General features: G+C 44.7%; 5 protein-coding genes, 6 long non-coding RNA genes and 2 other non-coding genes across 38 annotated transcripts; 8 read left to right on the top strand and 5 right to left on the bottom strand.

Annotated features, from left to right (window-relative positions):
* Positions 1 to 6,999: 6,999 nt before the first annotated feature.
* LOC107181079 lies at positions 7,000 to 10,303 on the bottom strand. The gene is made up of 3 exons (XR_001511870.2): positions 10,254 to 10,303; positions 9,964 to 10,125; positions 7,000 to 7,149 (listed from the first exon to the last, which is right to left on the bottom strand). It is a non-coding gene; the product is annotated as an uncharacterized LOC107181079 (long non-coding RNA).
* A 22,500-nt stretch (positions 10,304 to 32,803) lies between these two features.
* On the top strand, positions 32,804 to 47,492 carry LOC122238454. The gene is made up of 3 exons (XR_006217382.1): positions 32,804 to 32,862; positions 37,158 to 37,340; positions 47,368 to 47,492. It is a non-coding gene; the product is annotated as an uncharacterized LOC122238454 (long non-coding RNA).
* A 2,762-nt stretch (positions 47,493 to 50,254) lies between these two features.
* LOC102959840 lies at positions 50,255 to 58,746 on the top strand. Of its 6 annotated transcripts, none has more exons than XR_006217381.1 (4): positions 50,255 to 50,421; positions 55,551 to 55,872; positions 57,585 to 57,659; positions 57,863 to 58,746. It is a non-coding gene; the product is annotated as an uncharacterized LOC102959840 (long non-coding RNA). The 6 variants fall into 6 exon arrangements; XR_006217379.1 differs by having other exon boundaries at positions 50,256 to 50,421; positions 57,866 to 58,746; XR_006217378.1 differs by lacking the exon at positions 57,585 to 57,659 and having other exon boundaries at positions 50,272 to 50,421.
* Positions 58,747 to 73,688: 14,942 nt separating this feature from the next.
* EZR (ezrin) lies at positions 73,689 to 124,669 on the top strand. 2 transcript variants are annotated; one of them, XM_042987445.1, is made up of 14 exons: positions 73,689 to 73,835; positions 74,709 to 74,796; positions 99,365 to 99,448; positions 104,146 to 104,241; positions 105,168 to 105,442; positions 106,034 to 106,117; positions 107,098 to 107,244; positions 114,547 to 114,643; positions 119,540 to 119,703; positions 119,994 to 120,124; positions 120,776 to 120,936; positions 121,270 to 121,362; positions 122,957 to 123,208; positions 123,336 to 124,669. In XM_042987445.1, exons 2-14 carry the CDS (start codon positions 74,785 to 74,787, stop codon positions 123,498 to 123,500), a joined length of 1,761 nt encoding a protein of 586 aa, XP_042843379.1. In that variant the 5' UTR covers positions 73,689 to 73,835; positions 74,709 to 74,784; the 3' UTR covers positions 123,501 to 124,669. The 2 variants fall into 2 exon arrangements, with proteins under 2 accessions (XP_042843379.1, XP_042843380.1); XM_042987446.1 differs by lacking the exons at positions 73,689 to 73,835; positions 74,709 to 74,796; positions 104,146 to 104,241; positions 105,168 to 105,442 and having other exon boundaries at positions 99,390 to 99,448.
* A 276-nt stretch (positions 124,670 to 124,945) lies between these two features.
* On the bottom strand, positions 124,946 to 221,687 carry SYTL3 (synaptotagmin like 3). 6 transcript variants are annotated; one of them, XM_042987442.1, is made up of 17 exons: positions 221,378 to 221,687; positions 208,357 to 208,635; positions 205,964 to 206,614; positions 202,995 to 203,213; positions 184,943 to 185,007; positions 166,404 to 166,455; positions 165,272 to 165,341; positions 163,037 to 163,115; positions 158,699 to 158,823; positions 151,393 to 151,524; positions 139,799 to 139,977; positions 134,442 to 134,544; positions 130,741 to 130,911; positions 128,847 to 128,952; positions 127,734 to 127,839; positions 126,623 to 126,843; positions 124,946 to 125,275 (listed from the first exon to the last, which is right to left on the bottom strand). In XM_042987442.1, the coding sequence occupies exons 3-17, from the start codon at positions 206,071 to 206,073 to the stop codon at positions 125,166 to 125,168; spliced, it is 1,848 nt and encodes a 615-aa protein (XP_042843376.1). In that variant the 5' UTR covers positions 206,074 to 206,614; positions 208,357 to 208,635; positions 221,378 to 221,687; the 3' UTR covers positions 124,946 to 125,165. The 6 variants fall into 6 exon arrangements, with proteins under 6 accessions (XP_042843376.1, XP_042843372.1, XP_042843373.1 ...); XM_042987438.1 differs by having other exon boundaries at positions 151,393 to 151,527; positions 221,378 to 221,682; XM_042987439.1 differs by having other exon boundaries at positions 151,393 to 151,527; positions 221,407 to 221,682.
* LOC122238800 lies at positions 215,067 to 217,811 on the top strand. The gene is made up of 2 exons (XR_006217982.1): positions 215,067 to 215,414; positions 217,022 to 217,811. It is a non-coding gene; the product is annotated as an uncharacterized LOC122238800 (long non-coding RNA).
* A 2,810-nt stretch (positions 221,688 to 224,497) lies between the features above and the next one.
* On the top strand, positions 224,498 to 232,450 carry DYNLT1 (dynein light chain Tctex-type 1). The gene is made up of 5 exons (XM_042987437.1): positions 224,498 to 224,603; positions 227,488 to 227,529; positions 230,961 to 231,084; positions 231,462 to 231,539; positions 232,049 to 232,450. Exons 1-5 carry the CDS (start codon positions 224,577 to 224,579, stop codon positions 232,117 to 232,119), a joined length of 342 nt encoding a protein of 113 aa, XP_042843371.1. The 5' UTR covers positions 224,498 to 224,576; the 3' UTR covers positions 232,120 to 232,450.
* Positions 226,590 to 285,622, bottom strand: TMEM181 (transmembrane protein 181). 5 transcript variants are annotated; one of them, XM_042987432.1, is made up of 17 exons: positions 275,004 to 275,150; positions 273,191 to 273,294; positions 266,595 to 266,650; positions 264,717 to 264,807; positions 262,922 to 263,043; positions 259,608 to 259,718; positions 248,820 to 248,900; positions 246,971 to 247,070; positions 246,263 to 246,393; positions 245,965 to 246,056; positions 244,708 to 244,765; positions 242,315 to 242,417; positions 241,659 to 241,710; positions 239,409 to 239,491; positions 238,224 to 238,313; positions 236,782 to 236,848; positions 226,590 to 226,647 (listed from the first exon to the last, which is right to left on the bottom strand). In XM_042987432.1, the coding sequence occupies exons 1-17, from the start codon at positions 275,072 to 275,074 to the stop codon at positions 226,623 to 226,625; spliced, it is 1,437 nt and encodes a 478-aa protein (XP_042843366.1). In that variant the 5' UTR covers positions 275,075 to 275,150; the 3' UTR covers positions 226,590 to 226,622. The 5 variants fall into 5 exon arrangements, with proteins under 5 accessions (XP_042843366.1, XP_042843367.1, XP_042843368.1 ...); XM_042987433.1 differs by lacking the exons at positions 226,590 to 226,647; positions 275,004 to 275,150 and adding exons at positions 233,046 to 236,358; positions 285,480 to 285,622; XM_042987434.1 differs by lacking the exons at positions 226,590 to 226,647; positions 275,004 to 275,150 and adding exons at positions 233,046 to 236,358; positions 284,573 to 285,044.
* LOC122238799 lies at positions 239,599 to 241,662 on the top strand. Its single transcript, XR_006217981.1, has 4 exons — positions 239,599 to 239,885; positions 240,331 to 240,605; positions 240,854 to 241,224; positions 241,460 to 241,662. It is a non-coding gene; the product is annotated as an uncharacterized LOC122238799 (long non-coding RNA).
* Positions 285,623 to 330,681: 45,059 nt separating the features above from the next.
* On the bottom strand, positions 330,682 to 573,058 carry TULP4 (TUB like protein 4). Of its 11 annotated transcripts, none has more exons than XR_006217979.1 (19): positions 572,989 to 573,042; positions 562,485 to 562,641; positions 553,535 to 553,691; positions 506,124 to 506,674; positions 504,436 to 506,013; positions 413,184 to 413,312; positions 398,966 to 399,127; positions 372,983 to 373,163; positions 370,196 to 370,330; positions 363,340 to 363,506; positions 355,626 to 355,850; positions 354,405 to 354,639; positions 349,766 to 349,910; positions 346,988 to 347,132; positions 345,620 to 345,713; positions 342,314 to 342,457; positions 337,226 to 339,744; positions 334,424 to 335,492; positions 330,682 to 333,719 (listed from the first exon to the last, which is right to left on the bottom strand). XR_006217979.1 is itself a non-coding variant. In XM_042987428.1 (19 exons), exons 6-19 carry the CDS (start codon positions 504,685 to 504,687, stop codon positions 335,376 to 335,378), a joined length of 4,650 nt encoding a protein of 1,549 aa, XP_042843362.1. In that variant the 5' UTR covers positions 504,688 to 506,013; positions 506,124 to 506,211; positions 506,294 to 506,674; positions 553,535 to 553,691; positions 562,485 to 562,641; positions 572,989 to 573,042; the 3' UTR covers positions 330,682 to 335,375. The 11 variants fall into 11 exon arrangements, 10 of the variants coding, with proteins under 10 accessions (XP_042843362.1, XP_042843357.1, XP_042843355.1 ...); XM_042987428.1 differs by having other exon boundaries at positions 330,682 to 335,492; positions 506,124 to 506,211; positions 506,294 to 506,674; XM_042987423.1 differs by lacking the exon at positions 572,989 to 573,042 and adding exons at positions 570,607 to 570,788; positions 572,072 to 572,138 and having other exon boundaries at positions 330,682 to 335,492.
* LOC122238798 lies at positions 364,185 to 367,473 on the top strand. Its single transcript, XR_006217980.1, has 2 exons — positions 364,185 to 365,612; positions 366,638 to 367,473. It is a non-coding gene; the product is annotated as an uncharacterized LOC122238798 (long non-coding RNA).
* LOC122238929 lies at positions 391,744 to 391,850 on the bottom strand. The gene has a single exon (XR_006218072.1). It is a non-coding gene; the product is annotated as a U6 spliceosomal RNA (small nuclear RNA).
* LOC122238936 lies at positions 544,079 to 544,182 on the top strand. Its single transcript, XR_006218075.1, has one exon. It is a non-coding gene; the product is annotated as a U6 spliceosomal RNA (small nuclear RNA).
* Positions 573,059 to 576,716: the final 3,658 nt, after the last annotated feature.

Genomic DNA, 576,716 nt, shown 5'->3' with positions numbered 1-576,716 from the left:
TTTGCAACAGTTGAGTGACGTGTTCTACAAGTACCCAATCAAGCTGGCTGATAGTGTTGGTCAAATCTTCAGTAACATACTGATTATCTACCTGTTCTGTCAATTACGGAGAGGGGCTCTTAGAAATCTCCAATTATACCTGCAGATTTTTCTATTTCTCTCTCTTGTCATTTTTTGCTTCATGCATTTTGAAACCTTTTCATCAGGCATATGCACATACAAGATTTTTAGGTCCCTTTTGCAACTGATCCTTCATAATTATAAAATTTCCAACTTTTTCTTTGGTAAGACTCATCTTGAAGTCTTCTTTGTATGATACTAATATAATCACATCAGTTTTCTTACACTTACCGATTACATGGTACAGCTTTTCCATCCTTTGACTTTCGACCTGCCTCTTTGTATTTAAAGTATGTCTCTTACAGCATAGAGTTGAGTCTTCCTTTTTTCCAATCTGACAATCTGTAGATTTTAATAGAAGTTTTTACCCACTTATATTTAATGTAATTATTGTGCAATTGGGTATGTGTATGTAATTGTTGCTATAATTGGATTTAATTCTGCCATCTTCCCATTTGTTCTCTAGTTGTGCCATCTGCTTTTCTTTGGTTGGTTTGGTTGGTTTGTATTGCTTTGTTTGGGTCCTCCTCTCAAGCCTTCTTCTGGGCTAAACAAATCTTTTTTGGTATTCCTTTTTAATTCCTATCTTGCCTCTTTAGCTATACCTCTTTATTTATTTAGTCATTATTCTGAGGTTACAATATACATACTATACTTACCACAGTCAACTTAGAGTTAATATTGCCACTTTACCTAAAATCTAAGATCCTAAAAGTAAAATTCCATTTCCTTCCTCATTTTTAGTGCTATTATTGTCATATATATTTTACATCTACGTGTGTATACCCCATAATACAATGTTATAATTTTTTCTTTAACCATCAGCACTCATTTCTGTAAACAAAGTTTGTGTATTGTCTCTGGCTGCTTTCTTGCTACAACGCAGAGCAGAGTAGTTGTGTCAGGGACTATTGGCCTGCAAAACTCAATTACTTACTATCTGTAAATGACACTGCTGAACACAGCTTTACATAGTCCGTTGCTTTTCAATGATTAAGGGAAGAAAACAACGTGGTTTATATTGACCTATATATTTGTCATTTCCAGAACTTTTCCTCCTTCCTGTAGATTGGAGTTTCCATCTGATGTCTTTCCCTTCAGCCCAAAGGACATCCTTTAGCATCTCTCACAGTATAGGGCGGCAGGGCTGCTGGTGACCTCTTTCATCCTTCATCCATCTGAAAATGACTTTTTCTTTCCCACTTGGATTTTTTTTTTGTTTACTTATTGATTTTTTTAGAGAGAGAGAGAGAGCAGGACGAGGGACAGAGAGAGAGAGGAAAGAGAGAATCCCAAGCAGGCTCCTCACTGTCAGCACAGAGCCCAACGTGGGGCTTGATCCCATGAACCGTGAGGTCATGACCTGAGCCAAAATCAAGAGTTGGACACTTGACTGAGTCCTCCAGGCACAGCCCCCCTCACTTTCATTTCTGAAGAATGTTTTTGCTGGATATGGAATTCTGGGATAACAGGTTTTTTTCCTTCATATCAGTCCATTATTTTTTACCTCTGTTGTTTCGCAGGAGAAGTCCAACATCATCTACATTGTCATTTCCCTATATGCTGTACATCTTTTTTCTGTGGATCTTTTTAAAGTTTTCTCTTAAAAAAATAAATAAAGTTTTTTCTCTATATCTCTGACTTCCAACAGTTTGACTATGATAGCCTTAAGTGTGGTTCTCTATTCAAATCCTCTTTAGGGTTCCCTGAGCTACCTGGATCTATATATGGATGTTGATCATCAAATTTAGACGATTGAGTCTATTGTATCTTTGTATGGTTTTTCTGCCATTTTCTCTTTCCTCTTGCACTGGCATTCTGATTACTTGCATTTTAGACTGTTTGAAATTGCCCTCATGTCACTAAGGCTCTGCTTATTTTTCTTAAATCTTTTTTTCTATTTATTCTTTAGATTTGATCATTTCTATTGATCTATTTTCAGATTCACTAACTCTTCTGCAGTCTTCTGTTAAGTAGTGAAATTTTCATTTTATGTATTGTATCTTTTTGTTTCAAGATCTCCATTTGGTTCTTTAGTATAGTCCCATTTTTCTGAGTTTCTATTTCTGTTCTCTCATGATCATCTCTTCCTTTAAGTCTGGGTAATTTTATAGAAGTTGCTCAAAGTACACGTCTGCAGCATCTGACATCAACATCCAGTGTCAACATCTACATCAATTTGGAGTCTATTTTTATTGACTGTTTTTTTTTCTCAATCATGGGTCACATTTTTATGCTTCTTTGTAGGTCTACTAATTTTTTATTGCGTGATAGACATTGTAAATGATATAGGGAGTTTGAATTATGTCACCGTCTTTTATAAGATGTTTGAGTTTTATTCTGGCAGGAATGTAAATTGCTACTGTATCTTTTTTATCAGGATAGGCTAGTATTATTGTTTGTTACAGAGGAATCTAATTTGGATTTGAATTTAGTCCTGAAGTATTGCTCTTACTCTATGACATAGTTCTTACTTCCTAGGCATAGACTTTCTAGGTCTCACTTGAATGGCCAAGGGGTTCAGTGAGGTCCCTCTATTCAGGCCAGGCCAGGATTCCAACATCTCCCCTAATGTACAGCTCCAAGTATTACCATTCTGCTCTCAGCTCCACAATAGGCAATCTCTCTTAACACTTGTGGAGTCTTGCCTTGGTCAGGCATAGCCGAATTCTTGGTTAGGATTCACACAACAAATCCCTACACAAACGTCTGTCCCCAGTATCTTACATAGCTCCCTCTTCTCTAGTATCCCGCTCTGTAAACTTTAGCTGCTTCAGCAGCCCAGAACCCCAATCTCTGCCTCCTCACCTCAGTAAGGTCGCCACTCAGCTTGGGTTCCACCTCCCTGTATACCTACAGGCAGAATAGCAGGGTCACTGTGAAATTCATGCTCTGTGTTTCCCTTACCTCAAGATTGCAGTCCTGCACAGTCTGTTATTCAACATCTCAAAACAGTTGACTCATATATTCTGTTCATTAAGAAACAGGACTATTGTGAGTTTCTCTATAATGGCCAGAAGTAGAAGCTCAGCAGATACGACTGTGGTTCTGAAACAGCGATGTTCAACCGTGACAACACGCTGGAATACCCTAATGGTTTTCTTTCCTTTTTAAAATTAAAAAAATAATAACAATAACCTAACCTCTATGCCCAAAATGTGGAGTTCAAACTCACAACCCCAAGATTAAGAGTTGCGTGCTCTACTGACTGGGCCAACCAGATGCCCCTTACTTTTCTTTTGTAATCCTAGTGCCCAATACTCTGGTTTCTCTTCAGATCGTATAAATCTTTCACCTTTTAATCCTAGTGCCCAGAGGACTTTTTATAAGCTCTCCAGATGACCTGAAGATGCAGCCCAGTTTGAGAAGCAGTCCAAAGAGCATCAAGTGTTTCTACTCTGGCTTCTCACTTTCATAAATTGTAGGCTTCTTGTTCTTACTTAATGCAAAGTAATCCCTGAAACACTCTGGCTTCCTTGAATAAGCCCATGAAGAGAGTTTGACAGCTTACTTTATGGCACAAGGACAGCTAGGGGCGGTCCTTTATAATGACCTGCTGGGTCAGCTGCTCCTGGGAACTCCCAGTCCATGTTGACTTGATTAATAATTTACAGTCATCATGACTGTTACTCTGTTTTGGAAGCTCATTTATTTAAACTATACCATGGCTCACAGGTTTTAACACGACATCAGCATAGGATTACTGACTGCTGTGGAGATTCTTTAAGACCCAAGACTGTTCCAGTAAAACCAAGACAGCGCATTGAATTTGTATATTAGGAAGCCGATAACTATCTATAGAAAAAAACTGGTTTGAGCAGTACACCAGGCCAAGTCCCATGAATCCTAGTCACTAGTTGTGGGAGGAGGGTAGCAGCCATGGGGTGGGGGGAAGTATCTGCAGAATGAGAGCAGCTGCAGCAACATCCTTAGAGGAGAAGTCACCACAGTTTTCATCTCATATCTCTATCAGTAGGTTTTCCTAAGTAATGTTTTCCCTTATTTGTAAATGGTACCAAAAGATGGTTTATCCTCATTGAGAATATTAATAGTATATGTAATATAATAGTAATAGTATATATAATACTAATAATATTATAGAGGCAGCAATGTGATTTAAAATGTTTCATAATTTTCTTTTTTTTAAGTTTATTTATTCATTTTGAGAGAGAGAGAGAGAGAGAGAGAGAGAGAACCAGTGGGGGAAGGGCAGAGAGAGAAGGGGACAGAAGATCCGAAGTGGGGTCTGTGCTCACAGCAGAGAGCGCCATATAGGGGTCAAACTCACGAACTGCGAGATCATGACCTGAGCCAAAGTCGGACATTTAATGGACTGAGCCATCCAGGTGCCCCTGAAATGTTTTATAATTTTAAAAAATATCCATTTAATACTTTAATTCAAAAGTCTGGTTTGAAGTTCATTTTATTTCATTACTTTCATTTATTTCATTAAGATGGGTGCCTATAGCTCAAAAGATGAATAGAACCAAATGGCAGATATCATTAACTATGTTTGATTTACCATACTCATGTATCAGTCCCATTCACCAATTACACAAAGGTTTTTTTGTTGAAATTCTGCTACTAAATGTGAATCCTCTCTGGTACCCATCAGTTATTCTTGCAAACCAATCAGAGGGCGTTCCACTTTTATAATTTTAGCAAATAGTTTGAAAGCCTGAAGTTTTCATTTGGGACATTTTAAGCAGGTTAGAAATTTCTGTCTCCAACTTCTGAAATGGGAAAATATGAAAATTTTAAAAAGTGCCACACATCATTTTCAATAACAAAATCACATACTGTAAGGGTAGGGCTAACCTGTAGCCTTAAGAGATAACATCTTTGTTTTAACATTATAGGTTAAGAGACAACAGCCTTATCCTATCGATCAAGGGATGGATTAGCGCTTGATTGGATTGGGGCAAGGGCCTGCTTGAACTGTTTCCACCTGGGAACTATTCCTTTGTTCTGTTCCCAAGTGATAATAAGACGATGTGGTCGGCTATAAAAACTCTGTACCCTGGCTGTTCAAGACCTCACTCTGGTCAAGAGTGTCGGTCCGATCAATCGGTTTGCCTTGCCTCTCATTGCAATAAACTTTGTTGTGACTGTCACTGGTGCCCGTAGCATTCTGTTTCAGGAGTCGTGTGGATGCAACAATATGACAGAAATAGTTCCAAACATATTTTGAAAATGTTCTCTAGGGGCGCCTGGGTGGTTCAGTCGGTTGAGCATCTGACTTCAGCTCAGGTCATGATCTCACAGTCCGTGAGTTCGAGCCCCGCGTCAGGCTCTGCACTGACAGCTCAGAGCCTGGAGCCTGCTTCAGATTCTATGTCTCCCCCTCTCTCTGCCCCTCCCTTGCTCATGCTCTGTCTCTGTCTCAAAAAAAATAAATGAAAACATTTTGAAAAACCATTTAAAAAAAAAGAAAATGTTCTCTAAACTTTTACTTATTTTTTTTAATGTTTATTTATTTTGAAGAGAGAGAAAGAGAGAGACAGAGGGTGAGTGGGGGGTGGTGGGCAGAGAGAGAGGGAGACACAGAATCCGAAGCAGGCTCCAGGCTGGGAGCTATCAGCACAGAGCCTGACACAGGGCTCGAACTCACAAACCATGAGATCATGACCTGAGCCGAAGTCAGAGCCTCAACCGACTGAGTCACCAGGCACCCAACTTTCTTTTACTTATTTTTGTTAACGTTTATTTATTTTTGAGAGAGAGAGAGAGGGAGAGCACAAGCAGGGTAGGGGCACAGAGACAGGGAGACAGAGGATCTAAAACAGGCTCCACACTGTCAGCACAGAGCCCGACATGGGCTTTGAACTCACAAACCGTGAAATGAAATCAAAACCGTGAGCTGAAATCAAGTCAGAGGCTTAAATGACTAAGCCACCCAAGTGCCCCTAAACTTTCTTTTAGAAAGCAATTACTGACATACTCAATGTTAAAATATCTCCTTTAATTATAAAGGATCAGATCAAGCATTTTTTTTTCTCTTGGTTTTCAAAAATAGCCTCCAGGAATTGTATCTTTGAGAACAATTTGTCGTGTCAGTAAACATTAGCAAATATCGAATACTGCCTCTTACCGAAGAAATTTGTGTAACTCATCTGCAATTTCCATAACTCTTTTATGAGAGCTAGTGTGCATCCATCCACAGGGTACAACAGATTTTCATAGTCATTTCCTGGGTCATCAAAAACCTCTGCAGATAACCCCAGTTTAGAGGGGGTTTTTTTTTTGCTTATACATCTTTATGGAGGCATAACTGACATACAATAAATAGCACATAATTAAGAGAGACAATTTGATGAGTTTGGACATATGTATATGCCCACGGAATCATCACCTGAATTAAGATAATGAACACATCTATCACCCTCAAAAGGTTTCTCCCGCCCCTTTGTCATCCATACACATAGCTCATCCTCAGGCAACCACCGATCTGCTTTCTGACTCGGCAGATGTGTCTGCATCGTCTAAAATTTTATACAAATTGAGCCACACAGTATACACTTGTTTTGTTTGGCCTCTTTCACTCAGCCTACTTATGTCGGGGCTCATCCATATTGTATGTGCAAGAGTTGACTCTCCTATCGGCAACACCGGTGCATTGCAGTAATGGCCACCTCTCAATTCGTTTCTGTGTTCGCCAGCTGAAGGGCCATAACCTCGTGGTCCAACCCCTACTTGGGATGTGAGCTTCTGATTCCTGTTACATGAGTGAGTCAAGATGGGAAAGATAACTTATCTCCTCCAAGGGGCTGGGGGAATGCTCACATCCAGGAAGTGGGGTGGGAGACATGCCAATATGTAGGCCTGATGTCAAGCGTGGCATAATATTTCTACAGACTCCCCACTTCAGCAGAAGGGGAACAAGCAGCCTGGACGTTCCCACATGAAGGAGAGCGTTCTCTGGGAAGTGATGAGTCATCTTTGTATCTGTGACCGATCCAAGCTCAGGTGTGAATTTCTGTGGTCCTCTGTGAAGTCGAGCTATTATGTCTTCTAAAACATCTTTATACCCTGAAGGGGGGAAAAAAGTGTGTGTGTGTGACAAAAATGCGAGGTCTTTGCTTCATGAGATTCTTATCAAGAAATGGCTGGCTGGCAAAGTTCACGTGAACATGCCCATACTTGATTTCGCATGGCCTGTCATGGAATAACCTCTGGGCCCCACGGAACGGACCTAGGATTGGTTCATAATTCAAATGGGTAATTCGATGAAGATGTTTAATGGTCTACCACAATAAAAGAATAATCCTAACAGCTCCAAGCTATTTCTAGCACTGATCCTTACCCTAGAGGACTCGACCAACTACATCTACGTGTTTCCTGAGGAAAGAGCACAATTGGAAGAGGGCAGTCTCTCCATTCGTTTTTACCTCTCTGACCTAAGACGAATCTCCTCGTCAGAAGTCTGGTGGGTAAGCCACAGAAGCTTCTCCTTTCCCCGGGCAGGGAATGACACAGCGGCTGAGTAGCCTGCACTCTCACTACCCAGACCTTCTGGCCAGGCTCCGTACCGGGGGAGGGGGAATGAAGAGAAGTGGGGGCAGGGGGGAAGAGAGGGAGAAAGGCTTCAAATGACTTTTTCAAAAATATTTTTTAATGTTTATTTCTGACAGAGAGCAAGAACATGAATGGGGGAGGGGCAGGGAGAGGGAGACACAGAGAGAATCCAAATCAGGCTCCACATTGTCATCGCAGAGCCTGATGTGGGGCTCGAACCCACGAACCACGAGATCATGACCTGAGCCTCAGTCAGACGCTCAACCGAGTCACCCAGAAGCCCCTTCCAATAACTTTAAATGCAAACCTGGTCATCATCTGGCCCAGTTTCTTTCTTTGGACCAAGAACTTATTGCAAAAGAATTCTAAGGCTAACTGAGTATATATTCTAGAGTTCCTACCACTGTGCCCTCATCAAAGTGACTGGAGTGGGGATGACTGGTCAGAGATGAAGGCACAGCCCACTTGTTTGTCTGTCTGTTTGTTTTTAAGTAGGCTTCGTGCCCGGCTAAGAGCCCAACCTGGGGCCCAAACTCACAGCCCTGAGATCAAGACCTGAGCTGAGATCAAGAGTCAGACGCTTAACTGACTGGGCCACCCAGGCGCCCCTGCACACTCACTTTAAACACCCATTTGAACCACAACAGCCTTCTCCCTGTGTGTGCAGGTTGTGTGTCGGAAACATCTAAGGAGAGGTGCTCAGCCTGAGGCCACCTTCAAGTCTCTATTAAACAACAACCCCCAGGGTGGGCTGCGGGACCAAATCCCTTTCCTGTGCTAACGTTCTGCCAGGTGCTAGGAAGAGACTTGGAGAAACCGGAAACAATTCTGCAAAGGCAATCTTTTTAAAGATGTTTCTCAACATTTGTTCCATTTCTACCTTGAAATCCACACCCAGATCGTGTCATCACGCTTTCTTCCCTCTTCACACATGCACGGTGTGGCCATTTGAACGTCCTGCTGCTGCTCAACTGAGGGCCACGGGCCGTCTCGTTCGCCCGAGTGTCCCTGGGGCCCACTGCAGCACCCGCAGCCAGGAGGAACACGAGAAGAAGTTATAAATGAGTGACTGAAGAAATTCACTGGATAGAGGTGCCTAACTGGCTCAGTCAGAAGAGCGGGAGACTCTTGATCTCATGGTCATGAGTTCCAGCCCCAAGTTGGGTGTAGAGATTAGAAAATAAATAAAACTTAAAAAAGGAAAAGAAACTTGATGGATGGGTGGATGGATGAGTGGATGGGAGGATGGACAGTGTCTGATCAGGAGGGGCTGTGACTTAGGAAGATAGCATGGCCCTTTGGGAGGCAGGATAGGAAAACTACTAGAATCCAAAGAAAAATCAAGAAGACTCTGGCAGAGGGACTGAAGTGTAAGTTCCCCACTGCAATCACTCAGGGGTCTGCCCTGGGTAAGGTGCCTTTAAAGCTAGTAATTATTAATTTTTTATTTTATTATTTTTGAGAGAGAGAGTGTCGCTCCAAGCTGTCAGCATAGAACCTGCCGGGGGAGGGAGGGGGGTTGTGCAGATTGCCAAACCCAGCAATGGGGAGATCATGACCTGAACCGAAGTCGGACACTTAACCACCTGAGCCACCCAGGTGCCCCTAAAGCTCATGCTTTTTAACAACAAGACCTGTTATCTGCTAGTCTGAGGCATCTACCGTGTCTCCGACTTCCAGCGCTCAGCTGAGTTACCCTCTAGGACCACCGGGCTCCATGTGGGCAGGAATCTCTGTTTTGAGTAGCTTCTATATTTTGCCCACATATTTATTATGAATACAACATATTTCGAGCGTCTAGCACAGTGCCCAGCACATAACACATCCCCATTGTATGTTTTTTGAATAAATGAATGCAGTCAGAATGAGGAAGTCACCACGGCTGTGGTGAGAGCCCTTATTCTCTGAGCAACCTGATATTTTTTGTGGTGGAAAGTAGATGCAGATTTTGAAAACACAAGGCTTTCCTGTGACTTAGGTGAACGAATGACTGCAAACGGGGTCTACAAAGGAAAGCAGTAGAGTGGTTGGACCCGCTGCCTGGGCACCAGGCCCAGCTTTGCCCCTCAGGAGCCTGAGGGGCCTGTGTCCCCGACCGCCATGTGGGCCTAATGGCAGCACCTTCCTCTCAGCGTTTTTATGCGGATGAAGGAAGTCAGCTGGTTACAAGCACTTAGAAAAGGGCCCGGTGCATCCCACTAAATACTATGTGCCGTGTTTATGAGTGTTTTTCGGGATCCCATGAATTTGCAGAAATCGTATGCAATTATTACATGAAAGAAGAATGCTGGATTCTGTCACCTCACAACTCCCTCCGCTTGTACTCACAAGGTCAGAGTCCCAGGTGGCATCTTGGTGAGAGTGACTGCCTTGTCCCAGCCCGCAGTCCTCGGGGTCACCTGCGTGGTCCACGTGAGGCAGTTGGGACATTAGTCCATCACCTCTGTACTTAAAGCCAGCCCGACGTTTGGACTGTTAAGAGGTAACACCCTATAAAAAATAACACAAAGGCAAAAGGGGTGATTCACCTGGATGACAATATAGACGTTGAGCAAGGGGCCAGGTTGTTCCCAAGTGGCAAGTGAAAATGCCGGAAAGGCAGCCTGCGTGGAGCTTACCATGTTAACCTTGATCTGTTTTAGGCATTATCGAAGAAAGGAGCTCTGAGGGCACATGGCAGCTTTAATCAATAGCTCGCTGTTCCATATTAGAGATGTTTTTTCCTTCTTTAGTGGAATTTTCCATTAGACTCACTGACAATGTTTCATGTCAAATAAGTAATGAATTGAGCTGAACAGTCAAGGCTGCGATGGGGCGATCCAGTAAGAAAGGCCACAAGCAAGTGCCAAAGGCACAGGTCAACACGCTATTACATCCCTGGCATATTCAGTTCCTAAAATGCAGTCACAAACATAAGGACTCAAATGAAGGTAAACTCTGAAACTCACAATTCAAGAAAAGTCGGACATTCCTGGCCCTTATTTAATTGCTACATCTCAGGAGAACAACCCCAGCCACTAAGAGGCAACGCCCTTGAATTGCCTTCGGAGGAACCTTTCCAGGGCCCTAAATTCAAACAGCTGGAATCACCATTCCAGAACCATCCGCTCAGGCTTTGAAAATGAGAGATGTGCCTCCTCCTAGGAAATGTACATTTTGTTTCACGGATGGGACACAGTGTTCTGGACCTCGTTTATTCTCCATATAAACAGGATTTTTTGAGAATCACATGTTAGCCTTCACCGCGGACACAAGTTACTGCAAATTCATTCCCATCGCAAAAGGTTCTGAGTGTGCAGAGGAAGTTAAGAATAAAAGCCTTATAACCAAACAACCTCTGCTCCCAAAGTTCCCAAAATTCCAAATAAAGAAGATTTTGGTGTGAAAACATCACTAAATTCCATTTTAAACATCCGAAATTCTTAAGAAGAGACTCAGCTGGGGGAGATGAAGTATTATAAGATAAATGACAGAGCAATGAAAACTTGGTGGCTCAGGTAGCAGAGGGCAGGTAAGTCAGCAGTGTGTTTGCACAGGACGAGGAGGCACCTGCCCGGTTTCCTAAGTTCTGCTCACATGCAGAAAGTGATACGGACGTCCCTAGCATTTCTAACAACTACAGGTAGATTTTTTAATTTATTAATGTTTATTTATTTTTGAGAGAGAGAGAGAGCATGAACAGGGGAGGGGCAGAGAGAGAGGGAGAGAGAAAGAATCCCAAGCAGGCTCCAAGCTGTCAGCACAGAGCCTGACAAGGGGCTCGAACCCATGACCATGAGATCATGACCCGAGCTGAAATCGAGTCAGACACTTAACCCACGGAGCCACCCAGGTGCCCCTACAGGTAGTTTTAAAGGAGGAGGAAATCTTTGCAGAGTGAAGCCTTGACTCTCAGGCAGCCACATCTTCAAAACTCTCGGGGTTCCAAGCTGGGCCCCAAACAAGAGATATTATGCACACACATACTGGCATACAAAGATACCTGGCATATATTTGCATCTCTATTTTCTAAACCAATTAAATATGTCTTGGCCTTGAACCACCAACCTGGCAGAAAATCCTGCCTGAGCTGTGCTTTGGGGATTCCCCTCTCTCTGAGCCTTTAGGCTCGTGCAGGAACCCCTGGGCCCCAGCAGTCCAGAGAACTGGAAAAAAGGCCACGTGGATGTCATGAAGGCCGGTTGCACATGCTCCTTTCTGACTGAGGATCAGCATGAAGATCTAAGCCAAGGCTTGCAGGTCAGGCTGGCTACTCTCCAAGGGCACGTGACTCAGGGGACCCATCCAACACCCTGTGGATATGCAGGGCATAGTTTTGGAAACTCCTATGGGCCTAAACTCAAGCCATCCCCCGCTGCCCACCCCTCCTCTTCCTGTCCAAGAAGCAGCCTTCTTCCTCTGTACTCGTGGTGGAGGAGGTGTGGGAGCAATTTCAGCCTCCTAACTGCCTTCCCTCAACTAGAGGGGTAACAAGATATTACAAACCACATGCCTGAAAGCAAAATTTTGGGGTGTTTTGTCCCTACTGTGTTTGTTTGCTTTTGTTGCTTGCCAACACTTAAAAAAACCTAGAATTTTCACGTAGATATCCAGCTTCCTATTTTCTATTTAAAAATCAGGTGCTCTGGTAATAGTGGGGTGCCTGGGTAGCTGAGTCGGTTGAGCATCCAACTCTTGATTTCAGCTCAGGTCATGATCCCAGGGTCATGGGCTAGAGTCCTGTGGGATTCTCTCTCTCTCTCTCTCTCTCTCTCTCTCTCTCTGCCCTTTTCCCCTGCTCGCACACTCTCTATCTCTAAAATTAAAAAAAAAACTTAATGTTTATTTATTTTTGAGAGAGAGAGACAGACAGACAGACAGAATGTGCATGGGGGAGGGGCAGAGATCGAGGGACACACAGAATCTGAAGCAGGCTCCAGGCTCGGAGCTGTCAGCACAGAGCCCGACGCGGGGCTTGAACTCACAAACCATGAGATCGTGACCTGAGCTGAAGTCAGACGCTTAACCGACTGAGCCACCCAGGAGCCCCAAATAAAAAAAAATTTTTAAACAAAAAGGTAAAAATAAAAGTCGGGTGCTCTGGAAATAGCAGGTGCACATTCGCACATGCCATGGCTGGTGGGAGCTTTGCTTTGGGACAAGAGTTCCCTGCTTGCCACAATCTCCACCACTCTCTATTGCCGCACTGGGGCTACGTCACAAACTTACATTACCTACTTGTGAGAATTGAATTTTACAATTCTTGATCCAGGCCTTAGGACATAAACGCTTGGCTGCCTTTCTGAGAACAGGAAAAGGAACAATTACATATTCCTATCTGGGAATCAGAAAAGGAACTCTCAGATTTCCCAAAAGACAAGACAAAACATAATGTCTCAATAGCTTATCCTGTCATTTACACACAAATATGACTCCTCTGATGGCAAAGCACAGGAAGGCCTAAGCGCCAGCAACCACGAACTTGCCCATTGCACATGGCACGCAGCAACTGATTCGTCCAACCGTTAAGAAAAAAAAAATCATTCTGATACTTAAAGTGATAAGATGGACTTTGTTAGGGACCATCTCAATATGTGTGGGGATCGCTGCAATGGGCTTTTGCAGTAATACAACAAGAAAAGTGGGGATTTATAGCCAAGGGCCAGTGGGGGTCCGTGGATGGAAAGCTGACCAGGTGGAAACATCAGAAGTGAGGAAGATTTGGTTAAAAGGAGCCAACCGGATCCTTGCTGAAGGCAGGCTAGGTGAGCAGGCATCCATTGCCTGGGGGCTGGGGGGTGAGGAATCTGGTCACACAGGACTCCACACATCACTGCAGGGGAGGGGGTTGCTGGCTAAGCTAACCTAGGCTGGCAGGCCCAAGGGCCAGGCCTACTTGAAAAAGAGAAGAGCCAGATGCGTACCCCCTTATAGATAGTCCTCTCCCCGGAAGACCAGAAGGGTCATCACCAGCCGGCAATGTCTATAAAATGGCAGCCTTTTTCTGCCCCAACTCAAGGAGCCACAACTGAAGAAAAGACGGGAGAATGTGAAGAGCAGGACAAATTCCCAAAACAGCAGGGTGGGGTTTGTGAAAGGCGGCACTGGAAGTGACCAATATCCAAGCAACCTGGCTGGCTCCCGCAGGAGAGCATGTGACTCTTGATCTTGGAGTCATGAGTTTGAGCCCCACCTTGGAGGTAGAGTTGACTTAAAAAATAATAAATAATTTTTTTAAAAATGACCAACATTAACAGTGTAACCCACAGTAGAAAGAGAAGAGCTAGCCTAGAAGTGACAGGGGACATGGGCTCGCACTGCCACTGTCCACCGAGGGAGGCTATGCAGCCCATACAAGTGTGATATCACAACACAACAGTTGAAGTCAGGAGATTGCGTCGCACATTACAGGAAAATATTAGAATGCAGAAAGTTAAAAGGTTGTTGGGTAACCTCCCAATATCCATCTCATCCCCTTAACCAGAGTGACAAAGTCCCAGAAGTTCTTGGGAGTGAGTTTTCCAATGTACCTGAATCTCGAGGAAGACTTGAAAGAGGAAGAGGCCCCCTTCCCTGGGCACCCAGGCCACCGGATATAACCCAGCGTGGAGCTCACCCTGGTGCCCCAATACAGTGAACCATAACCAGCGTTGTTTGTCCCTTTTATTGGACAGGCTGGCAGAGATGTGCCACTGAGGGCAGGAACCAGGGGTCTGCCTCGCCTGGAGGACTTCCATCTGTCCAAGGAAGACATTCTCTGTAGACACACTGCATGAGCAATGCACTTTGGCCTTTGAAACATCTTTCAGATTTACAAATCTCATCCTCCAGACCCTTGAGCTGCAGTGTTAGTCTTTAGAATGCAGCTACTCTTGACAAAAGGCACACCCAAAAATGAATAGCTACCTACCTTCTAGAACCCCACCCCACCCCACCCGACCCCCCAGCCTAGCCTGGCTCCTCTCCACCTCCTTCACTTTCTAAGCTGCAGGTTTTGGCAGGACTGTTACGGAGACCACGATCCATCACAAAGTCAGGGAAAAGAGAAATGTGATTTATTCTCTCCACCCACCCCCCTCATCAGGGTTACCTGAATTTCTACAGGTAGACGTAGAGGGGCCAAATATGCAAGAAAACTCAGTCATCAGAAGTCCTGTTAGTAATAAATGACTAAAGAAGAGCTTTCCTTTCTTCAATCCTCAGAGCCCTCTTCCCCTCAGAGAAGTCCACAGAACTGGAAAGATACAGGAGACAAAAGAGGTAAAGAAAAATCTAGGGCAAAAAAACAAAGAAGTGGAAAATGGCAGGACAATGTTCTTGAATGCTAAACCAAGCCCCGATTAATCAAACGCTTTGAATGTGAATCCCCAAGTCAATCTTTTCTTTTTCATTAAAAAGAAAATGTCTACAGTCTAACAGTTTAGAGAACAGGTCTAAAATAGAATTGAAAATGTAAATTCAAAAATTTGTTACACCTAACTGAAGCAATAAAAAAAAAAAAAAATTGCGGGGAAGTGAAAGTAACTAAAATTGGCTTCCCTCCTGCTTTGTTTAAACATTTGTTGATGTCTGCTTAGAACCGAGCCAGAGAAAGGATGAACAGGGAGGGGGGCGGGGTGCCCGCTAATCAACTGTGCACTGGAACAGAGAGGGGGCAGGGGGAGGGCCGGGAGGGTTGGGGCTCTGGCCTAGGGTACTACTGCTCCCTCCCCCCACCGCCTCCCGGGCCTGGGCACCTCCACCTCTGAGCAGCCGCCTTCTTTCCACCTGCAAAGCTGCCTCCCGAGCCAAACTGCCCTTAGGAAGGTCTGTTACCGCGCGGCCTATCAAGCCCACAGCCTTCCGGGTTCAGTGGCTGCTAAGTCTTTTTAGATGTTAATTTTATGATTCGCTCAAAGGCTTTCCAGAGAAAGAGGCTTTTTAAGTAACGAAAGAATCCAGTGGGTTTTAAAGCCTTGGCAAGCTGATTCAGATCGGTCTCTGGAAAGGTACAAAAGCATGCTGCAGAACTGGTCTGGCTTGGAACTGAAACCTCACTTAGGAGAAAAAGCGTCCCACACGGGGAGGCGCCGCTTCCAGGAGGGAACTTAGCAAGGGGCCCGTTTCCCAGCGTGGCTTTTTTATCTCAGGAGATTTCCTCCCTGTCCTGAGACACTGGGAAGAATCACCAAATGAAAACTCCTAGATCTCAATACGTAAGATGCGTCTCAACGCAGTACAAGTGCCTATGGCTGGATTGAATTCGATGAAAAACCATTTTTCACCAGTCTTGTCCAAGACTCAAACCTGGGATGACTTTTAACTTGCCGTGGAATTTTCTTTCCATTTGCAAGACTTAAGTGTGCAGCAAGTATGTGCTGGTGAAGGGGCTAACACAGCCCTGAAAAGCCACACGAGACCGCCGGCACCGGGAGCTGCAGGGATGGGGGGAAGTGCAGAGGGGCGCATGCTCTCCCCCTGCCCCCTCCCACCGCAGTCACCACGGAAGCCCAGCTGACCCATCCCCCACACAGGCAGCGAGGGGCTTAAGTGGCTTCTTTTCTTTCTTCCCCCTTTTTTTAAATTTTATGAAATATTTCAAACATACACAAAGGCATAAAAAAGTAATGCAATCAGTGCCTTTTATCCTCCACCACACAGCTCAAGGAATAAAACATTTCAAGACGAGTTCCCAACGTAATTCTAACCCTAACCTAATTCTCTCCCTTCAAGAAGCAACTCCCACCTTGAACTGAATTCTGCAGGGGCCCTGTCTACATAAATAATTTGAGTTGCCCATATTCGTGTGTCAGCACCACGCTGGCAGCCCCGTCTTGCTCTGCGCCGCGAAAGAGAAAGGGCAGCAGCCAGCTGGAACGGTCTGCTGACAGCCCTTGCTGGAACCTAGCTTGGCACAGAAAGGCACAGTCTAGAGCTCCTCTGACATCTGAGCAACAACGTGTGCCGTGCAGGGGGGTGTGAAGACGGAGGTCCACGCAGGTCTCTGTCCAAGCGCTGACCTCCCTGCCCACAGGGCAGGCAGCCCCAGTCCCAGGCACTGGTGGGGGAGGTAAACCATGCCAAGGAAGGTGATCGAAAGTACAGGGACTCCTAGACAGGGGGACCCAGGACGGGGGTCCCATATTCCCCAGTCGAAGACTGGGACTGGTATATATGTCTGGGACAGTATGTATTCTTCTGCAGTTTACATTTCCACGCACTATTGTGAGATTTATCCATTCAGTATTCCACGATCTATCCATTCTCCAGATGATGGTAATTTCATGTTTGCAATTTTCCACTGTAAAAGAGTGATATTTTAGATAGTCCTGTACATGTCTCCTTGTCATGTGTAAGGGCTTGTCTAGGGTATGTACCCAAGCGAAGAATTACTGGGATCTCGTCATCTCTGTATTTTTTCAATTGGTTACATATTTAAATATTACTCTACCAAGTGGTCAGCAGATTACATTCTGGACGGTTTGCGTCTCATCCACGCCAGTAGTTGATCCCATCCCATCGAGAGTTGGAATTTGCATCGATCTGAAGGGTATAAAAGATTTCATTGTGGTTTTAATGTTCTTTTGCCTGATTACCAGGAACTTTCTCTATTAGTTTTCCATTTTGTTTTTGTCTTGAGCGAATTGCCTGTCTTTTTCCACTGGGTTGTTCATCTTCCTGATTAACAGTTCTGCATGTATCCTGTCTATTAACCTTTTGCTGCTGGTACTTGTAGATAAAATACGTTGCACGTAACTTCTCAGAGTCGATGACTTATCTTTTTATTCCTGAATTTTGTCATGGGATGAAGTTTTGAAATTTAATACCAGGAAGTTCTCAATCTTGTTATTTATGCTTTTTTTTTTGTGATTTGTAAGAAGTCTTACCATTTTTTCTTAAAGGTGGAAATTTTTGTCTTTCCTATTAGGATCTTTAATCTACCCTGGGACTGATTTTTATTTATAATGTGAAGATGTGAAGATTCAATCTTTTTTTTTTTAATATGTGTAAAACTTACACTTTTTTTAAAGATTTTATTTTTAAGTAACTTCTACACCTAACATGGGGCTCAAACTCACAATCCTGAGATCAAGAGTCGCATGCTCTTCTGACTGAGCCAGCCAGGCGCCTCTGAAGATTCAATCTTATTTTTTCCCATCTGATTAACCAATTGTCTGCACACCATTCTTTCCCCACTGATCTTCCATGCCTTTGGAGGTTTATCAAATTTCCATGTACACATGGGTATTTTTCTGTGCTTTCCACTCTACACCATTCATCTACTTGTCTGTGTCTTCACCAATGCCACTCTGGACCACTTATCCTAGTAAACAATGCTAAACCTGTGTTTCTTCTAATCTAGTTATCCTGGCACTTTGTTTTTCTACAAAATTGTAAAATCAGCTTGTCAAGATCCCAGAAACCCCTGGTTTAGAATTTTTTTTAATGTTATTTATTTTTGAGAGAGAGAGAGAGAGAGAGAGACAGAGCGCAAGTGGGGGAGGGGCAGAGAGAGGCACAGAATCTGAAGCAAGCTCCAGGCTCTGAGCTGTCAGCACAGAGCCCGACGTGGGGCTAGAACCGTGAGATCATGACCTGAGCCAAAGTTGGATGCCCAACAAACTGAGCCACCCAGGCGCCCCTGGTTTAGAATTTTATTAGGATTCAATTAGAATTGAATTTAGATAGATTTAGAATGGACAACTTTGTGAAATCATGTTTTCCTATTTTCCTTACATATATTTTTTCATTTTTTTACTTTCAATTTTTTCATGTCTCTTATAAACAGCATATAGATTTGTCAAAAATCAATCTAAAATTCTGTCTTAAGAGGCAAATTTGGTCTATCAATATTTTTTATTAGTAGTACTAGTATTAGTATTGATATACTTGGGATTGTTTCTATTTTGCCCTTTCCCCTGCTCATTTTATGCTACCATTTTTTTTTTCTCCTTCTCTACCTTATTTTGGATTAAGAAGTTTGACTTAGGGGGTGTCTGGGTGGCTCAGTCAGTTAAGTGTCCATTTTGGTTCAGGTCAGGTCATGATCTCACAGTTCGTGGGCTCGAGCCCAGCATGGACCTCTCTGCTGTCAGAACAGAGCCAGCTTCAGATCCTCTGTCCCGTTCTCTCTCTGCCCCTCCCCTCTCATGCTCTCAAAAATAAATAAGCATTAAAAAAAAAAAAAAAAAGAAGTTTGACTTAGTTGTTTTCCCTCCACTGGGTTCAAACGTATATAGTTAATTCCATGGTTCTCAAATGTTAGTGGCATCAGAACCACCTGAGGACCTTGTTGAAACACAGATTGCTGGTCTCCAAACGAGCACTTCTGATTTAGATTTCTGGGACAGAACCCGATAATTTTCATTTCTAAAAAATGTTTCTCTGTGCTGCTGATAATACTGGCCCAGGGAGCACACTTTGAGGAACACTGCTCAAATTCTATTCTTTTAGTGCTCAGCCTTTGATTTCTAACATTCATAATTAACAAAGCATAGAACTAATAAGTATCTAGGCTATTCTTCCCAAAAATATGAGGACTTTAAAATATTTGAAGTCTAATTTTCCTCTCCCATCACACATGTTTTTGTGATCCAGGATTTTAATCTGACCTTGTCTTTTAACTCCCAAATCAGATCTTATTGTAGGCTGAGGTTACAAAGACCTTCACATATGCTTACCAGTTTTGTTCACTCAGTTTTGCTTCTTGCATTTAAGAACTTCCTTCTGGAATTATTTTCCTTCTTGTGGATCACATGCTTTAGAAGTTCTCTCAGTGAAGCTGTGCAGGCAGTAAATGCTCAATAGTTTTTGCTGCCTTTGTTTGTTGTTTTTGTATTTGTCTGTTTTGTTTGTGGGGGTGTTGGGGGGGAGGTCTGAAAACATCTTCTTTGCACCCACATTCTTGAAGGATAAATTAGCCAAACGTATAATTCTATTTACCAGCTACTACTGTGTCTCTGCATTTGGAAGGCACCGCCCCTCTCCTGCCTCCACTTCCACTGTCACCTTTGAGGAATCTGGTGTTGAACTCACTGCTCTGCCTTCATAAGGCACCTGTCTTTTCCGTGGCTGCATGTGGTTCTGGTTTTCTTCAGTGATCTCTGTACCATGGTGCTGAGTCAAGGTGTTCGTTTTATTTATTCTGCTTGGGACTCGCTATTATTCACGAATCTAAAGACTCATAGCTTTTAGCAATTATGAAAAATTGCCAGAAATTCTCTTGTTGAAAAAAAAAACACCTTTTACCTGTTCTCTCCACTGTTCTTCTGGAAGTTTTATTGGAAACATATCTGGTAACTCCTGCCTTTTCTCCATTATTTCGTTTCTCTGTGCTGTGTTCTGGAAAATTCTTCAGCTCTAATTTGATTAATTCCCTAAATCTTTCTTTAGATATATCAAAACTATTTAATGCATTTGGTGATTTGTTTTTTGAATTTCATTGACTATACTTTCAAGCTCTTATTTTATTTGGTGCTTTTTCAAATCAGCCTAAAACTAATCTGTGCTATTAGAAGTCAGGATAGTAGTTATCCTTAGGAGAGGTATGGGTAATGACTACAGGAAATATGGGAGATGTTCAGATTGTGAAATTTCACCAAGCTATACACTTACAATTTGTGTACTTTTTGGCATGCATATTATACTATTATATAGTATCTCTTGTTCCTTTCTTGTGTATAGTTCACTTTATTTTTATTTTATATTTTTAAATTTTTTAAAATGCCTTTTTATTTTGAGAGAGAGAGACCGCAAGCAGAAGAGGGGCAGAGAGAAAAGGAGAGAGAGCATCTCAAGCAGGCTCTGCGCTGGTAGCTATCAGTGCAGAGCCTGATGCAGGGCTCAAACTCAGCAACAGAGAGATCATGACCTGAGCAGAAATCAAGAATTGGTCACTTAACCGACTGAGCCACTCAGGCACTCCTCTTGTGTGTATTTTAAATTTAATGAAACATTTTAGACATTCTTGTCTTATAGTCTGGATTTGATAAATCCAGAATCATAAGTTTTTAGGAGTTTCTGTTAATTTTAATTTATGGCAGGTTGTTTCTTCATCTTTTTAATTTTGGAGCGAGACAGTATATTCAGCTGGAGTTTTCCTATAAGGCCTAGATTGAGGCTGTGTCTCCCCAGAAAGATCTGCACAGCCTCTGTGACATATCCTAAATTGTTACCAACTCAGTGTAGATTCAAACCTCAAGCCCAAAACCCATACAAGTGGCAATGTATGGTTATGAATTCTCAGAAGCTCCTTCCCCGCCCCAGGACACCCCGCCTCCGCACCCCCCCACCCCGCCCGGCCCAGCATGGGCAAAGACAAATTTCGTTATTTCTCTTTGCTAAAAGTCAGATTTTTTTTTTTTTTATTCAGTCCATTCTTTCCCAGGGACATAGCCCTTGGGGCGGGGGGGGGGGGGTCTTCAAACCCTCAGTTTCATCCCCCTAACGAGGCATAGGCTCTCAAACCCACGCACCATCCAAGCACCTAGGTTACCAGACTAAGCACCCGCGCAAGGCCTTAGCGTTTGATTTCAAACCCCCGTTTCCTGCTCTCTTTCCATTTGTGGCCCCAGGGAGTCTCCACGACCTCCTCCTGACCTCATATATACTTGATAGGATGTTTGTTGCATTAACTTAGCATTTCTAGGTATTTTGTGACTTGGGTTGTTTTCACTCTGTTGCTGTTGTCTGTTCCGATGGCAGAATTAGCAGCGGTCCCGGCCTACTTCACAGCGCGGTGTGTGTTGGGAACAGGACCCAAGGCTTCATTCTCAGAGTTGTTTCTGGAAGCCTAGCGCAGGATTCCTGCTCCTCCAGCCCTTCCAGGGATTCTGTAAGAAGCTAATTCCCTTTGTCTAGCTCTTCCTCCTTAACCTAGAAGGAGTGCTGGGGCACCTGGGTGGCTCAGTGGGATAAGTGTGTGACTTCAACTCAGGTCATGATCTCACAGTTTGTGGGTTTGAGCCCGCGTGGGGCTCTGTGCTGACAACACGCAGCCTGCTGAGGATTCTCTCTCTCCTCTCTCTTTGCCCCTCCCCCTGCTCATGCTCTCTCTCCCTTCTCTCAGAAATAAACATTAAGAAAAAAAGAAAGGAAAACAATAGAAAGAGTGGTTTCTGTTATCTACAGCTGAGCCCTGCCTGACAGACATCAAGAGTCTCAAGACAGAAGAGGAGGTTAATAAATACACAAGGGTTTGACCACATTTGTAATTGAAGAAACGCAAATTAAAATGAGATACTTTAAATTTTTTAAATTACTTTTCAAAAAGGTCCATTTCACCTATATATTGGCAACTATTCAAAACAAAATGCCCGGGATGGTAAAGATTTGAGGAGACAGAGGCCCTCTCATTCACTGCTGCTGCTAATGGAAAATTAGTACAACCTTTCTGGATAACAGAGCTTTAAAAATGTATACAACCTTTGACAGAGTGATTCTACTTCTGAGTTGATCCTCGAGGAATAATTAAGTAGGTGCACAAAGACTTAATTGCAAGAGTGTCCAATGAATTATTGTCTGTAATTTTTTAAAAAGGACATGATCTCCTGTGGAACAATGGAGGGCCGGCCAAATAAATTACGGCACATACATCATACAGAACATCATCCGGACTTTGAAAAGTCTGCAGCACAAGAATGCTAAAGACCAGGGAAACTGTTGCCAATATGCTAAATGGGGAGACCGGTGACAAACAATATGCACAAGATGATTCCTTTTTGGCAAAATAAGAAGCTGATAAGATTTTCAACATATCTGCAAACAATATGCATCTCAGGCATTATTTTGAACAAAAGGAGTCAGATATGAAAACTTCATCTTAAAAGAAGCCCAAATCATGTTTGCCTTTTTGTGTCTGGGGAGGAGAGGAGTCAGGGAAAAATGGATATTGACTGGAAACGAACATAGAGACATTTCTGTGCTGGAAATGTTTCGTACCTTGAGCTCAAATGTAGTCATACAGGTACCCACAAATGTAAAACTGTATTGAGCTATGCGCTTAAGACAAGTGTGTTTCGTGCACCTTACTGTGTGTGTGTTAAAACATGAAGTAAATCTTTCTGCCAGTGCATCCCTGCCCCCAAACACCACTACCGCACGCTGGAGCCTATGGTCAGTCACGTGTTAACTGTATGGAGAGAGGTGTGACAAAGAGATAGTCTGTGTGGCGGTGGCTTCTGTCAGGCCACATTCCTCCCCGAGCTGCCCCTAGAGCTATACCAGCTGCCGTGCCTGTAGAGTCCAGTTAGAACCTTCCTTAGCCATTGGATATGCCCATCTTCATGCTGAGGTTTGCCCTGGTCTCTGCCCCTACCCATGCGGATGACCCCAGCTGAAATCCTCTGAGGGCAAGAAAAAGGCAGAGAGAAGGAGGATGTGCCCCAGGAGAGGAGGGGGTTGAGGGTGAGAGGTGGGGAGCACAGACACTGAAAGGGGTCTAATTCTAGGAATTACCAAGCAGGCACGGTGGTTAAACACCTCCCATTGCAAAGGAAGGAAGGAAGGAAGGAAGGAAGGAAGGAAGGAAGGAAGGAAGGAAGGAAGGAAGGAAGGGTAAAGGAAGGAGAGAAGGAGAGAGGGAGAGAGGGAGGGAGGCAAGGAGCATAAAAGATTTCGGTGATGTGCACTAAAATAGAGTTATGGATGATTTTAATTTTTTGCTTGTCTGTATTATCTAATTTTTTTCAGCAAATGTATGTTATTTTTGCAATAAAAAGAAGAGGGTGTTTTGTTTGTGCTTTCCAGTACTTAAACAATATGCCACAGTAGGAAGTGGATAATATGTATCAGTTCCCAAAAGGTCCTGTTCAATTTTGATCAAACGTCAATGTGCCCTGATCTCGATCTCAGGTCAACCCACTCTGGTGTCTGATCATCCTGGGCAATTTATCACCTTTAGGATTGTGCAAGAAACATGATTTTGCTGGGAGTCTTTTTCTCGATAACAAATTACTAAAGATAGAGCCAAGAAAAAATGTTGTCTGGCACACAAATGATCAGACTGTGCATTACTCCAGCACTACACACAGCGTGGATCCTGGCACAGAGCTGTGAAGCCAGCTTTCCTGGCTTTCCATGCTTTCTCCCTTTCAACACTTGCTCCCAGGAAAGGCTCTACAGACTCTTTAAAAGCACTTGGAGACCGCTCAGGATGCTCAGAATCTAAGGAGACATTCTCTGGAGATTTCTGCAAAATAAGTCAACTGCTGCACAGGTGTCTTAAGGATGGCACAGGAAGTCTCTGTGATGCCTTTAAGGTCAGCCCATACAAGCTCCGCCCACTCTGCCACTCAAAGACCCTGATCCAACTCCATTCCCCACTTATTGTTCTTACTTCTCTGTTCCTGACCCGGATAGCCTGGTTGTTGTAGGGGGTTGTTGCCACAATTTAAAATCACGTAGATGTTAGGGTGCTTGGGGGGCTCAGTCGCTTCCCGCTCAGGTCATGATCTCATGGGTTTGCGAATTTGTGCCCCACATCAGGCTTGCTGTTGTCAGCAGAGCCAGGATCCTCTGACCCCCCTCTCTCTCTGCCCCTCCCCCACTCACACACACACTCTCTCTCCCTCTCTCTCTCTCTCTCAAAAAATAAATTAAAAAAACATAAAATCATGTCAATGTTGACATAACCCCATTCTACACTCTGTTTGGTGATTATGTGCTTCTGAAAAGCAAGTCTGAGGTGACCTGGGATGCCCAAGGGGCGTATTTGCAGGAGGTGGGCTTACCAAGTCCTAGAAAGGTGCACGTAGTTGGAACAGGCCAGGAGATAGTTTGCAAGGGCTTGGAGGCAGGACTATGATGAAACCCCATCTAGCTGGAGCAGAGAATTTAGGTGGAGCTCCTCCCCAGAGGCCAGATAGAAGCTCAAGCCACATTTAATGATAGGACGGAAGGGAGGGTAGGATCTAGGAGAGCAGCTGATTAATTTGGATTTTACTCTGAGCAGCCCAGTGATAAGCTGGAAATGTACTTTAGGCAGATAGATATGTGTGGGACAGATAAGGAAGGGAGAAGTGGCAAGGAAGAAGCTGGGCTGGAGGCTAACCTCCCAGAAAAGGGAGAACTTGGGGAAGCAGTCATAAAAACAGACATTGCAAAATAAGAATCATTGGATTTTAGTGCCTAACTGGATGTGAAGGGTCCCAAGCAGGAAAGAATCAGTCAGTGCTGACATATAAACCTAGGGAAATTTGATTCACTCTCTTGCCTCCTTCCCATTCATTCATTCACTGCTCATCAATTGAGCATTTACTATGTAGCAGGCCCCGTGCAAAAGACGGAAAGGAAAAAGATGGATAAGAGAGATAGCGTCTGCTCCAGAAGTTTATAGCCTAGTGCAGGAAAAGATAGAACATAGTTATAAAAATGATGGGCAGGGCCACATGCCCAGGGTATTGCAGAGCATGGAGAAGGGTCTTTAACCCCTTATGACAGGTTGCCATCCGCGTCAACACTTCTCCCCACACTGGCTCACTACCAGGACTTTAGATGAAGGCAAAAGATGCAAATTCCGAAAGGGCTAAGGGTGGAGTCTCTCAGACCTCTGGGAAGGAGGAGTAAACGGGAAGGAACTCCAGAGAACTCCAGAAGCGTGGCTTCCTTTTCTGAGCACCCGGTGTGGTGGGTGGATCCCAACCGTACCAGGTAACCACGTATTTGGTTAGATCCCTGCTTAGCTTTTCATCTACCTTCCTCCCACTATTCTGAAGATAATGCTGAGAATACTGGATATTGGAGTTGGAAAAGAACATCTGATATACACAACCTTATTTTGTAGATGAAGAAACTCCCCTGGCAATTTCAACCATAGCCAATTTCAAACCCCATGGCCAATTTCATATGGCTTTTTACACCTCTCCACTTGCTCTCACCAACAAAACTTAACTATATTGATTGGGTCATTAGAAAGCTAGGTGATGAATACACAATACTGTATTAATGAATCACAGAATGGTATTAAGACCTATAATGACTTTTTCCTTCTAGGTTCATTTATATTTTGTAACAGAAAGTTCTTAAATGCCCTTAACAAAAGACAGGTAAAGAAATGCATGCCCCCAGGTAAATACAATCAGGTAGGAGCAGAAGAGGTAAATAGGCTATCAGCAGAAGGGAGTGAGAGCTTCTCTGATTTCACCCTCCACACCCAAGTCACTGCCTCCTTGGATTTCTATGAATGCAGCTAATCCTATACATTCAAATTCTCACATGGACCAAGCTGATGGTGGTATGATCTAATCAGGAGAAAGGGCAGGCGGAAGATAACAGTCGGGAAGGCAAGAGGACACTGAAGAAACAAGACAGGAGTGATGCTACATCCCTAAATTGGGATTTGAAACTATTTCACAAAGTAAGGTATGTAATGTCAGTTGCATATGAGAGATTTAGATCAATGATTTGGGGTCAGAACCCCTTGGAAGCATCAAAAGATGGGCCCTCTCCTCCTAGTGCTGACAATGATGAGCTGGGACCCACCTCCCCAGGGCAGGTTGACTCTGTTCTCCAGTCCTCTGGCCTATCTTCCTCTCCAAACAGTGCACAATGTTTGTGCTGCACCAAGGCCCAGCCAAAGGGACAGAAAGGCTGAAATCCAGCTCAGGCTCAGCTCACCAATCCCTATGTCATGGCCAGGTCTTTATCAGTCCAGAGAAAAGAGTAACTTTTCTTTTAGTGATCTAACCAAAGAAGTGTCTGTTTCTAATTTGAACGAAGGTATATACAGATCAGGGGCATCTATCGATCTCTTGCCTCACTGGAGCCTACAAAAGACTAAACTGATGTCTTTGGAAATAAGTAAGGTAACCTCAGTCACTCCCAGGACCCATGACAGACCATGCCAAACAAAAAACAGTTCTGAATTAAACAGAACACACTGGAGAGTAATCTCCTTCATCACTCCAAGTCTCTTGGAAGGTGTCCACTATCACCACCGCCATTCAACATTGTACTGAAGGTCTCAAATAATGCAATAAGGCAAGAAAAAGAAATAAAAGGCATAAATATTGGACAGGGAGAAGTAAAACTATATGTATTTGTAGAGGACATGATTATAAACATAGAAAAACTAAAATAAAATGATAATTAATAAATTCATCAAAGTCACTGTCTATAAGGTTAATACACAAAAATCAACCATATTTCTGTATATCTACAACCAAAAATTTGGAAATAAAAAAATTGAATACCATTTACAAGAGTATCAAAACTATAAATACCTAGGATTAAATCTAACAACAACAAAAATTGCCAGATCTCTATACTGAGAACTGCAACACATTTCTGAGAGAGATTAAAGAAAACCCGAATAAATAGATATTCCAACATGAAGGAAGAAGGGATCTATACAGTAGATAGATGTATCTTTGACTTGAAGTGATATTAGTTCTAATTAGGCTGTGAAATGTTAAGACTGTGAAATGTACATTACAATTCCTAAAGCCACCACTAAAAACATATACAAAGACATATAATGAAAAATTCAACAGAAAATTAATATGGAATATTAGAAATTATTCCAATAATCCAAAATAAGGCAGGAGAGAGGAAATAAAGATTGAAAAACAGGGAAAAAACAAAAAAATAAAATTAAAAAAAAAATAATCTAAATCCAGACATGTCATGTCAATAACTACATTAAACACAAATAATCTAGAGGAGCCTGGGTGGTTCACTCAGTTGAGTGTCCAACTCTGGATTTTGGCTTGGGTCATGATCCCAGGTTCATGGGATTGAGCCCCGCTTTGGCCCCTGCACTAAGCACAGAACCTGCTTGGGATTCATTCTCTCTCTCTCTCTCTTTCTGCCCCTCTCCCCTGCTCCTGCTCTTTCTCTCGAAAAAAAATTTTTTTAGTTAAAAAAAAGAAGAAACCATAAGTAATCTAAACCAGGGTCTGCAAATTTTTTCCAGAGAGTGCCAAAGAGTAAATATTTGGGGATTTCTGAGTCATATGGTCTCTGTTGCAACTACTCAATTCTGCTTTTGTAAAGGAAAAGCAGCCAAAGAAAAGCTATAAATGAATGAGCACAGCGATGTTTCAATAAAACTTTAGTTACAAAAACAGGCAGCTAACCAGATCTGACTCACAGGCATAATTTGCCAGCTCCTGATCTAAATATGCAAATTAGGAAATAAGAGATTTTCAGGGCAGTAAAAAAACAAGACCAAACAATACGCTGTCTACAAAACAAAACACACACACACACACACACACACACACACACACACACACACAACACCTCATCTTAAATATAATGATAGAGGTAGGTTAAAAATGAAAAGATGGAGGGGCACCTAGGTGGCTCAGCTGGTTGAGCATCCGACTTCGACTCAGGTCATGATCTCTGGTTTGTGGGTTCAAGCCCCATGTTGGGCTCTGTACTGACAGCTCAGAGCCTGGAGCCTGCTTAGGATTCTGTGTCTCCCTCTCCCTGCCCCTCCCCCATTTGTGTTCTGTCTCTCTCTCTCTCTCTCAAAAATAAATAAACATTAAAAAATCTTTTTAATGAAAAGATGGAAACCAATGTGCCATGCAAACACTAACCAATAGAAAGTTGGAGTGGCTAGGCTAATATCAGACAAAGTAGACTTCAGAGCAAGAAAAATTACCGGGGATAAGAGGGACATTATTGCTGAAAGACAATTCTCTAAAGACTCTCTGAACACCTTGTGAGCAGATCTGACCCAGAGGCAACGACTGTCTTGGATCTAGATTATCTTTTCAAGGATGTTTGTATACAGTCAACAGCACTGGGAACAGAAACAGTGCTTCCCTCTCAAGTAAGACAGCGGCTAGTTTGCTTCCAGTCCGGGATAATAGCGATAAGTATCTCCCTTTGGTGCAAAGGTCAGGAAAATTGCAAAGATTTGGGTTCCCTAATCACAGGGATCTTCTGCTGTGATTCAAGGAACAGCCTGTGCGGGTGCCATCTGGACGATGGCTGCTTCATCCCCTGAGAAATGGGGCTTAAGGAAGCAGCACAAATGCTGAGTGTGGCTACTGCTCGTGGCTAATAGCATAATGTGTCTTCTGCCAGCATCCATGAAACTGTGGCAGGCTAACGCAGTAGCTTGCAAGTGGGGTAAAACCTCGTAGCCTTCACTGTCCTTGCAAATGATAAAAGGGTCACCAAGATAGCACAGCCATTCTAATATATGCACCTGACAACAGAGCTTCAAAGTACCTGCAGCAAAAATCGATAAAATGAAGGAGAAATGGACAAATCCAGAATTATAGGTGAAAAGTCCAACACTCCTCTCAATAATCAACCAAACAAGTAGACAGAAAATCCGGAAGGATACAGAACTGAAAAACACCATCAACCAACTAATGTAATTGATACTTGAAGAACAGTTTGTTTAATATGTTCTTCCTGAGGAACACTGACCAAAAGAGAGATATCCAGGGTTATAAGACAAGACCTGACACAGTTAAAAGAACTGAAATAATATAAAATACGTTTTATGCCCACCATGGAAATCAGATATCAGTAAGAGAAAGATAACTGGAAAATCTTTGTACTTAAAATTAATCAACAGAACTTCTGGTTTCAGGTCTCCTGGAGGTCCAGTCTTAAAGGGTCCTCACATTTTCCTGGACTTTATCTCCAGAAGCCCCACTATGCTTTTAGGCAGGAAAATTAACCATTTTGAAAAACACCCAAAGATGTCTCCAAGTAACAAAGGCCTGCCCTCTTAGGGAAACTACCAGAGTCTTATCTGATTTGAAGGAATGGCAATTGTCCAATTCTAGGCCCCTCAAGCCTTCATGTCTCAGGTAAGGAGAGAGGAAAAAAAAAAGGTTAAGAACTGCTTCTAAAGGTCACAACCCAAGGACTCAGGCCCACTAAAAACAGATTTGATTATATGATTACAGAACACCTCCCTCCCCTCACATCTTACCACCATATCCACAGGGCTCCGGATACATTCAGGGATTACAATGGACAGAGCTAGCTGCAAAACAGTGTCTATTCAAGGAGTTCTTAGGGAAACCCAAAGACAACAAGGAAGCACAGAAAAATAAGGAAACTAGAGGAAGCGTCTCGTACCAACAACTATAGCAAACTAAACGTAGGCAACTCCTGGCCAGATTAACATAAAACTTTACTCTAAAAGCCTGATCACCCCAGTTCCTCTTACCTAATACATTATGTCTAGCATTCAGCAAAAAATTACCAGGCATGTTAAAAGGTAAGAAAAAATATAGTTTGAAAAGACAAAGGGAGCATCAGAACCTGACTTAGAGATGACACAGAGTTTGGAGTTGTCAGATAGAGAATTTTTAATAATTATGATGAGTAAATTGAGGACAACAAGGAAAAAGTAAACATGTAAGAACGATGGTAATAAGCACACAATATGGCCAATGATTGTTCACACAGATGCAAAGTCAATTCAGTAGAAGAAAGTCTTTGAAAGGACCTGTATCCAGAATACATAAATAATTCTCAAAATTCAATAGTAAAAAAATAACCTGTTTTTCTTTTAATGGGAAAAAGGCTTGAATAGACCTTTCACCAATGAGAATAAATGCATCTCAAACAAGCCCATAAAATAATGCTCGACATTATTAGCCTTTATAAAATGGCACATTAAAACCACAATGATATACCACCATCTCCTGTTAGAATCACTAAAATAAAACGTGACAATAACAAGTGCTGATGAGGATGCAGAGCAACTGGAACTCTGACATTGCTGATGGGAACACAAAATGGTTCTCTCTGGGAAACAGTTTGGCAGATTTGTATAAAGTTAAATATATATTTCCCAAGTCACCCAGTAATGCTCTCCTGGGTATTTAAACGTAAAGAAGCCAGACTCAAAAGGCTATTCACTGTATCATTCCATTCATATGCTATTTTGGAAAAGGCAAAACTATAACAAAGAACAGATTCATGATTCCCAGAGATAACAGGTGACAGTAGGATATGACTACAAAGGGAGTTTTCTGGGTGATGGAACAGTCTGGATCCCGATTATGGTGGTGGTTACACTATTTACACATGTGTCAAACCTCACAGAAGTGTCAATTTTTAAAAATTCAATGTTATTGTACGTTCATTTAAAAAAAGTAAAATAAAGATACCATAAAAAACTAAATAGCAGGCACCTGGGTAGCTCAGCAGTTAGGCATCCAAATTCGGCTCAAGTCATGATCTCACGGTTTGTGAGCCCATGTGGGGTTCTGTGCTGACAGCTCAGAGCCTGGAGCTTGCTTCAGATTCTGTGTCTCCCTCTCTCTCTGCCCCTTCCCTGCTCGTGCTCTGTCTCTCTCTCCCTTAAAAATAAATAAACATTAAAAAATATTAAAAGAAAAAAAACTAAATAGATAAGGCAGACTAGGAGAATATATTCATGATACACAATGCTTAACAAAAGACTCATATTCAGAAAATACAAAGCATTCCTAGGAATCCTAGGGAAAAGACAGACAAGTCTATTTTTCATGAAAAAATGTTACCCAAATGGCTAATAAGTTATAAAAGGGGCTCGACATCATCATTCATTTGGAAATACAAATGAAAACCACAAGAAAATACTGCTACATACTCAGGAAGGATTTAGAAGACTGTTAATGCCAACTGTTGGCAAGGATATTAAGTAACTAACTTTCAAAAACTGATTCAACCTTTTGGGGAAACTGCTAGGCAGTGTCTATTAAAACTAAACACACACCTATCCTATGACAGAAATTACATACCTGCTGCTACATACCCAATAAAATCGAGTGCATTTATTCACCAAAAGACTGTAAGAATGTTCACAGCAGCTTCTTCATAATAGCCCAAAACTGAAAACAACCAAATTAACCATCAATGATAGAATTGGATAAATTAATTGAAGTGTATTCATACAAAAGAACACTGTCCAACAATAAACAAACTATTGATATATGCAATACCATGCATCAATCTTACAGACATTATGTTGGGTGAAATAAACCAGACAGGAAAAAAAAGCACACTTCTTGATTGCCAATTATATAAAATTTAAGAACAGGCAAATTAATATATATTAATAGATTGCAAATAGTGATTACCTCTGGGGTGATAAGCATTGGCTGGGAAGGAGCAGGTGGAAACCTGGGGTGACTGAAACGTCCTACAACTTGATCTGGGAGTTGATTTCTTGTGTATACATACATAAAAGTTCACCTACGTGTCCTCTTAAGTTCTGTGCAGGTTATTATGTGTAGGTTATACCTCAATTAGAAAAAAGAAAAATGAGGGATGAAGGAGAAAAGAAAGAAAATGGAAAGAATGAAAGGAAGAGACTGAGGAAAGAAGAGAGGGAGTAAAATTGAGGGAGAAATTAACATGATCACCCGGGCGGGCTGGGGAGGGAGGGGCTCCTGAAAAATGTTACTGGGCATCTACTGCTATCTGCATCTTAAAGATGGAAACGCTCTGAGCTTTGCTGATGTGTTCAGGGTTCACAGAGCGGATGTGTGACCCGTGCAGAGGCTGGAACCCTGATGTGTACGACGTCAAAGCCTTTTTGTTTCCACTTAATAGCTCAAAAGTCACCTCCTCCTAGAAAGGTGACCTGGAGAAATGCCTTCCACCCTGCACTGACCTCTTCCTCCAGGGAAGGACGTCTATCTTACTACCATAGGCCTCGGCTGGGCGTGGACCCTCTATCTCCCACCCACAATTGTGAGCCTGCTCCCAGAGGGTAGAGCCGCGCCCCTTCATCTAAGACTTCTTGCAGGGCTCAGCGCCGGCTAAATTAACGTGTTCTCGGGTGGGCCCAGGAGTCGCCCCTGGAAACTCGGTTGCGGTCTGCTCTTTAAACATGCCCTTTGATTACGCAAGCCGCAGGTTGCGGTCGGCGCTTCTTTCCGACTTGGAACCCAGTCAGGAGAGCAGCCACGACTGGTATTGAACGAGAGCCCAGAGTCGGGGTTACACAGACCGCAGGTTCCGCGACCTCCGGAGAAGCGGCCGACTGCCTTTCCGGCACACGTCCTGCGGAAGCAGGTGCGCGCCGGCCCCGCCCCGCTCACCTGCGCGCGCAACCCCGCCCCAGCGCGCGGCTCGGAGACTCCGGCTCCGGCACGCACGCCTTTATATGGAGCTATTTTTGTCACGCGCCCCGATTGGCCGGTTGCGAGTGACGACACGCTCGCGCGCCGCGGGGCGGAGCCGAGATCCAGGGGAGGGGCGCTTCCGGCGGGACCGGCGCCCCCTGAGGGTGTGTGTTCCCGTCCCAGGCTTCGGCAGTCTGTAGGGGTACTCCGTGCCCACTCCGCAATCTGTCGGGTGCGTTATGTTTTAGTGAAAAAGGCTGTGTGGCCTAAAGGGCTACTGAGAACCGCACTAACTCATGCTTCTGGGAGGGAGTTGCCAGATGGCATTATACTTCTTACAAACCACATGGTAGAAACAGCACGAACCTTACCAGATGCCAGCCCGACGCTGCTCCCGTGTCATTTCCTGTCTAGAATCGCTTGTCAGCCCCATCTGCAGACCTGTCTTTGCCATCCTTACCTCTCCCTTTGCTGAAACAGCCCTCTGAGGCCTCTGTGCTTCCTCTGACAGTCGCTAGGCCTCACGTCTTCTCTTTCCTCGGCGCTGTCATCTGTCATCTGTCTGTCTCTGAAGCCAGAGGAACAAAACACTTCTTAGAAGTCTCAGAAGGCTCTCATTTCCACCGTATTCACGTCCCATATCGTGATCAGAGCCACGTCTGGCCTTTCCTGCTTTTCTGGCTGTCCATCGATCAGGCCGCATTACTTAGTTCTGAGTCTCCAGGTTTTTCTGTTTATTTTTGGTGACTGGTTTTGAGCTTCTTTGGTAAAAGTTACTGAATAAATGCCAACTGTGGTTCACCGAAAATCCTTTTAATACTACATAAGCAGAAAGGACCATTCGAAGCCACTACTCCCTGTTGGATGATAACTAAGCTTGAAAGAGTTTCTGTTGATGAGTCCTGATCCTCCTTAGAATCACCTACCCTCACCTCTGGGTATAAAGCCCATGAAGGCTCTGTGATTTCCTTAGCTTACAGCCTTGATTGTCATTTGCAGTTGGGTGTAGAAAGAACATAACTTAGTGACAATTGAACATGAACAACATCACTAAAAATTGTCATTCATTAATTTCAATGTGCCAGGCATTGCCAGTGCTTCAGAGGTGTTTCCTTTAATCCTAACAAAATCGCCACCCATGGCTTAGATACCATTATTATTATACCCATTTTACAGAAAAGGAAACAAAGGCCCAGAGAAGGTAGAATAATTTGATCGAAGTCACATGTTAGTATAAAGGCAGTGCCAGGATTCTTACCCAAGTTTGTCTGACTCCAGTGTTTGTGCCCTGAATTACTAAATTCTGTGGTTCTTTTATCCTTGTCATATCTAATTAGAAATCCAGTCTTAGGCTGGCACAGAACTGAATTGAGATCAGTTCGTAAGTGTTATAAATCCTTATTAAGATGTGCGTACTGCTGCTGGCTTCAGAAAAGAATTACTACTGAGGGAAAATAATGGTGCCAGGGGTCTTAAAAATCTCCGCTTCCCTGGAAAACAGATCATATGAAACCCGCAGCACAAAGTTTTTTAAAAAGATTCTGGATCCTGCTGTGCTCATTAATACGGAGACCGGACTGTTTACAAAGTGGTTCACTTAGATCCACTTCGCTGGTTAGGAACCAAGAAGCAAACTGGTTAGAAGAATGACCTTCAGGTCGTCTGGGTTGCTCCATTGATTGAGTTTCTGACTCTTGATTTCGGCTCAGGTCATGATCTCAGGGTCATGGGATTGAGCCCCATGCTTAAGATTGTCTGTCTCTTTCCCTCTGCCTCTCTCCCCAACTTATGCTCTCTCTTTTTCTCTCTAAAACAACAGAAGAAGGAGAAGAAAAATGCTGTTCAAACATTTTTCTACACTTTACCCTATACAACTACCAGAACTACCTAATGGAAGTTCCAAATACAGCAGACACTCAGTGGGGACTCCCCCCAGGACTGGAGATGATCCCCAGACTATCACTCACCCTCTCTGGTTAATGCTGTGTGAATTTCCCAGTTTCTCTGAAACTCATTTTCCTTATCTGTTACCTATTTTGCTGAAAGGATGAAGTGAAATATATGAAGTTCCTGGATTCTTTTGTGGTGTATATAGATATTCAAAAATATTAGTCCTCTTTCTTGCTCCTTCCCCTGAGTGTTTAAGAAGGAAAGCACAAAACTGTGATGATTATGCCTTTATTGTTTCTTCTAGAGAGCTACATTTACCGTACTGAATGTTACAGTCAGGTGGTAATTTACATTAAGACCAGTTTTACCATCCATAAGTTTATTTTTTTTAATGTTTATTTTTATTTTTGAGAGAGAGACAGAACATGAGCGGGGAAGGGGCAGAGAGAGAGGGAGACAGAATTTGAGGCAGGCTCCAGGCTCTGAGCTAACAGCACAGAGCCCAACGCAGGGCTTGAACTCACGAAACATGAGATCATGACCTGAGCCACCCAGGCGCCCCAACCATCCATAACTTTAAATGTCCTTATTGAAACTTCAGTAACATCATTTTCAAATATCAGCTTCAGCTTTAATTGTGTCTGCCATTCATTTAACAGTTACTGAAAATCTATTAAGTAGAAAACATCAGTTTCTTTAGTAGAGCTTTCTGAAATATTTCAGCAGAATAGCCTGTTTCACAAATAGGCATTAGGCATACTTTTACGGTAATAATGACCTGGTCTTTCTAACTGGTCCCAAGCTCCAACTCTGACTATAATTCTTAATGAAAATGATTTGGTCTGGTAAGACCAAAAAGAAAACAAACACAAAGAACTAAAAACAGCACGAGGCATTAAGAAAAATTAAAGGTTTTCTAAAATATGTATATAATTTAGAGGATGTTGTTCTCTTTGAAAGTCATTCATTTTGTTAATTGATCTTGCATAATCATTGTTTTCATCACTGCCAGTCAAAGGGAGACTTTTACAGCCTCTTCTCAAGTTTAAAGCTATAAAATGTACTGCGCGTGTGTACATGTGTGTGTTGCACAGTGAGGTAGCAGTGAATATAACTTCAAAACTGAAAACTGCAAAGCGTTACACATCCAAATATGTTTTAAGTGAACTGAGTTTCCAGAAACTCACAAAGCATTAAGTTTAACTAAAGGATTTAAGGGTGAGCGGAGCTATTTTTTCCTAACTCAAAAATGTGTGACTTAGGCAGCATGTTCTTGACATCGAATATCTTTTTGGATTATTTGATTCAGTCAGATGAGCAGCCAATTCAATAGAAAAGAAATTAGACGAACCCGCTTTGTTAGACTACATTAACCCATACTTTTAGATGTAGCAGTCTTGGGGCACGTGGGTGGCTCAGTCAGTTGAGCAACCAACTTTGGCCCAGGTCATGATCTCACAGTTTGTGAGTTCAAGCCCACGTCGTGCTCTTTGTTGACAGCTCAGACCCTGGAGCCTCTTTGGATTCTGTGTCTCCCTCTCATTCTGCCCCTCCCTGACTTGTGCTCTGTCTGTCTCTCTCTCAAAAACAAATAAACATAAAAAAAAAAAAAATTTTTTTAGATGTAGCAGTCTTCAATAGAACTTGTACTTTAAGTATGAGAAATTAACATACAATTATATGTAATATGATATGAGAAATTAATATATAACATGTAATATACAAGATCAGTTATGGCAAAAAAACCCTGATGTTATTAGCTACAAAAATAGTAATATGAACTGAGCGTGTAATGTAATAGATGCTGGCTGCCAATGTGCTTTAATATAATGGTTTTGATTCATTTTTTTTTTAATGTTTATTTTTGAGAAAGAGAGACAGAGGGCGAGTGGGGGACGGGCAGAGAGAGAGGGAGACAGAATCCGAAGCAGATTTTCAAACTCATGAACCCAGAGATCATGACCTGAGCCAAAGTGGGATACTTAACCAACTGAGCCACCTAGGAGCCCCTGATTCATTCTTTTAACTCCTTTCATTGCCAGCAAGAGTGATTGATTTAAGGTGTGATTCACTCAGATTATTGTTTGCTCCAGTAAAGGACTGCTTTTGAAAACCTGTCTATGCCCTAACGCTTTACTGTTGCCCCAATACAACATCCTCTGTTGACAAAACCAAGGAACCAAGCAGTAGCAGGTAATGGAAGTGTTTCCTACTATTGCTAAGCAAGTGAACACAACCCCCACACTGGAACCTGAGCCCATGAGAATCTACATTTTCAATGACACCTTTGAAGCATGCAAGCATTCATTCATTCCCTATTTTATTCATTCAACAAATAAGTCTCGATCTCTGTATATATCGCAAGCACACAAATAAATCTGAGTAGGTCATGGTACCTGTTACTACTGGCTTGCAGTCTAGAGGGGATAAGAGATGAATAAGCAAATAATACAGCTGAGAACTAATTGGTACAATGGAGGAATGTGAGTATGTGTGCAAGGGCATAGAAATGGAGATCATAGGCGCAAGGGCTCCGGATGCGGGGGGGGGGGGGGGGGGGGGGGGGTTGAGAAATGAAGGTGGCCAGAACGCAGCAGCCTGACAGCCACACAAAAGCATCTGCCCACCATTTTGCAGGTAGTGTGGAGCCTAAGGAAGTGAAGAAGATATCAGGAAAGCAGCTCCCCGGGGTCTGCAGACTGGCTTTCCATGCTGGAGTACAGACGGGAAGAAAAGTGGAGGACTCAGATCCGGAATACAGTTCTTTTGCCATGGCAAGGTGTTTCACTGTTTCTGCCTTACCCAAGGTGACAACTTCAGGTGAACTTTTGGGGGTATTTTTAGGGAAATTATTTTGCCAGACATCAATCATTGTTCTCCAATAGTAAAAAAAAAAAAAAAAAAAAAAAAAAAAAAAAGAGCTCCAGTAGCCTGGGGGTAATTACCAGTTTTATTATTTTATTTTATTTTATTTTATTTTATTTTATTTTATTTATTTTAAAGGAGACAGAAGTTTATTGAATACACCACAAGAGAGCAGCAGGCAAGACAGCACAGGAGAAGCTGTCTACCTACTTACCACATTTAATACATACTGTATTATAATATATTTAGGGGCGCCTGGATGGCCCAGTCTGCTCAGAATCTGGAGCCTGCTTTGGATTCTGCTTCTCCCTCTTCTCTCTGCCCCTCCCTTGCTCACGCTCTTTCTCTCTCTCTCTCAAAAATAAATAAACATTTAAAAAAAATTTTTAATAATATATTTAGACGTGGCCTTTTGTTTAAAAACTACAAGTTTGAGGCTTACTGACATTGCTCACTTTACTGTGAAATACGCGATGATGCTTTCTGCTGGCACACACTTGGGAGTCTATAATGGCTTGTTCAAGGCCTTAGCCAGCAAGGCTACATTACGGAATGCCACGGTCGTTAAAGGGACACATTCTTTTTTTTTCTTATTGAATGTTTACTCATTTTTGAGAGACAGAGAGAGACAGAGCCCAAGTGGAGGAGGGGCAGAGAGAAAGGGAGACACAGAACCCGAAGCAGGCTCCAGGCTCTGAGCTGTCGCACAGAGCCCGACGCAGGGCTCCAACTCACAAAGAGAGTTCGTGACTGTGAGATCACGACCTGAGCTGAAGTCAGACGCTTAACGGACTGAACCACCCAGGCGCCCCTTAAGGGACACATTCTAACATAAAAACAGTTGCCATTGGTAAGATTAAGGCTGAGTATTCCTGCCAAAAGAATCGGTAGAACACAAGAAATGCATGCCATGGAATGAACACCTGAGACCAGTTTAGAGGTACATGTGAGCTGGGAAAGATGCTGGTTACTGATTCTACAAGAATGGCTGTGTCCAAAAACTATGTAACTCAAAATCCAATAGGATGAAATATAGAAATGTTCCCAGCCATTTGCTGTGCCTGACACTGGGGAATCTTAATTATTCTCTTGATGCCAAAACTAAAGAATTATATCACATTGGATGGATCCGGGCAGAATGGTTCATGACAATAGCAGTTTATACCAGGAATCTTAAAAATGCCTGGAATGCAAGATAAACCCTTCCCTGGTTAAAGTCAGCAATCATTAGGTATATTCACACAGTCCTTAGCCACCAAGCCCTTTTCCAAAGTTCACTTCAGATGACAGAGATCAATGTCTGAAACATTGTGGTGATTGCCATGGGACTCTTGGCTAGTGGGATGGATGGATAGATAGGTAGATAGATAGATAGGCAACAGACAAGTAGGGCAGCTTCACCAAGTAAATGAAAGGCCTTTTAAGAAGGAGCTGGTTCACACCACTAGAAATAGGTTGTTAAAAAAAAAAAAAAAGAGGGGCGCCTGGGTGGCTCAGTCGGTTAAGCGTCCAACTTCAGCTCAGGTCATGATCTCGCAGTCCGTGAGTTCGAGCCCTACGTCAGGCTCTGTGCTGACAGCTCAGAGTCTGGAGCCTGTTTCGGATTCTGTGTCTCCCTCTCTCTCTGACCCTCCCCCATCCATGCTGTGTCTCTCTCTGTCTCAAAAATAAATAAACGCTTAAAAAAAAAAAAAGAAAAAAAAAAAGAGTCAAGATAGGCAGACTTTGAAAAAGCCTGATGTCCGGCTGCTGTCTAGAGTCTTCCTAAGCATACTCCAAGAATTGGAAGTTTCCAAGGGGGAGCCAGTGACATTCATTCTAGACCTGGCCACATGACAATTCACTTGCCAGTAGAAGGGTACTTTTCTGAGTAATTACTCAATTAAAATAATTTCAAGCTAGGTGTTCAGGACTGAAGTTTCTGGTAGCAAGTTGGACAGTCGAATTTGAAAACATTTTCACCACAAAACACTTATAAATTCTAGTTAAAATAAAGCAAACTTCTCTTTAAATGCATATCTAAACTAGCAAGACATGATTATCTCAGGGCTTGGGGATATTAGGATGTCCTATTTTATCCCTATAGATAAAGTTTGTCACAGAGTTTGTGAAAAATGAAAGACACAAAATCAAAATTTCTGAAGTCACCTTCTTCTTTTTTTAAAATATTTTATTTTTAGCTAATCTCTACACCCACCCTGGGGCTTGAGGTCAGGGCTTGAACCTGAGATCAAGAGTCACACGTTCCACTGACTAAGCCAACCAAGTGTCCCTGAAGTCACCTTCTTAACCTGTTCCCTGTTGTTGATGTTGCTTATCGTCAAATATAAAGTATATACAATCCATAATATTCTCATTCTAAAAATAAAGCAAAGCTCTTCCTTCCTTAAAAATTCAGTTGCAAAGTCCTTGGGATCAGTGGCCCATACAAAGGTGTGTTGTGCAGGGCAGTGGCCTGGCAGAGTCAGGAGATTGGCTTCATACAAAGAGATTGAGCAAATAAGCAAATATATAGAGGATAATGGGGGTGAAGTTTCTCACTGTTGAAAAGAGGAGTTACAAATGTGGAAAGGGGAGAAGCTAGAATGAACCATGTGGTATTGCACTGGAATTGGAAGTATTAATAGGTACTGGTAGTTATGTGTGTGTGTGTGTGCGTGTGTGTGTGTGAGAGAGAGAGAGAGAGAGAAGGAGATTATACAGATATTTTCTACTTCTGACTATGGAGAAAGCCTAAAGCAGTAAGACCCCAATAGAAATGAACATCCCTAGCACCAAAATCTTGGTTTCTAAAGCCCATTCGCCACTAAAAGCAACCAGGGTTCCCTGATTCCAGGGCTGAGTCAGGGAAAGTATAAGATGAACCTTTTGTTGGAACATTTTGTTGGTCTAGAAAGTAAAGCACTCAAAGTAGGATGAAGGTAAGTAAAAAAGACACGGAGGCTAATTTGAATAGAGCCCCACTAGCCGAATCTGGGACAATTCAGGCATCAAAACATATAATGGTAATAAGAGAATTATAATTGATTAAAATAAGAAATCCATTGAATAAAATAGGAAACCATGATTCTATACTGAGATAGATAGATGATAGATAGAGAAGAGACAACTTAAAATTATTGTAGCATGCCAACACATAAATGTAGATGGCATGATACAATTCTGGTAGAATTTTGGTAACCATTATCATAATAATTTAAGCAACAAACTTCGATGGATGTTAAGCCAAGTGAATGAAAGTTTGAGAAGGAATGAGATATTTGCATAGTCTCAAATAAGTTCTTATTAGAAACAAGGAGCAAATACATAAGTTAATGGTGGAAAAACCCAACAGATACCACCTGAATCAAGTCATCAAAGTTAACCTCATTTGGTGGCTATAGAGCAGACATGCCAAGTCTAAGAACCACACTGCACACAGTCAGTCCCAAGAATGGTGCAAGAAACTATAAAGATAATGAATCTGTTAGTGGGATAGACCCCAAATTCTTTGCCAAGAAGCACAAGAAGAGCTTCAGGAAAATGCAGGCCAACAATGTCAAGGCCATGAGTGTGCATGGTCCGAGCCTGTCAAGGTCCTTGTAAAGCCCAAGGAGGTCAAGTCCAAGATCCCAAAAGGCATCAGCCCCAAGTTCAGCTAATTTACCTACACTGGCCATGTCATGCTCAGGAAGCATGCTGATGCCCACAGCACCAAGGGTCTCAGACTCTGCTGGACAGAGGCCAAGGCCAAGGCTCAAACCAAGCTCCCAGTTCTAGCTCTGGCTCTAGCTCAGGCCCCCTAAAGGTGCCTACACCCCACAAAGGCCCTGCAGTAGAGGCTTCCATGTGTCAGCATGAGGAAAGAAGGACTGGTGTCTTCGTAGGCTGCAGTCCTCCTGTGCCATTTGTACAAATAACCAGAGGCGGGAGCTGTCAAGAAATAATTAATATCATTGATAATGGGGCAAATAAAATCATGTGCCACCTGACAGGATGCAGTGTGGACACGAATCGCTTTTTTGAAATTCCTATCAAAAACGCCTAACTTGAATCTGATTATGAGAAAACATTAGACATACCCAAATTAAGGAACATTCTACAAATTTAATTGGCCTGTAATTTTCAAAATGTCAGTGTTTTGAGAGAAGAGGAAAGACAGAGCAACCATTCCAGATTGAAAGAGATTAAAGACCCCTGACGGCTGAACGTACCACCTACTCCTGGCTTGGACCGTTTGACTATAAAGAACAGTATTCAGTTGGTGAAGCCTCAATGACATTGATCGTAGTTGTAATGTTCCAGTGCTGATCTCCTCATCTTGATGGGTCGGTTGCGGTTACACCGAACACTGTCTTTGTAGGCAACGTACGCTAATGTTTTTAGGAGTAGGGGGAAATCCAGCCTGCCACTTACTCTGAAACTGTTCAAGAGCTAAAAAGTTCTCGGAGTTATTCCCGCGACACTTTTGTATTTTTGAAAGTATTTAAAAAACACAAAAACCCAAGGACTTCAAACATGTAATAAGTTTTTACTGCAATGGCTCCCATTCGTTCATTAAAGCTGTAGTAGGCACCCCCTAGGCGCTAGCTACATACAGTGCGTATGGTCACCCTTACTTATCTGGTCTCTGCCCCCCTGAAGAAAAGGATTCTGAAAAGTTGGGCCTGGCAGCAAAAATTTACTTTTGAGATCAAGTGTCTAAGTCAGAATCTGCAGCACACTGAACGCAAACCATTCATTCTCTCCATTGAAGCATTTCTCTCGAGATAAATCCAAGGCTTTATTTGGGCTATCCCTTTAGGTACCCTTTTGGTATCGACTGCACCCACTTTTGAAGGAGAACATACTCTGTAGAGCGCTAGAGTTCCAAAGGGTGTATGCACCAGGCAAACACATTTGTTTAGAGCCATGCTTCACATGCAGAGATCTTATAATAAGGTCCCAGAGAACAACTGTGGGCTTTACAATGCACTCTGGAAAATGGTACAAGGTTGTTTTCTTGGTTTGTAAAAAAAGTTTATTTATTTATTTTGAGAGAGACAAAGATAGCTCGAGTGGGGTGGGGCAGAGGGAGAGGGAGACAGAGAATCCCAAGTAGGCTCTCCATTGTCATTGTGGAGCCCTATGTGAGGCTTGAACGCAGGAAACCATGAGATCCTGACCTGAGCCCAAAGCAAGAGTCTGACACCTAGCCAACTCAGCCACCCAGGCACCCCCAAAATGGTACCAGCTTGTTAAGCCTAGTAACGACTTACTGCAATATTTCCCTCACCTATCTATGCCTTGTAGGGAACATCCCCTGTATAAAATCTACTAAGTGGGCACATGTAGGTACTTCTCCAGATAATGCTGACGTTCCCGACAGGGACCCCCTAAGTCTCCTCTTCACTCCATCCTCCACAGCACCACCCACCTCCTGTCAATCTCGAGGTCTCATCGGTGGAAACACCACAGTCCTCAAAAGGTCACTCTTCTATTTAGGTCCTCCCTGGCCTTCCCTCCCCTCAGGCTTGTTCCATCCCCACTCCAGTCAAAGTGGACTGCTGTCCCTGAAGAGGGCACACGCTTTCATGGCCACCTTTTTCCTCCACATCCTTCTTTCACAGCCTGGCGTGTCTTCTCCCCTCTTCTCCCTGTGGCAAACTTCTCCTCTGCCCTCAAAAAACAGCCTGACTTCGTCCATTTGGGCTGCTGTAACAAAACACCACAGACTGGGTGGCTTACAAACAACAGAATTGTATTTCTCAGAGTTCTGGAGGCTGGAGGTCCAAGGTCAGGGCACCGGCGTGGTCATGTTCTGATGAGAGCCCACTTCTGGCACGTTCCTGCTGTGTCCTCACGTGATAGAAGGGGTGACGGAGCTCCCTGGGGCCTCTTTTATAAGGGCACCAGTCCCCTTCATCAGGCTCTACCCTCACAACCCAATGATTGCTCACATGTTCCACTTCTAGTACCGTTATCTTTGGGGTTTGAGAGTTTAGCATAGTGAACTGAGGGAGGCCCGTTTAGATCATAGCCCCGCCCAAATGTCACCTCCTCAGACCATAGTACAGCCCAAATGTCACCTCCTCTGTGAGGTTTTCTCACCTCTCAGAGGTAGACTCACCCACTTCCTCACATGCATCTGGGGCACTGAGCACTCTGTTCTCACTTCTACCCTCATGGCCTTCAGTGTGTCCATCATCCCCAGTGGCTTGGAAACAGCCAGAGGCAGGGGACACATTCTGCTCATCTCTGTAGAGCCAACATCCTTACAACCGTGCCTGGTGTATGGTTGGCACTCAATTATTTCAATAAGCCTTAACTATTAATAACAATAAAAATATCAACAAGTATCTATTTACTAGATCCTCTGCCAGGTGATTTCCTAAATAAACCAATAAAGGCAGTGGCTAAAATGCATATAGGACCCAGGGAAGGGTAGGGGGGCTTCCGGGAGACTTCCTCCCTGAAGTAAATGTGAGTGACATAACTGAATTGTCGCCTTGGACTGAGACCTGGCAAGAGGAAGTCCATGGGTGGGAGGGGCTCCCAGCTGGTAAACTTTGGTCAGCCAGAGGCCACTGTGGGAGCCTCCTGGGGTGGGGGTGGGGGTGGGGGTGAGGGTGGGGGTGGGCGTGGGCGTGGGGCCCCTCAGGAGGATGGGGCAAGGAGACCCAGCCTTGGTGCTAGGCAGGAGAGGGGACACACAGCTTAGTGAGGATGGGTTGCCTTGTGTCTCTTTACCTCTAACACTGGGAAACCTCTTTGCATGTGGGCTCAGTCCTGGAAAGAGCAGATAAAGAGCTGAAGTAGCCAGAGGCCCCGATGGCCAGGTAAAAACTTCACGGGTTCACATGCAAATCCATCTGAGGAAAACACAGAGCATGGCCATTTGGCCTTCAGATGGTTTGCCCTGCCCTGTTAAAGAGAAGAGGAGGAGAAGAAAATTGAGGATGAAAAACTGCCAGAGACTTTGGAAAATAAATCATTGCTGTTTAGACTCTGCCTATTTTCATCAACATTCGCAGTTGCTCTCCAGAGGTCTGGCCTAACTGGGGCAAGCATTGCCTGATACCTACCATTTATCTCTTGCTTTAACTCTCAAAGGGAAATATTTGGAAAAGGTGAGGCTTTCTGCCCAAAGAGCCTTAGTGGCTGCCTCCAGCCCTTGGCTTGGAGCAGAGGGTCAGGGCATGGGGTACAGGGGGCCCTGGAGATACCTGGCATCAGGAAACCTGGGACTAGTGAATCCCCATCCTGAATCTGGGGCACCTGGGGTTAGAACATGTCCTGCTATCCTGTGGCTGAAACAGAATCTGCCATTTGGTGACATTTCAATGACATAACAGGCTTTTGAATAACTTTTTTCCACTAATAAATTAGTCTTGAGAACCCTGAATCATTTCCCCTGTTTATGCCCAGGGTCAGGGACAGTCTTGGTCCTTCCTAGACCCTGGGCGTGAGGCTTTCTGCCTCCTGTTAAGCGGTCCACTTCTCCAGTCCATTCCAGCATCACTGGCCAACCTGCACCTGGGGACACGAATGGGGAGAAGGGAGTGCCTGCCTCAACCAGGAGCAATCCGTTTGGGATATGTTGGCCCAAGGCTCAGAGGTAAATAGGAAGTCACTTTCACTGTTAATAATAATAATAATAGTAATAATATCGGGGCACCTGGGTGGCTTAGTCAGTTCAGTGTCTGACTTCGGCTCAGGTCATGATCTCATGGTTAGTGAATTCCAGTTCATCGGGTTGTCCGCTGTGAGCACAGAGCCCGCTTCAGATCCTCTGTCCCCTTGTGTCTCTGCCTCTCTCAAAAATAAATAAAACATTAAAAAAATTAATAATAAGGGGCACCCGGGTGGCTCGGTCAGTTAAGCGTCCGACTTCGGCTCAGGTCATGATCTCGTGTTTCATGGGTTCGAGCCCTGTGTCTGGCTCTGTGCTGACAGCTCAGAGCCTGGAGCCTGCTTCAGATTCTGCGTCTCCCTCTCTGACTGCCCCTCGCCCATTCACACTCTGTCTCTCTCAAAAAATAAATAAATGTTAAAAAATGTTTAATTTTAAAATAATAATGATATCAACAAGTGTTCTATTTGCTGACTGCTTATGCTGTGCCAGGCCCTGAACTAAGCCTCTTATATACCATCTCATCTAATTACTATCCCCATCTTTCAGACCTGCCTAGTCTCCCGGCTACTGAATGGCAGAGTCCGGTTTCCAAGCTCCTAACTGCCCGAACCCTTCAACTTCCCCAAGAGCACCTGGCCAGCTAATCCTGGTCCTTACACAAGGGGCCATTGCCATTCTCCCTGGAGTTCATCGGGTCACCCACCGCCTTACCAGGGAGATCTGGGGTATCTTTCCTCTCCATCCAATCTCACCACCAAGACCCGTCTCAAACCTCATGCCCCAGGTCCCCCCGACTCTCCCAGGGTTGATCTCCACCGAACACCCCTCTCGCATGTTGTCTGGCATCCCAGTGCTTGAAGTGTGGTCCACAGGCAGGCAGCCTGCGTTCTGACAAACACAAATGCAGAGTCTCAGACCCTACCCTAAATCCACATTTTAACGAGGCCCCGGGTGACGGCATGCACCCAGGCTCTCTGTAGTTTAGGTCTTCCTCATTTATCAGTGGTTTTGTATGGTCCCAGAGCTGTTTGTTGGGTGGCATCTTTGTCATTTTGGAGAAATGACAAGTGGAATGTTGGTTTGACCCAATCACTGACGACTACCCAGATTGCATACTGGGAATAGAACTGGTGACCTGGGGTTCTTGCTCCCAGAGTGATCACGTCGTAAGCCCCTTGAATGGCAGCCTAACCGTCAGTATTATCCCAAGGCCTCCAGTCGTCTCTCAGACACTACCTCCCCCTGACCTTTGTTTGGGTCCCGGAGGTGCCGAAACAAGCACTTGTTTATGGAGGGGCTTATAGGGGCCTGCCAGAAGGTTCATGAAAGAATTGACACTTTGATTTTTTTAATGCTAAAAGAGCATTCTCTCCTAGGGCTCTGACCCCACATCTCAGGTGTCCCAATTGCCCCAATCCTGGGTACATTCTTGGTGGCATAGCAGCGCTGAGTCACAGAAGGAGCCACCTCCTGCGGGCTCTGGAATTTCAGAGCCCTGTTTATAAAAGAGTTTATAGGAATCCTGTGGTCTCCGCCCAGCTACTGCCACAGTCCCCTGACTCATTGTTCTTCTCCAGAGCTGTCACTGCCTCTTAAATAGCTCTCGATTTTTAAAATCACCTATTTAACAGTGTGCCAGCCCTTAGAGAACAACTATATATTTACTCTTTCTCGCTTCCTGTGGGAAGGGTGGGGCCCACCGCTGACTGCTCTTCAGCAGTTGCTATGATTCATCCTGGGAGTGAGTGCCTTGCAGCGGGGCGGGAAGTGATTTGTGTGGTCTTTGGAATGCAGGTAGGGCCTTACCTTCTGAAGTGTTTGCTGATAAAGGAGAGATGTGGGAAGGCAAACCTGTTATATAAGAGCACTTGAGTGTTTGTGTGTAGCTGCCCCCCAGCCCCCACCCCACTGGAGGAGAGGGCAGTCTTTTCTGACAGCCTTTGGCAGGGTCAGAGCACCAGAATGTTCTCTCTGTCATGAGAGTCAATGCCTCTCCTTGGGTGCAGCCCCAGGCCTGCCCTTGTGGGAAATGCATCTCCTCCAGGCACATGTGTTTGGAGTCAGAGGGCCTTGCCTGGCTCCCCACGAAGGGCTTTCAGGGAGCAGGTCTGGAGGGTTAAGCCTCAAGGCAAGCCCCGGGGGAGGCTGGGCTCAGGTGCAGCACAGGCCTAGGCCTAGTGCAAGGACCGGGAGCTCTGGGGCTGAGCCACGCTTGCACTCACTCACATTTGCAAGACCCTTAGGCCTTGGTGTGAGCGAGCCCCCGACCAGCCCGGAACAAGGCCAAGGAGAGTGTACTGTGAGAGGCAGCAGGTGGGTGGAGAGTCCACACCCGGCATGGTGACAATCCGAGTGTCAGGACTTGCTTTTCCCTTCTCTGTTTCACAGGTGGCTCAGAGCAGGGTCGAGAGAGTGAAGTCTGGGATTAGCCTGTCGGTTCCAAACTCAGTTCTGCCACATGCTGGATGCAGAGTCCTAAGGCAAGTGACTTAACCTCTCTGTGCCTCAGTTCCTTCCTCTATAAAAAGGACAATAATAGGGGTGCCCGGGTGGCTCTGTCGGTTGACTGGCCGACTTTGGCTCGGGTCATTATCTCACGGTTCGTGAGTTCAAGCCCTGCATCAGGCTCTGTGCTGACAGCTCAGAGCCTGGAGCCTGCTTCGGATTCTGTGTCTCCCTCTCTCTCTGCCCCTCCCCCACTGGTGCTCTGTCTCTCAAAAATAAATAAAAACATTCAAAAAACTTTTTTTTTTTTTTTTTTAAAAAAAGGACAATAATAGCACCCACCTCACAGGATTGTTGTGAGGATTAAGGGATTAATCCATGTAAAGAGCTTAGAAGAGTGGTTAGCACATAGCAAGCACTTGATGAAATTAACCATTATTCTTTGGGAACAAAAATCAGTGTTCCAGAGTGTGGCAGGGATGGGGTAGGGGAAATATTTTAATCTTCTCAACCCAGGAGACAAAGTTCATCCAAAGATTTTTCTTTTTTAAGTGTATTTATTTATTATTTTATTTTTGAAAGAGAGAGAGAGAGAGACAGAGACAGAGCACAAGTGGGGGAGGGTCAGAGAGAGAGAGGGAGAACACAGAATCCAAAGAATCCAAAGCAGGCTCCAAGCTCTGAGCTGTCAGCACAGAGCCTGACATGGGGCTCAAACCCACAGACCATGAGATCATTACCTGAGCCAAAGTCAGACATCCAACTGACTGAGCCATCCAGGTGCCCCAGTTTATTTATTTATTTTGAGAGAGAGAGAGCACGTATGTGAGGATGGCAGAGAGAGAGAGAGACAGAGAGAGAGAGAGAGAGAGACAGAGAGAATCCCAAGCAGGCTCCACACTGTCAGCACAGAGCCCAGTGCGAGGCTTAATCTCATGAACCAGGAGATCACGATCTGAGCTGAAACCAAAAGTCTGACACTTAACCCACTGAGCTACCCAGGTGCCCCTCATCCACGATCAAAAAGAAAAGAATGCCTGGGACACGTCACTTCCTATTAGTGGGGAAACATTTTCAGAGTACGTTGTAGTGTGGTAGCAAAGGCCTAACTTTGCTCTAGGAGAATACAATATCTTGGGAAAAGATATTGAACCTGTGAGCTGGTTCTCAAGTCTATGTACTTTCCATTTTTCAAAGTATCTCGATGGTCTCCTAAGATTAAAAGAGTATCAGCATTCTAGCATTCTGAATCTATACCCAAGCGTGTCTGGTTGCTATTTCTATATTAAACACATGACTTGTACATTCGGAGGAAGGACACGTCTCTAAATTAAGGGCATCTAAATTTTTGTCTCTTTTTGTAATACCTATAAGGCCAATCACCACTTCATTTGCAGAACCTGCCTTGAATCTATTTGAAATCCATATATTAGGAAAATGCAACACTATATTAATCTTTGTGCTTCCATCCATTCTTCCATTCAATGAGCATTTATTAAGCATCTACTACATGCCAAGTTCTATGTCAGATGCTTTAAGGCTGTAAGGATGCAAGAGATCTAGGGCCCTATCTTGGGAAGACTGTAACCAGTACACAACCTACACGTGCTATATTCAGAATCAATAAAAGAAGAAGAAATAGAGAAGATACCGTAACATGTTCGCATCAGGATTAGCTAACTAGTTTGAAATTATAACATCAAATCCAATAACATTTCCAAATGTGAAGATGTTCTCTCGATTGAGAAGCTCAGAGGCCCATTCACTATTCACCTGGGGGAGTTTAGAGGCTTGGAGAGAATGGCAATCACACAAACCACATCCAGACAAACCGGACAAGGGTCCTCAGCTGAGAAAAGGAAAGACTTGTGTCTCCCTGAAGCAAGTGATTTCTCAGGTGGCAATGGGAAGCAAATCAAAGAATTCAAAAGTAGATTTGCATTCCCTTTCGTAAACACTATCATGACAAATTAGTGTAAACTCCACATGTACTTCTTTTTTTTTAATGTTTATTTGTGTTTGAGAGAGAGAGAGACAGAGACAGAGTGTGAGCGGGGGAGGGCCAGAGAGAGAGAGACACACACAGAATCCGAAGCAGGCTCTGGGCTCTGAGCTATCAGCACAGAGCCTGACGTGGGGCTCGAACCCACAAGATGTGAGATCATGACCAGAGCCGAAGTTGGAGGCTTAACCAACTGAGCCACCCAGGCACCGCCATGTGTACTTCTTGTACCAAGAAAATGCACGGCTTTCATGAAACCAAAAAGAGCACCCCGGTTGTTCAGAGAAAAGGAATTGTTGTCACATAAAGCCTATTGCCTAGCAACAAAACAGCACACCTTTCTTCCAGCCATGGACACACACAGCCTCGCCCTCTTGCCTGCTCATTCCTCCTGACTGACAAATACAGGGCTCTTTTGATAGGATCTGGGGTTGGGAGAACTGAGTTTTAAGGTTCTGGCTTAAAAACACCAATCAGTATGAAGTTTTGAAAATAGCTAAGAATTTAATCATGCAGTCAGAGCCTCTGAAAAAGCCACAATACAATAAAACAAGAGGACCATTGGGCTGAGTTCCTTTTCTGTTTTGTTTTGTTTTGTTTTGTTTTCCATACTGACAGTTTCCCAGGAGAGTCACTCTTCTCCCCGTAGCCACAGGCACCAAAGTCCTTCTCTGACTTTCATGCTTAGAGTGAAAATGGAGGCTTGCAACCCAGCACTTCTCTTCAGACCTTAAATCCATTGGTGAAAACCCATGCCCATCAATGCCAGCTTTATTTCATTGCCAAATGCTAAGTCACAATGAGCAACTTACCTCCTTTCATACGTAGTGTATAACAGAACCATTGGACAGAATGTTTGGAAGCAAGTTGTTAACCAACATTCTATAGAACAGAGTGTATTCAGTGATGACTCACAGATAAATTACTTCACCCTCACGGACCTCAAACTGGGTGTGCCATTTGCTGTAGATTGACTCAACGCTTAACCCTTCCAGGTATGGAGAAATCCCACTTGCCTTCTTTCCCCCACGATACCTCAAGTGCCTCTGAGTGGTGGCAGACACTGCTGGGTAGGAACAATAGCTGTTCACAAGGGCTATCTCATCACAGAGCACGATTACTTGTTTCTCAATACATGTTTCAGCTATCAGTGGGGCATTGATTGTGGGAAAATGCAAATTCCAGCAGTTCAGCAATTAGATGCAAAAAACAGGAGTAAAGCATCTCTAGCAATGTAAGCGGTTTTACATTCAAGAAAAGCTCAATATTCTCCAACATGTTACCCCATCCCACTTGTTATCTGTTCTGAAAGACATTTAACATGTCTTTTTCCCATCAGCATCCAAGGTCTTCAAGGTCTTCAACTTTTTTTTTTAAGTTTATCTATTTGTTTGAGAGAGACCGACATGGTGTGAGTGGGGGATGGGCAGAGAGCGAGAGGGAGCAAGAGAGAGAATCCCATGTAGGCTCCTTGCTGTCAGCACAGCACCTGATGCGGGGCTCGAACCCACAAACCATGAGATCATGGACCGTGAGATCATGACCTGAGCCAAAACCAAGAGTCTGACACTCAGACCACTGAACCATCCAGGCACCCCAACAGACATTTATTAAATGAGCCACCCAGGCACCCCAGGTCTTCAACATCTGATGCCAACTGATGACCTGAGTAGGAGGGAGAGGTCTGTATATCTCACTCAGGTTATGCTCCTTCTTTTTGTAAATGTTCTCTTGTGTAAAAAAAAAACCAAGGACACCACTGTGGCATTAATACGAATACATGCAGCTTTAGTCATGAAAGACATACTCCCCCAATTTCTTTGTGATTTTATGACTTGTCATTTTCTTCCAATCTTCTTTCCTCTGCTTAAGATCAGTAATAATAGGAGTCTAATGACTTGTGATAATAGCAAAGGCAAAATATTTAATCCCAGCCCTGAAATGTTGGTATAGTCTTAAGACTGTTCATGGAGGGCTGATGATTTCTGCAAGAACTAAGAATGATCTAGAGTCACAAGCTGACCCAAAAGGCTAGGGGAGTACTTTTTTCTCTTTTTTTAAGATGTTAGTTTTTAGAGCAGTTTTAGGCTCACAGAAAAATTGAGGTGAATGCACAGAGAATTCCTATATACCCTTTGCCCACACATACACACAGCCTCCCCCGTTGTCAGCAACCCCCACCAGAATGGGACATTTGTTGCAGCGGATGAACCTACATGGGCACACTGTCATCATCCAAAGTCCATAGTTTACATCAGGGTTCACTCTTGGTGTTGTACATTTTATGGGTTCGGATAAATGTATAATGACATGTATCCACCATTATAGTAGCATACAGAGCAGTCTCGCTGCTCTAAAAGTCCTCTGTGCTCTACTTATTCATCCCTCCCTCCCTCCAACCCCGGGCAACCACTAATCCTTTTACTGCCTCTATAGTTTTGCCTTTTCCAAAATGTCATATAGTTGGAATCATATAGTATGTAGCCTTTTCAGATTATCTTATTTCACTTAGTAATGTGCTTTAACATTTTCTCTACATCCTTTCATGGTTTGATGGCTGATTTATTTTTAGTGCTGTATAATATTCTATTGCCTCGTTGTACTAACCTTTATTCACCTACTGAAGGACATCTCGGTTGCTTCCACATTGTGCCAATTTTGAATAAACCTGCTATAAATGTTCATGTAATGGGCTTTGTGTAGACACGAGTTTACAGCTCATTGGGGTAAATATCAAGGAATATGATTGCTGAACCATATGGTAAAAGTATGTTTAGTTTTCTAAGAAACTGCCTAGCTGTCTTCCAAAGTAGTTGTACCATTTTGCGTACCCACCAGCAATGACTGAGAGTTCCTGTCGCTCCATAGCCTCACCAGCATTTGGTGTTGTCAATGTTTTGGATTTTGGCCATTCTAACAGGAGTGTAGTGGTCCTCATTTTTATTTTAATCTGCTGCGTTTTCCTGATGACAGAGGATGTGCAGTATCTTTTCACATGCTTATATCTTCTTTGTGAGATGTCTGTGAAGGTTTTGGCCGATGTTTCAGTCAGGTTGTTTATTTTCTTATTAATGAGGGAAAGTAGTTGTAAGGGGTAATTCACTCTCTTCATCAGCTAAACACCCAGATGTCTCAGCTGTGCCTGTAAACTCTATGGTGCAGTGAAGCTCTACCTCCTTCCAGAATGGTCCTCAGGTTGGCACAAAGTGCTCAGAGGCTAAGGGCACAGTCTTGGAGACCCCAGACTCTGTACCCTTCCTACTGGATAACCTCAGGCAAGTTACTTGATCTCTTTTATGCTCAGGTTTCTTCTGCATACAAATTAAGATCATAATAGTCCTCATGTCTAGGGGTTTGTACAGATTAAATAAGATAACATTGACAGCACTCCAGCATAGTGCCTGACACACCAGGTAAGCACTCAGGAAACACTACTTGTTATTAATAAGAAGTGAATCATGGGAAGGAGTTATCAAGTGAAACTGGGTCTTGAGAATCCCCGTTGGCCGGTTTGGTTTGTGTGTCGGTTGCTAGAAACACCATAACAAAATCCACAGATGAGGTGGCTTCCATAACAGAAATTTATTTTCTCACCATCCTGGAGGATAGAAGCCCCAAATCAAAGTGTCAACAGTGCTGGCTTCTCCTGAGGCCTCTCTCGTCGGCTTGCAGATGGCCTCCTTCTCCCCATGTCTTCCTTGGTCTTCCTTCCGTGCGTGTCTGTGTCCAAATTTCCTCTTCTTGTAAGGACACCAGTCATGCTGGATTAGGTCCACACTAATGACTTCATTTTAACTTATTTACCTCTTTAAAGACCCTATCTCCAAATACAATCACATTCAGATGTCCTGAGGGTTAGGACTTTAGTATACGAATTTGAGGTGGAGGGGCACAATTCAACAGATAACGGTTTGGAAAATCTATCTGCTTTGGTCGGGCTTTTTCAAGAAAATGGCATAAGCTTTGAAGGGACCAGGAAAAGGCAATCTCCCTGCTCTGCTCTACCGAGTCTGAAGTCTGCTTTCTGGAGCCTGGCACACGAAGGAGTCAGCACTATTAAATGGAACAAGCAAAAGGTGCCTTGATAAATGGAGTCCTCTAGAACACAGGCCAGCTACCAAATCCCACAGCCCCATGTGTTATCAGTTGAGTTGCATTACCCCAAATGTGACCTTATTTGGAGGTAGGGTCCTTATAAAGGTAACCAAGTTTAAAATGAGGTGTTTAGGGTGGTCTCTAATCCAATATAACTGTGTTGTAAAAGGGGGCAATTTGGACCCAGAGACACACGCAAAGGAAGATGGTGTAAAGACACATTTACAAGCCATGAGGGAGGCCTAGAACAGGTCCTTCCTTCAGCCCTCAGAAGGAACCAATTCCACTGACACCTTAAGCTAAGACTTCTAGCCTCCAGAATTGTGGGAAAATAAATGTCCGTTGGGGCGCCTGGGTGGTTCCGTGGTTGAGTGTCGGACTCTTGATTTCAGTTCGGGTCAAGCCCCCAGGGTCGTGGGATCAAGCCCCACATCAGGCTCTGTGCTGAGCGTGGAGCCTGCTTAAGATTCTCTCTCTCCCTTTCTCTCTCCCCTCCCCGCCCCCTGCCCTCCTCCACTCCCGCTCTCTCTCAAAACAAATAACATTAAAAAATAAATAAATAAATAAATAAATGTCTGTCACTTAAGCAGGTAGTTTGTCACAGTAGCCCTAGCAAGCTATCGTGCCATGCTTCCTTTCTGTACCTGACAGCTATATGTTGATGGTATTTAGGCCTTAAGATACAATGATGAATAATTTACATTTCCTGTCCTTAAGAAGCTCAAAGGCTTTGGAGGGGTAACAATTACATTAAAAAATCATTTGGGTTGGGGTGCCTGGCTGGCTCAGTCCATAGAGCACGTGACTCTTGATCACAGGGTCATGAGTTCAAGCTCCACACTGGGTGTGGAGCCTACTTTAAAAATCAGACAATCAGGGGTACTTGACTGGCTCAGTTGGTAGAGCCTGTGACTGACTCTTGATCTCAGCATTGTGAGGGATTATGAGTATGAGCCCCATGTTGGGGGTAGAGTTTACTTTAAAAAAAAAAAAACTTAAAAACACCATCTAGGTTCAGTGTGGCTGGTGTTCCATTTCCTTGTTGGTCAGGAAATAGGTTTTCAGGTTTATTTTAATTTGGTGTCAGAACCCTGACTCTGGCTAAGGAGGAGTCGTTCTCTGTGGGGTGAGGGGCAACATTAGACCTCCTTTAGCATCCTGCCAACTGCCCTCCTCACCTAACTCCCCATCCAGTCTAGCCACCCTCCAATCCTTCCGGCACACAGGATCAGAGTCTTTGGGAAGACAAATCAGGTCTTACCACAGCTCGAACCATCTCACTCCTCTCTGGCTTAAAGCATTTCAGTGATTTCCCGTTTTCCAAACATGAGCATACCCCCCTAAAATGGCGTATACGCTGGCATGGCCTCCTAGGTCAGCTATGCTGACCTTACTCCCCCACAAGAACCTGGGTTTGCTGCTCCTTCTGCCTGAACCCCCCTTCCCTCCTCTCTTGACCTGGTCAATCTACCTCCCTCCAGATCTTGTTCATTCATCCATCATCGCTCCTAGAGAACTTTCCTTGAATACCCAACTTAGGGCAAATCTCACATGGTCCTCTCCAGCACCGGGTACATCTACCTCCTTATCATAGTTGAGATCTTTTAATTTATTGGTGCAGTTTTAAGCGCTATGAAAGCATGTCTATATCCATTCACTATAATATCTTCGGCGCTTGGGTACATGATTGGGGCTCAATAAATATTGTCTGAATGAATCAATGAATAAGTGAGTGAGTGGGTCAGTACTGACCCCTAGAATTTCCAATTTGGGAAGCAAGCTATCGTATTTGAAAAATAGTAAAGTATTAGTGAATATGAACACAGTACAGATTTGAGCATCATTGTAGAAACACACTTTTTGCAAAGTTGGTTAGTATTAAAAAGCTCCTTATCTCTGGAAATCAGCTTCCTCCTATGGCTTTGAGTACATTTTCTGAATATTTACTTAATTGTCTATTCGCTAAAAAAATCTCTCACACATGTTTAGAGAGATTTTAAGTAATTCTAATCCCCTCATTTTTAAACAGTCAGACACCAGGCACCAAGTTAATCGATTTCATTGCCAGACTGAGAATTCTCCAAGCCTTCTGAATTTAATTTAAACTGATTGCATACTGAATGAGTTTGAAGGACTGTAAAGCAAAAGTGCATCTGCTCCAGAACTGATCTACCAAATGTTCATTGGGTTGTGCTGGTGCGAAGAGCATTCTGCGTCTGGCGGCCCAGCCCCGGAGGACGTGGTGATCTACTGTGCGCACACGGGTATGAACGAGAGTCACCGTGCAGCAACGTAAGTGCTACCCAAGGAGGGTTCAAGATGCTATCAACCTCTCACAGCAAATGGAAAATGTAAGACTTAACACAATCACCCCAACCCTCTACATTTTAATGAGAATCACGATTGGAGAAGGAAACACCCTGAAAAAAACCAAGATTGAATTACAGTTTACCTAACAGCAGAACAAATAGTTGGGCATTCGTCTTTCCTCACCTTTAGAAAACGTGAGCTAACTGCTTCCTTTGTCAGCTTGCCTGAGAATGCCCCTTCCACTCTTGTCATTTCTTTGTATTTCCCTCCCTTCCTCCCTTGGCCAGGGCCTTTCTCCCGGGATGTAATTATGTTTTTACTTTGTAGTTGGTCTTTGGCCACTGAGTTCCCTCAGGAGAGGAACTCATATTCCCTAAATCACCTGACTTTTCAGTATATCCTCCTTGATTCCTGGCTTTCTTAAAAATACAAATAAACCAATTCCCTATTAAAATACTTAAGAACTTGGAGTGGACAGGGAATTCAGAATCCTAAAATACAGGTTCAACCTTTCAGCTATTTTGGAGTATTTATAATGCAGCTCTCTAAACAACATGGAAATTGGGATGGAAATCAAAACTGTTAGCCCATTCAAGGCAGACTTTCTAACTGTGAGATCATGACCTGAGCCGAAGTCAGACACTTAACCGGCTGAGCCACCCAGGCGCCCCTATAAGCATAATTTATTACTACCTACTTCTCTTCTGACCCCATTGGACAAAATGGCTCAGGTTAGTCAAAATGTTTTCCTCTGATATATTTTTAAACTGTCAGGTCCAATTAAGTTCTCGGTATATTAGCAAGTAAAGCTATTTTATGGTATCTGCTTTCTTTCTTTCTTTTTAAAGTTTATTTATTTATTTTTGAGTGGCAGGGAGGGGCAGAAAGAGAGGGGGAGAGAGAGTCCTAAACAAGCTCCTTGCTGTCAGTGCAGAGACTGACTCTGGGCTCAATCCCATGAACTGTGAGATCATGACCTGAGCCAAAGTCAGATGTTCAACCAACTGTGCCACCCAGGCACCCCTTCCTTCCTTCCTTCCTTCCTTCCTTCCTTCCTTCCTTCCTTCCTTCCTTCTTATTTTTGTTTTTTAGTAGGCTTCACACCCAGCATGGAGTCCAGCTTGGGGCTTGAGCTCATGACCATGAGCTCAAGACCTGAGCTGAGATCAAAAGTCAGATGCTTAACCAACTAAGCCACCCAGGTGGCTCATTCATTCACCCACTGCATTCAGAATTTATAGAAAGTAGAGTTTCTTGTTATGTAATTAGCTAACAAGAGATGTCCCTTCCTGAGAGGAGAGGTGGCTATGCAGGTGGCCTGCTAGTGGACAGTAGTCTCTTTTGCTCTCTAGGTCACTGTTTGTTTGGACCCCAGCAATTGACTCCAGAGCTAATCAGATAGGGAGAATGATATGATAAGCCAAAGTCACTCACTCATGCATTCGTTCATTCAACTGATGTTTATAGTTGGTGCCAGGCACTGTCCTTGACCTTGGGGAAACAGCAGAGCACACCGCAGGCCAAGTGCCTGCCTTCATGGAGTTTACATTCTCGCAAGTGAAACAGACCATAAATATATAAACAAGTAATGATGTACTTTTATGTCCAGTAACATTAAGTGGGACGAAGAAATTAAGGCAGATGAAGGGGTCAGAGCTGATGACAGGTGATATGAGGGACCTATTACTGACATATCCCAGTTTTGAATTAAAAAGAGGCCTGCAGAAATGCTCTGTATGTCTTGATGTTTCAGGGGCTGTTTGATACTCCAAATTCACATCCAGGTTACGGTCAGTCACAAGGATCTACAATTAGCTGAATTGTAAAGGTACACCCCTCTGAGTGTCGCTTGTGAGTGACAGAAAACCCAACTCAAACAGGTGTGGGAAAGAAAAGAGAATCTCTTAGTTTGCTTAACTGAAAACTTCAGGGGGGTTGGCCAAGCTGGACCCAGGAGTTCAAATAATGTCATTTGGACCCCAACCTCTCTTCTCTTGGGTATGCTTTCTTCCATTTTTACTTCATTTTCAGCAGGGTCGAGCAGATATCTGAATAGCTGAAGTCCATCTCTGTCTCCCAAGAGTTAAATCGACAAACAAAAAATGGAATTGAGTCCCACTGAAAGAATTGAAGATCTCTGCTGAAACCAGTCACTGTGGACAGGGGGATTCCACCTCCTCACTGGCCATTCTGAGACACGTGTCCAAACTCAGAGCTAGGGTTCAAGGCAGCTCAGCAAACCACATGGGCCAATGATGGAACAAGGCAAGCGCTGGTTCTGTTACTGGAAGAACGGGGAAAGGATGCTGGGGAACTGAAATCAAGAAATGTCCATGATCGCATATAGAAACTCTACTCTTTTACATCCTCTCCAACACCAATTTCGTTACTGATGTCACAAATAACATCTTTTTATATTTTGTATCCATTAACATGGGGGTATAGTTTGTATTTTGGGCTTTTATCCTTTGAATCCTACACCAAAATTAAAAGTGATTTATACACCTCCATTCCAATATTACGGGATTATGTATTTGTCTATGTATTTACCTTTACCAGAGAACTTTATATTTTCATGTGCTTTGTGTTGCCATACAAGTCATTTTCTTAAGAGGAAAGTGTGTATACACCTACACACACACACACACACACAAATATATTTCTCATTTTGGCAAAGTCCTTGTCCTTCAGTTACCTCGGGGTTTATTATTGTTCTGTCTTATGGATTTTTTAAAAATAATTTATGATCTTTTCCTTTAAGCTTGAATAATTTTCAAGGTGCTTTCAGTCTCTTGTTGCTTTTCCAGAACCTTAGGTCACCCAAACCTAGTCTCTGAACTTAGCAGAGGTAAATAATCTCCTTGCCTTAGAAAAACTTAACCGCAAAGAGTCTCAAATAAATTGTTTTCTCCTCAGTGTGTTTCTCTCATTGATTGCACGGCTCAGAACCCCACCAAAATGTAACATCGTCTGAGATCCATGCATGGTGAGCATTTAGCGGGACCATGCCCAGTGTGGTCCTCTGCAGTGACATGTCCTGTTGCGGAAAACAGAGGTCCCAGAACCCTAGAGATTTTCTGCAGAGAAACTTTACAACATCACTTCCTGGAAAGATCCCTGGCTGGGATCTTTTAACGCACCTTGTGGAACTCAAGTGGGAAATCCAACTTTCTGAAAGTCTAAAGCAGTTGTGTTATTCAAACAATTAGGGATTTAAACAATTTGAGCTATTTTTAGTTTGTGCAGACCACAAAGTTGTAAATAACAAACGTAAAGGCTTCATGCTGGGCATATAATACGGTTTTCTAAAAGAAGTTGCCGTGTTCGTTACCACTGTGGGGTTAGAGGTATGGGAACCTGCCAACAGTGGTATGTTTCCTGGATGTCATACAAGCTACACCTGAAGTTTTAGGTACCTTTTACGGCAAATTAAGTGCTCTCCAATAGTCTCTGCATTAAAGTCTGTTCATATGGTTTGTTGGTGAAATTATTGGGCAGCTTTTGCTGATAATTATGAGGCTTCTGAACTTAGAATCCACTTTGACAACATTCTGCTGAGACTGCATAGGTCCCTAGACACGCCAATTGCATGCCCTGTATTGCAGAGTTTCCTTCCCTGGGTAAATGCAAATGTGATCAATAAATACAGAACCGGAATGGAAACTGAATGTGGTAATCTACATACCAACTGGGATCCAGGCCATACTTTTTAGAGCTTGCTTTTCTACCTGTGGATCACCTGCTTACCACAGTTTTCTCCCTTCTCTTTATCTGACCCTGATCTCTCTCGCATTAGAAAAAAAAGACACCAGGCATTCTTCTTATCGCCCCAAAGAATGTGAGCTCTTTATTCTTTGACCTCACCACACGTTGTAACTTTCGCGGAAGTTCCTTAGATCTGCGCAGTGTTCCAGTTATCTATGCACATCGTATCCTTGCCCTCACTGGCTAGACTGAAGGATGTAAATTTAATCATGAAACTTCCCACGTTTGCAGCGTGTGTCGGTGTTGTGCAGTGCATATGTTGTCTGGTGCAATGATGTCCGACTCTTTTTTTTTTTTTTAATTTTTTAATATTTTACTTATTTCTGAGAGAGAGAGCTCGCACAAGCAGGGGAGGGGCAGAGAGAGAGGGAGACAGAAGATCAGAAGCAGGCTCCATGCTGACAGCTCAGTGAGCCCAATGTGGGGTTTGAGCTCAGGGACCGTGAGATCATGACCTGAGTGGAAGCTGGATGCTTAACCGACTGAACCACACAGGCACCACCTTTTTTTTTTTTTTTTAAGTTTATTTATTTATTTTTGAGAGGTGGGGAGGGGCAGAGAGAGGGAGAGAAAGAATCCCAAGCAGGCTCAGCAGTGTCAGCACAGAGCCCAACGCAGGGCTCGATGTCATGAACCCTGAGATCATGACCTGAGCCGAAATCAAGAGTCGGACCCTCAACCAACTGAGCTGCCCAGGCACCCCTAATAATGTCTGACTCTTAAATGTGTGGTTCCTGGATGAAACTCCATCATTATCTTCTTTCCTGAAAATGTGCTTCCCACTTTGGTACATCTCCTTGAAACAATTTTTCAAGAAATTTCAAGGAGTTGGTGATTAGTCTACAGTGGAAATATTTGTCTAGTATGGAGTCTAGGGAGGCCAGACGCAAGGTCAGCATTTTTCCTGAGGAAAAGGAACCCCCTTGAAACAGAAGCATACAATCTTGGGTGTTCATGAAATAGAGAAAGAATGAGGGATGCCAAGTTTCATCCTATGGCAGATGGATGTTGAGCCTCAGACATATTTTCTTCTTTCTAAGAGTAATTAATGGATTTTTCACTTCTGGTTGTGAAAATGAAAATAAAAACAAAGCAAAGCTGTGATGGTCCTCTGCAAATTTGGATACGCTCTGGAAATGTCCTTTCAAGGGTTGGCAACCTCAGGACATAAACAGCTGGCATTTGAATCATGTTCTTATTTGATAGGGCAGATTTTACCAGCCCCACCTGATACAAGAGAAGACTGCAATCATGGAGGTCACCCCAGCTACTCCAATGTAGAGTTTTCTTTCAGCCCCAAGTCTCTGATTCCCTCTCCTGTGCTATGCCCACTACCCACCCTCATCCTGTAGAAGAATCTGATTCTTCACAGAAATCATGGAGGGTCCCAGAGCAGGAGGTCAAGCTCTGGTTGCTTGCTTTTCATTCCAGCCTGAATGTCTCTTTCAGGACGATGCTGGGCCCCTCTGGTCCCTGTCTTCCAGGCCCCCATTCCCCAGAACATGTGCGCACGTGCGCACACACACACACACGCACACACACGCACACCAGCTAGAGAACAAAAAACAGGGTGTAGGGTCCTGCCTGCTCCTCCTTCCCATTCTCACAGAGCCAGCCAGGATTCCCCGCTGTGAGGACGGGAGCCAGAGTCTCCTGCCATCCAAGCAGGGACAGGCAGTGGCCACCATGTCACCTCAGCAATTCCCACGATGCCAGGGGACGGCCTAGAGTCTCCAGGGCTTGCTGGCCACTGCCTCTCCCTCCCTCTGGAGAAGCTCATCAGTTCAGGTATTCTGCAGGCCTGCCAATTTAGTAAATATTTATTAGAGACAGTGACTCACATTTATTTATTGAGTCTCTACCCTGTTCAACACACAGCAGTACTACCTACTAATTAAAATTTGCCGGGCGCTCACTGAGCACATGAACGGACATTAATATCACAATAGCTCTAGGTGTTGTGGTTATTTTACAGACGAGAAAAGACAAATGGCTTAAGGATCTTGCTCAGGTTTTACAAGAGGGTGAGTGACAAACCCAGGGCTGTTTCTCTCCACAACTACCCGGCTGTAGGCAAGGAGCTGAGGATATAGAAGATGGCGGCCTAGATACCATTGTCATACCAGGCGTGATGGGTTGAATTGCATCCTCCAAAAAGACATGTTGAAGTCCTGCTCCCCCATACCTCAGAATATGAGCTTATTTGGAAGTGGGGTAATTACAGATTAATTAGTTACAGTAAGATGAGGTCAGATTGAAGCAGGGTGAACCCTTAATCCAATATGACTGGGTTCTTATAGGAAGAAAAGAGACACGGAAAGAAGGGGGCCATGTGATGACTAGGCAGAGACTGGATAATGTGGCCACAAGCCAAGGAATGCCCAGGGCTACTGAAAGCCAGAAGAATGGGGAAATCACTGGGAGGTGGTTTCTGAGGGAGCACGGCCCTGCTGACATCATGATTTCAGCCTCCTGGCCTCCAGAACCGTGGGACAATAAATTTCTGTTGTTTTAAGCCACGAAGCATGTGATGCTCTATTATGGCAGCCCCAGGAAGCTAATAAACCATGTTAAATGAAGAGTGTTTTAATAGGGGTATGCAGCAAGTAATATAAGACTGAGTCTGTTGGGGCACCTGGGTGGCTCAGTCGGTTAAACATCCGACTCTTGATTTTGGCTCAGGTCACGATCTCACGGTTCATGGGATTGAGCCCAGCGTCAGGCTCTGAGCTGACAGCACAGAGCCTGCTTGGGATTCTCTCTCCCTCTCTCTCTGCCCCTCCCCTGCTTGTGCACTCTCTCTCTCTCTCAAAATAAATAAACATTAAAAAAAAAAAAAGACCTAGTCTGTTATGTAAGAAAACAGAGTGGGAAGGCCTGAAAAGAGAAAAAAAGCATGCTCGTTTGCACTTAGTCTTTTTTTTTTAATGATTTAAATATTTTTCTAATATTTATTTTTGAGAGAGAGTGAGCACAGGGGAGGCACAGAGAGAGAGAGAGAGAGAGAGAGAGAGGGAGACATAGAATCGAAAAGCAGGCTTTGTGCTGACAGCAGAGAGCCTGATGTGGGGCTCATGCTCACAAACTGTGAGATCATGACCTGAGCTGAAGTTGGCTGCTTAACCAACTGAGCCACCCCAGCACCCCGTACTTGCTCCTGAAGGGTAAGTAGGCTTCAGGAAGTGAATAGATGGGGCAGAGCGCTGAGCACCACAGCCAGGCCACGGAAAGGCACAAGCCCAGGCACAGAGGAGGCGGCCTCTGACCCGCCTGGAAGGGGAGAAGGCCTGTGTCAGTGCAGTAAGGGGGTGGGGAGTGGTTGTCAGGCTGTTGTCCCCAGCCTTGTCTGGCACCCCTTCCTCAATGAGGGGTCCAAGTTGTCTCCTCTGGGCCCAGGACCCATCTTGCCCTGAAGCAGCTTTACTCTGCGGGACACAACACCAAGCTAGCCAAGGTCTGCCCCCTTTCCTGCTTGTTTTTATGACACCTTCAGGTTCCCCAGTCTCCTTGTGCTGCTCAGTCTAGTAACCAGGTTACTCCATTCATTTGCAGGTCCCCTCCCTGGGAATCGAGTCCTTCCTCTGTTGCCTGGGCCCTGGACCTTCCCGGAGCCTGGTGACTCCTTCCAGGACCTTCTACCCATGATCACGCCCACTGAGCTGCCTGGTTGTGCCCTCTGCCCAGCTGGGCCAGCCTGTCTGGCCCCACAGATGGCCTGGTTCCAAGTCCCAGTTCCTCGCAGCCACTCCAGCAGACCCTGCCTTGAGCTAGAGCCCTGAAGGTTTGCGAGCAGGAGTGTGACATGATCCAAACCATAGCTCCAGCTGCCGTGTCAATGTTGCGCTGAAAAATGGATCATGTGGAAGCTGTATCTGGCAGGAACAGGGTGCTTAATGAGTATTTGTTGGCTCACCTAACAGATTAAAAGGCAACAACATGAAGATTGTTGTGATTGTCCAGGGCAGAGGTACTGAGCACCTCAATGTGGCCTTGTTTCATTTCATTTTATTTTATTTTTGTAAAAGTTTATTTATTTACTTTTGAAAGAGAGAGAAAGAGAGGGAGGGAGAGAGTGGGGTAGGGGTAGAGAGAGAGAGAGAAAGAGAGAGAGAATCCCAAGCAGGCTCCATGCTGCCAGTACAGAGCCTGACTCGGGGCTCAAACCCACGAACTGTGAGATTGTGACCTGAGCTGAAATCAAGAGATGCTTAACCGACTGAGTCCCTCAGGCACCCTGGCTTTGTCCCATTTTAGAGACAGATGACAGCAGGACAAGGGACTAGGGGCCTTGGGCTCTATGATGTAGAGGGGAGAGTGAGGGCTTTGCTGTTCAATCGTCTGGCTCCAGTCCTGGCTCTGCTGCCGTGGGGAAGTGACTTCGCCCCTGGGCCTCAGTTTCCTCTCATGGCACATGTCATGTGAACACCCACCTGTCAGAAGGACTGGAAGAGTGAGTGTGGAGCTTGTGACTGTTGACGTATGTGGTGGTCTCTGCCGTGGGAAACGGGTCAAGGGGTGGTAGACCCTCACCCCAGCCTCTAATTGCTTGGAAGAAGAATCCAAAGAATAAGGCATCACCGAGGTTCTTAAGGGTCTGGGGCACCTGGAGAAGGGGGTTACCTGGCAGGCACGCAGACTCAGAAAATAAAACTAAGGCGGTTGAGAAAACATAGACCAATTACACACATGACTGGATCTGGGTGCAACAAGAGAATAAGAAGTAGAAGCCCAGGGGTGCCTGGGTGGCTCAGTCGGTTAGGCGTCTGACTTTGGCTCAGGTCATGATCTAGCGGTTTGTGGGTTTGAGCCCCGCGTCGGGCTCTGTGCTGACAGCTCAGAGCCTGGAGCCTGCTTTGGATTCTGTGTCTCCCTCTCTCTCTCTGCCCCTCCCCTGCTCATGCTCTGTCTCTCTCTCTCTCTGTGTCTCAAAGTTAAATAAGCATTAAAAAAAAAAAAAAAAAAAGTAGAAGCCCAAAGCCAGCCAGACTGCCCTGACGCACATCGTGGTGCCAAGTCCCAGAGTGTTCGGTCCACACAGACCCTTGGGGCTGGCAGACGGCTGGTGTGGACCGAGTGGCTCTAGCTGGGGGAGAGAAGGGCTGGATGCCAGGCTGAGAAAATAGATGCGGGAGTCAGGCCAGAAAAGAAGAGGTGGATATGAGTGGAATTGTCCAGATCCGTCCAGAGGGTGTGGATGGGCAGAAGATAAGGAGCTGAGAATGAGACAGATATTTACACCCAGTCTGACTGCCAAGCGGGCGCTGAGCCCCTCCAGGGGCGATGTGGCCCGCAGCCTGCCTGGCACAGCCGTGGAGTGGAGCCGTGGACTCCCAGAGCACCTGGCTGTGGACAGGGCCAGGCTGCTCTGCCAGTTATCCTCTCAACTGGCAAGCCGGGCACAGTCCTGGCCACATGCCCAGGTCCCTTCTCAGCAAAGGGGCCCCGACACAGTGTGCTGCATTCACTTTTTCAGAGGTTTGTGCTCCAAAGCTTCGTAACAATTATAATTGAGTAGAAATGAAATACCACTGAGTTCTACAACCAAAATTTTAAATTTGTAAACAGAGAGAGAGAGAGAGAGAGCAAGCAAGTAGGGGAGGGGCAGAGAGAGAGGGAGACACAGAATCTGAAGCAGGCTCTGGGCTCTGAGCTGTCAGCACAGAGCCCGACGCGGGCCTCGAACTCATGACCTGCGAGATCCCGAGCTGAGCCTAAGTCGGACGCTCAGCTGACTGAGCCACCCAGGTGCCCCATTGAAGTCTTTAATGAGGAAAGGTTTCGTTGTCTCAGGAGGCATTGGGAGAGTCCAAGCAGGAAGTTTCTGGCAGTCTGATGGCACTGGAGGGACGGCCATTGCTTTCCGCTTGTGTGGAGCAGCCTGGGGGAGAGACTAGGGGTGCCTTTATAGTGTGAAGCCACCTAATACAGAACGCTCCTCTTTCCCACCCTGGTTTCAAAACAGTGGAGAAACACCGGAAAGCTTTCTTGTGCTAAAGCAGCTGATGGGAATGTGGCCTACATCTGCGGGCAGGTGGACATCCTAGAACCACAGAATTAGAGGGGTATGCCGCCCTCCCAGAGGTGGCCCTGCACCACGTGGGCCTCCCAGCTGGGGCCCGAAGGGGCAGAGCCCCCCTCTTGGCCGGTGAGCTGGCCCCAAGAGAGACAGAGACAGGCTTCACATGACCAGGTTCTCCTTCCAAATGAAGGCCTTCTCCATCGAGGGGACAGGGGAGGCCAGACGCATTACCCTCGTGGAGCTCCCTCAGAGGGAAGGAAAGAGTCTGTCTTCCACACGGAAGTGAGGTAGGTGTTCCTTAGTTATGGGATCTTCTCAGTTGCAAGTTCCAGAAGGCACGGCCAGGCTTTGGGATAAAGGAAAGAGGACGGATAACACCAGAATTCTGAACTTTGGGAGAGTCACAAAACTCAGTTTGTCAGCGTCTCTACCCATTTGATCACTACCGGCTGGCTAGCACCCGCCCCAAAGTCATGAAACCCGGGACGGAAACCCCAGCAAACTCGGCTCTAAGACTTAACATAGCTTTGGGATCCAGGGTAGGCTGCTTTGTTTTCTTTCGTAAACAATTTCAAAATAAAGGCAAGTCTCGGGAGACGCATGCCTAACATCCCAGGTGTGTGGTAGGTGGGTCCAGGAGGAGAAGCACGTTCTAGGAGGGCTGGACATCTTGAGAAGAAGAGGGCTGCCTGGAACAGCGGCTCTGCACCAAGTACCCACATGGCGTGCTAGGTCGTCTCTGTGGCCTCCCCGGGGGAGGTTTTGTGGTGACAGAGATCAACCAGCGGAGGAGCTGGCCAATGACAAGGTTGTGAGCCATTGCTAGTCTAGGTGCAAAATGGGCTGTTCTGGCAAGGAGATGTGCAGAAACCCAGAAGCTCCTCTAGCTTGGTGGGTGCATATGCAGGGCAAGGGGCCGGGCAGACAGCTCGGACGGCACCATAGCAGCCATCGCGGGGAGGACCTGCCAGGGAGGACCGGCACACAAATGAGGAGATCCCTTCCCTGAACATCCCTTAAGTCTAAGCCCTTGAGTTATCAGCCGTGCCAGACAATCCCCAAAACAGAAAGTATGACCAGAAGAAGTATGTGCAGAACGGAAAGACTGGATAGCAAGGCCTGGGGACCACCTGTTTTCTACCACATCCCGAAGTGTGGAGAACAGCCTCTCCCGGCTGCTGCCCACAGGGCAAGAGCATGTCTGCAATGACAGCACTCTGGAGCCGGGGGGCATGGGGGGAGAATACTACATGCACGGCATTGAACCCATGTGCACCACAGATAATCAAGCCGGTCTGTAGAGCACAAGGCAGTGGATGTACACACCCAGTCTACAGACATATTTTGTTTGGCTTGCAGCGTGTTTTGGAAAAAAAAATTTTAACTCACTGCCAAATGTAAGAATTGGGAAATTTCGTGTCAAAATCAGGATTTCAAGCTTTTCTTGAAAGGGTAGACATGTGGCAGGATAGGCTCACATTCTAGCCTGGCAATAGCCATCAGCAGAAACCGAGGGGTGGCTGGTCCTCTAGACGGTCCTGCTTCTCCAGTGACCGCCATTCCTTCAGTCTGGCTGCTTCCCCCTGTAGCATTCTCGTCTATAGTGGGGTCTGCGGTGGTGTGCCAACAATCCCAGATAACGGTGGGTTGGCACCCACTCCAGATCTTACAGTTGTCTTTGGATGTCCAGCCATCCACGCATTCCTGAATCCAATTGGTGTGTGTGGGGGGGGGGTCCGTTGAGGACCAAGTCCCAGGAGGTGGCTTGGAATTGCAGACTGGCCAAGTGACAATGCCAATTTCATGGGAATTCACAGGAAGTCTGCTAAACCCCCAACAGCCAAAGGCCAAGTTTTATTAAGTGTGATCTTTAGGGGTTTCATCTGTCTTGCTCCCCCCTGTAACCCACTGCATGACGAGAAGCAGGAACTCAATAAACATTTGCTGAATGACGTACATGGTCCATGTTTCATCCTAAAAGTATTGCTCAAGATGTTATAAAGATGAGTTCATTCCGTAGATATTCAGTAAGATCCAGCCAGGTCAGGTAACCTTCATCACCTGCTACAGAAATTTGTCTGCCCTGTTACCAACCAGGTTTTGCTGTTGTTGTTGTTTGTTTGTTGTTGTTGTTTATTTTAAGTGCCAAATCTTCAGTGTACGTTCAAATCTCTAGGATCCACACATTTCAATGCTTAGTGAGATAATATAGTCACTACAAATGCGCAGGGCTCTGTGTTTGATTCAGCCCAATAAATATTAACTGAGCTCCCTTTATCTGCAGGGTTCTGTTCTAGGTACATGAGCTACTAAGAGCAGACTCTGGCTTTCCCTTCAAGGAGCTCACGGTCTGAGTAGACAGCAATCCAAACAAATGCTAAAGCTACCTCTGTCATGCCGGACATTTCCAGCTCATTAACCACTTTATTAACTTAGCTTTTGTGAAACCAAAAAAAAAAAAAAAAAAAGAAAAGAAAAGAAAGAAAAAGAAAGAAAGAGTCATGATAAAAAGTTTATGGTTGATTATATTCTGCAACCAAGCACCTGATTAATAATAACTAATTTATTCGGGACCTAGTCAGCTTTCACATTAAGTGTATTTTTTTTTCCATGTAAAGCATTAAACCAGGCATGGAAGAAACACATCAACTTTAGAACAGGGGCTTCTCCAGGGGAGGGCTAGGTGGGCTTCAGTGTTTTCTTTTTTTCATGAATGTGAAGATAATGTGATAAAATATTACCATTTGTTAAATCTGGATAGTGGGTACATAGTTGTATATTGAATTATTTTTTGAAGATGAAAACATTTTGGGGCGCCTGGGTGGCTCCGTTGGTTGAGCGTCCGACTTTGGCTCAGGTCATGATCTCGTGGTCTGTGAGTTCGAGCCCTGCATAGGGCTCTGTGCTGACAGCTCAGAGCCTGGAGCCTGCTTCGTATTCTGTGTCTCCCTCTCTCTCTGCCCCTCCCCCGCTCATGCTCGCTCTCTCTCTCTCTCTCTCTGGCAAAAATAAATAAACATTAAAAAAAATTAAAAAAAGAAAACATTTTATAATTTTTACAAATTATAAAACAACATGCTTCCTGATAATACAGAGACATAAATCCGTTTCCAGGGAAAACTATCGTTAGGAACAGCATGGGTTCCACTTTGTGCCCTTGGGGCCCCTGAGGGATGTGGCCCTGTCTGTCTCTGGCCTATGTGACCCTAGTCGGCTATATTTGGGTTATTGTCTGTTCTTTGTAATATTTCTGCCTCTTTGCCATCAGGCGTTGCGTCTTACTGCTGTCAGGGTGTCTGCTCATACCTTGCCGCCTCCTTTCTAATCTGCTGTGTCCTGGGAAAAGAGCTCATCAAACTTGTTAGAACCCCAACTAAAACTGGAATGAAGGGAAACACAGAAAGAGTCTTAATAGATGAATTGTTTAAACAGTTTTCCCCCACCATCATCTGCTTTTCAAGGGTGTTTGGGGATCTAAGGAAGTCAAGCGTTTTCCAGGGCACAGCAGTAAGGCGTGTGGGATAGAAAACGAACCTGACTCCTGTGACTTCGATACGAACTAGCAGTGTTCATTCATTTGTTTATTCAACAAATACACATTGAACGCCAACTAGGCGCCAGGCACTGTTCTAGCTGCTGAGGGCAGAGCAGCGAACAGACAGACAGGAGGAGCTTCAATTCTTGTAGGGGAGGCAGAAAACAGCCGCAAACAAGCAAGACACAGCAGAGAGCGTGAGGTGCTCTGAACACAGCAAATGAGGTGAAGGAGCAGGGAGCGACCTGGGAGGTGGCACTTCTTGTGGAAAGGTTGGGAAGTGCTCTCGCAGAAGGCAGTATTCGGATAAAGGCCAAGTTGGCAGAGATGGGGGAAGGGCATTCTAGGCAGAGGGAGTGTCACATGTGAGGTCCCTGAGGCAGGAATAGGTTTGCTACATTCACGGAACAGAAACTCTGGACAGCTGGGCACAGTTAGCACAGCACCAAGGAGACCAACAGCAGGTGCAGGTGGAGAAGCAGGCAGGCGGGGATCCTGAGGGGCCGAGGAAGGGGTGCGAATGTCATGCTAAAACCCACTGGCTGGGGAGATACCAACGGGGCACATTCTGCGCAGCCGCTGCTAGGTCTGCTGGATTGGAGGCAAGACAGATGAAGGATGAAGTGGGGTCAGGGGATAGAGAGGAACTCAGGCTGGCTTCTAGGTTTGGGACCAAGCAACAGGGCTTGGGTGCGCCTGCTGTTTGCCAAGAAGGGGAAGGTTGGGAGACGGGAGACACCGAGTAGAGAGTTGTTCCTGGTGGGGGAGGTCGGGGCTGGGAATGCTATGTTAGCCTTGGGACTGGATAACATGGCCTAGGAAGTAGCTGCACACAGGTAAGGGCCCAGAAATGAGCTCTGGGCTAAGCCTGCGGTAGGAGGTTGGGGAGAGGGCCCTGGAGACGGGAGAGCGGAAAAAACAAACCCTAAGAACAGAATGTTCCCGGGGACTGTTATGTGTGGGGAAGGCTGCTCAGGAGAAGGGTAAGATGAGGCAGAGAAGTTTGGCCCCTGGATTTAGCAAGACGAAAGTCACTGGCTATCTTGACAAGAGAAGTTTGGGTGCAGAAGTTCGGGCAATTAACTTAATTTCTGTGGGGCTATTTCCTCTTTGAAGTGTGGGTAATGGAATAAATGACATCTGAGGTCCTGTCCACTACCTCATTGTACAATTTGTAAGCTGGATTAAAAAAAAAAAAAACAAACTCCTAAAATGATCAGAGATAAGAAAAATGAGAAAAGATGCTATACTAAAATTTTAGGGCATTTATTAGTTAAAAAGTTGTGTGGTCATTAATACGCTTCTACATAAAACCCAGTAAGGCTATTTATGCAAAGTTTTAAATAAGCTAAGGAAACTTTAAAATAGAACACGGAGTGGCCAGAATTCTTGGCAGACCCGAAGTATAGAAGCTGTTCGATCAAAACTACCAAGAGACTCCTTCTAGCTTATTGGCTGAGAAGTCCCTTAAACATGATCTCTAGACACAAGGCAGTGGCCACCTGTCGGGCTGCCTGAGTTCTTACCCCTCCTTTGCTCTTTCACCCACCGTCCTGAATTTTCACACAAGGTTATTGAGTCCTGAGAAATAACCCCAATTCTTGTTTGGCCAAGGGCACCCTACAGTCTTCCCTATTGCCTGTTGCCTATTCTTTTGAAGTGAGAGAGACTAGAGACTGTTATGAACTTTGGTCGAGATAATTCAGCACCAGTGCGGAGACAGGCTCGGAGGTGATCTCGGAGGAAACCTGCCCTCGAGGGATGTGCCTGCTCTTGTCCTTGCTGTTGTGTCTAAAGCCACCTTGAGCTGCCCTGACTTTAGTATAAACTTGCCTGAAGAACTCCAAGCGATTTACCAATGGCCTTTCACCAGGTTCAGGGGGAGACATAGGATTTCCCTCATCTAGCTAAAAAACGGAAGCCCTGAAATGAGAAGAGAGTCAGCCGTTCAAGGTGATGGGCAGGTTCAACGAGAGCAAGGAATGGAATCCAAGACTCTCAGCTCCCAGTCTCCTCACTTCTTTCCGTGACATGGGGTACCAAATGTGAACAAAATCATGATTTACAAATACAGGGGGATAACTTTACAAAAGAAGCATGAAGGGAGGGGTAAGTAGTATTTGTCAGGATCCTAACACATCCTAAGTCAGCTGTTCTCAAATTCTGGTATACATCAGACTCACCTGTGAGCTTGTTAAAGCCATAGATCCCAGGGTTCACCTGAGGCTTACTGACCTGTCATTCCTAGAGGGGCTCTTTGGATGATTCTAATAATGCACACTGAAGTTTTAGTACCACCGTCCTAAGCAATTCTCATAGATGCCTTGGAATTCAGTCTTCTGTGTGTCCTGGGGCCACAGGAGGGAGAGTGGGAAGGGGTTTAGGTCCGAATGTCAGATGAAAATAAATTTCTCCTGGTAAATCCCCTGAAAGCACTCATAAGATACAGCACAAATGTTTTTTGTGGGGGCGGAAAACCCTGTACATGTTAGTATAATGCTTACAGTTAAGATGTGAATACGTATGCAAACCATGCCTCTATGCTATTTTAACTCACACGGGAAATTATGCCTACAAGTCAAAACTAAATGCTCCACTCTATGACTCAGTGACCCAAGAACACCATGGAATATGTATTATTATCTCCATTCTGCACATGAAGAGCTGGGAGCTCGTCACTTTAAGAGACTCGCCCCAAATGACCGGGACCAGAATTCAGACTTAGCTCTATTTGCTTCTGATCTTTTCTTTTCATTAAACTTTTTGAGATTATCTGTAGATTCACATGATGTAAGAATGTGATCTTTTCATTTGGACCACGTTGCCACAGGCCAGTTCATTTTTAAGCATTTCCCTGAAGGGCAAAGTTCGGAAATGCTCCAGAAGGTCTTAGGGCCACTGCTATTTCAAACATCCAATTTAAAAGACCATAAACTGGGTAAGATTAAAAAAAAAAAAAAAAAAAGATTAGAGGCCTATCCTATGAGAAGAGTTGGGGACCAAACATGGCTAATGAGACTCCAGACGGTGATAATGAGCTAGAGATAGCGTGCTAGGAGTGACCAGTTCCATCCAAACTATTATCACTGGAGGGTATTTAAATCTCTTTTCATAGTTCCTACCACCGTTACATCTCATTTTCATATAAAAGAAAGTCTCTCTTCAGGAACACACTTGTCAGAATACAGGACAAAATCTCAGAAAAGGCCTCTGGCCACACCTGTGCCCCTGCAACGCTGTGGGCCTGCAGCTTTGGGGGGGTTACCCCGTGAGCCATCTGTCCCTGTGACAGGTTAGGCCTTACGGGGAGGTTGGCACTGTGCTAGGCACTTTGCATGCATTATCTCATTTAACCCCTACCTGTCCTTGCAGGAGGTGCTAGTCGCATCCCCGGTCGACAGACGGGGAAACTGGGCCTTAGAGTATGGTGCTTTGCCCAAAGTCACCAGTTACTGTCTGTGCCAGGATAGATTTGAGCACTGTTTTAGGCATCCTCCACATATCACCTCTAATCCTCATAACGACCCCATGAAATAGGTGCCATAACTGTGCCATTTTACAGATGTGAAAGCACAAACTAGCTCAATAACTCGCTCAACTCACGTAGGGAGTTAGTGGTGAGCCCAGCAAAGGAATTCAGGAGAGGCTCTGCTCTCAAGCATTGAGCCAGCATCACAATCACCTGGAGGGCCGGGAGACACAGATTGCTGGGCCCTAGTCCTAGTTTGTGCTTCCGGGGGCGGTACCTGTGACTTTCCATTTCTGCAAGTTCAGAGGTGAGGTCGACGCTGCTGGCCTGGGAAGCACGCTTAGAGAACCACTGCCTTAGAGTTAGCTGTCTTGATCACTGAGTGACAAATCCTACTGGCCACCAAAGTCCATGTGTGTGTGTTTTTAAAATGTCCTCTGGAGAACCATCTGCAAAAAAAAAAAATATTTAAAACAATTCCTAGAATTCCTGCCTATGGAGATTTTACCGTAGCTCTGAGTTAGTTAAGTCAAATTAGACCACAATGTGCCTGCCCTTTAACCGGAGCGTTCAGCCGTGGAGCGTCTTCTATGCTTGTGTCCTCAGCCAAATCCGAAGGCAGGAGCTCCGACCACGTGCACGAGAACGGCGGCCCGCGGGTCTCTGAACCCTGCCTCGTCCTGGTGCAAGAACTACAAAATGACCTGACCACAGGGGCTGCCCCACTCTAAAACGGCCCAGGCTCCCCTGGGGCCGCCGGCTCCTTTGGGTTTATTTACGTTCCCCCCCCCCCCCCGTCCGCTGTGGAGCGAACGATCTCACACCCCTACATCTGCCATTAGGACTCGAACCCTAAATCCGGCAAAGTCCTCCGCAAGGCAAGGGGACAGGCAGCGAGAAGGGAAGGGTCTTTACGACACAGGCGGCGGGGGACGCGCCCACCGGGTCCCCGCGCCCCTCGGGAGGCGCCCGGCGGGGTGGGCGTGGCGTGGTTGGGGGGCTCCGGGCGGCGTGGGCGGGAGGCGCCCCGGGGCGCGGGCAGCGGCCGCAGCCATCTTGCGCGCCGGGTGCGCCTCGCAGGTCCGGCGGGCGGGGCAGTTAGGGGCGCGGCCCCGGGACCCCGCCCCGCCGAGGACTCTCGGGAGCGCGGGCCGCGGGCTCACTTCGCCGACACACCGACAGCCGGGAGCGCAGCGGTCTCCTGCAGGCGCCGCGGGTGAGCCGGGAGCGCAGCCGAGGCCGGGGGGCGGAGGGCCGGGGCCGGGGGGTCCGCGCCCCACGGAGGGGATCGTGGCCCGGACTCGCCGGCAGGTGTGGCGGGGCCCGCCCGGCGGAGGGGGCGGGGGGCTTGCGCGGGAGCCCGGAGCCGGTGGTGCCCGGGAGGAGCCGGCGTGGTCCCCGGGCCGGTGGGGTCCCTCGTCCGGCCCTTGGCGCACGGTTCTCTCTTTCGGCCCAAGTAAGAGGCAGGTGAAGCCGAACCTTCCGGCGTGGCCGCCCCTGGTGCTCCAGACCTTCCTCTTTCGACTCTGTCCCCGGGGGTGCCCCACCCAAAGTGCCCGCGGAGCCCGGGCTGCGCGGGCGCGCGTCCTGTCCGCGCCCCTCCCGCCTCGCTCGGCCCGTGGCCCTCTGGCCGCTCCGGGGCGGGGACCATTTTTAAAAAAGTGTTTCTCAAAGGCTTGACGGTTGCGGTTTCAGCCCTGGGGCAAACGGTTGCTTCACAAAGTGAAACTTGCTGTCGGCTGCGTTCCCGCCTGGCTTCCTGGAAGTCCGAGAACTACCCCGGTGCACCCCCCCACCCCCACCCCGCCCCGCTTCCGCGTCCCCGAGCGGGACCCCGCGCCCCCTCCCCGCCGCGCACGTCCCCCGCCGGGGTCCCCCGCGCCCCCCTCCCCCGCGCGGCCCGGCCCCCCTCCCCGCAGGGCCCGCCCGGCCCGCCGTAATTGCAGGTTGGGCGGTGACTCACGCCGGCGCCCGCCCGGCCGGTTCTTAAGCAGCAGCGCGCGGGGCGGGCGCCGAGTGTCGGGCGCGGCGGCGGGAGGAGGCGGCGGCGGGCGGCTGCGCGCTCTGAAGGGCTCTCCTCTGCCTGCAGGTCGGGAGCGCGGTCTCAGCTGCTGCGGCAGAGTCGAGTTTCCAGGGGCTTGAGGAGAACCCGCCAGGAACCGAAGATGCCGAAACCAGTAAGTGACCCAGCGTCGGGGCGGGTCGGACGCTGCGGGCGTTCTCGCCGGGCGGCGCTGCCTGGGCGAGGTGCTGGGGCTCTTCTTTGTGCCACCGGGGTTCTCGTGCAAACGGCGAGACGGCCGGAGTGGGGAATTGTCTCCCCTCTTCGGGATTCCTTGGTCCTTTTGTGTGGAACTCTTGGGAAGTCCACTGTGCTGCCCCTCTTTCTACCGTCTTTTTGTTTGTGAACGCCCCCCTGCCCGCCCGGGTACTTTATGCTCTTTTGTAAAAGAAAGTTTGGTCTGCTTAAAAAAAAGAAAAAAGTGTATTCTAATGCAACTTGGGAGTTTTTTTTTAAAAAGAAAAGTCGGGTGGCTTCCGAAGGCACATCAACTCCGAGTCCCTTTAAGCACCGGAACCCAATTCACCCCAAGTCTGCCTTTGGTGCTTAAAGGGCGTCCAGCTTAGAAGACCCCGTCTTTCTGGCGGGCAGCTTCCTGCCAGGCCTGTGAAGTTGTGCTCTCTTAACCTGGGAATTTGCTGCTGGCAGCAGGATTCCTATCTCTGAAAGCGGTTTAGTAATGAACTTGAATTGCAGGTGGAGGAAGGTTCCCCTGCGCTCCTGGTCGTGCGCTCCTGGGCTACATCATGAACGTCAGCTGATTCTGGTGCCCGCACCTCTGTCCCCTGAATCTGATTAGGCCGCTATCAGGGTTAGATTGCTGGCCAGGCCTGGGGTGAATCACTTTCACTGAAGTTGTGGCAGCAAACAAGGCAGGTGCTTTGTGACCGGAGTTTCTTGGAAAGTTGTATAGATTTACCTGCTTTAACACAGGTGAACGGTGACCAGATGCTGCAGAGAGGCTTTAACTTTTTTTTTTTTTTAATGGTTTTAAATCATGATGAAGAAAATTTCTGGATTCATGAAAAATTGCAGTAAAAGATACATGTGGGATTTTTCTAGTTTTCCAAACAATTTGGTTCTGTAGTCGATGTTTATGTGCTTTTCCTACCATGAAGTCGTAGATTCTTAATAAAAGGAGCTCTTTATTAATAAAGTCTGTACTGTTAGGTTAAATAAATTACTATGTTAATATGCTATCAGAGTCAGAAGTCAATATAGTTTTGCCTGAATTACATGATTAAAATCATTCATGATGTAGAAATTTTTTTTCTACACAAATTTATTTTTTCTATTTAAAAAAATTTAGAGAGCACAAGTGGTGGGATGGGTGGGGGGTGGGGGAGAGAGAATCTCAAGCAGGCTCCAGGCTCAGTGCAGAGCTGAAGCAGGTTCCATCCCACGATCTGGGATCATGGCCTGAGCCAAAATCAAGAGTCAGGCTCAACCGAGTGACCCACTCAGGGGCCCCACAAAATTCTTTTCATTTCCACTTGCACATAACATCCAGGCCTTACAATGCCTGTGATATAAAAACTGACCTAAAAACACAACCTTACTCGGGGCACAGCCCCCATGCAGCCTTTTGAGCTGTGGTCAAGATATTACTGTAGGTATGGTTTTCTTTATTTCACTAAAAGAAAAGATGCAGAGTTCAGCTTTGAAGATCTCACTCTGAAAAACGTCAGTAAACCAGTTTCCTGTTACTGCTTTTTTTTCTCATTTCTCAAAGTGAACCGTAATTTCTTTTATTCTGTTTTTTTGTTGTTGTTGCAGTAAAATAATACATAATATGCAATTTGCTGTCTTAACCATTTTTTTCAGTGGCATTAAGTACATTCATCCATCTGTAGAACTTTTACATCTTTCGAAACTGAAACACTGTACCCATTAAACACTAACTCCCCATCCCCTCCTCCAGCCCCTGGCACCCACCCTTCACTTCCTTTTTCTATGACTTCGACTGCTCTGGGTCTCTAAGTGGAATCACACAGTATGTGTCTACTTGAGACTGGCTCATTTTAGTTTAATGACCTCAGGGTTCATCCATGTGGTAGTATGTATTAGAATTTCCTTCCTTTTTAAGGCTCTTTGTATTTCTTATGGCAGGCATATTTTAATTGTATGTGTAAATATAGAAACATCTGAGTAGTTGGGGTTTGAGGCTTCTTCCTGATCCTTTGAATTCAGTATTTTTGATTGATATCTAAACTGAGTAGACAACTTTATAAAAACAGTGTAAATGAAATATGTATTTGCTGCTTTCCCTCTTAATACTGCTTCTCGAATTACTACTTGCTAGAAAGATTGAGTGTTCTCTCTGGCAAGCATCTGTCCTGCAAGCTGTGTGTGCAAAGTGTGGGTGGGTGAGGCAGCTTGTCTTCAGGGAGCTTATAGTCTGGGACCTGAGCCCAGACACATGCAAATGCTAAAATAGAAGCTGGGTCACTCTGAGTGCCACCAAAGAGGGAAAGAGGCTTAAGTCAAGTGCAGCACAATTAAGAGGAAAATCATCCGATGGGGAAATGGGTGGACTTCATTGAGAACCCTTCAGCTGAGTCTTGCTCAAGGCCTGTGGGTAGGATTTGATCGGCCTGGGCACTCAGAAGGAGAGCTGTTGTCTGGTTTTACTTTTCCCACAACTGCTTTGGGGCTCTACTCATGTGTGACTTGTAGACAGACTTCCAGGGAGAATGATCTGAGGCCTAGAAGGCACTACGTACGCCCTCTGCTCAGCTGATATGTTTGGCCTTGTGGGTCCTTCTTAATTTGGAGAGAGCCGCGGTGGGGGGGGGGGGGGGTTGTGCCCAGGGAGCGGTCTCAGGAAGCAGTCTTTGTGCCTGTGGTTCAGCCACGGGTGACCTGTGGTATCCTTCCTCCTTACTCCTTACTTCTTACCACCATAGTTGCTCTCTTCATCATGATAGGAAGGAGGCATAGGGCAGTAGGAAGGAAAACCACAGCAGTCAAGCTTAGGAATGAAAAAGGTGTTGCATTTAAGGCTAAGCTCTCAGAATCTGTTTTCTGAGTTTAGCCGTGAGCTGTCTTAAGTGGTACTGGCAGATGCCGTAGATGTTCCTTTCTAAAGTTTTGATCTGGAAGTTTCTGATATAAAAGCAAATATTCTCTTCAGTAGGAAAACTGTGAAAACAGGTTCAAGATTCCGCCTTTTGCCAAAATTTGAAGATAATTTCTCAAATTGCCTTGTCTCTCTGGGAATATATTTTTTTCCCCTTGGGTAGATACCCAGTATGGAATAAGTCCTTGTTTCTTAGCTTGTTTCTGCAGGTTCATTGTCTATCAAATGGGACTGCCAGCGTCCTTAATTCATATTGTTTGCGAGACAATTAATGTCCACTAAATATTTCAACAGGCACGGGATTTACTGAATATACACTGATAACATTTTCCATCCCCTCCATCAATTGAGAAGCACACATGGGATATGTTTTGTGTATCCCTCCATCTTCAAAATGGGCAGATGGTGAATTAGCTAAGATTTTCCCATGTGGTGGTGGGAAGTGCCGGCTAGGATTAGTCATTTGTCATCATCACACTGTCTGTAAGGCACAATGAGTCTATTTGTACATTCATCCATTAGTTCAGTCATTTATGCGTTACTATGGTAGATGTTGAGGTTACCAAGATGAGCAGGCACAGAAATAGTCCTTGTCATCATGGATTTACAGTCTGTTGAGGGGAACAGACAACAATCCTAGAATAACTTGATTGTGTACCATGGCATGCATGTGGTGGTGGTGGTGGTTGGGGGGGGAGAGTTAATCGGGCAGGACAGGAAGGCACTCCCAAGAGGCAATGACTATTCTGAGCAATGTAAAGAATGCAGGGCCATTCACTAGGTGAAAGAGGGAGGCAAGGAGTGTACCAGGCAGAGGGAACCCACTTGTGCAAAGATCCTGTGGTAGAAAGGGGGGGGGGGGTAGGATGAGTTCAGGGTTCCAAATATGGACGAGTATAGCTAGGGAGAAAAACAGGCCAGCTGTGCCTAGCCTAGTAGGTCTTAAGAGGGCATTTTTTCAGGGCTTAACTCAGGGGGAAGCACTTATGGGTGTTGATTGGAAGGAAGTGACCTGATCAGATTGGCTTCTGAAAGGTCACTGCACCTGCAACATGAGAATCAGTAGGAGGTGAGAGGTGGAGACTGTAGACTGTTGGAACAGCCCAGGTGAGGGGTGGTAATAGGATCGACCAAGGCAGTGTGATGCAAGTGGAGAGAGGTGGGTGTTAGGGAGCTCCTTGGGAGGTATATGTGATAGGACTTAGTGATGGATTGGATGTGCAGGGGCAGAGGGCGGGTAGAAGGCCGACTTCTGGCTCCTGGCTTGCATAACTGGACGGATGGTAGTGCCATTCACTGAGATAAGGAACCTGGAAAAGGACTGGGTGTGGGAGGGAGAGTTGAGTTTGGTTTGTACTTGCTAATAAATTCGTGACTGTAAATGATGAAAGGAGTCCCTTTGACTTCTCATTATTATAACCGCTACCTCCTGAAATACAATATAGATGTCAGTGTTTTTCTTAAGCTACAGTTTTTTAAGTCCACGTAAAGTAAAAGTAATCCACCGGCTTCTAATTTTTCTTCTGAGTGCGTGTACACATTACACATAAAGGTGAGGATTAATTTAGTGCCGTGTTCTCCGACTTTAGTATAGGTAATTATCTGGAGATCTGAAGATTCTGGAGTCTCTCACAGTTCTACTGAATCCCCATCTCTAGGGCCAGGTAGGATGTGCTTTCTAGTAAGCTCTCCAGATGGTTCTGAAGTGCCCCCAGATTTTGGGAATTGCTGATTTCATAAGAAAGGGACAGTTTTTACATAGTTCTCCCTTTGGAACCCCACCAGTGCGGTGAGGCCCTCTTGATACTGGTGGTTGTGTGTGAGCAGAGACCAGAGCCTGTGGTGTGTTTGGGGGGGGGGGGGGAACGGCAGCAAAATCCAGTGTGATTCCAGAGCACCCATTCAGGCAGATGTTCTTGTAGGGAACATCTGTGTAGGAGTGGATACACAATCACCTTCTTAAAGTTCCAGCTTAAATGCCTTGGGTGCCATCATTGGTATTTGGAATGCGGCTGGGGTGGGGATAAAGGAGATAGCTGGATGGTTATCAAACTCCAGAAAGACTAGCTAAGATGTCCAATTGAATCTCTCTGATTTGAACTTCTCTCTGTGGGGGTTTGGTTGTGGAGCTTAATTTGGCCGCGACTGGTGCGCTGTCTCAAATTTTGGCTGTCTTTGTTTTTAAAGGGGAAGAAAAGCCAGCCGTTTTCCATTAAATGGCAGGGAAGAAAGAGATCCCATTCTTATGTTCCTCTGCTCTTCAGGCCTTCCACACTGGCCTCACTTAGTTACTGGTTTTTTGTTTTTTTTTTAATGTTTTATTTATTTTTGAGAGAGAGACAGGTAGTGCAAGCAGGCGAGGGTCAGAGAGCGAGGGAGACACAGAATCTGAAGCAGGCATTAGGCTCCAGGCTGCGAGCTGTCAGCACAGAGTCCGATGGTGCGGCTCAAACGCACAAACCCTGAGATCCCCACCTGAGCCGAAGTTGGATGCTCAACCGACTAAGCCACCCAGGTGCCCCTCCTTAGTTACTATTCTAAGTAGTAATGTGATTTCTAACAAAAATTTCATAAACTTACAAATACTTACAGGTTGGGTAAGGAAAACATTACTGTTCTTACTGAATTACCATAATTTCTTTATTTTACTTAAACTTCTGTTTAAGTGTCTTTGATAATTTGAAGATTCTTAGGATGATTCAATATATGCCTGCTTTCTTAAAGTATTTAGATGTTTTACCTGCAGTCTTAAGCAATAAAATTCAGTCTGCTTTCAGAATCACTGAATGCATATTTTATGCATTATATTTTATTTCATTTCAGTAGTAACTGCATTTGGGATTCCCCAGCTACTCCAATTAGTTTTTAGTTTAAGCACTAAATGTTTGGTTGCCACTGCTAATTACATGTGAGTATTTATTGAAGAGACCAGAAGGTTGCATTATTTTCCTTCTAAGAGACTTACCATCCGTGCCTGTGGACATAAGGAAGATCTTATTCTAGATGTCTTTTTAAAGTTTACTTATTTTGAGAGAGAGAGGGAGCACGAGTGGGGAGGGGCAGAGAGCAGGAGAGAGAGAGAATCCTAAGCAGCTCAGAGCCCTATGCAGGGTTTGAACTCAACAAACCTCTAGATCATGACCTGAGCTGAAGTCAGAGGCTCAGCCGACTGAACCACCCAGGCGCCCATAGACTTCTATAAATGTTTTTTTGTTGTTTTGTCTTTGGTTTTTTTTTGTTTTTTAAAATTTTTAACCTTTATTTATTTTTTTGAGACAGAGACAGAGCATGAATGGGGAAGGGTTAGAGAGAGGGAGACACAGAATCCGAAACAGGCTCCAGGCTCTGAGCTGTCGGCACAGAGCCCGACGCAGGGCTTGAACTCACAGACTATGAGATCATGACCTGAGCCGAAGTCGGACACTCAACCGACTGAGCCACCCAGGCGCCCCTGTTGTTTTGTTTTTTAAGACAACTATGCTATAATGTGAGTTGGAGCGTTATGGCTAAAAATGCTTAATATAGCTATTATACATATTTTTTCCAAGTAAAAATGCACAGCCATATAAAGAATAGTTTCATAATTAATTTGGTATTTTACTTGTACTTTGGCAAGCTTCTAGGAACCTCAATTTTGTCCTCTGTAAAATGGAAGTGAAGTTTTTACATGAAAAGAATGTTACATAAACAGACAAAGCTTCTATGAAATCCAAATAATTTTATCTCCAGGTGCTGTTTCTTGTGTACATTTTTTCCTGGAAACGAGCTTTACAAACTTTTCAGTGTAACAGGGAGCTAAAACTAAGGGTTTTAGTTTCCAAGTTGCTATTAACCAGGTAAAGTCTGTCACTAGGCCTTCTAAGAAAAACAGCGATGTGAAGTTTTTGGGTTGTGTAGTAAAAGGGAACATTCTTTCTCATCCTCTTGTAGTTGTGCAAATTCCCTGGGAGGTCATATGGGCTCCTTCCTTACCCCATTGAAGGCCTGTTGTATGCCATTACATTCTGAGTGCCAGAACTATGAAAAGAAATTAGATTGTTGCCTTTAAGGGATTCTCAGTCTAATAGGGGAGTCCAATATGTAAACAAAGAATTATAGTGCAGCGTAGTATGATAATAGAGACACCTACAGAAGAAGAGGAAGTGTGCCCTGGAGAGCTAGGGAAAGCCTCTCAGCTGGTGAGATGCTGGGGGTGGGTGTTGAGGGATGCCTAGGAGCTCACCAGTACACAGGAGCAGAAGTGAATTTAAGGCAGCAGCACTGGTCAGTTCTATTTTCCTTCGATTGTGAGTCACTTTTCATTCTCTAAGCTGTTTTTAATACCGATAGGTAAATGGTAATACGGTTCAAAGAACGGGGAAGGCTGCATTAACATAGTAATTACCTTTTTAATCTAATGTATTTGAGAAAACCTTAAAAGCAGAATGAAAATTTCCTGACCCTGACCCAACTTTTATTGTCAGCAGAAAGGAACAAATACCACCGAGGATCAAACTATAATAGCCAAGCATAGTAGATTTTGCTTACCTTTTTGTTAACTATGAAGACACTTTCCACGTCCTATTTTTTTTTCTATTTTTGCCTGAAAGCCAGTTTTAAGCTTTCTATATCAAAATCATCGTGTCAGATATTGTCACAAATAATTGCTTTTACTTTAGGTGGAATAGTAGGCCAAGGCCAAATCTGGCTGTGACGGTTTTGGTAGGGGATACCAGCTAGGAATGGTTTTTACATTTTTATTTTTTTTTATTTTTTATTTTATTTATTTATTTTTTTTAAGTTTATTTATTTTTGAGACAGAGAGAGACAGAGCATGAACGGGAGAGGGTCAGAGAGAGAGAGAGACACAGAATTGGAAGCAGGCTCCAGGCTCTGAGCCATCAGCCCAGAGCCCGACGCGGGGCTCGAACTCACGGACCGCAAGATCATGACCTGAGCCGAAGTCGGACGCTTAACCGACTGAGCCACCCAGGCGCCCCGGTTTTTACATTTTTAAAGGGTTATTTAAAACAAAAGAACAGCAATCTGCACCAGATACCAAAATGGCCCGCAAAGCGTAAAATACTTATCTGACCCTTCACGGAGAGATTTCACCAACCCCTGCTTTCGGATAAAAAGAATTACTGTTAAATATGTTATCCTTGTATATATTTTATGACTAAGCTAATATTTTGAAGCAGACCCACACCAATTATTCCAGTTTTTAAAAATTTCTTCTCAGAGAGCAAATAATCTGTTTTCTTAGCCAGTATTAGGTGTATCACAGGCTCTGTGCCTGGACAGGTATTGGGAAAGCTGTCATCACCTAGAAGCAGGCATGGTTGGTGTTGAGGTGATACTTTAAACAAGGCTGGTCCCCCAGCAGGTCTTTTGTTCTATGGAGAAAGTGCTAGTATTTTGTGTCACACTTGCTAAGCCATTGTATAATGACAGATTTCTGGCGTACACTAAAAGAACACAATTTGTATCTGATATTTGAGTCGAAAGCAGAATATTATATAAATGAGTTTTTTTTTTTTATCACTGACAGTTTGAAATTAACTTTTGAAATTACTATCGCCTATGTGAATTTCTGACTATAGAAGGTTTTATAATTCAATCCCTAATTTAGACCACTCTAAAATAGAACCTTCTCACTGTCCACCCTTTAGCCCACTTTATTTTACTTAATAGAACTTAGTTCTATCTATAACAATGTTAGATACTTGGGGTGGGGGGTGTTTTTTATTTTTTGTGTTTTTTCTTTCCTGGCCACGAAGCAAGATGCAAAGTGGCTGAAAAAAAAAAAAAAAAGGCATTGTTACCTGCTTCAAGAACAAACTTTAAATTCCTACTTTATTGGCTGACCGACTAGATAAACATGCCTGCCTCTGACAGGGTGTTCTGTGGTGAGCTTGTCAACCTCCCTGTGCCCTGCCCCCTCACCTGTGAGACACTATCCAGGGACCTACCTCCCAGGTTCTGATGAGGCAGGACAGGAGAGCCTAGCACCGGAAGCTTCTGGCCCCGTGCCTGGCACCTGGGCACCGTCTCTTCTCACCATAGAGAACGGAGTAAATGGCAGAGGAACTCTACTTTACTAAATTCTAATCTGATTAAAAGCTTTTGTAACTCATGATGGGCATTCTTTTTCTGACTTAGCCTAATAATGCAATATATTTTCCTTTTGCTACAATGAACATCACCCCCCTGCCCCCTTCTGTAACCTCCACTTGTTCATTAACAAGTAGAGCACCTACTATGTGCCAGGTTCTTAGCTCCTAGGGATACACTGATGAACAAAAAGGGGAAAATCCCTGCTTCCTGGGGCACCTGGGTGGCTCAGTCATTGAAGCCTCTGACTTTGGCTCAGGTCATGATCTCATGGTTGCCTGGATTCAGGCCCCACGTTGGGATCTGTGCTGTCAGCAGAGCCCGATTTGGATCCTCTGCCCCTTCTTTGCCCCACCCCCTCTCGTGCGGGCTCTTAAAAACATTAAGAAAATCCCTGCTTCCAAACCTCTAACATAAAGTCAGGGAGTGATAGCAGCACTGCTGTTTGTTGGTTTTCATCCAGGCTTTGCTGAGAGGCAGAGGTGCTTTTCTTCTCTCACTGACTCTTTGTTGGGTGACCAGTTAAAACGACTGGGCAGAGTGTGGTTTGTTTTTGTCTGTTTTGTTGTTGTTTGGTAAATCACTCTTGCATTGGGCAGTGAGCCAAGATACTTGTCTAAGAACTTGTTTTCAAGTAGGTTTGATGATAAGCATGTCATCATTTGCCATGCCCTTGTAGATTCTTCCATCATTTCTCAGGCATTGAGGTTCAGGGAAAATTAATTCTTTTTGAATAATTGGACTTTTGCACCATTACTGCATCCATAGGTTTCTTGTAAAATATGTCTTAGAGGGAGAGCCAGCCATGGTTATTAAAGAGAAAATTGAACCACAGATCGCTTGGTAAAAGCTTAGAACATAAATATTACTTTGGAACCACCTCTTTATGAAAATACGTTATGTATATTAGTGTAGTGTTCTTGTTAAGGTGTTTCATTGCCTTGGTTAAATAATTACGGATGTTGCTTCTTCTTGTTCAAGTATCTGCTTACATAAGTGGGACTTAGATGGGGAGATAGGGTGGGGAAAACTGGATGTTTGTTAAGAAACTGGCCAAACAGGGCAGCTTGGAAATACAGTATGATGACAAGGCTGCAGAGTGCATGACACAATTCGAGGAATTCAACTGTAAAAAGTTTTTGAGACAATGGATAATTGAATATTAACTGAATTTTAAATATTAAGGAATAGTTTTGAATTATGTTGGAAGTGATAGTGGTCTGGTGGGTAACACATATACACACATGTATGTACTCAGAGTCCTTTAGAGCTACATACTGAAGCTTTTACGATTGAAATGATCCTGTGGCAGCCTAAAAAATGCCAGAAAAAAAAAATTTATCTTAAACTGGAAGAATATTTGAATCGAGAATGTTAGAAAGTTAATGGCATCCAGCTGGGTGACAGTACATGAGGGGAGGGGGGAGTCCTTGTACTGTTCTATTTTTGTGAATGTTTCAGATTTTCCAAAGTAAAGTTTGTTTTTTAAAAGCACATAGGGGTGAAAGGGAAAGATGCTGTCACTTTTACAAACCCGCCAAACGCTGGAGTGGTTGGAGGGCAAGCAGGAAGGGACGTCTCTGCCCTGGGATCTGGAGTCCCAGGCGGGTCCTGCTGAGCGGCTCTCCACAGACCCCCAAGTGGATGCGGTTTCTTGGGAGACCTTGGGTGTTCTGATCAGATGAGTGACTGACCTAACCCCATCTGGACCCTCTCACCTCCCACATACATATTTTATTCAAGGGGGACCTCCAGTCAACATTGCAGTTGATTTGAAAACACACAGAAGTGTTTGTTCCCAGCTAGTTCCAGTTACTCTGTATTCCCACAATCTTGGGGGTGGGGGTGGGGGTGGGGGTGGGTTGTGCTGTGTTCTGAGCCCTGGCTGGAAATAGGTCATTGTCTCAATGGCAGCATTTGCGCAGCTGAAAATTGGAAGTGAGCGTAAAGCGTGGGGCATTCCGGGGCAGGGTTTTGGAGCACTGGGACCATGGGTAGGGGTAGGGGCGGGACGAAGCAGCACAGACCTCCCCCGCCCCCTTCCCCTCCACTAGTTATGTGCATAGATGTAATCCATCCTGGACCTGACAGACCAGATTGTGACCAAGTATAAATTGAAGGCTTTTGTTTTTGTTTTTCCCCGACACTTAGTGTAATTTCAGAAACGCTGGGCCGTTTAAAGTAAGTTTGGTTGAAATGTGCTTATGCAGGCAAATTTTGTAAGGTTTCTGATTTCATATGGAGTTTTAAAAAAGCTAATGGGGTCTTGCTCTCTGTTTTTGAAGATGTCAAAAGTAAGGGCTTCTTGGTCAAGTTCAAATGTATTTTGCCTAAGCTTCTTACAAGGGAAATGTTCTGTACCCCAAAATATTACAGCATATGTGGTTTTAACACTTTTTATTTTTGAAATACTCTTTACACCCAGCATGGGGCTTGAACTCACAAACTCAAGATCAAGAGTTGCATGCTTAACCGGCTGAGCCATCCAGACACCCCTACTGCACATGGGATCTTTAAGCAGGGGCAAAGATTTGTCAAAGAAATGGCACAAGATTTAAGTACAATTTATCTTTTATGTCCTTGCCTAAAACAACAGGTTAGTGAAAAGAATTCTGCTTGGATACTTCTATTTTTTCATAGGCTTCCCCCCACATCACCCCCCCTCCCCAGTAGGTTAGATAGGAGAAACCCTTCAGAGACTTGTAACTTTACAGAGAAAACATTCCAGGTGGGTAGTGAAGTTTAATCTATAGGCCTTTAATTTCCTGTATTTTATGAGCCTAGACTTAAAAATCATTGCAGCAAGTGATGGCCATCCTGGCCCTGTCCCTTTTCTTCTTTTATGGGATCCTCAGTTTGTGGATATAATTAACCTCCCTTTTCAGTGGACTAAATTGATGCTGAAGTATGTATGACACATCTAGCAAAACTGAAATCACGTGTTACAGAATCAAGACTTCACAAGCTTATTAGGTAAAGAGAAAGTGACCTTTGAGTGGGGAGAAAAGGATGTAGACAACATCTGTGTTTCTGGAAAGAAAGAGTTTCTTTTGTGGAACGTGACATTCTTTGATCATTGCCTCCCCTTTCCTAGGTCAGGTGTCCAAGCATTGTAGCTAGTTTAGTGCCCATATTTAATCTACACACACAGTGTATGTCATTCCTACTTACAGACTCTCACAAAAAAGCTTCTTTAAAACGCACAGCTGTGGGGCGCCTGGGTGGCTCGGTCGGTTAAGCGTCCGACTTCGGCTCAGGTCATGATCTCGCGGTCCGTGAGTTCGAGCCCCGAGTCGGGCTCTGTGCTGACGGCTCAGAGCCTGGAGCCCATTTCGGATTCTGTGTCTCCCTCTCTCTCTGCCCCTCCCCCGTTCATGCTCTGTCTCTCTCTGTCTCAAAAATAAATTTAAAATGCACAGCTAGTAGGCGTCAGGAAAATGGTTTTTATGTGCCCTCAAGCTGATAAGAAAATGTCCACCAGTATTCCTCTGCAGCACAGGTCATTGGAACTTGGGTGAGAGGGACGATCCTTTCATTTTGTCAGATGTCTGGAAAGCAGTGTCTTCCTGCCTCTGTTTCCTCCTTCTAGAAGCGGTGCCTGAGCCCGTGAACAGAGGGGAGCACGCAATGTTCCCAGCTCAGTTTTCAAGTAGTGGGAACTGACCTTCTTTTTAGTGGGGCTGCTCAGAAAGTTCCCTTCTAGCTCTAAGGTTGTGATTTTCTCTGGTTATAATGAGTACAAACAAGACTGGTTTGTCTGCTTTTTGTATTGCAGCTCTGCTTGACAGGAAGTGGGTCTGGGGGCAGGAAGTGGCTTATTTTCAGAAGCAAAAGGAGCCATTTAGAAAGACTTGGGGTTTCGTTACGTGCTCTTGAAATTATGCGATGGTTGATCTGGGCTCTTCCTTTTTGTATATCTATAATTTTACATAATTTTATCCTGGAATTTGGAAATATAAACTTTTCAGAATTGAAAACGATTGAGTTATTGAAAGATACAACTTTAGCAATAACATTTAGAAGCCCTATAGATACAAATAAGTATTTTTAGTAGCTGATTATCAAGTTGAGGAAGTTGCATACACTTTTCTGGGCCTCAGTTTCCTCAGCCTTTCAAAGAAAGTAGTTGGACAAGGATAACTTTTCACCTCTCACCAAGCAGTACCCATTTAGAATCTCCCTACAAGATAGTTTTACCTTGTCACTACTTTTGTTGTTCCACTTACAATGTATGCATTTATGTAACATAAAAATATGATACAAAATATGTGTAGAGATACCTGAAACATGAAAGTTCTTTGGAAATCCCAAGACCCAGCTGTGATGTTAACACTTGCCCTATTGTCCACTGCACGTTAAAAATTTGACTTTTCTAAAGTTAAGAAAGGAGGTAAAGGGTAGATAGTGTTAACTCTTATTATGATTAAGTTACCCTCAAAATTCCTTAAGTGATATCAAATTCTTAGCTAAAATGATGTTGGTGCCCACCTCATGGTGTCAAAACGCTCTTGGGGTAGGAGGCAGGGGCCTGGCACACCCACCCCTGTATTTCCATGGTCAAAAAAAATTTTTTAAGTGTTTACTTTTTAGAGAGTGTGCGCACACGTGCGCGCAGAGGGGGGTGGGGACAGAGGGTGTGAAATGGGCTCTGCGCTGACAGCAGAGAACCTGATGTGGGGCTCAAACTCGAGCCGTGAGATCATGATGTGAGCTGAAGTCAGACACTTAACCTGCTGAGCCACCCAGGCACCCCATCCAGGTTAAAATTTAAACTCCCATTCCCTAATACTAAGGACTGTGCTTAACCTGAACTGAGAAACTCTACTTACAGCTACTTGGTAGATAATGGAGTTGAGCTGGCTATTTGTCATTGAACTCTGTGATTGTGACCTTACTTTTCATTAGTAATTAGCACCTGGGCAGATGTTAACCGACCACTGCTTTTTTTTTTTACACCCCCACCTAGAAGGAATAGGAGGGGAGGGCACAGGATTGCTTTAATCCAGAAGGATAGTGGCCCATCCTGAGGCACTAGATTATGGCAGGTTAATTTGGTTTCTTGATAGATACTCCCTCCCTATGGGACATTCTCAGGCTCCCATGAGCTGTTAGCATCAGCTCACATGTAGCCAAGCTTGAATTGTCCAGGGGAAATGACTACCATCACCAGGAATGGAGTATCTGGAGCCCCGTGATGGGCACCATGAGACGGAGGACAGCCATCAGCAGCGTCGCCCAGTCCTTCTCTGTGACTTTCAGTGCTTCCTATTCTCGGGAATAGTGGGACCACCCGCCCATGGTTCCTGGGAAGGTTCCAGGAATTACTGAGAACCAAGGATCAGCACTTTGACCTCTGTAGAAGTGCTGTATATTGGTTATCAGAGCTGTCAACATGGACTCTTGGTCAGCCTTAACATTTGATGATTTTATTATTCCTGTTACGAGGCAATAAAAGACTGGAAAAGACCAGTATGTTGTCCTAGTTTTGTATAACTATTTGAAAACTATCAGAACATGAGTTTTATATCTATTCTGCCCTTCTGTCTTCAATGGTTTGTTGTGCTGCAGATAAAACGATGATGCATAGAAGAATTTTTACTGAATTCCCTGACCATTTTTGTTATAATCCAGCCTCTACATTTGCAAAGGTGGTTGACCGGTTCTCTTTGGCATCTGAAAATGTTCCTGCCCCAATCAACCAATTTGTTCACTGCTACTCAGTTTCTTTAATCTTGAAATAGAAGAACATATAAAATGATGTGATTGGGTATAATTTAAATGTAAGATACACAGGAGCTCATGGGGCGCCTGGGTGGCTCGGTCGGTTAAGCGTCCGACTTCGGCTCAGGTCATCCTCTCACGGTCCGTGGGTTCGAGCCCCGCGTCGGGCTCTGTGCTGACAGCTCAGAGCCTGGAGCCTGTTTCAGATTCTGTGTCTCCCTCTCTCTGTGACCCTCCCCCATTCATGCTCTGTCTCTCTCTGTCTCAAAAATAAATAAACGTTAAAAAAAAAAATTTAAAAAAAAAGATACACAGGAGCTCAAAAGAAAGGAAAGGCAGTATTGTGAGTCATTATCCATTGATTTGCAGGTTTGCTGTTAGTGTTATTTAATTAGTAAAATGTATTTATACTGCTTTTTCCATCTTCTCTGAAGGTCTGGTGTTAAGAGCTAGCACAAAACGTGTATCTCTGGAATTTTAAACTTTGAGCCCAGCCTGCTTTGGGCGTGTGGTGACATGTGGCTCTGCTGGTGGTGGGAAATTTCAGGAGGGACTGCTGCCTCCCCAGCTCTGACCGACTGTGGTGCTGGTGTCGGGTCATTATGGACTTGGCTCTGTTTGATGCACAATCGTATTTTAAGGACCACATTTCTATTTTACTTGTCTTCTCTCTGTACATCAGTGTTGTGCTATTGTGGTAAATACCTCCCCATAGCAACGTACCGGTTTTTCTTTTGGCCTCTCTGTCCTTAAAAGAATGGTATATGACAGCAGGGTGGTTTCTGGACTGGCTTTCTTCAATAAAAGCCGGGCTCATCTAATTATATGCTTATTAGAAACTATAACAATGTAGAATATGGTCACTGGATTTTCAGTGGCAACTACTTCTCTATAATTTTGTTGTTATATAAACAGTGTTACTGGGAGCGGTGATGTCCATTTGAAACAAACATTTTATATCCTAGGTAGAAAAAAGTTATCTTTTAAGTAGTAGTCATTACCATGATCCCCTAAAAAGGGCTGATGATATAGAGGGAGAAAAGCTAAAAAATCTACTTGCCTTTGGGGCTTGGCTGAATTCATGCGTCAGCATTTCTACGCTAAGCTGATTAAGGTTTGCTAAGTTAACAGTGAAGTTTACGGAGCTTGGTCATTTGTTAGCGTTTGTGAAAAATGACCACTGTGTGTCATAGCTAATGTTAGGATTATTTATTGAGTTGGAGTATTGCTCATAAGGACTTGATCTTTATCTCAAAGGTCAGGATCCAGAGAGATGACCAAAATAGGGCGTCCATCTGTTGGGATATGGAGTATGCGGGATGGGAGAGCATAGGTCTGTAACTGTTTTTAGTTCTAATGAATGAAAATTTAGTGAAGATATTTTTACGTAGTGGATTATAAATAACAGCAATAAATGCATTAATTTGGCCAAGAGGTGTTGTGGCTTCTTGTATGTTCGGGATAGTAACCTCTTGCCCTGAGAGCAGTGGCTGGTCTGGGGTGGCTCACCTGTGAGTTTGGTAGAGCGGTGTCGACTTATGGGCTCCATCCCAACTTACTGAGTCAGACTCTCTGGGCCCGGGGCCCGGAAAGCTGTGTCAACAAGCTCCTCAGGTGAGTCTTTTGCGTGTGCAGGTTTGTGGAGCACTGAGGACCCAAGGAGTAGCTTATAAGGTGCAGCTGGCTGTATTTCTTAAACGATTACCAAGGGACACCAGATTTCCTACAACATGTCTGATGTGGCCACGTCCTTTGGGCAGCAGTGGACAGAGCTCTGGAGGTGTTTGTGTTAAGTAGCTGTAGCATGCCCGGCACCATCGGAGCTCAGTGTCGAACAGAAGACTCGGCCTCCTGCCTAAAAGTTAGAGCAGGAACACGATTTCCTTGGGAGAACCCTGAACAAGAGCCTGGGTTCTCCCCTCCTCTCCTTGGTGGTGAACGCCCAGTTGTCTTCCCTCATGTGTAAGGGGAAGGAGTTGACTAGAATTCACGATGCTAGAAATACTGCTGACTTCAGAGAAGTGTGGGAACGTAGGATTCAGAGTGTCTTCTACTGTGTTCACATCAGTTTGGCAGCTTGGACCGTCTTCCTGTGAGCACATAGAATATTTTCATTTACAACTTACAGCAGTAAACTTAAATTGAATTTTAGTTTTTAAAAATTCATTTTTCTGAGTTGCTGGGCTGGCTCAGTCGGCGGAGCACGTGACTCTTGATCTCAGGGTTGTGGTTTCAAGCCCCACATCCGGTGTAGAGATTACTTAAAAATAAAATCTTTTGAATAAGTACATACATAAAAATTCATTTTTCTTTCGTCTTTATTTTCCCCTAAAGATTTTTTATTCTTATCATTTTGAATGCCAAACTGACAGTAGTTAGTATAGTTCATATTTGCAATCACTAAAGCAACATGGAGCTAGTTAATAAGATACTCAACCCAAATGTCCCAAATGGTGAATGGATGGACAGCAGTGATGTATCCATACACTGGAATGTTCCTTGGAGATAAAGAGGGAAGCCCCAGTACAGGCTACATCATGGATGAACCTCGAAAACATTACACTGAGTGATGGAAGGCAGAGTGTTTATACGCCCTGTTGAGAACAGGGAAATCTATGGAGACAAAAAGAAGATGAGTGTTTCTCAGGGCTGGGGAGGCAGGGGTGACTGCTAATGGGCACCAGGCTTCTTTAAAGGGAATGAGATGCTCTAAAATTAGATAGTGGTGCTGGTTGCATAACTCTGCTGAAAACCACTGAATTGCATGTTTTAGATGGGCGAATTGTGTGTAAGTTATATTTCAACAAAGCTGTTATTAAAAAAGAACACATAATGACTCAACATGAAAATCAAAATACAATAGTCTCTAATTATTGAATTACATGAACCAAAATAGCATCTCAGAAAACTGTTATAAATCATTTATTATCTGTTGTGAGAATTTTTCCTTGTTCCACTTCCCTGCTTCCCCCATTTGTGGGAGAAAGTTTACTGTATCTACTTCCTATCGGAGCATTTCTAAGTATTTGAAAGGTCTTATCCAAATATTTGAAAGCTGTTAGAAGTTGCTGAAGTGGCACCTTCAGAAGAAGGCTGGAATGTTGGAAAACAGCACTGACATTTTTAAGTGATTATGAAAGGTCAAGCTCTCGATGTAATCTTGGTGGCGCTTGGATGGTTCTACTGAGGCTATTTTTTGAGTAAATGCAGGTGTGATAGTATAGGGATTAATCTGGTACCACTGAATCCACTGCCTGAAATTCAAACATTCAACTGTTACGGTTTGTATTTCGCTTTGTATTTTAAATGGTTTTCCTGCTTAAGTAGGTAGAAAATCACTGCCAACTTTCTTCCCCCACCCGCCGACTAGAATGAAGTCTGACTGCCTTGCCCAAGAGGACAAACGAGTGCTTGCCTGTAAAGACTGTAGAGGAATTGATTGATCTTGAATGTTTCCTTCTTGGTCTTTAGTGCACTATGAATTTATTCTGTAAAAAGTGTGATTAGAGAGGTAATTTTTTTTTTTTTAAGAGAGGTAATCTTAAACCAAATTCATTGTATTTCAGAAGGAAATGGGCACTTCCCAAAGGAAACATTGCGGTACTAGATTTATTTACCAAAACAAGGGAAAGAACTGGCAGATAATATGACAGCCATATGTGGGTTAGAAGTAAAATACAATATTTCGTTGTCAATATCATTTTTATGCCTCTCAGACTCTTAGAAGGCATTTTAGATACCATTTTGATCAAATAAACTGGGAAGACTTAGAAACCATGTTTTCCAGAGTACATTCTGAAACATACCAGTCCTTTGGGATATTCCGTGGAAGAAACTTCTGTAGGTAGAACATTCCTGGGGAACTTTGACTAGGACACTGTCCTGGGGTTTTGCACCAAAGATATTAACACAACAAAGACACTCAAGCCTTTCCATTAAAGAAAGAAAAAGAAAACAGAAACCACCTTAACATATGTGATCTCCAGATAGCCCCCCCATTTGTATCACCTCTTTGTCTCCCTATGAAGGTCAGATAATGTTCTACAGAACTGCACCGCCCCTGACTTGGGTGGTGTCAGAAGCCGTTCAGATAGTTTTTTAAGTTCCAGAATGTTACAGTTGGGAGATCCCTCGTAGATAAAACGTTTCCAGTCACAGGACTTCATATTACAAATGAGGGGAAGGGGCTTTCTTCAGGATGTGGACCACTGGGCAGGGATTGGCCGGGATGCCTAGGGAAGCGGGTCTTGGCCCCCTACCTGCTGTCAGGCCTGTGCTTGTGGTTTCTCAGCTTTCTGGGGGAGTGAGCAAAGGGAACAATGGATTTCTTTCTTTTTTTTTTTTTTTTTAAGTTTATTTATTATTCTGAGAGAGCAGGTGGGGAGGGGCAGAGAGAGAGAAGCCCAAGCAGGCTGTGTCAGACTTGGGGCTCAAACTCCTGAACCATGAAATCATGACGCAAGACAGAATCAAGAATCAGACGTTTTGACTGAGCTACCCAGGTGCCCCAATTTATTTTTGTTTTAATAGGGTAAATTGTTAATTGAGTTTATTTTTTTAAAAAAATTTGTGGTTTAACACACTTACATTCTCCTCTTGGAAAAAGAGGTCAGTTGCATCAGAGCAATAAAACATGTACTACTCTGTGTCCAGCCAGAGAGTTGCATTTTCCTTCCTGGAAATGTGAAATCAGGTATGAGCTTTCCTTTTGCCCATGAAAACCATCTCCTGGCCAGCTTTTAGTAGCGTCACAGTTGGCTATTTTTCTCTCATCAATCTTTCTGGTCCGTCCACACAGCTTTCCTAAGAAGAAGTCAACCCACCTGTTTTCACAGCTCCAGCCTTCATTGCACTCCTGCACCTCCCTGATGCTGTTGGACTTCAGACCTAGCATTTCTGAGGCGGAAGGGACCTCGGGACTTCTAGTCCAAAACTTCAGCTTGCAGACAAAGCGGGGTGTGAGGCCCAGTGGGAGGAAGTTCTCAGGCTACAACACCAGCTCTCAAACCCGGGCCCCCTGGCTGCTGTTCTCTTGCCCGTGTTTCAGTGATCCCCGAATTCAGCTGGTTTTCTTGGGCCGAGGCTGAGAAACTCAGGCTGCACTGGGGATTCTGATAGTTGGACCCATTTGGAAATAACTGTGAATGGGTGCTACTTGAGACCCATCTCTATCGATCATGTTGTAAGTGACAGAAGGGCGAGAGAAGTCTGACTCCTCTGTCTGCAGTGCCCATGGCACCCAGTAGGCACCCAGGCACCCAGGCACCCAATGAGCGAGCCTCCAGGGCATGCCATGTGCCCACTAGCTGGGGTGGGTTGCCAACAGTGAAATAAAACCACTATGGTTCATTGGCATGTAGTGTCACAGTTTTGAGCTGAGCTAATCCGTAAGAGCAGCAAATAGAATTTTTTTAGAGTAGATTATGAGGCAGAGGGAGGACAGAGACAGCATTACAGTTAGGTTTTCATTAACTTCATTAACTAAGGCAAAGATAGGTCTATGTGTTAAATTCCCTATCAGATAACCTATTCGTTATCTAGTCAAGAGGCGTGGCTCATACACCTGTGAAACAGCAGTCATTTCATAAAAACTAAACATGCATGGCATTTTGCTTAGATTTAGAGAACTTTTACTGGCCAGATTTGTTCTTGTTTTAGAAATAAAACTTTTCATTCCTATTTTTGTTTTTATAGCCTTTGTCTCTTTCAAATACAGACCTGCGGCATATACTAACATTCTAGTAATCAAAAACTCGCCTGTCTTACTGAAATGAGAACACAAGTTCCCCACTAAGCTAGGCTGCTGGGGCAAAAAGAAGAAAGATTTTTCTGCTAAATATGGCCAGTGTGGAAAATCTGCATTATACTCATTAGAGCCTCATTTTTTTGGATGTGTTCGGGCATCTTCATTAACATGTTTTCTTGACTTGTGTCTAAGCAAGTCCTCTTACTCTAAAATTTATGACATGGCATAGAGCAGCAGAAAGACCTCATTATTTTTAATCTGTGGAGTTTAAAATGCTTTTGCTAACTTAACTCCATTATCTAAAGTTATTTATGAATTCCCATTATACGTAGTGGGGTATGGTTAAGTCTAGTTCCTTCTATGTTGTAACATTTTAGAACTCTCAGTATGGCTTTGTTTCTTCGTTTCAGTTGGAGTAGCACGGGGAGGGAGACCTGAATTGTTGAGCTGCCATCTACACCGTCCACGGCATGGGGCATGTGTGTGTCTGTGTGCACGTGAGGGGGAACTCGAGCAAAACTCAACTTGAATCACTGTCATCACCCCTAAACAGAGCAGAATGTTTAAAAGGCTTTCAGTATTGTGTCAAGCCTGAGAGAATCCCTGCCTTTTGGGGTTAGACTTTCAGTGACTGACTGCATGCTGTCTATACACACGTATCGCACACATTACTATGGGATTTTGCTGCCTTCAGCAGATGTTGCCTTTGATAAGAAAAACTTAACCTGGGGTAATTACCAGGACAATAAAAGTTGCAAACCGTGCATTCTTTCCCCCGACGTTTGCACACGGTTTGGGTTTGTGTGATGGTATGTTTTAAGCCTGTGGACCTCTGGCTTTTTTTGTGGAACCATGCTCACATTGATCATGCAGGACCACACAAGCCCACTTTATTTCTGTGGCACCGTTGCAGTTACGAGCATCAGCTTCCATCCCAGTACTGAAAAGAATTGCTTACCGTGGAAACTCAAGACAAAGAGAATTAAAAAGGAGAGTTGGGATTCAGACATGTTTCCTTAATTGCTAAAGTCTGATTTCTTTTAAAGGTACTGGATAAGTGGATCAAAATATGTATATAAATGGTCTTGTCATCTGAGTAAGTGCTTCATTTTAAACTTGGATACAAGTTTGTGCCATATTTCAGTATTTCATTATTAAAGATCTATAAAATTGAAAATAATCTTAACAGGCTTTGTAAACCCGGAGCTCTATATCCTGCTTCTGATGAAGACAGCGCCTCTCTGTGGCCCTCAGTCTGGGTAGCAGCCTCCTGTTTCCTCAGCATCTGGAAATGATGGGAGCACTTTTAGATTGTCCCAGGGACTGGGGACGCTTGTGTTTAGTAGGTGGGCTCAGACCTGCACTGGAGATAGTCTTGGCAGAGCGAGCACCTGTGCCCGGAATGCCATTCATGCCCCCATGAGAAACACTAGTGGGGCAGTGACCTCGTCCAGGAACACGCACCTGTGACGCAGAGCCGCTCGGCCACCGGTCATCATGTATTGTTCGTTCACGTGTTGTTTAGGGTTCCTGAGATATCTCGTCCCAGCCTCCGATCAATATTGTAGAGCATGCACTATATATGAATATACACGTACGTTGATAAAATTCATTTGATTTATAATTTGGGGGAGGGAGATTGAAAATAAGAAAAATTCTGTTGTGTCCCCAAATCAGAACTGGAAATTACTCCTTTTGACAGGGCCAGGAGACCAAACGATGGAGGAAAGCCTATTTGTTTCCTGTTATTTGTCCCAATTTTATTTGCTACTGCAATGCCAGAAAGACTTAACCTGATCTTTAGGCTCACTGTCTTTGTTGGAGATTCTGTACCACACTTCATGCTTGCCGGTGGGTGTTGGGCCTCACAGAAAGCATTCTCTGGAAAGACCAGACCGACTAAAACTTGGCAGAATGGCTGTGTTGGAGCTGTGGACGGCAGAGTAGGTCCTTGTGGTGGTTCGTGTACTTTGTGGAGGTTATGCAGACCTTCTCTTCATGCTTCATTTTTAAGAAGTTTACTTTCTACGGACTACTGGTCTGTTACCCCCATCCTCAGTAAAACTACTCATTTTACTGGATATTTGCTTTTTCGAAGAGTTGTGTGAACTTGGAATCAAACGTAGATCTGATTTAAACCTTAAAATCATTTTCTTTTTTAATATTCCTGGTAATCAGTTTGCAATCGGTGAATCAGAAAAGCAGATCGAAGACCCCGTATTTGTGGGCCTCCGCCTTAGTTTTGGGTGTGATGTATCCTTGTGGGCTTATGAGTGTGTAATTGGAGCGGCATTCGTCTACTGGAATGTTTGACTTGGGGCTGCTTTTTCATCTCTAATATGTGCATTTGGAACCATAATTGAGAAAGGTACTTTTATCTTCTTCATAATGGCTGTTTTGTGATTATTAAAAAAATAAATTATTGCCAGCAGGAAAAGAAACTTAGGTTTTTATGTTTTAATATAGTTGAAGAATTTACAGTATGTTTCCTTTTGCTTCTCAGTAAACTCGAGTTTTTTAACTTGTACACTTGAGATTGAAAGGGAGACTTTTCTTGAAATCCTGGAAAATTTATGCCTCCCTTCTCTTTACTATCAACCAGAGAACCTTTAAGACACAGCGGATTGTATCAAAGTATCTCTCCACTATCAGTCTTCAGGGTTAGGGGAAAAAAAACATCCCTAAAGACTGGTTTTGTTCCTAAAGAGACAACCAGAGTGGTGCCTGCTAAGCATGTGTAGTGTGCCAGCTCTCCTTAGACCTTTGTCAGCAAAGCGTTAGTCCTGTTGCTGTGTCCCCGTGATATTTACATCTGAGGAAGGAGGGGTTTAGGGTACACGTCTATCCAGCTACTTACGTACGTCACTCGAAAAATGGTGAAAAGCAAGCGTTTCCTAACATTGAGCATTCCGGGGTGCCTGGATGAGGCACTGGTTGAGCGTCTGACTCCATTTCGGCTCAGGTTGCGATCACTGGGTCGTGGGATTGAGCCCCACGTCGGGTTCTGTGCTGAGTGTGGAGCCTGCTGGGGTTCTGTCTCTCCCCTTCTGCCCCTCTGTCTCTCCTGCTCACATGCGCTTGTGCTCTCTCTTTGTAAAAACGTAAATAAATAAAAAATAAAAAAGATAATCAAGCTTTACTCTTGCTGTGTGGTGGTGTTTTTCTTTAGGACAGTCACATAAAGTAGTATGTTGTCTGTTTCATACGCTAGTAAATTTGGGTTTTCTCGAGTGATATATTTGAAAACTACTTGGAAATGAGTTTTTTAAACAAAACACTCCATGGGAATGTTAGAGACCTCGTTAAGGCCCCTCATCGCCCCCACCTCAGTTCCTTGTGCTCCGACCATCTTGTGATCTGTCCGTCCCCATGTCGTACTTCTGTCCTCTGCTGGATGGCTCTCACAGGTTTGTATTGATGGGATGTGTGCCATTTTGCTTGTCATGGCTTTCATTTCTGAAGCGGTTTTCCACGTTTCTACCATCTTCTTAATTAGCATTTCAGTTACTGCACAGTATCCTCTTTTGATGTGTCATTAGTCATCTGACCGTTTCTCTTTTCACTATTCAGTTTCTGGTGTTTCTAAACCTTCTGGTATATTGCTTGCTCCTTCTCTGTTCCTTTCACTTACTGTCTTGGTCTGACTTCTCAAGGAGGCTGGCCAGCCCACTGGTGCCTTCCTTGGCTGTTGTGAGGGTCAGTGCGAGCTGGTGCACGGAGAAACGTTAAATGTTTATCAAGGTATTTTTGTAGAGAACCAGCTTAGACCTAAGTGCGAATGTGCTTTAGTAAAGCAAAGGAGGCCTGCGTTTGAGTCCAAACTGTGCGCACACTGAGACTCAGCAGCTGTCCACTGTGAGTGGACACTTGCAGCGTGCGAGTGTGTGCGCATGCGTGTGTCATGACAGCACGAGAATGGATGTCAGTGAGGAATTTACTCTTGCCGTGTTGCTAAGTAGCTTTGAGTTTATGCCGACGGCTCAGAAGATCATTACAAGAAAGGAGCACCCAGTTAAGTGTAATTCATTTCGTTCTGTTTTCTAGATCAACGTCCGAGTTACCACCATGGATGCGGAGCTGGAGTTTGCCATCCAGCCAAATACAACAGGAAAACAGCTTTTTGATCAGGTTGGTCTTTGAGCTTAGGAGGGAGAATCCCCATTTAGAAAGTTATTTTTTGCAGATCTGAATAATTTTGCTGAGCATATTGGTTTGCGGCTTACTTCTTTTTGTAGAGGGGAACATTTCTCCTTCTTCCAGGGGGTTCACACTGTTGTAAACACCCTGCACGAGTAGCCCCTGTTCACAGCCCTGTGACAGGAAATTTGGGGATGCTCTGAAGTCTTCATCAGCACGGCCCGTGAGCTAGGCAAGGCAGAGCACGTCCACATCCCTGCATATTTATTTCTTCTTGAGACCTGAAGGTGGCTGCGGAACGCTGATCATAGTGAGCCTCCCAGAAAGCGGTGGTAATTCTGCCATGGAACAGTTCCAGGTTTTGGAACAAGATCTGCTTCTCTGGGCTAAGTAAAGTCTGCTCTGGGGCCAGGGCTCCAGGAGGGCAACGGGCGCAGACATGAGTTTACAGGTCCCTTGAGCTATAGCCTGCCTGGCTGAGAGGCCCCGCTGATGGGACAAGTGATGTTCTGAACCCTAGCACTAAGCCCAGAAATTGGAGTAGGTGGTGATCAGGAGATGAGGGAGGGTGGGTGACTTCTAGCAAATTTAGAAGGTGTAGGGGACTCCCTCCTGCGTCTGGTCATATCTCCTTCTTGTCCCCAAAAGTGAGCACCCGGTAGGTTCATCCCCACTATGTGCTGGGCCAGCACTGGTGTGTGCCGGGCTTCGTGGGGTGGGCAGGGACACCTCCGTTCTGCCTGTGCTGCTCGTGTGAGGTCATTGCCTGGCTCTGCCCATACCCAGTAAGGACAGAGGCATTTACTCTTCGCGGTCAGGCTGGACTTGGGGCAAAAACCTAAAGGTTTCTTCTGAAAGAGAATCCTGAAGTAAATTAAGTGGAGCCAGCCGAGCCCTGTGTGGGTTGGGTCAGTGGTTCGAACGTGGGCCATACCAGAGTCCTTGTCTGTAAATGAGCAGTGGGGCTGTCCTCAAGTGACTGTTCTAAAGCGGAGACGGAAACTGGGGGTTAGTTACAGAATTTTGACGCCTCGGCCGTTTACCTGCCCGGCCTCCATCTGCCTTGTTTGTTCGCGTGTCGCTTCTCCGACATCACGTGAGGAGTCCGCGGTGACACCGCTGCCAGTGTCCGAGACATCCGTGTCTGCCCGTGGGACCCTTTGGAAGCGGAGGGAGCGGAGCGAGCAGCGAGGCCTGCCCTGCTCCCTGAAATACTCCGCTTGGGTGGTCCGGTTCCACGGATGTTTTTAACCGCACGCTCGTGTGCTAGGCGTGAATGGAGCTGCGTACCGCTCGGGCCTCCCCCCGCTTCCTGGTCCAGGGTGCCACGTTGACAGAACTCGGCACGCTCCTACATGTTGAGCGATTGTACTCGTTTGGTGTTTGCGTTGGTTTGGTTTTTTTCCCTGCGTTGGTTTAAAAACGGGTATTTTTATTAGATTATCTGCTTAACAGAGGCATGGAGCTGTGGATTAATAGGTATACAAAAAATGGACCCTGAACTCAGTCGGTAGGTGTGGGTTATTTTAAAAACGTATTTAATAAATCCAGTCAGCATGCCAAGTCTGGATAAATTCAGTATCTAAATTGTTCCAGAGCTCGTTAGCCCCATCAGCCACATTCAAGCGCGATGATACTGTTCCCCTCCCCTGAAAGTCAAGTCCCCAGATCTGTGTGCTAAACAGAAAACAAGGCCACATCCCACTTGAACCTCTGTTCCCAAATCATGTTTCCTGCCTGAATCTCAGCCAACCTCCAAGACAGGTAGTGAGATTCTACCACCAGTCAGTTATCAGAAAGGGAAGTAGCGGGAGACAGAAAGATCCCGAACTCCGCCTTCAACGGTAGGACCTGGGTCACAAAGAACTCTGATGACAGAGTTCATATTTAATTTCTTTTCAGTTTGGTGTGTCCCTAAAGAAACATGCGATATAATCTGAGGGTGCTGAGGTTGGAGCTGACCTGGAAGGCGACTAACTCTATGTGTACATGGACACATGGAAAGACATGGAAGTTAGAGAAGAGAGTTGCCTGAGGTCATAGTGCTCACCAGGGCCCGGGCAGGTTCTGGCTGTGTGGCATCGTAAGCCTGCTCACACTTGTCTTTTTGAAGATCCGTTTGTTTATCCTTCCGTGTCTTTCCAAGGCAGCACATGACACTGCGAAGGTCCCGCCTTCCCGTGAGTAGGTCATCAGGGGTGCCCTGGGTGCTTTCCGGGGCTCCTTCCCGCACCCCAGCCAGGCTGCGCGTGTTTTCTTCTCGATGCCTTTGGAGTCTGTGTCCTTTTCTCAGTTGCTCCACCTGATTCTAGGTTTGGGCCAAACTACCAGGCACTAGAATATGGTCCTTAAGTAGAAGGGGTTGAAAGACACTTGAGAGGTAAGCTCGTCCGAAGCCTTCTCTCCCACCGCATGAGCAACATGAGTCTCTTCTGTGGGGCCCGGCCCGGCCCATCCCCGTCCCCGTCCCCATCCCCGTCCCCATCCCCGTCCCCATCCCCAGCGCTCTTGCTGGGTCTGCCTGGATTCTAGTCCAGGGGCCTGACTTGACGGGGGGCCTCCCAGGCCAGCACCGCACAGCCAGGCGAGATCCTACGGTTCCGGAGGCAGTGAGAGAGCTGTGACTCTGTGTGCCCTTTGTTTCCATCATCACAACCTGTGTTCAGCTGTCACTTGAGGTGGAGTCAAGTAGACTTGTCCCTGCATTTTCCATTCCAAACTGCCATGTAAAACACTGCTGAAGCAGAAATGAAGGAATATTCTCCACCCCTGTTCAAATTCCGCTTCTGTGTTGCGTATCTGCTTTAGTAAGCCAAGGATATTCGAGGGGAAGGGTGAAGTGTGTTTTTTCAGGAATATTGGATTTCCCTTGTAAGGAGGACTTACGGATTGGTTTTTGGAATGGACTGAAGGAAAGCAGGTTAATTCAAGTGTGCCATTTTGGGGAAGCCATAGAAATAGAAGTAAGGCTCTAAAATATACTCTGCGGGCAGTTACCCTGGAGTGAGAAGATTCGTGCCACAGAGACGTGTGGCAGATCGGGGTACCCAGGGTCAGGCGTTTCATTGTGCAAGGGTTCTGTCCACAGTGTGGTTCTGGAGTCTGTGATCTGCTTTGCCAAGGGGGCTGGCTGCCTCATAGCAGAGGGGAAGAGAAGTCTGAGCTGTGGCTACGGCTATCAGCAGGGGTCTGACCCGGTGGGAAGGGAGGTGGAGCAGACAGAATCCTCTCACACTGGTTGGCACCCAGGCTAAGGCTCCAGTTTGGTGCATGGAGTGGAAAGACCAGATGCTTCTGTATGTGGACCTTTCATAGGTCGCTCTGAGACCACCCGAAGAGGAAGGCAAGGCAGGTTTTATATCCAGATGCTGAGACGGAGGTTTATAGAGAGTGTGAAATTAGCAGGATTGGGTATGGAAAACCTGGTCTTCAGATCAGCGTTCCCTGCACTTAGCTACCCTGACAGGACTTAGGCAGGGTTCCCAAGAGACTTGGGAGTCAGCACAGAACCATCCAAGTTCTTCCACATCGTGCCATAATGGGGCCCCGCCCCCCTCCCCCCATGGGAGAGTGGAACGAGTGGGATGGGAACAGGTCCCTCCTCGGGGTATGATGACCAGGCTCCTGGAGCCCCAGCAAGTATCTGGTCCCCCAGCAGAGGAGAAGACACGCTCCCAAGCAGGAGTCTATTTGGAATTTCCAATTTTATTTTAAGCAAATGCTCCAGATACCTGATTTGTCATTTCTCATGTGTTTGGGTCTCTTTCGCTTTATGTCATTTGAAGAATGGTAACCTTTTTATATAGAGGCTGAGCATTGTATGTCATGGGACTCAGCATTTAAACTGCAGCAAAGCCCTGGGACTCCGTTGTGATGATGTGTAACAGGTGTCCCCAGGAAGTTGCTTTTCTGTTCCTAAGACAAAAGAATAACCAGGATGGGATTCTGTCTGTAGTGGACCACAGGAGACTTTTTCTAGTGCTGTGGAGAATTTTAAAATGTGAAATCCTTATGATGACCTAGGGTTGAATTACACCTTCCTATATCAGAATTCCAAATTTCTGGAGGTTGAAGGAATGCTAGTCATCCCTTGGTGTATGAAGCATAACTCCCCCGTCCCCCCTTTCCCTGGAAGTTTGCCCCCATCTTTCTCCTGCCTCTCTGGGGACTGCTGTTGCCCTGTTTCCAGTTAAGCAGAGGCCTGGGCCACTGAGAAGCAGAGACAGGCAGCCAGGGAAGACCCAAGTATTCCTTTGCTTCACATTAGTGACTTTCAACCCCTTTTTCATGGGAGCACACCTGACAGGGGCATTCACACTGGGCCACACACTCTCCCTGGTGTTCCCTGGTGGGGTCCGGCTGTGTGTGCTCGCTCCACCCCAGCTGGTTGTCTTTACTTGGCAAAGCGTGGGTGGGGTAAGAGGAGGGGGGGCAAGAGTTTACAAGGTCTTACGATTTTCTGAGATTTAAAGTTAACCCTGAATCTGCTCAAACGTATGTTAAAAATAAGCCATTCATGGCTTTGGAGGAGCAGCCTCTGTTGGTAACAGGTTCCCTGGGATGGTGCAGGAGAGGTGTGTGCAGTGGGACCGGGCACCGCGCACCTGGCTCTCCTGGCGACCCTGCTGTGCCGTGTGCCTCCTGCCCTTCCAGACGTCAGCCTCTGCCCCTCTGTCTCATTCACGCAGGTGGTCAAGACCATCGGCCTTAGGGAAGTGTGGTACTTTGGCCTCCAGTATGTGGATAATAAAGGATTTCCTACCTGGTTGAAACTAGATAAAAAGGTAAGTCAGAGTTAACTATTCACAGGATATTTGGGTGTTGGTCTGCTCTGCTAACTTTGAAACTGGAACACCTTCTTCTGTCTTTTGTTTTTTGTTCTTTTTATTTGTGTAAAAGTTTCTATAGACAAAAAGGTTACAGGTTTCCAGTAAATGGGGATATTGGTTGGAAATTAGATCCTGGGATTTCTCCTTACTGCTCACTCATTGGAGCATATGATAGTTAATTGCTTAGCTTTTAGTTGACCTTAGTTTTTTTTCCCCAATGAGATTGTTAATCTTCTAGACCATGAATCATTCACTGTTTTGTAAGAACCTGTTGTTGCTTTGTTTGAACCTGTGATAGATTATCTTTCAACTCGAAAGACTGGATAATTCCATTAACAACTGTAAAGAAAAGCAGGAAGCTTAAATGTGTTTTCTCCACACAGTTTGAAAATGTCCCTTTTCCCAAACCTGTGTCTTCCTCCCATATTACTATGGCAAGCCTGAGGGCAATTAGAGATGGCAATAGGCAGGGGGGTACATGAGCAGTTATTAAACATAAGTTCCATGGTCCATGGCTCGACTGGCTGCGCGGGCAGATGCCAGGTTCACAGGTCACTAGGCAGGCCCTTTCTGAATTTGAGTTCTCTGGAATTGGTAACATTGTTCCCAGAAGTTGGGGCTGGTTCTAGTGGCTTGGTGAGTCCCTAACTGGCTGCTGCTAGACTTCCAGCTAAGTATGGGAGGGCGATAGGACTTTAACTGGCCCTTTCTCGTCTTACGTGCTAAAAAGGTGACTTTCGGAGTGAACGCTATCTCCTGAAAACTGGCCTGCATGATCCTTTTGAGCCGGTGGTTATGACCTGTGTTTAGGGAGCTGGGGTGGGGGTGGGGCGGTCTCATCCTCTACACTTGGCAGAGGGCATTTGGCTTTTGTCGTCCAGGTGTCTGCACAGGAGGTCAGAAAGGAGAATCCTCTCCAATTCAAGTTCCGGGCAAAGTTCTACCCCGAAGATGTGTCTGAGGAGCTCATCCAGGACATCACACAGAAGCTTTTCTTCCTCCAAGTGAAGGAGGGAATTCTCAGCGATGAGATTTACTGCCCTCCTGAGACCGCGGTGCTCCTGGGCTCCTATGCTGTGCAAGCCAAGTTCGGAGACTATAACAAAGAAACGCACAAGTCTGGGTACCTCAGCTCTGAGCGGCTGATCCCCCAAAGGTGAGCACAGGGTGGCCAGGCCCGGACGAGAGTGGCGGGTTGCACCCTTGAAGGGCATAGGTAGTGTGTGTGAGCAGAAGCAGTTGGCAAGCACGAGGGTAAATGCTTCTTGAGGCTGGGGCTCTAGCACCCGCTAATCTGCGTGCTGGCCCGCGTGTGCTCTGGCCGGTGTAGGCACTGACCCGCCATGGCCTCCCCTCAGGCACTGATCCACCTGTTCAGGGTCTGTGATAAAGAAACGTAGCAGGATGGGGACCATTCCTAGCTCTCCCTAGCGTATAATGATTTGGCCCCATTAAATCTGTCTGTATTCACTGATGGTCACATAAATTACCCCTTTTGGAAGAAGAGGCCCCTGAAAATATAAAATACCTTTTTAAAATTCTCCAGCGAGACTGGGTATGTCTCATTCCAGGTTCTAAGTCTTTCAGGTCGTTAATGGTCAGAAATGCTACGCATCAGGAAGTAGAAACACTCCGTGTGGTCTTATTTGAAAGAAAACTCTAGGTTTGCAGGTGAGCGGTGGCCTGCTGCTTGCCTTCTGTGGCCCTTTGTGGTGACAGTTCTGTGCCCTCTTCCTTTGCAACCCAGAGTCATGGACCAGCACAAGCTCACCAGGGACCAGTGGGAGGACCGGATCCAGGTGTGGCACGCAGAGCACCGCGGGATGCTCAAGTGAGTGCTGGGCGGCCCCTCCCTCCCGCCCGGCTCCTTTGCATGGAGTTCAGTTGGGGTCCCCAGGGTGGTGCTTCAGGAACCCCGTGGGGCTGCAGCCTGGGTGCCACAGAGCAGTGAAAGGTAACGGTTGCACAGGAGGTTTTCCCTAAATAAAGCCGGGTGTTCCTGACTGGGGTAAGAAGCAATTTGGTTCAAGCTTAAGGCCCTAAAGTCTTCTCCCTTGTTTGTTTTAGAGGGGAGACCGTCTCGTGTCTAAAACACTGTTCTAGTCAAGGGGGAAAGAGCATTATTTTTCTTTCCTGTCATAGAGGTGCTGGCTTGTTCATTGTCTGTAAGGTGTTTCCTTTCAAAAGTGTATAAATGGGAAAAAATTGATCCCAAGTGAGAACCCCTTGCTATTCAGGGAGCATGAAGGAGGGACATGATGTGACATGTGGCTATTAGGTGTAAGAAGCGGCCACATTCTGTTGCCCTGGATTCTTCATCTCGGGCGTCACGAGCGATTCTCTGTGTCCGCCCCCCCCCCCCCCCCCCCCCCAGCCTCAGAAGCTCATTTACAGTTTGGGCCTCACAGCCGTTGTGTCCTTCGAGTATCCTCTGTCCCAGGCATCTCTTGTTGGAGGGAAGGGACTCAAAGCCTAAGTGGCAAGTGCTGGTGAAATAGACAGTGGGAGTCCCTGCAGCAGTGTGTGGGCAAGAGAAAGATCGTGCCTACCGATACGATTTAAAAGGAAGATCTTTGTGTCCAGAGAAAGTAGCATGAGTCCGTTCAGTCCTTTCAGGATGTCTGAAGCGCATCGGTGGTCAGCATCCAGGACAGCTTGGGGCGCAGGCCTGGACAGTCAGCAGAGGGGCAGCTGCTAAGCCACAGCTGTGAGCCCACCCTGCACGACCTGCCTGAGGCTGAAGACCCTGGTAGCGGATTCATGGCTCGGGATGCGGCTCTAATGACCACGCTTGTTTGTTCCGTCCGCTAGAGACAGTGCCATGTTGGAGTATCTGAAGATTGCCCAGGACCTGGAAATGTATGGAATCAATTACTTTGAGATCAAAAACAAGAAGGGAACAGACCTTTGGCTTGGAGTTGATGCCCTCGGACTGAATATTTATGAGAAAGATGATAAGTGAGTTGAACTTTGTAATTATCTTCGGTGGGTGGGGTATCGGGGCTGGAAACGGTGGAGAAAATGGCATCTGTGTGTGTAGTGTGTTTTGACACATTTGTCTAGCGCATGACTCTCTAAGGGCTTTTCAGCTGTGATGTGCCCACGTTGTGTCCGAGGTCAGCTCGAGGTGTATGCCGTTTCTCTTCCGTCACTGTAGCCTGTTCACTAGCCCTGGTGTGTGCGGACCCGTGACCCCACATGCCGGAGCTGCAGGAAGGCCTCCCCTGCCCATCTGCTGAGGCCTGGCCACCAGCTGCCCATAGGCACCAGCACACCCACAGATACCACCCAGGCAGCCCTAGCTGTGCTGGTGGCTTAAGGCTTGTGCTAATCCAACCAGGGATGGTTACAGTGCTATCAGAGACCTTAAGGTTCTGTAAACAGTGGCTTATGTACAGACAGTTTAGCTAAATCCTCTGAGCCTGTGAGAGGTATCTAATTGCCCCGTGCTAGCTGTGTGCATTGAGTAAGGTCTGCAAGAGCCAGAGCCAGTGTGGAGCCAGCTGGGCCCTGCGGCTTCCTTTGCCCTTCCCTGTGGTTACAGACACTGCACATGGGTGTCTGCTTTCCGCCAGGGAGCTAGATACACAGAGAAAAAGATCTGAGTCAGCGGGGCAAGGTCTCCATGGTGTCTGTGGAGAACACATCTCCTCCCGTCGCAGCTCTTCTCCACGTCTGGGCTCTCGGACCCCCCCCCCCCCAAAACCCTCTCTCTGGCCTCCATGAAGGGCATGCTGCTGCCCACGACTGGTGATGTCACGTGAAAAATCTGTCTTCTTGCCAGAACCCAGGGTACGGATACCTTTGACTTGGGTCAGGCAGAGGCCCATGGCAGGCCTTCCCAGACCCTCCCCTGAGTGCCAGAATTGGAGGAGGACAGTCACTCTTACTGGAAGTTATGGTTCCAGTCAGGGAGGACTCTGGTTACCGTGTAGGACCTGATACGCTTATCAGAGAATGGCAGGAACTCCCCCAAGAATCTAGAAGTGAGTTATTGAGGACTCCTGGTGTGCTGCTTCCCCAAGTGTGCTGGCAGCAGTGTTGTAGGGAAACGTCAACGGTCCGGGAGACTCCAGAAACCAGCGCCTGGTCCTTCCGGAGGCGCCTCAGTTGGAGGATGGTGGCTGGTAGCGGGCGGTGCACACACAGTGAGAACGCGGTGCCCTCGTGGGAACGTGTGTGGGAAACTGCCTGTGTCTCTGCACTCATTTCTTGAATGAGCAGATTTTGTAACATAGCTGTGGCCGGGGCTGTCCGGACAGGTTTTTCCAGCTGCAGGAAACAGCCACGGGCAGGAACTTGCTGATGTCAGCTGGTAACTACCTCCAGCCCACGTTAAATGTTAATTTTTCCCAAGTAAAAATTAGAGTTGCACGGCTCATTCAGTCGATCCCTGCTCTCCTCCCTCTGCCCCCACCCCCAGTTTACCAGTGAAACTGACAGTCCTCTCAAAGGGGTCTTCTCCCCAACAAAGACTGGGGCGTAGGGCGACCTCACTTCTGCCTCGGAGGGCACCCCTCTTTTCAGTTAGGAAGAAACACTTAGCCAGACATTCGGTCACCAGCGGGCCCAGGTGGTTCTCCTCGCCAGCAAGGATGGACAGCTTGCTTACCAGCGCCAGCAGGACCCTGCCTCGAGCCTGAGCTGCGCCGGGACAAGTCCTGGCTGTGGCGGGTGTTGGGTTACCCCCCCTCGGTGCAGGGCCAGCAGTGAGAACTGATGTTCATGGAGCACTGTTCATGTGAGAAATTGGATCTTTTGAGTATGTAAGTTGGTCGATGAGAGACTTAGTGCACCTGCAGATAAACAAATATACCTTTATTATCCCTTTTTAGAACTAAATATATCCTGGTTGGGAAATGTCTCTTGAGGTCCCTTTTCAGTGTATACGTAACCACGGAGTGGGAACACGTGGGACGGGAAGCATCTTAGTCTTTTTCATTCTGTAAACCGTAGATGAAGAGGGAACAGAGGAAGTTCCCATTAGTGTGTTATGTGATCCTACCTGGCATCGTCAGACCCAAAACAGAACCGTGAGAGGAGTGCGCCCTTGCCCCCGCGTTTTTCAGTCCTGCGAGAGCACCTCTGTGCTCCCAGGGCTCACCCTCCCCCACCCTCCTCTCCGTGCAGCCTTCCTGGTCCTCCCAGGGGCAGGAGTCTGCGCCGTGTGACTCTCTGGGCCCTTGAAGGGAGCGAATGCTGCAGAGGGCTGTAGACAAGCTGGGGCCAAACAAGGACCAGTGTCTTTCTCCCTTAAATCTCTCGCTCAGAGTGGTAAATCACACGCACTAATCTATACTTGTTTTGTTAGCTTTATTATGTATATAGTAAGCCAGTGGTTATTGTTAGGTTCTATAGCATACTGGTTATATACGGCATACATACACTACAGCATATAGTATATGCAGTACAGGATCGTAAAACTGTAATACAGTATATATAGTATTTTATGTATCATGTAGATACTTAAGAAATTATTTCCAGTTTTTAAAATTACACTCATAGGCACAATATGTTAATTTTGCCTCCACCCCCACCCCCCCTTTTTGTGTGTATGTTACATCTTTGTGCCTTAGTGCTAACAGGTTACCTATATAAGAGAGGAGAGCAAAAGGCAGTTCTTTGGATTTGTGGGAGTTTTCTTTTACCACATATGCAGTTGTCACATACTTCTCTCCTTTCTGGTCTTTGGAGCCCTAACTTGAACGTGGAACAGAATTTCCGGAAAAACCTCCTAGTCTCTTACAGAGACCGTTGAAGGGAATACAGCTAATCCACTGAGAGTACAGAGTTTAAAAGTTCCCCTCAGACTGGCGGAGAGGAGGGTTTGGCCTCTGCGTGTCTGGATGTGCATGGCCGAGGGAGAAGCGGTAGGACCTGGTTAGGAGTGGCTGGCAGGAGGTGGGCACAAGGGACGCGAGGGGACAGTTCCTTGACACGCCTGCCCTGCCAAGAGGTGGCGGCACGCCTGGATCGGCCCCTGCTGGTTCAGATCAGGATGTTTGCTTCTGTTGTAGGAGTGCCCGCAGAGCCGTCTGTGGAGCCCACAGTGACCTCCAGCCCCTTCCAATACCCCAGACCTTTTCTGAATGTTTTCAATGAAAAATTTCAAGCAAACCACAACATGGAGAGGGTTTTATTGTAATGTCCCGTGCCTGCAGAGATTCTGTCCTTAGCGCTTCACTGCTCAGCCTCACGTCACTGCAACCTCGGGCCCCTTTCTTCCAGATACATTTCAGAGTAAATTGCAGGCATCTGTGTGCCTTCCCCAAAATGCATGTTGTTTACTAGAGCTCTTGCTTGTCTTCTGATGTAATATTCAAGTACATTGAAATGCACACTTCTTAAGTGTTCATTTGTTGCGTTTATTTTTTTTAAGTTTGTTTATTTTGAGAGAGAGAGAGCAAGCAAGCAAGAACGGAGGAGGGGCGAGAGAGAGGGAGAGAATTCCAGGCAGGCTCTGCACTGTCATTGCAGAGCGCAACGTAGGGCCCAAAGTCACAAAACGATGAGATTGGACGCTTAATGTCCTGAGCCACCCAGGCAGCCCCATTTGCTGAGTTTGAACAGACATGTGCCTGAAAAATTCAGACTCTTGTCAAGATACAGAAGAATAGTATCATCACCCCCCACCTCCACCTGCATACTTTGAATTTAAATTTTTTAGCCATTTATTTTTTTTCATTTGACATCATTTCAGACTTTAAAATTGTTCCAAAAGTAGCAGGTATGAAGAATTCCCATATGCTCCATGTGCTAACATCTTACATAACCACAGTCCAGGTCAGTGTTGACACGATGCTTTTCACAATATACAGACCCTATTTCCATTTTGCCCAGTTGTCACTAACGTCCTTTTTCCGCCCCAGGATCCTGCCCAGACTCACACCTGCACTTAGTTGCCTCCTCCCCAGTCTTGACCTTGACACTTTGGAAGACTACTGGCCGTTAACTCTTTAGAAAGTCCCTCAGCTTGGATCTGTGTCGTGTTTTCTCAGTTAGATTTGAGTTTTGCCTTCCCGGGGCCTCTCACGAGGCAGTGCGTGGTGTGGGAATATTTTACCACTGCTGGTGGTGTTAACTTTGGTGTCTGGTCAGGGTGCTGTCTGCCAGGCTTCTTTGTGAAGTTACTGTCCTTCCCTTTGTGGTCAGTAAGTACATTTCAGGCAGACACTTGGGAACTATGTAAATACCCTGTTTCTCATTATACTTTAATCTTTTCTAGCATCCATTCACAAGTCTTAAACAATTATTACTGTGGTTTTGAGGAAACAGTGATTCCCCCCCACAAAAAAAAAAAAAAAAAAAACAGAACATTTCTTTTACATGTATGGTTTCTGAACAGAGTCCGCTTTCTACTCATGGATATTTTATTCTACAGGCTATAATCTATTACTATTATTATTTTGTTCAAATTAAGATTTGCCTTTAGGATCCCTTTCGAGTTGGCTCCTGTGCCCTTTTGATATGACCCCATTTTTAATTTTTTTTTTTTTTTGTTTATTCATCTTGAGAGAGAAATTTGTGGGGGAGGAGCAGAGAGAGGGAGGGAGAGAGCAAATCCCAAGCAGGCTCCACTCTGTCAGCACAGGGCCCGATGTGGGGCCTGAACCCACACAACTGCAAGATCATGACCTGAGCCAAAACCAAGAGTCCCAAGAGTCAGTCGCTCAACCAGCTGAGCCACCCAGGCACCCAGACAGACCCCGTTATTTTTTTGAGCACTTCTTCACTTCCTGGCTCCTCAAGATGTTCCAGGATCATCTTGTACTTTTCCTCCTCCAGCCCTGGAATCAGCTGTTTCTCTAAAGAGCTCTGGTCCCTGTTTGGAGAATCCCATTTTTTAAAAAAATATATAGTCCTATCTCTGATCCTACAGTTAGGTTTCTGAACGGCTGTAAACTGTTATATGAGGTTCCAGAGTCTTAAAAAGACCGACTTTACAGACACCTCAGAAAGCAAGCAGAGGGCTGGAGGGCATGGTGACCGGACGCCTGCCCAATCCTTAAAATTAAAAGAAAGATGCCTGTCTAACCTGAAGGTCCAGGTTTTCTAGGATTAGAACTGTTTTGACAACCCCATATAAAGCTAGGAGCCTCAGGGCTGCCTGGGCGGCTCAGTCAGTTAGGTCGACTCTTGATTTCGGCTCAGGTCATAAACCCCACAGTTTGAGGGTTTGAGCCCCGCATCAGGCTCCACACTGATAGCCCGGAGCCTGCTTGGGATTCTGTCTCTGTACCTCCCCCACTTACACATGTATGCACACTCTCTCTCAAAATAAACTTAAAAAGAAGAGGCAGAATCTTAAAAAAAAAAAAAAAGAAAGAAAGAAAAAAAGCTGAGCACCTGAGATCCTTACCTCCTTGGCATTCTGAGTGTTGGAAATCTGGCTGCAGTGGTGACTGCACAGGTGAGAAATGAGAGCCCTCGTGCTGTGGAGCGGGTGCTACGAAGCAGCAGATGTCTACCTGTTGTCCCTCTTACAGCCATGTAAGGACCTGGGTTAAAGCCAGCAGTGGGACTAGGTGGTATCCTGAGTTCCTTTCCGGTGCTCAGAGGCGTGCAAACAACGTCACCTCTTTGCTCAGTAGCAGAGTGAACGTCTTGCGTATCTGACTGTGTGAGGCATGCAGGCCAGATACGTTTTAGCAGGCATTGGTGACCCTGGAGGACAGAGCTGTAAAAAGGCGAGTGCCAAAAAGGACTGGCCAGTGCCCTGACCTCATTCCTCCAGGTGTGTGGAACTGCTGTGTCCCAGAAGAGCCATCTGTGAGGCTTGGTGTCCTCTCTTGGCCATCAGAAGCCACCCTGCCACCTTGACCTGGCTTGTCATAGCAAACCTACATTGCCCATCAGTTTTTATTTAAACGTGTCGGTAGGCAATTGGTTTCTCTCCATCTCTGCTTATTTTCTAAATTGAAAGTTTTTATGAACTGGGGAAAGGTTGGGTTTTGATGGTAGGATCTTTGGATGGTGGTTTGAGGGTCTGTCATTCTAGATGGTGTCCATGGTAATATGTTGAAAGCATAGGGCAAAAGAGATGAAGAATGGGCAGGTCGTGTGGTAAGAGCCATGTGTTTGGTCTTAACCCTCTGGAGAACTTCTCCTGGGAATGCTAAAGAGCCAGAGTTTGAGCCAGTGGTGGGCTAGTAGCGACCAAGCAGGGAAGTGCTGGGGCTTTCCTCAGGGGGTTGTGGGCCTCGTGCTGTCGTAGAAGTTGGAGGAGGACACGGGAGGGTGTCTGGCCAGCCGGGTGAACATGCCATGCACCCCTAAGATGAGACCCAGAAGAGCAGAGTCCATACCAAGTCCTCATCAGGGACCTCAAACAACTGTAAATACATGCACACCCAGCCCTGGAGCACCTAATACAATGAGCAAGTCCTGACACATGAAGGGGAAATAGACAACAATAGGTACGAGTAGGGACTTCAGTACCCCCCTTGCAGCCACGGACAGATGATCCCCACAGAAAATGAGCAAGGCACTCTTGGAGTGGAAGCACACCAGGCACTTTTCTGTTTCCATCAGCAAGCAGCCGCTCTGAGTACAGCATGCCTAGAAAACCTAAGACATGAACTTTGACATCAGAAAGCTTACCTGCCTGGTCTTCAAAGAGCTCAATAAAAACGGAGGAATTGGGAAAACACGAAGAGAATAGTTGATGTAGCACAAGAGACTACAGGGCAAGAAGAGGCAAGGCTGTTGAAGGAGGCCGAGCTGGCCTGAGGGTGTATGTTTGTGGTGTAGAGCGGGGAGCTCTACTGGCCAGGTGGGCCGTGGGACGGGTGTTGAGGGCCTGAGTGTGAATCAGGAGCTCCATCGGAAGCCTCTTGGATGCTAAGTCGAGGCCCCTGGATTCCATCCTGTGGAAACAGGATTCCTGTGTTGGCAGTTTAGAGGAGAATGGATTGACTATAAGGGAAATGAATCAGACCCAGTGGCTAGAAGTGGGGTTCTGGGCACAAGGACCCAGTTAGGCTACAGGAGATGGCTGTGCAAGCTGTCACAGGGTGAAAGGGTGCACCGGGTTGGGAATCCGAGTTGACCTGGAGCTTACTGGCTGGGGTGGCCCGGTGCAGGTCTGCTGGAGCCTGGACCTGACCTCACCTAGCACAGGTAGGAACTCCGGTAACAACGTGTGTTATATACTGTGCGTCCTGGGCTTTATACTTTTTCAAATTGAAATAAAATTTCTAAGAATAGATTTGCAATCCAAATACACATCTAACTATCCCCTTCCCTCTTTTTTAACCTCAGGTTGACCCCAAAGATTGGCTTTCCGTGGAGTGAAATCAGGAACATCTCTTTCAATGACAAAAAGTTTGTCATTAAGCCCATCGACAAGAAGGCTCCCGTAAGTTTCTATGGATTCTAGGCGAGGGGTTATGGTTTTCTTATAGCCAACTATGTTTTCCGGGTAACAGTCTGATTTCTCTGGGACAAGGAGCTGGTGATATTCAGGATCCCTTGTGTGGTACAGGGTAAACAAACTGCCAGCAGGTTACACTGAGGGTCAGGGACCCCTTGCATCATGTGACTGACCGCTACAGGAGAGGTGTGCTGGGGCCCAGGTGTCTGTCAAAAGCTAGCTGACTGTATCCCCTAAGTTTTCAAATGGTCTTCGTTCCTTATGAAGAAAAGGAGAGTTCTGAGTCATTGACCAAATGATAAGCATTTCACGAAATGTTGCATTTCTGGGCTTGTGAAATGTTCGTTTTCCTGTGGGAAAACCAACCTGCCTCCAGATGGTGTACTTGGGGTGGGGGCTCTCGTCGGCACCTCCCTGGAAGCCAGTTGGGGCACGAGTCTCAAGGGCCTGAGTTGGCTTTCTGAGCCATCTTTGCAATTTACCGCATTATGAAAAGTCACACCTGCATCCAGAGCACCGCGGGTCCTCCTGTCCCCCACCTACATTCTCTTCCGGGACTGTGCCCCTCTGCTTTTCTCCAAGCACCTTCTGCCCCCTCCAGTGCGCTTTACGCAGGTGCCTTCGCGTTGGAGCTGATGTGGGAAGTGGGTCCTCGCAGAGATGAGGCTGGTGGGACACTCTTCCTGGGAGGACTTAGCTAGAAAAGGGACTTCATTTCCTGCAGTCTGAAGAGCGTAGACTGTTAACTAACAACCGCAAAGACTGGTGTGTGCGGGAAACGCATTCGGTTTTATCGGTGATTCTGCTAATGTGTAAGCTTTCAGCTATTTGGTGAGAAAATTTGAGACGTACATGCCGTAGTGTGACGGAATGAGTGAGGATTTTGTCTTCTAATCAGAAATCTGGTTCTTAAAACTGTCACTTAAAGGATTCTCTCATCCCGTGAGCCTGTTACGATTTTTACAGAACTGTAGATCGTAAAGGACTTTGTGTCTTGGTTACAGTGTTGGGCTTAGAGAGGCCAACATGGGCTGTGGTCCAGGCCAGGGCGTTGGGAGCCTTTCTGGGCCGGGGCCCCGCTGGGCAACGAGTGACCCACGTGGAACAGTGAGCCGCTTTATTGTCCAACTGCCCCTCCCCACGTATCAGTTAGTCTGGCGTAAGTGAAAAACAGATGTCTTGACGCTGTTTGTGAAAGTATTTTCTCCTTTATTGAAAACGTTTCCTGCTGTTTGTAAACTCTTGACCCCCTACTCTGTGGGTAGTTGCCCAGTTATTTACAATTAAAACAGCATTTAATACAGAGTTGTGAGCTCCATGGTAACAGGCCACGTTAACATGCAGCATCGCAGCCCAAGGGTCACAGTGTCCCCATGTTACCATGGGCCCTGAGGTGGGGCAGTTGGGACAGTGAGAAGACCCTCAAGTCCTTGGGTAGGCTGCCGTCTGCCCACAGGGTGGTGCTCAGTTTTCAGAACTGTTTAAAGAAGTTTGGCAGAAGCAAGAATACTGGACTGGACTACTTAAGGATTTGTGTGTGTGTGTGTGTGTGTGTGTGTGTGTGTGTGTGTGTGCGCGCGCGCGCGCGCGTTTCTTAATTCGGCTTAAGTTTAGCTTTTGAAAACCTGAAGAATATTTCCTTTTTTTTTTTTTTTAAACTTATTGTCAAATTGCTTTCCATACAATACCCAGTGCTCATCCCAGCGGGTGCCCCCCTCAATGCCCACCACCCACTTTCCCTTCTCCCCCACCCCCCATCAACCCTCAGTTCTCATTAGTTGAGTCTCTTATGGTTTGCCTCCCTCCTGAATATTTCCTGATCTTAAAATTCCAAGCAAAGGTTGAATCAGCTGAGCATACTTTTACTATATACTAGTTCTGTGTGGGGCCGCTGATTAAAGGAAAGGTGAGAGAAGCACTGGTGGGTGGCATACTGCGAGCAGGCTCTTGTAGGATTGTGCACACAGCATGGGGTTCCCGTCCTCATGGTCCACGTTCTAGTGCAAGAGACGGATGAAAACAAGTACCGTGCTTTCCGGCTGTGAATTCGACAGTGCGGTTATATTTAGTAACAAATCAGGGTGAGGGGACGGGGGACGGTGTGACCGCTCCAGGTGGTTGGGACTGCCTCACCAAGAAGGTCGACCTGGTCAGGCTCCTGTCCGGGGGGCGGGGGGGGGGGGCAGGGGTTCCAGGTGAGGAGCTGGTTTGAGGGGACACGTCCCCTTCCCCTCTGCACCTCGCCAGGGTCGCTCTGCTCCTTCCTGCCTCTGCGGCACTGCCCGGCTTCTGGCCCCGTACTCAGGGCCGTAGAATATCCCGTCGGCCCAGAAGACAGACAAGGAAACGCCAGAGGTCCGGGCTGGCTCGCTGGTGTGGCTTAGGATTCCTTTGCTGAGGCTGACTCGTGGGGGGCAATTTCCGTGGCAGGCTCACAGACGAGCCACTGTCGCCCGGGCTCCTGGCGACCAGGCGTGTCCCTTCTAAAAAAGCTGGCTCTCCTCCTGCCGGCTGGGACACTGCAACGAGCACGAGAGTGCTCGGAGCCTGCCCCCTGCCCGGTCATCCTGCGGGGGCAGAGACCGGCTCTGCCTCCTTCAAAAAGGGCTTTTTGTCCCTGTGGCCTCATGGAAGAGTGAGGGCTCCGGCAGCTACCTGTTTAACTTAGGAAAACCGCCGTTTGCCCGGGAGCAGCTCTGCCCTCAGTCGAGGGCGGCCTCCTGGAGGCTCCTGGGGCTCCTCGCTTCACAGCTTTCCGGCTGCGTTTCCATCTCCTTCTCTTGTATCCTTAGGGACTTAGATCCGTTCCCTTGAACTCGCCTCATGCCTCGAGTTTCAGGTTTTAGGACGTCCGTTCTCTCCAGGATTGGGAGAGTCCGCCCCAGGTCTAGTTGGTGTTGTGGTTTTGCATGAGGAGGCATGGGCTGGGTACTTGGATTTAGAAATCCTTAAATAAATACTGGTTTCAGTTTTTGTTTTTAACTTGAAGTCGGAAACCAGCCTCCTTCAAAGGCAGCGTAGGAAATTTCCTCTGCTCTCAGGCTGTGTGCAGAGCTTGACTCAGGGTCACCTGCCGCCTTGATGCTACCGCAGTTTCTGTCCCTTGACGTCTTTGTAAGGAGGAGTTGGTGCTAATCGGAGCTCCTTTGCAACGCTTAGCCACAGTCGACACCTTTTTGGGTAGCAGGCCCGCGCGGCCCTAACAGAAGATCGTTTTCTCTTGTGTAACAGAGATAGGTGCGCGGTGAACACACCTGTTTCTCCCAGCTCTGCAGACACTCCCTGGGAAACCCGATGACTTCGTCACAAGTGTGTGGAAGCCCGAGGAGAGCCCCCCACCCCCGGGAACTCCGTGGGCTCTCGGGTTCAACATTACTGTCTTTCCAGCATTTCTGGCACAGATGAAAAAACAGGCTACATAGGGCCTTCGGGGGCGTGTTGCTCAGCTCAGTGGCATGTCCCTTCGGGTTGCAGAAGCTGCTGTGTCTTTGTTTCATCCACCCTTCCCCTGTTCCCCTTCCCCTGGTCAGAATCTGGATGCCAGGAGCCCCGTACTGAGAAGAGAAAGGGGGAAAAAGCGGAAGCAGACTGGCATTTAAAAACAACTTCTCACCAGAGTTTCTAAACCCTCTCTCCCCTCCCATCCCCTGCATTAATCACAGCAGTAGCTGGACCTAGGAGGCGAAGTCGTGTGTCCTCCCTGTGGCACATCCCAGACTTCTGTGCTCATAGTCCTAACATTCTTGGATGCTTTGTTTGGTCTGTTCTCTTCAAAAAGGTTCCACTTTCATAAGGCAACCAGCACTCTGTCTGAGCCTCTGTGTACCAGGCAACTCCTGTCCTGCCAGACCCCATTCTGAGTCCTGACAAACAGGATCTGAGTTAATCATCTCAGCAGTCCAGTTAGATTACTGTCCTCCCCACTGTGCAGCTGACGGTGTTCAGCCTCAGAGGAAATGACTCACTCAAGGTCACAGGCTCAGCCGTGGCAGCGCTGTGTAAACTCTAGCACCTGGTAAATATAGGTATTAGTTGGGTCCTTGAGACAGAGATGGATGAACACAGGCCTGCTGGCAAGGGAGGTGCCTGTCCAGTGGAAGATGGAGACCAATACAAGTCAGCCGAGGAAAGTGTGGATGACCCCTCAAGTGCAGGGGGCACGGGAGGGGTCGCAGAGACCGGAGATGATGGCTTCATGCTGTCTCCTGATGTGCCGGTACCCCTGGGTTTATGGGATTGGACAGTACTTCCCAAGTAGCAGAGATGCTTTGAGCAAATCTGTTTGGGGGCACGAAAGTGCAGTTCAGGTGAACAAGGGGTAGGCTGGAGCCAGAGCCAGAAGCCTCCACACACACGTGCCCGGCCACGGCATTTGTACCCGGTCCTGGAGCTAAACAGGCTGGCGTCAGGCGTCCGGTAGTGACCCGATTGACAGCCGGTGGCAGTGTAGGAGGTGACGGTTGAGGCAGGGAGACAAGCCGCACCCCAGGCAAGACTTGGAGATGGTGGCTCTGGGGTTGCTGGGGATGGGTGTTACCTGCAGATCAGGCAGCACGGGAACCGGGGTGCTGGGTTTCCCAAGGCCGTAAGACCCCCTGCCCTAGAGAGGGGCTTCGTAGTCCAGCCAGAGGGGTTTCAGTGCGCGTGTACACCCGCAAAGACCACGCACACTTGCTGCCTTTGTTCCGGAGAATCCAAATCCGGTGACACCAGGGACTTTCTGTCTGGCCACTTGTTGTCCCTGGCTTTTCCTTGAAGCCCCATTGTGGCCCCATTTGTCCTTTTGGAAAAGGTTATCCGGAACTTTGTGAAGTCGGGTGTGGAAGAAGACAGCCAGAGGAGGGAGCTCCCCCTGAGGGTCGGCCCTGTTCTGTTCTGTAGGACTTCGTGTTCTATGCCCCCCGCCTGCGAATTAACAAGCGGATCCTGCAGCTGTGCATGGGCAATCACGAGCTGTACATGCGCCGCAGGAAGCCCGACACCATCGAGGTGCAACAGATGAAGGCTCAGGCGCGGGAGGAGAAGCACCAGAAGCAGCTGGAGCGGTGAGCGGGAGGGAGGCCAGCGGGCGGGGCGGCGTCTGCCTGGGCTCACTGCCCGCGGGACACCCGGGCCCTTCCCCATCGGAGGAGCCGCGGGCACCTCACCTGGCCAACGAGGGCGGAGCTGCCTCGCTGCGGGCCGGGCAGCGGGAGGGCCCCGGGGCGGTAGCGCCGGGGGTCGCTGCTGCCACGGCGGAGTCCCTTCCATTGGAGGGCGGTCCTGGACTGGGCACTGGTGACATGGCAAGTGCCTGCCAGCTCCTAGCCTTCCCGTGCCCCCCGCCCCCCAACAGGCAGCAGCTGGAAACCGAGAAGAAGCGGAGAGAAACCGTGGAGAGAGAGAAGGAGCAGATGATGCGGGAGAAGGAGGAGCTGATGCTCAGGCTGCAGGACTTCGAGCAGAAAACCAAGAAGGCAGAGAAAGGTGGGTGTGTGCTGGGCACTTTTGCCGTAGGCCAGCGTCCCCACGGCGAGGGCCAGGTGGCCGGGCAGTACGCTCACAGCCAGGATGGTCTCCGGTGAACACGGCACCCACAGTAGAGGCTCGCGGACCAGAGCCGATGACGAGGGGTTGGATCGGATGGTTCTGTACGGTTCTAAGTGCTTTCTGCACATCATCCTTTTAAAGTTCCATTCCTCACTCCTTTGGGGTTAGTCCTGAGTTACCCCGTTTTCCTGTTGAGGATGTTAAAGTTTAGCGGGTAAAACAGTTTGCCCAAGGTCACACGGCTAGTGACTGCCCAAACCATGCCACGTGGCCCTGGCCTGTCTTAGAAACTAAAACTTGGGCAGGCGGTGCGGTTTCTGCATCTGCCAGGAGAGCCTGGCCCTGGCCGGGAGGGAGAAACCCTGCGCAGCAGTTTCTGACCACGGTGAAGATGCCGATGTGCGCAGCAGGAACGCGCCCCAGAGTGCTTTTTCCCTTCGGTGTCCGTGGAAGCAGAGGCCCCGGTGCAGTGCTTTGTAGTCCGTGGGGTGGTTCCCGCCCCGGCCCCCATCCTGTGCCTCTGGGCTGGGAATTCGGGGCCCCTGGCCGAAGCCGTCGAGCAGTCCTGGGTCTGTGCCCTCTCTCCAGAACTCTCGGACCAGATTCAGAGAGCCCTGCAGCTGGAGGAGGAGAGGAAGCGTGCACAGGAGGAGGCAGAGCGCCTGGAGGCTGACCGCGTGGCCGCTCTGCGGGCCAAGGAGGAGCTGGAGCGGCAGGCGGCGGATCAGATAAAGAGCCAGGAGCAGCTGGTACGAGCTCCCTGAGTTTCACGAGGCTGAAGCACGGAGAGGCCGCCTCTGGGGATGACACAGTGACACCCGCTGTATCATCCGTCCTTTGTGTCCGTGGCCGGAAAACCCACCTGCTCGAGGGCTTTCAGCCCGGTGGGTGGACCTCGGGTGGTTCCACCGTGGTCGTCCGAGCGAGGCCTCGAGGACACAGTGGGCAGCAGCGGCCGGGGAGGAGGCGGGGACGAGGCTGAGTTGCCCACGGGGCCAGTTGCCAAAACGCGTGGCCGTCCGTCGGCAAGAGGGCTCTGGCCACAGGCCCCGCGGTAATCGGAGCTTCGTGCGCCCCGCCAGGCCGCGGAGCTGGCCGAGTACACCGCCAAGATCGCGCTCCTGGAGGAGGCCCGGCGGCGCAAGGAGGACGAGGTGGAGGAGTGGCAGCACAGGGTGAGTGCGCGCGCTCCGGGCTGGGGCTGGCGGCACACTCCCCCCCCCCCCCCCCCCCCCCAGCAGCCCCAGGTCGTGAGCCAGACACCCCCCCCCCCCCCCCCGGGGGTGGGCTGGGTCTGCCCGGCAGGGAGCCTCGGGTTCACTTCCGCCCACCTTGCCGTGCCCCCGCCCCCCGCCTCAGACCGTTCGGCCCCATCAGGCGCCAGCTTCAGACACAGCTGCGTGGGTGCCCCTGGCAACGGGCCACCCAAGGCCTCCTGCCCTAGCGTATGCAGCGTGGCACCATGCAAAGGCCCAGGCTCAAGGTCTCAGGATGCAGGCAAGGGTCTCCACTCTGTTCCTCCCTGTGTGATAGGACAGGGGCCTGACCTCTCCAAGCCTCAGTTTCCTCGTTGCAGATCAGGACTAATAGCCAACCTGTGAGGTTGCTCTGAGGACCAGCCTGCAGGGGCTTGAATGAATTGTAGCTGTAACAGTAAGAACCATGTTCCGCTGCAGTGTCCGGGGAGCCGGTCTCTCCAGCTGGGAGTCCCCCACACCCAGCGGAAAAGCATGGTCCCCGGGGGAGCTTTGGATGTGGTTCCGTGTAGTCATCTGCTGCTGAGCTGTGACAGCCCCCCACACGGACCTCCCACTGTCCTTCCCTGGTGCCTCCCTCACCATTCGGCCCCCACGCCCCGAACCCAAGTTGCATGCAGATCTCCGGTCTTTAGGTTTTGGAGAAAGCGCTCATTATAAGGTATTAAGTGGCAAAAGCTGATTTCAAACTAAGCTCATCTCCAGGGCTGGAGTGGCAGCAAGGTAGGCATGATTATTTGTACCGCCAAGAAGTTGCCGGAAGGTTTAGGGGTAACGGCAGGTAGGAAAGTGCTTGAACACAGTGCAGGCAGGCAGTGAGGAGCTTAATGAAGAGTGGCCACACCAGGAAGGAGAACAAAGCTGCACTCTAAAACACTATAGTGGCTTTTTCTGGTGGCTAGAGGGTTTCTTGTTTAGTAAGTTCCCTTTAAGAAACCTATACAATGAACATATTCTAGAATTAGGCACAGAAGAAAAGTATGGGGTTTTTAAAAAAAATTTTTTTAGTATTAATTTTAAGAGCGAGAATGCAAGTGGGGGAGGGGCAGAGAGAGGGAGACACAGACTCTGAAGAGGCTCCAGGTTCTGAGCTGTCAGCACAGAGCCCGATGTGGGGCTCAAACTCATGAACCGTGAGATCGTGACCTGAGCCAAAGCCGGATGCTCAACCAACTGAGCTACTTAGGCGCCCTAAGAAGCTATGGTTCTTAAAGTCGACCCCCTGGCATCAGTTTTTTTTTGTGCCCTGGGCACGATTGAGAACTGCTCAGAGGATCTGGAGCCCCAGACTCGGGAAGAGGCTGGTCAGACCCTGCACAGGGACACGTGGTCCCCTCCTCCGCTCCGTGCCGCTTAGGCTCATGCACCCAGCCCGCCAGGGGAAGGGGAGGCGAGTGGCGAGACGAGGTGCAGAAGCCTTCGTTGGCTTAAGAGAAGGGGATTCTTCCAAAGATGGTCTAAACACGTGGTTCCACGTGACGAGTGGTCACCTGTGTCCCGACTGCTTTCAAAGGCCAAAGAAGCCCAGGATGACTTGGTGAAGACCAAGGAGGAGCTGCACCTGGTGATGACCGCCCCCCCGCCCCCGCCCCCCCCTGTCTACGAGCCGGTGAGCTACCACGTCCAGGACAGCCTGCAGGACGAGGGCGCAGAGCACACGGGCTACAGCGCCGAGCTCTCGAGCGAGGGCATCTTGGATGACCGCAACGAGGAGAAGCGCATCACCGAGGCCGAGAAGAACGAGCGGGTGCAGCGGCAGCTGATGGTGAGGGCAGCGGGCCGGGGGGCGCCCCTCCTCCTGTCTCCCAGGGTGGCGCGGGGGCTGTCCCCCCCCCCCCCCCCCGCACCCACCTCTCCTGGTCGTGCCTGACCTGTGCTGCTTCACGTTGTAGACCCTGACCAACGAGCTGTCCCAGGCCAGGGACGAGAACAAGAGGACCCACAACGACATCATCCACAACGAGAACATGAGGCAAGGCCGGGACAAGTACAAGACGCTGCGTCAGATCCGGCAGGGCAACACCAAGCAGCGGATCGACGAGTTCGAGGCCATGTGAGGCCAGGACTGGGGTGGGGTGGGGCCCAGGGGTGGGGCATCACATCTGGGCTTTGTCGGGGGATCGCTGGCAGACTCCAGAGCTTGCATTTGTAGTTCTTTAAATCTAGAATTCTCCCCCACCCCCATCGAAGTCCGGTTAGTAGTTATGTCAGCGGGAATATTCTGGGGCTGGGATCAGTGGAAGCTTCCCTGGTTTATTTTTCCCAATTGTATCATTGTGCCAAACAGGCCTGGTTTCATTATTACTGTTATTGAATCACCTCCTGGTCTTTGCCTACAGCAGGACTGAATTAAGGAAAGATGCCTGTAAAGACAATGCTGGCATGTGTGATACGAGATTCCCTGTAATTAAAACCACATCGTGGCTTATATTCTGTGCCATACTTTTTTCTCTATTTGAAATTAGCTCAAGTTGATTTCTGATTTCTGTGAAGGATCCATCTTTGTATATTTGTTTTTTGAGGGGTGAAAATTATCTTGAAAACCGAGTCTAAAGCACTCACACACAGTGCACACACTGATTTTTCTTCCTCCCCTCCTCCAGTTCGGGATCAACAGGGAGGACACTCCAGTCTTAGATGAACTTTTGTTTTCTTGCTTAACAGAGGGCTACCCTGTTGGACTCACACCAATTAATGATCAGCTGTCGAGAATAGTATTTATATATGTGACAATATGGGTTTGTAACATTAGTTTTACAAAGGGAAAGTTTCATTCTGTATATTTTGTTACCTTTTACAGAATAAAAGAATTACACATTAAAAACCATGCAACCATGGCAGGTGATGTGACGTGAGGGCAGTGATGAGGTTGATTAACTGCTATAATCACATCTGTGAACATGACTTTTCACTCTGCTCTCTGTGCACGTAACGGACAATGCACGGCTCGGTTTTCTGTCCGAGCTTCTTGTTTGAAACCATGCACACATGCTGTTCGGATAATTCAGGCCCCAGCTATGAAGGGACTCTTCCAACCTGGTCCGGTCTCCGTTCCCACAAGGAGAACCTGTTCTGACCTACCGCTTCCTCGAAAAGTTGTTGAAATGCCAGGTCTCACCACCGGTGCCCTGTCACGCTCAGCTGTGTCCTTTTCCTTTCCGGGCAAGAGTCCTGTGCAGATGAACCCCGCACCACAGATTGAGAAATAAAAAGATGTGCAAGGCAAGACGTGGCCGTGGGTGTGTACTTATGTGTCGGGGTGGGAGGGCCCTCGTCGGACTCTGCATCCGAGCGGCCCTGGGGGCCGTGCTCTCCAGACCTGCTGCTGCCCCTCGGGTGGACCCTGGCGCTTACCGAGCCGAAACGGGGGTCCCCTCGGCACTCCCCGGGGCAGCCTGATCTGCCTCCGCGAGGGACCTAACACCCGCCAGGGCTCTTAAAGTTTCTTTCAAATGCATAGGCCATAAGTTTCACTCTTTGATAAGCACCGGGGGACAGAGGGGAGTGTTGACCATTTATTGAAATCGGACCATTTCCACATGTCAGCACAAAACCAACCCAAGACTCATGTTTATACCATCAGCCATTGAACATAAATACACGTGGGGGTGTGGAGGAATGTTCTCGCTACAGCTGCAGCCGGAGAGTGTCCACAGCCACGCGTCCAGCCACCTTCTGGCATGCGGCACTCGAGACTCCCACTGCAGACTGGAACCTTGGCTTCAGTGAAGAATGAGGTTCAGGTCTGTCCACAGATTGGGGCTGGAAAGAACTTGCTGCCATTGAAGCTCTGACTGAGAGCATGAGTCCACACTGCCAGCTGCGTCTTCCTCTGCGATGGCAGTGAGGTGACAAATCAGTAATGGGGGGGGGGGGGAACGAGACATGCCACCTTCCCAGCCCTTTCCTCGGCTTTATTATTTTTGAGAGCGCGAGTTGGGGGGGGGGGAGCCCCAAGCAAGCTCCGTGCTGCCAGCGCAGAGCCCAGCGTGGGGCTCGAACCCACGAACCGTGAGATCGTGACCTGAGCCAAAATCAAGAGCCAGACGCTTTACCGACTGACCCACCCAGGCGCCTCACCTTGGCTTTTTAAAAAGGACAATCGAGGCACCTGGGTGGCTCAGTCAGTTAAGCATTCGACTGGCTGTCAGCACAGAGCCCGCTTCAGATTCTCTGTCCCCTTCCCTGCCCCTCCCCCATTCAGGCTCTTACTCTAAAAAGTATTTTAAAAAGCCGAAGACAAACCTCTTAAAGTGTTTTTCACCTCAAGACCATATGAAAATGCCAACCACTGGTGAGGAAGGGCAAGACCACCTCTTCCCCGATACGAAACTCAGAACAGAACGCGCTCGGGCCTCCCTTCCTAAATCCTGTGCAGACTTCAGAGCCCAAAGCTGCTTTCTTTCCCATAGTTTGAAAGGAGGGGACGTGTTTGGTGGGTTGGCTCTTTGAGGTGAGTGGACGGTCTTAATACATTACTGTGGCTGTGGATCGAGGGGAGGGGGTGTCCCAGACTAGGAGCCAGGTTTGCAGACAGAAAGGAATCCCGACGGGAAGGGGGTGTGCCTTGAACAATGTTCCTTTCAAAACAGTAATCGATTGAACGATGATTCTGGTTTGTCTTCAGAGGGCCTCAGGGGGAGGGGGGGCTCTGGAGATGGGTGCAGGTGTCTCTGGTTGGCACAGTGTTTGAGGGGCACTACTTACTGGTGGGCAGGGGCCAGGGTGTGTGAGCCCTCTGCACCAAGGGCCGCCTCCCCCACAAAGCCAGCAGCACCCCAGCCCAGCAACACCGAGGAGCATCACCCTTTCGTCCCACTCTTCCTGAGCTACTTTGAGTCGCCATTTGTTTGGATTAAGGTATTTTCCCGTAAGAAAATAATCCTTCTATGATGGACACCACAAACAAAAGCCAGTACTGTTCCCAGCCCATTTTGAAGCCTATCATTTTCGTGTCGTTAGCACATCTACATCTGATCTAAATTGTTGAAATGCTTCTCTATCAGAGCTCAGTTGTAGAGTAAGAACTAGACGTGGCCATCTCCTTAATTACGGTGAGTTAGGCCATTTCCAAGTCCGTCAAATCACCTGTCATCATGGAAGCACGATTGCCCTTTCAGTGGTAACCACATAAGACAGTCGCTAAGGATAAACCGTGCTGCTTAGGCCCAATAAATACCTCGGACGGACTTACTGGAACCAAGCCTGGCTGCCCCCAGCAAGCGGTCGTTCACACCAAAGATGGCCTGGTCCCAGACGGTTAACTCCAGGCTGGACTGCCTCAGCTGAGAAGGGCTTACGCCACTGAACGTGAAGGAGTGCTTCCACTGGGGGCAAGCTTGCTTCTTGACGACTGGGGACTTGAGCTTCAGCTTGTGTTGGTCTGGCAGAGTGAGGCAGCTGCAGGAGAGAGAGAGAGAGAGAGCCTGACTCTGCAGTTCCTGTCCTGCCCGGCTTCCGCCCCTAGTGCCCTCCGGAAGGGCTAAATCCACCACAAAAGAAAAATTCCAAGCCGGGAACCCGGATGGGAATCGCAAGATTGGCCATGTGACCTCTTGTTAGGATGTTCCGGATTTAGGGCTAAAGTCTGCTCCAGACGCTAAGGGTAATTGGGATTCCAGGCCACTCGGCCCCTCATCGTAATCCCCCCTCCTCGGTAATGCCTACCACCAGGCAAAGCAGGGCTTTAGACCTGCTACCCAGGGACGGGGACTCCGCGCACACATTCTCTCCCCTTAACCCTGTTCTCAGCAAGTAAATGCAGAAGGGCCACATAAGTCGCCCAAGGCCATATGTTATGTGGCAGCCTGAGGATAGGAACTCAGCGCTGTCTTGAAGCCCCCATTTTTCCATTATGTCACTGGGGACGAAGCAATTCTGTATAGTAATTAATGGTGTTGCTTTACTTTTAGAGACACCGGCACACCTGTAGTGGATAAGGATGAAATAAACAGACTCCATCTTCTTGTTAATCCAGGAGGAGACGCTAAGCTGAGGGAACGTGTGCCAAACGCACTGCTTTTTTCCAAGCTCTGTTTCAGCCAGGAAAGGCTGACTTTCTGATGCAATTATATGAACCAGTAAGATCTGGGTTTGGGGTTAAAATGCAGTGTTCCAGATCTAGCCTCCACACGGCCAAATCCCCTGAGTTCTGGAAATCGGAGTCTTTAACACAGTGTCGGATTTTCCCAGGAAAGCTCAAATACAAATTCAAAATGGCTTGCCCTTTCTGGTGTTTCCTGTAGCTTCCGGGAATCGGTAAATGATGGTTGATTAAATAGAATACTTACCCCTTAACAAAGGAGTTTAGGGTACCATCTGACCGCACGGGTAAATTCTTGGCTCCCAGCACGACCAGACAAAGCTGACCATTAGGGGATGGCCCATCTCCCGTCCCTGGAAGGAAAGCAGCATTTGCTGTGAGCCCCACTTCTGCACGTGGCACACAATACCACGTAGCACCCCAAAACCGACAGCAAGAGGACGTTAGAGCCCTGAGGCCCCAAGGGAGCAGACGGGAAGAGGAGGACATCCACTGGGGGAAGGCTCTGCTGGCCTTGTTCACATGCTGTCCCACTGCAAGGCCAGCGTGGCGACAGGATGGAGGGATCACCCAAATCCAAGAATGGAAGCTGCAAAGATAGTAAAGAGGGACCCAAGGAGAGGAAGGCTGTAGGGGTTTCGGTCTAGTTGCAGGGGGTGGTTTGGGGGGATGTGGGGGCCCCAAGACCTCTCTTCTAGGGGGTTGGCCTGCTGGTGGCCCTGTGAGCTCTGGCCACAGACCTTCCTCTTCCAGGCAAGTAAGAGGTCACTAAACGCATCATGGGATCACGCGTTCCCTCGTCCCCCTCACCCTCCTCTCATCCATAAGCCCCACTTTATTTCACTTAAATCTCCTGTAAGCACCTCAAGCGCCTGCCCCTGATCCCTTATCTTGCTGGGCAATAGCTCCCTGCTTGGGAGCCGGTGCGCATTCACGCAGAGCCTTGTAGGCCCCAGCGCCTTGAGATGTGCTCTTGGTTCTCCTAAGGAGCCACACTCCCAACCTACGTGCAGGCTGTCAGGGGAACATTCCCTGTTCCAGACAGCTGGCAGCGGGGTGGTTTGCACCAGGGGGACTGTCCAGACCACCAGCCCCCTGGGAGGAAAGCCCCAGGGCTGGTGTCCTCAGAGCCTCGCAAAGTGGACATCAAAGGCGCGGTGGCCTCTTTGGCCCCTCATTTCCGTTCCAAGTCATAGGTTCCAAGAACCCACTCCCCAGGCTGAGTTTCGCAGATCCTGGAAAGTCACTGGAGCATTGCAGGCTCAGCGGGTGGCAGAAAAGGAAATCGTCACCCCACCTGTTGCTCTGGAGACAGCGACACAGTGACAGATGAACATTCGTGGGGCTGGAGGCCACCTACCTTCTTGGGCCTCTTTGAGCTTTCTGGGCCCCGCAGGGAAGACCAGTTTGGCCCGGACTGCAAGTTCTCCATTATTTGGAAGAATGCTGTCTTCATGTTTCTCTGCCTGGGGAGAGAGACAGAAGCATAGGCAGGATTTCTCAGCCCCCAGAACTTTCTGGGCTCCTCTAATTATCCCCCTTCCCCACTAGCCTCACCCCTGCAAAGCCTCTGCAGGTTGGGGAGTGCCCTGGGGTGGAGTGGACATGCCCATGGCGGGACTGGTCCTTCCTGCCTTTGTGGGGACTCTCCATTCCCACTCCACTGCCCTGAGCACACTCCCCTGCATACCCGGTGGCTTCTCTGGTCTGGAGTGATTTTGCCAGACTACAAGCCAATCCTATCTTTAACCCTGAGGGGCAGAGGAAGGGTCTAGATTCATCCCGCTGTAAGAGGAACGGTTGCCCAGGACAAGGACTCCTAGGAGAGGGTGGGGCCAGCCCCTGTCTACACTGGCCTCTAGGTCTCCTGGCTGCCTCACGAGCAGGCAGCTGGCCCTCAGGTGCCAAATGAGATAAAGCTGCCTCCACCCTCACTTTCCGGAAACCTGCACTAATGGGGCAGGCCTGTGAGCAGGACCCTCCCAATCCAGCAGGGTGAGCTGGGGTGGGGGAGGGGTGGCACTATTAGCTGGTATTAGGAGGGACGTCTTTTAGCCTGGCACCTTCTCTTCCCACCAGCCTTGGTGGCGGCTAGTCTTGTCCCTAAGCAAGGGGTCCTAGAGGGAAAAGACAGGCAGGGCACCCAAGTACAGGATCCTGGGGGAAAGCATGTCTGGCAGGGAGAATCAAGGAAGCCTTCATGGAGGAGGTGGGATTTCAGCTAAGTCTTAGGCAGACCTTGGACAGGAGAAAGCATTCCAAGCAGACCTCCCAAGTGGATGTCTGAGGACAAACTAGGCTCTGAGAAGGGTGAGCGTAAGGTGCCAGGATGTAGATACCAAGCTGAGCAGAGCAGCACAGGGAGCAGGTGGCTGGAGACCCTTGCGGTTTGACCGGACTGAAGCCGGGAATCAGAGAGATGGCGAATCAGCCTCCCTGGCTTCTGAGAGGAAACAGCACACAGGACCTGCCCCGGCCTGGTAGAAACTCAGCCTCACTGCCAGACTTTGGGGCAATTGGCACACCTGTTGTCATTTCTTAGATGACAGGGCCCCACACTCCTCCCCTATGACCTCATCCGTACCCTCTCCCAACCTTGGATCTTGGCACAGAAAGTAAAAAGCAGCTGCCCGGAAAGGTGAACCTCTCTCCCCTGGCTCTCCTCTTACCTGCGTGGCCTGTGAGCAGACCCCTAAATCTATCAGCTCCTCCTCTCCTGGCCTCCCCGGCACCCCGCCCTGAAATCCCTGCTGGTCAGGGCAGCCCTGGCCCTGCCGAGAGCATCTGGCCCAGCTTTTTTCAGCTATTACTGTTCTGGGAGTTCCTGGGTCGGGCATCTAGAAACAATACCTCACAGCCTGCATGACAGGGGGCGGTCTGACTGGTGCAGGCAGTGGACTCTGGCTACAGCAGCAGGGAGCCAAGGGCTCCCCTGCTGAAACCAAGTGATCCCGAGTTCAGGGGCAGCATGTGGCCCGCAGGGGAGGCCTCAACCCCGAGACCTGACCCAGGCTGCTGTTTGGGCTACTCTGAGGAAGGGGTTCTCGGGTACTTGGCACAAACCTGAGCAGGTAAAGATCCCTCAGCCCAACCCCACCCCGGAGATCGCAATATGAAGCCTCTCCTCCGTGGGACGTTCCTATCTAAGAGTCACAGCCAAGGTTTCTTGGTAGGTTTTCTCTTCTCCAATCCCTTTGAATGGGTTTCGTTTTCACAGTGGGAGTGGGGTAGCTCAGTCCCAAACCACACATCACCTTGGCCCTCAGCGGATACCAGCAGAAACACTGTGTCGAGCTGTCTTCAAAGTCCCATGTGGCCAGAGGAATGGTCACCTCTCCAAGAAACACCCTCCGGGTGAGCGTGCCCAGGTGCCACACGGAGACCTGCAGCCGCCGGGTCACCAGCTGAGCGGGCTCCATCCGGTACTGTGGAGGCAGAACAGAGGCGGTCAGTGTGCCCCTCCCCTCCTCCGGGCCACACGGGCCTTCCTCCCACAGGCTAGAGCTGGGGTCCTGATGGGGTCAGGATGTGCTGAGCAGCTTGGAGCGGGGGTGAGGGGTGTCTCTGCTTTCTCAAGCACAGAACAACTCCTCCCCTCCCCAGCTAAGCGGCCTGTGCTCAGCCCCGGGCGGGGGGTGGGGGGCGGGAAGAGTGGGCTGCTAAGTCCTCTCTCGCTGTGAAGGCCAGGGACACGGCCAGGCTTCCCAAGAGCCGCTGACTCCACTCAGCCTCTGACAGCCTGTTCCAAGCTTCTTTGTTGGATTTTCTCAATAACAACAAAAGTCAAACTTTACTGAACCCTTGTGTGACACCAGACTCTTAGCTACATTGCTCCTTACCCCTCGGGAGCACCCGAGGTGAGTATTGCCATTCACCAATTTACAGGGGCAACAGCCAGTCTTAGGGCTTCCTCACTGGGGGCCCAGCAGGCCAGACCTCGGATCTGCCCTGCAGACCTCGAGAGCCTGCTCTCTGCCCTGTGCTGCCCCCGCGACAGCGTGTTGAGGGTGTGCTCCTGTCACACTGTGGGGCGGGACCCTCACACCCACTTACAGCAGCCGCGCACGTTTCCCTGAGTCGCGTCTCCTGACCACCCTTAGTGCCCTTCCAGGTAGATGATGGACGAGAGGGAGGGGAAGTGGGCCCAGGCCGGTGAACAGCCCCCGCTCAGGCCGGGCTGCCTTCCGCCCTCGCCCCCCCTTTTCTTCCCTCTGGGATTATCAGCGCCCGTTGTGGTCAGAAGCCACATCCCTCTACTGCCTTGGGCTGATTCTCGGTCTGTCTTCCCTCAAGTCCATGGTCCGTTTCTGACTCTGCCCTGCACTCCTTCCCCAGTCTGTCCTTAAACTCTAAGTTAACCTGGTTATTCCCTTCACGGCCACACGCCCAGCCGGTCATGGTCAGCACCTGCTCCCTCTGAGAAAGAATCGTCCCAGGGAGGGCAGGTGACTGTCCCCCATGTGATCTCCATCCACCCTGTGTGCGGAAAGCCCTGTCCTCCACTCCCTCGGGAACGCAGACCTGCTTCTCAGGTGCTCACACACGAGCGCCCCTCCTCCCCAGCGACCAACGGGACTGCTCCCTTTGGTCCACTAAGTCGCTTTTGCAAACAAGACCCGTTCCCATCGCCATGGTACATCCACGAGGCGGTCCTGGCAGACCGTGGGGTTGCTACAGCCTCCGCTGGGCGCCCAGCCCCACGAACGCAGACCGCCGCTGTCCGGGGGCACCCAACACCTCCCAGATTAGGGGTCGCATTCCATCCTTCCCCGGCCCCCTACACTGGTCTTCAGGTGGGGTGCAGGACGGCTTCCCTTCTGCTTAGAAAACCTTGAGGATCAGCTTCTAGATCCTCAGTTTGCACAGGAATGTTCTTGAAACTGGCGGAGGACAGTTCTCACACCCCAGGCTCTCTCGGTGTCTTGCCCACGGTTGGATGAACCTCCCGCGTGCTAAACACAGAGATCATCCAAAACACTGATTTCTGAAAACTCTCAATGATTGCTCCGCTTCTCTTCCCCCCAATCTTTGCTGCCTCACATGCCTTTCTGTGAAAAGTAAGGCTTGGCCCGTGTCAGGATGCTCTGATTTGAGACAGATGAGGGACACGGATTCTCTTCAGTGTATCCGGAAAGTTTTCCAGGACAACCGAAACATTTACCATCTACTGGGTAGAACCAACGGATACAAATTTTAGGTGTTTTCTTTGAGATTCTGCATGCATTTTATTTATTTTAATGTTTATTTCTGAGACAGAGGAGCATGAGTGGGGGAGGGGCAGAGAGAGAGGGGGACACAGAATCTGAAGCAGGCTCCAGGCTCCAAGCTGTCAGCACAGAGCCTGACGCGGGACTTGAACTCATAGACCGCAAGATCATGACCTGAGCCGAAGTCGGACGCTCAACCGACTGAGCCACCCAGGCGCGCCCCCTGTGTGCATTTTGAATAAGGTGGCTAAAAATTTGAAAATCAAACTATATATTTATCTAAAATATAGTCAATCCTCCTCTGTCTCATTTCATAAAATGTGAAATATTTATCTGTTTAGTACAAAACACCTTAAACTTATAACACGTGGTTTTAGATAAGAACTTACAATGTGTGAGGTGGTACATAGCTGTTCAAAACTCTGTCAGCAGATATGTGAGCAAAACCACCTGAAGACCAGTCTCTAGCGACTTGGTACCAGAGGGGTCCTAGACCGGTGATCCGTTAAGCCCCACCCACACCTGCTGAACCACAGGCTACTTTAAAAAAAACATCCTTTGGCGGGGTGCCTGGGTGGCTCAGTCAGTTAAGCTTCCGATTTTGGCTCAGGTCATGATCTCACAGTTTGTGGGTTCGAGCCCCCTGTCGGGCTCTGTCAGATTCTGTGTCTCCCTCTCTCTCTCTGCCCCTCCCCCACTCACATTCTGTCTCTCTCTCTCTCAAAAATAAATAAAAACATTAAAAAAAATTTTTAAAACCATCCTTTGGGGAGTCCTATGAACATAAATCTTGTGGAGGTCTGCTAGTCCCTTGTGAGTTAGAGTTGTCCTTCTGAGTACTCTCTATGCCTCGGTTTCCCCACTGGGAAACGAGGATTGCGATACCTAGCTCAGGGGGTATAGAAAATACTTGGCCACAGCAGGGACACAGAAAACAGTGGCTTTTATTACTTAACAAATGGGACTCATGTCAGCTGGCCAGATGGTTCCTGGCTGGGCATTCACAAGTGTCCCTACTTGCCAAGGAAGGCAAATCAGGCCCTCTCCTGGTTCAGGCTTAACAACGGGGTCCCTGGGATGCCCAGCGCTGACTGGGTATGGCCCAGCGCATCTGGACTGTTCTTCTAGCACGGAGCCTCCCACATCTAGCTCTCAGCCGATGCCGGACGTCATCTCCACCTGTCGACCCCAAATCCCCAGAGTCACTTTCTAGCTCTGCCCCACATCACAAATCGTGATTTCTCAGCACCAAAGTGAAAATCCAAACAATTCCTCTGTACGATGTTTTTCCTAAGATGACTATGTTTTTTTTTTTTTCCATAAGAGAAGCTGCCTGGGGTTGCCAAGTGATTACAATAAAGGAGCACTTTGATGAAGATTGTAACTCAGCAGAGGAATACACAGGGTCCCCGGCCTAGAAGTCCCTCTCTGAGAGTCATAAAAATTCAATAGGACAAACCAGTTTTAGAGCTTGGGAGGCAGCCAGGTTCTTTTCCACCATTTTCTCAGAAATCATTAATCAAATGCCCTCTCAAGTCCAGCAGACTCTGCACTTTTCCTGTACAAAGGCTGCCATTTAGTTTCTACGGACCTGTCACTGATTGACAGAGGCCTGCAGAAACGTACAAGTGTCTGTTACTTATGTTTAACTGACTCAAGAGTTTCGAAGAACACTCTGCTGAACTCTGGCCCCATGTGCCCAGCCTGGGACGGGGGACTTAGCATGTGAATATTTGTCCAGCAAGTACCTTCAAGGTCTCTTGGAAGGTTGGGTCCACGGTGTTCCTTTGGACTGCAGTCTTGCGTTTTCCCTGGGAGGATCTGTCAGGCAGCAGGTAGGTCTTCACGTACCTGGTGGCCAAACGCAGACAGGACAGGGTGAAAGCTCAACCAGGGGGTGGGGGTGGGGGACAAAGGGATCAGGAGGAGGAGAATCACACATCAGCATATTCTGTACCCTGCTTCTAGGTGGATTTGAGGTTGACAGGGCTTGGTGGCCTCCCCTGACAGGGAACAATGATAGTGCTGGGTATACAGCTTCTGGTTTACACAGTCTTTGGCCATAATCCTCTGGAATGTTCCTGGGGGTGGGAAGCTCCCCTGCTTTCCTCACGCCCTACCCCTAGAATCTACATCGCTCATTCCTCGCCATTTGGTAACAATCCTGGAACCAGAGGCTGGGCTGCTGAGGCTGCACGAGTGACAGATTCTCTAATCCGCCTGGGTGTGGAAGCCCCGTGCCAGCTCGTCCTCCCTCCACCGATTGCTTCCTCCAACCCGCCAAAAAAAAAAAAAAAGTGGAAATAGAAAGTACATGCCTCACACTTTACACACTTTACTTTTCCCTTGTGGGGCCTCTCCACCCGCATTCTGCCCATCCCCTGAAATCCTGTCTAGAAGGACCCCTCCCTCCAGGGAGGTCCCGAGACTGTCCTGGTGTTGCTCTGGCAGTTTTGGTAACAGCAAGGACCCTTCCATCCCCAGGCGCGCTCCCCACAGGCTTGACTCTCCTGAAGCAAAAACAGACCAGTCACATCTTGCCGTACTGAACCTCTTATTAGCATATAACATCCTTTATCTTTTATGATCTTTGTTGCTTTAAAGTCTATTTTGTGTAGGGCACCTAGGTGGCTCAGTCGGTTGAGTGACCAACTTTGGCTCTGGTCACGAGCTCACTGTTCGTGGGTTGGAGCCCCACATCGGGCTCGCTGCTCACTGCTATGGATCCTCTGTCCCCTTCTCTCTCTTTGCCCCTCCCCCGGCTCATGCTCTCTCAAAAATAAGTAAAAAAAAAATTTTGAAAAAAAGTCTATTTTGTGTGATATTAGCACAGCCCCTCCTGTTCTCTTCTGGTTACTATTTACATGGAAGATCTTCTGTTTCTGTCTTTGGATCCGAGGGAGTCTCTTGTAGAGGGCACAGAGCTGTGAGACACTGAGGGTCCCTGGGAACTAGCCCCAAGCAAAAGATTGTGCACCTCGGGCACTTTCTGTCAGCTGCAATTGCTTTTGTTTTTTTGATGTTTATTTTTGAGATAGACAGAGTGTGAGCGGGAAGGGGCAGAGAGAGAGGGAGACACAGAATCCGAAGCAGGCTCCAGGCTCTGAGCTGTCAGCACAGAGCCCGATGTGGGGCTCGAACTCACGAACCGTGAGGATCATGACCTGAGCTGAAGTCGGATGCTTAACCGGCTGAGCCACCCACGTTCCCCTGTCAGCTGCAATTGTTAAACTGCTTCCCTTGCAAAGTGGAGCCAGGATGTGGCCCCATGTACAAGCTGGACCTAAAGCAGAGGACCCCAGCTCCAAAAAGCACCAACAAGCAGCCTGAGTTGCCTTCCAACCAATCAGGATGAGGTTACTTTCTCTGTAGAAAGGGGCCTCCCCTGCTCCCCCCTCCTCCTGTTTCGTGAGGCCAGCCTCTTCCCTGCACAAGGCCATCAGCCCAACCGCTCTGTTAGTGCCGTCTCTCTCTTCAGCTCGAGCTGCGGCCCCAATAAAGCCTTGCCTGTACTTTGATTGTGGGGTCCAGCCTTGTTTCTATTGTTGTCGGGCCCAAGAACCTGACCCTGGCAACCTTTGGCTCCTATGTTTTTATCCATTCTGACAATTTCTGTCTCTAAATCATTGACATTTGAAAGTAACTCTGATAAGGAGGGACTTCCTTCTGTCACTTGCCATTTGTTTCTATCTTCTAGCCTCAGTGTCCCTCACTACCTGCATTATTGTATTCATTCTTTGTATTTAGCTCAATTTTGTGGTGAAATGTTTAAATTCCATTCTCATTTCTTTTTGTAGATGTTCTTTTTTTTTAATGTTTATTTTTGAGAGAGAAAGAGTGGGGGGTAGGGCAGAGAAAGAGGGGGGCAGAGGATCAGAAGCGGGCTCTGCACTGTCAGCAGTAGGCCCTACCCGGGGCTCAACTCCACGAACCACGAGATCATGACCTGAGCCGAAGTCGATGCTCAAGGGACTGAGCCATCCAGGCGCCCCCCTCGGTTTCTTTATAGTGCCAGCCCCACCTCTGTGCATTGCCGAGGTCACAGAATTGCACCTTTCTACACGGCGTGACCAAAGTCACCAACTAATCATTCCTTTAAATGCATTCCACTCTTAGTTTAAAAACAGTGTGGAATTACAAACGAAAGTTACAGCAACAGTGAGAGATGAATAATTAAAAATATATATATTAGTCTCTTAAGTCTTGTGGAAAACAAACAGTGGAAGCACATGCCACGGTTAAATAATACTTGCTTTTATAATTGCCTGTGTATTTGCTTTTCCTGAGGTCTTTGTTTCTTTGTAGGTCTTTGAGTTACTGTCTGGTATCCTGCAGGGCCCCTTAGAGCATTTCTTGCAAGACAGAAATTTCTAGTGTTAACAAAGTCCCTTGGCTTTTGTTTATCCAAGAATGTCTTAGTATCTGCTTCAGAACAGAAACCTGAAGAACAGCTTTGCTGGCTATCGGGTTCTTGGTTGACAGCTTTTTTTTTTTTTTTTTTTCCTTTTAGTACTTTGAATATATTTCCTTACTGCCTTCTGGCCTCTATAGTAGCTGATGAAAAATCTGTGGGTAACCCCCCTGAGGACCCCCTTTGGATCCCAGTAACTGGAGGAGATACAGTAATGGCTGCCCACCTCTGTGTCTGTGCCTCTGTGATCAGAAGCGGCAACCTGCAGTCAGAGCACAGATCCTTGATATTTGGAGGACAGATATCCCACGTGGACTCCTGTGAGAGATGTGTGAGCTGCTCCAGGAACACTGGCGTCGCTGTGGCTGCGAGTGAGGGATGGATAGCTGCTATCCTGCTAAGAACTGACATTGACTGAAATTGACCTCGATGTCCCATCCAAGACTTCCCCTGGAAGTTGCCAGCCTTCACTAGACTCCAGAGTTCCAAAATAGTTACATCGGACAGATGGTACCAGTGCGATTGTTGTCTGCAAAGGGAGACCGATTCCTGGTGCTTCCCACCCTGCCGCTGTCCCAGAATCCTCTCTGGGCTATTTTTCCTTGAAAAAGCATGGAGTTTTGTTCTGGCAGGCATTTCACTGATGGGCAAGTCAGTTTGCCCCTGGCAAGGTTTGATTTTGCTCAGCTGGGGTGAGTTACAGTAGCCCTTACTCCGGGGCTGGACAGGTCCTACTGCTGTGTCTCCCTGACTGCCCTGGGTGTTTAGCAGTCTCCACTCTGGCTGCTCAGAGCTCCCATCTTCCCCAGCACTGAGCCACACCCAGTGGCTCACCAGCAGCCACTCTGTGACAGACCTCATGAAATCTTGTCCTGTGTGTCAACAGCTGAGTATTTGGCCCAAACCTCAAGGGGGTCCCTATTGTGGATTTTTAGGTCTACTTGTCTGTGTACTTCATGTCCCACTTGCTTCCTATCTGTTGAGTGTTCATCATGTTCTAGACATTGTTCTGAAGGCTCAGTACGGGCAAATTCAGGGAAACACCACAACAATCCTTTGAAGTAGGTGCTATTATTATTCCCATGTTACAGTGAGGGAACTGAGGTATCGAGAGGTTGAGTGGCTTGTCCAAGGTCAAACTGCATACATGGTGGACCGGGGTTCAATGCCCATCCTCTCAACCACCTCACTATAGTCCTTTTGAGAATTACAGCAGAGGCCCAGCATGCATGCACAGTCAAGGGCTGAGTAAATGTCTCTGACTGGACTGGAGTCTGAAAAACGGACAGGATTAGGGTTGCTACTTGTAGCAGTGGCATTGGGAAGGCAGTCCCAGAACAAACACGAGGAATGCCTCTGTTTGGAAAAGTCAGGGCGATAGCTTTGAAACCACGAGTATTCCAGGTTTCCTAAGCATAAGGTATAAGTTGGGGGGATAACAGAAGACACCAGCAAGACAAGAAGGACCCTGTTTTGGGTGCATGAGTGCAACAGTGATGTACTTCATCTGTGCTTCGTGTCTACCCTGAAAGTTTCAGAGCAGAGGAGAGTCTGGTTGGACCAACAATCTATCCCCCCCTCCCTAACTGGTAATCAAAAAACTGTGCTCAAAGTTTCCCATGAAGGCAAGAGAAAGACAAAGATGTGGTCCTTAACCTTAAACCATACACAGAAAATCAATTCCAGTTGTAATGTGAAGGGATCTAAGTATGAAAACATTCTAATAGATGAAAATAGAGAAGAAGAGATTTATAACTATCCTTCAGTGTTTCTGCAGACTCAACAGGCAGACATTTTAAAGGAAAAGACTGATAAATTGGACATCAAATTCTCTGCATGGAAAGCTATCATAAACAATGTTAGAAAACAAGTAACAAGTAGAAGATATGCAAAATACACATAACCAATGAAGAATGGGTTTAAAAAAACTCCCACCCTCCTGTAAATAAATGACAAAAATGACAAACCAATAGAAAAATGGCAGAAGATAGGAATGGGAAGCTCACAGAAGGTGACCCCTAAGTGTCTAAGTTGCTTATCTTTCTTAGTAATCAGGGAAATGCACCCTAAAAATTAATGTGATATCCTTTCATAGCAATTGGGAAAAAAAACCCACCTTTTTTTAAAGAAAGAGAGCACCACAGGGCAGAGGGGCAAAGGGAGAGAGAGAATCTTAAACAGGCTCCAGGCTCAGCACAAAGCCCAATGCATGGCTCGATCCCATGACCTTGGATTCATGACCTGAGCCGAAATCAAGAGTCAGACGCTCAACTGACTGAGCCACCCAGGTGCCCTGGAAAAAATCTTTAATCTGTTTCCAGATTGTGTGAGACAGGTTTTTGGTTTGGTTTTTCCTGTATGGGAAGTCAAATTTCCCAAAAGCATGCATTGACATTCATCTTTTCCGCACTGATTTCTAATAGCCCCTTGATCCTAGAAACTCCCAAATATAGCTTAGGTCTGCATCTGGACCTCCGATTCTGCTCAGTTGACCTACTTATCTATCATTGCATCAATAGCACATTGTTTGAATTAGTGCAGCCTTAAAATAATTCTTGTTATGGCTTTTTAGTTTAGTTTTTGTTTTTGTTTTTTACAATTGTCTTGGTTTATTTTCGACTTTTACTTTTCTATATAAACTTTAGACCCAATATGCCTATCATCTAATGTCAAAACTTAGAAAAAGAAACTTACGGATTGCACTTTTTCTTCTTTTCCTCTCCATAGGCAAGATTCTTACAGGCCTTGATGCATATTTCTAAAGAGCAGGTTTCGAAGCAATAACGAATGGCAAACTCTATTTCTCCAGTGACATTAGCATTGTCAAAATTTCCCATCTCTGTACAAGTGCTGTTAATGCTAAGTAGACTTGCCTGAAATCAAGAATGACAGATACAATAAATTAGTTCACAATTAATCCTTTTGTTGTTGTTGTTGGCAGTTCTGGCTTCAAGATCTCAAAAAAAAAAAAAAAAAAAAAAAAAATCACACAAAACAAGCACCCTGACTCACAGTAAGTTAATAATACACCAGTTTGTACTTTGCCAAAATAAGTTGCCACACATTCTTTCCTAAGGAGATGAGAAATCCTCAGAAAGTCTGGTCTTGCCCAGCTTACACAATCTCATTCTTTAACACAAATCAATTGGGATGAAGTGGCTGATCTCCTCCGTAATTCTGCAAAGATAAGTCTCAGGAGAGCAGATAATACCCATGGCAGGAACAGCCACGTGGAGAGCCAGAGAGCAGGTCTGCCAAGCACCATGACTGGGAGTCCCACAGGGCTAGATTCAAAGGCTGGTTCTGCTAAGGGAGTGACATCCAAGTCTAAATGGAAAAATTAATACTAGTCTCCTTGGGTTACGGTAAGGAGTAAATGGAATGAAACGTGTGAAGTATGTAGTCAAGAACAAGAGTAATTGTGTTTCGATTTTTATGGGTACCTAAAATGAGAAGCAAAACTGCCACCATAAGTGAGGACGCTGTGAGCTTACATCACATAGACAGGTAGCGTGGGACGCCTGTGCCTAAAAGACAAACGAACTGCTGTATCACTGTTAAATTCACTGTTAAATTCAATATTTGCCCCATTCACATGCAAAATCTCAGTGCTGACTATGAAAATAGAGGGGAAAAAAAAAAAAAGATTCCCACTTCTAATTCCCAACAAGTTCCTCCACACTGTCAAACATCCCGAAAAGAAACGAAGAAGAAAGTCCGGGGCTTTCTCGCCCGCTAGAGAGAGCGCCGAGCCGAACCAAACGAAACCAACAGCTCATCGGAGGACCCGAACCTGAGTTAACTAATGTCAAGAACACAACCAACTTTGCCGCACCCCGTCACCGGCTCTGGAGGGCAGCTGGGTGCTCAGCCGCCCACATCCACACCATTGTTGGAATGGAACACAATCTTGAAATCTCGCATCCGGACAGGCAGGGAGTGGGGAGACAGCATGAAGCAATGAGGCGCACAGCAGCGAAGAGAGACAGGTCGGGACGCTCGGCGGAAGGCGGGCTCCGCTGGTGAGCAGAACAGGGGTGTGGATCGCAGGTGCTAAAAAGTTCCGACAATTAAAATGGCATTCGTCCCGTGGCTCACTTTGGGCCACGTCAGACTAAGTTGTATTATAGCAACAGACAGAAAACTGAATTAAATCACAAGCGGCTTCATGGCCATTGTAGAGTTACCAAGACAGCCAGGGAGAGGGGTCCACGCTACTAGAGAAGGGCAGTGTGGCCGTGAGCCTGACCTTCTGAGCGGTCGGTCTCCCTTTGAGGCATTTGTCCCTTTGCAAGCAGAGCAGGAAGACAGGGAAGTCAAGCGAAACACAGCAGCCACGGGGCTCAGGAGCCAAGCAAAGGGTTGAGAGACACACACCGGTGTCCAGGGCCCTGAAAGGCACACAGAACTTGAGCTGGGTTCACAGAGAAAGGGGAACCGCACCTAAGCGAGACACAGTGAGACAGACTCTAGATGCTTCTCTTCCCCTCAAGGGCTTTGCTGATTTGGAAGGTCTCACTGAGCAGCTGAGAAGCTTAAAAATGCTTTGAGAAGTTCATCTTACTGGAGAAGACCACCACAGAGGAGGGGCTTGGAGACCTCCAGACTTTCCGTGGGGACTCCCCCACCGGCTTCCTTCCCAGGAGGAAGAATCAACTCGAAATGGAGCAGTCCTCACAAAGACTGAAACCCAGCTTCAAACGAGCTGGACACCAGATGGATAAAGACTGCTGACCTTCACTCTGTGTGCTGGAAGCAAAAGTACATTCTCTCTGGAGGCGGGTCACACCCACTGAAAGCCACTGGAAGCTCCTAGCACGTGGGGCTCTGCACGTTCCTGCCCTCCGCCGTATCTCCAGCACCCAGCTCGGGGCCTGGCTCACCAAAGGGTCCCCGGTAAATATTTATGGAGGGGATAGAGAAAGCACTTGGAGGACTTTGATTTAAAAGTGCTCTACGTAAATATTCTGGCACGATGGGGTAGGCGGTCTTGTGCCTGAAAGAGCCATATGTAGAACTAAGTAAGACGACTCACTCGGTTGGTTGGGTAGTCGTCGTAATCTTGTAGAACTTCCTTAAGTCACTTCACTGCAGATGCCAGAGGAAAAATATTTTTAAATAAAACTACATGTCGGCACACAACAAACTTGCTGAAAATCAAAGACGAAGGCAAAAATCGCTAAGACAGAGAACGAAAAGACATGCTATCTTTAATGGAAGAAACAGTAACGGGCAAGAGAGAAGGGGCCCCAAGATACTGCCGGGGTGGCTGGCTTCTTCCATTCGGGAGGGAAAGGAGAGTAGGTTGGGCACAGACACAGTGAGGTTAATTTTGGTATCAGGAGAATTAGGCAATTCTGAACAGATTCTTTTTTTCTTTTTTTCGTGTTTATTTTTGAGAGAGAGCATGGAGAGAGGGAGACAGGATCTGAAGTGGCTCCCCAATGACGGCAGAGAGCCCGATGCGGGGCTCGTACCCACGAACCACGAAATCCTGACCTGAGCTGAAATTGGACGCTCCGCCGACAGAGCCACCCAGACCCATCTCCCCACCCCCCCCCTTTTTTTTTTTAAGTAAAAAGGGATATTTGCTCAAAATGAGGAAGTAAAGCAGGGTGGAATATCTGAAAGAGTCTTGAAAAAAACTGGAGAAGGCATGAAATGGTCTATCTGAGTCGGTAACTGAGCTACCCGGAGAAACACCTCGGGCCCAGGGGACAAAACAGGGCAGACCTGATCCCCGCACACTCACAGCAGCCGTGAGGCCCGCCCTGCTGTGTGTGCAGCTGTTCAGGAACAGGTCCGGAGAGGGCTGCCCCTGGCTCACCCAGCTCGGTGCCCAGAGTGATAACGCATCCAGGAAGCGTTAGAATGACTCCTCCTCCATTTCACAAGTACATTCACGGAGGTCAAAGCCGGCTGGGACGCACCCAAAGGTTGCCCAGGAAATCAGAGGTAGGACGGGAAGTGGACTGGGGGGCCTAACTCCTTGGGCCACCAGCTTCTGGTAGGATCTCTGAGCAAGTCAGCTGCTGTGCCTGCTTCAGGAGGAAACGTGCAGTCTCAGATCGTGAGAAGACAGCAGAGCACATCCTCTGGTCAACCACATCCCTGACATAATTTACGTCTTTGCCACTGTTGCCTCGGGAGGGCTTTCCGGTTCTCTTTCCCTTGCCAGCCAGAACGGGAGCTAAGAACAGCAGATGGAGTCCACCAAGAAGTCCGGGCCCAGAAGAGCAACTACGAGCTCAGCCTGACTTTTCCTGGAGCCATTAGTGCTGTTGGGCCTCGACAGGAAAGGAAATCTGAGCGAAAGCAAAGGAGAACTACTCCAGCCGGGCAGGGAACATTCAGTGGTTTTCTCTGAAGGGCACACGTTATCTACCGTGACCTCGAGCAAGGCTCCGTGCCCTCTTATTTTACCAAGTTAAGACGGGAGGGGTCAAGTGAAACCACAGCTACAGCTGACCCTTGAGCAACATGGGTTTGAACGAGGCAGATCTTTCCAGTAAGCACAGGACGGTCCGACAGATGTGATTTCTCTTCCTTATGATTTTCCTAACGTTTACCTTTCTCTAGTTTACAGTACATTAAAAAATTTCTTTTTAATGTTTATTTTTGAGAAAGAGTGAGAGAGAGAGAGAGAACGAGCAGGGAAGGCCCAGAGAGAAAGGGAGACACAGAATCCGAAGCAGGCTCCAGGCTCTGAGCTGTCAGCACAGAGCCCGAGGCGGGGCTCAAATCCACGGACTGTGAGATCATGACCTGAGCCAAAGTCGGACGTTTTTGTTTTTGTTTTTTTTAACATTTATTTATTTTTGAGACAGAGAGAGACAGAGCATGAACAGGGGAGGGGCAGAGAGAGAGGGAGACACAGAATCTGAAACAGGCCCCAGGCTCTGAGCTGTCAGCACAGAGCCCGACGCGGGGCTCGAACTCATGGACCATGAGATCATGACCTGAGCCGCAGTCGGACGCTTAACCGACCAAGCCACCCAGGCGCCCCCGAAGTCGGACGTTTTAACTGACTGAGCCACCCAGGCGCCCTCTAGTTTACAGTAATTACACATATAACATCCAAAATAGGTGTCAATTGACCATTTGTGTTATCAGTAAGGCTTCTGGTCAACAGTGGGCTATTAAGTTTTGGGGGAGTTGAAAGTTATACACTAATTCTCGACTGCACAGGGGGTCAATGCCCCTAATTCACAATGCCCCTAATTCACAATGCCCCTATTCACATTGTTGAAGAGCCAACCGTATACTTTAGAAAGAAAAAGTCCTGATCACCGAGAACACGCTGAGAGCATTACTGCAGAGTGGTCCAAATGGTGGCAATGAAGCCTGACAGGCTTTCATTCAGCTCCTGGCCCTGACACTTAGTGGCTGTGTGATCTTGAACCATATTCGTAACCTCTCTAGTCTCCGTTTCCTCATGTGTAAAATGGGGATCTATTCCATAAGACTTGGATGAGGCTCAACTAGTCAATGCATCTAAAGAGACTTAGAGGGGCACTTGGTGGCTCAGTCAGTTAAACGTCTGACTGCGGCTCAGGTCATGATCTCGCGATTGTGGGTTCGAGCCCTGCGTCAGGCTCTGTGCTGACAGCTCAGATCCTGGAGCCTGCTTCGGATTCTATGTTTCCCTCTCTCTCTGCTCCTCCCCTGCTCACATTCTGTCTCTGTCGCTCTCTCTCAAAAGTAAACATTAAATATATATATATATATATTAAAAAATAAATACATAAGGAGACTTAGAACCATCCCCACGCATAGTAAGTATAGAACATTCGTTACCATTTGGAAAATGCCAGACAATGTGGCTGCCCTTTGTAAGCAGGATAAATCATCTCCTTTTCTTTTCTCTTTTCTTCCTTCTTTATTGTAAAACTATATCAAAAAGTACATATAATTGATATAGTTAAATAATAATTATGAAATGAACATCCATGTACCCACCACTCAGCTGGAGTAAAACAACATAACCAGGACCTCAGAAGTGCCCCGGGGCCCTACCTTTGTCCAGTGCCTCTTTTCTGTCCCTGAGTAAATGCTGTTTCGAAGTCTCCTGTTAATCATCCTCGTTTCTCTTTATGGTTTTAGTACAGATGTATTAGATCCCCCCAAACAATATATTGGTTAGTTTTGCCTGAGCTTGGAATGTATATAATTAGAATCCTACTGGGTACCTATTCCTCTATAACTGACTTTCTCTTGATACTCTGCTTTTTAAATTCATCCATGTGGTCGTTGTGGTTTGAGTTCATTCACTATCGCTTCCAAACAGTATTCCACTGTCACGCCTGCCAATCACAACACCTTCTGGCAGGAAAAGTGTAAGCTGTTTGAAAACACTGATATAAATGCATTCCTTTTTAGCTTTTTTTAAACATAAGTATAAACAAAATTAAAAACCAGACAGGAACTCTGGTAGGATTTGTTTTCCCGTGGGAACGCTAAAATGTTAACGTATTTCTTCACTCCACCAAGTTCTACTTCTGATAACTGAACTTATTTTTTTAATTTTTAAAAAATATTTATTTATTTTTGAGAGAGAGAGAGAGAGAGAGAGAGAGAGACAATATGAGCAGGGGAGGAGCAGAGAGAGAGGGAGACACAGAATCCAAAAACAGGCTCCAGGCTCCGAGCTGTCAGCACAGAGCCCAGCGCAGGGCTCGAACCCATGAACCATGTGATCATGACCTGAGCCAAAGTTAGACGCTTAATGGACTGAGCCACCCAGGCACCCCTGAACTTATTTTTTTTTTTAACAACTTATTTTTTTTCTCCAAAAATATTACATGTTTATAGGAAAAATACAGAAAACACACATGAGCCCCCAAAAAATTTTTAAGAAAAAAGCATAACCCCATCATTCCAGGGTCAAATTTGGGTATAATCCTCCCACTTGGTTTGCAAAGTCTATAGTAGAATCATGTTGCTTTTATAAAGATGTGCTGCTATCATACTATTTTATAACCTTATATTTTCATTTGTCAGCATATATTTTCTATATTAATATTCTTCAACATTCTTTTTAATAGCTACAAAGTATTCCTCTGAATCAATATACCATAATTCATTTAACCATTGCCCTATTTTGAATATTTTGGTTGTTTCCAATTCTTCAAAATTAAAAGTTATAAACAAGGCTCCCTGGACATCCACGTACACACATTTTGGGCAACATTCATGATAATTTTTCAAGAATATTTCCTGTAACTGAATTGTTTGATTGAAGAGAACGGGCATTTTCAAGGCTTTTGATACACATAGGTAAATGCCCTCCCGCAGACCCCAGGAGTTTATAAAGATGCCTGCAGCTAGCTCCATACCCCTGCCAACATGGACCTGTATCACTTCTAAAATTTGCTGAAATGACCCGAAAGCAGAGCTTGCTTTCATTTTGCACTGATTTAACTACCTGGGAGGTTGAGTGTTTCCCCCTATTTACTGCCCCTTAGGCTTTCTCCTTTTGTAGTAAGTAGAGATTTGGTAAGCTTTATCCAAACTTCCTGGCTCTTAGCCTCAAGGTCTGTCGGAAGAACAGGCAACATCTCTGGGCAAGAAGCAATAATCAGTATTTGCTTTGTGGGAGTTTCGTTTCCTCAAACACTGCTTCAGCCTAAAGGAACAGGTTTAATCACATAATTCAACTCCACGAGGAGAACCTGAAGGGCACACATCGGAGCCCACTAGAAGAAAGGACGAAGGGGAGCCCAGTTGAATTTGCAGTGTAGTTTGAAGGACAGAGCGAGACAAACACACTCACCCGCGTCTCCTTGCCACAGCATCATTTCCCAGCAGTCCGAGAGGTTTTCTAGGTGCGGGTCGGCCCCAGGCCAGTGCAGCTGAACCAGGGACTGAGGGCAGGAAACCCACTCCATCGGAGAGCCCAACGGAACCCCAGGGCTTTGACTCGCACGGCTCTGGGTGTTGAGTCAGGGCTCAGCGGTTACCGTCTGACCTCAGTGAGCCGCCTTAACCTCTGGGAACCTGTCTTCCCATTTGTGAAATGGGACAATTGCATCCACCTGACCAGATGGTTGTGGGAACGATTGCCAGGGGAGACACCTGGCTCGGTGGTTAGCACACAGTAGGCTTTCAGGAAACCAGAGCTCCGGGTAGGAGTAACACGGTCATTCCGCACGTGTTTACCGAGTGCTGCTTCAGGGTCAGGCACTGCTTGGGCACGTGGGACTTACAGGAGACAACAAACAACAGATAAACCAATTACACAGCTATAGAAGGTGATAAGAATATGGGTAACAGAGAGAAGGTAAGGGCGATGGAGGGCAGGACAGGGCAGGGGGTAGACCCCGCCTACAATGTGACCTTGGAGCAAAGATTTAAAGGAAGGGAGTGAATGGGTGTGGTGCCACATGGGAGAGGGCAGAAATGCCCCCAGGGCAGGCTTGCGTCTCGCGTGTTCAACGACCAGTGCGGCTGTGTGGAACGAGCAAGGGGGCAGGTGGGGCGTGTGTGGGAAGTCGTGTGGGGCCTCGTGGACCACATGGGGTGGATCCTAGCTCATGTCCGTGCCTATGTGTTAGTTTCTGGGCACCCAAAGACATGATTCTGGCCCCTGGAGGAGCTTAGAGTTTAGTCTGTGGGACCCTGGGCAGTTCTGGGGAAGCTGCCCCTTGGACTCTCCCAGAAGCCTAGTGTCACCCTCAGGACCAGCCTTTTTAAAAAAGCTCAAGCTAGCTGGCATCCTTCCATCGGCTGGAGTAGGGGCAAACCTTGCAGAGAATCTTGGAAAAGCTCTTCCTGTCTCAGACCCACCGCAGGGTTGAACCCAATGAGAGAATGTTCTGGAACCATCCTCGCCTATCTCACCCTCAGAGAAGCGTTTCCTCTGCTCTTCCACCTCGCTGAACTGTTCTCCAGCACCTACAACACCCAGCTGTGAAGAAAGGGGCTAACCCACCCTCAAGCATAGCTTTCTGAGGCCTCCTGGCCCGGCCAGCCGAGGCTCTCAGCACCTCAGTCTCTGGAACGAAAAGGCACCAAGAAGCAGAGGGCCAGGGCGCAGGGTCGTTTCTTCCCCGGGGGGCAGGTGTTTACACCCCCGCTGGGACTCGGAGGCTCCCAGGAAGAACTTGTGTGAACCGAGTTTGCTTTTCACTCCCGGTCCTTGACCAGTGTGGGTGTGCAGACCTGTCTGAGAACTGATGGAAACACGAACCTTCTTCCCAGGAAGCGCACAGAGGCACATGACGCCACATTTGGGTAATTCCACGTTAGATCATCCCAGGTGCCACTGAACGCACAATCACGGTACCCAGACCGGTGCTGTTCCACAGAACTAGAATGTGAGCCGAATCTGTCATTTAAAATTCTCCAGGGGCACCTGGGTGGCTCATTCAGTTAAGTGTCTGACCCTTGATCTCAGCTCAGGTCATCCTCTCATAGTTTGTGGGATCGAGCCCTGCGTCGGGCTCTGTGCCCACACCCTGTTTGGGATTCTCTCTCTCTCTCTCTCTCTCTCTCTCTGTGCCCCTCCCCTGCCTGTTTGTGTGTGTGCTTTCTCTCTCTCAAAATAAATAAACTTAAAAAATATTTAAAATTCCCCAGTGGCCGATTTTTTAAAAACAGGTGAGATTAATTTTAATAATACAGGCATCCCTGGTTTTATTGCATTTCACAGATGTTGTGTGTTTTGCAAACTGAGGGTCTGTTTCCAGCCAATCTATCACTGCCGTTCTAACCACGGCGTTTGCTCACTTCGTGCCTGTGTCACATTTTGGTAATTTTCACGATCTTTCGAACGGTTTCATTATTACTATATTTGTTATGGAGATCTGTGATCAATGATTACAACTCAAAACTCAAAGGATGATGGGTAGCATTTTTTAGCAATAAAGTATTTTTTAATTAAGGCACGTACATCGTTTTTTTTTAGACATAATGTCATTGCACACTGAAACCAACTAGGGTGTAGGGTGAACATAACTTTTATATGCACTGGAAACAAACATTCATTTGACTTTATTATGATCTTCACCTTACTGAGGTGGCCTGGAAGTGACAGTATCTAGGAGGTATGCCTGTACATTTCATTAATGTCATATATCCAAAATACTATCATTTCAACATATGTCAATATAAAAATTATTGACACCTTTTATATTTTTTCCTACATAAGTCTTTAAAACCCAGTGTGTGTTTTATTTATTTAGATATAATTGACAAAAAACATTATAATCAGCTCCTGGGCAGTGTGTATTTTATATACTCATTTCGGACTAGCCATAATTCAAGTGCTCGACAGTCACATGTGACTAATGGCTACTGTAGTGGACAGCATGGCCCTTGACTGTTAAGAAATCCTTAACAAATGACATACTTTACTCAGGTTTGAAACTGCTAGAGCTCAAGCAGTGTTTCTCAAACTTCATGGTGCATATGAATCACCTGGGGCTCTTGTTAAATTGCAGATTCTGACCCAGTAGGTCTGGGATGGGGCCAGAGACTCTGATTTCTGGAAGGTCCCAGGTGATGCCAGGGCTGCTGGCCCCACATTTTGAGTAGTGAGGGTATACAGCAGTGGTTCCGAAAGAGGCAGGACTACTCAGTGAAGGGCTGGTTTGGGAGCTGCCAGCATTTAGCAGATTGAGTCTAGGATGTTACCTATTCAGCACACGGGTCTGGCCTGCTTTTGCCATGACTTTGTAATGTTCTACCAGATATTCATGTAGATAGGATGGGGGTAAGTTAATTGTTTTCTAAAGTGAATATCATTTTCCATAAAAACACAACCACCCCAATGCACAGAGAGGTTAAGGGACTTGCTCTGGGTCACACTATAGGAGCTAGAATGTGAACCAAGAAGGTGGTTTCTAGGAGCTGAGTTCTTTTTATTTTTTTAAGTTTATTTATTTTGAGAGAGAGAGAGTGCGCAAGCAAGCATGAGCAGGGATGGGGCAGAGAGAGAGAATCCCGAGCAGGTTCTGCACCATCAGTGTGGAGCCCAACGTAGGGCTCGAACCCATAAGATGTGAGATTATGACCCGAGTCAAAATCAAGAGTCGGATCCTCAACTGACTGAGCCACCCAGATGGCCCTGGAAGCTGAGTTCATAACCACTATAATACAGCATGGAATGAGTGCATTTTGATTCTCAAGACAATCCAGTGAAATAAAAAGAACAGGCTTGATACCCATTTCTTGATGAGGACACAGAAGTTTGGAGAGTTTCTGCCATTGTCTAAGATTATTATTATTTTTTATTTTTTTTTAATGTTTATTCATTATTGAGAGACAGAGTATAAGCATGGGAGGGGCACAGAGAGGAGACGCAGAATCGGAAGCAGGCTCCAGGCTCCGAGCTGTCAGCACAGAGCCCGACATGGGGCTCGAACTCACAAACCGCAAGATCATGACCTGAGCCAAAGTCAGACACCCAACTGAATGAGCCACCCAGGCGCCCGTCTAAGATTATTTAATAAGGTAAAGAGCTATCACAGTGATCGAGGCCTCGTGACCTGTCACCCAAGGCTCTGTCACACCACATATCACAATTTGAGGCTAACGTAAGCATTCCGTCAGTGTTTTTGAAGCCACAAAGGAATGAATAAAAGGCTTGCCTAGCAACAGAGCCAACCTTTAAAACATCTTGAAAAAGAAGAGCACAGTTGAAGGACTTAGGAAACTTGACTTCATGACTTCCTGCAGTAATCAGGACGGCGTGGTCTGGGCTAGAGCACAGAGATGAGAGGAACAGAGTGAAGGGTCCCAAAAAAGACCCACTCCTGCACGGTTACTTGATTTTCAACAAAGATACCAAAGTCAATGGGGAAATGAGAGTCGTTTTGTGAACAAAGGGTGCCGGAATAACTGGGTGTCCACGTGGAAAGAATGAACCTCAACCTATACTATTCACAAACAGTAATGATCAGGGGCACAGACCTACACAAAACAATGAAATTTTTCTAAAGTTTCTAGAAGAGAACAAGAGAATGTCTTCATGACTTGTGGGTAGACAAGACACAGAAATAATTGTAAGAGAAATATTTGATACGTTGACCTCATTGAAAGTAAAAACTGCTCATCCAAATATGCCGTTATTTATTATTCATTGCTATCTGTATGAAAGAAAAACCATCAAAGTATATAGCCCGTTTCCCCAGCTCCCAGTCTGAGTAAAATATTACCTCCAAGTTCTGTTGTCACGTTCCAGTTTATGCCACAAGACAACACTTCCCTCCTACCCCCGCCTACCAACCCCGTCCGACATCATGGCGACAGCCACACATCAGGTGTCCAGAGTGTTAGATGAGACTCACGTGTCTCAAGCCTCCTGAGAACAAAGTGCTGGGCGTTGGCCTGGATGAGATGTCCTCTTGCTTCGAAACAGGGTTAGTAAGGTGTTTGGGACTCTCTTGGTTGAGAGGTTTCAGAATATCTGGTGTGCTTGGCTTCTGGAAAAGGAAACACGGAATTAACAACAGAGTCTGTATCCTAGTGTGATTTTGTTCAAAGGTGGTGACTTCAATGAGCAGAGCCTGCATCTCTGACCTGACGGCACTCATATGCAAACTTCTGGGTGCTGAGTAAGAGAGCACGCTTCCGTTTGAATAAATGCATACACACACACCCGCAGGGCCCCGGGCCGGCATCAGCAAGCACTGGGATATTCATGAACGGTGGTGGGTGGGTCACTTATGGCTTAGTAAGTCTTAAAGAAAAATCAAGTCCATATGTTGGCCTTAATAGCGATCCCTGCATTTAATCACATGAAATACGATATTTAGCCTATCAGAGTTTTAGTTGTAATGTGCTCATTAAAAAAAAGGGGGAAATTAAAATATGTCTCTAAGTTTTATAAAATAGTCAGTACCCCTTTTATCATGTATAGAGCTGTGCTTTCCAATGTGCTAGTCGCTAGCTACATGTGGCTATAGAAGTTTAAATTCTCATTGGTTAAAAGCAACTAAAATTAAAAAAATTTAACTCCTCAGTTGCACGAGACACATTTCAGGTGCCCAGCAGCCACATGTGGCCGTGATTAGAAGCTTCTATTGGACAGGGCTAGCGCAGAGCCAAAAACACAATGCCCAAGGTAGGAAACCTCTTCCTGGCTGAAACTACAAAGTTTCTGGATCCAGACTTTACATTTTGATGCTGGAAGTGGAACTTGGAAATATAACAAATGTAACATTTGCATCATAGCTGTAATTCTCAGGAACGAAAGACTGAGAATATTAGAGAATAAGTGGAAGAAATGATTAGTTCCCAATTACTGTTCATGCTCTCGATCCCCAGAACGCCAGCTCAGCTCCATCAGATATTTGTTAAGCGATCCTATCTTTGACCCACTGCTCTAAGTCCTGGGGCAGAAAGAGGGGGGCAGAGGAGAAGGGAGGGGGGAGAAGAAGCATCATCCGCTCTCCAGGGGCTCACCTTGCTGGTAGGAAATAGACCCACCACTGAAATGGAGGCACAAGCCAAGTCCATGGGAAAGAGGGGGTGGAGAGCTTATGCAGAAGGGGGTGTCAGGATGATCTTTAGCGGAAGTAGGACCTGAGTGGGAGGTTCAAGGCTGGCTGTGGAGAGACTCAAAGGAGGGGCATCGTGAGTGGTGGGCCTATGCCGATGGTCAAGTATCGAGCATGTTCCTGGACTTGCTGATGACCCACGCAACCAAAGAGACTCAAGAGGCCAGATTCCTGCTGTGTCAGGCTTTCCAGAGAACAGGTAGCTTGGTGGAGGAGGGTCACCAAAGAGCCGGCCCAGGGGAGGAGACAGCCAGAAGAATCGCAGATCCAAGGGGAGGATTTCGGGCATGAAGGATGTTCAAAAAGGAGAAGAGTATGAGAAAAGGCTCACCTGAAACTAAAGAAATGGAGATTTTTAAAACTGGCCTATCAAATTAGCAAATATTAAAATAGAAAGTATAACATTTGGGGGCACCCGGGTGGCTCAGTCGGTTAAGCTGCCGACTTCAGCCCAGGTCATGATCTTGTGGTTCATGGGTTCGAGCCCTGCATTGGGCTCTGTGCTGACAGCTCAGAGCCTGGAGCCTGCTTCAGATTCTGTGTCTCCTTCTCTCTCTCTGTCCGCCCCCCTCTCTCTCAAAAATAAATACACATTCAAAAATATTTTTTTAAAAAAGTATAACATTTGGTGCCAGCAGGGGTGCTGAAAAGCGGGCTACTCCCCCTCTGGTGGTCGTAAACTGAGTCAACCTCAGAGGAGGGCAATCTCGCAGCATGAATTAAAAGTCCTACGGGCGCCCGGGTGGCTCCCGTCATGATCTCACAGTTCACGAGTTCGAGCCCCGCATCGGGCTACACACTGACACTGGGGAACCTGCTTGGGATTCTCTCTCTCCCCCTCTCTCTCTGCCCCTCCCCCGCTCATGCTCTCTCTCAAAATAAATAATCACTTTTAAAAAGCCCTAAAAAATAGCTGTAAAACAATGACAATATGTATGTATTGACAGGGAAGAAATCAAAATATAAAGTTAGAGATTCTCGAGAAAGCAAATAACAGAAGTGGGTGTGCAGCATGGCATCGTGTTTGCAAAGTGAGTGTACCTGTGTGCTCCAAGTGACTGGCCCGGCTCAGCGCTTGCTTGATTTTTCTCCTCTCCTGCCTCCTCCCCCTCCTCCTCCTCGTCTGTGTTTTCTAAACTTTCATTAGTGTGTAGGCCTAGGTTTTATTATACATACAAGCAATAAAGCCATTTTTGTAATTAAAGAAAAGAGTGGAATTCTGGTCAACTGTGTCAAAGGTGACGAAGTCATTGATGAGGGTGATGCTCAAACGGGCCAGCAGGCTTTTCAATCAGGGGTGCCTGGCGGCGCCGCAGCGAGCAGTGTCGCACTGGCACAGGGAACCGACTGCACGGAAGGTAGGAGTGAACAGGAGGGAGGGTGATGGGGGGCAAGGGCAGAGGACGTTTTCGTGGACTTGGGCTGAGATGAAGAAGTGGAAGAGCAGCTTGAAGGGGATCCTTCAGAAGATGCTGTTTTTCTTTTTTAAGGGGGGGTGGATCAGGGCGAACTTGCAGGTTGAGGAGAAACAGAAGCAGGGAAAGCGGCGGGCTGATGGAGCAGGTCCCAGAAGAGAGCGAGGAGAATGAACCCAGCCCCCAGGGGAGGGCTCCATCTCGGGAAGGAACGTCCATTCCTGAGGCAGGAGGAAGGGTGGCTAAAGATCCAGAGAAACTGAGCGGGAGGAAGGAGTCAGAGGGCTCTCCTACGGCAAGGCCTCTACCTTCTGACTGTGTCCGGGGCGGGGCGGGGGGGCCTTGGAGGAGGTGGAAGATTCCATTTGGAACGGCCTGTAAGGCAGCAGTCGGAATGGGACAGAAAGAATAAAATGGGCTAAATATTAATATACAGCTTTGTAACACGTAGGCGTTCAATATATAACCACCTAATCCAGTTTTAAGGCAACACAGTTTTTAAATCATAAAAAAAAAAAAAAAGCCGATGACAGGGGCGCCTGGGTGGCTCAGTCAGTTAAGTGTCTGACTCTTGATTTAGTCTCAGGTCATGACCTCACGGTTTGTGGGACTGAGCCCCACATCCAGCTCCACGCCTAGAGTATGGAGGCTGCTTGGGATTCTCTCTCTCTCTGTCTGTCTCTCTGCCCCTTCCCCCTTCCCTCTCACACAATAAATAAACATTTTTTTTAAACTGATGACAGAAGTTTCCGAAAAGGGACAAAGAACTATCTTTATAAGAGCGATCATGTGGCATGTCAAATTCATAGCCAGGAAAAAAAATTCATAGCCAGGGAAGACTGTTTCCAAATATGTTAGGATTCCGAAAAAACGTTAATGAAACATAAGTGCCAATATAAATATTTTGAAATCATTAGAAAAGCCGACACTGTTCTGAAGAACATCCCTATTTCGACTAAGGAATCCACATGAACTTTGGCGTTCACCTCTTCCCTGGTAAATTCTGAAGGATCTAAATGACTCTGTCAGACTCAGTGCCCTGTGAAAGGGCATCGAGATTCGGATGGAAGCCTATCGAGGACACTGAGAAAGGCATTTATTTCCCCTGTGATTTTTAATGTATTTCAGTAGCTATCTAGTTTGGGTCAGATTACAGAGAAAAATGATCGCCCTGAATGAGGTCTACTCTGTACAGAGTTATTAAGTTTCATATTATACGCTGAAAGATCAATAAACATCAGGCTCGATTTGATCAAATTATGGACTCCCTGGAACCATACAATTCATGCGTGTGGGACTGTTTGTTTTAGCTGATCTTAAATGTGAAAAGGGAGAGCACCTGTTGCCACCAAGCCTGCATTCGAGGGTCTCAGACAATCACCGGGGCTGGGCTCGGCCAACAATCGTGCTCTGAGCAACGTCCTGTCCCGGCCGAGAGGTAGGCCGCCTCTCCTGGGACCATCAAGGGGGTCAACAGCCCTCAAGTCTAAGACCAAGTGTTTTCATCCTTGAACTCAATGCCATTGCCTCCCTTTTCTCTGGCTGCTCAGCCTTTACGTGTGGCCAGCAGGTGGGGGAAAGAAGGATGCAGAAACGCCATGCCCTGGGGGCGGATGGTTTCTTCAGATTTCACAGGACGTGGGAAAACTTCACATAAAGGGGCACCGAATGAAAGGAAGGGTTTCTTCCCCGCCTCCGTCCTTGTCCCACTCCTCGGAGACAGCCCCTCCCAACAGCTTCTCGTGTTTCCTTCCTGGTTAACAGGGTCTTTACAGCCAATATAGATCAGCCACACATTAATACGATGCACAATAAAATCCCACGGGGATGCACAGGAAATCTCAAAGGACAGGGGAGAGAGTTCACCTCTTAAAGAATCCCGGCCCACATGGGTAAATGAGGGTCTTTACGGGAGCATTTCCAGAACATGCGGTGCATGCTTAATGGTCAGAGAAGTGGCATAGAAGCCGTCCTGAGCCGTTTTCTCAGTTATCATCTCAGAGTCACCACGCGGTCCTAAGAAAGTTATCTCCTATTTCTGTGCCTCAGTCTAGCCACCTGCAAAGTGGGCACTGACACCCCCTGCCTCCAAAGGGCACCGCGTGGTGTGCTTAAGGTTGGCAGAATGCTCCGAGGTGTTCCGATGGAAATGTGAGTGTAAGTTTTATGAGCTCACCAACGAGGGCATGTGTAATTGCAGTCTGACAAACGTCCTATTTAAAGATGTACTCTTTATATGTCAACCCTGTGATTATTTAGCATTTATAGATCATGCCATGATTGCTGAGTACTTTATAAACATTTGGCTACATTGATCCAAAACAGCCATATCCTCAAGGAAGGTGGGGAGACAGAATGCCTGCAAAAAGTAGAAAGCGTGTCGCTTCAAGAGCATGGCAGTCAACGGGATGCAAGTGGCAGAACATCTAGGTGGCGGGGGCTGTCTCGCCATGGCCTCCCCTGCTCCTCCTCGCTTCGACCCTCAAGCTCCCTTGTCCCATCAGACAACCCTGCAATTACCCAGCAGGCTCGTTCCCCATGCACATGAAGTAGGGGAGGCCAGAAACTAAGCCTGGGAAACCTGGGATGCCCTATCACATGGCACAGGCATCGGAAGCAGAAACATGCCGTCCACAAACCCTGTTGGCATCTTTTCCCGCAGGCGTCACAGGTGTGGTGTCTGGGACAGACTCTGCCTCGCCCTGACACTTCCGACCACATTACCCCCTTGGCCATCTCTTTCCCCTTTGCCCCTCATCTTTCATAGGGACAGTGATAGCCCAGACCTCACAGGGTTGTCGTAAGGATTTAGTATCTATAAGGGCTTTACATGAAGAACAGTGCCTGGTAACCTTAGTGAGTGTTAGCATCCGAGGGGCTCCATCCCAAGGATTTGGGCCCTCATTTGTCCTCCTTATGTGGGGCATATAATGAGGAAGTTACAAGTTTAGGATTCAGAACCTACAAACCTGGACTCTACTCCCGGCTCCACATTGTATTAGTTATGTGACATTAGGCAGGTTGGTTACCCTCTCGCTGAAACTCAGATCCTGGATCTTCATCATGGGAGTGACAATATCCACCTCAGTATTTCTGCAAGAACTAAACGTGGCTAGTACGTAATAACCACCACCGTGCCTGGAACATAGTGGTTCCTAAATGCACGTGAACCTCTCCTCCGTCTGTTGACTCAGGGATGGTGTCTGGAACGGTGTTTGTGTAGACCCTGGGGAGCCAACAGGAACGAACGCTTGTTGGCCCTTTGGCGTCTCAAAGGCCTTCCAAATGCATCTCACACACTCTAGATGCCTCCTCCTAAGTCTAGCGAGGTCCCAGGGGCCAGGAGCTGCAACCTGCTCACCCAAGAGCTCCTCAGAAACTCACTGGAGATGCCACATCTCACACCTGCCCCAGATCTACTGAGTCAGACTTTGCATGTCAACAACATTCCCAAGTGACTCACACACACACACACATACTGAGAACAGCTGCTCCAGAATTCAGCCTCCAAGCCAAGACCGCCCACCGCTTTCGGGTTATGTAACCGCGGGCACTGACATCATTCTCTAAGCCTCAGTTTCCCTAAATGGACGACAGGGCCAAATGCAATACATAGTTCACGAGGTAGTGTGAGGATAAAATGAGATGGCCCGGGTAAAGCCCTGAGTGGAGTCTGGCACATAATTAGGAAGACCGGCAATTTAGATAGTATACGTAGATGGCTCAGGTAGCAATTTAGATACTATATTATCTCGGGGATCTTTATAAGCAGCCTGTGCCTTTGGGCGGAACAGGTATCATCACCTTCATTTTCACCAAAGGCATAGTGACGTTCCGGGAGTTGACGTGACGTGCCCAAGGCAGAGGGTCATGGATGGAGGCAGAATTTGAAACCTCGAGAGTGGGTGTCTGGAAGTTCCAGCAGGAGGGTGGGGCTAACCTCATCTCCTTGCCTAAAGGAATCTGTCTGGGGACATCCCGAGCGGAGCCCACAGTGGCAGAGAAGGGACACCTGTCCTATCCAGGCACCCAGCGCAGTCCTGTTGACCAGGTGATGGCATCTGCCCTAGCCAGGTCACCTCCGCTGAACTAGAACCTAGGTGTCCTGATTGTAAAGTCATTTTCTCTCCTGTCCCAGTGCATCTGCTTCAGACTTGGTTAATCCTGGTGGAAAGCCAGCGTAATTATTTCCTTAAAAGCCTTTATTAGGTGAGCTCTCTCTCTTGTGATTTAGATACCGGGAGGGAGCCTCCCTGGTGATTGCCCTCAGTCAGGCGGCACGTAGGTTTTTAGTGGGTTTCTATCAGACTCGAACTGGAGGTTGTTGGAAATAAGAAGGCCTCTTGACCCTCCATGAGGTATTCGGACCCCAGGAGTAACGTGGCACATCTCAGCCCTGCAGGTGGCCACTCTGCCTTTGGTGTGGCCTTGAGACCAGCAAGGCATTCCCGTGGACACCTGGGACCCCAGGGGCTCAGAATTAGGCTGAAGCTTTTCCCTGCTCTGAACTATTTTCCGAATCGACCCTGGAATTTGACCTTCATTTGTCCAGGCCTCCCCAACAGAAGGGTTTATAATTATGTTTTCTTCAGACTGCTTAGTGTTGTGCAATAAAAGAAAAGGAAAACGAAATGGACTAGAAGTAGCTCTGGTGGCGGCCCGGAGGCCTCAGGGAATACCCTGGTGGTGACGTTGATGGCAGTGTCAGACTGGCTCCTCCTCTCCGTCCGGCTAGCACACTGCCTGGGACCCGTGGCTAGGAGTTGCTTGTCAGAGGTCATGTCGTTCTGGGACTTGGAAAGCTCTAGAAAACAAATACAAGGGATGACAGGTGGGAGCACACAGCTTTGACAGACTCGTGGGGCCCTCCTCTGAGATGCCCTGCAACCACACCCCTGAGGAGCCTCAAGGTCTCTGAGGCTAGGCTCACAGCGTGGGGACGACGGCTCTGAGCTCTGGGCTCAGGGGGAGCCACCCCCAGAAGCCACATGCTGGACGCAGGGCACACGGCGCCCTGCACAAGACAGAGGAGCCAGATTCCCAGAAGGTGACAGTGTGGCCATGTGCCTCTGTAGGCAGACAGCCATCATCAGGGCGAGAGTGAAAGGAAGGACTTCCAGCCAGCTTACTCTGTATCCCAGGCCACCCGTCATAAGCATGCAGTTGTCCAAACACGAAAAAGGCAGCCTAACAAACCAGCCAGCTTTTTTAGGGCTCCTCACAAAGATTTATAACTAAATACCATCTCTTGGGACACTTTGAAGAGAGGCGGAAGATTCAGGGTACGCTTATAACTATTTTAATAGACAAAGCCTGAAAATACACCTCTCCCCCCCCCCCCCCAGCATACCAGTGGTCCAGAAGAAATGAATAAAGTGGGAAGGAAGGAAGGCACACAAAGAAGTGAGAGAGCCACCTCAAAGGTGATTTTGTCTTTCGGGCCGCCTGGGTGGCTCAGTCGGTTAAGCGTCCGACTTCAGCTCAGGTCACGATCTCACGGTCCAGGAGTTTGAGCCCCGCATCGGGCTCTGTGCTGATGGCTCAGAGCCTGGAGCCTGCTTCTGATTCTGTGTCTCCCCCTCTCTCTGACCCTCCCCCGTTCATGCTGTCTCTCTCTGTCTCAAAAATAAATAAACATTAAAAATATATATATATAAAAAAAAGGTGATTTTGTCTTTCAAAAATGTCTTCCCTTTTCCATGGGGTCCTTGTTTCTCCCAAAGATGACCTTAAAGCCACCTTTAGAGTGGCATTCTCTGATGGCTGTCATGTGGCTCACATATGCCATCTCAAATTTTCTAGTTGCCACATTTAAAACAGAGGTAAGGGGTGCCTGGGTGGCTCAGTCTGTTAAGTGGCTGACTCTTGATTTTGGCTGAGGCCATGATCTCATGGTTAGTGAGATCCAGTCCCATGTTGGGCTCCAGTCCACCCCGGCAGCTCGGAGCCTGCTTGGGATTCTCTCTCTCCCTCTCTGTCTCCCTCTCCCTCTCCCTTGCCACCTCTTTCTCAAAATAAATAAATAAACATAAAAAGAGGTAAAATTAATTTTAACACTATTTTTCATTTACCACAGTATATCTAAAATACTGTTAAAATATATGATCAATATTAAAATCAATGACATTATTTACTGGGTAATTGACATACAGTCCTTACTAGTTTCTGGTGCACATTACAAAATGATCACATCAAGTGTAGTTACCATCCATCACCAGGTAAGACTGTTCCAATATTACTATCAGTATTCCCTATGCTGTGTGATTAATTAGCTTTTTAATTTCGCTTTTTTAAATACTAAGTTTCCAGAATCTGGTGTGCATTTTACTCTCCCCCACCCCGCCCCCGCCCCCCAGCAGGCCACTCTTCAAGAGCCACCTGTGGTTAGCATATTGGACAGCCCAGCTCCAGGGTGCAAATAATCCTCACTTGTTGCTCTTTATTAGGTATTCCTGCATGTACTGCCAAGGGTACATCTGCAGAGTGTCTCTTTTCTCTGGAGGAGAAGGTCGCCTGCCCCCCCAAACCCCAGGGCATTCACCTTCCCACCAGGATGTATGGGACCTCTCCTCTCTGAGAGCGCTGCTGTCCACACTGGCCACGGGTCTACCCTCCGGAAACCGTGGGGCAACTTTCTGCTCCTGGAAGTGAGCAAGCTCCCGGCACACCAGGCCCTCCAGGTTGACAGTGAACATGGGCTCCTCATACAGCTAAATTCCAGCCCAGCTATGAAGGGGGTGAGGCCCTTGGGGCAGGGGGAGGGGGTGTCCCCTCACCACCATCTGTTTGGCATTCACCCTAAAGCCTGTGCCTTCATCTGGTCCATTTATGTCCACAGACGAGGCAGGTGGGGGTGTCTCCTAAGTATCCAGCTTCTAACAAGTAGGCTTGTGATCAGCATCATCGGGTGAAAAGGAAAAGTAACAGCGAGAAGCACAGAATGGTCCTGAAATGAAAATCAACGATTTGCTCCTCCCCTTCTGAGCAGGGGTGGGTGGTGTGGGGCTATAGTGCTGGAATCTCCTAGACACGCAAAGATAATAAAAAGGGCTGGAAATCGCTTTCTTCCAACTGGAACGGCTTCACGGGGCAACATGGGCCGCCAGAGGTCGTAGCTCTGGGGCAGCTTCCTAAACTCTTGAGGCTAAGGCCCCCTCCAGCCATCCCCCCAGACCCCAGGCACCCTCAGAATGAGGCCGTCCTCTGTACTCACTTCTGTAGGAAACACACAGCAAAAAGGATCAAGAGGGACATGTGCACAACAGCTCAGGACCTGAAGAAGCAGGAATCAGCCCCACCCCTGCTACGTGCCCTGAGGCAGAGACAGGGTGAAGGGTGTAGAGCCTGTGCCCTGCCCCGTGGAAACAGCAGGGAGCACCTGAGAGAGGCCCCCCGGCAGACCGCCCTGGCGGGGGGGGGGGGGGGGGGGGGCGCGCAGAAAGCTGGGTGTTTCCACCCCTGCCTCTGGGCTGAGGTCTTGGCGTCCCACGAAGCACCAGTGTCTGAACAAGCAGGGAGGGGACCTGGGGGGGTGCTTCAGTCCATATTCCATGGCAGAGACAGGATGCTGCTTTGCTCTTTTGAATCCCCCCTGCCACCCCCTGCCACCGGGGATTAGCCCAGCTGTCCACCTGGGTCTGCTGCTCTATACTGATGCCATCTCCATAACACTCGAGGTATTGACACGGCAAGTCTCCAACATGTGAGCAAGGGTACAGGCGAGGCTATGGGTACGAAAGCACGCTCCAATGTACCCGTGCGTGGGTCCCAGCATGCGTAGGAGGGCGAGTGGGACATGGGACAAGATGAAACATGCGTCCTGCCTCTCTGGGCATCTGGCTGAGGGGTTACCAGGCCAGAGTTAATGCTGAGACATGATTCCAAAATACAGTGGTGGGAGGGAGTTCACATAAGCCGCATGGATTTGGGTAGAGGCCGTGCTTCTAGAAAGAGACGCTCAGAAGTTTCGACAAGAGCAGCGTCAGCAGGAACGGGGCCAGCCGCTCAGAGTTCAGGCCGCCGTTCCAGTGGGAAACCCGCGTCCAAGGCTCGTGCACACGGAGGGCGGATGTGGTCCGCAAGACCGGCAGACTAACGGGGTGGTTTTAAACCTCTGAGCTCTATTAGCAAACAGGTGGCATGAGATTTGGCTGCTTCGCCCTTCTGAATCAGAGGGGGACAGACGGTCTCGTGAGACGGTCACTTCCCTGTTTAGCTAAAAAGGGTGCTTTGATTTCAGTTGTCACGATACGGCTCGGAAGCGCTCGTGGGGGAACTCAGAGGACTAATTAAAATCAAATAATAAGACTGTCTCAGAGCCAAGGCACAAGCCCGACCCCATCCACAGGCATTGGCATGGGCAGAAACCAAACAGAAGCACCGTGAGAGAGAACGGATGCCCAAGACCCCCCGATCCCACTCGGGACCTTCTCTAAATGCCTGGCCTGCTCTGGGCACCTTACCAGGTCTAAGTGGGGGCTATTCTCTGGGACTTGCAGCTTAAGATCCACAGGGGGAAATAACTGAGTGGAAACAACATCGAAAGAGGCAAGATTCTGAGCAGTGGTAGTTCTGGGTTCCTTGCATCTGCAAATCATAGGGTTACTGCTAATTGAAGAAGATAAATTTACCAAGGAGGAAAGGACAAGTAGTTCCACGCAAGCAACAGACGCTGGGCCCTGCCTGGCCTGAAAGCTCCCAGTTTTCATTCATTGGAACCCTCTGTCTCCGCTGTCCTTGGGAGAGGCTGTGATGGGTGCCAGGACCGGCTGCCAGGTCTGTGCTGAGCTCTGGCAGGTTTGGGTAGCAGTAGGGGTAAACTGAGCCACTCCAGTGGCCTGAAGGGTGTCTCCTCTTCCCCCAGGAAACCAGAGGCCTGCTCTGCACGGGAGGGGTGAAGGGCCGGCACTGTGGCTTTCCCCAGGGCCTGGAGATAGAGGTCCCCGGCCGTGCCTCGGCCAATGGGCTTGGCTGGCCCGGGGGGTGGTGGGAGGAACACATCAGAGGCATCCACTTACTTTTCATGTGGGTGGTAACAGACAGAAACAAATTTTCCATGGACTTATTAAATCCTTTAAACTGACCAAGTTCCTGTAACTAAAACAGAGACAGAGGAGAGATAATGAGAGTTATATTTGAAGACCCGTGTCTGCCCCAGCAGCCTCCAGGTCGCCAACCCCCAAACACTGGCAGGTGTGAGTGGAGTGGGGGTGCTCCGGGTGCGTGCAGGTGTGTGTGCATGCATGTCTGGAGAGGGGTGGGCACTATCCTCTCAGGAGGTAGGGACCCTCTTACTCAGCTTCTTTCCTCTGAGGTTTGACACCCACATCTAAAGAAGGGGCATCAGCAAGGGGCGTTGACAGCAACTACCTCTTGGAAATAATAACCGACATTTCACTGGCTCAGACTGCAGTCAAGTACACTCCTGCTTCTTTAACCTGCTCTTGTATGACCCCACCCCAGCTCCAGGCGGAGGGGATGGCAACACAACAGCCAACACAACAGTGACACAGGGGCCAATGGTGGTACCAGGCTCAGGGGACCAGCCTGGAGCCAGGAGTTAGTTCCACCCCTCCAAGCAGGAGAGAGAAGAAAAAGCAAAAATGACAGAAAGGAGATCACTTCCCTTTCAAGTCCCATCCATCTATCCACCCCTCCATCTATCCTTCCCTCCATCCCTCTGTCTCCCCCTCCATCCATCCCTCCATGCCTCCACCCTTCCAGCCACCCATCTACTCATCCCTCCTTCCCTGTTTCCATCCATCTCTCCATCCATCTATCCATCCATCCCTCCATCCCTCCATCCACTCATCCCTCCATCCCTCCTTCCCTGTTTCCATTCATCCATCTATCCATCCATCCATCCCTCTATGCCTCCATCCATCCCTCCATCCCTCCATCCATCGATCCTTCCATCCCTCCTTCCCTCCATCTCTCCTTCCCTGTTTCCATCCCTCCCTCCATCCCTCCCTCCCTCCATCCATCCACTCATCCCTCCTTCCCTGTTTCCATCCACCCATCCACCTATCCCTCCATCCCTCCTTCCCTGCTTCCATTCATCCTTCACTCCATCTCTCTGTCCCTCCCTCCATCCCTCCCTCCCTCCTTCCCTGTTCCATCCATCCGTCCATCCATCCATCTGTCCATCCATTCAGGAAATACATCTGTGCTGGAACAAGTTGGGAGGATTTAGAATCTCAAGTAGAAAGTGGACAACAGAATTTTGAAGTTCATTCCAGGGTCTCAGTTTGAAACTGGAAAAAGAATGAATATACTCTCTCTCTCTCACTAGCATATGAATGTGCCTTTCTATGTACAGCTATAGTTACTCTCTTTAATTTGCAGAATGGTAATAATGAAAATAATCAAGACCGTGTGTTTTCATGGCACTTTACAGTTTCTTTTTTTTATTTTTTTATTATTTTTTTTTTACTTTACAGTTTCCAAGTACCAGTACAGACATTATTTTGTTAATTTCTCACACCAGCCATGAGAAACAAGCCAGAGGAGTATAATTATTTCCACCTCCCAAGTGGGAACACAGGTAACTCCAAGATCATACCACTGATTTCTGTAGACAGAAATGCTCCTGGTCTACTTTATATTAGCATCTAAAAACACACAAAAGTACACACACACACACACACACACACACACCCCAGGCACTCCCATACGTATAAATCACACACCTGTGAATCGACATATATTTCTTTCTGTTTACACCCCCAGAGGCCCCCAACACACTGCAGCCTATTCAGAACCCCACACTCAAGAGCACAGTGCACAGTTAGGGAAGACAGCCAGCAAAATGACAAGAGTAAAGTGGTGGGGATGTGGGGTGCAGCCAAGGATGTGGGGTACAGGCCGGGATGCAGGGCACAGGTGAGGACACGGGGTGCAGGTGGGGATGTGGGGTGCAGGTGAGGACAGGGGGCACAGGCAAGGATGTGGGGCACAGGTGCAGGTGAGGACGTGGGGTATAGGCGGGGATATGGGGCATACATGAGGTTGTGGGGTGCAGGCAGATGAGTCACTGTTATGCAGATGATCCCATGGCCCCCAAAGCATAGCGGACACACAGACACTGGGCAGGCCCAGCCCTTCTGGCCTCTATTCTCTGCCTCCCTCCACGGCCAGCTTCAGCCACAATTGGATCCCTTTGCTCTGGGGGTCTTGGTCCAACCTCTCAGACCCCCTTTCTTCCTCCATTTCTCTCCCACGTCCCCTTCCCCAGGGAGGCACAGACACATTACCCTGTGGGAGCTGCTGGTGCACTGGCTTTCACTCAGAGGAGGTGGGGTAGGAGGAACCACAGAAATGTTGCTGCCAAGGAAAAACACAGGGATAAGAAACAGGTCATGGATGATCCAACTATTAGGCTTACAAATACACAAGACTCGCCATCACCCTACAGTTCATGTTCTCTGATTTTTTTTTTTTTTTCCTTTCCTTCCTCGCATTTTAGAAGAGGAGCCCGCAGCCCTGCCTGGATCTGCTCCTCCCGACAGGGCATTACTTCCCGGTATCGGAACGCGGCCAAGGAGCACCACGCGGCCAAGGAGCACCACGCTGCCGGTGTCCCGGCCTCGCGCCCCACCCGTGTCGCCTAAAGGAGCCCGGCCGCCCTGGGACCCAGACTCCACGCACGTGTCCGATACGGACGTGCGCGTTCTCTCGGCCCAAACCGCGCCAGCAGAAGTGCCCAAAATTCCGTGGATGTCATAAATCATTAAATCAAGCATGAGAGGAATAAGAAGTTTGTGATGGGGGAGTAAAAGAAATGAAGAGGTCCCAAGATTGGAAAATCTCATTATGGGCCAAAAAAAAAAAAAAAAAAAAAAAAGCTGCTGGTGGGAAGCTTTCAGCAACACTTCAATAAATTCGGTGCAATCAGGTGTGTGAATTGTTGCCAGCTTCAAGAACGCTGGGTGTTTAGGATGTGCATCAAGAAGTTAGCATCTCGCAGTCTGCACTTCCATTTCCATTGGATTGCGCAGATGTCTGAGGCGTCAGGCACTGGGCGTGATGTTGGAGACAGGAGTGATTCGTAAAACAAACGCTCGGTTTAGAGTTTCATTTAAGATGCCATCAAAAATAATATTTCGTTTCCTGACAACGTTTCGGAAGAATGTAAGCAATAAAACCTGTCGTGAGAAAATGCTCTGCGAGCTGCTAAGAAGGCTTTTCATAAGAATCTGGAAATATCTCTGTTTAAATCTTTTCCAGGCACTCTATCATTAAAAAAAAAAAAAAAAAAAAAAAAAAAAAAGTCACATTCCAAAGCAGCCAGGTCTGAAAGTCAAGAGATCTAGAAGTTCTTTCAGTGAGTCCTTGGTGCTCCAGGCCTGGAGGGGCCAGGACGGTCTGGCCTGGTGTAGCACTCACCTCAGTTCCTGATAAGATTGCAAGAGCTTTGCTCCAGCTCTGTCGTGTTTGCCTGGAAGAGATACCAGGAAAGGTCACTCATTAGTAAGAAGACAACCTTGGGGAGGCAAACACAGAAAGTAATCGATTAGAATTCTTATTTTTCTAATGCCACTTCTTGCAATTAAAAAGTAAAAAACCATCTTGGGGGTGACAGAAAGGCCCTAGGGGGCGCCTGGGTGGCACAGTCAGTTAAGCGTCCGACTTCAGCTCAGGTCACGATCTCACCGTTCGTGGGTTTGAGCCCCGCGTCAGACTCTGAGCTGACAGCTCAGAGCCTGGAGCCTGCTTCGGGTTCTATGTCTCCCTCTCTCTGTCTGCCCCTCTCCTGCTTGCACTCTCTCTCTCTCTCTCTCTCTCTCTCTCTCTCTCTCTCCCTCAAAAATAAATAAATAAACTTAAAAACAAAAAAAAAGGCTCTAAACTTCTATTGTGGTGATGGTCACATCAATAAATTGACTAAAAAAAAATATGGACTTAAAACAAATGAAGTGTATGTTCTATAAACTACATTCTGCTAAAGCTGTTGTTAAAAACATGCACATACACCCACGCTAAGAGACCACAATTGCTAGGAAAGGCTGCTTTTATTAAAAGTTGACGTTGGGTTAGATTTTCTAAATCTGGAAAATTTGAAAAGTAGTCCTAAGCTTCCAAGCTTCCATTTGTCCGTTGGAAACATTTCATAATTGAATGACTATATTCCTCTAAACATTCCTTGTTATGGAGATTAAATTAATCTGTTAAAAAATGTAATCTGCTTATTTCTAGTTATGGAGGCTAATAATTTCCTAAATAAGACTGCATCTGATATAGTACTCTTTTTGTTTCAAATAAAGGGGATTTTATGATGTATTACGTCCCCAAAAATAGAACTCTACATGTTCATAGTTCTGTGAACACAATGTTTCCTGGCCCAATGCATAGGAAGAGGTTAGTCTGCCCAGCTGGGAAGCCTTCTAGCAGATTCTCTTGCTCAGGGACGTTCCCCATTGGGCTTCACGCTGCTCAACACACAGCTGAGAACCACCGGACCTGGCATCCTAGGAGGTCTGTCTAGCTCCTGTGTTGTGTGTCTGAAAGTTTTAATCCATTCCAAAGAAAGGCTTACGTACCCACATCATCTCCGTAAGACATGGAGAAGGGCAGGGAGGAGCTTGGGAGGGAGAAGGCAAGCATCTCTGATGTCGAGCCCCAAACCTTAAAGCCAGGAGGCAGCTGGCGCCTAGCTGACCCTAAGCCTTGCAGCCCCCAGGGCAGGGGCCCTTAACGGGAGCTGGCCTCAGGGAGTGCATGAGCCCTGGCATCATAGGTCAGACTTTGGGTCTCCCTGTTTGTGTACATTTGGGGGGAGGTTCAGGACGGTGTTCACCAGATTCTAAAAGGAGTCTGTGAGCCCTCCCCATCCCCCGTTAAGAAACGCTTCTGGGGGTATCCGGGTGGCTCAGTCGGTTGAGCTTACAACTTCGGCTCAGGTCGTGATCTCGCAGTTTGTGAGTTTGAGCCCCACATTGGGCTGTCTGCTGTCAGCGCAGAGCCCGCTTTGGATTGTCTGTCCCCTCGCTCTGCCCCTCCCCCTCTTACGCTCTCTCAAAAATAAATATTAAAAAAATAATAATAAAGAAATGCTCCTCCAAGGCAGAACAGAAAGGCGGCCCCCAAAGGCTGAGAGCTGCGCTAGTAATGGATGAAATCCCACATCTGCAGGAGCCACTGGAAAGAAAAGAGCGCGGCCAGAAGGAAAAGAGAACCACCCCAACTGCAACACGGTCGGTCGGTTGTCATGAAAGCGGAGAAAAACAAGGCAAAGAAAGAGAAAAGTTAGTGATGCTGTTTACCCACGGTGTCCTGGTAAAGACGCAGAACCCAAGAGAGAGTTCTGAGCCCTCTTGTGGGTTGGCTGGTTCGCTCACTCTGGCTGCTGGCTCCTTTCCCGGCTGCCCGCCCTCAGCAGACCCTCAACATCTTGTCCCCAGATTGTTGTGACAGCGTCCCCATGGCACCAGAGTTACAGTCTCCCCGCCCCCCAAACAGTGCTGTCCTTCCACCGCCTAAAGCGCTGCAGTGACTCCGTATTGCTGTCGCCCCAAGTCCGAGCCCCACGCGGCATCCCTGGGCCTCCACACCTGCTCTGGGCCCACCTCGCCTGCCAGCCCCAGCAGCATCTCTTCTTATTACTTCTTTCAGCCCTGCTTCCCCAGACGTTGTCTACTTACTCCCACCTCATCTCCTAGTGCCCTGAGCTCCATCCTTAGCTTCAGTTTAGTCCCCCTACACCGCATTTCCAAATACCCCTCCCCAGGTCCCAGGGAAGGCCTGGCCACAAACGGCTCTCTGCTGCCCCCTGCTGGCCTCATCGGGCCTGGCCGGCCACGCCATGGGCTCGGCAAACCCTTTCTGTAAGGACCAAGTAAGTATTCCAGGTTCCGTGCAGGCTCTGTCCTCTGCCCCTGTGACAGCAGCCAGACACAATACGAAAGAGTGGGCTGTGATAAGATATGATGGACACTGAAATTTGAATTTCATGTTTTTTTTCTAACGTGATACAAACATTCTTCTGGCCATTCAAAAATGTAAAACTCATTCTTCGCTCACAGGACATACAGACACAGACAGAGGGACAGGCTTGGCCCTTGAGACCTGCTGCACCCCATGTCCTAGCTACCCCAGGTGTGGGCAGTGCGGCCCGCCGCATCACAGCCGGAAGCTTGTCGGCAATGCAGAGCCCTAGGCCCATCCCCGAAGTCCGTTCACTGGAGTTTGGGAAGCGCTGCCCTGGGGCTGTGTCCCGTTCACGGTGTATGTCCATTTTATTTCCTCTCCCATCCTTCAGTTGTTTCTTACCAGGGGCTTCCTTAAGAAGCACTATCTAGGGGCGCCTGGGTGGCTCAGTCGGTTAAGCGTCCGACTTCAGCTCGGGTCACGATCTCGCGGTCCGTGAGTTCGAGCCCCGCGTCGGGCTCTGGGCTGATGGCTCAGAGCCTGGAGCCTGCTTCTGATTCTGTGTCTCCCTCTCTCTCTCTGCCCCTCCCCTGTTCATGCTCTGTCTCAAAAATAAATAAATGTTAAAAAAAAATTTTTTTTAAAAAGAAGCACTATCTACTGTTTGTTAATATTTACTTATTTATTTACTTTTACATTTATTTATTTTTGAGAGAGTGAGAAAGAGTGTGAGCGGAGGAGGGGCAGAGAGAGAAGGAGACACAGAATGTGAAGCAAGCAGCAGCAAAGAGCCTGAGGCAGGGCTTGAACCCTTGAATGTGAGATCATGACCTGAGCCAAAGATCTGACACTTAGCAGACTGAGCCACCCAGGCACCCCTATTTATTTATGTTTAAGAGAGAGAATTTATTTCTTTTGAGAGAGAAACCTCGAGTCTGCGAGTCGGGGGAGGGGGAGGGAGAGAGAGAGAGAGAAAGAGAGAGAGAGAGAGAGAGAGAGAGAGAGAGAGGGAATCCCAAGAAGGCTCCACACTGTCAGTGTAGAGCCTGATGCAAGGCTCGATCCCACAAACCATGAGATCCCTGACCTGAGCTGAAATCAAGAGTCAGACGCTTAACCCACCGAGCCCCCCAGGGGCCGGGTGAGATTTCTTACTTTAGAAATGCTTTCTATTTGTCCTGTGTATCTTACCCTGCTTAAGTCAAGAAACAAAGCTGGTGCACGTGGGTTGGGACATCCGGCCTTGGGTGTGAGGGCCCTGAGGGGAGGCACGGGCCTGGCAGTGTGCGTGCCAACAGCGCCCTCCATGCCCCCCCTCGGCTCCCCCTTGGGTCCTAGCCCTGCCCCCTCCCCCTCCAACACACCCTCCAGAGGGGGAGGTGCTGTCCTTTGCGTGCAGCGCCCCGTGTGGATCTGACAGCCAATGAACTTCCTCCACCGCATCCAAGGCTGCTCTGGGCTGAGTTGTACCCCCTGAAAAGACATGCTGAATCCAACCCTTAGCACCTGCCACTGTGACCTTATTTGGAGATAGAGTCTTTGCAGATCAAGCTAAGGTGAGGTCATTAAGATGGGCCTAATCCAACATGACTGGTGTCCTTATAAACAAGGGGAAAATGGGGGACTCCTGGGGGGCTCAGTCCGACTCTTGATTTCACCTCAGGTCATGATCTCACGGTTGGTGAATTCAAGCCCCACATCAGGCTCTGCGCTGACGGCATGGAGCCTGCTTGGGATTCTCTCTCTCCCTTGCTCTCTGCACCACCCCCCCCCCCCCACCATGCTGTCCCTCACTCTCTCTCTCTCTCAAAATAAATGAACAAACTTTATTTAAAAAAAAAGAAAAATTTAGTCACAGAGAGAGACATGCACACAGAGAAGACAACAATGTGACACCTTGACTTTGGACTCCCAGCCCCCAGAACAGTGAGCCAGCAACACATTCTAGCTTTGTTCTAGCTCAGAGGTCCTTTGGGATTCAGTCCCTCCTGCCTCCCAGGATCACCCTCTGCCGTATGGATCACCCGTCCCCTTCGTGGGTCCTGGTGAAGGTGGATTTCCCAGATGCCGGTGCCTCACTAGACTGTGCTTCTCCCGTGTTCCTGGCTCACGTGGCTCTCTGCCCCTGCCAGGGGATTATTCCCCGGGATCCGGTGCCTGTCCTCACCAGGCTGGCCTCTTCATGCTTGCCCTGCACACTTCATTAACATTGCCGCCTGCGCTGTGATGGTGCACCTCTGTGTCGGTCTCCCCGACTGGACGGTGGACTCTTTGAGGACACGGGTCCCATCTTATGCATCTTGGTGTCACCGGCATCAGCAAAGGGTTTGTCATGCGGGGGTGGGGAGGGGTGTCTATAAATACAACGGCAACCAGCACTATTTTACCAAGAAGCGTTACCTCCTCGTTTGAGCCATACGACCAAATACACGTGAAAAGACGGTCATCGTGTTTTCACAGCTCAGCTTACGTGTAACTCATCCGCTCATTCACACTCATCGTGTAGAATCCACAGGGGCACTTTTACGGGGACAAGGATAAGGAGGATGCAGCTCTGCTCACAAGTAAGAGCATATGGTGCTGGAAGGGTCCATTCAAGCTACAGAACACGGGCGAGGTTTCTGGAGCAAAATCCAGGTCTGCAGCTGGCACAAGCGTGCCTACGACAAATCACCTGCCATCTCTGCACTACTTCTCGATGCAAGGGGCGCCTGGGTGGCCCAGTTGGTTGAGCGTCTGACTCTTCATCTCACACGTCGTGATCTCACGATTCATGAATTTGAGCCCCACGTGGGGCTCTGTGCTGCACTGACAGCTGCTTCGGATTCTCTCTCTCTTCCTTTCTCTGTGCCCTCTTCCACTTGTGCGTGTGCACCCCCCCCCCACACACACACACACTCTCTCTCAATATAAACTTTAAAAAAGAAAAAATAAATACAGGTACGGCACCCAATTTCACGTGCTCACAGAAACTCCCATAGAACGGATGTCCCTCCTGGCTGGGCTCCATCGTCATGCCGGTCAAGCACACTAGCCGCCAGCCTACCAGCACCCTGGACCCCAGGCCCTGCGGCAGGTGCCATGCCCCGCTACCCCAACACTCTTCCCGCTTGGGTGACATGTTCACAGCAAAGAGGGCGCGGAGCAGACTCTCTGTAATGTCCCAGTGCAATTCAGCCAGCCCGGCAAATCACGCTGTCGTGGTGGCCAAGTGGCCTCCCGTCCTCAACTGCGGGATCTGTGTGGGTTATTCTTCTTGCAAGACATCACCCCTAACTTCTCCTGCTACACTGTAAGGCCCCACAGCAGCCCTTTGTTAGAACAGTTATACACACCCAGACAGCCATGTGGGATCCAGCTGTAGAGCTAACAGACCGTCAAGTGGAAGGATGGCCTGGCCCACAACCACCTCTCTGTTGGTGCCCACAGAGGGGAGCAGCGCCCTATGTAGGAACCCACAGCCTGAATTCCAGGTATGACGCAAAGCAAAAGGCAGGCGGGGCTATCCCATGTGGAGCCATCCTGGGAACAATGCAAATGTGCCCCTTCCTCAAGACACTTTGGTCTACCCTTAGGAATTGGTCGTAATATACGGATTTTGTTAGAACAACGCATCGTGCTGATTCTTCCAGAAAAGTCATCACAATAAGCACACGATTTTTGGTTGTCGTGAACTGTACCCCTTTAGTGGTGGCTCCCTAGTACGGCATTCAACCTGTACAACTGTATGTGACAGGCCTGATGGTCGGTCCACACTGGAGCTCGAGTATCCTCTAAATTTTAGAAAAGGTGAATAAGCCCAAAGGTTGGAGGGGGTATTGCACAATCACAGCGTGTTTTAGGACTTTTTTTCTTTAGTAGGAAAGAAAGTGCCTAGAACAATAAAGTTTTAAACCAATTTTTGGCTCACATATGCAAAATGGAAAATGTCTCAAAAAACTTGACCTATAAACCCCTCAGCATATAAAGAATCACGATATCCTGTCATAAATGATTTTGGAGGTGGATTCCAGAAAAATTTTTAAATATATTTTAGTCCTTAGAGAAGCTTTGAGTTTAAATAGCACTGGGGCCAAGCCACTAGCCCAATATGAAAGAAGATGAAGTGTACAACTGTGAATCAGCAACTAATGCCTCCAGGGGAACAAAAATTAATAACAGTAGATTTATGACCCTGTTGGCAGAAAATATCTCTCATCCAGTATCCTTCTGCCACTAGACATTACTCTTCTGCTTAGTTGCAAGAGAGGAAAATAATTTTTGCTCCTTACTTAAGCTCCCTATATTCTGTCGGCAGAAATCCTGGATGGCTTTCATGTTAACAATAATCACCAAGCGCTGGGCAGTAACTCTTCCCCAAAGATACACTTCAGGTTGGTAGTAACTGGCCTCGGTTTGAGGACGTGGGGACTAGAGTATGGACTGCCTTCCTGGGTCTCTTGATTTTCTCTAAAAATGGAATGTAGGTTTCAGGAGTTCTCTATTCTAAAGAATTTGGGTATTAATCCTTTATCAGATATGTGATTTTGCAAATACTTTCTCCCATTCTGTGGGTTGCCTTCTTACTCTCTTTACGGTGTCCTTTGATGCACAAGTTTTTCATCAGGATGTAGTCCCATTAGTCCTTTTTTTTTTTCTGTTGCCTGGGCCATCTAAACAAATCATTGTCAAAGCCAATGGCATCTTTCCCTCTATATTTTTTCTTCTTCTTCTTTTTTTAAATGTTTATTTATTTTGGAGAGAGAGAGACAGAGCATGAAGGGGGAGGGGCAGAGAGAGAGGGAGATAGAATCTGAAGCAAGCTCCAGGCTCTGAGCTGTCAGCACAGAGCCAGACGCGGGGCTCGAACTCATGAACCGTGAGATTGTGACCTGAGCTGAAGTCGGATGCTTAGCCAACTGAGCCACCCAGAAGCCCCTATATTTTTCTTTTACGACCTTTATAGTTTTAGGTCTGTTGTCCATTTGTACTGTGTTAGGTAGGGATCCAACTTTGTTCTTTTACATGTGAGTATCCAGTTTTCCCAGCACCATTTATTAAAGCCTGGCCCTTCTGCCTTGAACGATATTGGCATTGTTGAAAGTTATTTGACCACGTATGCAAGAGTTTTTCTCTGGGTTTTCTAGGCTATTCTATTCCACTGTTCTCTGCTTGTCCTTATGCCAGTGTCACATTGTTTGGATCACTGCAGCTTTGTAGTAAGTTTTGAAATTGGGAAGCATGAGTCTTCTAACTTTCTTCTTCCTTTTCAGGAAACAAACAGGGGCACTTGGGTGGCTTAGTCGGTTAAGCGGGCTCTTGATCTCAGCTCAGGTCATGATCTCACGGTTCTTGGGATCAAGCCCCGAGGTGGGCTCTATGCTGATACCATAGAGCCTACTTGGGATTCTCTCTCTCTCTCCTTCTCTCTCTCTCTCCCCGTCCCTCCCTCCCTCCCTCCCTCCCCTCTCTCTCTGCCCCTCCCCTGCTTATGTGCACTCTCTTTCAAAATAAATAATTATTTTTTTTAAAAAGAAACAAACAAAATGATCCAATTTTTAAAATGGGCACAGGACTTCAATAGTCAAGAAAATACACAAATGGCCAATGCGTACATGAAAATGAAAAGATGTTCAACATCACTCATCATTAGGGAAATGCAAATCAAAACACAACAATGCAGCCACTATGGAAAATAGCGCAGAAGTGTCTCAGAAAAATTAAAAACGGAACTACGATATGACCTAGCAATCCCACACTGGGTATATATCCAAAGGATATGAAATCACTACTGAACAGACATTTACACTTCATTCACTGCAACATTGTTCACAACAGCCAAGACATAGAAACAACTTAAGTGTCCTTCAACTGATGAACAGTTAAAGAAAATGTGGGATATATTAAAACAGAATATTTTCAACCATAAGAAGGAAGAAATCCTGGGGCGCGTGGGTGGCTCAGTCGGTTAAGCAACCAGCTCTTGATATTGGCTCAGGTCCTGGTCTCATGGTTCATGAGTTCAAGCCCCACATCTGGCTCGATGCTGATGGCACAGAGCCTGCTTGGGACTTTCCCTCTCCCCCTCTCTCTCCCTCTTCCCTGCTCACACGGTCCCCCTCTCTCAAAATAAATATTTTTTTCTAAAAAAAAAATGAAGAAATCCTGCCATTTGTAACAACATGGATAGACCTTGAAGGCATTATGCTAAGTGAATAAGTCTGACAGAAAAAGATCAATACTATATGATGTCACTTATATGTGGAATCTAAAAACATGAAACTCAGGACAGAGAGTAGAATGGTGGTCGTCAGGGGCGGGGGGCAGGGTAAATGGGGAGATATTGGTTAAAGGGTACAAACTTTCAGTTATAAGGTAAGTTCTGGGAATCTAGTATATAGTCACCATGGCGACTACAGTGAATAGGACTGTGTTGTGACTTCAAAGTTGCTGTGAGAGCAGTGTTAATGTTCTCACCATAACAACAATGGCAAATGGTAATTGTGGGAGATGAAAAGATGTGTTATCAAACCTTATTGTGATACATTTTTTTTGCAATATATACATCTATCAACTATCCAAAAAATCCATACGCAGAATGGAATAAATGTCAGGCTAGAAGATACGTAATACATACTGAGGGAATGACTTAAAGAAATACACAATGGAATACCACCTCATGCCCGTCAGAATGGCTATTATGAAGGAAAGAGAGAAAGAAAGAGAATCACAAGAAGGATATGGAGAAACCGGAACTTTGGGCACTGCTAGTGGGAGCATAAAATGGCGCAGCTGCTGTGGAAAATAGTATGGTGGTCCCTCAAGAACTGAAACATAGAATTACTGTTTGATCCAGTAATACCACGTCTGGGTATAAACACAAAAGAAGGGAAAACAGGAACTTGAACAGGTATTTGCGCACCCATGTTCATAGCAAGCACTGTTCCCGATCGCCAAAACGTAGAAGCAAGCCAAATGCCCACTGGGATGAATGGTAGACAAAATGCAGTATATATAACCAATGGAATTTTGTTTGGTCTTAAAAAGGAGTAAAAGTCTGACACATGCTACAACATGGATGGACCTTGAAGACGTCATGGTAAGTAAGAAAGACACAAGAGGACAAATATACTGATTCCATTTACATGAGGTAACTAGCATTGTCAATTCATAGAACCAGAAGGCAGAATGGTGGTCACGGGGAGCTGGTTGGGAGGGCGGAATGGACGGTTTGTGTTTAATGGGAAAGAGAGTTTGGGTTTTGCAACATGAAAAAGCCCTGGAGTCAGATGGTGGTGTTGGTTGCACAAAACTGTGAACGTGCTTAATGCTGAATTCTGCACCTAAAAATGGTGACAGTGGTAAATTTTATGTCTATTTTACTGCAATAAAACAATGAACATGCAGTTCTTAAATAGAAAATGATTTTCTTAGTTAAGTATGTATGTGTCTGTTCTTTCCAAAGATGTATTCATATAAGGAGATAGCTCAATGTCCCATTGTCAGGGTGCTCCCTACAAACTACCCTGATCGATAATTTGGTCTAAACATATGAACACATGAATTCTTAATTCAGAAATCTTATTCAGTTCAGTGATATCACCTTGGTTTCTTTTTTTTTTTTTAATATTTATTTATTTTTGAGAGAGAGAGAGAGAAAAAGGGGGAAGGGCAGAGAGAGAGGGAGACACAGAGTCCAAAGTGGGCTCCTCACTGTCCACATGGTCAGCTCAAAGCCCGATGCAAGGCTCAAACCCATGAACTGTGAGACAGTGACCTGAACCGAAATTGGATGCTCAATCAACTGGGCCACCCAGGCACCCCTCACTTTTGTTTCTCATTCTGTTCATAAACAGGAAAATAATGATGGTCACCAAAATGCGGTAGCATCATCAGCCTATCATGTAGAGCAGAGGGAGGCAAACTTTCTGCAAAGGGTCAGGTTAAAAAAGTATAGGCTTTGCCAGCCATAGGATCCCTGTTGTAACCTCAACCATTGTATTGCAAAGCTGGCCACAGACAGAAAGGAGTGAGCATGGCTGTGTTCCAATAAAACTTTACATAAACAGATGGTGGGCTACATTTGGTCTACGTGCTATAGTTTGCTGACCCCCAGTGGAGCGGGGAGTATTGAGCAAACTAAAATACTGCTAGCCTAATAACTAGCCCATTTAATCATGGTTTCCCCTTCATGTTAAAAGCAATGGATCAAAACCCAAAAGGAGATAGGGAGGTAGTCATGACAATTCGGGACCAAATATGTAAACTGCCTAGGGTGGCCTCATCATCAAGGGGCAGTAGACAGGGCACAAAGGACAGTGGCAGAGGCAGAGACACAAAAATAATCCTGGTAGGAAATCTGGCACCCAGAAACCAGCAGGAATACTCTAGTGGCCTGGGGAGATATCTGAGATATAATAAAGAAAAAAAAATCTGGGTTGACTTGATGTATTCAAAGCACCTTGGACAATGTAAGCACTTCCATTTTTGAATTGCTCCTCTGAACAAAGCCAAAGGCGTCATGAAATCAAAGATGACTAAACTCAAGAACCTGTCTCCAGAAGACTATTACCTAGAAACACTGGGTCAGAACAAAAGGTTTGAAGGCCAAGGCGTTACTTCATACGGTAATCATCCAATCTGACTTGACAGTCTCTGTTCTAACTAATTTAGAAGAACTGGTCTGAAAATCTGTCAGGGACGTGACAAGCAATCCGATCAGCTGGGAAAATCACTTCTAGGACACACACTGCCCATTGTGGGCTTGTGTTCGTTTCATCTTTCCTCTTAAGGAGAGCAGTGAGAAAGAAATATTCGAGAGAGTAAGACACCACATCCTCTTTAAAAGAAGACAAAAGCATATACAAAATTATGTATCTGGTAAATAAACCTGATTTCATAAAGACACCCTCTTGTGAACATAAGCATATGAACTAGGCACTTGGTCTGCAACCTCTAGGAAGCTTTATTGAATCATCCTTGCAGACCCCACTTGCTGAATTGCACAGGTCAAAGGTCTTTCCTGAGCCAAATAACAAAGAGGCCATAAAGGCAGAGTTTTGCAATAGAGTCACCCCTATTTACTCATACCTACTTCTTTTAATCCACGGGCCCAAGTTTTCCAACCGCACACAGCCAGTCCTGACAGCTGTTCTCATAGCCCTGCAATCAGATGGGCCATATCTGAGCTGCCCGTGTAGAAGAATAAAACTCTAAAAAGTCACATGAAGAATTAAATCACAGTTACTACTAGGAGGGGGTGATAAAAATTCTTTTCCTTCATGATAGTGAAACATAATATGGTCTTGGTTAGTTATATAAGTGAGACCATCATCAGAGGCTATATTAAGGTACAGCCTTCCTAAATTATTTTATTTTTGCATTACTAACAACAAAATGAAAGTCACAACAGATTGTTTATAGGTAACATTTAACTATTCTTAAACTTTGAAATATATTAGTATTAATAGTATTAGTATTGTCATCTTTCCCTTCTTAAACTGAAACATCAAGCAAGAAAATGTCATACTTAAAAAAAAAATTTTTTTAATTAAAAAAAAAACACACGCATTCACAGCAAGGAGCCAGAAGAGGGCGCTATCTCTATAAGCTTAGCAGATGCCAAAAAAAAAAAAATAAGATCGGGTTTTCAGTTCATTTTCTAAGTTATTAGTGATCTAGAAAAGGTCCATCATAATTGTTTATTATATTTGCTACTTTGCCAGGGGCTTTCAAACTTAAAATGCATAAAAGATTATTTGGGGACTTGTTAAATACACACTGTTGAGTCTCCCCTGGTCCCATAGCATCAGGAGATTTGAATTTGAAACAGATCAGAGCTGATCCTGGAGTAGAGTTCCTAGAAGCCACAGTAAAAACCTTCAACGCAGAGATTGTCAAATGCCCCACGGTGAGGGGCAGGAGGTGACAATACCCAAAAGGCTGGGTAGCTGCCTACAGAAACACTGGAGACGCCATGAAGTCTGTATGTTTTGATCATTCTGAGGCACCCCAGATGGACCGCAACTATGGCATACAAGGAACTATTTTCAGACAGTAAAGCTAAATATCAAACTATGAAATCTTGGACAGGGAACAAAAGCCAGTTTATAATCAGAAAAAAAATTTAAGTAAAGTATTTAAAATATTTTTTGTACCATCTACCCGCAAAATAAAAAAAATGGAGTTCATCTTTTCTTGCTTTTAAATCTTTACAAGGGTTGGGAAAGTAGCACAAGAAACTGCTACAATATCTATTATTCTTCATTGGATTACTACTTATACCTTATCTACTTTCGAGGAAATTTGGAGAGAATTTACCATGAACGTCACATATCTAATAGAACCATTAAAAGAGGCACATAAAAAAGAAATTGGGTGACAATGGGCATAATTATTGCTGGAATTACTTCCATTGGACATTAAATTTGGCTCACGGTTTCTGGATGCTAAAAAGGAAACGGACGCCTAACTTTTCATCTGTAGGTACCTTCTTGGTATCTGACTGTATACCCACAAGAAAAGACTTCCGTATGTCAAAAAACATAACACTGTGGGCGTAGCTGACAGAAAAGAGCTAAGAGCCTGAACGTATACAGAAAGGACAGCTGCAGAAGTTCACACAGGTGGGAAATACTCAACTCTGCGAGTAATTAGATGAATTTGATGAAAACCACAGGAAGCCACTTAAGACTACCAATGTGGTTTGGCCAAACTGACAAAGTTGTGTTTGCTTTTCAGGATAATTCCTACTGGTGAGGAGGGCACACGCTTCCCGGAGGCGATGTTCCCCACCTTTCACCTTATCCTTTTCTTTCTAGAAATATTCAGAGATGTGCTAAAGATTTACCTACAAAGAACTCTGCTGCACTTTTTTATTTTACTAATACTATGAACTTCCAAAAATGCAACAGCAAAACTGGAAATTCCCTCACTGTGCAATAGCGATTTGGTTCAATAAATGAAGTCACATTCCAATGATGGAATGAGATGCGGTTATCAGAAATTATATAGCTGATGACAGTTAAGGATATGGAAGAATGTTCTTTGTGAATTATTATGTAAAGAAATAGTATAAAACCATATATATGATTTGATCCCAATTATGTAAATCTATTAGCTTGGCTCATACAAAATTGCCTTTATTTAATCATTTTTACCTAAAAACATCAATTTCTTATGGTTTGATCTCAGTACTCTTAAAAATGTATGTGTGTAGTTATGTGCGTTTATGTGTATATTTATATACACACACAGGGGCACCTGGGTGGTTCAGTCAGTTAAGTGTCCAACTTCAGCTCAGGTCATGATCTCACAGTTTATGGGTTTGAGCCCCGCATCGGGCTCTGTGCTGACAGCTCAGAGCCTGGAGCCTGCTTCGGATTCTGTCTCCCTCTCTCTCTCTGCTCCTCCCCCACTAGAGTTCTGTCTCTCTGTCTCTCAAAAATAAACATTAAAAAAAAAGAACTATATACACACATATATGTGTGTATACACTCACAAACATACATACATTTCCTCACCAAATAATAGAAATAATGTATATCAAAATGTTAACAAAACATTTCAGGGTGAAGTCATTGTATTTTTAACATTATTTGGTATGCTTTTCTTCACTTCCTTTTTTTAATGAAAATATATTACTTTTACACTCAGAACAAATGTAATTTGAAGTCACGTTTCAAGAGATAGGAGGTAACGGGGCCAGAGTGTGGTAGGACAGCTCACGTACCCTGCCAAGGTTGTGTAAATGAGCACACGCTTCCCAGGGGGCAATTGGGCAAAACATATCAAAGCCTTTTAAGTGTTCACACATTTGATTACTCATTCTTCTTCTAAGAATCTATCTAGAGGAAATAAAGAGATGCCAAGATAGTACAGGATGTTCATCACAGAGTTATCTGTAATATGAAATTTTGAATACCTTGATACACTCACTGACAAGAAGGAACAGGTTGCATAAAAGATAATTCATCCATCTGATATATTTTATGCAGTGGTCAGGAAGTGTCTTAATAGCATAAGAAAATGTGCTAAATTGAATTTTAAAAGCGACATTTTAGTCTATGTGCTGCTGAAGCAAGCACTAAAAGCCAGAGTAAAACCTACATATAGTCTGATCATATATTCGTTTAAAAAATTATCAAGTCTGTACATGCACACACATACGCACAACATCACACAGAAAGAAGACTGGAAGAGTATGTGTGTGCATGTGTGTGTGTGGAATTAACAGTGGCTTGTTGAGCGGTGGGATTTTTATTGCCTTCTGTGCACCCTTCTGTATTTCCCAAATATTCTGCAATAAGTATTCATCCCTTCTATGATCAGATGAACAATTCATTTTTAAAGAGAAAAGAAAACTCTCTTTACAAAATGGGAGGAGGGAATGTGGGGGAAGCAGGTGGAGTCATGGGGACCAGCTAGGAGCTACTACACTGTAGGTGGGAATGAGGAGCAGGGAAGATTCTAGGACTGGGGAGGCAGAAATGTCAGGATTTGCTGACTGACCGGATGCGGGGAGGGAGTCAGGCATGATTCTCAGGTGCGTGGATTAAGATTAGGATTAGGATAAGGACGAGGATAAGGAATACGGGCTATAGTAGCCTGCTTCCTGATGGGCTCCAAGGCCCCTTGCCTCCTGACACCCCCTGTGCCGTCCCCTTCCACCCTGAATCGAGCAGACCTGTGTCACCACAGGATAGAGCGGCAATGACAGGGAGAGCTTTCTGAAGCTAGGCCATAAAAGAGATGGAAAGAGACAGAAAGTAGGAAGCAGAATAGAAGTTCCCAGGGGTTCTGTGGAGGTGAGGGAAGGGGAGAGCGTGGGAAGATGAAAAATTTCTGAGTATGGATGGTAGTGACGGCTAGACAGCAGGGCGAATGCACTCAATGCCACTGAACTGTGTGGTTAAAAACGGTTAAAATGGTAAATTTTATGCCGTGGGTATTTTACCATAATAATTTTTTTTTTTAATATAAAAGGGTAGGATTCTGCCTTTGTCTCTCTTGGCCCACGAGCCTGGGGGAGGCCAGCCACCACGTTGTTGTGAACACACTCGAGCAGCCGCGTGGGGAGGCCCAGGTGTGGAGGGACCCAGGGTTCCTGCGACAGCGGCACTAGCTCGCCAGGTGCGTGCGTGAGCCCCGGAGAAAGCAGATCCTCCAGCCCCGGGCAAGCCCCCAGCTGGAGACAGAAACCACGTAAAATAATACTGACTGTTTAACCCACTACACTTTGGAGGAATTTCCTACCCAGAAATAGAAAGAGGTACAGATCTGAGCTGTCTCATACTCTCTCGTGGTTTAAACCACCATCTCGTTTCTCTGGCTTCGGATTAGGATGTGGAAGGCTGGGAAGAGCCGTGTTCACACCATTACAGCAAACACTGGATAATACGCAGAATCGGAGTCTGGAACACATCACAGAGCAGGGATTGCCGCGGGCTCCCCATCAGGGCCCACCAGGGGGTGCCAGAGAGACCGGAAGGTGGGAGGTTCCTGGGAGCGTCCGCTGAGAAGAGGCCCACCTGGTACCCACTTCCTGCAGTTACCATCGCTGTGTTCCCACAGGGCTCCCTTTTTGCCTTTCTTCCTCCAATAATACCTGTCTAACCAATTCCCTAAATTAAATTCTCTTTGCTCAAAGCCCCACGTGGTTTCCATTTTCTTAACTGGTCCTCAGAGCATACCGCGCCTGGGTTCAAGTCAACTCCTCAACTACTGTGCCAGCTTCTCTCCCAGGGGGCACAGATGTAAGTGAGGTAGAGTTCCCACCTGTCCAGACAAGCCTTCATCACCTCACCCCCACTGCCCTTCCCGACGCCCGCCTGCCAACCCCCACCTACCCCTGGTTTAGCTCACAGAACCATGTGTGCTCCCCCAGCACGACACTTTTCTGGGTCTTTCCACGCATTTTGAGCACATCTCGCCCCAAATTGGACAATAAGAAATGAGACACCTCAGCACTGGACGAAGCAAGAGTAGAGGAGGAAGGAATTGGGGTTTTTTCTTTTTTTGTTGTTTGTTACTTTCACACCTTGGGAGAAACAATAAAAGGATGATTTTGTCTCAGGCTGCCTTTCACTGTCTGATTTTTCTTATCTTACTGATATTTTCATGCTGGTGGAAAGTCAGTGGACAAAAAAGAGAGACCCAGGAGTTCAGTTTCAGTCCTTAGCTCAGGTGGCCGCCACCTTCTATTCACTTCTACTCACTGGGAGAGTGCCAGAAAGACGATGAGAAGATAATGAGCATGCACGCGCACACACGCACGTGCACACGCATGCACGCATGCACACACCTGTGTTCCGGCCTGCAAATCAATTTCCCTGATTCAAATAATGATACTAAAACTTTCAACAGTGCATAAAATAGTTGCCAGGAGAGGTCTTCCCAGACTTATTATTGAGAAATTACAGGAATTTCACTCCCTACAGTCTTACCGTTTGTGAAGTAGAAACTGAGTGAAAAAAAAATGAGAATCTACCACCTGAAGAAGATCCCAGCCCTCCAACAAGAAAATTATTTTTTTAAGTACAGTCTACTCCCCAACATGGGGCTTGAACTCACGACCCCAAGATCAAGAGCCACAGGTTTACCGACTGAGCCAGCCAGGTGCCCCCCCCCAAAAAAAGTATTTTAAAGTCACAAAACAAAGCCTAAAACTTAGACCTCACGCTGCCAAGCCCGCCTAGATTATGCCCTAAATGGGGACGATGGCCCCGAGGGGCCAGAGAAAGGAGTTAGTGGAAGAAGCAAATCTTAGTGTGCTCCAGAAGGCCTCGGTACACAAACAGGTATGTACCTGAGATATGAAACTTTCACGGACGGGTAGTATTTAGGAAACAGTGTTAACAAGGCTGCTTGGGAGAGAAGGGGGGTGGGCGGTGAGGAAAAGGGTTGAGAAGCGGTGTCCCAGGTGAGGTCACACGCACTCGCTCACCCTTTTGCTTCAGCCTGCCTGTTAGCACTGTGCTTCCTTCCAGATTTCTGATCAACTTGGAAAAAACATCGTTTTTTCTCGAGTAAGGAAAGTCAGGAATATGATCCAGCAGAGAATTTAATGCCGACTGAATGTCAACTTCAGCCGACCGTGCCTTTTACAAAAGCAGAGTGTCAACACTCCAACAAATGGCTTCCTTTCCTCACAACGCATCTGGGGTTGTGGCTACATAGCTTCTTTCCGGCAGAAAAAAGGTTTCAAGCCGCCCCATTCCCTCTAGGTCAGCCTGGGCTCCTTGTGTGCAGCCCCCGCTGTCACACACGTCAGAGGATGTGTGTTACCACCATGGACGAATGTGATTCACAGAGCATGTGAGCTCTGCTTTATTTTGATGACACGTGCGTGCGCTTTTGTCTGAAAAGTTGTCTTCCTGCCCATGCAGCTCACATCCTCTGATGTGGGCACCTCTGTTACCGAGGCAAAATTAGTTCTCCCCCTGGTTTCCAGTCCCAGCTACCAATTACACCACTACATCAGCTTTGCAAAGACTCTGTAAGATATTCTTGTGGTACCCAGACCATATGCGCATTCACGCTCCTACAATCACGACATGTGCTCGCTTCCTAATCATCAACATCTGCTAAATTCTAATCCTGTTCACTCTCCGTGGCCTTCAGTTATTCAGTCATTTTGGCCAAGTCTCAGGAACAAGGTATTGTGCTTAGTGCTGTAAGGGACTAGATTTTCAAAGCATAGTTTCTGCTTATGGAGAGAAAGGGAAGTATGCAAATAGTAATACCACGTAAGGCACTTGCCACAAATTTTGGAAAAGATGGACAACCCAGAGCTGCCCGTGTTTCGGAGGAGGGAGACCTCACTCCCACACGCAGGGAAAAGCAGGCGGATTTCAGCAGTTAGAACTGAGCTAGAGAGGGGTGGTCTGCAGTCAAAGGTGCTGAGCAGGGTGGGCCAGGGGGCAGGGGGGGGGAAAGCATAACCGAGCAGAACTAGAGGTCAGAAAGGAAAGGCCTGTCTACCAGGACCTGTAAAGTCTTGTGTATTCAACTCTTAACACCAAATATTTTAAAACTGGGAATGTATCGTTTTACTTTAGTAAAAACTTAAGGGCATTTACCTTCAGTTGGAAATTTCTTGGCTCGTTCCTCAAAGAACCATTCTCCAGTTTTTATTTTCACATTTCTGAAAAACAAGCAGACAGGAAGCCTCAGATAGCGATGTGGTCGGTGCCGTATTTGGCTCATAAGGGGGAGGTAGATAGTCTCACAAAAGATTAGTCTCGCAAGATTCCTCAGAGTTCATGTTTCTGATCTCCCCCTGCTAACTTTACAGATCCCCTAGAGAGGTTAAGCAACCTGACTAGTTAAGTGATCTGACTAGTTAAGCAATCTGACTAGTTAAGCGATCTGACTAGTTAAGTGATCTGACTAGTTAGCAGCAAGGCTGGAAGACTATGCTTGGGTATATTTTACCCTACATGTAATACGTACTTGTAATGTTTGCATACTAACATATGTGTATGACCAACACATATTAAGTACTTAATGTTTTCTGAAGAAATATACAATGAGAAACAAAACTGCCACCACAATGGTCAATTTATGGGGTGCCTGGGTGGCTCAGTCAGTCGAGTATCTGACTCTTGATTTTGGCTCAGGTCATAATCTCACAGTTCATGGATTCAAGCCCTGTGTTTGTGGAGCCTGCTTGGGATTCTCTCTCATTCCCTATCTCTCTGTTCCTCCTCCGCTTTCTCTCTCATGCATATGCACACGCTCTCTCAAAAGTAAATAAATAAACTTTAAAAAATGATCAATTTATTATGTTTACAGCAGCAAACAGTGGCGTGAAGGATAGTCAACACACAATCCAACGCTGCCTATTTGGCTAAGAGGGAACTCATCCCTAGGTTAGGTTAAGGTTAGTTTGTGTTAACCACGACGTTTACTAAGAGCTAACAGAGTAGCTGAGAAGTTTCCTGGAAGGCCCTGAAGTCTGGAATATGGGATCAGTGTACTTCATGGAGATCCGGGACCTGGGTCCGAGTGGACCACCTGAGAAACAGGGGAAATGACCTGTTCTTGCCCAGCTGCTCGGCCAACACCCGCTAGGGTACGTCTACACCCCTACACCTCCAGTCTTGGTCACATGTGGAACAGGATGCAGGGCCCTTTATATGCTCACTGACTGAAACCAAAGTCCCCAAATGCATTGTGCTCTTCAACAGTTCCCAAATTTCTGGAGAAGCCACTGTCAACCTCAAAAAACCTTGGAAATGTAGAATTGTTAACACCCTTTTAGGATACAAAAAAGTAAACACACAGATATTACAAGTTATCCACACCCTTAAAATGATGTGCCACAAAACTTGCCAATTCCTGGGTTATGAAAGTTTAAGAAAAATTAAAACTGTACCTTACAAATTCTCGTCTATGTTTACCGAAATAAGTGTTCTCCACTGGGTTCTTTTAGGCTATATATGAACTCAAATGCGTTTTTCTGAATGAATGCTTACAATTGCTGTAAATGTAAGCAAATTCACAAATATATGTCCATCTCCATGTTTTTAAAAGAAATACCCTCTTTCTCTACGGAGTTCTAGTAATTGTTAGAAGATACTAACCATCTTTCCCCCTTCGTCTAGTTAGAAACTATTATGTTCTCTGATTAGTAAGTAAACCATGATTCCCAATGCTTAGCGACTAGAACAAGAGAAAAATACACGGGGCATTTATAAATTGTGATAGAAGAATTCTGATAATCAGTCACTACCGTTCAGAGCCAAAATATATAAAATGTTCAACTGTGATATGTGTCTAGAGAGACAGAGAAAAGTTTGCACCATAAAATTGAATATCTAGTCTTTGAGAACTCAGCACCTCGAAAGGGCCCCCTCTGGCGCAAGAAAGCAAGCAAGGGATCAACCACCAGGGGAAGTTTGGAGAGATAAATGGGCCAGTGGTGAATTCACACCCCTCGAAGGGCCACACCCACCAATTTCTCCATGCCTGTGGGGGCCTCCTCCATCTTTATCAGCAGGGCAAGGTCTGAGTATCAGATGAGGAGAGTCAAAGAGCAAAATCAAATGTGGAACCAGGAGGCTTCCATCGAATGGATGAACTCCACTTCCTGGATTTCTTTTCCTGGTGGTGGTGACCCTTTCAGCTAATCAGGGCTGTCACGCTTTGCAGCCATTATCCTTGTGTCCAAAAGCATCCGTATACAAGCGGGGGCCGGGAATGGGGCAAGGGCTCAGACCGGAAGGAGGTCGGAGCTGAGAATTCATCAGTGAGTCAAACCACCACCCCCTACAGTCAGCAGAGGCTAGCCAGACACAGGTGCCTGGCTGAGAAGTAAGCGCCCAGGTGCATGGCCAGGAAAGGAGAGCTCAGCGGAGGGAGGGGGGAAGCTGAAGGCACCCGAGTAAGTCAGTGTTTTATTACCAAGTCCTCCTCTAGCCTAGTGCTCTAGGTTTCAGACAGAATTAAAATATACGTCGCCTGGTGCCAGTCATCTAATTGAACATCCCAACTGAGTACTTGTGAAGTTCAACAGGAGCTTATTTGGCAGGACAGATTTGGACACAAACTTGCACAAATTTGGTCTCTCGGGCTTGTCTGTGTTTAAATAATAGAAGGATAAAAATGCCACAGTCCTAAACCACATGCCAAACAGCACTTTTTTACTTTTGAGGCTGTTTGCTTCGAGAACAGATTTGAGCCGGATCTCCCTAAACACTTCTTGCAGAACCAGCCGTTCCTAAGCAATGATTCCCTAAGACCCTTAATAAAGGCTCCCTGTGCACACCAATCCCAAGCTGCAAAGGGGGGACCATTTGTTGCTCTTATCGTCTAAGACAGAGGTGAGCAGATCTTGCAGTGATGACACCATCACATCTGTCCTCAGTAGGGCCAGCGCAGGGTAGACTGACTCACAGTAACCAGAAGAAGCGTTTATTTCTTCCCAGATGATTGATCAGAATCTGCCTATGAAAGCTTCTTGGAATGAAATATGGCCCTTTGTAGCAACGTGGATGGAACTGGAGAGTGTGATGCTAAGTGAAATAAGCCATACAGAGAAAGACAGATACCATATGTTTTCACTCTTATGTGGATCCTGAGAAACTTAACAGAAACCCATGGGGGAGGGGAAGGAAAAAAAAAAAAAGAGGCTAGAGTGGGAGAGAGCCAAAGCATAAGAGACTGTTAAAAACTGAGAACAAACTGAGGGTTGATGGGGGGTGGGAGGGCGGGGGGGGGGGGTGATGGGTATTGAGGAGGGCACCTTTTGGGATGAGCACTGGGTGTTGTATGGAAACCAATTTGACAATAAATTTCATATGTTGAAAAAAATAAAAAAATTTAAAAAATTTTTTTAAAAAAGCTTCTTGGAACATTTTCTGAGCTCAGCAATGGGCTAATGCTTTTACATTCCTCAGAATGGAGACTTGCGTCTTTCAAACTTCTTCCATCAATTGCCAAATACATCTCAAAAAGCAGAAGCCGAGGGCTGTGGGGACGGCAGAAGATGCAGAACTAGGAGACCTGAGTTCCGTGCCTGACCTTGTCAGTAACACTGCATGAGGATCACTATCATCATAAATGCCAAGCTCGTGGTGCATAGCCAGCTCTTACTACACTTCTGGAGGTTCCAGCGTCCGTTTTCATAGCCTTGACCTCTGCTAATGCTGTCATTTCATCAGTAAACAGGAAATAACAGTTGCAAAGCCCTCTGCAAATTCCAGCATACACACTCGTTCGATGATACAATGAACGGATGACCCTAACAGAAAGAAAGTCTGACCTGTTACTCTCAGCGAGCAGTGAGCCCAACAGGCCTGTTGGAAGGCAGTGTTATTTTGCATCTAATTACTTGCATCTGCAGATGGCTAGCTGTCCCATCCACGCTGGATGCTCTTCAGAAAGTCAGCATGATGTCCCTGGAGTTGCTTAATGTATCTTCCACCATGCAAAGGACAAGAAGTGGAAAGTCGGTCTGCAGAGTCAGGATTCCTAGAAGGCCTACAGAAGCACGTTTCTCTGGGCAGATCTGTTCTCCACCCAATGTCCTGATGGCCAGGGTGCCTCAAGAGTGCCCTGGTGGCTCACCAGACAAACAGGCTGCAAAAAGCCCAAGTGAAGAAGCCTAATATTGTAAAACTGAGATCAACCTAACCGCTTTGCATGAGCTTGTCCACCTGCGTGGTCATTCCCAGCCAGAGCAACCTTGTGCATGCAGACAGCTGATTTTTTTTTTTTTTACTTCAAATAATCTTGCATCTAAGATGGTTTTTAGTTACAAAGCAAAACAGGTTTTTTTTTTTTTCCTGCCAGCTCAGTAGATCGGCTTTCAACATTTTTACAGGAAAAAAAAGACTGATCATTGTGATTAAATCCTCGGTAACTAGGGGAGGGCTCGGGGAATCGAGATGAAGATACAGAAATGACTGTATCGAGCTGTCACCACCACTTCTTGCGAAACATTAATAACTCTGCCTCACTGGACCGCAGAGAGAAGGCAGGTCCCCTCTGTGTCACTCTCAGGGCTGTATCCACAGCCCCAAGCGTGACTGAGGAGCAGGGCAGGGGCCAGTGAATGCAAGCAGCTTGGTGAATGAGTAAAAATGCCCAGCTCTGTGGGGAGCACCCTGGGGACTGAAGAGATAGGATGGGACCCTGCTGGCGGTAAGCACTGAGGTCTAATGTGTGTCAGACTCAGGCACCGGGCAGAAACCGTAAATGAGGAAAGCGGGCCATTGTGAGACAGTAAGGAAGAGTGGGCGCCACGGTGAACGGGAGAACCCACGGCCCATTTTAAGACATTAAAACGATAAATATTAGACCCAGGCCCCAAATATTAGACGCAGGCCCCAAAATAAACAAGGCCTGTGGGCTTATGCAGCCTGTTGGCCACAAGTTTGTGACTCTTGGTTTGTTACATCGGATAACTAATTGACAAAAGTGAGAAAAATTCCACTGTGGCCGCACAGAGCTGCGCTTAAGACCTCAACAATAAAAATCAGATTAGAGGGACGCCTGGGTGGCTCAGTTGGTTAAGCATCTGACTTTGGCTCAGGTCATGATCTCACAGTTTGTGAGTTTACGCCCCACATTGGGCTCTCTGCTGTCATCGCAGAGCCCACTTTGGATCCTCTGTCTCCTATCTCTGCTCCTCCCCTGCTTGCATGCTCTCTCTCAAAATAAATAAGTAAACTTCAAAACAAATCGGGTTAGATGCTGCACATCACCCTGTCTTCCCCAGAGATTGAAGGGGGGCTTCCCCATCACTCCCCTGCACCACCACATGAATGGCGAGAGATAGGGAGCACGTAATAACTGAAGAGACAATGGAGAGCCTCTGACAAAATGCCAGCCGGCAGGAGAAACGGAGTCCCGAAGACCAGAGAAGTGGCCTTCTCAGAAGGTGCACCGCAGGGGAATCCAGGGCACATTCCAGAAAGCACTTGGTTTTCAAAAGTACCTAAGCCCAGCCTCCAGGAGAAGGAAACAGAAAGACATAAGGACAAGCCAGGCTGACATGAAGAGACATCAGACTCTTTTCGGAAAGAAAAATCTAGGAAACTAACAACACAAAAGCGGAGTGACTGGTGACCAACCAGAAGGAACAGAACTAAGGGCCTAGGAAATGGAATCAGTGACACAGACTCAGTAGAGGCGCTGTTCTAGAACATGAACTGAAAAGAAAAGACTTTTAAATGTTGCAGGAGAAGATAACACAAATGGGGGATACAGAACAAAGCCAACCTACATATTAAAAGGTATTTTTTAAGAAGCAAGGGCAAGGGGCATAAAAGATCATCAGAATAGTCACATCCAACTGAAGAAAATGTTACTGAGTCAAAAAACAAGCTGACCTTCCCCACCCCCCCCACCCCCCCACCCCCCCGTTATGATGACTATTATCAAAAACAGGGACGCCTGGGTGGTGCAGCTGGTTAAGCGTCCAACTCTTGATCTAGGCTCAGGTCATGATCTCACGGTTTGTGGGTTTGAGCCCCGAGTTGGGCTCTGCACTGATGGTGCAGAGCCTGCTTGAGATTCTGTCTCTTTTTCTCTCTGACCCTCTCCTGCTGGTTCTCTCTCTCTCTGTCTCTCTCAACATAAATAAATAAACATCAAAAAATAAAAACAAACCAACCAAGCCCTGAAAATAACAAGTGTTAACGAAGACGTGGAGAAGCGGGAGTCCTTGTACACTCTTGGTGGGATTATAAAATGGTGCAGCTACTACGGGAAAGAGTATAAAAAAATTAAACATGTGAGGACCATATGAGCCTGCAATATGTCCCAAAGAACTGAAAGTAGGGTCTCAGAGATATTTGCACACCCATGTTCACAGCAGCATTTTTTACAACAGCCAAAATGTAGAAGCGACTCAAGTGTCCATCAACAAACTAATGGCCAAACAAAATGTGACATACTCGCCCTATGGAATGTACAGCCTTAGAAAGGAAGGAAACCTGCAATATCGCTGCAACACAGAGGAGGCTTGAGGACATCACGCTCAGTAAAATGAGCCGGTCATAAAAAGACAAGTACTGTACGATTCTACGTCTAGGAGTACCTAGGATATGCAAATTTACAGAGACAGAAAATAGAATGCTGGTTTTCAGCGGGAGGAAGAAATAAGGTGTTGTTGTTTAATGGGTACAAAGTTTCAGTTTTGCGAGATGAAGAAGTTCTGGAAACAGATGGTGGTGATGGTCATACAACATGAACAGACTTAATGCCACTGAACTGTAGACTTAAAATCGCTAAGTAGTAAATTTTATGTTGTATATATTTTACCATGATTTAAAAATATATACATATATATATTTTTTTAAATCATGGTAAAATATACATACATATATATATATATATATATATATATATATATATATGTATATATATAAACAAGCGGGGCACATGGGTGACTCAGTCAGCTGAGCGTCCAACTCTTGATCTCAGGTCAGGTCCTGATGCTGGGATTGTGGGATGGCTCCATGCTGAGCGTGGAACCTACTTCAGATTCTCCCCCCGCTTCTCTCTCTCTCTCTCTCTCTCTCTCTCTCTCTCTCTCTGCCCCTGCCCACTCCCACTTGCACAACACTCTCTCTCTCTCAAAACAAAACAAAATAAACAAAACAAAACAAAAAACAAAAGCAAGAAATCCAAGGGATAGCTCAAAGGAGCTTGAGGGAGGGCTACTGATATCATCCTCAAATATGCCATGACTCAGACAATATGCCACCCACTTGCTCTTCTGGGGCAAAAAATCCTTCAAGAGGCACTTTAGTTTATTGAAAAATGAATCAAAGTGAAGAACTTGCCATTGGCAAATCATGGTCTCAAAAGATTGGCAACTAGTGCCTGAATCTATTAAAATTTAGACTTAGTTTACTAATTGTAAATATAATCCTAAAACCGTGCAGGTGACAAACATAATTACTGAGGGAGATATTATAAAACATAAAAGTAATAATTTATAACAATATAGATACTTCAAAATATTTGACAAAATGAATAAAATTTATAAAACATTTCTGTCTCTGTGGATTCCTGTCTCTACTCTGGATACCGCATGTGAGTAGAATCATACATTTTTCCTTCTAGCTTATTTCACTTAGCATAATATTTGCAAGGTTCATTCACATTTTAGCATGTGTTAAATTTTCATTCTTTTTTATAGCTGAATGATATTCCATAGCATGTTTATGCCACATTTTTTTTTATCCCTTCATCTGTGGATGGACACTGGGTTGTTTCCCCCTTGTGACTATTCTGAATAATGCTGCCATGAACACCAGCTTATTATCTGAATATGTGAAAGCTACAGATTGTTGTCAAAACCAGCATTAATATTTTCATTTTGCTATTTCAGGTGGCAGAAGGCTTTACAATACACTAGCTCTTAGGATCTGTCAGCATTCATTCATTCATTCATCCATTTATTTTAAGTAGGCTTTATGCCCAACATGGGCTTGAACTCACGAGCCTGAGATCAAGAGTCACATGCTCAGGGTGCCTGGGTGGCTCAGTTGGTTAAGCATCCACCTTCAGCTCAGGTCATGATCTCATGGTTTGTGGGTTCAAGCCCCACGTCGGGGTCTGTGCTGACAGACAGCTCAGAGCCTGGAGCCTGCTTCAGATTCTGTCTCCCTCTCTCTCTGCCTCTCTCTCTCTCTCTCTCTCTCTCTGCTTCTCTCTCTCTCTCTCAAAAATAAATAAACATTAAAAAAAATTTTTTTAAGTCACATGCTCAACTGAGCCAACCAGACACCCCAGGATTTATCAGCATTTATAAGATTCAAATTTTAAATACTTGCAGTTCCTAAATCGAACTGAAAATGAACTCAGATACCTTTAACACATAAGATTATACATTATCTAGGATGTTATGTGCATTCTACCACCCTTTCCCAAGCATAAGGCAACATAAATTTACTGCCCCTAGATTATGGAGCCTTAAATATAAAGTAACCATTGAAAGAGGGCTCTGTTCAAGTTAACAGTTTCACTGCCTTATTAGCAAGTTTTTACAATTTTCAAAGGGGAAGAAATAATTGATTTCTTATCTGATGACTTCATTTCTGTTGTTATAAAAGTATTCTTCATATGGGTAGCAAAGTACATAGCAGAATTAGGCAGACATATTTCTTTCCACTTGTTTATTTGTTGTTTATTAAATTTATTTTAGAGGGGGAGAGAGTACACAAGCGGGGGAGAAGGGCAAAGAGAGAGAGAGCATCCTAAGCAGGCTCCATGGTCAGCACAGAACAGATGTGGGGCTTGATCCCAGGACCCTGGGATCATGACCTGAACCAAAATTAAGAGCCAATGCCCAACTAATTGGCTGAACCACCCAGGCACCCCTCTTCCCTTTTAAAGAAATAGTTTTGTTAATTTCTTTAAAAAAAACATTAAGTGTAAGTTTGAATCTGACAAAGATATCACAAAAGCGAATCCCATCATTACCAAAGCATCCTAAAGATAGAAGAAGGTGTTTCAGATCTCATACAGAGGTCAGCTTTAACATTAGCGAGAAATCCGTGGGCAACTTTCTTTCAACAAAATACTGATTCTTAAATATCTGCATTAATGGAACGGTACAGGAGTTGAAACATCTAAAATCGCCAAATCCACACATGACTTCTCTCTGGCGTTGGAATGTGCTTTGGTCTGACCTAAGGGCATGGGTAGGCTGTTGTGGAAATTCCCATGAAGACATGACTTCAAAGGACCCACCAGCCTGCCCGGCATCCCTACGCCTGCCAGTACCCTTAACTCTAGCTCAGAGTGTTAACTGAAGCAACACTTCCCTACCAGGCAAAGTGCCAGCTGGGACGGCAGCCTCCTCGCTCTGACCTTCCCTGTCGGGTGAAAAGTTTCAGCTCGGCTGAGTGAGGTGACAATGTCAAGTATGAATAAGAGAATTAATGGTACAGAAAGCTTACTAATCTCAAAGAAAGGTTTTAAAAGCAAGAGCCTGCCATGACTAATCAAGCACTGATTGCAGAAGAAATTTCAGCCTCGACAAAAGGAATGATAGTCAAACTACTGTGAAGGTATTCCCTTTGGTACGCACAAAATACTTTTCAAAATAAAATTTTTCTCAAAATGTCCTATAAATGTCTACCTTTTTACTGTATGTTTTAGTAGCATAAGACTTCAAAGAATATTAAACAGTCATTACTTCCATCTGGTCAATGGATTAGAAAGGACGTCATGATCCTATATCTGATTACCATCTATCGCATTCCTAGAGAAAGCAATATACACAAGCCGTGTGAAACAGCCATGCTGTCGTGAGGACCAAAGCAGATGCCATCTGTAAGTCAGAACTGACAGGAAAAAAACACTTCATTTTCAAAGAACAAAAGGCTTTTCCCTTGTGAAATTAGATTCAGTGGCTAATCTCTCAAAAATGTGCAAGAGGGGCACCTGGGTGGCTCAGTTGGTTAAGCGTCCGACTTCAGTTCAGGTCATGATCTCACGGTTCGTGGTTTCCAGTCCCGCATCTGGCTCTGTGCTGACAGCTCAGAGCCTGGAGCCTGCTTCAGATTCTGTGTCTCCCTCTTCCTCTGTCCCTCCCCCACTTGCACTCCATCTCTCTCTCTCTCTCTCTCTCTCTCAAAAAGAAATAAACATTAAAAAAAATTTTAAGAAAGAAAGAAAATGTGCAAACATACAACTATGTGAAATATTTTACTCAATATATTTAACTTGTGTATACTTTTTGGTGTGAAACACATGAGCATAGTCTCCATCAGCAATGTTCAAAACCAGATTAGAAAAATTGCTTCTTGGCCTTTCGGCTGAGATCGAGTATTAAAATGAGATTAGAAAAAAAAATCAGGTCTTGAAATAGAAGACAGGCAGCAAAGAAATGTCACTTTAACCCTGGCATCAAACTAAACTCCTTCTTTTCCAGCTCTCCCATACCACACCCAGCATTCAATTTCTTTTCAATATTTCGTAGAGTTAGACCTTTTACTCACACGAAGAGCAGAAGTGTTTACAATAATGACCGCAAATTATTCCATTCTCATACATTGGCTATTTCCCTTGATGGGGATAAAGTGGGGATTCAGTATTTTATCAAAACATGGGATTAGGAAAACACCGGGGGTAGCAGTCTGAAAGTTCAAAGATTATATTTTCCAAACTCTGGGAAGTTTAACTTTAAACAGGAAATACAATTGTTAGAGAACTTGTCTTGAAATGTCACTTGATTTTCAACAACAATTATTTTACGCGTTGCAAAAAATACGTCATCCTCTAATGATATCTTTACATCTAAATCCCAATCTAAAATGTATTTGGACGACAACAACAAAAATCCCCTTTAATAAATTCCAAAATCGTATTTAACCCTTACTGCTCTGCAGCATTAATGCAAATCCCAACCTGAGAACTAAGAACGTGACAATAAATGCCAACGTCTGTATCAGTTTGGAACGGGACACGCTTAGGTTTCTGTCCGTTAGCCTCAGGCATAGTTCATCACAGGAATGTGAGCAGCCCATACTCTGAAATCAACAGTACTGCCCCCTACCATCTGAAACCCTAACTCTAAAATCTCTGCTCTAGTTATTTTATAAATAGCAAATGTGCCTAATGAAACCGAGAAAGCATTCCAACAAATCTCTGAGGCTAAAGAATGAATGAATGATTGTTTATGGTCACAGCCGATTACGAAGCAAGAGAAACGATCACAGTTTGAAGAGAAAATGTCTTGAACACGTGTAAGTCCTCAGCAATCTACTTCAGGGAGATGAGCAGGTTTTTTCTAGACACGTGGAATTTGATGCTATTGCACAGTAAATAATTTTGAAGGGAAAACAATCAGTGTGAACCTAAGCCATCAACCTCAATCTTATTTTTTAAAACAAAAGCTAAAACAAACAAGTAAATATAAAGCTTAGTCTCCTTGACCTATTTCAACATGGTTGTTAACCTCGTGCCATTTCATCGCGGAAACTGTCTGTATACTTGAGGGTGGGGGGTTGTGGTAATCAACCAAAGAAGCAAGGATATTTATGTCTCTTTCTCTTCTTTCCTTCTCCTAAATCAGCCTCTTTGGATGGCTCCTGCTAAGGACAATATACGTCTCCTCACGACTGGAAGCAACTTTCAACCAACTTTGTTCTCCCAAGTCCTTTCCAACTTGTCTTTGTTTCCTGGGGTCTTTTCTTACTGCTTCTCTTTTACTCCCGAGTTCTTTTCGCCTCCAGCCTCATCACTTCATAGCCCCTTCACCGCAAAGACTCTCTTGGATCATTGGCCTTCATCTTCCTGTCCCCTGGGTTGCCCTGCAGAACGCTGGTCCACTTTGGTATGGCTTTCTTTTGGCAATGGTTCACACCCCATTTCCTATGGTCCAATATCCAAGGTCTTCTCTCTCTTTTTTTTAATGTTTATTTATTTTTGAGAGAGAGAGAGAGAGAGAGAGCCCAAGCAGGCTCTGTGCTGATACAGGGCTCAACCCCACGAACTGTGAGATCATGACCAGAGCCAAAATCAACAGTTAGACACTTAACTGGCTGAGCCACCCAGGTGCCCCCAAGATCCAAAATCTTTTGAGTGGCTTTTCTCCCTTCAGGTAGGACGGGGCAGAGATCTAGGAGGGATGGGATTCAGGAGACCAGGGTTTTCATCTAACTGACTCCCTGACCTTGGGCTAACTTTCTTATGTCTCTTAGCCTCTGTTTCTTCACCTGTAAAATTAGAATAATAGTTGAAGCTGCCCCATAAAAGTGTTTTAAGGTTTAAATGAAACATGCAGTGTAAAGAAATGCTAGACACTCATTCCCACACTGTCCTCTCTCCCTGAGGATGCCTGTCTCCCTCTCTCCCACTGACCCTCTTCCAGAAATACTCCAACCACAGATACTCTGAAAGTCCCCTCGAACCAGCTCAGCCCTCCATCCTCTGAGCTCCTCGTGACCTTTAGCAGCTCTTGGAGAGAAAACCTGCCTGTAGCAGAAACCTCAAAGGTCTCCTGGAACCTCCACAGAACCCCAAGGCACATTCCATAGGCCTTTTGCGCCAATTTGTAAGTTGGTTTTATTTATTTATTTATTTATTTATTTATTTATTTATTTATTTATTTTAATGTTCATTTATTTTTGAGAGAGAGAAAGACAGAATCTGAAGGAGGCTCCAGGTTCCGAGCTGTCAGCACAGAGCCTGACATGGGGCTCGAACTCACAAGCTATGAGATCATGACCTGAGTCAAAGTCGGACACTTAACCAACTGAGCCACCCAGGCACCCCTGGTTTTACTTTTTTAAAACTGCTAGCCTACTCCTTCTTCTTTCTGGATTTAAAAAACCTCCTTCCCTCCTCCTGGTTCCATGATGGATCCACTTCTTCCCAAGGACTGAGTCTCCAGCTGAAGGTGACCCAGGGAGAGGAAAACATGGGGCTCAATCACCCCTCTAGGACCCAGCTCAGTTATGACTGTCAAATACTCTAAAGTTTTACCAGGCTCTGCTTTGGCCCTGAAATAGGATAGCAGGGCAGGGTGACAAAACCAGAGAGAGGACATAGGGCTGCAAAGAAAGGAAAACGAGAAAGTGTGTGTTGTTATAAATTATTTCCTTCTCTCCCCATACAATTTCCTGGGGCAATGGACTCCTAGTAATGCAATTATCTTAGGTATTTTGAAAAGCAACCTGATTTCAAAATAAGGAAGCCAGGGTTTTAGAAATCACACTCTGTGTCCTTCGCGGGTAGAGTTACAAGAGCCAGGACATGACGCCCTCTCGGGTGGAGAGATTTCAACACCGCCGGCTTCCCGGGAGATTGCCTCAGCCTTGTCCTTTTGTTTTGATTTTTAACTTATAGTTAACTACTAGAAGACAAAAAAAAAAAAAAATGCTGAATTTAATCCCTTGGCGGGCAATGTTTACCATTAGACTTCAAATACATATGGCTGATTGAAACGAGGGAAGAAAATCTTAAGACCTTTCCAGACATTCTTTGGAATTGTTTCCCACTCTCTCTAGAGCCCGGGCCTACGTGAGCACAGTGTGGCCGGCTCACAGCAAATCTCCGTCTTTCCTTCTCAAGGTAAGAAAAGCCTGCAGGGCTTGAGCAGGGAGCACTAGCAAAAGGAGAAAAGAAAAGCCTGAAGGACACTGGCCTCCACAAACCAAGGAGCACATATAAAATGTGCAGACTCAGCTGACTGAAGTCTGTGATTCGGCAGCTGCCACAGAAGTAAAGGAGCAAAGCAAAAGCTGGTCAAACCACTTCTCTCTGGATGAGGGATTGAAATGAAGCCTCGAGAAGGGACAGGAGGTTTGAGGTGATTAATGGCAGGCGCCCAATAAACACAAGCTTCCAGTTTAGGGGGAGAGAAAACCCGGCCAGCGCACGCACACCGCGTGATCTCTGTCCAGGGCCCTCGCACTTCAGCAATTTTTAGAAGTTGTTTTCAAATCTCAAAGTCTCCGATGATTCTCCTAGACTCACACCAAGCAAACATTTCTCCCTCCCTCTGCGTTCTGCGATGCCCTCGTGCACGCTGACCCCAGCAGACAGAAACGTCTCCTCTTGCGTTTTCAAGGAATAGATGAACAGCGCATGCTTGCTTTGAAAAGCGGGAACCCGGGGCGCCTGGGTGGTTTGGTCGGTTAAGCGTCCGACTTCGGCTCAGGTCATGATCTCACAGTCCGTGAGTTCGAGCCCCGCGTCGGGCTCTGTGCTGACAGCTCAGAGCCTGGAGCCTGTTTCAGATTCTGTGTTTCCCTCTCTCTCTCTGACCCTCCCCCATTCATGCTCTGTCTCTCTCTGTCTCAAAAATAATTAAACGTTAAAAAAAAAAAATTAAAAAAAAAAAAAAAGAAAGAAAAGCGGGAACCCAAGCCAAACACCCTCTTTATCGTGTTCAAAATGGGTGGTTGAAAATACCAACTCTGTGGCAAAAAATGGTTAAAGACCTCACAACTTCTCTATCACGCATTTCTTCATTTCAAGTATCCGATAGAAGTCAGCTTGCCCCCTTCCAAAAGGCCTTATCTAGAGCTGCGTGGGAACGTGGTGGTGTGGGAAGAACCCGCCTCCGCCCACGGGCACCCCAAATCTGCAGCCTCGTGGAACACCTCCCTCTGAGGAAGCCCTGAAAGCCGGCTCACCTGCTCCTCCACGGCAAAGGATAAGGAGACCACACTGAGGTGGGTCGGAAGGGCCGAGACACGGGCTCAACAAAAACCCCGCCCCGGCACAGAGATCCACGACAGGGAGGGATCTTATAATCACGGGCTTTCTCCTAGAGGAGCGAGGGGTTCGTGCCCCATGCCAGGAACACCAACCCGTGGGACCTGCCGCAGAGAGATGTGCCCCCGAAAGGTCTGGCTTAGAGAAACGATGAGGCTTATGTGCAAAGGGGCTTGTGGTCTCACTCCCATGGAGACCCAGGACCAAAGCAAGTGTGAAAAGCATCAAGACTCTATGTGAAGGAGGTTCATTTGCTAGTATTAAAGCGCCTGTCAGAGGGGCAAGGGGCAGTTGGGACCCTCTCCAGAGACGAGCACCATTTTTGCACTGGCTCTCTACCCTGGTAGTGCAGACGTCGCACTGTCCCACTGCCTGGCTAAGGCCAGCGGGGTGAGAGGTCACGGCGTCCTCCCCCTGCCTTGCTGAAGCCAGTAGGCACGCTCCAACCTCCGCACTCCCCAGCTGCACCGCAAAGCCAGCAGGTGCGCACAGCCCACACAGAGGACACCCATTGGTCACCTGGCCCTGGCAGCCAGAGAGCTCACGTTCCTGGGCACCACGGGACTGTAACAATCGTAAAGACGGTTCTTGGCAGGCTGCAAGCCCCAGGGCTGCACAGACAGTAGACTGAAGCATGTCCCCAGTCTCCCTGTGAAAAAGATCCATTTACTTGTCCTGGAGCTTTAGCCTGAGGGACAGACTTCACGTTCGCCATAAAACTGGAGGTTATGAGCTGTTTCAGGGAACATATGCAGGGAGACACAATCCTTACACTCTCCCCTGGCCTCACTACGGCTCTCTGGTACCTCCTAGGAAGGAGCTTATACACTTGTCTGGAGCCCTGAGTTTTGTAACCTCCACCCAAAGGGCACCTTCAGATCTCCTGGTCTAGAGGCCAGCTCAGTTTACGATTGTGGTCCCACAGGACTGGATATGTTTGCATACTTTAAAAGCTGCTGCCTACAGATCTGGCTTCCAATCAGCCTGAAACTAGGTTCTAACAGATCTTTCCTTTTGGAACGCTGACAGGTCTTAGCACACCAACAGAGCCCTTTAGAGAATTTGGGGGGTGGGGGGCTCAGTCGGTTAAGCATCCAACTTTGGATCAGGTCATGGTCTCACAGCTCATGAGTTTGAGCTCTGCACTGGGCTCTGTGCTGACAGCTCAGAGCCTGGAGCCTGCTTTGGATTCTGTGTCTCCCTCTCTCTCTGTCCCTCCCTCACTCATGCTCTGTGTGTGTGTCTCTCTCTCCTTCAAAAATACACATTAAAAAATTGAAAAAAGAGGAATAAATCAGGCTGCTTGGGCAATCACAAGGGTTGGGGAAGACAAGAAAGAGCTAGGGCAAGGTTGAACAACAAGGTTCATCACCCATACAAGTCCACTCCTTCAAGATGGGGAGAGGTTGCTGTTTGTCCTAATGTATAGAAACACACAGAGAGAGTCAAGCCAAATGAAGACACAGAGAAGTACATTCCAAATGCAAGAAGAAGACGAAATCTCAGAAAAAGGCCTTAATTTAACAGAGATAAAGATAAATCTGTCTGATAAAGAAGTCAAAGTAACGGTCATAAAGATGCTGGGCAGACTCAGGAGAAGACCAGATGAATGTGGTGAGACCATCAACAAAGAGAGAAAAGATCAGCACATGCCAAACAGAAGTCACAGAGCTGAGGCATAACTAAGGGGGTTCACCAGCAGACCAGACAAAGCAGAAGAACAGATCAACAATCTGGAAGACACAGCAGTGGAGCTCACCCAAACAGCAGCAAAGTGAAAAAAAAAAAAAAAATGAAGACAACCTAAGAGCCCCATGGGACAACATCAAGTGGAATAATTAACATTCACATGACAGGGTCCAGAAGGAGAAGAGAGAGAAAGGAGCAGAAAATTATTTGAAGAAATAATGGCTGAAAAGTTCCCTAGCCTGGGAAGAAAAACAGCCAGCCAGGTCCAGGAATACCAGAGAGTTCCACGTAAGACGAATCCAAAGAGATCGCACCAAGCCCAGTATAATTAAATGTCAAAAGTTAAAGATAAAAAGAGAATCTTAAGAGCAACAAGAGAAAAACAACTTGCGACATACAAGGAACCCCCATAAGATGATCAGCAGATTTTTTCATTAGAATTTGCAGGCCAGGAGAGAGTGGGAAAGGAAGTACTGAAAGGAAAAAAACTTCCAACCAAGAATACTCTACCCGGCAAGGTTATCATGCAGAATTGAAGCAGAGATTAGGAGGATGGTAGTAAGATGTACTGTGCCAATCACCGTGCAATGCATACAAATATCTAGACATTATGTTGCACACCTGAAATCAATATAACGTTATATGTCAATTATACCTCAAAAAGATATTTTTAAAAATAACATGAGGCATATGAGTGGTTCAGTTGGTTGAGCATCCAACTTTTGATTTTGGCTCAGGTCATGATCCCAGGGTCATGGGATTGAGTCCGCTTAAGGCTCCACACTGAGCATCAAGCCTGCTCAAGATTCTCTTTCTCTGTCTCTTTCTCTCTCTCTCTCTCTCTCTCTCTCTCTCTCTCTCTCTCTCTTTCTCTCTCTCTCTCGGCACCTGGGTCGTTTGGTCAGTTAAGTGTCCAACTCTTGATTTTGGCTCAGGTCATGATCTCACAGTTCAAGGGGTCAAGCCCCATGTTGGGCTCTGAACTGATAGTGCAGAGCCTGCTTGGGATTCCCTCTCTCCCTCTCTCTGCCTCTCCCCCTGCTCGTGCACTCGCTCCCTCTCTCTCAAAATAAATAAATAAACATTTTTTTTAAAAAAAGTTCTCTGTCTCTGCCCCTCCCCTGCTCGCGTGTACACACACACACTCTCTCTCTTTTTTTTAAGTTTATTTATCTTAAGAGAGAGGGAGAAAGTGCAAGCTGGGGAGGGGCCGAAAGAGAGGGAGAGAGAAAATCCCAAGCAGGTTCTGCATTGTCAGCACAGAGCCCGATGCGGGGCTTGAACCCATAAACCACAAGATCATAACCTGAGCTGAAGTTAGACACTTAACCAACTGAGCCACCCAGGCACCCCTCCTCTTAAATACATAAATAACTAACTAACTAAATAAATAAATAAAGCTACACAGAATCACTCTAATATTCCCTAGGTTAAAATTCACTCCACTTTCTCTGAAAGAGATAAATTAAGCTCTGAGAAAACTTAGGTACCTAGTTACAAAATCCAAATGGATCTTAACTCCTGGGTTAGCCCATCCTCAGCCATTACAAACAAACGTTTGCAAATTTAAAAATATCTTTTTTATTTAATAAAATTTATTTTTAAATTACTAAAATTTCCAAGTCTAGAAAGGTAGCTTTGTATTAAGCACTCTATGAACCTTTGAGGAGGGACAGCTCTCTCTGTCGGGGGTGTGTCTGGGACCGTCTCCAGGGCTGAGTCCACAGGAGGAAGTGAACACCCGGGCAATCTCACCTGTCCTCAAAGCACACGGTGCACTTCCAGGCGTGGGTCCTCTGCAGGAAGACTCGGCACTCGGAGCACACGCGGTGGCTGCAGCCCTTGCACACGGCCCCCCGGTTCAGCAGAAGCCCGAGCTGGCACTGGCAGCGTGCGCAGGACTTCTCTTTGTATTCCGGGCTCACGCTCCTTGCTCCTTTCCACCTGAGATGCTGCAGGTGCGTCTTCAGTTTCCTGCGACCCAAAGAGTCAAACGATGAGACAGGACTGAATGGAAGGACAGGTGCGAGGCACACTCCTACGTGGCAAGAGCCCCAATGCTGCCGCTCACAGCAGGAGAAGGCAGACGGCGCTTTGGCATCCGACACCCCCAGGCGACAACATGGCCCTGAAAGCGAGGGGTCTCACTCAACCTTCCAAAAAGAGGCTCAGAGATTTTCTCAACTGTGAAACAGAGATGAGAAAAAGGTGATCTCCCAGGGATGCTGAGAAGACCAAATGGCAAAGCATAACAAATTCCTGGCACAGATGAGTTAGCTACTCACTTTGTTCTAGGCTCATCCCACCACGCCCAAAGGGCGTCATAATGGTTAGCAAGAACAGTGGGAGAAGAAAACAAAACAAAACAAAGCAAAACAAAACACACACACACAGAGCATGGCATCAATTTTAATACAGAAGGCATGGAAAGAACTATAAAGATAGAACATACACACTTGCTATTGTCATAAGTTATCCAACACAATTATTCAACTGATGCTATGCTTTTGCTACTGTTTTTGTTTGTTTGTTTGTTTTTGTTTTTTTATGGGTGGTCAGTTCACCCCCAATACCTATTTCCCCTAGACAATAGCACAAGTGCAAAGGGACCTTACACTGGACCCCAGAGAGGTGTCATTAACCAGAATACTCTTTTATGAAATGTCTCTGCCACCTACTTTTAGAAGAGAGAAGCCAGTCCCAAAGAAATAGCTTACATTCAACTTGCAGGATTTGCCCTACAGTCAGGGCAAATGTCCCTTTGTCCCTCTGGAACAAAGCTTCCTTTCCACGGTGTCCATGTTACTTTGTTGATATTCAAAATGACGTTTCTAAATCACTGAAAGACCTCCAATCATCAAAGACAATTCCATTTTGTTCAGTGTATTCTATTTTTTAGTGGAAGAAAGTATAAGTACATTTAGAGAGCTTTGGGATAACCGAGGAGTACAGAAAAAACATTGTACCTTTCAGTTAACCAGCAAATTTCTCTCATTTCTCAAGCATTTGGTTGCCCAAAGTTTTATTTTATATGTGCATTTTTCTTGGCAAACTCTGAAGGAGTTCTGTCATTAAAAACAAAACAAAATACAGGGCACCTGAGTGGCTCAGGTGGTTGAACATGTGACTCTTGATTTCAGCTTAGGTCATGATCTCACAGTTCATGAGACTGAGCCCCACATCGGGCTCTGAGCTAACAGCACAGAGCCTGCTTGGGATTTGCCCTGTCTGTCTGTCTGTCTCTCTCTCAAAATAAATAAACTTTAAAAAATGTTTAGTCCCCCCACTCGTCCTCTTTCTCTCTCAAAAATAAATAAACATTAAAAAAAATTTTAAAAGAGGCGCCTGGGTGATTCAGTCAGTTAAGCGTCCGACTTTGGCTCTGGTTATGATTTCATGGTTCGTGGGTTCAAACCCCGTGTTGGGCTCTGTGGTGTCAGCCCAGAGCCTGGAGCCTGCTCTTGATTCTGTGTCTCCCTCTTTATCTGCCCCTCTCCCACTCACACTCTGTCTCTCTTTCTCTCTCTCAAAAATAAGTAAACATTAAAAAAAATTGTTTTAATGTTAAAAACAGGGGACCCTGGGTGGCTCAGTCAGTTAAGTGTCCAACTTCAGCTCAGGTCATGATCTCATGGTTCGTGGGTTCGAGCCCCACGTCGGACTCTGTGCTGACAGCTCGGAGCCTGGAGCCTGCTTCGGATTCTGTGTCTTCTCTCGCTCTCTGCCCCTCCCCCACTCACACTCTGTCTCTCAAGAATAAATAAACATTGGGGGCGCCTGGGTGGCTCAGTCGGTTGAGGGTCCGACTTCAGCTCAGGTCATGATCTCGTGGTCTGTGAGTTCAAGCCCCGCATCAGGCTCTGTGCTGACAGCTCAGAGCCTGGAGCCTGTTTCAGATTCTGTGTCTCCCTCTCTCTCTCTGCCCCTCCCCTGTTCATGCTCTGTCTCTCTCTGTCTCAAAAATAAATAAAACATTAAAAAAAATAAAAATTAAATTAAAAAAAGAATAAATAAACATTTAAAAAAAAGTTTAAAAACAAAACAAAATAAAAAAGCCTATTCCATGTACTTATTTTCTAGACTTCATATCCTTTATAAACATTGATAAACAAGGCATCACCATTTCTAAAGGTGGATCTTGACCGCTATCGGTGGGCGGTTTTGATACGGTGCTTTAGTAAGCGTTAACTACTACCAAACAGCCGGTGCAGCTTCAAGACAGACAAGGAAAGAAACTGCCTATTGCAGATCAGTCAGGGAACTGGCTGAGCAGGTTCATATTTTACACTCCCCTCCCCTCAAAGCCAACTTGTTAGCAAAAGCACACAAAGAAAAAGACGGGGAAGGATCGCACCAGATCTGCCGCAGGATCGCACAACGCAGGCGGCCCTTCCCTGGAGGTCTTTCCCTTGAGAGGTATAGTAGAGGCCTGAACATCTTCCTTTGAGTTATTCCCAGGAAGTAGCAAAGCGACAGGCAGCAGACAACACACTTATCACAGAGAGGCATAATTTTAAGTGAATGACAAAAGCAGCCTCCCTCCTCCCTCAGGGAAGCTCAGTCACACGGCAGGGCCACCTGGCCTCCAGCCCTCACTGGGATGCTTGCGGACGCGACGCCCCGTGGGCAGCAGGGAGCCAGCAGCCAGCCAAGTGGCATCGGGCTGTGCTGTGCGCAGGAAAAGCCCAGCACCCAGGGAATCGCGCGGCGCGGGGACAGCATACCGGATCCTCTCCTCCTCGATGTTTTGAACCGCCTGGTCTCGGTACAGGACCTGGAGGATGACCTCGCGTTCCAGTTCCTGGAGGGAATTCAGACTGACTTCCCCGGCCATTCCGTCTCTCGTCTCTCGTGCGCGGACCCGTGTTGAGTGTCGCTCCACGACCGAGCCCCCTGGCTGGGGGTGGGTGAGCTCAGAGCCTCCAGGAGCCGCTCGGTGGCTTGAAAGCGCTCCCTCTCCTATGTCATTGGCAACTCTTTGGCTTGTGGCTCTTTTCTTTTTTTTTTTTTTTTCTCCTTTTTAACTGCGTCACGCTCCTCAGGGAGAAGAAAGCCCCAAGAGGCTGTCCCTCAGCTGGACTGGTGGCTCCCAGAGCCTCAGGCCTCCGGAAGACCCTTTCCACCGGGTCCCGCTGCCGCCTCCGAGGTCCGTCGAAGACAAGAGTGTTATCTCTTTTCTGGGGTTTTGCCAGAGATTGTTATAAATCAGGCAGGGCTCTAAGCAGATAATTTCTGCAAAGCGGAAGCGAGCCCCGGTGGGAGGAAACTTACGAAAGGCGGTGAGAAGAATATCGAGGACGTTTAGAAAATAACCTTCGCCTCCAATGCTTTCAGGTCAGCAGTAATGGTAATTAAAAGCCCAGCCAGGTCAACACCTGTAGAAAAGACAGCAACAAAAGTGGCATCATTTTCCTGGCTTGCGTTCGCCCGCGGCATTATTTCGGAAACACCGAGTGTTCCACACAGACCCTTGCACTTTCTGCCACGGCGATAACCTAAGAATTTAACTTTTATTAAGTTGGCCTTCTCATGTTTCTCAAAGCCAAAACTTCTAAACTTGAATTGTTCTTTTGGTTTTTTTTTTAACTTTATTTATTTATTTTGAGAGAGAGTATGGGGGAGGGGCAGAGAGCCAGGGGTCAGAGGATCCAAAGCGGGCTCTGTGCTGACAGCAAAGAGCCCAACGTGGGGCTTGAACACACGAACTGCGAGATCATGACCTGAGCCTAAGTCAGACGCTCAACCGACTGAGCCACTCTGAACTTTAATTGTTCTAATAGGAATCCAGTATCTCCATGATTAGAGGCATAAAGGTCCATGATTAATGTACCTCGTCCTAACTGACAATACACTAGAAGAACAATGTGCTCAACGCATAGCTATTATTTTTACAATTAACTTCAAAACTCAAAAAAAAAAAAAACCTTTTAATCAATTGGGGAGGTGTGAAGGGACATCATCACAACCTCAATATAGCAATTATTTGTTTTTTAATGGTTTTCGTGGACTGCCTTATGAATGGGGTCTCGTTTCTGTTTAATGCTGATTGAAAGGTTCTGTATACATTCTCCCTGCCTTTACCCACCATTGGTGACACTGGACTCACATGACCTTCCATTTGTTCCTCTCCCCAACCAAGAAGATGGCATTGAATTGATAAAACACTGGCTAGATGCAGATCAGTGAAATGCAGAACGTGTAGATCAAATCAATATACTTCTGTAAATGCCATTTTGTTATCAAATCTACATGATTTCCTTAGTAATAAGACTTCCTTTCGATGCTTCAGAACCTAAACTCCTTTTGTTGGGCTTCAACAGAAACTCACATTATATTATGATTCATAACAAATCACTGAATAAGAGGTTAATAGAGCCCTAAGGGATCATTTCCTTTTTTTTTTTTTTTTTTTTTTTAGTTTTTTTTTAATGTTTATTTTTGAGAGAGACAGAGACAGAATGTGAGTGGGTTAGGGGCAGAGAGAGAGGGAGACACAGAAGCCGAAGCAGGCTCCAGACTCTGAGCTGTCAGCACAGAGCCCAATGCGGGGCTCGAAACTCACAAACCACGAGATCATGACCTGAGCCCAAGTCGGAGGCTCAACCGACTGAGCCACCCAGGCGCCCCAGGAATCATTTTCTTTAAGCAGAGATTCTTATTCTTTTTTTCTTAATCTTTGGTAGTCTAGTGAAGCCTGTGTACTTAAATGCATAAAATAAAATACATTGAATTACAAAGGGAATCAATTATACTGAAATGTTTTAATATAGGAATATATATGTTCATTGACGCATGAAGTCATGAGTGTAACAACTACTATAATTTCAAAGTGGTGATTATAAATCATATTTTGAGATATCTGTAACATGCCTTGTGGTATGAAAATATCTATGATTTCTACTGGTGACAGTCAACAGGTCCTGCTAGTTCTTCTGTGGTTTGATGCCTATATTCACAATGGAAGGAAATGCTATATTGTAGTTAGCGGTAAATAAATAAAGGTGGAATCCCTTCCCCATCCAAGTTCATGGCCCTGTAGGCTAAGGACCCGCGGCTCAAGGGAGTCTAGATTTGTCATTTCCTCTGTCATGAGACAAAGTTAAAACACATCGCTCACCCAAATGCACTGGTTGCATGACAAATAGGGTGTCGCAGAGCTCTGCAAAGGCGCACACTTGGCCTCTAGTGTTCAGTAAGGTTCTCGCCAGTGCCTGCGCTCAAAAGGCATCCGATCTAGATGGTGGGAAAATGACAAATCAACAAGGACTCTGGGCTCTGGCCCAGCCTGGCTGGTAATCGCTGCATGGCTGTGGCAAAGCCTCGATTCTCCTTGGTCCCCACTTTCCAGATGAATGGATGGAACTTGTAGATCTTAGTTCCCCAAGAATCTGAGTTTCTGGAAAAGAGGAAAGTAATGTGGAATAAAGTATCATCAAGTGACAAGAGGTGAGGCGCAAATTGGCCCAATAAGTCACCAACCTTATGAGCCTATTTCTTCTCAACTTGCCCCTTGGTTCTTCTTTCTTTCATCTTATTTCTAATCATTAACCATACCATTGGACCAAGAACTATATCAGTGGTCTGATTCTCAAGTCTTTAAATTTTATTTATTTATTTATTTTTTAAGTTTCTTTATTTATTTTGGTGGGGAAAGGGGCAGAGAGAGAGAGGGAGAGAGAGAGAGAGAGAGAGAGAGAGAGAGAGAGAGAAAATCCCAAGCAGGCTCTGCATGGTCAATACAGAGCCCAACGTGAGGCTCTAACTCACCAACCATGAGAGCATGACCTGAGTCGAAATCAAGAGTCAGACGTTTAACCGACTGAGCCACCCAGACGCCCCTCAAGTCTTTCAAATGAAGAGGTTTGCACTTGGCTCAAAACACATGATTTGTGTGCACTGAGCTTTCTTTTCAGGTGGTTTTTGTACTCCACCCTCTAGCTCTAGTCGTGCAGTGCTAGGCTAGAAATGACATGACCAATGAACTCACTGGGGGAATCCTGGAACATGTAAATGTTCACTCGTTCAGATGGCAGGGTTTTACAGAAATACAGGATACAATTATCATTTAACAACATTCCTCATCCTCTATCCAATCCATGGCTGTGGGCCTCCAGTGGGAAGTGCCCTTTTCATGGATGAGAGGGAGCTAACCCTCCCCTCAGTGGCCATTCACTCCTGGCTATAGAAAAGTGAAATTCAGTTTGTTTCTAGGATCCATCCATCCATCCATCCATCCACCCATCCACCCATCCAGCACATACTTACTGAACACCTGCCAAGTGCCAACACTGTTCAAGTGCTTGAGCACACGACTGGATTGGTGATTTACACCCTATCCCCTGTCTAACAAGAATATGATGCTACTTACAATAAAAGCACAGAGGACAATTAAGATAAAGTCAGAGACATATCAGCAGTCAGAGTGGCAAGAGGAGATCATTCTTTCTAGCAGGAACCTGCAGTGAAACAGTCATTGTACTTGAGCATGGACGTATTTCTGACCTTCTTAGTAGCAAGGCAAAACCAAATAAAGAAACAAAACAAAAGAAAAATCAAGGTAGTATAAGGGCACCTGGCTGACTCAGTCGGTAGAGCATGTGACTCTTGATCTTGGGATTGCAAGTTCAAGCCCCTCATTGGGTGTAGAGATTACGTAAAATTCAAATCTTAAAAAAAAACCAAGGTGGAGTATATCATTCTGATAAACTGAAAGAACACAAGAAGGACATCCTTGAGGTATAAAGGGCATAGACTAAGAAAACAATCAATTATTTGAGCAGCGGTTTGGCAGAAAGTAGCAAAGTTGTGCTTGAGGTATCGTTACTATATCGGTTTTAAAGCTAAGAATATAGAACCAAATCACAATTCATTGAATGCATTTCAAATAGAGAGCCAAACGTGGTGGTTTCTGGTATTCCAAATTGATGCTGGCATAAGCTTAGAAAACTAGAGGTGTAGGTGTTCTGTATCCATCCCACTGTGTTTTTTTATCCTTGACTTTCAGAAATTTGATTCTAACTTCTGTAAACCTTCAGTCACACAAGCACTTGGCTAATATTTATTAGGAGTAAAGCCTTCTATTGTTAGATGGAAATGTGCTTTTTCTTTGACCTGAAGGATCTGTCTCCAGAGCCTGTCTAACCAAGGGGTGACTTTTGAAGTGATGCCCTCAGCACTGCAGACAGCATCACTCCAGAGTCATAAATCGGTACTGTTCATAGGGCATCACCCCAGGATCGGTCATATCAAGATTTAACAGAAGTGGAGGAAGATGTTTTCTCTTTGGTCTCCAGTGTCCTCCTAGTGTCCTGCCTAGCCTGGTGGCTTGGACTTTCCACGTAACAGGTTTGAGCCATGGTTGCTTCATGGTTGTTTCCTAGGACTCATTCAAGATTTTCAATGGGGGCAGTAACACCCTTACATCTTTAGAAATTTGTGGGGTGCTTCTGGTTGGCAGAGTGACAAAGAACTGTCTCACACTCCTATGCAAATGTTGACTATCTTACCAGACCATGTAATGGGGGAAAAAATTACAATTATCTGATAAAATTTAACTCTTTTATAAACACAGAGTATATCTTCAAGGTTTTTAATACGTTCTGAATTTTCCAGATTGCGAATTACAATATATTTCATATAATGAGTAAGCATTGAATTTCATAGTTTTAAAAACCACTGAATTAGAAGATCCAACAATTTCTAAGGTCACTTACAAATTAAATTGTATAATTCTCTTGTTCATGTTGCAACACATTATTGGGTTTGTAGGAGAATGGGGTAAGGGAAATTCAGAATTGGTTGGTGGTGGTGGTCGTTTTGTGTTTTGGTCTGGGAACTTTAGTTTGTGAATTTGCACATGTAATTTCAGGTCTGATTTCCAGGTTATAATTGAGAGCTCAGAGTTCTTCTTTCAAGATGCAAATTATTTGAATTATTTCAGCTGCATTTTTTTTCCCATCCTCTTGAAGAGAAGTTCTGGGGCTCTTTCTTTTTTTTTTTTTTTTTTTTTTTAATTTTTTTTTCAACGTTTTTTATTTATTTTTGGGACAGAGAGAGACAGAGCATGAACGGGGGAGGGGCAGAGAGAGAGGGAGACACAGAATCGGAAACAGGCTCCAGGCTCCGAGCCATCAGCCCAGAGCCTGACGCGGGGCTCGAACTCACGGACCGCGAGATCGTGACCTGGCTGAAGTCCGACGCTTAACCGACTGCGCCACCCAGGCGCCCCCTGGGGCTCTTTCTGCACTGGGATTTGAATTCTTAGTTTTGTATCAACTGCTAACTTGAAGATTCTACTCTGTGACCCATTTTGCAAATCATTCCACAATGATTCACTAAAACTGTTCTTAGCTCGTGCTCTATTTCTGCAAGACAAAGTGCCCCCAGAACCGTGGTAACAATTCATTTTTAATTTTTAAAGTTGCTTGTGGTTGTTTTTTAGCGAACTTCCCAGTCAGTAAGCAGCACAGGCCCATGGTAAACACCAAGAAAGCCAGAGAGAATCTCAACCACCTCCTGGCGTTAGCAGGGGGAGGTACACCTTTACAGATTCTAGTCCCCTGTAGTAGAAACCATGCTGGAATATGTTTCATAGTCTTTGAAACACGGATAAAACAAACCTACTTCTCTTGCGGATGTTTTGATTGATGCGATGTTTTGGAGCAGAACACGGAGGTAGTAAAAGAATTACATGAAATCTATCAAAATCAGTTTGCATGCTCCTTGCACTGTGCTACGTGTTACTGTCTAGGATGACAGAGTAAGAGAGGAGAGTAACATCTGTAACCCTCACAAGGTGTCTTCGTGGCAAAGTGGAGACCCACCGAGCCTGGGGGACGAGGAGGAGCTGGTCTGAGGCGTGGAGAGGGCATCTCTCAGGTGGGAACAGTGTATTTACCGACCCTGAGGCGGGAATGTGACATTCTTCCTCCAGCACGGGAGTCCAGCTTCTCCACAGCCTATAAACAAATTCCGGAGCACGAACATGGCCTTCCTGACATCCTGGGGTATTCCTACTTCTGCATCCTCACTCCCACTAAGTGCTCCACTGCTCCCATAGTGGACTCCTTCGAGACTATTCCCTCGAGCCCACTGGGCCCTTTTCCTTTTCTGTGCATTGATTGGCACCTACTCTTCCCTCCGTCGACCAAAATCTAAATTACTCAGAGACAGTGAGGGAACAGTCAGGAAAGCAGGCTTGGAGCCTGACTATGTGGGCGAGTAGCTCAGCTCTGCCTCTCACTAACTGCTGAGATGCTGGACAAGTTACATAAACCCACTGGGATTTAACTTCCTTGTCTATACAGAGAACGACCGTGCCTACTTCATAGAGTAGTTGTGAGGATTAACTGTGTTGCTACCTATCGAGCACTTAGATCACAGTGGCAAGCACATAATAAGCAGTTGATAAATGTTCGCTGTAATTACTAGCGGTAGTGACAGTATCACCATCATCATTTTTAATCTTTCAAGGTCCAGCTTAATTGCTACCCAATTTTCCTTATTTGCAGTCGAAGGTAATCACTCCTTCTTCATTATAACACCTTTCCACTTTGTATATTTCTCTATTGGGACACTGACTTCATGCTGGCTTGTAGTCAAGAATCCTTTCTAGTGGTGACATTGAGTTTTAGTGATCCCTCACCTCCCAGCAAGTAGTATTTGGCATGTGTTGAGAAACCCAGTAAATATTGTGTCACGCGGGTTTGCTTGCAAAGCAGGAAGCACAAATTCAAGTCGAGTAGGAAGTAAGGAGAGTCAGGTGGGCAAGCACCCAATTCTGAAAGCTTCAGCCTTCAGAAATGTGAAAAGCACAGGAGAATCGGAGTCATTTCAGAATTTGAGAAGCATACTAACAAGCGTTTTAACGATCTCATGCAGAAATTCACAGCCCCACAGCCGGAGAGATGAAATCTCCCAGATCCATTTTTCTGAGATGCTCCTTTTTCAATCACTCTCTCACCCACCTGACAGATTCTTAAATTGTATTTATTTTGTCCCAAGCAAAGAAGCCAGGCTCCATTTTCATCCATGGGATGCCCCAACCTCCTTTCTCCACTGCACGTTTGTAATTTTGCAACCGTGACTGCCTTGGCTTTACAGCACTCCCCGACCTGTCCGTTTGTATGTAACAATTAAAACATAAAACCAATACCGCAGCACCATTTTGAAGGAAAAATCTCCCACAGCCGCTTAGAGAAGCACTCTACCAAACTGTACCATCCCCACGTCAGTGGGGATACAGGGCGATCTGAGATCAAGCATAGCCACGTGCTCTCGGGCCAGTTGTTCAATCTCTGCCACACCCCCCTTCCTTCTCTGCCTCCTCTGTGACCTCCTCTGTGACCCTGCTTCACAGGGTGGATTTGGGGATGAAATAAATCACCCAGGTGGAGACCTAGAGCAACGGCTGGAACGAAGCAAGCAACGCTCAAACATTCCTCCCTGCAATCCGTCCCCGACGTAGGAAGCCCCCAAAGTAGGAGAAGAAGCCGTTTCTCAGGGACTGATAGGGACAGAGGCAGCGGGGTCCCCTCCTAAACGCAGCATGGTACTTCAATCCGTGTATTTCCATTTTGTCTGTATCCAGTCAGGCTGCATCCTGGTGCAACTCTGGCCTCCAGACAAACACAGCTGGGTTATGGTGTTTGGGGGCATGGGTTCAACAACATGGATTTCCAGGCCTTCTGTGTGCCAAGCATATGCCAGGTATTAAGGATGTACAATAAGGAAGACCCAAGTCCTGCATTCAAGAAGTTCACATTCCAGCCAGAAAATTTACTTGCAAGCAAATAAATTATAACACGGTGGGTTGAGTGTAAAGACGCCAGAATCTATCAACAGTAGCCAAGTTACGGAAAGAGTCCAAATGTCCATTGATGGATGAATGAATAAAGAAGATGTGGTGTATATTTACAATGGAATATTACTCAGCGATCAAAAAGAAGGAAATCTTGCCATTTGCAACAACACGGATGGAACTAGCGGGTATGATGCTAAGCGAAATAGAGAAAGAGAAATATCATACAATTCCACTCATATGTGCAATTTAAGAAACAAAACAGATGAACACAGGGGAAGGGAAGGAAAAATAAGATAAAAACAGACAGGGAGGCAAACTATAAGAGACTCTTTTTTTTGAAAGAGAGAGAGAATGGGGAAGGGGCAGAGAGAGAAGGGGACAGAGGATCTGCAAATGGGCTCTGCGCTGACAGCAACTAGCCCAGTGCGGGGTTTGAACTCACAAACCATGAGATCATGGCCTGAGCTGCAGTCGGACGCTTAACTGACTGAGCCACCCAGGTGCCCCATGAGAGAGACTCTTAAATACAGAGAACAAACTGAGAGGTGCTGGAGGGGTGCTGGGTGGGGAGCACCGGCTAAATGGTGATGAGCACTGGGCATTGTATATAAACGATGAATCACTAAATTCTACTCCTAAAGCCATTATTACACTACATGTTAACTAACTTGGCTTTAAATAAAATTTTAAAAATCAAATAAAAAAATGGAATTCTGGAAATGGTCCTTGAGTTAAAAAATAATAATAAAGTGCAAGAAGCTACAGAGAAGGAGAATGCTCGGAGGAAGGTGGGATTCTCCTTATGGAGGAAGCAGAGATGGCTGGGGGAGGGGGGACAACCCTGTGGGCCAAACATGTGGGGACAACCTTGCCGCGGGGACAAAACAGTCAATGGTGTGTTGAAATGCTGCCCGCTTTCCTTCCTCGGCCTCACAGCAAAGCTGGCCTGGCTTTTAGACCTGACAAGGGGGAAGCACGAGAATCACGGAACTGAGGCAAAAGAACGAGGAGGACAGGAAAGGAGACGTTCTTTGCTTGCCGGCAGGTGTCCCCGGTTCTTTCACCCGATCCCGTGTCATCTCTGAGCAGCTGGTCATCAGATCCTAGGCAGGAAAGCTCCCCCGCCCGACCGCGATGCAAGGGACGGGGACAGTGGAAATGCGGCCAACCGCAGGGGCGTGCGTGCGCGTGGCCGGACGGTCGGCGCTGCCGGGGTGTTCGAGGGCAACTACAGAATGTTCTCAAAGCCCGAAAGCCACAGCCGCGCAACGGCAGGTCGTTTCGGGGGGCCTCAGCCTCCGCCGCTCTGCTTCTACCACAGCTGTTTCCTGGAAGGGCCGCAGTCTGAGAACATGACCCCAGCCCTCTGCCTGGTACGTGGGGGGGGGGGGGGGGGAAATGAGCGTGGGAACGCTGACCCCCAAACTTCACCCGAAGTGCCGTCCCTTTTCGCTGGCGTATGGCACAGCCACAGAGGACACCGGGTCCACGTGAGGCAGGAGGTGGGCGAATAACAGCTCTTGGCTCCATGGTGCCGGCCCAAACGGGGCCGGGTCGTTTTTACAAAGGCCAGGTGACGCGCATGCGTGTCCACCAGAAAGCCCGACAGGGGAACGGAGGGGCGTGGCTACGGATCCTTCGCCTCCCTGGTCCCTTAACCAGACGTGCGTTTTCCGGGAAGCTGGCGAAGCTCACGCTTTGGCGTCCCTCCCTCGCGTGGCCCCGTCCGGGGCCCCGACCTCGTGTTGCATTCGTTCTCTTAAAAAAGTCCCCACAAGTTGTATGCACTTCAAGTCCTTACGGTAGGAAGTTGCGCATACATGGGCTTAACTCCAGAAGACGCAAAGCCCACCTGACATGGGAGAAAGGGAAATGAGCCTTTGTCCTGAAAGGTCGCGGCAGTTCACTGCTGATTCTACCGGTTCTTTCTCGTTCAGGTAGGTATCTTGCCACGAGAAAACCCCAAAAGTTGAGATCACGGTGCTAAGCGTATAACACGCAGTTGATAAACGTTAGTTTTAGAATCAAAGTTAAACACTGAAATAGAAACCCACAACTTCCAAGGCTTACACTTGACCTCTTCTCAAGGAAGAGTAAAGAAATGAGAATTAAAATTATTACCTTGTCACAGACACTGCTCATAATTGTTGTTATACTTTTTGTTGGACCAAAAGCAACTGTTCATTTAGCACTTACTCGGGGCCAGTCTGACAAGGGCTCTGCATACATTACCTCTACCTTCATTACAACACTATGAAGTAAGTACACCCATTTCACAGATGAGGAGTGTGAGGCTGGGAGCGATTAAGTAATTTACCTAAAATCACACTCCAATTTGGGTCTGTTGAACTTCAAAGCCTTATGCTTTATTTAGGCAGAAAAGTTCAGAAGCTAGAGTCTCCCGTTCAGCTAAGTCTTCAGTCTTAGCTGAATAATCTTTTTCTTACATCAATTCTAACTTCATAGTGGATCCTTAATACCTAACGCACATGTCTCCCTCATCATCTCTCCTCTTGCCAAGAAATGCATTTGGAGGTTAAGGCAGCTTACCCGAAAGAAGTTAAAATTAGACGCAGCTAACTGACTTTCTTTTTTTATTTTAAAAGTATATTTGTGTTCTATCTCCAAACTAGAGATTATGGGTGATGGAAACAATCTGAATCTATGAATCCACAGCAAGGCAATAATAAACTGTATGTACACTAATTTACAAGCCACAGAAGAAGTCCAACGTATGCAATAACCACAGTACGAAAACAATATAAATACAATCAAAACAAGCACCACCTTAAAAAAAATTCACACCATATAACTTTTAGATAGAGTTGTTTGGTTTGGTGTGGTTTTCAACTAACTCTCAAGTATTTCCTCCATTCCATTTAAATCATTATTACCCTACCGTTTAAGTGTATGCTATTCAATAAAATTAGAAGTCATCCTCTGGCTAATTTATCACTGTTTTTGTCTCCCACCTTCTCAGTGTCATTAATTCAGGAAAAGTTAACAATCACCATACTCTCTACCCACCTCGCTCTCAGCACAACCTCCCCACATGGCTGGATGTGGATACTCACCTACCTTGGCATCTGCTTCAAGAGAGGAGACAGGGGGGCCTGTTCTGGAGAGAAGGAAGTCAACTTTTCTTCACTTTGGAACAACTGACGCATTTCTCTTTCCTTCCTGTCGGGCCAGTGCTGAAGCGGGGCAGCCTCTGCGCCCGCCCAGACAGCTTCTGTGGTTGCCCCCACATCGCCAAGGACCTCAGGAGCGAGGCCACCCAAAGCCACACCCAGGGGCTCTTGTAGGCCAACAGTCCACGGTCTTCAGCTGGAGGACAGACGAAGCTGACGTTCCTGAAACTTTCACCCCTACCAGGGAAACCCCAAGACAGACTAGAAGCTTCAAATATTCAAACGTTTTCACATTTGCAAGGGGTTTCACATTGACCTCAAGTGTAAATGCCTGATCACATTGTGAAGAATGGTTACAAACGCAAGAATAACAAGACTGGCATAAGCTTCGGAGGGGGGAGGGTGCACCGCGGGGCTGGGGGGGATTTCACTGAGGTATCCCATTCAAATACAATACGATAAAATCACAAGCAGGGGGAACACACCCCTATCAAGAAACTACAACGGCACCCTGGAAGCCCCTTTGTCTGCCCTTCCAGTTACTACCTTCTCCCCAAAGATAACTATTTTCCTGATCTCTAACACCACTGAGTCGCTTTCCTGTTTTTGCACTTTGTGTCAATGAACGTATATAATATGTTCTGCGTCTGGCTTCTTTTGTTCAGCATGCTTGAGGCTCAACCGTACTATTGCAGGTGTTGGAGAAAACAGACCTCCGTGCTCTGGAGACAAAATGTAATGCCAAGACAGAGTTCGGGATGGAGAGGAACCACAGCTTTAGTGCTGTGTGGGCCCGGGAGGCTGCTGCAGGCTGAGGCTTTCAAGAACCTGCAAGCCCGCCTGGAGGAAGAGTGGGGAGGGTGTAGGGAAATCCTATTCCACAGGAATAGGATACTTTCTGCCAGCCTCTTCAGTCACGTTTTCAGGGTGGTGCCGGGTTCCTGAAACAAAAGGCTGACGAGGCAGGAGGTGAGGTTTTGCCAAAGAGAGGAAAAAGGTGACTTTAAAATCAAGCTTCTCTGAAGCATTAGTGCAGCCATTTTGATTTTTTGTTCAACTTTATGCTTTTAAGGGGTTTCACATGTGGTTATAGTTTACTCATTCTCGTTGTGGCATTATATCCTATGAATACATACCAAGCTTATCTATAGCACCAGCGATGGCCATTTGTGCAATCTGTCGTTTGGGCTGGTCTGAACAGTGCTGTTACGAACATTCTGGTATAGTGTCTGGGCGAATTCTTGTCCGTGTTTCTGTTGGCTATGTGCCAGATATGGAACGTTCAACACTAGTAGCTGCTGCCAGTCTTTCAAAGTGGTTATGCTAATTTGCACACCTATCAGAACCATGTTCCCCCAACACTTATTATTTGCCTTTCTTATTTTATCCATGCTGGTCAGTGTGTGTTGGAATCACATTCTGGTTTTGATTTTCATTCCCCTGATATTTAAGGTAGCTGAGCAATTTGAACATTATTTTTTCGGTTTATTCATCATTTAGCTAGCTACTTTGATGCAGGGCCTGCTCAAGTCTTTTGCCTATTTTACGATTGGGTTATCTGTCTTTCTGTGGTTGATTTATAGAAGTTCTTTATATATTCAGGATATGAGTCCTTTGTCAGGTATTTACATTACATATATCTTCTCCCACTCTGTGGACTTGTTTTTCCATTCCCTTAGTGGGCTCTTTTGAGGGTCTCAGACTCACCTTTGGGGATGAAGTAGTGTGAACTCTAACTGAATGATCAGGCAAGTCAGATGATCCCTGAAAATAAGGTGCACTGTGTGGCCTTGGGAGTCACTAGATACCTCTGAACACTACTGGGCCTCAGTTTCCTCAACTGTAAATGAGGTTCACTTTGATCATCCCTCCGGCTCCTCAGTTCTGAAATCTCATTCTTCTGCGGCCTGAGGATGATGACCTGAGATGGTACATTCCATCAGGGGAGGAGCAGGGCTGGGAGGGTGGGTGGTAACGGGCTGTGAAGGATAGTGGGCTGCGACAAGAGGCAAGAGTGAATTAAGAGGGCAAGCTCTGGGGTGAGACAGACAGATCAGAGTGACCTTGAGCAAACCATCTGGCCTTCCAGAGCCATTTCCTGGTGAAGGCCACAGGCTTCCCTCTTCGTTTTACAGTTCATTCTGTTTATTCACAGATATTTATTATGTATTTGTTATATCAGGCCCTGCCATAGTGACTGTGGTTGAGGACCGCTGGCCTAAGAAGATCTTTAGTAAATAATAACTGTTATCTGTTTAATAGTAATTTTACTATTTGTAGCATAAGACACTAAGTGAATCCATTTAGGAATATTTGGAAGAAAATGTTTTTGGAATGAGGGTACCCTATGATATTTATTTCCAAAGTAGGTGTATTACTTAGCTAGGGGCTGCTGTAACAAATACTTGTGTGGCTTAAACAACAGAAATTCATCTTCTCATAATTCTGGAGTCTAGAAGTTTAAGATCAAGGTTTTGGTAGGATTGGTTTTTTTCTGGAAGCCTCTATCCTTGGCCTGTAGTTGGCCGTCTTGTCTTTGTGTCTTCACAAGAGCTCTCTGTGCCTGTCTGTGTCCTAATTTCTTCTTCTCTTTAATGTTTTTTATTTATTTTTGAGAGAGAGAGTGAGAGAGCAAGAAAGAGTGCTCAAGTTGGGGAGGGGCACAGAGACAGGGGACAGAAGATCCACAGCAGGCTCTGCACTGACAGCAGGGATGGAACTCACAAACAGTGAGATCGTGACCTGAGCCAAAGTCAGACACTCAACCGACTGAGCCACCCAGGCACCCCTAATCTCTTCTTCTTAAAAGGACACAGTCATATTGAATTAAGGCCCACCCATATGACCTCATTTTAACTTGACTACTTATTTAAGGACCCCATCTCCAAATATACCTTATTTCCAAATACAGAATGTCACATTCTGAGGTACTGGGGGATTAGGGCTTCAACATATGATTTTGAGGAAGGACACTTCAGACCATAACAGCAGGATATAGTAAGAAAATACTAGAACTTCTATTTATATTTAATTTTTAAAGCTAAAACTTAGACTGGATGGATGTTTAATGAATGGATTCACCATTGAATATATCACCATGGGAATAAACATAACTTTGAGATACAAGATCAAAAATTGTTCCTGCTAGGGGGGCAAAATTAAAGAAGTCTGGAGACCACTGGCCTAAGGCCTTGGGCTGCAGTGGACAGCACGGAAGGGTGGAGAAAGGTGGGTGTTGAGAGGCACCTGACTGGCTTGGTTGGTGGCGCCTGCAACTCTTGATCTTGCAGTTGTAAGTTCGAGTCCCACGTTGGGTATAGAGATTACTTAAAAATAAAATCTTTTAAAAAACAAAAATATGGGTGTGGAAATTGAGCAGGTATTGATTAGATCACATCTAAAAAAAGAGCGAGGTGACACAGGGCTGGCCTGGGGCTTAGACCAGAGTAGCCCTGGAAGGGGAGAGTGCCAGGATTGGTGCATGGGCAGGAGTCAGGCAAAGAGAGTGAACATGATAAATCATCAAGACACAACTCCCGAAGGCTCCGTGTGGTGGGTTGTAGCCCTCTTCTTCCGTAAGTTTCTGCCTGTAAACTCAGGCTGGTCGAGAGACTTGCTCTGGATGATGAAACGTGTGCAAAGGTGACCCCTGCCTCCTATGAGCAGCACCGTCCTAGCCAGCACACGGGGTCACTGTTCCCTGTCCCTTCCCCTTCCCTCAATGATTCTGGCATCAGGCTGCTCCATCAGTCTGGTCCCAGTGTGGAGAAGACATAGGACAGAGCCATAACAGACCCCTAATGGTCACATAGTGTGGGTGACAAACACATCTTCGTTGTTATCAACCACCAAGAGTCTGGGGTCATTTGTTTCTGCAGCTAACCTAGCCTGTGCTGATATGGTGTAATTTTTCATACACACAGAACTGATCAAATATTTAAGAACTACTATAGCATAAAAATCAACCAATCAGAGAAATGCCCGCTGGAGGCCCCTGCTATGCCCCAAGTTATCCTTTAGCTGTTGGATCTTGGGTATGGGGTCTCAAGGATGGGGTGGAGGGAGCCAGGATCAGGGGGAAGAAGGAGCCAAGGGGCCCGGAGCAGCAGCCATTTCCAGGTACGGAGGAATTTCAGTCCCACTTGCCTGTGCTTCCCCGCTGACAGCAGATCTAAGTATAGGTATCTCTTAAGTAATCTTGTTACCACATAATTTCTCAGCACAGGACTCTCACTTCAGGTATGTGTCAGCCACAAGTTTCTTTTCTTCTCCATTACGGCATCAAATCCCTCAGGCCCGAGTGTTTTGGCATTATCGTCTTTGTCATCAAATGGGTATGATTCTCACTGGCCTGGCACGACTCCGTGGTCCATCTGAGTAACACACTCCTGGGCACAGAGAAAGGCAGGAAAACTCGAACATCCACAAGATTGGATGGTGAGGGGCTGCAGATCACACACAGCACTGCAAGACCCAACTGTGCCTGTTAATATTCTTTTTTTTTCAGGTGACACGGCTAAGATTATGAGGTCAGCACTTGCTAAATAAAGGCACTGGCAAGGCCAATCCCTACTTTAAAGAGTTTGTGTTTAAGGGACTTGACTCGAGGGGCACCTGGATGGCTCAGTTGGTTAAGCGTCGACTTCGGCTCAGGTCATGATCGCACTGTGGGTTTGTTTGAGCCCCGCATCGGGCTCTGGAGCCTGCTTCGGATTCTGTGTCTCCTTCTCTCTCTGCTCCTCCCCTGCTCGCGCTTTGTCTCTCTCCCTCTCTCAAAAAAATAAACGTTAAAAAAAGTTTTTTTAAAGGGCCTGGGTTCACAGGAAGAGAGCACGCGGCATCTGCAAGCCCACAGCTAATCCCCACATTGAGAAACAAACCAGAGATTCGTTCACTGGCTTGCTGCACAGAAGCTAAACATTCTAAGCTACGGCTGAATACCAGAGATGAATGAGCATCTATGAGCCGGGGTGCTTATACTTCAGTACTTACGATGGACACTCTTCACAGATTGAGGGTGCTGGACACGGCAGCTAGTGAACGGCCAATGCCGTAGTGATTTTATTCCTCGGCCCTACGGCCTGTCTGCCAATTGGGCGGCATATAATAGCATAGGACATAGCATTTTTCAAAGCACTGCAACACCACTGAGCACAGAGAATTCACGTCCTCCTGTTTACAGAAAATGTTCTTAACATTTTCCCAGAGATCATATCTTAGTAAACTCTGTAGCCTCGACTCCAGCTCAGAGGCTGACACAAAGTGAATGTTCAATGTACGTGTGTTGAACAGGTGAACGAACTGCTCTAAAGAGAAACAGCCCAATTTATCCATTTCTGAGGCACAATGTGCATATGGCAAGATTGTTTAATGAATGTTCTTTGATAGTTAAAATTGGAGAGCAGTACCCAGTGCATATGAGATAAAGTCATGTAAAATTTTTTTAAAATTCAGGGGCGCCTGGGTGGCTCAGTCGGTTAAGGGGCTGACTCTTCCGCTCAGGTCATGATCTCGCGGTTTGTGGGTTCGAGCCCTGCATGTCAGCACAGAGACTGCTTGGGATTCTGTCTCTCACTCTCTCGGCACCTCCCCTGCTTGCTCTCTATCTCTCTCTCAAAATAAATAAAAATAAAGTCAAAAAACTTTTTAAATTAGCCTGTACATGTTTTCTGTGGATTTCTGCACGTGCTGAGTTTCAATGACACTGTAACTTAAAGTCTAGGCATTACTAATGCACCATCCCAGCAGCCGTTTAGAACACTCCGTTGAATTAGGAAGTTCCTAAAAGGCTGTGGAGCAACCTCTAGAAGATGCCCCAAACCACACAGCACTCAAATACAGATGTCCACTCAGAACCTGTTCACTCTGCTTTGCACATGATTCTAAGACACTCACCTGATTTCAAGGACATAGCAAGACCAGAAAAAGACCTGGTCTCCCGGTCCACAGAAGAGCAGCGAGAGCCAATCAGGAAACAGTGAAGAGACCCGTTTGGCTGAGGAGCGTGGCAGCGCTAAGAGCCCAGAACCCGGCAGGCAGAAGGACTCCTAAAATGGGATCTCAGGTGAAGCTGGGAATGCCGGGAAGCCAGATAAAGACATGTCAGAATTAGAACCACGTGTGAGGCACAAAGGCTGAAACACTGGGACAGGTGACTCGAAGCCAGATAATAGGAAGGGAATGAATAGCAAAGGAAAATACAGTTAGCTGAGGTCAGGTGTCTAGGGCAGAGCAGCCTTGCGTGTCTCACCGCTGGGATCTCTGCTCACCAGCCCTCTGCCTCCCGCAAGGGAGCAGATAATCGCATCTTTTTTCACTCCGCAGCCCTCTGCAGTGGCCGTGAGGCAAAACGGATGACCCTGGGGAAATCATTCGTTCGTTCGTTCATTCATTTATTCATTCAGTCAACTGTAATTATATACCTACTTGTGCCAGGCATAATGGAAGGGGTAGGGGGTAGTGCATCAGTGAATAAAATGGCTTCTGCCTGCCTGGAACTTAGATTCATAGGGTAGAAACAAAGGTTTCTGATGGATTGAAAGTGAGCTCTGTAGCTTAATTCTACTATATCTCAAGGGCTTGTGGTCAGTGCTTCCTGGGGGGATGGAAAGTGGGTTTCAGCAACTGCACTTTAGAGAGGTAAGAAGTGATAGCCTGATTTCCAGGACATAGCAAGACCAGAAAAAACAGCCCCCCAAATCAAAGATCTTAGCCACAAAGTACATGCAAACAAGTGCCCAAACACTCCAGTCTTTCTTGGAAAGTACTGTACAATTACTAATTTTCAGAAAGACCCCTGTATACAAGTGTCTATTTAGGTCAGTTTGGTTAAAGCAGCCAGGAAGTGTGCAGCATTTCACAAAATTTTCCACCCAGAATGGCTTTTTTTTTTTTTTTATTGGTACTTAAAAAAAAAAACAACTCATTTATATGGAAAATTTACCTCCCTAAAACAGGGTTTCGTTCAGAGCTGAAGTTTCCTAATCCTGGATCTCCAGGAAGAATGTAACTAGTTTCTCAGCTGCTCATCATTCATATTCAGAAATCCCTTTGCAGTGTATTACAGGATGTCCGAATCCATTTGAACATTAAAATTAATCCATACAGCACAAGCTGGAGGGAAGGTCCGGACGACTCTTCCTCTCGGAATGGCTTTTGTACATTTGTTTTGTTGTAGTTGCTGCCAGGCTACCTCGCGGGTTCCCACGGAAACCACCCTGGGGAAGACGGGAGGAGGGACTGATCCCGAGTCCCCAGCCCCGCTAGCCGGGCGTGGGAGGGGCCCTGGAGCTGCGCCGGCCCTCAGGGAAGGCGGGGCGAGGCGCGAGCCTGAGGGGCGGAGCCTGAGTGCGCCTGCGCGGTGCGCGCTACTCAGGGAGGCGGAGGCGACGTGCAGGAGGAAAGATGGAAGACTACCAGGCTGCCGAGGAGGTAACCGCCGGGTCAGCAACAGGAAGGGTGGAGGCCGAGAGCCCCGGGCGCGGGTGGGCGGCGGCAGCCAAGGGCGTGTGTGGGCACCCGGGCCGCGTCTGGACGTGGGCAGCGGCAGTCCGAGGTGCAGGCTGACGGCACCGGCCCCCTGCCGAGCGCTTCGCGGTGACCCCCGGCCCGGCCTGCTCTGGGCGTCGTCACCCTGCCCGGGGGGCGGGGCGCGGCAGGGGCTCCCCGCGCGGCGGCGTGAGCCCCGTCGTTCTTCCGGGAGGGGCCCGCAGCCCTGGGACTTCTCCCTGCGGCCGGGAACACCCCGCCGCGCCTCTCCCGTCTCGGGGCGTCCCCGGGTGTCCCCGGGGCGCGTCCCACGCCCGCCCCACGTCCCGGGCCAGCCCGGTGCCCGCCGCGCCCCTGGCCCAGCCCCGCCCCGAACCTGGCCCCGCGCCGGCCCACCACGCCCCCGAACCGCTCCACGCCCGCGGCCCAGCCGCGCCCCCAGACCTTGCTCCACGCCGGCAGGGCCGCCGGGAGAGTGGTATCACTAGCTCCCTTTATTCCGTGGTGCAGACCCCCCACCCTAGATTAGGTGCTCCACGTCCATGGGTGGGGAAGGCTGAGGGCCGCCGCGTGTGCGTCTGCTGTTGTAACTGAAGACTACAGAGTGACATATATGCGTGACACGCACGTCCAGTCACATCTTCTAAGTCCCTTCAGTAATGGATTTGATGCACCTGCAAAATGCGGAAGCGCACAGGAGGAGAGCCTGCCTTTGTCTTCCGTTCCGCACCTTGTTCTTCAGTGTGGTGCTTACATCCACCGTGGCCACCATCCCTTAGGTTTCATTTTGAGTTTGAGATGTCAGTATGATAACTCCTACTTGGGAAAAATAATCTCTTCTTGCCTCAATGAAGAAGCAGCAGGGTAAAGCACACAATTATTTGCCAAGCAGAAGACATTCTAACAGCGGGCTGGTAACATGGCTTTCCTTCAGTTTAACATGCATTCAGGGACTATAGCTGATGGATGCTACTATTATAGAAAAATATTTGCCCATTTTCTTCCTGCTAAGTAATAATTCTTGCTGCCCATTTTCTCCTTGCTAAGTAGTAATTCTTGTTGAAATAGAGTCCTACAGATTATGCAGCCTGTCAAAAATAAAAACGATAGATGAATTTGGTAAGGTTTGCTATTTTACCATTTTTGAAACTTAGTTTAAGCAGGGATGTTTAGAGGGGGAAAAAATTCTAATGCTTGTACCATGCGACTTGGCAGCACAATCCTGTGTTTCAGTGCTGGTAAAAAACCAAGTGGATCCATGGTGCGTAAGCAGCTAGCAAAGGAAAAGCTTTTCCCTGTAAACTCATGTAGGAAAATGGCTCATATTATAGGAATATCTATAAAACTTTAAAAACGGAAATGACCCTGTAAGAGAAATCTCTTAATACTGGCATTTCAATTCTGGCTCTCCCACCAATGAGGTGGCTAAGTGACTTCATTATTCCAGATCTCACTTACAGATCTGAGGATTGAAGGGGCTGAACAGAGCATGTGTTTTACAGGAGATAAAGCCCTAGGCCCTTGCATGATAAGAGGGCAACTTCTTCCTAGTAGGCGTGCCTTAGGTATTTACTAATGGATGCCAGTCCTAACAGCTTCTGAACTAAGCCTTTTCTGCATATCCTCTAATTTCATGTAAATATCTGGACCTTTGTAAGACTATTCTCAACTCCTTGTTCCTATTTCTTGTAGAAGTTGAAATTGCCCAGTGGATTCTGTACAACTGCTCTACTTTTCCACTAAATCTCCACTGAAATGCCCCTCAACCTTTTCCATATTTTAGCAATGTGGATAGTCACACAGGGATTTTCCTGTATGGTTTAGGATCACTGAAGTCCCCTGGAAGGATCCTTTAAATCTCAAGAAGTCATTTAACCTGTAAGATAGTGCAAATTTTCATTCATTTGGTGAGTTGGCTTTGTCTCCCAAGTATGCCTTCTGAGCAGAGCAAGTGAGAGGGCTTCAAGGCAGTCTGCTCGTGATCCTCCTGGAAAGAAAGGGGCATTGCTCAGACGGGGCCACAGTGGACAGCGTCCCAGCTGGGAGGGAAACTCACTGCCAAAAGCAGGGTTCTCTGACTTTATTCCACCAGGATTCACAATGACTAAGGGCCTCGGGCTGCCCTCTAGAAGGAATGTCCAGAGCTCAGTATTGTTCCCAGGATTCAGACAGAACCTTGTACCCATTCAAATGTACAGTATGTGTAAAGAAAACCCATTTGTAAACTCTGGCTCTAGATTACTGCAGCAGCCCAGCTCATCCTGACACACCTGTGGAAAACAGCTGTGCTAGCAGCTGGTTTTGTAGTCTTGAGGTAGGACAGCATTGAGAAGAAAACATAATTATCAGAAATAGTTTAATCATTGTACTTTATCACTAATGGTGGTTAAAAACAGAAACAGAAATGTCTTAAGTGTCAAACCTCCTAATGAGTTTGATCAGGCAGAGTGTTCACTAATGTAAACAAAAATCCAGTCAGTAAACTTTTGTATTTGTTAATGATCCCAGCAGCCAGTTGAAATGGCTAGAGACTGAATCTAAAGTGGAGTCAGTCTTTTGGACCATGCCATGATTAAAACAAAGCAAAAACCTTTAAATTATATACATTGTCTAGACTCCTGACTGTACCAGCTCTGCGATTCTAGAAGAGCCACTTGGTGTTTCTGAGCCTCATTGTAGTGTTTTCCTTGGTAAAATGAACAATCTAGTTCAGTTATTTCTAAGTCTTCATTTCTAAATTATGTTCATTACCTAAATTTGCATTAATCAGTGCAGTGGAAACAGATCTTTTAAAGCCATGAAACTTAACTAATTTTCTTCCTTACAGACTGCTTTTGTTGTTGATGAAGTGAGCAACATTGTAAAAGAGGTAAGAGGAAAGATGCTTATTTTTTAAATGTTGATTAACGGCTTTATGAGTAAAATAACGTGTTTTAAATACTGTCTTGGAATTGTTTCAGCTGAGCCTGTGTGTTTTGGCATTTAAAATAACAGTTTTTACGTCAGTGAATATGTAGATCAGAATTACTCCCATATTATGTAAATTATATATTTTAAACCAGACAGGAAACTGTATGTACTGACATTATTATTGAATGTTACTAAGGTTTGATTCTATAACCTTTTAGCATAAAAGACTCCTGTCATGGTATACAAATAAATGTTTCTGGTGTTGAATAAAGAGTATGTAAAAAAAATGAGTAACTTCCAGTTACTTAAGACCTGGTGATCCAGTTGGGGCTTACCTGCTTATTTTTCGTATATTCCTAAACTACCTATTTTATCATTATTGACCATGCCCCAGTGGATGCATGGAAGACAGTGGATGACAGTGGAAGACAAAATAGGGTATTTGTTCTTCATTCATTTAAAAACTACATTGCAAGGGGGCATTAGGGACCGACCTTCAAGGACTTTACAGTATGGGGCAGGGGAAGGCAGGCACCTGTCAATCACACTGGGAATTGTAAACTTGCATTCCCTGTGTGGTAACTGCTATAGCAAGTGGTGCTCTGAAGGATTTGACCCATCTGGTGAGTTCGGAGCTAGAATCTGGAGAATGAGTAGGAGTGGTGTTAACTCTGCAAGAAGAGGGGGTAGACGTCCCAGGCATTACACGTGTTCAAAGGCCCTGTGGTGGGACTGTGCTTGGTATGTTTGAGGGACTGAAGTGAGGCTGATGGGGCTGTAGTGCAGAGCACTGGGGGAGCCTGGGGCAGGAATGAGGCCAGAAAGCTATTCCTAGTTTCCTTCCCTTCCTGTGTAAATTGAGACCAGACTGAAGCCATTGGCCAGGAGAAAGCCATTAGATGATTGAAGTTTAACAGTCTCAGTTGAGGGGCGCCTGTGTGGCTCAGTTGGTTGGATGGCCAACTTCGGCCCAGGTCATGGTCACGCTTCGTGGGTTCGAGCCCCGCATCGGGCTCTGTAGCTCAGAGCCTGGAGCCTGCTTCAGATTCTGTGTCTCCCTCTCTCTCTCTGCCCCCCCCCTCCCCCCAATACTCTGTCTCTTTCTCTCAAAAGTAAATATTAAAAAAAAAAAATTAAAAATAGTACCAGTTGAGATATGTGTAATGGGGAATTGACTCTAATGCAAACAGATTACTAACGAACGCCAGAATAATGAAGAATCACAACCTATTTTCGTGACCCAACACCAAAAAGCAGAATGTCGTCATCCTACCATGTACATTATTCACCGTCCCACGTGATCTCCTGGTGGTCGTGCAGGATCTGTAGTGGTGTGCTTTTCACGGTTTTCCTACACGTTTCTTACGGAACACGGGTTGGGGGAGCCACACCGGACCTGTGACACGTGGGGCTGGCTTGTTGTGAAGTCCCCTTTGCTCTCGCTGGTTTTCGGCCTCCTCTTAGACTCTACTGCCTGCAGCAGGTATGGTTAAAAGTAGACCTCCCCAGGCCCCGTGGAGGCCTGAAGTAATATCCTGTAGTATCTTCATGTGGTCACCGGCCTCAACAGCTTTTTCACCCCTGGCAGTAGGTTAATTCTTCACTTGAGCTATTTTAAGGATTGGGTAGTAATAAATTTGGGTGCGTCCAAAAGTGGAGTTTTCCTCCTCCCTGAAAAACACTGAATTCCAAAGGGTATGTGGACAGTTGCCAGAGTTGAGCTTGAGTGGTGCCTCCCCCTTTCTTTGACCAATGTCCAGATCTTCTAACAACCAGGTCCCCTTAAACCAGGAGTGCCTATCTCCCAGTCCCATTTTATGCTACGAGCTGGGGAGGGGGCCAGAACATGTCAGGATGAGAAGGAGTTAGGACAATGGTGGAGGCAAGATGTAGAGGAAGGCTGGGTGCTACATGTGGTGTGTTTCATGTCACCACTCAGAGTCCCGGGACAGACAGGTAGAAACCAGGGTGGGACTTAGGTAGCTCTTTGTTCCTCAAAAGCAAGATCACTGAGCTTATGTTCCAGACAATAGACCCTAATCCGTCTCTAATGTGCAAAGCTCTGAGCCCAGGACTGTTTTTTTCTGCTTCTCTGAGGACAGAACTGGGCCCTCGCCAAATGTTTACATTCTATCTAGGTCACAACTGTCATCAGAACTCGGGTTTCTGGTTTCCAGCACAGCAAGTTAGAAAAGGGGTAGAGAAGGAAGTGGCTTAGAGGCAGGCACACTGGCAACCAACGTAAAAGACCCAGAAAATCTTCAGATGGTAATAGCCTGACTACAGACTTGCAGCCTCACTACACAGCAAGAGTAGGGGCAAGCGGCCATATGTATTCCTGAATACAGACATACGTACATAACATGAGCCCGCACCGGGACGCAACACAGAAAAAGACCAGGAATTTCAGATAGAGAAATTCATCATAAACTTAAAGTAATTTTTATAATATATAGGGGTCTTTCTTTTGTAATCTGAAAAGTGTACTTCTGTGTTAACATAGTTCCAGAAGATGCTGGATAAAGGAAGTATTTTTTTTTTTTAATTTTTTTTAACGTTTATTTATTTTTGAGACAGAGAGAGACAGAGCATGAACAGGGGAGGGGCAGAGAGAGAGGGAGACACAGAATCCGAAACAGGCTCCAGGCTCTGAGCTGTCAGCACAGAGCCCGACATGGGGCTTGAACTCACGGACCGTGAGATCATGACCTGAGCCGAAGTCGGACACTCAACCGACCGAGCCACCCAGGCGCCCCTAAAGGAAGTATTTTTGAATACATGATTATTTGGATAGGTTTGTGCATTGAGTTGTACAGACAACCCATATAAAGTCTTATATCTAAAAAGAAAGGAACAGGCAAGGGCCCCTGGGTGGCTCAGTTGGTTAAGCATCCGACTCTTTGATTTTGGCTCAGGTCATGATCCCAGGGTTGTGGGATCGAGCCCCGCTTCAGGCTCTGTGCTGAGTGTGGAGCCCGATTTTCTCTCACTCTGCCCCTCTCCCCCGTTTGCATGCTCGCTCACTCTCTCTCTCTCTCAAAAAAAAAAAAAAAAAAAAAGGACAAAGGGAAATATTTTCTAGCCTCAGTAGGAAAAGTATTGATTATCTCCAAGTACTAACTGCAACAGTAAACATTAAGTTCAGTCAAAATGTGTTTAAAATTTGACAGACTGTATATAAGTGTGGATTTTTAAAATTGAATATAAACCTTAATGAAATAGAACACTGATAAGCAAAGGATGTGTTTGCACAAGAGTCCTCATGGTGATGAATAAGCTTACGTTTCAGGTAGATTGTATTTTAGCAGTTCTTAGGGTGATGAACTCAGTACTACCTGGAAGGTGTTGGCTGTGTTCTGCCAGCAGTGACCTCTGTCCTTTGTGTTCTAGGCTATAGAAAGTGCAATCGGTGGCAACGCCTATCAGCATAGCAAAGTGAACCAGTGGACCACAAACGTAGTCGAACAGACTTTAAGCCAACTCACCAAGCTGGGCAAGCCATTTAAATACATCGGTAATGCATTTTTGCTTCTCATATATATTGTCGGTGGTTCTTTAAATACTGATGAGAGGCACGTGTGGCAGTGTGGTGTCTGACCTCGAAGTTCCCAGTAGCAGTTGGTCGCGGTGTCGTGTGCATTAGCACCCGCCTGGCTGGAACAGTTGCAGGGCGCATGGCACAGGATTTCCCAGCATTGCAGATCAGCTACTTTAGAACAGGCACGTGGTGAAGGAATGGGAAGGGTGTGATGTGTCACTGTCATAGGACCAATCTACCCTGATAATATTTATCGTGCACATCAACCACGTGATCTGCATGTATATGCCCAGAGTAGGCTAAAGTAGGGTTGCCAAGTGTATCTCTCTAATAAAAGTTTGTTTTAATTGAAGTGACCTGTGTAATTATGCAGAAGAATGGAGCAGGGTTACACACGGCAAGTTCCTGCTTCTGGGACAGCTCTACGGACGGTATGGTTTTCCCTGTGTTTTGTGAAGGCTTGTCGTGGGCTTTTCTTTTCCCTGAAGGCCTTGAGGCACCTCCTTGATCCTGTTGAGATCTAGATCATTCAGAGCAGTATTTTGTGAAATGTGTGCTTGGACATTTCCCGTGTTTGAATGCATGCTTATTAGTGGCGCCTGGGTGACTCAGTCAGTTAAGCATCGGACATCGGCTCAGGTCATGATCTCGTGGCTCGTGAATTCGAGCCCCACGTCGGGCTCTGTGCTGACAGCTCAGAGCCTGGAGCCTGTTTCAGATTCTGTGTCTCCCTCTCTCTCTGCCCCTCCCCTGCTTGCGTTCTGTCTCTCTCAAAACAAATTTTTTGAATGCATGTTTATTATTAGACTCACCTTTAACACATTTCCTAGAAGAGACTTACTGGCTTTCTTTATTTGTGTGCCGTGAAGAAAGGTGACAAGTCAGACTAGCGAGCCCCCGTCTTCCCGAGTTGAGGGACGCTGTGCCTTCTTCCCCACAGGCAGCTGCACTGTGCGGTGGGAGAACAAGACCATGTACTGCATCGTTAGCGCCTTCGGGCTGTCCATCTGAGCCGCGGCCGACCCTCCGCTCCGCTCCCGGCCCTCCGGGAGGCCGGTGAACGCCTTTCTCGTCCTCCTTCAGCGTGGTTCTTGGGGCGCTCTCCAGATGGAGAGAAAAGCCAAAGGCTGGCCCTGTTCTGCGAACAGCACCCCCAGGTCCGAGGACTTGCCATCCCAGGCAGTCAGGCCTCTGCTGCCACTCGTCTTAACTATTTCTTTTCAAAGGTGCTAAAAACTGAAATCTGCTAGTTTGAAACTTTCTCTACTCTCTGAATGATTCAGATACACTAATTTTCCACACTTTGTACTTTGGTTAGAGTAATAAATTATTCCAATTTAAAGTTTGTGTTTTTCTTCATAGTCTAAATAACACCACAAATGAATTCTTTCAATGTCATTAGTGACTTTAGAGTCTAAAACTGCAAAAACAAAAAAGGAAAAGTTACAGTTTGGCTTTGGTCTTCTCAGTACAATGATTTGCTGCTTTTACCCGCAGGACCAGGATTCCACTGGCTTCTGGGAGTGGGTGAGCTGGTTCCTACTTCAGCCAGAGAGCTCTGGTCCCCACATGCTGCCCAGTCTCCATTTTTCAGTAGCAATCAATCACCAAAAACATGTTTTAGTACATCCGGGCTTCCAGGATGCTTTCATAACATTCATTTTGTGTCCACAATTAGACCATTATTTGTAAGTCAGTAAACATGTTTGGAGGTTATGTGATTTAAAATCTTATCCAAGTAAGGGGAGGGGTGGGCCCCAAGCCTCAGTCTGTGACCTCCTCTCAGTGCTCATCCACAGGCACATTCGCACTGTAATAAAGACAGGCTTCTATATCCGCTTGCTGAAATGAAAAAAGCTCTCCTTTTGTCCCTGAAGCACTCATGTCTGAATGGCCAAATTAAGTCCACACACAAGAGCAAATACATCACATATAAATAAGGACCGAATGTTTCAAATTTATTAACATTTACCAGAAAGGCAGTCTCAGAATGAAGCCATTCCCAAAGTGTAAGTTTGCCATAAACAAACATTTATTCACTTTTGATTGATTACAATGATCATTCTGTGATCAGGTGTTACTGTGCTCACTGACACAGTTCCAAGACCTAATACATAGTTCGTTCTTCTGAGCTTAAAGTTGTTTTTATTTTATAAATATTTACAGGCTTTTTGTAAAAAGGCAGTTTTCAGTAGCAGAAAATTCTGTGTTTCATTGTGTGGTATTATAGTTACCAGTATATCTAAAACCTGTCAGGTCAACATGAACAGGATAACAAGATGTCACAGACGAAAGCGACTTCCCTTTGGCCTGGGGAAAAGATTAACATCTTTTTTTTCCAAAAGTCTAACCTCTAAGGCAACTGGTTTCTAAAATCCTCAAAATACATAAATATTCTCTAGTGACTTAAGTATGTACTAGCTATCTCTTGTCATCCCGTCTATGAGCTCCCGTGGTTTACCCTATGAGAAGGATTCCAGGAAACCAGTCACTGACCACACCGTAACCCATTTAACAACTGTACCTTCAGTAAATAGTTCAGGAAATACTTGAGGCTGGTGACATTTGTCTTGTAACCTGCCCATTTAGTGGGCTGGGTTTACATAGTGTATCTTAACTTTTATTGCAATCTGTAATTATGTACAGGAACAATCTTACAAACCTTGAATATATTTTATATATCCCCTTCTCTAGCCTTTCAAATGGGGCTTAAGAGAGAGAAAACTGCATCACTTCACTGCTGTAATGATTTAATAATAAATCAAGCAGACCTATTACCCACATGGATAATGATGCTCTCCCTAGGGAAACTGAAATACCGACAGGCACCTTCCAGATTCCCCTAGACTGGACCAGTATAAAAAATTATCCCAAAGATGATGTTATACAAGCCATTACCATGCAAGAACTGAAGTCAGCCCTCTGAATTTATAATTTAAGTTTGCAAAACTTTGATACTCTCCAAAGAAAAAAATTTTTTTCTTGCTACTGCCGAAAGTTTCCGGCAGACTTTAGTGTTTGAACCTAATATCTACAGCATATATAATACATGCTAAATGCTATATACTTTAAGCAAATTTTTACATGGAGTGTGTAATTTGTTGATACATATGATGCACCAGAGATCCAAAATGCACGATTTAACAAAGAACCATTTTCCCTTTAAGTACTTACTTTTATACCTTTTTTGTCTCCAACTTAGTTATAAAAAGTAAATAAATACTCCCATATTTTCATTTCATTGACTTGATACCATGAAGACTCAAGTATGAAGATATCAGTCATCAGTTTATAATTATACTACAGGACAAAGACAAGGTTTAAAAAGTTCTAACGTGTATGGCTAAATGCCTCAAGTAGTTTACTGATAAATAACAGCATTCCAAATTATGGACAGTTATTTTATAATGATTAAAACCTGTAAACTATATCACATACTAGAATACATTAATCAGTCCAAGTAAGTTTTCATCAATTTACATAAAATTATTTATAGTTAGTAGAAGAAAAATTTGGTAACAGAAGTTTTTCCAATACCACTGAATACAATAAAAAAAAAAGAAATCACACCATTGAAAATGTAAAAACCATGTAAACTCGAATTACCCTTGCAATAATACAGTTGTTTTAATTCAAACTCATATTTACAGGGTTTTAAAAACAAATTTAAATGGAATCCATATTAAAGGTACGTTATCACTAAAGTTTAAATTAAACACAAAGAGGTAAAGTCATAATGAATAGTCTCTCATGAACCTTTATAAGGTTCCAGCATTGTCTAAAGTGAAATTCGATTTTTAGCTTGGTAATCTAAGAGTTAATGCATAGATGAAGAAAATGTAGGTACTGTTTGCAGAGCCGAACAATCCTATCCTGTGCCATGCCATCAATCAGGATGTTAGCAATGATCGTATGTCAACAGTTCAAGACAGACATTATTGTGCGTGTCAAAGGAAAAGCAAAGGAGGTATCTATACCAGACTTCTACACTTAGTCTCTGACAAAAAGGAACTGGCAACTCTCCAGGGCCTTCTGCGATGCCACAGATTCAGACAACTTTTCCAGAGCAAGCCATCATCTTCCTAGGCCACTGTATGAGGCCGAGAGAGTGGGGCATGATTCCCATCAAGTGACCTTCTACCCAAAGATGTGCTTCCTTCCACAAGTCATCAAAAATGTTTTACTTTCTTTCATCTAGGTTCCAAATGAGGAACTGAAAAACCTTTTTTCAGTAAAGAAACTATAATATTTTATCCATCCTTTGTTTAGCTTTTATGAAAAAAATAAAGTTCCACAGGGTGTCATCTTTAATGGAGTTGTAGAAACTACAGCCCATGGGAACTGTAATGGATACCCTCTTCCCCACCCCAATCACAGCAACATCCGTTCATATTCATACACGTAACCCTCACATGCACACACGTGTGTACACAGGCCCTTGGAAAACTGTATGGTAGCAAGACCTCTCCCAACAAGAGCTGGCACTTGTCAATTTTCTTACCCTTTCCTTATGAAGCTCACCCAGTCCTCCTCAGAAGCCCACAATGCCAGTTCCGCCCCCGGGGGGGCAGGGTGGGGGGCGGGCAGTGAAGGGCTAGAACCGGCTCGCCCACCATTTCTCTAGTGAGACATGACACAAATTTCACACAACAGACAAGTTACGAGTCACTTAACATGCGTGGTTATCCAGAGCGTTGGCCACTCAGGCTGCCCTCATGAGACAGGCACAAAAATAGGTTTCCCTTAGAGTTTAAAGGGTCGAAACTGGTACAGGGCAGAGAAAAAAGGGAGAGAGAACGTCACCATGCTGACAACTTCATTCATAAGGGCTTTCCGTGGACTTGGAGTTAGCAAATTATTAAAAAAAAAAAAAAACCTACTAAAAACAGGAGTAATTTCCTCCTCACCACTAAAAACAAACCCTTTCTCATCTGAAACCCTTGAAAAAGGATTTGCCTGTTTATACTTTTCATCAGCACCTCTCTTCCCAAACAAATGTAGCCACTCTAACAATAAATTTGGCCCAATGTTTAAATTTATCCTTGGTTTTGGTTTTCCTTTCAAAAATACGTAAACAAGTAAGGACCGGGAAATCTCTGCTCACGACACAAGCCTGAACACCAGCAGGAGCACGGAGGGCCAGGAAGCGGTGCTGCAGGACAGCCCGAGGCTCAGTCACTCTCAGACCCCTCCTTGTACTGCGCCCGGATGGCCTGGCCGTTCTGCAGAGGCATCTCTTCATAGTCACTCCTGTCACAAAAGAGACCTTTGAAGCCACTCGGCTTTTGACAGCTCCTCATTTATTCTCCTCTTCCACACTGACATGCCATTCTAGCAAGAACACATTCATAGTTCTGTGCTCCCCATTTCTATAGCCAACTGCCCCCGCCTGCTCCTCACCACCCCCCCCCCCCCCCATCAAGCACCAGGGCTCAACGCCAGAACGAACTGTTCCTCCTGTGGTCACCACTCGTGGTAAGTGTTCAAAAAAAGGAATGCCACTCCATCTAGTCAGAACAGTGTGAAAACAGAAAACCATGGAATCACATGACACTCCCAGGTAAAAGAAAGGTCATAATGCCTTGAAAATCATTTTAGGATTGTTAACACCTGTTCCGTACACCCAGGCCGAGTGCTCACTATAGCCCAGCTTTCAGAGAGGCAGTGACTTACCCATAGATCACATCATCGTCGGAGTCATTCAGCATGGAGAATGCAGGGTTGTCTTTCAGCTGGGACTCTGAAAACCAACAAAGAGCATTTTCATGCATGAGCCTAGGGAGGCAGGATGCTACAGAAAAAGGACAGGAGTAGAAAGGGCTGGATTCAAATCCCAGCTTCCAACATTTATTATCTATGTGACCTGAACAAATCTCGCCTCCCCAGCGTGCTTTCTCATGTACAAGCCAGGGGCAGCATCGCCACTGGGCAGGCCACCGGGCAGACCGACTGGTGGAAGCGCCGGGAGAAAAGAGGCACCAGGGGAGCCCTCGGACAGGAGCTGCAACCCGGCTACTTTCTCCCAAGTCCTCACAGGGAGCAGGGGTGGAAAATGCCCAGGAGACCAGAGGTGCCTGTCCTCCCTCCCGCCCTTGGGAAGCAAGCCTCTGTCTGGTTTCTTCACCTCAAATGGGAGTAATTGCATCTTCATCATAAAGATGCTGTGAGGCTCAAACAAGACATTTTCATGAAGGCGCTTTGAGAGCTCACACAACATGAAAGTCAGGTGGTGGTCCCGAAAGGCTATCTCCCTGCCCACATTCCAGGAGGTTCTCATCCTTCTCATTGCCTGTGTGAGAGTTTAGTTCTTCTTTGGGGTGGGGGGGAACTGGCACCTTGGCTTTCCTTGAATGGCCATGGCACTGGTCTCCAACAGACTTGACTTCATATGTGCTAAGACCCACTAACTATGTAATAACACAGCACATACCATGTTCTAACGCCTCAGAGCTCACGCTGCAACTGACCTCGTGTCTCTCTCTGCCAAACAGTCACGGTGCCCATCCCAATGTTTACAGCAACACTATCAGCAACAGTCAAAGTATGGAAAGAGCCCAAATGTCCATCGATGGATGAATGAAGAAGATGTGGTGTCTATATATACAATGCAGTATTACTCAGCAAACAAAAAGAATGAAATCTTGCCATTTGCAACTATGTGGATGGAACTAGAGAGTATTATGCTAAGCGAAATAAGTCAGTCAGATAAAAACCAATATCATACAGTTTCACTCATATGAGGACTTTAAGATACAAAACAGATGAACATAAGGGAAGGGAAGCATAAATAACAGAAAACAGGGAGGGGGATAAAACATGAGACTATTAAACATAGAGAACAAATAGAGGGTTGCTGGAGGGGTTTGGCGGGGGATGGGCCAAACGGGGAAGGGGCTTAAGGAATCTAGTCCTGAAATCATTGTTGTACCATGTGCTAACTAACTTGGATTAAATTATAGAAAATAAATAAATTACAGAATGAATGAATGAATGAATGAATGAATGAATGAATGAATAAGAGTCCCAGTGACCAGCACTAACAGGGGACCCAGGAGGTGGGTCCTGAACTTCTGTGAAGCTATCTGGCCAGCGTCCTGGCCCCAGGGGAGGCTTACCATACAGGGCGTTCTTCGATGGAGAATACACGAAGGCCAAAGTGTAGAGATAAAAGTTCAACAAGCCATAGAAAGATAAGAATTCAGCTGGTGATACCGGTTAAGGGAAATAAGCAGCCCCGAACACTGCGTATTCAGTTGGCGTCTTTGCTTTCAGTCTGGCTGCCTCCGTCCAACCACCCGCAGTCCTTGCTACTGCTAACCAGCAGTGAGTACCTCAGTGCTGCACAGCCCAGACGGCAGGAAGCCACAGGGCAAGCCCACAGCTGGACGTTACAATAACCTCTCAAGGTCACCTGTGAACAACAGGTGCACCGTGCTGTCTTCTTTCCATGGAAACCTCTGGAGGTGGCAGGACCAAAGGGCAGGAAGGCCACGCATGCATATGGGTAAACCAAGACTGAAAGGAAGAACGGGAAACAGTTTCTCGAACCAGTTTCTCTTCGCCTTCTCTGCATTACGGACTCCTCTGATAAAACTTTAGTGTGAAATTCGGTCACTGAAGTTTGACAAACCCTGCATGAACTCTAAGGATGTACAAAGGCCCAGGGGAAGAACCTGAGATACAAGGGATGAAAACTCCAAAGCGCCCCCTGATGGATGCCATCACAGAAAGGGAGGGGAGGGTGCGGCAAGAACACTAAAGCTGCCAGACAGCCGAAGGGTTTAGTTCGGAGCCCAGGAGCCCACCCCATGGCCCCAGGCACATTGGGAGCCGGGACTTCTGAGCCCTTTCTGGGGACACAGGCTTAAACCGCCCTAATCTCCACCACCTGTGGACACTGCAGCTGGACACACCCCAGTGATGGGGACAGAGGACTCTTCCATCAGGCTCAGGCTCCCTCAGTGCTCTGCGGGCAGAAGCGGGCACCGGGATTGAGGCGAGGCTCTGGATGGAGCCTGGGTTCCTAAAGAATCCCCAGCAGGCGGACAGGAGAGCAGGGTGGCGGGGAGAGCAGCTGGGGAGCGGGAGTCCCTTGGGACAGCTTGGCCCTGCTGGGCCTGGGCCGCTGCCCGCAGGGGAGGGCAGGGGAGGGCAGGGGAGGGCGGTGGCGGGGCCGCAGCACACAGGGCACCACAGCGCAGGGGCCCGCCTCTTCTTCACGTTTGCAGACCTAACACGCCAACCACTCCACGCTGAGCGTGTTCCTGAAGGCCGGCGGCCACCTCCCATTGAAAGGATATAATTCTGGTAGTGAGTTGACAGTTCGGCTACAAAATTGTCTTGTAATACTTGCGCTCCAAACCTTAAATAAAGGATGACGATGCTGGAAAAAAGGGGGTAGGGACAGTAAGTAAAAACACACGAGGAAGTGGCACTAGCTTCCCAGAGCTCCTTCCACTCACCCTATTCACACCGTCCATTCGCTACAAGGTCTGCACGGCCAGAGTGCGCGCGCACGCACGCGCCCACACGCACCCGAACACGCGCACGCGCACGCGCACACCAACCCCGCCTTGGCTGGGGTAGAAGCGGCTAACGTCGACGCAGGCCGCGTCGCAGCCTCGCCTCGGGGTCGGAAGCGCCCGCCGCGTCCTCCTTCCCTTCTCGAGCCGCCTTCGAGGACGCTTCCCAGACGGGTCCCCACAGCAGACGACAGCGCCCGGAGGGGAGCCCACGGCTCCTCAGCACGCACCCCTCCTCCGCGCGGGGTTCTCACGGTGAGGCGGCGCCGCACCCCTGTGCGCACACCCCACACCCCACACCCGCCTTCGGCCGCGCGCGCCACCACCGAAGGTCCCGACACGGAGCTCCGCAGCCTCCGAACCCGCTCCCCTGCGCTCGTCTCCCCTCCCCGCGGCCCGTCCTCCACAGGGAGCCTGACTGATCGCTGACAATCTAAGCCTTCACCTCAGGGCTTCCACCCTTCCAAAGGGTTCCCATCACCGAGAACAAACTGGGACTCCTCATGGCGGCCCGCGGACCCTGCCCTGACCTCTCCGTCTCCGGTGGCCTCTTTCCCTCCCCGCCTCCCCTCTTGCGGTATCTCCTCTCCTTCTCCTCCCCAAGCCACTGGCTGTCCCCAGCGCCCATGTATTTCCAGGGCTCATCGTCAGGCCTCCGTCACCTCCTCAGAGAGACGTTCTCTCCCCTCCCCACCTGCAGCACAGCCTCTCCTGCCATCATCACATCTGTTTTCACGACGGGACTGCTATTTACTTGTCACCGTCTTCCTCCCCTGGAGTAGAACCACCACCATCGGGAGGAACATGTCTGCCCGCTGACCAGGGAGCAGACACTCGGTACAGGTCTGCTGGGCAAATAAACGAATCCCCTTGAACCTGTATGAAGAAAGACCATGAGGGCATAACAACTTCTAAGACTCCTCGGAGGGCACTGCAAGTATCCCACTCCTGACCTGTGGACTGGGTAGCAGGAGGGTAAGGATTGGGGGGGGGGGCAAGGGTGTGTGTGTGAGAAGGTTAGAGTGTGTGTGAGAGTGTGTGTGTGACTGTGTGAGAGGTGTGCGAGGAGTATGGGTAGGTGTTGAAGGACGTGAGGGTGTGTGAGAGAGCGCGTGTGTGAGACAGGGGGTGTGTGAGAGGAGGCATGTGAGAGGTGGGAGACAACACACGCACCAAGAGATGAAGAGGGCCCGCCTGCGTGATACGGGCACTGCTGTTTTCAGGCAAACGCAAATTCTGAAGGATCTCACTTGGAAGCCCACGCTGAGTTCACGCAGTGTGATGAGTGACGTGCACAACCCGGGAAAGGGAAGGGACGCAGGTGCCCACAGGAGTCTGCCTGCTCAAGCAGCCGGGGACCTCAGCGCCTCCTTGCAAAGCTGGCCTCTCAGAGCCCATGTGGCTCGGGCCAAAGAAGAGGGCTGGCTGCCATTTATTTGCCACCCAAACAACCAAGAGAGAAAAGCAGGTAACTAGATTTCTTTCCCTCTGGATTTTGATTTTAGCAGAAAGAGACAAACCACAAACGACCGAACAATGATCTGGCATTGATTCACACGGACAACTGGGTCACCTGGGCCTTCGTAGTCTCCAGGTACAGCATCCCTTCCTGTCGGGGCCACCACATGGGGTTCAAGGACACCTATGGTACTCAGTCCTCTACTTAGAGCACCAAAAGGATGCCAGGTGCCAAGTACACGCGTGGTGTTCTAATTCTTTAACCTGAGTTGCTCTGTGGCTGATCCACCTACATGGTGACATCAGAGCAAGTAGTGAGCTCCCCCAGCACTGGACCGGCTGGGTTCAAGTCAACGTTCTTCATTCCCCAGGGCACAATCAACACAACTGTACTCGCTCCACCACTGTGCACACTCAGCGCCTGCCCTGGGCAAGAGGCTCTCTGACCCAGTGAATATGTTTGGCTAGAAATGCCCTAAAGTTAACTTTGTAAAAGGGGGAGAAAGATATTCATGGTAGGAAAATAAAATTCACGGTTTTGTTTCTTTCAAAAAAATAAAGTCTTCTTACCTAATGACAAGTACTACAAAAGTCAATGCAGTCAAAAATTTTAACCTGAGATCTGAAAAAGAAATAAATACCCCATTAAACCACATTGGAAGTAAATTTCATTTTCAGCTCAGAGACCTTAAAAATAAAAACAAAAATAAACAAAGCCTCCTGAACAAAACCTCTCCTCCATCTGGACTTTAAGCCTGTGTGTACCTGAAGCCCAGAAGAAATGCTATCCCACCTCCCAGAGAGACCATGGCCATTATTATTTGGTTGTGACAGACTGAAGGAAAGGATCCTATGAGATCAGGTGAGTTGCCCGGATTCAGGACCAGGAAAACCACAATGGCCACCTCCTCTATATAGGTATGATTCTGGAAGGATCCAGGCAGCTCCAAAGCCACAATGGCACCCAGGGCCCCAGGTGGCTTCTACCCCACAGGCCTCCCTTCAGTGCTGGCCTAAGGCACTGTCCAAAAGGCTCACAGTTACCCAGTCAGCCCTGATACCAGACCTCCCCAGGGACCAAAGGCACTGGTCTCTAGCCTGAGGGAATGCGATGGGTCCCCATGCAGGTCAGGCCTCCTGCTGGGTGGACTCTGGCCACTCCTCCCACCATGTGAGGTCAACTCCTGGCTCACCTTGCCCTGGGCAATTTGTGATGTGGCACTTACCTACATAAGGCATGTGACGTAGCTCGGAACAGGCCCGCACTATCAAGAACAAAAGGTATAAAATATACATAGCTGCCACCACCATGAAGAAAACTTTCATTCCCTAGAACGACACAAGATGGGCAATCGAATAAGAACAGGGTGCTCAGTGCTGCTCCTCTTTCCAATACCACCACAAGCAGGAAAACCAAACATTTTTAAAAGGAGCCTAGAATCCTGAAGGTCACTCCGTAACACAGAACAAGGATGTGTTCCCACCACTGTGACTTCCTTATCCAGACCCAGCCTCTCACCCTATCTGTGAGCACGGGTGGCTCACCTGGGTGGGCATCCCCAGCCCTCGTTCATCAGATGAGCAAGAATCCAAGCTCCTTCCATGACACATGGAAAGCTCCTAGCACAGGGCCTGGGACGTAGCAGGTGCTCAATACACTAGTGCTGGGTCTTCAGCTTTTTTCAGCTTCCTAGAAGTCTCTGGTTTCCAGTGTTTTCTCTAGTAACAGACGTAGGTCACTGATTGAGAAGGGGACAGGTGACAGCTGCCTTGCTCAAGTCGTTCTAAGTGCTGGCCATGTGCTTTGAATTCCTGGTCAATTCAGCCCACACAACAACTCTTTAAGACTGCAGCATTGCCCCCTTTTACAGAGGGAAACAGCCTGGGATGCTGCCCCCAGGACACAGGTTTTACCCCGAAGGCCATCCAGGGAGCTGGGCACACTGGCCCAGGTACTGACCCCAAGTGACCTCAGGCAAGACCTTTCACCGCCCTCAGTTTCCTCATATGAAAAATGAGGGGATTGGACCAGACAAAAGCTCCAATAACAGATTAGCATGAATTTATATTATTTCATCTAAATCTGGGGAATTATGCTCAACCTACAGCCCAGTATGTGATCCATCACTGGGGTCTGTAGAATCTTCATGAGAATGTGTCAAAGCCGCTCCTCCCTGTCCCTTCCTTTAGTGCCCTGCCCTCAGGGAGAAAAGGCTTCTCAAGCCCAGCCCCTCATACACAGGACCTCAAGCCTTCCTAGGGTGTGGGTGCCCTTCTCGAGCACAGCCCCCATTGAGTCTGCCCTGACTCAGGTCTCCTGCATGGCCTCCTCCCCCTGTGGCCCCACACAAGTCTGGAACAATTCCTCCCTTCCCTGGCCCAGAATGCCTCCCCTACTCTCCACTCCAGGTGCAGCCCCTCCCCACAAAAAACTTATTAAAGCATTATAAGGCTAAATAAAAGACAAAGAAAAAGGACAAAACACAAATAACTTGTAACTTGGGCCCACTGTATGTAAGGATACAGCTGTCAGGACACTGCACACTTGTCAATACTGGTCTGTACTTATTTCTAAGCTTTTTCTCCCTCACAAGGTCATGCATTCTTTGAGAGCAAGAATCATGGCACATTGCTCAAAAGGCATTCATTGACTGACCTTCAAAACTCCTCAAACTTCTAAATAATGGAATGGAAAGGCTACTGGCACTTCCTTGCTGAAATTCGATTAAGAATCAGGGCTTATTCTGTTTGCTATGACATGTGTAGTCTCAACACACATTATACATCTTTCAAGATACCATCATTCACTAAACCTCCCTCTTTCTCAGAGGCCATTCCCATAAAGAGCCACAGATTTTATCACTTCACAGGAAGCTCTGCAAAGCATCAGAGAAATGCTGGCTGTCACCAAGCTCAGAATCCAACTCTGTGCCTCTGGGATTGCCCTGCTGGAAACATCCCTCCTAGACTCCTCCCAGGGCTCCCTCTGCGGTGCCCTCCCCCCCCCCCCCCCCCCAGCCCTATGCACATCCATACCCGGGCTGAGCAGCCAGCTGCGTCTGACAGGGGCTGCCCTGCAAGACATGAGGGATGCAGATAAACCTGGAGACTCAAGGGAAAGCCGCACTCAGGGCTGACTGCCATTTGTGAACCTCTGTGTAAAATAAAAACATAGGACCCCTTGTTCGAAAGTATAAAGAATTCTGGGTTGGCAAGAGCAGAGCATCACCCAGGGCGCTGGGCCCTGTGACTGCCCGGGTTGCACGCCTACAGAGCCGGCCTGGCCACATCATTCATTAGCTGGAAACCTTCCTCTATTTTAGAGAATTAAACAAACAAAAATGTCTTCTTAATTGTTCTACAATGCTCTTAAATCTGACACCTCTTCTGTGCCTCAACCATATACCAAGCAATGGAAGCAACAACTTTGTTTTTAAAAGCTTATTTTTTATACTATTCAAATACCTTTTTCCAAATTTTGCACCCATGAACCTTCTGCATTCTCCCCCAAAGTGCCAGCCAATGAGCTCATGTCCCCAACACAATTTAAGTTATGAAGTTCAGTAATTTTGAAAAACGGCATTTAAAAAAAACACCAGGCATCATTAATAATTCTTACCTGAAAATTTCCTGTGTCAACTCGATATTGGTACATTGGATCGTGTAATTCATTAACTCTGAAAATACAATATTATAAAAAATATCATAGATTAATAACTAGTACTTTCCATTTTATACTTTCACTTGGCTTTTTAAGAAACTTATTAACATAAACTCCTTGCTAACCAACAGTAAAAGATTTTTAAAAATAATCCTAAATTTATAAGAAACCCTAAATTTCACAATGAAAATGCATCTGGTGCTACTAAACTTAATTGTTTTCCCATAGTCATTAGTACTATGAGGCTGCAGTATTTTTCATTTCAAAGAAATCCCTATACTATTTCTCTTGCAAGGCCAAAAACTGTTTTAAGGCACCTTTTCAATGGCATTCATGGGCACTGAGAATAGCTGAGTACACAAAGAAAGTTATAAAAGTAAATACCAACTTCCATGCAACTCATTTTTTTTAAGTGTTTACTTATGTTTGAGAGCGAGAGTGTGCACAAGTAGGGAAGCGGGCAGAGAGATGGGGACAGAGGATCCAAAGCTGGCTCTGCACTGAGAGCAGAGAGCCTGATGTGGGCTCAAACTCATGAAATGTAAGATCGTGACCTCAGCTGAAGTCGGACGCTTAACCGACAGAGTCCCCTAGGCACCCCACCACGCAACTCATTTTAAAATGAAACTAGGTAGCTGAGGTGGCAGGCAGGGACGGGGAAGGGAGACGAGGTGGGCTGAGTGCTGTCATGGGCCATGAAGTCAGACGTGCCAAGTGCCAAAATCATACCCCTGAAATGGAACTCATTTCTATAGAAAATCCTACTTGGATGCATCAGGCTGTGCCCACATCAGGCTTCTACAGTGGTCCCAGTTTACAGGACAAAACTACTAATATCAACAAGCCTTGGGAGCTGGTGCAGGGATGGGAGTTTACAGATGTAAGCCCAAGGAGAAACTAAAGCTTCTGGCGGGCAGGGATGAGCCAGGACCCCTGAACGTCATTCCTAAAGACAATGTCTTTGCCACTTTGAAGGGGCAAGCTAAAATGACACATACTTTTTCATTTTCCAAACTAGACTATAAGGACTGTGTTACCTGACGTGACATTCAAGCAAAAATGAATCCTCAGGTCAAATCACACTATCCAGTCTTGATACCCTGGTGACAGATTCCTTTCCAGATGAGTTCACAAAATATAGTGAGACTGTGGACCTTTCCACCTTTGTCAAATGCTTCTCATGCCTGAAGTTTCACACATAACAAAATTACTCACGTCTGCCATATTCCTAGTGTAACAGAAGCCAACCACAATAGTCCAACAATGAAGAATTTAGGTAAATAGAAAGTCAAACACTTCCTTTCTCCCTAAAAATCAAAAAAAGTAAGAAATAAGTTAGTAATTCGACCAAACCATTAGCGTCTAGCAGACCATACTAGATCATAGATAAAAGCATTTCCACATAGCATGCAAGCTTCTGCTGACTGAGGCTGAAGACAGATTCTCAAGGAGAAGTTTACCTCAAGGACTACTGCCAAAGTCTGGACTGGCAGCACTGAGGGCTGGTGCTCACCTGAACCCGTATCCCATGGTACACGCACAGCCAGAAGAGCAGCAAGGCACACAGGAACACAGACTGAAAGAGATCGTCCAGCATGCCTGGAAACCAGCTGTTCACCAGAAAGGAGAGGGGGAAGAACGGATCTGGAATGCAACAGGCAGAAAGGCCTGATGAAGGCAGGCTCACCCCACCCCGCACAGGGCTTCGGGTCCCCTCTGTGAGGGCAGAACTCACAATCACCTTCTCCTCAGGCAGAGCCAAAGGGAGGTAGTAAACTAAAGGCTGTTTTGTTTTTCAAAAAACCTGAAAGCCATTGAACAGATTGCTCCAGTGATCATTACAGAGTGCCGTCTGCTCCCGCCATCCGCTCCTCCCCACAGGCCTGGGAATCCCAGTGCTGCGGCTCTGGAAGCAAATGCTTTCTGAAGCAGGGGAAGAGGAACAGACGGCAGTGTTTGCCGCCTTCAGCCAAGTTCCAAGACGGCTGTGTCTGTAGCCCTTCCAGGTTTTAACTACCAAAGCGATCACTTATTTGTGAAAGCAGCCAGGCATCTGCCACATCCCCGTGCAACAGCGCTCATGCACTCTGGGGGATGCTGCTACCTGTTCCTTCAGAGGCTCCCACGCTCTTCTGGAGACTCTGGGGCCAGACTCTCTCTAGGACACCTTCCAGCTTTAAGCCTTAGAGCTGAAAGCTCCAAAATAAAAACGGGCACCTACCATTGTAAAGCAGCAGCAGAGGCAAAAGAATGGACATCCACTTCTGCTCCATCCCCCAGTCTCTCATGGAAAACTTCCGGAGGGAATGGGCAAACAGGCACTGCAGACCAAATCAGGCACTTGAGTTACTGTTTTTGCGTATACCTTGCTTAATATCGTGGTAAGCCATCCCAAATTGATGGTCAGCCAAACCTCGAAGTTGACCCCTTGTTGCACTGCCTGCTGAGACCATCAGTGTCAACTGAGAGGAGATGGTAAATGTCTGCCAAGGGGCCATGGGTAAGATGGCCACAAGCTGTTCTCGTAGTGGCAGGTGGGGACAGAGAACATATACCGGCCATAACCCCTCTGCAAAAGGGAAGAGCACCCACCCTCCCCTTCCCGGACAGGCTACTTCTATAAGGCCGGCCCCACAGAGCCACACAGAGGACCTCCCTGGGGACAGGCCACACGCTCCCAGCCATGCAACATCTGAGGATGACTATAGCTTGTAAGGAGGGCACTGGGGGGTCCCCGAACAAAAACCAAGAGAATGAGGCTAATAACTATGGTCACTAGATGTGTATGTTTTCAAACACGTCCCTGAAGAAGGTGTACTGATTGAGCCGTAGAAGTTTCTTTCAAGTACTTTAACACATTACACAATCTGTATAAAAAGACCTGGAGTTTTTTGTTTTGTTTTTCTGTAATCTACATATGCCAATGATTTTCTGAGCAATCTGGACTTCCTGGACCAATGGGCCATTTCTCCTGGTCTGTTAGGCTCAGGCTCATGTCTCTGGTTTATGAACATAGTGCCCTGGGTGCCAGCTCTTTGGGCCCCAGAGTGTGGCAGCAGCAACTCAGACATTAGAGATGCTTCAAGAAACAGCAAAGATTTCTGCTGACCAAATATAAATGGCACTTCTCCACTTTCCTTTAGTAGTTCACTTGGGGAGCCCAGAGCATGGCTGGGAATGCAATACAATCCCCAGCTCTCTGCATATTCTACTATACTCCAGAGGCCATGTCCCACCCTCCATCCACACCCAGGTCCCATGTCACCACCATCTGGCACTTTTCTCACGTGCCTACCCCCCACGAGCCTATGTCCTGCTGTGTACCGTCAGACTGTAAAGCACCAAGTGATCCTTGGGTGGCAACTGGAGTGGCCACCACCGCAAACACTCAACAGATCTCTTGAATGTCACACCCTCTGCATCAGCAAGTGGCAAGCAGCTGATGGGCAGAACACCATCCTTTGGATGGCACTAAGTACCAAGGCACACCCCCTCCTCCTCCAGTTTTAAATTCTCATCAGCACTGATGGGGGCTTTGTGGGGAACGCTTGTGCTTTAAGGGTAAGCATTTTCCCCAAAGTCACAGGGTGCTTGTGGATGCTGAACTCAGACCGCAAATGAGACAGAAGCTTGCACTTCCAAACCCACTCATCTGAGGCCTGCCTCCTGAAAACACCCAAAGACTGAAAGGTCTCATACGATTTCCCACATGTAAAAACCAAAGAATGTCCCTGCTGTATCTGCCTACATGCAAAGAAGATGATTCAAACAAGTTAGGTTAAATGGCATACAGGTTAAATGACATGGTCTTTGCATTCTGATGAGCATTTACTTAAATGTCAGCGATCTGTAATCACTATTACATGGAAGTTCTTCCATCGTTCTTTTTGCTCTGCAGCATCCCAGCAGACATACAGAATATTTGGTAATATCAGGTTGGCCCACTGGATGGAGCGTCTCAGAGTTCAGATAAATCTCCTGTTTGGGTCATACGTCAGTAATCATCATTCATAAAGTAACTCTGCCCTTGTTAGGATCCTGACATGGTCTGTCGGACAAACAGGACTTACAGTGACAATGAAGGTAAGCACCACAAAGACGAATCGGAACCAAATTTCCAATTGGGAAAATGCAGGGTCATAAGTCTTCCACTAAAATGCAAAGTAGGAAAATAATTTGAAAAGATATATGCATCTAAAAGGAAGTACACCAGATTATTAATAATAGTTCTGTCTTGATAAGAGGCTTTAATTTTAAATGTTCTCTTTCCTTATACTTTCTCATATGTTCTAAAATTTTAACAGTACATTTTTATGTTAAAGAGCACAGACTTAAGAAAATCTTAATTATCAAACATTGAAAATAGTTTTAAATGGTTTGCACTAATGATAAATCTGGCAGACAAATCATTCTGTAATCACAAGAGCATTTTGCTTTTAAACCTGATATTGAAAATTAACACTGTCAATCCCTTTATTAGAAAAAGCTACGCTTTCCATTAAAAGAAACAGATTCTTAAAAGATGTGAAAATGTGAGTAGGTAGGATGTTCTAAAAAAAAAGATTAAGTGAAACATACAAATATGAATCTGAAACCAAAAGCACAATGGAATTACAGGTGTCAGCTCTCATGCTGAGTAGATTCACCCCTATCAAGTGTACACCTCACACAGCTGAGGATGCAGGCAGCACATGCCAATGGCAGGCAGAAGGCAGCCCTTCCAACCTCAGTCACCAGCCAGATTTATCACCAGACCCCAGGGCACCGCACTGGGCCAATGAGCCCTAGTGTATTAATGCATGGAATTCAAATCATCTGAGCAATTAAAAAAAAATCTACTTCAGAACAGAGTTACAGACACGTGATTTACCTTACTTACCTGAAACATTTAAAATACACACATACACACACAGGTAAGTAAACACACACACAACCTAAAACCCTGGACAGATATAATGAAGGACAATAATCTCTGGCTGATAAGAGCGGTACACCCTACAGCTGCCCCAAGCCATGGCAGGGAGGGAGCCCAAGCAGAGCATCACGAACACACCTGCTGGGAGTCCAGGGAGACAATCCACCGGCTGCGATTCAAAGGACAGAGTACAGAGAGGAGAGCTGTAAGAGAGAGACCTGGATACCTGCTAAAGACTGTCCTTGTCACATCTCCACCTGAACACTGATCAGGGCATGAGTGTGAGTAAACCACCTTCCGCTGGGAGAAAAAAATCTCTGAAATGGATCACTGGCACTCACAGAGGGCCAGTAATAGTGCCTGCTCTCACAGAAAAAAACACACAAAGGGGCACAAATGCTCTCACCCCAGTGGTGAGAAAAAAAGTACCCTTAGATTTCATGCTGCTTTGGCCCTATTTAGTGAAGTTTAAAAGACCTAAAAAAAAAAAAAAATCAATCCATTTCCAAGTAACTTGACAATATCCCAGAACAAAGCTCAAGGATTATTTATAAGAATACAAAATCTAACATCAATAATGTCTGGCATTAAATAAAAAATACCACACATGTAACACTGTGTCAACTGTACTCAAAAAAAGAAAGGAAAAAGAAAAATACTAAACATGTGAAAAAACAAGAAAAATGGAACCATAACGAGGAAAAAACTAATCAATCAAAATTGCCCCAGGTATCACAGATGATATAGAATTAGCAGATAAAGACAGTGAGAAGCTGGAGGAAAGTCTGAACATGTGAGGGAGAAACCTGGAAATGGAACAAGAGCAGAATAGACATTGCAGAGATGAGAGAATGTGGAGACATGACGAGAAGTGATTTTAAATGAACTGGAGCAAAAAATAAACAGAACACCAGTAAGTATGAGACGACTTCAAATGGCCTAAAAGATGTATATTTGAATTTCTCAGGGGGGGTGGTAAACAAGAGGACAAAACAAAATATGTGAAGAAGTAATGAGCAAAACTTTTCCAAATTTAATGAAAACTATGAAATCACAAATCCAAGAACTCAATGTACCCTAAGTAAGAAAAACATGAAGAAAAGTACACCAAGGAACACCAAAATCAAATTGTTTAAATCAGTAAAAGAGAAACATTTTAAAAGCGGGGGTAGAGGGGGAGGAGAGGAGCACCAGCACAGGGGTCAAAGATACGGACAGCATATTTCTTGCCAGAAAAACGTAAGCTAGAAGACATTCTCAAAGTGCTGCAGATTAAAATCACAATGCAATACCACTATACACCTATTAGAATGGCCAAAATTAAAAACACAACCATACCAAGTATTGATGAGGATATGAGGCAACTGGAGCATTCTCATACACAGCTGGCAGAATGTAAAACAATATAACCACTTTGGAAAAAGTCTGTCAGTTTCTTAAACAAACATACCCCTACCATATGACCCAGCCACTCTGATCCTAGGAATTCATCCAAGAGAAATGAAAGCACACGTCCATACAGAGATTTATACACCGATGTTCACAGCAGCTTTATTTATAAGAGTCCTAAACTGGAGACAATCTAAGTGTCCATTAGTGGGTGAATGGATGAAGAAATTCTGCTGTGTCCACATACCAGAATATTACCCAGCAACAAAAAGGAATGAACTGATACACCCAACATCATCAATTAATCTCAAAATAATTATGCTGGATGAAAAGTAAGATTGTGTTTATATAAAATTCTAAAAAAATACAAATGAATCTGTAAGGAAAACAAATCAGTGGTGGCCAGGGGACAGAAGGTAAGAGGAGGAAGAGACATGAGGGAACTTTTAGGAAGTGAGGGGGTATGCATATTATCTTGATTTTGGTGACTTTTTCCCAGGTATGTATGTATGTTAAAAGGGATCCAATCTGGGGCGCCTGGGTGGCTAGGTCGGTTAGGCGTCCAACTTCAGCTCAAGTCACAATCTCGCAGTCCATGAGTTCGAGCCCCGCGTCAGGCTCTGGGCTGATGGCTCAGAGCCTGGAGCCTGCTTCCGATTCTGAGTCTCCCTCTCTCTCTGCCCCTCCCCCGTTCATGCTCTGTCTCTCTCTGTCTCAAAAATAAATAAAAACGTTAAAAAAAAATTTTTTTTAAAGAGATCAAATCTTATATTTTAAATATGTGCACTACCTTGTATGTCAATTATGCTTCAGTAAAGCCATCAAACAAAAACCAACAATTAACAACCAATGTTAATGAGAAAGTAGCAATTATGAGCACTGATGGGGGTATCAATGTGAACAGAATATTCAAATAGAAAAAATACAATACGTATCTTAGCTGAAAAAAGATTTAAGACATAATCAAAAAGAGAAAGAAAAAGTGTTAACGTTAGGCAAAAAGTCACAAAATACATTTAAAGTTAACAGTGAAGAAAGTAAGTTTTTCACCTTCAGGAGACTGTAACTCTTCAGAAAGGAAGTAACTATGGACCCCCACTGAAGGAGGGAAATTCTGTTTTAAAGATTGTCAAAACAGTATAAAACTCACTCACTTTCAAAATTAACACTAGAAAACAATGCATTATCCAATAAATAGAACTAAACATAAAACATGCACTTTAGTTCTAAGCTAAGAGTTCAGAGGAAGGAGGAAGAGGAGGAAGGTGAGGTAGAACAAAGACGGCACTAAATTATGGCTTCACAGTTGTGCCCCAAGCACTGGGCTGACAGCTGATGCACGGTGGATACTCAAAACTGTACTGCACTCAATCCAGTCTTCCTTTGCTCCTGCTGTACCTTTCCCTGTCCTTCCCGATCCAGGGAAACCATGTTCACGTAGCATTTATCTCTGGGAGGATGCCTTCACTAGCAGCAGCTGAGTTCCTCGGAGACCAACCAGCCTCACGGCTCAGTCTGGCATTCACTTGTGCCAAGGGCTCGAAAAGTCTTTCTTTTCCTTCAAGTGAGCCAAGAAGAATGTAGGAAGTTCAGAGAACATGGCCCTGGCCCCTCCACCTCAAACAATGGATCCAGTGATGCCAGGCCCACTGGGATTCTGTCAATCAGTTGGCCAGTGCCTGTGCCAGTGCCATGATTAGGACCACAGCCACTGCATGGACCTCATTCTATGGAATTAGGGAGTTTTGTCTTTGTGTTTTCTTTTAAGTGTGAATATGTATATTTGAAATTAAAAAGGAAATAAATAAAAGAAAATAAACAGAAAACACTCAGGCTCTAGACATTTACTGTGAAATCTTCAGAGCCATCAATCCATTCACTGGCATGTGTGTTAAGGTCCTTTGGCCTTCACAAAGCCGCCTTTGTCCTTTCAGAGATTGGGCTCACCCTGCAATACCACAAACTGACTTTGGAACAAGTATCCATTTTATGCCCTAGGCCACTTCTCCCTAATCAGAATCTAGAGAGTTTTGGTCCAGTTTCTCCATTCATCCATTCAACATTTGTTGAGCACCTATTCTGACTATATGCAAGCAAATACGATGTCAAATATGGTACAGACAGGAAACACTAACAAACAAAATCAGAAAAATGCCTCCATGAGCTAATGTTCTGGCAGAGAACATATACTCTATGATAACCTTCAAGCCCTTTGACTAGGAAAGCCACAGGAACACACAGGGGTGGGGGCACATTGCGGTACAGGCTGCTCAGGTAGGTGGTATTCCCAGAAACCTAATGGAACTGGTTCACAGCCCAGGTTTCCAACACTTGAAAACCAATATAAAAGATTATACACAGAAATATCTGGAGGGGAAGAACTTTTGTAATGTCCTATTAAAACAACATATCAAGAGTGATCCAAGAATCCAGTCAGTGCTTATCAAAGTGCTGCCTGCTGCCAGACCTCTCAATTCACATGAAAACTGGAGGGTGTCCACTGGATGGAAAACTGAAGGACTTGGGAACATTAGCTGTTGTTTTCATCTCATCTCCCAGTGAAAGGCTGTGGCTTAGGAAGAAAAAGAAGGAAATGAGAACAGCTGGCTGCAGTGTCGCTCAAGAATCAACCAGAAGGTATTTAATTAGAGGGGAAAATGCCCAGCTTGGCCCTGAAGACAGGGAGCCGATGTGATGCGGGTGGAGGTGTTCACAAAGCTCAGGAGAAAATGACAGGCAAGTGAGTAAAAGCAATCTCCACCATGTCTAAAGTCTACACTCCACTGCATATGCAGAGCATGGCCAATAGAACAAACCTTTTTAAAAAACAACAGAGATAAGCGCTATCTCCCACATACCTTAAGGCCTGCAGGGTGGTCTTGACTTGAACATGGTAATGGGATGTGGGCAAGAGGTACTCAGAAGAACAGCTGATAGAAGAAGCAGAGATGGAAGGACTGCCACTCTACTTCAAGCAGATATGAATGTAAGTGGAAATCAATGAACCAGATGTTCACGGAGTATGGGAATGAAAACGAAAGGAGCGAAATCAAGCTTCTCAAAGTAAGGGTACATAGCCTCAACAACCACACCAGATGGAAGATAAAACCCACAAAGCAGGCAAGACAGGAAAAGGGCATCAACCATCTAGGTGTCTGCTTAAGGACAGACGTCTTCTGCCAAAAACATAGCATGTGAATACTTGGGGCCTGCCCTCGTGACGATTCTCTCTCCCAGTAGGCTGGAGTAGCAACCAGGGTAATTTTCACCCTGAACACGACTTCTATCAATGAGAAAGAACTGGGGAAGCCCAGGGGAAGATGCCCACATGGTCCTGCAGCTCTTGAGGAAGAGCCACAGCCACCACCCCACACAGGGAGAACACAGAACTCAAGTCTCCAAATGCCAAAGATTTCCTAGAAAACACCAAACAACAGGAATAGAATAATACATCAAATTCTGTCAAAGAAGCAAGGACAGTCTAAAGAAGGCGGTTAAACAGGCACCAACCTGCTGAGTTCTGATTTTAATCACATATCTTGTTAAGTTTTTACTGAAAGGTAACATACCTATGAAAACCTGTATGCATACCCTAAGTGTACAACTCAATGAACTGTCACAAATGGAACACACCAGTGTGGACAGCATTCTGATCAAGAAACAGCATCACAGCACCCCAGAAGTCCCTTCCCATATGCCCCTTCAAGTCACTAACCTACCCGAGTAACACTAATCCTGATTTAACGGCACAGATTCATTTGCCTGTTCATATAACTTATATAAATGGAATCACACACTGTGTGCTATTGTGTTCATCATTATGCTTGTGAAAGTCATCCCTAAGGCTGCACGTAGCTGTAACCACTCCTCCTCATAGCCATACATACTCCATTACAGGAAAGGACGTGCCACTATGAGCATTCCTTTTATTAATGGGTACAGTTTGGAGCTATTAAGAACCATGTTGCTAAGACATGAACAATGAAATGCATGTCTTCTGGTTGATGTTTGTGCATTTCTGGTGTATCAGTTTACACTTCCACTAGTGGAGCACAGGAGCTCTGGCTGCTAGGCGGCCTGGCCAGCTTTGGCATCTTTTTGACTTTGTTATGTTAGCCATTTGGTGCATGTATCATAGCATCACTGATATACTTTTTAAATGTATTTCATTTGTTACACTTCGTTTACTTCTGAGAAGGAAATGAAGTCAGCTTATAATAAAAAGACAGATTAGACAGGAACAAGTTTTAAAGTTTTTTAAATGGCAAAACTGTAAAGAAAGAGGGCAAATAATCATACCAGAAACCTATATCAGCATATTAGTAATTGTCACAATTCAGCATAAAACTGGTATTTCTGAAATTTCCAGCAGCTAATAGCAAAAGTGAAATGTGACAAGCTATATACCTTTCAGTCTCTAGTAAAAGGAGTTTATAACAAATGGTCAAAAGGAATCCTATATGGAGGTTTAGATCAGCGTTCACAACATAATGGATATTTTTCAACAGCAGTTTTATAAAGATACAGAAGTACTTTGGGTAAGGTTCTCTGATTTCTCAATGCATCTCTGTATGAGGTTTAGACATAACAGTAAATTGTGATTTACTGAGGTAGCTCTTCAATAACTAAGCTTCTTAGAGTGAATTGCCAGAGGGTATCTTGGACTTCCTCTTTTAAATATCAGTTGTCTCAGGAGCCTTTTAAAAAAAATAATTTTCACATCTGATTATAAAGGTAATAAAAAGCTCATTATTAACACACACACACACACACACACACACACACACACACACACACACAGGGGCACCTGGGTGGCTCAGCTGGTAAAGCATCCAACTTTAGCTCAGGTCATGATCTCAAGGTTCAGGAATTTGAGCCCCACATCGGGCTCTGTGCTGATGGCTTGGAACCTGGAGCCTGCTTTGAATTCTGTGTTTCCCTCTCTCTCTGTCCCACCCTCCCCACCTTTCTCTCTCTCTCAGAGATAAATAAACATATTTTAAAAAAAGAAAAGAAGAGGGACGCCTGGGTGGCTCAGTCGGTTAAGCGTCTGACTTCGGCTCAGGTCATGATCTCACGGTCTGTGAGTTCGAGCCCCGCGTCAGGCTCTGTGCTGACAGCTCAGAGCCTGGAGCCTGTTTCAGATTCTGTGTCTCCCTCTCTCTCTGCCCCTCCCCTGTTCACGCTCTGTCTCTCTCTGTCTCAAAAATAAATAAACGTTAAAAAAAATTTTTTTTTAAAAGAAAAGAAGAAATCAAACAGTAAACCCACCACCCAAAGATAGCTTTCTAGAGTTTTCTATAATAAAAAATATTAATCAATACTTTTAATTCATACACTTTTTCTTTTCCTTTTTTAAATCAATAGCAGTTTGTGGTATTTAATATATTTTGTGACTAGTTCATTATTTTAACAGCTACAGAAAAACTAATCTATTTATTTAACCAGAACTCTACTGAAATACAGATTACACACAACTTCCTGCTACGAAAAACAGAAATCTTTGTGTACATTTCTAATTATTTCCTTAGAATAAATTCATAGAAGTAGAATTACTATGGTTAAAAAAGAACATGCACATAAAGGCTTTGCTACACCACCTAGCTGCCCCCAACACTGAAATCAATTTACACCATTAAACTGTACGAGAGAATGTATGTCCTTGCATCTCACTGACCTTAGATGTTATTTTTCTTGTGGGTATTTTCACCACTTTCCAGGTTAAAATAAGACATTTCTAGGGGCACATGGGTGGCTCAGTTGGTTAGGCATCTGACTTCGGCTCAGGTCATGATTTCAGTTTGTGAGTTTGAGCCCCATGTCAGGCTCTGTGATAACAGCTCAGAGCCTGTAGCCTGCTTCAAGTTCTGTGTCTCCCTCTCTCTCTGCCCCTCCCATGCTCTCTCTCTCTCTCTCTCTCTCTCTCTCAAAAATAAACAAACATTCAACAAATTTTAAAAAAAGACATTTCTTTCTGAATTCTCTGACCCTTGGGTTTATAAGCAAGGATAAAAACCGAAGTCCGCTGGCCATCTGAATTTCTTAATTTGTGAAGTGCTATGGTGTTATCCTTCAATTCAACCCAGATATATTTATTTCAAGCTTAACTGTTTCCAGGCACACTGTTGGGTACTGGGAATACAGAAATGTACAAAAATGTAGAAAACTTTTAGGTGACATCCCTCACAAATCCCAAGGGTCTTATGTATTAGCATTCTGGACTTCCTGAAGAGCGCCACCCAAAACAAAGCTCTGCCTATTGGCATTCAAGGTGAGCTGTTCTGACGGCAACTTCCTCATTGACTCCCCCAGTGAGATCACATCACCTGCCTTCTTTAGCAACAGTGGAATGACATGTACCAAGTTTATCTGAGATATGTATCAAATTATTTGGGAAGAAGTCCCAGAGAAAATAAAATAGATACAAAAGATGAAAGGAGAGAACCTCAATCAAAAACAAACAAAAGAAGAGTCCAAACCCATGTAACAGGTTCAGGGTGAACTAAGCCTGGGGGAGAGCTGCTGAGAACTTTGGTAAAGGCCTTCAGGGGGTGATGCTCCTATAAAGATGAAAAGGAGAGGTCCCCTATCTGAGAAACATGGTGCTCTTTGTTTTCTGCATTCTTGATTCCAGGTAATTCTGAAATAGCAAAGTCTAAAGCACAGATGATTAGCACAGGACAGGATCAGCAAGGCTGAGCTTGGGGCATCTGTCTCAGACCCTTTGAACTTGAGGACACAGGCAGAATGCTGGCCAGACTTTCTGAGGACAAAGCTCTAGGAAATCTTCATACGACAAAGAACAGAATCCAGATTCAAACTCAAAAGATCAGGAGAGGCTAGACCAAGAAGTCAAAGCTGCTGAAAAGAAATTCAAGAGCGAAGTGTTAAGCTCTGAGCAGAGTCTAAGAATTGTTACAAACCAACCAAAGAAGCAGAGAATGAAAAAGGCCAGACTCAACAGCAGTTACGGTGGAAAAAGTCCAAGGAGTCCTTACCAGCAGGCAGCACACAAGCCGACAGGTGAGGAGGCTGCCAGAGGAGCCAGCTGTCTGGTTCCAGCAGCACCTGGAGGGCCACCTACTCCTTCTGCCTGACAAGCAGCCGTCCCCTCGGCCAGGCTGACACGGGCAGCCACAGAAAGGAAACCCAGGAGCCCGAGGGGCACAGAAGCCACCCGAGGGCCATGTCAAGGAAGAACCCCAGAGGGACCGAGACAACATTTTTAAATATCTGCAAAGCTATCACATAGGTACAGAATAAAAGTCACTTCGAGGTAGTCTGGAGACAGAAAGTGAAAAAATAAGTAATATGAACGCTAACAGGTGCCATCTGTTGAGTGCCTACGATGAACAGGCACTATGAATGATTCCGAGCCTGGCTGACCTCCAGAGGCCCCCCGGGAAAATGGGGACCACAGGCACCAGTACAGAGGTGGGGCGGGTGAGGCCGTGCATGTCAAGACCGCAGAAGAGGGCCTACACGTCAAACCTCTCAGGAGAGGGTGCCCGTCAGTCCACATAAAAGCCCTCACATGAACGTTCACAGCAGCATTATTCATAAAAGCCCCAAATGGAAATATCCCAAATGCCCATCAAGCAATGAGCAAACACACAAGATGCAGTCCACCCACACAGTGAACCGTCACGCAGCAGAGAGAGGATGAAGTGCTGACATCCTCAAGAGCACAGATGAACTCTTGAAAATACTATGCTTCAGGAGAGAAGTCAGTCACAAAAGACCACACATGGTAAGAATCCAGTCACATGAAATGTCCCCGACAGGCTAATCCACAGAGACAGAAAGAAGGTGAGTGACTTCTCAGTCCCTCAGGGACGGGGGAGGGAGGAATGGGGAGTGGCTGCCCCCAGGCTGCTTCTAGGGGATGTGAGGTCTGGCTCAATAAAAGGCTGCTTTTCAAAAGGAACCCATTACCACCTTCATTTGATCCACAGGCTTTGTGAGGCAGCTAGTTTACAGATAAGAAACAGAGGAAACAGAACCTGCTCATGGTGCCAGGATCTAAACCAGCTCAAAGCCATACTCCCGGTCACTGTGCTGGTTATACCGTGGAACAAACGAACGGAAGGAACAAAGAGGTTGATTCCAGCAGGGCACAAGACCGGGAAGTCTAACCCTGCAAGCTGCACACCGGGTGGGCCCTGTGAGAGCAGTGCCCGAGCCTCACCACAGGTCCCAGCGGAACCCGAGGGCAGACCACAAGCAAGGTGAAGGGGGTCCCATGTGTTCGGCTACCAGGAGGGTGCACCTGACAACCTCTTCCTGACCTTCCAACTGGAAGGCTACTCTCTATTCTCTCTGTTCTGAATCTCAAAACACCACAAAGGCTTTCTAACTTCATGTTGTTACTTTAAGCTATTCTTGGTTCCGTATATTTAAGAAATTATGGTTTCTCTATAGTTTTTAAAAACTGTGCGTGTCTGCCCTTGTCCCAAATAACAGGATTTCAAAGCTGACATTTATTTCAATCATTTGGCAGAAGGCTGGGAACTAAACAAGCCACGGAGACACTGAGGGCAGCTGGCATACTTACTGTAAAGTTCATTTCCTTGATGGCTAGCGTCAGGTGTTCGAATCCCACAGTCACGGTATACTGAGTGTAATTCAAGTAGCCGAGGTGAGCCACAATAATTTCTGCACACTTCTGCAAAGACACAAGGAAGAGCTGTGTTTTTAAAGCAAGCAAGGTCGGCTCCCCCAGCAATTGACCCATGAAGTAACACACGACAACGACACAGGAGCACAATGAACCACCTCCAGGGAACTTGCCAGAGCCCAGAAAAATTCAGACATCAGCCAAAAACAATTCTTAGAAAGAAAAGAACCAAATGGGTATTTTTGGAAACAAACAAATATATGGTTTATAATCATTAGAATCTTTCTACTTTGGATGATTCAGAACAGTGTCACCCGCATAAAAAAGGTAACTACACAATGCAAACCTGACGTTCACACAAATACAATAGGGTGGGGTGGGGGGTGGTGTAAGCCAAGACACAACAAACCAGACCCCCCACCCTCACTCTCCTCCCTGCTCACTCCCACAGCTGCTGCACAATATACAGAGTGGACTGCATGCCCCCTTGCCCCAATGTCTGGTCCTTCCTACGCAGAGCCCCTGTAGTCTCTGTTAGGAGGTCAGGCCCACACCTAAGACAAAGGCTGTGGGAACAATGGCTAGTGTGATCACACAGGTGTGTGTGCTCATCTGTCGGCCAAGAGCCCCATCTTCTGTCTTGTACAATTAGGAACCGGCTCCCCTCTATTCACTGGGGGTGGTGGAGCCCTCACTCCGGATGGGGATGTTTACTCGGTGGCCAGGCAGGCAGTGACCTTGGCACAGCCACGCCGCCTGGCACACCCCCTCAGAAGTTCTCTCCGTGTCTGACAGCCCAGTCTCTGGGTGGCACCTGTGACGGCTGTGGCTTTGAACAGGGCAGTCACCCCTACCACTGATCAGAGGCTCCCCGAGCTAGGAATGTGTGAGGTCAGGGTAGGAAAACAGATCTGGGTGTTTGTAAGAAGCCTTCAAAAGATACGAGGACAATCTGAAGGCAGGGGTGCTGACCTCAGGGCCGGGGAAGAAGTCAGAAGAAGGTGGTGTGCATGCCTTCCCTGGTCTCAGCAAACCCAAATCCACCTTTTGTTCCTCAAAGTCAGGTCACAGGAGGACGTATGGAAAGAGGGGCAGCTAAGTCCTGGGTGTGATCAGGAATGGAGAGGATCGCACTCGTGAAGGTATTCATGTAGCACAGGTGACCACTTCCTACAAATCTGGACTTTCAGGGGACGTTTACGTTAACAACACGGTTATACCTCAGGCTGTACATATCTTCAGGTTTAAAAAAGCTGTAGTGAGTTCACCTGATGATCTGGGAGGGAGGGGAGGGGGTCTGAGTTCAAGCTGTGGTTCGAGCACCGATTACGATGTGCTTGTGCGATCACTTGATGAAAGCACAGCAGCCTGTCACCCGCCCGGTGCGGACCACTTGCTACCCGAGGCAGACAGCGTTTTCTCTTCACATCAAAACAAAGGCAGCGTAAAGGGTGGTTGATATCTCTACAACATAAAAAATCCCATCTTTTTTTAAGTCAGGGCAATGCTCCTGGGAGAGCTAGGGTGGGACCTGCACAGACAGAACAGAAGAGAGAAGTCCCCAAGGCGACACAGCGTAAACTGAAGTAGGGCCACCGACAGGAGAGGGGAGACACTGCGGCGAGGCACAAAGGGCCACTGTCAAGGTGCACAGTGTGGCGGGCAGTGCCACAGCAGTGCAGGCAAGCAGCCTCGCAGGCGGCCTGGCACTATACAAGGTGCCCGAGTCTTCCTAGTTGGCCTGACACCTTCCCCAGTTTCAAAGGGAAAGTCCCCCATCCTGGGAACTCCTCAGTCCTCGAAAACCAGAAAGATTAGTCACACCAGCCTTAGGACGAAGTCACTGACCGCCTGCTCGGTACGAGAAGAGCAAGGCCAGCTGAGGGCGGACTCCAGCTTGCCCGGGGGTGGAGGCAGGGCTGCGGCCTGAGCAGAGGCCCTTTCAGACCCCGCATCCATCATCCCTCCCGTGTACTGGGAGCTAACACAGCACCTACTGGACACAGACACGGCAGGTGCAGGGCCCCCATGGGCACCGACCCGCAGGCGCTCACATATGATATTCGACTTGATCCTCGCCACTTTATGAGGACGGTCAGGGAAGGCGTAACCCCACCCTGCAGTCAAGGAGAACACGTTACAGGCCGGCCCAGCCCTGCTCCAGTGGGTGATTACAGAGGAGGCAGAACGAGGGTCTGGTCACTTGTGTTTCCGGAGCAGCACCTGCCAGGCCCATGAGGCCGACCCAGCGGGCAGAGCTGCCACGCGGTCCCAGGGAGCAGGCCCTGGCAGGGAGGAACCATAGATGCGGGCCAGGGAACCACAGACGGGGGCCAGCCATCCAACAGGAGCCCTGCCATCTGAATCCTTTCCTGCCAGGACAAACAGTCCTGCTCTTCACTCTTCTCAACCGGGCGGTGCGTGGTTGCTAAGGATACATGCTGCACAATAACAAACCACGAGCTGAAATCCTGGCCCCCCCCCCCCCCCCCCGTCACTAGTGTCACCTCAGGCAAGTACTCTGACCTTTCAGAGCCTCAGTTTCTTACATAATTTGGGGCTCTGGTAACAGTGCCTGCTCCGTGGGCCTGCTCTGGGGACTCAATGAAACCTGACTGCATGGAAAGCCAGGCATGAGGCCTGTTGGGGAAACCACTTTCCTAACCCTACACTCCAATGCATTCTCTTTTCTGATGTTCCCCATGTTCTCCAGGCCACCTGCTGAGTCCTAGGGAGCTTCCCAGCTCTATACAGAGGGGTTCTGGCTCTGATTCTTGGGATTCCAACAGAATATGGTGCCAAAAAATAATCGAGAGTGAGGGTTCCTTTCTCACTTTGGACCACCAGGTTTCCTAACCCATAACCACACAGTACGTCCGAAAGTAGACACTCAAGCAAGCAGGCTGCTCTTCCTAAGGGGCCTGGGCCTCAGCCCCCACAGGTGGATCAGGGTGTTCATCACAGGGCTGACGCCCGAGACCCCGGCAATTCGGAATGACCACGAACAACGGCAGACTTCAGAGATGACAAGCAGCCTGTAAAGAGTCACCTGTAGACACCAGGCATCATATGTGGGTTCACGTATCATGTGTACATGTGTGTAAGTTTGTAAGAATTTCTAAGGGTATCAATGTATAAAGTTAGGTGCGTTTTCCACACCCCATTGGTATGACTCAATGCTTTTACTTCAGAGAGCACATATGTAATAGTGCAGCATGATGAATAATCACTGACCAATCAAATGCACTCACCCCTGCACAGGTGAGGGTCCTTGTCCGATTGTGAACTTTGTTATGAATGAACATGGTGGTTCCATCTTGAGCTACACCATCAACTTTAACAGTCATGAGGAAGCTTGTCTGAATAGATGTTTCTACAAAAGAAAGAAAGTCAGCATCAGAGACCATGTCAGGCACATCACACTTGCAAAGGTAAGAGCCCAGGAGGGTCCTTTGACCACCTCAGCCTTGGCACATTTGAAAACCTCACACTTGTCAGTGAAGTAAAACCTTTCCATTAGGTTCTACTTCCAACCCATTGTCCAGGAGCCTATGTGAAAACCTTCATTCCAGATCCATCATTTTTGATTCACAAAAGGGCAAGTATTTGATGGCTAATGAAATTTTATTTTTTATTTCTCCACATAAATGTTTAACTTCACTTTACACCAAAATAAAGCTAGATTTATTTTTCTGTTTATATAATTTATTACTTTGTTTTTATGTCCACTGTTAAAAAATCAAGGAACAAAAAATACTAATCCTGGGGCACCTGGGTGGCTCAGTTGGTTAAGCATCTGACTTTGGCTCAGGTCATGATCTCATGGTTCTGTGCTGACAGCTCAGAGCCTGGAGTCTACTTCAGATTCTGTGTCTCCCCGTCTCGGCCCCTTCCCTGCTCATGCTCGCTAGCTCACTCTCTCTCTCTCAAAAATAAACATTAAAAAGAAATAAAACACTTATAATCCCATCGCCAAGAGATAACCATAATTAACATGTTGTGTCCATCCTTCCAGACCATTTTCTAGACATAAAAATACACAGTGATGCCAAATTTATTTTTGTTTTTTAAAATGTTATAAAAACTGTGGCGCCTGGGTGCCTCAGCCGGTTAAGCTTCTGACTTTTCGGCTCAGGTCATGATCTCATGGTTTCGTGAGTTCTAGCTCCACGTCGGGCTCTGTGCTGACAGTGTAGAGCCTGCTTGGGATTCTCTGTCTCCCTCTCTCTCTGCCCCTCCCCCACTTGCGCTCTCTCAAAATAAATAAACTTTAAAAAAATAATGAAATGTTATAAAAAAGGATTAAATTTTTTGTAATATACATTTTTTTTTTCATTTAATTTACTGCAGTCATGGGGTTATCTTTTCAAATTCTTTCTCAACCAAATTCTTTCTCGCCTGATCACAGAACATGGAAAATAATGTGGGTGGTCATTTCTTCAGTTGCCCCCGGATGGTATGTAACTAGTGCCACTCTAGACGAACAGAGCCGATGCATTATAAACCGTGGGTGCTGCAGGGCAGGGCTTCTCAGCCTCAGCAGCACTGATATTTTGAGGCCAGACAATCCTTTGTCATGGGACAGCCCCGTGCACTACAGGCTGTTTAGAAGCATCCCTGGCCTCCTCCCTCTAGATACTGGTAACATCCCTCCTCCCCAGTGGTGACAACCAAAATGTCACAATGTTCCTAGACACTGCCAACTTTCCCTGGGGGACAGAACCATTGGCTCAGGGCATCAGAACTTAATTCTCTCCCAGAACGCCAAGGCAAAAGCCTGCTGTAGCAGCACCTACGCTTTGCAGCCACTTAGCTAAGCTGATCGGTGCTCCCTGAGAGCTGACCAATGCTGACTTACTTCTAACTTACTCTGGAAGACACTGGCAGACTTTTGAGGGGCTTTCAATTTGTTGCCATTATAAAGAATAATGACCATCCTTGTGATCCACCTCTGAGAACTTGTTCAAAGATTCTAAAGCTCCCTCCATCTTTCAAATATGGTGCTTGGTACAAAGAAAAATCATTCCAAAATGCCAGACTTCATACCTTTTGATTGATCCAACTCAACAACACATGTCAGCCACAGTTGCTGATTATATGTAGACAGTGGATTTGAAAGTATTTGAATTGGCTTCAGCTAAGGCAAAAAGAAAAAAAAAAGTTAAGGAATCCATATGACCTTTTCATTCAGTCTGTCTTAACATACAAAAATTTACATTTAGCAAAAAAGGTTGGAGTGTTAGCTCTGAAACAGAAATGTGCAGCTTTCATTTAGACAATACAGTGAAATTCTGCCTCCAGAAAAAGAAAGGACTTTCTACTGCAGTCACCTCTGTCTTACAAACACCTCTAAGCAGGCGATTTCCACCACCTGCAGCCTTGGGATCACATTCCTACTTAAATACCAAAAGGCCATCTTGGAGAAAAAAACTAAAAGTACATATAATGAGATGTGTTGTTAAGATAATAAAGGACATCAAAGACGTATTTCCGTATTCACAGGAATCGTTCCCCAGTACCAGTGTGCCAGACCTGTTGCTGGGTGAGGTTGGTTGTCTTCAGCCTTAGCGAAGTCTTAACACCCCTGGAGAGAAAAATTAGAGGGGACCAGGTTGCCAATAATACTTCTGCCAATGACACTTTGAGCAGTGTCTGTGAAAACCACAATACTGGCTTCTGGCAGCCCGGAATACAGAGAACACTGTGTAAGTGTTTGAAAACCACCCAGGGTTCCAAAGAAACACATTATTAGAATGTGTAGTCTCTGCATGTAAATATATCATTTCTGTGTTTTAGCCCCGCGGAAACTCCCTGTGCCCGAAGGCGTGCCCGAAGCCACCGAGGCAATGATGCCTACCAGCGGGTGGTCTAGCATCTTGCAGAAGTGAGCGTGAGCTCTTGCAAGCAAGTCAGTTTGGTGGGACGGCTGTTATTTTCAGTGTCAAAAAAGGACTTACGTTCTGAGACAGAAATTGTAAAAGACCAAACTATGGTTAGGAAGCTCCATGGCGGCACCTCTTAGATCAGATCCTCAGGGCAAGAAATAAATAAAATAAACACACATGCTAGCGGGCTAACCAGAGGGCCCTCTGAAACTAGGAATAGGAAGAAAAAGGATTACAAGGTAAGCTTTAGGACATTTTTGTCCTTTTGCTTTTTTGAAAATCTTAAGGGTGAAAACCCACCAGGGAGCTAAGAGAAGGAAGACAAGAGGATATTTGGGGGCAAATAATCCAATTTAAACTTGTTATGATGCCATGAGAATGTAGGACAACTGAATTCAGTTTACAGATAAAGATACTATGTCTGATATGCAGAAAAATAAAGGGGTTTCGTTGTTTGGGCTCTCACAAGTTAGCATTTATTAAAGAGTACTGAAATTCTCCAACTGGAAGGACCTTTGTTTTTCTCTAAAGATGGTGAAGAATCAACCACATGAAAGCAAGAAAAGAAAAAGGATTTTTCACTTAAACCGAGTTCATACAAGGAATGACCAAACAATCGTCAGAAAGACCTGTGCCTGTTAGAAACCCGACATGGAGACGGCATCTTCACTTGCATAAAAATAATAAAAAATAGTCAGATGCCTGAGTGAGCACTATTAGAACTTACAATCTAGTAAGACTCATGGGCGGGAGGCATCAGGGGGAGTTAACCAGCATTTGGAAAGGAACCGCTGCTCCCTCACAGGTAACACCACCGGCCTCTCACAGTGCTGCGGTATTCACTGCAGCAGAAAAGGACCTTTCGGCAAACAAGAGCCCAGGGCCCAGCGGCTGACAGCGCTGCAAGAAATGCGTGCTGCCGAAGAAGGGAGCTGCAGGGCAAGGGTGGTGCGCGGACCCTCCACGCAGAACAGGACCGTGTCTGAGTCACCGGGAAGTTTCTAGGGCCCCTCCAGCTGCCACTTCGACCCAGTCTTACCTTTTTACTATTACTTAGTGAAAAATTAGCTGCGGAAGTCTGGATCACTTTGGGCCCTAAAAATGTAACAGAGAAGGAAAAAACCAGGTTATATCTATGTCAATAATTAATTTATTGTTTTTCACTTAAAAATTTTTTTAACGTGTATTTCTCAGAGAGACAGAGACAGAGCCCAAGTGAGGGAGGGGCAGAGAAAGAGGCAGACAGAATCTGAAGCAGGGTGCAGGCTCTGAGCCGTCAGTCAGCACAGAGCCCAAAATGGGGCTCGAACTCACAGACCGCGAGATCATAACCTGAGCTGAAGTGCTGAAGGTGGACACTTAACTGGCCACCCAGGCGCCCCTATCGATTGTTTTTCAAATGCCAAGAAAGACTCGCATTATGTAGAGGTGGCCCCATTTTCCTGGTCTGTCCTTAGGGGACATATAAACATACAAACAGACACACAACATCGCAGACCAGGCGAACATCACGTGACCACCACACAATGTGTGTGACTTCCACAGGATCTAGACATGCAAAACCTCTCCTTTGCTTTCAATGAGGGCTCACTCAGTAGTGCTCCGATCCAAGAAACCGTTAATGACACGGACACTGTCTATAGATTTTATAAAGTATAACAATTTCTGCTAAAAAACTAAGCCACATTTATCAGTTCATCCAATTAATCCAGTCTTCCAAAAATATGTATTGAGTTCAGGATATAAAAAAACATAAAATATTTTAATGCATACTCAAGGCTTTTCCTGAAATAACAGATCTATAAGCTTCATGGAATCCTACAATGTAACTGTTCGGAGTTTTGGCCTTAAAAGAAGCAATCAAACGAGACAGTGTGAAGCAGATTTTAATTTAATTTGTTCTACAATAAATCACACTCAGCTGGGATGCCAGTTTTCTGGGCTGCCTGGGTGACCATCCCCAGCCTGCTGCCCAGGAACCGCCATGTACAGAAGGAAATACTCGAGTACGTACAGCAAGTATGTAAGTGACATAGCAACATGTGTCTGGAACCGTTATGAATGCTGACAGGCTGTCCCTATGTGGGAAGGAGGCTTTCGCCCACAGTGAGGCTTATTTTAAATAGACTCACAATCTCAGTAAATCCCTGTTCCAGGAAATAAGGCAATCTGCTTTCTCAGAAAGAATTAAGAACTGGGAGTCGCAAAGTCCAGACTCTAGTCTTAGCCAACTTGGCTTTTTGAATCTGTTTTCACATCTGCAAAACGAGGGGTGACAAACCCACTGGTCACTAGCACACTCTTAATCTGAAATCCTAACAATGTTACCACAGGACGTAGGATGGTGATTTTTGTGTCAACTGACTGGGTCCTGGGGTGCCCAGATACTTGGATAAACATGATTCTAGCGAATCAGTGGACAGATGAGAAAAAAGATGGTCCTCCCCAATGTGGGTGGGCCTCATCCAAATGGTTGAAGGCCTGAACAGAGCAAAAGGCTGAATGGGGGAGAATCTGCTCTCTGCCTGGTCTTGTCCTCGGTCTTCAAGCTGGCACATAGGTCTTCATCTATTTCCAGACACAAGCTGGAACTTAACCAGCTCTGCTATGCCTCCATATCTTGGAACTTCTCAGCCTCCATTATCATGTGAGCCAGTTCCTTACAGTAAATCTCTCTTTCTTCTCTACCCCTGCCCCTCTCTCTCCCTGTCTCCCTGTCCCTCCCTCCCCCCTCCTATGCATATGTGTGTCTGAGTATATACATATATATGTATCTCCCCTTTGGTTCCATTTCTCTGGAGAACCTTGACTAATACAGAGTTTGGCACTGAGAGTGGTTAAAGAGGAACAAGATATTAATAATGAGCTTTTTTAATACTGGTTCTGGGGTTTCTGGAATTGGCTCTCTAATCTGATTAGATTTAAAGATGCTAATGATTGGGGTGCCTGGCTGGCTTACTCAGTTAAGTGTCCCACTTGCTTTCAGCTCAGGTCATGATCTCACGGTTCGTGGGATCAAGACCCATGTCAGGCTCTATGCTGACAGTGCAGAGCCTGCTTGGGATTCTCTGTTTCCTTCTGTCTCTGCCCCTCCCCTGCTATCTCTCTCTCAAAATAGATGGATAAACTTAAAAAAAAATTTTTTTTTATAACAAACAAATAGAATGAGGTTGACTGGTTGTTCCTAATGTCCCTGGATAACGTGGTAAAAGAAAAGGCGAGGTCAGGGGTTTGAATTCCCAGCTCCAGAGCTGCATAAATGATCTGACAGCTTCTGTGCGCCCTGACAGAGACCCTTATCACCTGTAGCCATAGGGGCTGAGTGCTGAAAATCAAGCTCAGAATCTCATCCTGCAACTGGCAGAATTACAATGCAAGTTGGACACCGGCCTCACAGGCTCACTGCTGAAGCGAGGGCACTGACTGGGGAGCAGTGGGGTCCTGGTCTGGGGATGTGGGATCCTGGTCTGGAGACGCACAGGAGGATCCGGAGGAAGCTGGGGGTGTGGAGCTACTACGTTTCAATGCATCTTCTTTGCCACTAGACGAGTTCTCTCCATTCCCAGTAGAAACAGCCCTCCCACCTCCTTCCTAGACGAAGACCCTGCATTACCTACGCAAGTGATCCCTGAGGATCAGGCAAGACGATGCAGATTCTGCTGAGCAACCTTCCCTCTTTGCTTCTAGAACAATAACTAGACTCAAGTCCCAACAGGCCCCTGAAGGTGAGGCACCAAATATGACCCACGAGGAGATGCACTACACTCTCAAAGAATACTTGAGTTTTCGGATTTATACAGAGAGAAATCTGGGGAACGTGTATGGGAACGACTACTAAGGGTGTGGGGAACACGGTGGAAGGAATGTAAATTGGATCAGGCTGGATTTGTGGACATGGGCTCACTCAGCAGAGATACTGCGTTGCGTGCTAGAGCTCAGGGAGTTAGGAGGGGCTCTAACAGTTCGGTTGGCTGGTTAAAACTTGGACCAAAAGGTGGTCCCCAGTGAGCAAATCAGAAATGCCACACCTGCCTTGGCTTAATGGAGAGGAGGGGATTGGGAGACTTGGGGAGACTAGAACATTGGGGCGGATTTGTCATTTAAGACCTGCTGGAAGAGCCCAGAAGACAGACCTTTCACCACTACTGTGAGGAATAAATGTGTGAGGGGAGCCCCTAGCATCCTGAAAGAGCTCTGTGACGGCCCTGCTCGGCAGGCCACCCAGAGAGCAGGAGCCATGACCACTGAACGGGGGGAAACCAAACGCGATGGGAGTCGCTGAATCCTAGCAGCGGTGGGGCCAAGCAGAGGGACTCAGCCACCAAAAGCAAGGTGGGTATGGTCACTGTAACGAACAGGAGAGTCAAAGCAGCAATCCGACCATCTGATTCACACAGACCTGTGGTGCTGGCTAGTTGACTATGGTGTTTCCAGAAGTGAAATACACAGGAAGCCCACTATAGTGTTACCTGATCTGTGTAAGCAGAAAATTCTAAGTGAACAAAAGTGTAACCTGAATCATAAACACAGGAAGTTGCAGCCCATCAATAGATTCCAGATTTGAGCCGGGTTACAGACTCAAACCTTGAGTGAAGAGGAGACAGGGTCCCCTTAAGAAAGCACCCCAGTACACTGCCAAAAATGTGTACTATTAATCATTCTCCCAAAGGAACCTACAACCTTTTACCAAGATGACCGCACACTGGGGAAAAGGAAATACATTTTGGGGACCCCCGGACACCGGCTCTGAACTGACCCTAATTTCAGGAGACCCAAAACATCAGTGCGGTCCACCAGTCAGAGCAGGGACTCACGGAGGTCACGCAATCAGTGGGGTTTTAGCTCAGGTACATGTCACAATGGGCCCAGTGGGTCCCCAGTTCCAAACGCAGAACTGCACTAGATACACTCAGGGCCTGGCAGAATCCCCACCCTGCAGGGAGCCTCTACTTACAACAATATAATCAAAAGCAGTATCGCATGCCTGGAGGGACTGCAGCCGTGAGTTCTCCCATCCCCCAACCTGAAAGGTTCCCACCACACGGCCGTTCGACGTTCAACTCGCCTATCTGGCCCGGGCAGAAGGTGGGTGGCTCTTGGAGGCAACAGCAGATCGCCACTAAGCATCACCGGGTGTGGTTCGAACCGCAGCTGCTGTTGCAGGCAGGGTTTCATTGCTTGAGCAAATTCACACATCCTCTGGGACCTGACAGGCAGCTGCTGATCTGGCAAACGTCATTTTCTTCATTGCTGAGAGCGAGGCTCACCAGAAGCCAGGCCAGCAATACACCTTCACGGTCCTCCCTCAAAGGAATGTCAAATCTCCGGCCCTACATCCTAATTTGGTTCTCACGGACCTTGGTCACCTCTCCCTCCCACAAGCCGCCGTGAGCAAGAAGCAGCGAGTACTGTAAACTTCCTGGTAAGACACTCGCACGTGGGAGAACGGAAAGAAATCTGGTCAAGATACACGTGCGCCACGTAGAGCCATCCCTTCTGAGGTGAAAGATAAACCGTTGTATTTGGCTCCCCTACAACCAAACCAGAGGCGCGACGCCTAGCGGGCCTCGCCTCTTAGCATTTTGGAGGCAACGTGTTCCTCGCGTGGGTGTCATACTCTGGCCCATTTACCTCGTGAACCAAAAAGCTGCAAGTTTTGAGTGGGGGCCAGGACAAGAGAAGGCTCTCCACCAGCTCCGGGCTGCCGTGCGGGCTGCCTGCTGCTGGGGCCACGTGATCCGGCAGATGAAAAGGTGTCAGAAATGTCAGGAGACAAGGATGTCATTTGGAGCCTTTGGCACGGCCCATAGATGAATCTTCGCGCAGACCCTTGGGAGTCTGGAGCAAAGCCTTGCCCTCCTCCACAGATAACCACTCCCCTCGTGACACACAGCTCTTGCCTTCCTACCGGGCCTTAGGAGAGACTAAACGCTTACCCGTGGGCCACCAAGTTACCAGGAGACCTGCGCTGCCCATCATGATGGGTGTTAGCTGACCCATCAGGACGTGGCTCTGGACACGCACAGCAGCACTCCATCATCCGACGGAAGGGGGGCATATACGATCGGGCCCGAGCAGGCCCCGAAGGCACAATAAATCCATCTATATCGGTATCTACGTATATCCTATTGGTGTGTTTCTCTGAAGAACCCTAATACCAGCACTCACTGGGAAGAAGGAAAGGGACATGGAAATCCTGACATCGCTCTTCTCGTCTCAGCCCAGGTGTATCACTTTTCATTTATGCAAGAGTGGAAAAGGTTGAATATAATCATGGATGTTGCAGCCAACAGTGGCTTAAGGAAACGAGTTGGCTGAGGTCCCATGAGACGGCAGTTCAGGAGAATATGAATGCCTCTCCTACCAATCTTAAAAGGACAGTTATGAAAATCAAGTAAGATGACTGATATGTCCTGTGCTGTGATTAATATAGCTTATTCCTTGGGGACTTCACGGGCAGGAAAAGAGGAGGCTACAGTTACTTGTCACCATCATTTTCGTCACCAGCAGGCAAACAGCACATAAATGACCTCCCTCTCCCCAGCTTCCTTGGGCCATTCACCCAGCCCACATCCAGTGTAGGTTAAGAAACTAGCCTCTGAGGGGCACCTGGGCGGCTCAGTTGGCTGAGCGTCTGACAACGGCTCAGGTCGTGATCTCGCAGTTGGTGAGTTCAGGTCCCGCGTCAGGCTCTGTGCTGACAGCTCGGAGCCTGGAGCCTGCTTTGGATTCTATGTCTCCCTCTTTCTCTGCCCCTCCCCTGCTCACGCTCTGTCTCTCCCTGTCTCTCAAAAATAAATAAACATAAAAAAAGTTTAAGAAACTAGCCTTTGGAGGCCCAGCCGCCTCTGGGACAGGCTAAGCCTAAGTGTCATTTGTAGGAAATGCCGTAATCAAACACCTATCAGAGACCACCCTCAGTAAAAAATATATTTAAGAAAGAAAGAAGAAACAACCACATAGGCTCCTGGTCTCCTACCCCCCAGACAGGGCTGAAGAGACCAGGTTTCTGGGAACCTGCTGAAAACAGGCCAGCTTCTCTGGTTCTGTTTTCCATCTGTGCAAAATGGGGTTGGACTGGATGATTTCAAAGGCATTTCTGAAGCTAAAAGCATTATGGTGTGGCTCTGGAACCCCAGGGCACCTGGTGCCCTGAACACAAGGCAAAAGCCAACCTGCAGGCTCCCTCCTGCCAAGAGCTTGGGGCGTCACTGGAGCACCCTCCCGGGTCCCCTCGGTCACCCCAGCCCCGTGCTCACAGCTATCTCATGCCCTCCCTGGAATCTGCTGCGCCGGGCCGTTTACATGGCCTGTGGCCCCCATCGGCCAGCATGTCCTGGACTCGGCAGCACCCAGGCTGGGTTCCGAGCACAGCAGACTGCAGAAATGTTGGACCATCCGCTAAAAGGTACGCCATCAAGGCCTCCCGGTGCTGCCAGGCTAAACTCAAGCCCTGGCTGCTGTGTGGGGCAAGGCCAGGGTTACCCCTCACCCAGTGGGTTCAGAAGAAGTGGCACTTCACCCTCTACAACGGGGCTCTTAGCGGGTGACAGCGAGTGGGGACAGCTCAGCTGGGCTGAAAAGCGGGTACTGAGGTAACTGTAAATGATAAAACGATCAAAAACTGCGGCTTACCTCTGATCCCAACGAAGACGGTCAGGCCGAAACAGACGAAGAAGACGACGAACACGAGGACAAAGTGGCGCTTGGAGAGCGTGTACAGCCGCATGGGCGCCAGCCTGCAGAGAAGCCAGCGGGTGAGGGTCACACAGGGATGGCCGAGGCCGCATCGAGCCATCCCCTCCCCACCTCGGGAGCGGGCCTCCCCAAGACCCAGGTCGCCCGCCTGACCAAAACACCTCGGGGGCCACCAGAGGGTGGGGGACTGTCCGCTAAGCCCTGGGTCAAGCGCTCCGGGGAGAGGGCTGCTCCGCATGCAGCCAAACCCCACTCCTCGTGGCGTGAGAACGTGCTGCGGCTTCGACGCCCACTCAGGGCGTGTTTCACCACCCCACCCACGTGGTGGCTCAGCCCTTCTACACAGCCCGACTTTCAGCAGCCAGAGCAGAGCCCGGGTGCAGGGAAGACCCCAACCCACACGGGCACGCGGCTCTGTCTGCTGGCGCAGTCAAGCCCAGACCGGGAACTGCAGGTGCCTCCAGCACGCATCTTCCTACCTGGCCCTCCAGGAAGCCCACGGCCTCACGTTTCCTGTCCAGGACTCCGCACAGCCCCGCACCTGCACCCACCCGCACGGTGAAGCTCAGCCTGGCCTTTGCTGAGCAGGCCGCCCACGGTCCTCTGTGACTTACTCCAACGCGGAGAGCAGCTCAGTGGATCCATCCCACCCCCCGTCAGGAGGTCCCTGCCTATGCAGTCCTGTTTTCTGCTCTGGAAGAAGACGGCAGTGGGGAGGGATCAGTTCTCCTTTCGAATGCCCTACCTCAGGCATCAGAAGAAAATCCATGAAGGACCACACTTCAAATGTGTGAGGCCCGGCCAGCCACACGGCCTCTAGTCCTCACTGCTGCCTCTACACGCAGGCAGGCGTGATGAACACGCGTGTGCGTGGCTGTGTTTCAGTTCAACCTGACTGCAAAGAGGTGGCAGGCCAGGTCTGGCCCGCAAGCGGCCGACCGCTACCAAATAACCTAACGAGGAGACCCATAAACCCAAAGAGATGAGCGACGGGGGTGGGGGGCTGTTTTGCTTTGCTTTTTACATTCTTTTTATTCCCATAGCATTTCCTGGTCTTGGGAGCTGGGACAGGAGGAACTTCTCACACCTCAGAACAGTGCACACACGCCTGGGACAGGGAGAACCAGGCTGAGAACTGAAACGGAAGGAAGTTATTTGCTTTTACGGTACTGTGTGCACACATACAACCTCTCCTTTACGTGGCTGACGATTCCAGTTCCTGAGCAGGAAATCAGCCAGATGGTATCTCGGGGCAAAGGTGGGGCCCAGAAGCCACCTTGGCTCAGACGTGGCTCGGCTGATACCAAGCCCAGCTCTCTCCAGCAGGACCCACCAGACCTTTGGACGAATGAACTCTGAGGTCAGTGTCACTGTGTTTCATTGAATGACGGCACCAGTGAAGAAATAAAGGAACGAGTAGTAACTCTGTCTCTTCCTTCTGGACTCAAGTCCAAAGGCTGACCCACAAGCGACCCTGCTGTGCATGAAAACGAGGGCCAGTGAATTAAATAGTCTGACCCCAACTCTGATTTTGGATCCTAATGATTATAAGAGGCCTGAAAGTCTTAAAATATTAGAGCCAGAAATGACCTCAGGGAGGAAGTCTAACCCCTTCGACTGACACATGGGGACACTGGGGCCTAGACACTGCAGAACAGTTGCCTGAGATGTCACAGCTCTGCCCCTTGGCAGTAACTGCCGCTCCCTAGGAAGGAGGCTCAGGGAAGCAGGGAGAGCTGAGGGGACCCACCTCCGTGAGTGCCCTTCTGGAGAAAGCCCTGTGGAGGCGGGGCGGCATGCGAACAAGGTCCTCTTTGTCATTTCTCTGCCATCCCCAGGTGTCGAGGCTAATAATGCAGATCCTTAGCACAGTCTGCAGAAGGGAAGATTTCTGTGCAGCTGCACGGGGCATTTTCACTTGGAAAAAACACTACACAAAGCTAAATGGACCAGATGCTGGGAAAATGCAAATAGTCTGTAGTTCACAGGGCTGCACCGATGTCGCTCTCTTAGCTCTGATAAACGTGGCGCGACGCTGAGACGCTAGCAAGAGGGGAAGCTGCGTGAAGGGTGTGCAGAGACACTTTGTACTATCTTTGCCACTCTTCCATAAACCTAAGGTTGTGTAAAAAATTAGAGTCACTTGTGGCACCCCACTCTGCTGCTCTCAGGGCGACCTGTTTCCACCCCCTCCCCCCGCCCCGTCCACCCTGTGCTGAGGCTCTGAGGGGCGCTGAGGGCTCTGAGCACAGGCGAGAGCCCAAAGGACATTAGTTAGAAGCAGAGAAAAACAGAGTAATAATAATTACATTTAAATGTTGATATTTAAAACCTATCGTTAAGACACATTATCAATCATTTGCTAGAAAAGCCCAGTTACTTAGCAGACGAGAGGGTATGGGGAGAAAAGAGATCAGCAGGGCAACGGGAGCACAAGGCCGAGTTCCTGCAGCAAACACCTGCCCAGGGACGCTGTGCCAATTTCCTCCTCCAGGGCTGAATACAAATATAGTGCTTCCCTTCCTTAACCCTGCTACTTAAGGGGTGCCTGGGTGGCTCAGCCAGTTAAGCATCCAACTTCGGCTCAGGTCATGATCTCACGGCTCATGGGTTCGAGTCCGTTTGAGCAACGGACTCTGTGCTGACAGCTCGGAGCCTGGAGCCTGCTTCGGGTTCTGTGTCTCCCTCTTTCTCTCTGCCCCTCCCCCACTCACACGCACCTGTGCATGCACTCTCAAAAATAAATACTAAACATTAAAAAAAATTTTAAACCCTGCTACTTAATTCCAATTTATTACAGATTTTCCTGGTTCAGAAATCAGGCCTCACCCAAGTCAATGGAAAAAAGACACAGAGAAAGCGGAATAAGCCCCCTGCTCGAGAAAATGTGATCGGGCACAATCGCGGCCATGACCTCGGCTTGCTGGGGACAGGCTGGGCACGGAGCCACATTTCTGCTGTCTTCCAGCGGTAAACCTTTCCAGGCATCCTCACCCTGGGGGCCTGGGGTCTGAGGACCCCCTCCAGCCACAGGGTGCTGAGGGCCAGCACCAGCACCAAGATGGCTCAGTTCCGCACGACGGTGCGTCCTCTCCAGGGTTCCTTTTGCTCTCGGCTTCGTGTCTAAAAACTCCACAGCAGTTCGCTCAAAATCAAGGGACTTCCTAAGTCTCAGAAACACCTTCCTATTCGAGACGAATCACAATTCTGCACTGTTGCTCAATCAAAGTAGTGGCGTTGTGAGTGGCAGCAGCGGGGAGTCGAGGCCACTCCCCAGAGGGTCTCCTTTCACGTCTCCTCCCGCCCTGCCAGCCGCCCCACAACCACTTTCTGCCTGACCCAGGCTCCCAGCGCCTTCTCTGCCTACCTCCCACTTCACCTCCCAGCTGAAAAACCAACGTGTTTCTGACCATCAAGCTAGCCGATGGCCCAGGCAAGTCTCAGTGAGCAGGCAACCTGTATTCCCTAGGATCCGGCCACCAATGGAAGGAATATTCCCTAAGTGCTCAGAGGCAAGGCTGTGATGTAGGCAATACACACAGCATGACACCAAGAGGCCTCCGATCCAGGAGCCTAATCCGCTCGGCCTCTGCTGTCACCCATGCCACCACACTGCATGGACTCTCCGATGCCGGACCATCTCCTGCTTCCTCTCTCCTGCTTCCTCTCTCACACTCCTTCCCACCTCCAGGAACCATCTCAACCCCCTCCCTGCCCCTGATCCCACCCTGAGACAGTGTCCCCGAAGACATTTTCACTAAGGAGTCTACACCACTTTATGGTCAATAAGTTTAAAACCGAACCCATTAAAAAACAAAATAACAAATGAAAAAGCTGCTTCCACTGCCCATTTCCTGCCTCTCCCCTTTCTGCATCCCACATCCTGCAACCTTGGAGTCACTTCTGAGGATGCCTATCTCTCATTCACCCCACACCTGCAGCCAGTCAGGAGGAGGGGTGCTTTGCTTCCTAACTTCTCGTTCCCCATGTGGGGTCTCGAGGCCCAGGCCCTGGCCACGCCCAGCACGGTCACTGCAACAGCCTGCCAGATGCCTCCCCTGGGTGCCGTGCCACGGCTCAGCAGGTAACCTGCCCTAGACCAGCGAGCTACTAAGCGGCTGAGGCGGTGTTCAAACCCAAGCATCAGCATCCAGAGCTTAATTTCTTTAATGTTTCCCACCATGGTGGAGCCAGACTCTAGACCAGCCCCTTCACACACTGCTCTCCTGATGTGAAATGCTCTCTCTTCTCCACACCAAACCATCGAAATCTGCCTCACAGGGCTCACCTGCAGGTCCCACCTTCTCCAGGAAGCTTCCCCTCCCTCCCATCTCTCGTAACTTTAACCTATTACAACACACGTGGCCTGCACGACACGGCCGAGGGCCTGAAGACAAAGTGCCCATCTATCTGCCATGGACGCTGGACACAAGAAAACACCTGCCCAACTTTCATTAGTTATCTCAAAAGTGTTCACGTACTTCCCTTGAATTGGTGTAAGATACTAGGGAGCAGGGAGAGGACTCCCCACTTCCCCAGACACCCTGGCCAAGTCAAGCACCGCATGTGGTGGGATCTTCAACCCAGATAACCAGAGCAGGAAGGCCCCGGACAAAACCCTGCCAGCTCAGGACAGCTGTCCCTCCTTTTTCTCTTCTGGATGGGACCCAGACGCCGGTCTTCCTCTCCAGGCGCATGTCTCTTTTCACACTCAGGCATTTAACACACACACTCTAAAATGCAGACCTCCCTGGAGCCCCTGGAGCCTTGGAAGACCTTTCAAATTCAATGGAACAGATTGTCCCCTTAGCTTTGGCTTGGACCGTTTAGGTCCCTTCTAAATTAATCTCAGTTTCATGGGTGACTTAAAATAGCACCCAGACTTATTTCCTAGAGAAACTAAAAACACCTTTACTGGAAAGCCAGTCCCCCAAACTGCAGCCATCATCCAAATGGCTGCAAGCCGCGCCTGCCCTTCGTTGTGCATATTCATAACCATCTCCCAAGGGACTGCTTCCAGGTACCATGAAGTCTGTGCAGCCATCAATACCCACAACGAAACAGCAGGAAAACCATCCCGCAGGACCCTCTGCAGCCAGATGTCGCCGCTGTCCTGCCGGGACACATTGGCACGTGCTGCCCTTTGCCCTCTTCCCTTGTCAGCTCTCCGCAGCGATCTCACCCTGTTCCAGGCGAACAATTCCACGTTCACGGCCCGGCCCAGCTGAGCCCCAGGCTGACAGCGAACACCTGTTTGACCCTCCGCTTGCACATCCGGTGGGCGGCTGGTGTGATGCGTCCAAAGCCAGACTCCGGATCTTCCCCCACCCTGTCCTGCAGAGTTCCCCACCCCAGGACGTGGCAGCCCCAGCCTTCCAGGGGCTCAGGCCGAGAGCTGGGCGGTCACCTTCGACACCTGTCTTCTGCTCACTCCCCGCATCTAATGCAACAACACAGCCTTCAACATATACCGTGTCGCGGCCCTTCTCGGTCCCCCAGTCAGGCCCTGCCATCTTTCACTGCACCGCAGGCCTCCCCCGGTCCTCCCGCTTCTGGGCTGAGCACCCACCCTCTGCTCTCCGCCTTGCTGCTCTGAAAGCCAGGTGCGTTCACTCTCAGTCCGCCGGAACTCTCCAGTGGCTTCCCTATCACGGTGAGTGACAGCCAAACACTCCACAACCAACAGTCGCTGGCACGCCTGTGACATGATCACACGGGTTTCTTTGGAAACAACTCACCCACCATAATCCCCACTTCGTTCTAAAGGAGGAACAGGAGCCATGGTTGACGAAGGGACTTCTTCGGGGGCAGGGCAGAAGCACCACTGCTGTCTGCCCGGAGCCACACTCTGCCTCCTCCTCCCCTGGTTCCCTGCCCTCCAGAGACCAGCCTCACTTGCCCAGTCTCCCTCCCCCCACCCCCCCACCCCCCCCCCGCCACACTGGGGCCCAGAACCTGTGGGAAACCAGCCAGGCGCTGCTAGACAAGGTTTCCCTGCTTCACAAAGAGATGTGTGAGAAGAGCCTCCTCTGTCCCCGTGGGGAGAGCCGTGCAGGGGAGCGCTGCCTGCATGGCCACAGCCACACGTCACGTCAGAAGGTGCACACAGCCGACAGGCCCAGACTGAGAGCCAGAGACAGAAACTACCTAGGCCACACAGGGACACAGAGCTGCCGAAGCGGCCCTGGAGATGCCCCCTTCAAATTCTCGATGCTCCTGTTCTTTAAGCCACTTTTCATGGGTATTCGATTCGAACCAGAAGCTTCCCGGGGCACCCGGGTAGCTCAGTCGGTTAAACATCCAACTCCTGATTTCGGCTCAGGTTGCGATCTCAGGGACTGTGGGATCAAGCCCCGAGCTGGGCTCTGCACTGAGAGTGCAGAGCTTGCTTGGGATTCGTGCTCTCTCTCTCTCTCTGACCCTCCCCTGGCTCACAAGCTCTTTCTCTCTCTCAAAATAAACATTAAAAAAAAAAAAACAAAAAACAAAGCTTCCCTTCAATATACATACCAAAAAAAGAAAAAAAAAACCACAATTAAAAATGAAACTCAAGACACTAAGTCACATAAGTATAGAAACCTCCCTGTTCAAGGCACCTGGAACTGTCCTGTCAGAATGTGAAACAGTCACCAACCATCCTTGTCACCTGCCCTTCCTATTTCCATTGATGATTAGTCACCGAGTCCTTCCTCTCCCTCCAGGCCCGACACACCCTTCCTTCCCCCTTCCTTCCCAGCCCAGCTGAGTCCTGCCTCCTCTGAGGTCGCCCCCCAACCACACTGACAAGGCAACTGTCTCCTCCAATGGAGGACAGGAGGCACGTGCCCATTTCCAGATTTCACTGTGGGTAGCAACTGTTCACAGACTTCCATGCCTCTTCCAGCCTGGAGCTCCCCCTTGGCCTCTCTAGGCCCAGTGGTCCAGCGCTGAGCCTTATAAATGACAGGCCATGAACCAGAGATTCCTTAGTCCAATAACTATTGATTTCTTCCATTTCTATGCATTCCTCCCTGGTTTTACTCTGGTTTCCTCCATGTTCTAATTTCTTTGCGATAATCAAGTATAAACCACTGAATTGTAAAATTGAACGTTTTCTCTCACTGTTATCTTGTAATTTTTTTGTATGGTTGTGGCCTTTGCTAGGTCTGGGAACTGGCCAGAACAGCTCCAAGAAAGTGCCTTCCCCTCGGCACACACCTTCAGTCAGGTCCCTGCTCAGCCGCCTGGAAAGCCAGTGTCCCCATTAGGGCCACCGAGAACTCCAGAACTGCTTGAGCCAACATTACTTTCCCACTGGACGCTTCTCCCTCCCACACAGGCCCTATAAGAGTTATTAAAACACCACTGGAGAGAAACCATGGGAGAGGCACACACTCAACGAGTCCCTTTATGGGCCTGGAGCAGAATGACCATGACACAGACAGAACTTGGCTGAGCAGAGAAGGCGAGAAGACACCTGAAGGCACTGCCTTCCAGTGACGCGGCAAGAGGAGACCAGCAGCAGTCTCTGCCTTTGACAGAACCCTAAATGATATAGTCAGCACACACAGGGAGGCAGGAGAAAACAGCATCCAGGAGGCCGAAGCGTTCTTATAAATACATATTTCATCTGGTCTCATAAAGTCACAATACAGTAGGTAAGTAAGACTGAAAATATTTCAGTATCACAAATCTCGCTACTTGTTCAACTCCTTCCCAGATTTCCCACTGGAGAATTAAAAAATGACATCTGGGCAGTGGGAAGGGCCTTTCAGTCTCAGTACGTGGGCATGCTTTAAGCAAAGATTTTGTTTTTCTCATCATGTGTATAAAAGTAATCTCTTCTCCCGTGGTCCAAAGCGCTGGCCTGGTATCTGCAGCCTGGCTTCAAATCCTGCCCACCCACCCCCACTTGCTAGGCAGACGACTAAGTAACTCTCAGGGCCCCAGTATCCTCCTCTGTACATCAGAGACACGTGGAAAACCCCCAGGGTCATTGGCGGGCATAGATGAAAGAATGAAGGATCCAGGACAGTGCAGGAAGCATATAGGAAGAACTCAATCAGGTTTGCTATACTAGTAAGAGTTGTGCTTTTGTCCCCATCCCCTACTTTTTCTTTTTTAAAAATCTGGTTTTGGGACGCCTGGGTGGCTCAGTCAGTTGGGCGTCCGACTTTGGCTCAGGTCATGAGCTCACGGTTCGTGGGTTCGAGCCCCACGTCGGGCTCTGTGCTGACGGCTCGGAGCCTGGAGCCTGCTTCGGATTCTGTGTCTCCCTCTCTCTCTCTGCCCCTCCCCTGCTCACTCTCTCTCTATCTCTCTCTCAAAAAATAAACATTAAAGAATTTTTTTTCTAAAAATGTTTCCATCTTACCATTATCCCTGATGATCCACTCTGTAATACCTCCCCTCCTCCAGCTCAGAACCCAGCCAACTGAAGAAAAGGGCAGGGCCGTCATTCCCTAAGCACCTATTTGGTACTAGGCTAGGTGCTTCCCTGTGAGGCAGGTACTATCAGCCCTTTCACAGACGGGACATTAGAGGCTAGGGTTGGCATACACTGCTGAGGTCTCAGTCCACATGAGGGGGGCGGGATTTGAACCCCCAAGGTCAGCGGCAGAAAGGAGGCCCACCGCTCCCTCACTCTCGCTCTTTGGCCCCCTCACCAAAATCTCCCCTTTTTAAACCTACCGTTCAATGGGTTTTGACAAGAACAAACTCTAAGGGGAAGAACAGAATAAGAACTCCGAAATTTCTATCAGGGACATATATTGAATACCGCCAAATTTATTCAAATTTCAAACTTGACTATATTATAAATAATCTATGGCTACCTAGTCAAAAAAGCCATTATACCAACATTCAAGGCCCAACAACCTCAAAGTGTATTTTAATGAACAGCACGCTCATCGACACTCCTCAAGGAACCATGAATCCTTGTGTATCCTCGCCAGGCTGCAAGCCCAGTGACTCACACCCAGGAGCGTGTTAGGTAACTGAATAGCCTTCCCGGGGCAAAGACAACAGGGAAGCAGGCCACACGCTGGTCAGCGCAGGCAGTGCGCCAGCCAGGGGGCAGCACCCAAGCCCGGGCCCAGACAGCGCGTCCGGGGGTGAAGAACCCAGGATCTGAAGGCAGACCGCCCGGGCTAGAAGGCCTCTCCGCCACGACCCGCAGGGCGACCTGGGCCGAGCCACTCTCCTTCTCGGCACCTCCAGTCCCCGAACTGTAAAATTCAGAAAATGGACATGCCCCACCGCCGAGGGGAGCCGGGGTAATTAAACGAGTCATTCGTTACACGAAAGCCCTCGTGAGCACTCGTTCATCGCCAGCTGCTACTGAGAGATGTCACTAATGTGGGCTCTGGAGCCAACCACTCAGGCTTCAGCCTCAGCTCTGCGACATACTGTGACCTTGAGAACCTCGGACCGGACTTCTCTGCACCTCAGTGTTGCCATCTGTAACAACGGGAATGGTCACGGGGCGAGTAGCTGAGAGGATGGCACGAAATGACACACAGAAGGGGCTCACAGCAGTATCTGGTACAGAGGAAACAGCGTTATTTTTTATTAGCTCCAGAGATCATTTGGGTTCAGGGGGGAAAACAAAAGATTCCTAAGAGGCACAATCCTAAAAAACTCTGTAGTTGCAAGACAAGGATACTGACACAGGCCTGCTGTCCCCTCGAGCACTGGGACACTCGGAAGGCCTGGGACACAGAAACCCCAACAAGGTCTGTGTTCATCTGTCTGAGCCACGCCTTCACTGCTGGCAGAGGAGGAGTCCACTTAATACAATTCCACTCTGAAATGCATACAGAATGAAACAGACATGTGAAACATACTCTCCAAAAACTGGTTGTAAGTATCAAACACCACACACACACACACACACACACAACAACAACAACAACAACAACCTTATCTACCTCTTCAGGAAATGCTACTGCGAGAGCAAAGCAACACACGAACCTGAGACACCTCAACTATGTGTAGAGCTGTGACGGCTATGCTCAAACAGGAAGTCAGGGCAACAACTGTTTGAGACGCCCACGGTCCTTGCCTCCTGAACCCCCGGCACCTGTCACTTCCCGGGCATTTTCAGAAAAGGAAGGAGTTTGCAGGAATTTTAAGCTTAAAGCTTTAAGACGGGGAAACTATTTATCCTGACTGGTTTTGACAGCAATCCCTCCTGCCCTTTTAAGAGTAGGCAGGGCTGCATGTGAGCAGGGAGCTCACAGTCCTGCAGACCCTGCATCAGCCCCGGGCCCCCAAGCTGAGCTCCTCCACCACGCTGCTCTTTTCTCTTCCGTCCCCCCCCCCCCAGTCCCCCCGCCCCGGCACTCTTTCTCCGGCTCCTCTTCCTGCTCCTGTCACTTCTCACCACGGGGCTCTGTCACATCTGGCAACAAGAGCACTTTGACCTTCCCGGGGCCTGAAGCAGGACACGCTTCGGGCTTGTTTCCTCGTAAGATTCTGATGCGCACCAAAGACTTTTTCTGACTCCCACTGCTTTCGTGTCCTCTTGAATGAGACGATGGTGGCTGGCTGACCTCCAGATACCTCCAACATCCCCCAACCCCAGCCCCTTGCTCCACAGAGCCCGGCATGGCTTCTAGGAGAGCGTCGGGCTGCCGACCGCTCCATGGCAGGAGACATACTCCGCTGAAATCCTTCGCTCACACTGTGGTTTGCGAGTCTCGCTTTAGTTAACAGCCCCCACTTGGTCTAGTTCCCTATCACGTGACAGACAGCCCCCGACTTCCCCAGGAGACCCAGACTGCAGTCCTGGCCAACGCCCACACCGCTTCAAGCTCTCTGCTCCTCTGGCCCAAGTAAACGGGAGGACACCCCACACACCACCCAGGGCTGCTGTGCTGCGTGGACCCAAGGACGTCCGCTACGGAGGAGAAGCTCCCAAACCTTCTGGGAGTTGTCACTCTGCCGCAGGGTCACAGCTTTGCACGACCCCAGAAGGCATCTTCGCGCGGCATCCCAAGTACACTATTCACACAGGTCACAAACGAACCGTGTCCCTGGAGTTGTGCGAAGGCACCACCGGTAACCCACCTCTGCCCGGGGTTTAGTTAAAAGAAAGACCTTTCAAACATCCATGTAGGGCTACCATTTTAGGCTGGCCCGGTTTCCTATGCTGCGCTAAAGTAATTAACCGCAGTCAGAAACTTCGGAGGAGGTGGAGGAAAACCTTTCCCTCCATCACATAGGTCTGCATTCTGGCAACACCCTCCGATCTTCTCTATGTCCACAGTCAAGGACTCGGCAGCGGTCCAATGCAAACCCTCCCGGCCCCGACGACCCCAAACACACAGAGAAACTCACACAGTCCTGTCTGAAGGTTGCCTTCAACTGCCCAAGGGGCCCTCCCGACCTCCTGCCACAGACACCGCTCCACACAGCAGACAGACTCTGGGCACTCCTTCTCTGGGACTTCTGACTTTTTGCAACTCAAGCACAAAACTTGTTAGTTTTCTCTCCTCTTCCCAGATGTCCCCTGGGAGGTACCCAGGTGACTCTGCTGCGTCAAAGGCAAGCTTTAGGGCTGGCGTCTGTGGGGCCCTGGACAGGTTTTTCCTCCTTAAAATCCCTGAACTTCACAGAGGTAATAAGGCCCAAAGTCAGCAGATTAAAACTCATAAAACTCGGTGTCCCGGAGATCTAAAAGGGCTGTGGCAGGCTCCCAACGTGCCACCATCATCAAAAAGCCACTGGAAAGCACCTCTCTTTAGTCTCAGCTGGGCTAGGTCACAAAGAGCTGAGTGGGGTGCTCTGGGCGCTTTTAACAGAGACGTGACAGATAGGGCCACTGTCGGGGCAGGGGGCCACCGCCCTTCCAGCGGGGAGGCTGGGCCCCGGGCTGCCCCAGGGAAGGCGGTGAGGGACTCCCGGGAGGGCCGCTCCTTAGCCATCCAAACCTGGGGAGCACGGGTCTCCGGAGACAGCAGGGCCAGAGCTGGCCTCCGAGGGTCCTCCCGGGGCGCCTCTGGCCGAGACCCGTCCCGGAACGCCGCCCCCATCCCCACCGTCTGCAGGCCGCCGGGGGGGTGGGGGGGTTACTGCGCCGAGCCGCCCCCGCGAAGCCCCCGGCGTCGCGCCCTCCCCCCGGGGCCCGGGCTCCACGTGGGCGGAGGGCCCGGCGTCAGGGCTCGCGGGACCCGGACGCGGGGCCCGGGCGCCCAGGGAGGGGAGACCCCGGCCCTCGTCGCCCGCCCTGCCGACCGGCACTCACGGTTCCATCTCGGCGCCCCGGCCGTCGGCCCCGGCCCGCGCCCCGAGCCCGCCCGGCGCCGCACGGTAGCCGCGGCAGCCACAGCCACAGCCGCAGCCGGAGGGACAGCGGCCCGGGAGCAGAGCAGCCGGCTCCGTGGAACTCGTCAGAGCGCGACGCGCCGCGGGGTCACGTGCGCGGAAGCGGCCGCGCGGCGGCGGGAGGGGCGGGGGGGCGGCGCGGCCGGGGCGAAGGTGGGGGTAGGGGCGAAGGTGAGGGGGGGCGGGGGCGGGGGTGACAGTGGGGGCGGGGCCCGGGTGAAGGTGGGGTGCAGCCCGGAGCCGAGCAGGGGCGGGAGAGGGGGCGCAGGACCCCGCCCAGACCCCCCCTCCCCCCGTCACTGGCCCCATGGGAGGGGGTCCCGCGGCGCGCCCACCTCCCAAATTTCTGTAATCAAGAACAGAGGAGGGGCGCCTGGGTGGCCCAGTCGGTTAAGCTCCAACTCTAGGTGTCAGCTCAGGTCTTGACCTCACAGTGGGAAGATAGAGCCCTACATTGGGCTAGGTGCTGAGCATGAGCCTGCTCGGGTGTCTCTTTCTCGCTCTCTCGCTCTCTGCCCCTCCCTGCTTCTCTTTCTCTCTCTCTCAAAATAAATAAACTTAAAAGAGCCACAGTTTTGGATATTTCCAAGATTCTCTTTGGAACATTTGTCAGAATGTCCCCTTATTGCTATGGGCTTCAAGTCGATCTGAATGAGGAAAAGAAAAGACTCGAGCTTTCTTCCCGCCAACAAGTGTGGTGTTGGCAGGAAGAGACCAACACGGATAGGATTCCGTTCCTGCCCTCAGCAAACTTACAGGCAAAGTAAGTTACCAAAACGAAGTGTGAGGAGCACAGATTGCTACAGTGGCCCTGAGGAAGGGCACCGAACTCACCTGAGGCGGGGTTGACCCGGATAGGAAAGCGAGTGCTCCATGTTTGGGCTGATCTCAAGATGGGAGGGGCTTAAGAAGTTGGAGGGAAGAGAGGGCACCAGGCAAAGAAACAGACTGAACACCGACTAATAATGATAAATGCCATTACCACTCTGAATCCTAAACCACAACTTTTAAAGAATGATAACAAAAGATTACCCCTCGAATTCTTTCCACAGACACTTGGAGGAAAAGGGGTCTTGATGACAAGACCAGGGAATATAAACACCAGTACCTGCGGGACAGGCAGGTAACAGGCACGGGCCAGGTGGGTGCTGTGCACCTGAGCATGCATTGTCTAAAGGGGCCGCACTCAGCCCTTAAGACACTCTAACTTCGGGGCGCCTGGGTGGCTCAGTTGGTTGAGCATCTGACTCTTGATTTTGGCTCAGATGGTGATCCCAGGGGTCGTCAACCAAGACCTACATCGGGCTCCGTGCTGGGGGTGGAGCCTGCTTAAGATTCTCTCCCTCCCTCTCCCTCTGCCCCTCATTGTCTCTCTCTCTCTGTCTCTCTCTCTCTTAAAAAATTAAAAAATAAATGAGAGATTCTAACTTCAAATACGACTTTTCATGTGACACCTTCCATTTCTAAGGTATTGGACACTAAAAAAATACTTTGAACTTCAAGAGGACTAAACAAAACATTTCCTGGCTGCTTTGCTCAGGGACAGCCAGTTTTCCCCTCTAATCTGAGGCAGGCTTGTCTGGTACAGAAATGCCTGCTCCAGAGACTGTGCTAGCTGCCTGGCCTCTCCTGAGACACCGTCACGGACCCCTTGCTGTTATCATACGGTCCCAGGTTTTAAAAAGAGTTGACATCCGGACGCCTGGATGTCTCAGTCAGTTAAGTGTCTGACTTTGGCTCAGGTCATGATCTCCCGCTTTGTGAATTCGAGCCCCGCATCGGGCTCTCTGCTGTCAGCACAGAGCCTGCTTGGGATCCTCTGTCTCCCTCTCCCTGCCCCTCCCCTGCCCCTCTCCTGCTCACTCACAAGCTCTCTCTCTCAAGAATAAATAAACATTAAAAAAAAAAAAAAAAAGAGTTGACATCTTTGACACTGAAACTCGCTCCTGGTAACTTCTCCAACTTCTCCTCCCTTGGTCTGCTGTCCAACATCACCTAGATTCCCTCTTTTTCTCACGTATGTGTTCCAGCATTAACCAAGTGCTCAGTGTAACCAAGTGCTACACACTTCCCTCAGCCCTGGAAACACCACTCGAATACATGGACAATCCCTGTCCTCCTGGGACTTATCTTCTGGTGAAGGACGCAGCCAGGAAACAATAACCGAATAATGACATAATGACAACTGTGATGGAAAAGGAAATAGAAGGGTGCATGATAGTGTATATGATGAGGGGAAAGGTACCCATCATCTCCTGGGCTCCAAGAAAGCTTATCTAAGCCATCAAGCATTGCTCACAGGTGACTCTGTGTTCACCTCCAGTTCACCTCCAGGTCCCTTCTCTGAGCGTGTTTCTATTCAGCAAGTTTCCTCTCTAAGCTCAGAATGGAACACAATTCAGATGAGGTCTGTGTCACCCTGGTAATGAGTTGCTATTCTGGCAGCATTAGCCCATTCATCTCATTACTGAGTTCTTGTAACGCCTCCTGGGCTCTCCGTTCAGGGTCATGCTATCCTGTGAGAAGAACCAGTAATTACTGATCCCCTGCAAAGCCTAGGGCCTGAACCAAAGAATTCTCTTAACAACTTGATGAGTTATTCACGGTCACTATCCTCATTTCACAGATAGGAAACTGAGGCCTTAAAGAGATTGACTTTCTCAGGGACTATTGATCAGAACCTAGGACCACCTGACCCAAGCCCATGCTCTTCCAGTGTTGGTGTCCCAAGCATTGAAGAATGTGAGAGGGTCAGAGTGACTAGCACAGACCTGAAGCAAACAGCCTATTAGTATGTATCATCTCTCTAACCTCAGAGGCACTCAGCCCACATTTATCAACATTGTTCTTATTTTAAAAAGCCTTCTAAAGTCCATATACATGACGTGTCACAGCACTCCACAGTAGTCCCATTTAATTGGGGGATCGGACCCGTAGGTAAGTGAGTGCATCCCAGCTTTGTTTCAAAAAGAGTCAAAATAGGGCGGAGCTTCCAGGGTGTGGCCATCACGGGGCCTCCTCCTGAGTGGCTCCTGGCCCCCCTGCTGTAAGTCTGCCTTTCACCCACCATCCAGCCAGCTTCCCAGCCAAGGCTGAGCAGGAGCTCAAGTTCATTGCCATCAAGCCCGAAGGTGTGCAGCGTGGCCCAGTGGGTGAGATCATCAAGCGCTTAAGGCCGAAGGGGTTCCGCCTCGTGGCCATGAAGCTCCTACAGGTGTCTGAGGACTCCTGAAGCAGCACTACATTGACCTGCAGGGCCTCCTGTTCCTTCCGGGAAGGTGAAGTACATGAAGTCAGGCCGACTGGGGCCATGGTCTGGGAGGGCCAGAATTCGATGCTTGGGGAGGCCAACCAAGCAGATTCTAAGCCACACACCATCCGTGGGGACTTCTGCCTTCAAGTTGGCAGGAATGCCATTCATGGCGGTGATTCAGTAAAAAGTGCAGAGAGGGGTGCCTGGGTGGCTCAGTTGGTTTGTGGGGTGGAGCCCTGCTTCTGGCTCTGCACTGACAGCCGGAGCCTGCTTGTGCACATGCGCTCTCTCCCAAAATATCCCTCTCTCTCTGCCCCTCCGCTGCTTGTGCACGTGCGCTCTCTCCCAAAATAAATATTTTTTTTTAAGTGAGGAGAAAGAAATCAGCCTATGGTTTAAGCCTAAAGAATTGGTTGACTACAAGTCTTAGGCTTTTGACTAGATCTGTGAATAAAAAAGGTGGACAAAGCATCAGTCCCCTTTGGCACCATGTGATGTGGCCCTGGACACAACTCTTCATTCCACTGACTTGGAAGTAATAGAATCAATCTTTCTCTTCTAAAACATATTTACCAATTAAGCCTTTGGAAACTGGAAAAAAAAAAAAACAAGAACAAAAAGGATCAAAATGTCAGAAATTAGATTTGTCTGATACCACGTATTCTTAGAAAAACCCTTACTCATACCTAATGTCCATATTCATTTTCTAAGGTCCAAAAAGCCATCCTTTAAAGTCATTTCCTCTAGAATTGGGCCAAAGTCGAGTCCACCAGTCTGTAGTTTGCTGACTCCCACTCACTGCTATTTTTCAAGGCTAATGGCAACAACTCAAGGGGCTCATCTGCAAATACTCTTGATACCCTAGGAAATTCATGGTCTACTGTCAAATTTACTTCCTAATTTAACAACACTTGTCTAACATTTTGTAGATACACTGCAGTGATCTCCTTAGCTATCTTATTAATAATAATCAATAACGGGGCACCTGGGTGGCTCATCAGTTAAGCCTCCCAACTCCTGATTTCGGGTCAGGTCATGATCTCACCATCATGAGATGAAGCCCCTCGTAGGGCTCCATGTTGGGATTCTCTGTCCCTCTCCCTCTGCCCCTTCCCCTCGAATGCTTCCCCCACCTCCTCTCTCTCAAAATCGTCATCATCATCATCATCGTCATCATCATCATCATCATCATCATCATCATCAGTAATGGCTAACATCAAGTGCTCATGCTCTAGTGGGGCCCTGAGTTAAATAGGAAGGAAACAGAAATGGCTGATTCCAATTCTCTCCAACCCATTGTGTTAGTTGCTTGGGCCACTGTAACAAAATACGAATGGCTCACACAGATACTGAGTGGCTTACACAGTTAAGTTTTTCCTCACAGTTCTAGAGGCTACAAGTCCAAGATCAAGGCTCTGATTGATTGAGTTTCTGGTGAGGACTCTCTTCCTGGCTTGGAGACACCACCACATGGCCTTTCCTTAAAGCGTGTGTGAGAGGATAGAGAGACAGCAGGCGCTGTCTGGTAGCTCTTCTGATAAGGATGCCAATCCTGTCAGATCAGGGCCCCTCCCTTATGACCTCTTTAAACCTAATTACTTCCTTACTCCAAGTTCAGCTATAGTGGGGGGTTAGGTCTTCAACATATGAACAGGAGCTGGCTGGGGGCAGGCAGAGGGTGACACACATGCATTCGGTCCCTAACACCCCTAAATGGAAGACTTCCTAAAAAGAGAAACTGACCTACATGTTCAAGGCAGAGAATATAGATGAATTCAGTACCAATGACTCTAATTGCCTATTTTTTGTTCCAAGGCAGGAAAATCTCGCAGTCTTGACTCTCCCCTGAGCCTGGTTATAGTTGATGCCAGCTGACATTAGCGACCTCTTTGGCCTGGGTTTCAACAACTCCCGGATGCCCATCACCAGCTGACTCATCCCCTCTGCAGTAAGCAGAGCAGAACTAAGGTATTTCCACCAGGGCTCAGTTCTCTCGCCATGCTGCCTTCCCCACAACCTCCTCCAGTCATCTGCAGGAGGGCTTAGGCCTTCTGGCCTACTTGTTGCACCAGACATGGGAGCTTACTTTTCATGGTCTTCTTGACTCCTGAGAACTGATCAGGAGAAGCAAGGTCTAACCTCTTACTGGTTCTAAACCTTATCTTTTTATCAGGTTTAGTAATTCCAGAGCACAGACATTCAGCTTGGGGTTATTGACAATATAAGACTTGTTTTTGCTTTCTTATCATTGTACTCGTTCACATTATTTATCGCTGCATGACAAACTACCCCAACATATAGTAGCGATATTACTTATCTGTTGCTACAGAACAAATTACCTCAGAACTTTGGGCCCTAAAACAACATGTATTATCTTGTGGTTTCTGTGGGTCAGGAATGTGGGCTCAATTAACTGGGTCCCTTTGCTCAGGCTCTGGTTCAGGCTGTAGGCACTGTGGCATCTGGAACTGAAGTTATCCTCAAGCCTAGACTGGGGAAGGGTCCACCTCAAAGCTCATGCTTGTGGTTGTTGGCAGGATCTAGTGCCTCATGGGCTGTTGGTTGGGGGCCATGCTCAGTTCCTTACCCCTTGATACTTTCTACAGGGAAGCTTCTGACAAGGCAGCTTTGCTTCATCTGAGGGAGTCAGTGAGAAGAACTAGATAGTGAGGGTAAGACACAAGTCACCTAACCTCACCGTTGACATCCCAATGTTTTTACTCTATTCTTTAGAAGCAAATTACAAGTCCATCCAACTCTCAAGAGGTGGGGATCACACATGAAAGGGTGTGACTATCTTGAGGTGGGGGGTCACTGGAAACCATTTTAGATGGCATCTACTACGGTGATTTAAAACAATAGTTTACTATCTCTCGTGGTCTTGTGTGTTGACAAGCTCAGCTGAGTGGTTTTTGCTGGGGGTCTCCCTTGTGAATACAGTCTGATGACATCGGGGCCACAGTCATCTGAAGGCTTGACTGTGTTGGACATCCAAAATGCATCCTCTCACATGTCTGGTACCTGAGCTTGGATGGCTGGAAAGCAGGGGCCAGCCAGGCAGTCTTTCCCATGTGGCTTCTTCCACACGGCTCGCTTGGGCTTCCTCATAGATCTCCAGGAAGTTTGACTTCAAACTTGTGGCTGGTTTCCACATGGAAACTTTTGCCTTAGATTCTGTTTTTGAGGGAAGCAAGCCGAGATCTTGTTAAACGTGAAGACAGTTTTGCCCAGGAAGTTGGACTTCAAACTTGTGGCTGGTTTCCCCTCGAATGGTGGCTCCAAGACACCGAAGAAGAAGCTGCAGGGCTTCCTACGACCTGGCCTCAGACATCGTTCAGCATCACTACCACCATATTCTGTGGGTAAAAAGCCAGTCGGAGCCAGCCCAGATCCACGGGGAAGAGACAACAGAAGAGCGTGAACCCTGGGAGGAGTGGTTCTCTCGGGTACCATCTTTGGAGACTGGTTTCCATAGTCTTGCTACATAATGTTTGCTTCCTCTGTTCTCATCTCCAAAGGTAAGATAACTGCACGGAACTCCCAGAATCACTATAAAGTTGACTACTATGCTAAGGAGTTTACACAAATGATCTCATTCTGTCCTCTTAGCACTTTGAAACAAATGCCCTCTTTTTTCCTCGGTACCCATTGGTTTCTTGTACTTGCAATAATGAAGCGTAGTGAGTAGAAGCAGGGCCCAACCCTGGCTCTCACACACTCTCATGGGGCACAGCCCTTGCTCACGGGCCCCACTGCTTCGACTCACCAGGAATTAGTGTCCAGCATACTGATACCTTCACCTTCTCTGCCTGTGGTAATTTAGGATTTTTTAAGTATCACTCTCAATTTATTTGACTGAAACGTAGCTTTTATTTTGTTCTTTGCACTTGGGAGACACTGCATGAACCACACTAACGCCATCTTGAACGAATCCGCCATGATGACTGGTCTGTGACCTGAAACATTGAGCACAGCACCCCCTCCATCTCTTTCCTTTTGCTTAACCACACCCTTAACTACACCCCATGCGGTAACGTCCTCAATCTGGCCTGTGGCCATGACACACACCTGCTCTCAAGCTTTGTCCTCCTGGCTGGTCCCCCACATGTACTGTCAGCCTCTGGGGTTACAGAAGCAGGTCTTCAGGAGGTGGGGCTGCAGAGATCTCCTGTCTTATGATGCCCAAGATATGCTTCTGTCCATAAGACCCCTTAATAAACCACTTCTCCTCAAGGGGGACTTGTCGGCCTTTTCCTTCAGCCTTTGGAGGTTGTTTTGCATACACTTCACTTTCACCAAACAAGTACCATTCCACTACCATCACCTGCGACTTCCCTGTGCCGCCCTTGACTTCTCATTTCTCCAGGGCCTGGCACAAAGCCCGGTATGGAAAGACACCCAGCATGCGTACTGAACGAAGGACAGCTGGATTTGCCAGATGACTGGCAATATACTGGCGTGTCTTCTCACGGTTTCGAGGATGGGGCGGAGGGCACTTTCCCACGGAAGGAAAGGGCGGGGGCTGTGGGAGCAGCAAGCGTGTCATTCAGAGGTGGGAAGCTGAGTGTGCTCCCCCGTCTGTGAGGACACCTTGCTGGTCCCGGTTTTCCTGAGACTTTCCTAGTTTTAGTACTGAAAGCCTGATTCCCGGGGTCCTGCAGCCCCAGGCAAACCAGGACAGCTGGCCACACTCCTCCCGGCCTGTATCTCTTCTATGGGTCACTGGGCAAAACTGCCTTCACGTTTAACAAGATCTCGGCTTGCTTCCCTCAAAAACAGAATCTGAGGCAAAAATTTCCATATTAACTTTACGGGAAGCAGGTGCTACCCCAGGGAAGCATGGAGAGAGAATGGAGGCAGGGGCTCAGGAGAGTAAATTCAAGGGAGTGCAAGCTGTCCCGGGCTTCACTACCAACATCTCTGGTTGCTTGATCTTGCAGAAAGATTGCCAGAAACTACCATGTCTGGAAACAGTCTGTTGGTTCTGTCTTGCCATCTGGCTTCCGCGGTCCGGAGTCTGACCAACACATCTAGGTTGTATCCCGGGCCCCTGCAAGCAGGCACTGGGGAGTCAGGGCCTATGGGCACCAGTCCAGCCGATGAGGGGTGAACGAGCCTCCCCTCAGTGGGGCAGAGGTGGCAGAGGCCAGGAACTATGTGGACCTTTATCAGGACAACTCAGGTGCAGAAGCAAGCATGGCCATGGTGGGGAGGGATGGGAGGTTGGGGGCAGGGCCCAGGGGACTCTGGGGACTTGTCCACTTGATTCAGCACAAAGAGGTGGAGAAGGTTTGAAGTCATTGTTGCAAAGACTGGGCAAATGAGCGTCCTGGGGAAATCTAACAGGATTCTGGGGCTTCCTGGAGGCCCCAGCTGACGTCTTTGATCTCATATTAATGACGACTTCTAAAAAAATGTGACTCCTACTAATGCCTGCCTGGTGGTGATTTCTTCCTGCAAAAGAGCAGCTTAAGCACAGAGAAGAGAGTATGGGTATTGGTCAAAGACTGGGAGCTCCCAGGCAGGCAGGACAAAAGGGCAGAGGAACAAATTAGTTTAGAACAATGGGACTCAAAATGTATTGAAGTCAAAATCACTCGAGAGCTTTAAAAAGGCCCAATACCCAGGCTGAACCCCAAACCAATCCAATCAGAATCTGAAGTAGAGCTTAGGCATCGTCATTATTAAGGCTTTCTAAAGGCTCCCACTGGGCAGTAAATTTGGTAAGTAGTGGTTTGAGGCACTGGTAAGAGATCAGAATGACAAACCCATGAAATCAATGCAGAATCGCTTCCACCTCCTTCCTGGGGTCCAGCCGCATTTTTGCCCTTTGATTCTGTAAATTATCTCTGTGTCTTTGTAATAAATTCCTTCTTTTGGGCTGAAATTAATACTTGCAATCAATAGTCTTAAATGCTATTGTACCATATCTCTATAAAGTGACAGTTAATGCCTGGAAGTGTCCCTGACATTGCACTCGACAGTGAGAACTCAGCAAAGTCATCATTACTATTGCAACCTGAAGGGACGGTGTTTGATTTTGCATTTTTGCCCTGCAAGCAGCTGAGGAGAACCGCCATAAGAAGAATGCCAGGTCTGGAGCTTCTCAATCATTCACCACTGAGCTGTCCATGGGCTTCCCCTTTCCGAACTAACTTTTAAGTTATCTTTGTTGGCTTGAATCAAAATTGAGGGCTCTCTTCACCGAGCCCATGGGGTTGCATGTTAGAAATGCTGGACAGGTAAACTGAGGAAACTGGTAATAGTCCTCACATAGAAACATAACCCTTCTTCAAGTCCTCATGGGGCTTGGGGATTGGAAATCAACACGATTTGTTAAGAGCACTGCCCTACGAATAACTGCACCCAAAGGGCACTTTCCGAGCCATGTGGGTGTATTCAAAAGAATTGAAAGAGCACAGCTGTCCCCAGGTTATGGTATTTTTTCCAAGTTCGGTTTGCTTCCCTCATTCCCTAGGAGACAAAGGAGGTAGGACAGCATCCCTCCCCCCCCACTGATGCTCCCCCCACTTCTGTGTGCAGCACCCCCAGGGCCCTGGCTCATCACAAGGCCTGCCTCTACCTTCAGAGCTCTGCTTCCAGAAGGGGACCAGCCAGCCACTGGAGCAAGCCACTTCCTGCACAGCAAACCAAGCTGCTCAAATTAGATCCACAATTTGCCATAAATTGCCAAGTTAGCGTAAATGTTGAGTTGGCCAGTTCCAGGTACGAGAAGGGGCCGTCCAGCTGCAGGTCCAGGGGCCCTTAGGCCACAGAAAGGCCACCAGGCTATTTGGCCTTGAACATACAGAAGAAAGGTCTTTATCCTGACTTGCAGGATGCAGACTAAAGGGCACAAAACTCAAGAACTTACAGGGTCAGGGAGGAAGGCAGGAGCCCTGGTATAGAAACGTCCAAAATGGGCAGGGCAATGCCCTGCAACCTGGGCTGAATGAGGGGTAGGGGTGGGGCAACCTTCAGAGGGTGGCCTCTTGTGGGGAACAGTGTGGGCGCCCACCCACCCCGGGGAATGCCTGCAGAGGGGTCAAAAGCAGTGGCTTTTGAAAATCTTGCCCCATGGCACATTTCGTTCCTTTTTTTTTTTAAAAAAATGTTTATTTAGTTTTGAGAGAGAAAGAGAGAGAAGGAGAGAGAGAGAGAGAGAATGTGAGTGGGGGAGGGAAGAGAGAGAAGGAGACACAGAATCCGAAGCAGGCTCCAGGGGCTCAAACCCACGAACCGTGAGCTCATGACCTGAGTGGAAGTCAGACACTTAGCAGACTGAGCCCCCAGCGCCCCCAGGCACATTTCCTTTTAGTGACTTACCAGAGCCTCTGTGGGTTGAAATACATACTATTTATGCATTGCTTTCATTGCTTGTTCTGATTACATTTATGGTAGCTGTTTTTGTTTTTTAAGTTACGGAAGCATGCAAGATATTACCAAGGAATTTCATTTCGGGACAGGAAAGGCGGTGCCCCCCAAATAGTAGTTGCTTTAAAAAGAGCCTTGAGGCTTTCTTGCCTTGGGGGGGCTCGCCTCTGGGAACCACGGCCCCAAGGTAACCAGCCTGTCTTTATTCCGCAGGCAGGGCAGACAAGGGCTGAGGCAAGAAGAGAAAGCTGTACAAAGGAGGGAGAACCAACAATCCTGAGTGGAGAAGTTCAAGGGCTCACCTTCTGTCCCCTCTGCCCAGGACTCTGGTGCTGCCACCCCATGTGCACACACGCGGCTCCAGGCAGTCGGTGCAGCCTCAGAGCCTCAGACCCCATATCCTCAGGCTGCAGCCGCAGCCGCACCTTTGGTGACCAACCTTCGGACACTCCCAGGACTGAGGGCTTTCCCAGAATACTGGACGTTCAGTGCCAAAGCCAGGACACTTTGGTCACCTTACCTCTGAAAAATGGTTTCCCACACACACATCACACCCATGCACACCACACACATACTACACACATGCCATATACACACACACCATACACCACACACACACACACACACACCTTTCCCAACCTGAACTTCATAAAGTTCAGGCAGCTCAGCGTAATCATCTCTGCTGGGAAGGCCATTACCGGGTCACCCCCTTCAGGTCCACAACACCCCCCCACACTCTGTGGTCTTGGGTTTAGAGCCAGGAGGGATCTGACATCCTTCTGTGAGATGTGCAGACCTGATTTCCAGGATGGTAGCAACAGAGCCAAATCAAGACGCAGCCCTCCTGGCTCATGTTCGTCAGTCAACTGCTAGTTTAGAAAATATCCAGAGGGGAATCTAAGCCACAGCCTGTATCCACACGTGGGCTATCCTCTTCAAGGAGAGCCTGCCAGGGGTGGAACTATGTCCCCTAGTTGTCGAAGTCCTGATGCCCAGTGCCTGTGAATGGGGCCTTATTCAGAAATAAGAGTCCTGATGCACCACGACTGGTGTCCTCATGGGGGAAATCTGGATGCAGAGGCAGACAATGTGAAGACACTGGGAAAAGACTGAAGGCCATGTACCAGCCAAGGAACAGCCTCGGAAGGAACCACCCTGCGGGCACCCTGAGCTCAGAACTCTGGCTTCCAGAACTGGGAGACAATAGACATCTGCCGCATAAGCCGCTCGGTTTGTGGCACTGTGTCACCGCAGCCCTAGGAAGCTAATCCAGGGTCCCGGCTTTCATATTTTGAGCTTTGGAGGCCTGTTCTCATCTGGAAAATGATGGTCTTCTACTGTAAGAGTGGAGTCCTTGCTGTAGCTGAATACTAACCAGCCCCGGGGAACAGTTGGACTTCTTCCTGCTTTCCTCTCAAGGAAATGAATGTCTTCTTTATGTGTTTCCTCTCGGTTCAGAACAAGATGCAGCTAGCTTTAAAGAAAAGAGAAAGGGGTGCCTGGGTGGCTCAGTCGGTTAAGCGTCTAACTGGCTCAGATCACGATCTCACAGTCCATGAGTTCGAGCCCTGCTTTGGGCTCTGTGCTGACATCTCAGAGCCTGGAGTCTGCTTTGGATTCTGTGTCTCCCTCTCTCTCTGCCCCTCTTATGCTCTGTCTTGCTCTCTCTCTCTCTCTCTCTCTCTCTCTCTCAAAAATAAACATTAAAAAAAATAAAAAAAGAAAAGAGAAGAAAACAACTCTGCTGCATGGGCCAAGGCTCTGTTTACATGAAGGCGCACATAAAAATAATTAACTTGGGTGAGCCACCAGGAAGAACCCTGCTGTCTGAACCACAGGTGCCATACAGACACCAGCAGCCAGTTAAGGTCATTCAGGACATCCCATAAGCACAGAGTTGTACAACCTGGAAACACCAAATGATAAATGAAAGAAAACATGAGATGGGCTGGTGGCATTACATATTAATTGATTTTTTTAATGTTAAAACAACCTTGCATTCGTACACCACTTGGTAATGATGCATAATCCTTTTTTTGATAATCCCATTGCTGGACTCAGTTTGCTAGCTTTTTGTTTTGTTTGAAAATTTTCCTGTCTATATCCATGAGAGATTGTGGTTTTCTTGCGAGGTCTTTGGTTTGGTAACAGCATAACAGTGTCTCTTAGAATTTATCCACGTCAATTATCTAATGGCATTCCCTTGTAATCTTTTATTTATTTTATTTCTGTAAGATTGAGAGCAATGTTCCCTCTTTTATTCCTGATTCTGGTAATTTGCATCTTCTTTTTTTCTTGGTTGGTCTAGCTATAGGTTTGTCAAGTGAATTGATCTTTTCATAAAACCAACTTTTAGTTTTATTCATTTTCCCTATTGTTTCTCCATTTTTCTTTAATTAATCTTCAGCATACTCTTTACTATTGTTTTTTTTCTGCTTGCTTTGGGTTTTCTTTTCTTCCCCAATGTTTTAAGGTAGAAGGTTAAGTATTGCTTTGAGCTCTTCCCTCTTGTTTAATATGTACATTTACAGCTATAAATTTCCCTCTAAGTACTGCTTTAGCTGTATCCCAGGTGTTCTGGTGAAGTGTGTCCTCACTCCATTCATCTCAAAATATGAATTTCCTTTATGATTCATCTTTTGCCAATGGGTTATTTAGGAGTGTGTTGTTTAATTGCCACATTTGGAGATTCCCTAAATTCCTTCCTGTAAATGATGTCTATTTTCACTCCATGGTTGTTGCAGAACTTCTTTTGTTTGATTTCAGTCCTTTTAAATTTATTACATCTTGTTTCACGGACTAATATATGATCTATCCCAGAGAATGCTCTGTGTACACTTGAGAAGAATTTGTATTCTACTGTTGTTGGGCATAGTATTCTATGGATTCCTAGTAGGTCTAGTTGGTTTATGCTGTTGTTCAAGCCTTTTATCAACATCATCAATATCTTGGCTAGTTTTTCCATCCATCATTGAAAGTGGGTATTGAAGACTCTGACTATTATTTTTGAATCTTCTACTTCTCCCTTCATTTCTGTTAGTTTTTGCTTCATGTATTTTAGGCTCTGTTGTTCATTGCATACAAGTTTACAGGGCTATATCTTCCTAATGGTTTGACCCTTTTATCATTGTAGAATATCCCTCTTTATCTCTCAGTAACATGTTTTATTTTAAAAGCTATTTTATCTGGTAGTGGTATAGTCACACCAGCTTTTCTAAGTTTGCTGTTTGCATGATCTATCTTTTTCCATCCTTTACTTTCAACTCATTTATATCTTAGAATCTAAAGTGTGTTTTCTGGGGGTGCCTGGGTGGCTCAGTTGGTTAAGCATCTGACTCTTGCTTTTGGCTTGGGTCATGATCTCACAATTTGTGAGATCAAGCCCCACGTCTGTTGGCGCAGAACTTGCTTGGGATTCTTTCTCTCCCTTTCTGCCTCTCTCTCTCTCTCTCTCTAAAAATAAATAAACATTAAAAAAATAAAGTGTGTTTTCTGTAGACAGGATATAACTGGATCTTGCTTATTATCTCATTGACAACCTCTGCCTCTTGATAGATTGTTTTGTTTCTTCACATTTCATATTATAATTGATACAGCTGGAGTTACGTCTGCCATTTTATTTATCTTCTATATGTCTCATGTCTTTTTTGTTCCTCTAGTCCCCTTTACTGTTTTCTTTTGCATTAACTGAATATTTTCTACTGTAAATTTTAATATCTTTAATAATTTTTCACTATATTTTTAAAGTTATCTTCCTGGTGGTTACTCCAGAGCAACTACTGCCCAGCAAGCAATTCCCAATTTTACTGGGGGCTCACGTGGAACTCTTCAGTTCATAGCTTCTACCTATTAAAAACTGGCGCAAAATCTGCTTGCCTGTAATTTAGTGAAACTTCTTCCATTGTTTCATTCATTCATGCTTTTAATGTAGCAGGTATCACACACCTATTGTGTGATATACTTTGTTTTAGATGCTCATGACATAGAGACGGATTAGACACAGCCTTACCACAATAAAGAATGCTAGCAAACCCTGGCGGGGGGAGAATTGAAGAGGAGACTTCTGTGTACTGGTAATATTGCTCAGCAGAGGGAGGAAGGAGTCTCTGAGTCAGAGAACTCCCAAGGGCAGCAACAGTTTGGGGTCTTTTATAGCCACACGGTTTGCCATATCTATAGCCAGCAGATGTTGAGTGCTGTTTCACAGGGATACAAAGCAGGCAGACTGCAAATAGCTAAAAATATGCATATTGGGGCTATATGTAAAGCAATTAAATATGTAAGAACTTGAGTTAGGCACCAGTGGGAGTAAGTCAGGCATCTGCTATGAAATCAGTGAGGAAGGAAACAACATGGGAGCCAACATGCAGGGACCACCCTTAACTCAACTGCAGGACAATATGGTAGAGGAAGAAGGCAGGTCAACATTTGTTGAAGAAGACAGTGTGGTTGCACCCAAGGAGGCTGGGCTGAAGGAAGTTTGGACTAAGCATTGGGAAGGAGTCAGAGTTGAGGGAAAGACTGAGACATGAGAACAAGACAGAATAATTGATGGAGCAAGATCCCAGAGCATGGGAGCAGAAAGCAGTCAGGAGTCAGGAGGGAGGGGTGCTGCCTTGGGAGGACTTGGGTAGGTCTGGGAGTTGCTGACCTGTCCTAGTGCCCACCACTGGCCCCTCATACACATGTTTGCTAGGTCCTTGGTCCAGGGCCCTTCTGAGGCCTATCTGTGTCTTGTCCCAAACAGAAAACCAGCCTTTCTCGCTGAGCCAGATTTGTACATAACTCTAAGTTCTCAAGCATACAAGTTTAATGAAATGATTTTTCTACCTTTCTAAAATTATGGTCTCATCAGAGATACTTACGTTTCCTCCCCCCCCCCAAAAAAAAAGACAAAGAGAGAGGTCAGTACTCTAATTACAATGAATTGTCCCCAATAACTTGAAAAGAAGGACAAATGTTAGCCAGCTGAAACATTAACATGAAAATCATGTTAGGTGGGTTGGGTCTGATGGGTCATTAACATCAAAACCAGCACATATATGCAGGTTTGCCTTAAATGGAAAAAATGGTCCTCAGACCTTTAAACCTACCTATAACCTGAACAGATGCATTAACCTAAAAAGGGAGTTAGGTCAGCCTAGAAGTGTGGAAAAAGCCAAGGTGATTGGTGACAGCGGCTGCTGTGCTTTGCATGGGGGAGGAGACTTAACTAATGATTTCCAGTATTGCTGTCCTGCTGGCAAGTCTGGCCCATTGAGACGGACGTACCAGGCACCCTCAGCTTAATGCTCTTAAACATTCTACTCACCCCTCTTGGGTTTTCCATCCTGGCTGAGATCCAGCCCAGGCCAATTAAATCAGAATTCTTGAGGGTACTACTGGGCATTTGTCCTTTTAATTTTTTTAAAAAATGTTTAATGTTTATTTTTGAGAGAGAGGCATCATGAGCAGGGAAAGGGCAGAGAGAGAGGGAGACACAGAATCTGAAGCAGGCTCCAGGCTCTGAGCTGTCAGCACAGAGCCTGACAAGGGGCTCAATCCCATGAACCATGAGATCATGACCTGAGCTGAAGTCGGACGCTTAACTGAACCACCCAGGCAACCCTGGGCATTTGTCTTTTCAAAAGCTCCCCCAAGTTATCCTGATGTGCAGCCAGCATTGGGAATTCCTGATCTAATAATCCCCTGGTCGTGATGCCATGACCACCATTATCTGTGTTCTCAGGGGTCTGCATCACCCAATTAAATAGACTGGCATCCTGATTCTGTACATTAGCCCAGAGCTTAGTTAATGAGAATCCTTCTCTTGATGTGCTGGCTAAAGTAGGCCATCAAGACTAAAGGTGGGCCCCTGGGCCCTGATGAATTCACCAAGGTGACGAAATGTTGCTTCTGAAAGCCTCTTGGGTAAGGACCACTGGCATCACTTTTCTGGCCAAGAAAATTCAAGCCCATCTTCGTTTTGCAGTAGTATTTTACAGAGGTAAAGTAATAACATGAGAAACACAGTATGGGTCAGCAAAATGACCAACCACAAAGTCTCCAAGAGCTGAGCTCCAGTGGAACATATTTACTGTCCTTCATTTTTCTTCAGCTCCTTACTATGTATTTCATGGACATGGGGGCCTGCCTGGTATCCATTCCTCACATCTTCTTCCTAAATGAGTTCCAACCGTGTTTTGCTCTCTACCTCTCCTCCCTTGAGGACACAAGCCTTAGGGAAATTGGCCCCACCCTCAGCTCCTGGGGTGCTCTGATTTGCCTCTATTTCCTTCCCAGGAGCTCAAGAAAGAGCAAGGGCCCTGATGTCACCAATGAGACACAGGAGTTGGTTTTCTTTTAAGCTTTCTATTGAAGCATAATACACAAACAGCAAAGTACACACTTTGTGTGTATAGCTTGGTAGATGTTCATAAACTGAATATGCCTGTATCTCTAACACCCAGAATGGTAGCAGGAACACAAGAGTTAACTCAATGACTATTCATTGAATAAATGGGTGAATGAACAAAGGATGATCCAATTGTGAATTAACCAGTGGTGTGGCTTTGTTCTCTTCTCTGCTACCTGAATTAAGACCATTTAGCTATTCACTACATCCCTTGCCAAAGAAATGTTCCCAAGAAAACAAATACAGAGAAAAAAAAAAAATAGAGTGGTGAGAAATTAGTAGGAAAGGAAACTGGAATATTCATCAAACATAAGATTGAAAACTACCTGGGTTTTGTTGATTTGTTTGTTTTTACCACACTGTCAGGTCTCCCGGGGGGCTGCATTAGACAGATTGTGAGTCTCATCCAGAGACTCACCACAGGGATCACTTATCTTTTAAATGGGCTTTTCCACTCGGTAATTCTGTGACCAATGTATCAGTCAGCAATATATTGCTGATTAGCCCCTGGGAAGCCATTGGACTTTTGAAAAGGTCTGATGATAAGTGTGATATATGTGTTTCTAGCACATATATGGCTATTAGGGCCTGTTGTGAAAAAATGACTATCACCCCTTCAAAGATAGCTGTGCGGTACAACTTCCATCCTTAAGCACGTAGTGAGTACATTATCCGTTGAATTTTTGCCTCCTCACAAACCTTCTGGTTCAAGCTACCCATTTTACAGATGAGGAAGCTTGCAAAGCAAAATCAGCAGATAACTTTCTCAGGGTCACAGAGCTAGTTAGTAACAAAACCACCCTAGGGCCCCAGACTCCAGACTCCAGACAGGGTCCTTGCATGACAGCACAACACATCAGCTAAGTCCACTCGGTAACGATGGACATGGTTTCCCATCAGAACAGCAAGCCCTCCAGCCCTCCTAGCTCTCACCTTAGCTACACGGAGAGGGTGCCAGAGATGAACACCGACAAGCCCCAACCAACAACTCCTTGGGGTTGCCGAACCATGACCTCCCACAGCATCTTCAGCAAGGTGCTGCTTAGCCCTGAGGCCATCTGCCCCCAACGCTCAGGAACATCCCAGCCTCAGAGATTTTCACCAAAGCCCAGGGGCTTGAGTAGCTCAAAAGAGAGGCCAAGGCCCTTCCTGCCTGACGCTGGAGGGGGAGTGATCCTCTCCCCAAACCCGGACTCAGCGAGGCCTGAGCAAGACCGTGGGGGCGGTAGGCCTGCGGGTGGGGGGTGGGAGGGGATGACAGGACGGGAGGAAGAGAGGGAGGAGCAAAGCAGGGACGAAAGCCCGTGGGTCCCCTTCTCCGGATTTGAGAGTCTCGGCTCAGGTTTCTAGGGGATGGCTATACAGCTCTTTACCCCGGCTCCCTGATCGGCAGCCAGAATCCACAGACCTGCCCCCATTTCCGCCCCTCCTCCCACTGCTCGACACGCGCCGGGGTGAGGTGGCGGCCCAGGGGCTGGACCCTGCCAGGCCGGGAGCGCAGCCCGGTTCCCGGACTAGGGAGGCGGGGGTGGGGGCGGGGGCTGCCCGAAGCCCGGGCTCCGCGCCCCCTCCCCGTAGCCCGGCCGGCGGGGGCTCCCCCGCCCCTACCTGTAGTAGCGGTCATCTCTGAAAGGCGTGAGGTCCTCCTTCAGCTCGCGGTACGCCTCCTGGAGCCGCTTGCACAGGTGCTTGAGCTCGCTGCAGAGCGGGGGCTCGAAGGCAGGGTACTCGGCGTCCATGCCCGTGCCGCACCCGCCGTCCCGGCGCCGAGCCCTGCGTCCCCTCCTCCCGCCGCTCCGCCCTTTGTATTGCTTCCTTCGTCCCTCTCTCTTCCCTGCTCCGGGGTTCGGGGGCTGCCAGCGCACTGGGCGGGACCGAGAAGGAGGAGGAGCAGGTGGCGGGGGAAGTGGGGAGGGGGCGCGGGGGGAGGTGGGGCGGGGCGACACGAGGGGAGCCGGCCCCTGCGGGGCTGCCGATGGGATCCGCTGCCGAGCCGTGGGGGCCTAAGGAGGGGTGGGTGCCGCGCCCATCGGCCGCCGCCCAGGGAGAAGGAGCCAGGGGGGAGATCCAACACAAGGTCATCTGCCGCCCAGGACAAAAATATGAAGGGCCATCCTCTCTGCTGCTCGTGTTGGGAAAGGGGAGAAACTGGAGGTGACAGAAAAAAAGGAAAATGGGGCTTGGAGACGGACCGAACAGGTCAAAGGCTGGAGCCTGCTCCACGTTCAGCACCATGGACAGCCCCAGACTGCTTTCCCCTCCCCCCCCCCACCCCCCTCCCTGGGTTCTGCTTGGCCTAATGCAAAAACATTTAAAACCAAGCCCATTCTGGTTATGTCATAATAAATATTTTTTAACGATAAACGAATGTGTCCAAAATGAGATGCCTCTTCCCACACGTTCTATAACCACGGGATCTGGGGGTGGGGGGAGGCAAGGGAGTTTCTCATCCTCTACAAGCTGAACACTAGAATATAAAATAGAAACTCACAAATTAACACATCTTCCGTGGGACTAGTTATCTAAAGATGGTGATGGTGTCATTTCTTGTGAATTTTCACAATAATAAGTGAAGAAGCAACTGTTCCTCATGAGGTCGGTGCATTTCCACCTGAATTCAGGACAGGTTTACACACAAGATTTATCTTTTTTATGTATTGGGAAACATTTTGCAAATATACATTTTAGGCCACCACTTACACTACTGAATATAAATTATAGAATACAGGTCCCAGGAATCTGTATTTTTCAAAGCTCCCCAGGTGACTCTAACCATCACTCCTTTACATACTCTCAGAATTCCCATGTTATGCTCTAATTTCACCCACTCTTCCATGCTCTTTTTTTATAAAACATTTTTATTTTTAAACAATCTCGACTGAGCCAGCCGGGCCGCCCTATCCCCATGTTTTATTTCCTCCTTCCCCTTAGATTTTGGAACAATGTTTCGTCTGCTAGCCAAGCTCTCTTGTCAAGTCTTGCAAACATTCCCATAACTTCTGATTATCCTGTACCCTGCACAGTTCAGTTTTAGCCTTAATTTGTTAACATCTCATGTATTTAAAAATTTGTATTTAATAATCTCTGGGGGGCAAAGAATAGAGCTCAGAACTGGCTATACCCAAAATACAGTGCAGAAAGACACTCTAAGAAGAGGGCTTCAGAAAGCATACATGCTGATTTGTTTTCTGAAATGAGATAGGGATGAGACCAGCATCTGCCACATTTCAAATATTTTATAATTGGCTACAGAGAGTTTCTCACTGGGGGAAATATTAATCAACCTCGAAGATACACCAGAACACTTAAAATTCCTCTGGGAAGACTTCCTAACTTCTCCAGCCTCAGCCTTTTTTTCCCTTTGAACCACAGTAGCCCTTGGAGGACAATGCAAGTTTTCTGACTCCAAAAGTATGGGGTACTAACTTATTTTGTTGCCTCTTTCACCACAAAGAGCTAACACTGCTAGATAAAATATGACATGTACACACCTGCATATATATATATATATATATATATATATATATATATATACTTTTTTTTTATATAATATTGCAAATGTTATGCACAGTTGAGCCATAGAGTGTACTACAATTACTTTTCCTTTTCTACACATTTTATTTCCTCTAGAATTAGCCAGGTCTTTTTTATTACTTAGTTGCCTATGTACTAATCTGTAATTCAACCTCAGGTCCTCCCAAAATTGCCTAACTCCACTCTTGAGATATTCAAATACATTATGCATTCTATCAATTTCATCTTTGAGAAATCTCTTCTTAGCCTTCTGACCAGTTCTGGACCGGTTGCCCTATGCCTGGTGCACGATTGTTATCTAAGCAATCTCTCCACCATCACCCTGAGGATTCTCTTCCCTCATCTGTTTGGATCCCACGTCTTTCTCTTTATTGATGAAGCATATCTTGGAAGTGCTTGGAAGCTCCATGACGTCACTTTCTCTGCATCCTGTAAGTCAAAGCAGTGTAGGTCCAGTCCAGATTCAAGGGAGTTAACATGATTCAACCCCTTGATAGCAGTAACATCATGCTCAAAAGAGAGGAGGGGAATTATTTGGGGCTATCTTTGAAGATGATCTTTTATTCCCATTTCAGCACAGTTCAGCTGCCCATGATTGCGGCCAGTGTGTCCCAGTCCAGATACCCTCTATTACATAGTCCTAGGGAATCAATCTCTAGTTTCCTGCTTTCCAGTTAGAGAATGACAATTGCTCAGTTGCACAGAGTGGAAAAAGATTGGGAAATTTAGCTCCTTCTCAGACTCTTGATCTATCCTTCTGGTTTTTAACTGAGGTACAACAAATATAAAATGTGCAATTTTATGTGTATAGATTATCCAAATTTTATATTGTATTTACCTATGTAACCACCACCCACATGAAGATATAGGACACCCCAGAAGGCTCTGTCTTGTCCTTTTCCAGCCACCCCTCTCCCAGTGGTAACCACTATTCTGGCTTCTATCACTATAAATATTTTTTTTAATATTATATGAATAGAATCATATAGTTTGAATTTTTCTGAGTTTGGCTTTGTTTACTGAATATTATGTCTGTGAAATTTTTTATGTTGTTTCATATAGCAAGGAGTTCATCTCCTTGGTTAAATTTATTCCCAGGTATTTATTATTTTGATGTAATTGTAAGTGGGATTACTTTCTTAATTTCTCTTTCTGTTACTTCATTATTAGTCTATAAAAATGCAGTAGATTTCTGGGGCACCTGGGTGGTTCAGTTGGTTGAGCATCTAACTCTTCGTTTTTGTTTTTGTTTTTTTTTTTTTGTTTTGTTTTGTTTTTTAAATTTTTTTTAACGTTTTTTTTTTTATTTATTTTTGAGACAGAGAGAGACAGAGCATGAACGGGGGAGGGGCAGAGAGAGAGGGAGACACAGAATCGGAAGCAGGCTCCAGGCTCTGAGCCATCAGCCCAGAGCCCGACGCGGGGCTCGAACTCACGGACCGCGAGATCGTGACCTGAGCCGAAGTCGGCCGCTTAACCGACTGAGCCACCCAGGCGCCCCTGACTCTTCGTTTTTGGCTTAGGTCACGGTCTCATGGTTCCTGGGATCAAGCCTTGTGTCGGGCTCTGCACTGACAGTATAAAGCCTGCTTGGGATTCTCTCTTTCCCTCTGTCTCTGCCCCTCCCCTGCTCATTCTCTCTCTCTCGCTCAAAATAAATAAACATTTTCTTAAAATGCTGATTTCTGTATAATAAGTTTGTATCTGCAATTTTACTGAACTCCTTTATTAGTTCTAATAGTTTTTTAGTGGAGTCTTTAGGGTTTTCTATATACAGTATCATGTCATCTGCAAATACTGACAGTTTTGCTTCTACCTTACCAATTTGGATGCCCATATTTTTTTCGTGTCTGATTATTGTGGTTATGTCCATTTAAAAAAAGTAAGAGTAGATATCCTTGTCTTGTTCCTGATCTTAGAGAAAAAGTTTTCAGTTCTTCCCAATGAGTATGTTAGCTGTGTATTTGTCAGATAAGGCCTTTATTATGATGAGGTATGTTCCTTCTAAACCCACTTTGTTGACAGTTTTATCATAAACATATGTTAAATTTTGTCAGATATTTTTTCCTGCATCTAATGAGGTGATCATATGCTTTTTATCATTTATTTTGTTAATGTGGTGTATCACACTGATTTATTTGCAGATATTGAACCATCCTTGCATTCCTGGAATAAATAGTACTTGATATTTATCATTGAACTAGGTTTGCTAATATTTTGTTGAGGACTTCTGCATCTATGTTCAGCATGGATATTGGCCTGTAGTTTTCTTTGTTGTTGTTGTTGTTGTTGTTGTTGTTGTTGTGTCTTTGCCTGGTTTCAGTATCAGGGTAATGCTGGCCTCACAGAATGAATTTCAAAGTTGTCCTTCTTCTGCTATTTTTTGGAATTGCTTGAGAAGGATAGATATTAGCTCTTCTTTAAATGTTTGGTAGAATACATCTGTAAAGACATTTGTTCTGGATTTTTGTTTGTTCAGAGTTGATCACTGATCAATTTTGTTATTAGTAAACAATTTGTTTAAATTTTCTATTTCTTCCTGACTCAGTCTTAGAAGATTGTATGTTTCCAGGAATTTACCCATTTATACTAGTTTGCTCAAATTGTTGGCATATAACTTTTCATATAGGCTCTTATAATCCTTTATATTTCTATCGTGTCAGTTGTTACTTCTCATTCCTTTCTGATTTGAGTGCTTTCTCTTTTTTTCTCGGTAAGTCTGGTTAAAGGTTTACCAATTTTGTTTACCTTTTCAAAGAACCAACTCTTGGTTTCATTTATCTTTTATATCTTTTTTGTCACTGTTTTATTTATTTCTGTTCTAATCTTTATTGTTTCCTTCTCCTACTAACTTTGGTTTTTGTTTGTTCTTGATGTAGGCCGGTTATCACTATAAACATCCCTCTTAAAATTGCTTCTGCTGTATTCCAAAGATTTTGAACCATTGTGTTTCCATTTTCACTCGTCTCCAGGTATGTTTAAAATTTCTTCTTTGATTTCTTCACTGACTCATTGGTTGTTTAGTAACATGGTGTTTAGCCTCCACATGTTTATGTTTTTTCCAGTTTTTTTTTTTCTTAACATGCAATTCTTTGCTCTTCAAAGAAACCATGCAATGCTTCTTATTTTTCTGGCTCTTAAATGAGATATTCCCTGGATATACTACTAATGGTAGTTTTATTACCAACAACTATAATAACAGAACCATTTTATTGAGCACATAACATGTGCTAGACACTGTGATAAGCACTTGATGGTATTGTCATACACCGCAATCCCAGAAGTTTTAAGAGATAGTGTATTAGTCAGGCTCTCCAAAGAGAGAGAAAGAGAGAGAGAGAGGGAGAGAGAGATAATAGATAGATAGATAGATAGATAGATAGATAAATAGATAATAGATGATACATAGATAAATAGATAGACAGACAGACAGATAATGAGGAATTGGTTCATGTGATTATGGAGACTGAGAAGTCCCACAATTTGCCTGTAAGCTGGAGATCCAGGAAAGCCAGTGGTGTGATTCCAGTCCTAGTCCAAAGGCCCATAAACCAAGAAAGCCAATGGTATAAGTCCAGGTATGAGGGTCAGAGAAGATAAGATGTCCCAGCTCAAATAGTGAGTCAGAAAAATGGGGCAAATTCTTCCTTTCTCTGATTTCTACTCTATTCAGGTTTTCAGCAGATTGGATGACACCTACCCACATTGGGGAGGGGAATGCACTTTACTAAGCCCACCGATTCAAGTGCTAATCTCATCCAGAAATAATGTTTAATTTGGGCACCCCATGGCCAGTCAAAGATGCATAAAATTAACCATTACAGGTGGCTATGCTGTTATCACCTTTTCGAAATAATTGATGCACAGAGGGGTTGAATATATGTACATAATTCCAGAGCAAGTAATATGAATGGTATTTGATCCCAGATGTGTCTAAAATCAGAAAATTCACTTTTACTCAATACATGGTACAGTGTCTACTGAGGTACCCCATTAAAGACCAACTGTTTGGAGAGTGAGGTATTGTAGCTCTATTTAAAAAAAAACAGCTCTGTTTCCCTGATTTCATGTAGCATCATGCAATCCATTGAAGATACATCCTATATTTAAGGACAAATAAGGCTAAAACTTCTAGAGTGTTGTTAATAGATAGTAATATTCATGCATATATATTCATGAATAGTTGTATTTATGTCCTCCAGCCTGCCAGTCTCATGCCAGTGCCTCCTACTGACCAAATCTGACAGGAAGCCAGATCAAGGGAGCCCAGGTGATGTAGTCCATAGACATCAGCCTTCTGGGACACAGAACTAGACAGCAGAGAAGGGAGGTACATGGATCTGGGGAGGGAGGCAAAGAGAGAATGGCCAGCACACCCTGCTCACAGAATTTTCCTCCAGTGTCAGTAATCCATGAAGTTTGCTGCTTGATGGTAGAGTCCATACAAGAGAATAAAACCAAGCCCCAAGCACAGCTTCAGCTCAGAGGGAAGGGTGTTAGTTAATCCAGGGTAGCTGGGGGCTCCGGGGAGAGTTGTTCCCTGTCACAGACTTGTGCTAAAGCTTTTGAAGATGAGGCTTATGAACCATTGAATACAACACTAGATCAACACTGTAAAGGATAAGGAAATTGAAGCCCAACATGATTAAGCCGTTAATACAATAGCACACTTGGTAGCAGAGTGGGAGCGAGACCCCATCCTCCTGTCTCCTGAGGCAGAGTCATTTGCCCATCTTTTTCTGAAAAGGACTCAAGGCATGTCTAGTCCCGTAAGACTATCACCATCACTAGACACTTCTGGAAATCTTACACAAAGCCACGATTTTTCTCAAAGCTTCCTTCACATTTAATTTTAACACAATTTCAGCTACAAGCAACATAAAAATGACTCATGTCTTATAATGAAATTAACAGTGGTGCTTTGTGGTAAACTAGCCACATCAGGGAAATCTTATCTACCCGTGTTTTATAGAAGGACTAGCTCTCTGGCTTGTAGCTGGAATCACTGAGAGACTGGTGGGCAGGGAGGTGATGTGGGGATTGCTACCACCCACTCAGCTGTCAGGGAGGCCCCGTGGTTACCTTGTTATAGGAAAGGGCAACATTCTGAGGTAAGTGTGTTGTGCCCAGATGAGCTTTCACGGAAAGCATACAAAAATGACTGAAATAGCATTGGTCTAGCTATGTTTTGACTGGTCATTTGTAAGTAATAAATTTGAAATATCTAGATCAATAAAAATGTCCTTCCACCAAAGCTTAATATAAGTGCCATCAAGCCAGTTTGTCCTTACACAGCTGAGACTCAGACACTGATTCATGAAGATCACATGCTCTGATTTCACCACTTTTGCCAAGTGAGATTCTGGGCTCAGATATGAGTCACATCAAACACATGAAGTTCCCTGGCTTCGTGGTTTGCTGATCATTTGTCATCAACCATCACCAACCCTCTAATGCCATCCATCAAGTGAAATGCCCAAGCCACTCATGGGAATCCACAGGTGGCTGCACCAATAACATTGGACAATAGATACATCTTGATCTTTCTATTGAGCATAGGGGCAGAATTGGGTACTTACTTTCATTTTAATCTTAGGAAACATTATATACCACACAATAAGAGATACTATAAATTCAAAATTGAGTAAGAATCAGTTCCTGCCCACTAGGGATTCATAGTCTAGTGGGGAACACATGTGCAAACAGGTCCAAGCAATATGACTAAGTCTACAGTGGAAGTAAGTTCAGGGTACATGAATTGAGAAAGACTTCACAGAGGAGTTCATGCCTGTGTTGAAAAATGAGGAATGGAGGGTTCACTGAGTGGAAAAGAGGAGGAGAAATTCCAAACAAGGGGGACAGTATATACAGAGTTCATGTGAGGACAAAGTGTTTAGGAGCCAGTAATAATTCAGCATGGCTGGACCACAGAATTTGCTTCAGAGTGGCAAGAGTTGAGTCTGGTCATGTAGGCAGAGGACACACCATAAAGGACCTCTTTGATTATGATAAGGAGTTTGAGCTTTGTCCTGAATGCAGTGGGAGCCATTTAAGGACTTGGGGCAGGAGAGTGACTGGACTAAGTGAGTTTTAGAAAGAAGGTTTCTGGGGAGCAGGAGAGCAGAATAGAGGTAAAGACATTATGAAGTAGGAGGCTGTTACAGTTGTCCAGGTAAGAAGTGATGTTGGCCAAAACCAGCATGCGGTGGCAGTGGGATGGAATGCAAGGGATAATCATTGTCAAGACTTTTATTTTATTTAATTTTAATTTTAATTTTAATTTTATTTTATTTTGTTGAGAGAGAAAGCTCATGAGCAGGGGAGAGGTGAGGGGGAGAGAGAATCCCAAGCAGTCTCCACACTCAATGTGGAGCCCAACACAGGGCTCAATGTCACAACTCTGGAATCATGACCTGAACTGAAATCAAGAATTGGATGCTCAACTAACTGAGCCACCCAGGTGCTCCATTGTCAAGACATTTAGATGGTGGAATTTACAAGACTGGAATCTGCGTGGGAAAGGAGAATATATCTGGGGTGATTCATTTATTTGCCTTGGATGACTGATGGTGCACTGCCAATTGTTGGAATGATGGGGACTTTGGCTTTGGGCCTCCAGGCAAGCAGCACTCATGAACTGCACCATAGAGATGGAATTGTGCTTCTAGTTCTCTGAGATCAAATGCAGATAGTGTGACCTGATGCTCTAGTCCCATCATCTCATCATGGTGAGGCAGTGATAATATACACCTTTAGTAGGCTCAATTTGAAGACAAATAGACTATTTTTCTTGTGACACATAATATGATTGCATAGACAATGTATTGAGAGATGTGTTCCTGTTGTCACTTTCAACATTTGGAGAGAGGTCCCTTTTCTCTTGTAGGATTGGCAGGGTTCTTCTGCTCCTGCCATTTGCCCTCCCTGGAGGTTGAGTGGAATCAATGCATTATTCCACTAGAGTCCTCTGTCTGGTCTGGTTCTTCTCAGCCTCATTGTAGACCCCACTTGTCACTATGGAGCATTAGTGACACACATCCTGCTCCAGAGGCTATTGAAGGCGCAGGTTCAGTGTGTCTATTCATCAAATGTCCACACAGACCTATGAGCAGTAGGACAATGAATATGATATCAAGACCCTCAAGCTGTGTGGGCAGCTTGCCCCCGTCCCCGAGCTGCTGAGAACTGGCCTCTTGCTTTCATCTGAACTATCACTCCAATCACTTCAGTGGGTCTACTGTTCTCCAGGCCCTGGTGGCATGCCTGGGTCTGCCCTTCTCTCCTCTTCATTAAAAAATAAAGAAAGAAATCCTTTTTTCTTCTCTAGATCTTTTCACCTCTTCCCCTTCTACTTAACTTCTACATCTTGGCTTTTGTACCAGTGTATTTGGCCTTTGTGGCCATTACTAACTAGGTCTTTGTGGTTGTCAAGTCATATTGTGCTATGTATTGTCTGGTCTTTCAGCTGTTTTCTTTTCTTTTTTTTTTTTTTAATGTTCCCGGCTTTTTTATTTTTTTTAATTTACATCCAAATTAGCATATAGTGAAACAAGGATTTCAGGAGTAGATTCCTTAATGCCCCTTACCCATTTAGCCCATCCCCCCCCCACAACCCCTCCAGTAACCCTCAGTTTGTTCTCCATATTTATGAGTCTCTTCTGTTCTGTCCCCCTCCCTGTTTTTATATTATTTTTATTTCCCTTCCCTTATGTTCACCTGTTTTGTCTCTTAAAGTCCTCATATGAGTGAAGTCATATGATACTTGTCTTTCTCTGACTGACTAATTTCACTTAGAATAATACCCTCCAGTTCCATCCACGTAGTTGCAAATGGCAAGATTTTATTCGTTTTGATTGTTGAGTAATACTCCATTGGATATATATATATATATATATATACACCCCATCTTCTTTATCCATTCACTCATCAATGGACATTTGGGCTCTTTCCATACTTTAGTTATTGTTGATAGTGCTGCTATAAGCATGGGGGTGCATGTGTCCCTTTGAAACAGCACACCTGTATCCCGTGGATAAATGCCTAGTAGTGCAATTGCTGGGTGGTAGGGTAGTTCTATTTTTAGTTTTTTGAGGAACCTCCATACTGTTTTCCAGAGTGGCTGCACCAGTTTTCATTCCCATCCTTCAGCTGTTTTCTGCTGGGTGCCTCCCCACCCCCGCCTCAATCCTCTTCTAGCTGTGGAGACAGCTAAATGCCACCTACAGGTAAGCCTCACAATGCCTTGTGGACCACACTCAGGTCAGTAGCCTGGGGATGTATTACGTTGGACCAGACAGAATTCCCAAGAGTCAATCATTTGACCCTCAAAGAGGACTTTGGTTCACATCAAACTAGCCGAATTGGTTCATTTATAAAGATTAACTCCATGCCCAATTTGTATTGCATACTCCTTCACAGAGGGTCCATTATTTCATCACAGGAAATAACATGCAGGAGAAAATATTCTTTCTTTTCTTCTAGTCATACATATCTTAGCTCACTGATTAATTTGTGTTATATCTCTGCTGACACTGACACATCAAAATTTAATTCCAGGGATACATATTCTTTTAGCTGCTCATTCATACCCACTTTATCTTGACATTACAGATGGGCAGTTCATCACTATGAGCCATGGTACATAAACGTTAACTTCAGCATTTGTACTTGGGAACGACCCGCCTCCTTGACACTTTATTCTCTTACCCATAAAGTTCTAGCTATGCCATTGAACACTGACCACCCATTTAATTGAAACTAATCAATGTACAGCTGTTTAATTTGACATTATTTGACACAAGTGTTCTAAGTAAGAATACTTATTAGTATTCTTTGTTTCTGATGCAATAAAAAAATGTATTTCTAGAGGTTGCTAAAAAAAGCAAGTAGCATTATCATTTAACAGCTTTAAATTTCCCTTCCCCTTCTCTCTTTGGCTTTAATTAAGTTATGAACTTACCAAAGTATCTTATTATAGAATGTAGCTAAGCATTTTTTCTCCCCAGACATGTGTGTTATCAATTATTTTACAAAAATATAAACTTTACCTCTGAGTCAATTTCTCCCAAAGGAGGGAATACATAAGAAATAAATCCGCCTGTATTGCATTTATTCAACAAATATTTATTGAGGCTTACAGGCCTGACACTTTGTAATTGCAGGGAACTGTTCTGGGAGTTGGTATTGGGCTTTTAAAGCAGTTATGCCCTTTTTACTTAATTAAGAGGCAAGAGGTACCTGACTTGAGTTGAGCCAGGGCCCCTCCAAGTCATTCCAGCTCCTAGAAGAGACTCCTGCCCATCCTGACAGCTGCAGGCAGGACTAAAGAGGAGGATAGTTGATAACCCAATTAGTGATTTGTTTCTAGCTGTATAAAAACTTAGGTTAACTTACTTTCTTTCTCCTTTAGCTAGAAACTAAGTGTGAAAAATTCCAGGCCAAGAATAATTTATTACACTAGGTAAAAAATAGGGCTCTAAGAACACTTAAGCATTAGGCTGATCTGCCTATTTTTCTGAGTTAACCCAAAAGAGGAAACTCACACTTCAAGTGATTAAATGCTGGTTAGATGTGATTTGTCTGTCGAAATGCCAATTTCCTAGCAGGAAGGAGAAAGGGAGATGAGGTGAAATGAGCCAGCCATTTCTTAAGTGAAGATGGCCTATAATTTTCATTTTTGATTTTATCCTTGTCTTATTTGGGTACTGGCTACATGGGGGTTGGCAGGGAGTGTTTCCTCTTAAAAGAATATTTCTACAAGTGTTTGAATAAGAGAGGCAGGGTAAGTTACTTGAAAGTTGATGGCACTTCTCACTAAACCTATTTGGCTTGATATTTTCTTTGCAGGAAGCTTTTCTACTAATGATTACATTTCTACGTTTTCAAATCTAATGGCATACAATTGTTTATAGTATTCTTACTCGCTTAACTTTTCAAAGTTTCTATCTGAAGTCACGTCCCATTTCCATTCCTAATATCGTCTATTTGTGCTTTCTCATTTTTCTTCATACACCATGCCAGGTATTTGTCAAATTCATTGATCTTTTCTAAGAACTAACTTTTGATATCATGGGCTTTCTTGAATGTAATTTTGGTTTTTATGTTTATTAAATTCTATTATCTTTGTTTCCTTATCCTTTAAAAAAAAGTTTTCTGTTGCTTTTTTTTCCCCAAATGCCTGAAGATGTGTATTAGCTCCCTAATTTTCATTTTTTTCTTACATAAAAATAAGCATTTAAGGCTATAAATTTGTCTCCAAGCACCATTTTCATGGCATTTCACAAGTTTTGATTCATTACCATTCAGTTGTTCTTTGACCTATGGGTTATTTAGAATGCATTTCAAAATTTCAAACATTTAGACAGTTTCGTCTGTTTATTGATTAATACCTTAAATGCATTGTGTTCTAAGAACATAGTCTACATGGTACAGATTTTGTAACTTTGCTGATACTAGCTTTATGGCCTAGTGTATGATCAATTTTTATAAATGTTTCATGTGTGTTTTAAAGATTTTGTATTCTCTAGTTGTTGAGTGCCAAGTTTTATTTATATCTATGAAATTTAGCTTTTGGTTGTTAGATTGATCTATAAGTGAAAGAATTATGCTGTAAACTCCCGCCACAATGGTGGATCTGTCGATGGATTCCTATAGTTCTATCAAGTTTTGCTTTATATATTCTGAGGCTTTTAGAAAAGTTTCATTACAGAAGCTTTCACCCATTTTTGCTCCCTCCTTGTCCAAGTATACATCACCCCTCACCTGCCTCCAGTTATCAACACGCTGCCATTCTTGTTTCATCTATTTCCCCTGCCGTTTTGTTGTTGGGATCTTAAAGCAAATCCCAGATAGAGCATTTTACTTCAATACTTTAGTATGTTTCTCTAGATAAGGATGTAAAATGTGTAAGCAAAATATGCTGAGGCCACTATGTTAGGTGCCGATACGTGAAGAATTGCTCAATCTTAGTGAGTTCAAACTCCATGGTTTCCCGGATCTCCTTTGGAAAGTGGACCCAGTTCAGTCTTTTCTGGAAGAACGCAGTCAAGGTGCTGGGAGCCACCTGCTATGATTTCCTGTATCCAATGAATGGGTGCTTAGAAAGTGTTTGTGGTAATTACTTAACCACTGGAACTGTTAGGAATGGCCTTGGGAAGTCAAGCTTGCTCTCAACAGCTAGGAATCCTGTAGGGTAAAATACTTTGGCAAGGCCCCAAAGTCTTGATATTATCCTTGTTCTTTTCCTGCCATGACCAAGCACTTGGCAGAAATTAAGCAGAGCTCTTGCCAGTGTGGGGGAAAGGGGGTAACCGTGTGAAAGAATTCATGCCAAATCCAGGCATACAGCTAAACTTTCTAATTCCTACTGGAATTTCGCTGAATGAGACATTCTTATGACAAGTGGTCTCTCTGATGGGTGTTAGATAAGCCCTATTTATTATACTTTATATATACTGGTACTTACCATGTTCCAGGCACTCTACAGGGCCCTGGGCACGCTCATGGAGTCCACAGGCAGGACATGAACTGTTATATAGTCATCCTAATGAATGCCTGAGTACACAATGGGAGATGTGGTCCAAAGGAATGTAGCAAAAATTTTGATATAGACTGGGGTGAGGGAAGTCTTTTCTGCAGGCATGGTTTTGAAGGAGCTCTGAAGGAGGAGTGGAGTTAAAGGTAAAAGCAAGAGGAGCTTGGAGAAGGGCCAGTTGGTGAGGACTTTACAGAGAAGAGCAGAGGTCTGGAACACAGAGACGGGGGGGCAAGTGTTGAGCTGAGGCTGGAAGAGTAGGCAGGAGCAGGTAAGGGGTTTGGTCTTTACCCTAATGATAACAATGAGACTCGGGATAATGATGCACTGTTCTCAGCACTTCACATATGCTAACTCATCTAATCCTCAAGACTACTCTATTCAATGCACCACCATCTTATTCTCTTTTTGCGGCTGGGGAAATATACACAGAGTTGCTATGTAATCTTGCCCCAAACCACCCAGTTAGTGAGCAGTGCAACCATGCAGGCTGGAGGTGAAGGGTCTCATTACCAGGCTTGACTGCCACTAAAGGATTTTGAGCTTGAGCTCAACACAAGTTGAGCTCAACACAAGCAATGCAGGTAGTTTTTATGTCCCTTGGGGGTAAACTCAGGCAGTAAAATTAAAATGGGGTTTATAAGCAATCCAGGCCTTCCAAAAGAAGGAAGAAAGATCTCAGATACACAACCTAAACTTATGCCTTAAGGAGCTGGAAAAAGAATAGCAATTAAAACCCAAAACCAGCAGAAGACAGGAAATAATAAAGATTAGAGCAGAAATTAATGCTATCGAAACCAAAAAAACCAGAACAGATCAATGAAACCAGAAGCTGGTTCTTTGAAAGAATTAATAAAATTGATAAACCACTAGCCAGTTTGATCAAGAAGAAAAAGGAAAGGACCCAAATAAGCAAAATCAAGAACGAAAGAGGAGAAATCACAACCAACACAACAGAAATAAATACAATAATACGAGAATATTATAAGCAATTATATGCCAATAAAATGGGCAATTTGGAAGAAATGGACAAATTCCTAGAAACATATACAGTACCAAAACTGAAACAGGAAGATATAGAAAATTTGAACAGACCCATAACCAGTAAGGAAATCGAATTAGTAATAAAAAATCTGCCAAAAAACAAGAGTCCAGGGCCAGATGGCTTTCCAGGGGAATTCTACCAAACATTTAAGGAAGAGTTAACACCTATTCTCTTGAAACTGTTCCAAAAAATAGAAATGGAAGGAAAACTTCCAAACTCTTTCTATGAAGCCAGCATTACCCTGATTCCAAAACCAGACAGAGAGCCCACCAAAAAGGAGAACTATAGACCAATTTCCCTGATGAACATGGATGCAAAAATCCTAAGCGAATATTAGCCAACCGGATCCAACAATACATTAAAAAAATTATTCACCACGACCAAGTGGGATTTATACCTGGGATGCAGGGCTGGTTCAATATCCGCAAAACAATTAACGTGATTCATCACATCAATAAAAGAAAGGACAAGAACCATATAATCCTCTCAATAGATGCAGAGAAAGCATTTGACAAAATACAGAATCCTTTCTTGATAAAAACCCTCAAGAAAGTAGGGATAGAAGGATCATACCTCGAGATGATAAAAGCCATATACAAGGGACCCAATGCTAATATCATCCTCAATGGGGAAAAACTGAGAGCTTTCCCCCTAAGGTCAGGAACAAGACAGGGATGTCCACTCTCACCACTGTTATTCAACATAGTATTGGAAGTCTCAGCCTCTGCAATCAGACAGCACAAAGAAATAAAAGGCATCCAAATTGGCCAGGAGGAGGTCAAACTTTCACTCTTCGCAGATGACATGATACTCTATATGGAAAACCCAAAAGATCCCACCAAAAAAACAGCCAGAACTGATTCATGAATTCAGCAAAGTTGCAGGATATAAAATCAATGCACAGAAATCGGTTGCATTCCTATACACCAACAATGAAGTGACAGAAAGAGAAATCAAGGAATCGATCCCATTTACAGTTGCGCAAAAAAACCATAAAATACCTAGGAATAAATCTAACCAAAGAGGTGAAAAATCTATACATGGAAAACTATAGAAAGCTGATGAAAGAAATTGAAGAAGACACAAAGAAATGGAAAAAGATTCCATGCTCCTGGATAGGAAGAAAAAATACTGTTAAAATGTCAATACTACCCAAAGCAATCTACATATTCAATGCAATCCCTATCAAAGTAACACCAGCATTCTTCACAGAGCTAGAACAAATAATCCTAAAATTTGTATGGAACCAGAAAAGACTCCGAATAGCCAAAGCAATCTTGAAAAAGAAAACCAAAGCAGGAGGCATCACAATCCCAGACTTCAAGCTATACTACAAAGCTGTAATCATCAAGACAGTATGGTACTGGCACAAGAACAGACACTCAAATCAATGAAATAGAATAGAGAACCCAGAAATGGACCCACAAACATATGGGCAACTAATCTCTGACAAAGCAGGAAACAATATCCAATGGAATAAAGACAGTCTCTTCAGCAAGTGGTGCTGGGAAAACTGGACAGCGACATGCAGAAGAATGAACCTGGACCACTTTCTTACACCATACACAAAAATAAACTCAAAGTGGATGAAAGACCTCAATGTAAGACAGGAAGCCATCAAAATCCTTGAGGAGAAATCAGGCAAAAACCTCTTTGATCTTGGCCGCAGCAACTTCTTACTCAACACGTCTCCGGAGGCAAGGGAAACAAAAGCAAAAATGAACTACTGGGACCTCATCAAAATAAAAAGCTTCTGCACAGAGAAGGAAACGATCAGCAAAACTAAAAGGCAACCGACAGAATGGGAGAAGATATTTGCAAATGACATATCAGATAAAGGGTTAGTATCCAAAATCTATAAACAACTTATCAAACTCAACACCCAAAACACAAATAATCCAGTGAAGAAATGGGCAAAAGACATGAATAGACACTTCTCCAAAGAAGACATCCAGATGGCCAACCGACACATGAAAAAATGCTCAATGTCACTCATCATCAGGGAAATACAAATCAAAACCACAATGAGATACCACCTCACACCTGTCAGAATGGCTAACATTAACAACTCAGGCAACAACAGATGTTGGCGAGGATATGGAGAAAGGGGATCTCTTTTGCATTGTTGGTGGGAATGCAAGCCACTCTGGAAAACAGGATGGAGGTTCCTCAAAAAACTAAAAATAGAACTACCCTATGACCCAGCAATTGCACTACTAGGCATTTATCCAAGGGATACAGGTGTGCTGATTTGAAGGGACACATGCACCCCCATGTTTATAGCAGCACTATCAACAATAGCCAAATATGGAAAGATCCCAAATGTCCATCGATGGATGAATGGATAAAGAAGATGTGGGATATATATACAATAGAGTATTACTCAGCAATCAAAAAGAATGAAATCTTGCCATTTGCAACTATGTGGATGGAACTGGAGGGTATTGTGCTAAGTGAAATTAGTCACAGAAAGACAAAAATCATATGACTTCACTCATATGAGGACTTTAAGAGACAAAACAGATGAGCATAAGGGAAGGGAAACAAAAATAATATAAAAACAGGGAGGGGACAAAACAGAAGAGACTCATAAATATGGAGAACAAACTGAGGGTTGCTGGAGGGGTTGTGGGAGTGGGGATGGGCTAAATGGGTAAGGGGCATTAAGGAATCTCCTGAAATCATTGCTTCACTATATACTAATTTGGATGTAAATTTAAAAAAATAAAAAATAAAGTTAAATTTTAAAAAATGGGGTTTATGATAAAATGTTAATGTAGCTAGAACATGATCTACAGAGTATTTCTTCATTATCTTTCTTATATCGCCTCTAGTGTTTCCTCACATGTTTTGCCTTTACTCTTGTTTCTTGTTTTTTTTTTTTTAATTTAATTTAATTTTATTTTATTTTTTTTTCAACGTTTTTTATTTATTTTTGGGACAGAGAGAGACAGAGCATGAACGGGGGAGGGGCAGAGAGAGAGGGAGACACAGAATCGGAAACAGGCTCCAGGCTCCGAGCCATCAGCCCAGAGCCTGACGCGGGGCTCGAACTCACGGACCGCGAGATCGTGACCTGGCTGAAGTCGGACGCTTAACCGACTGCGCCACCCAGGCGCCCCTAATTTTATTTTTTTAAATGTTTGAGAGAGAGAGAGAGAGAAAACAGAGCATGGGCAGGGGAGGGGCAGAGAAAGAGGGAGACAGAATCTGAAGCAGGCTCCAGGCTCCAAGTTATTAGCACAGAGCCTGACGTGGGGCTCAAACTCATGAACCATGAGATCATGACCTGACCAAAGCCAGATGCCTAACTGACTAAGCCACCCAGGCGCCCCCCCCCCCCCTTTACTCTTGTTTTTGAAAGTATACATCGTTCCATGTGCCTTCTCCATTTTTGCAAATTCAAATTAGAAACTGGGGAAGGATGCACGATTTATGGGCAGCATTTCTTACCTTTTGTATATTTAAAAGTATAATTACACACGGCTGCCTGGGTGGCTCAGTCAATTAAGCATCTGGCTTCGGCTCAGGTCATGATCTCACGGTTCATGAGTTTGAGCCCCATGTTGGGGTCTGTGCTGACAGCTCAGAGCCTGGAGCCTGCTTTGGATTCTGTGTCTCCCTCTTTCTCTGCCCCTCCCCTGCTCATGCTCTGTTCCTTCTCTCAAAAATAAACCTTAAAAACAGATTAAAAGTATAATTATGCAATTGTAAGACAATCTTACTAATGTCAATTAATTTATTGTTCACTGGAGTAAGTTTGTTTCATTATGATAAAATGATAAAATTCAAGAGAATTAGAAATTTGCTTATTTAAACTGCGAGACTGAATCAATAAATGGACAGTGGCCAGACCATATATAAAAAGTGCCTTACAATCTACAGGAATCATCCCAGGAAGCAAGCTTGGTTGAAGTCAGACTGCTATCTCCAGTAACGGTTCAGGAAGTCAAACAGTAATAATTGGCCCCTCTGTAATAATTGGCCCCTCTGTAATAATTGGCCCCTCTGTAATAATTGGCCCCAGATGGCCAGGACTTAATTAATAACTAACAGCAACTCTAATTTTTGTCCCTGTTTCCAATTTAGAAGCAGCCAAGAAAAGCCAAACACATACCCCTAAGCAATCACATGGGTGCCCCGCCCCTAGTTAGTTGCCCCCAGCTTCCCTGTGCCCACAGCCTCCATCACCACACACCTGAAACCATTCCTTTCTTCCCTAGGAAGCTTCCCACCCTGCCTGCCTTTGAATCTTTGCCAAAACACAAGTGATAGTGGCTGACTCCCTTGTTATATCAAGCACTGAACAAATAGTGTTGGCTTGTCTTTGGATGGTTGATCTTTATTTCCACAACAGTGAAAAAAGAACCTCCAGATCATCTTGAGGCAGCCCTGACTCCTGCCTGGGCTGTCTCCCTGGAACCCATGGGCACAATTTTGCGTCTCTCTAGTGGCCTCTCCCAGGAAGGCCCTCACCAGGGGCTCGGGAGCCTCCAAGGAAAACACAGTGAGGCCTGGTCTCCAGTCCACTTAGGTAGCCCCCTCGGTGACTGCCATCTCTTAGGGGCTCCCAGGGGATATAATTTGCTATCTTTTAGGCCAAATGAATATTCTTAGCCCTTGGCTATTTTTGGCGACTGAAATGGCAAGAAGTCTTTTTTTTTTTTTTTTTTTTTTTTTTTTTTTTTTGCAAGAGCTCAGAAGACTCTTATAGACTTTTATAAATCACCTACCCAGCCAGTTGGAGTTTTATTTATGACCACATGTCTGTGTATGGACTCCTAGTCCCTGGAAAGCACAGACTTCAGCATGGCACCCAGCGTAATCCACTGGCTTCAATTCACATGAGTGCTTGGTTGACCTTAAGTAGTTCTCTTCTCTAAATTGAGTGAAAGAGGTCTAGAACCCCCAATTAAATGGGAGGCAGAAACTTAAAGTATTACTTAGGAACAGAAGGTGAGCTAGGGCAGAGTGAGTTTGACGTCCCCAATCTGTTGTCTTATAAAGACTGTATTTGCGTTAGTTAGAATTGCAAATTGAACAAGGTAAATGTTTGCATTTTGGTTGGTCCCAGTGGACAAGAGCTCATTTCTGTTTCAGCCATCAGCTGAGCTTTGGGAGAAAGTACACTGTAAAAACAAAATAACATTACACCTTTGCAGTTTGGCAAACATACTTCAGACTCAAGCAAGGGTCTGGTCTCTCTTACCTACTTGAGCAGAAGCAAAGTAGATCTTTTATTCTAGCAGAAGAGAGAGGACAGAAATCTGCTTTAAGTTTGCATAAAATTCATACACACATAATTCTGAAATTGTAAAGAACTTGGAGAGCATCAGTCCAATTTACCAAAGCCTATTCATTCCTTGGGCCATTGGTCCTTTAAGATGCTCCCTTAAAATAGGATTCCAAAGGCATAAAAGCTTGGGAAACAATGCAATGTATTTCTTCCCCTTGGTGGTCACTACGTACAACATGTTAGCACACTGAAGTAAAGAAAGCCTGTCTTACTTAATCAGTGTGTGCAGCTACTGGGGAAATGTGGACTATACCTTGGGAAATTTTAATTTAGTCCAATCTCATTTTGTAGTTAAGCAAAATGAAGCCCAGAGTTGAGTGACCTGTGAAGGTCACACAATTTGGGTGATGAACCTATGACATGCTCCCTGATCCCAGCTTTCATACTACATCATCCTGCCTTCTCCATGATGCCCTGGCCAGTGACTCACCCATCCAGCTATTCTCACAGATCTAAAATCCTTTTCACACGGTTCATGGAGTGTTGTCACTACTGGATGATAGTGAGTAACTGTGTCCCAGCCTTTCCCAAGGCTGTCCATTCAAGCCTGGTCTCAGTTATAACCCTGTCCTCCAAGGACACACATAGACCGATTGTGTGTACAGCATTGTTTGTTAAGGAGATTCATATTTCAGCAGTTTAACAAAATCAAAACCATTTCCAAGAAAAATGCCTGGGTATTAACACGTAAACCCTGTTGGTTTGCCCCTTTCCTTTACTTGTAACCCGTTGGAAGTTGACCAGCAGGGAGCACCACTCAATGGAGATTGTCAGGCACGCACCAGGCACCAGGGCTGAGGGGGCTGAAATATTTGGGAGACCAGCCCGTGGCACAGCACTTTACCACTTCTATGGGGAGGAGGGGGGAGTCTGGAACACTTTGCAGCATAAGGTGGCCTACAGGAGACCTCTGGACAGGACAGTTTGGGCCAGGTCCCACTCCCTCATGCAGCTGTCTGTCTGGCCCATGTGGGAGGTTCAGAGATCAACTCTCTCTTTCCCTTAGGAGGGTGGCTGGTGTGGAAAATTCTTTTTATTTTTTATTTATTTTTTAATTTTTTTGGCTTTATTGAAATATAATTGACATATAACATTGTATAAATTTATGATGAACAGCATAATGACCTTTTTCTTTTCAAATTTTCATTTAAATTTTAATTAGTTAACATACAGTGCAATGTTGGTTTCAGGAGTAGAATTCAGTGATTCATCACTTACATACAACACCCAGTGCTCATCACAAGTGCCCTCCTTAATACTCATCACCCATTTAGCCCATCCCCCACCCGCCTCCCTTTATCAACCCTCGGTTTGTTCTATACCGTTAAGAGTCTCTTATGGTTTGTTTCCCTCTTTTTTTCCTCCCTCCCATATTTTCATCTGTTTTGTTTCTTAAATTCCACACGTGAGTGAAATCATGGTATCTGTCTTTCTCTGACTTATTTCACTTTGCTTAATATACTCTAGATCCATCCATGTAATGACATGGCAAGATTTGGCAAATGGCAAGATTTCATTCTTTTTGATGGCTAATATTTCATTGTGTGTGTGTGCGTGGCACATGTGGGGTGTGTGTGTGTGTGTGTGTGTGTGTGTGTGTGTGCGCAGAGCACACCACATCTTCTTTATCCATTCATCAATTGATGGGCATTTAGGCTCTTTCCATTTTTTGGCTATTGTTGATAATGCTGCTCTAAACATTGGGTGCATGTACCCTTTCAAATCTCTATTTTTGTATTCTTGGGTAAATACCCAGTATTGCAATTGATGGATCATAGGGTAGATTTATTTTTAGTTTTTGAGGAACCTCCATACTGTTCTCTAGAGTGGCTGCATGAGTTTGCGTTCCCACCAACAGTGCAAGAGGCCTTCCCTTTCTCTGTATCCTTGGCAACACCTGTTGTTTCTTGTGTTGTTAATTTTAGCCATTCGGACAGGTGTGAGGTGGTATCTTGTTAGGGTTTTGATTTGTATTTCCCTGATGATGAGTGATGTGGAGCATCTATTAGCCATCTAGATGTCTTCTTTGGAAAAGTGTCTATTCATTCTTCTGCCCATTTCCTAACTGGAATATTTGTTTTCTGGGTGTTGACTTTGATAAGTTCTTTATATATTTTGGATATTAACTCTTTATCAGATACGTCGTTTGTAAATATCTTCTCCCATTGCATCGGTTGCCTTTTAGTTTTGTTGATTGCTTCCTTCGCCGTGCAGAAGTTTTTATCTTGATGAAGTCCCAGTAGTTGATTTTTGCTTTTGTTTCCCTTGCCTCCGGTGACACGTCTAGTAGGATGTTGCTGCCTGTGCTGTTCTCTGGGATTTTGGTGATTTTCTGTGTCACAGGTCTTTCATGGATTTTGAAGTTATTTTTGTGTATAAAAGTGGTCCAGCTTCATTGTTTCTAATGCTGCTGCTCAATTTTCCCAACACCATTTGTTGAAAAGACTCTCTTTTTTCCATTGGATATTCTTTTCTGCTTTGTCAAAGATTAGTTAACCATACAGCTGTGAGCTGGTATGGAAAATTCTGAGGTTATTGTCCTTTCTACTTCTCTTTAACCAGATCCCTTTTTAACCACTCTGTCAGTGACTGTCCTGCCCCCATACCATTTTCCTCCATGTCCAGGCAGGTCTTTCTTGCTGGCTGCTCAGGGTGTCTGATGAAAAGTCAGGTGAACCGGAAATTTGGCTTTTTTAAAAATTTTGATGAAGTTTCTTTTCACTTCCTCTAGGTTGACCTGATGTCCAAATCATGGGTTTGGACAAGATGGGTACATGTCTTTGGAGCATCACATCCCTCACGGAAAACTGACTGCAAAGAAGAAAGGGAACTGAGAGCACCCGTCCAGGACAGTACACAGCCTTGTCCTGGGTTCTGGTGTGGCATTCATTTTCCTGGAAGGGCACGTTTCCAGGAAGTTTTCCTGGAAGGGCAGGTCTCGTCAGGACTAGGAGCTTCACCTTCACGGCTTCTGGCTGCTGGGGGCAAAATCCACCCAGTGAGCCACAGGCCAGGAACCAAGCAGGTCTTTGGAATGTGGTGTGGTCTAATGGTTTCCTGGGGACATCACCATCTGGGAACTGCTTATGGAGAAACTTGGCCGATCTCCCTCAGAAGTCTGTTGCACCTACTCTCTCTAAACCTCCCAGGAGTTCATCACCTGCTGTGAGTATGAGTGTTGGAAAATAGAATTTTTTTTTAAGTTTATTTACTTATTTTGAGAGAGTGAGAGAGAAGGTGAGTAGGGGAGGGGAAGAGAGAAAGAGAGGGAGAGAGAAAGAGAATGTTAAGCAGGCTGTCAGTACAGAGCCTGACACGGGGCTCGATCTCATGAACCATGAGATCATGACCTGAGCTGAAATTGAGTCAGCCGCTGAACCAACAGAGCCACCCAGGTGCCCTGGAAGAGAGGTTTCTAAGCTCATCCCATGGGAGGGACGCTCTGGAAGCAGCAGTGAGACCCACTGGGGTGTCACTGATGGGAACAGAAGGAAGGCTAATGCCACATGGCCTAAGATGGGGCAGAGATCCTGACAGTTCAGTAAATCAAATGCTATGCAGCTTTTAGAGCAAATTCCCTTCCCAACTGGCTTGGGATCCAGTGTCATCAAATGAACCACGTGGTGCTGGGAAGACTTTCTTCCACACGGCTGGACATAAAGTCTTGGTTGGGGCTGGTTATTCCAGTGGAGTGAGTGGAGACTGTCTCTTCACATCAGAGGAAAGTTTTCGCTCATGACTTAAAGTTGCCGAACTTCACCCTGGTAAGAAACCACAATTCCAGGACTCCCTTCTCCTTACAGGAGTCCACTATGTGTTTGCATCTCAAGTACTGTGATGTCTGGGTTGCTTGCCTTTTTGCCGGGGGGAAGAAAATGCAATACTGGTAGAGCCCTGGTTCCATGATACTAGATATCAAAAGAACAGAGACTAAGGGATTTCTCCTCTTAATTACAGGGACTGCATGCCCTACTGGGTGAAGTGCAAGATTTTGATAGGTGGTTCGTAGGAGGCCCTCAAGATGACAGTTGAGAAGGCAGGAGACACTGAGTTAATAATTCGTGAGAAAGGAGAAACCACAGATTTTGAATGAGCTGGAGGCCAAACCAAAAGGAGGCACGGTGACCCTTGGTTCCCTGCAAGATGGGGAATGCTGTCAGGACTGGCCAGCTTCTATTTTGGAGAAAAGTAGGGAGAGAAAGTAGGGGGTTCTCTCCACACCCTCGTGGTTGAAGGTGGTGGAAAGTGGCTGGCATGACTGAGAAGGCAACCTAATTAGGAGTTTGAGATACTGCTATGGGGCCAGCCTTTATCATCCAAGCTCCCCCCCAACTAGTTTGGGGGTGAGGGAGTGACAGGTCATGCACGCATAGAAAATGCTGCATAAGCACTGTTCAGAAAGTGTCCAGAATAGAGCAGAAGCTAAATGGCAAATGGGACATCAGAATTGCTGATTACATCACTTTGGGGGAAAAGCCTGTATTTCGTACAGCAAAAAGTGCTTTCTTCGCAAAGTGTTTGACACTGTCCTGAGAGGTGGCTGAAGTCTTAATAAATTCAATGAACTAGGAACAAGTCTGGAAACTGCACTGATGGCTCCCATCCCCACTGGAGAGACCTGTCGAGAGGGGTGGCTTTGACGTCACCTAAAGCAGAGAAGCCACTCCCTGTAGAGGGAAGGGACATGAAGGCAGGGGATCCAGAGAAAGGAAACAGGAGGGATGAGGTAAAAGTATTTTTCACACCTGACATCCATCTTCCTTCTGGAGTCCCGCTTCTGCGCTGAAGCACCTGCTCTTGTTCGCAGTTATCAACTCAACAGGACCTTGCAGCAGATTTAAGAAACAACCCTGTTCTTTGCGTGGATGGCGGCTTCATATCCTTTAGTGCATTGAGCAGAATGTTTCTATGATATGTAGAGGAATGAACCCACACAGACCTGCTCCTTTGTGACGCCCGGGTGAGTGATCAAGCCTGTGAGATGCGTGTGCAACTGACTGACAGCTCGAAAATGAGCACTCACCCTCAGCTGTTGGGAGGTCAGTCTCACCGCCTGATGGGTGAGGGCGGCCCACCGGTGTCTCCTCTTTTTGCAGAAGACTAAGTGTAAGTAGCTCTTTGCTCATTGCAGGCAAATCACCACAAAACACCAGTGTAGAAGCTGGGAATAAACTAGGTCTATTCATTAATGTGACCCAGAAATCTTGGATTCTATTTCATAATTGGTTTTTGTCCATGGAATCCAGAAGTGATTCCAACCTTTCAGTGCTTCAATTTTCTTCTGACAGGAAGGCAAAAGATATCCACTTTATAATGGAATTTGGAGATTTAGCTGTGCATTCTTGGTACAGTGGGATGCAGTCTCCATGAGGCAGTCATTTCTCCCCTGCAATGAGTTTTTGGGGCTAGGGTATGAGAGCTAAACTGATCCCCTATGCTTTTATCGAGGCCAGGAAAAGAATATTGAATGCAAGGATAAACACAGAAGAATGCTCCTTTCCAAAATAAGCTGCAGGGATTTGTTAAATTTTCTTACCAGGGCTTTAGAAATAAATCACTTCTAGAGACACTGATTCCCACCAAATGGCCCCAAAGTTGACATGGGGCTGGTGGTGAAGGCAATCCTATGCATGGGTCCTTAGCGCAGATCCAGACACGGCCTCGCTGTCCAGGGTTTGGTCCCTTGTTTTTCTGAGGGGAGGGAAAGAGGGAGTTTGTTTTCAACCAGGCCTCCTTGCTACCTAGTTTAAGTAATGAAGCTAGAATGAATATTAACTTGAAGCCCACAAACTTTCACAATAAAATATTTTGATTCTTAGACATAATTCAGGTCATTTAGCCTTGTGTGACTACTGCTATTTCAAGCACAGGTTTATAGTCCTACGATTATTTTTATATTTAATGCGTGATTGGAATGTTAGGTAGTGGGTTTTGGTGGTCTCCTAAAGCCTGAGTGATCACATCTATTTTTATTTCTGAAAAAAACAAAAGGGTAGCTCTCTAAATGTGCACGTGAACAGCATCCTATGACCCCCCCGAGTCCCCGCCTCCCTCAGAGAGATCAGAGGGAGCTTCAGGGCAGAGCAGGGAGGTGCAGTAAAACTCATCAGGAATTAAAACAATAGCAGTTATAGCAGAACTGAGAGGGGAATTGCTCAAAACCTGGTTTTATCGTTTCCTACAAAATAACAAAGTGTCAGTGTAACATCTCTGATCTTGTTATGCTATGACAGATGCATTCTGAATTGGGTCCTCTTTAATAAACAAGAAAAACAAACTCTTCAAGAAGACAGCACAGCGGGGTGCCTGGGCAGCTCAGTTGGTTAAGCATCAGACTCTTGATCTGGCTCAGGTCATGATCTCACGGTTTGTGAGTTTGAGCCCTGTGTTGGGCTCTGCGCTGACAGTGCGGAGCCTGCTTAGGATCCCCCCCCCTCTCTCTCGGCTCCTCCCCCACTCGTGCTGTCTCTCAAATTAAATAAACATTAAAAAAAAAAAAAAAGAAGATAGCACAGCCTCTGACCTCTCAAAAACAGCAACAATGATAAGGACCCCATGGTGTCCACTTAAAGCTGGCAGTAACCAGGGACTGAAGAAACAACTGGCTGGTGGGGCTGGTGGGTCACATCAATGGATAGCTGTGATTTCTTCTCCGAGGACTCAAGACCCACACCTGATTCTGCACACAAGTAATTTTTTTTTTTTTTGATCTGCAAAATTTTATTAAGCAATAGCTGGACAACTTTTACAATTTCAAATCATCAAGAAAAAAATAAGGAGATTAATCCATCTCAGTAATAAAGACAGAAAATAATTTGGACAAACCACGTCATTTTGAATGCAAACCATTAATGCCTTCTAGAATACCTCCCACACAATCTAATACACAAATACATAAGAAGAAAGGCAAATAAGGGTGAGCTCGTTAAAATGCAAGTGGGAATCTCAACAAATCTTGCCTGGAAAGTAAGACAAAGCAGGATGCTGAAATTGAAAAACAAACCAACATTGGAGGGACTGAGACGCACAGAGCAGCGCGCTATTCCCAAGGTCTGGATAAGAACATGCTGGTGGTCTGGTTTGGTCTGGGACCTGTGCACCTGCATCGTGCACTTACAGTTTAAAAAAAAAAAAAGGACAAAGAAAATGCCAGTAGTAATAAACTCAGAAATTATGTCCAAATTTACAGTACCAAAATAATGCATTTATTAACAAATGCAAAAACAATACCCCTTTGGTAAATAATACAGTGCCTTTTTCAGTCAAACGCATAACCCATGCTTTTCTACAACACGAAAAAAAATTTATCTACAACAACAAGATCTTAGAACCCTACCCCTCCCGTTTAAAAGAACTTGTAAACAGAAAATATCGGTACAAGTTACAAGAAAATTGCACAAAGCCAAAGAAATGAAAACAAAATAAGCCACAACCCTTCAAGAGTTTTATCAGCCGGAACTAAGGAAATACACAAATGGTGAGATCAGAGCTGTGTGTTGTTACAAAATCCCAGGAACTCAAGCATTTTTGACACACTTTGTCTCACTTTGTTCACAATTAAACTTGGCCAAGGGATAGATGGCCCGCACAGGGACACGATGGGGTCTTTCCAAAAAACCTTTTCAACTTGAAGACAGTGTAACACGGTTGAACACACTCAAGAACTCAAGCCAGCCCGGGCATATACTCCTTTGTTCTTTTTTCAACCCACACTATGGCTTTTTGGGGGCAAATGGTGACTTACTTTAGGGCTGTTCACAAGGATGTCCACTGAGCATGAGCAGGGCACACTTATGGGGAGGATCCTGTCTCACTTAGAATTGGCGCTTTGGTGCAATTTTACAAGAACATGACTCCAAATGCATTTGTTTCTAGAGGTAAACCTGCCAAAGATTATTTTAAATGCACTGGTTTACATTCACCAGATAGCTCATTGATGCCAGAAAAGAAATGTTTCTCTGTAAAAAGAGTTATTTCGAAACACACCTTCCAAGCTTGTAAAGTGGAATGAGGACACGGTCACATTTTGAACCGTCGGGCTGTTAGAGCTGGACACTTTAGAATTTCGTCCAGGTCATTCCTTTCATTCTATAGATGGACAAATGGAGGCCCAAGGTCACCCTCCAGCTCTGTGGCAGAGCAGGCTTGACCCCAGGGTCAAGATGACTGCCTGCTGTTTTGCACATCCTCATGGGACACTCAACTAGGGAGCAATGAACGTGGGGGAAAAGACCAACCTGTAAAATCCTGACTTCTGCTGCCATTAGAGCCTTCACATTTTCCTGCTTCCTTGGCACCAACTTTTCTTGGAATATACATTCAGTGGATACACTGTACCCAAATCTGTGCCTTTGGTTTGATAAGGTTAGAGGCAGAACAAATTTAAAATCCGTTTTTAGGTCTCTTAATACACTCCTTTCCTGGAAAAGGCATGGATTCTTCATACAGTTGCCTGGGCTAATGTTTTTAAATTTAGAGACTCAATGAGGTAACTTAATATTAATAAATTGCTATATTAATAAGCACGAAGTATGTAGGTAGAATTCCATTTAAAGTACCGACTTTAGTAGTATTTAATAAATTGAGACTGAATGAAAACAATTTTTACAATCAGTGAAACCATCACCATTAACCTGAAAGACTTAACTTTCCCCACGCTGCAGACGTCTGCATAAGCGTGGCTGGCAGGACAGGGTTCCTCCTCTGGGCCAGAGCACAGAGCCAGACCCCTGCTACATCTTCAGGGGCCGAATCCTGGGTATGCTAAACCCGCAAGACAAGGCCGGTGTCTCCATGTGCAGAAGAGACCTTTTGGGGAGTGAGTCAAGAATTTAGAAAGTTCAATTATTTGCTACAAATATTCACTTCCTCTTCACAAATATCTTTGTATTTTTATTCCAAGGACTTCCCCTTATAATTGCTTTTGGTAAGAAAAGTTCAGAAATATATCTTTTCTTGGTCTTTGTATCTCAAAAAAACAATCAGAATCTGGAAAGTGGACACTTAGTGACAATAATGCCTTCCTCTGCTACTCTTCTAATTAGTCTCCTCTTTTCATTTCATAGCACCTTTTATTTTTAATTAAAAGCATTCAAAAGAAGGGACAATATTATTTTAGGATATGTCATCTTAAAGAAATCTACTCCTCTGTATATAATCAATACCACAGGATGGAAAAAAAAATTACTTCTAAAGAATAGGAATTTTTTCCCAATTAGAAAAAGTTACAAATTGTCCAGCAAAAAACCCTTCTATCATATCCTCTTTATTTCTTGCAGCAAAATGTACTGCTACCAAATAACTCATTACAAACATACTACTTTTCTAAATAAATAAAATGAGCATAACTCACCAGTACATAGCCACAAAATAATTCCTAAGAACACCATTAAAGCAAGATAAATAATTATCTCTTGGACAACAAAACAGGGGAACTGCATTTAAATTATTTTAGAAATAGGCCATAACCATTATTGCACAACTAATATAAACACTGAAACATCTTACCAAGCTATAGAAACACCTATAAAAGAATTATATAATTTTGAATACGTTGCTAAATTCTTTCTGCAAGAATTTACCCACCAAGAATCAGGCTCAATATTTTAAAATATAAGATGGAAAACTCTGATGTTGGCTGGGAGATGTCCTCATCTGTGCTCCTTCAAGGTCTGGAGAAAATGGTGAGTGATTTCGTCTTGCTCTGGGGAAGGAATGGGCCAGTTTCTTTTCTAGTTTTTAAACCAAAACAAGGAATGTAAAAATACATTATTTTCAAAAGACTTTTCTGTAGTGTCTTCCATTTGTCTGTTCCAAACAAAACCCAAATTGAGGGCCCTGTGCCAGTACATAGCTCTTGTGCTCCTGCCCTAAACAACATCACAGGTACGAGTGATTGACAACAATGAACTGGGCTTTGTTATCATCAGGGCTGAAGGCTGCCCAAAGTGTCCCCTAAGGAGGAGGAGGCAGGAAAAGATATTCCAGGGTGTGTGTGTGTGTGTGTGTGTGTGTGTGTGTGTGTGTGAGATCAACCAACTCTCTTAAGTACTATAATTTTAATAATGTGTTCCCAGTGGTTTATCTCCTCAGTAAACAGTCTATTCAGTTAATAAAGAACTTTTTTTCCCCCTCCTAGTTACTTTTTTCAAAGAGATGACCATACCTCCATCTTTCAATACCCTGTCGATTGCTTAAGATTTTGTTACATTTCTAAACCATTAGAAAATATTTCTAGTCAAGTGAACTTTAATGTGGCCGAGAAGAGGAAAGGAGTGCTTTCAAATGAGTATCATCAGCATTTTTCAGATGAGAAAGTGTGGAACACTTATCTACTGGGAAAGAGAAGGCCGTCTGCCACATTTTCCAGATTAAACAATCAAATGGGGGAGGGGATGAAGGTTGTTTTTCAGTAAGTGGGTATCTAGTGACTTACCAGTGCACTAGGTGACAAAGTTGCTTCCCAACCATGTGCCAGATCTTTCCATTTTGTCTTTTACCTTCTCCCGAAGGCAAGCACACTGTATGATTGTTACAGAACCCACGGAATTCTGACACGTTACACGACTAGCAGAGTCTTCAACGTAAACATCGTGCAGAGAGGAGCACAGCCCTCGTACTGCTTCAAGTCCCACCGTGTAAACCACCCAGGTGTCCATGCGCAGAAGCTCCTTCCTCACCTGCCGTCCCTTCCTCCTACATCATCGTGAGCGAACTGGATTCAGAGCTGGTAAGAGCACCGCTGGACAAAGGCTACTGCTATTAGTCAAACACAGTGCATTTGCCATAACACCCTTCATTAATCAAGTCACTTCTGGGGGAGTAACATTGTATGTGTGAACTGAATGGCCCCGTAAGAGGACCTGTACCTTCAGGATTCGGGGTTGTTCTTTTTAAAAGTCTTTTGTTTTCACACTAGTGGTTACAATAAGGAGGAGTAATAAAGCTAGGTGTTGTGGAGAACAAAAATAATGCACACTCCCTAGTCTAAAAGAACAGCAGGCGGGAAGGCAGTCTACCTTCCTTCCGAAGGGCCCCTTGTCCTGGCAGGTGACAGAAGCAGACACAGTAGGACATTACCACGGCAACTATGTTTCCGAAAAGAACACCAGGTGCCTCGCATGCTTTGCTTCCAGATACCACTCTTCCGTATTCTCTTCTTGTTTAAAAAGAAAGGAGAAAGAAAAACAACAAAGGATTATAAAAGCCCAAACAAACAACAACAATTAGAGGTCAGTCCCCTCTCCTGGGCCTGACAGATTCTTCCAGTTTTGCTCTTGTCTTCTGGTCCCCAGGCACCCGGGGCCCCGTGGGACTCCTCGAGCATCGCCGATCAGACCTCTCTGAAAAGGCTCCTCTGCCTCTCTTTCCCACCCGTAGCAGCCTCTTCATTTCAGGCGCTGAGTCACGTTGGCCAGGGCAACCGCAAAGGCCTGCACAGCTGAGAAGGGGTACTGGAAGTCCAGAATGTACGCATTGCCATCAATCCTTCCAAACTGCATCACCTGGGGGGTGGGAGGGAGGTGGGCAGAGAAGCAAAGACATTAAAGGAAAACAAGGTGGGAAACAGCACAACCGCCTGTGTGGCTCCTGAGGGAAGACGACAGCGCAGCCGAGGAGATAGTCCCCCCAGAGAGGGACTCTGATCAAACTTCCTGAGCTAACTATGGGTTTGTCGGAAACAAAGGGGGAACCTGGTAAACACACAATGGGAAGATAATGAAGGAAAAATTCAGAGCCTGGAAAGCTCACTGGTCAAACGAAGTGGCTTCCTCACCAAGGAAACAGGGGAAAGAAAAAGTATGAAGAAGAATCTACAGGCTAACAGAAGGTTGAGAGAAACATCAATTGTAATTATCAAATGTCACGGGTCAGAGAGGGGCAAACATAGTCCACCGCCTTCCCGCAATGCTCTGTCTCTCGAGCTCGCTTTCCTTTGTCATTTTAGTACTTACTGTGATCACACACTGTGACTATGTAGCTTTTCATATACATATACAGATATTTACATAAATATTGTATTTATAAGGATTATATTATATATCACACATAAATTATGTATAAATATTATATAAATATAAATACTTATATAAATATTTAAGTACATTTGTTTACGGTCTTTCTTCCATTTTGGTAAACTCCAAGTGAGGACGGGGATTTTCTCTATTTTCCTCATTGCTCTGGTTTCAGCACTTAGAGCAACGTTGGCAAACTCTCTGTAAAGGGCTGATGATAAATACTTCAGACCTCGTAGGTCACAGGGTCTTTGCCGTAGGACAAAAGCAGCCTTAGACAATACTTAAGTGGGTGGGCATGGCTGTGTTCCAATGGAACTTTATTTATAAAAAGAGGCAGCAGGTCCAGTTGGTCTGTGGGCCACAGTTTGCTGACTCCCAGCTCAGAGGATTGCCAGGTACACAGCAGGTGGCTCAATAAATATTCGAGTGAATTAATGAAAATGAGATTTAAGTATGAGAGGTGAAGGGAACTCCCAGGATGGTGAGGAAGTGCAGTTCCAGAACAACAGCTATGCAGCAGAGTTAGAGCCACCATTTCAGGCTGGAGCAGAGGAACTGAAAAACCACCCGATGTATTTAACTGTAGTGAGAAGAGATTTACATTCCGCCACCGAATCAGGGAATGATGTACTATAAATACACAGAAATAAACAAACACTGGGTAATTATTTGGTCTAGGAAAAAATCCCTATGTAATAAAAAAGGAAATATAGTTAAGCCATAATACATGGCTCAGCTATAAACCACATATATTGGCATAATAAGATAACCAAAGACTGCTGATTGAACTAAGGGGGAAGTTCACGTGTCTGTACATATGGCAGTGGGGGTGAAGAAAATAAACCCTCATATTCCTCAGGAAGAGGTCAATACACGATGTGAAAAACTGAAAAATCAATAAATAGAAATGGGAACATGTTCTTTGCAAACAAAGTGTCAAATACCAGAAAAAAGCCAAAGTTGGAAGAAAGAAAGTATCTCTGGCAGAGCAGGTTTGGGGAGCAGGCAGGGGGCTGGGCAGGGGCCTGCTAGTTTTTCTCATGGGTCACGGAGACTTGGCCACTTGGCTTCAGAGGGATCAGTTGTTTCCCATTATTTCCCATTTGGCTCCTGGAAGGCCAAAGCACTGCTATCCTTTAGCAGGTTTTTAAAAACCCACAGAGACCAGTCAAGACCAAAAAGCAGGGATCTGGGCCATGCCCTGGGACATGCTTTCTTACCTGCCGCCCCTCTAGCTCGATTTGGAAGTTCTTTGCTGACTCCTGGGTCACGCGCCCCCCAAAGTCCAGCTGGTACACTTGGGTGGCTTCGTTCCACAGAGGCTGCTTGTTGGCCATGACGTACACAAAACCCTGGCTGCCCAGCCGGCCATCCTCCTTCTCGCTGGCTTTCCGGCACTTGAACTCCTCCAGCTCGCTGGCCGTCCGCAGGCTCCTCTTGCTCTTCCAGCCCTTCTTGCTGCCCTGGCTCTGGTTCATCAGCTCATCACCACTGATGAACAGCTCGGGCTCGCTCTCTGAGCTGTCCTGGAATTCATTCGTCTTATTCAACTTCTTCGACTTCAGTTGGTCTTTCTGACTCTTCACTTTCTTCTTCTCTCTCCCCAGGCGAGGGCTGGAGATCAGGGAATTAAAGTCACTCAAAGTCCTTGCCTCCTTCTTCACTTTGCCCTCTGTGATGGCCTGAACATTTCCTTCCTCTGCTCGGCTGTCCAGGCGCTTCCGGTTTTTCTTCCCGAATTTCTCCGACCGCTGGGGGACCGGGCTTTCTGTCAGGGAAAGGACTTCTTGGAAGTTGTCTGTGGTCTCTACCATCACCTCTGTACCCAAGTGGCTTTGGAGGTCGGTGGGCGGTGGGGACACGAGGGGCTTCTCCACCACCAAGTGTGCCTTGGGGGGCAGAGTGCCCTGGGGGTTTTGCACGGGCGGGCAAGGGCTGTAGGAATTCCAGGGGTGCAAGGCGATAGGTGGCAGCTGTAAACTCGAGCAGGTGCTGCTTCCCGGATACATGGGGGGCAAGGTGCAGTAGGAGAGGCTGGGCGGGTAGGCTGGCTGGAGAGCCACTGTGGACTCCTGGGGTGCAAACTGTGTCGGGGACAGGACATCTTTCGGGGAGCAGGGGGTCTGCACTCCCGGCAAAGGGGGCGTGTTATAGCTCCCTGGATACGGCATTCCCATCCCATAGCCTGTTTGGAAAGTGGCAGTAGGGCTGGCGGGAGACTTCGGGGAGACGAAGGGCACTCGGGACACGTCCAGATGCTGGCTCTGACCTACTATCAGAGGAGGCAGTTTCAGGGGGTTGGGCACTGCAGTCTGTGCTGTCCTTTCCTGAGGAACCCAAATGTCTTCCCCCAGCACAGGGTCCCACTGGTAAGGGGGTGGCCGTTTGACGGCCACAGCAGCTTCAGTCAGCGTGGGGTGCCTCAGGGGCTTCTCGACCGGACAGTGCTGGGCCAGCGCCTCGTCCTCCGTGAAGGCCGAGTTCACGTAGTCGGCGCGGTCGCGGGCGCCGTCTGGCGGGCTCAGGAGGCTGTAGGACGACTGGGAGGTCAGGGGTGAGGTGCTGGCGGCGTGGGCCAGGCCCGAGCCGGGCTGCACACCTCCAGCACCCCCGGCGCCAGGCTCGGGCCGCCCCGCCACGGCCCCGCCGCTGCACTGACTGCAGGTGTACAGGGCCGGCGGGGGCCGCGCCGGGAACTGCGCCGCACCCTTGGGCTTGGGCGGGTGCTGCGGGGGGACCCGCGGGGGCTCGGCCAGCTGCGCCGCCTTGAGCGCCACCTCGCGGTTGTTCCTGCGCAGCGTGGCGTGGATTAGACTGTCGGGCCTCTGCGCCGCGCTCCGACCCGGGACTAGCGGGCCGGCGATTTCGGGGTACGGGGGTGGATCTCCCGTCGGGATGGAGTAGCGTGGGACTGTCAGGCGGTTCAGGGTGGCACTGGTGCAAGGCTGGGGGACCTTTTTCTCAGTGGCGGTGAGCCGCAGGGTGGCTGAGCTGCCCGGGCCGGGGAGGGTGTAGGTGTTCTGGGAGCAGAGCATCCGCGTCCGAGGCCGGCACACCTCCTCCACGTTGCCGCTGCTGTCAAAGGTGGTGATCCTCTCATAGCCCAGGGGCGTCTGGTAATGGGCCGCCGTGGGGTACAGCGAGAAGTCGCCCTTCTTCAGGCACGTGTCCACCGGAGGCTGCGGGGGCGGCAGCGGGGGCGGGGGCGCTGCTGTGGTGGGGGCGGCGGGGATGGTTCCCGGGTAGGGGGGTGGGGGGTTCATCTTCGCCACCTGGACCTCCTGCGGGGCACTGAACACCACTGCGTCCCCCTCGGCGGCCAGCTGCGGCACTGGCCGCAGGGCCTTGGCGGACTTCTGCAGGTGGTCATGGTCTCGGTCTCCGTGGTCCAACACCGAGAGCTGGATCGCCCCTGGAGCTGGCGGTGGCAGGGACAGCTGAGCGGGGTTGGGGATGATGCGGCCCATCTCCACACCTCCGAAGATCACCTGTCCGGGGTTGGAATAGCGGTTGGAGACTGGGTACTGGGTGGCACTATCACTTCCATGCTCAGACGTCCCCACTGCCGTGGTCTGATTGGTCAGGACGTCCAGCTGCACATTCTGATTGGCCAGCAGGGACTGCACCAATCCTATGCTCTGTGTGGGGGACATAGCTTGCGCCGAGCTGTGGATGGGAGCGATGGGGATGTTCACGGTACATGGAGGGTTGTTCTCAGGCACACCCGATGCTCCCGTCACTGGGAGGAAAAAAGAAACATGCACTGCTTACAAAACTGCCATGAAACTGGGTCAGAATAAGTAATACATCTGAACTCATCCAGTCCTTTTGCATACAAAATGCAACTGCTTCAGGCGGAGATGTGTTTGCTTGGGGAAAGCCAGATCTTTCACACAAGTTATACAAAGTTTCTCCAAGGTTTCTGGAAGGGCACAGGCAAGCGGGTAAGTTCTGCAGGGTAGCCTTTGTTGTCCACTGGTTAAGGGCACTGTCAAAGCTTTTCAATGAATATGCTTCTGAACCTTCTGAATTTGGTACCATGTGCCTAAATGGTACCATGGCAAATACTTAATTTTTTTTTAAATTGATTGATTAATTTTTTTAAAGTAGGCTCCATGACCAATGTGGAGCCCAGTGCAGGGCTCAAACTCACGACCCTGAGATCAAGACCTGAGCTGAGGTCAAGAGTTGGAAGCTCAACCAACTGGGCCTCCCTGGAAGCCCTACTTTATTTTTAAATACTTAACTGTTTAAAGATACTTTCTACTCATATTCATAAAACGGACCACTCTCTTATGCAAGGAGGGAGTGACGGTAGGATACTCCACTGAGCACTCATAAGGCCTAGGCTCTGGAGTACGTTTAGCCACAGTTATGGACTGGTCAGTACGGGAAGGGTCATACAGCAAATGTGTATCTGAAATTTGCACATAAATTAAGTTTCTGTAAATAGAACCATGTAAGATGTAGTAAAGATACCAATGAAAAGAATCCTCTAGCAAATCTGTGTTATTAGGGAAGGATAATTTCCTAATTTATCTGCTTTCTAGCATTTCCGACAGTATGTAAGGTATAGCCACACTCTGTAAAACCCTGTAAATCTATCCTATATATGTACACATAGGGAATTTAATGAAGCATGAATTTGAGCAGTGATAGACCACACGCAGGTGCTCAGAGCCACTGTTTTATACTGCCCTGTTTAAAATGCCATTGACCCCTGACAAGTTTGCTCATCTGGGCCTTTAAGTGCTATGTAGCAACTAGTATACGAGCAGGAAATAAGATTTAACTAGGTAATTGTAAAGGCTGACTGGCCTTTTACCAGAACTATGGAATGAAGGCAGCTAGTTTCATCAAAAGTTAAGCCCACCTTTTGAGCCTGTCCCAGACTTCCCTACTTCCCCCATCCCTTCCCTGGGGCCCTCTAGTGAGATGTAACTATCTCCTGGCTGCATGAATCTGGGTCCTGTCTCAAGTTTTCTATTATTCCTGTTCAGATCTCTCCTCCAGATGGCCTCTCATCTGCATGGAGAACTGAAGGCAGGTGTCTTCCAGGCTAAAGAGAAGAGTCTGTCACCAGCATTAAAGGCAAGCACAGAGACAAAACGCTCCCTCCTCTGACTGCGCAGCACAGGCACTAACAGCAGCAGCAAGGGCTGAGCATTTAGGGAGAGCTGTATTAGTCACACTCTGGGAGCACAGGGAGGGTGTTACGGGGAAAGTGTAAAAGATACTTCTAAATACAAGATTCTGAGATTGCGGAAAGGGCTGTAAAGCTCAAGTGTGTGAGGCTTCACCAAACTGCAGGTTTATGTGGTTGCAAAACCTTGCCCATTATGACTTTGATAGTCTAGAATATCTGCTCTGCTTATGAGGAGAGGTATATCATCAGAGGACCAAAGACAGCTACTGTCAGAAAGTACCGTACAAATAACTTTACATGTAAAAACCCATGAAGGAGGTAAACGACTCCCTCAAGTTCTTCTTGAGGAATGCTGAAGCTGGAATGCAGGTCCTTCCCTGTCCCATGGCGAGGACCATAGCCCCTTCTGTTCCAGAACCACCAAACACAGGAGAAGTCAGTGGTCCATGTAGGATTCCTCTGGCTCAGAAACCAGAGACTTTCAAAAACTTGCTTGGTTCTAAGGAGAGGAGTCTTCATATTTATAAAATTATGGGTAGACGTTTCTGAGAATAGTTACATAGAAATAATTGATGACTTAGAAATTGTTCTACTCTATTAATCAAAATAGAATCCCTCCCCCCCCCCCCACACACACACACTAGAAAATACTTAATTTAAGATGCCATCAACATCTGAAAATTTTTAAACTGGGACTTTAAAAGCTTGTACCAGATTTTACCTTTAACTCAGACTAGGCTTCTGTACACTGAGATGTGAGTTGCACACTGGGAGAGAGATGTCTGAACGTAAAGGTTTTCTGTCCCGGAGATGGGGCGGGTTTGAGAAACCAGGTTCTGTGGGCACCACAGCCTATGAGACCTGGTTTCAGTTCTGATTTTACTGAGTTCTGATCAGTCCTATAAACTTCTCTACCTGGGCATAAGACTAAGGATTATTGTGAAGATAATAAAACAAGAAGGCAGAATGCTCTGTGGATATGAGGCCTTGCTCGTAGCTACCCTCCTCCCCAAACCAGCAACAGTATGCCCTTCTCCTGTGATATGCCACCACACCCAACAATGGAGGAAGTCAGCCTTTGCCAAAGCAAGGCACAGACTGGCATGCTGTAATCGTCCACAACTTACCACTCTGTCCCCGTCACGACCCACTAAGAACACACCTGGTAAATCATCTTCATCTTCACTGAAAACATTTGGGTTGAAGACAGGTAAATTAACATAGTCCATGGAAATCTTCCGAACCTCTGGGAGATAGATGGTCATCTGCCGTGGCTGGAGATGCAGGAGGCTGGTTTTATAGATTACTGGTGGGGAGGAGGAGAGCGCTGTTAACAGAGACACGCAGGAGGACGGCCAAGGTGCCGACAGAGCCACAGGAAGAGAAATGGCGCTGTGCTGTCCCTGCCATCAGAAGACAGATCTGCGTGGGCCCGGGAGAGTCTGATGGCAGCCCTTCACTTCCCTTCTGCACACCACTGGCCACCCCAGCCATGGTCTGGATTCTGTAACAACAGATTCTCAGCCTACCCCAGTCACTTTGCCAAGTGGTTTTCTACAGAATCACACATTTCAAATGTCAAACACGTGTCTAAGACTTAAATGCTTTTCTGGAATGAGCTGGGGTATGATAAATACGTATTTTAAAAGCCTCATTTGTGATCAGAAGGATAACTTAGTAAAATTGTTGGGATATCCAGAATGTCACGCTCAGGGGGATCTCAGGCAACTAGAAGATGGGATGACGTGGATCAGGGAAGAATGAAACACTGCTCTTACTCAGGACTGGATTCTTGTTTTCCTGACTTTCAACTGCCATTTCATGATCAGGATAGTGATTTAGGGAACTTCCACACCATTTCTTTATTTTTAATTTTTTCTTAAGTTTGTTTATTTATTTACAGAAGAGAGAGAGGGAGAGTGCAACTGGAGAGGCAGACAGCGAGGGAGAGAGAGAGTCCCAAGCAGGCTCCACCCTGGCAGCGCAGAACCTGGCTTGAGGCGCAATCTCAGGAACAGTGAGATCATGACCGAGCCAAGATCAAGAGCCAGACGCTTAACTGACTGAGCCACCCAGGTGCCCCTTCACACTGTTTCTTTAAATGCTAAGATTTTATTGGATCAATAAGGACATTTAAGAGAATGCCTAGATGGCAATTAAAATATTTAGATGAGACAAAATAAGTTAAAACCAATAAATCTGAATTTAGGGCTTGCAGTAGGCTGAAGTCAGGATGACACCAGCCCATCAGCTTTCTTTTATGTTTTGTACTCTTCCCTGTGAGGTAAGTAGAGGTTCTGTAATTATTACTGTTATCCCTAGTTTCTGCTAAGGTAAGCACAGTTCTGTCTCCACTGCTGTCCCCACCAGTGCCCAGAGGCGCCTGGCTGGCACTCCCACGGCACCGCAGGCCTTCTGGTGATGAAATACCTGTGTGAGGCTGGCGCTTGGGCTGGTGAGGGCTAAGAAGACTTTTCCAACCGAGTGCTCATCACAGGTCTTATTCATGTGTTCATCTCTCTTGCTCACAAAAGAGAATATGAATTTTGGCTTTAAAATTCTGGACAGTTCTCTCTGGCTTAAGAATTAATGCATGCATTAAAGTGCTATTCTTTGTTGTTCAGATTGATAAAAAGAAATAAAATTTAAAATCTGAGGAGGGATTAAAAATTGTGTCAGTTGCCTCCAGGGGGAGAAGACTAGGTGACCAGAGGTGAAGAGAAAGATTTTTACTGTATACTGCTTCAAATCTTTTGAATTTGAATTTATTCCATATTTTTAAAATTGAGAAAGCAAAAAATTAAAAATAAAAAAATTTCATGAGCCAGATAATTCTAATTGAAGGAAACAAATTATCCAGCACAATTATCTAATATAAAATATCCAACAGTACTCACTTTAAAATCCATTAGGGTGACAAAGATTGTTTAATAGGGTACCACAGGCAACATACCTTCTAAAAGCTAAGAGATAATTTCTTCTCTAGTAGAATCAAATGGAAAATTCTCTTAGCTTAACAAATGAATATAATAGCTAACATGCTTTTTTTTAAACGGTCAATGGTTAGGATAATGATTTCATTGCAGTCACACAGAAAGCTTTTATTTTGGGCACTCGAATCCCTCACACTGGAGCATCCCGTACCTTGAAGGCACTTCTAGGCTCTCCCATGTTAAGGTTCTTGTTGACTTATGTGTGGATCTACTCAACATCTAGAAGGAAAAGATTCATTAAAATTCCATTCCTTTTTTCAATGTTTACTGAAATAGGCAGATGGCTCAGGCCTCAGCGTACTGACGTGGGGTGATCGCAACGCTTGCACAGTGGTTACTAGAATCACCAAGCACATCAGTGGGGCACGGCTGAATTACTAAAGAACAGAATTTCATGGTCATCAGAGACTTTGCAGGTGGTTGAAAATATTATTAAGAGATTTCTCTGCAATATATATGGTTATTTCCTACGTCAGTTTTATGTGTTATTTTTATTCCTCTTTTTCTTTGAGCTGAGAAACCTCAAAATGAAAAATCCAAATACAGCACTGTTTAATAAGTCTCCTAAGACGCATACATGGCATAGGTCTTTTTAACATCTGCTTTGCAAGAATTACTTAACTGAAAGGATCTACTGATGTCTGAAACAACTTAAATAGTCAGATTCAGAATTTTTCACAAACCATTTTTAGTAGGGGACACAGAGCACATTCAAGATGGGTCCACCAGCCACACGCAAACCTCGCCTTCCAGAGACGTGTGCGTGTTAAGTGATCAGGCAATCTAGCAAGGCTGGGGGACGGCACAAGCCCTCAGACCACCCAGCGATGTGCCTATCGCGATGAAGCTGCTCTGAAAAGGACCTTCTGTCATTTCACTCCTTCTGAAGTAAGGAGTGAAGTAAACACGAAGTAAACACGACAGGTTAGTCCTATTCCTTCAAGCAGGAGTACAGAAAAGAATGCAAATTCTGGGTTCTAGCCCAGCTTTTACTCCTATGGTTCTATTTTCCTCCAGGGCTCAAACTTCTCACAGAGTATTTATCTGGGACTTCTACATGAAATCTGTGAAGTTTTACCACAAAGAACTGTACTGACAGTCAGCCAGCTTCTTACAGTCTTTAACGCTTTCTTCCCAACTTTCTTCGGACTCAAGAACCTAAAGACACTGGTACCAAAACCTGCCCACCGTGAGAGGCCACGAATCAAAATAACCAGAGCTTTGTTAGAGATTTCTGCTATTTCGGTCTCTTCGTAAGTCAGGGCTTATATAAAAATACTGAAAGCACTGCTGGCAAAAAACCAATTTGAGTAATAATTCTAATTTTGTGAAATTATGATGGTTCGAGTCAAAGTGTAGAGGTAAATAAAGTACATACTAATCTTTTGGTGCCATAAGAGCTCATCTGAATGGTCTTTTCAAAAGTCTCAGTTCCACCTGGGAGAGCAGGCAGAGAAGAGGGCACGGTTTTTTACCTGCACCGAGGTTGGTTGGCAGGAAAGCAGCCAAGCCCACAATCTTAAACTTCGTTCCCCAGATATTAGACGTGACCTGAGCAAGATAGTTGTGCTGTGGGAGGGAGGGGGGGGGGGGAGAAAAAGGAAAAAAAATTACAATCTATTTTTATATCTTCTATTGATCACTGAGGAAGTAAGAATATTAACATTTTTGCTTAAAAAAGACACAGGTGGGTAATGTTGGAAATATTCACTCTCTGTATCATTCCACCATTTTTAAGACCGGAAGCTAACTGTAACATGCCAGGCACCTGTTTCTGAATCGTGGCTCATGGTGGCTCACTGAGCTGGGATTCTCGGGCTGGAAGTGAGGAACAGATGTGTCCCAGTGTGTCTGCACATGTGTAGGTTAAAAAGGCCACAAAGGCAATCTGGGCACATTTTTCTTCACCTCTCCTTTCCCACAGTCACTGGACTAGAGGGGTTACACCTAGCTCTGGATCCATTTTTACCCTTGATATTTCTCCTGGAAACGCTAGTTGCACTGATACCAGTATGTCCCCACACTACCCAATTACCTATTTTCTCATTCAATTCAATTAAGAAAAAAATTTTTTTTAATTACCAATATGCTTAAGCCATGAGTGTGCGTGTGTGTGCAAGAGCAACAACAAAGATGAATTAAAACCAGCTCCTCAAAGAGCTTATTACCTACTGGAGGATATAAGGCATAAAGGAAGTGACTGAGAAATGTTGTAAACAAGATGCTTGGGGACCACTGTGGCTGAGCCAGGGAAAGAAGCCTTCACCACGGAGGCTGAGTTCTATCTGGAAGCACGCCGGCAGAAACAAGGGGAGGAGATGGAGAGGGTAAGCTGGGTCACCCCAGTGACCCAGTACAGCAAAGGCACAAGCACAGAAAGAGGCCGGTCAACAGCGAGGCTGTGGCACTTGGAGGACGTCGCGGGGACCAGGATGGACAGACGGGCAGCACAGACTGTGGGGCCACCACCAGGGATGGGCTGTTGTGGACACGGAGAGTCACCAAAGGGTCGGAAGTGGCTTGAGAGGGCAGAGGGAGGGTATGTCTCAACCAGAGCTGCCCGTGGAAAGACCCATGTGGCCATGGGGGTGTGTCTGAGGTGGAAAGGAGGTCCTGGGGATGTGGAGGTGTCGGGGCCTGCCTGAGGGCAGGGTGGCGAGGAGGGAGAACAGGGCTCTGGTTCTCTACGCCCCTTGTCTGGAACGACAGTGGCCGGCATGGAGACTGGGGTGGCGAGTGCAGGTGTGATGCACCGAGGGTTCAGCCACCGTCGGGCACACGCTGAGGAGGGAGAGAAGGGCGGGGGAGCGATGCGTGGCACCGACCCGGACCCCAGATGCTACCTGAGTGATGTCTTCAAAGGGAAACTCTCTTCGCGTCAGGCTGGGTGAGCCAATGGAGGGCTTGCGCATTGGCAACCGGGGAGACCTGGACATCTCCTGAGCAGCCCGGGACAGCTTGGGAGACTTCCGAGCCTCAATGTTGATCCTGTGGAGACAAGGCCAGGAGGGTCAGGCCCCACAGGCGGGGGAGGCGCATGCTGCCTCGGCCCTCCCCTTCATGCTCTGGTGGCCACCATGGTGCTGTGTTCCCGGGGGCAAGGCCCCTTCATTTTCCAAGTCTCTGCCGCCTGCTTTTGCCTTGTGAGTATGAGGGAAGAAGAAGAGAACTGTGTACCAAGTGATAGATACTTAAAAATACAGCGAGATTAGACCAAATTAAGTGATTCATTTGTAAGGAACCTCAGAGAATTAACAGTGTTTCACTTTCTACTAACAGTAAGTTTAGAAATATCCACATGCCTCGTGCATGTGGGAAAATAGCAGGTGGGAAGAGACATATTTCACCCTAAGGCCAAATGATTTTGCGATTCCTAACACAATGTCAGGATTTCAATGGACTTTTCTAGCCTTTCACCAGCTGTGATATTTAAATCAAATCTGTGGGTCTACAGCTTTTCTGTTGTTTTCTGTTCCTACATTATATCTCTGGTCCTTAGTTCCTCTATTTATAACATGGGGACACGTGTTAATGCCAGCCTACCCCACAGAGAATGCTAGAAAAATGAGTATGTTAAGCTTGATGGCAATCAATAAAAAGAAAGCACTGAGCCTCAGAGGTACTACCTGAGACTGTGATACAACACCAGGGGCCCCGAAGCACAGGCAGACAGAGGCCCGAGCTGGTTACAGTTCTGTGTGAGGACTGTCTGGCCTTTGCAAGTAGGGGGATTCGACACAGGGAAAGACAGAGGGAAGCAGGAGCAGCCTCAGGGAATGCCATATTCGGGCACTGTGAAAGGACATTTACAGGTGAAGGATTTGGTTGCTTATGTGTTAAATGTCCTCCCTTAATTAAGGGAAAAGCCGAAACACTGTAGAAGTGTAGAGAAGTTCACAGTTTTATTTGCAATTTTAACAAGCTCAGAATAAAGATGAAAAAATAAATTGCTTGAGCAACTGGATATCTATACAAGAAAAAGTCACCCCATACACAAAAATTAATCCGAGACTGAAGTATGAAAGCTAAAACTACAAAGTTTCTGGAAAAGAACAAAGGGATGTCTTCACGACCTAAGGGTACACAAAGATTTCCCAAACAGGATGCAAGAAGCACTAATCATAAAAGAAAAAATTCGTATGACGTTAGCCATGTGGCACTCCATGTCTCTGCCCAAAAACCCATAGCTAAAATGCATAAAGAATCTTACAACCTGGTAACAGAAAAACAACTCGATAAAAAATGGGCCACAGGCTTAACAGACACTTTATAAAAGAAGATATCCAAATGGCCGATTAACATATGAAAAGCTGGGTGGCATCACCAATCACTAGAGATGTTAAGATAGCCCTACGCACCCACCAGAATGGATAAAATTATTTTCTGACAGGACAGTGCAATCGTGGGGGAAAACAGAAGTCTCACATACACTGCTGGCAGAACTCAGAGTACTACAGGCACCTTGGAATACTGTTTGGCAGTTTCTGGGGAAGTTAAACATGTGCCATGGCCCCACGACTCCCCTGCCCGAGACAGAGGAGCGCATGTGTCCGCAAAAAGTCTCATTACCAGAGGTCAATGAGTAAATGGAATAAACAAACTATAGTATATTCATTACAATTGAAACCACAGAGCAAAAAAGAAAAACAAACTACGGATACACTTGACGCCAATGGATCTCAGTCATTATGTTGAGCAAGAGTTAAAAAAAAAAAAAAAAAGAAAAAGTATGTAATGTTTGACGCCATTTATATGAAATCCCAGAACAAGTAAAACTAGTCTGTGGTGACAAAAATTAGAACAATGCTGGCTCTGGGGAGTGGGTATCGAATGGGAAGGGGCACGAGGCACTTTTCGGGATGACTGAAATGTTACCTTCAACTGGGCGGTAGATACACTGGTTTATCAACTGCACAGTAAATTACGTGCTTGAGATCTGGGCAGGTATGTTATCTGTACATAAATTCTATCTTAATTTTGTACAGTATCACAGAATTTTAGAGCTAAAGAGATCTCAGTGAAGCTCTGCCCCACCCTTTACCTTCCGTAAATAAGGATACTGCAATCCAGCTCACAGATTCATTCAAGGTTATATAGCCTTCAGTAGTGGAGTCAGAGCAGGGGGCCTCTTATCTAAGACCCCACAGGCCCTTGTATCTACTCTTAGCTTTTCGCCACTCTACAGGACAAACCTTTAGGATCTAAAATTTTTTAAATTTACGATTTATTTCCAATCACAGCATTATAGGTATTTAACTTGGCATTCTCTTCAACACATTACAGTACATTCCCTGTAAAACCTTTTCCTTACTTTTCTCAAACTAGAAGAACAAACAAGTAAGCCAGGGAGCTACGGCCACCCCATGCCATCCACCATCAGTGCTAACCCTTAGAAGGTCTGAAAGTTTAGAAAAACTCCTACTGGATGGATTTCTTCTACCCAGAGGAAAGAAGAAAGGAAAGCTGTAATTATTGAGGGCGTATCTTCCAGATGAAAGGCAGGGATGCCCTCTTGCTGGGCTCTCCTGGTGTAGGTTTCAATGGGATTCAGCTGCAGACACAACACAGACACACCTCCAGAGGCACAAAAGAGGAAGAACACCCCTAAAGAGCGAGATTACCTTGGGAGTTTGGGTGATTTGCTAGCTCGGGAGATTTTGGGGGATTTCTTGGCAGCCCAGTCGTCACTCAGTTCGATGTCACTGGAGTCTGAGCAGTTACAGCTGTCGAGCATGGCGGAGATCAAGCTGTTGCCGTAGATTTCATCTGGGGAGACACAACCAGAAGACTCTGGGAAGTGGTATCAGACCCTAACAAGGATCACTATCACTGGAAACTATGGGACAGACCGACTCTACAAGCCAGCATTTAAGTCGAGAGTTTGAAATAGAAAGGACCAGAGCATGGTTTCCTTTCTACGTTTTTATGCTATTACATTTTCTAAGCAAAAGGAGGCAATTACTTCTACTGTTATCAAAGTGGACATGGAATTTTCATGCCTCTGTAATATATAAAACAGTTCTGCAGTGTTTACCAGGCCAAAAGCTGGAACGTCCCATCACACCAGGTATCTATCTGTGTTCGTACGAGTTTGCAGGCAGCCTGGGGACCTGGGCCGAGCAAGGGGCTTGCTGACCCAAGAACCTGCTGGGCCCTGACCTGGGCCCTGTGATGGCCTCTTCTGGTTCCACGCCTGCTCTGGACTAGAGACCTGACAGAGTCAGCTCCACTGCAGGGGTTCCCAGTTTAGTTGGCCCGCTTCGAGTAGCAGCTGGAAGGAATGCCTGTGCATGAGGCCTGTCAGTGGAGGGCCTGGGCTCTGCTGAGGGTGCCTGGACACAAGCTGCTAGAGATAATTTTCACAACCGGCCACCAGGCAGAAATTAGAGGTCCTAAGGCAGAAGCCAGTGTGCACAGAGGTTGGGCCATCACAAAACTGCAGAGTAGATGGAGGTCATATCGGACACCTTCCTCGAAATCTTTTCTCCTTTGCTGCCTTCCTCTCACCCCTCACATCCCTTCACTCCCCAAATGCTGCTCTACCCTCACTGCAGGTAGCCCATCTTCAAAATCACTTTGTTTTGCTGACAAAAAGCCTCATTCCCTCAAGGCTCCAAGAACCTTGCCAGGTAATAAAAAAGCTGAGTTGTCCAACTGCAATGAAATGATTGATAGAATCTGAGTGATTTTATCATTCAAAAAAGCTGTTTACATTTGAAAAGATAAGTGTGTTAATATAAACTAATCTCTAGTGTTTCGGAACATATGGAGGGGACATCTGTGAACAGGGGCCTCTCGGAGGCCACTGGAAGCAGAGTATGCTGTCTGGCATGCATGCTACCTGGAAGCAGGCTGACTGAGGCCCAGTCTGTGTGCCCACATCACCCTCTTCTTAAACTACCTCCTCATCAGAAGGCGTGACTCGTGAACACAGCAAGCTAGACTGGTGTGCATCTGAGTTCGATCAAATAAAGAGGCTTCACTCACAGGCCTTGAGCAGCGCTTTCCATTACTTAAGTTAGGAGTCACTTAGCCAGAGGAAGCTTGGCCCTGACTCACATGGGCATGTAAACCCCCAGAAGGTTTCTGTGTGCTCATGAGCACGGGGCCAGTTCACTGACTGAGGAAACTCAGTAACGTGTTGTCCACTCAGCTCCTGACCTGCTTGCTAATCCAAGATTTCACAGTTGGCTATATGTCATAACATTTGCTTTTTTCCTTTACTCATGTCTTAATCCATTTGGGCTGCTATAACAAAATGCCAGACTGGGTGGCTTATAAACAGAAATTTATGTCTCAGTTCTGGAGTTGGAGGTCCGAGGTCAGGGTGCCAGCGTGATCAGGTTCTGGTAAGGACTCTCTGCTTGGCCTGTAGTTGGCCACCCTCTCACTGTGTCCACACATGGCCTTTCCTTAGTGTGTGTGTGTGGAGAGAGAGCTCTCTCCCTTTCCTTACAAGCCATCAATCCTATTGAGATTCCACCCTCACAGCCTCATTGAACCTTAATCACCCTCTAAAAGCTGTATCTCCAAATATAGTAACAATGGGAGTAAGGGTTCAACATATGAATTTCAGGGGGACACAATTCCACCTGTAGTAAGCTCTAACTAAAGATTCCTTTAAAAAATTTGTGGATTTATGCTAAAAAAAAATGCTCTCATGCATGCTCTCAATTATAAAAATACACACTGGTAGTTTTGAGGAGTGTGTTTGTTGGGTTGCCTGGAGAGCATTTACAACAGCACGCACGAGCTTTGGAGTACAACTCCCACCTGGGCACTGGACTTGGGGGCCTTGCCCCAGACCTCCTGAATGAAGCTAAGGGGCAGGTCTGGCAGCCTGCTTTTAGAGAAGCGCCCCAGGTGACCTGCAGGGAGGTGGCCCATGGACCACATTCTGAGAAACAGTGATGTGCAGGCTTGAAAGAGTTAATCAGCTCGTGAGAAATTCTAGGCTTCCCAAAGTCCGGAATCTTTTCCTCCTCTGTACCAGTCTGCGTATACCATTTGGTTGGCAATTAGTCATATTCTGCCTTGTGACACATCTTCTATTCCTGTCTTGAGGTATTAAAATCTTGATGTTTTGGGGCACCTGGGTGGCTCAGTGGGTTAAACTGCCCACTCTTGAATTCTGGCTCAGGTCACGTTCTCACAGTTCGTGAGTTCGAGCCCTGCATCGGGCTCTGTGCTCACGGGGCAGACAGAGCCTGCTTGGGATTCTCTCCTCTCCTCTCTCTCTGCTCCTCCCGTTTTTTCTCTCTCTCTTTCTCTGTCTCTCAAAAATAAATAAAAATGTTAAAAAAATTAAAAATAAATAAAATCTTGATGTTTTTCCTGAACTTTCCAAGCGTTAAGTTGTCTTGTCACCCAAAGGGGTTTATAAACTGCCCGAAAGCAGAGATGCCCCGGCGTTACCCACAACCACAGGAGATTCAAAGACGACAGACAGAGAGGGTAGTGAATACATACTGTTGATGTGCTATGCTTTATAACTTTTAGATTTGTTTAATTACAAAAATAAAGCACCTTATTCCCCAGAGGACTGCTAGCACTTGAGCCAATCTGTGCACAGCACGAGCTGAGGGATGGGAACAGTCTGCAGAAGCAGGTGTTGGGCCAGTGGTCTGGCCCCCGGCCTCGGTGCCCCATGGTACCCCCGCCTGCTTCTTCTGCCTGATTTTTAGTGGGAATTTATGCACGTGGGGGCAGAAGCAAGCGCTTCACGTCAGCTCCCTTCAACGTTCCATCTCAGTACAGGTTTTATAAACTTGTACACACGGCAGGGAGCCTCAGGGACAATGACCCTGTGGTGTGCGCCTTCCACAGCCTGCCCACTTTGGGCACTGCTCCTCTCCCTTCCCCTGAAGCCACAGCTTCTGCGATGCCCACTGCCCTCCTGCCCTCCTCACTTCGCCTTCCTTCCTTCTGAATCTTCTCCCTCCTCTCCGCCTGCCTCCCTACCAGCCTCCAGTTCTTCCACTCACCTTCCCTGCTCTTGGTGCTCATTCACTGCATGAACCAAAAGACAAAAAAATGGACCAACACCTACTGTTTCAAAGTGCGGTCCTACTGCTCTCAACTTTACACGGTAACACAGACGGCAGAGTGCGGCCACAGACGCTGCACGAATCATGGAGGGCACACAGAGTGGGGGCAGCTACGTGAACTATCGGAGTGGGCAAGCACGTCAGGCTGAAGACGCTCACTGCGCCGTGACACCAGCGCATCCCAGGGCTTCAGGGACACGAGGGGCAGAGGCCAGTCTGATGGGTGGGAGAGGGAGCGGGGCTGGGGAAGTGGAGAGGATGAGTGTGCACCCATCAAACAAATCCCTTTCGACTTGTCCTCTCAAGGTCAGGCACTGAGTTCCCTCCGTCCAGGCCCTCGGGACTCCGCGGGGGAGGTGGGGGAGACAAGGCACCGGCAGCCCAACTGACAAGTGACTGGCAGGGAAGGCAGTGTTTCTCCCGCTGCTGCAGGTGACGAGCAGGATTTCACAGGGGGCAGTGGAACATCTGAGCCGGCGTTACCGCCGGCGGGGCGTGTGGGCCTCACAGTCACTAGCTTAGGACACTGGGCAAGTGTCCATAGTGCAAAGAGAAACAGCAAAGTTCCTTGGCTCTGGAGGCTCACAGTGTAGGACCCCAGAGGAAGCATGCAGCGAGCACCTCGAGTACACCAACTGAGTAATGAAGATCAATATAGGGGAGAGTTTTCAGAAAGGCAGAGTGATTCATCATGCCAAAATCTTTATGGATGAGCAAGGAATTTTCCTTGGTAACCAGCTAAAAAGCGGTTAATGGTGGATTAGTAAGGAGCAGAAGGAAGATTCTAGTAGGAGGCTGAGGAGTAGGCTGAAGGTTTGAAGATTTTAATTCCATCATTCGCTCTGGGAGACAGAGATGTACCTCACGATGATTTTCAGCTTGTCTCAGCAGTACATGAAGGCCCTCGATAATGCCTGATAATAACTAAAAGAGGAACCTATTATTCCCAAAAAGCCTGTGCCAGCCTCCCCCAGACAGCGAGTTACGTTCCCTCGATCCACGGCCCCGAGCAAGCGAAGTCTTACGGGTGCTGTTAAAAACCCACCGGAAAGTACATTTGAAGAGTCATTAGCTTCAATACAATTTTGGAAACGGAGCAGCTTCAAGGATGTTCCACGCTAGCCAAAACACAGGCCCACATTTCTTAAGTAAGCATTAACTTTGCACGGGCTGTCAGGAACACGAGTCCTCAAAACAGGGTGTGGAGGCCCACCTGATTTGCTATCTGTCCGGGGGTCCATGATGACAAACTCTGGCCGCAGCTTGCTGATGCGTCGCCCCTTGAGGATGGGCACAAGCCCGCCCAGGTACTCCAGGTAGAGGGTGTAGCACGGGCCGCCCACCTCCGGGTCGTCCTCTGTGCGCTTCATGGTGCAGTGCAGACGCTCGTTGCCAGCCGAGGGGTAGCTGACAAAGTCTCGCATGTTGTTGGGGTCTGGAATTGGGGGCTGGAGGCAGGACATGGAAAGAAAAGAGTACAGACAGCACTGATTACTCCAACAGAGCACTGGCTGATAGCTCAGGGAGTGTTAACCGTGTGATGGAGAGCAGCCATTCTCAACTGTGGGTGCACGTAAGAATCTCCTGGGAGCTTTAAAAAATACCTAAGCTGGGATCCCACCTCAAGCAATGCAACTGGATTCTCTGGGGGGTGGGCCTGGGCATGTGCATTTTCTAAAAACTCCCCATGTGATTTTAATGTGCAGCTAGCGTTGAGAATCACTGGTTCACAACCAAGATCATTAAGCAACTTGAAAAAACATCCCAACAGATTCTAAAACTGATATTTTAAGAAAAAAGTAACTTCGAACAAGTCAATCTGATACTTAGAAGCAGAGCTAGGATACAAAAAAGAGAACACGGGAAAGAATGTAAGGTGCCGAGGCCTGAGGTTAGGAGGAAAGCCACACTTGACTAGCAACTGGCAGATACAGTCCACACACCACCAATACACGGACTAATTCTCGAGTTGCAATCAATATAAAGGACAAGTGACAGCGAGTGCTGGATGGAGGTCGCCCCTGCTCAGCGCAGTAATTCAATCCTCAGGACAGGGTTCACTCTGACCATTCCCGTAACTAGTGACGGAGCAAACTACTCAAACTTCTAGGAACGCGTTTCTTGCTTTTCTGAAGCACCTGCCAGGAAGTGAGGACTGAACCAAGCAGACAGATGATCAGGATGGCACGGCAGTCAAGCTCCCAACACCGCCTCTGCCACAAGAAAGCTTACGCCCCTCACACAAGGCAAGTCTCTGGTGGACGCTTCTCGTGCCAGGGACACACTGCGCTTGCAAGAATCCGTCACCTGGATACGCTCGCCGAGGAGCAGACATGGCTTTTGCGCTCCTGCTCTGGGAATCTCACCTGCCCTCCGGGAGCAGGCAGGCAGCCAGCATGGGGGAGGAAGAGAAGGGAGGGTGGACGGGCTTTACCTTGATGGTGGGGATGAAGGCGGTAGAGAGGTAGGAGCAAAGGCGCGGGGGCAGGGTCAGCTTGCTGACGTCCTTGTCTTCTCGCAGGGCGCTGGCGATGGCCTGCTGGCACAGCAGCTGCAGGCTGGACACGCGGTGCTCCACGCGCACCACGTACAGGGCTGGTCCTGAAGCCATCAGCAGCCGCGAGTCCCGATGTCCCCAGCAGATGGAGACAATGGGGCGCTGCAGGAAGTGAGGGAGGCTATACTTAGGCTTCTGCTCTTGTGGTAAGAAGACGATGCAAGCGTGTCTCAAGTAAAATAAAGTGACTGAACGGTTTTTGAGAATATTGGTTTTAAAAAGCACAATAGATAACGAAATACTACATTACACAAATTCAGTATTTTCATTGGAAAGTAGTCAGATCCCCAGGCCAGAACACAAGGCACTGACTAGAATAGTTCTGTGAAGTTCTTTCACATGTATTATCTCATTTAATTTGGTATCGTAAAACCTAACTTAGCTCTAATGTCTCTGCCAGAAGATGCAATTAGTCTGGGGAACAGTAAGACACCTTCCTTACTGAAACTCTCGTTATCTGGATCCCTAAGAAATTGGTGGTTCCTGTGGCTTGAGGCAGTAGTGGCAAGGAGGTAGAGCAGATAGCATTTTTGTCCCCCTTTTGTCCCAACAAGGAGCATTTTAGCGTCAAATCAACACTGGGCCTGGGGTCATGTACCGTGTGGCCTGGGGACCATCATACAATCCCGGGAAGCCTCTCGTGTTGTCACGAGTAAAACGGGAGCTGTGAGGACAGAAAGAGAGGCAAGATGCCGAAGGTGCTTCTGGAACCGATCACAGGTTATAACCCACAGGCACTGAATCACTGTCACCCTCAGCAGCCCTGGAGCTAAGGAAAGCTAAAAGCTATGTGGAAAGAGGACCCAGTTTCTGCGGTGGCCACTCCAGGGCGTTGTGGACACCACTGCTTTGAACAGGCAGGATGAAATCCAAAGATGCAAGTCAGTGACTAGTTATATTGAAAAAAAAAAAAAAAAATCCAAGGCTCGGGGGTGCCAGCCAGGATCAACCAAGGAAGAAGGGAAGCGGCAGAGGGCTGTGATAGCAAAGCCACAGGAGAATCTGTTCATTCCTGTCCAGCTGGATGGGGCTCTAACTTAACGAGGTCTTGAGGGGTTTCAAAGATCAGAAGTGGGGATATCAGATCTATTATAGGAATGACAAGAACAGAATTTTCACACTTCAGTGACAAATATCAAGATAAAAGGAACAGATTAAGACACCTGCTTAAAATAGCCTCCAGGGTCAGCTAATCCGGGTTTCAACTTCAAAACAAAATGCAAGGCTGAAGATACTCCATCTTTTATTTCCATCTCTGTAAGCCCAGGCAGCCGTGGGTGGGAACCTAGAACTCAAGTGTGCGGGCCTCCAGAGTACTTCTAAAATACGCCTCCTTACAAGAGGATCCCACACCCGGGGCCGACTCCATACAGGGGCCTGTTAACTTAGAGTAAGCCATAATCAGTACTAAAGACAAAGCAGAGGAGGCATAAAAATTACACAAAAATTCCTTTGCTATCATTAATCCCTGTCCCCTCTGTCCTTCTGGTTTCTGCTTTTCATGGTAACAGTTGATTACATGTTTTGGGAGGATCTTACATAAAATTACCATTATGATAAGTATGTATCGTTTACCCCTTTGTACAAATGAACTTGAGCCACTTATACAGACTTTCAACGTGGATAAAAATTCTCTCTCTGGGCAGCCTTGGGTGGCTCAGTTGGTTAAGCGTCTGACTTCAGCTCAGGTCATGATCTCACGGTGTGTGGGTTTGAGCCCCGCATCGGGCTCTGTGCTGATAGCTTAGAGCCTGGAGCCTGCTTCACCTTCTGTGTCTCCCTCTCCCTCAAAATAAACATTAAAAAAATTCTCTCTCTTACATCTCAATAAGTACATATAACATCTCATTTAATCCTTTCAATTCTACCATGTAGGTATCGTTATTCCTATTTAACAGGTGAGGAAACTGAAGCTCAGAGAGGCTACTTAGTTGCAGCTAATACACTGTGAGCTACAATTCTCACCCACTTCCTCTCAACTCCACAGCTTATGCTCACCTACCACAAGATGCTGCCTCCTCTCTGTTAGCGTACGGATATAACCACCTAAAGAATGTATAATGTCTCACTAACAAACTTAATAAAATAAGAAATAGAAATAAAGAGAATTTGCCTGTAACTTATTTTTATAGCATATACTCCCTGTAAGATGTAAAGCAGCAAAATAAATACTGGTACCTTTCCATACTAAATTTTAAGGCTATATTAGAAAAATAAAGAAGCATTTACAGATAGAGCTGATCCTCTTGTCTGAAGGTTTTGAGATCTCCCTGATGTGGGGAACTGATTATTGTAATTCCTACTGAATGGGGGAGGCTTGGCAGTAGAGACATGACCTCAGGATACCCTTAAGTCCTATACACCAGGAGAAAGACTATACTGTGTATTGAAAGCTGCTAAGAGACTATATCTTAAAACGTTCTTCCCACAAAAAAGAAATGGTAATTGTGTGCCGTGATGGAGGTGCCAGTGAACCTTACGATGGCAATTCTGTTATAATATACAAGTGTATCAAATCCACACTTGTGTACTCTAATTTACACAACATTCATGTCACCTATATCTCAATAGAGGTGAAAATAAACAAATAAATAGGAAACCACACACAAAATCCTTTTATACCCTTTTGAATACTTTATACTTTTTTAAATATGTCATCTTATTTTTTTAATGTCTCATTTCCTTCTGGTGCTGATTTTCCTGTGCTGTTTATGGGTACTTCAGCCTACAAAACCCTCCCTACAAATGTTCTGCTGCTTTGGAAACAATAAGACTCAAGGCGCACATGCCTTGAGATGTGTCACAGATGTGGGGTGGGGGTGTCTTGATTCAGCTGCCCCCCAATCAGGGACTTCTGCCCTCTGTCCCCGAGGATCAGGGGTGCCAGCAGAGCATGAATCCACTGCCTGCCCACAGAGCGCCATCTTCCCTAAGAACTGCCCACCTACCAGGATTGGCTGCAGCAGAAGAGAAACATACCAAATGTTTAATCCCAATAGACCCGGGAACAGATACGGGTGCACACTAAGACAACTCCCACAGATTAATGCTTTTGAACAGTTGCTGTCTGCTAGGGAAAAACTCAGCTGTAAATCTGCAGACTTAATCTCTCTCAAATCACACAAAATGACTATTTTTAGAACTGATGGCCAGAATCGTGAAGTTGGTAACATTCAAATCTTAATTTGTGTGGGCAAGTTCACATACTTTGCGTGTCTAAATCCAAAGCAAAAGGACAAGAACGTGAGCTACATTTCGGGGAGCATCAGTGTAGTAGAAATCTAGGGCTCCGGTGAGTTTGATGAAACAAGGAGAGGTATTAGCTGGAGAGAGATGCTATTTGCATGGAGGTCTGGTGAGTGGTTAGCGCACAGTCAAGTTGACCACTTGAGGCCCTGCCTGTCTCGCTGTCTGTCTGATGCCGATCCACGTGAGGGAGGCAAGTGAGTCTGCTCCTTTCCGTCCTTGGCTATAGCACAGGGACTTTATTAGTGAATGGTCAGTCTCAGCCCCTTCTGGCACATGAAGACACGCCACACACTCGCGAGCCTCACCTCCTGCTGCCCACGAAGCACACCGCACACTCATCTGGGCATCTGTTCATCTAGTGTGCTGCCAGTCAGTCATCCAGTTAGCTGTCTGTCAAATGTCTGCAATGGGCCACACACATTCCAAGTGTTGGGGACCAACACAGAATAAAATAAAATCCCTGCCCTCGTGGAGCTGACACTGTGAGGTAGGACAGGAAGAGAGATGCACATCTCAGTCTCTCTGATGGAGAGTACCTGACCATGCTGATCATGTCAGGATAGGGGCCTTGAGAAAGAGCAAGGCGGTCGTTTCAGACAAAGGGGGGCAGAGAAGGCTGCTCCAAGGAGGTAGTTTTAGCAGAGGCCTGACTGAGACGGGCAGTCTATTTATTTTAAAAAATTGAAAGCTTCCTCACCATATTACTATTTTTGTATACTGCAGTGAGTTGCATGGAGTCCTCTAAAAATCTAAGGGGAATGAAAAACAGGCTGTTCTTTCCATATTCAAGATAAGCTGCTCAAGAAAGACAACAAAAGGGTTAAATCCAGCTGTCCCAAGAGAGGGACAGTGAGGCTGTCCGAACCCACTGTTTCTGGCTGATGAGGGCTCCCAGCTGAGGACCAGGGACCAGCCCCTGGAGCTGTCTGACCCTGTGGGTGCCAGAGGGCCCTCCCAGCCTCCTACAGCCAGAGCAACTCTGCCCCTCCTTTCCACAGCTCCCCTAGGAAGTAGAATGTTTTCTGTCTTAGAGGAAATGCGTTCCAATGTCTAACATTGGAAGGGGATGTGTATAACGTCTGTAAAGGTGTGTACGAAGGGAATGTCTAATGTTTGTACAAGTGTGTACAAAGAAAGAAAGCCTTCTAGAACAGTTCACTGTTAAACAGACCAAGTTGGGTGACTGGTCACCATCAAACTGTGTTGGTGGAGCCACGGACAGTTTTGAATATTAAGCTGTAATGATTTGGCCGCTGACTAAGGGGCAGTAAGTAGTAAAAACCAGCTCAGCATTCAGGCACCCAAACTGCAGTTTTAGAAAATGCACCATTCTTATATTTTCAAAGCTGACAATCCCAGGAAGGACTTTCTTCTTATCCATTTCTAGCAAACCATGGAAAAAGCACTCCTGTGGCAGCTTCGTAAGAATAGGTACAGGGGCACCTGGGTGGCTCAGTCGGTTGAGCGTCCGACTTTGGCTCAGGTCATGATCTCACAGTTCGTGAGTTCGAGCCCCGCATCGGGCTCTGGGCTGACAGCTCAGAGCCTGGAGCCTGTTTCAGATTCTGTGTCTGCCTCTCTCTGCCCCTTCCCCACTCATGCTCTGTCTCTCTCTGTTTCTCAAAAATGAATAAACGTTAAACAAATTTTTTTTTAAAAAGAATAGGTACAGTTAGTCCTCAACAAAAAGGGTCAATATATACCTTTGCTAACAGACTTTCCTTCTTGAGTACAGAGTCTATGACCATACCTGCAATCTCTCATTTCACTTTTCAGTTTCCACATCCATCTCTTCCTCTCCCTTCTCTCTTAACATTTTACCCTAATTATATCAACAAAGGAACCTTACAGAATATAAGCCAACTCCTCCAACATGCCTTTAATGCAAACAAACATTCACAAAGCCACAACAAAACCAACCAACCAACCAACAACCCAGACCCAAATTACTGAAGCCTGCAAACTTCAGTCAGTAATGCGAACTCTAAACATCTGCTGTAGATGAACAGATATGCAACTACATATAGATGGTCTCAGAAATAGCTAATGAGGTAAATTACAGGATTTTCAACTACAACAGGTAGAAAGGAAAGGAAAAGAAAGGAAAATGAATTGCAGTGTATTTCCTTTGAAGAGCTTCAGCCATGGGCATTGCTGTTATGAGTAAATCAGGAGAATCCATTTTAAAGCTGAGGCTGCCGCAAGTTTGTGCCCAGCAACGGCTTTGTACGCAATAACCTACAATCTAATTAACTTGGAAATAAATTATCCAATCTAAATTGCATTTAGTTCTTTCTATAAACAGCCCAATAAATTTCCCAACTTCCTTCCTGCTATAAAAATGTCCCTGCCCTTGGACAACTTGAAACAGCACAGATAACATGTAATTTTAGAATCATTACAGAAAAAAGTTGGTGCTCTCTATAATTAATGTTGTACTTGATTTTTAAAATTTTATTTATTTTGTTTTTAGAGAGAAAGAGAGCGCATGAGTGGGGGAGTGGGGGGGGGGGAGGAGAGGGCAAGAGGGAGGGAGGGAGGGAGGGAGAGAGAGAATACTGAGCAGGCTCTGCACTCAGCTGCAGAGCCTGATGTAGGGCTTAATCCACTGACCCTGGGATCATGACCTGAGCCACAATCAAGAGTTGGTCATTCAACCGACTGAGCCACCCAGGCACCCTGTTGTACTTGATTTTTAGTAACACCATTACTTTACTTTGTATTATTGAGGCAATTTTTTTTCAATGGTTTACACAGATCCTCAAATGAAAAAAAGAATAATTTATTAAAATTCTGAGACACTATATGGATATTTTTCCCCAAAGGATGATCAGCTAAGTTCCCTTCCTATCTCTGAGCCCCAAACACTTAAAATTCAAGACCTATGTTAGTTTCACAGTTGTATGTTACAGTTGGTGAGAACTTCTACACTGGATGAGGCCGTTGAGCGTCTACCATATTCCAGGCATTTCAAAGAAATGAAGAAAGTGTGGTCTTTGACTTCAAGAAGGTAAGACAAGTACACAGAAAAGTGTAATAAATTTCAGAAGTATCAAACATCCCAGGGGGATGCTTCATGGAGAAGAGGGGTTGCAGCTGTTGGGCAGATTTACATAAGGATGTGACGGTGCTGGCGTTAAGGATGATTTCCCCCAGCTGAGATGGCAGGGAGGGCAATCCTTGTGGAAGGAACAGAATACCAGCAGGAGGGGTGCCCTGAGTCAGTTTGAAGAGTGGACAACACTGAATATACTGGGAGTGTGTTTCATTACTTCAATTCACAAATAAGTTTTTTAATAACTGTAAAAGCCTTATTAACTCAGAAAGAGCTGGAAATGCCCATCCTCTCCTACCTGTCAGGGTAGGGATAGAAAGTCAGCACGACATCTGAGTGAGAAGACACATAGCCTCCTGGTTCAAACTATCAGCAGAAAGCACTAAAAAGAGCATATGTTGACAACTGTCCATCCATCAATCCACCAAGCAAATATTTACTGAGCACCTACTATGTTCCAGACAATGCACCTGCAGTTTCAGTTTTGTTAAGATGAAAACATTCGGAGATTGGTTGCGCAATAACGTAATACAATTGACAATACTGAACTATACACTTAAAAATGATTAAGACTGCAAATTCTATTATGTGTGTTTTTCCACAACCAAAAAAAGAGAGCTATATTTAAATAATCAATGTCTGCATCTAATTGCAAATTTCCCCGAATCTGGTATACCTGCCTCTTTGAGCTGGGTAAGGTTAGAAAAGAAGTCTCTAGTTTATTATTGCCCCAGTCAATCTCATCAACTCACTCTCAGACCTGTCTCCACTACACCCCACTAAGAATTTCGTCCTCCACGAGAGCTGATCCAAATCAGAAATGAAGCGGTCTACAGATCTCTGGGAAATAAAAACAAATAGAAAAGGGCTACCTTTCTTTCCCAAAGATTTTTAAGCTTTCTTACTTACTGTTTAACAGTCATTTAGCTAAGATGTAGAAGTACATTACTGGCATAGAAAACCTAACATCAGAGTGAATAAATGAAGATTCAGCACATACTTCTGTAAGTGCTAATTTCTGCCTGACGATAAACACCAGCTCCCTCTGCTTACTCACTGTCCACTCTTTTCAGTGGGGGATGTAACAAAGTATTTTGGTTAAAGGCAAAAACATGTTTCTCCCTTATTTCTTCTGGCTTACACTCCATAATTTAATTAAGGTCAACGAAAGATTAAAATCTGTCGAAGATAATTATAGGAACTACAGCCACCTCACGGTGTTTAATGGAGCCCGGAGAGCATACTAACACAGTGGCGTTACAATGAAGGCCTGACACACATCCTTACTTGCACAAGCGTGTCCAGGGTGAAGATGTGCTCCCCGCGGACATTGTAGAACTTGACCATGGCACTCTTCAGAAGAGGGCCATTGGGGAGGTCACTGAGCTGGGTCTGCCGTTCCATGCCAGAGACGGCCAGGAGGTCTCCCTGCGTGCACCACTGGGCCACCACCTCTGAAATCACAAAGAAGACAGTCAGCATGAGGATGTGACCCTCCCTGAACCTTCACTGAAGTAGTTTAGAAAACAGAGCTGCTGAGCAAATACAATGGCAGCTCTTACCCTTTCTCTCACGAAGACAATCGCTACCCATTTCTCTGAAGACAGTACAGACTCTATTTAAACAGGTGTCTATCACATGGATGGGGAGCACAGCTCCCTGACACAAAGCTGTATCAGGCCAAACCACGTGATGAAGCCGGCATGTTAAATACCTAACTTCAACACCGGCATTACCGTCGAGGGATGTGCAGAAATCTGAGGGAGCAGGTAAGATCATTAATCCCATGACTCTCCATCTGCTGCTTGTGTCCCTGCCCTCAGCGATGACTCTAAGAATTTACAAATGCAAAAAGTAAGTCAAGAGCAAATTCTAAGTTTATATTCATTTGATTTCTGTGCACCACTGGGCAGATAAAGTTCAGATAAAGGACTTATCTGCATATGAAGGCCTTGACTTTTATTCCACATTGGGATGTTATGAGGGCTTAGAAAAGAAGATAAATACTTCTGTTGGATGGAGTGTTGTCAGAAATTGTCAGAAATTTTCACCCTGGAGATGTGATGCCCACCTACCAAGCCACTCGGTACCTATAAAAATGGCTACGAAAGGGTTTGTCAAATCCCAACGTGGCAATTTGCTTATTCTGGCTGGTAAAACAAGCTAATAGTACTAATAAGATTTAGAACATAGTTCTTCTCCATCAAGGCCCCAGAACCCTATCTGGCTCATACAGAGAGCACTGATATCCAGAACTCAGAGGCCTGAGAGAGGCTGGATGGAGCTGACGGTGCCCTGTCATGACAGGACACATCTCAGAGCTGGGACCAGATGCCAGCAAGGCCTGGGCTCCATCAGGTCACAAACCATCACAGCACCTTGCTCTTATTCACACGCGGTGCTGACTCTGATGTTAGTAACAGCACATTCTGAGGTCACCAGTGCTCTGTGACTTCCTTTGAAGACCAGACTGTGGTCCCAGGACAAGATGGCTCTCTGGACCCAGGGAAGCGAGAGCCAGCCCATCAGGTGAGCCACCGACAGGAACTAGAGACAGAGGTAGCAGAGGGCTGAGTGAACCCAGCTACAAACACAGAACGAAAAATCTCTACAATCTGAGTCAGTGAAAGCATCAATAAAAGGAGCTCCCCCCCCCCACTTTTTCTTATAAAAGGATATGAATAAGGACAAGTACAAACCAGGAAATGAAAAATAAGTTAAAAGCATCATCCAAATATCCTGGTGAGTAAGATCTCAAAAAAGATGAGAGGGGGGAAGGCTTGAGGATTTGTGCACATATTTCACTGTGCTCGGGTATCCAAAGGGCTCAGGTGCTCTGGTGAGAAGCCGGCCATGACAATGAAACTGAAATGACCTTCTCTGGATGACAGTTTTGGCAACACAAGGAAGTCAAGAGGAAGAGCCACTAATGCTGACAGGTAAAGGTGACACAAGCAGAGTCTGCGGTTGTTTAGGATGACAGCGTCCCTGCAACTGCACAAACGAAGAGGACAGCACCCAATTCCTGCGGTTCTGCCGCTAACCCGCTTCGGTCAGGTGGTGAGTGACGAACCTGCACCGTTCTTCTTGCTATTGTTTTAGTAAGATTCTTTGAACTTGCCCCTCAGAAAAGTGGGCTGCTGCTGGGCTGCTGTCCCCGTAGGGGCTGGCGCAGACACACAGTCCGCTCAGACACTGCTCGGCGACCAGAGGCTCTGCTCCCCACATGGGCGCCCGGGCCCGGGGAGCAGGAGTCCGCGCAGCCACAAGCAGACGCCCAGGGAGCTCATCCCCGCAGTCACCAAGTCATACTGAGACAGCCGTGGTCTCCACAGCCAAGTCATTGTTTAAAAGAGAACAAGTTCTGTAGGAGTAACACGACTTCTCGTTCTGACGATGACACAACCAGCAGCATCAAGGGCCTGAGCCAGTCCTGATGCACATGATGGGCAGGCGTTCACCAGGGGAGCCAGCTTACCCCAGAAAACCCCATCACAAGGAATTCAGGAGTGGGAGTAAGAAAGAAAAACCACGGATTGTTCAGTGGCAACCAGGGCTGTGTGAGTACCTCCACAGGGGCTGAATCCCCAGGGTGGGACTCTAAAATCCTCATAAATTACTACAAAATCAAAGAAAAATCACACATTTATTCATTTTCTAGATTTCACTTCCGTAAAGAAGGAAACAGAAGCCTAGATGTGGTCAGGACAGAAACTTTCCTGTCCCAGGAAGTTTTTATAAGTTTATATTAGAATAGAAAATAATCCCCAATGCCTTTGCCCGATCTTTTAGTAATAATTTCACAGTTTCTAAGCCTCTAAAAATTTGTGTCAAAATATAAGCCAGAAGGAACGAACTAAATGCTTTATTCAGTAAGCCTCTTTTCACTTTTCCTGAAGCTCTCAGCAGAGTCTCTAAGGATGTGGGGAGTTCCAAGGCACAAAAGAGGCCCATCCTCCTAAAGCACTGATTTTCCTTGATTTTTTAAAAGTAATCTCTATGCTGAACATGGGGCTCGAACCCATGACCCTGATATCAAGAGTCACATGCTCTACTGGCTGAGCCAGCGAGGCGCCCTGCTCTTGATGATTTTGAAGTGTCTGTGGATTTTTGGTCTCTTAAACATTTTATACACAAAAAAATTAGCAGAGTCACACAATTCTACTTTAGCTAGACAATCTTATGGATCTTTCTTGGTAAGAGCCGGAAGGGTCAAAATTTGACTTGTAGTGTGCGGTGAGAAAATTTGGTCCTTTTATATTAACAAGAGCCCCCTGTGTGGAGTTAGTGCTGGGTCAAAAACAGGCAGCCAAGTATTCGTGGAGAAAGAATAGCGCTCTTACCAAACACCACGTGTACTTGAGCTGCTGGTTGGAAGCCTGAGTGAGGTTCACGGGGGCCTTTGTCTCTTGGATGCCCACGTTAGTGATTCATCTATTAGTCATTAGATACATGTGTACTTGTGTGTGTACACGTGGATTCTGTGTTGCGAGAGAGAAAATGAGCATGTGCACAAAGGAGAAACAAATTAAGTAGCAAAGTGTGTGATGGTAAAATAACATGTACTTTTTTCCTTTAATAACAGTGCTTCTGTGAACATATGGAGGACTGAGCAACAGCGGCGTGTATTCAGTGAGGATGATGGACCCAACCTCTATCAGCACAGACTGCAGAGGCAGACAGCACCACTGACTGGAACCACTCTCCTTCAAAACCCGCTCTTGACTTTTACCAGTGTGGTGCAATGAAGTGACAAAAAGAGGAAATGCTGTAAAACAAAGAAACAAACCCTAGGAGTTTAAATTCTTTGATTTTAAGACAAATGTGGGTGAAATGAGCAGTGCCTTTGAGAGCTTGCTTTACGGCAACGGATGAAGTGTCTAGGTCAGAGTTTCTGAGCGCATCGCTGAATTGTTTTTTCCTTGAAGGGTAAGAGAATATGCTACCTCAAAAGACGCCACACCGGCATATAAAAACTATTTTGAGCTGAAGGCAACTGAGAAAGAGCAGATACAAAAAAGCTCTCTCTTTTCCCCTATTTGCCCAAAAGCAGGGTGTAAATTTGTGCAGGCACTTGCCCACTCTGCCCCCTGACCAGGAAGGACAGAAGCTAATCACTGGAGACAACTCTGGACCCTCATCAGCCCACACACAGCTCCAGAAGAATTTACATGACAAACTTCAGGAACTGGCCATTATCTTCCATTAGTCTTCCCTGTTTACCTTCCCACAATCTGCTACCCTAGAAACTTTAAGTCCTTTCCCTTTGTCTTGTCACTTTTCCAAAAACGTTCTGTTCTGCTGTTAATATGCAATATAAGCCCAAGCTCTACCCACCCATTTGAGTTACTCATCTCTGAAAGCTTCCACCGCTAAATGCAATGCATGTGTTAATAAACTTGTTTCTTTTTCTCTAGTCAACCTGTCTTTGGTCAGTGTAATTTATAGGGTCCCAGTCAGAAAACCTAAGATCTGTAGGGGGAAAACAGTCTTTCTTCCCCTACATTCTCAATAAAAAGTACAGTAACTACAAAAGGTAAAAACCCCAAATAAGGTGTACTAATTTATGGTTCACTATGTGATAAAGAGAAGTCCCCTAAGTTGGGACACTTAGCAGATTCTTCTTTAAGGCAGAATCTCCTCAGCAAACATCTGCAAAACAAAATCACCCACCACCCTATGAATCTGCAATCAAAACACAGTGTAACAGGTGGCGGAGAAGAGGGTGATCACAGGGACCGTGAGCTATCTGCCATTCTGTGTTCTTTGGCAACAACATAAATTACAACGTTGGTGATAAAGCAGAAAATATCATGAGTCATGTTTGTTCACTGGAGAAGCTCTCTGACGATATTTCTTTGAGACAGTAACAGAGAAAGACTAACCCGTTTCAGTCCACCCTATATGACAAGTGACCGACCTGTCCACCATAGGACAGATGACCATGGACGGAGCAAGTTGCCACACGCCACCTTGGCAGATTCTGGCGATCTCTTCCTAGTATTTTACCCCATGAAGTTGTGGACAAAAAACAAAACAAAACAAAACAACCTGCTGCCGTTGATAGCACATGTAAGACTGAGTCCTCATAATATTCTGAAACCAAGACAGAAAGAGAAACTGCCTACATCCAGCGCCGATCGGATGACATCAGCTCACTTAAATTTTACCTAACTTCCTGCAATTAAGACGACTCCGTGCAAAAGCATGTCCCCCCATGAAAGTGTGAAAGATTTAGATTAGATTTAGATTTCTAGTCAGGCAATGGGAAGAATGCTAAATTTGCCTGTATTTTTAAGATGAAACTCAAGTCAAAAACTTTCACACTTGGGAAGGCCACCCAGGGTCACCTTCACAAGCCACCTCATATGCATTCCTAACCTTCCACCACAGGCTTGGTGGGGATGTGTCAGAAGTGCTGCTCCAGTGCAATCTAGTTTCACAGACAGAAAACAAAACAACACATTCAAGGAATTAAAAAAAGTTTCCACAGGTAAGCAAGACGACAAAGATTCAGAAAAATTTGCCATATGAGAAATACAAGGGAACTGACTGGTAAGATGTTAATTTCAGTCCTGATCAGACACGTGTCAGAGAACAAAGTTCAGGGCTCCAGGACTAGAGGCAGGTTCTGAGAAATTAATAAACTTAGTTGAAGGTTTAAAAGTAGAATTTCTGAAGAAGAAAAGAAGAGCCTGGACAACCAAATATATGTGAGAATTTATGATGACCACCCTTGCATGTTAGCTCCACAAAGGTCAGAACACTCAGAAAAGAACCTGCAGAAAAGACCAAGGAATGTAAGTTCATCATCATCATCATCATACACACACAGAACTATTTACTCAGCTTCTAAAGGAGCCTATTTGTGGTATAAAGAGGGACTTCTACATAGTTCATGTCCCTCAGGAGTTTAGGCTAAATAATTCCTCACAATTATAGATCTGAAACACAAAATGGGACACCCACAAAAAGGAGAACTTGTAAGAATATTCTATAGTTTAAGGGGCGCCTGGGTGGCTCAGTCGGTTAAGCGGCCGACTTCAGCTCAGGTCGTGATCTCGCGGTTCGTGAGTTCCAGCCCCGCGTCGGGCTCTGTGCTGACAGCTCAGAGCCTGGAGCTTGTTTCAAATTCTGTGTCTCCCTCTCTCTGACCCTCCCCTGTTCATGCTCTGTCTCTCCCTGTCTCAAAAATAAATAAAACTTTAAAAAAAAGAGTTAAAAAAAAAGAATATTCTATAGTTTTAAAATGGAATCAAGAAGTGCTTAGGGGCAGGCAGACAGGTATGATGCACTCCAATCAACAGTTAAGTTATACGGACTTGAGTCTCCATTATCATCCCTGCGATCCCTGAGTAATTCAGACAGGAAGCACATGACACAACTCTCTGGTCTGAGGCAAGTTCTGAGTGACAGTAGTAACTTGAACTGCACGTTCTGGTTTACCCCTGGTCTTCCATTCGGATTACAGCAGGTCCCTTGAACTTTGAGACCAAAGGCAATCCAGGGATTTCTACACCGTACCATTTAATCCTGAAGAGACAGAACTGTTTTTCCAAAGAACTCATCAGGGTCACAATGTGAGTAAATATTCTTGGATTGCAAAATTCAGAACATGCCAAATGCCTATGGACAGCGATTTTCTTGTGAGAGAACACATTTCATAACATCTGTCAGGGAAGTCAGCATTTGGCGGTTGCTGTTTACATCAATGCCTCAGTCCTGCAGCTGCGGGAACTTTACCGCACAACCATCGGTGTCTTAATACGCCTCAAAGTAACAGGGGCTTCTGTGAAACTGCCGTGCTGGGTCTGCTGCCCCAGGAACGGCAGGTGCTGAGGTCCAATACTGTACTGACATCATATGTTAGCCAGAGGCAAACACGTACACCCAAGAGAGGGTTACTCGTCGTAGTAGGTAAAGACAGAAAGGCAAAGACTGTCAGGAATCCCTCCTCAAGATAAGCCTAGGTGTCAACTTGTCACATAAGCAGAGGAGCAAAAGGAAGTGGCCTTCATTAACAGACTCCATTAAGCCCACGGACGGGCAGGAATGGATAAGTACTGGGTGCGGGACACCCACCGGAAGGCAAACGCACACAGGGCTGATGTGTGGGCTTGGGGTCACGTGCAGCCTTCTGTACCTTTCAGCCCTGAGCGGATGACAGTAGGAGACAAGTCGTCATAGTTGTTCATTAAGCTGATGTCCCCCGAGGTGAAGCTGACGGTGAGCAGCGGCTTGATGTTCTGCACCGGGATGGGATACGCTGCTGGACCATCTGCCGGGACAAAAGTGCTGAGTAAAAAGGAGGCAAGGCACACATGACCCAAATCTAGGACACACTGCTGCAGTCTGGCAGAGGGCTTTAACAACTGCCTGACACTGCAGACCAGACTCTGGACTGGGATGTCACTGAGTAAGGCAACACTGTACATAGCACTCAGGAACTATGTGGGGCCGTCAGGAGGAGCGCCACCGGGGAACCCTGGAATGAGAAGCAGGACGGGGACAGATGGCCCTGGAGGCACCAGGTGGGGCTCCTTGGGCTCTGGGGTATGGTGATGAGAACACATGTGAAGATTATTAACTCATGTGTTAATGCGTCATGTTTCTAATGATGTGTAAACATAAATTGTTATTTTAACGTCACATAACATGTAAGGATGGTGGAAAGAAGGATGAAAACAATTTCTTAATCTTGGTCCAATGTACAGAGAAAAGTTGCTTTTCAACACTAATGCCCTTTCATTGGACATTATAGGAAATAGGGAGCCACAGCAGCCACAACGAGTAAGTTTTTACCATAAGAGACTCCAAACCTGGAGAGAAAGCCAAGGTTGGCTGTGGCTCCTAAACAATTCTGCTACATCTGCAGTGCACAGCCAGTATAAAGAAAATTCCGCTCTGTAAGTTCAAGGAGTACTCATGGATGCTAAGGAAGAACTGTGATGGGTCATGTTCTGGATTCTTCCACATGCTGCTTCAAAAGTAAAAGTCAGTCCCTCCCACAGGCCAAGATAAATGAGGGCTCTTTCAGAAGGCCCCCTGCAGGCCTCATACCCATGCCGAGTTCATCCCTGGGAGCCATCCGGAGTGGGCTGGCCTGACATCCACACACTCGCCCCACCTCAGCCCTGCCTGTGGAGGATCCTCAGGTATTACTTTCCTCTGCTTCATTTTCAGATGCTGTACGTACCTACCTCTGTGCTCAAATCCCCTAGGCCACCAAGAAAAACCCAGCTCTATGTGAAAGGCAAATCCCAGTCATCCTCCAAATTGCCGCATGGCTCTGAGAAGGGAAATGTATTAAAGCAGCAGCCGGGGTCTAAATTCTATCCTTGGACTCATTCTGAACCTGCTTTATAACTTGCTCTCTAGATCTTGTTTTTTCCCCATAATACATGGGGCTAAGTGAATCTGCAGTCAATCTAGTAAAGTTCTGTTTTAAAAGTGTGCTGACAAGTATCCAACCTTGTATAACACGGACTTTATTACTATGAGGCTGGAGAAATAGTCAACACTTCACTCAGGTTGGGGCCCTACTAGGAAAGGGTATGTTTATGTCTCAGATAGAAGCACATTCTCCTTCCCCCAACCCCATGCACCCTGAAACCCTACCCCCAACAGATCTAAAGTTTCTTTCATGTGGGGCGCCTGGGTGGCTCAGTCGGTTAAGCAACCAACTTCGGCTCAGGTCATGATCTCATGCTTGTGAGTTCGAGTCCCATGTCAGGCTCTCTGCTGGCAGCTCAGAGCCTGGAGCCTGCTTCAGATTCTGTGTCTTCCCCTCTCTCTGCCCCTCCCATGCTCATGTTCTGTCTCTCAACAATAAATAAACGTTAAAAAAAATTGTTAAAGTTTCCTTCATGTGAAAATAGTTGTCTCCTTAAACAAACGACTGAATGAATGTGTGAATGTCTCTGGGAAGCATCATGTCTTATATCATGTCTGGGACAAAATGAGAGCATTCCAAGTACCAATGGGGGAAGATGCCGATGGGGGACACAGTTAAAGATCTATTCCCCGGACCATTAGCTCACAGGATGAATGTGCCCACAGTCACCGGAGAGGGGAGCAGTGCGAGGACAGAAGTCCTGCAGCAGTATGACCAAGTCTGATCTCCTACTATTTCACAATGTATTTTTCCTTAAAAAAAAAAAAAAAAAAAAAAAAAAAAAAAAAGAGGAATGGGGTACTAGGGAAGTGCCACGGTCCTGAGGAGGCCAATGACGAATGCTGCTGTTGGTGATGGCCAGCATCAACATCAAAGGTTTCTGGCTTTTTGTGTGTGTATGTGGGAGGTGTGTCTGTCACATGTGTGGGAGATAAAATGCACTGCAAAAGTGAAGGAGGCTGGAGTCTGAAATCATCCCCACCAAGAGTCTGAAACCTTTCCTTAGGTCCAAATATTAAAAAACTAGATGCCAATTAATCTAAACTGACATTGCTGTGAAACTTACAGGGGAAGACAGGTTCTTCTGAACTGAGAAAAGGAAGTTTCCCCCCAAAAGACAGAAGAGGGGCATGGACAGCAGCCCCATTACTGGCCTGCATTACAGGCAAAACTAATCCTTTTCTCACACAACTAAAGCTACAGGTTTTAATGACATTAGGGATTTGGAACACCACAGATTAAGTTATAGTAATAGCACAGCATTTCTCATCTCCAGCTCTCTTTATTCTTGCTAAGCAGCTAAGCCCCACAACTCCCTAGGGACATGAAAAGGGTCATTTCATGTCTAGCGAAACCTAAGCCAACGGAGCTTCATCCACCTGCACGGTGATTCTGAGAAAAGGGATGGCAGAGGGAAGACAGCCGAATCAAGACCAGACGTCAGGCTGCCCTGCCTTGTGCTTCACCGGAGCTCTTCCCAGTGGGTCAGCGTGCTGCACCTGTGGTGGACTTCACCCTCCTCCTCCGGCTTCCTACCTTGGGGTGGGGAGTAGTCGTCTGAGTCCGTGTCGCTCTCGCTGCTGTCCTCCACCAGGAAGGCGGGGCAGTTCCAGGACATGCTGAGGATGCCGTCGGACTCGTGCAGGAGCACGTGGGCCAGCATCCTGCCGTGGCAGTCCATGACGATCACCTGCCCGTCGGCCGTGCCAAACAGCACCTGCAACCAAGGACGGGAACCCTTGACGGACCAGGAGAAAGGACTGCGGTTTCTGGCAAAACTCATCACCTTAACTTGTGAAGATGTACAAAATATATTTAGGACTCAAAAAACAGAGCAGTTAAGTAGCTGAGGCGATACACAAAGCATTAAGTACCAGAAACTTAGCTGGCTATTAACTTGCAAGCATTTTAGTCCTCCAATACTGAAATGTGACTAATGGCAAAATAAACACATTTGTTATGGAGTATGGATATTTACAAATACCAGCAAAATCACTGTCTTTTTGCTCACTGTTTTTGTTTTTTGCATGTTTTATTCTTTTGGTTGGAGAAGGAGGGTTAGGAAGAGGGTAATATTTATTTTTCTTGAATGAAAAAAAGCAGCAGCGGAGGTTTGGTAAGAATTTCTCAAATTGAGAAGAAAAACTTCAGGTGTATGTTTGACCAAAGAGAAAATATATTTGGTTATATAAGCAGGTTATCTAACCACATTTGGAAAAGATGCTCCTGAAATAGTTTGTCTAATGTTTTATTTGACTAAGAGGAATAGTCTTTTGTATTAATAATTAATGTTATAATGTGTTAACAGTATTAACACATTCACTGAGTGCTTACTTTGTGCTAAGCACTATATTAAGAGCTTTACCTCATGTATTGTCAAAATAATCCTGGGAGTTAAGTACCAGCACTGTTGATAGAGAGCTCAGATGGGCCTGACACTCTCACTTCACCTGGTCTGGGGCACAGGAATGTGCTGGGGGTGCAGGCAAGTGCATGGGCAGAGCTGAAGCACAGGCAGGGCAGAGGAGAGGTTAGCCCCCCTTCATCGGAGCAACAGAGGCACCATCTCACAGCTGCTGGAAGCCCCCTGACATGAGCTGTGTCTTCTAGCTGGATGACCGACCCCACAGGAAGCAGGACCTCCAGGGGGAGTACACCATGTTCTCTTCTGTTTTGTGTGGTAGTAGTTTCTGCATCTGTTGGCATTAAAACTTTGTATCTTTTGTGTTTAATGAGATCCTTGTGTCCATCAGCAACTGATCAGGAGAAGCATGCGAAGTCTTTCCATCTTACAGATGCAGAAACAACCTGAGAGGTCAAGTCAGTTGACAAGGCCATTAGGTGATCAGGCCACCGGGCTCTCTTACTGGAAAGGCTAGGATTTACACAGAGGGAAAGTTATTTAGGGTGTGTTAGATCCTTGCCTCCTTTTGCTATTAAGATTTTGACATTAAGCTCCTTGGGGGCAAAGACTGTCCACAGCTATCTCCCTGGCACCTAACAACTTTGGGCACAGAGAGCACTTAATAATATTTATTATTAAATAAAGTCAGTGACCATCAAAAGGCATTTTTAGTACATAAATCCTGACTATTAAGATAGATTAACTGCAGGGGAAGATATATTTCATTTAAGTAGTAAAACACTCACAGAATTTACAGAGCTGTTTTAGAATAAATCAACTGTCCATCAAACATTCCTCTAGAAGCGCCTGGGTGGCTTAGTCAGTTGAGCATCCGACTTCAGCTCAGGTCATGATCTTGCGGTTTGGGAGTTTGAGCCCCACGTTGGGCTTGCTACTATCTGTGCAGAGCCCACTTTGGATTCTTTGCCTCCCTCTTTCTCTGTCCCTCCCCGGCTCACACTCTCTTAAAAATAAACAAACACTGGGGCGCCTGGGTGGCTCAGTCGGTTAAGCGTCCAACTTCGGCTCAGGTCACGATCTCATGGTCGGGTTCGAGCCCCGCGTCGGGCTCTGTGCTGACAGCTCAGAGCCTGGAGCCTGTTTCAGATTCTGTGTCTCCCTCTCTCTGTGACCCTCCCCCGTTAATGCTCTGTCTCTGTCTCAAAAATAAACATTAAAAAAAAAATTAAAAAAAATTAAAAAATATTCCTTTAAACATGTCTGTATTTTAATGAATGAAAATTTAAAAAAAGGCTCAAACCGTTTTCTCCAGGGGCAATAAGGAATCTATTACTGCACTGGGCTTAAATAAAAAACACACAAACTACCAGGAATACAATAAAACATTTTAGAAGAAGCTGAGTTTTTGGCTAGCAATGGAGAAAACTAGTATCTGCTGGCACGTCTGCAAAGCCCTCGTGCAGCGCTGGCACAGGGATCAAGACACTGGGGGTGGTCAGACCTGCTAAAGCCCTGGAAGAGGCACCTGCTGAATGCGCTTGGTAGGCAGTTTTCAATGGTGATAAATATGGAATGTGTCTTCTTGTAGCTTTAACTGAGATGTAAATTTATGTATTTCCAAGGAAAAAGATGTGTGGGAACCTATCAGGCCAATGTCATGGGGTGATGTCCCCAGCAAGCAGGCTGTTTTTGTCCCCCTTCCCACATTCTCAATTTGCTCACGTATGTTTTGAAGAGCAGCCATGCCTTGGTGCTGGGTGAAGGGGTTATTTGATATAATTTATGACTTCTGTTTCTAATAAAGATAGCTCATTGGCAGGCCACAGCCAGCAGCAGTTACTTTTCACAAGTACCCAGAATTAATATGTACCAATCCCAAACAAGTTTCCACCCCCTGCTCTTATGGGTTCACATTACCCTGGTCTTCCACTTGTGCAATCATCACTATTTTCATACCTTTCTGTGCAATATTTCACTTCTGTCTGACTCCCATGCTAGACTGTAAGCTTTTCAGGGCATGGCCCATATGTGCTCTGCTCACTACTATCTCCCCAGGGACTGTCATAGTTGATGTCACATGGCAGTAAGTATTTGTGAAGGGAGGGAGGAAATGCCTCTGCATTGAAGGATCTTTTGAGCAATGCTCACATTTTTCCATTTTAGAGAAGAACAGTTACCAGACAATAGAATAGACATCTAATTTCTGAATAAAGGACGGTTGACTTAGTGAGGCATCAGTGTTCAACATTACACTAAAGCCAGCCCCCAAATTCCCCGCCATGAATCAATTCCAACTATAGCTCTCCTGGGAAGATAACGCACTATTAAGATCAGAGAGAAGGAAAAAAGCAGCACTAACAGTCTAGTTGTCAAGCGGTGTTGGAGGAAGTTACTCTGTTTGGGAAAAAGTATGTCACAGATAACTTGAGAACACTGACACAACATGAAATCAGATTTTTTAAAAATCTCTTCTATTTCAAGTTCTTTTCATGCCTAAACACTTCCAATGAGACAAAGCTTATGTCAGCAAAGGCCTGTAAGAGAATAAGCCAGAGAAGTCTAATAATAATGAATACACAAACAGGCACATGCGTCAATCTCTGCTTCTACTCCCTAATTCTGGTGCTTTAGATAGGTTGGTGCTGGCTCCTCCTTCCCAGCTGTGTCTCTTCTTCTAAGCTTGGTCCTGGGTGGTCTTCCCTCTCTAGGAAATCACAGTTGTGCTCATGGCTTCAAAGATCCTGTCCAAGGCTGGATCGTGCTCAAGCCTCTCTCCTAAGCTCCAGACTCCCACATCAGACTGACTACCTGCCATCTACACCTGGATGTGCAAAAGGCCCTTCAGAACCAACATGTCCCAGATGAAATGCATGACTTCATCCTTTCCCCAACCTACACACACACACACACACACACACACACACACACACAGAGCCAGGCCCTCCTGCAGCAAAGACTGTAGCTTGTGTTTTATCTCCAATGTCTAGTACAGTGTCTGGTATAGAACAGGTGCTCAGACATCATGTGTGAAGGCTTTGGGGACCCACCACATAGAATTAATCTCATTCTAACCATGCCCCCCACAGCACTTTCAACTTCGCTGTTTTCGCATACCTGTTTCCCGTTAAACTGTGAGCTTCTTGAGGGCAGGTCTGCACCCCCAGGTTCTCATATGTCGCTGGTCACAAGCAAAAATGTTCAGGGACTATTAATAAATGTATTTCTGCCCAAAGCTTTGGCCTTTACTCAAATTTTCCTACAAATGAAGCAAAAAATTCTTTCCTTTCTGTTTTAAACTATCAAATCCTCCCATAAAACTGGCCTCAAAAATACTTGCAATAATGGATAAAGTAAATTTCTGTCTCATATTTTTCCTGCTGTTTTCTCTGTTGGATTGCAGGCTTCATGTCGGGGCAGGGACAATATTCCCTCTGTTACATGTACACCAAGAACCAAACAAGCTGGGAGAAAGCTGCTGGTCCTCAGGCCACACCTGTTCAATGGCTGTCCCTCACTTCAGGCAGTGTTTAGTAACCGTGTACTCCATTCTAAACTATTTTTAGATGTAATTATTTTAAAATATAACACAATTATTACCAGTAATTTAAAATGAACCAAGCCACAAAACAAAGGTGGTAGGAAAAAAAGATATAAAATCATTCACAAGATTTACGTTTTGGAACCAGTGATATGTCATCAGTACTTTTATTTTGGGATACCAGTATTCATCTAAATTCTTGAATAAAAACGATATTAGGAAGTTTCAACTATAAAAATACACACTTCTGTAAATGCTCACCTCTTTTGTAGCAGAGTTTAACTAGTAGCCATTGGAACTAGTTCCAGAAGGAATTGACCTTTTTGTCTGTTTGCTTTTGTGATTTAAAACTAGGGGGGCAGATAACAAAGTGATTACACATTCCTACCAGTAACCTCCACCCTGTTGGTGGCAAATGTCTAAATGTGCCACTGTGGAGACAGGAATGAAGGGACCGTGTCCCTTTGCTCTTTAGAAGGATTCTTCTCTTCAGAAATACCACTGAAGTCAAAATTTATTTTTGAAAGACCTCCCTATTGGGGTTTCAGAGCACTACCTTTCAAATGCTTCAAGACAGACTGGAACATTTTGCAACTAAAGAGTCACTGAAATCGGACAGTTGTAAATGACAGAATTTCTCAACTGATTAACAGAGTATTTCCTGGAGTTTTTTTTTTTTTAAAGATGAAATGTAATTTCACAGTTGACTATATCAATAATTTCTAAAACAGACATTTTAAGACTTATTCTAGGGCACTTGGGTTGCTCAGTTGGTTGAGTGTCCAACTCTTGATTTTGGCTCAGGTCATGATCTCACGGTTCATGAGACGGAGTCCAGCATCAGGCTCTGTGCTGACAGTGCAGTGCCTACTTGGGATTCTCTCTCTCTCCTCTCTCTCTGTCCCTCCCCTACTCATGAGTACTCTCAAAAATAAATAAGCATTAAAAAAAAAAAAAAAAAGAAAGAAGACTTATTCTGATAAATATGGGAAAGAAACCCCACTAAAAATATCTACAATAAAAAATTTGTACCTTTGGGTTAAACACGTAATTTTGGTCTTTGCACTGCTTCACTGCAGAACCACCTCTTACAAACTAACTCATAAAGGTGACACACTATCCTATGTTTAAAGAGTTTCAGAGAAGGAAAGACTTTCTGCCCCAGGCATCAATTTTGATGTTAAGTAATTCCCACTGTTAGAACATTCTTCTCCAAATCTTTTAGGCTCCATTTTTAAGTTTATTCACCCTTCTAAGATGCCCACACATGGTTTCTGGGGTGGAGGGAAATGGTCTGAGTACACACCTAATTAAAACACACATTTAACTAGAATATTTCCAGAAATCATTGGAAATAGCATTATCTCTGGGGAAACAGAACTAGGTGGCTTGGGGATGGTAGAGGAAATGGGATTTTTCATCATATATCCTTTTTTGAATGTTTAAAATTTTACACCATGTGAATATAGTATAAAAATATATTTAAATATGCACTGAATGAGGTAGAGAAAAGTGTTGCAGGAATACAGCTCTTTATCAGGTCTTTGGAGTAGGGTGAAAATGTGAGATCATGATTGGAGCTGAAGTTGGACACTTAACCGCCTGAGCCACCCAGGCACCCCTAAGATACTTCTACTTTTTCCTTTCCTATTCAAATGCCTTTTATTTCTTTTTCTTGCCTAATTGCTCTTAAATTTCCAGTACCATGTTGAATAGAAATGGAGAGAGTGGTCATACTTGCCTTGTTCCTGATCACAGAGCTAAAACTTTCAGTTTTTCACTGTTAAGCATGATATGAGCTGTGAGATCTTCATATATGGCTTTTACCATGTTGAAGTAATTTCTTTCTATTCTTAGTTTAGAAATTTTTATTATGCAAGTGTGTTGAATTTCATCAAATATTTTTTTCTGCATCTATGGAGGGGATCATATGGTTCTTATCCTATATTCTGTTAATGTGGTGTATCCCATTAGTTGATTTTCATATTTTGTACATCCTTGCCGACCAGGAATAAATCCCACTTGCCTACTGTGTATTATCCTTTTAATTTGCTGCTTAATTCAGTTTACTAGTATTTTGTTGAGGATTTTTGCATCTATATTCATCAAGGATATTGGTCTGTAATTTTCTTCTAGTGTTTTTGTCAAGCTTTGGTATTAGGGTAATGCTAGCCTCTTAAAATAAGCTTGGAAGTATTCCCTGCTCTTCAAGTTTGGGGGAGAGAGAGAGAGAGAGAGAGAAAGAATGGTGTTAATTCTTTGAATGTTTGGCAGAATTCACCAATTAAGCCATCTGGTGCTGGCATTTTCTTCCTGTGAGGTTTCTGATTACTGATTCAATCTTGTTGCTAGTTATAGGTCTGCTCAGATTTCCTATTTCTTTATGATTCAGTCTTGGTAAGTTGTATGTTTCTAGGAATTTACCCATTTCTTTTAGGTTATCCAAATTGTTGGCATGGAACTGTTCACAGTAATTTCTAATGATCCTTATTTCAGTGGCATTAGTTGTATTATCTCCTCTCTCACATTTTTTTTTTTTTAGATTTATTTTTAAGTAATCTCTACACTCAATGTGGGGCTCAAACTTACAACCCAGACAGAGATTAAGAGTCACACATTCTACTGAATGAGCCAGCCAGGGGCCCCTCCTCTTTCATTTCTGATTTTTTTGTTTTGTTTGTTTTCATTTAATTTTACCTGAGTCATCTCTTTTTTAACTTAGTCTAAACTTTTGTCAGTTTTATTGATCTTTTCAAAAAATCAACTCTTAGTTTCATTTTTTTATTTTTCTATTTTCCATTTCATTTTATTTTTGCTCTAAACCTCAGTATTTCCTTCCTTCTGCTAACTTGGCCTGAGTCTGTTCTTTTTCTAGTTCCTTGAGTTGTAAAATTAGATTGTTTGAGATCTTTCTTCTTTTCTTCATTGTCAGTATTTATTGATATAAATGTCCCTCTTAGTGCTACTTTTGCTGCATCCCATAAGTTTTGGCAGGTTGTGTTTTCATTTTCATTAGTTTCAAGGTATTTTCTAATTTTCCTTTCAGTTTCCTCACTGACCCATTTGGTTAATCAGGGGTACGTTCTTAAATTTTCACGTATTTGTGAATTTTCCAATACTACCTATACTATTCGCTTCTAGTTTCATTCCATTGTGATTGAAAAGATACCTAATTTCAATTTTCTTAGATTTGTTAAGACATGTTTTGTGACCCAACACATGATCTATTCTGGAGAAAGTTCTTCATGTGCTTCAGAAGAATGTATGTTCTGCTTCTGTTGAGTGAAATGTTCTATATACGTCTGCTGGGTCCACTTGGTTTATAGCGTTGGTAAAGTCCACTGCTGCTTTATGGATTTCCTATCTGGATACACTGTCTGGTACTGAAAGAGGAGCAGTGAACTCTCCTACCATTACAATATATATTGCTGCTTATTTCTCCTTTCAGTGCTGTCAATGTTTGCTTCATCAGTGTTTTATGTATTTAGGTTCTCTGATGTTCCATGCATATATAATTGTTCTATCTTCCAAGGGAATTGGCCCTTTTTCCATTATATAATGTCTTTGTCTCTTGTGACAGTTTCTGACAAAGACTATTTTGTCTGATATAAATACAGTCACCGTTGCTGTCTTTTGGTTAACATGTGCGTGGAGTTATCTTTTTCCATCCTTTTACTTTCAGCATACATATGACCCTAAATCTAAAGTGAGTCTCCTACAGGCAACATACGGTTGGACCTTGGCTTTTTCAATCCATTCAGCTACTCCATGTCTTCTTACTGGGGAGTTTAATTCATTTACATTTAAAGTAATTATTGATAAGAAAGAACTTACTATTGCCATCTTGTTCATTGTTTTATGCCAATATTATAGTCGTTTTGTCCTTTTTTTCCTCTCTTGCTCACTCTGCACTGGGCCAGGGGGAGAAGCTGTAATGAGTACTGCTATACTAATTCAAACACTATCTCAGTGGCCCCCGGCATGCTGTTACCTCTTTGAGGCAGGTGAGACGGAAGCCAGTGTCTCAGCTGCACCCAGAAAAAAATCAGAATGTTGCACGTATAGTTCAGTTCTTCCCTTTTCTTCCTAGGAAGAAGCTGAGAGCTGAGGTTTTTCTCTCAGTCATGTTATACTTTGCTGGGAGTAGTGATTATGGCAAGAGGGTATCTTGAATTTTCCTACCAGCTTTGATGTGGCTGATTTCACATTTAACCAGGGGTGCAGGAGTCTTTCAACTAGTTTCTGGATCTTTCACAAAGGGAGCTGGTCTGTGTATTATTGATTTGGTGTATCTGCTAATAAGGAAAGGAGGGTCCAGGGCTCGCTATTCAGACACCTTGCTCATGCTGCTCCCGCCCAACATATTCTTTAAAAGACGTACCTAATAATCCATTTACATGAATAACTGCCTCCCATCTTTCATTCTTAAATTATATTGTTAAATATAAATTTCAAGAAAGGTTTTTTATTTAATGTATTTTATAATCTATCTATACTGTGTGTTCTGTACAGTGATTCACCAATGATATGTGTCCAGAGAAAACAAAGAGCAACGTAATTTTTAAACATCTTAATTACCATTTTCAGTCAACCAAAATAGCATTGACAAAGAAAGTATAAACACAGTAGCTGCACCTGTTTTTGCTAAAGAAAGCTATTTTCTCCTATAAAGAGCTCAACGGAACGTCCAGAATAACAAAAAGGAAAAACCAAAAAAAAACTAAACAGTATCAGTAGTTGCATAAAGATAGCCATGAAGGGTGGGAGGCCATCTGATTTCCTTTCCTAAGTAGGTTTCCATTATTTTCCTTGTTACTCACATCCTCCCTGCCTATTTTGGCAAAAACCATTCTTATATGTGTTCCGTTTAGGGCTTAAGATAAAATGGGTTTCCCTTTTGCAGTATACACTAATAAAAAGTCATGAGAAAATCTAATGGAGGGGCAAGAAAGAAAATCACTCTTTCCAGTGGTTTAGATTTAAATCTAATTTCAAAGTTGTTCCCACAAACTGCTAGGTAGGAGCTCTACTCCATAGGTCCTTTAACCTACTTACAGTCCACTCACAATTGAGGGTCTTTGCCACAGAAACGGATCACTGTTATGTTATTCTAGTGAGTTGGTGGATATTAAACAATAATGATAAATTATTTGAGTACAAGAACTTGTGTGAGAGAGATCTCCATGTTTCTTTCTTGTTGTGCTGAACACAATGGCTTTAAAATCTTTCCAGTGAAGCTAAACCAATATAGCACCTATAATTATTACCTTAAAGGTCCAGATAGAGGACTAGGCACAGTCAGTGGAGTCACTTCAAACACCAGCACTTAATGGGCCAGCAAAGGGAAATATTTTCTCATGGTGAATAAAACGGCTTTGCAAGTAATATATTGTGATTCTTTTTAATTTGGTTTCGTTAAATTTGACTTTTATTCTAGCAAAGAGTTGGCACCATCTATGAGGTAGTCATTAGTTGTATGTCAAATATCAGCCATTTACATTTATACAACATCACTTTTTTAGCTGAGAAAGCAGAGTTTTTACATTACTTTTTAAAGTTTCCTTTATAAATCTTTTCCTATCTTATAGTGTAAGACAAAGTAAAACTTCAGAATGAATATCCATCTCCTCTGATTCAACAGATGTCCTCCTTTAAAGCCATGGGCTAATCCAAGTACCAGACAAGTTATTTACTGCAATCTGACAAGAGCCTTCTTCAAATTAAAGAGGAGGTGTGAGCATGGCTCTGCGGCTATGGAAGGAAATGCCACATTCTGAAGAGGTTTATAATGAAGTAACTCATGCTATTAGGGATTTACTTTAAGTACAGCAAGTTAAAAAAAAAAAAAAAGAATAAAGGGATAAAAAAGCAAATGTGGCAAAATATACAAAGGTTCTTTATTGTATTTACTATTTTTTTTAATAAAGGAGGAATTGATTTTATTTCTTTTTTAAAAACATTTGTTATTGAGAGAGAGACAGAGAGACAGAGAGAGAGACAGAGAGGGTGCGCACATAAGTAGGGGAGGGGAAGAAAGAAGAGGGAGACACAGAATCCAAAGCCAGCTTCAGGCTCTGAGCCATCAGCACACAGCCAGATGCGGGGCTTGAACTCACAAACCGTGAGATCATGACCTGAGCTGAAGTCAGACGCTCAACAGACTGAGCCACCCAGGCGCCCCTCTATTTATTTTTGATATGCTACTGATTTTTTTCTAATCAAAGTTTAAAAACTACCTAATTAAAAAAACCCTACAGGATTATTTATCACTTAGAATACCGGGGAATTAGCAAATCTTCTTGAGTTCCATCTTGGTACTTCAATCATAACCTTACACTTAAAAAGTAAACGAATAATCACGGTTGTCAACTGACTAATGTGTTAAAGTTTTAAGTGTACATTAGTATCTACGCTAGTCTCTTTTTCATCAATTACTATCTTTGAAAAGATGTCGTATAGTAACGATGTAAAATTTTTAGTTTGTAAATTCTTTGAACTACATCAATTAAAAGGCCTGCACCGACCTTTAATGATCCTGCTACACTACCTACCCCAGTCCTGACTGCACTCTACTCCAAATGGGAAATAAGCGTCATATGTTTTGCAAAGTGTGTACATAAAAACAGAAGGTACGGTGGGTACTTTCAGTGATTTTTCTCGTTGCTGTCCCCCTTGTGGCACCAGCAGGATTTAAAGGTGGCGGACAAACTGCTGGACTTGGGATCACCGATCACATCAGCCGACGCCACAGATCAGATCAAAGGAACCACATGATGTGAAAAATTTCCTTTCAGCTGCCAAGAAGAGGCTTGGGATCTACCCTTTGTATCCAAAAGCAAAAAGAATACACCTTCCCTCTTCCTAGGTCAAAAAACACAAAAACAACAGAACGATAACACACCAGAGCAGAGGGTAGAGGACATGATGTTGCCCCACTTATATCTGCTATTTAATCATTTAAGACCTCCTCCTTTGGGGGCGCCTGGGTGGCTCAGTTCGTTAAGTGTCCAAATTCGGCTCAGGTCCTGATCTCAACAGTCTGTGAGTTCGAGCCCCGCATTGGGCTCTGTGCCGACAGCTCAGAGCCTAGGGCCTACTTTGGATTCTGTGTCTCCCTTTCTCTCTGCCCCTCCTCTGCTCATGCTCTCTCTCTCAAAAATATATAAAACATTAAAAAAAGAGACCTCCTTCTTTTAAAAAGAGTTTTGGTGTTTATAAACAAATATTACCTCTAGTCATGGAAAACTAAGCCTAGACATTTAGTAAAAAGACGTATTAGGTGAAGAATTCTCATTTCACACAAACAACTGCCTTCTTTTTAAAAATTTTTTTTCCAACGTTTATTGATTTTTGAGACAGAGAGAGACAGAGCATGAACGGGGGAGGGTCAGAGAGAGGGAGACACAGAATCTGAAACAGGCTCCAGGCTCCGAGCTGTCAGCACAGGGCCCGACGCGGGGCTCGAACTCACGGACCGCGAGATCGTGACCTGAGCCGAAGTCGGCCGCTTTACCGACTGAGCCACCCAGGCGCCCCCAAACAACTGCCTTCTAAACAAGGACAATTTCTACTGAATATTCTTTTAAATAGAGAAGACTCCTTTATGTGGATATTAAAATATAATCATGATTACAAAAATTCAGCTCACCTACATTTTTGTATCTACTACATGAAGGGAAGTATACCTGTATTTCATTAGGACTGTGAACATCTGGAGCAAATACTTGACATATTCCAACTATGTGACAAGTATTTTTTTCCTAACAAAACACTCCAAAGGAGAAACCACTGGTTATTTATTGTAATTGAAGGTCAAGTATAGTATGTATCCACTGAAATCAGAGTTTTCACTTGTAAGACTGTGGCTATGCAGACCTTCCTCGACTTACCCCCACCCCCACCCCAGGGGGTATCCATTCCTATAAACCCATCATAAGTTGAAAATACCCTGAGTCAAAAATGCATATAATACAACTCACCTATTGGACATCATACCTCAGCCTGTGATGTTGTATCCTAAACGTGCTCAGAACACTTCTACTACTTCACAGTTGAGCAAAATCATCTAACACAAAACTTATTTTATAATGGAGTGTTGAATCTCTGTACTTTATTCAACACTGTACTGAAAGGAAAGCCAGAACGGCCGTATGAGTGCAGAAGGGCTGCCAGCATATCAGTCACCCGTCCTTGTGACTGAACGGCTGGCTAACCGGGAGCCACAGCTCCTGCGCGGCAGCAGCAGGAGAGGGCTGCACTAGCCCGGGAAAGATTAAGATTTTTAATTCAAAATTTGAAATATGGTTTCTACTGAATGCATATCACCCTTGCAATATTATAAAGTCAAAATCAGAGAAAGACAGGTATCATATGATTTCGCTCATATGTGGAATTTAAGAAACACAACAGATGAACATAGGGGAAGGGAAGGAAAAATAAGATAAAAACAGAGAGGGAGGCAAACCATAAGAGACTCTTCAATACAGAGGACAAACTGAGGGTTGCTGGAGGGGAGGTGGGTGGGGGGTGGGGTTAAATGGGTGATGGGTATTAAAGAGGGCACTTGTTGGGATGACCACTGGGTATTACATGAAGGTATTATATGCAAGCGATGAATCACTGGGCTCTACTCCTGAAAGCAAGACTACACTGTATGTTAACTAACTTGAATTTAAATTAAAAAAACAAAAACAAAAACAGATGCAACACATAGGAACCATGTTAATGACAGAAGCTGTAAATAAAGATTTTTAACAAACAATCAAAGTATCGTAAGTCAAACCGTTTTAAGTTGGGGACCATCTGTATATACTCTGGAGAAGAAAATGTGGTTTTTTAAACATTTTTATCTTTTTTAAAGTTCATTTATTTTGAGAGAGAGAGAATGTGAGAGCAAGTGAGCACGAGCGGGGGAGGGGGAGGGACGGGGAAGACACAGAATCCCAAGCAGGCTCCATGCTCAGCAAGGAGCCTGATGTGGGGCTTGATCACATGACCATGAAATCATGACCTGAGCCAATATCAAGAGTCAGATGCATAATCGACTGAGCCACCCAGGCGTCCTGAAAATGTGTTTTTAAAGCTCTAGGTCTCTCCCCTTTATTGTATGGGACTGTCCTCATGATGTATTTTCTAAGTTCATGATCATCACACAATATCCTCTGCCATATAATTTAATCATGGTCTGTTATCTTTTGTTGTCTGGATAAACTCTATGAAGTAGTTAATTATATGTACTACCAAAATTGGTGAACAACAAGCATTTGACTTTATGGTTTTTTTAAAAAAACACTGAATTGTGTCCTCATTAAAGGAAATGAGGCTTAAAGTTTCCTTCTTGTGGCTATAAACATAATTTAGGATGTTCATCATGGATATACGTAACAGGCACACTAGATAAAGAGAAGAATTTCAGAATTACAACACAAAAAAGGCTGTTGGCTCAGGATATATAAAAACTGTCATTACTATGGAGTAAGAGGGGCCGGATAGGACACAGGAAGAAAAGGGGGAAACGAGTCTTAGGGCAGGTGATCTGTTAAGGTGCCGTCAGTTCTAGCCTGCTGACCTCAGGCAGCACAGCAGGGCACCAAGCCAGGAGACAGAAAGAGTCATCTTGCAAACGCTTTCATCCCAGGAGATCACGTGTATTTTCTTGGCAGGGTAGCCTAATAGCTAACAATTCTCACCGAGCTGGATTTTCCATACCATGCGTTAGGATTAAACTGTCAATTCACATTCAGAAACTGCTTTGGATTGGAGTAGGAAGAATTCAGATATTAGGATCCCCATTCAAACTGCTTTTTTAAGGAGGGATAACCATATATCCTGAAAAATGAGAAAATAAAAAATGCCTGTATCTAATCAGCCAAAACTAATGAAATCTCCACACCAATATTGGCAGATGTGAAAACCCCTGCATAAAACAGTATTTTCTATATGAAACAGTATGAATGAAAACCTAATGCTGGGTGCTCCTGGGGCAGGATGTGCAGGGCAAACCAGGAATTTCTCTCATGCATGTGTGTGGTAGTTGGGGATGGGAGGGAACATGGCATTTCTTGGGCAAGGCCATGGCCTTCACTGTCTCCAGGCACAGAGAGGAGAGAGGCTGGCAGTTCCACACAAAGCATTCCTCCCTCACTCCCTACTTGCCGAAGCTACTGCCCTGAGGACGCCTGGCTACAGGGAAGAATGAGGCGTGGTCCCTGCCCTCACATCTGGTAAGGAAGAAAACACCCAACCAACAGTTACTACAGAATGTGGAAAATGTTACAGAATGTGCTCTTGGCACACAGGAGGTGCTCCTGGAGCACCTGGCTAGCGAGCCAGACTGACTAACTCTGCCTGGGTGGGGAGCAGAGGAAAGGGCAGACTGTGAAGAGTCTTCAAGGATGGGTGGACCCTCCCTGGACAGACAAGGGGCAAGGGCAGAAGGAACATCATGTGCAAAGGCAAGAAAGCCATACGAATTCAGGAAACCAAAGTAGCCCACTGAGGCTAGTATGTAGGGGAACGGCGGCCAGAGAGAAGGCTACAGAGCTAAGAGAGGTCACATGATGGCCTGGATGCCTTCCCAAATCCCACTTAATTGACAGTAATGAGTATGAAACTCTAACAGAGAGCTGGAGAGGAGGAGGTCAGCAGACAGAGAAGCCAACATCTAGAAACTGGACAGCAGATGGACACATGGTGAGTGACCAAACAGACCAGAGCAAGTAAAGGCCCAATCCCACAGCAAGTTAGAAGATAAGGAGTAAGCTGATTTGTGCCACGGAAGCCAGAGACCCTTCCCCAGGTGGAGGTGAGGGTGGAAGTACGGAGAAAGAACAGGCAAAGTTTCACATGTCTTCTCCCATCCACACAGACAGCAGGTGCACATTGTCTGATCCCCTGGAGGGGCTAAATGGAAGCCCAGGGCGAGGGGCCAGACACACACACAGCTCAGGGGCCTACAGTAAAACACCAGCAACTCAATGTGAGAAACGAGCCCACCGCAGTCACTAGGTAAGGTACGTGCAGAAGGACAGGCCCAGGCACTGCCTCGCAGTGAAGCCCATCACTTAACAGCACCACCACCCCCGCACCCCAGTGTCCAGGTCATTTTTTAGTCTCCACCTCTAAAATACGAGATGACCAAAGACCACCCAGACATGTGAGAAAAGCATCTAATATGAAAAAGCAGCCAAAACAAAGCCAGAAAGAACCTGAAGGAAAAAGATGGTGAAGAATACAGAGGGATACTTCAGAATCTCCAATTAATATCTTTATATTGTTTCATCCTCTGTGGAATATGAATATGATGCTATTTTTAATTTTCTTTTAATGTTTTATTTTATTTTTGAGAGAGAGAGAGACAGAGCGTGAGTGGGGGAGAGGCAGAGAGAGAGGGAGACACAGAACTTAGAGTGGGCTCCAGGCTCTGTGCCGTCAGCATAGCCCAATATGGGGCTGAACCCACGAACTGTGAGATCATGACCTGAGCCGAAGCTGGATGCTTAGCCAACTGAGCCACCCATGCACCCCAATGCTCTTTTTTTAAAAGCACAACCAGAAAACAAAAAAAGAGTTCTTGAAAATTAAAAACACCATTAATTTTTTGAAGGTCAAAGAAAACTTGGAAGATATTGCCCAGAAAATAGGATAAGCAGGCAAAGAAAAGAAACTGGGAGAGAAAAGATATTAAAATCAGATCATCAATCTAGAAGGACAGTATCTGAGTAGTAAGATATCCAGAAAGAGAAAATACCAAAGAGCTAAAAGAATGAGTTGCAAAGGGATTGCCATGTCCCAGCTAAATAAGGGAGGAGACATATAAAGCAAATGTCTTAAAATTTCCAATACCTAGAAGACATGTTCCACCAAAAGAGGGTACCACCAAACCACAAAATAAAAGTGCATGATCCCGGAAATAGGGGCTCCCATACCAGGGGAGACAAGGGAACCAACGCCCAGGGTACCTACTAGCTGTGCTGTTGGCATGGGGGCCCAAGAGCCATGGGAGGAACAGCACCAGAAAACCATCTCCTGAGTGGTGGAACATATTCTGAAAGGTTTCTAATATTTTGGAGAGTGTAGGGATTAATCTGATTGGTACCCAGACAAATAAGCAGTAAGGCAACTCTGCTAACTGTGGGCAAAGCCAAGGACTCACGAGGCAGCCATTCAACCTTGGCTGTATGTGCCAATTGTCTATGAATCGCACGTTCACCATGGAACACTGACCACCAACTGTGGAGACAGGAGCACGCAGGGAAGCGGGGCGTGGGAGAGAATAAGGCTGCGTACAGAAAGGGGCATTCCAAGACAACCAACTTCTCATTTTCCAGGTAGGAAGTTAGTAGAGAACACCTGAGGCTCGACAGTCAAGATCAGACAGAACAAGCCTTTAATTCAGAAATATGGAGAGAAACACAAAGAGTTAAAATAAAAAGTGCCTGCCACAGGGAGTGGGAATCCGGGAGCAGGAGTTAGGGAGTGGGAATCAGAGAGTGGGAAACGGGGAGTAGGAATCAGAGTGAGAAGCAGAGTAGGAATTGGGGAGTGGGAATCGGAGTGGGAGTCAGAAAGTTGAAACTGGAGTGGGACTCGGGGAGGGGAAATAGGGGAATAGGAATCAAAGTGTGAGGGATAGCACAAGGAACTAAAAGGTGCCTGTGTTGTTTTAAACTTTTTTCATTATAAGCCTACTAGTACTATTTGACTTTTAAGAACTACAGCTCTTTGGGGCACCTGGGTGGCTCAGTCAGTTGAGCATCCAACTCGATTTGTGCTCAGGTCATGATCCCAGGGTCGTGGGATAGAGTCACGTTGTCAGGCTCCGTGCTGACTGTGTGGAGCTTGCTTGGGATTCTTCCTCTCCCTCTGCCCTTCCCGTGCTTGTGTTCTCTAAAAAAATAAATAAGCAACAAAAACTACAGGTATTTAACAAAAGCTAGTAAACATAAACAGAAAGTTAGAAAGGGACCAGATTGTATAGAGAGAAACCAGACTCATATGTTTATCTTATAGATTTTCCCTCAAAAACAAAATGTTAAGACACAAGCCCAAATTCGTATCTAACACAGACAGAAGCAGAGTGGTCCTGCCCCCTCCTCCCAGGAGCCCCCTCCATCCCTTGCCCCAGGAAGGCAGCTCCACAGTCTGCAAGCCACTGCTACGGGCAAAGGGAGATCTTTAAATAACTTCAACGACCACGCAGCTGTGTGGTTCAGTCAGTTGAGTGTCTGACTTTGGGTCAGGTCATGATCTCCCGGTTCGTGAGTTCGAGCCCACGTCAAGCTCTGTGCTGACAGCTCGGACCCTGGAGCCTGCTTCAGATTCTGTCTCTCTCTCTCTCTGCCCCTCCCCCACTCATGCTCTGTCTCTCAAAAGTAAGTCAATAAATAAATAAATAAATAAACAAACAATAACTTCAACAACTTGAAGTTGTTGAACAACTGAAAAGTCACTCCTTCCCTTACCACACGGGAACCAGGAAGGAGGCAGCCCAGTGTGGCAGAAGCAGCCGCCGAGGAACAGAGGGAACCAGCCAGGGAACAAAGCTGGAGAAGGAGGACAGTGGGAAGAACCTGTAAGTCACCAAATCGAGCAGTCCTGTTACAGAGTGCAAGGTGTGTGAGAGCTTAGACACCTGCACTTGGGCTGGTTTGAACATAACCATCTTTAGCATGTAAATACAAATAAACCATCCCTGACACGGAAGTATTTAAGAAGTGGAATCACCAGGCCTTGGTGACCAAGAGGAGGCTGAAGCCAAGGAGGAGGGCAAGTCCAGTGTGAGTGGTCAGCAACAGAAGAGAGGGCAGGGAAGAAGACTGCCGTGCTAAGCGGGGCCCACGCTGGATTGAGTGGGGTCCAGGCAGGCAGCCAGCTCAGCGGGAGGGACAGACGGTGCACACAGAACGCAGCTCGGGGAGCCTGCATACTCAGGTGGGAGCTGACAGGCCGTGGCAGTGGGAGAAATCAGCCCAAAGGAGAGAAAAAGGGAAAAACCCCATGTTGGAGCCCTAGACAAGTGAACCAGGTGAGAAGGAGGAATGAGCGCAGGAGGGCTTCCAGGAGCAGGGTGTGGGGGTGTGGATGTGACAACCCAGGCCTCGCTGTAGGCTGGGGGAGAGCAGTGTCCAGAAAGCATGAGTGAGGCCTGGAAATGCAGACTGGGGTCACAGACGCCTCGGTCAGAATTGGAGAGGACAGTGTGGGAGGGGGCAAAGTGAAGCCCCAGGCTGCTTGGAGGACAGGCTTCACATGGGGCAAGCATTCTGTGGCTCTGGGGGCCTGGGGAGAGAGACAGCTCTGTTAGAGCAGAAAGCAGGAGCAGCTGGAAAAGAAAGGCCAACAGTCGAGGACTGAGATCCCTGAAAAGGACCACCGCGTCAGGGAGGAAGCTGCAAGGCCCGGACGACCCACATGCATTTGTATGTTATCCTTGCACAGAGGTCATGCTAATCCACTCTGGATCATTCCAATTTTAGTATGTGTGCTGCCGAAGTGGGCACTAGATGAACTACATGGCATCTGATCTGGGGACTGCACTGTGAGTGACAACGAGTATTGCTAACTTCCCTAACATGTACACAGTTTCCATGCCTTGGGATCCCCTTAAAATAAATCCAAATGGTTCACACATCAAACTACAGGAGCTGTGGTAGAGAAGGGAGACCCAGAAAGAGAAAAACGAACCAGTAGCCTAAAAAGTAGTTCTCTGCAGGCCTCCTTGTGCCCATGGCAGAGGGGTTCTGGGGAGCTTTCTTCTTGTGAGGTGTTCTCCCAAGAGGGGTGGGAACTAGAGCTTTCTTCCTGTGGTTACGTGTGCCCTTTCACTCAGAACAGGAACCACAAAACTCTTCCTCATCCAACCTAAATTCCTGAGATGAGAGTCTGAGGCTTTTTCCTTCCATCCCATCTTCCATGGACACAGATCCACCGGATGTTCACTGTTCTAGGAGAGCCTAGCTCATGCCCACACACACTGGATCACGTGCTGGCATCTCCACCTTTCCTGATGGAAATGTACCTCAACTTCTCAACAACTTTTTCTGGTTCAAAGGCTCTCAAAGTGAACTCATGTTCACCTAAGACTCAAAGAACACAGGATGGATACATGTGAGTGTGTATGTTTCAAAGCAGTTTCCTGTATCAAGAGGCATGGTGTTCCCCTAGACCCCTGGAGAATGTACAGGGGACCAAGCATCCTCCTCCTACAGCACTCTGTTGTGATGCTGGGTGTTTCTTAGTAATGGCAAAAGCTTCACTGCTGCATTATTCTTGACCAACTTGGGGACCCACAGATATCTTTTCCCCATATTTATATTTATTTCTCTGACATTTTCTATTTACACCATTTGTTGTTTCTCCCAAGCCCTACAAATACTGTTCTATTTATAAATACATCTCAAGTTTATCAAGCTGAATTTATGTGTCTTTTCTGTGAATTTTCTATTCTTCAAAATATTTTTTGACAACTCCTATTTTTTATGAGGCCGTTAAGAACTGAATGTTTGTATCCTACTCAAAATTCATATACTGAAGGCTTAATCTCTAATGTGACAGTATTTGGAGACACAGCCTGTAAAAAGGTAAGGTAACTAAGGTTAAATGAGGTCATAGGGATAGGGCCGAAAACCAGTGGGACCGGTGTCCTTATACAAAAAGGAAGAGATACCAGGGATGAGCATACACAGGAAAGGTCACACGAGGTCACAGAAAGATGGTGGCCACCTGCAAGCCAAGGAGAGAGGCTTCATGAGAAACCAGACCTGCCAACGCCTGATCTTGAACTTCCATCCTCTGGAACTGTGAGAGAGAAATGTCTTTGCTTAAGCCCTCCAGCCAGCAGAATTGTTACAACAGCCTGAGGAGACTAAGACAGTCTTTACCTACTATATAAACTACAAGTAGGATCATATTTCCTTCTTGCAATTTAATGGAAGATAAATTTTAGCCTAAAATGAAACACATCACTTGGGGAAAAAAAAAATCGCTGTAAGTATAGATGAAATTAAGAACATGCTATGAAAAACTAGTCTTGTTTTTACAAAGGTTCCATCAGAATCAGCAACCCTCAGTGGGATAACATGACATTATACACTTCTTAATGTGGCTTAGTGTAAATGATAAGGTATCACCTATTAACTATTCTTACCAAAACTATTTAATACAAACTTAATCTCAACCTAACTTCCCATTGATAGAAAATACAGAGGCCAGTAGAAATTAAATGATACTATGGGTAAACAACCGTGCAAGTCCAGAGTGTGGAATATTCTACAAGGTAACCACACTAAACTCGTCAGAAAGGCAATGTCATTTAAAAAAGAAAAAAAGAGGAAACTTTTCTAGACTCAAGACATAATAAACAATTGCTGTATACAACTTAGATCTTGGTTCTAAATAACAAAAAAAAAAAAATAAATTTAAAAAAAAGGAAAAAAACCTACAAAACCCATTCTTGTAACAATTAGAGAGCTATGAAGAGCGCCTGGGTACTAGCTAATACCACTGCTAATTTCCTGGGTGTTAAAATGTAGGAGAATGAACTTATTCTTAGGACAAGCATATTGAAATGTTTTGGGGTGACGTGCCATAATGTCTATAACTGATGTTCAAAAACAGTACTACAAAAAATGTGTGCATGTATGAAGAGAGAGGGAGAATGGAAGGCAGGCAGAGGAAGAGGAGGAGAGCATACACAAATATGGCAAAATATTAGTTGCTGAATTTAAGGCAAGTATATTCTCTCAATTTTCTGTAATGTTTGAATATATGAATAACAGAAAGCTGGGAAGGATTATCCCAAAGGTCACCTCTAAACTGTCTAGATCAGGATGTAAAGGGGTCAGTTCATGAATGGAATCCTATGAGCTCCCACCCAACATTCTATGCAAAGTGACACATATAATCATGTTATGTGCACATGCACATTTTTCCAGGAAAAGGGTTGCCAATTTCCATCTGAGATTTAGTCTATAAACCCCAAAAGTGTTGGGCACCTGAGTGGCTCAGTCAGTTAAGTGTCCGACTCTTGGTTTCAGCTTGGGTCATCATCTCACACCTCATGAGTTCAAGCCCCACATTGGGCTCTGTGCTGACAGCATGGAGCCTGCTTGGGATTCTCTCCCTCTCCTTCTCCCTCTCTCTCTACCTCTCCCCTGCTCATGCTCTCTCTGTCCCTTTCAAAAATAAACATTAAAATACACACACACACACACACACACACACACACACACACACACATAAAAAGGAAAATACACAAGTAGGAAAACAGCTAGACTCTTATCAAACTCACTTGTAAAATAGTACTCCTTTTATTTTAAAAAGTTAGGAAGCAGCCTAAAATCCTGTATGATTAGAACTATCTCAAGATGTGAGGAGGCAGCCTCATCCTGGATGGTGTTTTACTCTACATGAAGTGCAGGAGGTTCTCCAGGGGAAGGGAAGACACACCCTGAGTTGGAGGAGGCAGAGCTTTAAACACCAACTCCCAATGTAAGAGCTCAGGACACTACATTACAAATTGTCTTTTTTCATTAATAATTTTCAAACCGAGCAAGAGATATGAAAGAGTGACAAACATGGAGGAAGGAATTTTATTTTTCCATGTCTCAGTTCAAATGTGATTGATGGAGTACCTCATATATCTCTTCGCCCTTTTCAATTCTTACAAGGACCCTTGTTGCTTCAGTGGTCTGCAACCTTTTTGAGAGGCAGCAAGTGCAGCACTTTCCTGAGTGAAATCCCACCCATTAGGCCAAATACAGAACCGGTAAACGCAATCCTTCAGAGAGAGCTTGTGGACCAGGAGACCAAACAGGGGCCTAAGTCACGCTCTGATCTTACAGACAGGTCTACAGAGCCAAGCCCAAGTGTCTTAGCCTGGCTTCAAGCTGCAGTCCATGGGGCGCCTGGGTGGCTCGGTTGGTTAAGCATCCGACTTCAGCTCAGGTCTTGATCTCCTGGTTCATGAGTTCGAGCCCCATGTGGGGCTCTGTGCTGACACAGCTCAGAGCCTGGAACCTGTTTTGGATTCTGTCTCCCTCTCTCTCTGCCCCTCCCCCACTCATGTTTTCTTTCTTTCTCTCTCTCTCTCTTTCTCAAAAATAAACAAACATTAAAAAAAATTAAAACTGTAGCCCAGCTGCCTCCTTCATGCCCACGACACCATGCTGCCTGCTACCCAGGTAACTTTGTCAGGACAGAGCACAGGATGTTTGTGGGTCTGTCTCATCTGGTCCCCACCATCTCAAAGGCAGGCGCCAAGTCTCACCCACCATGTCCCCAGCATGTCTGGGTCCTGTGACTGTCACACTCCCTGTATGCTGTTAGGGATACTGGCAGACACAGCTCATCAGGGGACTATGACATGAGCCTCCCAGGTTCCACCCCTATAGGCAAGGGAAGAATGCAAAGCCAAGACTTCCACTTACATATTTTTAAGTACTTTCACATCTGTTCCCTCATTTGATCATTACCAAAGCCCTGGGAAACAGGCAGGAAATAATTCACCACCCCCCTACCCTGAACAGAGGAGGAGAGGTGCAGGGAGGGGTGTCTGTGCAAGGCTGCTGAGTGGGCTGCAGCAGGCTTCTCCAGCTGATTCCAGGAGCAGTAAAAACCTACAAAACCACAAGGGCACAATAAATTCAAGTGCTTCATACAGACACACACATATGCCTCTGGATAATTAGGAGACTGGTGGGGGGGGTGTGTGGAAGAAATGTGTTGAAACTATTTCTTTGTAGTTCCCATAGTAGTCATTTTGAGAAGAAAGAAAAAAATATTGACCATTTTTATTTGAAAAAAAAAAAAAAACGGAAGCAAGAAATGTTTAGTGATTAGTAGAGAGCAATTCAGTTAAAAAAAAAAGAACGAAAAGAATTAAGACTCAAAACTGAAAGTTATCGTTCCTTATTATACTAATGCTTGCTTTTATCAACATGAAACTAAAATCTCTGCTATGAAATGTCCTGGCACTTTATGGATTTTGCTGTATTTGGAAAACACAAGCTTTGTATTTACAAAGGTTTTCCCTTTTGCTGGAAGCCGAGCTATCCCAGCCTGAGTGGCAGGGCCCGGGCTGTGGACAGATTGGTGACTGCAGGGTGGCCCGCCGACAGCGAAGCTTCTTGTCCTCCCGCTTTTAGGTAATTTGGCCTTATTAAAGTATCTGGGGTATTGTCGGTTGGGGAATTGCCCTCGGCAGGCCCCCTGGGAAAAGAACCATTAGGGAAGAAAATGAGGTTCCACAAGAAATTGTGCGGCCTTATGTTTCGCCCTTGCCATCCCCTATGGAGACTCCTCTACTTACAGGAAGGATAGTCTCATGCATTTGCCAGCAAAGAGGGCCTGTAAAAGGAGAGACATATGGATTTGAAAGCCTCACTCCGGCAACTAAGGAGTGTATCTCTGGGCACAGGTGACTTCAACCCCTAGGCCCACCTGGCCCCCCGGAGGCATTCCAGATGATGACTGAACCTAGTCGGTTAAGGTATAGAATGGTTCATTAATTCCTAGGTGCACTGTCTCTCTGAGAATGTATGAGGCATGGATTTCTAAGGCTTTTCCGGCCCCTTTCTGGCACCTCGGACCGAGGCAAACACATTGTTCTTCTGGCCTCATGTGGTTAGGACGTCATGTCCCTGTAACTGTTCCACTTGAGGTGTTGAGAAATGGAGGCCCTTTGACGAGAACAGCAAAGCAAATGCTTTGTAGATTATAGATAAACACAGATGCATAATGGAATAATGTAAGGAAGTAATCAATAATCAAAGGGTATGCGGGAAGAGTTAGGGGGAAATCGCCATGTTATTTCTTAAAGGTTGATTACACATAGGAACATTTTCAAAGTTAGGGAATGTTAGAAAAACATAGATGACGTACGCCACAGGGAAATCACTAGCAAATATAATGCCATGTTTGCTACAATAAATCGGCCAGTTCAACACACTGCTGTTGTCTGTGTCCATTTTTATTTTTTGTTTTTATTTTAGTTTTGTTTTATTTTCACCGACGCCGTTCTTCCTTCGGGAACCCCTGGTTGCTGGAGCTGACCTCCGGCACCATTTGTAAAAAATAAATTATTATTATTTTTTATTTAAAAATGAATTATCAGAGGTGCCTCAGTGGCTCAGTCAGTTAAGTGTCTGTTCTTGATTTCGGCTCAGGTCAGGATCTCACATCGGGCTCTGTCCTGACAGTGCAGAGCTTCCTTGGGATCCTCCCTCTTCTCTCTCTTTGCCCCTTTCCCGCTCGTGTGCACGTACATGCCCTCACTCTCAAAATGAAATAAACGTTAAAAAAATGAATTATCAATATATAATTTTATTAGGTTATTCTATATTATTTTATCATGAAAGTAAAACAGATACATTAAAGAAAATTTTAAAATGGGTTTTAAAACGAATTTTAGAAAATGACCCTAAAGCTCATCACCATAAAACAACCTACCTGTGGCGTCTTGTTTCCTTTCAGGTCTTTTAAGTAAATGGATGGGTTTCTTTTGGTTGTTTAATGACGTGATAATCTTATACCACATACACCATTTCATATGCTGATTTTTCCCCTCAACATTATATCATAACAACTCTTCCAGATTATTACACTGTCTTTGTAACCACAATCCATAATTTCCTGAACTTAAACTGTATAATCCTTTAAGTGGTAATACCACAGTTTACTTACCCAGTCTATTTTTAGACAAGTAGGCTGTTGCCAAATTTTTACTATCACAAATAATGTTTTAATGACTGTAACTTTTATTTTCTTCCTTTTTGTTTTTAGATAAATTCCTAAAGTATATTACCAGGTCAAAGTGGACAATAATTTTTTTAGACTTCTGACATATTCTGCCATATTCCTTCCCTAAAGGTAATAGACATTATTACCTGCAATGGTAAGAATCCTTTAACTGAACTCTTATCATTAACCAGGAAATCATCTGTATCATTTTATTATTTTTTGGCTAATAAGTGAAACTATTTCCTATGTTATTTTGCATTTTTTTTCCTGAAAATGTATATTTTTCCACCATATGATTACTGACTAGTTGAACTTCTTTTGTGAATCATTATGCCCATTATCCATTTACCAACTGGCTATTTACACAGATTTAAAAGTACATCTGGGGGCGCCTGGGTGGCTCAGTTGGTTAAACGTCAACTTCAGCTCAGGTCATGAGCTCATGCTTCGTGAGCTTGCGCCCCACGTTGGGCTCTCTGCTGACAGCCTGGAGCTTGGAGCCTGCTTCGGATTCTGTGTCTCCCCTCTCTCTCTGCCCCTCCCCTGCTCTTGCTCTCTCTCCCTCCCTCTCTCAAGAATAAATAAAAACATTTTAAAAAAAGTACATCTGTATGAATATTTTCCACAATTAAAATGTTAACTCAGTGTTTACCATTTGGTGGGAAATATTATTTCTCCCATCTATGGTTCACTTAAAGTTTTAATTTTTACCTGGACATATTCACTGTTGTTTACCTTTGTGATTCTTTAAGAGGCTTCTGAGTCAGCTTCCCCCTCCCCATTCCCTTCCCCATATGATTTTATGCAATCAATTCATTTCCTCCTCAGCTCACATGGTTTTAACGTTCATTACACACCCATAATCAAGAGGCTTTACCTGTTGGTCATCAGGAGTCCATATGCCACATGTGATTTGACTCTCCAGGTTTATCTCAGATGACCAGTGTCTTTGTCCGCTGACAGAACCAACCAGGACAAACCCATCTCGATATGAAATAAGTGCTTGAGTTCCATCGTGGCTCCATGTGAAATCACTCACCTTCGAGACACACATAGACACAAGATGTCACTTAATCTGAAAGGGAAAGCACTTTTAGCAAAGGCTATAGTCATTAACTTAGCCTTTGGCTAAGAGTTAGATGGTCTTAAAGAGAACAGTGCATAAATACATCATATGTACTGTAACACTAACATATAATACAAAAGACCTCATTTGAAAAGCAAGTGTCAGTGAAGAGAGCTAAGTGTTTCACACATGGTAATTCTTCAAGCTTTGTTCATGGGAGGGATTATCATGCCCATTTTCCAGAGAAAACAGACACAGAAGGGATAAGTAACTTATCCTTGATCATACACAAGGTGAATGGCAGTGTTAAGGATGACCCAGGGTTGTATGGATCCAGTGTCTTTGCTTTTTACCATTGTTCTATGGTCTCCCACCTATGGTAACAGATTTGCCATTAGTGTCTCTGGGTCACCTATCAAAATAGGAAAGTTCTCAGTTTTTGGTTATATACCGTACTCAGCCTTGCTAATAGTATTCCCTTAATCAAAATGAAAAAATAACTTAGGGGTGCCGGGGTGGCTCAGTCGGCTGAGCATCCGACTCTTGATTTTGCCTCAGGTCATGATCCCAGGGTCATGGGATCAAACCCTGTATCGGACTCCACACTAAGCGTGGATCTGCTTAAGATTCTCTCTCTTTCCCTCTACCCCTCTCCCTTGCTCATGCTCTCTAGAGACTCTCTCTAAAGTAAAAAATAATGATAATTTAACTGGAAAAATTATGCAGACTTGGGTGTTGTTTGATGCGTTCACTGTATTTATTCAAATAAGCCCATTTTAAAAATCTTTTAATCTATTAATGAAGTAAATTGCTTCTACTGACTTCCTCAAATTATACTACCCTTGCATGCCTACAACTAGCCCAACCTGGAGATGAAGTGTTGTCTTTGATACACACAGTTGAAGTTGATTTACTGATGAGTTCAGAATTTCTACAGCTGTATTCATGAGTGAAACAAACTTATGATTTCCTTTTTGATAATGTCTTTGTATCTGGATTTCTCAAAGTTATATTGATCTCTCAGAATGAGTTGGAGAGTACTCCTTCCTTTTCCACTGCCTGGAACAATTGATATAAACTGGGATAGCCTATTGCATGAAAGTTGGGTATAACATGCCTATGCATATGAATTTTTTTGTGGGAAGATTTTTAACCATTGATTCAATGTACTCAGTAGTTTTAGTACAAGTCAAGCTGTTAAGCTTTTTATTTCCTCTTGAGTCAGTTCTATTAAGTTACTAAAAAAATTTTTTCCAGTTCATGTAAGTTTTCCAAATTGTTGGCAAGTAGCTGATGATAGTATTTATTATCTTTTTAAAAATCAACTTCATTGAGCTATAATTTGTATACATTAAATAAAGTTCTCAGCAGTCAATCCCCTATGCTCATCCTTGGTTCAAGGCAACCAGTGATCTGATTTCTCTCACTAGTTGCTTCTTCTTGAATTTTACATGAAGGGAACTGTATAGTATGCTCACTTTTGTGTATGGTTGCCTTTACTCAGTACAATAGTTTAATAAGAGTATTCTAAATTCTTGTGTGCATCGGCAGTTCATTCCTTTTCACGAAGAGTAGTATTTCATTATATAAATATACCACAACTTATTTATCCACCCAAATTGCCAGGCATTTAGGTTGCTTCCAGTATTTGGCTACTATAAAACTGCTATGAACATGCATGTGTAAGACCTTTGGTAGATGCGTGGTTTCATTTCTCCTGAGTGAATACCTGAGAGTGGAATTAATTGCTAGATCATATGGTAAGCATGTTTAAATGCATAAGAAATTACTAAATTATTTTCCAAAGTGGTTATGCCATTTTACACTCCCTGCAACAGTGTATGAGAGCATTAGTAGGTTCGCTCCTCACCAGCACTTGGTGTTGTCAGTCTCTTTTGTTTTAGCTATTCTAGTAAGTATGCAGTGGTAGGACACTGTTCCTAATTTGCATTTCTCCAATGTAGTCACGGTGAGTATCATTTCATGTACTTATTGATCATTTGCACATCATCTTTAGGGACATGTCTGTTCAAATTCCTTGCTATGTGTACCTATTCCCCATCCACTCATATATATGTGTTATGTGTATGTATGAATACTCACATAGATGTATACAATATGTCTACATACATATGTATATATATAAGCTTCCAACCTTATTTTGTTATAAAAATTCTATATACAATCCTTTATAAGATATGTGTGCTGCAAATAATTTCTCTTACTCTGTGGCTTGCCTTTTCATTTGCTTAATGGTATCTTTCAAAAAGTGAAAATCTTAAATTTTGATGAAGTCCAGTGTCAATATTTTTTTTTCTTTTATGGTTCACGCTTTTTGTGTCCAATCCATTGAATCTTTACTTAATCCAAGGTTTCAAACCCAAGGTTTACAGAGAAATTTAGTTTTTACATTTATATCTGTGATTTACTTACAGTTAATTTTTGTGTAGAGTATGAGGTCAGAATCAAGGTGGTTTTTTGTTTTGTTTTGTTTTTGTTTTTAAATACAGATATGCAATTGTTTCAGCACCATTTGTGAAAAAGAAAATTCCCCAGATGTTACCTAGACTTACTGCGGTGATCCTTTCACAATACAGTTGACCTTTGAACAACTAAGAGCTTAGGGGTTGCTGATGCCCTGCAAAGCTGAAAATCCATGTGTAACTTTGACTTCCCTCAAACTTAACTACTAATAGCCTACTATTGACCAGAAGCCTTATCAATAGCAAAATCAGTCAATTAATACATATTTTGTATGTTTTACCTATTATATACTGTATTTTCGCAATCTAGTGAGCTAGAGAAAATGTTATTAACCAAATCATAAGGAACAGAAAATACATTTAAAGTACCGTATATTTTTTTCTTTTTAAAGTTTTTATTTAAATTACAATTAGTTTACATACAGTGTAATATTAGTTTCTGGTGTAGAATTTAGTGATTCATGTAGATTCTGGTGTAAAATAAGTGATTCACTTATATACAACACCCAGTGCTCATCACAACAAGTGCCCTCCGTAATACCCATCACCAATTTAACCCATCCCCTTACCCACCTCCCCTCCAGCAACCCTCAGTTTGTTCTCTATAGTTAAGAGTCTGTTCTCAGGTTTGCCTCTCTTTTTTATTCCCCCTATTCCATCTGTTTTGTTTCTTAAATTCCACATATGATTAAAATCATATGGCATTTGTCTTTCTTTGATGGATTTATTTCACTTAGCACAATGTATTCTAGTTCCATCCATGTTTTTGCAAATGGTAATGGTAAATGAGTAGTATTCCACTGTGTGTGTGGAATATATACACACACACACACATATATATACGTATACATATATATATGTATGTATATTATACATATGTATACACACACACACACACTCCCCACATCTTCTTTATTCATTCACCATGCAACGGACGTTTGGGGTCTTTCCATACTTTGGCTATTGTTGATAGTGCTGCTATAAACATTGGGGTGTACGTATCCCTTTTAATCAGTATTTTTGTATCCTTTAGGCAAATACCTACTCGTGCAATTGCTGGACTGTAGGGTAGACCTATTCGTAACTTTTAAAAAAAATTTTTAACGTTTATTCACTTTTGAGAGACAGAGAGAGACAGAGCATGAGTGGAAGAGGCGCAGAGAGAGCGAGACACAGAATCTGAAGCAGGCTCCAGGCTCTGAGCTGTCAGCACAGAGCCTGACGTAGGGTTCAAACCCATGAACCGTGAGATTGTGACCTGAGCTGAAGTCAGACATTTAACCAACTGAGCCACCCAGGCACCCCTATTTTTAACTTTCTGAGGAATCTTCACACTGTTTTCCAGACTGGCCTCACCAGTTTACATTCCATCCAAGAGTGTAGGAGGGTTCCCCTTTATCCACATCCTCACCAACACCTGTTGTTTTCTGTATTGTTAATTTTAGCCATTCTGACAGGTGTGAGGTGATATCTCATTGTAGTTTTGGTTTGCTTTTCCCTGATGATAAGTGGTGTTGAGCATCTTTTCATGTGTCTGTTAGCCATCTGGATGTCTTCTTTGGAGAAGTATCTATTCATGTCTTTTGCCCATTTCTTCACTGCATTATTTGTTTTTTGGGTGTTGAGTTTGATAAGTTCTTTATTTATATTTATATTTTGGATACTAATCCTTAATCAGATGTCATTTGCAAATATATTCACCCTTTCTGAAGCCTTTTAGTTTTGTTGATCATTTCCTTCACTGTGCAGAAGCTTTTTATCTTGATGAAGTCCCAATAGTTCACTTTTGCTTCTGCTTCCCTTGCCTCTGGTGATATGTCTAGTAAGGAGTTGCCCCAGCCAAGGTCAAAGGGGTTCTCCTCTAGGATTTTGATGTCTTCCTGTCTCACAGTTAGGTCTTTCATCTATTTTGGGTTTATTTTTGTGTATGGTGTAAGAAAGTGGTCCAGTTTCATTCTTCTGCATGTAGCTGCCCAGTTTTCCCAGCACCATTGGTTGAAGAGACTGTCTTTTCTCCACTGGATATTCTTTCTTCTTCATCACAGATTAGTTGACCATATAGTTACGGGTTCATTTCTGGGTTTTCTACTTTGCTCCATTGATCAATGTATGTTTTTATGCCAGAACCATACTGCCTTGATGACTACAGTTTTGAAGTGATGCCTCTGGCTTTTCTTTTCTCTTTCAAGATTGCTTTCCTATGTGGTTTCACACCAGTTTTAGGATGGTCTGTTCTAGCTCTGTGAAAAATGGTTGTGGTATTTTGCTAGGGATTGGATTAAATGTGTAGAATGCATTGGGTAGTACAGACATTTTAACAATATTTGTTCTTCCAATTCATGAGCATGGAAAGTTTTTCCATTTCTTTCTGTCATCTTCACTTTCTTTCATCAGTGTTTTATAATTTTTCAGAGTATAGATCTTTTTGCCTCTTTAGTTAGATTTATTCCTAGGTATATTAGGTTTTTGCTGCAATTGTAAATAGGATCAATTCCTTGATTTCCCTTTCTGCTGCTTCATTAATGGTGCATAGAAATGCAACAGGTTTCTGTACAGATTTTGTATCCTGTGACATTACTGAACTCATATATCAGTTCCAGCAATTTTGTGGTAGTGTCTTTTGGGTTTTCCATATAGAACATCATGTCATCTGCAAATAGTAAGAGTTTGACATCTTCCTTGTCGATCTGGATGCCTTTTACTTCTTTTGTTGTCTGACTGCTGAGGCTAGGACTTCCAGTACTATATTAAATAACAATGGTGAGAGTGAACATCTGTCTTGTTCCTGACCTTAGGGAAAAACCTTCCAGGTTTTCCTCATTGAGGATGAGGATGTGGGTTTTTATTATGTTCCCTCTAAACCTACTTTGCTGAGTCTTTATCATGAATGGATACTGTACTTTGTCAAATGCTTTTCTGCATCTTTTGAGAGGATCATATGGTTCTTACCCTTTCTTTAATTAATGCAAATCTTGAACCATCCTTGCAGCCAGGAATAAATCCTACTTGATCATGATGAATGATTCTTTTAATGTACTGTTGGATTCGATTTGCTAGTATTTTGTTGAGAATTTTTGCATCCATGTTCATCAGGGATATTGGCCTGTAGTTTTCTTTTTTAGTGATGTCTTTGTCTGGTTGTGGAATCAGGATAATGCTGGCCTTACAGAATGAGTTTAGAAATTTTCCTTCCATTTATATTTTTTGGAATAGTTTGAGAAGAGCAGGTATTAACTCTTCTTTAAAAGTTTGGTAGAATTCCCTTGAAGCCATCTGGCCCTGGACTTTTGTTTGTTGGGGGATTTCTGATTACAGATTCAATTTCTTTACTGGTTATCAGTCTGTACAAGTTTTTTTTATTTCTTCCAGTTTCACTTTTGGTTGCTTATATTTCTAGAATTTATCCATTTCTTCCAGATTGTCCAATTTGTTGGCATATAATTTTTCATAATATTTTCTTATTGTATTTCTGTGTGGTTGGTTGTTATTTCTCTTTTCTCATTTGTGATTTCATTTATTTGGGTCCTTTCTCTTTTCTTTTTCATAAGACTGGCTTAGGGGTTTATCAGTTAACATTAATTTTTTCAAAGAACCAGGTCTTGGTTTCATTGATTTGTTCCTCCATTTTTTTAAAGTTTCTGTATCATTTATTTCTGCTCTAATCTTTATTATTTACCTTCTGCTGGCTTTAGGCTTCATTTGTTGTTCTTTTTCTAGCTCCATTAGGTATAAGATTAGAATGTGTATTGAGAGTTTTCTTGCTTCTTGAGGTAGGACCATATTGCAATATACTTGCCTCTTAGGATTGCCTTTGCTGCATCCTAAAAGTTTTGGAGTGTGGTGTTTTCATTATTTAAAGAACGACTGCTTAACCCAATCACTCTTTAGTAGGATGTTCTTTAACCTACATGTATTTATAATCTTTCCAATTTTTTTCTTGTAGTTGACTTCAAGTTTCATAGTGTTGTGGTCTGAAAATATGCATGGTATGATCTCAATCTTTCTGTACTTGTTGAGGGCTGATTTGTGATCCAGTATGTGATCTATTCGGGAGAATGTCCTATGTGCACTCAAAAACAAAGTGTATTCTGCTGCTATAGGATGAAATGTTCTTAATGTATCCGTTAAGTCCATCTGGTCCAGTGTGTTATTCGAAGTCATTGTTTCTTTGTGGATTTTCTGTTTAGATGATCTGTCCATTGCTATAAGTGGGGTGTTTAAGTCCCTACTATTATTGTATTATTATCAATGAATTCCTTTATGTTTGTTATTAAGTGTTTTATATATTTGGGTGCTTCCAAGTTGAGGTCATAAATATTTACAATTGTTAGATCTTCTTGTTGGATAGTCCCCTTTATTATGATCTAGTGCCCTTTTCCAACTCGTTACAGTCTGTTGGTTTTTAAGTTTATTTATTTACTTTTGAGGGAAAGAGAGAGAGTGAGAGTGAGAGAGGGAGGGAGGGAGGGAAGGAGGAAGGGAGAGGGAGAGAAAAAGCATAAGCAGGGAGGGGGAAGAGAGAAGGAGAGACAGAATCCCAAACAGGCTCCATAGCATCAGCACAAAGCCTGATTTAGGGCTTGAACTCAAGAAACGTGAGATCATGACCTGAGCCGAGATCAAGAGTCGGATGCTTAACTAACTGCACCACCCAGGCACCCCAGTCTTTGGTTTAAATCTAGTTTGTTTGATGTAAGTATTGTTACTCTGGCTTTCTTTTGACATCCATTTGCATGATAATATTTCTCCCTCCCCTCACTTTAAATGCACAGATGTCTTTAGGTCTCAAATCTCTTGTAGGCAGCATATAGTTGGGTCTTTTTTAAATTCATTCTGACACTCTGTCTTTTGATTGGAGCATTTAGTCCATTTACATTCAGCATAATTATTGATATGTACTTAGAGCCATTTTATTACTTTTTTCGTTGCTGTTTCTGGAGATTTCCTCTGGTCCTCTCTTGTCTTTTGTCACTTTTGGTCTTTTCCCTCCTACTCAAAGCGTCTCCTTTAATATTTCCTCCAGGTATGGTTTAGTGGTCACGAACTCCTTTAGTTTTCGTTTGTCTGGGAAATTCTTCATCTCTCCTTCCATCTTGAATGATAGTCTTGCTGGATAGGGTATTCTTGGCTGCAGATTTTTCCCATTCAGTGGGTTGAACTTCTGGTTTGCCAAGTTTCTGTGGAAAGATCTGCTGCCAATGTTATAGCACTTGCCTTGTGAGTAAGGGACTTCTTTTGTCTTGCTGCTTTTAGGACATTTTCTTTATCACTGTATTTTGCAAACTTAACTACAATATATCTTGGCGTTAGCCTGCTTTTGTTGATCTTGTTGGGAATTCTTTGTGCCTCCTGGATTTGGATGTCTGTTTCCTTCCCCAGGTTAGAGAGGTTTTCAGCTATGATTTCTTCAAAAAAAACTTCTGCCCCTTTTTCTCTCTTCTTCTTCTGGGACTCCTATGACACAAATGTTATTATGTTTGATGGAGTCATGGAGTTCCCTAAGTCAACTCTTGTGATCCACAGTTTTTCTTTCCCTCTTTTGTTCAGCTTCATTATTTTCCATAATTCTATCTTCTATATCACTTATTTGTTCTTCTGACTCTTCCATCCTTGTGGTCATTATATCTGGTCAGTTTCAAATCTTAGATGTTGCATCTTTCATTTCTGCCTGATTGTATTTTAGCTCTTTTATCTCTGCACTAAGGGTCTCCCTGGTATCTTCCATACTCTTCTCAAGCCTGGTAGGGTATACTTACGACTGTTACTTTAAATTCTGCATGAGGCATATTACTTAGATCTGTTTTGTTTACAGCTCTAGCTGTGACCTTTTCTTGTTCTTTCTTTTGGGATGAATTCCTCTGTCTTCGTATTTTGTCTAGGTCTCTGTCTTCTTTTTTGTGTTAGAAAAGCTCATTATGTTCCCTATTCCTGAGAGTAATGGCTTTATGAAGAGGTCACGTAATGTCCAGGGCCTAACGCTTCAGGAAGTATCTCTGGTGTGTGTTGCATGTAGTCTGCTGCTGCGTTCTGGCTTCTCTATCCCTCAGGTCAGTCAGCTACAGAGGCTCTCCTCTGTAGATGGGCAGTGTTTGGACTTTGGCCATAGTGTGGCCAGTCTGAACTAGGTGTGCCTGGTCTGTTTGTTAAATGAGACCTGATGCTACTTCTACTAGAACTGAAGCCTTGTAGAACTCTATGGTCAGAAGACATGATACAAGTGGGGGTTTCTGGTGGTCTTCTGGGGAAGGGGCCCGCTGCACTGATCCTTAGGCACACTTGCAGAGCACAGGGGCAGGGCTGGCTGACTAAGCAGGTTAGTCAGCCAGTGTTGGTGCTGTGCTTTTCAGTGAAGTTGATTTATGCTGAGGGACAGGGGAGGGAAATGGCACCAGCCAGGTCCTTTGTTCCAAGAGGGGGGTGGTCCATACTTGCTGTTCTCAGGAAAGCCCTCTCAGAAGAGTGAATAATTTCCTATCGTGTGTCCTAGGCATTTTCCAGATCACTGTTTTCACACTGTCTGTGTCCAGGTTGCTTGCCTGCCTAGGGCAGCACAGTGCACTTTGGGCTCTCTATTCCAGCCAAATCTGCTGACTTTTAAAATTCCAAACTTTAGGGGCACTTGGGTGGCTCAGTCAGTTGAGCATCTGACTTTGGCTCAGGTCATGATCTCATGGTTCGTGAGTTTGAGCCCCACATTGCGCTCTGTGCTGACAGCTCTGAGCCTGCTTTGGATCCTGTCTCCCTCTCTCTGTCCCTCCCCCACTTGCACTCTGTCTCTATCTCTCTCCCAAAAATAAAAATTTTAAATTCCAAACTTTAAGGACCTGGCATGACAGGGACCTGCACTGCTCTTCTGGGGAAGGGTCTTGCTGCCCTGGGACCGATGCAGGTTTGACCCAGAAGGGCAGTTTGACATCAGAGTGCAAGGGCATAGGATTTGGAGCAAAGCAGGTTAAACAGTCAGTGTCCAGGTTAACTACCTCAGCAGGTGTCTCTGAGCCTATGCTGAGGGGTGGGAGAGGGAAATGGCACCCGCCGGGCTCTTCTGTCCCCAGAGGGGCAATGCCACCACTCACAGATGTGCTCCAAGAAGGGGGAACAGTCTCTCCCTGTGAATCTTAGGCAATCCGCACACCATGCCATCTACCCCCGAGTTACCTGCCTGCCTTCTCTCCAGGAGCAGGGCAGTGCTCTCAGGGCTCTATCCTAGCCACATCACGGACCTCTGAAACTCCAGGCTTTGAGTTGGTTGCAAAAACTCATGAAAATCAGCCTCTCATTTTCCCAACCAATGGCTCTGGGGAAGTGTTTTCCTTGTGTGATCCCCTGTGTACTCCTCTTCCCCTCTCTCTCTTTCTCACCTCTCTCCACGACCAAGGCTCCCTCCCCTCTGCAGCCGCCGCAATCCGCTTCTCCCCATTTCTCCCCCAAACCATGTCTCTGTACTTCCTACCTTCCTGGATGTGGCCTCTTCTCTCCCTTTAGCTATGCACTTTGTTCTATCAGCCCTCAGGTCGATTTCTTGGGTGTTCAGAATGATCTGATAGTTATCTAGCTGTGTTTGAGGGATGAGACAAGCCTAGGGTCCTGCTACCACTCCAGCATCTTAGCTTGCCCCGCCCCTTCCATCTGTTCTGTATTTGTTGGGGGAAAAAAAAACACCCATGTATGTGTAAGGAGACCTGTGCAGTTCAAACTGCAGTTGTTCAAAGGTCAACCGTTTGTACAAATATCAAATCATTATATTGTATACTTAAACTAATATAACATTATATGCCGATTACAACTCAATAGAAAAAAAGACTATTGTTTCCTCCCAGTGAATTATCTAGGCATCTTTTCATTACCTTTGATTACCTGGTAATCTCTAGAGTTACGTCTACCTTTTCATTCATAAAAGTGTTATAGGTTGCTTTTACTTGGAAATGTTTAACTTTCTTTAAAATCGGTGACATTACTGGATATATCACATTTCAGATAAAAATAAAATAAACAAACACCAAAAGGACACGAACACTTGCTGTTTTCCCAGCAGAGGTTATAGGTTGGTGTTCAGTGGTTAGCATGTCCCCACCGAGACAACGGCATGGATTTGTAAGACAGCTCTTGAACAGCTGGCCTGAGGTTACTGAAAAGAGCGGGTTGCCAGGGTGAACTCGGGACCCTGGTTTCACTGACCCTACGTTTCAACTAACTACACTGTGTAGTTTTTCTTAAGAACTGAAAACATTTTCTAGAGACAACCCATGAATTCTGCAATAAAATTTAAGGTTTTTTCAATTTTCAAGTGTAGTGCTACTTATTTACAAGCATTCTGACTCATTTATCCTGGAAGAGATCCGTACTAAAAAGAAAAACATCCTAGTAGAGGGCGAAGAGTTTAGCCAGTGAAAAGAAGCTTCGCCAAGACACCACCAGTCTTGCAGTCACAGAAAATGATAACAAAAGATGTTTCCATGAATGAATTGGGTTTATTGAATTAGGTCAGCACAGGTGGTAAAAATATACCACAACTGGAAAGACAAAAACAAGGGAACTGATACCCAGTGCTGTAAAGAAAATAAGCAGGAAGCCGCCCTCCTAGTTGCCTTTCAGTGGCACAGGCCTGCGGGCTCTTGCCTCACGGAACGTGTTGTCAGACGTGGATTAACTGTGTCTCGGCACCAGCCTGGTCAGACCTCAGCCCGAGGCAGCTTTCATCACAGTGGCCAGTACCTGTGCGGGACACGGCCACGCCTGGTGACTGATCTTACACAACAATGCACACACTGTTCCACACTCACTTTTGAAATAAAGGACTCGTAATCATTTCCTGAAAAAGTTGTTAAAGCATCACTTAGCTTTTGCCGAATGTCTGATGCCTTTGTGACAGTACAAGTCACGCTGGGCGACGTGGATCACCTGTCATTTCCTCTAAAAAGCATTTTTTTCCAAGCAGATTTCAAGGATCCTCGTCTTCCCAGCCACGAAACTGTCCTTCCTCCCACCAGGTTCTGTTTCAGGTGCAGCCAGCCACTACTTCCTCAATCAGTGATTCATCATCGCCAGTGCACGGTGTTTCTCTGCTCAGATAAATTCTGATGCCAACACAATTCAAAGAAGCGAAACCTTTCATGTAAGTGTTTACTGCTGACAACTGCTTAGCGGGTTTCGAGGTTTGAGGGATCAGAGTTCCAGACAGCAAAATTATATATAAATCTAGATCATATCATAGATATAGTGATTACTTTTGAATATGGCAGGGGCAGGCATTTGTGAGATTCCAGGAGGTTCCGGTGTTCTATGGTCCACAGAAGTTCATTCACCTCCAGGTCTGAATTCATTCTCCCTTTCCTCTGTCTAAAATGCTTTTTTATGCCAAATTCTCAATAAAGAGAAAAGCTGAGGGATATGGTGACGGTGGAAACCACACAGCTGCTATATGGAGATGACAGAAGGTTTCGTCCCGGGAGAGGCTGCTTTCGGGAGAAAACAGTGTGGTGACAGCAAGGCTTGGCTGGTGGGGCTAGACTCTCTGATGGTAATGGAGTCTGAGCTCTTCTGGATATACTATGAATACATGCATTTCTGCTAAAAGAGAAAAAAGTTTCTTGTCTGAGAAGAAGATAGTGTGACAGAGTGTTCTGGATTCAAAACTGGGTTCAAATTCTGCTTTACCACCCATGTACTTCCTGGGCAACTTGCTCAACCTCCATGACCTGAGTTTTTTCTTCTATTAACTGAGAACAGCATCTGCTCAATGGGGTTCCTGGGAAGACTGACAGAGAACACATGGAAAAGACAAGCACTTAGTTGGACTTTGTCCTAGCTCCTCTTCAGGTCTTTCTCGGAGTAATGCTTTAGAGAACTGTAGTCATCCAAAGTCTGAAGACACATCCAATTCAATCACTGGGCCTAAGGAAAAGAGTTCACGCTTTGGTGGATGGGAGAATTATAGCATTCCAGAGACCCCTATGGGTGAATTCAGAGAAGTCTCCACCTTACAGAAAGCCATCAAGACTTGCTGCCTCAAGGCCTGAAGCTAGTCTTTGGTGATGACATTATGGCTACTATTTACAGGCAGGTATGTTCTGTGGTCAGGGGTTACGAAGTAGTAGTACCTCATAATACGACAGGCACAAGAACAGTATGTGGGGAAAAACGATCATCAACAGTGTTATAAGTGCTTTCTATGGTTAATCTTATTTAATCCCCCTAGTGATTCTCTAAGCAGGTACCATGTGAGTCCCTATGTTACAGATGAGAAGACTGAGGCACAGAGAATGAAGGATCTCCTACTAAGAAATAATGGAGTGAGACTCGTGTGGTCTGACTCCAGAGCTCATGCTCTTGACCACAATGTCTCCCCTCTAGGTAACATGAACTTCTCATGGTCATGGAGATTTCCCCAGCTGTGGCTCTATTTCAGAATGGCTGGTCAGTCACCAGAGGGCAGGATATACCTCTTCCTTTCTTCACTCCATGGAGGTGTACAGGGAATTCATAAGGCCTTTTCAGAGTCAGTCAAAATTATTATTTACTCTACCAAATAAATAAACTCACACAAAAAAGAATGTTCTATTTTACCTAGTGGTAGATTTGTCTTCTGTGATGACAACATACAAAGACCGTTAGCTGTAACAGTAACCGCTAATAGTATCTTTGTTCCTTGCAATTTTCTGTCATTTCACTTCACTGGTGTATCTTTCAAACTTGGGGGTCTCGCAGCTTATTTAAGCGATAGATGGGGGAAAAGAGGGTGAGAATCCACTTCCTGAGCAATGTACAGAAAGGCAGTCACAGGGAAACCATCCCTGGAGTGGTAAAACAGTCTGAGAAAGCCCTCATGGAGAAAGGTCCCCTGAGGACTTGGTTCCAAAGCCACAATTTCCGGTCAAATCCCAGGGATGGGACTTGTGTCCTTAAGCAACCGAGAAGAGGAGCTCCATGTGGCCCATCATCACAGGGGGGAGGTGGGAGAGCCAGATCTGTACCATAAGCCAGAAGAATCTATGGAGCAGGTTTAAAAATAGCACAGCTCAGCAGGGAGTCCCTGGAGCACCTGTTTTCCTCAGAGCAGAGACAAATTTGTATGAGAAAGGAAGAGCTGAGGGGTGACAACAGGTGGCCACGCTAATTGAAACCTGACAGAGAGAGTGTTAAAAACTCAGCTTGACAAGCAGGTTGTGAGAATGGCTCACAAGAGCTCCCTTGGAGAGAACTATGAAGATTACAACACACAGCAAGTACCTTTCAAAGGGAGCACAAAAGTGATATGCCGTAAGCACTTCAGAGGATCCAAATTTAACATGTAATCACAACAACGAATGGAAAAAAAATGATTTCGCAGATTTAATTAAAGCTTAAAACTTGGAGAGTTTTCACAACAGCAGAATAGTTGAATAAAGAAGTAAGATCTTTCTCTTTTCATCAAGTGATATACTCGGGGGGAACGAAAAGCAGGATTCTATCTCATTTATTTTTACTCTACCGGTTTCTGGAAAGAGTTTCCATCTCTGTGTTCTGTTTCCAGCAATGTCTCACTGGGAGCGGCTCTGCCCACTCACCTGAGCCCCTCGGTCGTTGACCAGTTCCACGGACCACCTCCCTTCGTACTGAATCCACACAAATATGCCTCCATCTGCGTCACACGTGGCCAGCTTCTGGTACGGCTCATTCCACCTCACCAGCACAACCTAGAAAACAGCCAAGAAGATATTTACCACAGGGATTAAAGCAGAGGGCCAGGAGTATGTCTCCAAAGAGACGAGATTTCAGAACTAAAGAGGAGGCACGGTCAAGGGGAATGAATGGCTGAGGGCGGGTGTGGGGATTAGGAGAGGGGACAGGGCATGGCCCACAGGTGGCAGAGACTCAGGAAACGGGACTCCCATGACGAGGCTTCCTGAAAAATAGCCCTGAGCAAACCATAAACCGTGACACAAAAATGCCCGCTGCTAGAAAAGCAGAGGATCCAGAGCCCATCTGGACTCAGTCCTGCCTCTCACAAGTACAAGAATAGTTCAGTATCTAAATAATTTAGAAAAAATCATTGAAACGTCTAAGCTACTTAGTACTTTATCAGAGAGGAAATATGAAATTATAAGCCTCAACATTTGTGAGTATGACAAATTAATTTTTTAATTTAAAAATTCTGAACCTGGACAAATCACCCGTCTTTCTGGACTATCACTCCCTCACCCAAAAGGTGGACCCTCTGGGAGGTGGTCTGTGGGATTAGGTAAATGCCCAAGGAGACTGAGGACAGGACTCAAAGAGTCCAATAAAACCTGTAAGGACACAGGCCTATGAAGCGGTCCTGGGTGCCCATGAGCCACAAAACCAATACCCTGCCTTCACTGTGGTAAACTCTGAGTGTCACCTGACTGGTCCATGCTGGTGATCGTGAGGAATTCATTCGATCGGTCAGACATGTGGTTGGTACTTATTAGGTTCAGGCTGTGTGACACTATATGATCAATGCCAAGATGGAGAAGACCGGACCCCATGCTCAGGAAGCTAAAACTCCATCTGGGGGTCAGCACATCCACGGATGCACAGACATACACGGATCTGTGACAGTCAAATGAGCACTGTCATTAACCACCCAACGCGCAGCTGCTGTTCATAAGAAAGATCTGAATCCCCTGTCTCCCCCCAGGACTTCACACCCAGTAAACGAATTCCCCAAATTCTAAAATAGCAAGCAAGGGGAGGGGTGCGCCTGGGTGGCTCAGTTAAGTGTCTGGCTCTTGATTTCAGGTCAGGTCATGATCTCATGGTTTGTGGGATCGAGCTGCGCTGTCAGCACACAGCCTGCTTGGGATTCTCTCTCTGCCCCTTCCCCACTCGTGCTCTCTCTCAAAATAAATAAATAAACATTGAGAAAACAGTAATAAAATAAAAAAATAGCAAGCAAGGCCAAGGACAGACTGTCAAGGACCTCTGCAATGTTCAGACCCCTTCTCACACCCACCTGTGTCCAAACCACAGGCTAACCCAAAAGTCCTGTCCCTTCTCAAACCTGTGCCAAGGGCATGCCTGATTTTAAGTCTTTAATTTGGTTTTCAGGTATCAGAGAGTTGGAGGGCCCCCCAGCCCTGGTCTGCCACAGTTGGTGGCATCAGCACTTGTTGTGAGATGCATAATAAAATCCAAGAAGAAATTACTGGCCACCTAAAATGTAAAGACACTGTAGCTCTCTTTTAAAACTGCAAAAAATTAAAGACAGCTGTGAGGCTGCACTCCTTGGAAGCCTGGCATTCACCCGGCAGATCTTACCTCGTTGATGGTTCCCACGCCAGAGTCTGCTTTCACGGATGCTGACGCCACCCACGCCCACGGCACACGGTCCTGCTTTCTCTTTGCTGGACCGGCTGCCCCACTCTGCTCACGCTCTGCAAGCGCAGCACGTGCACCATCCACCATAACTACTGGTCCACGTGCACGCCTCCCCACTGAGCTGTGCACCCGCGGAAGGGGGACAGGGGCAGGCTCACCTTTGAATACTGACACACTACAGTAATTCGGAGTGTATTGTGCCAAAGAGTACTATGTAATTAGAAGTTATGATCCATATCTTTGAACTATAAAAAGGTTATTGAAAACTATGTCCAGAAGGTTCTTTTCAATGCCCAAAGGCATTTTAACAACAGCCAACTCTGCCTGCCTGCTTACTATGAACTGCAGGTGCTGAGGATGGAGATTAAGACATCTTTGTGCTCGTGGAGTTCAGTTCACTAAACAGAACACAGCGCTGCTCTATGTGCACTTAGAGTTGTGAACATACACAGGAGGGGAACACACAGGTGGAGGGGGGAAACAAACCCAGATTCATTTTTTTAAGTCCAGTTTTAAAAACTCCCTATGTAAGAGTCTCTTACGGTTTGCCTCCCTCTCTGTTTTTACCTTATGTTTCCCTCCCTTCCCCTATGTTCATCTGTTAAGTTTCTCAAATCCCACGTATGAGTGAAGTCTTCAATACAGAGAACAAACAGAGGGTTCATGGGAGTGGAGGGGGTGTTAAATGGGTCACGGGCATTAAGGAGGGCACTCTTCAGGATGAGCACTGGGTGCTCATATATAAGAGATGAATCACTGGGTTCTACTCCTGAAGCCAAGACTATACTGTATGTTAACTAACTTGAGAATAAAAAAATAAAAAAAAAAAATCAAAGATTAAAAAAACCAGTACCATCAACAACCGAAGTCTTTCAATGTGTCATAAAATTTAGAATTTCTAGTCAATAAAGGCCAACTTCATAAACCTCTTTCAGATCCAGTGATTTGGCCCAAGCACTGCAATCCACTAATGTGCACGCAGCTACATTTTGGTCCCTTTATAAGACACACATTCATCATTCAAGTCCACAATCACTGATGTACTTCAGAATGGCCACCACGGGATGGAATATGACAACTAAATACATGATATTCACAACTGACCAGTTTTTAAATGATTTCCTTAAGTTAACACAGAGACCATTCATCTGCTATGATCTTCCCTGTAAATAACATTTGACAAGGTGTCGTATTTTAGAAAATAAAGCTTAATAACATTTTCTGTACTTCTGCCTTTCTTCCTTTAACATCCATTGCCAGGCATGGTTGCATATTAAGTTAACCTCAATAATAAAAACCCTCTTCTTCACGAAAAGAGCCCGCAGAGTCATAGCATGAAACAGACACAAAAGAGCAAAGGCAAAAAAGTTATTTTTCACTCTAAAGATTTCTTGGTCTTCTGACAACGCAGTAGTTGTTGAATAAACAAAAGGCTCACAGGCTTCATGTTTTTGTAATTCTTGATCAGCGCAGATGCAGCAGTAAACAGAAATGTAGTCCCATTCCCACACCTTTGCTGTGAGTTCTAACCGGTGTAACAGAATAGGCAGGTAGCTGCCCTAATTTAGAGAAAGAAATCTTTCCAATGATTCTTCATTTAAAAATAAAGTCAAACTGTTAATGTTGTTTCCGTGGATTAGAATTCTCATTTCCTCTCTCATCTACAATTCATAGCTGCCCGCCTTATCTCCCAGCAGCTTATTTCCTGTTCTCCAAATCCCTCCAATCCAGCTGGCAATGTCAGGACATCCCAGAGCGCCGAGAAACTACCAATGGGGAGCCCATCGCCCACATGCCCACATCATGTGGCAGGGTGCTCTGCCTCCTACCAGGCACTCTAAGGCAGAGCTCCCCTTCCTGTTCAAAGGAAACAGGGCTCCTGTTTAGTCTGAGCACAAAAGAACTTGGGCTATCAGGGTGCTGTGTTCCACTAAAAAGTCCGAAGATAAGCTAAGTATTGATGCAGGTCTTTAATTACTCAAAAAAATGCCAGCCTGTCACTCTCTCCAATGTTAGATGAACACTTTATCATTTTATAGTTATTGCTAATAGACATTTATTGAGGACTATTAAAAGTAGACAAATGTACATTTAAAATATGGGGCAGGTCTGCTGAAAGTCTATTTGGGATATAATCTAGTGCTCTAAATAAGTCATTTCATTTCCTACACCCTGTCTATTTTTAGGGAGAACAAACAAATGTCAGTTAACCCATCTCAAGGATGTTCATCTTTTCAGACAGAAACCCTTTAAATGGTGTTGGGAGGGGGCGCCTGGGTGGCTCAGTCGGTTGAGCGTCCGACTTCGGCTCAGGTCATGATCTCGCAGTCCGTGAGTTCGAGCCCCGCGTCGGGCTCTGTGCTGACAGCTCAGAGCCTGCAGCCTGTTTCGGATTCTGTGTCTCCCTCTTTCTCTGACCCTCCCCTGTTCATGCTCTCTCTCTCTGTCTCAAAAATAAATAAAATGTTAAAAAAAAATTTTTAATTAAAAAAAATAAAAAATAAATAAATGGTGTTGGGAGATACAAATTATATTTTATAGAAATATGTAGGAAACCACCTCAGTGAACGACCAGTATCACCAAAGTTCAGTAATATTTCTCTCAACCTAAAAAGAATGTAATTGGAATGAATGCTAAATACAAATAGCTCAATAAACCCCTATGATTATTACCATACAGGTTTTTAAAAAATTCTGTTAGTAAGTGAAAGAGCAATAAGTTTAATTGTGCCAATTTAAGTTTAGACACATTTAGTACAACAAAATGAGTTTAAGAAATGCTATGAATTTCAGTTACATTTCGTCACTCTAAGAAAGAGCCAAAAGCATCTTGAAATAGAAGCACAGCGGCTTTCCAGACTGACGCCCACCAGCACAGGGGTCCTTGAAGTGCTGTGGCAGGAGTGCAGGCTCAGGACCGGAGTCCTGGCCCTGCCACTCACCACGGCAACTTGCTGACCCACTGGACAGGGGCGGGGAAGGGGGGTCCTCTTGTGCGCTTGGGGTAACAGCAGCACATCCTTCTGAAGTGTGTGAGGAGTAGTGGAGAAAGGACCTTAGCACGGTGCCAGGCACACAGCCAACACTCAATCAGGGAGAGCTCCACGTTATTCAAGGATGAGCTAAAACTTCCAAAATACAGAGACTGGTTCAGCATAGTACCGACACGTAGTTTCCTCTTTGATAGAAAATAAACAGTCGGAAAGTCAGTCCCTCTTTCCAGGCCCACCTCCTGCCATTTGCACTCCCCACCCAATTCTGTACCTAAAAAATCAACAGCATCACACACTTCCTGGCACCTTTGGCCTAAAATACGCTTCAGCCCCTTGACACCGGTGGTAATTCCTTCCCTGACATTCCAACCACTCCCTCTTGCCGCTAATGCAGGACCTTCTACACTGTTCATGCCTGCCTACACTTGCTCCCTCAAACATCTCAGTTCCTCACCGGCTGAGCTCCTCATCAGGCCTGTGCCACGCACACAGTGGGCATTCCACAAATCTTTCTAAACTGAACTATTCCTGAATGATGATTAGCTGTATTTCTGTAGAATTTTAGAATATTCTCTCTCAACAATAAGATGTTAAGATCAGTTTCAAATGAGATTTTTTTTTCAGGTAACAGTTTTATTGTGACAAAATCCACATACCATACAATTCACCCATTTAAAATGTACAATTCAGTGGTTTTAGTGTAGCTACAGAGCTGTGCAACCATCACAATAAATTTTAGAACATCTTCATCAACCCCCAAAACTCCCCTCCAGTCCTAGGCAATCACTAATTTCCTTTTGCCTTTACTGATTTGCCTATTCTGGACATTTCATATAAATGGAATCATATAATACGTGGCCTTCTGTGTCTGACTTCTTTCACTCAGCATAATGTTTTCAAGATTTTTCCATGTTGTAAGTGTCTATCAATACTTAATTTCCTCTACACGTCCAAATAATATTCTACTGTGTGGATACATCACACTGTGTCCATCCATCCAGCTGATAAACATCTGGGTTGTTTCCACTGTTTGGCTATTATGAATAATATTTCTATGAACATTTCTGTACAAATCTTTGTATGAGCATGTTTTCCTTTTCTTGGGTATATGTCTGGGAGTGGAGTTGCTGGGTCAAATGATAATTCTATGTTTACCTTCTTGAGGAACTATTTTCCAAAATGGCCACACCAACTTACATTCCCAGCACCACTGGGTGGAGAAGTTTCCAGTTTCTCCACATTCTTTCCAATACCTGCTATTACATCTTTTTTAGTATGCCATTCTAATGGATGTGAAGTGATTGTGATTTGCATTTTTCTAATGGCTAAAGATGTTGAACATCTTTTCGAGTGCTTATTGGACTTTTATGTAAATTTCTATTCGAATCCTTTGCCCCTTTTTAATTGGGTTGTCTTTTTTCCTTATTGAGTTTGAGAAGTTTCTCTTGTTTAGTCCACTGACCATATTTGGAAAAAAACTTCAGCTTTTTTCCCACATAATCGTATTTATCTCACTTAAATGTTCACAAATCCAGTCCTCATTCATTCATTCAGCTCAAGTTGTTGATTAAGAATTCCAAGACGGAAATGGACTAGAGACAATAAAGGAATTCAGAGAACACAGGTCTGAGGTCAGAACCCTGGAATTCAGGGACCACAGTGCCTCTAAACGGTTCTGAACCAGAATGTGTCGGGGGATGACCTTCTTAGTCCCGGCTTCTCCAGGACACTTTGCAGGAAACTCAGAACTACACATTTCTTCTTGATGTTTTCCAAATCTTCTTGTTGGAAAATAATACATCTTCTAATTGGATAGAGTTTATATAATCAAGCAGGGCTAATGTTTGAAAAAAGGACTCTACCAAGTCTCCTGATGTAAATGCAAAATAACCATGCCCAGCCATCTCATCTGCTAAGTAGCAGCAAGTCTTCCACAAAAGCGATATATAAAATGCTCTGAACAGCCACGCTAAAAATACAGTTTGTAGGAAACCCGACACTTAGCACCTTCATCACCTGATCACTTCCAGACACTGATCGATACACACCTCAAAACCCAGTGGAAATAATACTCTCAATGACTCTAACTTCCATCCTGTTCCATCCCATCTCAGTTGCCACTTTCTGAGTAGAAATTTTACTGGAAACACTACTGACTGAGGTTTCAAAGCCCTTACCATGGTGAACTAGCATGTTTTTTCCAGCGTCATTTCCCACTTACTCTCACATAAGTATTCTTGGTATAGACAGTAGTTATTGGCTTTAGCCAATTTAGAGCTAACACAACCATTCAGTCTCATAGATGAGGAAAGGGAGGTTAATGCAGCGAAGTGGGTTGCCTGTGGTCACACAGCAGGTGCAAGGTGGGTCAGCATTCAGGCCAGAGCCCCAGTGTCCCTGCCTATTCCAGGCACTTGTCTCCATTACCAAGGTCAACCAGACTGGCCCATGAACATTGATCACTCAGCACCACCTGGGTATGATAACAGGGCCACACCTAGACAGAAGAGATGCCCTGCCCTCAAGGAACACCTGATGCAATGCTTGGACAAGGCACCTCACTTTTTCTTTCTTAATAAGCATGCATTCTTGGGGCACTTGGGTGGTTCAGTTGGTTAAACACACCACTCTTAATTTCAGCTCAAGCCATGATTTCGTGGTTCATGAGATTGAGTCCCACATTGGGCTCTGGGCTGACAGCGTGGAGCCTGCCTGGGATTCTCTCTCTTTCCCTCTCCATCTCTGCCCCTACCCCATGCACACACGTGCTCTCTGTCACTCAAAATAAATAAATTAATTAATTAAAAAAAAATAAGCATGCATTCTTGCCATCATTCCTCTGTGATGCAGAAATGTTATGAGAAATAACTTTTATCAACAAGTTCTAGTTCTGATACAAAAAAGAATCATACTAAAAAATAAACTAAAGCATTAGTGTTGATGGATTACAATTTTTGTTAGAATTTTTCTACATCTTCTGATTTTCCCACAATGAACATATTCCAGCTTCTCATATTCCCTTGATAGGAAATTTTAACAACTTCTTTTAGCAATAATAATAATAATAATAATAATCAATAGTTTGCATCCTTTTCACATACATTATCTTACTTTCTCTTTTAAGTATCTCAGAAGGAGGTATTACCATTACTATAAACTCCTCATTTTACAGATTAAAAAGGTAGAGCTGGGGGGCAAAAGAAAAGAAAAGAAAAAAGGAAAGCTAAAAGAAGGTACAAATCTCCCTAGACTTTTTTTTAAATTTAAAAAATAAAAAAGGTCTGGGCAATATTTATGACCTATGTACAAGTTTTTAAAAAATTCCCCTCAAAGTGTTCTCCCCATTCAGCTTAGAAAGATACCAGTAGGACTACTTGAGAGCCCCTGTGTATTCCTCCCACATCTCAGCCCTCCCTCTTCTAAGAAAAAAAACCCCCTTTCTTGGGTAGTTCATGTTTTCAATTAACATGCATTTTTATACCTATATATTATATGTATGTATCCTCACTTTATTATTTTGTTCCTTTTTACATTTTAAATATTACAGAAAAATGTTAACATACACCAAAGAAGGGTAACTGGGATAATAACCTTCCATGTATCCATATTCCAGCTTATAAACGAACATTTCTGCATGTTTTTAAGCTTTAAAAAAACCGTGTTCTTCAACTCTGTGTCACATAGTGAAGTTCACCCCTGCGGATAGCTCTAACTCATTCATTTTACCTGCTGCATGGTAGCCACTGTATTCATACACCACAATTTATTTACTGGTTCCCTTGCTGATAAACAGGGTGCCTTCCTGTTTCCTTCCTGCCTTTACTTAGAATGCTGCTTACGGGCATTCTGCTGCAAGCCTCCTGTGCACAAGGGCAGCTCGGGGTAACTGGATTACAGGCATGTGTGGGCTCTGCCTTTACAGACCTCACCAGGTTAGTTTCCAACAACAGCAGAACAGTTTACATCCTGTCAGCACTTTACCTTTGCCTTATATCCTAACCATACTCAATAGCGTCAAACTCCTAAATTTTTCCCAATCTAACAGGTGTAAAATTATTTATCTTGTTTCTGATTTTTATTTATCTCCACAGACTTTTATAGCTCTCTCCAGCTTGGAACTTTAGTTTTATGCTCCAATAAGATATACCAAGTTCTTTTCAATCTCTCTGCTCTCCTCCACTGTGCTTAGGGCAAATGAGGACTTGGGCCCATGGCCTGCCTCCACCAACTATACCTGCCTCCATGATTTCCTCCAAGAAGAAATGAAAATCTTATGGATCCAGGAGCCATTACTAGGCATCTGCAACACCACCAATGCAAGGCTTGTGAGGGCAGAGAGAGGGACGGCACAGGAGTGCCCTGGCCAAGCACACCCTGCAGTCCCAGAAGAACGAGGCAGATGGGGAAGGCGGTTGATCCTGGCTGGCCAAAAGATCTGACCAACTCAGGGTAAAATTCACATAATTCTGTTGCCTTCCTCTTCTTATCGTTTTGGCCACTTGCTGTGGCTTGAAAAGTGAATTCTGCAGGGCCTGCCCACCTGGAGAGCTCCCCCAGTGCGAGGCAACCCTGAGGCTACAGAGAGGCAGCCACAGCTTACGATGGATCTGAAAAGAGGCTGTAAAACGGGACAGCTGAACCCCATACAAAGAGCGGGCCTCTCCCATGTTAAGCCTTGAAGTTGCAGGACTTCCATCAATGCACGCTTCCGTGTCCCCTCCTCTGTGACAATGTCACAGCCTACATCTGGTAGGCAGACCCTTCTACTGGCCTCTTCCTCCAGCCCCTGTGCCCTCATCACTTCCTGAGCCTCTGCAGAGGAGGTGGCCTCCTCCGTTCGGACACAACCCAGACTCAGCATCCTTTACAGCAGGCAGGGGACTGGAAGAGCAGTCTCGCTGTGGGGAGAGCATACACACTGAGGGAGCCCCATGCTGTCTGGAAAGGGGAGGTGTTGTGGTGGGAAAAGGAGGAACAACAGCCAGCTAACACTTATTAGGGTGCTTCCCTCACTCCTCTAAAACCCTCCTTATTTGGTGTCTGCAGTTAGAGCCTGAGAAAGGGATTCTTGTGCACTTACTTAATGGCTTACTGTGGTTTCTCCTGAGCACTTGCAGAAAGGGGTGTTGGCTGGGGACCGGCCAACTACACCTGGTCCCAGGAGAGCTCTAGGGTGTGAACTGCACCACAGGTGGTCCCACTTTGAGGCAAGAGGCAGACTCTGTGCTCCCCTGGGTGTCAGTCCTTGGCTGTTGGCTGGTAATGGGGGGGGGGGGGGGGGGGGGGGGGGCAAGTGTCAGCTGTGAGCTGTGGCAGCCAGTACTCACAGTATCCACTACATGTAGTTTCCACTAGTCTTTCCAGTCTTCCCTCTGCTAGCTCTTGCTCCTCTGACCTCTGCCGGCGAGTGCCAGGGCTCAGCTGCGACCCTTCTCTCTACCCTGACTTCCTACTGAGCTAGTCTCATCTTTAGATCCAAACACTGAAGACCTCCAAATTCTTACCTTCAATACCTTACTCCACATCCTATCTGAGATCCCTACTTGCATGCCTAAAAGACAACACAAACTTAGCACATCCCTAATGGTTCTCTGGACTGGTTTTCCTGTACGGCTGCTTCTCCTCAGTGCTCTCCACTCATGTGAACGACCCCCATCTGCTGCATGAGTCCTAGAGAGCAAAGCAGACTCCCTTCCCTGCCCCTCAGGCTCCTCAGCTATTGCGGGGGAGGGGGCTGTCTGGGCAGAGACATGGTGCTGATCCCCAGGATAAGGCAAGTCTCACATACTGCTCACATCCCCTATGTGGTGGGGAAGTAATAAACTGATGAAAAACTCAGTGCCAAAGACATCACTCTTTGCTTGATCTTTATTACCACCCCAGTTCTGTTTTAGCAGTGGTACTAGGTCCTACGTGGTTTTTAGATGTGAGTTTAATGCTCATAAAAAAAATTCCCTTGTCTAAACTAGAAACTAGGGAAGAAACTCAAAGAAAGGAATTGTAAATGCGTCTGAAGACACTGATGCACTATATAAATATTAGCTCTTGGAGTTATGGCCAAAGTGTAAGCAACTTTTTAGATTTCTAAATAAACTTTAAATTTTAGAAGAGTTTTAGATTTACAGAGTAATCACAAAGATAGTACAGAGGTCCCACATGCTCCCCCACCCAGTCCCTGATTATTAATCTCTTACAGTAGTATATTTGTCACAATTAACTGACCAATATGGACCTATCACTACTGATTAAAGTCCATATTCTATTCAACTTTTCTTAGTTTTAATCTAGTGTCCTTTATCTATTCCAGGACCCCATCTAGAATATTGCATTTTCATTGCCATGTCTCTTTAGGCTCCTTTTGACTATGACAGTTTTTCTGACTTCCTTTGTTTTTGGTGACCTTGACAGTTTTAAGGAGGGCTCATGAAGTATTTTGTTGAATATCCCTCAGGTGAGATTTGTCTGATGTCTTCCCATGCTAGGCTGAAGTTAAGGGTTGCCCTTCCCATCACATCACATCACATCACATCATTGGTGCACACTCTCAATAGGATGTATCAATGCTGACATGAACTTTGCTCACCTGGTTGAGCACTTGGTTCACTGTCAAGTTACTCTTTCTTCCCCCTTTCCACACTGTACTCTTTGGAAGGAAGTGACTGACCATGGGCAGCCTACACTTAAGGAGTAGTGAATTATGCTCCACCTCTGAGAAAGGGGTATCTACATAAATTATTTATAACTCCTCTGCCTGGGAGATTTGCCTATTCTTCTCCATTTATTTAGTTATTTTATCAGTATAGACACATGGATATTTACTTTATAGTTTGGGTTATAATCTGATATTACTTCATCTGTTTTATTGCCCAAATTTTTCCAGCTTTGGCCACTAGGAGCTCTTTTGGGTGGTTCCTATATCCCCCTGTCATCATTGTGTGTGTTTATTTGTTGAGCACCACCTTACGTTCTGACACTGCAAGATGCCCCAGATCCATCACGTATATTTCCTGTTCTAGTCCTTGAATTACACATTTCTCCATGGAGTCCTGGTTCCTTTTATTAGAAAATGGCATGAGAGGGGTGCCTGGGGGGCTCTCACAGTTAAGCATCTGACTCTTGATATTGGCTCAGGTTATCATCTCGAGGTCGTGGGATTCAGCCCTGCATTGGGCTCCATGCTAAGCATGGAGCCTGCTTGGGATTCTCATATTCTCTCTCTCTCTCTCTCTCTCTCTCTCTCTCTCTCTCTCTCTCTCTCTCTCTCTCTCTCTCCTGCTTGGGCTCACATGCACGCTCTTTCTTTCAAAATAAATAAGCACTGGGGCGCCTGGGTGGCTCAGTGGTTGCGAGTCCGACTTCAGCTCAGGTCATGATCTCACAGCTAGTGAGCTAGAGCCTTGCATCAGGCTCTATTGACAGCTCAGAGCCTAGAGCCTGCTTTGGATTCTGTGTCTCCCTCTCTCTCTGACCCTCCCCCACTTGTGATCTCTCTCTCTCTCTCTCTCTCAAAAATAAACATCAAAATTTTTTAAAAAATAAACATTTAAAAAATATGGAACACAGAAAAACATATGAAATAATCTCCTGGGGGTATCATTAGTAAAAATCCACTTATCGTACAGAATTTCTCTTGTTCTGGGTTTTCCTAATGCAAGGAAAACAATAAAGGAATGAGAAACGTACAGATTAAAAGATTAAAAAAAAACCCATATAACCTAATGCAGTGCATGTAACAGACCTTGTTTGGGTTTGACTCTTAAAATTCAAAAATAAGAGCAACCCGATCTTTTCTAGAAGGTATAAGAGTTGAAAAGACCTTTCACCAAAGAAAATACACAAATGGAAAATGAGCATATGAAAAGATGCTCAATATCATTAGTCGCTAAGAAATGCTAACTAAAAGCACAGTGAGACAATGCTACACCTACTGAAATGACTAACATTAACATTTGGGAATACTTAGCACTTGTGTGTTCAAATCCCAGCTTTTCTTAATTGATCCTTGTACCCCTCTGATATAAACAAAGGAAATATAATACCTGCTCCCCTGGTATAAATTTCGTAAGTATTAAGTCAGGTCCAATAGTGTCTTTCAATAGAAAGGCTAATGGTCTTGAACTTCCTCCTACTGGTAATGGAAAGCCACTTAAAACTGTTATTCTTTTCATAATATGTATACTTTATATAGATATCAGATATCTGTGATACATATTATACACAAAGTACTAAGAGCATTCTTCTTGAGGCTTAAGGTTGTATTTTAGTTAGTATTCATTCAGTCGTACAATTATGTGCCAGGCAGTGCATTTCAAAAAAGGAATGGAGAATATACCAGAATCCTAAGATTTAGGGGCAAGGCTGGGGGGAGGGAGGGATTGTGGGATCTGAAAAAGCATATTAAGTATAATTGCTTTGATTTGCTTTTTAAAAAATTTGCTACTGAAATATAATACATATGCTTTAATAGATTTTTAGTCATTTCCTTTGAAATTTCAAATAATATTAAAGGAGGATGTGAGAGTTTTATCAAAAAAAAAAAGACATGAGTTTTAAGAAACGCTGGCTACCATACAGAACTAAATGTGACTTGTAAAACAGGACTCACACACTTACACAGAAAGCTTAAAACCAGTTTCACATGTACCAATGTCAATTAAAACACCATATTAGTATTTCCTTTTACTCATATTTATTACTTCCCGAATAACAACTGTGAAACAATCCCACTGCATACCTTGGAATGAATTTCTCAATAAGTAACACACTTTTCAAGTGGTGAGACAGATAAAGTGAAAAAAACTGAAAATGGAAGAATGTGTTAAATTCTAACAGGTGTAGGGTTGTCTCACTTTGATTTTAAATTAGTATTCTGAATAAAAAGCACTAATCCCATAAAAATTAGCAAGTCATTAAATTCTTTTTTTTTTTTTTTAGCAAGTCATTAAATTCTTAAGTCATCATTGTCTGTTAGCAAATGATATCCCCCACTCCTTGCATTTAGATGTGATTCTAATTTGTAACAAGGATCCCAACTCAAATCAAGATCTTCACACAGACCTGTACTAGACATATGCAGTGTTAACTTAAACCGACAAATCTGTGTATTTCCACGATAATTCATACATTTTATTTATTCTTAAATTTCTTAAAAACTCTTCCCAGTCTCTACAATAAATACAGAAATGCACACACTAAATTGTCAACCCACCATATTCATGGAGTTTCAAGACATGCCAGAAAGCATCTTCTGTTCTTATCATACCTTGTGTCATCTAAGCTCCAGCTAAATCATATTTATGATTCGAAATATTCCATTCTAAACCAAGGGAATGAACATCCTATACTTGGGAGAAAATGGATAGACCAGAAAAGGATGTGATCCACAAAAGGATCCCATGGAATGGTGCCTGGAGCAGGCATTATTATCTCCATTTTACCAGAAAAGGAAACTGAGGTTCAGAGATTAACTGGCCCAAAGTACCCAACCAGCAAGAGGCAGGGCAGGGGCCAGGAACCAGGGACTTCCACTCCTAGCCCGATGTTGTTTCCCTTCTCTAAAAACAAAGTAGGGCAGAATCATTTGACAATCCTGCTGTCTGGGAACACCTATTCATCCTGGGAAAATTACCGTATTTGTGAGGAATGCTCAAATTTTTCATATTAGAAAGCTGAAACTTCTGGTCTAGAACTTTTGATCATCCAAAATGAGCTATAAAAAATATTCTGAGAAAACCGAAAAAAAAAAAACCTTGGGGCAGAACTAGGAGACTCAAGCACAAATAAAAGCAACCTGATGTTTACTATGAAAGAGAACTTCCTAGCAAGGAGAGGGGTCTATTAGTGAAAGGGGCTGTCTCCAATAGGAACCTGGAACACTGGAAAGGGTGAAGCAGAGGCCTGACAGCCCCTGCCATGGGTGCCTGGAGGCAACTCACCTACCTGGGGGGTTTGCTGGATTAGAACCGGAGCACCTGTTTATCACTACCCAACTCCAAGGCTACAAATTGACATTAACTGTGCCCTTGACACCAGGGATGGTAGGGCCCCAAAAAAGCTGATCTTAAGCTCTCAAACATCTACCTCTGCTCAACCTCCACTATATTTGCTAAAGGGAAATTCAATTATTAAAGTAGTTAACTTGGCTACTTTGATTAAAATTTTAAATAATAATCTTGTCAACCAGGTGTGTACTTTAGTCATCATTTACATTTAATCTACTATATTAATTCTCAAGACGTTCAACTCTCAGAGCAGCTAAGACAGCAGGATTTTCAACCTCCTGCTCTTTAAAATCCCTCCCTCTTAGCCCAGCACATAGAGCATTTGGTCAGGAAATGGCAGTGTTCCAAACACACTGCTGCCACCTTTGATCCTTAGCCAAATGTGTTTGGCTAGCAGCTGAAGACAGAACCTTAGCTCATCCTCTTACGACCCAACTATCCACACAGCCCCAAGCACACCTCTCAGCTCTGAGTGGGCAGAGAAAAACCAGAACAGGGAATCTATTTTCAGCTGACAACAGAAAATCTGAGTGCCTGTCGGTGCTTTAGCACTCTGCTTCTTCATTTTGTTTGAAAATATCAAGATGGCCTGGATAATCTCTAAGGAATCTTCTAGATCTAATATTTTAAATACATTACATTCTATTTGGTAAAGTACTAAGCAAACATAACATACCCACGGTTCCTAAGTGCAATATCCCACAACTCTTAAATATTAGCCATCCAAGAAAAAAAATCTAGCATCGATCATGGCATATACCTCGTAGGAGGTGAGTGGGGGGATGATGTAGGAGGCAGTGCTCAGTGAATACTGGAGTAACATTTCAATTCAAAGTTGGTATGTTACTTGTTAAATAATTAGTTTAAGAGTTACATATATATTGAGTTTCTGTGCATCATACACATTGCCTGTGATGGTTAATTTTGTGTCAAATTGGGTACCTTTAGATTTTGGAAGCAACATATTCTTCATATGGGTGTGATACTCTGGACTATTTACCTAGTGACCCAAAAAACTGCTAGCTTTGAGTGGGGTCCAGAACGAGAGAAAGCTCCCCAGCAGGTCCAGGCTGCCGTGCGATCTGCTCTGCGGCTGGGGCCGTATGATCGAGCACGTTGCGCCTGGAATGTCAGAGCAGACAGGGATGCTGTTTGGAGCCTCTGGCAGTGCCCTGTAGGTGAGTAGCAAAGCAAGCCCTTGGGATCTGGGGGCAAAGCCTTGCCCTCCTCCACAGATAACCACTCCCCTTGTGCCACACAGTTCTTGCCTCGCTATCCGGCCTCAGGAGAGACTGAACGCTCACCCCGTGGGCCACCAAGTTACCAGGAGACCCGAGCTGCCCGCCACGAGCTGGGTGTCGGCTGACCCAGCAGGACACGGAGCTGGACACGCACAGCAGCACTCCATCATCCGACGGAAGGGGGGCATACACGATCGGGCCCGAGCAGGCCCCAGAGGCACAAGGAAGCTACAGGAGAAAGCGGCAGAAATGCCCACGTCCCCACTCCTGCCACATCATCTTCTCTCCCCCAGGCTGATCGATGGCCTCCTGGGGAGTTCTCCAAGATCAGCTGCCGGGGACGAGAAGGCTCAGGCCTGGGGGACAGAAGGTTCTGCCCGACGTACAGACACCGCCCAAACGCAGACAGCGGCAGCACTATGGACCCTCCCGGGGACATCCCTAAAGGACACGGTGAAGGGCGATCCTCCCAGTGGCGGAACTCTGAGCAGGACACCTGGCCGTTCGCTTTGCTTGGAAGGAGAAATGGCCCGATGTGCAATTAGGTATCAATTCTTGGGCTGGGGCCAACGGTTTGGCTGGATGGTCAGATTCGGAAAAACTGGTGACAAGAAATTTGGGGAAGAGGAATGCGGATGGTCCTCTCTTCCAAAAAGTGAAGATATTTGTGTCCTATAAATGCCCACCATAGGGTGACTTCAGCAGAAGAGGATTTTAATAATCAAGCGGATAGGACGATCCATTCTGTGGACACCAGTCAGCCTCCCTCTCCAGCCGCTCCGTCCTGTCCCAGTGGGCTCATGAACCCAGTGGTGGGAGGCTGCCCATGGTGGCAGGGATGGAGGTCATGCATGGGCTCAGCAACAGACTTCACTCACCGAGGCTGACCAGGCTACGGCTACTGCTGAGTGCCCTATCTGCCAGCAGCAAAGACTAACACTGAGCCCCAATATTGTGCCAGCTACCTGGTGGCAGGGAGATCTGCCAGCTACCTGGTGGCAGGTTGATTGCACTGGACTGTTGCCATCATGGAAGGGGAAGCATTTTGGTCTTACTGAATCAGACATTCTGGATGTGGATTTGCCTTCCCTGCACACAATGCTTGCACAAAAACTACCAACCATGGAATTACAGAATGCCTTATCCACCATCATGGTATTCTACACTGTACTACTTCTGATCAAGAAATTCACTTCACGGTAAAAAAAAAAAAAAAAAAAAAAAAAAAAAAAAAGTATGGCAGTGGGCCCATAATTATGGAGTTCACTGGTCATACCATGTTCCCCATTATCCTGAAGCAGCTAGTTTGATAAAATAGTAAAATGGCCTTTTGAAGACTCAGCTACCGTGCCAGCTAGGTGGCAGTACCATCCAGGGCTGGGACAAGGTCCTCTAAGAGGTGGGGTCTGCTCTGAATCAGTTGTCCAACATGTGGTGCTGTTTGTTTCCCCTAGTCAGGATTCACAGAGCCAGGAATCGAGGAAAACAAATGATAGTGGCACCACACACTTTACCCCTAGTTACCCACTACCAAAACATGGCTTCCTGTCTCCATGACCTCCCCTTCTGCTGGTTCCAAAGGCAGGAATGCTTCCCCCAGGAAGCACAACAACGATCCCATTAAACTGGAAGTTAAGACGGCCATCCAGCCAGTTTGGGCTCCTCATGCCTAGGAATCAACAGGGACAGAAGGGACTTCAGGAGCCAGCTGGGTGACTGATGCAGACCACCCGGGGAAAGCCGGCTGCTGCCCTACAGTGCGGGTGGGGAGGGTGCGTCCTGGTGGCTCTGACCCTGGAGAACCATGACTACTGCACCTCCTACTGTTAGAATGATAAACACACTTTGTTCTAAATTCCTGACGCTCCCCATCTGGCTCAATATTTACACTTTAAGTTAAAATATCTTAAAATTCCTGTCAAGTATTTATGTATTATTTTCCCCTTTTAATCTTTCTTTTTCTAATTATGAAAGTAGTAAATACACACTAAACAAAACTCATGTTACAGAAATAAATAGAAAATAGAAAATTCAGGGTGCCTGGGTGGCTCAGTTGGTTGAGAGTCCGACTTTGGCTCAGGTCATGATCTCACAGTTGGTGGGTTTGAGCCCCGCCTCGGGCTCTGGGCTGACAGCTTGGAGACTGGAGCCTGAAGTCTGCTTCAGATTCTGTGTCTCCCTCTCTCTCTGCCCTTCCCCGATTCATGCTCTGTCTCTCTCTCTCTCTCTCTCTCTTTCTCTCAAAAATAAATAAACATTAAAAATTTAAAGAAAAAAGAAAGAAAGAAAATAGAAAATTCCTTGAAATTTGGTACTTCCCAAACAACTATCTGAACTATTTGGTCACATTTCTGCAGATGTATGTTTTCTCTTCCCTGTTGAATGGACACACATGACACCTTAATCTAGATAAATGTATATTCATCCTCCTCAAACTGCTAAGTTCCTCACATCCCTCCCAATGACTGCATTCCCTGTCAACATCTTTGCACACGCTAATATGTTTTCAAGTGACTTCACATTTCTGTGTTTTTTAAGCTCACCCACAAACCCCCCAACCTGTCCCACAACACAGGATCCTGCTGCTGGGGAGAAGTAGCTCCTTAATAAAGTTCTTATTAACCAACTAGGGCATCCTGAAGTAAACTGACAGGAGCCCTCCCTCAATGATACCACTGAGTGATTTTCAATGGAGTCTTTAGATAGTTTTCCTAAAGGGCGGTCTCACCCGAGAGCTCCCCAGGGCTCCTAGAACTAGGGATGAGGGACCAGAAGGGAGAGCTTTCCACCTTTCTCACCCAGAAACAGCATGAAGGCATGAGCCAGCTGTTACTGACTGCCGTCTGGTGGCACAGAGGTGACAGCACAGAGGACCAACGTCCACGCGCAAGCTAGAGCTGAGTTGATCTCCCACAGGAAGTTTTTCTTGCCCGGGTGCCCCACGCTCCACTTCTCAGTTACCCTCCAACCCAGCAGCTGAGTTCCTGTGGGGCCCCACACTGTGTTGCAGACTTGAGTACTGCCAGGGTCTGGCGTGGTCCCTATCCCACGGGCAATGCTCTGTAGTTTATTTATTTAACGTTTTATTTATTTTTGAGACAGGGAGAGACAGAGCATGAACAGGGGAGGGTCAGAGAGAGGGAGACACAGAATCTGAAACAAGCTCCAGGCTCTGAGCTGTCAGCACAGAGCCCAATGCGGGGCTCAAATTCAAGGACCGGGAGATCATGACCTGAGCCGAAGTCGGCCGCCCAACCGACTGAGCCACCCAGGCGCCCCCAATGCTCTGTAGTTTAAATGGAACTGAAGAGAGCGCATGACAGAATCACAAGTTGCTTTTTTCTTTTATTCACTGGGCAGACAGTGTTGACCATGGTTACTGTCACAAAATTATTTGTAACACAAAAATTGAGGAAAGTAAAGAATGGATGTCTGTGAGAAAACAGGAACGAAGACCGGGTAGTTCTGTACAGGACATCATGGTCATCAAAATTAACTGAAATTTCTTTCACTTCCCAGTTAAAGGGGTAGGGGTGAAGGAAGATGTTGGCATTTTAAATATTACTGTTGGATTCTCCTTGGTACCTTAAAAACACTACACATTTAGCTGCATTTTAGTTTTTTAAAGGAATGGTTATTAGGAAGATAATGCCATCTGGAGGATATGAATCATCTACGGGAGGTCAACTCAGAACTAGGTTTTAGATGGTTTGTGCTTCTGAAGCTCAAAGTAGCTCAAAAGAATTTTATTTAACTTGTCCCCATAATATCCATGGGAACCTTCATAACTTTCTCATATTTTGCATATAAGACAACATACACAAAAGTTTTATCTAAGACCTTTCCATGATTTCTGTAGAGCTAGCACTACGATTCAGGCTCCTAAATATCAGCCCAGACTATCAGGCTGCTTTCGAGTGACTAATTTCAACCACACTGAGCTACAGATTGAGACTGAGGCACTTTTACAAAAACCAGATGGCCACTCAGAATTATAAAGAAGTTGTGTACATCCAAAAAGTTGAAACAAATGAGAGAACAGAGCCTCCGTGGAGGTGCGGTTCCCACCTACTAGGGTGTACCTGATGTACAGTAAAAGAAGACAAGCACTTGACATGAAAGAAATGAGAAGACCAGGCTCAGGCAAGTGACGGCCTAGCAAGATGAGTCCTTAAGTCAGTGAGGGCTGCCCATCCGGGATGGCCTCGCCCACACCCTAGGCCAAGGCTTCACTCCAAGGGATGCTTCCAAATGAGAGAGGTCCCACACAGCCCTGTCTCTGTCACTCACCACTGTCTGACATTTGCTTTTTATTTCTTGGGTTGTGGGACACTTTATACTTAGAACCCAGAACATGTGCAACAGATAAAAGTAAACAGTGCAGGCGCACACATTCACTATGTTCTATGCAGTGCTTGTTCACTTCCAAGGAAAAACTGGTCAACCTGCAACTACCTGTAGCTTTTCTCAGTCAAGAGGCCTTACTGAGGCTTTAGTTTCTGCTTATTTCAATATACGTCCTTGAGCACCATACTGTTCCATCAATGGTCCTGTGTGAGGAACTGAATGAAATGTCATCGTTCTTTTTAAGTTATACAACACACAGAAATACACAAGATAAATATGAACCATGAGGGCAAAAAAACCCAGCTGTGTTTCTTACCAAATTCAAGTACGAGACTTTCGTACTTCAAAAGGCGAGGAATGAAATTCTACACAACCAAAACTGTTAGCAGCATGATGTAAATCATTTCCAACACAATTCTTTACAAGTACTGGGTTGGTTAGTCCACAGAATTAATATGCAAATGATCCTGGCTACACCCCAATTAAAATGTCCAAGAAGTATGGAGGAGCCCGAGGTACTTGCTACATTTACGGAGCATTCACCCTATGCCAGACCCCACGCTGGAGCCAGAGAGACAGCTAAGTACAGCACAGGGCTCACACAGCCAGAAGTGCTCTGGTTGGGGGGGACCAGCAGGTAAGTAACTAGACAATGAAATGAAAAGGCCACCTACTGAATGGAAGAAATACTTGCAAACCATATACCTGATAAGGGGTTAACATCCAAAATATATAAACTCCTACAACTCAATAGCAAAGACATAAACATCTGATTAAAAAGTAGGTAGAGGATCTGAATAGACTTTCTTCCAAGGAGATACGGATGGCCAACAGGTACACGAAAAGGTGTTCCACATCACCAATCATCAGAAAAATGCAAATCAAAACCACACTGCAAATCACCTCACACCTGTTAAAATGGCTAGACTCAAAAAGACGAGAAATAACAAGTGTTGATGAGCATGTGGAGAAAAGGGAACCCCAGTATACTGTCGGTGGGAATGTAAATTGGTGCAGACACTGTAAAAAAACGGTATGGAGGTTCCTGAAAAAATTAAAAATAGAACTACCATATGATCCATCAAATCCACTGTGGTTAGTTATATGGAGAAAAAGAAAACACTAATTCAAAAAGAAAAATGCACTTCTATGTTTATTGCAGCATTATTTATAATAGCCAAGATATGGAAATAACCTAAGTGTCCATCGATGGATGAATGGATAAAAAAGATTTGATATACACATACAATGGATTACTATTCAGCCCCCTCCAGTCCCAAGAATGAAACCCTGCCATTTCTGACAACAGGGAGGGACCTTGAGGGTATTACGCTAAGTGAAACAAGCCAGACAAAGACAAATATTATATGACCTCATGTATCAAATTAAAACAACAATAACAATAACACATAAGCTCTATAGATACAGAGATCAGTGGTGGCCAAAGCCAGGGGATGAGGAGTGGGCAAAATGGGTGAAAGGGTGACCCCTTTATAACTTCCAGTTATAAAATAAATCATGGGGATATAACGAACAGCTTGATAACTATAGTTAATAATACTGTATCGCATATTTGAAAGTTGATAAGAGAGTAGATATTAAAAGTCCTTGTCACACAGAAAGTTTTTTTTTTTAAACCTTTATTTATTTTTGAGAGAGAGAGAGAGTGCAAGCAGGGGAGGGGCAGAGACAGAGAGACACAGAATCCGAAGCAGGCTCCAGACTCTGAGCTGTCAGCACAGAGCCCGAAGTGGGGCTCAAACTCACAAACCACGAGATCATGACCTGAGCTGAAGTCGGATGCCCTACCGATGGAGCCACCCAGGCGCCCCAAAAGTTTTTTTTTTTTAACTATGCATGGTAATGGATGTTAACTAGACTTACTGTGGTGATCATTTCACAACATATACAAATACCACATCATTATGTTGTGCATATGAAACTAATGTCAATTATACCTCAATAAAACAATCTCTAATTTACCTCAGTAACTTTTAGAAAGGTTTATAAATAAAATTCTTTAATCTGATAAACTTTATCAAAATGGTAATTCTCAATAAATTAACGTAGTTGAATGTTTATTAATAAATATCTTTTAAACATGATTCGTATTACACAATTCTGAGGCTGCCAGACTGTTAAGCAACAGCTATAAAATGCTAGCATCACCCCTTGCTCTGGTCCTGGAATCTGAGAAGCCTGGTAAGAATTACCCCAAGTGACAAGGCTGACTGGCAAGACAGAGACAGAGATTAGATAAAAACTCTCAACCTCTTTTGGATTATCCTGTTATCAAAGTTCACATAAACATTAAAGGGCTCTGAGTATAGTGTAAGGGTTCCAGTTTCAGGCTCTGAAGTCCGACAAACTTGTAGAAATGCTGGCTGCAGAATATGCTACTTGTGGCTGTAAGTCCTGTCCACAGATAGAGAGGTTATGAGGAACATGTTTTTTAAAAAGTACCTGGCACACAGGAAGATCTGAATAAATGTCACATTTGATTATCTCTTACTTAAGCGAATACCCACAAAGCGCCTGACCTCCCCAGAGCACAGTGTGAAAGGCGCTCTCAGGCAGTCTGCTTTGAGGCCAGAATTCATCACCGTGTGAATACCCGCAGCTCAGCTTGCTGACCCTAGATGGCTAAGGGTGGGCCTTTTCTAGCACCGTGGGCATTGCCTGAGAGCTTGGAAAATGCAGAATAGCAGCTGACCCCAGACACAGTGAATCAGAATCTGCATGTCAACAGGTATTTCATATGTGTGCATTCAAGCCTGGAGGCAGGGTACTACGGGAGAACACATCGAGGGCTGTAAATGTCACATAAAATGCTACAACAGTTCAGCTGAGGAGGGAAAGCAGTGCTTCCTTTCGTGGGTCGCTGTATTGCCTACTCAGCATCACTAAAAAGGATCCAGATGAAAGCTGCTAAGGGGGCACATTTAAGCCCAATAGGTGATTACTTGTCAAATATTAGCCCTCCTTGTCTTTTGCCCTTTCTCTTATTACTTCAAAAGTCCCTTGACAGGGGTGCGTGGGTGGCTCAGTCGGTTAAGCGTCTCACTTTAGCTCAGGTCATGATCTCACGGCAGGTGGGTTCAAGCCCCGCATCAGGCTCTGTGCTGACAGGTCAGCTTCGAATTCTGTATCTCCCTCTCTCTCCGCCCCTTCCCCACTCACACTCTGTCTCACCGTCTCTTAAAAAATAAACAAACATTATAAAAAAAAAAAAAGTCCCAAGACAAACTGCCAACCCTTCAGATTCCCAACAAATTGGGGATTACTTTGGACAGCTACAAAACTGAGGCAGAGGGAAATACCTCGTTCAAAAGCGGACACCAATGCCTGTGAGGAAGGTGGTAGCAAGGTCGCATACCTATGCACACACACCTGCCTACACATGCCTACACGTGCACCTGCACACACACATCTAGGGTGTTTCCTAAGTTTGCCTGACAACTGGAAAGCAGAAATTGCCTGAGCCTCACACTAATACACGAATACACCGGCTTGCCAAGGAGGGAGTAGCCACATCAACAACGTATTGTTACCAAAACAAAACAAATGTCAGTTCACGGAGAGGTCACTTTGGCTTTGTCATTTTGTTAGGGCATTTAAAAATAAGAAAACTCAGTATTAGGAGTGTCCTCAAGGAACATTGTTTTGTTGAGTCTATTCAGGTGGTTTAATACATGAAAACTGTTTTGCTCTGCTCTGGGGAGGGGCAGAGTAGCCTCAGTTGACTAACCATGTAACTTGCAGCCTGTTGGGATTACCCCTCAGGGACAGGCACTTTTCTCAAGAGAAGGGTTAGAAGCAGCATTTACAAGCAATGAGCCCTCATCATAAGGGCCAACTCCCAAAATCCTCAGTGGACAAGTACTAAGCCAATGACCCTGTGGGAGCTACGTGATGCCTAGCACTCGGCTCCAATGGTCAGGATGGGTGGTTGAGGGGCAGAAGGGGGAGCTTGCTAACCAGGAGCGCACCTGCTGTAAGCTTAGTCTGGAGAAATGGTGAAACCCTTCGCACATGTGATATTCAGCAGGGGTAATCTGCTGACTTTGCACACAGACTAAAGATTGCAGTCTCCAAAAGTATCAGCCCTATTATCTGCTGAAGAAGGCAGGACGACTTTGGCTGTTGTGCTGGGGGCTAGGTACCCATGAAATCATCACCCTGATGGGGTTCAGGTCGGGCTGCTCCCAAATAGGGCACGTGTTAAATTGAAGGCATGTGAGAAATGGCAGGTGCAGAAAAGACCCTTTGACCTTCTCCCCTGAAGTAGGTCATATGACCCTCATGGGAGAGATGCCTTCCCTGTGCCCAGAGGAAAGGAGCATTCTTATCTCTGAAGACAGGAGGATGTGAGTGGACTCTGAACAGACAGGCCTTGCTAAGCTTCCCCCAGTGAACCACACTGAGCCCTCTGTCCTATCACCTTCCCGCTGCTTCCCAGCATTCGTCAAACCCAGTATAAAACCACACAGGTTTAACTACTTCTCCAGGGCTCATTTTCTCATGAAGGCTCTCATTTCACGTAAAATTTACATTAAATGAAATCTGTGTGCTTTTCTCTTGTTAATCTGTCCTTTGTGCAGAGATCCAGTTGGGAACTTAAGACGACAGAGGAAAGGTATTTTCCTGCCCTACAATGCACTGGACTGCCAGAGCCTGTGGGAGTAAGGCCCAGAACAAATATGGGATAGTACCCTGGGACTGGATGTGCCCCTGCTGCCCTGCATAACATCTGTATCTTGTGAACTTTCAGAATACGGACTTTCAAATTTTCATGATAAATGAAAAATAGAGGCCATCACTATTTATTGCAGTAACAAATTTATTGCAATAACAAATAATCTCACAGGTTTATTTCTTGATCGTGCTTCACACCCATGTGGGTGAGTTGGGGGCTCTGTTCTGCACAATCTTCACCCAGAGACCCGGGCTGACAGAGCTTCTAGTACCTGTCCCACCACCAACTGCAGGGCAGGGAGAAGGGGGCACGGAAAATCAGGCAGAGCTTCTCCAAGGTTTTGCTCATATTTCACTGGACAACGCGAGCTGAGAACATCTAATTTGAAGGGAAAGGAGACGGGTGATCCTACCGTGTCCCTGAACTGAGACATTACACACCAGCGCAGTGGGGAGCTCTCCTGCCCAGGTTCCAGAAGGCACCTGTGACACTGGCCTTGGCTGACCCGTGCCCCTGAGGGTTACTCTGAAACAGAAGTGTCCACGCTCAAGGGAGTTTCCATAAATTCTGCCAAATGAACAGCACCTTTGTCCAGGGCTTCATGCAGCACCGTTTCCCACGGATTCCCTCTGGCTGCCCACCATGTGGTTGTCAGTTTCCCCCTAAAGTTCACCTTTTGTTGAAAATGTTTCCCTTACTGAGCAAACACATTCTCGCGTTTCATAATTAATGAGCTATTCCATCCCCTCATGAGCCACTTTCTTCAACCCCTAGTCGAAGTGATGTGAAAATAACGCAGCCTGAAGCCATCCACCTCCAGCTGCACTCCCATCGGATTACAGACAGCAGGCTCCCCCCACTTCTCCAGGATTCTTAATGCCTGTGCTTAAGAAAAATGTGTGTACATTTCTTGTAGGAAGTTAAAACAAATTAAGTTGAAAAAAAACAACAAAAAAACCTCTCCTACTTGTGACTATTTAAGTGAAATATCTTAAATTATATCGCTATGTATGTGTATGTTTGTACAGAAAAGCAGTCTGCAAGGAGAGACGCCAACGTAAACAACAGTTATCTCTATGAGATGGGATTACAAAGGTTTTCATATTCTTCCAGTTGTGCATTTTTTACAAAATAAATATATTACTTATATAATTTCAAACATATGATTACATAAAAATTACAAAAGCTGTATTAAATTTGTTCCCTTTAGTGTATTTTCAAAGGATCTATTTCATAATAATGAATTCCTTTTCTATATTCAACTGACCATTGAACCACGGGATGTAGGGATACCGACCTCCTGCACAAAAATCCGTGTGTAACTTCTGAGTTCCTCAAAACTTTACTAATGGCCTACTGCTGACCAGACCACTTACCTATGATAACATATTTGATTAACACATATTTTGTATATGTATTATATACTGTATTCTTACAACAAAGAAAATGTTAAGAAAATTGTAAGAAAGAGAAAATACATTTACAGTAATGTATTTATCGAAAAACAAAGTTCACATATAAATGACCCACACTTCAAACCCATGCTGTTCAAGAGTCAGCTGTGTTACCTGTTTGACTCTCCCTGGGTAAAGTATTGCACCTAATTTAAAGAAAGCAAATCCTGATCATCACAGTATTTACTTGATTTGTAAAAATGGACCTCTGTCTCAAAAAAGGCAGGCAGAATTAAGCTTTCTGTAAATGTTTCTTAACCATCTGACTGAACTGCCTAAAAGCAAGGATGATTCTTGCCAGGAACAAACACGTGATGAAGTCAGTGTGAGAACAAGACAAAAGGGCAGAGAGAAGCAGGGCTCCGCTCTTTCCATGACAGATGTGACAGTTAGGGCTAGAGGGAGAGGGAAGGCCAGTACTAGCAGCTGAGTACACTGGGGTAGCACTCTGCTTGGCTATTACACGCATTTTCTCATTTAAGTTGGAGGATTACTCTACTAGTAAGAACCACTATTATTCTTACTTTTCGCAACAAGAATACGAAGGCACAGGAAGATCTCACAATTTGCCCAAAGTCTCATAGCTGCCATGGGCCAGAACCATGATGCAAAGTCAGCAATCTGTACACCTGACCCACATCACACTTCAGATCAACTCCAGGAAGACTGAACAAAGTAAAGAAATACCTAACTACAGCATATCCAGTGTAAAACACAACTGTACAGGTATGACATCTTTAAAAACTGATAATTTTCTAAGCTTTGAGGCAACAGCAGATAAATAAAACAGCAGACCTACCATAGAGACATATGCATGCTCCTGTTCAGGTCTGCAGTAGACACCCCTGTTTCTCTGTGTCCAGCTCTCCTGGTTTCTGCAAGAGAGAGAGCAACTCCTCGTCCACCCACATGCTGGTGCCAGCCATTCCCATCACACACCTCCTGGCCAGCTGGCTACAGGGAGGGGCCTCACACAGGCTGGCTAACCAGGCCTTCCACACGGATGCTCACAGTGACTGCTCCTAATGGAATGTGACACAGCAGCCCTGAGTGACAGAGGGTCTACTCTCTACCTGGCTCTATGAGCTGTGGGGGGTCACAGAAGCCTGGCCTGGGGCTATCAAAAAACATCTACTGTGTCTCTTCAACAAATGGTGCTGGGAAAACTGAACAGCTACATGCAAAAGAATAAAACTGGACCACTTTCTTATACCATACACAAAAATAAACACAAAATGGATGAAAGACCTAAATGTGAGACCTGAAACCATTAAAATCCTAGAGGAGAATACAGGCAATAATAACTTCTTTGACAGTGGCCATAGCAACTTCTTTCAAGATATGTCTCCTGGGGCGCCTGGGTGGCTCAGTCAGTTAAGCGTCCGACTTCGCTTAGGTCATGATCTCACGGTCCGTGAGTTCGAGCCCCGCGTCAGGCTCTGTGCTGACAGCTCAGAGCCTGGAGCCTGTTTCGGATTCTGTGTCTCCCTCTTTCTCTGACCCTCCCCTGTTCATGCTCTCTCTCTCTCTCTCTCTCTCTGTCTCAAAAATAAATAAACGTTAAAAAATTAAAAAAAAAAAAAAGATATGTCTCCTGGTGGGGGTGGGGGAGAGGGGAAAATGGGTGATGGGCAGTGAGGAAGGCACCTGTTGGGATGAGCACTGGGTGTTGTATGTAAGCGATGAATCACGGAATCTACCCCCAAAACCAAGAGCACACTGTATACACTGTATGTTAGCCAACTGGACAATAAATTATATTAAAAAAAAAAAAAAGATATGTCTCCTGAGGCAAGGGAAACAAAAGCAAAAATAAACTATTGGAACTACATCAAAATAAAAGGCTTCTGGGGTGCCTGCATGGCTCAATTGGTTAGGTTAAGCATCCAACTCTTGGTTTGGGCTCAGGTCATGATCTCATAGTTTGTGGGATTGTGCTTCATGTCAGACTCCACACTGATAGCACAGAACCTGCTTGGGATTCTGTGTATCTGTCTGTCTGTCTCTAAATAATAGATGATAGATAGATAGATAGATAGATAGATAGATGATACATAGAGCAAGCTTCTGCATAGAGAAAGAAACAAAACTAAAAGGCAACTTAAGGAATGGGAGAAGATTCCCCATTTACAAATATTTGCAAATGACGTATTTGCAACATATCCAATAAAGGGCTAGTATCCAAAATACATGTAGAATTTATAAAACTTAACACCCAAAAAACAAATAAACCAATTACAAATGGGCAGAATACATGAAAAGACATTCTTCCAAAGAAGACATCCAGATGGCCAGTAGACACATGAAAAGATGCTCAATGTCACACATCATCAGGGAAATACAAATCAAAACTACAATGAGGTATCACCTCACACCTGTCAGAGTGGCTAAAATCAACAACACAAGAAACAACAGGACTTGGTGAGGATGTGGAAGAAAAGGAACCCTCTTACACTGTTGGTGGGAATGCAAACTGGTGCCACTGTGGAAAACAGTATGGAGGTTCCTCAAAAAGTTAATAGAACTACCCTATGATCTAGCAATTGCACTACTGGCTATTTACCCAAAGAATACAAGAACACTAATTCAAAGGGATAAATGCACCCCTATGTTTATTGCAGCATTATTTACAACAGCCAAGATATGGAAGCAGTCCAAGTGTCCATCAACTGATGAAGGGATAAATGAATGTGGTATAGATATAGGATGCAATATTATTCAGCCATAAAAAAGAATGAAATCTTGCCATTTGCAATGACATGGGTGGAGCTAGAGAGTATAATGCTACTAAGTGAAATAAAGTCAGTCAGAGAAAGACAAATACCATATGATCTCACTCATACGTGGGATTTTAAAAACAAACAAGCAAAGGGCAAAAAATGAGAGAGAAAGTAAGGAACAGACTCTTAACTAGAGAGAACAAAGTGATGTCTACCAGAGGGGGGGTGGGCTAAATAGATGATGGAAATGAAGAAGTGCACTGGCTGTGATGAGCACCAGGTGTTGTATGGAGTGTTCAATCACTATACTGCACACCTGAAACTAATATAACACTGTATGTTAATTAACTGGAATTAAAATAACTTAAAAAAGAGCAAACAAACAAGTAGCAATAAATAAACAAAAAAAGAGATTGCAATGAAAAAAAAATGCCAACTATGGAAGAAACTGTAACAGAGAATACAGTCAACACATGGAGAAAGCAGAGCTGAAGACAACACCTAAGTGTGGAGACCAGAATGTGCCCAAAGCCAGACCAACCCAGGGCATTTCAGTTACAAGAGGCAATACTTCTCTAGTTTTGGTTAAGTTAAAGTAAGGTTTATGCAACTTGTAACCGAAAGAGATATAACGAATGCTAACTGAAACTGCTAAATTAGTAAACTGAAAAAAATTTTAAAAACTAGGAAAAAATGTGTCTACCAAATACAACAAAGAATGAAGAAGAGAAAGGGCTAAATAAATCAGGGGAAATGCTCGATTTCTTAGTGAACAAATACTAACTTCAAACACATCAGTCCCAGAGGCAGTGTAGGACAGTGAATGGTCTTGCCCATGATCCAATCCCAACTCGCTCCCTCCCCATCTACCTCTGCTGGTTTCCAAGCTCCCTCCCCTCCCCTTCCCCACCTTGCGGTGGGGACTGGCCAATGAAAGGTGAGCAGAAAGTGGACAAAACCACCCCATCCAGCTTTCTCCTGCCTTTAGCCTTAACGTGGCGGAGTGCTGCAGCAGCCAGCTTGTGGATGCGAGGAAAAGAACAGAACTGCAGAAACGCTGCCTCAGGCTTCTGAAAAATGGCAGCAGCCACTTGCCTTCTGGGCTTCCTACACTGTGATTCAAATTCCTACTCGTGTAACTCCCAGCTAGGCAGAGGCTGTTATTTCATTCAACAGCACTACTGAGTGCCTGCCACATGCCAGGCACTATTCTAGGCTCTAGGAATACACAGTGAGCAGAACCGAAAGAGCCTGCTTTTCCGGAGCTTCTTACACCACAGAGGACAAGCAGACACAGGTAACACAAAGCATCTATTCGTAAGCAACAGTAACAGCAAAGGGTCACTGGAAGGTATCACATCCGGTGCGGGCAAAGATGCTATCAGACGGCTATCCTCAAACAGCGATATGTACTGGAAAGCGAGCAGCCCGTTCCCACTCCTAAGTCAGTCTCCTTAATCCAGGAGTTCCAGGTCTTTTACACCACATATGGAAATACATTTGAAAGCCCCTGCCATCCAGTATTTCTGGTCTATTTAAAATATTATCTTAAAGGAAAAACATGGTGTTGCTAAGAGAAAAATACTTTGAAGAGTATTCACCAAATTTGCCTTTGTCTATTTAAATTTCCTAAGAGAGCCCTCATAAATTATAGCTGATTCTAAACAATTGCTCCTGATTATTTGGCTTAAGTCACAGCCCCTTAATCCTGGTCTGGGGCATGATGCACTTTATACATGCTACTGTTAAGAGGAAACAGCTAATGACCTTGCTGTAAACCTTGCTGTAAATACCTGTTACTCAGTTTTTCAAGATAGATCCATAGTACTCCATTTCATAATAAAATACTTCCTTATGGTTTTTATTATAAATTTTACAAAAAGAAATAAATAGCGGGGTGCCTGGGTGGCTCAGTCAGTTAAACTTCCGGCTCCTGGTTTGGGCTCAGATCACGATCTCACAGTCCCTGAGTTCAAGCCCTACATCAGGTTCTGCACTGACAGTGCAGACAGAGCCTGCTTGGCATTCTCTCTCTCTCCCTCTCTCTCGGCCCCTCCCCCACTCACACTCACTCTATCTCCCCCCCCAAAATAAATAAAACTTTTAAAAAATTGTTAAAAAATAGAAATAGCAATATACTCATCCTGTACCTGCCCCCAAACATAAATACACACACAAATACTACAGTAAGAAATCCTTTCAGCATTAAAGTTGTGCCCATGCTGCTGTTTATTATTACAAATATTTCTATTTTATTCCTATATTAAAACAAACACAGTACCCATGAGAAATAAATGTACTTAGTTGAATGAAATTCTTCACTCAAGTTTTCAAGTTCCACAAAACCATAGTGTGCTCTTCTCCTATCATCTGACTTTCCAACTACTTGGTACACAGGCTGTGATCTTAGCATGCTGTTAGCTCCTTCTCCTGCTGTGATCTGATTTTCCATCTGCTGGGCATAGTACTGACTTTTCCTGATCTAGAAAACCATCATATGGACCCCATCCTATAGATAGCCTCCAAAGACACTTTCAGTTACAAATGTATTTGATGAAATGAAATATAAAGACTGATAGTTACGCCCAATTTATCTTGGAGGTCAACACTGTTCAAATGTAGTATAAACACTTTGCTGCATAAAGTCAGCTTTTGGAAGAAGTCAACAGTGCAAATAAGATAGCTATTTGTAGATACTGCTCCCTAGCTAGGAGCACATTGCCATACTGTGGAATTGACAAAATTCTAAGAAAACAAATTGGAATTCAGGCTGTTACCTTTTCTTGAAGATGCTAACAAATGAATACAGACAAAACAGCTTAAACATTCACCAGCACATGGATAAATAATTAAATAAATAACGATACATACATTCATTTGCATAACTAGCTTTTCCTCTCTTTTTTCTTCTTTTTTTAGTGTACTGACATGAAAAGAAGTTCACATATAATTGACGTACAGGAAAAAAGCAAGCTGCTGATCAGGTATACCATGATTCAATTTTGTGTTACAAAAAGCTGTGTTCATTTATATGCATGGTACACGTCTTTTTGCCTGTTCTTGTATACAAAGAAAAGTTTAGGAAGAATACCCAAACTGCTAGCAATGGTTGCTTCTCCAGATACTGGAGAGGGTATTTCACTTCACATATGTCTTTATTTCTCATTATGCACAGGAATGACTTATGTAATTAAACATGTTTTAACACTATTAAGACTAAGCACAACTACCTAGCCTAACTGCTAGTCGAGTGCACAACAATTTTTGTTCAACAGACCTGAACCAGGCTATATTCTCCAGTACATACTCTACCCTTAAACCAAAGGGTCTTTCCACACATGAGGTATGAGGAGTACCACTGGGCTCTGGCAATCTTCTGGACAAATCCATACCGATTAACAGAAATTCTGTCAAAAACAATGTTTGCTAGCTCCAAGGAAAGAAGCACACCACATGAATCATATGCCCCTTTACAGCATTTTGCAATTAATTAATTAAAGCCTAAGAAATAATTTGTAAGATAAAATCCCCAAATCCACTTTTATTGATCTTCATATCAAAGCATATATTTTTATGTATATATTAAGAAATAAAAGAAAAAATACTCTGTCTTGCTTTTATCTCAGGGAGAAGTTGGGTTTTTTCCGTTGATTTTAGTTCCAGGATTTAGCGAGAAAATTTAATCCTTTCCCTATTAAGTAAGATACTGCCAGCAAAAATGTACCATGGATGGCAAAACTAGGAAATTGTTTACTTTGGCTTCATAGATCTCCTTGAAACTACGAATCAGCAAGCCTCATCATCTTAAGCTGGGTCATTCCTTTTTGAAAGCTCAGATAAGGGATCAGAGATACTGAACACTGGACAGAGTGGCACAGGCCTGCGTTTTCCATAGGAAGTCCTGGCGTCCATCATAGCGACTGCCTGGGGCGGGAAGTGTCACCTTTGCCATCATCACAGAACTCAGTCCAGTCTGTGCTATATAGTTCATAGTAAGATTTTAATTATAAATAATACTTGGCTGACCATAATTTAGAGTTCATTTACTTTGATGATGTCAGAAACCTATTAAAAAAAAAAAACACTATTTTTCAGGTGACTCTTTTGTTAAACAATAATATCTCTATCTATACTTGTGCAGAAAAACTATACCTGTGATGAGGGCTTTGTTTGATTCATTAGAAAATGAGTATATTATTTTCCTCTAAGCATCTTACACAATGGATAAAACTAATTTTATTACCACTCTTCTATATAAACACAATTTCAAGGCTAATTATTTCCTAATTAAGCACAGAAATTACTAAGTCCTGTACTGTGTGAGTTAGATGAAATTTGGCAATTTGCTATGAGACAGAAAACAGAAAAGATGTCACTATTTGTATTTATTCTAGCTAAACCATTTTATTTTATTTTATTTTTTATTTATTTGTATTTATTGTTCAGAGAAAGAGAGAGCGTGTGTGAGGCTGCAGGGAAGAGGTGGGGTGGGGGGGTGGGGGGGCAGAGGATCCAAAGTAGGCTCTGCACTGACAGCAAAGAGCCTGATGTAGGGCTCAAACTTGTGAACCGGGAGACCATGACCTAAGCTGAAGTCTGACACTCAAAGGACTGAGCCACTCAGGCGCCCCCTAGCTAAATCATTTTAGATACCTGAATCTCCTAAAGCAGTAATTCTCCAAGTAGCTATGTTAATATGTACTAGATAAGACAGCTAAACTGATTAACTATAGAATTCCTTTGTTGGGGGGAGTGAGTTTGAGGTGCTCACATGCACATTCATGAATATAAATTTAACTATGAAATCCAAGTTAAATTTCCAAAGACTAAAACGCAGGTCACTAAAAAAGATTTCCATTGAATTAAGTGAGGGTGATACAACTGTCAACAACCAGAGAAAATAATCCAGAGAGCATGCACACTGTTAACTTTCCTTTCCCAGTGGCTTCAGAGTCCTGCTCATAATAAATGGTTGTAACCATTAAATTGTACACGAAAACTTCAAACAGATGAATTTTATGGTATGTGAATTATATCTCAGTAAAACGTAAAAAAACCCATGTGAGTGTGCATGCGTGTGCCTGTGCATGTAAGAAAGACAGGCTGCAACCCATCAGAACCTTTCCTGAGTAAAATACTGGCAGTGCAGTGTTTTACTGCAAGCAGCACACACTCTGGGTGCTGGGAAAAGTGTCTACGTAGAGAGCGTATGGGAAAACTCTTTACTGGTTAATATGCTATTCAGAAACCATGCTTTTAGATTAATGTAAAATATTTAAGGCATTTATTTATGCATCATTTTTTAATGATTCCCTATGTTAAGCAACTGTTTGGGGAGGGGGATTAATCAAGCACCTGCCAATCTCAACCCCTTCAACTAAGGACATCTGTTCGGTGTGCTGAGTTGGAGTACTTCGTGACCTATGTGCCACAGATAGGTGGTCATATATATATATATAAAGCATACGTCAATTCTGATACTCTACTCGAGATATGGTCTTCAAATTTTGATTTGTACTTTGGTGTAATACAATGAACTTGCATGAAAGCTTTCATTGACAAAACGAGAAAAACAGCTCCACATTTAATATATGCTACCATGACTGCCTCTCTGCTTTAGCCCCTACACACTCCCCCTACCCTTCCAAATGCACTGCATGCAGTTTCTGCCTGATTTTATCCTCTGCTTTTATAACACTTTTCTATTTGACTACTTTTTCCCCAAAAATCTGTATATCTCTGTAATCACTTTGAGATGAAAGAAATAAATAGAAAATAAACTAATTCCTCCTCAATTTTCTAAGTGTGAGAAACAGCTAACACTGTGCTAGATAGACTTCTAAGCACTTTCCAAGTATTAACTCATTTAGTCCACTCAACAGCCCTATGGGACAGAAACTATTATTGTCCTGCTTTTGCGCAAGAATATAGAAAACAGAGAGATTTAGGAAATTGCCTGCGGTCATTCAGCTAATAAATGGCTAAGCCAGATTTCTAACCCAGGTAGTCTGGCTTACGTCTGGTGCTACTTAACCACCACAACATAGACTGCCTTTCTGAGTAAGGAATGTCCTGTCTGAACTTTGTAGCTATATTAAACTATCCTCAAGGAATTAAGAGTTCCTTCTTATACATGTAGTAAGTTACATTTATGATACATTATGTTGTTTGAAAAATAAATTTTAAACATATATTAAAGTAGTAAAAAGAAAACTTACTACACTGTCTCTATTAGTACCTATAAATATTTTATGCAAATGTTACTCTTTTGAAACAGGACTAGAGTACATATCTACTAGTACTCTGTAAATGTCATTATGTCACCATGAAAGACTGGAGGTCCTCCAAATTATTTCTAATTAATAGGGTTTTACTTGGTTAAATTTGGAGAAGTCACTGCTTTATTAAGGTTTGAGCACTGAAATTCCAACTTTATTATTTTAATTCAGAAACCAAGCTTACCTAATTTGTAATTTATAATAAAACTATTAACAGGGATAGTGATCTGACAGTTGTGGCTACGCTTAAGTAAAGTCAGATTTAGGGTGACTATTTCAGCTAACCAATTGCAAACTTTATAATCAAGGTATTCTACAACATATTTGTGAACTTCTCCTGACTGACAGAAGCCCGGCTGCATGGCACCACACCTGACGGCAAGACTATGTGGAGAAGGGAGAATAAAAATTAACATTAAGTAAGTAACTTTGTGTAACCAAGCACTATACTAAACGACATATACAATGCATAACTACATATTGTATGTTGATATATTACATTTATATATGTGTGTTCACACATCTTATTATGTATATATACACACATATATACACATATTAATTTAATCCTCACAGCTTTTTGAGGCAGGTGGTATCATCATTTCACAGAAAAATCTGAGGTTCCAAGAGTAGCTTGCTCAAGGTGACACATTATTACTAAACTGAAAGGCAGGACTTGAAGCCAGAGTCTCCTGACTCCAGAACCAGCGTACTTTCTGCCACAATGTGTTCCTTGTTTTGACCAAAACCATCTCCTGTCAGCAGTCATGTGCTCATCCGTCCTACAACCCGATTAAAGGGGGCACCGAGCTGGAAGCCCTGAGTGCACAGAGGTGATACATAATGGTAGCCAGATGCAACAGAAAGTCAGTAAGAACAGTCTTAGCATGTTCTGCCTATAATAAACTGTCATCATAAGCCCCTGGTACCTTTACCAAGATAATAACTGGGGGGCCGGGGTGGCGTTAGAGGCCAGTAGGTGATAATGCACTTTTTCTATTTTTTTCTTGGTAATTACCGAGAGGTAAAACTCAGAACCTACATTCACAACAGCAAACCACTGAGGCAGGTGAAGGCACCCCTTTCCAGACCAAAGCATCTGTTTTAGTCAACCAACTCTTAACCCATTCAAATAAAAGCCTGACCATGGGGCTGGGTACTGGGAGATACCATCTGGAATCAATTTCAGAATTTCTATAGCTATCTCTGGGAAGTTTACCAAGCAGATAGTTTTTTGCAGTCTCTTCGCATTAAACACTGCAAATATTTATGAGGTGACCCCTTGACTGTGCTCTGAAACGACAAGCCCCTCGGCGAACAAGTCCTAGAACGTCTTGCTGCCAGAATCCATCAGCCACAACCAACAAGGGCATGTTCAGGTCTGACACCTCAAACGTATTCTGTCCCTCCTATAATCCTTATGATACATTTCTATTCACCTTTATAAAAGCTTCACCTCTGGGTTAGTTCTCCAGGGCCTTAAAAACAGCACTACTTCAACCCAAACAACAGAAACCCACATCTTGATAATAAGACCTAATATAAGCATGAAATTGTTGTGTGTGCCACTTTTACTTGAATCGTTCCATTGTAATCCTCACAGAAGTACTATAAAAGCAGATAGAAACATTTCCATGTTATAGGCAGGGAAACAGACACAGGGCTTCACGGAGGTGTTTCATCACCACTGGTATCTATCAAATATACACTGGGTAGGGAGCAGTATTCTAAGCAAGAGGAGGGTGGCGGGTAGCACCCCAGATCTGAGGTTACAAGACTGGGTTCAAATCTAGCTTCTACACCTTAATGACGACGGCACTCATCATTAAGTGCTGAGCACACGGGTCCAGGGTGGGATGGGTTGCATTTAGTCCCAGATTCAACAAAACCTGCCAGACTGCTCCAGCAAATGCTTCTTATGACCCACTGGCGGCTAAACTGGCTGTGACCTTGATCCTTGTCCCCAAGCTCCCACTCCATTTTCAGCACTGCTCTCTTTGCCTCTTAGGGTCTCCTTTTCAACTTCCCAAGATTAATGGCATTTATTATGGATTTTGACTCACATATGTGAGAAGGACATTGCTCTAATTAACATGTCAACCCCTGCTGTAATGACACCTTAACTGCCTAAATAAATGCCAGACTGAACTATCCACAAGTCTCCAGGCGTACAAAGGGACTGTCGGTGATGAAAGGGAACTGTCATTATTCCGGACTTACTGAGTGGCATGTCCCACACCACATTATGGAAAGTATCTCATTTCATCTCTACTGCAGACCTGAAGTAAATCTATTCATCATCATTTTAGAGATGAGAACCTAGCTCAGAGATACACGGTAATTTGGCCAAAAAGAAACCAGTAAGTAATGGCAGACCGAGGATCCAAACCCTAAGTCTTCAGGGCTCTGAAGCTCCACTCTGCTGCCTGGAGGAATTTGGCAAATGGAGAAGAAAAGACAAGGGATCCCATTATCCTCTTAGAGGGAGAGATCTACAGTGTTGGAAGGTTTGTCTTCCCATTCCACTACAAGGAACTGAAACCACTTCCCTGCCCTCCACTTAAGGATCAGTGGGTACAAGAGACCTGGGGCAGAGCCCAAAACTAAACAGATACACATACAGATACATTTTCCCCAACCCCCCGAGCAGTCACCCAGTCAGATGAATTCCTAGAAATCTGTGCCTTAAAGTCTGCCCATGACAGTTAGTCGAATACAAGAGAGAACGACGCTGCCTCTGGAGGTTTCTGAAGAACATGGGAGACTGGTATCTAAGCACCAAGCTGCAGCCATGTCCCTACCTCCTCCTCCTCCTCCTATTCCTGCCGGTGCTACAGACGTGTGCAGACATGCGTGTCTCCTATACCAGATGCCAGAGATACAAAGAAAATAGCACGTTACCTGCCTGAAAAGTTTTCTGTCTAGCAAGGGAGACCTATGTGCAAACAAATAATTGCACTACACATAATTAAATAGGGTGATGCCAAATCCAAATAAAAATAAATTACTTAGAGATAATTCATTCTACCCGAGGTTTCATAAAGAGAATTTAAATATTCATAATTTGAGCTTTTAGAAAGACAGAGGAAATTACACTATTATCCTTATTTAAGAACAAATATACCTGAGTCTTCTAGGTAGCAATCAGCTCTTATGGCTCAGGATGCTGAGTTCATTCTGCACAGGAAGCCACAGATTTAGTCACTTCACCCCCACATTCTAAAATGTGCCCCACAACACTCACAAACATCAAGCCCATAAAAGGAGAAGAAAATAAAAAGCAGGGTCCTACCAATTGAAATAGGACTCCACCATCAATTATCCACAATTCTCAACTCTAAAAACCTCTAGAAATCTATTGTTTTTTCACTAACTCATTTGATGACAAACCCTGAGCTGACTTATCTGGGTACAAAATTGGAACTGAAATGGCACAAGGCTCTGTTAAGCCTTTATTCATCTCACATAATGAGCTTTGCTGAAATGCTATGCCTGATTACAAGGTGATGCTCCAAACCTATAAGGAGTCTTTCCTACTCTATGGTGTCTGTATCATATGCCTTCTAAAATCCAAAACATTCAGAATTCAAGAACAGAGTCTCAGATATAATTATGGCATTGTATCTGCTTTCTGGAGGCACAGAGGAGGTCAGAAACCAGAGAAACACTACTTCGAAAGAGGAAACTCACTGTCAAGTAAAAACATCAAGTGCCCGCTCCCCTGCCTGCAGTCATTCCCCCACATCACCAAGCATGAGTTCCAGTGTGCACCTGCATTAAGTCCTCTGGACTCTGAGCCCCTGTGCCATCACGGGCTCGGAGCGGCCCTCCACGTGCTACCCAACAGGCCACTGCCCATGCCGCATCTGACTTCCTCACCAGATGACAGCCTCAGAGCCAGCCTGACTGTCACCTCTGTCTGGAGCCTGGGTTCTTATCAAATAAAAGATCACCTGTGTAGCCCCCAAGTTCTACTTCGTCATTCTAACTTCTGACCCCAACAACCTTACGGAGTCACCCTGCCCTTCAGAGCAAACCGAACAAAACACAGGTCAGGAGCATTTCTTCTAGAATTTTGTTTTGCTTAAAAGTTGTGAGACAGAACTGAGTATGCTATTTAAGGCCTGGCTGCTAAACCCAGAAAGGCCATTTCAGGGCTGAGACATATTTGTTCAGCCTAATTGTTTCCTAACTCCACAGTATTGCCGAAGCAAAGGGGCTTGTGTGCCTCAGGCGCGGGCAAGGGGCCTTTGCCCTGCGCGGGCAAGCAGAGAGCTTGATGAACCTCCGTGAAGGGCCTCAAGGGATCCTCAAGTCTCAACTGATCACAGTTTCAACATACAACAAAGATTAAAGTAATAAACTATCTGCTGACAAGACCTTAAAGCAAATGAAACTAAGAAGCTTCTCTGTTTTTATCTTCAAACTCCTCTTAAGATCTAGGAGATACCTGTAAATCCTCCTTTTCCTTAAGGTGTTAAATCGTATCTATCACCAGGTCCCGTTCATTTTCTTTTCCTTTCTTTTTTCTTTTCTTTTCTTCTTGAGAGCATGCACAAGTGGAGAAGAGGGGCAGAAGGATGAGGGGGGAAGAGAGAGAGAGAGAGAGGCACAGTGCTCATGAGCGGGAGAGGGAGAGGGAGAGGGAGAGGGAGAGGGAGAGGGAGAGGGAGAGGGAGAGGGAGAGGGAGAGGGAGAGGGAGAGGGAGGAGGGCAGAGAGAGGGAAAGAGAGAATCCTAAAGAGACTCCATGCTCAGCACAGAGCCCAATGCGAGGCTCGATCCCACAACCCCAGGATCATGACCTGAGCCGAAATCAAGAGTCGGACACAACCCACTGAGCCACCCAGGCACTGCTCATTTTTCCTTTAAATAATTCTTGCACTTCCCACTCTCTATTCCTACTGCCACCACCCTATCCCAGTCCTTGATGATCCTTACAGCACTCCTAGGTGATCTCATCCAATCTGGTGGCTTTTTAAGCGGTTTTAAATATCAGTTACATACAGATGACTCCAAATTTTTATCTCCAGTCTCAATTTCCTCCCTGAACTCCAGACTCCTTTGTAAATGCTGCAAACGTGGTGCTCGATCTTTCCTGCCTCAGTAAACGGCAGCTCTATCCTTTAGCTGATAAGGCCAGAAGGCTCTGAGTTCTCGCTTTTTCTCTCACATCTCAGATGTGATCTGCTGGCAAATCCTGTCATCTCTACCTTCGAAATATGTCCCAAATCCAGCCACTGCCACCGTCATCACATATGCCACCAGCCTGGTCTCTCTCCCAGATAACTCCAGGGCCCCTACCTGGTCTCCCTGTTCCACACTGATCCTGAGGCCAGTCTACTTGCCAAGAGCAGGGAGTGTTTCTGCCCTCCTCCCTCTAAGAGCAAAATTATTCTCATGGTTCCACTTACCACTCTGGGAAGATGATTCCCCAAAGCTCTTTCTTGAGCCTGGACTTCTCCAGGTCCAAATCTCCAATTAAATACAAGTTCACTTCTACTTGGATAACCTAGTCACCTCTAACTCAACCTTTCCAACCTGAACTTCCCTTGCCCTGAAAGCTGTGCCATCATCCCCAACACTCAAATTTTGTCCATGGTATCACCATACTCCCCAAACAGAAACCCTGGAGTTACTCCTTCAAGTCCCAATGTACTTGGTACACATTTTTATGACTCTACTGGAGGCAGAGTGCAAAATGACCACAATTCACCCTCTTCCCCTTGGCCCTATGACTTGGCAGTTATTCCCATCAAGAGGGAAAGACTATGTATCTATCCCCTGAACCTGGGCTTGACCTGTGACTTTGGCCAACAGAACACTGCACAAAAGACAATGTGCCAGTCCTAAGCCTTGGCCTCAAGAGATCCTGAACACATGTGCCTTTTTCTCTTAGAATCCTGCATGTGGCCACGAAAACAAGCCCAGACCAGACTGCTGGATGAAGGACATGTGGCCTGGCTGCCCCAGTCACAGCAACTGACAGCCTGCCAGGCCACCGAGTAGAGCTGCCTAGCCGACTTCGACTTCGGCTGACCACAGATCCATGGCTGAGTCTAGACAAGACCAGAAGAACCACCTTGCTCAGCCCAGCCCAGCCCAGCCCAGCGGCTCACCCACAGAATCTTGAGTTAAATGAACAGATGGTGTTTTAAGTACTAAGATTAGGAATGATTTGTTATACTGCAATTAACTACCATTACACTATTTACCTCTCGGTATTAAAAGAGAACATATTAAAGTGTCCTAGTTCACAAAGGGCCCTCAATTAATGTTCTGTGCCATTCCTGATGTGATGATGTAGAACTCGGCCCCCTGATCGATTGGCTCCTTAGAGGCTGAGGTCCCATCGTGTTTGGCCCATGTTTTCAACACCTGGCATGGTGCCTTACACAAACACAGAGGCTCAAGATACAAGTTACACGGCTGTAAGTGAGGATAAGAAAACCCTGTACGTCTTGCACATATTCTCTTTACACTGTTGAAAACCACAGGCTACCCTGTAATTAAACTTTGGCCTGTTATGCAACTTTTCTAAGCATCTGTTTTCTAATCTATTTTAAAAAATGAGGGCTGAGAGTATCTTCCTTACATGATATTTCTTGAGTTTAAATTTGATAATTCATGTCACATCCTTAGCATAATACCCAGCACATAAAAAGCTGCATCATATATTTGTCTATTATTATTGCCTACTAACTGTAGGTAATAATTTTCAAGTAAATTACAAGTTACTTAGCAACAGTCATGTTATTTGGGGCTTTTTTTGTCCCCACTATGCATAATAAGATAGTGCTGGGCACACGGCAGACATATGATAAACACTTGACTAACAGACTGATTTCACCCTCTCCACGAGAAACTCAGATGGCTTCCTACAGCCCATTAAAATCTCAACTACTGTCACGTAGTAATGATAAAAAAAAATCTTGCCACCTCACCTACCTCATATCATGTAATACTGTGGTAGAAAGCCCTCCCTAAGGAGAGGAAAAAGAGAATAGAAAATTTCAAAGTAACTGGGCTATGTGCCTACATGACAACATCCCCCATGACCTTGTAAACCGAGACTACTTAACCAGACTACATGTTTGTGTGTAGACTATGCCACGTGACGTTCAGGGCTCAGTTCTTTAGGTATGAACCCAACTGAGGTGTGCCGGCACGAATAAAGTTGCTTCCAGGAAAGAAAAGCCTGGGTGTCATGATTATCCGTGCGAGAATCCTGTTACAATACCACATGCTATCTCAGTTATAAAGCATTTAGGTATAAGTCACAGAAACTGGAGAAACAGTATCTCAGACAAATAGGAGTTTTTCCTTTCCGCCATGTGAAGCGACAATAAGAAGTCAGCAGTCTGCAACCTGGAAGAAGGAGGGCCATGACCAGAACCACCATGCTGACACCCTGAGCTCAGACATTCAGCCTTTAGAACGATGCAAAATAAATTTCTGTTGTTTTACAGCCACCTGGGTTAAGCATCCAATTCCTGGTTTAGGTCATGATCTCACAGTTTGTGGGATTGAGCCCCACGTTGGGCTCTGTGCTAACAGCACAGAGCCAGCTTGGGATTCTCTGTCTCCCTCTCTGTCCCTCCCCTGCTTGCATTCTCTCTCTCTCTCTCTCTCTCTCTCTCTCTCTCTCTCAAAATACAGAAACTTTTTTTTAATGTTTTTATTTTATTTTTAAGAGAGAGAAACAGAGCATGAGCAGGGGAGGGGTAGAGACAGAGGGAGACACAGAATCTAAAGCAGGCTCCAGGTTCTGAGCTGTCAGCACAGAGCTCGATGCAGGGCTCAAACTCACAAACTGTGGGATCGTGACCTGAGCCAAAGTCAGATGTTAAACCAACTGAGCCACCCTGGTGCTCCTCAAAATACATAAACTTTAAAAGCCACCTACTCCATGGTTCTTTGTTACAGCAGCCTGAACTAAGAGAGTGCCAGAGCCAGCCACTCTGACTCCCTTGGTCTTTTCCTCATGGCCACAGATGGCTGCCACAACTCCTGGCATCACAGCCATTTTCCGTAGGGTAAGCATGAGGCTGTGACAACCATGACTGCTCTTGCTATGTGGAAAACAAAAGTTTTCCCAGGGCTACTTACCAACTCCTCCTTATGTCTCACTGACACCCTATAAGAGAGCCGAGAAAGCAAGCTGTTAGGTCTTCCAGACTGTGGTTGTGGCAGGTTGTATTTCCCAATGATGGCCAACTAATGTATCTTGTTTCATACACTCTTATACAATGACACTGAAACACCCCTACCGAGAGGTGTGATCTAAGTTCCTTCCTCTTGAATCTGGGTGGGCTTCTGACAACAGCAGAGGCGATGCGGGTGATGCTGTGTGACTTTCAAGACTAGATCAAAGCAGGTAATCTAGCTTCCACCCGTATTCCTCTCAGACGTACGCCTCTGGAGCCCTGAGGCTCCGTGCAAGTGAAGAGTCTGGCTACGCTCAGGAGACCATGTAGACAGACAGACCACAGCGAGACAGAGAGAAGCCAAGGAGGGCTCTCCCAGCCCAGGCACCAGACATGTGAATGAAGAGCCTTCAGATGGCTCCAATCTCAATCCCTCACCATCTGACTGTGTCCTCAGGTTAGACCCTGAGCCAGAACTGCCCAATGAAGCTGCTCTTGAGTCCCTAACTCATAGAAACCGGGACAGATCACAAATATTACTGTTGTTTTTAAGCCACTGAGCTCTGAGGTGATTTCCAAGGCAGCAACAGATAACTAAAAGAGAAGGTTGACAACCGAGAGGGATAAGGAGAAGGGACTGCCCGTCATATGTTATCCTCACTTTCCCCCGGACATCGCATGCTCTCTGTGGCCCTCATGCCTCTGTTCTTCCCTGACCTGGGACTGCAGCCCCAGCCAGCACAGACAGAGGGAGCCTCCAGGGCATAGCCCAGCCACCTCATTTCCACTAATCACAACGATGTCTCTCATCTCTACCCAGAACAGTTTAAAATTTACATTCAGTCGCATTATTCTTTTACCCCATTATTCTGGATTCTTAGATCTAGTATGAGTTCTTGCTCATGGAGATCTCAACGTATACTTGCATTTTATACATTAGTTTAGTCTTTGCCAGGTAAGGAACACAAGGTAGTAAGTACTTGCTTAATAAAACTGAGCCTCTGGGCTGCTTGCTAAGGTCAGTGTCTCCTAAAAACTCCTTTCTCACCACAGAGTTAGCCTTCTCTTTGCCACTTAGTGATGGTCTGTCCTCTTCAAAACTCAGACCAAGTCTAACTTCTCTGTAAATTCTTCTCTGATTAACCCCTCCCATCGTCAGTGCGAACAGCTCACTCAGGTCTCCGTGCTCCTCACCCCTTCACGCCCTTCTCTTCTGGCTGTCCCGTTCTGCTGCACTTGCACGGGCCCGTCTCGCCACCAAACCACCTTGTTACTGAGAGAAGGACCATGTTTTATTCAGCTTTCTATTCCCAGCACTAAATGCCGACACCCAGTAGATATTCAATGAAGGTTTGATGAGTGGAGGAAGAAAGAACACATACCGAACTGCCGACAAGTAACGAGAAAGAAAATCCTAAATTAAAAAACAAAAACAAAAAACTCCCATCTACTTGCTTCACTTATGACTGAGAACCTGACTTCTCTAACATTTACTTCTTAGTTTAGGTAACCGTAGCAAGGCCACAATTTTAAAGATAGAAATAATACCCTGATAACAACATAAACACACCAAGAAATCTCCTTAATAAGCTACGTTAGGAAAATTTTACGTTTCAGACCTGTTTGGTAGTGAATCCTAGGAGGTAACACTTACGAACAAATTCACTGCTAAAAAGGTGAACCAGAAACTCTTACGTTATGACAGCTGATGCAGCCTGGCATTTTCCACGTTCACACACTGCCAGAAAGAACAAGGCGCTTATAGACAACCCTGGCCGGTCACTTCTAAGATACCAGAAGTAAAACAGGGAGTGCGTGGGATTACACGAGGATCATAAATGATCAACTCCGCTGAAGACAAACTTCCCGACGGCTCCCCCACCTGGTGGAGCTCCCACGATGGAGTCCAAACTGGGAAAACAATCCTAGAAAAGTAACAAAGTTACAGTCTTTGAATTTCAAAACTCTTCCCCAATTTCTTTCCATTTTTGGAAAATTAACGTAACCCACAAGATACCATTCACCCTTGCAACACGTCCACCCAACCAATTCACTCCTGGCAAACGTCCGCTATTTCTTTGAGCGCTTGCATCGAAGCAGGCCTCTGTGCTGTTCTGTCGCTGACAGCATCTTGACGGCACCACCAAAACAATTCCACAAACGGTCTGTGCAGTCAAGGGTCCCAAAGGGCAGGACATGTCAACACAGACTCAGTTTCCTCATCTGACGTACCTTACAAAATAAGGGAAAATAAGCCTTACTCATGCTCATCTCTGAACAACTATGTACGCTGTTCTCCTTTAGAAACACCGCCTGCTGTCTCTGCTTTATGGAACCTACCTAGTCTTCAAGGACCAGTTTGGCCCTAAATTCCTCTCTCCAAGGCCTAGAACACAGTAGGGGCTCAATAAACGTCTGCTGAGTGTCTCACAGTAAAAAATAACTCAAAACACACCACGTCACGAGGCAGTTGGGGGAGTGGTCCTATGAAGAAATTCTAAGGAAAAGTCCACACAGACCGAGGACGGTAGAGGTAGCTCCTTAGAGAAGTCAGCCGCTCAGACGCTTGGGATTTTTGTCACCTGCTTGATCGTAATGTGGTTCCCTTGAAAAGCATTAATTTCATTCAGACAGTATTACAATGTAGAGATCGACTCCAAAACCGTAAATGGAAGTGAACAAATTGTTTTTCAAAACTTCCCCAACTGCCAAGCCTGGAGTGGCATTCCAGTGTGGTCCAAGTGCAAGGCCATCAGGGATGACGAGGATAAAGGTGCGTGCCACACTCTCGCGAGCGGTATCGGTCCCGGGGCAGCAGCTCACCCGGCTCTCCCGAGGAAAGCTCCCTCTACTTGGCAGGCGGGGTGGGTGGGGATGAAGAGCACCAAGCCCTCACTCCACACCTTCAAACTAGGTGCTGGAGCAAGTCACCTCACCACCCACGCCTCGGCTCCCTGCACGACGTGGCTGCTCACAGCACCCGCCTCCCACGGCTGCAAAGAGGATTCAGGAGGCTGGTACGTGTGGTGTGCTTGGCACAGAAGCTGCCGCACGGTGAGAGCAACGTTAGTATAAACTTAACGTATTATTGTTGTCCTTTCTCTTGCCACCACTATTAGACTCCGCATTTTCCATGGAAGAACTTTCTCTGTAAGAACTGACTTAGCATTTATTTATAGGTGAGCTCCGTACTCTATTCAGTACCTGTTTTAATCTTTAGGTCCCTTCCATCTAAGCAGTGTTGAGCTGCTCAGACTGCGTTCATTATTAGTAATGTATGCTAATGCAGAAAGCTATCCAGTTTCCATTATTACTGGGTGAAAATAATCTAAATATTAGCTTGATTTCCTAGTACTTGTGCCCAATGCTTTCTAATTTGGTACAGTGTGTGCTCCTTTTTCAGAATGTGAAAGTAACAAAGCAGCAAAAACAAAAACGAAACCATACATTGCATATTGTACTTGTTGGTAATAAAAAAGACACTCTAGAAATATGGTGTCTGGGATGAAATAACCATATAAAGTCTCAAGGGAAAAAAATGTCAAGATTATTGCAGATGGGGGCCATGAGTTCCATTTGCATTAGAAACATTTTTATCTTAAAAATCAGGTTAGCAAGAGTGTATAAGATGCTTGTGTTTCAGAGTCCATTTCTATTATTAAAGACAATGATGCTCAACCATTACTGAAGACTCCAAGGCCTTCTCAACTATCTCACACTACTCAAATTTTCAAAATACAAATTGATGCTTAATTCAATAGAATCTTTAAAAAGTATGCCACACTTCACTTTTAGGAGTGTTGTGATGTCAGAAAACCAACAATGCTATTTCTGCTACTATGTAATCCAGTGGTTTCTGGGGTTCAATGTTAATAGCTTAAAAAACAAGTTCCATTTCTATAGCCTTGGAGGAGCCGGAGAAGGGAGTGCAAATCCTCACACAGGGGTGTCTGCTGAACGCCTGATCAGTCGTTGCCTGTCCTATCACTGCCGAGTTCCTGTTTTTTTGTTTTTCAGTCACCCAACATAGCTTTCTTTTTTCTTTTCTTTTCTTTTCTTTTAGTTGGCAGATAGAATAGAATTGTGGTTTGGTGGGTTTTTTTTGAAATTAGAAAACAATAGAGGATTCAGATCAATCCTGGAAACTGAGCAGAGCTAGTGCTTCCTGGCTGTAATATATCAAAGGGACTTTTATTTTATCTTAACAAAGTATTTGACCTTGAATAGAAGTAGAGTATATTTGTGCCAGGCTAAGTAACTAAATAAACACTTTGTTATAATCCTTCTTGTAACCTCTACTTCACCTTAGAGCACATTAGTAAAATGTGAGATGGACTTCTAAATGCATATTCTGGAATAGACCACTGAATGATTTCTATGCCAGCTACCACACTTTTTAGATACATGCTATGTAATCATCCAGTAATCCTGACATTTAAATGGCATTACCCTGTACCAGCTGGGATTGTCTTCTGACATACATGACAAGAGACTAATTAACGCCCAAAAGTGAGCTCTTGGCTTGTGTAAGGGAAGGGCCAGCCATGGGCAGGAGCAGGGGTAGCTTCAGGTGTCCCAGGATGCATACTTTCCTCCATGCTGGCTTTTTCCCCAGTTCCCAGGATTAGAATGTGGATAACAGCTACTCCAAACCTCACCTGCTCTTCTCGTTCAAGTCCAGTAGGAAAGAAAAAGAATTCTGTTCTTAGATATGCTAACAGAAGTCAGAAGAGACCATTTCGCAGCCAATTGCTGCTGGCTAGGAACTCCATGGCTTGGCCCAGGTCATGAGACCACCAGTGGCCACCCTAGAACCTGAGCAAGAGCTCAGGCAGAGAAAGGTATGCCTGGCATGAAGGGTAGATGAATACTGAGTGTCAAGCACATCTCATGTCTGTCTACCCACGTTCCTCATTTTCTAAGAGAAAAAACCAAGACTAAGAGACTTTAAGTAATCGCCTAAGGTCAGAGCTACTATCTGAATCTACCAACATTTGTTACCACTGCATAATTTACCACAACCAGAGGCAACCATGGTTATCAAATGCTTGTGTATCCTTCTGGAGGCAGACTATGCATTTAGAAGCATACATTATGATATACCAACACCAGATGACAGCATCATCTGTTCTGTATCTTGCTTTTAAAAACATACTAGAAACAGGGGCACCTGGGTGGCTAGTGAGTTAAGTGTCCAACTCCTGATCTTGGCTCAGGTCATGATCTCACAGTTCATGAGTTCGAGCCCCGCATCAAGCTCTGTGCTTTAAAAGTCTCAAGTGAAGATAACCTGATAAAAGATCTAACAAAGTTATCCACTTAGATGGATGCCCTAAGTCTCAGGATCCCATTCGTGCCCTGGCCACCTCCTACGGCAAAGTTACTCATAGCCTCTTAATACTCAATTTGCTACCTTGCAAAATGACAGTTATCACAAAGCCATTATAACAAAATATTAAGATGGGACACCTGGGTGGCTCCGTTGGTTAAGCACCTGACTCTTGATTTTGGCTCTCGTCATGATCTCACAGTCGTGAGATTGAGCCCGGTGTCAGGCTCTGTGCTGGACATGGACCCTGCTTAAGAGTCTCTTTCTCTCTCCTCTCTCCCTCTGCCCCACCCCCACCCTTCTCCCCCCGAGCCCCTCAAAAAAAAAAAAAAAATAGAAGCTGCACAAAAATAGGGGTTATCTTGAGGTTAAAATCATGACCTTTCAGGGGCACCTGAGTGGCTCAGCCGGTTAAGCATCTGACTTCGGCTTGGGTCATGGTCTTGCAGTTCCAGAGTTCAAGCCCCGTGTCAGGCTCTGTGCTGACAGCTCAGAGCCTGGAGCCTACTTCAGATTCTGTGTCTTCCCTCTCTCTTTGCCCCTCTTCCACTCCTTCTCTCTCAAAAGTAAATAAATGTTAAAAAAAATTTTTTTTAAATCATGGCCTTTCAATGAAAATCTATTTGTATTTTTAAAATTGATTCAAATAAGATATAAAGGGAGATGCTTCTTGAAATGTGGCACCATATTTCCTACCATAATTCTAACAAGCGCTTTCAAAACAGATAAAACTATATCACAGCACTTTTTCCTGCAAGGTTACAGTCACAAAGAGACCTAGAACCACATGATAAGGATTCTTTGCACTACAGTGAACAAAGAAAAATTCTGCTAAACACTGTACAAATCCTACAAAGATAAAAACTTATTTAAAATTGAACTCTTTACCTGTCCCACACCAGGGGCAACTATATAATTCTTATGGGCTTTAAAAAAAGAGTGTTTTAATGACAATGGTGCTGACACACACACCATGCCCATGTCATGCACCTGAAGCTGTTTTTGCAGCAGCAATGAGTATCCCTTCCTTCTCTGGAACCAAGGCTCTTTGTTCAGAAAACTGAAAGCAGTTAACGGGCTGACCCAGAGGCTGTAGCAGTACTCTCCTCTCTCTAATAGTGTTTTAACCAACTGAGCCAATTAGCCCAGTTCACAAATGCCATCAAAGACTATTAGGAATGGGTTCATGACATACTTTAAACGTAAGACAAAAGGCATATCAGATGCTGTTCAAAAGGGCTAAGAACATTACACTGAATCAACCAGTTAAATTGAAGAGTAACAACTCAATTCTGTTATAAATCATTACAGCACTAACAATCATAATTCCTCATGTGAAAGTTCTAATCATTTTATAAATAGTCTTTTATTTTAAAGACAAACCAACATAGAGGTTCATCAAAAGCAAATTCAGGGGCAGCTAAAACTCCTTGAGATTTGGTATGTCATTTTTGATGCTGGTTTTGAGGGCCCGATGTTCTAAAGATCTAGTGGCACCTGTGTCTACCAGAGAGTTCAGGGGTGACAGTGCAGGCACAGGCCTTTGGTCCCAGCAGCAGCACCAAATTCTCCCCGTGGGTTCACTAAGGAGCCCATCCTCCTCCGCCATTATTACCTACCTCCTTGCCTTCCTTCCTAAAGCCAGGCCCTCATTCCCTCATCTCTAGAAGCAGCTGATTCCCTAAAAATGTAGTCATCTGCAACTCCTCCTTCCCCTGAGAATCAGGTTAACGACAAGAGAATCACTGAAAATCATCAGACTGGAACCCAATTTGTATTTCCTCAGAATTTCTGCTCACCAAATTTAATATGCTATTTATAAGAGTTTTAAATTCTTAAGTCAATTTTAAAATTTAACTATGAATGGTTAAAATATCATTGTTATTAAATTAGAGGGAGTGCTTCAGTTTACGTTTAGCCTTTTGTAGATCTGTTTTTTAAAACAGACTCTGTGCCTCCAGTTTTAAACAGATACCATACGGCTACTTCCTTGCTAAGTTATTTATTTTTCAAAAAATGTTAACTGCAAGTTTGGCAGTTCTTCATTAAACATTATTTGTAAAACATAAACAGCTCTAGTGATCATCCATGAAGAGACCTCAGAAGCTTGTAGAAAAGTAAATTCCATCTCCTTCTAACAATGACCCCTCTCCATTCCTTCTAGAGTCCCCTATCGGCCATGCTGGAGTAGTCAGATTGCTAGAAAACCTATTATTACTTCCTAGTAGAAAATGAAAACAAGTCCCCGTTCTTAAGCTGTTTCTGGAAGCACAGAGGTCTCTGAAGTCATGCCAGACGCAAGGAGATGTATGTGGGGGGGGAGACAGGAGATAGGGGGCAGCTCCATTCCCATAGCTATATGATCTTTAGGTCAATGAGAACCAAGACATCACTCTTATGGTTTAGAGAGGTTTTATTTTATTTTTTTCCTACAAAAACAAAATCCATTATGAAAAAATAACAACTGGGGAGGCAAACAGTATCTGGAAAAGCTTCTGCAGAGGCCACAAGAGTTTAAATATCTTCTGCAATCAATAATTCACGAGCCTGTGTGGCCCAGATCCATAGGGACTGGAAAATGATTGGGTTGACCATGCTGTGCCAAATATGTGACTCCACAGGTAACTTCTCTTGTTACCTGGTACCTAAGGGGAAGTTTGAATTTTTGGAGCTGGGAGAAACCTTCAAGATTACTTAGTAAAGATGAAGAAACTAAAATGCAGAATTTCCAGGCAGGAAGCCTGGTGAATTCAGGTTTTAAATACCACTCACTTTTCCAAATGACAGCAGTAATAAATAAAATATCTTTAGGAGGAAAGGAAGTGGGGGGAACAGAGGAACAGAGGAAGTTAAGTCATGTTTACAAACAAGAGAAACAAGACACATGGAACAGAAACAACTGGCAACAGGGACTAAAGTCACAGCTGTATGTTGAGAAACAGGTAGTGACCTGGGTGGAACCAGCAGCCAAAGGTACACACATCCTCGTGGCTGAGTTAGGGGGAGGCTGGGTAGGGGGCAGGCTGGGTAGGGGGAGATGGAAGCAAATGGCTCAGAACAAGACTCACTGCATTAAACCACATGGGCTGGATGAAGCCTGTGGAAAGAAACCACTGCTGGGGGCTATGGCTCAGATAAAGCCAACATCTGGAACAGCCGGCAGAAGCAGAGAACTTGCAACCAAAATCTGGTCATGGGACTAGATGTGCCTGACTCTCAATATCAAGAAAGACAGGAACCTGAACCTCCAATTAAGGTCTGGTGCTAAGCTAGGCGTCTGGGGTAAGATTGAGACAACAGCAAAACCACAACACGGGGAGATGTGAGGGCAGGGAAAGGGACAAAGATTCCCACTTAAGACAGGCTTCTGAACTTAAAAGCCCAATGAAGGGGAGGGAAACTAACTTCAAGAAAGACTGACAAATACTCAACAATCAGATGGAGTGATTCCTGACAAAATGAAAATGTGGCAAACTGAAGAGGGCTGTAATATAAATGTGTTAACGCTTTCAACGAGATACGAAAGAAAGATACCCACCCCCCCCCCGCCCCAATTTTTGAAACAAAATCAGTCAGTGAATCAAGAGGTAGGTTTGAAAACATAAGTCCACTTGAAATCCTGGAAATTAAAAGCTCAATAGATGGGAGAAACTCAGCATCAGGCACAAAGAGAAAACTAGAAAACTGAAGCTTATTCAGAGTCTAAAAAAAGAGCTAAAACACTCACAGAGGAGTTAAGTAACATAACAGGTAGACTGAGGGTAAACATCCATCTAATAGCATTTCTGGAAACAAAGCTGGAAGGAACAGTGGGAAACAATATTAGAACTAACGCTAAACGCTTCCAGAACCGAAGACATGAATCCTGATGCCGAAAAGCTCACAGTGAGCGCCAAGCAGACCAGACAAAAATAAATCTCCTCCCAGATAGGCTGTAGGGAGGCTGAAAAACAGCAAGGATAAAGAGAAAATGTTGAAGAAAATATTGAAAAAAAGAGGGAAAAAACAAGTTAAAAAGGGTAAAGAGGGATGATAACGAAGCTGGCAGCAGACTTCTCAACAGCAACAAGCAATACCAGAAGGCAATAAAATCATACAAAGTTCTGGGGGAAAAACACTGCTAACCAAACATTGCATACCCAAAATGAGTGAGGACGAACAGAGACAGTTTCTGAATATCAAGACTGCGCTTACCTTCCACAGACGGTCACTACTACTAAAGGGTGTAGATTTCAACAAAAATAATTTTAAAAAACAAAGGGAAGGAAGGTGATACAAGACGCTAAGAGAGAATAAAGTTTCATAAGTAATTAATGGCTGAGACAAATTAGAATCCTGATATGTTGACTTCACTTTAGTAATCTTTCCTCTAAACTAACTCTCTGCCTCTTGATTTTTCAATTTTACGCTGTTAAATCCTAACTTCCAGTTAGATACAAAACCACAAGTTGACAGCTTCTAATATTTTTCACAACATTCAGATTCTTATCTCTCCTTTCTAAATTTAAAAGCTTCCCTGCAGTGTGATTATAATGAGGAAGAATTCCAGGAGAAGTTATTTATTAGTCATTTTACTTACTGTGCATTTTCCTTGGCCAAATTACCTGGCCCTCAGCAATGTGTTCCATTTCTTCCATATTTAACACAAAATCATGATTTTTTTTCCCACCTATTTTAAAAGGTGAAGTTGTAAGTAATTCCTAATTGTCTTTGATTTGCACCAGAATGAAGAGAAACTGCATCTCTAACAAAGCTGCAATTTTCTTTTACTATGACATTGTTTCATTATTTTAATATGCACTCATTAAAGATTTTGCAAATACCCACTGAGTACTGACTTAACAAAAACACATGTAACTATCATATCTTTAACTCAAATGGAAATAGAGATTGAAATAACAGATAAAAATCTAGCTAGCACTCTAATGAATAAAAAAAATAAAAGCCTTCAAAGATGTAACAGTGATTCATATACAAATATTGGTTCCTTTGTACAATCTGTAACACATCAACATGTTCCCTAAAAGAGTCATCTCAGAGTCTCCACATCTGGATCCCAGAACAATTATCTGCCTATTTTTAAGCTCTGTAAATTATCTGTAACCTTGTACATTTGGACACCAAGAGGAGGGTCTACAGCTTTTCATGTGATAAAACAGGCAATAAAAGGAGTATTAACTTCAAACAGCATATATCTGAAAAACACCCCGTGACCCTAACGCAGAGACTGTGACTCTACATCTGACTTTCAAGTCAGATTTACTACACAACACTTTTTGTGTATGGGTTAAATGCAGAGACAGATAATCTACAACCCCAGGCACCAAAGACTTCAGAGAAGTATAAATGCAATTATGAAAATCCCTCAATGCTGGTAGTTCAGATTTGGACAGACACCAAAGCGCAGTCTGTCTGTTGTACTGTCAGAAACTACAACAATATCAGACTTCACTGGAACAAACTTGGTGTTTTCTATAAAGGATCACTTGGCAGGACATACTGAAAGCTAGTCTGTGGTCAGAGTCAGTCCAAATAACCAACAGTGTGGGTTCATATCCCTGGGCAAGAGCTGATGCTACTCAACTGTTATTTTTAGATACAGGACAGTTATGCAACAGAGCTATTTCAATGATGCTATGGGACCTTCTGTGTAGAATCCAATAAAAGTAATCTAAACCAGTTTTTCAACTACCAGATGAATTGTCAAAGCTGCAGAGCTTGAATATTCTTGAGACAAAATGAATAACCCCCCTAAATTTTTATGTTGGGGTGCCCGGGTGGCTTGGTCAATTAAGCTCCCAACTCCTGACTGCGGTTCCAGTCATGATCTCACAGTTCATGAGTTTGAGCCCTGCATCAGGCTCTGTGCCATTAGCACAGACTTCACTTTAGTATCCCATGCTTGGGATTCTCTCTCTCCCTCTCTCTCTGCCTCTCTTTCTCTCTCAAAAATAAATAAATGAACTTAAAAAAATTTATGCTGATGACTGCAAAATGTTCTAAGCCATAAGGAAAGTAGATGGAACAGACAGACTCATCTGTAAGTTAAACTTCAAATATCAGGAGGAAGTTGGTATAATTTGGAGGAGCATATAATACTCTTTATTAAAAAGAAAAGATGCAATACACATGAAAGTGATGACGGACAGCAAACTCCTCATGTGCCAAGAGACTTTCCTAACATGCTCCCTTCTGGGAGGAAAACTCACATTTTATCCCATCCATTTCTACAGAGTTTAGGTCTTTATGAGGAGAATGTATATGTATTAATGCTAAACAACAACAAACAAACAAACAGCTAAGCAGCTGCGTCTCTAAAAGAGGAAAACAAAATGCTAACTGATGTGAGGAACAAGCTATAAGCTAAAGATTCGCTTCTGATTAAAGGAAATATAATACTAATCCACCAATTAAGGAAAAACTAATGAAAAGCCAGACAATCTGGAACACTGTGTAAATGGGCTTCTGAGGTTCTCTTTTAAGGATCTATGGCTCATCTCTTTCAATGCTAAGGGGCAGCATGTTGCTACTTATAAACAGTGACAAACATTCTACTCGTATTTTTTTAATTTTATGAAAACTGTAACTAGATACAACTCCATTCAAATAATCAGTCGATGTACTGTTAATAGCAATGGCAAGCTACTCTTGATACTCTGCCTAAAAACCTCCAACAGTCCTAATCTCAGAGTAAGAGGCACAATCCCATGGCCACAGCAACAAGGCGGGGGAGACGAGGTAAGCGGAACCCCACTGTTGTAGGGCTCCTGTATTTGACCAGAAGTGATTCAATGTTCACTCTAAGTATACTGTGGTAAGTCCAAGATGAATGCTATAAATCCTGAAAACAATCACTAAGAAAACACAACAAAGAAACAAACTGAAAACCAATAGAAAGGTTAGAAAGATACATGAAAAAAAATCCAGTTAACACAAAAGGTGGCAGGAAGAGAGGATCAAAGGAACCAAAAAAGGGGGTAAGACAAATAAAAAACAGCAAAATGGCAGACCAGAGTCCAACCGCATCATTAATTACATGTAATTCTGCCAACAGCAACATAAATGCAGTAACAGGCTAATTTCTGGTGGGGGAAATGACAACACAGACTGAACGTCTTCCTAACCTTCTTTATCAAGTAGTGTTTCACTTGCTAAAGCCTATTTTACCTGCTCAGAGCCTGTGAGATATTATTCTCATAATCATCCGTCTCCACCAGCATTCAGCAAATATATGAGCAACAAAATATGCCAAATACATTTCTTTCTTCCCCTTCCATGCAATTTTCTAGTTATTGCTACTCATTTTGTAACACAACCCAATTCTTCATAAATGCAACCTTCCAGCTGTGGCCATTGAAAGTCAACAATATTCTTTTTAATTTAATCTTCTACCTCACTCAGAAGGATAACTATCAACCTGGAAATAATTCTTAAGGCACACAATATATAATAATACATCCTCTTGCGCAGACACGGATATGCTCATTAGAGACTGCAAGCCCAGAAGAAGGTGAGCTAAGGGTCTGCCATTTCTTGGTGGGGAGGGGGGGGGGCGCGGAGAGGAGGGGTCTCTACTTCCAGTGGACCCTACCAAATACTCCCAGATGGACAGACGGACACCAAGAATGCAGAGTGGGACGACAGGAGCAAAGCTGAGCAGAAGCAACAAGTGCTACTGCTCCTTAGTCCAGAGGCACCTTGTGTCAACATGAAATCTGAAGTCCCTGTCACACATGGTGACACTAGCCTCACATTTTCAGAGGGAAAGGAGGAGGGTGGGGGGAATGCACAGGATTTCAATTCCTTTAACAAAATCAAAAACTTAGCTTTGACCCTGGGTCCAATGGTGCCTAATAATCACCAAGTCCCCAAGGCCAGATGAAATGAACAAGCAAAGGACAAACCAAAAGATAATCTGTAGGGCGCAAGCTCACAGAGCAGCTCATCACATATTAAGACAAAAATGTAAATCTTCTGTGCCAGGATCTATTGAACTGAGAAGAGAGCGTAAATTCTGAGCATTTAAGAAATTTAGTTTAAAGAACAAAAAAGCAACTTAGTTTACAAATTAGAGATATTATCTGCCTTTGCTATACCTAGGAAGGAATAAAGCAATAATTACCTATCTTCCTATGAAAAGCTATCTTACAACAAAACACATCACATTTTACTCCTTGTGTAGTATCAGAGAATTTGTGCTGAAGAGAAACATGCATATAAGAAATGACCCTTGCCTACCACATAAAGATGCCATAGTGTGGATCAGCACTTGCTTCTGGACCTGGCCCAGCCTGCCCCAAGCCCCAGGCCTCCCCAGCTGCTTGTCTTCTCACATCCCCTACCAGTGTCTGCGTTGGCATTGCTTGTTTTCCATTCTTTAGTTAGGGAACTATCACCTATCACCTATCAAGACCCAATTCAAATGTGCGACTTTTGAACTGTTTTCTGACATCATCAGGGATGATATCTCTAAGCTATGACAGTGCTTTCAGTCTACAATTTTTCATGATTTGTACATTACTGGCCTACAAATGTGTCACCTTACCCCCAAGTAAGAGCCCTGTCAGTACAGAACCATTTCTCATAGGTCTCTTTATACCCCATGCTAAGGAGATATGTCTAGCCTATACAAGACACTTCTTTTACTGCAAGAACCAATAAATTCACTTGTTCTCTCTTGTTACCCATGATACTGAGAAATGCTTCACTCTGAAGTTCTTTGCAAAACAGGTGCTAACTGCCTAAGCAAGTCATAAATCCACGAGTCAATTTTTCCCAAATGGACCAATTCAATTAAATAAAGTTTTCCTTTGCCCCCTCCCTCTCACTCTCACAAACACCACACACTACTGTGAGGACTGGCAGTTTGTTTAAATAAAAAAGAATACCTTAGCAGAGCAAGAGTAGAGCATTCTGAGCACAATAAATAAAAAGCACACTTAAAATACACAGAATCACTTTTGCCTCTAAGCAGAGTTCATACAGCTGTATCATTATCTTAATTTAACAAAGTCTAGTTTAAAAAAACTTACCAAAGTTTCTTGGGTCCAATCCCTCCCCTCGCCTACCCACACCCCCATACGGTTTTACAGAGAAGATGCTGAGAAATACATCTTTAGGTGGCATGGGAAGGGTCGAAAGGCTGAAAATCAGTCTTCTTTGGACTTACAACAATAATAAAAACAACATTTGCGTGGTGCTTTAAAATTTTTGAAGTGTTTTTGTTAGGTACTCTTATTTAATGCCCAGGGCATTCCAACGTGGTAGGCATGACAGATATAATCATAATCTAGCTCCCAGCAGTGAACACTAGGTGCAGAAGGGTAAGTGATACATACAACCCAGTTCACCTCTGTACTTAACCAAGTGGTGTAACTGGAACTTCAACCCCAAAGGATCTTCAGAAACCCAGGGTGTTTGAATACAGCATGTAACTGAGGTCCTAAGTTTTACAAAGAAACAAATCAAGAGCAAAGATGGATGTGAAAGCTTTCTGCCTTGCTTAAGCCCAACAAATGCAGCACCTGGAAAAGGCCAGGCCTTCGGGAATTCCTGGTAAAAGGGGGTTATGCAACGCTCACTGCAAGGCAGGTCCAGGCCTCAAACCAGAGAAACATTTTAAGTTCCAGGAGATACTTCCTTTTCTGGGCACAGGATCACAGCAAAAGGTGTGACCTCCTGGCCAGTATAAACAACAGCAAAAACCACATCTTTCTCCTCTAATCTGATAACATTACTGGCATCTGGGGTCCTGTGAGCTTACTGTGGTCACAGTTAACATAGGATCTCAGATGTGCTTTCTGTGCCAATACTTCTCTGGGAAAGACAATGTTCTCAGGGTGGACCCCAGAACAGAAGTGAAGATTTACATTTCAAATGCCTGTTAAAAGACCACAAACAAATGACTCTGGCCTGATGGCTGAGAGCTAAGCCTGACATAAGCCCTGTGCCCAACTCTGCTGGGTAACAACAACTGCTAATCTTTTCATGTATCTTCATTACAGAAAGAGTATTCTAGGGGTGCCTGCCTGGGTGGCTCAGTCGGTTAAGCGTCCAACTTCGGCTCAGGTCATGATATTGCGGTTCATGAGTTTGAGCCCCGCCATCAGGCTCTGTGCTGACAGCTCAGAGCATCAAGTCTGTTTCGGATTCTGTGTCTCTCACTCTCTCTGCCCCTCTCCTGCTTGCGCTCTGTCTCTCTCTCTCAAAAATACAATTAAAAACAAACAAACATTGAAAGCATATTCTTAGGGGGAGATGAGTGAAGGTGGTCAAACTTCCAGTTAACAGATGAATAAATTCTGGGGATGTAACATGTAGCACAGTGGCATAGTTAATACTGTATTGTATAGTTGAAAGCTGCTAAGAGAGTAGATCTTAAAAGTTCTTACCACTAAAGCAAACCAAACCACACCGTAACTCTGTGATAGATATGTTCGCTAACTAACCTTACTGTGGGTACCCATCATTTGGCAACATACACATATATGAAATCATTACATTCTGCACAACTTATTTGTCAACTGCATCTCAAAAAGCTGGGAATTTAAAAAAAAAAAAAAAAAAAGAGCACATTCTCTTTAAGCAAAGGGGTCTAATTGTAGCCAAACAAAATCTTTATTGAAGGAGTCACAAAGTTCATCACAAATACAACTCCTACCAATCTTACCTCCAGTGTGAGTGGGTCACAGATGGGCAGGGAAAAGGGCCCAGATGCCCACCCTCCTACATGATGCTCTGTGCTCCCTGGGTAGCAGGGCTATGGTGGATACCACATCCCACAGCACATAAAGTGACACACCTTAGTAACCAGATTAAAGAAAAAATGTGGTTATCTACCTATTTTGTCCATCAGTGACAGAAACCTACCTCTCTGAAACGCTGGGCACACTGGAGGGCGACAGCCTGCAGTCGGCACTGCCCCATGGTTCCTGGTCTCAAGGCTTAACTCCGCCCAGCTGTCCTTCACTGCGCCTTGGCTGGGTCCCTGTCCTGCTTCCCAGGAGCTACTCGAAGCTGCACCGTGCTCTGTACGTGGCTCCTCCGCCTTGTCCCCTGTTTTCCATCCCTACACGAACATTCTGCCTGTGCATCCAACCTGGCGCCTCCATCCCCCTGCTTCTAGAGAAATGGAAAACGGGTTATCTCTTCGTGTCAAAGTCTGACGCACCAGTCTCCTTAGAGGACTCACCTACTGACTGCCTCCACCTAAAACCCAGCCTTTGCCACCGCAGCACCTCAACCTACAAAAATAAAAATAAAAATAAAAATATAAAAATAAAAATAAAAATAAAAATAAAATAATAAAAATAAAAAATAAAATAAAATAAAATAAAAATAAAAAATAAAATAAAATAAATAAAAATAAAAATAATAAAAATAAAAAATAAAATAAAATAAAATAAAATAAAATAAAATAAAATAAAATAAAATAAAATAAAATGACAAAAAGACCTTGAAGTTGTTAAGAATTAGACCCTGACTCCCCCAATCTCTTGCCGTTTCTCTGGGCCTATTCACCACCAAAGTTCCTAGCAAGAATGTCCTGTGTTTGTCTTCTGTACCCTGTCACCCTTCTCACCTCAACACCCGAAAACAACCATGATGTCACTGAAAAACAATAACCTCCAAACTGCTAACTCCTACAGTCCCACCTGACACCTTTACAGCAAGAGAAACATCAGGTCCCTCTCTCCACGGGAATTCTCTTCCTGGGATTCATGCCACTGTCCTCTAGTCCATCACCCCTAAGCACTAATCTTCTCTCCAAAGGCTCTTCTCCTTTCCCCTGTCCTTCATGGCTGGTGTCCCCAGATCTCTTTCTCTGGCCCTCTTCTCCTCCTACTTGGTGGAGACAAGTTCATTCACCCATGGAATTCCAACCACAACCTACAACTTATTTACTAACCCCCAAATGTTTACTTGTCTTTGGCCCAGACCTCCCTCTTGAACCTGAATTTGTAAAAATCAATTTTACTGAGGTACAATTCATGTATAATAAAATGCACGCATTAAAGTGTACCTTTTAACGAATTTTGATCACAACCAAGATTCCATCAACCCAAATATCCTAATGCACCCCAACCCACTGAATCCCCCCAGACAACCACTGATCTGCTTTTGGACACTAGAGATTAGATGTGTCTCTTCTGGAGTTTCATATAAATGGAATCATGCACCATGTACACTGTCATGTATATCTATCTTCCTCACTGAGCATAATGTTCTTGAGATTCATCCATGCTGTTGTGTGTACAAATTTTACAGAACTTTTCCTAGACATCCTACCTGATCCTCAAATGCAACAAGTCCCACAATGAAGTCTATGTTATTTACCTTAGTCACATCCATTCATAAATTTGGGAGTCAGAACTGTGAGGTCCTCCTTACTTGCCCTCCATATCAAACCTGTCAGTGATACCATAATTTGACGTCTTCTGTATCTTTTAAATTTGCCCTCTTTATTCCCATCTCTATGGCCTGAGCAAACCTGTGCCTGGATTCCTGCAAAAGCCTAAAGTCCCGGCTCCCAGTCCCTCTTCTTTAATTCGTAACCTACATGACGCGCACAGAGCTACTGTATATGCCTTTGACAGAAATGCCTTCAGCTGCTTCCACGGGATGACATTATCCCATCAGTGGGATGACATTATCCCTTCCGTGGTACTCATGGCCCCACTTACTGTACAATATGCTCACCCTTGGACAAACGAGTCTCTTCACAAACTTCTATTTACCCTTCAAAACCACTTACATTCCAGCTGCTCTGAACCATCCCCTAAAGAATTCTATCACATTCTCCTCACTGCTTCCACATACCTTTATCCAACTACGATCTCACTATATGGTGATTTTACTTATACCTGACAACAAGCATCCTTTATTCACATTGGTCACCAAATGCCCCAACAAGTATTTTGGTTTGATTTTTTAAGCAATGAAACAAGAGAAAACTGATACTCTGCTAAGTCTGCCTATTACACACATTCCAAGTCTGTCCAAGAAGACAGAGTTTTGTACTTGTTCAGGGTGATACCAATCTGCAAATGCACTAACACAGATGGAAAATGCTGGCCTATTAGCACACTAGAATGTGCACTTCACTTGCTTAGTAATGACATCATGCAGTTGGACACTGTCCAAATGCCTTAGAGATGAACTAAAAGAAGTTAAAACACACAAAAGTTACTCACGCTTTTGCTTCACACTTTTGCTTCTATCCTCACTAGTTCACTCATTCTTTCTGTCAACTAACAATTATTAAATACTTTTCTCCAAGAAGAAGCTAAATACTGGGGAATAAAGACGATAATCCTCTAGTAAAATCCTGAAGGTACAGTGGTTATAAAATTACTCCAAAATGCAAGAGGGGTTCCTTAGCAAACAGTAGTGAGGAATCCCAAAGGATCTTCAGGTTAAGGACACAACATCTCCTGGGCCAACAGGAAGATCCCCTGAAGTCCTGGGAACCAGTATCAGCCACAACCACTGTGGCTAATTCAGAGAGGATGTTGTTCTCTGACATTCTTAACATAAAACCACTTCAGAGAATCTCAAAGTCAAAGGCTTTATTCAGAATTCACATTGCTTCAATATCCAGAAAAAATTTTTTTTAGTGCTTACAGAGACTTTAAGAATGATCTAAGGGCACCTGGGTGGCTCAGTCAGTTAAGCGTCTGACTCTTGATTTTGGCTCAGGTCATGATCTCACCGTTCATGAGATTGAGCCCCACGTTGGTCTCTGTGCTGTCAGCACAGATTGCGATTCTCTCTCTCCCTCTCTCTGCCCCTCCCCTGCAAAAAATAAACATTTAAAAAAATGATCTATTCTTAAGGATCTGAAATAAAAACAGAAAATACAAGTACCACTGCATTTGAACATGTCTTAACACTCTTTCTTATCTGTATCTCCACAAATAGCACTCCATAAAGAGATACCTGAACTAATTAGAGAAGCCATAAGCTTATAGCTGGAAGGTGAAAAGGTATTTTCAGGTAGAGCAGAAAAGAAGACACACTGCACATTTTAGTAAGCACACTGCTTTCAAGTTAAAAGAGTACTGAAATATATGTATACATACTGAATATGTTTATTTTTCTATGGCTTCAAAATTTTAAAAAATTATACAAATCTATGATCTGGAAATGGAACTGTAAAGCAATCACATATGCGATAAAAGTAATTTCAGGCTGGGGCACCTGGGTAGTTCAGTGGTTTGAGCAACCAACTTCGGCTCAGGTCAAGATCTCACAGTTGGTGAGTTCGAGTCCCTCGTTAGGCTCTGTGCTGACAGCTCAGAGCCTGGAGCCTGCTTCAGATTCTGTGTCTCCCTCTCTCTCTTCCCCTCCCCCACTCACACTCTGTCTCTCTCAAAAATAAATACTGAAAAATGTTTAAAAAAGAACAATTTGGGGCGCCTGGGTGGCTCAGTCGGTTAAGCAGCCGACTTCGTTCGGCTCAGGTCATGATCTCGCGGTCCATGAGTTCGAGCCCCGCGTCAGGCTCTGTGCTGACAGCTCAGAGCCTGGAGCCTGTTTCAGGTTCTGTGTCTCCCTCTCTCTGACCCTCCCCCATTCATGCTTTGTCTCTCTCTGTCTCAAAAATAAATAAACGTTAAAAAAAAAAAATTAAAAAAAAAAAGAACAATTTGGGGGAATTAAATTAAAGTAGGATATAAGCAATCTATTTAAAGAAAATATAAAACCCTACTGAGAGATACACAAAGACAAATGGAGAGATACATGACGATTCTATCTGGAACACTAAATATAGCAATGGAGACATGTGCCCGGTTAATATGTAGGTTTGAAGCATTATCAAACTCTCAGTGGAAAACTATTGGCAAAGCCACAGGAGGTGGGGATGAGAGAAGCAGACACATTACTGGAGCCAGGCAGTCTGGGAGGCAGATGGACCACACGCCACAGACCAACATCAATCCTGTGTGAGGATTTCTAGCTGGCTCACCCTTTTTTGGGTCCCAAACGTTTTTCATAGCTAGAACCTGCTCTCCAGGCTACTAGGAATAAAAAAAAAAAATGATAGTAAAATTTATCAGAAAAAATGAATAGCCATAAATACCAAAAAATCTTCTGAAAGGAAAAAAATCTTATTTTTCTTTCCTTTGTTGTTTAAATCCTAATAAAAATTTAGAACAGAGAGGTTTATGTATTTATTTTAGCTGTAAAATAAAGCTAAATGGGATTGTTAGACATATAGAGGATGTGATGAAACATAAAATAAGTTGCTGATTTTTTTTAAAGAACCTAATATTTTAATGGGTGGAGAAAACATGATTTTAAATATAACATATAAAAAATTTACTATATCCCCCAAATTTAACAATCAATATCAGTCTATTTACACAGATGGCAAAATGACATATTGCCTTATTTTTTTTAATGTTTGTTTATTTTTTTTTAATTTTTTTTTTTAACGTTTATTTATTTTTGAGAAGAGAGAGAGCATGAACGGGGGAGGGTCAGAGAGAGGGAGACACGGAATCTCAAACAGGCTCCAGGCTCTGAGCTGTCAGCACAGAGCCTGACGCGGGGCTCGAACTCACGGACCGCGAGATCATGACCTGAGCCGAAGTCGGCCGCTTAACCAACTGAGCCACCCCTGTTTATTTATTTTTGAGAGAGAGAGAGAGAGAGAGCACAAGCAGGCAAGGGGCAGAGAGACAGGGAGACACCAAAGCAAGCTCCAGGCTCTGAGCTGTCAGCACAAAGCTCGACTCAGGTCTCAAACTCACAAACCGTGAGATCATGATCTGAGCCAACATCATTGACTGAGCCATGCGGGAGTCCCAAAATATTATTTTAAAATTTCAACCTATGGGGCACCTGGTTGTCTCAGTCAGTTAAGCATCCAACTCTTGGTTTCGGCTCAGGTCATGATCTCAGGGTTCATGAGTTTGGGCCCTGTGTTGGGCTCTACACTGACAGCAGGGAGGCTGCTTTGAGATTCTGTCTCCCTCTCTCTCTCTGCCCCTCCCCCGCTCACTGTCTCTCAAACTAAATAAAAATGAAAATTTTCAACCAGATTAATGAAGAAATAAAAACTAAAACCATAATACACTACTTTAAATCCCTAATTGGCTGCAAAAAAAATTAAGACACCTTATGACCTAGACCTTCTAGACTCTAGGAGTCTTCAAAATATCTGGTGTTCACCATTTTGCCAATCCTTCTGGAAATACAGAACAAACATTTAAATTACTCAAATTGGTGATCATATTAATTCCGCTTTCGAGACTGGAAGTCAAAAAATAATCCCAAAGGAATTTATACAAAGATAGTAACATTGTTTACTCTAAGGAAAACTCGAAAATACTTTTCAAATGCCCCCAGTGAGTGAATGCTTTAACAAAGAATGGTATAGCTCTATGAAAAGATGCTACTGAATAATTACAAATGACAAATTCAGCTTTGTTGATGCAGACAATCCTGATGCGCACAAGGGAGCCAGTCTGTGAGTCAAAAAATACCACATCAGCTCACAGTTATAAAAGAGAGTGCTACCGCCAAGACTGTGCTTCCCAGGAAACGCCACCAGTGTTTCTTCACCTCTTAAGAACACAACACATGTAACCATCAACTGTAAATGAAACAATACCATTTTAAGTTAATAGCACGGCCTACTCTCACTGTTGCTGATTTGCAGAAGCAGGTTGCTGAGCCCCCTCCACTCAGGAATTGAAATTAAGTCTTGCTCAGCCTCTGCCTCAAGAACAGAACCGACACAGAGCTGGAGAAGCAAAATGCAAACCCCACCATGAGAACCACTCACCTTGGTCCACACTAAGGGAGAACAGCAGGCCATGACTAAGAGAACCAGCTTAACCAAGCGTCCAGCCTTCATCTTATTCTGGTTTGTCATCCAGGAGCCTAAATGTGAGCGTGCGTGGTTCAATACCACGTAACTCAGGACCATCTGAGGTACATGGAAATACAAGTGCCAAGTACCAAAGGACAGGTGCACACCCACCCAAGCTCTGTAATAGCATATATAAACACAGAGAAAGACCATAAGATCTTTCATAGCATGCATATAGTCAGCATTTGGGATTTATGACATTATTTACAGTGATGCTGTTTAAGTGACCAACTGTTATAAGCATCTCAGCAAGGGATAGGACTCTAGGTATACTGTATAAAGCATAAATGTTCACCTGAGAGTAAATCAAAGAAGAAATCCAGGTAGCAGAGTTCACATTTGATGAGATAAACAATTTAGAAAACCCTTTAGATTCTTAATCATAGAGGTAATGGAATCCAAATGTTATTTCAGGGGTAAAAGAATCTAATTGTGATAGGCAAGAAAGCTGGAGAAGGGACAACTTGTGGCTTGGTCAGGGAAAGCCCTTCTGAGGAAGCAACCTTAAATAACAGACATCTACATGAGAGAAGGCACCAACCGGGCAGAGGGACTGGGGAACTTGGGCCCTGGCCCTTGGGCCATAGGAGGTGAGTATGCACACTGCACCTCAGGGGGGACAGGAGGAAGTCAGAGGAAAGGGCAGGTCAGGAGCTATTCAAATCAGAGGGGTGAGGGGATTTCCTAATGTTTGGAAATAACATTCTTGCCTTTGGGTGGATTAATGGAAAGTCCAGAGGAGAAGCAGATGACCAGCTAGGTCAGTGCAATAACCCAAACCAAAGACCAGGGTTAGCCATAGAATGGGAAGAAGTGATTGGACTAGGGATGTGTGCCTATACAGTATTTTATATTTCTATATTTATATGTTATATACGTTTATGAGTCATATTACTTTTTAAATAAGAAAGTTCTCATATGAAATATGAAATATGCAGATCTCTACTTTTCAATTAATTACCATGCAATAAAACTTAATAAACTAAAAAACTACACTTTAAATAATGCTTCTTTAATGATTCAGATGGCACTTTGGAATACTGTAATGCCTTAGGACCATATTATTCACGTCAATTACCCTTGCAGTGCAGAACAATAAGGAATTCCAATTTGTTGACAGCTTTATAACCATTTTTTTACTGTGACAGCTTATTTTAGGAAAAAAAGTAAAACAAAAAATTATTTACTAGGGAAAAAACCTACATGACATTTCTATATCTGGAATTTCATAACTGAACTTTATCTCGTATATACAGATAAAGACGTGATTGTATTTTACATCCAAATTTTGAAAAAAAAATATGCACATACATTTTACTTTAAGTTTGTTTGTTTATTTATTTATTCATTTTGAGAGAGAGAGAGAGAGAGAGAGAGAGAGAGAGAGAGAGAATATGAATGAATGAATCCCAAGAAGACTCTGCACTCTGAATGCGGAGCCCAATGCAAGGCTCAATCTCATGAACCCCACAAGATCATGACCTGAGCCAAAATCAAGACTCGGACGCCTAACTGACTGAGACACCCAGGCTCCCCTGCACATACATTAAACTTATGCCAAATATGCTTGTAGCAAAAATCAAAGAATTATGGAATCATAATTATTCCAGGCATAAAGAGAGGGTAGAAATGCAAGCTTATTTATTTTTTAGGAGGGAAAAAAGTAAAGGAGTGGATGAAAGGGTTTTCCTCTAGCCAAAGCTGAAAGTCTAGACCAGTCTTAAATCATTACTTTGCCTAAATGAATCTTCAGAACCCAAAATATTGGAACTTCTAGCACTAAAAGCTGATAAACTAGACACAGTGATAGGGATAATTCATATACTTCATTTTATTAGTATTTTCTCCACGTATTTCCTTTTATCAGTATTTTTAAAATTTTTGTTCATGTTTGTTTATTTTTGAGAGACAGCGACAGAGTGCGAGCAGAATAGGGGCAGAGAGAGGGAGACACAGAATCCAAAGCAGCTCCATGCTCCGAGCTGTCAGCATAGAGCCCAACACCAGGCTCAAAACTACAAACCGTGAGATCATGACCTGAGCCAAAGTCGGACACCCAACTGACTGAGCCACCCAGGCGCCCCTCATTTTATTAGTATTTTCATTTTAAGTCAAACTGTTTATCCTGACAGATGAAAACAAAGTAAAGAGCCTTAAGTCTTCTCATCATGGCCCCCTCCAAGAATTACTTGTGTTTTGTTTGGCTGGAAACACGAAAAGAGTAAAAGTGTACCAACAATGATTCAACCAGCCAAAGTGTGGCGAAGCGAAATCACAACATTGTTCTGGACCCTGTTTCTAGCAGCACTGAGTGTTCTCACTTAGCCCTTTGTCAGGAACCCGAGCAACACTTCGCAGATGAAGCACAGACAAAGCCCAAACTCATTCACAAGCGGCTCCAAGTTAAGCACACCTATGGAGCACAATTTGTGCACAACTCCTACCTCTCCCAGAGTCAACTGTGAGCCCCTGGACCACCTGAACACGCCACCACCTAGGAAACCGGTTTCCCTCCACCTCTGCTGCTGCAGTGGGTCCACTTCCCCTGCCAGCTGGGGCGGGTCCTGGCGGGGCAGCCCTAGAGGAAGCGGGCCTGGCAGGAGTTCTCCGCTTCCACAGGCGTGCACAGCAAGCCACTATTCTGATGATTTTATCAGATGATAACTGTGAAGCAGTATCCCCAAATTTAAAGGTTTGGGTCACAAAGCATACTGTGTATTTTTCATTTCACTGTTATAGAAAGCCTAGTAGTTATTTACTGAGCATCTTCTCAGGGTAAAACACTGTACTAGATATTTTCTGTAGGAAATAAACATTGTCCCATTTTATTCTCACAATAGTCCTATATGATTTTAGAATCCTTATTCATAGCTAAGACACCATGTTGAAGATTTTCCAACTACTAAGTGATAAAACCCAGAGTTGCTGCAAGATCCATCTAACTCCAAATCATACATTCTTTGTACCATGATGTCTTTAACTACCCTTTTGGAAGATCAGTAATGTGGGCAATGAGCACATGGTCTTACACTTTCACTTGAAAGTATTAAACATAAATCTAAAACCCATATTATATAATTAGTTCTCAGAACCCAACTCAAGATACCTAGTTAGCTATGCAACAACTTCCCTGAATGAATCAGCCATATGGAGATATCTTCCTTCCACAAACAACCCAGGCTATATAAACAAAATACTACTTTTCAGGATTCAGGTCTAAAGTGTGGGCAAAAGAACAACAAAGTTAAGATGTGACCCATGTTGACAAATAATACACCCTTATGTAAATTAATCTTTTTAAGTGCAGCAGTTTTTAAGTCAACTTTCAATATAGAGATAGGCTTAAAATTCTTTAGTTCTTCAGTTTTACCTCATCTGGGCCATTTCTTGTAGCTCAGCAGTCCCTCAAAGGAGCTAACTCAAATAACATAAACCAGATGATGTGCACAGCCCTAAAACAATCACAGAAGGCAATGAGTTCTACGTGCAGCAAGTGGTAAAACAACAATCCGTGAGTGGCTGCAGAGTCACTGAGTGCTGAAGTGGGGTGGGGGGGTGGTCTCTGGGACAAGAGGTCCAAATGGTGAGGAGCTTTAGGGAAAGGTAGGCCTAAGTGGAGTCCTGAAAATGGAACCACTTTTCCTGGGAATTAAGAGAGGAGGGAACTCACCATGGGAGATTCAGAGGTGGGAATACAATGGCACAGTCACAGAAAGTACAAGGCCAATGTGGTTGTGGTGAATGGGTTCAGGGACGAAACCAGGCTACTCTGTGTTAACCACCTCCTTCCTCTAAGAGGGATAATATCAGCAAAACCACTCCCACCTGATTTGTGTGTGCGTGCACTTATGTTCACCCTACCCTGCCCCCACTACCCACCCTACCCACCAAGACGCGCACACACACAGGTAGAAGGCAGTGGGCAGGATACTCAGTGACTCAGGGGCACACTTAAAAAACTAAAACGAAACTAATGGGGAGCTAATCAGTAAACATGATTTGTATTCAACCATTACCAGTGACCATAAACTGAATGTCTGCACTACCATTTGGATTTTGCTGAATCTAGTGACTAATATAAAAAGATGCTGATGAACTTTCTCATAAAAAAGCATTTTCACTAGTCACCAAGTTACAAAGGTTACAGGACACTCCACCGAATAAACTGACACATCTCTGAATATGCCTGGTAGTGGCTACTGTACTTTCAGCCACCACCAGAGGTCAAGCAACTGTCCTCAGGCTCCAGGCCAGACTACACTCCTGCTTCTGTCTTCAGCGAGTGTCCTTGATCACGCAGGAGCCGATCGACCTCAAGCAAGCTCACTTGGCCACTGGATGAATGTTCCCTGAGCTCGGTGATCCCTCCGAGAACAGTCCTCACAGGTGAGTATGGAGAATGGTCACCAACCCAGGAGTGCTGACACCTCCATGGGAAGAGCAGCCCCCAGGGACTCCCAGGAGGGAAGATCGCAGACAAAGGGAGGCAACACTCCCAAAGTCAGGCAAAAACTCTCAGGGCCCATCTCAAAAGCCACTTTGGAAATGTTCTGTGATCACCCTTCCACCTCCAAAGTCCCCTCTTCCATCTCCGGTCCCTCCATGGTCCTGGCTCTGCCTTGGGCAGTGATTTGAGTCCCCAGGCACACCTTACCCTGCAGCCCACTGACCTCCCTCCCCGACAGAAAGTGCAACAGAGGGTGGCTGATTCAGTGTCACAATATTAAACCTATTATATGGAGATGTAGAATGTTCGACACACCCAGGGGATCTGGAGCTAGTCATCACTGCCTTGGGGTAATTACAGTTCAGCCAGCAATCTTGTGGCACTGACCTGGCCCAGAGGCAGCTCACAAGCACGGACTCAACAGGCTGCCCCAAAATGTCCAAAGTAAGGTTAATTGCCATGGTCCTTCACCAAATTATGTTTCCTTTAAGCATGTAAATCTTAAGTGTCCATTGTTTATTGTTGTTATTCATCATGCTTTACAGTAAGCTTTGTACTGAAATGCTCCTGCTGGACGCTCCTACTGCAGCTGGATTTTCTCTATCGTAACACTGCCACCACCGCCACCACCATAGAGGCTGGAAGGTAGATAGTGGTTACTGTCGACTCCATTCAGTCCCTGCTTCTAGGCTAGGGCCTTGATTTTCCCTTACTCTCTCTCCATTCTCCTACTCTCACCATTCCCTACTCTCAGTCTACTTGCTAGAAAAGGGATGACTCCGTCTACCCCTGGCTCAGGTCTTGCCAATCAGGGCACCGTCTCCCTTTGCCCACAGTGTCTGGTTCAGGTTTAGGCCTCTGACCGGCTCCACATAGTAAGAGTCAAGCCCAGCACTTTTACTGGGGAAGAGCAGTCTCTCTTTTTCACCAGAGTAAGAATTGGGAGACTATTGGTCTCAGGTTGCCAAGGGCAACCACACTCAATGAGCCTGCCTATGAAGCCAACATTGACAGAAGCAGAGAGATGGAGAGACACCAGGTACCAAGGGGCCAAGCCATGACTCAAACCTGATATCCCTTGGAGGTTTTTAGTTCCATGAGCCAACCCATTCCTTTTAATAATTGCTGAAGCCAATATTAATAGGTTTTCTGTACTTAAATTAATAACATCCATGTTCAACTTATTTACTCCTATACCATAGCACTTATCATGGTAGCTAGCACACAGAAGAAGCTTCATGTTTTTTAAATGGGTTGAATGAAAACTTAGTCAAATTTTTTTATGTATTTTAATTTTTTTTAAATCAACAGTAAAACAATAACCACTATTCACTGTCACTAGGAAAAAAATATGAAAAATTGACTTTCTAGGTATAAATTATTCTAGAAAAGAAGATTTCCATTTATAGTAATGACTCTAAATCCATAGAACTTAAATAAATTTTATACTACATGAAAGTCTTGGCCTTTCCTTCTATATTAAGCTAAATCTATGATAATCATTGGCTGTTATATGGCAACACGAATTGTTTTGTACTTTTTATCATTGAAAAGGGATATGGGCTACTGCAAGAGAACATCTGGCTCTGGGTCACATCTTTGAAAATTTAATTGGCTCTTTTTTCCACATAAGAAAAATAAAATAGCTGCTCAACAATAGGGCCAAATGTTCCTAATAAATATCATACCAGCTGAGAATGGATTCTCTTTTAATAACTAAATTCTCCATTCTTTAGACATGAAGGATATCCCATTATACAAATTAAACAACATAACATAAACTGGGGAGGGGGTGGATACTGGGAGTTTCAATATGAATTCATTACCATATTTTGAGTTGTTTTTCAAGTTGCTAGGATAGGTCTATAAGGATCAACCTACACTTCCACCTAATCCTTTCTGCATCCAATAATGAATGCATTTTTATGACCTCTGGCCACAGTTATGGAGGGGTATAATTTAGGGCCACGAAACAAAGTCAAGTTACTGGTCTCTATGGTAATAAACCTGAAACATAAGGCCTACCTCAATGTCACTTAGCTCCTAGAATTGATTTCCCCTTCTAGAACTAAGCCACACCAAGAAGAAATACACTATTTACCATTTATTTTAAAGTGCTGAAGGCCAAGTTCTAGCTCCCATGGAGTTTACACTCAAACAGAAATGATAAAATGTCAAGTAGCAATCAACTTATCTGACTTATCTAAATATTCACGCTCTTAAGACCAAGAATATTTAGGGGTGCCTGGGTGGCTCAGTCGGTTAAGTGTCTGACTTCGGCTCAGGTCATGATCTCACGGTTCGTGGGTTCGAGCCCAGCATCGGGCTCTGTGCTGAACGCCTGCTCAGAGCCTAGAGCCTAGAGCCTGGAGCCTGTTTCGGATTCTGTGTCTCCTTCTCTCTCTGCCCCTCCTCCACTCTCACTCTGTCTCTCAAAAATAAATAAATATAAAAAATTAAAAAAAAAAAAAAAAAGACCAAGAATATTTAGAAGGTAAATATCTGGTTAAAAAAAAAAAGGCAAAGACTCACGTACTTAGCAGTTTGGAGAATATAACAATTAAATATATTAAAAGTAGGAAATAAAATAAACAAGAAGAATTTAAAACTCTGGGGCTGGAAAAGTTCTCAGAGACCACCTGATTTTTAAGACAAAGAAAATTAAAGGTCAGAAAGTAGCTGGCCTATGGTCATATATGCAGAGACTATTAGAGCTGGAACAGGACCCCAGACCCCTTCCTGCTTGTTCTGGTCCATCATCACATGGGGAGTTTTAAAGAGATGATGATGGCTCAGCATCAATTCACTGATCCCTGGCCTCCGTCTTCATTTTTCACTGTATGAAAATGATTCACCATAACATTATTTTCAATTACTCAGTAAGAGAAGGGAACCTGCTCCCTCCCAGCCTCTGGACTGCTGTGAGCTCAACAGCGTAAGTCTCTACAGAGAAAGGATGTGGGGACCTATTTCTTAGTCCCTTGCCTGTCCCCCACTCAAAAGTAATCGGCACTCCAAGTCTCTCAGTCAGGGTCACAGAGAACAAGCTAAGAAATGTCATGGCCTAAAACCTCCCTCCAGATACCTTAGCCCTGAGGTCAGACAGAGTTCTAAGATGGTGACGAGACGGGGCAAAAGGCTCAAGGGAGTCAGGGAGAAACCATATTCAACAAAAGGAACAATTAACAGACAAGAATCTCAGAAAGGGTACACTGGTCTTAGGGATAATTCAAAATACACCAATCAAACAGTTTTTTAAAAATGAATTATATTCTCAATACTGTGACTAACAGAAAGTCTAACTTCACCCGAATGGTAATCTCTATGAATTTAGTTTATCCATTTGCAGGAGTTAAAAGCTAAACTGCCTGGCAGGTCTGAGTACTTAATTACTATCTATCCTGTTGTCAGAAAAACGTGCACAAGAGACTCCAGAATAAGCACAAAGTGTCTGCTGGTTTTCTTACTAGAAATAATCTGCTATGAGTCTTTTCCTGAATCTAAAGAAAATATGAGTAAATTTTCCTATAAAGGAGATGTAGAAAAAGGTTTTCTAATTATGACTCAAAATCCAGATGCGATAAAAGACTGATAAATTTAACAAGATTAGAAATTTTTAGAAATTTTGCATGGCAAAAAAAAAAAGCAAAGTCAAAAGATAAATAATAGAAAACATTTGCAATGCATATCACAGATAAAAGACTGATGTCCCCAATACCCAACAAAGAACTTTTCAAATTTGAAGAAGGCAAAGTGATTAAAAATCCTACAGAAAAATAAGACAAAAGATGTGACTAGACAACTCGTAAGATACAAAAATGGCCCTTAAATATTTGAAAACATGTTCAGCTTCACTTATACAAGATATTCAAATTAAAACTATTCTGAGGTGCCATTTCTTATCTAGCAGATTGGTAAAAGTTTAAAAGCTTGATAATACACTCTGTTGGTGAAGCTGTGGGAGCAAAGGTATTTTCATACATTGCTGGTAGGAATGCAAAATAGCTCTACCATTACGGAAGGGAGTTTGGCAATATGTAACAAAACTACATATGTTTTCACATTTCAACTCAGCAATCCTACATCTAAGAACTTACCCTGAAGATACTTCTCCAGTAATATGAAAATACATATGCACAAGTTATTCACTGCAGTATTATGTGTAATTACGAACTACAGGAAACTCCCTAAATATTCAAACTTGGAGACTGATGAGCCCTGGCACATACACAGAGCAGAGTGCTGTGGGCTGTAAAACAAGCTGTGGATGATCTGCATGAGCTGACATGGAGTCACTTCCAGATGTGAAGTAGAAAAGCAAAGTGCAAAAAAGCAAACATACACACACCTAACACTAATACAATGTTATAGGTCACTTATAGCTCAATATAACAGGCAAAAATGCATATGTATTATGCTCTTTTGTCAAAGAAGAGGGAATAAGAAAACATTACAAATATAGAGAGAGATGGGGCCCATTTGGTTAAGCATCTAAATCTTGATTTCGGCTCAGGTCATGATCTCACAGTCATGGGTTCAAGCCCTGCATCGGGGTCTGCACTGAAAGAGGGGAGCCTGCTTGGGATTCTCTTTCCTTCTCTCTCTGCCCCTCCCCCCTCACTATCTCTCTCTTTCTCAAAATAAATAAATAAACATTTAAAAAAGAAATACATGGGGCGCCTGGGTGGCTCAGTAGGTTGGGCATCCGACTTCGGCTCAGGTCATGATCTCACAGTCTGTGAGTTTGAGCCCCGCATCGGGCTCTGTGCTGATGGCTCAGAGCCTGGAGCCTGCTTCCGATTCTGTGTCTCCCCTCTCTCTCTGCCCCTTCCCTGCTCATGCTCTGTCTCTCTCTGTCTCAAAAATAAATAAAAACATTAAGAAAAAAAAATTTTTTTTAAAAGAAATACACACACACACACACACACACACACACACACACACACGGGGGCGGAGGAGACAGAGACACACACTTATTTTTACAGAAGGCAAACAAAAATCAGAAAACAAAGTATTTTTTTTTTAAGTAGGCTTCACGCCCAGCACACAGCTTGAACTCACGACCCTGAGATCAAGACTTGAGCTGAAATCAAGAGTCGAACGCTTAACCGACTGAGCCACCCAGATGCCCCACAAAGTATTTATAAGGTGGGTAGGTAGAGGCAGTGGAAGAGATAAGGGAAGGAGTGTTAAGTTCTCCGAGTACATCTCTTAATGTGGTTTCTACTTCTCAATGCATGTTAATATTCTACATACTTAAAATAAAATCAACAAGAATGGAAAGAGGAAAAACTCAAAAGTGAAAATAAAACTGAAACAAACACAACTGTATTTCAGATTAATTACTTAACTAAACTGAATACAATATAGAGGGGAATTAATGCAAGCACTTTAAGAACATCAGTAGTTACCTATCTGGCCCCGGTCTGGGGGTAGACGGCATTCAGGGGAAGCCCCACAAGCAGATTCTGAGCTCTTCCCTCTTAGCTCAGCAGTCGTAACAAAATACAATGGATTGAACCACTTAAACAACCAAAATTTTATATCTCACAGTTCCTGAGGCTGAAAGTCCAAGTTCAAAGTGTCAGCAAAGTAGGTTTCATAATGAGGATCTTCTGTTGGCTTCTACATAGCCGATATCTCACTGTGTGCTCACCTGACCTCTTTCTTTGTACGCTAAAGAGAGAGCAAGCTCTCTTAGTGTCTCTTTTTACAAGGGGACTAATCCCATCATGAGAACCTCACTTGCATGGCCTCATCTAACTATACCACCTCCCTAAGGCTCCACCTCCAAATACTATCACTTTGGGGGTCAGGGCTTCAATATATGAATTTTGGCAAAACACATTCAGTCCGTAACATCTCTTTAAGTAAGTTTATTTTTTGTATTAGTATGGGTGAAGAAATTCTGACACTATTTCAGATGTATTATGAAATTGCACAAACTAGGGAAGAAAAAATATAAATATTAAATGGAGGAAGCCATGAGGGTGGTTGGAATTGGAAATACTGGTGTAAACTGATCATTTCTACATATATATATATGCATATCCATGTGCATATGTGTATATATATGGATTTGTATGTATGTGTGTGTCAGTTTATCACCTCTCAGCTCCAAATGCACCCTTCAGTGTCTGCTCTGTAATAATAACAGTGTAATTCCATTAAACATTTCTCCTCTAATGTGAGCATGATGTTAAGCTCTCTCAGCAGATGGCACTGGAGGGACACGGTAGGGGAAAAGAATTCCCAAAGGTCTTGGGGTTGGGGGATACTGGGTGGTCGTGATCGAACCCAGTGGAAACTGCCACAGCTACTGGCTCAGAACACAGTCCCTCTTGTGACCTCTTGGCCTTTGGCTAGTGACATTTCTGTGGTCCTCTCAACACAGAAACCAGAGCCCCTATCACCTGTTCTCCCAGCTGCTCATGGCCTGGAAGGTCACACATTGAGCGGTCATTCCTTCTGTAAGCCCCCTTCCTCCAAGCCCCCATGTGACCCACTCACTTTGAGAGCCTTCTGCCTCCAGACTACCCCTGCATAACACATCACCACACTGGTGATCACCTGCTCCTCTAACTGCCCTCCAGAGGGTTGTTTAGCACTTTCCTCCAGACCAGTTCCAGCCTGGCTAAGCCAACCAACTTCTTTGCTATCTGTTGGGATGAACCACACTTTTTCCAATGAGATTTGAACCCCTTCCAAGCTTGTCCTTCCCTGGGTCATCACTCTCAGTCCTAGGGTCCCATATAGTTTCTTTGTATCTTATACTTACTCTTTTACGAGTTTTAATTTTTAGGTTAAACTTTCCTTGTTTCCACTGTGTGGTCGCTATCTCCTGACTGGACCAGGCCTCTACAGTATGTATATTTATAAGTATGTATCCACTGAAAGAGCCCAGTGGCAGTGACACCCCAGTAGCGATGAGTGTACCTACAGGCTAGATCTTGGTTTCTAATACCATACCCCCCCACCACCAAACCCACAGAAAAGCAGATCTCGTCCTTAGAGAAATGACTGTTTCTCTGGAAATGACTGGAGCAAGGTATGTTCAAGATGAAGATGGAACATCCTGTTATGTCCCAAGGTAAAGAGGTGCCCCCAATGACTGGAGTGTATCAAAGGAACACAACAGCCTAAAGGAACTTCCATGACCAAATCTAGAACAATAAGAACAAAATTGCGTATAATTAAGCTCAATAAGCACTGAAGAAAAAAAATGAAATCCAGGAGTTCATACTCGTAACAGACAGGTAGGTGGATGGAGGAATGAATGGATGAACAGGGGAGAAGAGGGAGCTCTTGTTTACAGAGAATATCCATATGTGCAGGAAAAACTGGAGTTGAAAATCACCATTTTGCAACTGTCACAGTAAAGGCTGGTTAAAGCAAGAATCAATGGATGAAACATCCACGTAGGAAATTCTAACAAGGAACAGGATATGTGCATGGTTTTTGTTTTTGTTTTTTTAATGTTTATTTATTTTTGAGAGTGAGAGAGAGAGATAGAAGGGCAGAGAGAGAAAGAGGGAGAGAATCCCAAGCAGCCTCCACACTGTCAGCTCAGAGCCCAACAGGGGCTCAAACTCATGAACCATGAGATCATGACCTGAGCCAAAATCCAGAGTCAGACGCTTAACCAACTGAGCCACCCGTGCCCTGATATGTGCATGGTTTTGAAGTGTCCTCCCACCAACTGCTTATAAATGCAAGGGGAAAAACACAGTAACTACACAACAGGAAAATCAGATCAAAATTAACATCAGCAACGAGGGGCAGATGGATACTGTGTGCCTCCACGTGATACCCTAAGAAGGATACAACATCCAATATCACTTATGGAGGATTCAGCTGGGGATGATTAACCTGAATTTAATAACAAAAATCAGACAAACTCCAAATGCAGAACATTCTATGAAAGAGGGAGTGTTCTTCCAAACTTTCAATGTCATAAAACAAAAACAAAAAACCTGAAAAACTTTTCCAGATTAAAGGGGCTTAAATAAAGGATACATGAAAACTAAATGAAATATGTGATCCTACACCGGATCCTGTACTAGAGGAAAAAATTTAACAAAAGAGGAATACAGACAGTACATTAAAGTACTGAATTAATGTTGAATTTCCTGAAGTTGGTAACTGTATTAATGTGGTTATGTGACAGAATGTCCTTCTTCTTAGTAAATATACACTTAAATATTTCGGGATTAAAGATCATGATTATAATATATTCTCAAATGGTTTGGGAGGGACACACACACACACACACACACACACACACACACAGCATAGGAAGGAGGGAAACAGTGCAAATGAGAAATGAGTTCAGGTTAACAATAGGTGAATATGAGTAAAGACTGAGTGAACTTTCTTGCAAGTTTGATGTAAGTCTGAAATTATTTCCAAATAAAAAGGTTTTAAATGCCTTTTCTCCAAGGTTCTAAGACATACATAAAAAACTTCTCTGGAATAAGCATGCAGCTCTACCACAATCGTCAAAAAGAAACAATGTTGTCCAAAACTACACAGTCTAAATGGTAACCACTAGCCACTTGTGGCAATTGAGCACTTGAGATGTGGTTAATTGGAATTGAGATGTACCAGATTTCAAAGATTCAATATGAAAAAAAGAATGTTATCTCATTAATAGTTTTTATACTGATTATATGCTGAAATAATATTTAGATATATTGAGTTATATAAAACATTACTAAAATTAATTTCATCTATTCTTTTTTTTACTTTTTAATGTAGCCACTTAAAAATTTTAAATTACATATGTGGCTCATATCATATTTCTATTGCACACTGCTGATCTAAAATACAATAATGCTTAAAAAAAAAAAGAGGTACTGATCTCTTAAACAAGTATTTCATTACTAGGTGAAAATGTTAATTTACATTACAGATCCTGACTACCCTAAAATGATTTCAATCTTGAAAATAAGGTAGACAATTACGCTTTTTGTATGGCACAAGTAAGGGGAAAGAAAAAATTTTAAGGCCTAGCAGACAGGAAAGAGCTCTTTGGTCATGTTGTTTAGGTAATTCCCTAATTAGTCACAAATGCCATCTGTAGTAAATTTCCTGAAGACAGAAAAATAAAATCTAAAATCATGAAAATATCAAGTAAATGGAGAGATAAGACCTGTTTGTTTACATTTTTGTTTTGAGTCAAATGAATAAAATCTTCCAGGTCCTAAACATTAACTTATAGCATCTTATAAACAAAGCCATTAAACATTTCTGCTACCAAGAAGTTTACAAAGTAGACCTTACTGACAACTATATTATTTCCAAGGTTATTTATTCTTCTATTTTAAGGCTCTGATTAACGAACATGTCCTTAAATTCTAAAATCTAAGAAACAAAGAGAACAGAGGTAAGACAGACAGAATTGGTTTTTGTCTTGAGCATTGTTGTGGGGTCACATGCAGTGAGAAGGGGTTGGAGGTGAGCTTGAACAGGAGGGTTACTCCAGGACAAAGAAAGGCCCCTGGGACAGAGACAATTTCCTCTGCATTTAGTAGACCAAATCTAAGTAGGCCAAGTGGAAAAAACAACAAACGCCAGTAAAGATTCCATAAAACAGCAACAATGAGGAAGAGAAACCAAAGGTAGGTTGCCAGAAGGTACAACAAAAATACCCAGCAGTATAATCTTGGGCAAAATGCACAGGCATGTTTGTTTTGGAAGTTCGGAGTCAAGCATGTGGGTGGACCCAATGAGAAATACCAAGCTGCGGCACAGCACAGATCCTAGTGTTCTCTCTCTCCCTTCCCGCACCTTCCCCAGCCGGTCCCTACCACACCCCAGAGAGACAATTTTAATCACCTCTAGACACAAGCCTCCTGTTAGAATGATACCCATTGCCCAGTGCACCATGGATCAATTTCTGCATTATGCCTGTGCCATCCCTGCTGAAGGATCAACAGATGGCCCCACTACACCTGAAGCCACAAGTCAGGTTCTGTGAACTCGGATGGAAGTAGGCAGGATGAGTGAGCTCTGCTTAAAACAAAGTCAAGAATGCCTTACAGATAAGGAAGCAATAGATGAGGTGTCCAGCGTTCCAGAATCCCAAACTACAGCAAAACTACCGGCATGAGCCTACCCTCCCTCCCACCAAGGACACTTCCCCACCTTGTTCCTAACCTCTTACCTGCCTCCCACCTCACATTCCATTCCTGAATTTTGCAATCATGAGGCCACTGTTCAACAGTGAGGCTGTGGCTCCACTGTTTTAGCCTTGGAAGGAAATGCAGGTGGGTAAAATACTCAAGGAGGGCAGTGAGCCTAATAATAATTAAACAAGAACAAAGACTTAGTGAACTCTTTCATGTACACTGTCTGTGGACTCCAAATTCGGTCACCGCGGCCACCTTTGGAGGCAGGTGTTATTGTTGCCTTGTGGAGAATACAGCCACAGCAAAGAGACAGTCTGGCTTAAGAATCCACAAGCTCACCTATTAATATATCATGAACAGATTCTATAGCTGGGGAAATATTTATCTGCCCAGAACTCCAGCAATAATCTCATTTACTCTCATTTTGACATGATGTAGTTTGAATCTGCTTCCCTACAATGCTATTACCAAAAAAAATGACTGCCTTGTATCCACATCCCTCTCTCATTCTCTCTAGCAAAAATACACCAAAAAGACCGTGATTTCCATGTCTAAGTTACTTGCAGCCATTATTATTTACTTCTATTAGGAGAAAAAAAAAGTTTTAATCTCTAAAGGAAAAAAATAAACAATGCCATTATTTTGACAAATCTATTTTCTTAATAAAATATAATTCTATTATATTCTGGTTTTAGTTTAGGGAAAATAAATCTGTATTTAATGCTTCTAAGAACATTTAAAAATATTTTAACAAGGGATTTCTGATTTAAGATGTCAAACTAAAGACAATCCTAAAATCCTTCTCTTAGAAATCACCTCACAACAAGAACCATGAAAAACAAACACAAAGGCCATATTCAGTGGTGTCCAAACCATACATATGAAGATAGAAAATGGATAAGGAGTGGCAAGTGGATACACAGAACAGAGTGAGGCCAAACTGAGTGCCTGCAGAGAGGTGCCCAGGAGCAGAAAGCCTGGAAAGGTTCAGGAACTAGGTGCTGGGAGAAAAGCCACACACAAGTCAGGTCAACACAGGTGACCACACCGGGGGAGGATGCTCCTGCCCTCGGAGCACTCCTGAGGAAATCAGGCAAGGCTGCTCCCTCACAGCATCAGATGCTGATGGCTCATTCACCTGGCAGAGCCACAGAGAGCAGCTTTTGGTACCTGACACAGTGAAGATGGTGATAAGGACTGAAACTTGGGTGACCTTCCAAGAGGTTAAGAGTGAGTATGGAATCTGAGGGGCCCCTGGTTCAGTCTCAGCTCTGTCAATTAGGAGAGATGTGTTACTGGGCAAGCTGTTTAACGTCTCTGTACCTCAGTTTCCTCAGCTATAAAATACGATGATACTACGTTCAAAATCATGGAGTTGATGTCAAGATTATATGAGTTAAAGCTCTTAGAAAGGTGTCTAACATACAGCAAGCACTAAATGAATATTAGCTCCTTCTCTTCCTCCCATCACTACCTCTCCCCCAGCACACACACATACACACACACACACACACACACACACACACCCTTAGCTCTTGGAATGCTGGCAGCAGAAGTAAATTCACAGGCATGTGACTAGAAGGGCCTTATCTAGAGAAACTGAACAACCCCAAAGAAATATGCTTGGTTGACACAAAAACAGACATTCAGATCAATAGAACAGAACAGAGGACCCAGAATTGGACCCACAAATGTATGGCCAACTAATCTTTGACAAAGCAGGAAAGAATATCCAATGGAATAAAGACAGTCTCTTCAGCAAGTGGTGCTGAGAAAACTGGGCAGCGACATGCAGAAGAACTAACCTGGACCACTTTCTTACATCAGTATACAAAAATATACTCAAAATGGATGAAAGACCTAAATGTAAGACAGGAAGTCATCAAAATCCTTGAGGAGAAAGCAGGCAAAAATCTCTTTGACCTTGGCCACAGCAACTTCTTATTCAACACGTCTCCGGAGGCAAGGGAAACAAAAGCAAAATGAACTACTGGGACCTCATCAAAATAAAAAGCTTCTGCACAGCGAAGGAAACAATCAGCAAAACTAAAAGGCAACAGACAGAATGGGAGAAGATATTTGCAAATGACATATCAGATAAAGGGTTAGTATCCAAAATCTACAAAGAACTTCTCAAACTCAACACCCAAAAAACAAAGAATCCAGTGAAGAAATGGGCAAAAGACATAAATAGACACTTCTCCAAAGAAGACATCCAGATGGCCAACCGACACATGAAAAAATGCTCAACACCACTCATCATCAGGGAAATACGAATCAAAACCACAATGAGTTACCACCTCACACCTGTCAGAATGGCTAACATTAACAACTCAGGCAACAACAGATGTTGGCGAAGATGCAGAGAAAGAGGATCTCTTGTGCACTGCTGGTGGGAATGCAAACTGTTGCAGCCACTCTGGAAACCAGTATGGAGGTTCCTCAAAAATCAAAAATAGAACTACCCTATGACCCAGCAATTGCACTACTAGGTATTTATCCAAGGGATACAGGTATGATGTTTCGAAGGGGCACATGCACCCCAATGTTTATGGCAGCACTATCAACAATAGGCAAAGTATGGAAAGAGTCCAAATGTCCATCAATGGATGAATGGATAATAAGATGTGGTGTATGTGTGTGTGTGTGTGTGTGTGTGTGTGTGTGTGTGTATGTATGTGTGTGTGTGTGTGTGTGTGTGTGTGTGTGTATATATATATATATATATACTCTCCAATGGAGTATTACTCGGCAATCAAAAAAAATGAAATCTTGCCATTCACAACTAAGTGGATAGAACTAGAGGGTATTATGCTAAGCAAAATTAGTCAGAGAAAGACAAATGTCATATGACTTCACTCATATGAGGGCTTTAAGACACAGAACAAATGAACACAAGGGAAGGGAAGCAAAAATAATATAAAAACAGGGAGGGGGACAAAACATAATGAGAGACTCTTAAATATGGAGAACTAACAGAGGGTTGATGGAGGGGTTGTGGGAGTGGGGATGGGCTAAATGGATAAGGGGCATTAAGGATATACTCCTGAAATCATTGTTGCACTATATGCTAACTAACTTAGATGTAAATTAAAAAATAAATTTTAAAAATAAAAATAACAAAATAACAAAAAAAAAGAAATATGCTTGGATGCTGACATTTGACGGTTAGAAACAAAACAGTCAGTTATCCCCCAGATTATTCCACAGTAAACTCCACTGGATGAAACACCTGGTCATATATACACCTACACAGAGGTGCCAAACAGCTTCAGAGTACATTACTTTTAAACATCATCGTGAAATTTCAGCATATCTACCAAAGAGAGCAGATGCCAAAACTTCCAGATATTTTAAACAGATCACATATAGATGATTTAGAGTAATAATAATAATAATAGTAGTAACTAATTTACAAAGCCCTCATGAGGTACCAGGCACTGTTCTAAATCCTTTACATACAGTTACTCATTTATTCCTTACAACAAACGTACATGAGTAAAGTACTATCTGTAAACCATTTCACAAATGAGAAGATTAACAGTATGGGAAAATTAAATAATATATTTAAACAGGATTCAGAGTCTAGCTTCAGGGCCTTAACTACTATGCTTCTCAATAATAACTCTCCAAGTTTGAAGACTATGGAAAAATGCCTTTGAAATTCAGAAGCAACTAAAAATCTATACCTACACAAACTATCAGTCAAGAGTGAAGGCAGAATTAAGACATTTTTAGACACACAAGTCTTGAAATTTTTAACTTACAAGGGTCTTTCTTAGGAAGATACCGGAAATTGCACTCGAACAAAATAACAAGTTAAACCAAAAAAGACAAAGATACAAGATCAAAGAAATGAGATCCAGCAGAAGGAGCAAAGGGAATTCTCAAGGTGATGATAAAAGGGGAGTATAGGAAGTCTGCGGGACAGGAGGAGGACAAAGAGCTCCCAGATGGAGCTCTCCAGGAAAGAAACGGAACACAAAAAGAGCCAATAAATTGTCTTATTGGTTTGAATGTGTAGAAATGTATTGAAGATGCTGTAAGATTCACAACAGGTAAAGAAACTACATTAAATAAGACTACTTTTGTCACAAAGAGAAAAAACGCTCAACAGTTAAGGAAATATAATTACAGTATCCAATGTGACTTGCCTGGCACAATACTGACACAGTTTAAATAATGTACACACTTAATAATGAGTTAACCCATTATAATAGTGAAATACTGGGATGATTAGCTTGCAAGGCAAAGTTGGGCTGAGTGATCATGGAAGGGAGAGCTAAATCTTCACCTGCCAAGACAGGAAAGAAGCCAGCAGACAAATCCCAAGACGGATTAATCAAAAAGGTAATAATACAGCCTTCAGTGAATAGCCAGGACAGGAGGTGGGGAAAGGAGAAAGAAGTTATAACACTGCTATTTTTCATAATTAGCATTTACCCATGTGTAAGTATTACTGTGATAAAGATGAACTCACACTACTGAGCTCTGATGTAAAAATAGCTAATAAGCCAGTTAGGTGGAACAAAATTCTAACCTTAACATGCAGAAATAGTCCTATTTCTGCCTCTTTGCTAGAACAGTTCCCTGTTCAAAGAAACAACTCATAAGACCAATTTACAAGGGCTGTTTTTCAAATACACCTTCCATCTATAATTGGTTATTCTCTTATCTCAAGAGTCTAACTAGGGGCATGCCTGGGTGGGTCAGTAGGTTGAGCGTTGAATTCTTGATTTCAGCTCAGGTCATGATCCTAGGGTCATGGGATCCACACTCGGCATAGAGCCTGCTTGAGAGAGAGAGAGACAGAGAGAGAGAGAGTGTGTGTGTGCGTGTCTCTCTCTCTCTCTCTCTCTCTCTCTCTCTATATATATATATATACACATACCTATCCCTTCTGCCCCTCTCTCCCCTGCTTACACTCTCTCTTTAAAAAAAAAAAAAAAAAAGAGAGAGGCACCTGGGTGGCTCAGTCGGTTAAACATCGGACTTTGGCTCAGGTCACGAGCTCACAGTTTGAGTTCAAGCCCCACATCAGGCTCTGTGCTGACAGCTCCGAGCCTGGAGCCTACTTCAGATTCTGTGTCTCCCTCTCTCTCTCTCTGCCCCTCCCCAACTTGCACTCTGTCTCTCAAAAATAAACAAACATTAAAAATTTTTTTTTTAAAAAGGAAGGAAGGAACGAAGGAAGGAAGGAAGGAAGGAAGGAAGGAAGGAAGAAAGAGAAAGAAAGAAAGAAAGAAAGAAAGAAAGAAAGAAAGAAAGAAAGAAAGAAAGAAAGAAAGAAAGAGAAAGAGAGAGAGAGAGAGAGAGAGAGAGAGAGAGAGAAAGAAAGAAAGAAAGAAAGAAAGAAAGAAAGAAAGAAAGAAAGAAAGAAAGAAAGAAAATCTAACTAGGGCCATTCATACACTATCACAGTATCACAGTGACATGTTTAGATGCTACTTCTTGAAGACTATTATTTCCATAATAAATTAAAACTATAAATACATAAATAGGGGCACCTGGGTGGCTCAGTCGGTTGAGCACATGACTATTATTTCAGCTCCCATCATGATCTCACAGTCCTGAGATTGAGCCCTGCCTCAGGCTCTGAGCTGTCAGTGCAGAGCCTGCCTGGGATTCTCTCTCTCTGCCCCTCCCCTGGCTCACACTCACTCTCTCAAAATAAACTTTTAAAAAATAATTACAAATACACATAATGTTATAAATATATAATAAAAATTAAATTAACTAAATAAATTCCAAAATAAGTTAAGTCAATACTGTCAACTCAGATTTCTACCTTGGTGGAAAAATGCACTGAACAAAATCATCACCTTTATACCCACATTTGATTTTTTTCAACACTTCTTTTTGACTACAACAGTCTTGTAATGGTCCTAGAGTGCAACCAAAGCCAAAAATATTGCCTTCTTTTCATTCCATGAACATTCATCACTACTGCTTCCTCATCATGACTATTCAGGGTCCAGCCTTTGCCTTGCACTATGCCCCAAAACTTCACCAAACTCTTCGCCATCCAGAACATATGCCAGCTAGTAACTCTTTCTCTGATCACTGTGGCTCACCTTTTGTGAAGCAGTGTCTTACAGAAGGAAAAACAGTCAGGCATGAACTCTATCTCTGGTCTGCCATCATTATCTAGCTCTATCCCTGGGACAACTTTCAGAACATCTCTGAACCTCAGATTCCTCAGCTATGTAGAAGATAAAACAGGGCTATAGAGAGTCGTTGCAAAAGTTCAATAAAATAACAGACATAAACTGTCACCAACATTATCTCCATGCAAACCATTATCAAGTCCTCTGACATGTAGGTCACCTGGGCAGGAACTGCTCCTTGGTCACTGTGGGGCCAAAGCCCAGCAGTGGCCTGCTGAGCATGGGCTCTCAAATGTGTCCAGAACCCAAAGGGGCTCTGAGATGCAGCTCATTCCCCAACCCCATCCCCCGCAGAGGCATTACCAGCCACTGTGGCCCCCAAGGCATCATCCTCTGCCCCACTGAGATGCTCTGCACCCCAGCACATCCACCACCTACGTTTTCAAGTCTAAAAAAGAAGACACATCCCTCACCATGAAAATTAAGTTAACTATGACTGCATTTCGGAAATCCAAAAATATATTTCTTAAATACCACATTTACTTCATTTATATATTGCTCCACCCCCCCCCCCCAGTCTCACTAAGAAGATCCTCTTATCCCATTTTCCCCACTCAGAAAATCTTGACTACTAACACTGGCAGACAAAAACGGATCAACCACCACTGAAGCGCCTGGGTGGCTCAGTCAGTTAAGGGTCCAACTCATGGTTTCGGCTCAAGTCACAATCTCACAGTTTTGTAAGTGTGAGCCCCGCTTCAGGCTCTGCGCTGACTGAGGAGTCTACTTGGGATTCTCTCTCTCCCTCCCTCCCTGTCTGCCCCTCCCCTACTCATACAGTCTCTGTCTCTCTCAAAATAAATAAATAAACTTAAAAAAAAAAAAAAAGGACCAACCACCAAACTCTAGTAAGCACATTTTACCATTTTAAATTCCTTTCTGGTATATAAAATTAGCTAAGTTCCTATCGTTTGTTTCATTTTTATTATAGTACAAGTTTTGCTGAAAAAGTAGAAGAAGGGCTGAGGGACTGTGGCTTTGCAATTCGTATCTTTAATTATACAACTTTCAAATCTCCTGTGCACAGCACCAGAGACCCAAAGTTCTAAAGGCAGCCCCGAGCCACTTCCGCCCCAACTGAAGAGGGCCTTATACCACTGACTACAGCCAAAGAACAGCACGCGGTCCATGCTCCCTGAGTTCGATGTGCCTACACGGTGGACACTTAAAAGTCCAAAAAGGGAAGGAAGACAGACACAGTCACCTAGCATGCTAAAACACACCCACACAAATACACAGAGGTGCTTGCTTTACCAGAAGAGCCACATGAAGTGAATCGCTAACAGATTATCTTTAACTCAGGTCATGAATACGAGTATGTAACTTTTCAAACTTGAGTACAGCCGGCATGGTGACACACTAACCACAGAAACAGCTACATATGAGCACTGTGTTCAGCCAGACTACGAAGGCAGCACCTTGCTTAAACCTTCTGCCGTTGGATTAATCAGGGGACAGAATGCCCCAAGGAATAAAATCCCCATCACAAACCAGAGTGTATATATAAACAATAAACATTCCACACTGTAAGTGGGGAAAGAACAAAGAATGCCAACTGCCTGTCAACTATGGAGGATTTGTTCCAGGGATTATAATACATATATATAGGTCCTTGTCCTTGTCATCCAGCCAGACTCCAAAAGCATCTTCCTGGGGATACACGTGATGTGATAAGGTAAATACAGACATGCTCAGACTGGAGCCAAGGGAAACACAGCACCTTCATGTCACAAAGAGAGAAAATACTTCTCTGAGGCCAGAACGTGGCTTAATCTTCCTGCATCACTCAGGAAAAAGAACTATCTAAATTCTATTTCTCAAAGCCCTATTCAAAGGTCATCTTCACAACAAAATCTGTGGTAAACCTCAGCCTTAATTCTTTGAACGACCCAAAATCTTTCTTTCCACGCTTAACTGAAACACATGAAGAAAGAGACATCCAGGTACACACCTCACCTTTACTGCTAGACCGTGGACTCCATCAGGCATAATCCATGACTTATCCTGCCCCATGTTGGCAAGTACACACAGCACCCAGAACATGACAGAGATACAATAAGCATCTACTGACTCAAATCATATGTGTTTTCAAATCTTAACTGTGAAACAAAAGTTTTAAAAATGCTGTCTCTAGCCTCATGACTAGTAACAGAATTTAAGGGTATTAAGTAACATTACAAGGACTGGAAAGAATATAATTAAGTAAATAGAGCATAGGAGATACTCAATATCACCATTTACATACATGGCATTCACCATTTTCAAAGCCCTTTCAAAAATATTCTGATAGATTCTTACAACAACTCTGAAAGAATTATTATTTCAATTTGACTGTGTAAACTAATGACTTGAGTGACTTGGAGAGGACCACACCAACTAGTTAAGTGATAGGGCTAGAACTTTTTGAAACAGACATATGGAAACAAAGGAACAGAAATGGGAGAAGATGCCAGCGCCCCGGGAAGTAAAACACAGTTCTCTTTTACATCCATCATTATGATATCATAGGGAGGGATCACAAATCTACCAACTCACCTTTTGTGAAGAATTCATAAGGAAGGAAAAAAAAGATCTGCAGTGACTTTTCATTGGCTTTAATGCAAATTACCATTTTCTCACTAGAATTAGTGTATAGATCCTTAAATATGTTCAGTATTGTTATAAATGATTTTTTTTCAATATATGAAGTTTATTGTCAAATTGGTTTCCATACAACACCCAGTGCTAAAATGATTTTAAATCAAAAGTGGCTGTCAAATCTCTAAGTTTAAGGAAGCTGATCGTTGGGGGACCTAGGTGGCTCAGTTGGTTAAGCGTCCAACTTCAGCTCAGGTTAATATCTCACGGTTTTGTGAGTTCGAGCCCCACATCCCACTCTCTGCTGTCAGCACAGAACCTGCTTATGATCCTCTGTCTCCCTCTCTTTCTTCTCCTCACTCATGCATGCTTGCTCTCTCTCTCTCTCTCTAAAAAATAAATTAACATTAAAAAAAAATAAAGTCGATCATCACTATGCACAGTGGTGCAAAAATAGGACCAGGCTTGGCATATGCATAAAAGTGTATGTATGCATATGTATGTGTATATGTGTGCATGTGTGTATGTGCAGTTAAGTATAGAGGCATTCATAAAATATTCCTTAAATACAACCAAATTCAAATTCAAGAGAAGCTTTTTATACAACGGAAACTTTTTTATACGAAAAATTCAAATTCAAAAGAAGCTTTTTATACAACTGAAACTTTCATATACTGATAGGTGGGGGCATAAAATGGCACTACCACTTTGGAAAATTGGTGATTTAAATGTATACCTGTACCACGACCTGAAAATTACACTGTGCATGCACAGATCCATAAAAAGACACGAATGTTCAGAGCAGGTTTAGCCATAACAGCCAAAAACTGGAAGCAACCCACATGCTCTTCAATATAGAAATGGAATAATTGTTTCTTCCTTGAATGGAAAACCAACACCAATCAAAAAGAACAAACTAATAGCACACACAACAGGGATGAATCTCACAAATATCACAGTGAGTGAGAAAAGCCAGACACAAAGGGTATATGATCAATGAGCATGAAGTTTACATTAACACAAAGTTCAAGCACAGGCCCAACTTATCTGGGTCACCTCTCAGCAGGGTGCACAACCTGGGAAGGGCCAGCAGGTACCTGTGAGGGGTGCTGGAAATGTTCTACATCTTGATCTGGTTGGAGGTTACATGGATGACTGCACAGGTCAATGATCACTGAGATGTAAGCTTAAGACGAATACACTTTACTGTATGATGTACTTCAAAAATATTCTCCCGCTTTTACAACAACTATTCAATAGCCATATATGGACGCTTTATGATGGATTCCACCTTAGAAAACAAATAAGCTATTGAACAGTGAAGCATGAATCCTGTTAACACGCTATGTACGTACATCTCTTCTTTTCAAGACAGTACCTAACACTTAAACATTGCTCAATAAACACTGGTTGAATGAATTTCACATGTAGTGACAGTTTATGTTTTAGAAGTCCAGAGGTATCTGTATGTATGTATGTATACACCGCATAATATCCTCAATATAATATACCCAATAGATGTGAAAAACTATGGCTCTTGTCCAATTAATTACTTCCGTCACCTCTGTCCAATGAATTCCTTTCTTTTGCACCTCCAAGTACAAGAAACACATGCTAGGTGTTAAACCATCATACGGAGCAAGGCAGATCTTAACTGTGTAAGGTGAAGATGGCATTACTTTCATTGTTTGCACTGCCAGCCTGACACAGGCCAGTAACTCTTGGCTATGCATACAGGGTGACCAAAAGGGCTGACACGCATGATACGCTGGTCAGAGTCATCTAGTCTAACCTCTCAGCCTGGGCAGAAAGCTGCACTGGTATCCCTGCCGGTGGGAAAGGAGAGTGAGGGGCATCCAAAAGAATGGACATACTCGGAGAGGGACATGCCAGCAGGAACTGTGTCCACCTTAACATGTTCCCACTGGGACACAGAAACCAGAATTCAGAGTTTGAAAAGTCTCCCTTGGCAGCAAGTTGAGAAAATGAAGCAAATTCTGAATCCACAGGGAGGGGGCTCAAAAAGACCACGACAAGTGACCAGACAAAAGTGCAACAAAGCCCCAGCTCACCTCACTATTGTGGCCCCGCAGGTTGAAGTTTATTCTCTGGGGAGTGTTTCTGTCCCGGCGGCAGTGGCTCGAGGTGAAGGTCACCCCAACAACGCCGCGGCCGTTGCCCGTGGCCAGCCAGCCCTCCTCATAGTAGCGCCGCCGACACACTGGCTTCTCCTTCTCACTCTTGGGAACACGCCCCTTCCACGACAGGCAGAGGATGTTGGAGTCGCTGCAAAGGACAGGCCCATGCTCCACCGCTGCATACATACTTTTTTCCAGTGAACTCTTTTATTTAAATAGTAATGCTGAATGCCAGGAAACTTAAACCAATTCTTTTCATTAGTTGATTGACTGGATTTTTGTGGTTGGCTTGCGTTGTTTTCCCTGACCCCTTTTAATCAAGACTGACCTGGATCTAATCAGAAGGCCAGTATTTTATAAAGATCCACCAAATGCATAGTGAAAAAATTCCTCTAGAAAAGATGATGGCAGTCTGCTAAGAAAAGGTAATGCTTAAAAACAACATGCGTCCGTTTTTCTTTTCAAGTCCTTAGAGGAAGAAGAGCATCATTAACATGTGCCGATCAAGAAACTAAGTTTTCTTCTCTTAACTCAACTTGGTTATTCTCGTTCAGCCTGAGATTCCAGTTTAGTGTAATATGATTCCAGAGACAAAGGGTTGCAAATACATAGATTTCAAGTAACTTAAGGCTTTAAAGAATCCCTCGAGCTGGAATTTTCTCTTTAAAATTTCAGATGCAGAGACAGAACACATGGGATCATCTTCTTTCTGAAGCCACCCTCTGGCATGTTTTCTCAACTAAACAAATTTCTGCTGCTGAAGCTGAAAAAGATTGCATAAAGGGGAAAAAAGGCACACAAACCGTGCAAAAACAGACCAGAGTTTGTGCAGAGAGCAGTCCAAGTTCAGGAAGAAAAAGACTCTTGCCACTGTTCAGAACCAGAAACTTCCCACCTCAGGGCCCGGCCTGACTTCCCAGCAGGCAGGTGGCTATGTCCTGGTGAGGAGCTGGGCTCCATCTGACTTCCCCCCGATAAACCAGTGCACTCCTTGGTGTCATGGAGGCGGAGAGAGAAAATCCCTTCACTCGCAGGGCCAGAAGGTTCTAAAGCTCTTTAAGTGGCACAAGTGTTTGCCTTGAGTGAATCCTAAATCCTCTTGCTGCCAAAAGCGGGCCTCACTACAGAATTCTGTCTCTTTTGTCCCGTCTCCTTCCTCCCTCCCTATTTGCCTCTCCCCTTTCTGCTCCTAAAGATCACATATTTTTCCATCTTGAAGGAAAAGACTAATCTCAGAATTAAGTCCATCAAGTAATCTTCCTCCTATATGCAAGTCTTCTTGGACTCAACAGGGAAGGGAATCCCTTAAAATGAAAATACAGGCAAGAGTCGGGTTCTTCCAGACTGTTCCCTAAAGAGTCAGCATGTTTTCTGATGGGCGCTCTCCTGCTCACATTCAGAGACTGCTTCCAAATGCCACATGTACAGTCCAAAGAAAAGCAGCTTTGCTTGGATGTTCCTTGATATTTATTTTATAAATACTGGTTTCAACTGCTACCTTGAAATGTTATCCTATAGATACAGAAAAGGAAAAGGGAAATAATGAATTAAAATGTCGAGTGACATAGTTAACTGAAAAAGGCAAAGGAACCAGTCCATTGTTCAGACTTGTCCCATCCTACCTGACCTTGCTTTCCTGAAGTCACGACCACACAGCCAGAGTTACTTCTCAGTCCAGAGTTTTGAAGTCTGTCCAAATCACCGAAACCACTAGAAAATAAAGTGCAAAACTCACTGCATGACCCCTCCTGTGCTGCTTGAAGCCACACTTCACTGCCGGCCACCTTCTCACCAAGCCCTCTTTTTATCCTGGGGAGGTGCTTCTGAGGCTTGAGCTGAGCAAGTTTCCTTTTCTTCTTTCTGCAAACTTTCTTCAACCGCGAAGAGCGCGTGGAAAACTGACCACTAGTAGGGTCCTCCTCCCCCCAGGCTCCTGAGCCCCACAGCGTCAGGTTGCTCCATCTGAGTCTTGCATTAATTTTCATCAGTTGTAAAACTCTTCACGTGTGCGCCAGAGTGAGCCTGTCTTCCTGTGTAAACGTGTATGTGTACAAAGAAGGGCTTAGATATGCACAGACATGCGCTCTTCGATGGGCACCAAAGCACCTCTTTCCCAGCCGTTTCAGGAACCGTCTGACTGATCACAGCTTGAAGGCCCTGGAGTCTTACAAATCTGTAAAAACAAAACAGGATATGAACAAAAGAACTTGAACACACTGAAGAAGAGAAGTTCTAGCTGAACAGAAACTGGGAGGCCCCATCTTTACACACACATATATAGATGTCAAGTGGAGCTACTGCTTGCTAAAACCCTCATAGTAAAAGGGCACACCTAGCCAGCTTATGGACAGCACACAACACAAGAGGCTGAACGCCATGTAACACTTATGCAACTTGCTAGGAGCTGGGCGTGTCTGAACGAAATCCTCCCCTCTATTCTCCCACACCATGCCGTCCTTTCTAAGACTCTGGGTCCCACGTGTGCAACTTTATCCCTCCAGGGGCCATCATCCTAGTTATAGTTGCATAGCCACCTCAAAAAGGAGACTGAAGAGGTGCAGGCAAGTTATCTGAATTGATTTTTTCACTATGGGTAAAAGATGTTGCCTGAAGACACAAGAAGCAAGGGGCTTGAAAAGCCCCATCCCTGACTGCTCGCAGGTCACAGAGCCAAGAGCAGCCGTGTTCTCAGTTTCTGACTAGCAACAGGACTAGCAATAAAGTCCTAAAGAATCCATCTCCAGCAAATCCACCCTCTCTTCCGTCCTACTGCCATCAGTCCAGGCCTGCATCACATCCACAAAAACACACGGTCCCTAACTTCCCCACACCGTCCCACCTTCTAGAGGGCACTCAGGGTAACCTTTCTAAATTTCAAGGCCACCTAAAGAGCCTGGTCTGTTCTCCCCTGGCCCAGGCAGTCCCCTAGAGGGCTAGTTAAACAGACTACCTCCACCCAAAATACTTGCCACTGAAAGTCTAAAGGCCAGGCCCAGGTATCTGAATTTCTAACCAGTTCCACAGAGATGTTCATGCTGCTGGTCTGAGGACCAGGCTTTGAGAACCTCTGGTCTATGAGACCAAATCCCAGCAAGACCCTTCTCTTCTCCGGCCACAGCCTCCAGCTCCAGCCCTGCCTGTGTTATCACCGTGGCGTCTGGCCACTCCCTATCCCCCAAAGCACTATGTCCTCCTCTCCTTCATGTCTCCACTCCTTGCCAGGCACCAGCACACTTCCTTTAAAACCACCTGCGACAGCTCCTGTCCTGCGAAGCTTCCCAGAGCACCTCGCACTAACTTCTGCTACAGCGCTCATCACGCTGCATTCAAGCACTCTTCTCTATGCTCCTGGAGGCTGGGAACCACTCTTTTTCATTCCTGGCATAAGCTCAGTGTAAACTAGATATTCAGTAAAAGTTTATAGGAGCCAGGCAGGAGCAAGGCAAGCAGCTACACGTAATTTCCTTAAGATACTCTAATTCAGATGAGTCACAGTATATATATTTTGTATGAGCCTATAAATCAAAACAACCAAATTCTCTCAGGAATCCTCTCAAGGAAGCACTTGTTCCTGAGGAAAAAAAGTAAAAACAAATGCTATAGAGTTCAAATTAATGCCATGTTCCTCCTCCTCAAATGCTAATACCACTGTATAATAGCCTTGGTCCTTCTTCTGACTTGGGGCAGCCACAGATGAAAAAGCAGACACAACTTCTCAAGACCCAGCTGTATATACACGGGTTTTAAACTATTTAACATCATGATCCGTGATTATTAAAGCATCCACATTAAATATGACAGTGTAAGCTGTCAGTTCCCCTGAAATCCTCCTACGGGGTCCATGGGGTCAAAATTATTTTCATAATAATACTAAGACATTATTTGCCTTCCTTACTATATTGACAATTGTATCAATGATACAAAAGCAATAGTGGGTCAACCTCAGCTCTTTCACACCAGTGAAGGCACTGGTACCAAAATGTACCAATACTCGTCGGAATTTTTTAAATGCCAGCTTCAGGGCACCTGGGTGGGTCAGTCGGTTAAGCATCCAACTCTTGATCTCAGCTCAGGTCTTGATCTCGGGGTTGTGAGTTCAAGACCTGCACTGGGCTCCGTGATGGGTGTGGAGCCCACTATATAAATAAATAAATACGCCAGCTTCACTTAAGAATATTCTTGATGCAGTACAAATCATTAATTTTATTAAGTCCCAACCACTAATACATGGTTGGTTAATATTCTGTGTTTCAAAACAGCGAGCACTCAGAAGGCACCCCCGCCGACCACTGAAGTACAAAAGTGACCCTGGGAAAAGCCCTTGTGCTGTAGTTTAAGTTGCAAGCTGAACCAAGGTCTTTTGTGTGGAATACCATGTTTACTGGGAAGAATGAATGGCAAATTATGGTAATTCAGGCTTGGGTGTTTGGCAGACATCTTCTCGAATATGAACAAAAGCAGCACATCACTTTAAGAAAAACAATGGACAGCCTTTGCCTCCTGTAATAAAAGTTGAGCTTTCAAGTTAAAATCAGAACTGTGGGGAAACCAGGATCTATCACTGTGAGCTTAATAGCTCCCCATGATTTAGAGACATTCTGCATGTGACTGGAGGGAACATTAACAGACGTGGACTGTTTATACTGTATTTCATATTTCATAGAATATCAGTATTTAGAAAATTCATATAATTTGGTGAACTGGTATTTTCCAAATGACCGACACATGATGATACAAATTATGCTTGAGTAAAAGAGCTACCAAGGTGCAAGAAAGACAAGAGGATTTTAATCTAACCAAGTACAAAAAAATTCACTGATATGTTTAAAATTCCATATTGCTACTAACCTTTCAGAAACTAACCTTGTTAAGTTTTGGTATGGTATCGAAAAAAGATCCGTGATTATCTGAAAAGGCTATTAAAATACTTTTTCCTTTTAGGGAGCCTGGTGGCTCAGTCGGTTGAGCGCCCAACTTAGGCTCAGGTCATGATCTCACGGTTCATGAGTTTGAGTCCCACGTTGGGCTCTGTGCTGACAGCTCAGGGCATGGAGCCTGCTTTGGATTCTGTGTCTCCTTCTCTCTCTGTCCCTCCCCTGCTCGCACCCTGTCTCTCTCTCTCAAAAATAAACATTAAAAAAAATTTTTTTAATACTTTTTCCTTTTCCAACTACATATCTGTGTGTCAGATTTTCTTCATATATTTTAACAAAAACAGCATACTGCAACAGATTGAATACAGAAGCAGATATAAGAAGCCAGCTATCTTTCACTAACTCAGACATGAAAGATATTTTGCCAAAATGTAAAATAATGTTATTCTTCTGGGTAAATGTTTTCAGTTAAAAAACATGGTAATTTTTCATAAGACACGTATTTTTTAAAACATTTAATAGGTTTATTTTTTTAATGAATTAGTAATCTTTTTTAATTTCTCAGTTTTAATTTCTAGTATGGTAAATATCAATAGCTAATATGCACATAAACAAAAGTTCTTGTGGGTCTTCAACAATCTAGAAGACTAAAAAGTGGCCCTGACACCAAAAAAGTTTGAAAATCACTGATAATATGCTAACTCTCTGAAATATAAGCCTTAAATAACTATTACACCCAAGTATGTAGAATAAAACTCCATAGTAAAAGCAGACAAAAGCGTTTTTATAGAGGTTGCTATGCTTTTTCACCCAATTTTTAAAATTATAGAGCACTATATATGCTAAACAAATACAGCAGGTATTTTAAGAAAAAATGACATACTACTTTATGATGATTCAAATGAATAATGGATACAAAAATCTAATAAAAAATCACAACCATAATATCCTAATTACTGAAAGGCTGACACCCATTATAATGCTACCATTGATATAAACAGAAAGTCTTCTATTCTTATCAGGATGAGAAAATGAAGATATACTAGATAGCTTCTGAGGGAAGTTCACTATCAAATCAACACTCCTAAGTGAAAGGGGTCTGGTATAGAAAGATTAAAAAGTGATTATTCAGGGGCGCATGGGTGGCTCAGTCAGTTAAGCGTCCGACTTCAGCTCAGGTCATGATCTTGAGGTTCCCGAGTTCAAGCCCCGCATCGGGCTCTGTGCTGACAGCTCAGAGCCTGGAGCCTGCTTCAGATTCTCTGTCTCCCTCTCTCTCTGCCCCTCCCTGGCTGGCGCTCGCGCTCTCTCTCTCTCTCTCTCTCAAAAATAAATAGAAATATTAAATAAATAAATAAATAAATAAATAAATAAATATAAAGTGACTACTCAACTGAAAGCAGGGACTCCAATAGTATTTTACACCCATGTTCATGGCAGCATTATTCACAATAGCCAAAGGGTGGAAGCCACCCAAGTGTCTATAGGTAGATGAACAGACAAGCCAAATGTGGTATATACGTGCAGTGAAATATGATTCAGCCTCAGGAAGAAAGAACTTTCTGTTGGACACATGCTACAACATGGATGAACCCTGAAGACACTGTGCTAAGTGAAATAATAAGGCAGTCACATAATTACGCACAAATATTATAAGCACACTTTTATAAAGTACCTAGAAGAGGCAAATTCATAGAGACTGAAAGTGGAATGATAGCCGCTAGGGGTTGGGGGTGAAGGGACTGAGAAGCCATTATTTCATGGGTACAGCATTCCAGTTTGAGATGATGAAAAAATTTTTAGAGATAGACAGTGATGACAGCTGCAAAATAATGGAAATGTACTTACAGCCACTGAATTGCACACTTTAAAATGATTAAAATGCTAAGTTTTTTTTACATTTATTTCACCTTAATTTTAAAATCAAGTAAATTAAGAAAAGCAACTATTCATACAAAATCTTTTGATAACTGGTTGAAAGTAAATACTCCAAAGTTTGGCATTATGATTTTTTTTGTTTTTTTCTTTTTTTTACATTTATTTATATTTTGAGGGACAGAGAGAGACAGAACACAAGTGGGTAAAGGGCAGAGAGAGAGGGAGACACAGAATCCGAAGCAGGCTCCAGGTTCTGAGCCATCAGCACAGAGCCCGACATAGGGCTCAAACTCACAAACTGTGAAATCATGACCAGGTCGGACGCTTAACCCAATGAGCCAACCTGGCACCCCAGGCATTATGATGTTTTTCACCCTAAACACTGTAATACAGGCCCAGACCTGCTTCTGGTAATTACAGCTTATTTTCAGACTATTTCTATATATCACTGAAAAATCCATCCCTGCTCCGTGGAGATACAATCTTAAATAATACATGTGTCTGACTGAATTAATAACCTGACAGTGGTGTAAGAGTCAGTAAGCTTATAAAATGCTTTCCAATCTAACTTTCCATAATATCTAGTTCTTTTTTTTTTTTTTTACGTTTATTTATTTTTGAGAGAAAGAGAGAGAGCACAAGTGGGGGAGAACAGAGAGAGGGGGACACACAGCAACTGAAGTAGGCTCCAGGCTCTGAGATGTCAGCACAGAGCCCGACGCAAGGCTTGAACCCACGAACCATGAGATCATGACCTGGGCCAAAGTCGGACACTTAACCGACTGAGCACCCAGGCACCCTGCATACTATCCAGTTCTTACTGACAAATTAGGAGTCCCGAACTTTGAAAAATACAATTTAGGGACAGAATGATATGTTGTTCAGGGAAGGAAACCCTGTCGGAATTAGATACTTCTAGATTAATCAATCAGCAAATCTTAACTGAATACTTACTATGCAAAATGCCCTGTGCTGAATTCTCTGCCTCCCTCATCTGTAATTAGATACTCTTTTTTTCTAACTAGAGTTGTTTTCACTACAGTTTATTTTGGTCTATCTGAATCCTACTTTCCATAAACATGGGTAAAATTCACTAAGTGGGGGGTGGTGGGAGAAAAATACATTTTTGGCTTATTTTTTAATCATCTGAATTAATGTTAAAGATCAGAGATAAAATAAATTAGGGAAGATATTTTCCATTTCCACAATTTTGATAGAAATATATTCATTAAAAGTTACAAGAACGCAACCACTCTGGAAAACTTGGTATTAGCTAGTACTACTGAAGATCAGAGTACTCTGCAAAAAGCAATCTCACTCCTGAACATGTGCACTAGACACATCCTTCACCAGCGCTCCTGAGAAAGACACACAGCTGTAGTAGCAGCATCACTAACATTAGCCAAAAAATGAAACCAACCTGAATGGATAGAGTGTGTCATATTCAAACAACAGAATTGTACACAGCACTGTAAATGAGCACAATATAGGACATGGGTGAATTTCACAAACATAATGTTGAACAAAGGGATCCAATGAAAAAAATACCTACAATATGAATCCATTTATATAAAGTTCACAACAGGCCAAACTAATTTTATTAGTTAAGACTGCATAGATAATATAACATTTTAAAAACTTTTATAACATAAAGCAATACCGTGGTTACCTTGGGGTACAAGACTGTGAATGGGTGTTGCTGGGGTGTTGGCAATATTCTATGTCCTGATTGGGGTGGTGGTTATAGGGTGCTCACTCTGTAATTATTATTTACTATCTATATATCTGACATATTCTACTTGTATGATATATCTCACAATAAACAGGTTTAATAAGCTGTGAACTAGATTAGGCACCAATCCTTTGGGATTTTTAGAAAACTTAAATTTAAATCAATTAGGAAAGAATTTTAAAAATTATTATACCCAATCTTAACGAGTACACTCACAATCTAGAAAACCCCAATAAAGTACCAAAGACACTGTTTTAGTTCTCAAGTTAAGAAGACATCCACAAAGAAAATGCATATTAAGAATAAAGAATGGGGGCGCCTGGATGGCTCAGTTAAGTGTCTGACTCTTGATTTGGGCTTAAATCATGATCTCACAGTTCAGGAGATCAAGCCCCTCAGGTTCCATGCTGATAGCACAGAGCCTGCTTGGGATTCTCTCTCCCTGTGTCCCCCCACTGCTTGTTCTCTCTTTCTCTCTCTCAAAATGAATATTTAAAAAAAAAAAAAAAAAGCTTTAGGAGTAACAAATGGAGATAAAATTTCAGAATAAAGTTACATTTCTTTCTAAAGGATAAAAATTTAAGAGAATGGTTAAGCAGAAGATTGAGATGAGAAGCAAAAAGTCTATTTCAGGAAAAAATATATAGATGTTAGATGAATACAAAGCAGAAAGAAAAACACAGCAGAAACTCTGGAGTAAAATATTCCAAACACCTTGAAGTTTAAGTTTTTGATTACAGACTTGTTTAGGGATGGAGAGAAGAAAGGAAAGGAAAATGAGTATTCCTGCTTGGTGATAAAAATTAAACACACCCCAATTTCTACTTGAGGGACAGCAACTGTGCTGTCCTGCTTATCTATTGTCTTAGACTCAGCTCCATGGCCAGGGTGACTCACTCCATGCTCCAGCCTCCCCCGGCTGCCCCCTTTTCACAGCTGGAAAGGTAGAGTTCAGCAGACCCTGAACTCTACATTTCTTTTTCACTAATGACTTGCCTCTAATTACAGACACTCCTTCCCCTGGGGAATTTTCCACAACCCTTGAATATCCACCTAGTCCAAGGTGGTTCTAACTGGTTCCTGATTCATTTCAATAGCTGCTTAGAGGCTAGTTCAAATATGCCTTCCAAGACTGCCTTTTAAGGCAGGGATACTCTCAGAAATGACTTGTCATATGGCCACCTACATATGAACAACTACATACATGAAAATGTCACAACACCCCAGCAAAGATAATGGAGTTCAATCATGATCTAATATCTTTACTGTGCTATCATCCTCTGGCTCTCAGTTCTCAAAGCATGCTACTGAGAAAATAAAGACGTGTGCATGGCTTATGCCAAGCCTTGCTCAAAAGATGCACACTTACTACAAGTGTATTCATATCAAATCACTTTCCCATCGACGTGCACCATCAATTTTAGAGATGCCTTCCTCAGAAAACTTGTGTCTTATTCAGAATAGCACCAGTTCCTTCAGACACAGTCCACCAAAGCACTACACAGACTCAAGTGGCAAGGACCTCCTCTGCCCATGGTAGAGCTATCTTCCTGCTTAATTCATCACACCTACTAAAAAACAAAGTCCTACACTCCAATTTTCATCTCACCCACAGCACCCACCAGTACTGCATTTAAGTAAGTGTTCACTAAGGTACTAGGTATGCTATAGGGCCCCAGAGTCTTCTAAGAAAAAGGGAAACAAATACTGACAGATGAGGTTCTCCATACAAAGCCTGGGTCTACACCAACCACTCAGAATCTGGGCCTACTGAAGCTTAAGGCTGACAGGCATTGAAGCACATGTAAGTAAAGAATTCAAGTGAGGAAGCTGTGGGTCCACTGCTGTGTTCAGAGAACAGTAAAGAGGCACATTTTCAGGGAAAGCTACTCCCTATTTACTTTCTGTGCCTGATTTCAACAGCCAGTTCTAAGAACATGAGCATCTATCTGTATATAGAGTGAAGGACATGAAGGCTGTAAGACAAACAGCTTGATTATCAGTTTCAAAGAGAGTGAGTGGGGGCAAGATACTTCTAAGAGTGAATCTAGATCTGAAACTGCTGTTGAAATACTATGGTATCATATATGGGGCTCACTAGTACGAAGCCATGTGCCTTACTTAAAAAGGGAGAGTATTTCATTTATCAAAGTGACAAAGACCGAAACAAATGATAATCATATAAGGTGTACAGAAATGGGAAACCAATTTGGTGATATAATTCAAAGGACTTAAAATGATGCAAACCTTTTGATTCAGCAATTCCACTTCTGGAAATTTATCACAAGGAAATAATGTTCAATCCTGCAAAGATTTAGCTATAAGGATTTCTACCACAGCATTTTCATATATATATTGATTCAGTACATGTTGGTACAGACATAAAACAGAATATTAAGCAACCACTAATAATTATATTGTAGAAGACTATGGAGAGACACAGTAACATTCACAGTAACTTAAGCAAAAAGTGAAATTACAGATTAGACTTCCAGGATGCTCTGAAAGGCCTGCCCATTAACTACATAGCCAGATCTTGGGTAAATTACAACAGACTTCATCTTTTGCTGGACTTGCAAGAAAGTATGAGAAATCTCTAAGGCAGGCACATACATACATATGAGAAAGCCAGGGTTATCTGGCAAATGCAGATGTAAGACACATATTTGTCCAGAACTGTCTGGACAAATGCAGATATAAACACTGGAATCAGAATGAGGGTGCCTCAGCATCCCAGTTTGCCCAGAACTGTCCCAGTTTTACACTGAAAGTCCCCTATCACAGGAAATCCCTCTGTCTTGGACAAAACAAACAAGTGGTCCCCCCATCAGATACCCAAACTTTGGTCCAACCTCCAGGTGGAAAGACTGAATCGTACACATTCTGCAGGACCCACCGAGGAAACTAAAGCTATCTCAGACTTCTATCACTCCACGGTTCTGGGTTGGAGCAAATGCAAATCTTTTCAGCATGAAAACATTCCCAATTTAGGACCTAAGGATTCCCACAGATGAGATTTAACCAAAATTCAATTACCAATCAAAAATTACCAAACATACAAAGAAAATAAGTCATCACAAGCTGTCAGTAGCAACAACAAATTTAGATCCTTTGGACTTCAGAAAGTGAAATGAACATAAACAAAACTTAAAATAATTTAAATTTAGAATTTAGGTTTGGATTTTAGGGTTCCAGTCTGGCATATAAGAAGCCTAGAAATTGTCACTCTGTCCTAATTAAATAAAAAGCTCAACAAACAGAAAAAATCAACTCTTCTTAGATCTGTAAGAAAAGTGAGTGATGGGGCAAACCACTGCCCCTAAAACTGGAAAGACCAAAAGACTAATAACGAAGAATTATACTTGCCAGAACAGAAACTGGTGAGCCGAAACCTCCATGGGAACCTGTCCCATGGGAAACCTGAACTGGAAGTGATGGACTGCTGGAGGTACAGTGTGGCCAAGTAGGAGACAGAAAAACTCCAGGGGGACCCAGCTATCAGAGCCCCTAAACTTTGTGAGTTTTACCTCCAGGAGTTTACTAGGTCCTCATAGTAAATATCAGAGGAAAATCCCCTCAGGCTTCCAGCAGGGAGAAGGGAAAAGGAATATATAAGAAATATACAAGAGCATTCTTTTGAAATATATGAGAGCATTCTTTTCTTCTTAACAAGGTCTGCCTTCAGGAAAAACTATTTAACAAAGGTATAACGAACCAGGATTTTATCCGAATCTAACTGACCTGGGGGAAGAGGATACCCAACTCCAGCCCATTCTAGACATCCTGTCCCATCTAAGAGGGGACGGGGGACTGAGAAAAATATGTGAAGCCAGTCCAGGGGCAAAGGCCCACAATAAAAGACTGAGACCCAAAGTTCTGGGGGTGTAAGACACAGCACAGTGAGTTTAGTTAACAACACTGTGTTTACACCTGACAGTTGATGAGAATAAATCTTAAAAGTTCTCACCGTGAAAAAGAAATGGTATTATGTGAGGTGATGTAGGTGTTAACTAACCCCACTGTGGTAATCATTTTGCAATATATAAGTGTATCATACCATTGTGTCCTACACCTTAAACTTACACTTACATGTTATATGTCGCTTATATCTCTGTAACACTAGGAGGAAAAAAAAAAGAGGAGAGGGAAGCACAGAGAAATTTCGGGGAGTGATGGAATTGTTCCATATTTTGATATGGTGTGGTTACACAACTGTTTACATTTGTCAAAATGCATAGAACTGTGGAGGGGTGGGTGCCTGGTTGGCTCAGTGGGCACAGCATGCAACGCTTGATCTCAGGGTCGTGAGTTCAAGCCCCACATTGGGCATGGAGCCTACTTTTATAAAAAATGCATATAACTGTACACTAAAAAGAGTACTTTACATATTTTTAAAAATAGTGTCTGGCACTTAGTAAATGCTACACAGTACTAGTGATTATTATTAGTGTTGTTGTGGTCATATATTAGGCACTAATTTAGGTGCTAAAAGGCAATTATAAGTAAATACAGATATGGTCCTACCTTCAAGGAGCCTACAGTCCAGTGATGAAAACTAGACATCAGTCATATAATCAAGGCTATGACAAATGCCACAAGGGAGAGACACAGAGTGGTCTGAGAGCTGCAATCTGAAGTAAGAACACATGTTAAATACATGGAAAAGGGGGTGGAGGAGGCAAGGGCAGACATTCCAAGCAAATGGGATAGCTTATATAAAGACCATAGCAGAAGAGAAAACAGCATTTTGAAGAAACTCAAAAGAATGTTAGCATGACATCTGTTCATACACATATATATCTACAATGAGGTATCACTTCACACCCATTAGGATGGTGTTGGTAGGATTGCAAAGTGGTATAACTGCTACGGAAAACAGTACGGAGGTTCCTCAAAAAGGTACCATATGACCCAGCCATTCCCCTTGTGGCTATATACCCAAAAAAATGGAAAGCAGAACCTTGAAGAGACATTTGCACACCCACGTTCACAGAAGCATTACTTACAACAGCCAAGAGGTGGACACAACCAGTGGTCCATCAGATGAATGAATAAATAAAATGTGGTATATACATATAAAGACATATTATCTGACCTTAAAAAAGAAGGAAATTCTGACACATGCCATAATGTAGATAAACCTTGAGGCATTATGCTAAGTTAAACAAGCTAGTCATGAAAAGACAAGTAAATTATTCCGTTTATAGGAGGTAGCTAGGGGCGCCTGGGTGGCTCAGTCAGTTAAACGTCTGACTTCGACTCAGGTCACAATCTCACGGTCCGTGAGTTCGAGCCCCGCGTCAGGCTCTGGGCTGATGGCTCGGAGCCTGGAGCCTGCTTCAGATTCTATGTCTCCCTCTCTCTCTGCCCCTCCCCTGTTCATGCTCTGTCTCTGTCTCAAAAATAAATAAACGTTAAAAAAAATTTTTTTATAGGAGGTAGCTAGAGAAGTCAAAGTCACAGAAGCACAAAGTAGCATGGCGATTCCCAGGAGCTCGGAGGAGGGAGGAAAGGGAAGTCGTTGTCTAATGGGTACAGAGTTTCAGTTTTACAAGATAAAAAAATTCTGGAGATCGGATGCACAACAATATGCATATACTTAACACTACTGAACTGTACACCTTAGAAATGGGTAAGATGGTAAATTTTATGTTATCCATTTTTCACCACACAAAAAAACATGTTCACACACACCCACTTACTGAGATGTAATCATATGACTGTAGGATGCTTCTCCTCCCCCCACACCTTACCATCTATTTACAACAGTTTTTTAACCAGTAAATCATGTCCCACTACCAAGAAAAAATTACAGGACATATTAAATGACAGAAAACAATTTTTAAGTAGGCTTCACACCCAGCGCAGAGCCCAACACAGGGCTTGAACTCACGACTGTGGGATCAAGACCTGAGCTAAGATCAAGAGTCTGACGCTTAACCAACTAGAGCCACCCAGGCGCCCCTAAATGACAAAAAACAAATTTGAAGAGGCAGAGCAAGCATCATAACCACATTCAGAAATGGCAGGTATGCTGGAATTACCAGACCAGAAAGTTAAAACAACAATGATTAATATGCTAAGTGCTCTAATGGATAAAGTAGACAGCATATAAGAACAGATGAGCAATATAAGCGGAGACACAGAAATTCTAAAAAAGAACAAAAAAGAAATGTTACAGACCAAAAACAGTGTAACAGAAATGAAGAATGTCTTTGATGGGCTTATTAGTAGACTGGACACAGCAGAAGAAAGAATCTCATTGCTTGAGTCTCTATCTCTCCTTTTTTTTTTTTTTTTTTTTTTTTTTAATAGAGAGAGAGTGTGAGCAGGGGAGAGGAGCAGAGGGAGAGAGAGAGAATCTTAAGTAGGCTCCATGCTCAGCACGGAGCTCAATGTGGAGCTCAATCCCACAACCCTGGGATCATGACCTGAACCGATATCCACAGTTTTACACTTGGGGCACCAGGGTGGTTCAGCTGGTTAAGCGTCCAACTTTGGCTCAAGTCATGATCTCATGGTTCTTGGGTTTGAGCCCCGTGTCAGGCTCTGTGCTGACAGCTCAGAGCCTGGAGCCTGCTTCAGATTCTATGTCTCTCTCTCTCTCTCTGTTACTCCCCTGCTCACACTCTCTCTCTCTCAAAAATAAATAGAAGATTAAATATTAAAAAAAAAAAAAAAGAGTTGTACACTCAACCAAATGAGCCAACCAGGCACCCCTGCTTGAGGATATCTCAACATAAATCACCAAAACTGAAAAGCAAAGAGAAAAAAGACTGAAAAAACAGCAACATATCCAATAACAGTGGGGCAGCTACAAAAGGTATAACATACAGGTAACAGGAACAGAAGGAACACCTGAAACTATAAAGCCTGCATTATATGCTAAATTAATGTCAGACACCAAAGCACAGATTCAGGAAGCTCAGAGAACACCAAGCAGGGAAAATGCCCTAAGCCATACCTAGGTATCACTTTCAAACTACATAAAATCAAACATAAAGGAAAAAAATCCTAACAGAAACCAGAGGGAAAAAACTCCTCACCTATAGAGAAACAGAGATAAAAATTATGCCCAACTCCTCCTCAGAAACCATGCAAGCAAGAAGAGAATGAAATGAAATGTTAAAGTGCTAAGAAAAACCCACCAACCTAGAATTCTGTACCCTGTAAACTTACCCTCCAAAAGTGAAAGACAAAGACTTTCTCAAACGAAATTGAGGAAATCAGTCACCAGTAGGCATACCCTAGAAGAAACGTTAAAAGAAGTTCTTCAGAGAAAAGGAAAATGATATAAGTCAAAACTTCAGACCGATATAAAGAAAGAGAATCAAAGAAGTAAAGGTCTCATTTTTAATTATCTAACAGATAAATGTGTTCATAATAATACCAAAAATATATTCAATTACGAGTGTGTGAATATATATACATATATACATGCTTATGTATGCTTATTTATAAGTGAAATGAATGACAGCAGTGCCACAAGGAACAGAAGGGAGGAATTAGGATATTCTGTTATTACAAAGTATTAAAACTACCCATGAAGTAGTATAAATGTTATCTGAAAGTGAACTTGGGATTAGTTATAAATATACATAGCAAACTCTAGGGCAACCTACTAAAATAAAAAATAAGTATAAAAGATATGCTAAAAGGAAAGAAAAAAAGAAATCATATAAAATGTTCAATTAAACCACAAAAGGCAGAAAAAGAGAAGACCAAAAAAAACAGGATCAAAGGACAAGAGCAACAAACAGAAAACAGTAAGAAATATGGTGGATATTAATCCAACTATATCAAAAATCACTGTGAGTCAGTGTTCTACATGCACCAATTAAAAGACACAGACTGTCAGAGTGGATCAAACAAGACCCAACTATATGTTGTCTACAAGAAACCCATTTTAAATATATTAGACACTTACAGATTAAAAGTAAATGGATAGGGCGCCTGGGTGGCTCAGTTGTTAACCATCTGACTTTGGCTCAGGTCATGATCTCACAGTTCATGAGTTCGAGTCCCATACTGGGTGAGCTCGAGCCCCGCTTCAGGTGAGCCCTTCTTCTCTCCCTCTCTCTCTCTCTCCTGCCCTTCATGGGATTCTCTCTCTCTCTCTCTCCTCTCTCTCTCTGCCCCTCACCTGCACCCTCTCTTTCTCTAAACAATGAATGAATGAATGAATGAATGAATGAATGAATGAATGTAAATGGATACAGGGACACCTGAGTGGCTCAAGTGCCTGACTCCTGATTTTGGCTCAGGTCATGATTTCACAGTTTGTGAGACTGAGCCACTCTGTCAGTGTGGAGCCTACTTGGGATTCTTTCTCCTCTCTCTCTGTCCCCCCTCCTCCTCAGGCATGCATTCTTTCTCTCTCTCTGAAACCAAATAAACTTAAAAAAAGAAAAAAAGTAAATGATTAGAGAAAGATATACCATGCCAATACTAATAAAAAGTGGGGAGTACCTATATTAATATCAAACAGAGCAAACTTCAAAACAATCAAAGGTATCAGGACATTAAATAAGGGCATTATGTAATTATAGACTCAATTCCCCCAAAAAGACATAATAATCCTTAATATGTATGTATCTAACCACAGAGCATCAAATTACATAAAGCAAAAATGAAACACTGCAAGGAGAAACAGATTAAGCCACTATTATATCAGAGACTTCAACAACCCTCTATCAGGAATGGACAGATCTGGGACACCTGGGTGGCTCAGTCAGTTAAGCATCTGACATTGGCTCAGGTCATGATCTCACAGTCCGTGAGTTCGAGCCCCGTGTCAGGCTCTGTGCTGACAGCTCAGAGCCTGGAGCCTGCTTCCAATTCTGTGTCTCCTTCTGTCTCTGCCCCTCACCCACTTGCACTCTGTCTCTCAAAAATAAGTAAAAGTTAAAAAAAATTTTTTTTAAATAAAAAAGAAATGGACAGATCCAGTAGGCAGAAAATAAGTAAGGATACAGTTGGTATTCAACACCATCATCAATCAACTAGATACAATGAACATCTATAGATTATTTCATCCAACAACACCAGAATACACATTTTTCTCAAGTTCACATGGAACACTCACTGAAATACACCACATTCAGAGCCATGGAACACACCACAACAAATTTAAAAGAAGAGAAATCATACAATTTCTGCTTTACAATTAAATTAAACTAAATATCAGTAACAGAAAGAGAGCTGGAAAATTCCCAAATACTTGAAGATTGAACAATACATTTCTAGTGACACATGGGTCATAGAAGAAATCTCAAGAGAAACTGAAAACATTTTGAACTAAATGAAAATGAAAATACAACTTAAAATTTGTGAAATGCAGTGAAAACAATGCTTAGAGGGAAATTTACAATTTTAAATGCATATATTAGTAAATGATGAAAGATCTAAAATCAACCATCTAAGCTTCTACCTTAGGAAACTAGAAAAAGACAAAGAAATTAAATCTACAGTAAGCAGAAGAAAAGAAATAATAAGAATTAGAGCACAAATCAATGAAACCAAAAATAGTTAACAATAGAGAGAAATCAACAAAACCACAAACTGGTTTTTGAAAAGATCAATAAAATTGAATGCCTCTAACCAGGCTAATAAAAAAAGGAAAAGGACACAAATTACTAAAATTAGAAATATACGAGGGGACATCACTACAGATCCCATGGACAGACATTAAAAAGGGTAATCAAGGAATACTATTTGATAATCTAGATGAAATAAACCAATTCCTAGAATGACATAACCTGTGAAAATGTACACAGGAAGAACGAACAATCTGACTAGTCCTATACCTATTAAAGAAATGGAATCAATAATTAAGAACACTGCAAAACAGAAAGCACTAGCCCAGGTGGATTCACTGGTGAGTTCTACCAAACATTTGAATAATAAATTATACCAATTCTCTATAATCTAGGGGCACCTGGGTGGCTCAGTCAGTTAAGTGTTCGACTTTGTCTCAGGCCATGATCTCGCAGTTCATGAGTTTGAGCCCCGTGTCGGGCTCTGTGCTGACAACTAAGAGCCTGGAACCTGCTTCGGACTCTGTGTCTCCCTCACTCTCTGCCACTCCCCCTGCTTGCACTCTGTCTCTCTCTTTCTCAAAAATAAATATTTCTTTAAAAATATTTTAAAGAAATTAGACCAATTCTCTATAATCTCTTTCATCAAAAGATAAAAGCAAAGAGAATACTTCCTAACTCATTCCATGAGGCCAGAATTATCCTAATACCAAAACCAGACAAAGACATTACAAAAAAATAAAACTAGAGACCAGTATCTCTCATGGAATAGATATAAAAATCCTCAAGAAATATTAGTAAACCGAATCAAATAATATGTAGAGAATTAAATACAGCTGTGAAATTTATCCTAAGTACACAAAGCTGGTACAGCATTCAAAAACCAACTATTGTAATCAACCACATCAACAGGCTAAATAAAAATTACATGGTCATATCAATAAATGTAAAAAAAATCATTTGACAAAATCCAACACCCATTCATGATAAAAACTGTCAGTAAACTAGGAATAGAGGGGAACTTCCTCAACTTGATAAAGAATATCTACAAAAGACATTCAGCTACTTAATGGTGAGAAGCTCAAAGCTTTCCCAATAAGGTGAAGAACAAAGCAAGGATTTCCTCTCTCACCACTGCTTTTCAACATTGTACGGGAAGTCCCAGCTAATGCAATAAGACAAGAAAAGGAAATAAACAGTATACAGATTGGGAAGGAAGAAATAAAATACCTGAAATGCTTAAAGGAATGAAAAAGCAAGCAATAAGATAAGATCTAAAATGACCAGAGAAAACCAAATAAAACTTTCAGCAAGGGAAAACTAATCACTAAAACTGAATACAATTTATGAGTGCAATATCAGCCAAAAGAAAGAATTAATGAACTAGATCTAATAGCTCAAGAATTCTGTGAAATCTTTTGTAGCAGGAAATATAAAGGAGAAATTAAGAGAAACAGAGGATAGATGGAAGAGGACCAATCTAACTGGAATTCCAAAAAGACAGAAAAGAGAAAATGGAAAAGATCTAAAGACATAATGACAGAATCTGCCAGAACTGATAAAAGGTCCACAGATACAAGAAGCACAATATACACCAATCAGGATAAATAAAAAAGAAATCCACATCTGCACACATTTTAGTAAAACACAGAGAGAGGAGTTGAAAAGCAGCCAAAAATAAGACCGGTACTTCCAAAAGAATGACAATCAGACTGACAGCAGACATCCCATAGCAACAACGGCATCAGAAATCAATGAACTAAATCTTCAAAGTACTGGGAGAAAAATACAGAATTAGATGCCAGACATATAACAAAGAATTACATACCTGGAAGAACTGTCTTTTAAGAATTAATATTGAGAGAATTGCTGATTGTCAAATAAATGTATAAAACTGCAAAAAAAAAATTACTGTTGAATAATAGGACATTTTAAAAAGAACAAAAGCTAAATTTTAAAACAACTGACCTCACAAAATAACTTCCAAAGGATATTGTTCAGGTAAAAGGAAAATGACCCAGAAGGAAGGTCTCAGAAGAAGAAACAATGAAAACAAAAAGTTAAACATACAGGTAAAATTAAACTGTCTTTTCAAAAAAAAACAACAATAATAGCAAACACTTATACAGTACTTGTTAACTGCTAGGTATAATTCTTTTTTTCTTTTTTGAGAGAGAGAGAGGGGGAGGGAGAGGGAGAGGGAGAGGGAGAGGGAGAGGGAGAGGGAGAGGGAGAGGGAGAGGGAGAGGGAGAGGGAGAGGGAGAGGGAGAGGGAGAGGGAGAGGGAGAGAGACAGAGACAGAGACAGAGACAGAGAGACAGACAGCATACACTCAAGCAGTGGAGAAGGGCAGAGGAAGGGAGGGAGACAGAGAAAATCTTAAGCAGGCTCCACACCCAGCGCCAAGCCTGATGCGGGGCTCGATCCCACAACACTAGGTTCATGACCTGAGCCAAAATCAAGTCAGACGTTCAACCAACTGAGCCAACCAGGTGACCTTGCTAGGTATAGTTCTAAATGCTTTACAGGCACTATATTTCTCATTTAAAAGCCCCAGCCTCATATAGGGGTGCCTGGGTAGCCCAGTTAAGCGTCCCATTTCAGCTCAGGTCATTATCTCCCAGTTCATGGCTTTAAGCCCTTTGTCAGGCTTTGTGCTGACAGCTCAGAGCCTGGAGCCTTTTTCAGATTCTGTGTCTCCTTCTCTCTGCCCCTCTCCTGCTCATGCTCTGTCTCTCTCAAAAATAAAAACATTAAAAAACATTTTCTTTTTAAATCCTAGCCTTATGACAAAGTCCTTTTATTGTCTACACTTATACGTGAGGAAACCGAGACACAGGAAAGGGAAGTGTTTTGCCCAGCATTACTTATCTGGTAGGCCCAGAGCTGGGAATCAAACCAGGCTACCAGCATCCACCCCATGTGTTTAACCACTAACCTGTGTCTATTTAGAGGAGGAAATAGAAAATTTTTTTAAAAAAAGATATTTTTATCAGAAGGAGGATGATCAGAGCTAAAGTATTCTAAGGCCCTTATTACTGTCCAGGAGAGTGGTTAAAATGCTGATTAACTTCAAACTTGATTAGTTTAGGTAAGCATGGTGAAATTTAAAGGGCAATCACTAAAAGACCAGAAATGAAGGTGGTGGGGGGAAGACACTACACCTCAAATCAGTACCCTGAAAAGAGGAAAAATAAACAAAAGGGAGAATAAAATAAAACAGAGATGGTAGAAATGCAAATATATCAGTAATCACAATATTATCAATGATTTAAAAATCTGACAGGTAAAGTGTATCAGATTACACAAAGAAAAAAATTTTAGTAAACCCCCAATGCAGTTAAAAATCCACATATAACTTTTGACTCCCCCAAAAACTTAACTATTAATAGCCTGTTAAGCAGAAGCCTTACCAGTAACATAAACAATTAACACACAGTTTGTATGTTATATATATATCATATACTGTATTCTTACAATAAAGTAAGCTAGAGCAGGCACTGGGGTAGCTCAGGAGGTTAAGTGTCTGATTCTTGAGTTTGGCTCAGGTCATGATTTCATGGTTTGTGGGTTCAAGCCCTGCAATGGGCTCTTCATTGACAGCCCAGAGCTTGCTTGGGATTCTCTCTCTCCCTCTCTTTCTGCCCCTCCCCTGCTCATGCTCTCTCTTTCAAAATAAATAAACATTTTTTTAAGTAAACTAGAGAAAAGAAAATGCTATTAAGAAAACTGTAAGAGAAAATACATTTACAGTGCTGCACTGTACTTATTGAAAAAAAATCTACATATAAGTGGATCCATGCACTTCAAAACAGTGTTGTTCAAGGGTCAACTGTACGTACATGCTCTCACAAAGACACCTAAAACCTAAGATCATGTTAAGAATGAAAACAAAAGGATTTTAAAAAGAATATACACCATGTTATACAAAAGCCAAAAGAAAACTGAGGTAGCTATATTAATACTGAAAAATATACATACATTTTAAGGCAAAAGTAGTTAATAGAGAATAAAGAAGTGAGCCAGTGACGTAGTGATAAACAGTCCTACTCACCTGAAATATACCACAACTCTAACCTAATAAATACCTAATGAAATAACTTTGAAATACACAAAACAAAAACTGATGGGGAGAAATGAGTAATCCACCATCAAAGTAGGGGATTTCATCCACTCTCTGGATGAAAAAAAAAGTAAACATTTAGAAGATGTGAACATCACAATGAACAAACTTGGTCAAAATGAGCAAATATAGAATCTTGTATCCAATTCAGAGGATGCACATTCTTTTCAAGCGTACAAAAATGTTAACAAAAATTTACCATGTAAAGTCAGTCTCAACATATTTCAAAGAATTAGTGTCATAGAGACTTATTATATGACTTAAAATTAAGTTAAAAGCAATTACAAAAATCTAAATTATAAAACTATATTTTGGAAATTTTTAAACAAACTTAAACACATTTCTAAGTAACTTATGAAACCTGGGGTGCCTGGGTAGGTCAGTCGGTTAAGCGTCCAACTTTGGCTCAGGTCATGATCTCACAGCTTGTGGGTTCAAGCCCTGCGTTGGGCTCTGTGCTGACAGCTCAGAGCCTGGAGCCTGCTTCAGATTCTCTGTCTCCCTCTCTCTCTGCCTCTCCCCTGCTTGTGCTCTGTCTCTCTCTCTCTCTCTCTCTCAAAAATAAACATTTAAAAAATTAAATAATTTATGAAACAGAGAAAAAATTGTAATGAAAAGTTTAAAATACTGAATATTAATTAAAATACTATACACCAAAACATGCCTGCTGTAGAAAAAGCATACTTTGTCAGGGTAGCTTGGGTAGCTCAGTCAGTTAAGCATCTGACTCTTGATTTCAACCCAGGTCAGGATCTCATGGTTCAGGAGATCGAGCCTCACATTGGGCTCTGTGCTGAGACAAGTGTGGAGCCTGCCTGGGATTCTCTCCCTCTCCTCTGTCCCTGCCCCTGCCCCGCTCACGCGCACACTCTTCCTCTAAATAAATAAACAAACAAACAAAAAGAAAAGGATACTTTGTGGGTAATTTATTTCTTTAAATGCTTATAATAGAAAAAAAAAGAAATGTCGTAAATTAAGGAGCTAAATGTTCGATTAAAAACTACAGCATAAACCAAAAGACGGTAAAGAGATGATAAAGATAAAAACAGAAACTCATAAAATAGAAAAAGTAACATTAGAGAGGCTAAACCAAGCCAAATGTTGACTCTTCAAAGAAAAATAATCAAAGACACAAACCTTTGACAAGATAAATGAAGAGAAGAATACTGGAATTGGAAAAGGGGTATAACTGTAGATATAGTGAAGATTAAGGAGATCAAAGGATACCATGAATAATTTAACACTAAAAAAAAATTGATAACATATGAAACAAATTCCTAGGCAACATAATTTAACAAAACTAACTCAAGAAGACAGATAAAGTCTAAACTGTGCCATAACCATGAAAGAAGATGACTCAGTAGTTTAAAATCAGCCCACAAATGGGGCGCCTGGGTGGCGCAGTCGGTTAAGCGTCCGACTTCAGCCAGGTCACGATCTCGCGGTCTGTGAGTTCGAGCCCCGCGTCAGGCTCTGGCCTGATGGCTCGGAGCCTGGAGCCTGTTTCCAATTCTGTGTGTCTCCCTCTCTCTCTGCCCCTCCCCCGTTCATGCTCTGTCTCTCTCTGTCCCAAAAATAAATAAAAAACGTTGAAAAAAAAATTTAGAAAAAAAAAAAAATCAGCCCACAAAGAAAACACCAGGACCAGGTATTTTACAGATAAGTTCTACCAACTTTCAAGGAACAGACCACAGCAGTATTACAGAAACTCCGTAAAACACCCACAGCTAATTCTATGAGGGTACTATTGACACCAAACCAAATATGGAGACTGCAAGAATGCAAAGTTAAAGGCAGTATCACTCATGAGTAAGATACAAAAATCCTAAACAGAGTATTAATAAATCGAATAGCATATAAAGAAAATCGTGACCAAACAGGGTTCATCGCAGGAGTAACATTCATCGCAGTCACTTGACCTCATTCACTGCCTAAGGACACCTTCCTGAGCCTGTCATTTAGGGCTCTTCACAGAGTGACCCCACATGTATCTGTTGAGCCTGTCTTCTACCTCTGACCTCTAAAAATCATATTCCTTTCAAAGTACACCTTCTATTTGTACACCAAGCCCCAAGCGTATCCCTGTTGATTACAAAGCCCATCCCAAGTCCCAACTGTAGCCACCTCTCCTGATGCATCTTCAAAACTACCCACTCCATACATCCTTGCCAGCCTCTCCCTACTGAGTGCGGACTTCTCTTCTTTAATCTTCACAGTGTACTTTTCCGTTTTTCTTAAGTTGTTCACTCAGTTCTCCACCACACAGTAGGTATCTGAGCCCCTATATTCCCCACTGGCACAGGCATTACTTAAGGGTAAGGACTTTTAGATGCCTATTTGTCAAGATGCCTTTTACAGTGCATATATTAAGTATTCAACAAATGTATGTTTAATTGAATAAAAGTGTTTTTATTTGTATGTGGTGTTAAAAATGTTTTCCCCAGGAACAAATGATCCTATATAGCAATAAAAATGCTTTCCGAATGATGTTATAAATCGTGTTTTTTTTTATAGGCCAGTAAACTACAGGAAGTCTTTCCACTGCCACAGGCAAAGATAAACAGACTCAAACACGCAAACCTGTAGTCACACAAATGCTACACAGAATTTAATACACTTCATTCACCCTGTAGTTTGAATCCAAATTTGTCTGGATCCCAAACCTGTATACCTCCAGCCTGCCTTCCTGGTCTATCTTTCCTATTATACAATGAACCTCCTGAGAGAAGGAAATAGGCCTTCTCACTGAATCTCCAGACCTAAACAAGAACTCAATATTTGTTAATGGAATGGAGATTAAATGTAGGAAGAAGCCCAATGTGCAAACCCTTCCAAGAGCAGCACTCTGGGGTGGGAGGGAGGGCAGGGTGGGAGGGAGGGCAGGGTGGGTGATGGGTATTGAGGAGGGCACCTTTTGGGATGAGCACTGGGTGTTGTATGGAAACCAATTTGACAGTAAATTTCATATATTAAAAAATAAAAAAAATAAATAAAAAAAAAAAGATAAAAAAAAAAAAAAAAAAAAAAAAGAGCAGCACTCTGTGTCCTCACAAAAGAATAAAGTGAAGGCCCCAACTGGTAAATCACAGGTTCTATTATATTCACTATCCTCTGATTAAAGAGCACTGCTTATTTTGGAAATCTTTCCATTAAAAAAGCTGAAAATTTGGGGGCTCTTGGTCATCTAAAACACTGTATATAGCCTTGAATGACTGTAAATGCATAAAATATAATTATATACTAAATAAAACTTGTCTTAAAATACTAATACCATTATAATATAAACTTCAAAGCAGCTAAAAATATCCCTAACCTCCTACCAATGTCCCTTTAGTAGCATTCAGGTGATATCATCGCACTGAAGTTTACTAGGAATTCCAGTAATACAGGATCTTTTCACAGATGCATATCAATGCAGGGCATTCAAAGCAGTTATGGTCCAGCACATTATCAAGAATAAGCAAGTTTAGATGTAGTGGAGAAATCAGCCTCTTGGTCACAGCTATAGAAGAAACGCAAAATATAAAGTTTCCTTTGTAAAAAAGAAGAAACAAAAATAACTGCCAGAGAAAAAATAAAGGATGTGGCAAAACAATTGTACATTAGTTCCACTACCACATTCCATATTCCTGGAAACTATTATATCTGTACAAACCAGGTACCAATGATTACAGTAAATCTGAATTTTATTATGTCTTTTGGATTTTTACTTTAAACTTACTAATAGGCTTAATGCAATACTAACATAAATGTCAGTAAATTTTTAAACTTACAACTTGAAGTTCTTTCCAAAGAAACTGAATTGGATTATAATAGATAATAGCAATTTGTTATTTTTCTTAATTTTTTACAGCCAAATATTTTCATGAATACCTATTTATTGTTCAACTAAAATGAAAACAAAGCACCAATTTACATCATGATGAGTAAATCTGTTCTCACATCTGCTGCCATCTTTTTTTGCTTTCAAAAAAACAATCCCCTGGCACTTTCATGTTTTTCATATAGAAAGAGCTCAAATGGGTAGCTGAAATGCAGCCAGTAACTGCACAGAGAACAGAGAGTCCTGGCTCTGGCCCAGCCTCAGATGGGTTCTATGGGAGGGAGAACCTCCAAGTGATTCCTTCCTGGTTCAAATGGTAAGCAGAAGTGCCTGACCCTTGGCCCACAGATGGACAGGGCGGACACACCAAGCACGCCGGACTGTTCTTCAAGGCCTTGCACCAAGGCAGAAGGCAGGGGACCAGAGCTAACTGATGACCCAGTACCCATACAAATGTACACATTTCCAGTTGCAAACATGTGCTTGGGGCTACAGAAGTGGTTGTGGGGGTATTAATAATTGCCAGCACATAGACAGAGCGCCAGCTTGGTGAGTAGAACCTGTAAACATGCTTGGCACTGAATGAATGAGCAGCCATGGACTGTAAAGAAAAAAAGCAGAAAACCAGGTGAGAATCATCTCAGCAATCAGGGACAGAAGCAGCGGAATACAGATGTCTGCCTCATAAACAGCCAGCAAAAGCATTTCTTTTTTACTTTGCCAAAACTCTCACATAAGGACCATAATGACTTTTCTGGGCAGAAATATTTTTATTTCCTCATAACAATGGCATTATGTGCTTAATCAGGCCACAATAAATGAATACTATAAAACACCTACCAAGTGACCAACAAAAGACTAGATAATGTAAAGTTAATATAAAAACACAAAATCTGGTACCCGAACTTCTTCAACAGTTCACAATCTAGCTATGGAAGCAAAGCTCGTACATGAAATGATCACAGAACAATTAACAGTGAAAATGTGAGACTTTGTATGGGCTTGGACAATCAAAGATCTTATGGAGTCAAATCATCAGCAGAAAAAAGCACCAGAGCTGAAAATCAGAAAGACTGAGTCTCTGTACCACCTGTGACTGTCAGGATGATGGAGAAGGAAGAACAGGCCCATTTGTGGTAGATGACATGCTAGTCAAACCATTATCATCACAGCTCCCCTGTGGGATAGGTATTATCCCCATTCTACAGACAAGGAAACTGAGGTTTATGTCTTGGGCAAATTACTTGACCACTGTGATCTCAGTTTTTCCATTTGTAAAATAAAGGAACTAACATAAATCAATGGTTTGACCCAGAGCCTTCAAGTGGGCAGGGCCCTGGGCCAAATGTATCAAATTCTCCAGTCAAGAGCCGGATTCCCATTCCCCATGGGAAATATTTTGCTGTCATAACATCAGCACTGAGAATAGTACCTGGTATATAATGAGTGATGGGTAAAAATTTGAGGAATGAATGGATGGAACAAATGGCACATCGCAGCCAACTTTAAGGTGACTCTCATTCATGGTGGCTCATTTCCTTATATGTTTAGTAATGTTTTGTTGTTTGCTCATATTCCAGAGCTCTGAATCAATGGTTTGAAGGTGTCATTCTTCCAGAGGCGATTCATGTTTACTTCTACCAAGCCCTTGGGTATTTCCAACCCAGAAGCATTGAGAGGAGTTTCTCAGCCTGGGGTTTTCCAGACCACATAGGTAACACAAATTCAAATCCTAAACCTAATATATTCAAAAAAGACTTTTTTTTTTTTCAAGAAGAAGCCTCCTCCTTTTGCTAATGGGTGTTCTCTCCCCACCCCCAGCCCAGCCCTTCAAAGAGGTTCCAATGAAACTCCATATCCCTGAACTCTAGGTGCTTGGTATCAGCAGAGCTCCCCTGGGTGTCCCTTCCTACTCTTCCTTTTTCTCTCAGTAATGCTCACTCCTCCTCATCTTCTTCCCCACTTGTGAGTTTCTCACTGTCTTGTAATAAAGATTATAAAAGAGTGGTTTTTTTTTTTAATGTTTATTTATTTTTGAGAGAGAGACAGCTCAAGCCAGAGAGGGGCAGATAGAGAAGGGAAGCCACAGAATCCGAAACAGGCTCCAGGCTCTGAGCTGTCAGCACACAGCCCTACGCAGGACTCAAACTCACAAACCGTTAAGATCATGACCTGAGCCGAAGTTGGACGCTTGACTAACTGAGCTGCCCAGGCACCCCAAGAGTGTTTATTTTTTAAAGTTTATTTACTTATCTTGAGAGAGGGGGTCATGAGCAGGGGAGCGGCAGAGAGAGCGGAATAGAGTGAATCCCAAGCAACCTCAGCACTGTGAGCACACAGCTCAATGCAGGACTCAATCCCACGAACTGTGAGATCATGACCAAGTCAAAATCAAGAGTCGGACCCTTAACTGACAGAGCCACCCAGGTGCCCCAAAAGGGTGATTATTTTATCTTCTCCAATATTTCTACTGGAAGTGTTTACAGCCAGAAAATCTTCCAGAATATCCAGTCAGCCTTATTTCCAGGAGGGGGGGGGGGGGGGGGCATAGTGTATCACCTACATATTCAGATGCACGTTTAGAAATCATCATTGGGGTGCCTGGGTGGCTCAGCGGGTTGAGTGTCCGGCTTCGGCTCAGGTCATGATCTTGCGGTCTGTGAGTTCAAGACCCACATCGGGCTCTGTGCTAACAGCTCGGAGCCCGGAGCCTGCTTCCGATTCTGTGTCTCCCTCTCTCTCTGCCCCTCCCCCACTCATGCTCTGTCTCTCTCTGTCTCAGAAATAAATAAACATTGGAAAAAAAATTTTTTTTTAAAGAAATCATCCCCAAAGTGAGCAAGAGCTGAAACCAGGTAAGCAGTCAAAGTAGGAGATGCCTAGCATGGGGGAAACACAAGAAGCCAACAGGAGAGCAAGGCTAGGATTGGCTAGAAAGGATGCCAACCCTGAGTGTGACAAGGAAAGACCTGGACGGGCAGAGGACAAGAGGCATAAGTTTATTTCCTAATAATAAAGAGACCAACCTGAATTTAGGAAAGTAGTTCTGAAGGATGACTGGATGATAAAGAACACAACGCTTGTATGTACCACTGATTTAAAAAGATACTTCAGGAATATAGTACTATATCTAATATACAGAACTTACCAAAAAAAAAAAAATCATGACAAGCACACAGATCCAAAGTTAAATCAAATTCAAGTAGGAGATAGGGCAGAGGACAGGAGAAAGGTAGGAAATAGGGCAGTGGAAAGGAGGAGAGGAGGAGATATGGCAGTGGAAAGGATGTACAGGAAATGAGATGAAGTAGAGATTCCATTATTGGAAACAAGCTACCAGTTGTGCTGTGCTACTGGGAAGATTCTGAGCACAAGCGAAATCACGTCACGTTCTACATCAAGGAGCTGTTTCACACAGGAATTTGGTTATACAAATTGGGGAACAAATGGACCATCACCAAAGGCTTGGAAATACTTATTATTCTGATTCAATTATTACTGAATTCAAGATTTTTTATTATTATTTCCTTTTACTGTAACAATAACCATATGTAGGAAAGTTACCAGTTAGCAAAATAAAGTTCAAGGAAGCTAAATAAGGACCCACCATCACACTACCACATCTTAGCACCTACAGATGCGTATCTCCATAGATTTTCATGTAATATAACATTCTGTATATGAAATAGTTCAAAGAATTCTAAACTGAGAAATAGTGGATATGAAATGGGGTTCATCAATAAAGGTGTCTGTCTGGGTCCTGTGAGTTCTACATGTCTGCTTCCCACAAGTGTGGTTACACTAACACTAACAAGAATGAAAAGCATCAGGGAAAACTTAGTAAATTCGGAGTACTGTTGAGTAGGTATACAAATAAAACATGAGAAAATATATGGCATGAGAAAATACACCACAGAATTTAAATCTCCACTGTGCTTCTATCCAATCAGTAGAGCAACATTTTTTCCCAGAAAAGAGTGTTACCTCAAATAATAGACACTGGGTAGCAGGAAAAAAGGGTAATGATGCAAATCTTCCCTTAAACCACATTTCATTAAGGGCTATAATCATAGCTAGAGATAATGAACATGACTCTTGGGCTCAGGCAATGATTTATATCACCCAGGTTCTCAGAAGGGATTCATAATCGTTTTACCAAAAGCTTTGTTTTTGAAAGAAGCAGATTAGCTCTATTTCCTTCAACTTCTTACACCACAATCTTAATATCTTAAATAAAATAGTATTTATACACCTAAATTTGGAAATAATCAGCAAGGCCAGGATGAAATAAGAAAAACTGACCAGAACTAGCAGGGAAAGAAGCTTAAACTCAACATACTTAATGACTAATGAATATGTACTTTGTTTTAATGAATGTATTAAAAACATGACTCTCTCCAGAAAAATATTTAATTCACTTTATAAAAAGCACATACAAAATAAGTAAGATTACTTATCAACTTATAAAACAGACTTTCAAAAAGGAGAAACAGTTAAGAAAACAAAGACAGTAAAAATGTTAACAGTAAGCACAAAAAACTTGGCCTTAAGTATGCTTGCAATAAAGACAAAAGGGGACTGAGGATGGCTTATTCTTAGAAATGAAGACATTGTCTAGTTACCCAGGAAAGACAACCTTTCCCTAGTACTGAGTTCTGAAAAAATGTCAACATTAAAGTACCACAGTAGAGCCATCAAATGATGGAAAGGATAGTGTCTTTAACAACCTCACACAAATGCAGAACAGGATTTATAATTATTTCCAATAGAAAGCAAGAATAAAGGTTTGAGGTTAATGGGTAATTCAGTAAAAGCAACAGTTGAGGGCTAGGATAATATGGTCCAAAATGTACTATAGATCAAATAGACGGAGAACATGTCCTTCCCATTGTTCCTAAAAAGGATGATTCTCAAACTAGTTCATCAAGACTAATGGCCCTAAGGTATATACTCCATCACCCTGCCTTCCTCTGTTTACCTATGAAATGTTGCCACCTGTCCCTGTCATCCTTTTGGGCTGATGAAAGAATAAAAGCCAGGATGGGAAAAAAGAACTCAGTATTTAGGCTTGTCCTATACATAAGGAAATTAAGGCAGGGATTTCAATCTAGGAGCCCAAAGTCTGAATTACCTCTCTCAGATACCAGTAAAATGCATGGAAACAAAGGAGATTGTTTCTTTCTCCTTTTGCCTTTTTGAATATCCTTCCCAGAACATTCCCAAGCTGAGGCAGCACAACCTGGCTGTGGGGGATAAGTTCAGGAATCCTCCGGGCTTACACCAATGGGTTAACAAGGCATACAGAAATACAAAGCCATAAAATGCTCACACCAGAGTTTGGGTAAACCAGATGGCACTCCAAGAATAGGGGGGTGCAAAGACACCCCGAGAATAGGGAGGCACCTCAAAATGGGGGGGAGGGAGATGAGTCCCCAAAAATAGAGAGAGAGGCAAAGGCCTGAAATAGAAATGGCGCAAAGGTGCCCAATACATAGGAACAGCAAGATTAGATACTCAGGGTGAAAGCACCCCAAGTTTAGTACTATAGCAGAAAGCTGCTTTCATAGGAGAATAGAGCCAGGGTAGGTAAATTGGTGGATTGGACTATGGACCACTGCACTGCAGGCAAAGCAGCCCAGAGCAGAGGTGGTTAACAAAAGAAAAGGTGGCTTATTAACCATGAGGTTATTCCCCCTATCTGTCTCATCCCCCAGGCTGGCAAAGATAAACAGGCACGGTGCCTCCTGTCTGCTGTTAACAACCATCTACCCATCTGCTCGGCGCCCGGATTTTGTTTTATATTGACCCAAATCCCAAACGCTGTATATCTTCAAAATCCCCTTTTCCCCCTCACGTCCCCCAGTTAATGTTCCTAGTTTGTCTCTTTGTACATGCCCATCACGTTTGCAAGCCTTCTGATCTGAATAAATACAGGGCAAGGGGCTCTTGTCTTTCTCCCGGATATTACCCATCTCTCATTTTAATCCTGCATCGGCTCTTTTGCTGGCCAAAAGAGAACTTTACACTTAGAGTCTACAACACCTGGCCCCATGTGATAATCCACTTCTCTCCTAGTCACTTACCCAAAGAATTAGGAGCACGAAGGATTCAAAGTGGCTATTTTCTCTCAGACTTAACGTATCTGTTGCTGTTTCTTTTTAAATAAAATGTTTTTTAAATAAAACCCAACTAGGGGTGCCTGGGTGGCTCAGTCAGTTAAACGTCGACTTCGGCTCAGGTCATGATCTCACGGTTCATGGCCTAACAGTTCAGCCTGGGCTCGGCACTAACAGTTCAGAGCCTGGAGCCTGCTTCAGATTCTGTGTCTCCCTCTGTCTCTCTGCCCCTCCTCTGCATGCTCTCTCTCTCTCTCTTTCTCTCTCTCTCTCAAAAATAAACATTTAAATAAAACACAACTAAATCCATTTACCCACACATCTGGCCATCTATTCATTCACTGAACAAACACCTAACTGCCCTACATCTTAGCCTCCATGCTAAGCAGTGGAGAAACTATGAATCAAACATACCCTTGACTTTCCAATTTAGATGACAAACGACAGTGTTTCTCCCAATTTAAACAGTTCAAATGTGTACTGCACAATAAGAATACACCTTTCAAATACCATTACAATGTAAGATTGTCTCCTGCAAACCTGAAGATGGCTCAAGGCCTCAAATAAAAATATCTCCAATTAATCACCCAACTCGGGCCACCTTCATAAGGCCAGCTGGGCTTTGTCCCCAAAGCCAGCAGGGACTGAGCCAACAGTTTTCATAGATACAGAGGCACTGAGGGCCATTTAAGTGGGAAATCAAACTGTGCAGGGGGTTCTTCTAGCCATGGTTTTCTCCTTTGGTGTGAAGTGGTTTTTAACTTCACTGAAGAATTTTTATAAGAACTTGGGTCTTCAGAATAAAAATAAAATCTACCTTCAGGCAGTCACTTATTCTAAAATGCTAAGAAAATGGATTCCTAGTCAAGAAAATGAAGAAAAGATTATTTTAAATAAGCAGGGAGGGTAAGGTAAAAAAAAATGACCAGTATTAAAATATCAAAAATAAAAAAGCAATAACCCCCCCAAAATACAATGGCATAAAAAGCATATTCACTAAATTAGTCATTTTATAATGTCTAAGGTTTCCTTTCTTCACACACATTATGTTAGTCTTGCCTCCACAAGACTGATGTCATACTACCGTTCTAAAAATTCACACTGAGGCCTTTGAACCAACATTCAAGTTCATAAATAAGGAAATGAAAAAAGAATATATAAGAAAAACAGGCCATTTTCCTACTGAATTGTAAATTTTGATTCCCCAGTTACTGCAAAAGCCAAACTCTTACAACTACTGCATTGTACCTCCTGCCCATCCATGTAGTTAACACCACACATTAGTCTGGTCATAAGGAGGCATCACCTGACAACACCATTCTGAAGTAACAGCCGTACGATCTAGGGAACGACTTTCTAGGCAGAGAGGTTCACATTGCTAAATTCCAAGCGAAGTCAAGTATCAAGTGTTCACAGCTGTCTGCTTTGCCTGAGAAGCCCTTGGAAGAGAATGAGTAGGTCTGCTGTAGGCCTCAGTAAGAACACAGGGAGGCCCACACCATTCTAGGGACAGGGGAAGAAGACAGGCCAAGGATACTGTCCCAGTTATACTAGTGACAAGTGACTAGGCTGGGACAGGGATATCACCCATTTTCTTTTCTTTTTTGTTACAATTATCTGAAGTTAGACACTGAGGAAGTCATTTGAAACTAATTTTTGCACAATTTAAGCCATGTGTTAAAGACTCCTCATGCATACAGACAGGGTATCATACACTTAGGCTAGAAGTATTTTCTAAACATACTACTACAAACTCTGTATTATTATCTTCCCATGACATTAAGATCATAACATAAAAGAGAAGGGAGAAGAATATATCTTTCTATCAGACCTGAGGTTATCATGGAAAAATATTAAAGTAGTTTATATGTATTGTTAATGGTATCTCTTTAAAGTTTCAACTAAGTGGTAGAAAACATATCCAAAATTTAAACTCTTAACAATTATTAATTGTTCTACATTATCTACATTATCAAAAACCATGTCCAGTCCTATGAACACTACCCACCCCAGATCACCCCAGAGTCTGTGTAAAGGAAAGATGACTTCACCCACCCTAATACAGAGACTGTGATTTATGTCTGAACCTCTTAACACAATGCCCTGCAGGCAGTGGAGCTTCCAGAAGTATTTGTTCAATTTGATGTTTAATGCGGGGGGGGGGGGCGGGGATCAGGATCAAATAAAGACTCACTGACATCTATTACAAACAAAATAAAGTAATAAAATAGGTAAAATGATCAAGAAGAAAAAACTCTTGCTTCCAGAGCAGCTGTTCTTTTAAACCCATGATATAAAAATTTTCTCCAATTAAACCAGACAAAAAGGTTACCCAAGTAACATTTCATTTTTTCCCAAGAAAGACCAAAACAGAGGTCTTCAAGATTAAGCACTTCAATCAAGTCAATCAACACAAGCTAAAACACCATCTTTTAGTTCTAATAATAAAAGCATCTTCTGGATAGTGCTGGGTCGTTTACATTCAAAGTAAGAGGCCAAAAAAATCTATTTTATTCTTGATTTCCCCTCCAAACACTCCAAAACAGACTGTATCAAAGCAACTGAAGGAAACGGTGAGGTGCTGAACTTGGTTCTTTCTTCACAAAGCTGCACTGTCAATACAGCTCACTGTATTATATACCAAGGCAGGACACCTTTAAGAGTCTCAAAGGAGCTGTGTAAATAGACCCTACGCCATTCCCCTAACACTGCGTCTGAAGCAAATACGGTGCAGTCCACCTGACTGACAATCAACAGATTTAAGACCCCTTCAAAGCTCTGTCACTCCACACCAGGAATGAGGAATTTAACACTAAACGAAGGGAGCCCACGCTTGCCTCTGCCTCTTGCCAAGAAGGTCCAACACAAACTAGGGCCCCAATATCAAAGGAAGTGGGGAGAGATGCAGGAATCAGGTGACAGGGCTGACAAGATGGTATGTGAGTGAAGAAAGCAGAAGTCAAGCTTGAGATGGCCCAGAAAGACCGCAGAGATTACTGCTTCCAGAAAAAAGAAAAAAGGAGTATTCCTGGTGCCCACATACCTGAGACAGTTGCAGGAAGGAGTGACTAATTTCAGGCCATCTCAGGATATCTGCATTGTGGAAGTGCACTCTCCACAGCCTGAGAATCATCCTAAGACGTCCTGGCAGAAGGTCTGATATTCAAGGTGCAGAGTGACAGCTTCCACATAAAAGCCAAAAGTACTCTGCAGGCCACCAGAAGGTCAGAGTGACCAAGCCTAGTGTGACACAAGAAATGAAATCCTACACAACCCACACTGAGCTCCCCACAGAGGATACATAGGGGTAGCTATTATTCTTGCCATGGTAGCCAAGGCCAATCCTTGCTTCTTGACCCAGCACAAACTTCCCCAATCAATCCATATACTAGCTGGCTAAAGTCTATTTGTCAATGGATTTTTCAGAACTCTAAGTAATTCTAAAGAGGTAATGTTGTTAAGTACTATCACTGCTATACAGGTTAACCCATAAAAGTCATTTTAACCCACAATGTACTTATAACACCAACAGTACTTTCCTCAATAATGCTCTTTACTGTCTATGAAGAATCTCATTTCCCCGACCTCCCTGACTGAGGGGCTGTTAAAGGTGATGTTCAGAACCAGGAAAAGCCAGGCAAACAAACACGTAGATTCTAATAACTTAGGCCCTGCCTATTTGCACAACAGAAACACCTCTGTACACTGGCAGAGGAGAAAGTGCTGCTTTCCACCTATCACTTCCCAGTTATTCCAAATTAAAAAGCACAAACACTTGGGAAGGGTATCCCAGGGCACAAGTGCTGCAAGTCGGGACCATCGAGCTGGCTTACTGCTACCTCTCTATGCCATGAGCTTAGGACCAGAGAAAAGCTGAAGCAGTCACTAATTAGGGTCGTGTTTACCCTTCCGTTGTCAACTAAGAACATACTGTTTTTGTTGCTTTAGAAGAAAGGTCTCCCTAGTTCATTACAGTCATTATTCCTACTCAGTAAGAGATAATATGCTCCAATTTGAAAAGTATGTGTGAATGGCACACTCCTACACCTCCTAGCAGGGGCCCATCCACATTCAATACTTTCACAGACACAGAATGACAGTTCCTTGGAAGTCACAGGGTCTTAAATAAGCTGATAATTTATTGTCCTCCACAAAAGAACTACAAACAAGATCTTAATTAATTTGCTAACAGTTATGGCCTGTTTACTAAAATTAGCCCAAATTCCATCATTTTGCTTACTACAGGAATTTGCATAAGGCACATTTCCTTGGACCCCATCCTGGGAGAATTAGTACTGAGGAAAGTAAAATTGCCATTAAAGTAGTTGTACATCTAAGGTGGCTCCAGAAGAGCTGTCCCTAGGGACAGTGACATAGAGCTGCTGAGGGACAGAGTGGGCATAAAGAGAGAGAAAGAAAAGTTGTGACTGTGGCCATCCAGATGTCTCAACTTAGTGCTCAATTTGTACACCAATGCCAGGAGAAACAGAGCTGGTGACAGTCGGATTGGGACCTTAAAGGTCACCTTATCCAACGGCCATTCACAGGTAGAAATACGGCCAAAAACTCAGAGGCTCAGCTCCTCACCATGGGTGAAAGCACTCCTGCCTCACTTCCTTCCACTGCCCACAAAAACGTCAGCACCACCATGCTTGGCAGCAGGGGTCTCCCAAAGGTCAAGTTCTGTGGTGCATGAAAGATGGGTAGGGGCACCTGGGTGGCTCAGCTGGTTAAACATCTGGCTCTTGATTTCAGCTCACGTCAGGATTTCACAGTTTATGAGACCAAGTCCCATGTCTGGCTCTGCACTGACAGTGTGAAGTCTGCTTGGGATTCTCTCCCTGCCCCTCCCCTATGCACTCTCTCTCAAAATAAATAAACAAGAAGGAGAAGAAGGAGAAGGAAGAGGAGGAGGAGGAGGAGGAGGAGGAGGAGGAGGAGGAGGAGGAGGAAGAGGAAGAGGAAGAGGAGGAGAAGGAAGAGGAGGAGGAGGAGGAGGAAGAGGAGGAGGAAGAGGAGGAGGAGGAGGAGGAGGAGGAGGAGGAGGAGGAGGAGGAGGAGGAAGAGGAGGAGGAAGAGGAGGAGGAGGAGGAGGAGGAGGAAGAGGAGGAGGAGGAGGAGGAGGAGGAGGAGGAAGAGGAGGAGGAAGAGGAGGAGGAAGAGGAGGAGGAAGAGGAGGAGGAAGAGGAGGAGGAAGAGGAGGAGGAGGAGGAGGAGGAGGAGGAGGAGGAGGAGGAAGAGGAGGAGGAAGAGGAGGAGGAAGAGGAGGAGGAAGAGGAGGAGGAAGAGGAGGAGGAAGAGGAGGAGGAAGAGGAGGAGGAACAGGAGGAGGAACAGGAGGAGGAACAGGAGGAGGAACAGGAGGAGGAACAGGAGGAGGAGGAGGAGGAGAAAGATAGATGGGAAGGGCTAAGAGTAAAGTAACAGAAAACGCAGATGTAGATGTCCTGGGACTCTTATAGTCTGTGTGGCCCAGAAGTGGAGGAACCGTGCAGACATTCTATAACCCAGCAGTGAGTTGTGTGCCAGTGTGCAGAAGAATCAGCCTTTCTAGAACTCAGACCACATCACCTGAAAAAGTTAGGGAAAAGTTAGGTTTCTAGTGCAGCCTAAAATTTAACCTATATTTATTTTTTTCAACAAATAATTACTGAGTTCTAGCCATCTGGGAATTTACATTCTAATGGGGGAACAACAGCAAAAGGAAAGAGACAAACACTTAAGGTTCTTGCCCTTGGGGGTGAGGGCTGTGCAAAGGAGAAAACAGCCCTGTGAGGGGTGGGGAGGGAAGGTCCTCTGACAAGGGACAGCAACACAGACCAAAGAAGCGATGGAGCAGGGGTGTATGCGGGACAATGAGGCAGGGAAGACTGGCACACACGAGGACGTGAAAAAAGACCGGGGGGCCACAGAGCAGAAATCGAAGGGCTAGGACGAGGTTTAGGCGGGGCCCTGTCGGCACAGAAGGGAGCTCATCTCTATCTTGACGGGGCGGGGCCTCTGAACGGTACCAAGCAGCAGACTGAAACGGTCCAGCTTTCACGTCAAGACTGCCGGATGGGGACAGAGTGAAAGCGGAAAGGACAGGCAGGAGGTTGCAGCGATCCAGGGGCGAGGCGATGGTGCCTGAAGGAAGCTGCTCACTCGTGAGAGGGAGGAGAGAGCAGCCTGGGGCTGAGCTGTGGAGTTGGAACCAACAGAACTTCTGAGGAACTAGATGAGGGAGCGGAAATGGAGGCGTGGCTGCCTTGTGTGGGAAAAGGGGATAATCACACTAAAATGAGGTGTTGGCACGGCCCACACTCCGTCTCTGCCGAGACTGTATTCCCACTTACTAGCCGAGGGGCCCTGAGTGCTGTGGGAAGTAACTTCGTCTCTCTGCTTCAGAGTCTGACATTACCAGTCAGGAAGAGTAAGAGAATCTACCTCACGGATTTACTGAGAATCCAATGAGTTAGTATCTGTAACATACTTAAAACAGTGCCTGGCACACAGTAGGAGCTATACAATTCTATTCTTATTACTATTCTCATCACCTACTTCATGGTACTGTTGTTAGGACTAAATAGACTGAGTTTAAGGAAGTGCCTGGCACATTAATTCTCTCAATAAACGTCGGCTCTTATTGCTATCATCATGAATGATTCCCAGTCGGTGGCAATAATTGAGGTGAAGAACAGAATGGAGAGGGGGCTGCTGTGAAAAGGTCCAGAGGGCCTGTGGAAGAGGTTCCATTTGGTGTGTTAATTCTGCAGTGTCCATGAGGCATTCAAATGTCTAGGTCAAGTGTGTCGCTGGACATGAATCTGAACCTCAGAGGAAAAGTCTGGAGTTGAGATATTAACTTAAGAGCCATTCACATAAAAATGAGTTAACTACAGAAAATGGTGAGCTTGGTGACAAGGAAGATTAAGGTGGAGGAAAGAAGATGGTCTAGTGGTGAACCCAATGGAACCCCAACATCCCAGGTCAGGCCTGGGTGGAAGAGGCAGAAAAAGAGACTGACAAAGAACCGTGCAGAGGAGGAGGAAGGCCAGCAGACATTGGGTCCTAACAGCTCTAACTTCTGAAAGGTCAAGTTGGATAAACACACTGGAAGGAGCCACATGGAGATTATCAATGATCTTGACGAGAGCATTTTTAGCACCTTACATATTCATTTCAACTCTACCTTTCATTTACAACACCATAAAAGAACATGAGTCTCAAGGGTGATGTACAGTGAGGAAAACTCTGACCTCAGAGTCAAGAGACCAAAGTCTAAGCTTCAAGTCTAAGGGTCTTGGGTAAGTCCCTCAACAAAAAGGGTGTCCATTCCTCCACAGGTAAAATGACAAAATTGGACCAGATTCCCAAACACAGGTCACAGGCTCTCTATGTGTCTAAAACCTGCTAACCAAAGTACATAGTATTCTCAGTATTTAAAAGGTACTGATCGCTCCTTAGCCATTTGGCTAAGATCAAGTGTAAAATGTGCTAAGAACCATGCATCCGGTGCTCACTTCAGCTGCACGCACACTAAAACGTGTACAATACAAAGAGTGGCACGGACCCTGCACGAGGATGACATACAAATTCATGAAGTAGCCCATGTTTAAAAAAAAAAAAAAAAGAACTACGCATCTACCTCGGGTACAGTTCCACAAACAAAACTGTCACATTTGTTTCTGGCTGAAATTATAACTGAGCGTGGCAACATCTGTGAAGCTGGGAAGCAGCCATGGTTAAGAAGGGAGACTCTGGAATCTGAATGCCTGACTTCAAATCCCAGCTCCATCACTTACTGCCTGACAAGAGCCGTGCTGTTAAGCTGCTCAAGGCCTAGTTTCCCACTCTGTGAAGTGGGGATTATAACACTGCCTACCTCACAGCGTAGTGGAAGGTTTTAAACGCATCAGTCCTTGAAAGACCTCAGCAGAACTCTCCATTGACCTTCCTCCTCCCTCTTGACTGCTCTTTGTCAACCTCCTCTGCTGGCTCCCTACCATGGCCTGACCTGGGATTCTCAGACCCTCTTCTTCTCCATCTCTGTCCTCTCCCTCGCTAGGCTCATCATGAAGCATACAATTACATACTGAATAAACAGGAGCTATGAATGCCATTATCTTACAATAAAGATCCTAACTTATTAAGATCACATTTCTGGGGGCAATGAGGGAAAATAATAAAAAGAAAAATATGATGGTGAAAATGCTGGTGATCCCTGGTAACTCCCAACTCAAAAATTCTTCAGAAACACACGTGCCATCCTATTGCATGAAACGCAGTACCTTCATTAAAATCTACTTCATTAATATAAGGCTTTGTTCCCTACTAGACACTATAATCTCCCTGATGGAAGCATACCCATCTGACTTAGTGACAGCACCCAAACAGTAACTAGTGAACAAATTTCTCTTGGTACTTACTCCCCTTAACTCCTAAATTCCACTCCTGAATTTCTAATTTAAAAATTAAAGAGTCTAAAATTTTTTCTGCAAATACTTTTAAAGGCTCCACTGCACAGGTGCCCCATAAATGCTTCCAAGGCCCTATACCCTGCCCCCACCCCCACCACATACCCTTTGTTTCATCACAAGCAAATTCTACAAATTTTCACATGTGGCCTTCCGAAAAGTTTCTCCAGGACAGATTTAATCTCAGTGCTTTCTAACTTTTTGAACTTATTTATTTTGAGAGAGAGTGTGTGTGTGTGTGAGCATGAGTGGCCGGGGGAAGGAGAGAGAGGGAGAGAGAGAGAATTCCGATAAAGGGCTCGAACCCACAAACCGCGAGATCATGACCCCAAGTCAAAATCAGGAGGTGGATACTGAACCAACTGAGCCACCCAGGTGCCCCAGCACTTTCTAACTTTAAAACCCAACTTTTCAGAACATTTTGCTTTGGGAGGATAGTTATACTTGAATCAAAGCTACCCTTTCAAAATTTCTAAAGGGCAAACAAACCCCACAAACTCTGAGCTACCAGAGACAAAGCATATGTGAGACATTTCCCTGCCCATCCTCCTCTTAATTGACTCATGACACGACACTGAGGAAGCTGGACCAAAATAGCTACCCACCTGACCAAGATTCAAATGTTTTCTTGATTACCACACAATAAGCAACAATTGATTAAAGAAAAAAAAAACAGCAAAAACTACTGAAAAACTGCTTATATTAAATGAACCAATTACAGTTTATGTTTAAAAGAAGCTGGTATATACACTGCGAGGCAAAGTAAAGGCAGCCTCAAAAGCTATCACATGAAAGCACAATGAAGGCTGGGATAAATTAGCTCTAATTCATGAGACACGTCATCAGTGAAGGATTCAGAATTTCAGGAAGAAATTTTTGAAAGCTTAGGAAGACTTTAAAAAAGGGCAAGCATCGGGGTGCCTGGGTGGCTCAGTTGGTTAAGCGTCCAGCTTCGGCTCAATTCATGATCTCACAGTTTGTGGGTTCGAGCCCTGAGTCAGGATCTGTGCCGACAGCTCGGAGCCTGGAGCCTGCTTCAGATTCTGTGTCTCCCTCTCTCTCTGCCCCTCCCCGGCTAACACTCTGTCTCTCTCTCTCTCAAAAATAAATAAACATTAAAAAAAAAAGTTGTTTTTTTTTTTTTTAAAAAAACGGCAAGCATCAAATCAATGGATGTTATATGTTAATTTTAGCTACAAGAGTCCAAAGTGAAGTGTGAAATGAGGAAAGCAGCCAAAGGACACTCATGCAAGAAATGTCCACGCAGTGCCCACCACAGCCCCAGGCACAGGGCTGGGGTTAGCACTTCGAAGTACAGGGAAGTCCCATCCCTGCCCTGAGGAGCTCCCCGCATAGTGGGAAAAGATGGAGGATAAACTTCAAGACTACTAGATAAATTCTCTAACCAACGGCCAACAAAGGGCTCTCAGGCAGAGCTAACAGAATCTTGATTGCATGACCGGTCCGTGACAACATAAAGCCAGTGAAGGATCTTTAACACCGTACGACAGCAAAGCAAAACAAGAAGATTTGGGGGCACCTGGGTGGCTCAGTCAGTGGGCATCCAACTTTCAAATTTGGCTCAGTTCATGATCTCACAGTTCATGAGATCGAGTCCCCCATCAGGCTCTCACTGACAGCAAAGAGGCTGGGGACTCACTCTCTCCTTCTCTGCCCCTTCCTTGCTCGCTCTCTCCCTCTCTCGCAAAATAAATAAACTTAAAAAAAAAAACACAAGAATTTATTGATAAAAATTATATTGACAACAATACCCATATAATGACATGGACGCAACTGTCTATCAACAGATGAACAGATAAGCAAAATGTGTACATGTACCAACAGACAGATAGACAGACACATACACAGAGGAATATTATTCAGCCTTAAAAAGGAATAAAATTCTGTAATGCTACAACAGAGATATACCTTGGAGAGCATTGTGTTAGTGAAATAAGCCAGTCACAAAAAGATAAATACTGTATGATTCCACTTAACTGAGCTACTTAGTGTAGTCAAAATCACAGGGACAGAAAGAATGATGGCTGACAGAGGCTTGAGGGATGGTGGTAATTGTTTAATGGATACACAGTTTCAGGTTTACAAAATGAAAACCGTTATGAAGATGGATGGTGGTGATGGTTGCACAACCTTATGAATGTATTTAATACCACTGAATTGCACACTTAAAAATGATTAAGATGGTAAATTCCATGTTATGTACATTTTATACTAAAAAAGTTTTTTTAATATCCCAATAATGGAGACTTTATTATAATCTAAGGCAAAATTAAACCAGGGTTCTACAGATATAGTGGAAGGCTCAGATCTGGGTGGCAATTTCAAGGGAGACTAAATGAAATTATACTGCCTAGTGCCTAGGTAAGGAAAAGGTCTTAATGCTACAGATTAAAGTAGTCAATAGATATGAATGCTCTATGTTTGACACTTGTTATGTAACTTCACAATTATTAGCCTTTTCAGAAACCCAGATTTTTTTTTTTCTACCTGTATCTCTCTACATAGAAACAAGAGAATGGGCTTTAGGAACACAGAACAAAGAATAAAGAAGCAAACCCTTCAAGACCATGATGGCCGTGTGGTGGCAGCAGTCAGGCACCGGGGTGTGCTGGCTGGGTCACACTCCTGAGCTGGGTGACATTTTGTGCCTCAAGTTTCCTATGAAGTAAAATCGTTGGGAGGAGTCAATAAACATACGAAAAGTACCTTGAATACCGCCTGCCACGTAGTTGTAATTGCTCAATAAACGTCAGACATTGCTGTTGTAATTTTATTTATATTCCACCCATTAAACATTTTTTTAAATTTGGAATAAAGTAAATTATTAAAAGAACGTGTAAAAACAATTATCACCCAATTCAACTTAAAAATTAAAATGGAACAGAGAATTATGGGGGGGGGGGAGAGTAAACTTATCTCTAATCAAAATTAAATCTACCAAAATCTTTGACAATTCCTGCAGAATGGCCTTGGTGTGATGAACCTGGAGAGACAGAAGGCATAGAGCAAGAACTGATGACTTCTGTACTACAAAGGACCCACTTTACATCTTTCTCCACATCTACAGCCTCCCTGTAAGACAGAAAAATCCCCATTGTACACATGATTAAACCAAGGCTCAAAGAGTTTAAGTTTATCAAAATTCACCAGGCTGTTAGTGACAGAGCTAAGATTTGATATCTGACTCCAAGCCCACACTTTTTCTACCAAACTGTGTTGTGAGGATTAACAACAGTAACTATCATTCTACACCCATGTTGCTTTGCAATAGGGAGGGAAAGTTGTATATAATTATTTGATGAGAACAAAACAATGCATGAAGCAAGGCCAACTCTGTTATGGACTCTAGAATTTCTAGAGGAAATGACAAATATCCAAACCCAAATTTCATGTTAAAATGACAGAACCACAGATTAGGAAAAGCCTTCCCAATACTCTGGTCACTCAACACTGGTGAGGATGTGGATAATGCACACACTCCAATTCTAGCCCTTCCAGAAAGCAATTTGGCAACAGGCAGAAAATAAGTAAAGCCAAGAGTGCTAAAGGCAGTCTGGCTAAGGGGATGATTAAGCCAAAGATGTCCACCAATAGTGTTACTCAACATCATTCTAGATTTTCCAGGAAGTGCATTTTGACAGGCAGAAGAAAGAAGTCATGTAAAAACGGGAAGGGCCAAAATCATCCTTAGTTGTAAATATTTTTCCATCTGAAAAACTCAACAGAATTGAATAAAATTAGTACTATTAAGAGAGTTCAGTAAAATGGGAAAAAATAATACATAAGAATAAATTACACACAAAACAACCTGCAGAAAACAGACTGGTACCACTGAGGGGCCACTGAGAAGTTTCTAAAAGACAAGGAACAGATGGGACTAGACTGACACAAAAGTACCAGAGTCTTAATTCAGCCAGGCAAAGGCAAGCACACCACTCTCCTTGAAAAGGCTTCAGACAACGGCTGTCCACGGTGGGCCAGTGAGGGGAGTGGGAATCTGGCCTGGCAGGACTGCCTGCACTACATGCACCAGCCAGGGAACACCACTCGGGTTAGCACTGGACCGCCACGGTGACGCACCGACCAGCAAAGGAGCGAGATTCCCCAAAGATCCAAAGACGTACCAGTGCATGGCCACTAACTGTGCACAGAGGCCTAACATAAGGGCAGCAGGAGCAGGAGTGGGGAGGGCAGGAGCTCCAATTCAAGAACCCTCTTCTGACCTCTCAGGGCCTACCCTCCCCTGTCTGACAAGGGTCTAAAAAGCAGGGAAGCCTGCCCTCTCCTCTGTATGAAGCCAGGCTGGCTTCTCTTATCACTTAGTTGCTTTGGTTTTCTAACTGTATGACATGTTGACATGCCAACCTTCATGCAAGATTTTTGAGGGCAAGACTTCCATCTCTCACTGTACCTCTGTGGTCAGACATGCCAGTGATTGATAACAATGCAAACAGGAAGAGATACCAGTTTTTCCCCAGCATGACCACTAGGTCGTGTAACTATTATAGTTTCAGAATTGTACATGTACCATTCCTGAAGATTGGTATGATCTTTTAATCAGCCCACAGACTCTTCATGAATACTGCCTTAAAATCAGCTCAACTACTGAAACATCAGTCATTTCTGACATCTGTAAACCAGTGCATTATGCTCTCACTGAGGCAACACTGCTGAGTGAGGTAAGAATTCTTTAGATGGTCCTTCCTCACTAAACTAAGGCATATCTATGTAAAATGCAGAGTAATGCATTTTATGTAGCATACACATAACTTCTTTTCATTTAAAAAATTAGCCTAAACTCAAACTGAGTAAAGAGCAAACAAAACTGAGCACAAGTGTCTGCATAATCCATTCAAAAGAAACAACTCACAAGGATCAAAAAGTAGGATATTTATCACCTATTTATTTTATTTTAAAGTAGCCCCAAATTAGAAGCAATCCAAATACCTTATAAAAGTCAAGCACTGAAGTATAATTTATATACTTGATGGAATATTACATTCTTCAAAAAAGTGTAATTACCAAAGTGTTCATTAACAGATGGACAAATAAACAAAGAGTGGTATATACACACAATGGAATATTATTCAGCCTTAAAAAGGAAAATAATTCTGATACATGCTATGTGGATGAACCTTGAAGACATACCAAATGAAATAAGCCACTCACAAAAAAAGACATATAATGTGTTAATTTCATTTATATGAGGTATCTAGAGTAGTCAAACTTACAGAGGCAGCAAGTGAAAGGGTGGCTGCCAGAAGCCAGATTAGGAGGGATGGGGAATTTTTTTTCATGTTTATTTATTTTTAAGAGAGAAAGAGAAAGAGAGAGAATGTGTGTGAGTGGGAGAGGGGCAGAGAGAGAGGGAGACACAGAATCCAAAGCAGGCTCCATGCTCCGTGCTGTCAGCACAAAACCCGATGTGGGCCTCGAACTCATGAACAGTGAGATCATGACCTGAGCCGAAGTTGGATGCTTAACTGACTGAGCCACTCAGGTGCCCCAGGATTGGGAATTCTTGTTTAGTGGGTAGAGCTTCAGCTCTGGAAGACAAAAAAGTTCTGGGAGATGGTGATGATGGTGATGGTGATGGTGATGGTGGTGATGGTGATGATGGTGATGATGGTGATGATGGTGATGATGGTGGTGGTGGTGGTGGTGGTGGTGGTGGTGGTGGTGGTGGTTGCAAAACAATGTGAATGTCCTTAATGCCACTGAAGTGTACACTTAAAAAAAAATTTTTTTTTAACATTTATTTATTTTTGGGACAGAGAGAGACAGAGCATGAACGGGGGAGGGGCAGAGAGAGAGGGAGACACAGAATCGGAAGCAGGCTCCAGGCTCCGAGCCATCAGCCCAGAGCCTGACGCGGGGCTCGAACTCACGGACCGCGAGATCATGACCTGAGCCGAAGTCGGACGCTCAACCGACTGAGCCACCCAGGCGCCCCTGAAGTGTACACTTTAAAAATAGTTAAAATGGGGTGCCCGGGTGCCCCTGAAGTGTACACTTTAAAAATAGTTAAAATGGGGCGCCCGGGCGCCCCTGAAGTGTACACTTTAAAAATAGTTAAAATGGGGCGCCCGGGCGCCCCTGAAGTGTACACTTTAAAAATAGTTAAAATGGGGTGCCCGGGTGCCCCTGAAGTGTACACTTTAAAAATAGTTAAAATGGGGCGCCCGGGCGCCCCTGAAGTGTACACTTTAAAAATAGTTAAAATGGGGCGCCTGGGTGGCGCAGTCGGTTGAGCGTCCGACTTCGGCTCAGGTCACGATCTTGCGGTCCGTGAGTTCGAGCCCCGCGTCAGGCTCTGGGCTGATGGCTCGGAGCCTGGAGCCTGCTTCCGATTCTGTGTCTCCCTCTCTCTCTGCCCCTCCCCCGTTCATGCTCTGTCTCTCTCTGTCCCAAAAATAAATAAAAAAAAAACTTTGAAAAAAAAAAATTTAAAAAAAAAAATGAAAAAAAAAATAGTTAAAATGGTGGGGCGTCTAGGTGGCTCAGCTGGTTAAAAGACCAACTCTTGATTTTGGCTCAGGTCATGATCTCATGGCTTGTGAGTTCAAGCCCTGCATTGGGCTCCAGGTGGAGCCTGCTCGGGATTCTCGCTCTTTCTCTCTTGGCCCCTCCTCCACTCAATCTCTCTCTCTCTCTCTCTCTCTCAAAATAAACATTTAAAAAATAAAAAATAAAAAAAATAGTTAAAATGGTAAATTTCATGTTATATACATTTTCCCACAATAAAAAAGCATAATTATGAAAAGCATATAGAAACATTAAAAACATTTATGCTATGTTAAATTTTAAAAAGCATACAGAAGTATTCATGGGTTTGATTAAAACTATGAAAAAATGTATATGACAAAAGGTTTCAAAAGAAAGCTCTGGTAAAGAGTCATAATAATGGTGGAGACTGGGCGATTTTCCTCCATTTTACAAATATACTATGGTATTTAGCTGTTATTTATGTAAACTTATAAAAACATGAAAAACTCGCACACTAGATATAATACCAAGAGAGCAAATCCATGGTGTCTGCAACCACAAAGCTCCCTTGTCTGCTACTTCTTTTTCAATTCATCCAATCCTAAATTTGGGGGGGAAAAAAAGGTTTTATAAAATACTTAATATTTGGGGGCTGAGTAATGACCTAAGAACTGGTAGGTAGCTCTGGGTGCACAGAGAGAATTTAATTTTCATTAAATAAACAGTTTCCCTCTTACTCTCATTTTAAAGTTTAAGAAGAAAGCCAGGAGAGGGGCACCTGGGTGGCTCAGTCAGCTGGGCATCTGACTTCGGCTCAGGTCATGATCTCACAGTTCGTGAGTTCCAGCCCCACATCGGGCTCTGTGCTGACAGCTCAGAGCCTGGAGCCTGCTTCAGATTCTGTGTCTCCCTCTTTCTATGCCCCTCCCCATTCACACTGTCTCTCTCAAAAATAAACATTAAAAAAAAATTAAATAAAGCCAGTATTTGCCTTACTTGAGCCAAAATTTCCTTCTTAGCCATTACTTTTAACCCACCTCAACTCTTTTTTTTCCTTAAAGTTTCTTTACGATACTGAGAGAGAGAGAGTATACAAACAAGCAGGGGAGAGGCTCAGAGAGAGGGAGAAAGAGAATCCCAAGGAGGCTCTGCATTGTCAGCGCAGAGCCCGACATGGGGCTCAAACTCACAAACCATGAGTCATGACCTGAGCCAAAACCAAGACTCAGATGCTTAACCAACTGAGCCACCCAGACGCCCCAAGCTACCTCAACTCTTTTGTGGAAGAAGTCCAGGGTCTAAGTAAGTAAATTAAGTTCTCATCAAATAAAATTTCTCGTAAGCTGGACAGGCAAGGAAGTGAAACAGGAATGAATGGGACCAGGAATCAGAAGACAGAATCTGGTTGGCTCTGCCGGTTAGTGGCAGGGAGGCCTCGAGCAGCACGCAGCTTCCCCAACGTCGGCTGCCCATCCGTATGTAAATGTGCAGACTATTTGCTCCACGCTTTACCAACAAATAAAAATCAAAAGTGATGTTCATAAAAATGCTCTGGAGAACGTAACATGCTTTATAAACTAAAAGGTGATACCTTGTCAAACTCACAATATTAACTTGATCTTTTTTCCTGTTGCCATATGGTATCACATGAAATTAGACCTTTCATATATGCTTTTCTGCTTTTACATTATTACTTCTTACTTGTCATTTTGAAGGCACTGAGTCTCCCCAGCCCTCAGAGCTCTGCATTTTTGATGAGAGAGGTACAGCTCAAGGCTTTCTATTTAAGATCTGACATTTCGGGGGCATCCCCCATGGTTTGTGAAAAGAAGCCCACAGAAGAAGAAAAGGTCAGATGGGATACAGAGCTTCGCACGACCTACATGCAACACTCCCAATTTTCATTCAACAGCAGGGCTCTTCCAGCACTATTTTAGAATACCACCTGGCTTTTAAATCATGTAAAGCAGTAACAAATGTTTCCTACCCTGTTGAAGGCAGGAAATTTCGCAGAGTAAGGAGCATGCTAGAGCAGCCGTCCAGAGGGTGTCTTCCATTGCAGCCATGTTTACTCAGGTGCTAATCATGCCCTTCCCCTTGTCCAAACCCCAGTAATACAGTATACTTCATACAACCTACATGTTCTGAAAAGGAAAACTGAGTTTTAATTTTAAATATACTCTAAGTCAAATGGGCAAAAAAAAAAAAAAAAAAAAAAAAAAAACTCTTTTACAACTGATGTACTAATAAAGCAGATCACATACATTTGGGAAGATAACAAACTAACACCTTTATAAATTCCTAAATTCTCAAATGGCACTAATTCCCAGAATTATGAGACCACTCTTTTCTTCACCTTGCAATCACTAAGTGACACTGTCAAATCTCCTTGGATTACTGCATATAGGTTCACAACCCACACAAAATATTCAATCCCAATAAATTCATAGAGGGCTCTCAAATTCATACAGGGGATCTGTGTGTGTAACCAAACAACTAAAAATGGAAACAGCTATTTTTCATAACCTCAGAAATCAGTGGAATACATGATCTGCCAATGACCTGGCGGCCCCCATGGGATAATTAACAGCAAGGATGGACAATCCACTGATACATCCTTTTTTAAATTTATTTTATTTTATTCCAGTGTCATTAACATATAGTGTTATATTAGTTTCAGGTGAACAATGTAGTGATTCAACAGTTCCATACATCATTCTGATACATCCTCATTTAAGTGAATGTGATGAAAAGTTAAAAGCGGATTTTAGAAAAAAAATTACACAAGGATTTTTTCTGATAGCAAGCTCTTCCTGTGCCTTTAAATTTTAATTTAAAATATTTTCTTTATTTTCAAGTTTTCAGGAATACCTTCCACATCAAGCTACCCTGCTTAAACTTTGACCACAATTTCTCAGAGTTCAAACAATCCTGATATGAAAACAGGTTATAATGCGTTTTACTAAAAAAGACATTTAATTTTAGAAAAAGCAATTTCAGAATCTGTTTAACAGGTTCATCTCCTCAACTTACAGGATTTTTTTTGTTGGTAACGGTAGCATCTTTTTGATGGTAGTGTCTTGTTTTGTTTTAGTTGACTTTACTGTTTAGTTTTCCTTTAAATTTTAATCCAAAGTTTATGCGGTTTCACAGTTTGGGTCCTTTCATAATTGCTAACAATTACAGAGTATCCCTGACACTTTTTGCAAATTATAGCAAGGAAATCCTTTCCGCTGAACCTCAATGACTTCTTCAACTACTCCATATCCTCCCACAGTTTACCATGAGTGTCAGTCACCATTTTCTATGATCACTCAGTTCTTCCCAGAAAATTCTGGAACACACGGAAAACACTCTCTCTAGACACTTGGTTTAATATGGAAAACACGAGTGTTGGTGGCCATGTCTGCCACAGGGACTGAGGAATAGAGGATGCTGGTCTGTGACAGAAGAGAAGAACTAGAAGCATTGAGGGAAGCTAAGAGAGGGGGCCAGAGAGAAGGAAAGAGCTAACAGGACATTCAGGGAGTGTCCCAGTCTCTGGGTCGCATCCGAGACCCAGCTGTATCCCTGCCAATATTGAAGTACACAGCTCAGAAAACTTCCACTAACTTCCCTTCTTCATGCAAGTTCAGTTAGGGCTTTTTTACTTATAACCCAAAAACCTCTAATAATAGAGGGCTCCACAGTCCCTTCTATTGACTGTTTTGAAAAAGGCAAGACAGAAACCTACAGGTGGGGGTGACTGGGTGACTCAGTTGGTTAAGCGTCCGACTTCAGTTCAGGTCACAATCTCACAGTTCATGAGTTCAAGCCCCATGGACAGCACAAAGCCGGCTTCAGTTTCTGTCCCCCTCTCTCTCTGCTCGTGCTCACGCTCTTTTTCTCTCAAAAATAAATGAACATAAGAAAGAAAGAAAGAAAGAAAGAAAGAAAGAAAGAAACAAACAAACAAACAAACAAACAAACAAACAAACAAACCTACAGGTGGTAGACTGAACCCAGCAGGGTCCGTAGCCAGAAGGCAACAGGTGCCACCCCAGACCTTGCTTCTCTGGCAGGAGTTACACAGGATAACTCCAAACACACACATCCTCACCAGGGCCACCACAGTTCAGCTCCTCTAGTTAACACAGCAAGTAATGCTACGTTACAGAAGTGAGCTGTTCTCTATTCTACACCCCTGCTTTAAGTATAAATCAGGAGACAAGGAGCAGCTCTCAGAATACCACCGAAAACCACTCTGCCTGGAAGTAGAGCCTCCCAGGGCAAGAGCAGCAAACCAAACCCAGAGAAATGGGGGCAGAGCACCTCGATTCTACTTCGCCAGCTCCCATACGGAAAGGAAGTATATTCCAGTTTAAAATCCAGAGGGATAGCACATTAGAAATAGCAAGCATGCTGATAATTTTTTATATGTATTTGATACAGGGAAAAGCAGCATTCACTATTTTTTAAGTACTTAGTGAAAACATCATGGTGGTCACACAATAGTATGAATATACTTAATGCCACTGAACTATATACTTATAAATGATTAAAACGATAAATTTTGTTACCACAATTTAAAACAAAAACAAAAAAACATGACACATTTAAAGAGTTACAGAGACAGACTGAACCCCTCAGTGGCAAACACCATGTACAGTGTTACAGGGGATAGTCATGTATGAATGTAATGTGTTTCCTTGCCATGGGCAAGTCAGCACAGAACTGAGACAGACTTGATGGTCAATCTGGGCAGGGAGGCAAAAAGAGCTGTGGTTTTTCAGGGCATGGGGGTGGGGGCTGTTGAACCCAAGCAGCCATCTCCTGAAATTAGTAATAATGAAAAATCACTCTACACAGTCTTATGTTCCCCCACCTCCTAATACCTGATCAGCGTGGTCTTAACATTACTAATTCCTAAGTATTTCAACATAAACTCCTCAGAAGTCACTGCTGGTTTCCTATCAGCCACAAACAGATGGCAACCCAGAAGAGTCCTGTTCCCATTATGCCAACTTGGCGGGAGGCTCACCTGCCACTACCTGAAACATGGATCCCTCCCACTTGTACACAGAAGGCTCCCAAACACAACTAAAATCCTGCCCGGATGCCCACTGATCAGCATCCTTAAAAGCATGGGGGGGAAGTCTCATTACAACTCCACTAATTAATAAGCATAGGGAGGGACTACATCACATCCTAATATAATTACAGGAACACCGCAGCCTCCATCACACTTCCACTCTACGGTTCAGGCAGCTTCCCCGCCTGCCTGCACTGGGACGTAATCCAGTTTTGCGAACATATCCATATGTATGAGAATCAGAACAGATCTTATTATATCAAACCTGGAGAAAAACCTTTGGAGATGCTAAAAGTTCAATTTCAGATATATTAATGTATCCTTAAAATTTTATTTACAATGGAAGTATCTATCCTGTTTTTGTAACCCCAACACAGATTTCTCACCTGCAATTTTTTACCTTAAATGATTCAAACCCTAAGAGAATGACAGACATTCATTCACAAATGATGCCTAAATTAAAAAACACGAAGCAGCGTGTGTGCATGTGCGCGTGTGTGTGTATACTGGCAAGGAGGAAGAATCTGGATTATTTACTTCATCCGATTCCAACCAGAGATGCTGTGTTTCCTGGATGTACTTGCTAATTGCCAGGGCCTTTACCACTGACTACTCCTTGCCTGCTCAAATCAAAAACTGACTCTTTGATATGTTAAGCCACGATTTTCTTTAGCAGGGGCAGCTTAACTATAGCTCACTGCCCTCCTGCCATATTTAAATCCTTCAATCGCTCTTCTTTTGCAATAGAAACCAAAATCTTTAAACATGGGATACAAAGCCCAACAGGAAAAGGAATCTCTCAGCAATGCCTCTGCATTTCCTCAAGGAAGCCATCTCTGATGTGCTGATTAGATCAAATTCTACCTTTATACCTTGTACTTCTCCTTCATGGTATGAATGAATGAATCAATCAATCCCCTGATCTGGTAGCTACTACATAGATTAGCATGTCTTTAGGTGTAAGTAACCAATAACCTCAACTCAAATTGCCTTAATCAACAAGGAAACTTATTTTGCATAACTCCAAAGGCAGGATGAGTGCTAGTCTCTGAGTAGTTTTCTCTGCTGTTTTTCTTGGCTCTGTCGTCTCCCGTGCACTGGCTTCATGTTCAGACTGTAGCAAAGTGACTAGAACAATTGTAGGCACCACATCCTGACACAACAATTTTCAGAAGAAAAGGACTATCTAGTGTGGTCATTTTAAGGTTGAGAAGTTTTCCAGAACCTCCTGGCAGACCACCGTCACATCTCACGGGCCAGGACCAGGTTTCTTGCTTACCCCTACAGCAATCACCTACAGAGAATGGACCCAACAGGAGTGGCTGTAACACATCAGGATTTACCCCCGTGCTAAGGATGGATCACTTTCTCTGCAGTCAAATGAGGACAAAGAAGAGGTCTAAACAAAACCCAATCTCATTACAAAGGAAGAAGGGAAGAAAAGATGTTAGACCATGAACTCAACAGGTCTGCTAATTATCAATCTGGAATATGTGCTCTGGTCACCAACATTAGACAAGACTGCCAACAGAAAACCTCCACCAGCCTCACCTGCAGTGCATCTATAAAACTGGCAGAACCACTCATCGGGTGCCTGGGTGGCCCAGTCGGTTAAGCGTCCGACTCTAGATTTCGGCTCAGGTCATCATCTCATCATTCATGGGTTTGAGCCCCATGTCGAACTGTCAGCGCAGAGCCTGCTTAGGATTCTCTCACTCCATCTCTGCCCCCTCCCCTGTGCACGCACTCTCTCTCTCTCAAAGTAAATAAATAAACCAAAAAAAAAAAAAAAAAAAAAAACTGGCAGGACCAGCTTGGAGGGGAGGCCACAGGGTGAGCAAAGGGATAAAAGAAAGACTGGTGGGCTGGTGCAGATTCAAGTCCCAAGACTTCTGATTAGCAGTTATGTGACAACAGTCAAATCCTTTGGCCTTGATTTTCTCATAAAATAAGAAAATATGTGCTTGCCATAATGTATAAGGTTGCTGCAAAGACCAAATAAAATGTAGGCATATGTGGAAAAATGCTTTGTAAATTAAGTATTATGCTTATGTAAGCAATTATTATTACTTCAATGGAAAAAAATCACAAGTCACTGAGAAAAATTGCAGGAAAAAAAAAAAAAGGCTGACTCCTATCTAGCCAAATGGAAGCAGTACAATCCACTAAAGGACATATGCTTTAAAAATTATATTCCAATTGGGGCACCTGGGTAGCTCAGTTGGTTAAGCATCTGACTTCATCTCGGGACACGATCTCACAGTTTGTGAGTTTGAGCCCTGCATCAGGCTCTGTCCTGACAGCTCAGAGTCTGAAGCCTGCTTTAGATTCTAGGTCTCCCTCTTTCTCTACCCCTCCCCCACTCTCACTGTGTCTCTCTCAAAAATAAATACAACATTAAAAAAAATTTTTTTTAATTATACTCCAATTAATTTACTTCTGGCTACGCTGGAGGCTTTCCAGTATGACTGACTGATTCTAACAGTTGGGATGGAATATAGCAATACTACAGAAAACCAAAGCCAGTGTCCTCCTTCTGCTCCTTCACTGATCTCTCCTCCTCAGGCCTGCACAGCCATCATGTTCTGACTGCTTTCTAGACAGAAAGGGTGTGTTTTCCAAGTCAGAAAAGGTTAAGAAAATTTTAGCATTTTTACTTAGAAAGAAGGCTGATTCCAATGCACAAGAAGCAGCTACTTGTTACCTGTGAGAAAGCTCAGCCCAATTCACATTAACGTATTTTGTAGACAGTTAAGTACAAAGGCATCTAAGGCCTTCCTGCCAATGCTATTTCTACCAGGCAATGTAGGCATGAAGCCACCCAACATGGCTTCTGTTTTACCTAATTCCCTGCCTGCCCTCTCCAACTCTTACTTCTGTTCATCTGTCTCCATTTTGGGCTAGGGTAGAGAGGGGCAAGGAAGCCATAGATATTGAAGAGTAAGACAGGCACTGGTCTGTGCCATCCACATTTTTCTCCTTGGGTACCACACCTCATTTGGCAATAAAGTCAGAAGACTGGTCATGCCTAGCACCAAGATTCTGAAGGGTGAAAGTAGTGATATGCTGGGTTTACCTTGATGTATAGAGCATAAAAACTTGCTCACAGTGAGGGTGCCTTTCTCTCCTAGAGTTAAAAATCAACAACATATCATGATTTCCCACTCTGGTCCAGGCAGAAGCAAAATGAGTAACAGCATGAGAACGAAGATACCTTAGGAATGGAAAATGGAAGCAGCACAGGCAGTGTGGACAATTTGAGAGGCATCTCTAGGCCCAAGTTCCTTGGGTGTCTGTCACACAAGCACAACAGTGCCACTGCCAGGATCTATGCTCCCTGGGGGCACATGTGTCTGATAAGACCAGACCAGTAACCAAGAACATGATCCATCTAGGGTCGCCTGGGTGGCTCAGTTGGTTAAGCGTCCGACTTCAGCTCAGGTCATCTCACGATCTGTGAGTTTGAGCCCCACATCAGGCTCTGTGCTGACAGCTCAGAGCCTGAAGCCTGCTTCAGATTCTGTGTCTCCCTCTCTCTCTACCCTTCCCCCACTCATGCTCTGTCTCTCTCTCTCAAAAAATAAACATTAAAAAGAAGAAGAAGAAGAAGAAGAAGAAGCAGCAGCAGCAGCAGCAGCAGCAGATGCTCCCTCTAAATCCCCTGCATGTGAGAACGGGCTATAAACATTCTCCACAAACGTGCTGTAAGCACAGCTATTCTACAGAGCATGTTGCCGTTTATAGCCTCTTTAACACCCACCCCATTTAATGCAACCTAGCGCCCTGGGAGGACATTAGTGAAAACTCTGGTGAGATCTAAATGAAGTCAAGAGCTTAGTTAATAATCACGCACCAGTGTCTCAGCGCCTGGGTGGCTCAGTTGGTTAAGTGTCCCAACTCTTGGTTTTGACTCAGGTCATGATTTCACAGTTGTAAGATCAAGCCCCGCATCAGGGTCAGCGCAGAGCCTGCTTGGGGTTCTCTTCTCTCTCTCTCTTCACCCCTCCTCCCAAAATAAATAAACTTAAAAAAAATAAATAATGATGTACCAGTGTCTTAGTTTTGCCCATGTTCTGTAGTTACATAGGCTATTAACAGTAGAGGAAGCTGGGTGAAGGGCATACAGGAACTCCTTATACTATCTTTGCACCTTTTCTGTAAATCCAGAATTATTCCAAAATAAAAAACTTATTTTAAAAAGTTAATAATACTTGTCTGCTTAAAAGCAAGAGAGAAAGATAAAAAATACTCCAAGGAAAACTTTCTAAGAAAAACATCAAAGTCAAAACACGGAAAAAGGACTGGCAGACTTGAATACATAGAAAACATATACTTTTACGCATCAAAAGTGTCATGAACAGACTTACAGTTGAAAGGCAACCAACAAACTGGGAAAATATTTATACAGCAAAAAGGGGGGTTAGTATCCATAATATAGTAAACTTTTTAAAGAAAAAAAAAAGACTACATGCCTAGATGCTCTATCTGCTACAACTGCTTTCACACATTTCAGATCTATAGCATACCCAAACTCAAACTCAGAGGCTCTATAAACCACATGTTTCTTCCCGTTCTAAGCATTAGCTCCAATTCCCCCTAGCCTGGGAGTTCTGCTAGAGAAAGCAAAGCTTCAATTCAGCGTTCCAAGAGGCAGCTAGCTTCTGTTTAATTCGTTTGACCACTCTTAACCAAAGTCTCCTTCTAGAATCCAAAACTCTTTTCCTCTTTATGTTCTGAGTATGTCAAGCTTAGCTACTTGGTGCCCATAATAGTGAAAATAGGTCAAACCACAACCAGAAGTGAGAGCCCTGAGCAAAAACAAAGGCCCTGACTGGCAAACCAGACTCAAAACTTCTGTACCAGCCAATCAGGCGGTAGCCAAAAGAAAGCAGAAAGCCTGTGCCACAGGTAAACAGGCATCTCCCACTCAGAGCCCCACTTACTTGCATTTCTAGAGATAGAGTCAAAGAAAAAGCATCTTTTTTTTTTTTTAATTTTTTTAACGTTTATTTATTTTTGAGACAGAGAGAGACAGAGCATGAACAGGGGAGGGGCAGAGAGAGAGAGAGATACAGAATCTGAAACAGGCTCCAGGCTCTGAGCCGTCAGCACAGAGCCCGACGCAGGGCTCGAACTCCCAGACCGTGAGATCATGACCTGAGCCGAAGTCGGACGCTTAACCGACCAAGCCACCCAGGCGCCCCAAGAAAAAGCATCTTTTTAAACAACATACAGTGACATCTAACTCAGAAGTTTATATTCAAACCAATCTATCTTAGTAATTTACCGACTGTTGTTTTTTCTGTTTTTAAATTTAGAAGTAGGGGCACCTGGGTGGCTCAGTCAGCTGAGCGTCAGACTCTTGATTTCAGCTCAGGTCATGATCCCAGGGTTATGAGATGGAGTCCCATGTCAGGCTCAGCACTGAACGTGGAGCCTGCTTAAGATTCTCTCTTTCTCTTTCTCTTTCTCTTTCTCTCTCTCTCTCTCTCTCTCTCTCTCTCCCTCTGCCCCCTCCCCTCTCCCTCAAATTTTAAAATTTTTAAAAAAATTTAGGAGACTGAGAAAATATATAGAGAATATATATATTCAAAGAGAGAATATATAGAGTAGTCCTCCCTCTTATCCTCAAGGGATACATTCCAGCACCCCCCCCATGCCTGAAAATGCAAACAGTACTGAACTCTACTTATGTTATGTTTTTCCCTATATACTTACCTATGATAAAACTTAATTTATAAATTAGGCACAATAAGAGATAAATAATAACTAATGATAAAACAGAACAATTACAACAATATATGTAACAAAAGTTATGTGAATGTGGCCTCTCCCTTTCTCTGAAAATACCTTGTACTATACTCACCCTACTTCTTGTGATGATGTGAGATGATAAAATGCCTATGTGATAAGATGAATGATACAAGCACTGTGAAGGAGCTTTAGGCTACCAGAGACCTTCTGATGCTACAACAGGAGGATCACCTGTTTCCAGACGGCAGTTGACAGCGGGTAACTGAAACCTAAAACCGCAGAAAGCAAAACTTCGGTAAGGGAGGACTACTGTACTTCTTTCGAGACGTCCCCATACATATATCACTTGTACTCAGTTAGAATATTAAGAATATTAGCCATACTATCATATTAAAAATTAAGTAGCAGAAAGTTATAAATCTCATGCTATATTGAAGTTCCACATATAAAACAATATAGAGGCCCAGAAACAAAATATTTTTCACATAGAAAGAGTGTGACCATGATTAAAACCACTGGACTAAAAATTCAGTGGCTGATATACAATGGAGTATTACTTGGCAATCAAAAAGAATGAAATGTTGCCATTTGCAGCTACGTGGATAGAACTGGAGGGTATTATGCTAAGTGAAATTAGTCAGAGAAAGACAAAAATCATATGACTTCATTCATATCAGGGCTTTGAGACAAAACAGATGAACATGAGGGAAGGGAAACAAAAATAATATAAAAACGGGGGGGACAAAACAGAAGAGACTCATAAATATGGAGAACAAACTGAGGGTTGCTGGAGGGCTTGTGGGAGGGTGGATGGGCTAAATGGGTAAGGGGCATTAAAGAATCTAGTCCTGAAATCATTGTTTCACTATATGCTAACTAATTTGGATATAAATTTTAAAAAATAAAAAAATAAACATTTAAAAAATAAACATTTAAAAAATTTAAAAAAAATTCAGTGGCTGAAAGTTTGCATCCCAATTGATTTACTCTCTTCTCCCCAATATTGGGGATCACTATTGCCTTACTTATATGGAGCTTCCTATGCTCTGAGATGGCCCACTTCTCAAAATCAGTATGTGGTAATAGCACTTAAGGCCAGGTGGACACAGAATGAAAACAAAGGATTTAAACCAAATCCTCACTTCTAGAAGCTCATTTGTGATCTAATTTGTGAATAAGGCCAGACTCCCCAGCACGCCTCCTTCTCCAGACGTATCACTTGGGTCCACTTTACCACTCGTTAGCATCAAAGGAGGTTCAACTCAAACCAATTTCGCTAGAAATTAACAATCCAGTAGAAGGTTTGATAATAACAGACTAAAATTAAAAGGTTGAAATTGGTTTAAATTGACCTCCACAGATTATTGGTATCTGCCACATGACAGTGCTTACCCCGATTCCACAAAAAGTTTTGGCTGTCTTCCATTCGCCAGAGAAACAGAATGATTCCCCAAAACCAAACACTTGCCATCTCTCCATGTCAGGTGAAAGAGAAAGAACTTCACCATATGAACACAGGCAAAGGAGAGCCAAAGAGGTTGCATTTCTATGATCATTAGTTTAGCCAAGGAGACCACAGTTACATGCAACACACAGAATGTGACATCCCTAAGCTCTCAGAATTAAAAACGATGCACCATCTCTGAACCACACGATCAACTTTGAGACGTTTCTACTTATTTACAATAAACGTAATACATTAAATTCATAGAGAGCTGATTTCAAATCACCTTGTAAACATTATTGCTTCTTTATATACCTCTGCAAAGGAAAGCATTTTTAGCCTAGGAAGGACCTCCAATGGTACTTAATGTTTCTGTATCACATTTCTTGCACATAAATACACATAAGATACAAATACTATTCACTATATTGTATCACAATTTTTTTCAAAACATTAATTTTAATTAATGAAAAACCTAAATAAACCTATTTCATAGAACAATGAAATTGTGAGGCTTGTTAATAGCAGTGATTAAAAATTAAAGGTGATGTAATCAGATAAAACTGAATTATGGTGACAATCTGTGGGCTGCACATATCAGTACTTTGCTCTCCACTGACAATACACAGTCCTGGATGTCACAGCCATTACAATGGTGAGGAGGAGGGAGATGCAAAATCAAATACAAATAGGATGCCATAAATCCAAAAAGGCTGGGAACTGAAGCTCCAGTAAGCTATCACAGATACATTGTGGGCAGCACCCCAACCCTACACTGAATTTATTCCCAAGTACCTTAGAATCAAAGCTGGGTAAGGGGACAAAACAAGATGCATGCCACTTTCCTTCTCACTTCTGTTCCAGTATTTAAATTACTAAAGGAATAAGACAAGCAAACTGTGAGCTATCTTCTGCTAAGAGTTGTGTCTTTACCCAAGCATTTCAAATATTACAGAATTTATTATTCAGATATCAGAAAATTAGTCCAGAAAAGTTAACCTCCTAATGTAGGAAACCCAAGATTGGGTTTCTCATTTCATGGGAAAAGATGACATGAACAAAAATGAAAAAGGTTCAAACTATTTGTAAGGGCTGGAAAACCTCAGTGACCTGAGTCCTAACAACATTCATTCTCCTTGGCTATGCCCATGATTCAACCTCCTTAAACTTACTTCTCTAAATTAAAAACAGGTTATCATTTTTTTTAAGACCTTCCTCTCAAATTTGACAAATGTCAATACACAGTTAAAATTTTCTGATTATTTAATAATTCACAAAATTATGAATGCCTAAAATGCCAGCTTTGGTTCACCAGGGTTTTCATACACAGCATAAGCCTAACTTCCTATGCTGCATGTTTTGATATCATTGTTGGTGAACTATCCATCTGGTTTTGTGGCTAAGCAGGTATGTGCTGGTTGTCTGAAGCTTAAGAAGCTGATTATGTGTCAAGATAATCCTGTATATTCTCAGTATATGGTAACATCACCGCTTGTCAACTTGTCAGGAATAAGAAAACTGTCCCGGTATTAACAGCTCAGCCTGTTGCTCACAGAGGACCTCTGATACTACTATTTTATCACAATGATCGATAACAATGCCATGTGTTTTCCCCAGGGAGGTAACATATACTCGCAACAGCCCAATATGAAGAAAAAGAACATAGGGGACAGCAAACACGGCACTGAACGGGTCTTCTACACAAGACTTGATTTCCCTTGCCAGAGACTGAAAATTATACACACACAAATGAGGAATAACTGCCTCAAGTTTAAACTTCTCTTCATTTTGTCATTTGTAAAAAAACTGGTGAAGGAAACGTTCAGCAGGATGAAAGAACTCAGTGACATCTGTCTATAACACTGAAGTGGAATTTGAAAACATTGAAAAAGTTTTTGAAAGTAGATACAAAAGAGACTTTAGAACCCAGTGTTCCAACCAGTAACTAGCTGGATCAACATCTGAGACTTAAAAGTAAAGGTGGAGACTTCTCTCACAAAGATTATTCATTAAAAAGGCCAACTTCAGGGCACCTTGCTGGCTGAGTCGGTAGAGCATGTGACTCTTGATCTCAGAGTTGTTAAGTTCGAGACCCGTGTTTGGTGTAGAGATTACTTAACATAAAATCTTTAAAAATATTTATTTAACAAGCCAATTTCTTAGTGTTAACTAAACATGAGAAAGCTGATGTAACAAAAACTTTAACCCAGGATCTCTACCATGCCTATTCCAAGCTGGGAGGAGATATCTACGTATCAAGACTCGAAAAAGAGGGACGCCTGTCGATTAAGCATCCAATTCTTGGTTTCAGCTCAAGTCATGATCTCACAGTTTGTGAGATGAAGCCGCAAGTCAGGCTCTGTGCTGCCAGCACAGAGCCTGCTTGGGATTCTCCGTCTCTGTCTTTCTCTGTCCCTCCCTTCCCTGCCCCCCCCCCCCGCCAAAATAGATAAATATTAAATATATATATATATTTAAAAGACTACCAACGAGAGCAGAAATAACTATAACAACATAACACCTTATATTATGCGTTTCCAAAGCCTTTCACATCCATTAAGGTCTAAATTGAGTCTTTAATTTAAGTGAGAAATTAGTATCTTAAATTGTAGTGTGTGTTATCTTTCTCAGAGCTCTTTCACATCCATATTGACTCTAATTGTGCTTTTGATTAAAAATAATTAACAGTGAAAAAGTCATTCAAATAAGTCTATATTATCTGCACAGCACCTCTCCACACCTAGAGAATAATTCTCTACACTCTACAACCTACTATACCATTACTATTGGAGGATGTCCATAAACACTACTTTTCAATTCTAATCTTAAAATTCTTTCAAGGGCGGGTATTGTGGACACCACATACGAGTACAAAGACTTCTATTCCTACTCATTGACATCAGAGAAATATATCTGATTCTGAATTAGTCACATTTAAAGAAGGGGCACCTGGGTGGCTCGGTTAAGCATCCGACTTCAGCGCAGGTCATGATCTCACCACTACTTGTAAGTTTGAACCCTGCGTCGGGCGCTGTGCTGACAGCTCAGAGCCTGCTTCAGATTCTGTGTCTCCATCTCTCTCTGCCCCTCCCCCACTCGCACTGTCTCTCTCTCTCTCTCTCTCTCTCTCTCTCTCAAAAATAAACATTAAAAAAAATTTTAAGGGAAAAATAGCTTAACTTTTAAAATCCACAAATAACCCCAAATTTTAATTACAACCCATTGTTTTCTACGAAAGCAAGAAACCAAATAGACTTGACCTGCTGGTATAGGTCTTACTATGTGAAAATAAGATGGTAAAGGGAAAAGACCAAGCTTATCAGAGTTTGCAGCAATTTATGGAAATGTAATTAATTCAATATTTCTAAGCAAAGAGCTTAATTTTAACTAAATACGAATTGGCACTTATCTCCCATCTTCCTTGAATGTCTTCTCCTTTCTTTAGCTAAAAGTACCCCAACTCTCACTGTGACTCCTCCTGTATTCCATAATGTCTTTGTGAAACAACTGAGAGCAATCACACACACACACACTAAAAACAACCCACACATGGCAAATTACCCTAACTAGGCCAATCATATTCCCTCTCTCCAAGAAGACTGCATCTTAAGACCCAAGAATGAAACCAGTTGGTGCAGTCTTTGAGACTTGGTGACCAGAAGAGACCATCCATTTGGTGGTTCCCAAAGCCTAGATGCTCAGAGGCGTGGTTCTTGGCATCCAAAGCCTTGCTGTTCCGCATTTTCTATGCCTATATTTGACATAAGTGCTATGCCTTACAGTTCTGTAACCTGCCTTTGAATCAATAATATATCACAGGCATCTTTCCAGACTGGAAATAATATAGATCCATATCTTTATTTTCAATTGCTGCCTGGAATGAAAGTACAACCTATTTAATCAATTCCTTACTTATTTACTATATAATTATATACGGTAAATAGTTCCTTATTACTAACATGTATCTTTGCTAACTTTTCCTACTATATATTTCTTTAGGATAAATTCCTAAATATAGATTTTCTGGATTAAAGGCTATGCAAGTTTTATATTTTGATACATAACAGCATTTAGAATGAATGCATCAATTTATATCTCTACTAAAACAGAAAGTACACATTTCCCTTCATCTTCACCAACACTGGAAATTACCATCCACCTTATTCCCATTTCAAACTGAGAGATGCCCAAATATTAAGACTACCAGTAGAAGTTATAGAAGTAATCATAATAACATAATACTTTACATACAGTAAGTCTATAGTTTCACATCCAGTAATGTGTAAATTGAGTCTGAATAATATTGCCAATACAACAAACTTAAAATGGTGTCAGGGGCACCCGGGTGGCTTAGTTGGTTAAGCATCTGACTCTTGATTCCCAGTCAGGTCATGATCCCTCAGTTGTGAGATCAAGCCCTGCACCGGGCTCAACATGGAGCCTGCTTGGGATTCTCTCTCTCAAAATAAATAAATAAACATTTAAAAATTGGTGATGGGGCACCTAAATGGCTCAGTCAGTTAAGCATCCAACTCTTGATCTCAGCTCAAGTCTTGATTCAGGGTCATGAGTTCAAGCCCTGTGCTGGGTATGAAGCCTACTTTAAAAAAAAAAAAAAAAAAAAAAAAAAAAGCACAGTAGTAAAAAAAATTTTTTTTTAATTAAAAAATGGCATCTTAGCTGGCTTAGGCTGTCCGAACAAAATTCTACAGACTGGTTGTCTTAAACAACAGAAGTTTTTCCCACACAGTTCTGGAAGCTGGGAAGTCCAAGATTAAAATGCCAGCAAGGTAGGTTTCATTCTGAGGCCTCTCCTTTGGTTTGTAGGCGGTTGCCATCTGGCCATGTGCTCACACAACCTCTTCTTGGGCATGACTGGAACAGGGGTCACCAAGCTCTCTGGTGTCTCTTCTTATAAGGACACTAATCCTATGAGAGCTCCACCCTCATGACCTCACCTAACCCTAATTACTTCTCAAAGGCCCCATTTCCAAATACCATTATACTGTAGGTTAGAGACTCAACATACAAATTCAGGGGAGACACATTCAGCCCACAACAAATGGCATTTTATCACACTTTTAATTTCATTTCTTTAATTACTAATGAAATTAAGTATTTTAATACACTTATTGGTCATTTATTTTTCCTTTTATTCCCTCCCTTTAAAAAATGGTCTGTTCTGATTCCAAATCTGGAATAGGAAGGGTACAGGATGAGCCTGGAACATCTCATCATACCAGAAAGCAAAGAAGCTACTAGACATTATTAGAGGCATGTCATAAGGACTTGGAGCCAACCTGACTAAGCTTTAGTCAAAAAGACAGGGCAGTGTGAGCATCAAAAGGAAACTACCTGAAATACACCATAAATGCTAAATAGAGATGTTCATAAAGATACTCAAAAAAAAAAAAAAAGAGAGAGAGAGAGAGAGAGAGAGAGAGAAAGAGAGAGAGAGACACCTGAGTTGTGGCTCAGTCGGTTGAGCATCTGACTTTGGCTCAGGTCATGATCCTGTGGTTCATGAGTTTGAGCCCCATATCAGGCTCTGTGCTGTCAGTGCAGAGCCCGCTTCGGATCCTCTGTTGCCTCTCTCTCTGCTCCTCCCACACACGTGCGCACACACTCTCTCTCAAAAATAAACAAACATTTAAAAAAATAAAATGATTATAAAAAAAAGAGATAAAGAAGGAAGCCCTCATCTGTCACCGTTGGAGTATGCTAGGGAAATCATTCATGATTTTAGAAAGAGGTAAATAAAGGGAAATACACATTTTCCCCATCCTGCCTATACAATCCATACCTCAGGGTGAGCCCTATATATTCTTCCATACAGCAAAATATACTGCCATTATAACATTAACTAGGAAATAAGAACATCATCTGCATCACCTGCAAATTTCAGAAAGATGCACCCTATGTCACAATCCACATGCAAAGCAAATGACAGGACCCAGCAAGGATGTAACATACATATTAGTTTTATCCCCTATGGATCCTATTTTTTTAAAGGTACCGTGCATTAAATAAGTAATTTTCTTGTTGTAACACAAGTATCTATAATCTCCAGGGATAGCTCCCCATCATCATGAGGTTACTAGGACTGCTAACATTCAGTATAAAATTTGTTTGTAAACAAAATGTGATATACACATATGTACATGGTACACACATACACTACTGGAACATGTATTATTAAGCCTTAAAAAGGAAGGAAGTTCTAACACATGCTACAACATGGACGAACCCTGAAGACATGCTAAGTGAAATACGCCAGTCACAAAAGGACAAATACGGTATGAATGGACTTATAGAAGAGACCTCATGTAGTCAAACTCAGAGAGAAAGTGGAAGCGTGACTGCCAGCAGTTGAGGGGGAAGGGATGGGAAGCTGTTGTTTAGTGAGCACAATGTTTCAGTGTAGGAAGATGGAAAGTTCTGACGACGGATAGTGGTCCCAGCTGCACAACTGCTTGCATGTACTAATGCCAGTGAACTATTAGGATAAGTTTCTTATGTGTATTTTGCCACACAAGAAATAGTATGTTTAGTATGTTAAAATTCAGTAACTGAGTTAACATTATCCCAGCTAAATTAAAAGAAATTTTATACTTTAATTACATATTCCCTGCAGTCTCAGCAGCCTCACTAACGGCAAAGGAACCGTCTCAGTACGGGACTATTGAAAATACTTTCACAGAGTCCTGACAAGGAGTCAATACGATACCTAAATCAGAGCATTTCATAACAAAAGTTTTACTCAGTTTTTTAATGAAGTTTTATGACTCACATGCATTAGCTGGGCCACTCTATCTTCAATCTTTCTCCACACACAGAAAAGAACAGGAGGGAGACTGTAATTGATACTGTAAATGCAGTGGAACAGATGAAGAACAACATCCTAGCTTAGCCACACACATGGTAGGCACTCAATAAATAAACATTCCTGATTTCGGATGCTCCGTGAATCTGCTGTAAAACCAAAAAGAAAACCTGGGCTTCCCATTCTGTCTGGCACACCAGCCACGTGAGAGGGCTGACATTCCACCCCAAGGAAGGCTGCTGTCTCTTTACCCTTCTTCCATTAGCTGGGATCTCAGCATCGATGCTGAAACACGTTTCACGCACCATGTATCCTTTTACGGGTTAAAGAATTTTTTTTCAATTCAGAGTTTGGGTGGGGAAGCAATGTGAATAACCAAACGGCCACTCTTATGGCTCCATATGAAAAACAGAAAGTTCCTAAGATACACGCACCTCTTCTAAATGAAGTCAGTTTTAAAGTGTACAGTAGAAAACACATTATTATTACTTCTCAGGCACAAGAAGCAATCCTGGCTTTCTGCTCTTACACCCCTGTCTGAAAGCTCCACTGTGTTAAAAATTTTCCCCATATGACTTCCTCTAACTCAGGTCTACATACTTGTGACTCTAGAGGTCAACCACTTCCCCCATCACATGAAGATCCTGCTATTTTCACAGCCCTTACTAAAAGAGAGTACTTGAAATTCTTAAAGAAAATGCACATCCTCAAATAACTCCTTCATACAAATTAAGTACTATTCTTCAAATTGAGGGACTAAACGCTAGATTTAGCTACTCACAATTTATTCATTTCTGGGACGGTAAACTATCAAGAAATAAGGGGGACGCCAGTCTGCATGTGGCTATCATTGCAAAACGTTGAGATCAGCTTCCAAAACGCCCCAGCAGCCAGCCAGGAGTCTGGGCGGCTGCTCTCTGGATTGCAGGGTGGCTTATGTGCAAGGTGCCCTGTCACTTCATATCCATCACCACCTCAACCCCCAGCTCTCCGGTGCTATGGGGCCTGGGGACGAGCCCTTTCCGGAACCACAGCGCGATTCCCAGGGGCCCTGCGGGCAAGAACTAAAAAAAAACTCCAGCTAGGAAGAAATGGAAACCCGAGACACAGAGAGGCAGGATGAAAGGGACCCCCACAAAGATAGATTTTTACATTCTTGAAAACCTTAGAAATAAATGATTTTTCTCTGGGCTTTTTCAAAAAGCTGCCGACTGGGCACCCTTAAGGCGCTGCTGGACTGAAAATACAAAGAAGAGAGCCCCCAAATACAGAAATCCAGGAAACCGATCCCTGCGAGGGAAGCTGATGGTCCCCAAGAAGACAAGTGTCAGAAGACTTTCCCATCACCACAGCAATTTAGCAGGTAAGTCGCATCCATCCCCGGTAGGACTGTGTCACCCTCATTTCTTCCACAAAGCGAGGTGGCCCTCACCTTTCCAACCTTGAAGTGGTGTGACAGGAAAAAGTAGACACCTCTCTCTGTGCTAATTGCCCTAGCGGGTCAAACTTCAGAACCAGCATCATGCACTTTGTTTTCAAGCGCAGGGAGAAGAGGAAGGGTTGGTATTCTGAGCGGAATCTCCGTGATTTGCCAGAGGAAACAGCACAGACCAGACAGCAGAAGCGCCAGCATTTCCATGCAGCTGCCACGACAGGTGACCGGGCCGCTTTGCAGACACCCCGCTCGCTCGGGGGGTTTCACCGAGGTGGGGCGGGAAGGAAGGGGGAAGCAGGGAGGGAGACAGACTGGAGGACGAGAAGGTGGGCAGAGGCAGGGAGGGAAATCCACTCCATCCAGACGTTGGGGAGGAAGAGGAGGAGCACAGCCCCGTCTCCCTGGGGAAACCGTTTTAAGGGATTTTCTGTCTCCACAATTAAGAAAAAAAAAAAAAAAATGGCTCCAAGCCAAACGCCTCCTGATTTACACACACACACACACACACGCACACCAAGCTCTATTTCGCCCCATTTTCGTGTACGCTGAAACAAAAGGCTAAATCAGCAGGCAGCGCCGCCCGGAGTCCGGTGTCCGCCACCCTCTCCCACCGCGCCCTCGGGTGAGCCCACCCAAGGCGGCCCGCCCGCCGCCCCCCGCCCGAGCACCGGCCCTCCCGCCGAGCCGGGGCGCTGCCGCCCTCCCCGCCCGGCGCCGCCCGACGCGCCCCCCGCCCGCGCGCGCACAGGGGCCTGGCCGGAGCCTGGGGGCCGGGCGCCCACCTCGAGGGACGGGCGCCCGGCCGGGCTCGGGAGGGCGCTCCCGGCGGCGCTGGGGCCCGTCGCCTCCTCGCCAGGGAGGGCGGCAGCGCCCGGCCCCGGGCGCCCGTGACAGCGGCCCCGCTCCCGCCTCACCTCCGAGCGCCCGTGGCGGCGGCCCCGCGCTCCTCCGCGCCTCTCCGCCTCCGCCTCCAGCAGCCCCGCGCCGCCGCCGCCGCCACCGCCGCCGCCGCCGCCGCCGCCTCCCCCCCGCGTCTCGGCCGAGTCTCCGCCTCCCTCAGCCGCCGCCGCCGCCGCCGCCGCCGCCGCCGTTGGGCCCGGCTCCGCGCCACGTGACCGCGCCACGTGACCCGGCGCGGCTGGCGGGCGCCTCCCCGGCCGGCCTCGCGCCCTCGCGCGCGGGGAACCCGCGTCCCGGCGGTTGACGCCCGCCCCCGGTTGTGCTGGGCGCCCCCCGTTCCGCCACCCTCACCTGGCCTTCTGCCCCCGCCCGGCCGGCCACCTGCTCCCACTCACGAAACCCCGAACTCCACAGCGCCTGCACGCTCACACGAACACACTCACGCGTGCACACACGCACACGAGCACACACCGGCGCTCACAAGCGCACGCACTCACACGAGCACACACCAGCCCTCACGCGCGTGCACACGCACATCTCGCAGCCCTCGCCTTTCAGGGCTACTTCACAGCCTGTGACAACAATGAAAATAATTCAAGCAGTCCGGTCTGGACCCACCTAACTTGAGAAATCCTTCCTACCCAGCAATGGGATGGTTGTGTGCGCTGCCCTAACTTAATGTGAGCCGGGAGTGGACATCACATTTCGTCTTAAGTTGAAAGCCACTAGCAAGCACAGATTTGCTTGTGCTATGAACCAATGTAGTCATTCAGGTGTCTGTGATGGTGATCTCAGACCTCAGTATTTTTTTTCAGTTGGTCTTACAGAGAAAAGACTAGAGAGCCTCGTTTTCACTCAGAGAAAAAGAATTCACAGGTTTTCTCCCCTATTAAGTGGATGTCCTGCAAGGAAGGCAAACTTTATGCATCTGTCCATTTTCCATCATGCACAAAGAAATAACATTACTGATTGTGTGACTATTCACATATGTATAGTTTGGGGGGGGTTTTAAATAATGGACAAGATCAGCATCCTTGCTTCCCGGAGCCCTATGTAGTTAAGTATAGCAGCCTCTCTTTGAAAGGGTTCAGCCCTTTTTTCTAGTTTGCCTATTTGCCAAGTTTTTAAATCACCTTCAGATTTAAGAATTCCTGCTTCTGTGAAAATTTTTAAAGTAGGCTCCACAGCCAGCGTGGAGCCCATCGTGGGGTCTGAACTCAGACCCCTGAGATCAAGACCTGAGCTGAGATCAAGAGTTGATGCTTAACTGACTGAGCCACCAGGCACCTTGAATTTCTGATAGTCAGAAAAAAAAATAAAAGAGTTGGCTAAGGAGTCCTTTAATTCTGAAACTCCATGTCTATGGTTTCACAAATGTTGGAAAGTGCTGCCTAGACTTCTTTTAATTTCATGAAAGGTAATTTTTTTAATGACAATATTTGCCTCCTGCATGTATGCATGTAAGAGAAGTGTTTATATCAGAATTATTTGATAATATTTTATAAGCATCCCTAAAATTCACTTTGAAACATTTAAGGATAAAGCTATATTTAGGTCTTAGAGTACTTTAAACCAAAAAATAATCCTCACTCAATTCAAAGTAATGAGTATTATGCTTCAACTAAGGACTCAATATTACACCTAACATTGTTGGGAAACAAAAAGAATTATCTAGTATGGTTCTTACCCACAAAATGTAAAACCTCTAGATAGAATTACTTTAAATATATACATAGGGGTGCCTGGGTGGCCCAGTCGGTTGAGTGTCCAACTTCGGCTCAGGTCATGATCTCACACAGTTCAGGAGTTTGAGCCCCGTTTCTGGCTCTGTGCTAACAGTTTGGAGCCTGGAACCTGCTTTGGATTCTGTGTCTCCCTCTCTCTCTCTGCCCTTCCCCAACTCACGCTCTGTCTCTCTCAAAAATAAAATAAACATTAAAATAAAATATATACATAACGTATTTTTAAGTCTCTCTTTTTCACACACACACTCTAACTGCAATCTATATACCAGTATAAAAATGATTTAACAAATAACATCAGTCTACAACAATTCTTTCTTCTGCAAAATGAAAAAGCATTAATCTTGAAACCACTCTCCCAGTACCATAGTTTTCCCTAAGGCCCACATGTATAAACTCTCTTTTATCCAAGCACTGTTGGGGACACATACAGCCAACTCTCTGAAAAACTGTTAAGGCCCTCGGGTTTATTTTCTGCCTCTGTGGTTTCCCACAGTGTCTGTGGTTACATGAACGGTCTTTGGAGCAAGCGTCTTCATTGAAGTCCTGCTTCTACCACTTACGAACAAGTGACAACAAGAACAATATGCCTAACACTGTTTCTTTAACCATAGCTTCAAACAACAATATCTACCTCACTGGGCTGTTGAAAGAATTAAAGGAAATAATTTATGTAAAGTACTTAGCATAGTGCTTGATGCATAATGGGTACTCAATCAAAAATAGCTCAGGTTTATTAAATGCTTACCACAGGACTAACACTGTGCCTTGTTGGTCTTATTTTTACTGTTACTCCTCATGGGTGCCTTCCATCCCCCACTTGACCCCACCACCACCACCGCAGCTTAAGGGGCTAGTCTCTCTCTCTGCCTTGTCAGGATGGAAATAGTTTCCTTATGAGATTTTAACGTGAAGGTGCATTTACAGCAACCTGTTTAATCTGTTGTGAGTCTGCATTTCGAACTTTTTAAAAAGGTTTCTAATTTTGAAATGAAAATAATTGCGTCTCGTCCAGAAATCTGAGGCAACTGGGAGTCATTCGGAAGATGTGGCGATGAGAGCCCTTCCACTGGCCTTTGTGATCCTGCTAGGTCACCAGCTCCCATTTTGTTGTGTTTGTTGTGTCTCCTTTGGTGTGTTTTGTTGTGTTGTGTTTGTTGTGTTTAAATATTAGAAGATTTCCGGGGCCCCTGGATGGCTCAGTTGGTTAAACATCTGACTTCGGCTCAAGTCATGATCTCGCAATTTGTGGGTTCAAGCCCTGCGTTGGACTCAGTGCTGGCAGAGCCTGGGGCCTGCTTCAGATTCTGTGTCTCCCTTTCTTTCTGCCCCTCACCCCCCCCCCACCAAAATAAATAAACATTGAAAAAAATGTTTTTAATATTAGAAGATTTGGGGTACCTGGACGGCTCAGTCCATTAAGCATCTGACTCTTGATTTTGGCTCAGGTCAATGATCCCAGGGTGATGGGATCGAGCCCCATGACAGGCTCTGCACTGAATGTGGAGTGTGCTTAAGATTCTCTCTCTCTCGGGACGTCTGGGTGGCTCAGTCGGTTAAGCGTCCAGCTTCCGCTCAGGTTATAACCTCGTGGATCATGGGCCTGAGCCCCAGGTCAGGCTCTGTGCTGACCGCTCAGACCCTGGCGCCTGCTTCAGATTCTGTGTCTCCCTCTCTCTGCCCCTCCCCTGCTTATGCTCTGTCTCTCAAAAATAAATGAACATTAAAAAAAAAATTTTTTTTAAAGATTCTCTCTCTCAAAAAAAAAAAATAAATATTAGAAGATTTGGCAACACATTTGAAGAAATAAACCAACCCACAATAATTGTTAAATGCTAAGTATTAAAAGAAAGTGTCTATCCTATGGCATTCATGATTTGACTCTATTAACTGGCTGTCCTGCAGCTCTAAGGTTCAAGTTTGAGAGAAGCCTTTTACTATCCTGCCCAAGCTCCCAAAAGCTCTGAGAAATATGTGACCTTTCTTCAAAAGTTATGCAA

The sequence above is a fragment of the Panthera tigris genome, chromosome B2, assembly GCF_018350195.1.
Source record: "Panthera tigris isolate Pti1 chromosome B2, P.tigris_Pti1_mat1.1, whole genome shotgun sequence".
NCBI classification, from domain to species: Eukaryota; Metazoa; Chordata; class Mammalia; order Carnivora; family Felidae; genus Panthera; species Panthera tigris.
The sequence above is the reverse complement of the archived record's forward strand: the minus strand, read 5'-3'. Positions and strand labels throughout refer to the sequence as shown.

Bases quoted from the DNA above. Each gene is read 5' to 3' on its own strand.
- EZR (XM_042987445.1), top strand. The intron at 114,644-119,539 runs GTAAGTTTCTAT...TCTGTTCTGTAG, and splicing joins CCATCGACAAGAAGGCTCCC to GACTTCGTGTTCTATGCCCC. The intron at 121,363-122,956 runs GTGAGTGCGCGC...CTGCTTTCAAAG, and splicing joins TGGAGGAGTGGCAGCACAGG to GCCAAAGAAGCCCAGGATGA.
- TMEM181 (XM_042987431.1), bottom strand. From the start codon at position 275,074: ATGACAAAGAGGACCTTGTTCGCATGCCGCCCCGCCTCCACAGGGCTT. The intron at 259,719-262,921 runs GTGAGTGCATTT...GTGTCTTTGCAG, and splicing joins GGACCCTCACCTGTGCAGGG to AAGTGTGCAGAAATTATTGT. The intron at 238,314-239,408 runs ATATCCTTTCAA...AACCGGTATCAC, and splicing joins GTCAACTCACTACCAGAATT to CAGCTGAATTCTTATCTTTC.
- SYTL3 (XM_042987438.1), bottom strand. From the start codon at position 206,073: ATGGCCGGGGAAGTCAGTCTGAATTCCCTCCAGGAACTGGAACGCGAG. The intron at 126,844-127,733 runs GTAAGTATTCTA...TCTCTCCTGCAG, and splicing joins CTAAACTCCTTTGTTAAGGG to CTGCCTCACTCTGCCAGACC. The intron at 125,276-126,622 runs GTATTTATTGGG...CTGCCATCGCAG, and splicing joins TTCCAGTAAGTCCGTCCGAG to AGGAAGACGCAGCTGGCAGT.
- DYNLT1 (XM_042987437.1), top strand. From the start codon at position 224,577: ATGGAAGACTACCAGGCTGCCGAGGAG. The intron at 224,604-227,487 runs GTAACCGCCGGG...TCTTCCTTACAG, and splicing joins ACTACCAGGCTGCCGAGGAG to ACTGCTTTTGTTGTTGATGA. The intron at 231,085-231,461 runs GTAATGCATTTT...TTTTAATTGAAG, and splicing joins CAAGCCATTTAAATACATCG to TGACCTGTGTAATTATGCAG.
- TULP4 (XM_042987425.1), bottom strand. From the start codon at position 504,687: ATGTATGCAGCGGTGGAGCATGGGCCTGTCCTTTGCAGCGACTCCAAC. The intron at 370,331-372,982 runs GTAGGAAGCCGG...TTGTCCCGGCAG, and splicing joins CGACTACTCCCCACCCCAAG to ATGGTCCAGCAGCGTATCCC. The intron at 349,911-354,404 runs GTGGGCCTCCAC...GTGTCTCCCCAG, and splicing joins CCGGACAGATAGCAAATCAG to ATGAAATCTACGGCAACAGC.